General features: G+C 42.4%; 1 protein-coding gene across 1 annotated transcript; it reads left to right on the top strand.

The window, feature by feature from the left end:
• The first annotated feature begins 117722 nt into the window (after positions 1–117722).
• LOC126456067 (outer dynein arm-docking complex subunit 4-like) lies at positions 117723–520714 on the top strand. Its single transcript, XM_050091822.1, has 6 exons — positions 117723–117781; positions 323642–323782; positions 468568–468730; positions 475558–475740; positions 492152–492436; positions 520123–520714. Exons 1-6 carry the CDS (start codon positions 117773–117775, stop codon positions 520263–520265), a joined length of 924 nt encoding a protein of 307 aa, XP_049947779.1. The 5' UTR covers positions 117723–117772; the 3' UTR covers positions 520266–520714.
• The last annotated feature ends 56002 nt before the right edge of the window (positions 520715–576716 follow it).

Raw genomic sequence — 576716 nt, 5'->3', positions numbered from 1 at the left:
CCTAACTAACCTAAGGACATCATACACATCCATGCCCGAGGCAGGATTCGAACCTGCGACCGTAGCGGTCGCGCGGTTCCAGACTATAGCGCCTAGAACCGCTCGGCCACCACGGCCGTCAATCGGGGTGCACTCAGCCCTTGTGGGGCAAATTGAGGAACTACTTGATTGAGAAGTAGCGGCTCCGGTCTTGGAAACTGACATATGACCAGGAGTGCGGTGTGCTGGCCACATGCCCCTCCGTATCCGCATCCGGAGACGCCTGTGGGCTGAGGATGACACGGCGGCCAGTCGGTGTCGTTGGGCCTTCCAAGGCCTATTCGGACGGATAGAAGTAGTTCAACTGGTGAAGGACAGGAATGGTAATATAAAGTAATATCTCCTTGTACAACAATATATTTAGTTAACACACCAGACATTTTGCACCAAACATTCAACTTATCATCTGCATTAATTCTCCTACGATTCCTTGTGTACAATGAAAATGGCTTGTCTGTCGTAACCACACATGTTCCATAATCCCTATCGGGTACAACTCCAACTGCAAACGTGCGATAAGAAATGATGTCTCTTTCATTGTAGGCCTCCAATCCTTGAAGAGGTTTATCAGTACCTCTTAAAATGGCAATTATTAACCATGAATTACCACTAACTACTTCTGTTGTAGTACAAGAAAATTCAATCTTGCAACCAACAAAAGTAATAGGTCCTTGTAGTAGCTCCTGTCGACCAGTCTCATTTGGTGTAATTGAAAAAGTGTCCACTGTCTTGTACACTGGCAATCTGCTCCTCCTTCTATACATTCTCCTCCTGTACGGCATGGCGATGTGTAGCGTGCGGCTGCCTCGACGCGAATGAGCCTGCAGCTGCCTCAGTACCGGATGACGCCACTGATAAGAGCTCCGCGCGGCAGTTATCAGCGCCGTTGCGCAACCGGAATTGAGTTTTTCTGCAACACGGTCCTAGTAAAACTAGGGACCGTGTTGCGCGGCAGACTCGTTCTGCGGCTAAGTCCCACTCAAGGTCACCCGCCTTACACAGCGGCATACGGAGAACGCACACAGCCATCATATCAATAAGAGCCGTGAAGCAACAAAAAGTAACCCGCCCACCTCCCCAAGGGTAATAACCCCTGCAACCCGCAGAATGGAAACATATGTCAGCAGCTCACATGACCAATAACAACAACAATCAACGAAAACTCTAAAACAGAGCGCTACAAATGCTAGAAACGTAGGTTTGCCCTTCCTTACTCTAGATTATAAGATAAGTCGTAGGGTCAGTATTGCCTGACGTGTTCCAACATTTCTACGGAATCCAAACTGATCTTCCCCGAGGTCGGCTTCTACTAGTTTTTCCGTTCGTCTGTAAAGAATTCGCGTTAGTATTTTGCAACTGTGAGTTATTAAACTGATAGTTCGGTAATTTTCACATCTGTCAACACCTGCTTTCTTTGGGATTGGAATTATTATATTCTTCTTGAAGTCTGAGGGTATTTCGCCTGTTTCATACATCTTCCTCACCAGATGGTAGAGTTTTGTCAGGACTGGCTCTCCCAAGGCCGTCAGTAGTTCCAATGGAACGTTGTCTACTCCGGGGGCCGTGTTTCGACTCAGGTCTTTCAGTGCGCTGTCAAACTCTTCACGCAGTATCGTATCTCCCATTTCATCTTCATCTACATCCTCTTCCATTTCCATAATATTGTCCTCAAGTACATCGCCCTTGTATAGACCCTCTATATACTCCTTCCACCTTTCTGCTTTCCCTTCTTTGCTTAGAACTGGGTTTCCATCTGAGCTCTTGATGTTCATACAAGTGGTTCTCTTATCTCCAAAGGTCTCTTTAATTTTCCTGTAGGCAGTATCTATCTTACCCCTAGTGAGATAAGCCTCTACATCCTTACATTTGTCCTCTAGCGATCCCAGCTTAGCCATTTTGCACTTCCTGTCGATCTCATTTTTGAGACGTTTGTATTCCTTTTTGCCTGCTTCATTTACTGCATTTTTATATTTTCTCCTTTCATCGATTAAATTCAATATTTCTTCTGTTACCCAATGATTTCTACTAGCCCTCGTCTTTTTACCTACTTGATCCTGTGCTGCCTTCACAATTTCATCCCTCAAAGCTACCCATTCTTCTTCTACTGTATTTCTTTCCCCCATTCTTGTCAATTGTTTCTTATGCTCTCCCTGAAACTCTGTACAACCTCTGGTTCTTTCAGTTTATGTGCAAATAAAGTAACTCCTCACAAAACCTTGAATGTTAAAAGAAATAATTCAAATGACTGAAGAAAGAAGGAAATAAGAAAAAGACCAGGAAAAGAAAGAAATTTGCACTGCCGGAAAAAGTGCAACCTCAGGCATAATTCCATTTTACTGACAAGTGAAGTGACAGGTATTTCATCACTGTAGGAGTACGTGATAAGAAATTCACGCTAAGTGAAAGACACGTCACAGTAAAGGTGTCCAAACAGTCGTATCAGTACACAGTGTACCTCCCTCTGGCTGTAACGGAGCCGGCCGGGGTGGCCGTGCGGTTCTAGGCGCTTCAGTCTGGAACTGCGTGACCGCTACGGTCGCAGGTTCGAATCCTGCCTCGGGCATGGATGTGTTTGATGTCCTTAGGTTAGTTAGGTTTAAGTAGTTCTAAGTTCTAGGGGACTGATGACCACAGATGTTAAGTCCCATAGTGCTCAGAGCCATTTGAACCATCTGGCGGTAACGCAGGGGTGTATTCTTGCATGTAGACGATCGTAAAAGTGCCGAACGACATCCTGCGATATGTTGTCACCAGCACCTCGCACCTTTTATTGCAATTTGTCAGTGATTATTGTAGACTATGGAGAGCCAGTAAGTTCCCGCTTCAGCATGTCCGATATGTTTATTGGTGAGAGATCTGATGGTCCTTCTGACCAGGGCAGTTGTTATACACTATGAGGAGCACGTTGCGTCACGGCGGCCGTATGATTCAAATGGCTCTGAGCACTATGGGACTTAACATCTATGGTCATCAGTCCCCTAGAACTTAGAACTAGTTAAACTTAACTAACCTAAGGACATCACACAACACCCAGTCATCACGAGGCAGAGAAAATCCCTGACCCCGCCGGAAATCGAACCCGGGGTCTACATCTACATCTACATCTACATTGATACTCCGCAAGCCACCCAACGGTGTGTGGCGGAGGGCACTTTACGTGCCACTGTCATTACCTCCCTTTCCTGTTCCAGTCGCGTATGGTTCGCGGGAAGAACGACTGTCTGAAAGCCTCCGTGCGCGCTCTAATCTCTCTGATTTTACATTCGTGATCTCCTCGGGAGGTATAAGTAGGGGAAAGCAATATATTCGATACCTCATCCAGAAACGCACCCTCTCGAAACCTGGCGAGCAAGCTACACCGCGATGCAGAGCGCCTCTCTTGCAGAGTCTGCCACTTGAGTTTATTAAACATCTCCGTAACGCTATCACGGTTACCAAATAACCCGGTGACGAAACGCGCCGCTCTTCTTTGGATCTTCTCTATCTCCTCCGTCAACCCGACCTGGTACGGATCCCACACTGATGAGCAATACTCAAGTATAGGTCGAACGAGTGTTTTGTAAGCCACCTCCTTTGTTGATGGACTACATTTTCTAAGCACTCTCCCAATGAATCTCAACCTGGTACCCGCCTTACCAACAATTAATTTTATATGATCATTCCACTTCAAATCGTTCCGTACGCATACTCCCAGATATTTTACAGAAGTAACTGCTACCAGTGTTTGTTCCGCTATCATATAATCATACAATAAAGGATCCTTCTTTCTATGTATTCGCAATACATTACATTTGTCTATGTTAAGGCTCAGTTGCCACTCCCTGCACCAAGTGCATATCCGCTGCAGATCTTCCTGTATTTCGCTACAATTTTCTAATGCAGCAACTTCTCTGTATACTACAGCATCATCCGCGAAAAGCCGCATGGAACTTCCGACACTATCTACTAAGTCATTTATATATATTGTGAAAAGCAATGGTCCCATAACACTCCTCTGTGGCACGCCAGAGGTTACTTTAACGTCTGTAGACGTCTCTCCATTGATAACAACATGCTGTGTTCTGTTTGCTAAAAACTCTTCAATCCAGCCACACAGCTGGTCTGATATTCCGTAGGCTCTTACTTTGTTTATCAGGCGACAGTGCGGAACTGTATCGAACGCCTTCCGGAAGTCAAGAAAAATAGCATCTACCTGGGAGCCTGTATCTAATATTTTCTGGGTCTCATGAACAAATAAGGCGAGTTGGGTCTCACACGATCGCTGTTTCCGGAATCCATGTTGATTCCTACATAGTAGATTCTGGGTTTCCAGAAATGACATGATACGCGAGCAAAAAACATGTTCTAAAATTCTACAAGAGATCGACGTAAGAGATATAGGTCTATAGTTTTGCGCATCTGCTTGACGACCCTTCTTGAAGACTGGGACTATCTGTGCTCTTTTCCAATCATTTGGAACCCTCCGTTCCTCTAGAGATTTGCGGTACACGGCGTGGGAAGCGAGAACGCTACCGCACGACCACGAGCTGCGGACGGCGGCCGTATGTGGACGTGCATTGTCCTGCTGAGAAAGTACATCACATTCCTGGCAGTAGCACGGGGATAACAACCTCTGCAAGGTAGTGAGCACTGTTTACTTTATCCTGTAGAAACACCAAATGTGACCGCGAATTGTAAATGATGGCGCCCCACAACATGAAGCAGGGTTGGGACCTAAGTGTCATGAGCGGACGCACTCCAGAGAAGGCCGCTCACCGGGTCTACGCCATACATTGGTACGTGACTCACATACAGACTGAACCTACTGTCACCAATAAAGACAACAGAGAACCATCCCACTCAGCTCGGTCGGTTGGCCGTGCGGTCAAACGCACGGCTTTCCGGAGTGGGGAGGAGCACCTGGTCCCCGGCACGAATCCGTCCGGCGGACTTGTGTCGAAGTCCAGTGAGCCGACCATGGTTTTTAGGCGGTTTTCCATCTGCCTCGGCGAATGCGGGCTGGTTCCCCTTATTCCGCTTCAGCTGCACTATGTCGGCGATTGCTGCGCAAACAAGGTTTCGAGTGGCTAACAGAAGTGGTAAAGGCTGCCAGTCTTGCTTGCATTATGAAAGTAGAGCTGACAATTTGCAGCGTAGTCGACAGACCGATTGCGGACCTCTCCTACAGAGCCGAGTGGAGGGTCTGAATCAGAGGCTCAGACGGTTCTGCGACCGTGTAGGCCGCAGATTCCTCGACTTGCGCCAAAAGGTGGTTGGGTTACGGGTTCCGCTGAATAAGTCAGGTGTCCACTACACGCAGGAGGCGGCTACACAGTAGCAGGGGCTGTGTGGCGTGGACTGGCCAGATTTTTAGGTTAGCGGGTCTCGGGAAAACGCAAGAAGGGCTTCAGTCACAAAGGATGCAGACCGAACACAGGAGGAATGTAGATGCAGGAACCACAGGTGTAAGAGTTGTAAATTGTCGTAGCTGTGTTGGGAAAGTGCCAGAGCCCCAAGCGCTAACTGAAAGCACTGATGCTCAAATCGTTGTAGGCACTGAAAGCTGACTAAAACCTTTTCTAACGGTCTTCCGAAAGGATAGGCTAAACACGGTTGGCGGTGGCGTGTTTGCTGCTGTTAGGAGTAGTCTATCTTGTCGCAAAATTGAAGTAGATACTTCCTGTGAGTTAGTATGGGCAGAGGTCATTGTTGGCAAAAGGAATAAAATAATAATAGGATCCTTTTACCGACCTCCCAATTCAAACGATACAGTTTCTGAAAGGTTCAAAGAAAACTTGAGTTTGCTTTCAAACAGGTATAGTTGGTGGTACCTTTAATTCACTCTCGATATGTTGGCGAAAATACATGTTTAATTCCGGAGGTACGCATAAAACATCATCCGAAATTGTGCTAAACGCATTCTCTGAAAATTATTTCGAACAGTTATTTCATGAGCCCACGCGAATAGTAAACGGTTGTGAAAACACATTTGACCTCTTAGCAACAAATAATCCTGAGTTAGTAACGAACATCTAAACCGAGACAGGGATTAGTGAACACAGGGTTATCGTAGCGAGACTGAATATTGTAACCCGCAGATCCTCCAAAAATAAACATAAACATACCTACTCAAAAAAGCAGATAAAATTTCACGTGACGCCTTCCTGAGAGACAATCTCCACTCCTTCCAAATCAGTAGTAACACTGTAGACCAGATGTGGCTTAAATTCAAAGAAATAATGTTGGCAGCAATTGAGAGATTTGTACCAAATAAATTAACAAACGACGGAGCTGATCCTCCTTGCCACACAAAACGGGTCAGAACACTGTTGCAAAAACAACGAAACAAACACGCCAAATTTAAACAGACGCAAAATCCCCAAGATTGACGATCTTTTACAGAAGCTCGAAATTTAGCGCCGACTTCAATGCGAGATGCTTATAACAGTTTCGCAACGAAACCTTGTGTCGAAACCTGGCAGAAAATCCAAAGAGATTCTGGTCGTATGTGAAGTATGTTAGCGGCAAGAAATAATCAATGCCTTCTCTGCGCGATAGCAATGGAGATACTGTCAAAGACAGTGCTTCCAAAGCAGAGTTACTAAACACAGCCTTCCGAAATGCCTTCACAAAAGAAGACGAAGTGCATAAATATTCCAAAATTCAATCAAGAACAACTGCCAACATGAGTAACGTAGAAGTAAATATCTTCGAAGTAGTGAAGCAACTTAAATCAGTTTATAAAAGCAAGTGTTCTGGTCCAGACTGTATACCAATTAGGTTCCTTTCAGAGTATGCTGATCAATTAGCTCCATACGTAACAACTATATACAACCATTCGTTCCTCGAAAGATCCGTTCCCAAAGACTGGAGAGGTGAACAAGTCACACCAGTATTCAAGAAAGGTAGCAGGAGTAATCCACTTAATTACAGTCCCACATCATTTACGTCGATCTGAAGCAGTATTTTGGAACATATATTGCGTTCGAACATTATGAATTATCTCTAAGAAAAGAGTCTATTGATACACAGTCAACATGGGTTTAGAAAACATCGTTCTTATGAAACACAACTAGTTCTTTATTCGCATGAAGTGTTGAGTGCTATTGACAAGCGATTTCAGATCTATTCCGTATTTCTGGATTTTCGGAAGGCTTTTGACACTGTACCACACATGCAACTTGTAGTGAAATTGCGTGCTTATGGAATATCGTCTCAGTTATGTGACTGGAATTGTGATTTCCTGTCAGAGAGGTCACAGTTCGTAGTAATTGACGGAAAGTCATCGAGTGAACTAGAAGTGATTTCTAGCGTTCCCCAGGTAGTGGTACAGGCCATTTCATATTCCTTATCTACATAAACGATTTGGGAGACAATCTGAACAGCGGTCTTAGGTTGTCTGCAGATGACATTGTCGTTTATCGACTAGTAAAGTCATCAGAGGATCAAAACAAATTGCAAAACGTTTTAGAAAAGATATCTGAATGGTGTGAAAATTGGCAGTTGATCGTAAATAACGAAAAGTGTGGGGTCATCCACATGAGTGCTAAAAGGAATTCGTTAAACTTAGGTTACACGATAAATCAGTCAAATCTACATGCCTAAATTCAACTAAATACCTAGGAACTACAATTAAGAACAACTTAAACTGGAAGGAACATACAGAAAACGTTGTGGGGAAGGCTAACCAGAGACTGCTTTATACTGGCAGGACACTTAGAAAATGTAACAGGTCTACTAAGGAGACTGCCTACGCTACGCTTGTCCGTGCTCTTCTAGAATACTGCGGCGTGGTGTGGGATCCTTACTAGATAGGACTGACAGAGTACATCGAAAAAGTTCAAAGAAGAGCAGCACGTTTTGTATTATCGTGAAATATGGGAGAGAGTGCCACTGGAATGATACAAGGTGTGGTGTGGACATCATTAAAACAAAGGCGTTTTTGATTGCGGTGGAACCTTCTCACGAAATTCCAATCACCAACTTTCTCCTCCGAATGCGAAAATATTTTTTTGACACCGACCTACATAGGAAGAAACGATCACCACGATAAAATAAGGGAAATCAGAGCTCATACGGAAAGATATAGGTGTTCGTTCTTTCCGCGCTATACGAGATTGGAATAATAGAGAATTGTGAAGGCCAGACACTTAAAAGTGATTTGCAGAGTACCCATGAAGATGTAGATATATCTCTACATCAGATTCCAGAGTCCTCGCTCTCCTCCGCCGTCCTATATTGGTGGTTTTGAGTGCAAGCATGCCTTTTTTTGTCGAGCGATTGTCCAGAGCCTTGACGGTCCTAGCTGCTGGTAGCCTTGCAAGGGGGAAATATTCAGCACAGCACCTTCTCGCACCCACAGCATAGCATCACACTGCTCCGTCAGAAATGCCAGTGTCTGCTAGCCCGCTGTGTGTGTAAGCGCCGGCCGTTGTGGTCGAACGGTTCTAGGCGCTTCAGTCTGGAACCACGCGACTGCTACGGTCGCAGGTTCGAACTCTGCCTCGGGCATGGATGCGTGTGATGTCCTTAGATTAATTAGGTTTAAGTAGTCCTAAGTCTAGGGAACTGATGACCTCAGCTTTTTTTTTTTCTTTTTTTTTGTGAGTACGCGTTCATGGTGACTCTGGCTTGTTACAGCACACTGCACAAGTGCAATGGAGCGAAACGGCCTGAGCCTAACACAGCAGCAGATTACCCGCAGAGAACTCCAATACTTGGACACACCCAGACAGGTTTGTTTACCGGACGATCTTTTACCATCTCCACTCTGACTGCTGACGGTTGACGTTTTTTGGCCATAGGTCTCAACGACGTGCTTGTGTTTTCCTTGATATAACGTCCCCTAACCTAATTATAACAAGATTGTTTCTCTCTGTTCTTCAGTACAGTCAAAATAATTTTAGGTGAAATTGAAAGCAAAGTGCCAACAATACGAGTGCAAAAGAAATTTCACCGTTAAAAGCGATCGAGAGTGGATAGGTTTCAAAGAACTCATTGAGGGGAAGAGTTAAGGGGACGGCTGTTTGGTCTGAAATTCTAACTAGACACTATCAAAACATAACCAAGAGGCGGTTGAATTCATGTTTCGTATTAGTGAATCATTAACATTCAAAACGTATGGTAGATATTCATGTATCATTAAAGAAATTGGGAAGTTTCCCCCTTGTATGAAGGACCTCCCGTATTAAACGAAATTCCATATTCTCTCTGCCTTTTGTTGACAGTCCCTGTTATAGAAATAGTTAATGGACTGTACTATGTTGATGTAAAACCATGTGTAAACCAAACTAGACTCGAACAAAACCAACAAAACAATTAAAGCTGCCGCTAGCCAGTAATCAAACTTTTTGTATCTTTGTAAACCTTCTGCTGGCTAAGAGTGTAACTAGGTAATAATATTTTTCTTTGATAATGGTTTAATAAGCTCTGTGTTTTAACGACTCAAACCAACAACGCAATTAAAGCTGCTAGCTAGTAATCAAACTGTTTGTGTCTTTGTAAGCCTTTTACTGGCCAAGAGTATAACTAGATAATAATATTTTTCTTTCATGGTTTAATAAGCTATGTATTTTACTAACTCACGTATTAAAACATGAAGTTGATGAAAAGAAACCATCTATGAATATAATAGTCTTTCGGAGGTGGCAGACTCCTGGGTAAGCATACACATCGTACTCTTCAAAAGATGAATAAGATACGAACCTTCCACTGATCTGGGAGTGCACTGCATTGGCACCTAACACGCAGAGTACCGAGAATCGGAATAACTTATTTGAGCTGCGGTAGGAAAGATGCACGATATCCCTTCTATGGGGTACCGATATGTTTACAGCTAGTAATTTACGAACACTCCTCGAAAGCAATAGTTTCTGCTGAGCTACCGATCTTTGCATTACGGAGCTAATGCTTCTAGTACAACCAGGCGTTATAAACTTACCCATTTAAATTAAGCATTGTCTGCAATGACAGTAAAATGTTTTATACATTATGACATGAAGCGTATACTAAACCTCATAGTTCTGAGTGCTTTTCCCAGCAGCTCCAATGGTACAATATCACCATAAAGGAGACACTACAGATCTATAAATTTGTAACGCACTGCTCATTTCGAACAGGGAATCCACTTTCGTACACAACTCCACTTACCTAAATATTACGAATTCGAGAAATTATTTTTCATTCAGCAAAACAACGGCGTGGCTAACATTCCCTAAAACATGGCCACGTTAGCCAAAACGCCCAGGGTCCAAAATAATTTCATGAGCATCCTTTTTGATCGTTTGGTTGAAGGTTTCATATAATGCAAAGTTTAACATTCCGATCCAGTAATCGCTCTGTTTTAGCAACGTTTTATATCTATATATGAATATTAACCATTGTACAGTCACATTAATCCCTGAGCTAAAATTTGGAACTAGCATAATTGCACTTATTTGGCTATCTGTACTAAAGCCTTACTCTGATGCTTTCAGAAAAAGGCATCTACATACAGAGTGACTCACGAAGATATGCAAATATTTTAATATGTTATTGTACAAGTAAAAATAAAGAAAAAAGTTCGCATAAACATAGGTTCGCAAATGTTTAGTTACGGAGGTACGGCTAATAAATGATTTTGCCTGAAATTTGGCAACTTCGCTAATGACACGCCATCGCGAAACTGTACGAGGTTAAAGTAAAGCACAATTTCCATTTATGTTGTTGTTATTGGTCTGATGAATCTAACAAAACATCTCTCAGATGTGTGTCTGCTGTAGTTTTCCAGAACATCCATAGAAGCAAAGATTAATACACAAGTAAATTTCTTTACTTTCCATTAAAAATGTAGAAACGTTTAGGTCATTGTTGGCAAACGTCAGTGAATTGTTTCAGTCGTTTCCTAACCTTGAAACGAGTTAGTTTTCTGTATTGTTCAGTGAAAAAACGTAATGACAACAGTGTATTTAAATGAAACCACATCGTATCTGTTGTAGTTTGTAGATTATTTATGAAATAGAGGTGCCTTTCAACTGAGGAATACGTCGATATGGTGTTTATTTATGGCAAATGTGATGGTAATACTACGGCTGCAGTTAACGTTTTCGCGTACATTGTTCAACTCGGAGGAGTCCGAATACACGAACCATTATGGAATATTTCGAATGCTACGGGAGACAGGTTCTCTACCTAGCGTTCATAAGCAGCACGAGCGCTCGCTACGTTAAGATGATGATGAGGATATTATGGGTGCCGTTCAACGTAGCCCGGGTACCAGCACACGCCGTATCTTTCAACGATTAGGCATTTCACAATCTAAGGTACGGCGTACACTGAAGTACAATAATCTATATCGTTACCATAAACAAAAAGTGCATCATTTACATACGGGAGATCCTGCCCTTCGCTTGGAGTTGTGCAACTGGTTAAATACTAATCGGCAGTTACACAAATACATTTTATTTACTGATGAGGCAAAGTTCATTCGAGATGGTATAAACAATTTACATAACGACCACGTAGGGTCTGAAGCAAACCCACATGCAACAGTGCAATGCAATTTGCAGCAGCGATTTAGCATTTATGTGTGGTGTGGTGTAATCAACACACACTTTATTGGACCATTCATTTTCCCAGGATGTCTAACTGGCGAGACGAACTTACAATTGCTTCATGAAGAAATGGCCCGCTTGCTCGAAGATGTTCTACTTGCTACGCGATTCCAAATGTAATTTAAACATGAGGGCGCTCCTCCACATTTCACCAACGCCGTTACTACACATTTAAATGAACATTTTCCCCAGAAATAGATCGGTCGTGGTGCTACACGTCAGTGGCCTTCCAGATCGCCCAATTTAACACCAGTGGATTTTTGTGTATGGAGGTGGATGAAATACATAGTTTGTGAGGACAAAATCAATAATCGTCAGGCATTACTTGCTCGCATTATAAATGAAATAGACGAAATTAAGAACAACCCTGTGAAACTGAAATGGAAAAATGGAAATTTGTGGCAAGGTCTTATGGGACAAAACCGCTGAAGTCATTGGTCCCTAAGCCTACTCCATCTGACTTACGCTGTGGACAACACATATACCCATGTCCGAGGGAGGACTCGAACCTCCTACGGGGACAGCCGCACGGACCGTGTCAAGACGGCCTTAGACCAAGCGGCTCCCCCGTGCGGCTGTGAAACTGAAACAAGCAACAAAATCTGTTTATACTCGTGCAGCTAAACGCATTGAACTCTATGGAGACAGTTTTGAACGTTTATTGTGAATGTATTGTCAAATTGTATGTACACTGTACAACTTCCTTAACACTGAGCTTTGTTTCTTCCGGTTTAACATTAATTCACGTGTGCTATGGTATTAATAAAGGCAGATTATCTGACACATTCATACTGTTTCAGTTAAAGTTATTATCATCATTTTTACAAAATTAAATTTTCTACAACTTCTGTTAAAACTTCGTGCAATTGTCTGAAATTTAAAAAACAAATTGAACCAAGTAGTTAATAAATTAAAAATTTTACGAAATTATTTCTTTGCTTCTCTGGATGTTCTGGAAAATTTCTGCAGATACATGTCTGTTTTATTAGATTCACCAGATCAATAACAACAAAATAAATGGAAATTGTGCTATACTTTAATCTCATACAGTTTTGCGATGGCTTCATATTAGCGAAGTTGCTAAATTTCAGGCAAAATCTTTTATTAGCCGTAACTCCATAACTAAACATCTGCGGACTTATATTTGTATGATTTTTTCTTTATTTTTACTTCTAGAATAAAATATTAAAATATTTGCATATCTTCGTGAGTCACCCTGTATTTTCGGAAATATGTATTATGCTTGCATACTGTTGAATCGACACATATTTAACCTCATTTGGAAGGGTAAGAAACTGAAATAATCTCCTGAAGTATTTAAAAGAATATGACCACTAAATATGATGATGCTTCACAAAATTTTTGGCTAGTACGTTGTAATGCGTACATAATATGTGTATGTGCGTTATATATTATTGCTCAGTAGGCAACGAATACAGCTGATTTAAATCCAAGAACTTGGAAGTTGTGGCAGGATCTTAGCAGTCACTACGTAAAACAAAAATAAAAATACTATAATAATGCAGTATATTAGTTAGCAAAAATGTGTGGTAAATACTGTAATGAATTATTATTTGAAATTTAGCCAGGAGCCTTATAGTGAATGAATATGCACTACTATTGCTAGAGATTATTGTCTGAGATTTCGCTGGGACAGGCATAAATTTAAAGAGCGATAATTTACAGAATCTAATTTGAGTTCATCTGAATGTGCAGTTGCGACAATTAAAAAATGGAGTAATGGGCTTAACACCGGTAGGACTAGGTCGGGGAAGGAGATATGTATTGTGACAAGGTTTGGTAACATTCATATAGGGGTAGGCGACTACAGGATGGAATATTTGACTTTCCAAAAAGTTGATGGCATAAATATTCTAATCTGTACTTGCCAGGATTTCACAGGTTGCATGAAGACTGTAAAAAAATATTAAAGTAATAAATGTTATTCTGCAGACATACATATACGCACAGGGTCCTGTGACAGAGCTGCAAGAAGCTGCTCGTACCTTCAGCGATACTGCAGAAAGACTTGGCAGGCATATAGTCATTGTATATGATTGCTGGCAGCAATGGTCACGAAAATGTACGGTCACAAGAAGACCGTTCTCTGGAAGGCAAGTCGTACTACCGAGAGGGAAGACCCCTGTACTCGGCGGATGGATATGGAGAAACATACTGCATCTGCAGCAGTAATTTGAGCAGCAGTTTGCTCCACAATGACACTACGTACTGTTACAGTCGATTACTTCAAGGATAGCTCTGAACCAGACGCCTTGTAGCGTGCACTCCAATGACCCCAAATCACACCCATTTGCGACTTCAATGGTGTCAAGAAAGAGCTCGTTGGAGTATTGATCGACAAAGCGCAACTGGCATGGAACTCTATCCCACAAACTGATATCCGACTCCTGTACAACACGATGCATGCACGTTTGCATGCTTGCATTCCACGTTCTGGCGGCTCCACTGGTTACTAATGTAGCAGCATTTCACATTGACAGTGCCCTATCTCGTGCTTACTTTAATCTGTGATCTTGTACTGTTAATCACTTAAATACGTTACCCATACAGACGTAACTGCGAAATTGCATTACTCTACATTAACTGTTTTTTGGTATTGCGATTTCTTTTTCCGTCAATATATATATGCATCATTAAACCAATTAGAAATACTGTCCAAGTCATCTTGTGTTCTCTTACAGTCATTCACAGACCACACGCTCCCGCACAGTGCAGTGCTATCAACAAAGACTCGCAGAACGATGCTCACTGTATCAATTAGATCATTTATTTACGATCTGTATGCAGAGAACAGGAAAAGCTCTATCGCACTTCACTGGGGTGCTCCTCGTGATAGCTTTGTGTTCGACGAACACACGCTGTCCAGGACAACGTACTGGGTTTTGTTATATAACAAATTACAAGACACTCTTTTATCTGAGAACTTATTCCACACTCTCGCAACTTCGTTGACAGTTTGTAGTTTGGCACCGTGCCAAACGCTTTCCGAAAATCTAGTAATTTGGAATCAGCCTGTTGCCCTTCATCCATCGTTCGCAGGATATCGTGTGAGAAAAGGGGAAGTTGAGTTTCACAAGAGTAATGCTTTCTAAATGAGTGTTGATTTGTGGATAAAAACTTTTCTGCCGTTAGAAAATTTGTTGTATTCGAGCATAGGATATGTCAAAGGATTTTACAGCAAACCGATGTCAAGGATACTGGTCTGTAATTTTACAGTACCGTTTCTTTACATTTCTTATATACATCTGTACTTTTTTCCAGTTGCGTCGGACATTGCTCTGGGACACACTTCCTCTAAGCGTGAAATTCAAGATAAATGTAGGCTTAATACGGGACCAATGTGTGGTGTCACCGCCAGACACCACACTTGCTAGGTGGTAGCCTTTTAAATCGGCCGCGGTCCGCTAGTATTCGACGGACCCGCGTGTCGCCACTGTCAGTAATTGCAGACCGAGCGCCGCCACACGGCAGGTCTAGAGAGACGTACTGGCACTCGCCCCAGTTGTACAGCCGACGTTGCTAGGAAAGGCTCACTGAGAATTACGCTCTCATTTGCCGAGACGATAGTTAGCATAGCCTTCAGCTAAGTCAATTGCTACGACCTAGCAAGGCGCCATTTATCCTTTGCTATGTATCTAATGAAGCATGTACAGTAACAAGACCAATGTTCACCAATTGTGGATTAAAGTTAAGTATTCCAGCAGCTACGTACTTTTCTTTATAGCATTCATTACGTACCCTGTTTCAGACCTCACACCAGCCTGCGTGAGTTTAAGCGCGTGCCTTTCGGTTACCCGTCACTGTGGATTGGCTGTCTTGCCAGTCCACAACGCAATGTAAAGGAGTACTCGCTGGAAAACCGCGTTGTGATTCCATGTGAACTTGGCGGCTTACTTGTTTTCAACCCTTTCAGCTGATTTTCAACACTACGGATGCTTATTTCTATGTACTCCGGACGAAAATTTGTGGGGTGGTCGAATGATGGTATGTCTGAATGATCCATCTGCGTGAATGATTTTTTAAATGGGAGAGTTATAACTTCAGCTTTCTTTTTGGTATCACCTGTTATAAAACGAGACTGGTTTATGAGTGACTAAATAGAAACCCTCGACCTACTTATGATTTTACGTAACACGAGAATTTTTTAGGATTCTTAGCCAGGTTTATGGCTAATGTATGACGGAAGAAATTGTTGTATGCAATTTATACACGCGCGAACTTTAAGTAACTTTTGCCTTTCGACATTTCTACGTTTTCCTTGAAGCGACAGTGCAACAATTTCTTTTTTCTGAGCACTTCCCGAATTTTGATATGGAGCCAAGTTGGGTCTTTCCTGTCTTAATTGGCACATACCTCTCCTGATTACAATCAGTTTAAACTTTGCCCATAATTCTTCTACGTAAATCGTATATGAACTTAATGATGCTCATTCATTGTCTAAGTAGGATACAAACAACAGCTTATTTGCTCGTTTCAATACAGACACTCTCCTATCCTTCATGATGGGTTTATTAACTTTAGCAGTCATCGTGGCTACTTTGACATCGTGATCGCTAATCCCTGTCTCTATACTGACAGTATCGATAGTTTGTAGCTGAAAGGTCTAAAATATTTCCATTGGGTGTGGGTCGTCGAATTAGGTGTTGAAGACACTTTTCAGACAAAGTGATCAGAACTTCTTCGCGAGACTTGCAACGAGTCCATAGATACAGCAGTCTATAGCCGGTAGGTTAGTCACCAAAACTAATATTACTGGATGAAAAGAGTACTTCTGCGCGTTTGAGTGAAGATTTTATTTAACTGATTCCACAACTGTTAAATCGGAATACGTTGGATGGTAAAAACATACGATGATGAAATAGAGGGCAACTTTTGTAATTATACGCATCCAGATAACTTCGCAATTAGACTCAATCTCGACCTCGCCAAACGTAATATTTTTGTCGATTGGAATGAACACTCCACCTCCCTCGATGTTGACCCTATCTTTTCGATATATGTTCCACGCCTTGTTAATTATTTCGCAGCTTTCTACTTCGGGGTTCATCCATTCGTTCACTGGACGTGACAGCTTTCCAGGAGGGGGATAAATTTAAGGACCTCATTACTAATGCTTCGTCAATTTTTTTGTTAAGACTTTTATATTTTGAAGTCCTCTACCTTTTACACTATCGGATTTTTCTCACTGTGTATCGAGTGAAGAACGTTCATCAGAAGACCTCAGACTATCGCCTAGCCTTCAAGAGACCCATGTCCACTCCACATCTACACTGTCACCCGAGTAAACGATTCCTCTGTGTAATGCGCCCCTGACCCATCTAGGGAAATTCTACAACCGTCCATCCCATAACGTAGACCTAGAAACATGCCGCTAACACTGTCACGGAGCCTCTGGTTGAGACCCTCCATTCGGCTCCAGAGGAAAGGAGCTCGATCGGCTGTGGGTACGATACTGTAGCAGCGCAAGTAGATGCTGGAGTCCCACACGGAAATCTGGACGCACCCCAACACCCGTATTCTCAGCACTTATTCCAGCTGCTCCGTTATCACGACCTGGGCATTAAGCCCATAATCGAAGTTTCGGGACATTTCGATTGAGCTGGGTTGGCCACGTACGTGATTTAAAATGCCAGCCGGCCGGTGTGGCTGAGCGGTTCTAAGCACTACAGTCTGGAACCGCGCGACCACTACGGTCGCAGGTTCGAATCCTGCCACGGGCATGGATGTGTGTGATGTCCTTAAGTTAGTTAGGTTTAAGTAGTTCTAAGTTTTAGGGGACTGATGACCACAGAAATTAAGTCCCATAGTGCTCAGAGCCACTTGAACCATTTTTTAAAATGTCAACAAGACCTTCCTTGTGTACTCATCGTTATGATAAGACCTTCACCAAGAAGGACCCGACCGACACACTGCAAACTGAATGGGTATCTCGCAGACCCTCGCTTGCCAGTGATTGCGTTTGTACGATCGGCCGCGCACTCGGGGAATGTGGGTGGGGCCTTGACGTCGTGTCCATCAGTCGATACAAAAAGGCCCCAAACGGCCGTGTCGGCCAGTGCGACAAGAAGCTTCACCAGAGTATCACCTGCACAAGCACTATGTCGAGGCAACACTTCGACAGCGGGCTGCGCAACTAAACGAGCTTGAGAGAGACTGCAGAATGCTGGGTGGTCCTATTGTCGTGTTGCGCGCCACACCTGTCGTACAGCTACCACACTGCCCGTTGTTGGTGGCAATGGATACAGAAAGGCACGCACCCACGACATTTAGAATCTTTGAGTCCAGCAGGCACCATAGGGAGGCAGGACCGACGAATTGTCTGCCGCATGCGAACAGAGCGAATGGCAACGATAGGGGCCATTGACCGGGCTGTCCTGCATTGTATGCAACATCCCTTAAGTGCTAGTACGATCGGCAGTCGGATGTACGTCGCAGGGCCTGCCATTCACATACCAGCAGTGTCTCGCCCGACTAGCCTGGTGTCGGTAACGACGGACGTTAGGGAGGCATCTTTAGTGACGAGTCCTACTTCTGTGCCTTGGAGGCGACGACAATCAGGTCCGTCTCCGAAGACACAGTGGAGAGTGCCACGAATAGTAGTTTATGGTCTCCCATAACACGTCCTACCAGCCAGATGTGGCGACCGATATCCTTTGGTGGCCGTTCACCATTTGTGTCCCTAACGAGTTCCTTGACAGTTCCACAGTACACTGAAGAAGTCCTGCAACCGGTGGCTCTGTCATTCGTGAACGCCCACGACATCTCATGAAGTGTGTCATCACCTATCCACTTCCGCCCAACAATCTGTGGGAAGTATGCGCTTAGGTGCAAGCATCGTGAGATGGGATATGACATGACTACATCGGAGTCTTGTACAACTCTATACCGCGACGTCTGCACCTTATATTCACAACTATTGGGTCCTGCCACCATACTAACAATGTACATTCTGTGGCCATGTAGCACAATAAGTATTAATCCTCCGAAGTTGTAAGTGTAATCATTTCGTATGTGGTGTACTATCTAACTGCCTGTCAACTATGATCGTAAACCATCTTGTCCTTTGGCTGTAGCTCTTTCTGTGACTATTAGTTTATAAAAACAAGTGGGTTTCGAATCAGCATCTGATGTATGTTGCTTCCGCTGTGAGACCTCCAACGTCCGTTCGCCATTTCGTCAGGACCCCCTGTCGAGCTAACTTCCCCTCAGCCACAACGACTTGGGACAGTCAGCATCTGCCATCACCTCCGAGTTACTGGGCCAGAATTCGACCCTGAGCCGCTGCCATCAATCAGTGGAGCCTCATGCCGGTCCGTTCTGATAGCTGTTACGACGCTTCATGAGGCCGAAAGATGCATCATTAACAAGGTCGACATGATGCCGCATTGACACAGGCGCTGACACCGGCGCCTCCTTGCTTGCCGTACTTATCTGTGTCACCTTCCTCCACCACCGCCATTTCCCTGTGGACACTGTATGTACACCTGTCCAACACAGAAGTCAATAAATTGTTTGTCACGATTGACTACCTACATCTTCCTTAGTGACCCACTATCTCCACCAGAGCACCACTTGCCCAAACCCTTTTACGATACTATAAGTTGCAAGCTCTGTTTGCACCCGTCGAGCAAGCCAGCGATTCATGCTCCACCTGTAGGACAGGGGGCTAGGCTAGGAATGCAAGCCACGGGATCACTGGAGCCAACATGAGCCACAACTTGAACATGACTGCATGGCGATAGCTGCGAGCAGGGCCTCGTCCATATATTGAATGAGGCCTTACTGCTAGATACACCTATATCTACATCTACAATGTGAGGTACATGGCAGAAATGATGTCCCATTGTGCCAGCTATTAGGATTTCTTCCCGTTCCATTTCGTATGGAGCTCCGGAAGAATGACTGTTTGAATGCCTCTGTGTGTGCAATATTATTCTGATCTTATCCTCAGGTTCCCGATGTAAGCCATACATAGGGGGTTGTAGTATATTCCTAGAATCATTATTTAAACCATGTTCTCGAAACTTTGTTAGTACAATTTCTTGGGATAGAATGACATTTCGTTTAAGGCGACCAACCCGGAAATCTGTAGCATCGGCGTTTGGCGTTTGCTGTCTCTCTGTGAAAATCTCTGAAATTGCGTGCTATATTTGTTAAGAATGCGTAGGCTGGGCGCTCCCACACAATGTAGCGGAATCTGCTTTTAAGCCAAACACGGGGTTGTTCTTCCTTTCCCTCGGGCAAACGCTGTCTGCTCTATGGGCGGTCACCAGTCGACATACATAGGCTGAGTCGTCCTCTAAAGGGACCGGCCACCCGGCCTGCAGTTTGCGTCTCCCGAACTAAAAGCCCCTGAGACTGTCGTGTCTTGAATGTGTGTGTGTATGCCAGCCTCGGGTATTTCAATCTCGGAGCGAATTTGCGATTTACTAGTTTCCAGAATGAGATTTTCACTCTGCAGCGAAGTGTGCGCTGATATGAAACTTCCTGGCAGATTAAAACTGTGTGCCCGACCGAGACTCGAACTCGGGACCTTTGCCTTTCGCGGGCAAGTGCTGTGAGTACCGGGCGTGAGTCGTGCTTCGGTAGCTCAGCTGGAAGAGCACTTGCCCGCGAAAGGCAAAGATCCCGAGTTCGAGTCTCGGTCGGGCACACAGTTTTAATCTGCCAGGAAGTTTCATATCAGCGCACACTCCGCTGCAAAGTGAAAATCTCATTCTGGAAACATCCCCCAGGCTGTGGCTAAGCCATGTCTCCGCAATATCCTTTCTTTCAGGAGTGCTAGTTCTGCAAGGTTCGCAGGAGAGCTTCTGTAAAGTTTGGAAGGTAGGAGACGAGGTACTGCCAGAAGTAAAGCTGTGAGTACCGGGCGTGAGTCGTGCTTCGGTAGCTCAGTTGGCAGAGCACTTGCCCGCGAAAGGCAAAGGTCCCGAGTTCGAGTCTCGGTCGGGCACACAGTTTTAATCTGCCGGGAAGTTTCGATTTACTAGTTATTTGCATATCGTTTACATGAATTCATACAACATTGACTTTAGCTTATCGAGTTTGGGTTCGAATGAAGCGTCTTGATGTGCGGAATATGATTGTGAAGGCGGAATATGTAAGCAATGAAAGTCAGGGGACCACGACGTCTTACAATGTTTTCGGAATCCATCCCGGCTGGTATGGAGGAGATCATTCTATTCGAGATACTTCATTATGTTTGAGTTCAGAATACGCTCTAAGATTCAACAACAAACCGATGTCAAGGACATTGGATGGTAGTTCTGTGACCACTTCTACCATCCTTTTTGTAGACAGGTGGGACCTGCGCCTTTTCCAAGAAATGGGCGTGGTTTTTTGTTCGAGGGATCTATGATGCATTATAATTAGAAGAGGGGGTAACTCCGCCGCAAATTCAGTATAGAATCTGACAGGTGTTCCATAGGACTCTGGGGCTTTGTTCAATTTAAGCGATTTCAGCTGTTTCTCAACACGACTGACAGTAATACGTATTTTACTCATCTTTTCAGTGGTACGAGAATTAAATGGGAAATTCTCCTTGGTTTTCCATTAGAAAGGAACATTTGAAAATGCAGTTCAGCCTTTCAGTTTTTGCTTTGCTACTCTCAGTTTCAGTTCCTGTCTCATTCGCTGGGGTCTGGGCACTAACTTTGGTGCCACTAACTGGCTGTACATGACCAAAATTTCTTTTTTTTGTGAAAGATCATTCGACAATATTCTGCTACGGTAGTTTTGAAGGCTTGGCGCATTGATCTCTTGACAGCCAAACGCACTACATTCCATCTTTCCGTCTATAGCCGTATGGATTGTTTTACTCCTATTACACAGTAATCTCTGTCTCTTTAGAAGTTTCTTTACAGTGATAGTATACCATATAGGATCCCTTCCATTATGAACTGTTCTACTGAGTTCTTCTACATGCTCGTACCCGTTGCTGAAAGCTTCAAGGCCGGTCGGGGTGGCCGAGCGGTTCTAGGCGCTACAGTTTGGAACCGCGCGACCGCTACGGTCGCAGGTTCGAATCCTGCCTCGGACATGGATGTGTGTGATATCCTTAGGTTAGTTAGGTTTAAGCAGTAGTAAGTTCTAGGGGACTGATGACCTCAGATGTTAAGTCCCATAGTGTTCAGAGCCATTTGAACCAAAGTTTCAATTTCTCATTCAGATATGACACTACCGATTTTTTTACCTAGTTAACTAAACATATATATTCCTTTCTGCTTGTTTTAGTTGACCTTTGTACTTTGGTAATCATTGTTGCCACAAAAGCGTCAGGGTCACTGATACAAGTTTTCTATGTGAAATGATAATTAAATCAAGACCCTATGCTGTCGACAGGCGTTGATATACATCAACAGGGACAGTTGAAAATGTGTACCCCTACCGGTACTAGAACCCGGGATCTCCTGCTTACACGGCGGACGCTCCATCCATCTGAGCCACCAAGGGCACAGAGGATAGTGCGACTGCAGGGATTTATCGCTTGCAAGCTCCCCGTGAGACCCACATTCCCAACTTAATATCCACACACTACATTCGTAGTGCCCCTACCCATTACGCTAATTACTCGCGGCAGACAATCTTACCGAGTCCCTAAGAGTTCGGTCAATGCGTGTGCATCCAGCACAGAAGAAGAAGGTCAATGGCCGGTTAGCCTTAACTATATGAAGATGGTATCTGCTCTTTTCGACACGTCTGAAAGAACAGGTACCATCTTCATATAGTTTTCTATGTGGATGTCCTCAAAGAGGTCAGGTGTATTTGTTGCCATCATTTGTGAGGATACGAACTATCTGTTCTAGGTAATTTTGAGAGAAGGCATTTAGTAATGTTTTACAGGGTGTCTTATCATGTCCATCACTAATAAAACTGATTTTTCCACTTTATTGTTAGAGGATTAAACTCTCCACCGATAGTTACAGTATGATTGGGGAACTTACATACAACTGAACCGAGGTTTTCTCTCGAGTTTTTGGTTATTTCAGGAGATGAGTCTGGCGTGCGATAGAAGGATCCAATTACCATTTTATGCCCCCCTCTGATATCGCGTCTAGTGCAAGTGCGCTTTAGATTTCTCTCCAGTACTGAACGCTATTTTCCTCATGGGCCCCAAACCGAGACTAACATTGTAGTTCCCGATAAGGAACAACACCTTCCCCCACCCCTCCCCCATGTGCAGATCCCGACTCTGATGAAGGATTGGCCTCTTGCTCACTAGCAGGACAAATAGGTTAGACCAGATGGTCTGGCCCCACATTCGCCCTCCACCTCGAGTGACGGGAATGCGTTACAACTTGCCACTCATCCTGAGGTGAGTGCGTTCCCTCCGGCCTGGGATGAGCTGGAGGGTGACTTGGCAGCAGAGCCCGTGGCCGAAGCAGAGGACAGCTGCAGTGACGCGTGCGGCGCGCAAGTATCTCCGCTGCCGCTACACCTTTGGCCTCAGCCTGAAGACGGCTGATCATGCTGCTGTTCACGAACTGCAGCCAGCTCCTCTTGTGTTCACACACGACAAACACATTCCCCATCCACCTCAGTATCAAAATTCGAAAGAAAACAAAAACGAGCCCTGTTGTCTTTTAGAGACGTATTTACACTGCCGTTAGAAACATAAGTAACCACAAAGTATTGAGCCTCTCAATCACATTTCTTTACTGCATGCTGGCAGAGAGAGAAATGCGAGTATGGATTCTTGTGTTGCTACGTCCAAAACTACATGACTATCCCCACTGCAGGTGGCACTAAACTACACTACAAATCTACAAGCCACAAAGAACGTAAACAACAAATAAAATTAGGCCTTTTGTCTTTTAGACACAGGTTTACACTACCAAACTTCTTGAGATCACAACCGCAAGCTACTAGAAAACAATGAGGCTGTCACTGACACTACATCGCTGTACGCTGACAGTCAAGAAAATTCGTGCCTTGCGTTGCTTACAACTTCCAGGTTTTAGTTGCAGAATTATGGTCTGTTTAAACGCTGAAGAAGAAACTAAAAATGATGGGGGAAAATAGTTTAACTATGTACATTCCTTCAAAAATAAAGCCATCGCGAAGCAAAATGGTAGTGGTTCTGCTTTATTTACCGAAAATATTTTCGCACATGAAGAAGGTCTCGCCTTGTGTCGAGTTTACATTGGGCCAATATTTTTCAGTATTTTTGTAGCGAAGGTAAAGTCGCTTTTATTTCAATTTAACGATGTTTTGTGGGAGCTCAACAACATTTGGCTCTATTTCGATTAACATTCAATTATAGTCATCAAGGCGTAGGGAGAGTTTGATTGGCGAAGGTCAATCCAGATAGAACGAGAGTTATCTTATTTGTTAGCAGCGAGCGGCGCAGACAGCAGTCATCACAGCTTACGGTATAGTGTGCTGCCCACGCTGTCCCCACTGTCAGCGTGGGCAGCACACTATACCGTAAGCTGCGATGACTGCTGTCTGCGCCGCTCGCTGCTAACAAATAAGATAACTCTCTTTCTATCTGGATTGACCTTCGCCAATCAAACTCTCCCTACGCCATGATGACTATAATTGAATGTTAATCGAAATAGAGCCAAATGTTGTTGAGCTCCCACAAAACATTTACCGACCATATTTTCGCACATGAAGAAGGTCTCGCCTCACAGCTGCAACTTGTTGCTGCAGCCATGAGATATGGTGGGCAGCACGAAATGCCACAATAAGGTCGGAGGCCTCGTGTGTAAGAAGATACTGCTCTATAAAATTTTGATGCGCGTCGTTCTTTCTAACCACAAAACACTCGTCTAGCATGCGAGTTCTGCTCAAGCGCTTGAAACGCACAGCCTGAACTTTTCATTCCCTGTCAGCGTCGTCTGAGGGTGATCAACTCTCCATTATTTCCCGAGATCATCAGTATTACAGCAATAATTTTTTAACTCTCCTGGCTTTCTAATTGACCGCCAGTTTCTCCAGTATATTTCGTCAGTGATCACTGTTATAAACACTAATCTCGGAAACTGTTATCGATAGTTCGAATACCTTGATCGACAGATCTCGAAAAGTTTTCGTATAATAATTGATACTATTGTCGACGCACTAGTCTTTTTCTGTTCATGCCTCTTCAGAAAGACGACGGTGTGGCTCAAAAGAATGCGAGAAGCGGAGAACTACTTACAAAGCCTAAGCGTCTAGTGAACTCATGAGAGAAGGAATGTCTATTTTTGTCTCGGTCAGTACTGCCAATCCATGGATGCCCTCGACATGTATCGGTCAGCAGCTATTGTACAAATAATACACGGAAGAACCAAGAACTTTCAATATCGGATTATAGACACGTTTATGTTTAAACTTAGCCATTCTAAGAAAATGCGATGTTTTGCGAACCTGAAATTTATTGCGACTAAATCTCCCTTTACATAGTGGTAAGATATTGGTAGTATCTCTTAAAAGCATGACCGAATGTTGGTCGACTCTCTCTGCCCGCCTGTTTACTATCCATCATCTGTCACTTACTGTTCTTTCTGTAGAAAACGTCTTGACGAAGATGGTGCACTCTGTATACGATTTTCAGAGGGTTGCGATCTGCACTGCCGCTATCCTGCCACAGTTCCCCTGCGTGTATTACATTAACCCAATATCGTGACCGAATCATACATTGATCGTTACCGGAGACCAATGTCTACGTAATGCTGCTCTCATTGGGACGACAAATTGGACAAGCAAGAAGCCCGTCGTCTTCTGTTACGCCTGTAACGAAATCCATTAACCTACACGGGAAGGAAAAGTGGGGAGGAATGACGTTGAGCAGAGGATGAAAAGAAATTAAAAAACTGAAATGGGGCATTGTATTGTGGTTTGAAACTACATCTGGTTATTTATGGATTTTAAATTAAGCCTTTTCACAATTTTTTTCCTCCTGCGATACGTTTTGCAATTATTATACACAAAGCACTCGAAATACGTGTCCTTTTTCATCTAAAACATATCTCTCATTAAGCTGTAGCGGCTGTGCCCTTTGAAAATCAAAAAGAGGCGGAAAAAACTGAAGAAATTGCAGAAACGTAGTAAATTAAGGAAGGGGGACTTGGTTAAACTGAAAGAAGCAGAGGAGGATGTGTTCGTCTCTGTTGGGCGAGGACTGTTGTTAAGTGCAGATACTGTGAAACAAACTGTTGATACACTCTGTTTGAGTGACGCGACGACGCGAGTTACAATATTAAAAACTCTTAACTTCTAATTTAAGGTGACATTTTAATGCTTTGTGTTTTATTTCAGTCTTCTTCCGGGGATATATGTCTGGTCCTTACGTATTAATGCTGTTAGTTGTAGCAAATGTATCGGAATCTAGTGCCGCTACCTAAGTAGCGGGTTTGTCATATTTTATTTTATTTATTGATTTTTTAAACTATCACAGAAAATTAGTCCCGAAGGTGGTGTGGCATTTGATATCCGCATATATAAGACAAACGGTAGCTTGAGTTCGTGTTATAAAAAAAATGGTTCAAATGGCTCTGAGCACGATGGGACGTAACTTCTGAGGTCATCAGTACCCTAGAACTTAGAACTACTTAAACCTAACTAACCTAAGGACATCTGTAAGTAGGCTGTTTATGTTTTCTCTATGTAAGTAGGCTGTTTATGTTTTCTCTATGTAAGTAGGCTGTTTATGTTTTCTTATTGGCAACGTTACGTAGCGCTCAATATGAAAATCACTGGCTGTGCTGTGTGCAGTCTGTGGCTAGTTTGCATTGTTGTCTGCCATTGTAGTGTTGGGCAGCGGCAGCTGGATGTGAACAGCGCGTAGCGTTGGGCAGTTGGAGGTGAGCCGCCAGCAGTGGTGGATGTGGGGAGAGAGATGGCGGAGTTTTGAAATTTGTCATGAACTGCTATATTTATATATGATGATATCAAGGTAAATACATTGTTTGTTCTCTATTAATATCTTTCATTTGCTAACTATCCCTATCAGTAGTTAGTGCCTTCCATAGTTTGAATCTTTTATTTAGCTGGCAGTAGTGGCGCTTGCTGTATTGCAGTAGCTTGAGCAGCGAAGATTTTTGTGAGGTAAGTGATTTGTGAAAGGTATAGTTTAATGTTAGTCAGGGCCATTCCTTTGTAGGGAATTTTGAAAGTCAGATTGCGTTGCGCTAACAAAATATTGTGTGTCAGTTTAAGCACAGTCTTGTATAATTGTTCAAAAGGGGACGTTTCATATGGCGACCCTGCCAGGATACCTCACTGGAATCTTCTGATTTTTCTTGTAGTTTGTGTAATTGGTGTAGCTATTGTTTATTGGTAGCGCGTAATCATAGAGAGAATTTCCTTTGTAGTTGTAGTTTTTCATTGTTGTACAGTAAAACAGTTGTGGCATGCATGTAGATTTGCACCAAGTATTTCGCAGCTGCGCTGGCAATTAAGTAGACATTATTTCCATTGCTATGTTATTTTATTTTGCTCTTCAAATTGTGCTTTTCAGTGTTATCGTGTGAAATATTGTGACAATTATGGCGTGTGAAAAACGTAATACTAGGCTCCAAAGTAAACTGAGAAATGACAGTGAAGACGAAGGCAGTGTGTTAGCGCCGCAGAGTAATGAATTAACTAATGTTCAAAGTAGTAATTTGGTAATTGCGCATAGGGAAATGGAGCGGTCGGCAAACAATGGTGTAGACAGTGAAACAGGTAGTGAACAGGGAAGCGTTATCGATCGATTGGTCGGCAACAGCTCGCCTCAGGAATCGGGAATGACAGAACACAATATTGCAAATACTGCAGACTCAGGTTTTGGGTTCTCACCATTTTCTCAAATGAGTCAAGACACATTTTCCGCTTGTCAAAATGTGAATGTTGCCGGTGCAACTTCGCTGCCGAAAAGCACTGAGGAACATGTTTCAGACACCAGTGCATTGTTATTACAATTAATGCAACAAATGGGACAAAAGCTTGAAAAGTTAGACACAATGGAACAACACCAGAGACAAACACAGCAACAGTTAGACACAATGGAACAAAATCAGAGACAAACACAGCAACAGCTTCAAACGTTAGACTCATTGGAACAAACTCTTGAACAAACGCGTGAAGATTTAACTACAGAGTTACATAACATTGAATCGAAATGTCAAAAAGTCTGTAATGACGTAAAAACTCAAATTTGTGAGCATTTTCAACCTATTTTTTCGCGGCATGAAAATGCATTACAGAATCACGAAGCAGCCATAAAAGAACTGCAAATTATTGTTCATGAAAATCATGAGACCTTGCAAGCTAAATTTGACTCAGTTGCATCTACCGATTCGGTTACGCAACTTGCAAAAACTCAGGAAAACTTTAAGGACACAGTAGATACTCTGAAACTTGGTTCAGAAAAACACACTGAGGAAATAAGTACACTATCGGAGAAAGTAGCTGAACTTTTGGATCAGTTCACTAATTTATCTACGAAGGTAGATGATAATCTGAACGACACAAAACCAGTAGTCTTTAATGACACAGAAGAGTGCGAACAAATTAGGAAATTCAAACAAAATCAGAATCAAATTAATACACAACACCAAAGAGAAATCCGGGAAGTACAAGATCAGCTGACACAGGTAATACAAGAATTACGTATTTCAGAGGACACTCGCGCTCCAACACGGGAAGAGGGACTTAGAAATACGGAAAAGCCGCAAAATAATAACACAGGGCATTTCGGAAGTTATGAAAGAAATTGGCAATGTGCACCGAATTTTGAGATGGAACGGCCGACACGACCCAACAATGACCGATATGCGACTCGCCGACATGATGACTTTGACTATAAGCTGTTCATTACTACACGTAAATTCAAAACATTTAAGAATTCTGGCAACGAAATTCATCCACAAGCATGGCTCCATCAATTCTCTCATTGTTTTCCTCCCAACTGGTCATTGGAGCACAGATTAGAATTTATGTGTGGCTACTTAGAGAATGTACCAGCTGTAAGAATGCGATCGGTCATTCACGATTGCCACAGTGAAGGAGAATTTTACCATGCCTTCCTCTCAGCATATTGGTCTCAAGCCACACAAGATCGAGTAAAACATGGTATCATAATGATGAAACATTTCGAACAATCTGAATTCTCCAGTCTTGTGAAATATTTTGAAGACATGTTGCACAAGAATCAGTACCTGTCAAACCCATACAGCCCCTCAGAACTCATCCGCATTTGCTTAATCAAATTACCTGAACATTTACGGCATATTATTTTAGCAGGACGTTGCAAAGACGACATTGAAGCATTTCAGGGACTTTTACAAGAATTAGAAATTGACACAGACAGTCGCCGGATGCGAAAACAGGAAAACAATCACTTCAGGTCACATACGTCACAATTCCGTGACGACAGAAACAGTAACCGGACACGACTGGTCTATTCTTACAACGCAAATCGTGACCAAAATAGACACCACCCGTACGACAACCGTTGGCAGAGTAATAATAGTTACAGAGAAAGATCGCATTTCCGTAGTAATGACTATCACAGAGACAATCAGAGAAACAGACAATATGGGAACCAAAACAAGTATTATCAAGGGAGGCAGAATAACTTCAGACGCAACAGTTCGGCGCAGAGTTACGATTCAGGGAGAAATTCTCCACCACATGACCGACAAACAAGAAACTATGTAAACTACCGACAAAACGACAGACGTGAATTTCATCAGAACTGGCGGGATTCTAACAGAGCTGGGCCCTCTCGGCAAGGCGAATTTGTAGAAGTTAGGTCTCCTAATCCCAATAACAACGCGCGCCAACAAAGAGACAGACAATGACTCGCGCCGCAGGCACCCACGTGCGCCGGCTGGATCAGAGAAAAATAACATAGACGCTAATCTTGAGAAAAATTCCAGTATTCTTTGCCGACGTATACCGCATGACAATTGCATTCAAGTTCAAACTCTGAGTACTATGAAGAGTAAAGGTTTACACCAGGTTTCACATGTAAAACCATTTATTGAAAGATAATCTGCTTTTTAACTTAGTCTTTGTCATAAAATTTTTCGCTTCACATTACTAATATGCTTTGTCAGACTTAGAATCTGTTAACATACAACAATGTTTGAAGTTAAATATCCAATCAAGAACCAAGAGAACTTATTTAAACAGAAATGACGAATGCATTGTTATAGTGAACAGACGTCACAGTGTTATTGTGTGTGTACATTCTTGCTTGTTTGTTGCACGATTACGTAACGACTATAAGGCTCACATACTTAGAACATTTACCAGTACTGCTAATGAGATTTTAATGCAACATTTTGGTTTATTTGAAAATACATTCTGAATTTAAAGTGCTTTCTGAGAGATACCAGATGACACAGAGGTTAGTTTATGTGACAGCTACACGATTTTTATCACGACGCTACTAATGAGTGACAATTTACAATGTTGCTTTTGCGGTGTATCTGTTTTATATCTGCACAGTTTTCTGAATTCTTCTGGAAAGAAAAACGTGTTTTAGTAGTAACTTTTGTGGTATAGCAACAATGAGACAGCCTTTTTCGTGGCACAACAATACGTTACTGTACAGTAATTTCTTCATCACGCCAATAAGCATAATAACTACGATATCTATACGCAAAGCATTTCACTTTTGTTTATCATGAGGTAAGTACATTGGCTTTTGCAGAACTTAGCTTTCGGAGGAAAATAACTACGACACTTCCACAGAGATTATCTTACAACAAGATGCACATTTAGTGCTACAGGACACGCATTTCAGTGATCAATTTTATACTTAAAACATTTATTTTTAAAGATTTTTGAATTACAAAGAAAGTTTTCCATGATATGTTTCATTCCATTGGTGTAATCTGTAACACCTGAGGGTATAATTACATTAATCCTCAGGGGGGTACACGCTTACTTTGTGTACCATGTGTGTGGCAACCACAAGGAACCCTAGCTAATATGGTATTTGCCTATACAACTTTACACATCGGTACCATATTTCTCTAACACACAAATTACACAGCTATCTGATCATTTAACTGAGAGATAAACATGTTTTTTACTACGTCAGTGACACATGTTTACGTAATTACACCGTTGGATAACTTCACACTTATGAAACTGTATTTTGTCTGTGCATTGTAAACTGTTCATATTTTTTCGGAATCATTGTGATACTATGAGAGCTTTGAATGATATATTTGGTATGAGATCATGATTTTTAAAGTACGTTTGAGGCAGATGACACTTTTGACATGAGCAGAGAATTTCTTTAGGCTTAGAAATTATTGGAGGAAGCTACGACGTTTTTGAGATTTGACTGAAGTGTTATGATGTTATTATTACGACGACGATGTGTACTATGCTGTTGAGGTATGTTTATGATAAATAAGCTGATGCTATATGAGGAATCTGATTATGCTATGTAGTTATTATGATGAAATATTGAAGACGTGTTGATGAATATGAATATGTATATGTGTAATAAGGTAAGGAATAAGGAGTAGGGGTTAGGGACTCTGATTTATGAAAAGGTTGTTGGAAACCAAGAATCGTACTTTAAGAGTTATGAAATGTGTGTGTATATGCATGAATGTATTACAATGCAGACGAAAATTTTTTGACACTGTTATATCAATAGCATTTTGTTTCTACAGATTTGCAACGCTAATTCTTGACCTGTGAAATATTTCTATGTGAGACTGTCACTGTAGCGGAAACTGCTGTCGTAAATATTTCCGTACGAAAGTTAAGTGACCACCTGCACGTAATGCGTTGTGGCGCCCAGCTGGGCCAGCCGCCCGGAGAAAAAGCCATTAGGCGGAGAAAAAAAAAAAAAAAAAAAGAGGCCATTAACCTTGCTTCTGACATTCCTTTGTAGAAAACATCGCAAATACGACACGCTAATAATAACTTGGAAACATTCTTACATCTGCAAACCTAATAATGACAAGTGTCTTTCTACGAGAGTTGAGAGCTACTGACTTACGAAATGCCACATGACTATTGAATGATATTTTTATGCTTTGCTTTTCATAGTTGCTTATTTCATTTGATACCTGTTTTTCAGCTGTGTTACAGCATTAGTTTTATGAAATAAAATTAAATGCATTTGCTAATGTGAACACTTTCTGTCAACAGATCTATTAAATAATTATTTTATGATCCACATTCTTTAAAAAAGGAGCACTTGGAAAGGAAAGAACACTAAGAAGGAACTAGTAACAGTAACACATAATTTTCTTTTCAAGTACATGGTAATATTTCTTTTACAGTAAGTTGTTGTGGTGCACCACTTTAATTACATAGATATGAAGATGTGAATATACATTTCCCTTATCTGCATTGTTGTTTTTACTGTAATATCTTTTCTGCTTGAGCTATGTCATGTTTAGATATAAGTTATTTCTGCTGCTATTTGCCAGGCATAGTGCTACTAAATTTCACTTTGTATTACTCTGTTAAGCTAGTTTTACTATTGATTTATTTTTATTTTTGCTGCTCATTGCATTATATCAGTTGTAATTTATGCTGCTTGCTTTGCCTTTTGTATTTTTTATCATTGCTGTTTGTGTTACTTATTTTGTGCTGCTGCATTGCCTTGTCCCTTAGTTTAGCATCTGAGCTCAGTAGATTTAAGTTAGCTTAAGAGGGGTAGACTATATAAGAAACTAACTATGATGAATTGGAAGAAATGCATTTAGACGCTATAAGAAAATGGTTTGGCCAAAAAAAAAAAAAAGTATTTTAGGTAGGATTTTCTTGGAAATAAATGATGAGGTAAGATAATGTAAAATAAAAATGAGGTAAGAAATGTGTGAACATATAAACACAGAAAGCATGCTTAGTTAGAATTTTTTTTGGTGGAAACAAAGGATGAAATAAGAGGAAAGATATATGAAGTTTTGGGTTGGACTGCAGTACCAAATGTTACACTGAAAACGAACCCTGTCCTTTCCCATTGGTGTTATCCCACTATGTGTTTGTGTACCCTTGTGTATTTGTTTTCTTCCTGTCTCTGTGTAGTTTCATAGAATTTTTTCTTCTTTTAATATTAAGCTACATTCACTATGATGAGGAATACTGTTATCCTCAAATACAATTGGCATTAATAATATGTTATCTACCTTGTAAATATACTTAGACATTATTTATTCTGGTTTGTTGCTCACATGTGAAGGTGATGTTTCAAAAGTTCTTGTGATCTTTATGTATTTACTTATGTCATGATTCCTGTAACACTGATGTATATGTCTAGTTCTATTCTTTTGTAAAGCCTGTACTACAAATGTTATCTGTATTGTTATGTTTTTAATGATGTATTTTGTACCTTTGTTATTGTATTCTTATGTTATAAAATTGTACTTGACACCAGTTCATCAAATTAAGTAACTTGTGAGTTACATTTCACTGCACACGTTTCTGTTGGTCATAGTATATGGATAATATGTGAGAAGTTGGGACTGTTAGTGTTTGCACGTGTGTCACTAATTCAGCAATGGACTGGATAACAGCATTGCTTGTTCTAAGGACAATTTCAAAAACTTTGTGAGTGCACAAGTGGTGGTTTATGGACTTGCTATATTATCCGCAAGACTCTTCAATGGTGATTGTGCACCTGCACAGTCACAACAGATGGGGCTGCTGGGTATTTCTACAAGGATTGCAGTGGGTCTGCACCTCTGGTGGCCCACCAATACCATTATCTCTACAAGGACTACAGTGGGTCTGCATCTTTGATGGCCCACCAATACCATTATTTCTACAAGGACTGCAGTGGGTCTGCACCTCTGGTGGCCCACCAATACCGTAATCTCTACCAGGACTACAGTGGGTCTGCATCTTTGATGGCCCACCAATACCATTATTTCTACAAGGACTGCAGTGGGCCTGCACCTCTGGTGGCCTACCAATACCGTAATCTCTACCAGGACTACAGTGGGTCTGCTCTGTGATGACCTACCATACTCTTCAAAACGTCGAATGACTCTGCTGTGGGTTTGCTATGTAGTGGCCCATTATCTGTCAGCATGTCAAGAGTCAGCACTGTCTTTCCGTTGGAAGGACAACGCTACTTCTTCAAGACTACATGGAAATCCACTACTTCTGTGTGCAATTTCTTTTACTAATGAGACTTTGTGGAAAAAAAAATGTAATTACTATTATGATGAACAATCAGGACTGTCTTTATGGACTGTGAGAAAATTTTAGCTTTTGACCAACATTGTATCAATAAGTGTGTGCATTTGATTTCTTTGTTATTGTAATTATGAAAAATTTTTTTCAAATCTGTATTGGCCACTGCCCAATCCAATTTGTAAAAATTTTTGTGGGGAGCATGGGGCTATGTAAGTAGGCTGTTTATGTTTTCTCTATGTAAGTAGGCTGTTTATGTTTTCTCTATGTAAGTAGGCTGTTTATGTTTTCTTATTGGCAACGTTACGTAGCGCTCAATATGAAAATCACTGGCTGTGCTGTGTGCAGTCTGTGGCTAGTTTGCATTGTTGTCTGCCATTGTAGTGTTGGGCAGCGGCAGCTGGATGTGAACAGCGCGTAGCGTTGGGCAGTTGGAGGTGAGCCGCCAGCAGTGGTGGATGTGGGGAGAGAGATGGCGGAGTTTTGAAATTTGTCATGAACTGCTATATTTATATATGATGATATCAAGGTAAATACATTGTTTGTTCTCTATTAATATCTTTCATTTGCTAACTATCCCTATCAGTAGTTAGTGCCTTCCATAGTTTGAATCTTTTATTTAGCTGGCAGTAGTGGCGCTTGCTGTATTGCAGTAGCTTGAGCAGCGAAGATTTTTGTGAGGTAAGTGATTTGTGAAAGGTATAGTTTAATGTTAGTCAGGGCCATTCCTTTGTAGGGAATTTTGAAAGTCAGATTGCGTTGCGCTAACAAAATATTGTGTGTCAGTTTAAGCACAGTCTTGTATAATTGTTCAAAAGGGGACGTTTCACATCACATACATCCACGCCCGAGGCAGGATTCGAACCTGCGACCATAGCGCAGCGCTTAGAACCGCTCGGCCACTTAGGCCTGCCTCGTGTTATATTTGTCAAATTTTATGTACTGTTTCTCTGATTTGGGCATAATATTTCTGGGTAGTTTGAATTGTGGACAAACCACTAACTACGTATCCAGTTTTGCTTTCGAATGAAAATAGCACAAACAGCGCTTACAAACTTCTGTCGAATGTTGATGAGCAGTATAACTACTAAATGCTAGCCTCGAAAGGTTTAAAGTTTAAGGCTTCTGAATATGGATAATTAGAAATGTAGATCACACTATCCTTATATGTGTGCAGTACAGCTATTATTGACTTTTTGAAGCAATAATTACCATTCTTTGAATCAAAATTATTGTGCCGGTAAAAGAAACGTGTATTTACAGTACCTGTGACCTGTCAGTGCTCTGAAAATAAAAGTAAAGGTGAATTATTGATACAAAAACTTTACTCTCCGAAGTGCCTTCAGTGTGTTGTAGATAACGCAAAAATTTCGGAATAGTGTTCTTCAGAATGCAATAGGTGTATCCCACTGACACTAATAGTTAGATATTTCTGTGTTACTTCCAATTTAATGCGAGCTGGCTTGGTATCTCGCATACGTGTAGTAGACTTTTGTAAATAGCCAGAAAATTGTCCCAAAAATATTTGAAAATGGATCTTACTCCCTGGAAAATGATTTTCGAAGGAAAAGTATTCCTCGATGGATAATTCTCTTATTAACGTATTGGATGTTCCAAAACGATACCTACGAGATGGCCGTTTCCATATCCAAAGTTTGTATGTTCTCTTTTTCTTCGTCAACGTCTCTGTAAGTTCTTCGACTAAACGCTGCTCAACTCCCGTACGAATAACTTCAATTGTCACCATCTTCAAAGTCGTGTAAGTAGCATTTCGAACTTTGGCGTGTGGAAACACTGAACTGCATGTAAGGGTAGTGGTGAGGGATGCACGTATAAGAAATTCATGCCTATGGAAACTTGGTTTAACACATTCGGCTCAAAAGATCTCTATATGCAACAGAGATTATAGTCGACGAGTTCCGACATGAAACGATTTCATGAGTGCTCTGTTGCCCCCTTGTCTGAGCAGTTTCGAAGACAATTTCAATTATCTAGCACAGTAAATCCTAAGACGTTTTTCAAAATAGAAAGATCTCCATAAATTTGGCCACCTCGGCGTATGGGGCAATGAACGAGCTGATGAGCTAACTGAATATGTGAAACAACTCGTACCCGCCATAATCTCCGTTCCACACTACGACTATTACCGACGGTTTGCAGTTATGTCTAAAGAAGAATGGTCATCTTTATGTACTGATAACATTAAATTCGAATGAACTTGATATTGAGCTGTCTAACGTCACGTACCCCTTATTCCATGATTTCTTAAATCTTACCTTAAACGGTAAGAAACTGTCATCGTTAATATATCAAGAACAGGGTACATGACTATCAACAAAACGCAATACTTCTTGAAGTTAATGACCACTCCAAATTCAGATTACTGTAGTGTACAGTTCAGTATGACACCTTGCATTTTTATGGAAGTGTGTCAAAGAAAGGAAGGGGGGGAAACACTTCACGAAAACTCAAAATTGACGATTAATTCTCACTCCGAATAGCTCTAAGTTCTTAGAAGTGTCAAACCTCTAAATTTATTTATAAATTCATTGTACTCAGGAATCTTCAGCGATACCATAAAACTGAACTTATCAGGCTACTGATTCATTAATTTAGGGAAAATCTTAACTTTAAATGGCACAATGTTCAATGTCTTCATGTTCATGAAAAAAGTATACAAATCTACTAATTTCAAAAATTTCGCTACGTTCATGTCATATGTGTAAAGTAAACACAATTTATTTTTGCTTCACGTTTCTTGTTCTTGGTTTTATGTACCATTGTCTATAGCCATTCGGAATGAAATTAACAGCAGTAGTTCTTCGCAGAAGCTACAAGTATAAAATGATGTACTTTTATTAAAGATACTTTATTTTTCATAAATGTCTCAAGTACACTTTCAGAATATTGTATAAGGACATTTGTAAAAAATCTTTGTCAAAGATCTTTTACAACGCAGAACACCAAAACGTAAGAAGTGCAATGTTTTCTCACAGAGAATAAATATCTATGGAATGAGCATTCGGGCGCACAAGTCACGTCGTTTTGGATCACCTTCAGTTGTACCGTGAAGTGTTTTACAGACATCTTAACAATTTGCTGTCAGGAACTAAAGTTGGATAAAAGACGTGAAGAGTAATAATATTTTGCATTTTCGCCACAGTATCATAGCACAGATTCCACTGTATTCACGTTTTTCGGTGTTGGGATGAGAATTGACAGCCAACAACACTTTTTACGCTTTGTATTGTATTTATTCAGGTTGTCGAATCTCTGTTGTAATTAATTACGTTACATAACACTGTAGACGGCGCCAAAAGTGTTACGAAGAAACAACGAATTTGTAACTATGAAGTTGTTATACTAAATACGATAAGCGATTTGCATGACCTGCGTGTCCATTACTATATTCAATTTTTTTTTAGTTACCCTTCTGTTTTTTACAGACAGCCAAAATAGGTATAACAGCTTTTCACCAATCATCAGGAAGCTATAACCATACACAACGCCCAAAAAGAAAAAAAAGAGGAAAAGAAAAAAAGGACAAGATCAGTGCTCGAATTTTGAGATAATAAAAGAAGTGACAGCCTACGATATCTTTTTTACGTTGCGCTAATTTTACAGTGGCACTATATACGAAACTGTCTTATGCCGAAATACTCACACAAGGGTTTGAGAACCTGAATATAAATCGCAGGAAATTAATCAGACTGTCACGTATATATTTTATCTGCATATGGTCACAGCACCAATATATGTACACTGTCTGACAGTTTACTCAAACACACTCGCAAATTTATCTAGCACTTGTCTCATAAACACAGGCCATAAACTATCAGAAATTATCTCTACAATACACGACTTTATAATACCATGTCTCGAAATTTTCGAACATATAAAGTGCTTAATATCAATTCACAATACGCACACCAATGAAAAGTTACTGGTTCTGCATACACTTCTCTTTACATCCGCAGCAACGACTATACTGCACCATAGCTATTACTAGAACTCAGATGTGCAGAAATGTATATAAAACCAGGCAAACACGTCTAATATTCAAGTTACGCTATCAACGCTCGCTGTAAGCAAGCATCGTCATCCTAGAATCACGTGACTAGTCCGGTTCGATGTTGAGAACATCCACAGTAAGCTATGCCCACTCCATAGATATGTATACAGGGTGGTCCATTGGTAGTGACCGGGCCAAATATCTCACAAAATAAGCGCGAAACGAAAAATCTACAAAGAACGAAAGTCGTCTATCTTGAAGGGGGAAACCAGATGGCGCTATGGTTGGCCCGCTAGATGGCGCTGCCATAGGTCAAACGGATATCAACAGCGTTTTTTTAAATAGGAACCCACATTTTTTATTACATATTCGTGTAGTACGTAAAGAAGTATGAATGTTTTAGTTGGACCACTTTTTTCGCTTTGTGATAGATGACCTTGTAATAGTCATAAACATATGACTCACAATTTTAGACGAACAGTTGGTAACAGGTACGTTTTATAAATTAAAATACAGAACGTAGGTACGTTTGAACATTTTATTTAGGTTGTTCCAATGTGATACATGTACCTTAGTGAACTTATTATTTCCGAGAACGCATGCTGTTGCAGCGTGATTACCTGTAAATACAACATTAATGCAATAAATGCTCAAAATGATGTCCGTCAACCTCAATGCATTTGGCAATACGCGTAACGACATTCCTCTCAACAGCGAGTAGTTCGCCTTCTGTAATGTTAGCACATGCATTGACAATGCTCTGATGTATTTTTCAGGAGTTGTCGGTGGATCACGATAGCAATTGTTCTTCAACTTTCGCCACAGAAAGAAATCCGGGGACGTCAGATCCCGTGAACGTGCGGGCCATGGTATGGTGCTTCGACGACCAATGCACCTGTCATGAAATATGCTATTCAATACCGCTTCAACCACACACGAGCTATGTGCCGGATATCCATCATGCTGGAAGTACATCACCATTCTGTCATGCAGTGAAACATCTTGAGGTAACATCGGTAGAACATTACGTAGGAAATCAGCATACATTGCACCATTTAGATTGCCATCGATAAAATGGAGGCCAATTATCCATCCTCCCATAATGTCGCACCATGCATTAACCCGCCAACGCCACTGAAGTTCCACTTGCCGCAGCCATCGTGGGTTTTCCGTTGCCCAATAGTGCACACTATGACGGTTTACGTTACCACTGTTGGTGAATGACGCTTCGTCGCTAAATGGAAGGCGTGCAAAAAATCTGTCATCGGCCCGTAATTTCTCTTGTGCCTAGTGGCACAACTGTACACGACGTTCAAAGTCGTAGCCATTCAATTCCTCGTGCATATAAATATGGTACGGGTGCAATCGATGTTGATGTAGCATTCTCAACACCGACGTTTTTTTGAGATTCACGATTCTCGCGCAATTTGTCTGCTACTGATGTGCGGATTAGCCGCGACAGCAGTTAAAACACCGACTTGGGCATCGTCATTTGTTGCAGGTCGTGGCTGACGTTTCACATGTGGCTGAACACTTCCTGTTTCCTTAAATAACGTAACTATCCGACGAACGGTCCGGACACTTGGATGATGTCGTCCAGTTTACCGAGCAGCATACATAGCTCACGCCCGTTAGGCATTTTGATCACAATAAGCATACATCAACACGATATCGACCTTTTCCGCAATTGGTAAACGGTCGATTTTAACACAGGTAACGTATCAAGAGGCAAATACCGTCCGCATTGGCGGAATGTTACGTGGTACCACGTACGTATACGTTTGTGACTATTACAAGTCCATCTATCACAAAGCGAAAAAAGTGGTCCAACTAAAACATTCATATTTCTTTACGTACTACACGAATATGTAATAAAAAATGGGGGTTCTTATTTAGAATAAACGCAGCTGATATCAGTTTGATCTATGGCAGCGCCATCTAGCGGGCCAACCATAGCGCAATCTGGTTTCCCTCTTCAAGCAAGACGAGTTTCGTTCTTTGTAGTTTTTCCGTTTGATGCTTATTTCGTGAGATATTTGGCCCGGTCACTATCAATGGAACACCTTGTGGATGTTGTTGTTGTCCTGAGACTGGTTTGATGCAGCTCTCCATGCTACCCTATCCTGTGCAAGTTTCTTCATCTCCCAGTACCTACTGCAACCTTCATCCTTCTGAATCTGCTTAGTGTATTCATCTCTTGGTCTCCTTCTACGATTTTTACCCTCCACGCTGCCCTCCAATGCTAAATTTGTGATCCCTTGATGCCTCAGAACATGTCCTACCAAGCGGTCCCTTCTTCTCGTCAAGTTGTGCCACAAACTCCTCTTCTCCCCAATTCTATTCAATACCTCCTCATTAGTTATGTGATCTACCCATCTAATCTTCAGCATTCTTCTGTAGCACCAAATTTCGAAAGCTTCTATTCTCTTCTTGTCCAAACTATTTATCGTTCATGTTTCACTTCCATACATGGCTACACTCCATACAAATACTTTCAGAAACGACTTCCTGACACTTAAATCTGTACTCGGTGTTAACTAATTTCTCTTCTTCAGAAACGCTTTCCATGCCATTGTCAGTCTACATTTTATATCTTCTATACTTCGATCATTATCAATTATTTTGCTCCCCAAATAGCAAAACTCCTTTACTACTTTAAGTGTCTCATTTCCTAATCCAATCCCCTCAGCATCACCCAACTTAATTCAACTTCATTCCATTATCCTCGTTTTGCTTTTGTTGATGTTCATCTTATATCCTCCTTTCAAGACACTGTCCATTCCGTTCAACTGCTCTTCTAAGTCCTTTGCTGTCTCTGACAGAATTACAATGTCATCGGTGAACCTCAAAGTTTTTATTTCTTCTCTATGGATTTTAATACCTACTCCAAATTTTTCTTTTGTTTCCTTTACTGCTTGCTCAATATACAGATTGAATAACATTGGGGAGAGGCTACAACCCTGTCTCACTCCGTTCCCAACCACTGCTTCCCTTTCATGCCCCTCGATTCTTATAACTGCCATCTCCTTTCTGTACAAATTGTAAATAGCCTTTCGCTCCCTGTATTTTATCCCTGACACCTTTAGAATTTGAAAGAGAGTTTTCCAGTCAACATTGTCAAAAGCTTTCTCTACGTCTACAAATCCTAGAAACGTAGGTTTGCCTTTCCTTAATCTTTCTTCTAAGATAAGTCGTAGGCTCAGTATTGCCTCACGTGTTCCACTATTTCTACGGAATCGAAACTGATCTTCCCCGAGGCCGGCTTCTACTAGTTTTTCCATTCGTCTGCAAAGAAATCGCGTTAGTATTTTGCAGCTGTGACTTATTAAACTGATAGTTCGGTAATTTTCACATCTGTCAACACCTGCTTTCTTTGGGATTGGAATTATTATATTCTTCTTGAAGTCTGAGGGTACTTCACTTGTCTCATACATCTTGCTCACCAGATGGTAGAGTTTTGTCAGGACTTGCTCTTCCAAGGCCGTCAGTAGTTCTAATGGAATGTTGTCTACTCCCGGGGCCTTGTTTCGACTCAGGTCTTTCAGTGCTCTGTCAAACTCTTCACACAGTATCATATCTCCCATTTCATCTCCACCTACATCCACTTCCAATGTTCTCAAGAACATCGCCCCTGCATAGACCCTCTATATGCTCCTTACACCTTTGTGCTTTTCCTTCTTTACTGAGGACTGGGTTTCCATCTGAGCTCTTGATATTCATGCAAGTGGTTCTCTTTTCTCCAAAGGTCTCTTTAATTTTTCTGTAGGCAGTATTTATCTTACCCCTCGTGAGATAAGCCTCTACATCCTTACATTTGTCCTCTAGCCATCCCTGCTTAGCCATTTTGCACTTCCTGTCGATCTCATTTTTGAGACGTTTGTATTCCTTTTTGCCTGCTTCATTTACTGCATTTTTGTATTTTCTCCTTTCATCAATTAAATTCAGTATCTCTTCTGTTACCCAATGATTTCTACTAGACCTCGTCTTTTTACCTACTTGATTCTCTGCTGCCTTCACTATTTCATCCCTGAAAGCTACCCATTCCCGTCAATTGTTCCCTTATGCTCTCCCTGAAACTCTCTACAACCTCTGGTTCTTTCAGTTTATCCAGGTCCCATCTCCTTAAATTCCCACCTTTTTGCAGTTTCTTCAGTTTTAGTCTACTGTTCATAACCAATAGATTGTGGTCAGAGTCCACATCTGCCCCTGGAAATGTCTTGCAATTTAAAACCTTGCATGGGGGCTTAATTAAATATGATTGAAAATACTTTTTAAATTTTTCGTAGCTGTCTGTCGGATTACGCTGTGTCGTAAACGGTTGGCCCTGACTAGTATTGTTACGCTATCTGACTGCAAAGAACAACAACAAGAATGAAATGAAATTTTTCGTTGACAAAATTAATTAATTAAGTCCCCAGCAACTATAAAACCTACAAAACCAATAAGTACAAGAGTAACTGTTCTGTATGTGGGAGTGTGACTCAACGTACACATCTGACACGGTTCTTCTCCAACAAGACAAGAATTTTTAAATACCAATTATACTGACGTGATAAAAGAAAATTAGAAAAACTATAATTACGCAAGAAAACCAGAATTCACTCTAATACAAGAACACAAGCCAGATGCTTTGTTGACTGAACCTGTAATGACGCATTATTTCAGACACACAAATAATAAAAGAACATTGTGGTTTTTACCTTCATATATATTGACGAAATGCACTCTGATCATTACAATAACATCTGCTATCTCACCCATCAAATAACTGGATAAAACATGGAACAAACACTCCTTACTACAACATCTCGACAAGCCTTGCCCACTAGCACATCTCAACACGAACTGTCTTCTATGAGCTCTGCCCACGCACTGACTTCTACGAGTTCTTAACAGGCACTGACTACTACGAGTTCTTAACAGGCACTGTGGAGGCGGCTTAATAATACTCTTTGGCGCAATCTCTGGCGCAGTGGCTAAGTGTAGCCACCTTTCATATGCCCCTCCTCCACAGGCCAGAATTTGATGGTATTTTTGCCAGCATTGGTGGTGAAAATACCACCAAATTCGTCCAGAAAAATACAGACAAAAATAAAAGATAATATTAATACCTAAATATCACATAATTAGTTAAAATTTTGGGTTTGCACTGACCTTTCAATAAAATAATATATAAAATACAGTAGGCAATACAAATTCTTTTCATACATGTGGCTTTACATAATAGTTTACACAATACATAAAAAAATCAGTTTATACAAATGTTCACATAAAATACTTTTAATTATTAAAAAAAACAAATAGTTGATAATTCCAGCCCAGCAGTGGTCAACAGGTGCAAACACCAACAAGTGACATCGTTTCAGCAGAAGCAGTCCATTGGTTGCACCCAGCAATGTTGAGCAGGTGCAGACACCAACAAGTGACATCATTTCAGTAGAAGCAGTCCTTCAGTTGCACCCAGCAATGTTCAGCAGGTGCAGACACCGACAAGTGACATCATTTCAGCAGTAACAGTCCATCAGTTGCACCCAACAATGTTGAGCAGGTGCAGACACCAACAAGTGACATCATTTCAGCAGAAACAGTCCATCAGTTGCACCCAGCAAAGTTGAGCAGGTGCAGACACCAACAAGTGACATCATTTCAGTAGAAGCAGTCCATCAGTTGCACCCAGCAATGTTGAGTAGGTGCAGAGAGCAGTCCATGAGTTGCACCCAGCAATGTTGAGAGCAGGTGCAGAGAGCAGTCCATGATATTCACTATCACTGATCACACAGTTCATCAGCAGAAATTAATCATTCCTAAGTGTCACACATTACGTTGAAAAGTGCAGGTAACAGTCCATAATATTCACTTTCACTAATCTGACAGTTCAGGCATGAACAATAGTTTGAATACACATACAAATGCTTTTACACTAAACATATAAATTCTAATAAACACACAAATGATTTCAGATAATTGTCATATTAACTATTACAAATACTCAAATATCAGTAAACCTATAATATTTATGGGTGTCAGTGCAAGCCACTACAAACAAATAAAATAATATTTACGAGATAGGTGGGTAGGATTAGGAAAGGAAAACACACAAAACACACTCACTCATCTTTCATCCACATTAAGTACTACTGTGTAACTGAATAGTGTTAACTGTGTAAATGCAATTCTGTCAAAATCTGATGCTCATCATGTGTATCAAGTAGTAGTGGCAGCAACGTATAACAGTCAATAATAGTTAAGTCAACGTCATAGTCATCATGTCAAGACCAATGTTTGCCAAGCCAGATCAAATGTACTGTTGTTGAACAACTGTCAGTGAGCCAAGATATGCAAATACTTCCTCTCTTAAAAAAAAAGTATATACTGCTTAGTGATTTAATAAGTGTGTGTATAGACTATCTTCCTTCTACTTTAGTGTTCTAGTCTGCTATCTTCATCCTCCTTGTTCCATAAGACCAACAAAAAAAATATGCATCTCACTTACTTTACCTCTTATCCACCAAAACTCCAATAATCATCTACTTCACACAATCTCAATAATACCTCAATAATACCTCTTCAATACGTCGGTACATATAAACCTTACTGCCAATATATGCTCCTCACTTACTTTACCTCTTATCCACCAAAACTCCAATAATCATCAACTTCACACAATCTCAATAATACCTCAATAGTACCTCTTCAATGCGTCGATACATATAAACCTTAATACCAATCTCATTTTACTTCCATAACAACTCTTTCCTCTAGTCAGTCTCCTCGAACAAGCACAGATAAAATCCTAATGCAAACTTCAGTTCATCATCCCATACAATCTGAAGACACATTGCCAACACACAACCTCTGTGTAATCCATCTGACCCAAATCTTCTGCTCGTTATGAATTATAAACAAAGAAATGCATACATGACCTCTAACAGACTTAGTTCGAATAACTCTCAGTAATTAAGTACAATTACGGAGTGTGAATGATAATAATATTTCACAGTGTGTACACCACTTCAAGAATTATGGCAGAAGCAAACATGTGGAGTATTTCTTGTGTCAAATGTCACTTACTATTTCAATTGCTCACGAAAAATGCAGTGTAATAACTGTTAATGGTCTAAACCTAGTAATGGTATGTCATGTCGTTAGCTTCCTTCCTATTAGCATACATTTATACAGCTTCCATAAAACCTCCAGCTCATGTGACTTCAACGAAGTTCTTTGTACCAATGTCGTTCGTCGAATTATAGCAGTTCATTTTCTTATCTTAAAAATGTAAGGCACTGACCGTAAGCAAAACAAGAAATAGCGAGTAAATATACCAGTAGAGGACACAATGTCAACAAGTGGATGCAGCACAATTCCTACAACGAGGCTCTGCCAAGCAAACAATCTATAATTAATCCAATAGTGTGACCTAAACTCTATGTTCATACACAGTATATCAGCATTTCTATACACCAAATTAAAGAGTAGTTATGACAACAACAGATATGTATAAATATGCAATCCATACGCAAAGCAGTAAACATGTCATTAGCATCATATCAGCATAAGCAAATAAATGTTCATATGTCATCTTAATAAGTAAACATGAAGGCGCAAGCAGGTAAATCACAAAGTATAACTTACATACCTAACCACATCAGCACAATTAATCAGGTGACAATTATAATTTAAATAAATAAGCACAGCAGGCACATAATTAAAAAATATGACATCAGTGAAAAAGCAGTGTAGCCAAGCGATGCATAATATACACAAGTTACAAGCCAGTTCATTAATAATCATTGTCAAAATCAGTTAACGTACGCAAGCACGTCGCTTCACAAGTAATTTCATAGAACATGAAATTTAGCACAAAGTATGAATCACGTAATTGCGAGCAGCAAATTACGTCTAAAGTACGTACCTAAGTGGAAATATGTTACCTGAAAAATAAACTCAATTAATAGTTACCCTTTTTAGTTTATTAGTTTCTTCTTCGAAATTACATTCTTCCTGAAAATTTCTCGATAGCAAGTCCTCTTAACGTCGGAGACACACAGAATTTACCTGAAGTTCTTAAATATTTTATAGAACCGTATCCTGAAAAATACTGAATGTTAATAACATAATTCAACAAGTCACTATAGCTTTATACTGAATTTAATCGGAGAAATTAAACTGTGTATTTGTTTACGGCTGTCAGTGCATTCGCACTGAGCGCTCGATCAGCTGTAGGCGCATGACTTTTGAAGCAATTGTTCGCGGTCAACGACTGCCTTGTGCGGCGCGCAGACTTGACTGTTGCTTTGAGTATATGCCGCCGCCAAAACACAGCGCGGTATCCTTGTACTCTCCGCATGTTTACATCTAGCTGTCGGTTCCTCAAAAGTATGTCATTCCACAAAAATTTTTTAAAAGTATATCATTCCACAAAAATTTTGGAAACTACGAACCTCTCGTTTTGTGGTAGGAACAGCATAATTACGAATAGCGTCTAATTTTTTTTTGGATCAGGAAGAATACCTTCTGTAGAAATAAAGTGACCGAGAAATTTCACCTGAGAACGACCAAATTCAGATTTTTCTAAGTTCACTGTAATGCCAACTCTTGCAAAAATACGTAATAATGAATCCAAAATTTTGTTGTGCTCACTCCAAGAATGTTTAGCAATAAGAATATCGTCAACATATGAAGTAATGTTGTCACGAAGATAAACAGGTAAAATTTCATTTAAACTACGAATGAATGCTGCAGAAAATATAGTAAGTCCAAACGGTAAATTCCAAAGTCACTTTTGGGTAAATTAGTCATATCCGGTGATTGTTTACTTACTCACTAGATAGATTGATAGTCGAAGAGTTGGTTTGACAGATGCAAAGAATAGTAAAAGAGTAGGCAGCGGTACAGAAAACTAAAAGAGAAATAGCACCACTACAGCTCGGGGCCCTATGCTCGCTACGGCACATATTCACTTAGAGTAGTGAATCCCCTGAGGACCTTAATAGCCGCACATAATTTCCAGTTTGTGACTTAGTGGCAAATTTGGCGGAAGTGCGTACATAAATTGATCTAACCATGCACATGGATGTATGTCATTCTTAGAATTGCGGAAGATCTTAAATTTCCGGACAGTCAAAAAGTGTTTATAGTCAAAGTTTTCGCCTCGTGGCGACAAAGACCTACCGCGTCTGTCCCAGTCCGAATGTCGATTACTGTCAAGTTCGCGCGCCTGGCGCTCTCTTGTTGCTTCTCGTAAATGAAATAAATTACTTTCTTCATACCCCTCTGCTATCTATGATTCTAAGTTCCTTCTACTGTCCTTTCCTACTATTTCGCCTTCAATTTGTTTGACTTGCTTTCGTGATGCCTCAAATTCCCTTTTCACGCGTTCATTAAATTTTCCCTGATTTTCAACATGCTTATTTATGTTCTGGTATTCTTCGGTTTCTGCAAATGGCAATGGAGCTGTATCATCCGAATCTCTGTCCCCATGTAAACTAAGATTTGTCAGTTTATCTGAAATTTCCTCAACTCTTTCCGATAAGTCACCTATTTTTTCTTTCTGTTTATTTACGTCTTCCGTAAGTGTCGCGACTCGGGTTTCAGTACTGACACATTTGGTAGTTAACTGTTCATATTGTTGTGTTAGGTTATTTAATCTGTCATTTGGCACGGATTCCTCGATTCTCTCAAATATTTCTTCCTTATCCTTTGCACGTTGTAAATTTAACTCTGAAAATTTCTGTACTATCACGCGATCTCTTTCTTCCTGTTCTCTATCCTGTTCCCTTTGTCTGATTTCTACTGCAATTAATCTATTATTGTGAACATTCAAAATTGGTTGTACTTCTTCTCTGATTTCTTTCTTTAATTCATCTTTCATATTTTTGAAACATGTCCCTATTCGTGAATCTATCCGTGTTTCCAAAGTTCCCATCTCTGTTTTAAATTCAGATCCCATCCGTGTTTCCATTGTTCCTATATCAGTTTTTAATTCAGATCGTAAAGTTCCTATCTCTGTTTTAAATTCAGATCCTAACTGTGATCCCACTGAGTCTAACCGTGATGCCATTGTTCCCATCCATGTTTCCATTGTTCCCATCTGTGTTTTTAATTCAGATCCAAACCGTGTTTCCATTTTTAATATAGCACTCATCAACTGCCCCATAGTAACTGATTCGAAACTCCTTTCGCCCCTAACATTTCCCGCAAAACCAGTTTCCTTCGTCATAGCTGTAAAGCTATCTGTGTTCGATACTATTTCAGAATCTTCTATCGTTAATCTCGTATTCTGTGAATTTTCTGATTGAGAAAAATTTTGAAATGGTTCCGGACTATTTTCCCGACTTGTTACATTGTTTTCCACTTCATTATTCATCGCACTGTTTTCCTCTGTTGGCGAGTTCACCATGTTAACAATTTCGTCATTCTCACTATTCATCATTTTTGCCTTTTTCATTGATCGCGTAATCATTTACAAAACATAAAAAAAATTCGTCACTGTACGAATATTACACACAATGACTCCTTATCTCCAACAATACCATTCACATGAAATGTTTCCCTCAAACACGATTAACAAACAATTGACATAATTGCACTAGATTGTCAAACGCGTAAACAAGACAACAAATCAAATTCTGAGAAAAAATACCATTAGAAGAATAACAATTACCAAATCTACACATGCAAAATAGACTACAATTACTAACTACAAATTACTGCAACAATACTACCATCTACTATTTTTACAATCAGAAGATTCCAAGGGACGATCCGAAGCAGCGGTCGTCACGTGCATGGGGGCTTAATTAAATATGATTGAAAATACTTTTTAAAGTTTTCGTAGCTGTCTGTCCGATTACGCTGTGTCGTAAACGGTTGGCCCTGACTAGTATTGTTACGCTATCTGACTGCAAAGAACAACAACAAGAATGAAATGAAATTTTTCGTTGACACAATTAATTTATTAAGTCCCCAGCAACTATAAAACCTACAAAACCAATAAGCACAAGAGTAACTATTCTGTATGTGGGAGTGTGACTCAACGTACACATCTGACACGGTTCTTCTCCAACAAGACAAGAATTTTTAAATACCAATTATACTGACGTGATAAAAGAAAATTAGAAAAACTATAATTACGCAAGAAAACCAGAATTCACTCTAATACAAGAACACAAGCCAGATGATTTGTTGACTGAACCTGTAATGACGCATTATTTCAGACACACAAATAATAAAAGAACATTGTGGTTTTTACCTTCATATATATTGACGAAATGCACTCTGATCATTACAATAATATCTGCTATCTCTCCCATCAAATAACTGGATAAAACATGGAACAAACACTCCTTACTACAACATCTCGACAAGCCTTGCCCACTAGCACATCTCAACACGAACTGTCTTCTACGAGCTCTGCCCACGCACTGACTTCTACGAGTTCTTAACAGGCACTGACTACTACGAGTTCTTAACAGGCACTGTGGAGGCGGCTTAATAATACTCTTTGGCGCAATCTCTGGCGCAGTGGCTCAGTGTAGCCACCTTTCAACCTCCTTCCTTAATCTCTGTCTTACCGTTATATAATCTATCTGAAACCTTCTAGTATCTCCAGGGTTCTTCCATGTATACAACCTTCTTTCATGATTCTTGAACCAAGTGTTAGCTATGATTAAGTTATGCTCGGTGCAAAATTCTACCAGGCGGCTTCCTCTTTCATTTCTGTCCCCCAATCCATATTCACCTACTACGTTTCCTTCTCTTCCTTTTCCTACTGTTGAATTCCAATCACCCATGACTATTAAATTTTCGTCTCCCTTCACTACCTGAATAATTTCTTTTATCTCATCATACATTTCATCAACTTCTTCATCATCTGCAGAGCTAGTTGGCATATAAACTTGTACTACTGTAGTAGGCGTGGGCTTCGTGTCTATCTTGGCCACAATAATGCGTTCACTATGCTGTTTGTAGTAGCTTACCCTCACTCCTATTTTTTTATTCATTATTAAACCTACTCGTGCATGACCTCTATTTGATTTTGTATTTATAACTCTTTATTCACCTGACCAAAAGTCTTGTTCATCCTGCCACTGAACTTCACTAATTCCCACTACATCTAACTTTAACCTATCCATTTTTCTTTTTAAATTTTCTAACCTACCTGCCCTATTAAGGGATTTGACATTCCACGCTCCTATCGGTAGAACGCCCGTTTTCTTTCTCCTGCATAACCACGTCCTCTTGAGTACTCGCCGGCCGGAGATCCGAATGGGGGACTATTTTACCTCCGGAATATTTTACGCAAGAGGATGCCATCATCATTTAATCATACAGTAAAGCTGCATGCCCTCGGGAAAAATTACGGCTGTAGTTTCCCCTTGCTTTCAGCCGTTCGCAGTACCACAACAGCAAGGCCGTTTTGGTTAGCGTTACAAGGCCAGATCAGTCAATCATCCAGACTATTGCCCCTGCAACTACTGGAAAGGCTGCTGCCCCTCTTCAGGAACCACACGTTTGTCTGGCCTCTCAACAGATACCCCTCCGTTGTGGTTGCACCTACGGTACGGCCATCTGTATCGTTGAGGCACGCAAGCCTCCCCACCAACGGCAAGGTCCATGGTTCATGGGGGGGGGGGGGGGATTAAGGACTAATAATCGTAAAACGAGTTGTGCTGGCACACAGGAAATAGGCCTTTGTGCACAATGTATCTGTCGTCAGCGAAATATGTAATGTATTCTGTAAAGTAATCTACTGTTCCCAAGAAAATCCTTTCAATACAAGTTTATTTTAAATTTAGGTTTCGGAGATATTCGTGGAGATAAGGGAGATTAACTGGAACTGCTGCTAAAAATTGCAGTTCATTTTCCATAGCAGAACTTCTCGACACAGTAACGTTCACAATACTGTCTGAAATTCCTTGGCAAACCGCACGTGTGTGCGGTGTCGAGGCGAGCGACTGATTGCAGGAGATATCACGTGCGTCGCAACGTTGAGGTCCGTCGCTCGTATGTGGGGCTCTTAAAAAATTTGAAGGCTGCAACAGCTTTTATTACACAGATAACAGAAATATGAACATCTACTCTTTCATCCCAAAATTTTTTACAGAAATTCTTACACAAAATACAGTTTTTTTTAGAAAAGGAGTATTACAAATTTCTGACTTTTTACTGTTCTACATACAATAATATGGTGAACATTGCGACTACAAGACCAGTATACTTGTCATTTACAGCGGATTCGACATCTTCGAGAAGAAGATAAAAGTAGGCGACTGGAATTTTTATCGCTGACTAATTGTAAACCGGCGAGTACCATTAATTGTGTTTACTGTTGAAGCCAGTTCCCTCGTGACGGTATCAGTAATACTCATAACTGACATGGGTATTCCGCATGCCTTTGTGGAGACGCATTTCCATGAATGCTTCTCTGTAAATGTGTGGTGTAGCCTGATAGACAATCGGCTGACTGTGTTTGTTCTGTTAGCACATTGTCTCACAGGACCCCATTATCTAGAATTTGCTGAAAACAAGCTTTCGCCATTATCAGAACAGATTTCTTTGGCAAAAAGGGTGGGTACGTTCTTCAAACGCGACGAGTCTCCTGCACATTCTAGTGAACAGGTGACACGCCATCTAAACCTAAAATTCCCCGAATGATGGATTGGCAGAAATGGTCACGTTTCCTGACCACTGAGGTCCCTCTACCTAACGCCCTTACATTTTTACGTTTGGGGGCGCGTGGAAGGCGAAGCCCACAATGAAAAGGTAAACACAACAGACAAATCGTTCGGTCGGACCACGAATAATGCTGCCCCCATAAAAGAACGGCAAGACTAACTCACAAGAGGTCCACGTGGTGTTGTGAAGAGAGTTCATAAGTGGCCACAAGTCGGAGGCGGAATTTGTGAAAATTAACTTTGAACTTAGTCATTTGGATTTGCTTAACACCTTCTGTGAAGTTTGTATAGGTTACCTTCTAATTGCTGTACTTCCGCAACCAATAAATGCTGGACACATGTTATCCGGTATGTTTTAGTCGAATTAGTCTACACGGCCATCTCCTAAAATATTTACTATTCCTGCTGAAACCCTATTTATAAATCTTATCTGCGGGTGAAAACTGCTCGGAACATATATTCAAGGGACTGACTTACAGCAAACTCCCTGACAACCGAATCCATCTAGCGTCTACCTGATAAATGTACTGCAATGTCGTTGTGGTCTGCAGTCCGAAGACTGTTCTGATGCAGCTCTTCATGTTCCCCTGTCCAGTGCGTGCTTCTACATCTCTGAAGAACAGTTACTGCAACCTATATCGCTCTGAATCTGCTTACTGTCTTCAACAATTTTTACCGCCCCCCCCCCCCCCACACCAACACACACACACTCAAACACACACACACACACACACACACACACACACACACACACACATATTTACCAAACTGAGTATCCCTTCTTGCTTCAGGATACATCCTATCAACAGCTTCCTTCTTTTAATCAAGTTGTGCCATAAATTTCCTTTTTCCTCGTTCTATTCAGTCATTTCTCTGTGACTCCACACTTCAATAGCTTCTGTTGGTTTGCCTACACATCGTCGACGATATACTTCCATGTAAGACAAAACTTAATACACTCCTGGAAATGGAAAAAAGAACACATTGACACCGGTGTGTCAGACCCACCATACTTGCTCCGGACACTGCGAGAGGGCTGTACAAGCAATGATCACACGCACGGCACAGCGGACACACCAGGAACCGCGGTGTTGGCCGTCGAATGGCGCTAGCTGCGCAGCATTTGTGCACCGCCGCCGTCAGTGTCAGCCAGTTTGCCGTGGCATACGGAGCTCCATCGCAGTCTTTAACACTGGTAGCATGCCGCGACAGCGTGGACGTGAACCGTATGTGCAGTTGACGGACTTTGAGCGAGGGCGTATAGTGGGCATGCGGGAGGCCGGGTGGACGTACCGCCGAATTGCTCAACACGTGGGGCGTGAGGTCTCCACGGTACATCGATGTTGTCGCCAGTGGTCGGCGGAAGGTGCACGTGCCCGTCGACCTGGGACCGGACCGCAGCGACGCACGGATGCACGCCAAGACCGTAGGATCCTACGCAGTGCCGTAGGGGACCGCACCGCCACTTCCCAGCAAATTAGGGACACTGTTGCTCCTGGGGTATCGGCGAGGACCATTCGCAACCGTCTCCATGAAGCTGGGCTACGGTCCCGCACACCGTTAGGCCGTCTTCCGCTCACGCCCCAACATCGTGCAGCCCGCCTCCAGTGGTGTCGCGACAGGCGTGAATGGAGGGACGAATGGAGACGTGTCGTCTTCAGCGATGAGAGTCGCTTCTGCCTTGGTGCCAATGATGGTCGTATGCGTGTTTGGCGCCGTGCAGGTGAGCGCCACAATCAGGACTGCATACGACCGAGGCACACAGGGCCAACACCCGGCATCATGGTGTGGGGAGCGATCTCCTACACTGGCCGTACACCACTGGTGATCGTCGAGGGGACACTGAATAGTGCACGGTACATCCAAACCGTCATCGAACCCATCGTTCTACCATTCCTAGACCGGCAAGGGAACTTGCTGTTCCAACAGGACAATGCACGTCCGCATGTATCCCGTGCCACCCAACGTGCTCTAGAAGGTGTAAGTCAACTACCCTGGCCAGCAAGATCTCCGGATCTGTTCCCCATTGAGCATGTTTGGGACTGGATGAAGCGTCGTCTCATGCGGTCTGCACGTCCAGCACGAACGCTGGTCCAACTGAGGCGCCAGGTGGAAATGGCATGGCAAGCCGTTCCACAGGACTACATCCAGCATCTCTACGATCGTCTCCATGGGAGAATAGCAGCCTGCATTGCTGCGAAAGGTGGATATACACTGTACTAGTGCCGACATTGTGCATGATCTGTTGCCTGTGTCTATGTGCCTGTGGTTCTGTCAGTGTGATCATGTGATGTATCTGACCCCAGGAATGTGTCAATAAAGTTTCCCCTTCCTGGGACAATGAATTCACGGTGTTCTTATTTCAATTTCCAGGAGTGTACAATTACTTTCAAAAACGACTTCTATCGCTTAAATTTATATTCGATGTTGAGAAATTCTTCTGTTCCAAAATTTTTTTTCGAGCTATAGCTAATCTGCATTTTCTGTTCCCTTTATTTCTGCCATCATTAATTATTCTTCTACCCAAACAGCAAAACCCGTCTACGGCTTTTATAGTCTCTTTTTCTAATTTAATTCCTTCAGCAACATCTGATCCAGTTCCAGTGTATTCCATCACCCTTGTTTTACTTTTGATGTTCATCTTATAACCTCGTTTCAAGACACTATCCATTTCATTCAACTGATCTTCCAAGTCCTTTGATGTCTCTGAGAAAATTACAATATCACCGTCAAACCTCAAATATTTTATTTCTTCTCACTAAACTTTATTTATTTCTTATTCAGTGTACAGACTGAACAACATCGGGGGTAGACACAACCCTGTTTTGCCGGCCATTGTGACCGAGCGGTTCGAGGCGCTTCAGTCCGGAACCACGCGGCTGCTACGGTCGCAGGTTCGATCTAGCCTCGGGCATGAATGTGTGTGATGTCCTTCGGTTGGTTAGGTTTAAGTAGTTCTAAGTCTAGGGGACTGATAACGTCAGATGTCAAGTCCCATAGTGGTTGGAGCCATTTTTTGAACAACCCTGTTTTGCTTCCTTCTTGACCACTGCTTCCCTCTCATTGCCTTCGACTCTTATGCCTATTGTCTGCTTTCTGTACAAGTAGGAGATAAACATTCTCTTCCTGTCTTTTATTTCTGATGCCTTCAGAAATTCAAAGCATGTGTTTACTCGACACTCTCAAACGTTTTCCTCACCGCACAAATGCTATGAACGTAGCTTTGTGTTTCTTTAACCTGTTCTCTACGATAACTTTTAAGGTCAGCATTGCCTCGTGTGTTCTTACATTTCTCCAGAACCCAATCTGGTATTGCGCGAGATCGGCTTCTACCAGTGTTTCTATTCTTCTGTAAATAATCCGCTTCAGTATTTTGCAAGCGTGAATCATAAAACCGATAGTTCGGTAATATACGCACCTGTCAGCAACTAGCGTCTTTGAAACTGATACCGTCATACAGTTATATAAATTAACCGTATATTAGACTGTGTGTCGATATTTTTGACGTATAAGGAGCCTCTTACTTATAGCCCTATGATAACCGTCTTTGTGGTATTTCCCTATGGAAAGTAACATTTTCTGCTTTTACATATTTCAGTTTGCATCTGTAACATTACTATGACTAATGAATAAATATGTTGAAATAGGACAAGTAGTGTACTATTCAAGTTCCAGTCTTAGCATTTTGTATATATATGTAAAATCACTATAGAAAAAACTACCTAAGAATCCCAGTCCGGTGTTGCCGAGTTGTGCAGTACGCTATGCTCACCCCATAGATTTTTCTACTTAATAGTTCCGCCATCCAGTCAGTAGCATACGGTATAGGACCATCACCGCTCCAGCATCTATCCGGTACCGTGCACTCTTTTGTGCGGTCCGTTAGAAGTGAAAGGACAAGATGGTGACAATGCCGTGCTCTACTCACACTATATAGTACAGTAACTACCAACCACTGTGTTCGGTTTTGTTCTAGCCATTGGTTTCGCAAACGTATATCTGCTGTAACAAGGGCCGGAATGTTAAGTTACAGCAAACCCATTTCCCCATAGCCGAAACATTCTGTCAAGCTACGACTCCCTTACTTGCTGAGATAGCACACTAGGCAACCCTACACATGTTCCCATCTTATACACTTCATCTGAAGGCCCTCGAGCGGCAGAGCTCGACACAGCACTGACCTCACCGGCCTGTCAAGCGATGGAGCCCTACACCTGCGTCCACGCCACTTCTCGGCGGTCTTAATCACTTACAACTGATACAGTGCTCCACACAGCCCTCGAACATTGATTCATTCGGAATAATGTAACTGGTTTTCTGATTTTCACAAACACTGAAGTGATTTATGTTTACAAAAATCAGAAGTGTAGGTGAATATTTGAAAGTAAGAGCCGTTTGCTTATATTTAGATGTCGACAACTCAGCGCAGGATTATCTCGTCCTTTACATACCGCTCACCGAATAAATTCCCAAACCAGTCAGACTTATTTCATACATTATAATAGCGACACCGCCTATCAAGCTAATCAGCATATTCCCCAACTCTCCCATTCCCCTTCCGAAAGCAACTGAATCTGCTGGCCAAGTGGCGTAATACGTGGAAACTTCAAGTCAGTTCCATGAAAGTAGCCAAGCCATCGTTTCTGGTTGCACCATTCGTCGTCCACACTTCCACCTCTCCATCTATAACTCCCTTACTAACACAGTAACATATTTAGAACTAAATGTCGACAGAAAAGTGACACAGAATTTGCATCTCCTTAACCTACCATCCAGCACAATTCCTTAAACTGGTTAAAAATCACAAACTGGGTACATCTTGGGTCTACGTCCTTCCAACATTATCCTCATATATAAATCGTTCAACCGTCCAATCGTGACATGTGTCAGTACTGCCTCGACCTTCATCTCTTCTAATTTCTACAAGAAAATGGAGATGAGATTTTTAATGGGGCTACGTAAGTGTAGATGGAGATCCCTTGAAAATCTAGAAAGCCTTGCACTCCGTCTTGTTTTCCGCGTCCGTTGGCTTCCCCAATTCGTGTATTATACCGCTTCAACCATTTCCCACAAATTCTTCTCTGTTTGGAGAGCCTCGTACACAATACAATCAGATCTAATGCTTTATCGATCCTGTCCCTCCAGAATTTCAACGAATTCGCACTACACAACTATGATGGTTCAGATGGCTCTGAGCACTATGGGACTTAACATCTGAGGTCATCAGTCTCCTAGAACTTACAACTACTTAAACCTAATTAACATAAGGGCATCACACACACCCATGCCCGAGGCAGGATTCGAACGTGCTACCATAGCAGTTGCGCAGTTCCGGACTGAAGTGCCTAGAACCGCTCGGCCACCACGGCCGGCCCAACGATGAAATCCGTCCCGAGATATACACCTTTCATTCCAGTCCTAGTCAACGACATTCAACCTCACCTCGTCTTCCTGTTTCCTCCCTCCTGCATTCTCCCACTCAGTAACTGTTAGTTACTTCATACGGCTCCATAGGGCCCCATTGTACAAAGTAGTACTTATCGTTCTACCTCCACTATGAATATTACCATTTTCATGCACCATGAATACGGTAATTATACCATAGTAGCACCAGCATCATCTCTGGTTATATTTTACCTTTCTTGTAAATCATCATAAAATTTTTCTTAAATGTATGTGTTTAAAAAATATTTCTTGTATTTTACATAATTTAATTAGTTGTTAAAAGTGTAAAATCTGTAGCTAAAGAGCGTTTCTGTCCGTTGTGAAACGATACTAGAGCAAAAAAGCGAAGTTACTCAACTGCACCGTCACCTATCAATTGTTTATCAAGCTACAGAAGTAATTTTTTCGATTCTGTATTTGTAGGTGAAAGCAAAACGCAATGTCTTCTAAAATCATTACTCCTGTCAGTTACGAAGTGAAAGCTGTATTTCCATTCTTTTGCACAGAGCCGTCTACAGCTCCTCAAAGTAATTCATAGGCCTACTGTAATTAATGAAGAAGAAGTTTGATATCGGGGTTAGGCCTTTAGGCTGCACAAATATGCATTATGAATAGCGAAGCGGTACGGCCAGGGCTACGAGATCGTGCAGTAAGTGAGTAGTAATTGCGAAATGGTAGCCGATTAACAATTATAGCTCTTAACGAGTATATTAGGATAAATGGAATAATCCTTACTTTTCGTATATGTCTCCTAGTAGCTGTTTTATCACAATTTTTATTAGGTAAACTTGGCGCTGCTATCCTCGAAAGAATGAACAGAATTCTGTTCTTGGAGTAGTCTCTAGTCGACCCCGTATCTCAGTGAATGATCAGGGAGCACATTTTCTTTTATTCTTTAGCAGACAGCAGTGCGGAACTATGTCGAAGGTTTTCCGAAGCTACGTCGGTCGAGGCTGTTTGAGAGTGATGTATCAGTGGCAGTGAGACACTAATGGCTGAGAGGGAAGCACATATTGAAGTGGAGTAACGAACGGTGTGGCTCCGGTAGCAAATCTCGGTACAGGGTTTCGTGGGGCATTGCACAAGAAAGTCGCCCGGCAATGGGACGGCGCTCGTTATTTCCGGTCTGGGCAGGGCAGCGCAGGTCGAAGTTGGCGTCGTCTCCAGCCAGTACCGGTTCATTAAACACAGCTTTGCTCCCAGCGGTGGTATGGGGTGGCGGGGGAGGGGATGGGGAGGGGGAGGGGGAGGAGGCGCGGCGCGCGCGAGACGTCGTCGGGCGGAATGCGTGACGCTGCGGCCGCGGGCGAGTACGCACTCCGTTGCAGCTCGGCGGCGCGCCACGGTGTTTTTATTTTTGGCCGAATGGTTTGAGCGTAGCGAAAACAAGACTCCCTAGCAATTACACAATGAGTTTTTATAAGAATATTCGAAGTCAGACTGAAAGTGGGAAACGGACAAAGAAAGATTTAATTGCTTGAAAATAATCAGGATGATTAAAACACTTAATTACTGATTTGAGGGAAATTTTTTGTTAAAATTTTCATAGCTAAACAAAAAGTTGGCAAATGGAGTATCCAATCGATCAGCGTGAGGTCTTGTTTTGAACAAGAGCACAGTGGCGAGTTTAGGTTGACGTGCTAACCCCTCAACTCGCCAGATCTGAAGCCCATAGAACATATCTGGGATATAACTGAACGTGGCGTCAGAGGTCATCGCCCCCTCCCCGGAATTTACGGGAATTAGGTGGCTTGTGTTTGCAGATGTGGTGCCGTCTCCTTCCAGCGATCTATCAAGGCCTCATTGCTTTCTTGTCACAGTGCGTAGCCTGCAGTTATCCCTGCCGAGAGTAGACATAGTGCCTATTAGGTGGGTGGTCATAACTTTCTGGCTGCTCATTGTAGATAAACGCCACTGGGATTCTATTTATCAACCTGAATTACACCAGAATATTCACATGTTTTAAAAAAATTACAAATAGATGAATTTCATTGATCATATTTATTTAAAATTAAACTGTTGACTTCCTAAAATTTATAGCAAACTGTTACAGAGTAAATCGTAAAGTTGTGCAATATGTTACAATCCCTAGTGTGTCGGTAGAGTATTGTGTTGTTGTGGCGCTTTTGTCGTGAGTTAAGACGTCAAAATACACTTGGAGACAGCGACATCGCTTGTCATTGGTTGAGTGAAGCGTGACCATACAAGGTAGCGTTGATTTTGTTAAGCCGTGATTGGTCACATCGTTCGAGGCAAAGATCCGTTGTCGTAGTTGGCAGAGTTGGTTTTGCTATTAACTACTGCTTGCATAATTTATTCAATTGAAGCACCAGAGACGTTGACGAGATGCCGTACAGCACCAGATTTCCACCTGGTGGCGAAAACTGGAACTAATAGTTTTCAGCTTAAATCGGTTCCACGTCTACCATGTTTCGCTGCATACGATAATTAGAGGCCACACTGGAACTGGGCGAGTAGCTGCATTTAAATTATAATTACCTGGTATAACTTAACAGTTACAACGCCACGTCATAAACGGAGCAACAACGAGCGTCACCTTCTACAACGAGAGGGAGATGCAACTCAGGAAGAAGTCAAGTGAGATGTAGAGCTCTATGACGTGTGCTTGATGCTGTACACATCCGAATACAGCCCTCACGTACACGGCTAGGCTGTTACCCCTATACGCTGGAGTACGGCTGTTGTGTGGGTGTGCAAGAGTGGAGATCAGGATAGGTGTTTTAGGGGGGGGGGGGAGAGGGGGAGCGGGGGGAGGAGACAGCAGAGGAAGGGCAAAGCTATAGTATGGGGAGGAAATAAATAACTAAATGTGGAGGTAAGTGAGGAGGCATTATAGTTACTAGGATGGATAAACGTTGGGGTAGATTTCTGTGTTCGGGAGAGGATATCAGACAAAGTTTCGTTGGCAGGGGTTATGGAATGTGTGTACGTGTATGGTTGGTGGAATATGTAATGGCAATGTCTCCGTACTTCACACTTAAAGGTGAGGGCCATAAGTTTACAGTCAAGATAAATGACATCGCGTTTATGTGTCGCTAGTACATAATGTTCAAAAAGTGATGCAACCTTGTGGCAGAACGTTTCTTTTTTGTTGCAGTTCTCGAGTGGCTTAGGGTTTTACGAGATTGGACTACCAATGCAAGTAGTATCTATAAACCCTTTTTTAGTGGAACTATGCCCTGTTATAAAGACATTCATGACCCAGTAAACACTTTCGCAGGGTAGTCTGAAAGGAACAAGAAATTAACTCAGTAGCTCACATAAAAAATCGTGTAACTATTAACAGGGAGGCATAGCGTGTCTAACTCAACATCAAGCATTGTGAAAAATTGCTCGTAAGATCATATAAAAAGTATCAACGTGTACATTAAGGTGACAAAAGTCATGAGATAGCAATACGCACATGTACAGATGGCGGTAGTACAGCGTACACAAGGTATAAAAGGGCAGTACTTTGGCGGAGCTGTCATTGGCACTCAGATGGTTCGTGTGAAAAGGTTTCCCGAAGTGATTATGGCCACACGACGGGAATTAAGAGATTTTTATCGCGGAATGGTAGTTGGAGTTAGAAGCATGGGACATTCCATTTCGGATATCTTGAGGGAATTCAGTATTCCGAGATCCACAGTGTCAAGACTGTCCCGAAAGTAGCAAATTCAGGCACTGCATCTGACCGAGGACAACGCAGTGGCTGATGGACTTCACTTAACGACCAAGAGGAACTGTGTTTGGGAAGAGTTAAGAGAGCTAAAAGACAAGCAACAGTGCTTGAAATAACCACAGAAATCAATGTGGGACGTACGACGAACACATTCGTTAGGACAATGTAGCGAAATTTGGCGTGAATGGGCTTATGGCAGCAGACGACCGACGCGAGTGCTTTTACTACCAGCATGACATCGGCTGCAGCGCCTCTCCTGGGCCCGTGACGACCTCGGTTGGACTCTACACAGCTGAAAAACTGTGATCTGGCCAGATGAGTCCAGATTTCAGTTGGTCATAGCTGGTGGTAAGGTAGAAGTGTGGCGCGTACCACACGAAGTCATGGACCCAAGTTGTCAACAACGTATTGTGAAAACTGCTAGTGCCTCCATAACAGGTGGGTTGTGTTTACACACAATGGGCTGGATCCTCTGGTGGAATTCTTATGGTCGACAGTGCGCCACCTCACCGGGACAGAACTGTTCGCGAGAGGTTTGAACATTCTGGACAATGCGAGCGAATGGTTTCGCCACACAGATCAGGCGAAATGAATCTCATCGAACATTTATGGGACATAATCGAGAAGTCAGTTCGAGCACAAAATCCTGCACGGCAACATTTTCGCAATTATGGAGGGCCGTAGAGGCAGCATGGCTTAATATTTCTGCAGTGACTTGCAACGACTTGTCGAGTCCATGCCACTAAGCCGGGTAAAAGGAGGTTGCATACCATATTAGGAGATAGTCCATGGCTTTTATCATGTCATTGTAATATTGAGCAACGTATAGATGAACACTGTGCAATGGGGATACTAGACCCTGTTTGTAATCACTATGGGAATAACTAATGCCTGATAATACTTCGGCCGGCCGGAGTGGCCGTGCGGTTCTAGGCGCTGAAGTCTGGAACGGGGCGACCGCTACGGTCGCAGGTTCGAATCCTGCCTCGGGCATGGATGTGTGTGATGTCCTTAGATTAGTTAGGTTTAATTAGTTCTGAGTTCTAGGCAACTGATGACCTCAGAAGTTAAGTCGCATAGTGCTCAGAGCCATTTGAACCATTTGATAATACTTCCGCAAGTTATTTGAATCATGACGTGGTTCGAAAGAAGTGGTCCTAGAAGAACTATTACGGAATATAGAACACATCGATGCCATGCAATGTACAAGTTATTTCATGGAACCACGGTATAAAATCTACCACAGCAATTCTTCATTCAGCATCGACGACGAAACTTCAGACACTTCGGTGCAAGAAACAGGATATTTATAGTTATTAATATGGGAAAACTAATTAGGACGCGAGTTACTTTATCACCTGCACTATTTGCAACCGGTACTAGACAAGAACGAGTGCTTTGTTAATGTATGCGCATGATGGCGTCAGGCAAAAGCTGCATCAGACATAGGGGCCAACACGTAAATATTCAATAAATGACTTAGCAAAACAGAAATGAGTGCAGCTAATGAAATTAAATGATCTGTTTTGACTCCGAATTAAGTAAGCAAAGGACACGAGTCACTCGATTTCCAAGACGTGGAACGTAAGTAAAGAATTTCAGTGATTACACAGATCCAGATTTATGTGTAAAACTTCCAGCAAGATATAGAATGATCTAAGTTACAGGAGAGAATGACGAAACTGAATGCATAATGCTTCGAACTGAACGACCATAGCATGATCCCATAACCAGCTAAAGAAAATCACAAATGCTTTGAACTTTTGCAACACCTTGCACCTAAATAATCAAACCCAGAATGATATTTTCACTCTGCAGTGAAGTGAGCGCTGATGTGAAACTTCGTGGCAGATTAAAACTGTGCGCCGGACTGGCTCTCGAGAGATGTTGACTGTGAGGATGGGTCATGGTTTGCACTTGGGTAGATTAATTGGTAGAGCATTTGCCAACGAAAACCGTAGGTCCCGGGTTCGAGTCCACACTTACGCAAATCACGGCAAGTTTACCATGCGAAGGCTATGAAAAAATGACTCTGAGCGCTATGCGACTTAACTTCTGAGGTCATCAGTCCCTTAGAACTTAGAACTACTTAAACCTAACTAACCTAAGGACATCAGACACATCCATGCCCGAGGCAGGATTCGAACCTGCGACCGTAGCGGTTGCGCGGTTCCAGACTGAAGCGCCTAGAACCGCTCGGTCACTGCGGCCGGCTTCCCAGCTCACTCCTACAGAATAAACAGAATGATTTCTCTCTATCCCACGATCGGTCAGGTGCCGTACCTTTCGTGTCACATTTCGCAGCCTACTCGTACTTACTATCTTCACGTCTTCTGACTGACAAGTGTGTGGGCAGGGACGTGGTCCTTGGTATACAGGGTTTCGATAACTAGTCACGTGTGTTACTGATTCTCTTGATGTCAATACTATACATGATATTACCTCTTATGCTGAGCTGTAATAAACTCGTGTGCTGTGTCCTCGAAGGTTGTCTTAACGAGGACTATCATCAGAATTACACAATATAATTTCCTATATTTCCCAGACCAACAGAAAAAGCAGACAACCTTTTAGGTAGGGCAACCACAGCTATGAGTAGTGATGTTGGGTATTAATAACCGCTTCAACTGTATTTAGTTCTTTATTATAGGATCACTTCCTGTTTTAGTGCCACGAGACCGGTAGTGATCCAATAATAAAGGACTAAATACAGCTGAAGCGATTATTAATACCCAAAATAACGGAAAAACTTCAACTACATATTGATTTACATTGGTTTCCCTTTGTTGTGAAACAGCATTCGAGGAGTTTGTTTTTCCAAACAACAGATGTCTAATAAAACTGACACTGAAATGTTTCCTATTAACTGTTTACCAACAGAAATTTTCAACTCTGTGACTGATCTGATTGAGTATTTGCTAGTTTTAACTTGTGATACACAATGTGTGGAATAAGGAAATAGATATCTGGAATAAAAACATCGCCTGTGGTTTCTGTTAGAAACAGTGAGCTTGCTGCAGTATGTAGCTTTTATTATTGTTTATGGAGACATAAATTGCGATAACAGTTACCAAAAGTCACAATCATTACCTTCACCGATTTACCGAAACTGTCTTCCTCGTAATAATATTTCTTAGCACTTTGCTTGTATACTGTAAGTCTGTTTATAATCTGAATCTCCTTAAGAATATAGTGTGGCGCAGCTAATTGTGACAAGAAAGTCCGCAAGTAGGACCAAAATCGGCTTTATTTACTTTCTTGCAGTTACGATCCTTTCCGGAGTGATCGTGAAATGATAAGAACTGCGGGGGAACAAGTCATCAAGGTGTGGTAAGTGCTTACTTTATGCCCGTACTCTGGAAGTTATTGTTCGATACACAAGTATCTGCCAGCACACAGCAAAACAGCATCGTTACCGCATTTTACTGCCAAAGGAACAAGTCCACCGAAGGCCAGCGTTGCATGCATTTGTAGAAAAGAGACATAGATGGAATGATGTAGAGAAATTTAAAGCACGTACCTAAAAGAATTGTCTCCTAGTCCTATGTACATAGAGGCTTGGAATGATACACGAATGAAGAAAGGCTGGATGACACAGAGGGAGCATACAGTCGGACTGAGGAATGTCATCTTTAAAACGCCGAAACCTACTACTCCAATAATATTTTTTTCACGACTATCTTCAATCGTTGATCACCATCATAGCATGGAAGGGCAGTTCGTTGATCATATACAAATAAGAGAGATGAAAGATCTCACTGTATTGAGCATAGTGGATATACAAACAAGTTTATCTATACTGCATAATCGTGAGCATTCATGCCTTCTTCATACATCAGATCTCAGTGAACTGATGTATTTATAATCATGAAGCTTAGTGCAATGGGCAGTTATACTAATGAACCGAAACATTATAACCACCTTCTCGACAGCGTGTAAATACAGTTACCTGTTAATATTCAGACTTGTTGCCGTTTGCAACACGCTTAGCAACTAGACGAGACAGAAGTAACTCAGTCTGGGATAAGCCGCATTTACCGGCATATGGAACAACGTTGCCTGGATTGATAACTCACTTGGTAACGAGTACCAGTGGTATAAATTACTACGAAAATATTATTGAAATGGTACTTTACACTGCCCCGTCTCATGTTCATCCAGCAGTAGCTTCAGCATGTTTATTTCCGATGTTCCTTGCCAGACCCAGCAACATACAGCCCAGGTTTGGTTGATGTTGTTCTGGTCTTCAGTCTGAAGACTAGGTTGGTGCACCTCTCCACTACTGCCGATCGTACGCAAGCCCCTTCACCTCTCCGCAACTGCTGCAGCTTACATCCCTGTGAACCACCACAGTGCGTTGAAGGCTTTGGCTTTCGGTGCAACTTTTAACCTCCACACTTCCTTCCATTACCATTTAAATTAAATGAGATATTGTTATACAGTACATTTTATATGAAATTTAGGTATCTGGTCCACATTTAATTACAAGATTGTGGCAACTAAAATCGACCATACGGGAAGAATACTTTATGGACTTTTACGACTGCAAACTATTCAAAATTTCGTGCAATGGTTTACTATATTTAATGCTGCATAATAACTGGGTTGAACATCGAAACAAAATTAAGTCATTTATGGGGGGAAGGTATCAGTCAAGAAGATGTGTAAAAATCTAATTTTTGGGCCAAATAGTTTTTGTGGAATCGAAATGATAAGAGTGTCGAAGCAGTCGGAACACCATGTGTCTGCACAGGCGAGCAGTGCAGTGACAAAATAGCGCACAGCGCGGAATGCGGAGAGCACGTCTCTGTAACAGCGAAAGGGTTAATGCGGACCTGGTGGCTTTACTTCATGAACTGCGCCCCCCCCCCCCCCCTAAACGTAAGCTTGCGAACTATGCTATACTATGGTGCTGCTTCTCTTGGCGCATGCGTCGTGTGCAACTGGCAACGCAGCAATCTCCCGCGTCTTGGCGGGCATGCGCGAGCCGCCAAGATAAAAGAATTGAACTATAGCGCTGTATGTTTCCGTGGTGATGGCTGGAGTTCAACATTAAAACAGGCTGGAGTGTTTTGTATACAGTCCAGTCACGTTGATATGGCGTGTCTGCCATACTGCCGCTATCTAAATCTGCTAAGAGAGTGGCTGCTGCGGTGTCGGAACATGGGCAACTTGCAGTCCATGCCTGTAATGCGGGTAGCCTTAGTCTCAGGCGAAAACCTTGGATACGTAAGTTTGTGCGTCAGTTTACTGTACAGAAACCGGTGGTCAATTCCCGGAACTGCCAGGGGTTTATTCCTGGTGGAAGAACGGCAACGTGGTGCTTTCAGTCTCGTGATGTCAAAAGAGGAGATGACTGAGTGTGGAGTAGTGGCTCCAAGGACCGAAAAGTCGACAACGGCCAGGAGAGCGCTCTGCTGCCCTCCCCCCCCCTCCACCTTACCATATCCGAATGACGCCATTGGCAGAGGCGTGATACGGTGGCATGTCGATACTAAATGGCCCTTTAGGGTTAGTACACGGAGCTGGTTATCTGCTACTTTTAGAGTCTTATTTCCCAATCCAATTCCCTCTACAGTACCCTCTTTTAATTTGGTTTTACTATATTACCTATATTTTATATTTTCATTTGCATCTTGTAGCGTGTTTTCAAGACAACATCCATTCCATTCAAATGTTTCTCCGAGTCTTTTGCCGTTTCTAACAGAATTATAACGTCGTTGTCAAACCTAAAAACATGGGGTTCTTCTCCATGAACTTAAATATATTATCTAATTTCTCCTTGTTTTTCTTCACATTTACTCAATGCACACAGTGAGTAAAATCGTTGTTAGGCTACAACACTATCTCACTCTCTCCTCAACTACTGGTATGAATTTCCGAAGCAGGTTACCAATTCCCAATCAGCAACGCTTCAATTCTATACTGGCGATCAAATTTGACTCTTTATGACCCTCCAGGTTAGCCGCGAGCGCTAATGCGCTGCTTCCTGGACTCGGGTAGGCGCGGCCCCGGATGGAATCCGCCCGGTGGATTAACGACGAGGCCCGGTGTGGCGGCCAGCCTGGGTGTGGGTTTTAGGCAGTTTTCCACATCCCCCTAGATGAATACTGGGATGGTCCCCACATCCCGCCTCAGTTACAAGCCTCGGAGACATTTGAAAGCGTTCGCACTGTTTGATGGCGTACACTAGACGCAGACAGCTGGGGTACACTAATTCCGTTCCGGGGGGTACGGGGTGACGACAGGAAGGGCGTTCGGCCACCCTCTGACACTAACATCGTCAACTTCATAGTAACAAGGCCGACCCCGCGTCGAAGTGGGACAAAGGCCCAAAGCAAATGAAATGACGAAATTTGTCTCCTTCTCCGTTGTTGCTCCGTCATTAGTGTCAGTACAAACATCATGAGTCTGCTTTAGAAGCCAAAATACAACAGGGTTCGGTAAAGAATTTTAGTAGAAGGAAATAGGTTTCGCCAGGTCTGATGACCCAAGGTTCTTGTTAAAAGTCGATGATGCGCAGATACTCAATCACTCAGACTAATGGGTGTTAGAATCATGCATCATGCTAGAGATGCAGGCAGATGGGGACATTCATCTGGGATTCCATGGGTGTGATAGTAATCCAAGGCACCATGACAGCTGTGGAATAAGTGACCATTCATTCCTTTATCCTTGATGTGTCCCGAACAGTGAATGCATCATGCAACAGAATAACTGTCTGTATTATAATGACAGAATCGTGGCATAGCGATTTACGGAGAATGATAGTTATGTCTTAGCCACTAGATTCGTCTGACCTGAACCCGATGGAAACATCAGAGACGCTATCTGGAAACAGCTCCACGCTCACAAACCAACTGCCTGCAATATACGGGAATCCCGTCAGATTTACGTATACATCTGATGTCAAATACCTACAGAAACATTTTATCACGTCTGCATTGCGTTCTAAATATAGACCGAGGTGCCACTGAGCAGGTGGTCGTAATTTTTTGGCTGTTTAGGGGTTCTTGCTATATAAAAGTTTCTTCTACTTATTCCCATCTGCAGCCTGTTGCAGTGTGTGTCGTGAATGGCGGAACATCCCGTAGTTCCTATACGTGAATGTGTTATGAACTACACGCCACGGACGTCTCATCCAGCATGTACCCATAACAATAAGACTTGACTGCTGGACCACAGTTATTGGCAGGCTGGCTAGGGAACAGTCCAGGGCCCCTTATCAAAGGAGCCGGCACTGTAGAACTTGGAAATAAGAAATCTCTTTGTTTTAGTACTGTTTTCCGGGACCTCTTACTACCGTAAAACATGGAGGGGTAATTATTTTGTGTGGTCTTAGTCGGTTGAACTTTTCAGCTGATACGAATAATTAAGTAAGTATTCACATCCCAATCTCCGCGGTCCTTCGCGTGAAACCTGTGGAAATTTAGTTGACAAAATATAAGCCTACTAAGAGTATGGTTACGGAAATCTGGCAGTTTTTGAAGTGAGTTCGATTTCTCGATAAACCGATTTCTTTCGTACCATATTTCATTCAAACCGAGACGCAGAAAAACTTTTACACTCTCTCGCGAAATGTGGATTGTTCAGCTATTGAAGTTGGGGAAAGCCATTTGGAGATAAATTTATACGAAGTTAATTTCAGTAACATTTGTGGTGGTTATTATAGTCCATAGTTACAATGTTATCTTTAAAACTGAAATACAGTTTTTTTTCATGTGCATGTGTCCTTTTTTAAATACAGTTGTTCATAATTATGTTAATAAATGTTAAAGAATACCTTACCGATTGCAGTTGTTTGCATTTTCTATTATCATCAGTTCAATCATAAATTGTATAGTCACATGTTATGAAACGACCGTGTGGCATCGTTGGCTGGGAGGCCCCGACCAGGGAAGTTCGGCCGCCAAGTTGCAAGTCTTATTTCAGGTGACGCCACATTGGGTGATTTGCGTGTCAGTGATGATGACGAAATGATCATGAGGACAACGCAGCACCCAGTCCACGAGCGGAGAAAATCTCCAACCCCATCGGGAATCGAACCCGGGCCCACTGCATGGTAGGCAAACACGGTACCACTCAGCTACGCAGATATAGAATCAGCTTACCACTTGTGGAATAAACTAATAAACCTCAAATCTTATGTTATTGGCTTTTAATGCGAATAAGAATCATATAATAATAATAATAATAATAATAATTATTATTATTAAAATTGTTTCGCGTGGCTCAATGGCCTGTTGCAAGTATTTCAACTAGACGCCTCTTTGGCGTATGGAATTGTTAGCAAGGGTATCCCACGCCTCGTGATGACTGGGTGTTGTGTGATGTCCTTACGTTAGTTAGGTTTAAGTAGTTCTAAGTTCTAGGGGACTGATGACCTTAGATGTTAAGTCCCATAGAGCTCAGAGCCATTTTTGATATCCCACGGGGTGGGTTCAGCCGTCTGTCGGAAAGGATGTTCTTCTTCCACGCACATTGCCCCCTTTTCTTGCGGATATGTGAGAGTTGCATAGTATGTGTACTTGTAGGGTCAGGTGAGTGCAGTGGACGAATGGATAGTTTGGTATTATATTTGCGTTGTATCACGATAGCACAGATATTGTCTCGTATTTGTTCAGTGAGCTGAGTATAATGGATTCGTGTATAGTGTAATGTTTGTGTTGTACGATGGTGAAAAGAGAAGGGAGAGGATGAAACCCAGTGCCCGCACACAGCTTACTCTACGCCAGCAGCAACAAGGAGTCCGCCGAGTTTAACTTCCCCATCCGACGGACGGATCATCAAAGTTTCACATGCTCTCACTTCAGGATGCACTGCGCTTTGGTTTGAAATGCCGTCCAGGACATTGGCACAAAGACTGATGAGCAGGAAATTTACGTTACCACCTCTCATCTCCTTGCTGACCAAATATTAGGAGTGAAAATTTCATCCACCACCCAATTTACCTCCATGTCGAATGCCACCCCATAAGTGTGCCTCAGCGACTTGGACTAGAGAGGCAGGTACTGCGAGGAGAAGAGCAGGTGAAAGACAGACTGCAAAACTTTCGTCGTTCGACCGAGGTTCGACCGCATATCTTTTCGGTTTCCGGGCTTTCGCTTTACATCCAGGCCCGACTCAAATTCTTAAATTGCTCTAAAATGCTATTCTTGCACCTTAGTTATTGAAACGTTTCCCCTGTTGTGAGTTCCATCACTGCTTCAGCCTCGTGGTGTATAGCCCATGCTTGACGATGTAAATCTCCAGCATTGTTTCGCCGAGTAATGACTAGCGTCTACAGGACAAATTTCCGCGTTTTGGCCTTGACGGGCCAATCGTGGCCGGATGACCGCTGTGTCATCCTCTGCCAATGAGGTCATTGAATGCAGTGTGGAGGGGCATATGGACAGCGCACGGCTCTCCCGGACGTTGTCGGGCTTCCTGACCTTGGAACCGCTACTACATTGTAATGTAGCTCCTCAGCTAACCTCTGTGCACAGCCCGTTCCAGTTCTTACACCAAGGAAACATCCCTGGCAATACCGAGAATCGAACCCCCCACATGGCAGTTAGTCTCACTGCCCACTCACAATGAGATCACCTGACAATCGGATTTTTGTAATTCTTTATATTATTGATACCAGAAGTTCACAAATTAAATATCAGTTGCCAAAGCCGTTCCATGCAACACTCAAAAATTCTCGAGGGAATCGAGTGCAATGGTTTCCGAGGACCTATAATTCAGTTAATTTACGACGGTTTGCACGGTGGGTTGTGTTGCTGACTTGGCAGCGTCTGAGATTAGTAATCGAATAATCAGTAGATTACTGGTTCGAATGATGCGATTGACTTTTTCTCGTTTAATCTTTTTCTCCTTCAGTTCGCATAGAGTGCGCGGAGAATGAGGGTGGTAGGTTCGCAGTCAGACATGGGGAGATCGGTATTCTTGGGGGGGGGGGGGGGGAGAGGGATTGAGATCTGACTATTAGTGTGCTGTAGGGGAAATGCCGAGGGGAAGTGCTGTTCTGAAATGAAGTCTATGCTTTCATTTTTTGTAAATATTAAGTGGAGCCCCTCCACGTCCACATTTGCATGGTGAGGGTCCAAAAAGATCTACTTTTACGTCTAATTTTGTTAGTGTCTAAAAAGATTTCCTCTGAAACTGTATCTACAGCAGCGGTTTATTTTCGCCAACCTTATTAACCATTTATAAACGTCAGAGATGCCTCATGAGTGGTAAATTTTGACTAAAACTTACATTTCTCTTGTTGCCATGTTAAAATTTTGCTTCTTTCGCCAGAACAAAGCAGAGTTTACATAGCGTTACCTCACTAACATGTTGCGCAGAACTAACTTCGAGAGAATTCTGGAACTTTGGTTTATTAAGTTTATTACTGGAGGAAATGAGGATAAGTAAGCTCAATAGTTTATGAAGAAGAACGTCTTCGGTACAAAAACAAATGCGAGATGTCTACATTTACGTTGTTCAAAAACCAACAGGATTTCTCTTTTCACCAGGCCCTTTTACCAGATATTTCATTCTAGCTTTAACACTGGCGGCGCGACCACAAATGAGTGTGTTACGTAACATCAGTTTTCTTCAGATTGGTGACAAAGAGAAACTACTACCCAAGCATAAAGAAAAATTCAGTGTGTTAGCTAAATTTCTTAGACCGCAATACATCATGTAATATGCATCAAATGCAAAATCATAGCAACCCCTATTTTTCATTGCAATCTTTTTCGAATTTTGCGCAATGTCTTACTTAATTGCAGATATTACAATAACTATGAATATTAACGAAATGATGGACAAGTCATCACAAAGCTGAGACATAATGATGATGATGAAGTCTCATACTCCTTGACAGAGCGTAGGGGAACGATGTGGGACACCCACACCGCAGTACAAGGCAAGATCCCAGTGGAGGTTGTATGCCATTGCCTTCCTCCGACCGTAATGGGGATGAATAATCATGACGACACAACAACACCCAGTCATCTCGAGGCAAGTGAAAATCCCCTACCCCGCCGGGAAGCGAAGCGGGGACCCCGTCCTCGGGAAGCTAGAACGCTACCGCGAGACCACGAGCTGCGGACTGAGACATAAAGCTACAGGTAACGTAAAAAGGATTTTTTTGCTGAATAGTTTCCGTAAAACTGTTTGAGAAAGACTGCAGGGGGTGCGCCTCGATTCCATCACAGTGTGTCGACAACAGTCCGAAAGCGGAAAATGTGCCTCCCTTTCCGAACAAACGAATGAATAACCGAGCACTTCGGACGTAAACTGGTCACTGCGCGTAGTCCACCGTATCCTGTACAGACTATATCTACATCACTTAAACATAAAATTTATCAAATATATGCTATTTAACGCCCATCCAATGATTTCGTATGAAGAATCTACGCCTCCTTGTTCCTAATAACATATCACAAACAAAATTTCAGTTTTCATTGAAAATACAAATTAATTATTGATATTTTATAAAAGCTTTTTAATAAATTCGTAAAGTTTTTTTTTTAATTTAAAGAATATTTATTAACAGCCGTTTATAAAATACCACTGATTAAGAATTTATATTTGCAATGCTTGTGGTTTGTAACTAGAAAAGAGAAGACATAAATTTTTCATAAAAGTTATAACTATATATGAATTTTATCTTTTATTGTTGTAGGTATTGGAAGTGAATGAAAACAATAAAACGCTAAAAAAAATCGTAGCACGAGTCGAACTAGCGATCGTTTGATTATGTAGTTACCATTTTCCGACGCTACCGAGTGAACCACGTGGCCAAGGATGAAGAAACGCTATAACTTGAGTGAATTAAAATTTCTTGAAAATATTCAAAGTCGATTTTCTCGAGAATTGACTGCTTTGGTGGACTGATATTTGAGTTCTGAACTTCACGTACCTTAAATATAAAAAATACAAAAAACAGAAAAACAATTACATAAATACGATTGCCAGTTGGTCTTCTTGTCAGCTACAGAGGCAGACGCCTTCGGCACAAGAGAGTGGGATACCAAAGACACTTTGCACTCGCTGTGCTGTTTCCACGGCGGGCAGCAGCAGACGAGGGTACGCGCAAACAGCACGGCGGGACGCACACACCAACAGGTGTCGGCCAGGTGCGCTTGCGCCGTGCGAGTGGGCTTCCTAGCGTGGCCTGGCGTCCCGCCACGCTCCACACTACCCCAGTGTTGTCCGGGCAACGCGCGCCGTCGCGTCGCCACCCACAGGTACGTACGCACTGCACAGCGCTGGCGTGCGCTCATGACTGTATGTCCCTCCCCTTGTGGCGCTTGTGCTCTCCTCAGGGTGATCTTAAGGACTTTACCGTATTGTCTATACGCACCGTGTATGCTGTTTGCGAGATATATTACAAGCTTTCACTTATTTCACTATGGAATATTGTCGTAGTTAGTACAAATGTACACTGAGTATCCAAAAGCCATGGGATGCACGAATGTGGTAGCCGACTTCGGCCACTGAAGTCTATCGGTGCATTCTACTTCGTACAGTCCTGGCAGGAATGGAATCCAGGCAATTCATTTTTCAGTTAGCAACGATAAGATTCACAGTATACCATCGATAGCTTCGCGCAGCCTAAGTGACGTCCGGTTAGCCAGACACTTGTGGTTTCCCTGTGCGTTGGGCTAACACGTGCATCGTCGATCCACGAAATACAATGTTGACATCGCACATCGGAATTTTTGTGCAGATTCTCTCAGTCTCAGTTTGCAAGAATGGAATGAACTAAAGTTTGTGAGATGTGCATATATCTTACCGCATTCATTGTTTCATGAAGATTATATATACCAATAAGAGTATCATCACTAATATTTCGCCAGCCCCCCGAATAGCTGTGCGGTCTAACGCACTGCTTTTCGGGCGGGAAGGAGTGCCGGTACCCGGCACGAATCCGCCCGGCTGGTCAGTGTCGAGGTCCGGTGTGCCGGCCAGGCTGTGGATGGTTTTTAAGGCGGTTTTCATCTCCCTCGACGAATGCAGGGTGGTTCCCCTTATTCCGCCTCAGTTACACTGTGTCGGCAATTGCTGCGCAAACACTGTCTCCGCGTAAGCGTACACCATAATTACTCTACCACGCAAACATCTGGGCTTACACTCGTCTGGTGTGAGACGTTCCCGGGGGGACCAACTGGGGGCCGAACAGCATAGTATCCCTGGATTCGGTGTGGGGCTGCGGTGGAGTGAGTGGACTGCTGTAGCTTGTTGTGGGGTTGTGAACCACTGAGGGCTACGGCGGAGACGAAGCCTCTCCGCGGTTTCTAGGGCCCCAGTTCAATACAATACAATACAAAATACAATATCTCTCCACACTGTCAATGATGGAATCCTCAGGAAATGCAGGTCGTCAGCAAAGGAAGTAGTTTACAAAACTCCCATTCGACCGGGACTTGAATATTGTTCGTCAGTATGGCATCGGTATCAGATAGGACCGATAGTGGAATTAGAGAAGATCAAAAGAAGAGCAGCACTTTTCCTTACAGGCTCATTTAGTAAGCGCCAAAGCGTCACGGAGATGCTCGGCCAACTCCAGTGACAGACGTTGCAAGAGAGGCGTTCTGAATCACGCTAAGGTCTACTGTTAAAGTTCCAACTAATATACTGCTTCTTCCTATTTACATAACGTGAAAAGACCATGAAGATGAACCACGAAGATAAAATTAGAGAGATTTGACCCCAGAAGGATGCTTACCAGCAATCGTTCTTCCCACGAACCATTCACGATTGGAGCAGAAAATGGGAGAAATGACATTCCTACATAAAGTACCCTCCGCCACGCACCGTAAGGTGATTTGCGGAGTGTAGATGTAGATGTAGAACATTCATGTGTCATACGCTGCACAGTTTGAAATGGGACATTTCGTACGCGACTTTTGGCCACTTAGTTTATTTGGAATGTAAATCCATCTAATCCGGTTCAAATTCCACTCATAGCGTACCTTAGCAGCAAATATAATACTACTTTAGCGCATGACATGTTACACAGCATTGTACACCGGTGCCTTTCAAAAGAGATTATCCACGTATTTGGGCGCAATATCACAATCATCTAAGCAGGGAGTTAGGAATTCTTTCAAACGTACTCGGATCATCTCGAAAGCTGACAAAACTGTACCATTCACTACTCCAGTTCTTCAACCTTGTCAACAGAAGTGCTGTTCACTTCATTTCTGAGATGAGCCCTGGCAGAAAGATTCCGGGGGATTGAGATCCGGTGATCTTGAAGGCCAAGGTAGAAACGCTCCTCAGCCTATCCCTTTATGACCATGTTGGCACTTCTAAGTCATTTTAATGCCGCTGCGAAATTTTCCGGTACCCCTTGACTTATCTACCACAGTCCCCAACGAAAGGCCACGGGTATAATTACAGCCTAGATAGGTGGGAACTGTATCGACAAGTTTACATTTCAAGTATGTTTGATACTGAAGTCAGACACTTCGAATTATTTCGCAAGTGGCTCATATTAGAAATCATGTTTACTGGCAAGTTTTTGCATCTGTTGTCATCTGTAGGGTGATTATAATTAAATATTCGCAACCAGCGCGAGTGTAGACAGAAAACTATCTACTGCACGGATACCTAACATTTATGAATGTTATTCAGAGTGTATTGTACAGGATTAGCGTTATTAGTAGTGTTAGTGTCACGACTTCCCGTTAGGTGCCGTAACTGGTACAGCAACGTAGGGCTGAAACACAAGCATCATTGTGTATTACAGTTGCAGACAGTCAACGTGGGTGTGGACAAGTTGAGCAGTGCTTCACTCGTAGAGCTGTTTCATCAAAACAACAGAAATAGTACTACTCTGCTGCTCATCGCGAATATCGGCGCGTTAGAGGATTCCTTCAAATGGTTCAAATGGCTCTGAGCACTATGGGACTTAACATCTGAGGTCGTCAGTCCCCTAGAACTTAGAACTACTTAAACCTAACTAACCTAAGGACATCACACACATCCATGCCCTAGGCAGGATTCGAACCTGCGGCCGTAACAGTCGCGAGGTTCCGGACTGAAGCGCCTCGAACCACTCGGTCACAGCAGCCGGCAGTCAAAATGTCCCCGGGCCCCCTTGCAGTGATAGTTTGGAGATATCAACCAGCTGGCAGAAGTGACCCAAGAAGTCAAAGCAGTCAAGAACACGTGAACCGCATAGTTAACTCAAACCATGAACGGAAATCGGAGTTATGGTATATGTATCACTGGGCAAAATTACAGGATAATTCATCCCCTAATGTAGTGATTGTAGTTCCGTCGGCTGGGTTTATGTAGACCAGTCGAACAATAGAAAAATGTTTGCCATATACTACTTATACTTCATCAAAAGAATGAGAGGAACAATGAACAACATCCTTTGCTTTAGACTATTCTTGTACGAAACATTTCACATCATTTTTGTTACTCAGCATTGCGAAAATGGATACGAAAAACGGGAGTATGTCATGACACAACGTTAATCCGAAACGCAGCTGTGTATTCTGCTAAAAAAATGACAATGTGTTTATTTTGTTTGCCAAGTCACAAGAAAATTTGTTAGTAAACCACGAAAAAATTTCGATGAACTACTTACTTTTTTTTTTGGGTCATCAGTCTTCTGGCTGGTTTGACGCGGCCCGCCACAAATTCCTTCCCTGTGCCAACCTTTTAATCTCAGAGTAGAACTTGCAACATACGTCCTCTATTACTTGCTGGATGTATTCCAGTCTGTCGGCCGGGGTGGCCGAGCGGTTCTAGGCGCTACAGTCTGGAACCGCGTGACAGCTACGGTCGCAGGTTCGAATCCTGCCTCGGGCATGGATGTGTGTGATGTCCTTAGGTTAGTTAGGTTTAAGTAGTTCTAAGTTCTAGGGGACTGATGACCTCAGGAGTTAAGTCCCATAGTGCTCAGTGCCATTTGAACCATTTTGTATTCCAGTCTCTGTCTTCCTCTACAGTTTTTGCGTCTACAGCTCCCTCTAGTGCCATAGAAGTCATTCCCTTATCTCTCAACAGATGTCCTATCATCCTGTCCCTTCCCTTGTCAGTCTTTTCCACATATTCCTTCCCCTCTCCAATTCTGTGTAGAACCTCCTCATTGCTTACCTTACCAGTTCACCCAAATTTTCAACATTCGCCTGTAGCACGACATCTCAAATGCTTCGATTCTCTTCTGTTCTGGTTTTCCCACGGTCCATGTTTCACACATCATACAATCCTGTGCTCGAGGCGCACATTCTCAGGAATACTTCCTCAAATTAAGGCCTATGTTTGATACTAGTAGACTTCTCTTGGCCAGGAATGCCCTTTTTGCTAGTGGTAGTGTGCTTTTGATGTCCTCCTTTCTCCGTCCGTCATTTGTTATGTTTCTGCCTAGGTAGAAGAATTCCTTAACATCATCTAATTCGTGACCATCAATCCTGATGTTAAGTTGCTCGCTGTTCTCATTTCTTCTACTTCTCTTTACTTTCGTCTTTCTTTGGTTCATTCTCATTCCGTATTCTGTACTCATTAGATTTTTCATTCCATTCAGCATATCATGTAATTCTTCTTCACTTTTACTCAGGATAGCAATGTCATCAGCGAATCGTGTCATTGATATTCTTTGACCTTGAATTTTAATTCCACTCCTGAATCTTTCTTTTATTTCTGTCATTGCTTCTTCGATGTACAGATTGAACAGTAGGGGGAAAGACTACATCCCTGTCTTGCACCCTTTTTAATTCGAGCGCTTCGTTCTTGGTCGTCCTCTCTTATTATTCCCTCTTGGCATTTGTACATGTTGCATGTTACCCGTCTCTCCCTATAGCTTATCCCTATTTTTCTCAGAATTTTGAACATCTTGCACCATTTCACATTGTCGAACGCTTTTACCAGGTCGACAGATCCTATGAACATGTCTTGATTTTTCTTTAGTCTTGCTTCCATTATCGACTGCATCGTCAGAATTGCCTCTCTAGTGGCTTTAGCTTTTCTATAGCCAAACTGATCGTCATGTAGCTCATCCTCAATTTTCTCTTCATTTCTTCTGCATATTATTCTTGTCAGCAACTTGGAGCCATGAGCTGTTAAGCTGATTGTGCGGTAAGTCTCGCACCTGTCAGCTCTTGCAGTCTTCGGAATAGTCTGGATGATTTTTTTCTGGAAGTCAGATGGTAAGTCGCCGGACTTATACATTTACACAACAACGTGAATAGTCGATGTATTGCCACTCTGTTGGAATGTTATCTATCCCTTCTGCCTTATATCTCAAGTCTTCCAGAGCTCTCTTAAATTCTTATTCTAATACTGGATCCCTATTTCTTCCCTATCGATTCCTGTTACCTCTTCTATCATGTCAAACAAATATTCTCCCTCACAGAGGCCTTCAATGTGCTCTTTCCACCTATCCGCTCTCTCCTCTGCATTTAACAGTGGAATTACCGTTCCACTCTTAATGTTACCACCTTCGCTTTTAGTTTCACTGAAGGTTGTTCTAACTTTCCTGTATGCTGAGTCAGTCCTCCCGACAATCATTTCGTTTTCGTTTACTTCACATTTTTCATGCAGCCATTTCGTCTTAATTACCATGCACTTGCCGTTTATTTCATTTCTAAGCGACTTGTATTTCTGTATTCCTGAATTTCCCTGAACATTTTTATACTTCCTTCTTTCATCGATCAACTGAATCATTTCTTCTGTTACCCATGGTTTCTTCACAGTTGCCTTCTTTGTACCTATGTTTTCCTTCCCAACTTCTGTGATTGCCCTTTTTAGAGATGTCCATTCCTCTTCAACTGTACTGCATACTGAGCTTTTCTTTATTGCTGTATCTATAGCTTTAGAGAAGTTCAAGTATATCTCCTCATCCCTTAGTAGTTGTGTATCCGACTTCATCGCTTTTTGATTCTTCTTGACTATTCTCTTGACCTTCAGCCTATTCTTCATCACTACCGCATTGTGGTGTGAGTCTATGTCTGCTCCTGGGTGCACCTTACAATCCAGTATCTCATTTCAGAATCTCTGTCCGACCATGATGTAATCTGAGTGAAATCTTCCTTTATCAGCTGGTGTTTTCCAAATATATCTTCTCCTCTTGTGATTGTTGAACAGAGTATTCGCTGTTACTAGCTGAAATTTATTACAGAACTCAATTAGTCTTTCTCCTCTCTCATTCCATGTCCGAAGCCGGTATTCTCCTGTAACCTTTTCTTCTACTCCTTCCCCAACAACTGCATTCCAGTCCCCCATGATTATTAAATTCTCATCTCCCTTTATGTTCTTTATCACCCTTTCAATATCCTCATATACTTCCTGTTTCTCTTCATCTTCAGCTTGCGATGTCGGTATGTATACCTGAACTATCGTTGTCGGTGTTGGTTTGCTGTCGATTCTGATAAGAACAATCCTGTCACTGGTAATTTCACTGTAACACGCTTTTTGCCCTACCTTTTCATTCATAACGAATCCTACTCCTGTTATACCGTTTTCTGCTGCTGTTGATTTTACCCTATACTTCCCTGACCAGAAATGCTTGTCTTCCTTCCATTTCACTTCAGTGAGTCATACTATATTTAGATTGAGCCTATGCATTTCCCCTTTCAGATTTTCTAGCTTGCCTACCATATTCAGTCTTCTGACATTCCACGCGCCGACTCGTAGAACGGTATCCTTTCGTTTATTGTTCCATATTTTTCTCATGGTCACCTCCTCCTTGTCAGTCCCCTACCGGAGATCCGAATGGGGGACTGGTCCGGAACTTTTTGCCAATGGATAGAACATCGTGACGCTTTTTCATTTACAGGCCACATGTCCTGTGGATGCACGTTGTGTGTCTTTAATGCAATGGTTTCCATTGCCTTTTGCATCCTCACGCCGTTGACCGTTGCTGATTCTTCCACCTTTAGGGGCAGTTTTCCAACACAAGGACAAGAGAGTGCCCTGAGCCTCTGTCCACTCCTCCGCCCTCTTTGACAAGGCCGTTGGCAGAATAAGGGTGACTTCTTATGCTAGAAGACTTCGGCCGCCAATGCCGATTATTAATCAAAATTTAAGGGGTGGCAGGTTTCGAATCCGTGACCGAGGACGTTTTAATTATAAGTCAAAGACGCTATCCCTTTTTTGTGATCTCATTTTGCTCTTTATTTTTAGTTCTATTTGTTCGGGGCGGACGTCCCTTGACGCTTGTTCAAGTTCATCGTTGATCCATTCACCCAGTTTTTTTTTTTATTACAGAGGGCAGCTAAGCCTTTGACCCAACACGCTGAGCTACCGTGCTGGCAATACCGCGGGACCACGTGTGTCAAGAGAGCCAATTGAAAACATTTCTCGACAAAGAAACATGAAATAGTCACCATGTATGAAGAAGGGTGTAAGTTACTTTAATTCTAACATTAAGACCGTCGATTTAGAGATAATGTGTGTCTTGTGCACAGCACATAACACACGGGGTCCCAGACAGCTAAAATAATTCCTTCTATGTTCAGTTCCTAAAGAATTAACTAGAACTCTAAGATCTATGAAGAATTTTTTTGTATGATCGAGAAACAAGAAATACGCACGATCCAGTCACATTAATGTGACCACCGCCTACGTTCGACATCAACGTGTAATAACCACTCACAGACGGCAGAGAGCAGCACTAGAAGTGGAAGGTATACAAAGTTTTGGAAAGAGTGGGGGAGGGAAGGGGGCAGAAAACATTGCAGTCGTTATAGTAATGCGGAAACGGAGTGATATATGCGACGTCGAAAAGGGCTCGATCCTTGGCTCTCGGGCGAAAAGTGGAAAAATTTCACAAATTGATTACTTACCATCATGGTTAAAGCGTATCGTGCATGACAAGATAGTGCTGTCCAAAACTAGCCCCAGAGACAACTGTGGTGTACCACGGGTATATACAACGCGGTGAACGGCGGCTGCGGAGACGTGTATGGGCGAATAGAAGAGCAACTGTTGAGCAACTGACCTCCCAGATGAACCAAGGGGCTGCCAATAGCGCCTCCTGAACGACCGTTCAGAGAACGTTGTTGTGTATGGGCATTCACATGATTCATTCACCCGCGCTGACTGCCCTTCATCGCCGACGAAGGCTGCAATTTGCACGCCATTATGGCAACTACACTCATGATCATAAATTAAGGATAATGCTGATACATGATGAAACAGCGCTCTGGTGGGCGGTTTGCTGTTTAAATAACTTCAGGGTATGACCATGCACCTGCGGTCGTCCGGTCGTCGCACGGTGGCGCTGCCAGCAGTCCACATATGCAGAGGTGTGCTGGTGCATGTCAGATTACGGTGCATCGAGTGAGTGTGCAGACGTTTTCAGACGTGACAGTGGTGACTGTGTGTTCCAAATGGCTCAAAGAACACATATTGATGACGTTATGAGGGGTAGAATACTAGGGCGACTGGAGGCTGGTCAAACACAGCAGGTCGTAGCACGGGCCCTCCGTGTGATCTCAAGATTATGGCAACGATTCCAGCAGACAGGAAACGTGTCCAGGACCTACAGTACGAGACGTCCACAGCGTACAACACCACAAGAAGACCGATATCTCACCATCAGTGCCCGCAGATGCCACGGAGTACTGCAGGTAGCCTTGCTCGGGACCTTACCGCAGCCACTGGAACAGTTGTCTCCAGACAAACATTCTACAGACGACTGAACAGACATGGTTTATTCGCCCAGAGACCTGCAGGGTGCGTTCCACTGACCCCTGGTCACAGGGGAGCCCGTAAAGCCTGGTGTCAAGAACACAGTACATGGTCATTGGAACAGTGGTCCCAGGTTATGTTCACGGACGAGTTCAGGTATAGTCTGAACAGTGATTCTCGTCGAGTTTTCATCTGGCGTGAATCAGGAACCAGATACCAACCCCTTAGCGTCCTTGAAAGGGACCTGTATGGAGGTCGCGGTTTGATGGTGTGGGGTGGGATTATGATTGGTTCACTTACACCCCTGCATGTCTTTGAAAGAGTAACTGTAACAGGTTAGGTGTATCGGGACGTCATTTCTCACCACTATGTCCGCCTTTTCAGGGGTGCAGTGGGTCCCACCTTCCTCCTGATGGATGATAACGCTCGGCCCCACCGAGCTGCCATCTTGGGGGAGTATCTAGAAACAGAATATATCAGGCGAATGGAGTGGCCTGCCTGTTCTAGAGACCTAAACCCCATCGAGTACGTCTGGGATGCTCTCGGTCGACGTATCGCTGCACGTTTTCAAACCCCTACGACACTTCAGGAGCCCCGATAGGCACAGGTGCAAGAACGGGAGGCTATACCCCAGCAGTTGCTCGACCACCTGATCGAGTGTATGCCAACCTGTTGTGCGGCCTGTGTACATGTGCATGGTGATCATATCCCATATTGATGTTGGGGTACATCTGAGGAAACAGTGGCGCTTTGTAGCACATGTGCTTCGGGATGGTTTTCTCAACTTATCACCAATACCGTGGACTTACATATCTGTGTCGTGTGTGTTCCCTACGTTCCTATGCTATTAGCGCCAGTTTTGTGTAGTGCCACGTTCTGTGCACCACATTCTGCAATTATCCATAATTTATGGGTATGAGTGTAGACGTACACTGACTGGCGACAGACGTCCTTTTCAAATGAATCACTTTCTATGCTCCATCATTAAGATGATCGTAGGCAGTCTTTGGTAGGGTCCAGACTGGGGGAGGATGCGTTATTGTCTGTGGTGATTTCATTTTGGAAGGCACAGTGGATCCAAGCAAGTATGAATCTTCCATTGGGGCTATGTCCACCTCTACATGCAATTTATTATTCCTCAGCACTATGGCATCTACTAGCGGGACAATGCAACCTGTCACTCAGCTCGTGGAGTATGTGCGTGATTCGAGCACCAGGATGAGTTTACCGTATTCCCATGACAATCAAACTCCCCAGATTTAAACCTAAGAGAAAATCTTTGGTACCACCTCGATCGTGATGTACCCATCAGCCGGCTGGAGTGGCCGAGCGGTTCTAGGCGCTACAGTCTGGAACCAGGCGACCGCTACGGTCGCAGGTTCGAATCCTGCCTCGGGCCTGGATGTGTGTGATGTCCTTTGATTAGTTAGTTTTAAGTAGTTCTAAGTTCTAGGGGACTGATGACATCAGAAGTTAAGTCCCATAGTGCTCAGAGCCATTTGAGCCATTTGTACCCATCAGGTACACTCACCCGGAAAACCTAGCGCAGCGGGCCACATCGCTGGAGTCGGCATGGCTCCAGATGCCTTTCGGTACCTTTCAGAACCTCAGTGACTCTCTCCCTGCACGTCTCGCAGCGGTCAGCACCGCAGAGTGTGGCTTTTCAGGATCTTCACAGGTGATCACATTAATGTGAGTGACTGGACTAATATCACCCGTCTTAATGTACATAGTACAAGTAACGTACTCAACGTACTTACATAATCTGCCAAATAGTGTGAAATACAATGCAAAGAGTGCTTAGCATGGTACCAAATGTTGGAGTCTCTTTCCGTCCCAATTGAATATGGATCGCAATAGAATTACTGCTGAAATGCCTCTGTGTTTTTTGTGATTAATAAAATCTTGCCGCGTGATTTCAGGTGCCATGTCACGGCTTGCGCGCTCCCTCCTGCCGGAGGCTCGAGTCCTCCCTCCGGCATGCGTGTGTGTGTTGTTCTTAGCATAAGTTAGTTTAAATGTCCTCCCCCGGTAGCTGAGTGGTCAGGGTTACAAAATGTCAACCCTAAAGGCCTGGGTTCGATTCTCCGCTGGGTCGTAGATTTTCTCCCCTCAGGGACTGGGTGTTGTGTTGTCCTAATCATCATTTCATCCCCATCGACGTGCCAGTCGCCGAAGTGGCGTCAAATCGGAAGACTTGCACCCGGTGAAAGGTCTACCCGACGGGAGGTCCTAGTCACACGACATTTACATTTTTAGTTAGTTTAAGTAGTGTGTAAATCTAGGGACAGATGACCACAACAGTTTGGTCCCTTAGGAATTCACACCCAATTAAACATTTTAATGACATTTTGTGACCATTGGCCGTTCGGGACCAATAGATCTAAGGCTGAAAAATACCTATAGATTCTTCGCTTAATACTGATTCTTGATTGGAGCATGTGTAAACTTTTTTATATGTCACTTAATAAATGTCACGGAAATAAATTTTGAAGGGTACACACTTCTGGCCCCACTTCTTAGCTTAAATGTGTGCTGGATTACTTATTTTCAAAACTTTTCCATCACGCTTGAAAACTTCCGAGAGATCTGAGAAGCACCTGAAGTCGTTGCTGTAAGTTCTTCTGATGAAGAGCTGTGAAATTTAATACCACCTACCGCTGCGAGCCAATTTCCGGCGGCGCCAGTTTCTTCCACCGGGATTCGAACCGGCTATATCCGTGTCTAGATCACGGCAGCAGACTTTTCTGGTGATCTGGCCTTGGCTGCAGAGCTGTTCTGTCTGGCACGCACCAGCCGAGCAGTGAGGGAGACTTCTGTTCTGTTCGGCAAGGCATACGTCAACGGCTAACACGTCGAAAATTCAGGCCGAGTCTCTTATCGGTTTTCCTGCCATTACTCGTAAATCTGCGCCGCCATAACAGTGTCAGCAGCTCTTGGTGTCAGCACGAGTCTCGCCTTTTCTTAACATAGTCCGCGTCTGCGAAGAGCTATAGCAGAAAAAAAATACTCTGAAAAACGGAAGTGAACACGCGTAACTCTTTCTCGTTCACGTGGCAGCTTCGTGTGTTTGTAGGTATCCAGTTGACGCGGTGCAACAAGAAAAGTTGTCAGCTAAATATGTTTAGTTGTTTTTGTCTTTAAAGGTGTGCTCATTAGATTCTCTCATCCACAGCTTCTACGAATATGCTTATTCTTATACTGATTCCCTTTGTCCACGGTTGCAGGTTTTAATGTGGTAACCCACGAAAATCTATAGTGAAGTGATCGATGGAACAACTGATGCACATCTCAATACACAGGTTGTGAATGTACCATATATCCCGTAAAATACTGTTAACATTGACATTCTTAATTTCACCATCATATCAGTTTACGATTGTTATTACGGTTCAAACTACCTTCTGCTAAGTATCTAATCATCATTATTTTACGTTAAACTGATTTCCTAGAATATTTTACAGAATTGGATTATCATCAGTTCCTTTCGTAGCACTTCAGACGGCAGTTGTGTAAGGTCAGTTACCAAGAAACGATTCTATGAATGTGATAGCGTAATTAAAAGAGAAATCAGAACTTTTCCAAGCTGATTATTTCAAATAGATATTTTAAGAAATTTCGTATTAAAAACGTGTCTTCAACATGCTTTTGAGAACAGAACTACATACCTGATCTCTTACAGAGTTTAAGAAGTTAACTGTAAATATATTTGTCAATCACGTTAATAAAGCCATGTGAAAATTATTGTTAGATATTATAAATAACTGGACGTCTGAGCCGAAGCGAGTTAATACAAGCGAGTTAGTATGGAAGTTAGTTAGTTCAAGTCAGTTCATCCGAGTAGTGGAGCAGCATACATTACGAGTCTGTTTATCAGAATTGATTTATTTGTGAAAAAATATAATACAGAATGAGAACTGATCAAAAATCAGTGCATATAATTTTAATTGGATCGTCTATGTGACATCTGATATGTATGGAAAACCAACTTTATTTGAATTGCAGCGAAAAAGGTTTTAAGTATTACCACAACTATGAAGAAAGAGACCAAACCAAGTAACCAAGTGACGCTAACTACGCCAGTATTTGTAAAATACTTCTTTAACTATTCGAAGCAAAATACAGAATTTAAATGTAATCATTTTTTCACACCAATTTTGCGGCAGATCATTACAAGGTCCACGGCTTTATACGTCTGAGGTGATTAATAATGGTCGAAAAACAAAAATGTGTATATTTGGTTATTATCATTTAGCACAATACAAAAACTTGTTGCTCCACTTCAACATGGCGTCTTTCGTGCTGCCACTAGAATGGAGTCATCTGGAACTGTTGCTCTCGGCATTCCGCTAGTGACAGATTTAATTCACTGTAAACAATACAGAACTGTCCATAACTACTAATCTTCAGCTGAGACAGCTTCTTTTATTACTGTGTCTTGTGACATCATTCTTATGGCCAAGATGTAGATCAGAATTACGAAGTGCCTTACAAATCGGATGATCATCTGTGCAAATTCCAATGTCACGGAAGGCTAATTTTTACTATGATAAAGGAGACAGAAGGACTGAAGACATACAAAACCGAAAAACACTATATAAATGTCAAAATTAAAACTAAACAACAGGGTGTAAGTGCAGTTATTTTTACATGTGGTACCTTAATACGTACACACGTGAATGTGTTAGTGGTTTTTTCTCTGCGTTCAACAGTCTTCCCACAAACAAGTCACATAATTTACTACCTGATGTTTCCTGCAAAGTCGTAACTGCACCACTAAATGGACTGCGCCTGTCAGTAAGGACTAACCGTTTTACGTCAACGCATCCAAGCTTCAACACTTGACCTGCTGCACAGTCGAAAACAAGCATTAATGGCTTCCTCTTGCAACATATTCTTGGAGGTACTACCCAACTTAAATCATACATTTTCTAATACTTGTAATTTTTCATCTGAAAAATACATAAATACTGATGTAATACTGTTCAGTACACCATCGTCAGTTACCAATAGAAATATCTGCACTTATACTCGTTACACCCTACACACACATCTGGAATTTTACAGAGCAGAGTTTCACGCGAGATATCGATGTTTTAGTTAATAAATATTAATTAAAACGCTGTATTCTGGGTGAAAGGAATTACCGGTATCGAGTTATTTCGAAGATATACAGCGACCGTGATACGTCAGTTACTTCAGATTGCTTTTCCCAGGACATGTCTGAAATATTACCGAGTGGTGTTCACAAATAAGGCTTTGTGGGATTCGTTCACGAAACCTGTTGTGCCATTGAGACTAGGAGATTGTTTTGCTTCCAGAGTATGCTGAGAATGCTAGAGGTAATTTCTAAAACAGAAAAAAACACGAAAAATCGTATCATACGAACAAAGCTGATAAAGTGAATACAAGCAAGAGCCGGGAAAAGTCGGATAAATTCATTCAGCTATATGTAGCGACTTTTATTACGTAAAAGTTTAGATGACGACGAACAAAAGCCATTCCTTATGAAGCAATCTGTTAAGTATAGAATGAGTATTCAAAACTGATCTTTGGTTTATGAAAAAAGCGAATACTTGAATATTATTATATCACAATGTCGCTATTAGAAAGCCGTTAACACTTTTATGTAGCAAACTGTTAACAGTAGGGATTAAAAAATTCACTTGTCATGGAGAGGCCAACTTTTAAATTCTACGGTTATGATCTCTGATAATTTCAGTACGTGAACAAGACTGAGAGTCATGATAAAAACTACTTGAAGAACTGCGATGGTCGAGGCTGTGCTGCCCAGTAGAGAAGTACGGCTGCCTTCATAGCTCTGTTAGAATCGACCGGAAGACTTCCCACAGACCCAAAGATGCCAGCCACACTGCTCTGCGTCACATAAAAATTTCTTGACTCATTGATCCTACGCAGAATAACTTCAGCGGGAACACAAGCGCTAATCACAACAGAACAAGAGAGATTCCACCTACGTAAAGATCGTTTCCTTATTGGACAGTATGCTGAATAAAAACGGCCTGTTGCAAGTTTTCTCCCAATGCATGTAGTGTAAATACGACATCCTGAAAAATGGCCTGCCCCAGTTTTCAGTTCTCTCCCTTACTCTGTCCAACATATGAGTATCTCCACGATCCGCCAGAATTGATCTCGCAGATTAATTTAATTTATGGTAAGGACTATGGTACCAAACTACCTAATCTATCTTAGGCTAAGAACAACACACACACCCATGCCCGAGGGAGGACTCGAACCTCCGACGATACATCGCAAAACTATATACAACTAAGACATCGGTCTAGCGGCTCAAGGGAGCAGTCTCTCAGCAGAAAAGGCATGGTGACAGAGGGTCTGTGTCTATGGGATGATTATTTAAGGAGGTGGAAGCTAAAACAAAATACACCGAAGAAAGAAGTTCTGCATTAGATCTGAGCGACAAATATATAAGCTTCTGTATGTAGGTAATACCCAGAAATTGTATAACACGCTGCAACAGCCAGCCCAATTACATAGGCGGCCTTTGGATACGTCACGTACCTACCGGCACCATCTTCCAGAAGCAACTGCCAATGTTAAGACATGCCACAATTTAATACTTCTTGGACAGCCGACCTAAACACTCTGTGAACAATGGCACTGGCTTTAGTTCATTCCTCAGCTAAATATGGTTAAATGTGTGGCTCGATAGTCCCTGGATCCACCTAGTGGATCTTCAATTTCGACAAGCCATACGCATTTTACATATTCTGCCTACGTGTGTTCCGTGGTACCCTTGCTAAACAAGATCACTCCAACTCAGGTAAGAAGATCGGTTGTGGACAAGAATACCGAAGATCCAGTCCCTCCTCATAGACCTTTCATCCAACAAACCTCTACACTCGAACTGAAATCTAGTGAACCAGCCAGGAGGATAGCCATGAGCTTGTTAGTCAGCGCTGTCAATCCTATGGATACCTGGAAAACGGAGTGGTCATCTTCACTCCCACAAGGCTTCTTGCGAATCAAAAACCCAAGTATCAAACTCGAGGGCTTCTACCTTCCTCGCACCATCTGGCGCAGACTGAACCGAATGGGATATGGCACAGAGAAGACAGCTGCGAATTGCGCGAGTCTCGAAGCTATGACTGCAGTAAGGAATCGCAGCGGTGCAGCATACCGAAGAGGACTATCCATTGCGTTATTATGCCGAAACTCTGGAAGAAATATATCGCTTGACAATAAATAAATAAATAAAAATTAAACACTCAGAAGGGAATGAGAAAACGAATGGAATTTTATGGTTGGTAGTACACTGAAGCGCCAAAGAAACTGGTATAGACATTCGTATTCGAATAAAGAGATACGGCGCTGCGGTCGCCAACGCCCCAACGTCTATATGAGACAACTGGTGTCTGGTGCAGTTGGTAGATTGGTTACCGCTGCTACAATGGCAGGTTATCAAGATTTAAGTGAGTTTGAACGTGGCGTTATAGTCGGCGCACATGCTATGGAACGCAGAATCTCCGACGTGTACAGTGAATATCAGGAATCCGGTAAAACATCAAATCTCCGACATTGCTGCGGCCGGAAAAAGATCTTACAAGAACGGGACCAACGATGACCGAAGAGAATCGTTCAACGTGTCAGAAGTGCAATCCTGCCGCAAATTACTGCAGATTTCAATGCTGGGCCATCAACAAGTGTCAGCGTGCGAGCCATTCAACGAAACATCATCAACATGGGCTTTCGGAGCCGAAGGTCCACACGTGTACCGTTGATGACTGCACGACACACAGCTTTACGCCTCGCCTGGGCCCGTCAACACCGACATTGGACTATTAATGACTGGAAACATGTTGCCTGGTCGGACGAGTCTTGTTTCAAATTGTATCAAGCGGATGGACGTGTACGGGTATGGAGACAATCTCATGTGAACCCATGGACCCTGTATGACAGCAGGGGACTGTTCAAGCTGGTGGAGGGTCTCTAATGGTGTGGGGTGTGCGCAGTTGGAGTGAGATGAGACCCATGATACGTCTAGATGCGACACTAGCAGATGACACTTACGTAATCATCCTGTCTGATCACCTGCATCCATTCATGTATGTTGTGTTTTCCGACGGACTTGGGCAATTCCAGCAGGACAATGCGTCATCCCACACGTCGAGAACTGCTACAGAGTGTCTCCAGGAACACTCTTCTGAGTTGAAGCACTTCCGTTGGCTACCAAACTCCCCAGACATGAACATTATTGAGCATATCTGGGATGCCTTACAACGTGCTGTTCAGAAGAGATATCCACCCCCTCGTACTCTTACAGATTTATGGACAGCCCTGCAGGATTCATGGTGTCGGTTCCCACCAGCACTACTTCAGACCTTACTCGAGTCCATGCCGCGTCGTGTGGCACCACTTCTGCCTGTTGGCGGGGGCCCTACACGACTTTAGACGGGTGTGTCAGTTTAAAAAATGGCTCTGAGCACTATGCGACTTAACTTCTGAGGTCATCAGTCGCCTAGAACTTAGAACTAATTAAACCTAACTAACCTAAGGACATCACACACATCCATGCCCGAGGCAGGATTCGAACCTGCGACCGTAGCGGTCACGCGGTTCCAGACTGAAGCGCCTTTAACCGCACGGCCACACCGGCCGGCGTGTGTCAGTTTCTTTGGCTCTTCGGTGTATATGTGATGTTATTTCAGTGATTACAAAATCGATTCAAATTTACAAAGAAATGGCAGTGTGAGCCCACGAATTAGTATGACATTCCCTCTCTTGTGGCCTGGATGCATGCACTTCATCAAGTGGGAAGGATGTCATAAAGTTGTTATCTCCTGTCCTGAGAAAAGCTAGTCCACAATTGTTCTAACTGGTCCTTGATATACTGCCACTGGGATGGAGCTGATGGACGAGCTGGTCCCACATATGTTCTATTAGGAAAGATCTGGGCTTCTTGCTGACCACAGGGATAGCTCAACAGCACCAGACTTCACAGAGATACGTGATGTGTGTGGAGAGGTATTGTCCTGTTGGAAAAGACACCACGACGCTCTCACATGAGAAGTAACACATGGGGATGCAGGGTATCTGCCACATACAGTTGTGGACTCAGCACTCCCTCAATCACTGCCGTTCGTGACCTGAAGTAATGCCTGATGGCTCCCCACATTATGATGCCAGGAGTAACGTCGCTGTGCCTCTCCAAAACAATGGACGAATCGGACGCCTCCCTAGGTTGCCGCCATAATCGGCGACGATGGTCATCTGGGGTAGTGGAGAACAGAGATTCATCGCTAAACAAAGCATTTCAGCCTTCCACTCTCGACACCATTCAGATCGCAGCCGTTTGTGTTGCGGTGTTAACGGCATCCTATGTGTGGGACGGTGATCCTCTAGTTCATAATAAAATAAGGGGAACAAAGCTTGCGCGCTTCGCCACAGTTCGAGAGTGGAACAATAGAGAATTAGTGTGAAGGTGGTTCGAAGAGCCCTCTGCCAGGCACTTAAGTGTGATTCAGATGTAGATGTATAGTGCACAGTTTGCCTATTCTCTCTAGCGGAGGTCATACGTGGTCTACCAGAACCACGACGATATGTATGCCTGCCCTCACGTTCCCAAGAAGTCTAGCATCAGACCACTGCCACATCCGAATGCATACAAATCTGGATCAAGCGCAATTAGTCCATTTGGTCAAAAGGAGAGTACCCTTTCAAATTCTGTCAGGTGCTGATAACGCTGTCTGACACGAATGAGTGTCTTCTGTGTGTCCTCCGGTGATCACTCAACATTTGACTGTTCATGCGCCTTACATACCTTGACTGGACTAGTAACAACAAAGTTAAAAACGAAATCGTTAATGCACTATGTTGATCATTCTGCGTCTGGCAGAGAACTGCAAATGTGTTGGACTCCAGCACAGGTTGCATCACCACCTTTGGACGCAAGTGTGTCCTGTGCGACTCAATCAAGACGTTGACAACCATGTGTTCTGAGGTCTTCTAAGTTACCTTTGATGGAGTGATAGGGAGAGTATCTCCTAGGATACTTAGCACAGGTTATTTTGAAATGGGGAGGAGAAATTGCTCTCTTCAAGTGAATAGGGTTAGAAACACTTCACAATACAATTTAAGTACGATTTATTTCCCAATAGTTCAACCTTATTCGGAGAGGTGTCTTACACTGTCTTTATATATTTACAAGTCCACGAGTGAACCCTACCTCTCAGTTTGTTACTCCTTCGCAGCATTTCCCGGGTCCAGAGTTCTTCCTTTCGCTATCAGAGATGAGCACTCTGCTTGCAACTCTTTCCAACAATAAACAATCAAATGCCTTAGTTAAAACAGGGGACAAGTGCGAGATATCGCTTGTTCGTCCCTATATTGTGACACACAGCGAACACCATTACTCGTTGTAACTCACGCAGTCAGATCCCTTGTTTATACCAGGAGACAAGTGCTAGACAATGCTTGTTCCTTAGTTTATTCTGCCACAGAAAATACTAACTATTACTCGTTGCTACTACTGGAGATGAACTCTGCAGTTTGTTCTTTTCTAACAGGCAGGACATTCTAGACAATAACAGCTGCTGGATACTCATCTGGCACGTAGTGGTCCCACATCGAATGTGTAAAGACACCTAGTACTTTTCACTGCTTCGTCGTCAAAGTATCACCCTGTAGTGAATACTCACAGTGACTCGGCTGGTTTGCTGCTCCTAGCTGCTTCCTGGTAATCAGTCCTTCATGGTGCTGACGCCGATTGACTTGGCGCTGTGCGCTAATCGCTTATGTATGGACTTTTGAGGGACTTCTGTTTGAGTTTCTCTAGCAATGTTGCTTTCCCTTAATGCTGCCAAATGTCTTACCAACGACCGAAATCTATCCAGAACTATTTCGAACTCTCTGGCTGGAGGCCCACTTCTGCCGTTTACCCAGGCGCACAAGGGTGTTGTCCTCGCTATCCCTTGCCACACTGCCATGGCCTCAGTAGTCTTCCAATTTCATGCGGAGCACTGGACCCTTTCTGGATGTCCACCTAGCATCACATCTTGTGCCTCATCTGATTATTAAAGTTTCACTCCTTTCTTTGTGGTCATTCCACTTATTATATTTCAAAAACGTACAGCCTTGACACTTCCCTCCCCCTTAAATAATTCATCAGCTCTTATTCAGAGCGCAAGTAATTCCTTCAGTTTTATAAATACATTTTTTCTGTCATGTTCCTCATAATCTCTTTATATTTATCTCTATATTTCTTTTCTATCTTCTACTCTTTAAGTATTAACTACATTAGTCTTAATATATATTGACTGGCAACCATTTTCACTGCCAAAATAGTCTGTAACATACATATATCAAGGGAGTGGACAAAAATATGTAATCATCAAACACAACACGTTACCATGCTTAATACAGCTTAGGAAAACCATTTGCATTCAAAACAGCTTGCATTCATCTCAGAATGGATACATATAGGTCCTGCATACTTTTCAAGGGTGTGTTGTACCACTGTTCTAGCAAATACTGGCAAGTCCAGGTAACGATTACCGATATGGACAGCGATCACGCACTTTCTCTCCAAAGTAGACACCAAGGCTCAATAATATTGAGATCTGATGACTGTGGTGACTGGGGAAGGTGCAACAGTTCATCCCCGTGCTCACAACACTAACCCTGGACGACATCAGCTTTCAATATTGGCAGCAAGTATTCTGCATCGTAGTCTTGGAACGGCGTGCACCAGATGCAAACCCAGCCAGAAGTTGAGAACATTGTGAAAGACTCATTCGACCAAATTACTTTCTTACATTGCTCCATAGTCCAGATTTTATAGCTTCTGCATTACATTTTGCTGTTACGGGCCTTTCTATCGCAGATGAATGGTTTTGAAATTTCAACTCGGCTTGCAGTACCCTGCTTGTGGAGCTCCCTTTCATGTTTTGACACTCACAGGATTCGCGAGCGCGACATTTAGTTCTGAAATGACTTTTGCGGCTTTCTTCACAATTCACTTCAACGACCGTCCGTCACGATCATGCGACACACACTTTCGTCCACGTTGTGACTTAGTGGATGATGTTTCTCTGCTTTCCCTGTATGTGGTCCAAATCTCCGATATGGTGCCTGTTGAAACACCAAATACCTTGTCTACCTTGGTTACCGATGCACCCACTATACGAGCACCGACAATTTGCCCACATGCGAATGCACTCACAACTACACAAAACACTGTTAAGATAAAACTAAGGCCTGCAGGCTGGGCTGTCATCTGTATTTACGTTCGAGCAAGCATTTCTCGCCGTGTTTCCATATTTTTGCCCAACCCCTGTATGTATCTGTAGTTAAGATTAAGTCTACGTATGTAGCTACGAAAATAAGTTGGAATCTTCTCTCGTGGTCCATTTCCCTTTATTGTTTACCAATCAGCTTCTCGACATCTTCCATCCTTTTTCCAGCGTAGGTCGTCTAAATTAGCTATTACATATGAAGACATGCGTGGAAAAACAGGCTAAAACTCAAATGTAAAAACTTAGAGATAAGTGTTGCTATCCTTTGCTGGGTACGGGAGTTATCAAAATTGACATTGGTCTCACCCCTAAATATCACTTTGGGGCGAGACCAATGTCACTTTCGATGGATCCCGTACCCGGCAACATTTATCTCTAAGCTTTTAGATTTGAGGGTTGCCCATCTTTCCGCTCATGTCTTCATATGTTAATGGTAACTCTTATCGTACCTCTAGCCTGTTTGACTTGTTCTCCAATTCTTCACATCAATCGTTTTCCATTGCAGTGTTAGAGGTTACGTCTCTTCTACTGACATTGGCCTGGATTTATCTATTCGACTCGATGTACACATGCGATCCATTACTATGGCAGGTGGTGTGGAACAGTCACACATCTTGAACTTGTAGGTGAAAAGCCCTGGAAGCTTGTTCCTCACACAGAATAATTTTACTTTCTTCCTTTAGGCTTATGTGTAGCCGGTCGTTATCACTAAGACGTGGCCACAATCTTTTTCTAAAGTAATTAAGTTCGGGCGCAATTCTTTGGAATCCTCCTGTGTTGTACTCTAGATGGTCGTACATGAACAACATTACGAAGGCTGTGAAACAGAAAACTTTCTCCCCCGATCTGGAATCGCGTTTGGTTAATTGTCGAACGAAATCTATAGTTTATTCCAACCTGGATAAGTTACTATCTGCCTCGTTACTTAGCACGTTACATTCTATTCTACTGGAATTTAATTTGTTTAATGTTCCTCTGGACTGTTGGTTGGCCTTATTTCCTGCTCAGGTCACTTTATAGAATTTATCATGAGGTATTCTCAGGTTCACAAACGTCACAATTTTTCATGAGATATTTGTGATCTCTATCTTGCCCGGATGATGACAGGTGAGTCTTCTATACTTCGGATCTTCACTGCATCTGCATGTGGTATTCAACCATATGCTTAACAGGCTCTATACCCATGAGATCAGTTGCGTTTGGAACATGACTCCTTGGTTTCGTTAAAAAAATTTCTTTGCACGCTACTGCATCATCTTGGCTCTTTCTGTCGTTCATAATCTCGCTTTAACCGGTTTTCATGTATTTTCATCTGCTTAGTCTTAGGCATCTTAATTGTCACATTGTGTACGTGTACTATAATAATTTCGTATTATCCTCAGAAATGTGCATCTTGCTTCTTAGAATGACCCACCCTTACAGTCTCGTCATATAAAAGAACCTTATCTCCTGTTCCAAATATTCTTGGATTCCCTTCGTTTCTTCTATTCTTTCTTGTACTGTTCGGCGTGCTTCTTGCATTCTAATTTGCATTTGATGTACATAATCATGATGATGATATCCAATGCTTCTTTCCTCTTTCTGTTGTGGGCCTGGAATGTTTTCTTTCCTTCAAAGTATCAACTCCAACGGTGTGTACCCAGTGCTACTATGTGTCATGTTGTTACATGCAGAAGTATTATAAATTATGGTACTCATCGCTCCCGAATATACCATGTTCTTTTTCAAAAAGTGTCGCAGATATTCCACCATCGTCACGTGTGTTCTTTTGAGAGCCCCATTGTCTATGGGTGAACCACCATGGCCTTCATGTTCCATATTCTTAATACTTTACGTACCCTCTTGAACACTGCTTAAAAAATTCGAAATCTGGTAGGTCAATAATACTAACAGAATTCTGTACATGAACGCAATTTTGTTCTACAAATTTCTGCATCACTTTCTTGGTGTCCTGTATCTTGATTGCCAGTGCTTCTGTGACCATGCTCAGGTCATCTTGGAATGTCAAGATGCATCAGTTGCCAGTTGTTTATATGTCTAATTGTCCTGCAGTGTCCATATTACATTTCTCGAATGCTGTTGACACAGTATCAGTAATTTATAGAGGCGTCTTTGTCTTGCTCTGCATGAAATTACTCCTTTAGCATTTGTCGCACTTCCTAATGTATTCTTCTACGTCTGTTTTCAAGACTTTCGACTCGTTCATCATCATCTTCGTTTCCCTTCTATCCAACATCTGGTCGGGTTGGTGTATCAATGGTACTTCGCCACTTTACTCTGTCTTTCCACCATTCTTCTTCTACGATTTTGTTCCATAGCAGATTTCTCCTCCTTAAACTAATCTTTATTGTATCTGTTCATCTTGTTCTCGGTCTTCCTCTTGGCCTTTCGACTCGTTATAATTCTTTATTCAGTTTAAGGTTCTGTGCATCCTTTGATGTCTACCTAATGGATTATCGTCCCTTTCCTTAATGGATTTGGCATTTTATAGTGTGCTCATCTCCTTGGTTACTTCTCCCTGTACTTCCTTTTCCCTAACCACTCTTATGTGTCCCATAATTTCACTTATATCCTCTACACCATCAGACCACGTTCGATGTAACGCATCTGCATGTGCATTGAGCTTTCCTAGTTTAAACAAAGAATACACCTCTAGCTTCAGCTCCCATTTGAGTAACCTCAATGATGGATCTCAGACACTGAAAATCCGTGTCAGTGACTTTTGACCTGTTATTTTAGTAAAATGTCTGCTATAGACATATGGCCTGCACTGCTAAGTACTCTAATTCCGTTGCAGAATAGTTCCTTTCAGCCTCATTCAGTGACCTTGAAGCATAGGCGATTGGCAGATAGGCACCTAACTTCTCTTCTGGTAGAACTGGTCTCTACGTTTCTTCAGTGGCATCTGTAGTCACTATAAATGATTTATCGAAATCTGGGTAGCTCATTATGGGAATAAGCTGGCTGCTTCCATTCCTGTAGCAGTACACGCTAGTACACTGTCCGATTCTGAATTATTTTCACTAGCTCTAAACTGGAGAGATTTATTTTGAATTATCTGTGGGTTTAGTAGTTAAACACTAAAATTTTTTGCATGTTTGTGTACTTACCTGGATGCAGGATGAGTTGATGACTGCTTTCAGCTCCAGGTGGTGCTGGCTTCAGTCAGGCAGCTTGAGGCTAATGTCAATAGGCATCACTGTGAGGATCTGAAGGATGTCCAGCACATCCCACTTGTCCCCCAAATGGTTCACTACTCTGGTTGCCTCAGTTTACTGCCTGCACTGAGGCTGGCACCTCACCTGTGGTCAATTGTGAGATTGTACCAAGGTATTGCAGGCAGCAAAAGACTTTCTGCAGGGGGCTGGGATTGGGGAGGGGGAGCAATAGAAAGACCCCAGTTTGTCTGACAAACAGTTTTAAGGTGCTATCTGTAGCTGATAAGGGTCGTGAGCTAGATGGAGTTGCTTGCCTGTTTCAGAGAAAACGTCTCAGCTTATAACATCGAGCAGTCACAGAGAGTGAGATTACTGGTATTGGGAGCTCCAATGTTAGGCACATGATGGAGCTTCTGAGGGGTATGGCTGCCAAGGAGAGGAAGAAGTCCAGCGTGCATTCTGTATGCATGCTGGGAGGGGGGAGGGGAGTTATTCCAGATGTGGAACAGGTTCTTTTAGATGACATGAAGAGCACAGGGTGCAGCCAACAAGAAGTGGTGTCTCATGTCCGTACTAATGATGGGTGCCACTTTGGATTGGAAGAGATACTTTCTGGTTTCTGGCAGCTATCTAAATTGGTAAAGACTGCGTCCTGCTTACGAGATGACCCCAGAACAACTCATTGTCTGCCTCATCGTCGACAGGACTGGTTGCAAACCTCCTGACTCAGCTGATACAGTTGCTGAACAATTCAAAGAGGAGTGGAGTCTCATTTCAAATAGGTACCCCACTCATACAAATATACTTCGTAGCGACTTCAATCTTCTATCGATTTGCTGGAGAAAATACATGTTTAAAGTCGGTAGTAGGCATAAAACATCGTTCGAAATCTTACTAAATGTTTTCTTTGAAAATTGTTTTGAACAGTTAGTTCAGGAGTTTACTCAAAGTGTAGATGGTTGCGAAAACATTCTCGACTTCTTAGCAGCAAATTAATGCCAAGGAAAGAGAAGGCATTACGGAGGATACAGGGGTTAGTGACCGCTAGGTCGTTGTTGTGGGACTGAATATCGTAACATACATAAACAAACACACAACAGATACACATATTTTAAAATGCGTATAAATATTCGTTTGATAATTTGCTAAGAGGCAGCCTCCATGTCTTCCGAAATAACTACGTAAGCACAGACCAGATGTAGTTTAAACTCAAAGAAATGGTATCGACAGCAATGGAAAGCTTCGTATGGCACTTTGGTCTTCAGCAGTTTATATAATGGATTTGCAGTCTTACTTAGCTTTGGAATAAACGGGCGATAATAACCAGCAGGCCCTAAATACTCTTTGAACTCCTTTGTGGATTTCAGAAGAGAAAGTTATTCACCTTCTCTATACCATGATCGTCTGCCTCTACACCTTCATCTTTACTTTATGCCCTAAGGATACTATCTCCTCCCTTAAGAATTCATACTTAGCTGGTTGTTTAGCTTATGTGCCCTTAATCTATGCAAGAATCACGCAGCCTCTCATTATGTTCCTTTAATGAACTTTCATAGCGAATTACGCCATCCAAATACACTAAACACTTGGTTCTTTGCAATCCCGCCAAAGGAACATTCATTAGTCTCCGAAATGCTGTTGGTACAGTCTGTAGCCCCATTTGCATCATTTTTTACTCATAACGCTGATAATTTGCACAGAATGCTGCCTTTTCTCTGTCTGCTGATTGCACTGAACTCTGATAGTGTCCACTGCCCGAATTCAAAGTGGGAAATACTTGGCTTTCCCTAGCTGGTCCAGCGCCTCATGTAGGGAATGGCACAGGATTCTTCCACCGAAATTTCGTTCATTCTTATAGTCTGTTACAAATCTACATTTCACTAATCTACCGGCATCTAGTTTTTTTCGTTACAGGCAACATATGTGCGTTCTTTGGATTCTAAATTTCAATTGTTATATCTGAATAAATCACTTCTTTCGATCTTCGTCTGTAGTATCAACCTTAGGACTTCCGCTATTCTACACGGACGTACATTCACAACCTTCACATTGTGTTTTGGAAATAGTGAAAGTGCATGCCTTACCAATACGGCGTATGACAATTTGTCACCTTTTAGATGAAGTACGTGACAACATGCCCTACACAGTTTTTTCAATTCGTATCACTCTTCTTTATTCAGATGATCATTTTGGACTGCTACCGTAACTCATGCAATGCTATTTCTGCGTGTGTCCATACCGTTCATTGCTTCCCGTATGATTCGTATTGGCGTCACGTTCTGTCTGTTTGCCTGGTAGTTTCACTGCGCTCAGATCGCACTTGGCCACACTCGTATTCAGTACACTGAGATTACATTTCGCCTTCTCTGTTTGTACCGTAGATTCGGCTACGAACAAGCCTGATATTACTTCTTGTTTAGGAATAATCTTTTCTTTTTTTAACCGGGTTCCACACTGTTTCTAACCATGTATCTAAAATACTTCCTTCCCCAAGACCTATTCTCATGTCCCTGTTTGGTGCCATGCTATTTTGCCTTGAAGACAATTCATCTTTTTCATCGCACATCTTGTCTTTGACCTGCACATCTTTCCTTCGCCGTAATGGAATATACTCTGGTTCACTTTATCTGTATTTCACGTGGGACTTACCATCCTGTTCGTAGATCCTTTTTGCCATATACTGTTCCCAGTCATATACACTTCCTTCGCAGTATGACCCACAGTCTGTTCTAAAACATGCCCCTTTCGTGCCAATTAATATGTTTTCTATTACATGTGGTTGTCACGTGTGCTAAGAGGGCACAATTTTGATCTCAGGTATTGTCAGCATCGGAATTTTTCACTCAGTATCTTAATCGTCTTCTCACCTTACTTAATCTTAATCTTCGGCTTCCTCAGGATGTTGTTTCCTACCAGACCACAATAAGAAATGTTCTATATTCTTTCTATGATATAGACCTCGTGTTTGATTGGAACTTTTCCTGTTATTAGTAATCGCAATGTGTTTGAAATCCCTGAACTAGTAGAACAGAGTGGGTGAGGTTAATATTTGTGGAAAGGGGCCAAAATAAGTTGCTGTAACTTACACTCAACATATAAATTTTGTTAGTTAAAACACACAATAACATAAGCAAGAATAGAAAACTCTCAAGGTTTTAACGAAAGAGCTCCTTTGACTTGATTTAAATCTGCTGAAAGCCACATACGAAAATCCAGGATCCAAGGCTCAAGCAAGGAACTGAGGTACAGGAGTCCTTCTGGAAGTTTCACTTCTTTCAAAAAAAATTATTTCTTTTTCTTGAATAAAAATGAGTCACACATTAAGCAAGAACACTGTTACGGCTTAAGGCCAAAACGAAGATTTACAATGTTAATTCTAAATAGGCTGAAACCTGTCGCAAGGCCGCATATCAACCAAACAATTTAACGGCTTAAAGCCTTGGAAGAAGGCGTTTCAGTTTAACAGGTTGAGGGCCTTAGGTTAAAACATTTCATTCGACTCCGCGGAAGACCTCATACTAAAGAAAAACAATGCTAAGACTTGAGGCAAGACGAAGATTTTAAATTCTTAGTTTAAGAGAGATTAAAACTCGGCTGAAGGCCACATACTAAAGAATACCAATCTTATGACCTAAGAGCAAAACCAAAATTTTGAAATTTTTATTTAAGAGAGAATAAAACTCAGCTGAAAGCGACATACCATGTCCAAACAATTTTACAGATTAAAGCCTAGGAAGAAGAGCTTTCAATTTTAATAACCTAAAACTTATACAGAGTACTTAAGACTAAAACGAAATCACTATGTAAAACACAAGGAGTGGCTCTCAGAAGGTTCCAAGGGTCGGCCTGGAAAGTAACACTAACGCACGTTTAGGTGAGACAGGCAGCCAGACCGACAACCTCGTAATCGGAAGGCAACCCAACAGAAGGCCGCCCGACAAACCAACCAACAAAATCACTTCTTCTCCACCCGACGAGCAAAACAACAAGACATCAATAGCACGACGTTGTGGATACTGGTGCCCAATCCAGCCAAGTCAAAATAAACGCTCGAAACCACCAACACAGCTCAGCTGTCGAACTACACGCCGATGCTGGACAGCAACAACATGACGAGGAAAATACACTGCCAAAACCTACATCAACGCCCAGGGCAGGTAACCGGAACGTCAATGGCCACAAGGCAGAAGATACCACCAGTGCACTCCATTAATGAAGGAATGAGTTAAATTAAGTTAAACCCATCCAAGAAAACGGCTGCAATTCTAGCAAACTTCCATGCACTCACGTTGTTGCTCGCGGGAATCTCGCAGAAAGCAACAACCGGGATCAAACGAAGAGAAGTGATAGCAGTTGAGGCCTGATGGTAGGTTAAGTGAGCACTCAACTTTAGAGTCGAAGATCGGTGGGCGACGAACTTCGTAACCCTCGCAAGTAGCGCCTCACAACTGCAACCGCACGTGCACGCCACCAGCGGCTCCGGCCCGACTCCGCGCGACGGGGACCTCCTCGCTGCTGTGCGCCAACCGACCGACGGCCACCACGCGGAAACAGCCAAAGGGCCAAACAGACGCCGGCTGATGGGGCGACCGACCGAAGGACCAACCAACAGTCGTTCCCGCTCCAGTCTCCTTCAGTCGGGCAGTGCATGTGTGTCGCCAGCGGTCGGCAAGTACTGGCTGCCCGCACCTCACAGGTGCTCCGTCCCCGACGCTCCTTCGTCGCCGACCGCTGCTCCGTCCCCGACTGCACTGCTGGTCCGTCTCCAACTGACAGCCAGACGCACGACGACCCTATCGGTCGGTCCAGAGATGGTACAACAGTGCACTTATCGATAAGCGATGCTGCTGCCACTCACGGGCAAGTAAGGCAGAAGTTAGTGACGCCAGTAAATGGAATAAGAAAACGAGGCGGCAGTACCGTAAAAGAAGATGACAAGCAATAAATGGCAAGAAGATTAGCTGCGCACGGCTCAGTGTTTGCCGTACTTCTCGTCACATGATTCAGTTTACTGATGTCTTCCCTCCTAATTACTTATTTTATGATCCTCTCTCCTCTTATAAGGCTTACAAGTGACATGGCATCTATCAACAGCCGTAACTGCTGTCTTTATTTGTAGCAATCTACAGTCATAATTTCATTCCTTGCATGGCAGTCTTTCACTCTAACTTTTAGCCGTTTCGTCGTTGTAACACGAAACTGCTTCGTGTTCCACACTCTCAGTTTCCGTCTTTACTTGTGGTTCAAATGGCTCTGAGCACTATGGGACTTAACATCTATGGTCATCAGTCCCCTAGAACTTAGAACTACTTAAACCTAACTAACCTAAGGACATCACACAACACCCAGTCATCACGAGGCAGAGAAAATCCCTTACTCCGCCGGGAATCGAACCCGGGAACCCGGGCGTCTTTACTTGTGGTTACGGCCCCTAATTTCTCATTGCACTGGCGTGTAATGTGCTCCGATCGTTTGCTCCTGTAACACTTAGATGTTTTACAATCCTGTGCTAGATGCTCGCATGATTTGTACTTTCCACAAATAACCATCTTTCTCGTTCAGAATTCGTGCGCTCTTGGAAGCGCGTCACCTCCACCTCCTTCGTGTGTGTCGCTACACATCGTACCATTGTGTCACTCCTTGGCTTCACACAGTCTCTGTCCAAATGATCCCTATGCCCAAAATTATAACATCTTCCTTCGGTGTTAATCTGAATTTTAATTCCTGCCAAGGCTTTCTCTGAAACTGAATCTTATTTCATGGACAATAGCACGCGTTCCTTCCGCAACGCTATTCCACTGCGTCAACTAATCCTGGCTTCGTACAGTTGCCTAAATCCCATCGCTTGCTAGGCCCTGTATGAAGCAAGCTCGTTCTAGCAGGCATACAACTGCTAGTGTACCTTATAGTTGTGCCGTCCCTGTCATCCTAGTGACCATCTGTCTGAATTATTTTGATAATTCAGCTATAAGATTTGGTCACAATGCTTCTGCTTCCGCTTGATGTTGTCTAGCCTGAAATACGCCACAAACAAAAAAATGATTGGTGCGCTTATCTGAAAAATTTTCTCTGTCCCGAAAAGTTAGTTTCGCCCTAGCTTCTGCGAAATTTTGGACTTGATGTATTGAAAAAGCAATGGTTTAATCATCCATTCGGACTACTTCCAACTCACGTTCGAATTCTCAATGAACGCCGGTACGTTTGGACTTAGTCACACTAAACGACTTATTTACTCATAAAGAGAGTCCTTTGCACTGATACCCCTGACATCTGAAGTAATGGTTGAAGTCTTCTTACGTTAATACAATGCTATATACAGAGTCTTAAAACGACTGCTGTTGTAGCTTACCTGAACTCTTTGTATTGTCGTGCGGTAGCGTTCTCGCTTCCCACGCCCATGTTCCCGGGTTCGATTCCCGGCGGGGTCAGGGATTTTCTCGGCCTCGTGATGACTGGGTGTTGTATGATATCCTTAGGTCAGTTAGGTTTAAGTAGTTCTAAGATCTAGGGGACTGGTGACCATAGATGTCAAGTCCCATAGTGCTCAGAGCCATTTGAACCATTTTTTTCTTTGTATTGCTGGTGTTATAGTTCTGCGCATACAAGTATTTCTTCCTCTGCTTGGCTCTGTTACATCTTGTCTCGCCTGTACAAGTCCACAAACTACTTTTCATGTAGTTCACTATTCACAATTATATTGTAGTTCTTTATTAACCACTGACCACTCACAGCGGAGCGGGTTTAGTGATTAAATACACAATTAATGACAAGGATATTTTTACAGCAAAATTTTTGACATTTAATTAAACTCCTTTATCAGTTCTGTTAAAGACTAATATTGACACAGTCTATTTAACGAAAGTTCTGTTACGTGGTAAAACAGGTATTTTAGTAACTACTTGAAAATAACTACTGTGAAAATATCATAGGACGAGGATCGAGCGGAGTTTTGGAGTACACCAAAATGTTTAAACGCTCTGAGTGCGTTTCCGGTCTTTGCCAGTCTGAGTTGTATAAAAGTCAAATTTGCCTCTAGTGTGTGTGAGTAGAAGAAAGGAATACGGCAGAAAATGGGCTTGCTAGTAGGAACGATAAAGGAGAAAGATTCATATCGGTTAGTAATAGCGAATATATTCAAGAATCACAAGAGGAGGAGGTATATTTGGAAAGGCCGGGAGGTACCGAAAGATTCCAGTTAGTTTACATCAAGGTCAGATAGAAATTCCGAAATCAGATAATGGATTGTAATGCATGCCCGGGAACACATATAAACTCAGATCACAGTATAGTATCAATGAAGAGGAGGGTGAAGTTTGATGTTTTAGAAACTAGGCGGGAAGGATCAATGCCCAAAGAAGTGGGATGCGGAAGTTACTAAGGAATGAAGAGGCATTACTGAAGTTCTCTGAGGCTATGGATACTGTGATAATGAGTAGGCAGTACAGTTCAAGAGAAATACAGTCTACAAAAAGGGAAATCAAGGAAGTTGGAAATAAAAATTTAGGTACAAGGAAGGTTAAATATTTCAGGTGATAGACAAAAGTAGGAAGTAGAAAAAAGTGCAGAGAAATTCACGGGTACGAAATAAATAGGAAGTGCAGGGAAGCTGATGCAAAATGATAGTATGAAAAACGTGAAGAAATCGAAGAAGAAATGGTTGTCGGCAGGATTGACTCAGCATGCAGAAAAGTCTAAGCAATAATCGCTGAAATTAAATGCAAGGGCGCTAACACAAAGAGTACAGTAGGAATTCCATTGTTAAGTGCAGAGGAGAGAGTGGGTAAGTGGAAAGAGTACACTGAAGGCCTCTGTGGCAACTGAAATCGACACCAAAGAGATAGGGCGTCCAGTATTAGCCAGAATTTAAAAGAGCTTTATACAACTTAAGATCAAATAAGGGGGAAGAAATAAATAACATTCTGTCGGAACTTCTAAAATCATTGACAGAAGTGGCAACAAAACGACTATTCATTTTGGTATGTAGAATGTATGACACTGGCGATATACCATCAGACTTTCGGTAAAAAATCGTCCACACAGTTTCGAAGATTGCAAGAGCCGACAAGTGTTAGAAATATCGCACAGTCAGCTTAACAGCTCATGCGTTCAAGTTGCTGACAAGAATAATATACACAAGAACGGAAAAGAAAACTGAGTATCTGTTGTATGCCGATGAGTTTGGCTTTCAGAAATGTAAAGATACAAGAGAGCCAGTTCAGACGTTGCAGTTGATAATGAAAGCAAGACTGAGGAAAAATCAACACCGTCATATGATTTCTCGACCTAGAAAAAGCGTTCGACAACGTAAACTGGTGCACGATGTTCGAAATTTTGAGGAAAATAGGGATAAGTTATAGGAAAAGACGGAACATTTACATTGAAGAGCCAAAGAATCTTGTACACCAGCCTAATATCGTGTAGGGCCCCCCCGAGAGCGTACAAGGAGCGCCGCAACACGGCGTGGCATTGACTCAACTAATGTCTGAAGTAGTGCTGGAGGGAACTGACACCATGAATCCTGCAGGGCTGTCCATAAATCCGTAAGAGTACGAGAGTACGGAGATCTCTTCTAAACAGCACGTTGCAAGGCATCCCAGATGTGCCCAATAACGTTCATGCCTGAGGAGTTTGGAGACCAGCAGAAGTGTTTAAACTCAGAAGAGTGTTCCTGGAGCCACTCTGTGGCAATTCTGGACCTGTGGAGTGTCGAATTGTCCTGCTGGAACTGTCCGCGTCCATCGGAATGCACAATGGACATGAATGGGTGCAGGCGATCAGACAGGTTCACTAAGTGTCACCTGTCAGAGTCGTATCTACACGTATCAGGGGCCCCATATCACTCCAACTGCACACGCCCCACACCTTTACAGAGCCTCTAACAGCTTGAACAGTCCCTGCTGACAAGCAGGGTCCGTGGATTCATGAGGTAGTCTGCATACCCGTACACGTCCATCCACTGGATACAGTTTGAAAAGAGACTCGTCCGACCAGGCAACATGTTTCCTCTCAGCAACAGTCCAATGTCGCTGTTGATGGGCCCAGGTGAGGCGTAAAGCTTTGTGTCGCGCAGTCATCAAGGGTACACGAGTGGTTCTTCGGCTCCGAAGGCCCACATCGATGATGTTTCGTTGACTGATTCGATCGCTTACACTTTGGGTGATAGCCCAGCGTTGAAATCTGCAGCAATTTGCGTAAGTGTTGCACTTCTGTCACTTTGAACGATTCTCTTGGTCCCGTTCTTGAAGAATCTTTTTCCGGCCGCATCGATGTCTGCGATTTGATGTTTTACCGGATTCCTGTTATTCACGGTACACTCGTGAAATGGTCGTACGGGAGAATACCAACTTCATCGCTACCTCGGAGATGCTGTGTCTCATCGCTCGTGCACCGTCTATAGCACCACGTTCATACTTACTTCAATCTTGATAACCTGCAATTGCAGCAGCAGTAATAGATCTAACAACTGCGCCACTTTTCTTATATAGGCGTTGCGGAACGCACCGCCGTATTCTGCCTGTTTACATATCTCTGTATTTGTATACGCATCTCTATACCAGTTTCTTTGGCGCTTCAGTGTATCATGTGTACAAGAACAACGAGGGAACAATAAGAGTGGAAGACTAAGAACGAAGTGTTCGAATTAAAAAGGGTGTAAGACTGGGATGTAGTCTTTCGCCCCCACTCTTCAATCTATACATCGAATAAGCAATGCTGGAAGAATATAATTAAAATTCAAGGTGAAAGAATGTGAATGGTATGATTCTTTGTTGAAAGTTAAGGAGAATTACAGGATCAGTTGAATGGAATTAAGAGTCTAATGAGTAGAGAATATGGACTGAGAGTAAACTGAAGAAAGACGAAAGTAATGAGAAGTAGTAGAAATGAGAAAGGCGGGAAACGTAACATCAGAATTGGGGCTCATGAAGTAGACAAAGTTTCATAATTCTGCTAGCTAGGCAGGAAAATAACAAATGACCGACAGAGGAGGACACAAAAAGCAGACTAGCAGTGGCAGAGGACTGGTCCAAAGAAGTCTGCTGTTATCAAACGAAGGCCTTAATTTGAGAAAAAATTTATGAGGAAGTGCGTTTGGAGAACAGCTTTATATTGGAGTTAAACTTGGACTGTGGAAAACCCGGAAGGGAAGAGAATTGAAGATTGTGAGATGTGTGCTACAGAGGTAAGCAATGAGGAGGTTCTCCGCGGAATCGATGAGGAAAGGAATATATAGAAAACTCTGACAAGTAGAAGGGACAGGATGAGGGGACATCTGATAAGACGTAAGCCAATAACTTCCAATGCACTACAGGGAGCATTAGAGGATAAAAACTGTGGAGGCAGAGAGAGATCCAACAAATACACTCCTGGAAATGGAAAAAAGAACACATTGACACCGGTGTGTCAGACCCACCATACTTGCTCCGGACACTGCGAGAGGGCTGTACAAGCAATGATCACACGCACGGCACAGCGGACACACCAGGAACCGCGGTGTTGGCCGTAGAATGGCGCTAGCTGCACAGCATTTGTGCACCGCCGCCGTCAGTGTCAGCCAGTTTGCCGTGGCATACGGAGCTCCATCGCAGTCTTTAACACTGGTAGCATGCCGCGACAGCGTGGACGTGAACCGTATGTGCAGTTGACGGACTTTGAGCAAGGGCGTATAGTGGGCATGCGGGAGGCCGGGTGGACGTACCGCCGAATTGCTCAACACGTGGGGCGTGAGGTCTCCACAGTACATCAATGTTGTCGCCAGTGGTCGGCGGAAGGTGCACGTGCCCGTCGACCTGGGACCGGACCGCAGCGACGCACGGATGCACGCCAAGACCGTAGGATCCTACGCAGTGCTGTAGGGGACCGCACCGCCACTTCCCAGCAAATTAGGGACACTGTTGCTCCTGGGGTATCGGCGAGGACCATTCGCAACCGTCTCCATGAAGCTGGGCTACGGTCCCGCACACCGTTAGGCCGTCTTCCGCTCACGCCCCAACATCGTGCAGCCCGCCTCCAGTGGTGTCGCGACAGGCGTGAATGGAGGGACGAATGGAGACGTGTCGTCTTCAGCGATGAGAGTCGCTTCTGCCTTGGTGCCAATGATGGTCGTATGCGTGTTTGGCGCCGTGCAGGTGAGCGCCACAATCAGGACTGCATACGACCGAGGCACACAGGGCCAACACCCGGCATCATGGTGTGGGGAGCGATCTCCTACACTGGCCGTACGCCACTGGTGATCGTCGAGGGGACACTGAATAGTGCACGGTACATCCAAACCGTCATCGAACCCATCGTTCTACCATTCCTAGACCGGCAAGGGAACTTGCTGTTCCAACAGGACAATGCACGTCCGCATGTATCCCGTGCCACCCAACGTGCTCTAGAAGGTGTAAGTCAACTACCCTGGCCAGCAAGATCTCCGGATCTGTCCCCCATTGAGCATGTTTGGGACTGGATGAAGCGTCGTCTCACGCGGTCTGCACATCCAGCACGAACGCTGGTCCAACTGAGGCGCCAGGTGGAAATGGCATGGCAAGCCGTTCCACAGGACTACATCCAGCATCTCTACGATCGTCTCCATGGGAGAATAGCAGCCTGCATTGCTGCGAAAGGTGGATATACACTGTACTAGTGCCGACATTGTGCATGCTCTGTTGCCTGTGTCTATGTGCCTGTGGTTCTGTCAGTGTGATCATGTGATGTATCTGACCCCAGGAATGTGTCAATAAAGTTTCCCCTTCCTGGGACAATGAATTCACGGTGTTCTTATTTCAATTTCCAGGAGTGTAGATACGATTGCTACTCTGATATCAAAGGGTTGGCACACTTCAATCTATCTTCTATGTTAAGAAATTTCTCTTCTTCAGAAAAGCTTTTCTATACATTGACTACCTAATTTGTCCATCGTAAGTTATTTCACTGTCTGAGGAGCAAAGCACATCCCTTCTCTCTCTCTCTCTTTTTTTTTTGTTTTTTTTTTTTGTTTTGAGTCATCAGTCTTCTAGCGGCCCACCATGAATTCCTCTGCTGTGCCAGCCTCTTCATCTCAGGGTAGCACTTGCAACCTATGGCCTCAATTATTTGCTGGATGTATTCCAATCTCTGTGTTCCTCTACAATTTTTTCCCTCTACAGCTCCCTCTAGTACCATGGAATTCATTCCCTGTTCTCCACATATTCCTTTCCTCTCCGATTCTGCGCAGAACCTCCCCATTCCTCAACTTATCAGTCACCCTAATTTTCGAAATTCGTCTATAGCACATCTCAAATGCTTCTATTCTCTTCTGTTCCGGTTTTACCACATCTGTGTTTCACTACCATGCAATGCTGTGCTCCAAACGTACATTCGTAGACACTTCTTCCTCAGATTAAGGCCCATGTTTGACTAGTAGACTTCTCTTGGCCAGGAATGCCCATTTTGCCAGTGCTAGTCTGCTTTTGATGTTCTCCTGGCTCCATCCGTCATTGGTTATTTTGCTGCCTAGGTAGCAGAGTTCCTTAACTTCATCTATTTCTTGATCATCTATCCTGATGTTAAGTTTCTCGATGTTCTCATTTCTGCTACCTCTCATTACTTTCATCTTTCTTCGATTTACTCTCAGTCCATATTCTGTATTCATTAGACTGTTCACTGCATTCAGCAAATCATGTAATTCTTCTTCACTTTCACTTGGGATAGCAGTGTCATCAGCGAAGCGTATCATCGATATCCTCTCGCCTTGAATTTTAATTCCACTTCGGAACCTTTCTTTTACGTCCATCGTTGCTTCTTCGATGTACAGATTGAGCAGTATGGGCGGAAGAATACATCCCTGTCTTACACCTTTTTTAATATGAGCACTTCTTTCTTGGTTGTCCACTTTTATTATTCCTTCTTGGCTCTTGTACAGATTGTGTATTACCCGTCTCTCCCTGTAGCAACTCATGCTTTTCTCAGAATTTCGAATATCGTGCACCGTATTACATTGTCGAACGCTTTTTTCAGGTCGACAAATCCTATGAACATGTCTTAATTTTTCTTTAGTGATGCTTGCAATACCAATAGCAGTACCAGAATTACTTCTCTGGTGCCTTTAACTTTCCTAAAGCCTAGCTGATCGTCATCTAACACATCCTTAAATTTCTTTTCCGTTATTCTGCGTATTATTCTTGTTAGCAAACTTGGATGCATGCACTGTTAAGCTGATTATGCGATAATTTCCGTACTTGTCAGCTGTTGCAGTCTTCGGATTGCGTGGATGATATTTTTCCGAAAGTCAGATGGTATGTCACCGAACTCATACATTTTACACACCAACGTGAATAGTCGTTTTGTTGCCACTTCTCTCAATGATTTTAGAAATTCTGAGAGAATGTTACCCATCCCTTCTGCCTTATATGATGTTAAGTCCTCCAAAGCTCTCTTAGTTTCCGATTCTGATACTTCATCCCCAGTCTCTTCTAAATCGGCTCCTGTTTCTTCTTCTATCACATCAGACATAACTTCCCCCTCATAGATTCGTTCAATGTACTCTCTCCATCTACCCACTCTCTCCTCTGCATTTAACAGAGGAATTTCCGTTACGCTCTTAATGTTACCACTCTTGCTTTTAATTTATTTTGACTTTCCTGTATGCTGAATCAGTCTTTCCGACAATCATTGCTTTCTAGATTTCTTCACATTTGACATCTTGTGCCTTTTGTCGGTTTTTACGAGAGCTATTTTTATGCAAGCATGGTTAATTTATTTCTCCCAGTTTCTGACTATCTTCAAGCACCTGCCATTTAAGGTTTTTGCAGCATCTCCGTGGCACTCTCTCAAGGGTCGAACAAACTTGTGACCATTCGCACAGCCATTTTTTCTGTACGTTCAGTATCATCTGTTAGTCTTATCTGGTAAAAGTCCGTTATACTTGAAGATGCTCTAGGATGAGTCGCACCAGTGTTTCGTAAGACGTATCCTATACATTTTCCCCGTAACCTACTAATGTCACCTGCTTCACCTGTGACTGCGTATGCGTGATTGCTCCACTTCATATCACTATGAACTGTTACCACCTCTGTATAGGTACAGATCGACTGAATTCAACTGATATTGCACTCATAGGATACAACGTTTGCCTCATTTTGTGAACTGCACTAGTTTATATTTCTGAACATTTAAGGATAATTACCAACCTTTTCAATGCTTTGACATCTTACCAAGATGTGACTAAGTATTTGTGCATTTTTTTCAGACAGTTCTTGGTTATAGATAACTGTACTGTCTGCGAAATGTCTGACATTACTACACTCCTGGAAATGGAAAAAAGAACACATTGACACCGGTGTGTCAGACCCACCATACTTGCTCCGGACACTGCGAGAGGGTGGTACAAGCAATGATCACACGCACGGCACAGCGGACACACCAGGAACCGCGGTGTTGGCCGTCGAATGGCGCTAGCTGCGCAGCATTTGTGCACCGCCGCCGTCAGTGTCAGCCAGTTTGCCGTGGCATACGGAGCTCCATCGCAGTCTTTAACACTGGTAGCATGCCGCCACAGCGAGGACGTGAACCGTATGTGCAGTTGACGGACTTTGAGCGAGGGCGTATAGTGGGCATGCGGGAGGCCGGGTGGACGTACCGCCGAATTGCTCAACACGTGGGGCGTGAGGTCTCCACAGTACATCAATGTTGTCGCCAGTGGTCGGCAGAAGGTGCACGTGCCCGTCGACCTGGGACCGGACCGCAGCGACGCACGGATGCACGCCAAGACCGTAGGATCCTACGCAGTGCTGTAGGGGACCGCACCGCCACTTCCCAGCAAATTAGGGACACTGTTGCTCCTGGGGTATCGGCGAGGACCATTCGCAACCGTCTCCATGAAGCTGGGCTACGGTCCCGCACACCGTTAGGCCGTCTTCCGCTCACGCCCCAACATCGTGCAGCCCGCCTCCAGTGGTGTCGCGACAGGCGTGAATGGAGGGACGAATGGAGACGTGTCGTCTTCAGCGATGAGAGTCGCTTCTGCCTTGGTGCCAATGATGGTCGTATGCGTGTTTGGCGCCGTGCAGGTGAGCGCCACAATCAGGACTGCATACGACCGAGGCACACAGGGCCAACACCCGGCATCATGGTGTGGGGAGCGATGTCCTACACTGGCCGTACACCACTGGTGATCGTCGAGGGGACACTGAATAGTGCACGGTACATCCAAACCGTCATCGAACCCATCGTTCTACCATTCAAATGGTTCAAATGGCTCTGAGCACTATGGGACTCAACATCTTAGGTCATAAGTCCCCTAGAACTTAGAACTACTTAAACCTAACTAACCTAAGGACATCACACACACCCATGCCCGAGGCAGGATTCGAACCTGCGACCGTAGCAGTCCCGCGGTTCCGGACTGCAGCGCCAGAACCGCTAGACCACCGCGGCCGGCGTTCTACCATTCCTAGACCGGCAAGGGAACTTGCTGTTCCAACAGGACAATGCACGTCCGCATGTATCCCGTGCCACCCAACGTGCTCTAGAAGGTGTAAGTCAACTACCCTGGCCAGCAAGATCTCCGGATCTGTCCCCCATTGAGCATGTTTGGGACTGGATGAAGCGTCGTCTCACGCGGTCTGCGCGTCCAGCACGAACGCTGGTCCAACTGAGGAGCCAGGTGGAAATGGCATGGCAAGCCGTTCCACAGGACTACATCCAGCATCTCTACGATCGTCTCCATGGGAGAATAGCAGCCTGCATTGCTGCGAAAGGTGGATATACACTGTACTAGTGCCGACATTGTGCATGCTCTGTTGCCTGTGTCTATGTGCCTGTGGTTCTGTCAGTGTGATCATGTGATGTATCTGACCCCAGGAATGTGTCAATAAAGTTTCCCCTTCCTGGGACAATGAATTCACGGTGTTCTTATTTCAATTTCCAGGAGTGTATTAATGTTAAAAACCGGCCCCGCGCCGTTCCAAATGACGTCCAACTTCCAAGAAAATCGCAGCGTTTTGGAAGGAGGCAAGATTAGGGTTTAGCGTCCCGTCCACAGCGTGGTCAGCAGATACGGAGGAGAAGCTTGTATTATTTCAAAGATGAGGAAGCAAATCGGCCGTGCCCCTTCAAAGGGAGCATCCCGGTATTTGGCTGGAGCCATTTAGTGAAATCACGGAAAACCTAAATCTGGATGGCCGTACGCGGATTTGGAGTATCGCCCTCCCGGATGCGAGGCAGTGTGCTGACCACTGAGCCACCCCACTCGCTAAAGCCTTTTCCGTGCCGTTGCCTAACTGCCACCTAAATTATTGATATTAAGAGCACCTGAAGATTTTGTAGATGAGTAGCTTTTTGTTTTATGAAAAAGTGTTATATATTACAGTTTTCATCAATGTTAAAGATCATATACTTACGAACACAGCCGGCCGCGGTGATCTAGCGGTTCAGGCGCTCAGTCCGGAACCGCGCGACTACTACGGTCGCAGGTTCGAATCCTGCCTCGGGCATGGATGTGTGTGGTGTCCTTAGGTTAGTTAGGTTTAAGTAGTTCTAAGTTCTAGGGGACTGATGACCACAGATGTTAAGTCCCATAGTGCTCAGAGCCATTTGAACCTTACGAACACAACACGGCAAGTCCCATAATCCAATTTCCAAGAATCTTCTCACAATGGTAGAGGAGTCAAAATAAGCGCACACGGGTCTCGGCTTATCTATAGATAATCGACCGTTGGTGAAAAAACGACGGTCACATTTTTCGAGGTAATATATGACCCTTTTATAGAGCAAACAGAACAACCGAAGCAGTGGCGCAGTGGCTAGCGTCGCAACTTAACGCTTTTGCGTTCCACGTTCGAAACCCAATTACTACTTTTATTGTTATTTCCGTTTTTCATTTATTTACCCACGTCCGTCGGAGATTACTGAACGATTGTTTTCAATATATATTGAAAAGAAGTTGTTCTTGTTCGTCCATGGATTGCATGCCTGGTGACTGAGTTAAAAAAAAGGAAAAGAAGAACAATAAATGAGTGGAAAAATTGTTTGAAATTGTGTTTGGTAAAATTCCTGTCATGTAGCTTGATTCGTAAGCAATTGCGAGCGCTAGTTTTGGGAAAAGTGATCCATTACGAGTGAAAACAATTGAAATTTGTGGTAAGGTCTGTTGGGACCAAACTGCTGAGGTCATCGGTCCCTAAGCCTACACACTACTTAATCTAACTTAAACTAACTTACGCTATGGACAACCACATACCCATGCCCGAGAGAGGACTCGAACCTCCGACAGAGGGAGCCGCACGGACCGTGACAAGGCGTCTTAGAGTTATGAGTGGTTTTCCACGAAATTATTGCCAACGTGTGAAATTTTCAACAATGTTAACGATTTTCCTTTCTCAAGTGAGATTTATACGAAGAAATGGCTCTGTGGCAATCCTGTCTTCGCACGATACTCGTGGTGTTAGGAATTCTATGTTCCGAATATTTCTACGACCCGTATCATCCAATGGAACGCACTAAATCTTCCTGAAGAATAAACGTAAGAATAAAATATAATATTTAAGTACTGATATAATAATGAAATATAAGAATATGAGAATTTAAATTGAAAATACTGTAAACACGTCTACTATATAATTAGTTAAAGACACTTATTGTGAAACCAAGTTGTAATCTTAGAATTAATATACTGTCTTTGTATCCCTAACTTGATACGAAACATTGTCGTAGGTACCTTCCACGGACGTGGGTAAATATTTGAAAAAATAAAATAAATGAAAATAATGATCGGTTTCGACCACGGGGCGCAAAAATGAAAATGCCGCGCTGGACACTATGCTACGAGTTGGGCTAAGTTCATCGCGCGCTAAAAGGTATCTAAATTACGTCGAAAACTTGGACGGTCGTTTTCTCAGAAACGATCTAGTATCCACAGACAAGCCGAGACAAGTGCTCACTTATTTTGGCTCCTCTCCCACTGAGCGACGTTTCTCGGAAATCGAGTTATGGTACTTGCTGTGTTCTCCTCGTTGGAGGACACCGTGCGAGTTGAGTGGAATTAGGTGATTACGGACTTTACCCGCATCTCGTAAAGCATGCATGGGGTCCTATCGGAAGACGAGTTGACCTGAAGCTGCAAATAATTCGGACCTTTAAGGACTTCCAAATTTCGATGAGGACGAGTAAGTCGACTGATCTACAGAAACTCCTAACGGCCGCATTAGGAGTGTCCTGAACAGATGCAGTAGTACGCTATTGCCTGCGGGGTGCAAACTTCTTATTGGTCTGCCGACGTGCAAGGCTTCTGGCAATTGTTGCTGCCGCACGATACTTCTTAGAGCGTAAATCTCATTTCTGTTCTCTTTACTCCGTCCCAGGCGATGAATTTCTCCTAATATTGTAAATGAAGTCAGCATATTATGTAAATGATGATGTGTTACTTTGGGATCGTGATCACCGTTCTAAGAAACCCTAAACAACGGTATACATTATACGTGAATAAATACGAAACACTGCATACAAAAAAATCACACCTGAAGGATCATTTAGTAATCGCGAAAGCGTTACGGAGATGATAGATAAACTCCAGGAGAGACGCTCAGTAGCTCGGTACGGGCTTTTGTTGAAGTTTCGAGAACATACCTTCACGGAGGAGTCAAGCAGTATATTGCTCCCTCCTACGTTTATCTCGCGAAGGGACCATGAGGATAAAATCAGAGAGATTAGAGCCCACTCAGAGGCATACCGACAACCCTTCTTTCCACGAACAATACGAGACTGGAATAGAAGGGAGAACCGATAGAGGTACTCAAGGTACCCTCCACCACACACCGTCAGGTAGCTTGCGGAGTATGGATGTAGATGTAGATGTAAATGTAGAAATAGTAGAACTGGATGCTATATTTGACTGTGGGTGTATTACTTATGCGAATCGCTGGGACAGTGGTAAGTGAACGCGCTTCTATCTGGTACCAGAGCTATAAAATGTGTTTCAGTCAGCTCTGTCGTGACGCCGCCCCATGACAACCGGCAATTTAAACCACTTGCTTATTGATATTATAAAGTAAGAGGTCAAGTTTATAGGTACAAGGGGCGTTCTATAAGTAATGCAACATGTATTTTTTTCTGAAAACAGGCTGGTTTTATTTAGGATTCCGATACATACACCATATTATTCCCCACTCTTTTGGTTACAAAACCCTTTTACTCACGTAATCTCCGTACAGTGCAACAGCCTTACGCCACCTTCGTGGGGGTCCCGTATGTCCACATGGTACCACACTATTGGTCGACGTCGAAGCAAACGTCTGGCTCCATCAACAACCTCCCCATCAGCCTCGCATTGCTTCCCACCGAGCGCAACCTTCAATGGGCCAAACAGATGGACGTCGGAGGATGCGAGATCCGGACTGTAGGTTGGATGAGGGCGACCAGTCCAATGAAGTTTTGTGAGCTCCTCACGAGTGCGCAGACTTGTGTAAGGCTTTGCGATGTCGTGAAGAAGGAGAAGTTCGTTTGCATTTTTATGGCGACGGACACGCTTCAGTTTCCTGAGAGTTACAAAATGTGTTTCAGAGTTGATCGTTGCACCATGTTGGAGGACATCAGACACAGGATCCCTTCAGAGTCCCAGAAGACTGTCGCCGTGACGTTACCGTCTGAGGGTGTGGCTTTCCACTTTTCCTTCTGTGGTCAAGTCATGTGGGGCCACTCCATGGATTGCCATTTTTTTCCGTTCGACGTAATGAAGCCATTATTCATCGCCTGTGACGATGTTCGACAAAAAATTTCCACAATCATCCTTGTAACGCGCAAACAATTCGGCACCGATGGTGCTTCGTTGCTCTTTATGGTCGTCTGTTAGGGGACGAGGAACCTAGTGGGCATATACCTCTGAGTACCCCAACTGGTGGACGAGTGTGTCAGCACTTTCAACAGAGACGGCCAGTTGTGCAGCGAAGCGTTTGATTGTAATCCTCTGATCACCTCGAATGAGAGTGTCCGCACATTCCAACACTGCACGAGTCACAGCTGTGTACAGCCGGCACGCGAGAGATCGTACAGGTTTGCGCGACCTTGTTCTCATGATGACGAACATCTCACCCAACGACTTACCGTGCTTTTTCTCGCTGCCAGGTCTCCTTAGACATTCTACAAGCTTCTCTGAATATCTGCAATGCTCTGGTTTTCCACCAAAAGAAAGTCACGCCATCCACCCATCCAGCCAACCACCTCTCTACTTGGAAAGCACCTCCATTGCAGACGCTATTTTGAAGGCTGTGATTACCGTAGCTACCTATCGGAACTTCATGACTCTCTAGGGACTCAAGTGAGACTATTTCACAACGGCTAAAAACAAATTCGCATTTTTAAACGTAATTGACCGAGAAAAAAATGTGCTGCATTACTTATTGAACACCCCTCGTATAAATATCGTTTCGACATAGGGGTTGAACAACTGCTTGTATCCAGCACCGCAGTTGAGGAAAATGTTACGACAGACTGCTCTGCTGTGTTGAAGTGCCTGATTTGATTTGTGATCATTATGAACGAGTAAGTCCACTACTCCTTTTTCTGCTCCTCCTTGTTGAACAATTTAAGGCTGCAGAATGATATTTTCACTCTGCAGCGGTGTGTGCGCTGATACGAACCTTCCTGGTAGATTAAATCTAAGAGCCGGACCGAGACTCGGGACTTTTGTCTTTCGCGGGCAACTGCTCTACCATCTGAGCTACCCAAGCACGACTCACACGCCGCCCTCACAGCTTCAATTCCGCCAGTACCTAACCTCCCACTTTCCAAACTTCACAGAAGCTCTTCTGCGAACCTTGCAGGACTAGCACTCCTGGAAGAAAGGATACTGCGGAGACTTGGCTTGGCCACAGCCTGGGGGATGTTTCCAGAATGAGATTTTCACTCTGCAGCGGAGTGTGCGCTGATATGAAACTTACTGGCAGATTAAAACTGTGTGCCGGACCGGGTAGTTCAGATGGTAGAGCAATTGCCCGCGAAAGGCAAAGGTCCCGAGTTCGAGTCTCGGTCCGCCACACGTTTTAATCTGCCAGGAAGTTTCAATTTAAGGCTTTGTAGCGTGTGGTCACGGCTGCTGCAGAGTAACGCAGTAATCCAGTAAGCTACTGGCTGTTGAGATTTTTTTGACAGGTTTTACTACGAGATGTTTTATTTGCAGGTGCGGGGGTAAGGAATACGAGGGCACTGATCGCCAAAGCCTCGCAGCCGATCATGCACCACGTGAGTATGTTTCTTTCCTCTATGCCTCTCATAGTGGGGGCCACTCCAGAATGAGGGTGATTTTCGGTTGAAGTGGTATGTTTCACCTTCTCGCTTCGCTGTGTTGCACTCTATAAGACTCCTGTCGCTATGCTGCTATTCAGTCATTACCTTTCTTTTCATTCGTCAGATATCTTTCTTTCGTCGACACTGTTTAATAGCAACATAACACATGGAATATTCTGTTTGATAATGATGAAACAGAATTAACGTAAAAAGAACTGGGGCATTGAGGGTTCCGTACAAACTTAATTATGTATGCACTGGGGTGATAGAAGTCATGGGGTAACGATATGGACATGTACAGATGGCAGTAGTATCGCGCACACAGTATAAAAAGAATAGTGGATTGGCAGTGCTGTCCTTTGTATTCAGGCGATACACGTGACAACGTTACCGACGTGATTATGGCAGCACGGCGGAAATTAACAGACTTTGAATGCAGAGTGGTAGTTGGAGCTAGACGCATGGGGCTTTTCATTTCGGAAATCGTTAGGGAATTCATTATTCTGAGAGCCACAGTGTCACGAGTGCGTCGAGAATACCAATTTCAGGCATTGCCTATTCCATAGAAAATGCTGCAGCCAAAGGCCTTCACGTAACGACCGAGAACAGCGACGTTTGCATAGAGTTGTCATCGTTAACAGGCAAGCGACACTGCGTGAAATAACCGTAGAAATCAATGAAGGGCGTATGGCTAACGTATCCCTAAGGACATTGCTGCGAAATCTGACGTTAAGCAGCAGATGATCGACGCGAGTGCCTTTGCTAACAACTCATCGCCTGCAGCCTCTCTTCTGGGCTCGTGACCATATCGGTTGGATCCTGACCCTAGCCTGGGCAGATGTCCCGATCTCAGTTGGTCGTAGCTATTGGTAGGGCCAGAGTGTGGTGCTGACCCAACGAAGCCACGGTCCCAGCTTGTCAAGAAGGCACTGTGCAAGCTAGTGGTGGCTCCATAATGGTGTCCGCTGTGTTTACATGGAATGGGTTGAGACCGTCTGAAGCCATTCATGGACTTCATGTTCCCAGACATGTCACTGGGGCACAATAGCTCGCGACTGACTTGGATAACATTCTGGACAAATCTAACGAATGATTTGGCAACCCAATCGCCCGACACGAATCCCATCGAACACTTAAGCAACATAATCTAGAGGTCAGTTCATGCACAAAATCTGCACCGGCAACACCTTTGCAGTTACGGACGGCTATAAAGGCAGCACGCCTCAGTAACTCTGCAGCGGACTTATAACGACTTTTGGAGTCCATGCCACGTCGAGTTCCTGCACTACACGGTATCAGGACATGGTGCAGAAAAGATCTGAGGATGGTAATTACTGAATGAAACCGGTCATCGCCAAAAGTACTGATATTGTGACCAAAGGCTGGAATAAAAAAACATTTGATATACCATGACTTTCGTCACCGCGCTCTATACAAAGTTCATCCATTCCAGGGATCGAGAATCTCGACGATTTCTACTTGTTATCGATGGAATTCCAAGACCGTATCAAGATCTCTACAGCAGTTCTTAAGGCTAACCGAGATAAACAAAAAGAAGTGACAAGGGGACTTCAGATTATATATGCAAAGAGGGATGATTTAGTAAAATATTTTTATTTACTTACTAAAACACGATGACAACTTCAATTTTATGTCTGTATGCAGTAATATTTTTCTGTTAATCTTTTGACGAATGATGGATGCAATATTCTGATGGATAAAAGATATTTTTATGTGATACAATTGCAGTTTAACATTTTTCGAATTTTTAACTTTACTTGTACTGTCAAACCATGCTTCTTGCCAAATCTGATTGTAGGTCAACAGGAAGTGCTCTGCAGGTTTTGATGAGTGAGTTTGTGAGTATCAAAATCTGTGGCATAGATGGCCGTATCTTTGATTGCATTATCTTTATACTCGTGAAGGACCGTGGACATTAGTATATCACATAAATTTCAACTTGACACGTCTATTCATCCCTGAGAAAAACTATGCGTAACCACGGGACGGGCAGACAGACGGACAAGAAAGCGATGCTCTAAGGGTTCCGTTTTCACCGGTTGAGTTACGGAATCCTGAAAGTTGGTTATATACCATTTAAAGATGTATTACGATGAACTCATTACACGCATCAGGTCACTATGTGACACTACTGCTGAATACGACTGTGAAATGCAACAACCGTTTGTACACTATTCTATAAGTTGGTGAACCCTTATCTAGATAACGTGTTGCCGGTGAAATGACGTATGCTCTGATTCGTCAGTTAGGTGCTACATGTAAGCCAGAACTTTTCACTTCATCAGTTGTTATCTGTTAAATAAAACGTCAACTAGGAATTTGTTTTTGTATAAAGGCTGTCTAATCAATGTGCTTATTGGGAAGTACTAATGAAAATAACTTGGTAGTAACATACACTCCTGGAAATTGAAATAAGAACACCGTGAATTCATTGTCCCAGGAAGGGGAAACTTTATTGACACATTCCTGGGGTCAGATACATCACATGATCACACTGACAGAACCACAGGCACATAGACACAGGCAACAGAGCATGCACAATGTCGGCACTAGTACAGTGTATATCCACCTTTCGCAGCAATGCAGGCTGCTATTCTCCCATGGAGACGATCGTAGAGATGCTGGATGTAGTCCTGTGGAACGGCTTGCCATGCCATTTCCACCTGGCGCTTCAGTTGGACGAGCGTTCGTGCTGGACGTGCAGACCGCGTGAGACGACGCTTCATCCAGTCCCAAACATGCTCAATGGGGGACAGATCCGGAGATCTTGCTGGCCAGGGTAGTTGACTTACACCTTCTAGAGCACGTTGGGTGGCACGGGATACATGCGGACGTGCATTGTCCTGTTGGAACAGCAAGTTCCCTTGCCGGTCTAGGAATGGTAGAACGATGGGTTCGATGACGGTTTGGATGTACCGTGCACTATTCAGTGTCCCCTCGACGATCACCAGTGGTGTACGGCCAGTGTAGGAGATCGCTCCCCACACCATGATGCCGGGTGTTGGTCCTGTGTGCCTCGGTCGTATGCAGTCCTCATTGTGGCGCTCACCTGCACGGCGCCAAACACGCATACGACCATCATTGGCACCAAGGCAGAAGCGACTCTCATAGCTGAAGACGACACGTCTCCATTCGTCCCTCCATTCACGCCTGTCGCGACACCACTGGAGGCGGGCTGCACGATGTTGGGGCGTGAGCGGAAGACGGCCTAACGGTGTGCGGGACCGTAGCCCAGCTTCATGGAGACGGTTGCGAATGGTCCTCGCCGATACCCCAGGAGCAACAGTGTCCCTAATTTGCTGGGAAGTGGCGGTGCGGTCCCCTACGGCACTGCGTAGGATCCTACGATCTTGGCGTGCATCCGTGCGTCGCTGCGGTCCGGTCCCAGGTCGACGGGCACGTGCACCTTCCGCCGACCACTGGCGACAACATCGATGTACTGTGGAGACCTCACGCCACACGTGTTGAGCAATTCGGCGGTACGTCCACCCGGCCTCCCGCATGCCCACTATACGCCCTCGCTCCAAGTCCGTCAACTGCACATACGGTTCACGTCCACGCTGTCGCGGCATGCTACCAGTGTTAAAGACTGCGATGGAGCTCCGTATGCCACGGCAAACTGGCTGACACTGACGGCGGCGGTGCACAAATGCTGCGCAGCTAGCGCCATTCGACGGCCAACACCGCGGTTCCTGGTGTGTCCGCTGTGCCGTGCGTGTGATCATTGCTTGTACAGCCCTCTCGCAGTGTCCGGAGCAAGTATGGTGGGTCTGACACACCGGTGTCAATGTGTTCTTTTTTCCATTTCCAGGAGTGTATAAAACGTAAGAAAATTTGTGAACAGCCCGAAGCAGATCGTCATGCTGTGAATAACGGTGCCCCATTGGAGTAATAACCACTGGAAGCGAGTAGAGTTATAGTCTTGCAGCTGCCAGAAAAGTTGAGTATTGGCGGGCTAGGCAGTGAGATTTCAGACTTGGTTAGCAGTTTGTAGAGACGGTGATCAATGCAGACTAGGTACAAATTAGGAATTTTTTATCTACTGTTTTCTAGTGTAAAAAATCATATTATTTTGAATGTATATTTGTAGATCGCCTATCAATGACTCTGGTTTTATTATTTTAAGGAACGTTAACTTTGTGAATTAAATAACTGGCATTATCTTTGAAATCTCGCCTACCTCATACTATTGTATGAGGCCGAAATATACGAGTCACGTATAGTAGCATCCAATTCAGCTAATAGCCGAAGAACACTTTTCAGAGAAGCCACCCCCCAGAATCATCATCATCATCTCAGCCTTTTCCCACGCCATGTGGATCTGCGTTGCTTTGCTGGATCCTTCTCTTTCATAAATCCCTATCCAGTGCTTCTTCTCTGAGCCATCCTCTCTCCCGTAGGTCCCCTACTACCTTGTCTTTCCATCTCAGTTTCGGTCTTCCTCTTCTCCTTGATCATTCGATTTCTAGGTCTTCAACTCTTCGCCTCACCTAATACTCCCCTCTTCCGTGTACATGTACATACCATCTTAGGCTACTTTCTTGGATCTTCTTCCCTATGGGCCCCACTTTCACTGGTCCCCTGATGTATTCATTTCTTAGTTTATCCTTTCGTGTCACCCCACCTATCCACTTTAACATTCTAGTTTCTGCCACTTCTATCTTTTTCTCTTGGGCTTTTGTAATTGGCCAAGATTCTGCACTATACAGCATCGGAGGCCTCACCACAGACTTGTAAAGATTTCCTTTCATTCTGCAGCTAACACTCTTATCTCACAGTACTCCACTCAGTTTCCTCCAGTTCATGCACCCACTATTTATCCTGTGCTGTATTTCGGCCTCCAGTCCTCCATCACTTTGCGTTTAAGAGCCTAGGTATTTCAATTTCTTAACCAGCGTCAGTTGTTCTCCTTACATGTTAATATATCGATCTTTGGTATCCTTAGTACACATATACTCTGTTTTCACTCTGCTAATTCTCATTCCCATTTCCTCTAGAGCTTTTCTCCACTGTCCACTTGTCACGAAGTGCCTCCTTGGTGGGTTTACAGATTACAACATCACCGGAAAATATCATACTCTAAGGTGCCTCTTTTTTCATATCTTTGACTAGAACTTCAATGACAAGTTCAAAGAGATATGGGCTGAGAGCAGATCCCTGGAAATGCCTTTGTCGCGCCTGCACTGCTCCTGACTTGTGTCACTGCACCTTCAAACATGTCCCCTATCACCCTGATATATTTTTGTGTCAGGCATTTACTTCTCAGACACCTCCATGTCTCTTCAGGATAGACACAGAAAAGGCCTTACGGGGTGGCATAAGGGACGCCTTTCACTGGGGCGTTGATTCATACACATTTCTCAGTCCAAAACGTCGATTCGCAGTGTGATGAGAAACAGATCGACCTCATTGACAACCTTTGACACTACTGACGCCCACTGGACGATTTAATCTTTCTCTACGGACAGCGTGGGCCAAGAACCACACTGAATGTGATTTCACACCTGTGGAGTATATTATGACTGTTCAAACACATTCGACGACAAGCGAACGCGATCTGAAGCAGCAAAAGGTACTCATGCTTTTTCAACCCTCACATTTGGTGACCTCCTCTGGCGTAATGACGGAGGTGTGCGACAGTGACATAAGTCTTAATAAACGGTAAATGGTCCCTCTAACACCCGCCAGTTCGGCAACACATTCGATACCGCCCGCCTTTGTTGAGCACTTTGAAAATGTACCTGCATATAGACAACCCATGACGAGAGTCCTATGTGTCTGCAGGCAGGCTACGCTGCTGCTTTTGCACCTGCTAGTAGGCATGCGGGATCAGAGGAGTGTTGAAGGGGCTGCCTGTCTACAAGCGCCTAGGATTTCGTCACAGGTTCTCTCTGTACAAGCACATTTTTAATGTGCTCATCAAAGGTGGACGGTTGGCACCAACGGCATTGCCGAATTGATAGGTGAGAGGGGAGGGTTAGACGAGGTTGGAACATTTGCACGGAGTGACATTTGCACGGAGCTTGTGGCTCTTGCCGGACAAACCGGCTTTTTGCAGGCACAGGCACACTAGAAAGTCTAACATTCCAGCAAAACTGCTCGTACGAGCTGTCTCGCGTTTACACCACAGCAGTGAGCAACCGCGTATCGCTTCAGGATGGCCCATTAACGGGTTTCGTGGCAAATTTATTTTAAGAGTGTTGTATTAATGAGAATTGACAATGAAATTCAACATTCTTTTAATATTTTCATGATGCAGAGAACGGGGAAGGGGTGGCTATGTAAGGTACATTTCTTACGATTGTTGCAGCCTTATGATGACTGCCATTTTGCGACGAAATTTAAGTTGACAAATTTTTATTTCGTTACCATTTTATTTAAACCTTAAGCATAAAATCACAGAATGTCAATGAATATTACTACTTTTGCTTGTCACTGAAGGATCAATGTCTGGTACCACTTTTCGAGTAATGCTAATTCTAAGACAAGCTCTTAAGCTGAAGTCTACCAGTGAGCTTCTGTGGGTGGATTTCATTCTCTTCATTGCGTAAAATAGCAGCGTGTACATGTAATTCTAAATATCGACATAATCGTAGCTGCAGACTTGTAAAGTCGTGAAGATTTACACTGAGGAAATGGAAGTCTACGAGACTAATTTTGCTATGAAACTAATAACGCAAACATCCCACTATAGGTGTGTAAGTTCTGGCTGTAGCTGAGTTTCCATACTGTCAACATAGCCCAAGAATCACTGAAACTGTGCAACCCCTTAGAGCTGAAAAGCGGTACGGCAACATGATCTAACTGCAGATTCATTTATTGCGTGTTTGTCCTGAAAAAAAAAAAGATTTTCGTGGTGAAAATGTTGGGAAAATTGTTGAGATGTTAATTTCTCTGCTCCCATGTGACGAATACTTTCCTCTGTCATATCGCTTAAAAGTGGGCCTTTTCAAAAATTTTAAAAATATTTCTACGCCGGTTTGTAATATTGTTGTAAACTGAATTTTTTCGTTGTGTTCAAAACTTTGAAGAGTATTAGTAGAACACTAAGCGTGTCAAGACACCATCGCTTACAACAGACATATTGACTTGGCACCTTGCACTGATACGTTGGTAATGACGTGTCTGACCGCTTTGAAGCTTGGAACCCGACAATCATGCTACTTTTCCTCCCTTTAAAAATAGTTTCTCTCCTTTTCAAGGGTAAGACTCCATCCTAACACTTCAATCTCAAAAATAAATAAATAAATAAATAAATAAATTAACGGTTATTTCACATCTTTGGAGTGTTTACTCTTAGATACCAAAACGATTTGGCTGTATTCCGATTACAAGCACGTCTAAGAAATGTTTGAAATACGGACTGAGTAAGGAGCTGTGGCACACCGAAAGATGCCAAAATAAGTTTTTATCTCTATCACCATGAAACGGAACCATATTTACTCCGACCTTGGTATTAGCTCAAGCTGGGAAAAACAGGTTGCAAGAGTTCCAGGCAAACTGAAGCGAAACAATTGGCAGCCACTCGGTGTAAATCACTTACTTTGCCCGTTGACTGTGTAAATATAAATTTAGGGAATACGCTGAAGTTCACTCGTGGTATGAATTAAAAAACTCCTTCAGTCACAGTTTTTCGTGTTTTATTCAGTACACGATGCATTTCGGACCTTGTGGATCCATCTTCAGGTGTAATTCGTCTTAATACATGCTTTATTTGTTCTCTTGAATGAGATGAAAGTCGTATATCTGTTACGAAAAGGTTTGATGATAGGTTATGAATTTCGTAAGTCAGATGCGGAAAATACGTGCGAAACAGTGGAAAAGATGAATAGTGTAAACTTACCAAATAATCCAAGAAAAGCGTTTTTAACGTGTTAGTAGCAGCATCAGTCTTTTCCTCCATCGTTTTCAAGCATATCACTTCATTCAAGAGGCACATTCGCAAACACATGTTTGCAAACACTTCACAAATGTTTTTCTACATGGAGTGGTGAAAGATGAATTTTTAATAGTTCTAAAGATATAATTATTAAACTATTGACATATGCAGGAAACAATTGACATATGCAGGAGATAACTTTAGAGCAGATCTTTAAAATTACTGAAGTAGCTGTTGCTTGCGAAATCTTTTTATTCATTTAACATCGATTCTGGTTTTTTGATTTTGTGGAGGTATATCTCCAGTTGTTCTAACAGATTTAAAGTCTTGCCATTGGCTTCATTATGTAATACTACCAAATTATTTTCTTGTTTCGTTTCCAACATATGTTGTGCAATGACTGATTTTTCAAAGTGGTTGAGCCTGAAAGCATTTACATGTTCTTGAAAACGGGTTTTGAAGTTTCTGCCAGTTTTTCCTACATAGGTGGCAGGACAACTGGGACATTATACTTTGTACACTCCAGTGTTGTTGTATGTTTGCTTATTTGATTTTATGTTATGGATGAGTAAGTTTCCTTACTTATTATTAGTTGAAAATGAAACTGTTACCTTTTTTTTTTGAAAAGTTTAGCTATTTTTTGTGACATGGGGTCCAGGTATGGGATACTGGCGAATATTTTCTCTTCTTTCATAGTGTTGTCAGTCGTTGTCTTGCTTTTGTGTATTTGTCTGTCTAAATTGTCAATTGTTTTGCTTATGGCAATGCTCTTTATTGTGTCTATCTCATTCTTGAGGTTCTGTTCAGTAAGATCAACAATCTGCGAGGAAATAGGCACTAGGTTACAACTAGATACCCCTACTACGGCACCGCCTCGTGAAGACTGTTAGTCGATTTTTATTCAGAAAATTCAAGAATGGCGCGGGGACAGGGAACTTCGTGCAGGAAATGGGCTTTGGCCTCCCCCAGAATACGACGCAGGCGCCGGCGGACAAGCCGGGGTATCCCACTTCTTGAACACCCTGTCTACTGTCTACAGTGTCTTGGGCTCCGTGCAAATGTTAACACATTCCCTCCGTGCAAGTGTCACAAACCCGTTAGAAGAATCCTTTACCATTTTATTCACGCATGTACCAATGTTGTGCCAATCCGGGATCACGTCATAGGTTGGCGCAAAACCGGATGGCCGGAAAAGGTTAAGCACCCTTTGCTGATTCGGAACGCATACTAATTTCGCCGACTGCTTCTGAATGGCCCCTAGTGGTTCCACTCTGTACACCAGAGCAAAAATTTCAGTAGCTCTGTATTCCAAGAGTCCTTCGACAAGGACTGAATCGTCCAGGATGAGTCAGCAGCGTCGAAGACTGACAAGAACGTGGCCCTGTTGCTCATTATACTGCGAATTGTCGTTTTCAACTGCGAAGTAGGTGGGAATGAACTCCTCTAGAAAAGGAGTGAGTTCATTGACGGCCTTTACGCCATCCCACAAGACATTTTCGTGCCAATTCTGAGAGGTGGAGTCTCTGGAATCTTTTCCTCGGCAACCGCCAACAAAAACGCGTGAATCTCAGGGCTGGGCACCGCGGTTCCATTTCGGAGGCGTCCGTCAAAAGGAAGCTGAAAGTGGGTAAGAGACGGTATGGCGACTTTCCCGTCATGCTATACGTCTGCGGTGACGTTGGGCAGAATTATGGTGAAATTTGGTGCTAATGTGACGCAGGGCACCAGCTTTTCCCACCATTACAGAGGGAAGATTGTAGGCATCTTTGAGCCAGATTTCAAACTTATGTGTCGCAATGGGAGACAATTATGGGTTTTAGAAAAAGTTATTCTTTAATTGAGTTGCACGCTGTAAAAGCAAACGAGTTACCTTGCTACCCAAATACAAACTAACAGAACGAAACAAACACAGGGAGGCCCAACAAAAGGAGTTAGACTAATCTCTGTAAGAAGGTGTAAAGGGATAAAACCCAATACATGTAGAACATCATGATGATGAATCAGTTACTGTGCATTATTTGTTTTTATTCCTGTCCCGCTTCCAGTTTTCAGCCATTTCAAGGTAGCATAAATCTGAATTTTGTACAAAGTGTGCATCATTAGTCGTGTGTTGTGCGTGGAAAGCTCATTCGACAAGAGTATTGCTTGCAAAAGGCGTTCCGGTTTCGAGTCTCCTTTCGACATATAGCTTTAATCTTCCAGGAAGTTTCGAAACAACATACACTTTGCAACACATTGAGAGACCCATTCTTGAAAGATGTACATCAAAAGCTATGCGAGAGCATGGTTTTGATCCTGAAATGCGACATGGAGGTAAAGGAAAGATTTCTGAGTATTGCGCTGTACAATGTCTACATCTACATCTACACTCTGGAAGCCACGTTATGGTGTGTGGCAGAGGGTACATTGTATTCTACAACCACTTCCTTCATTTCTATTTCCAAATGTGGCGAGGGAGAAACTATTGTGTAGCCTGAAATCTTTCTCACTTTACCTCGTTGGTCTCTTCGCGAGGTACACACACGAGGAAGCAATATACAGTGCGTTAGCGGTATGAGTGAAGATGTTTCTATTGGTGACTGAGGACAGTGCACTGAACAACATTACATAAGTATTTACGTCATTTGCAGATTAATAATTATAGCTTTACGAGTAGTATGTTTTTAGGATGGTTACCACCTCGAAGAATGAGTGGTAGAAGCAAGCCTTTAATTTTTATGCTTATTTTTCCCTGCACAGGAGGTTAGGTACAGCAATGTTCTTGTATGGAAGCAAGAGGGTAGTCTGTACTGACAGGCGTAGTCCACTTCGGCGCTCAGTTACGGCCATGCAGTAAACATCAAGTGGTAACTTACGATGAGATGTGTTTGCAGGAAGACTGTTAAACGCAGAGAAAATACAACTAAGACACTTAACTGGTTACATGTCAAGGTACCAATGATCAAAATATCTCTAACTATACTCTTGATACCCTCTGTTGACTGACTCTTCTAGGAAAGAACGCTCTCGGAATTTTAGCAATACAGCACACGACGGTGTATATCCACTCTCCTGTGTCACTGCAGTAGGATGACTATATCGGTGACTTTGTCCTGCTTACTAAACGAATCTGTGGTGAAACGCCCTACTCTCCTTCCGACCTTTTCTCTTTACGAATTCTATCTAATATGGATCCCAGACTGATGAGCTAGATTCAAGTATATGTCAAAGGAATGTGGGCTACACTTCCTGAGGTGACTTCCAACGAACCAGTCTGCCACGTGTCTTCCTTACTCTTAGCTGTCGTTCCACTTTAAATTATTTACGTACACGCCGAGATATTTAATGGATGTGTCTGTTTCCAGTGATTGTTCGGCAATCGTGTAATCATGGGGAATATGGGCAGAGACACAGACATTTTAAGAGAAAATATCCCTCAGGCCGGCCATAGTAAGACGGAAGAAAAGCGTGCAGTGAAGCTGAATGTATGTGTTATTCGGGGAAATCATACGCGTATAAATCAAAATTAGTAAATGTCTTCGAGATACTTCAGTTTTCTTGTTTTCGTTCAGAACTTATTAATTTCATATGTGTGAGGAGATTCTCAAAGATTTGAAAGTGACAGCGTTTATAGCAGAATGAGATTTTTACTCTGCAGCGGAGTGTGCGCTGATATGAAACTTCCTGGCAGATTAAAACTCTGTGCCGGACCGAGACTTGAACTCGGGACCTTTGCCTTTCGCGGGCAAGTGCTCTACCATCTGAGCTATCCAAGCACGACTCACGCCCTGTCCTCACAGCTTTACTTCTGCCAGTACCTCGTCTCCTTCTTTCTAAAATTTACAGAAGCTCTCCTGCGAACCCTGCAGAACTAGCACTCCTGAAAGAAAGGAGACGTACTGGCAGAAGTAAAGCTGTGAGGAGGGGGAGTGAGTCGCGCTTGGGTAGCTCGGATGGCAGAGCACTTGCGCGCAAAAGGCAAAGGTCCCGAGTTCGAGTCTCGGCCCGGCACATAGTTTTAATCTGCCAGGAAGTTTCAGCGTTTATAGTAGTATTTAACCGAACTCTTGGTAAGAGACAGCCTGCTGGCAGACTGTACCAGACACGCGCTCTATACGAACCCACAGGTCTGCAAACGGTGCTCGTTTCCTTGGAGCGGTAGAGTCCCCTCTGGGCAACATCAGAGGTGCCCGGCTGCGTGTTTCGTATTGCTGTTTGCAGCCATATCGCATGATTTGTGCATATCAGGCGAGCGGAGCAACAAGTTGCAGCCAGCCCAGCTCAGCCCAGCACAGCGCGGTCGAGAGCCAGCGGGAGGTCAGGGCAGCTGCGGCGGCGCTTCTGTCAGGGCGCGCAGCGCGCTGCATATCCTGCACGGTTGTTATTTTATTATTTTCTGACGAAACATTATGAAACGTGGTAAATTAAACGATATAGGGAAACCAGAACGCATTAATAATAAATGACGGATTGCCAGGTGAGATATCACAACTGTACAAATTTTTAAAAATATTTGTCATAATTATCTCATATGCAGATAGCTGCAATTGATGAATAATTTCGATTACGTTTAATAATAATCGTCACAGCTAAAACTAAGGTAAAATATAATACTTAACTCTTTCTGTAGACAACAGAGATTCAAAATATTTAAAATTTTTAAAGTTGCACCTGAATAAGCAGATAACGCACTTCGAAAGAATTTAAAATTCTTGGAAGTGTACCTGATTAATCATGAGTTGAGAAAAGTCAAAATACTTTAAAAAGGATACTGCCATAAACCGTGAAAGTTTGTTTTTTCAAGAAAGAAGGTGGGCATTATTTGAAATTTATATTTTCTAGCAGATCACTTCAACGCCTTATATGTTTGGCTCTGCAGAACGAGTTGCAGTTGTAACCCGCCAGGTTAGCCGAGAGCGCCATCTTACCAGTCATTCGGCCAGCCGACTTGATCGCATATATGTATCACAAGATCTCACACAAGGTGTGGTGGACGCCGAACTATGGCCTCAAGCCTATTCCGATCATAGTGCCTATATCTGCACTATAGACCTACGCCCCCAACAGGTCTGGCGCAGCGATGGCTTTTGGAAGCGCAACATAACTCATCTCCAGAACCTGGATTGCCGTCGGCAAGTTGCAGCAACGTGAACTGACTGTGAACGCCGCCACCCACGATACACTTGACCCTGGAGTGGTGGCTCCTCTGTGCCAAACCAGCAATCCGTAGGGCACTTATGCAATATGGCAAGGACGTGACTGCGTGGCATCGACAGACCCTCGATTTTTACTACGTGGCACTCAGAGACCTCGACGCCTTACCCCCTTCCCCGGAGAGACAACATGAACAAAGCAGAATCAAGGCTCACATACTATCATTGACGAAGCGCCGACTAGAAGGTGCAGTAGTCCGCTCGCGACGGCACGACCGAACGGTTGCAGAGGAACCCATTATGCACCACGTTGTGGCGGATAAGCGCCGACAACGCCAACATTTAATCACACAATTCAGGACACACGAAGATCGCTTATGTACGGCCCAAGCAACCATAGTAAAGGCGGTGGAGGATCATTTTCGTCATCTTTACCAGGAAAGAACCGTTGATGACGAGGCCACTACTGAAGTGTTACAGCAGGTAACACGTACTATCGACGAGGCTACCGTGAATGCACTAACAGAGGAAATCTCACTCGAAGAAGTCGAAGACGCCGTGGACAAAGGTGCGGCCAATAAGTCTCCTAGACCTGATGGATTGCCCATCGAATTCTACCGGACTTTCCGTGACATCATGATGCCTCGCTGGGTTATAATGTTCCGCGGACTTATGTCTGCAGACTGTGTTGTGCCGCCATAGTTTGTAGAAGGACTTCTCATACCGGTACACAAGCCAGGTGGAGGGCTATCGATTAACGACTACCGGCCGCTTACAATGCTGAACGCCGATTACAAGATTTTCGCCAGGATTATGTCGAGCCTTATTAAGACGACTTTGCCGACGATTCTCGCTCCGGAACAGACGTCGCATGGGGGAGAAGCCAACATACACATGGCCACCGGTGACTGCAGGGACTTAATAGCGATCGCTTCTGCGTGCCGTCTGAGAGCGGCGATCGTCTCCATCGATTTCAACCGAGCCTTTGATAGAGTGCACCACAACTTCCTCTACGCGTGATGGACTGTATGGGATTCCCCCCGGGCCTCATCGACACCCTACGGCGTCTTTGGACCGCAGCCAGCACACACGTCCAGGTCAATGGAAGGACGGTAGGACCAGTACCCATTAAGAGGTCTCTACGACAGGGTTGTCCCCTTTCTACCTACCTTTATGCAATCGCACTCGAGCCACTCCTAGGGGGCCTTAACCACCGCCTATCTGGCATCAAGCTGCGGGACGTCACCTTTCGCTATAGGACATACGATGACGACCTGCTACTGCTGGTTCGTTCCAATGACGAAGTTCAAAGCGTACTAACCTGGATTGAGCGATAGGGACAGGCCGCAGGCAGTCTTCTGAACGTCAACAAGTCGGCGGCGTTGGATATTGGGCGTGGTCTCGGACCGAAAGCCTTCGCTCCCCTTCCACCAGTTTCTGATCTGCGATATTTGGGAATCACGTTCAAGAAAGACGTACGTAAAACAGCTGCAGCAAACTACCGACGGTTATTACAGATCATACGTGCAATGGTGCGACAGAACCTGCTCCGGGTCTTGAATCAGCTACAACGTGTTGAATACCTGAACCTCTACGTGGCATCAAAACTCAACCACGTGGCACAGGTCCTCCCACTACCGCTGCAGATAGGTCGCCGGCTTCAGGCGGCCTTCAGTTACTAAGTTTCCGCAGGTCATATATTTAAAGTACGATACGACACTCTTACCCTCCCAGTGCACAAGGGGGGGCTGGGATTGGTCAACGTCAGAGCGAGAGCAGCTGCCCTTTACATGAGCAACATGAGGAAACGTTGGAAACGTCAACATACCTCTCTCACGGGTCGTTTACTACAGGTTCTGATGCCAGTGTCTAACGTTCCGCCGGTGTCGGTTGCGCACGTCGCACCACAGCTCTCCCATGTGTCGACCCTCATTCTTGATTACAGCTATGTCAGCTCGAACCTCTCCGCCACACGTCCACCAAAGTCGAAAGATTTTTATACCAACCTTCTGCGGGCTGTTCCCAATAACGTGGTGGAAAACAAGTACCCTACGGTTCACTGGCCAAGAGTGTGGAAAACGATACACCACAACTTTCTGTCATCCACGGTGCGTTCGAAGTGGTATCAGATCGCCAACAAAAAATATGCCACACGACAGCGACTTCACACTATTGGACTGGCAGACTCATCTTATTGCCCAGATTGTCACCTCTTGGATACCGACGAACATCGTTTTACTTGCGCATCATCGTCCGGAGATATTGGCTTGTTACCTCCGGGTCACACCTGATATGATTGACCCTCAGACCCTACTCTGTCCAGATGAAACTTACTTTCCGGCCGCAAAATATCATGCGCTTACATGGTTCAAAGGACTTACCGTCGCCTATATCTTTAGCGACGGAGAGAAAGAGCAACTTGATTACTGGTGGTTCCTACAAAATGCTCACAATGCCCTCGAACGCACACCGAAATACCGTACGCTCTTCGCAAATTATTTACGCAGCGTTTTCGTTAAACCCCCACTCAGCTGGGGAGTGCCAAGCTGCGGTTAATGTTCTGTGCCGCATCACACTAACGGCTCAACGTTCTGCCTTGTCAGCCATGAGCGAAGGAAGAGACAGGCTGTTGCAAGGATGCTGATTTCCTTGAGGCACTAGCGAAGCAGAATGCCTCCGTTGCCGATGCCCTTCAAAGGCGCTGTTGGAGATACCAGATAACGATGGCGAAGCACCAAGTGGAACCAGTTACACTTATTGAAGAACATTTTAGTTGGAATTGCATCAGTGATTTACATTTTTATTTTTTTGATTACTCTTTTGTGCCACTTTTGTCGTTGTAGCACTTACTTGTAACACTTAGTTACTAGAAAACTCATTTGTACCCGTTTCCTAACCGTAATCATGTAAAAAAAATAAATCAATAAATACATAAAAAAAGAGCGCTAATGCGCTGCTTCCTGGACTCGGGTAGGCGTGCCAGCCCCGTATCGAATCCGCCCGCCGGATTAACGAAGAGGTCCGGTGTACCAGCCAGCCTGAATGTGGTTTTTAGGCGGTTTTCCACATCCCTCTAGGTGAATACCGGGCTGGTCCCCACGTCCCGCCTCAGTTACACGACTCACATATATTTGAAACACATCGGCACTTTTCCATGATTTGCACTATGCGCAGACAGGTGGGGTACCATGACCTACAACTCAGTCAGGCGTGGAACCTTGCTCTGAACCTGGGAAGGAAGAGGCGTCCCCGGACGTTGCCGTCCGCGCCCGACGAGCGAGACGACCCTTTCTTTTACATTTTCATTCGGAGTATACTGCGTACACAGACAACACTTGTGTACACGCAAATGTTTCTCGTTTGACGAACCCACAGGCACTCTTCTCGCACCTCGAGTGGCTAGTAAACCAACCGACCTTAAGCCCACAGAAAATGTCTGGGACTGTATGGAACGGTGTGTGTTAAATAGCAATCAAGATCCATGCAATTCAGTATCCCTTTGGGCTCTAATCATCAATGAGTGACTCCACACGCATATGGGATGACTGAAGAAAGTTGTTTTCTCTTCCTCACCACATTAAGGTTTTTATCGAGGCTAGAGATGCGGTCACAAGGTATTAGCGTGGTGTCTTTTGGGGGTATTTAAATTTTGGCCGACGCACATAATTATTTTGTTGTAAAGCCGAAGCATCGAGAAGAAGTAATCTCAGTAATCGCTCTGATGTACCAAAGAAAGTAGTTGACTAGATCGCGTAATTCTAAAGCATCTTTGGTGGCTACTATAGTGGGTTTCTGTAACCTCTCAGAACATTGTGATTCAGTAACAAAAAAAAAAAAAAAATGATTCAAATGGCTCTGAGCGCTATGGGACTTAACTTCTGAGGTCATGAGTCCCCTAGAACTTAGAACTACTTAAACCTAACTAACCTAAGGACAGCACACACACCCATGCCCGAGGCAGGATTCGAACCTGCGACCGTAGCGGTAGCGCGGTTCCAGACTGTAGCGTCTAGAACCGCTCGGCCACAACGGCCGGCGATTCAGTAACAAATGATCGCGCTGCTCTCAAGAACCTTGGGTCAGAATAACGAAAGCATGGCCTCTATTAGTGTGCAGACATCGCCGTCGTTGGATCGTGCAGTATTTGCTTAGAGTTCATTTATATGACACAACACTTAAATAGGAGTACGAGGCCGTGCTGAAAAGTAATGCCTCCGAATTTTTTATTCTGTTCTCAATATCGATTGAGGTGTTCCACGTCATGCGCATTACTCCGTCGAATCTCCCGCTTCGTTGGCGCAAGTTGCATCCCTCTGCCGCTGGAGGTCTCCAAATCATTGCGTGTAACATGGTAGTATGTAACGTAGCTATGTCAGTGAGTGAGAAACACCATGGCGTGATCCAGTTTCACGAATTCGAAGAGTTCGTCCACACATGAAGCACCTTCTACCTCAACATAACAATGCCAGAGCACACCCGATCGCTGCAACATCTAAAACTATCCGACGGCTTGGTTTTCACCGTCCTCGATCATTCTCGATACGGCCCTGACTTGCCCCCATCCGATTTTGATCCGTTTCCAAAACTTAAAGAACACTTTCGGAGGCTTTACTTTGACAGTAATGAAGTGGTACAAGCAGAAGTGAGATTGTCGCTCCGTCAACAACGTCAAACATTCTACACTAACCGTATCAACGAAATGGTCTCTCGTTGGGAGAAATATCTTCGTCGCCACGGCGACAATACTGAGCAATAAAAATGTAGACATGAAGATTAATGATGTAGAATGTTAAGAAAATTTGTTTTATTTAAAAATATTTAAGAGGTTTCACATTAAAAAGTTCAGAGGCGTTACTTTTCGTACGGGGCCTTGTCCATTGCTATGCGATTGATGTTTATCTTACTGCATTGTGCATTGTCGTCACAGTGTAATTCGGTGGTTTCTCCTGGTTTGGGGTCGAACCATTCAGTTTGTTTGATAGCAACATAAACAAAGATATTTATGAAATAATTTTACACAGTAACCTACGTGCGACACTGTGACGACAAACTGAAATTCTTCTTTTCTTTAACACTTTGCAGTGTCTAGATTTTTGCTGCACCATTTTGACAGCCATTTATGCAGCCATGCCGAGGCGGACTAATTGTTTAAGAAGACCAAACAGCTAAGGTCATCAGTCTCCTGTTCACTCCCCAGGAGTGAAGCAGTGAACCCAGTCTGTCTGCGTATACAGTAACCTCAAGATGACGACGCGTCTGTTTGCCGAAATATCGTGGGAGAATTACGACGTGAGCCGGCCGGATACCCAAGAATTTTCGAATTATGCTGAGAACGTTAGATCGCATAGCTACTAAATTCATCATATTACATTTATTAATCGTAGTCCAGTTTCTTGAAGACACAGTGGACTGTTACTTATAAAATTATACTACATGACTCTCAACGACAATCTATTAATATACTTTTTATTACACTGATGAAACCGATAAGCTGTATTTGTGGCGTACTATATTATATGGAGATTCAGACTGCTTTTTCTCGAGTCCAGTACTTTAACGTCAAACCCTTAAAAAGAACTCCTAGCATACGTCTCTCCATAGCCTGGTGAGTTGCCCCCATTTTTTGCGGGGTTTTCCTATCAACAAACCATATCTCATGACTAGAAGTGAAATCTAGTAATAAATACTGACTAAAAGTTTTCCTTCTCAGACGCAGCGGACATTTAGTTTTGAGAACTATGCGATGTTCCCCAAAAGAACTTCAGACTATTTTTTCTGTTGCGTTTATTTCTGTTCCTGTCCATGCAAGGATTGTCTTCAGTTACTCTAAGTACAAAACTGTGGATGGATCTATGACTTCATTGTTAATCTGCACTATTTTCTTTTCGATACCTTGGTTATACATTATTCTAGTCTTGTTGCAACTGATTTTGAGGCCTACTTTAAAACTTCTTCTGGTTTGTCTCATACATTGTCGGAGTTCATCTTGTGGAAATAGTGCAATGGCATCAGAAGCAGAAGACGGTGCATGGTGTAACATATAGGGTGTGTCAAAAAGAATGACCTAATTTTGGACCGTAATATTTACGAAACATAGGACGTGCCGGCAAAGAAATATCTGTTGTTCGAATGGGCGTGACCTAAAGTTTCAGAAAGTTGCCATTAGATGTCAGTCAATGCTTCTTCTCAGTTTTCAGTCAGTTAGAAGTAAGGTGGCATGCATTCTACATAAGGTGTTTTGTGTGCTACAGTTTGCAAAGAGCGAGTCAGTCATTTCGATCCAGTGTACTTTGCATAGGCGTTAGGGCATCGATCGCCTGCACTCAAAAGCATTCGACGTTGCTATCGTCAATCTGAAGAGCCGGGATGCTTGTGCAAAGTTAAGAGTCCAGGTCGGTATCTAGCTTCTGATGATATGATGGAAAGATTTCGGCAAACGTTTGACTGGAATCCACGAAGGTCAATTCGCCGCACAAACAGAAAACTGACAACACCTCATACGACTTTCTGGCGAGAGTTAAGGCGTCGCTTGGGCTATAGGCAATATGGACTACAATTTGTGCAAGCTCTACAGGTTGCCGTTAAAAGGAAACGGTTTGATTTCAGCAAGGCTCTGCTAGAGGACATGGAAGACGATACATTTTTATCACCATTAATTTTCAGTGATGAAGCAACATTTCCTGTTGGAGGTAAAGCAAACCGGCATGCGGTGTACATATGAAGACTTCAGATCCTTTATGATATTACTGAGCACAAAGGAGACTAATCTAAAGTGAATGTTTTTTGAGCCATTTCTCATGACGAAGAGAACAGTTGCTTCTTTTTTGAGAAGTACACAGTGATGAATTAGCTTTCTTCAAAGACCGTAGAATTAGCTTTTTCCACAACTTCATGAGGACTCCGAAGTTTTCACTATCCAGCAGGATGGAGCTCAACCATAATGGCACAACAACGTACGTCAGTTTCTCAAGGATACTCTGCCTCAGTGCTGGATAGAGCGCATGGGACCCCGAGACACTGCCGTACATTCTTGGCCTCCAAGATCACCAGACATGAACGCATGCGATTTTTTGTTGTGGAGATTTGTAAAGAAAAATGTTTATCTTCCCTTTACCTCATGACATAGAAAAAGTGAATAATAGAATAACAGCCGCCATAACTTCTGTAAAAACAGATTTATTATGTAAAGTTATTGACAAATTTAGCTTTCGTTTGGATGTTGTTCGTGCAACTGTTAGTGGACACACAGAGCGTTTGTAATACCATAGCTAAAACTTTAAGGTTTTGTACGTATTTTGCAATTCATTCCAAGTTTGTAGTATGTTTTTATCAATAAATATGGAGTTCTGAAATCAGGTCGTTCTTTGTGAAACACCTTGTATACTCCTTCTTCGTTCTCCCAGTTCAAAGATTTGTAATCTTCCTCTATGGTTGCTGAGAAAAGATCTGCCCCAATGTCGAAACTCTCATTGCCCTGAAGAGATGTAATGAATGTTGTGGAACTGATGTCTGTATTTCACTACTGACCAATGCTGTATCAGTGCCATGTTTCTTAAAGAAGGTTGGGACAGCTTTAGTTGAACTGAGTCAAAAGCTCCCTAATATCTGTGAATAGGCTACTATACAAGATGGTAATTCATAGTCGTTACTCCGTTGTTCTAGTTTTGCGGAGTTGCCTTCTTTTACAAACACGGCGAAAATGATTTTACATCTTCCGGTCCTGTAACTTTTCTTCAAGCTGTAATCATTTCTACTGAAACACAAAACTGGTTCCGTCAAGGCAATGATTGGCGCATCCTTCATAAATTACTGGCGTGTTGCGAATGATCTCCACAGTAATCTGGGAGACCTGGCTCATGGACCATCTCGCCCCGTTCAGCTGCGCCCTAAACTAAACACTAAACTCATGTATCTGACTGCCAGGCTACAATGTGACTGACCAGCCTCTGCACAGGCGCCACACAGTTGTGCTCAGACACTACAGAGGGCACACACCACACGGACTACGTTATGCTTCCATCTTACATCACCTAAATAGTGCCAAACGCGGATATAGGTGGAAGAACGACTCCCCTCGGACAATGTATGTGTCGAAATTTGATTCGATAGTACTACCACAGCGCTTCAAAACAGCAGTGGGATTTCCACAGTGGCCCTCTTGAAGAGCCCACATGGACATTCCACTACTTGCGTAAGTCATTATTCTCTGGATTCAGGACTACACCAGAGTTCAAAGTTAGTCAGTGCAAGAGAACACTGAATACAATGCCACGCACTATATTAATACCAAAGCATTTCAAAGCTTCTTTTAATAGATTACTATAAACTGTTGTTAAACATATAGTTGTTGTGTGCAAGCAAGCCGCTTCGTAACAGCAACAGTTTTCGGTGGTAGGAGGTTCCCTTCCTGCCACGTATTTACGAGGGGCGTTTGGAAAGTCCGTGCAAAGTCCGAGAGATGGCACCACCGGCGCGTATCGAGGTCATGTTTAGTTAGTAGCATCTTTGGAAAGAACGAACACACCAAGTTTCAGCTATATTGGTCTATTTATTTGTGTTTGGCATTCGTGTGAATCAAGGAAGTCGAGTGATTGTCAAACAATGGACGAAAAAGAATTTCGTGTGGTGATTAAACATTACTTTATGAAAGGTAAAACGCCTCAGGAGACTAAAGAGAAGCTTGGTAAACATTACGGTGATTCTGCACCTTCGATTAGAACAGTTTATAAGTGGTTTCAAAATTTTCGGAGTGGCCATAAGGGCACAAGTGATGCTAAGCGTTCTGGACTCCCTGTGAAGGTCACGACTCCAGAAATCATTGATAAAATCCATGATACGGTTTTGGATGACAGAAGAGTTAAGTTGCATGAGATTGCTAGTCCTGTGGGTATCTCGAATGAACAGGTATATAATATTTTGCATAAACATTTGGACATGAGAAAGCTATCCACAAGATGGGTCCCGCAATTGCTGACTCTTGACCAAAAGCGGAATCGTGTGAAGTGTTGCAAGGATGGTTTGCAGCTGTTCAGGAAGAATCTGCAGGACTTAAAGCGTCGTTTCGTCACTGTGGGTGAAACATGGATACATTACTATACTCCTAAGACCAAACAACAATCTAAACAATGGGTTACCAAGGGAGAATCTGCACCAAAAAAAGGCGAAGACCATTCCTTCGGCCGGAAAGATTATGGCGACTGTCTTTTGTGATTTGCAAGGGATAATCCTCATAGACTATCTGGAAAAGGGTAAAACAATTACAGGTGCATATTATTCATCGTTATTGGACCGTTTGAAAACAGAGCTGCAAGAAAAACGCCAGCGATTGGACCGCAAAAATGTTCTTTTCCATCATGCTCCAGCACACATCTCAGCAGTTGAGGTCACAAAATTAATGGAAATACGATTCCAACTCGTTTCACATCTCCCCTATTCTCCAGACTTTGCTCCCTTGGACTACTATTTGTTCCTCAATTTGAAGAAATGGTTGGCAGGACGAAGATTTTATTCAAACGAGGAGGTGATTGCAGCAACTAACAGCTTTTTTGCAGACTTGAACAATTCCTATTATTCGGAAGGGATCAACAAATTAGAATAGCGTTGGACGAAGTGTATGAGTCTAAAAGGAGACTTTGTCGAAAAATAAAAATGGTTTACCCCAAACACGTAAGTAGTTTTTATTTTTGCACGGATTTTCCAAACGCCCCTCGTATGTTTGAGCACTTGGAGAATACAACAATTACACATAGAGCAATGTTTTCTAACACCATGGAGAGTAATACATCCAAAAATTGTAGACAGTTCTGTCTATTTAATTTTGCTTGTACAAAAATTTACATTTCCTGGCCATTTTCTTTTACGATAGTGGCTCGAAGAACAATGGGTAATGTTCTCCGCAAGAGATTGTAGATGGACAGAAAAAAGTGGAAGAGGATCTTAACAGTACTCTTGAAGCTAAAATTGTACAAATTGTATGATGATAACGATGAATGTCCACTACTATGACAGGAGTGGCTGCTGTCTATAGTCAACAGCAAAATGGTACATAAAACTAACGAAAAAACTGATGTATGGCATTTCACGGTATATCAATTGTCGCACAACATTACGACGATTTCTAGGGGTGACTAGCTTGGTATCGTGACTAAAGAAGCAGGGTGCCATTAATTTTGTACTCGTTGGCGTTCAAAACTCCTTTCTCAGAACCACACAACTCAACCGATGACCGCCATTCTGCATTTTATTTTTCGTTACGATGGTGGAGGATAAACAGAATAGTGCCCGGTGACGAGGAATGGTTTTTCTATGCTTATGTAAAGACAAAACAACAATTAATGATGCAGAACATACGGCCTCAATCAACAAACTAGAAATAAGAACGCTAAAGTGTATGAGACGAAGAGGTTTCCTTTTTCTTTTTTGTGATAAAAGGAACTTGTTTATTCCATGGATTATGGAAGGACAATCAATTCTGAATCCTTCTGTGAGACATTAAGAAAACCGAGACGAGCCATTCAAAATAAGCGCTGTGTTTCTTGACCAGCGGTGTTATGTTATCGCTCACAAACATGCAAGAACAGCTTTGTCTGACAGAGAAGGAAGGGAGAGTAAGGTTTAGTGTGCCCGCCCGGTTGGCCGTGCGGTCTAACGCACGGCTTTCCGGCCGGGAAGGAGCGCCTGGTCCCCGGCACGAACCCGGCCGGCGGATCCCGGTGAACCGGTCAGTCTGTGGATGGTTTTAGGCGGTTTTCCATCTGCCTCGGCGAATGCGGGCTGATTCCTTTTATTCCACCTCAGTTACACTACATCGGCGATTGCTGCGCAAACAATTTCTCCACGTACGCGTACACCACCATTACTCTACCACGCAAACACTTGTCTGGTGTGAGACGTTCCCTGGGGGGGTCCACCGGGGGCCGAACCGCAGAATAACCCTGGGTTCGGTGTGGGGCGGCAGAGGGGTGAATTGGACTGCGGTAGTCGTCGTGGGGTTGTGGAGCACTGCGGCTGCGGCGGGGACGGAGCCTCTCCGTCGTTTCTAGGTCTCTAGTTAACAAACAATACAATACAATACAAGCTTTAATGGAGAACGGCGTACGACGTTGGCTGTGGCCTTTCAAAACTAACCATCCTGACGTCTGCCTTGAGTTATTTAGAGAAGTCTGTTTCTAAATGGCCAGGCGAGGATTTGCACCACCCTCTTTTCGAGTACAACTGGCCTATGGCAAACAAGAACTGTTACTTGTAGAATGGCCGTTTCTGAAGGCCCATTAGGTAGCTTGAAACTGATTCGAGTAATTTCCGCAGGTGCTTTCCACAGAAAAAAATGGCTCGGTACCCAGAGCTTTGTCTCCGACGAAGATCTTCAAGATGTTATCACGGAATGGCTGCTATTTCAGACGGTAGAGAGAATTTTGTCAACTCTTCTAGACATATGACAAATTCGTATGTATGAATGATGATTATATAGAGAAATAATACGAATGTGTAGTTTTAAGGCTTTTCTATTGAATTCACTTCAACTATCACAATAGTTTATACTATTTGGTATTAAAATTGCAACGCCATGAAGGCGGCCATGCATCAAACGTCAAATTGAAGCATGTATGCAAACGATAAGCATTTCATGCAATCACACGAAGCTGGTAAGAGTGAAGCTATCTACGTACCATGTACAAGGAAAGATCACGCACCGGTTTCCTCATTCAGAATTCGCATTTGAATATAGGTTGGTTGCGGGAAGGTCGTGTTACGAATAAACAGTTAGCAAAGCCGTGCAGCATCCTACAGCCGCATGACTGGCCTTGAATCAGGAAATAAATCATGTTCGGAGCAAGGCGAGTACCCACACAGATAGTTCCACGGACTGGCAACAGGGCGCCCATTGTTGCAGCTACCCTTGACGCAACAGCAGATCACAGGGGCAACATTGGTGCACCTAACGACAAAGGGACAACACAACGTCTCTTGAGGCGAGTCCTAGTAATTCATGCTGCATCAACGTATTGGTAAGTGCGGCACCTTGCTCATATCTATCTCTGACAGTGTACTGTAAAGCAATGTAATTGTGTTTTAGGCAGTCAGTGATGGATTAATGAACGACCATAAAGTTAGTGCTTTTCTCTCAGCATTAATTGTGTTACTGGTAAACAGCATACACAGTATCTCTTCCGTTCAAGAACTGCTGGCACTTGTCGAGTGGGCTGCACTGACTGGACCCACTTACGACACATCCACAGTATGTCTTCCAACGTAGTTGGGAATATGTCTGATGGAATCGGAGTTATCACGTTCGTGTCTGAAATAGTAAGTCCACTGCTCTACTTACGCTGAAATATCTCAAGTTCCACAACACCTAGGTGACCTATTTGTGTTGCAGAGGGATACAGTTTAAACCTCTGGGCCTCGTAAGATGTTAGCAGAGCTGAAGGTGGGCTGTGTATTGTACTCAGTGAGGGTAGAAATCTGTATTGTCGACTAAGTTCAAATGGCTCTGAGCACTATGCGACTTAACTTCTCAGGTCATCAGTCCCCTAGAGCTTAGAACTAATTAAACCTAACCAACCTAAGGACATCACACACATCCATGCCCGAGGCAGGATTCGAACCTGCGACCGTAGCGGTCGCTCGGTTCCAGACTGTAGCGCCTAGAACCGCACGGCCACTCCGCCCGGCATTGTCGACAAAGTCCTGACAGAACGTTACACTTGGGATTTGCTCATCAGTGTGTACAGCACCTGCTGTTAAACTTTTTTACGCCATAGTTCACTTAACAACTGCAAATAAATGGTTGGTTCAAATGGCTCTGAGCACTATGGGACTTAACTTCTGTGGTCATCAGTCCCATAGAACTTAGAACTACTTAAACCTAACTAACCTAAGGACATCACACACATCCATGCCCGAGGCAGGATTCGAACCTGCGACCGTAGCAGTCGCGCGGTTCCGGACTGAGCGCCTTAACCGCGAGACCACCGCGGCCGGCTTCCAGATAAATAAAATGAAAATAACACTATAAACACGAGTTACTTTGCCCAGTCATATAAGAGAACTGCTCACGAAATATTGGGGAGATATAGTCTGTCTACAAAATGAAGAGCGAGCAGCGCTCGTGGTGGGAGGAAGTTGTCTTTCCCGGAAGAACTCTGCAGCTGGCGTACAGGGTGACGATTTAGTTATCTCTGTATCGGTGTAGTGCAGCATGCAGGGCTTTTCGTTGATCCTCTCCATAAGCGTTTCTCGCGCCAGTATTATCAGTAACTCATATCTGCTCTCCATGAAGCGTTAACGCACTTTTTGGAACTGTGAAAAATGAACAGCCTCGCACCTCTTCCTTCCTCCCTCCCCCCCCCCCCCCTCCACCCGGCCATATTTTTCAACACTGTGTTGCCAGAAATTCATAAGACGCGCTGCAGAGGATCGGTAAAACTTCGTGAATCACACTGTGATATAATGGGGTGGAATGGAAAATCACCTGGTCAATCTTCGGTTTGCAGATCTATGAAGGTGAGGATTGCATGGCCACAATCGGGTGACCTACCTTCGTCACGCTTCTACCCTCCACCCCCGCCCTCTCCACACTGTTACATCCCCTTGTAATCTCCACCCTCTTTCCTTCTTCCATCTATTGTCCACATTAAACAATGCTCAGTTCAACAAGCAAAGTCTTTTATGAAGATCTAAGAGAAACGACGGGTACAATAAACTTTCAAGTTTGCTTAGCTTGTCACATTGAGGTGGCTACAGTTCTTCTTGTCTAGGGTCTGATTCTTGAAGCTGAAAAGCTGAAAATCTAACATCAGGTCTTCAAGGGTGGTTTGACTAAATAAATTGGAAGATTACTGTTGCGGAATTTTTTACGTAAATATATTTTCCACTGATTTTCTCACATTTTAGTATATCATACAGTATTTTGATTTTTTACATTAACAAAGACGAAATTACATTGTTCGCACCTGTTGTACAAAAATACGTCGGATCAAATCAGAAACAAGCTTACGACTCACAAATTCTGCAGAATAAGTTGTATTCGAAAGGGTTTACGATTTTTCTTAACAAATGGATTCTTACTAGTTTTCGTTACATTATTAATTTCGATTATTATTTCATAAATGAATCCAGAAATGAACATAGTAAACAGTACAGGATTGTGTAATTAATAATAGAAATTTTATGAGCGCAAAAAATTCGTAATTTCAAATGTTTCTAAACAAATAATTTTAACTGTACATTGAGAACTAGTGCTTATCGCTTATAACATCCAAACTAAAATATTTTATGAAGTGTATAAAATTTTATGAAAGTTTTCAGAAAAGCAACTTAGATATCATTGACCTGTCCAAAATTCGAAAAATAATACTGGCATCGAGAACCACAGATGAGCATTTATCCCCTAACACGGCTCTACTGCACTTAGAAGTGGTACACATGTTTAATATAAGTTGTTAACTCACACCATTTAACAAGAAACTTTAAATGTATACCGTTGAAACACCATTTTTAATACAGTCTGCTACTGTTCCATTCCCTGCAACGCGGAAACTATTGGTCTTAGAGAAAAAATGACTATGACATTCTTTGTAGGAAGTTTGGTTTAATTTCGTACTAGGATACATTTTTGCCAGAAGGCAAAGTTCTTGAGTTATTCAAGAAAAACATAAAAAATAATCTCTAAATGCCCCACCCCACGCTCTCACTACACAGGTGTTCGAATTTAGTATGTTGTTCATGACACTCCAGTGGCGAATACATATAGGGGGCGACCCCCCTGCCCCCTCCCCCCCTTGTGGGGCCGCCCGCATTGCCCCCCACGTCGGCCCCGCCAGTCAGCCCTCACACTTATTCTGTCTGGCATTTGTTCGAGAAAAGTCGCGAATATTCTACTGTTTTGGGAGAGATTCTTCAGTACAAGCAAACGTGCATAAACGCCCTTAATGATCGTGATTCTGTTATGCAAGCGTTGTCTCTTTGTTCAGGATCTGACTGTCCTACTTTGCATAGGCTGTACAAAATATTTGCTTGTTTACGTACATCTATTGCTACAGTAAAGAAAAGCTTTCCAACACTGCGGCGCATAAAGACATGACTGAGGTCGGCAGTGAAGGAGGATCGACTTAATGGCTTAGCCCTGTTGAACGCTCACTCTGACATTGATTGTCCTATTGACGATGTAATTAACCAATTTGCCAGGAAGAATAGGCGCATAGGATTCACCATTTAAGGAAGAGAACCACAGTTACAACTTTTTTATATCATAGATGCCATTGTCTTGTATATGTGTATAATCAGTTTAATTAAAACTTTCTTAAACTTATACTTGAAAAAAGAGACAGCATTGGTCGTATATTTTTTACTATTGCAAAATCGATTTTCTGTCACTGAGTCACCATCTTCAGTGCTATATTGTATAACTTAAATTGGGATGCACTGTTGTCACTAAGCTTACGGCAATCACATAGACTGATGTGATTGCCGTAAGCTTAGTGACAACAGTGCATCCCAATTTAAGTTATACAATATAGCACTGAAGATGGTCACTCAGTGACAGAAAATCGATTTTGCAATAGTAAAAAATATACGACCAATGCTGTCTCTTTTTTCAAGTATTCCTGTTATCTGGCCGTAGTGCACAAGACAACATGGAGTCGCCAATCAATAAAATTTCTTAAACTTTGCATGTGACTTAATTAATTTTTATTACGGTAAAGGTAGCTCAAGATATCTTTAGCGCCCCCTCCATGAGATTTGTCTGTATTCGCCACTATGTCGTTCCCCGCTACCACTGTACGCTTCTTTTTCCACATTCGACCATATTTGGTCTTCTTTGCCTGGGCTGCAAAAGACATTGAGCAGAAATGGCTCACACAGGTTCGAATTTAGTGCCGGCTATTTCCATTTGCAGCCGGCTGGGGTGACCGAGCGGTTCTAGACACTACAGTCTGGAACCGCGCGACCGCTACGGTCGCAGGTTCAAATCCTGCCTCGGGCATGGATGTGTGTGATGTCCTTAGGTTAGTTAGTTTAAATAGTTCTAAGTTCCAGGGGACCGATTACCTTAGAAGTTAAGTCCCATAGTGCTCAGAGCCATTTGAACCATTTCCATCTGCCAAGAAGTTTCGAATGCACGCACATTCCTCTGCACAGTGAAAATTCATTCTCTAGCAATATTTACTCTCAGAGGAGAAATGGACATTCTGGTAGCGGTAATGAAGTGGAGTGCGTTTTATCCCATCTGCCGTGCGCCACCCAGCTTTAGTCGCGGGATGGAAGGGCCGGAGGGAAAGGGGGGAGGGGAGAGGAGAGGGTGCGTGCTCGCTTCCGCACTGCGACGTGATTTGTTGCGCTCATTCCGACGCGATTGCATTACGGAGGGGCACGCCTACCCGTATCTGGCAACCTGCCTTTGATTTATAAGTGCCCGTCCGGAACGTCGTACGGCCGGCACAAGGGGAGGGGTAATATTTGCATGGCCGACTTGTATTTGCCTTAACTACATTATGCTCGGCCCAGGTCGGATATTTATAGGTCCGCTGTAATTTTCGGTTCGGGAGCACGTAATGAATTACTGTGCGGTGTGTATGTCAGGCGTGCCCTCCGCTCGGCCTGACAGAATATTGGAAACGATTTCTCATCCGCTCCCGAGATCCTACGTCGCGTGGCGGGATGTTCCCCCAGTCGTGAGGAATGCGGTAGCTTTATTACTGTGCGCTCTTATCGTTTTCAACCACCCGATTTGCTGTCCTAGTTCTTACTGCAAAATTAATGGACGGGGATACCTATGAGGTATACGAAACATGTCTAGTTTGATTGCGATGTGCCCCGAACAGGCACTAAGAGTAAATTCTGAAATAATTGCTTTGACGTTTATGAAATGTAGCCTAGACCACAACGTATGGAATGTCTGTTTCCGGACCGGCAAACTGGATCTTGCCAACTGATAGTGTCTGTGTGGAGGAGATAGGCGTGTAAGTACCATTTCCGCCCCTCTGCCGAGCGATTTAGTTAGAATAGACCATACGGGCTGCATGTGACACAACATAGAAAGTATTGGGAACGCAGATAAATCATTCGATTGACTCATTGAGCTAACAATGAGGACAGACTGCGAATGTTTAGCAGAGAGAAACAGTTATCATGGAAATGGCGGGAAATTTCCATAGGTATTATTTGAGGGTTCGGGAACTCACACAGTTAACAAGGGACGTATCCGAACGCGGAGGCTGGCCGAATGACAATCGGGCTGGGACCCTATGATCACGAAGAAGCAGCTGTGCAAGAAACTTTAAAATGCTAAGACTCCGCTTGCGTAATATTAGTCCCGAGATATGGTGCCCTATTTCAAACATTTCAATCGAGTCGACTTCAGTAATATATAAGTGCGCTACTGCCGAGAAGAAGGCTCCACACGGAATGTTACTTCTCTCCTCACCTGGAAGAGAGAGAATATCGGTAACTCGATTGTATACTGAGACAATGTAAAAGTCACAGATTTCTGGAGTAAAACTGAAAAAAATTGGAAATAAGACCTCAAAGAGGCAGTTTCCCGGCTTTCAATTCCTAGAGTAAAACGGAGACTGTTACTATCAAGCAAACATTACCACACCTGAAGAACCAAATCAAATGATACTGGTAACAATAAAGCTTATTACCACAGAAGAATCATGATAATGAGAATTTAAATTCAAGTACGTAGCATAAAATACAATTGTAAGACTTTTCGTATACGAGGATGTGCTGAGAAGTAATGCCTCTGAATTTTTTATTTCGAAACTGTTAATACTTTTTGAATCAAACAAATGTTATTAATATTCTACATTTTTATGCTTTATGTCTGGTTACTTATTTCCTCTACGTAATCACCCTGACGACGAACACATTTCTCCTGAGGAGGGACTGTTTATTGAATCCCTCTCTGTAGAATGTTTGTTGACGGAACCACAATTTCACGTCTGCTTGCACCGCTTATTACTATCAAAGCGAACTTCTCGAAGTTATTCTTTAACTTCTGGAAAGAGATCGAATGGGGCTAAGTCAGCACCGTATGGAGGATGATCGATTACAGTGAACCCAGGTGACGCAGCGCTCGTGTGTTTGTTCTGACATTGTCATGCTGGAGGAGAGGGTGCTCCATCTGTGGAGGAACGTTTTCTGCTGTTAGACACTAGATTACAGAACGCTATTCCTCGTACATCGACATAGTTACGTTACATATCATGTTTTACGCTACAATTCGGAGCCCTCAAAAATAGGTAAAATATTACACAGGATGCTTTTTCTGTCCAATATCTTGAATGTCTTACATCTACATCCATACCTTCCAAACCACTGCGAAACGCATGGATGAGGGTTATACACGTTCCTTTCAGATATGGCACGTTCGGTAGCTCAGATGGTAGAGCACTTGCCCGCGAAAGGCAAAGGTCCCGAGTTCGAGTCTCGGTCGGGCACATAGTTTTAATGTGCCAGGAAGTTTCATATCAGCGCACACTCCGCTGCAGAGTGAAAATCTCATTCTAGAAAAATGATTGCTTACATCCCTCTATGTGCGCTGTAATTAGTCTAGTCTTCTATTCACAGTACCTACAGTAGCGATATGTAGAAGGTTATAGTACGTTCCTAAACTTATCGCTTACTCCTGGTTTATGATACTTTGTAAGCAATCTTTCACGGGATAGTCTATCTTGAAGCACCTGTCCGTTCAAAATTTTCAGATTTTTGAGGACGCGCTCGCAACAGTCAAACAAATCTGTGACCATCCGTTCTGCCCTACTTTGTTTGTGATCGACATTCCTTATTAATCCTATTCCCACTACCTTACTAATGAAACGAAGTCTGCCACTAGTTACTACTTTCGACGAAGCCTATTACGTCATTACATGATTACATTTCACATTCCTGTAAATTGGTATACCCAAGTAATTCAACGAGTTAACTGATTCCAATCGTGACAGTATTGTAGCCACAAGATGTATCCTTATTTTGTTTTTACACTTATGAACATTTAATGCAAGCAGTCAAACCGCGTACCAGTCTAATTCTCAGTATTTGTGCAGTTTTGTCCAAATAGGACTTAGAAATAAGTACATCGTGTGAAAAAATTCTGACGTTATTATTCATCTTGTCTGCCACGTCATTATGTAATTCATGAACAACGAAGATCACATCACACTTCTCTGGAACACGCCTGAAGTTACATCTACATCTGTCAATAAGTCTGCGTCCAAAATAATATGCTGTGACGCTCCAGCCAATTCTCGGTTGATACCTTATGTCACTGTGCTACCGTTAATAAGCATTTCTGTGGTATTGAGTGATACGCTTTTCGCAAGTCACGAAATATTACGTATACCTTACTGCCTTGGCCAACGACTCTTAGGATGTCATGAGAGGTAACCCACAAGTCGTGTTTCGGACGACTAACGCTTTCAAAATTTACGCTGAGTAGTGTGCACGTAGCCGTTTATTTGGTATTTCCGATCTGTCGCCTCTGTAGATGAAAGTAATCATGGAAGATACGCCTCTTCGGGGAAGCGCTAAGCCAAACACACAGTCCAGTCACATTAATGTGCCGATAGCCCGCCCCCGGTAGCTGAATGGTCAGCGTGACGGATTGTCAATCGTCTGGGCCCGGGTTCAATTCCCGGCTTGGGCGTGAATTTTCTCCGTCCAGGGACTGGGTGTTGTGCTGTCCTCCCTATCATCCTCTCATCCTTATCGACTGCAGGTCGCCGAAGTGGCGTCAAATTGAAAGACCGGCACCCGGCGAACGCTCTGCCCGACGGGGGACCCTAGCCATACGATTAAATAAATAAATGTGATGACCTGTCAAAAGCCTAAATAACCACATTTTGATGCGCGGATGTGCAAGAAGAGACTCAGTGACGTTGTGAACGGCAGAGACAGGGTTGTGCAGCCATGCCGACTCCAGTGTCGTGTCAAGTTGCGGTAGCTTCCTAGGTTCAGCATCCATGGTGCGAACAACCTGACCTAGGCAGTCCCACAGATTCTCTACTAGATTTAAATCCGGGGAGTTTGGTGACCAGGGGAGTATGATAAACTCATCCTGCTGCTCTTCGAACTACACACCTGCACTGCGAACTGTATGACACTTTGCATTATCCTGTTGGCAGAAGCGATCGTACAGAAAAAAAAACCTAAATTTGGTGGACGTGGTACCCTAGGTATAAGCATACTTGTCTTGATCCACTGTGTCTTTTAGAAAGACGAGATGACCCAGAGAATGCCACGAAAATTTTTCTAGACCATAACGCTCCCTTCAACGGCCTGGATCCTTCCGATGATCGTTGCAAGCCCGTACACACTTCTGACCATCTCTCCGATGGAGCTTAATCATCTGAAAACGTCACCTATTGCCAGTCAGTGGACGTCCAGTTGCGGTATTGTCGTGAAAATTCGAGCCATCGTCACCGATGAACAGCAGTCAGCATGGGTTCATGCACCAGGCGCCTGTTGCGGACGCCCACACGCAACAACATACGCTGAATGGTCGTTGAGGAGACACTGCCTAGATGGCCCACAGAGCGTGGCTGTGTATAGACCAAATGGAATGTCCCCTACAGTCGCAGTGAAATTTTGCCAATACTTTGACCAAAGCCGCTCACACTTGGGTGATGCTGATCGGGAAGTCTTTGACGGACTGAAGTCAAATACGGATTGAAGGCTGAACTCGTTTCTGAGCCACTGAGCCGGCCGGTGTGGCCGAGCTGTTCTAGGCACTTCAGTCTGGAACCTTGCGACCGCTACGATCGCAGGTTCGAATCCTGCCTCGGGCATGGATGTGTGTGATGTCCTTAAGTTGGTTAGGCTTAAGTAGTTTTAAGTTCTAGGGGACTGATGACATCAGGTGTTAAGTCCCACAGTGCTCAGAGCCATTTGAACGATATTTTTGAGCCACTGACAGCTTTAATATTGGGTGGTAAGATCGCTTCTCCTCTAGTGTTGTAGGCATGATAGTCACTATTGTTCTCAAACTCTGATGCATTATTTATGACTAATTTCATAGATATATTATCATGGTGCATTTAAAATGCCTAACTCGTTGAAGAGATGTCTTCATGACGACCATAGGTGGACACTACATGTATTTCTTACTGCTCGCCTTTGTTCAATCAATAATTTCTTTCTAAGTAATAAGTTGCCCCAGAAAATCACTCAGTAAGACAATGTGGCCGCGCGGGGTAGCCCAACACCTTCTGATACACAGGCCTCACGGCGGAACTATGACGTCATCAGCGCTAGGCTAACATCTGCCGCTGCAAGACAGCCTGTGCGCTAGAGCCGATGAACGTGTATTTCTTTCGTGAAACCATAGCAAATTCACTGATCGTTAAATTTGCCCTTTACAGAGAAATTGTGCCGCCCTTGTATGATATCGCGCGCAATGTGGCACACTGATCACAACACAGTGTGATCTCCTTCTGTTGTGTTTAAAATCGTATGCAAAATCTGACTTACTTGTTAAGAAAAACGTCGCTACAGAAACCTAGATCCATTAGTCAGTAAATGACACTAACGGAGATACTTCGTAACAGTTAACAGACAGGATGACGAAATTATTGTAGTGATCACAAGTTTATTACTGGGGCAAAAATGTAATTCACTGCGGCATGAATGGCTCATCAATGATCGCATAGATATTGGAGATATTGTCACAGTGAGAAGTTTAATTACAAACGCTCATTTAACCAATGCAAAAGCGTGAAATAACTCATTTGTGGTGTACATTCAAGAACATAATGTATAAACCTACTCAAAGAACTGGTTATTTTAACCACTGCTTCCCAGTATATTTATTCCTTAATGAAATTTGTTGCAAACAATATGTCTCTACTTCCAACCAATAGCTCAATACATAGTACCAATACTAGGAATAAGAACAAACATACTGGAAGAATGTGGACTACATCTTTATATGAAGACAACAAACTCTGTATCATAAAAACCTGAGCACTAGTTGCCACATTTTTAGAATTGAATGCAGCACCCAAAATGTTACCTCCTGTGAAGTCTAAATAAGGTTTCAAGTGTATTTCATCTAACATTAGTGAAACAACATGATCTGATTCACAAAGAAACTGGAATTTCTGTTTTATATACATCAGAAACTTGCCACCTAGCTGCTCAGCTGCTGGGTTTGTTTGAAAATGTGAACAGATTTTATGCAGGGTATTAGGATGAGGTAGCACAAGATACTGTGTACTTCTTATAAACTTATAAGCATGTGGTGATATTGAAAATAGAATACTACAAAATATAATACAGTCTGTTGAGTATCTGTAATGGCTCTTGTGGACTCCCATTAGATTCAATTGCTCACATAAAAAATTTATTTTGTTACTTTCACTCTCATCAAAATGTTTTGCCATATCTTTCAAATAATCAGTAATGAATAGCAAGTGGTCTTTTCCAGTGCTACCATTGTTTTTCCTAGTAAAGTTCTCCAAGTTATCAATAGTGTTAATTAAGTCATTTAAATGGTTTATAGTTAAAGGGAACTTTCTTGTACCAATTTTTGAGATTACACTTTTACCCTCATATAAATACATGCTCAGGTCAGTAGTCAACACAACAGAACACAAAAGTGTAGGAATACCTTTGACGTCTATTAGAACAAAAGTTATGGAACTTTCTGACTTTATCAGATGCCAGTCATTAGGCAGCTTGATACCCTCTAAACACTTAACAAAACCATTAAAGTCCACAAAATGTCTTTCCTGTTCATACTGAGCATGAGTTGCTACACTCGCTGCAATAGCTATTTCTAAGTCTCTATTTTCTAGACGCTTTCGTCTCTCATCTCCACTTTCCCTCGAACAAGAAGCTGACGAAAGATACTTCGGACAGTTACGCAGAATGGATGGTATGGCTCCTGTTTTAAGGCGAGGTTTTGGAAGCGGCACAGAATATTTCTTCCCTGTGGAACTGTCGAAATATTCACTGTGTTTCAGAATGAGGTCTTCAGTGAAGTGGAGCTCGCAGACCTTGAAATAATGAGAAAATCTTTTATCAGCTACATGTAATAATCCCGAGGGGGTACTAATGCTAACACATGGGATTAGTGTCAGTTATCTTCAGATCAAATCGATTATTGTTCACTCGGTATTTCAGGTTAAAAGGTTAAAGCTATTCTTGCATAAGTAAATCACAGTTTTCCAGTGACTCAGTACAGTTGATCTTCTAGAGAAGGGCATCAAGTCAATCGAATTCAGCTGTTAATGAACATCTAAAGAGCGTGCTACTTAAATATGTGATTAGTTGCTCCCGCTCTCTAAATTAAAGAACATACACCCTGAGACAATCTAACTGAATTGTAAAGAACCTGAGCTTACCTTCGAATTCTGTGTAACCTGGAAATTTTCACGATGTATTGCAGATATCCATTTCTGCTGTAGTTCAGTGCTTTTAGGAAAAGAAAACACCGCTACTCGTGGCCCATTTTCGTAATTTCCTCTACAACGTGGAACACAACACTTGTACACCATTTCGAACGATTAAATCAAATCTCAGAGTTAAACGGAGATGTAATTTCGACGAATCAACCACTATACTTTGAAAGTAAACAGAACACAAGTTTTGTTTCCCGGGTAGGTTAGCCAACATAAACACAGAATTTCGAATTGCTTATAAAGGTAAATCCATACAAATTAAGCACAGCATATCACGGTGCAGATTTCTTATCGCATATTGCTTTGTAAACGGTGCTACTTTTTCTTGCAGTGCTTCATATACTCACTTTCAATTAAACGAAGAATGTATTCTACCGGTGCCTTTTGTTGCATGGTTGGTATGGCTATTAGATCCAGTTTTGGCCACCAGCAGCGCTAGTTGTAGCAAAATCTGTCTTTCCACCACTGGCCTAGTGAAAGTGACGTCACATGGCCTACTCGTCTTGGCTGGGAGGCCTGTATGTTAGAAGGTGTTGGGTAGCCGCGCCGTCTCAGGCGCACGCGCCTTCCACGATTCGCGAGGCTCCCCCCATCGGAGGATCGAGTCCTCCCTCGGGTGTGTGTGTTGTCCGTAGAGTAAGTTAGTTTGAGTTATATTAAGTAGTGTGTAAGCCTAGGGACCGAAGACCTCAGCAGTTTGGTCCCATAGGAACTTACCACAAAAATTTCCAAATAGCATTATTCAGCGAAAATTTGCAAAATATGTCAGGTTGTTGATTCGCTTCTTTCCCAGACTTGAAATTATACGAATAGAAAAAGTAATTGAGTTTAATTGCTTGAGCAGCTCAGTAACACGTTTCTTGCAGTTCAAGTTTTCATAAATATATACACCCAGTAATTCGGTGCTTTCTATCTATTAATTGTCTCCTTTTCATGTGCTAAATGAATTGCTGTTATGACTATTTGTTTTACAGAACTGGACATACCGTGTTTTCTCAGAATTACGGGAGAGTCCATTTTCAGGGAGCCACTCAATAATTCTTTAAAAATCATAATTAACAATCTCTTTTGTTACTTTTTCTCTAATGCGATTTATTATAACATTAGTATGGTCTGCGAAATGTATCAGTACTACTTGGTGAATGTTTGAATTATGTAGAATTATGCAACACAAATTCTTGCACTTTGTTTGTTAGGCATGATTGAAAATAGTTGTTAGAGTTATCAATTCCATAGCATTCACGTTTTTCAGGAGGGTAACATGATCTACGCAATGAAACGCCTTGGGAAGATCACACAAAAAAATCAACTGGAGAAATTTTATTAATTACGGCTTGCAGTATTTGATGAGTGAATGTTCGAGGTCAATTCAAAAAGTAACAGCAACCTATCAGTATGAAATGCAATTAATACGGCAGGCGTTTGAATCTCAGGGGAGGTGAAGATACATGCTTTCAGAAAGTTTCGACATATGCCGACAGATTGTATGACAAATTGAATAGGAAAGGCAGTTGAAACGAAATGGCATGGTCACGTCCCTAGCTGTGTGCGCCTTAGAAGTACAGCGAGCAGTAATACGATTTTTGTGGTCGGAGGGCATAAAACCTCGACAAATCCATAGAATGATGTTGGAAAGGTGTGAAGACGGGGGTGCACTAGTGAGAGAAGAGTGTACGAGTGGGTGATGCCTGACGTACCTGAGTCACAGACGAGCAACTCTCTGGTCGTCCCAGCTCAGCCGTTACTGGCTACAATGTGGGCCACGCTCACCCCATGATTCGTGAGAACCGCCGTTTTTCTGTAGAAGCTTAACCAAGGAACTTAGACTCAGTGCCGGGGCCGCTCATACCATTGTCAGTGAGGTTCTCAAGTTATGTTTTTTGTGTTCACGATGGGTACCTGGGATGGTCACAAGTGAACACAAGAAGAACCGTGTTCAGGCTGCCGCATCATTTCTGGCGCGATATAAATCTGAATGATACGACTATTTGAGAAATATCATCACAGGAGAAGAAACCTTGGCGCATCACTATGAGCCAGAAAGGAAAGACAGTCTTATGAATGGCGATACACATCTTCTCCAGCCAATAAGAAATTCAAGTCTCAGCCCTCTGCCAGATAGGTCCTTTTCACCCTCTTCTGGCATATGGAGCACTATCTCAAAGTGGTGAAACAGTAAACAGTGTCTGCTACAGCGATATGTTGGAAATGATGTAAAGTCAGCAATACGGAGCCGTCGCAGAGGACTTCTGTCTAGAGGCGTCCTTCTCCTTCACGACAAAGCGCGCCACCACACCGCCGCTGCAGCTCTTGTCGTCATTCGGAGACTGAGATTTCAGGTCGTACTGCGTCCGCCATACAGCCCTTATCTCGCTCCTTCGGATTACTAGGCGTTTGGGCCTCTGAAGGTCGCTCTCAGAGAGCGACGATTTGAAAATGATGATGAGGTTAGAGAAGTGGAGCACTGTTGGTTGCTGGCACAGCCGAAAACCTGTTACTGGAATGGAATAGAAAAATTGGTGCAACGGTATGAGAAGTGTATTGAAAAGGAGGGTAGTTATGTGGGAAAATAACACCTTGTTTGTATCTGTAAGTGAAATAAATCCTTCGGAAAGAATAGTTCGCTGTTACTTTTTGAATCACTTTCTTTTCTGATTGCCATGTCAAAATTTGCTTCTTTTTCCAAAACACAGCGAAATTTACAGTCTCACCTCACTAACATGTACAGACGCAATTGTGAGAGAATTCTGAAACAGTGGTTTAGTATGTCGAGCAATCCGGGATTTTTATTTCAGGCCCCTTACAGCGGTGGTTCATCCAAGACAGGCTACAACAACTTGAATTTTCACCTCAGTGTGCCGCCTCAACGTCTCTAAAGTCAGTCCATTTTTGCTATCATGCCTATTTGATAAGGGCTTTAGACATGGGAGCAACGTTGGAAAACTGGCTGCGCTGGTCTTATGCGATTTCTTCACAGATGCAGTGCACTTTCAAAGAATCGTCCCAACAATTTCTCAGCTGTCCAACAGATGGCTTCGCATATTCACGCTACGCCGTATCGCTTCTTAGAATTACGTCTAACTGTTTAAAGTATGTGAAAGACTTCAGAAGTTTATCACTGACCTGATGATTAGATGGTTTCAGATCGTTTTTCTATTTTCTGGGTATTATTCTCCACTTATCCACATTTAAAGCGAACATCAAGAGAAAAAGTGCCTGTGAAGTTCCCCACCTCATTACGATCATGTATCGACGATACTTTCCCGTAGAAGAACGTCTTCAGCGAACAATGAGAGTGATGTTCACTCCGCCTGATAAATCGTTAAGGAATACTGAGAGGATTTTAAGCCTCCGACAGCCTGTGCCGGCTCTTATAACTCTATGCAATCACTGAGTAACGTGGCGCAGTGGACTCGCGTTCGGGAGGACGACCGTTCAAATCCCTGTGAAGCTATCCACATACGGATTTTCCATGATTCCCCTAAACCGGTTAAGTCAAATGCCGCGATCGTTTCGTTGAAATTGGCTCGGCCGATTCGCTTCACCATCCTTCTGTTTTCTGAACTTGTGCTCCGTCTCTAGTCACTTCGTTGTCGACGGGACGTTAAACTGCAATCTTCTTTCTTTTTTCCACACAGCTCATGAATTTTTTCATTTCTCTGCGCTGATGCAACAGAAATTGGAGGTAGAAAATCGGGAGTATCAAAATATACAGTTATTTGCTGTTGTTGGATGTATAATTGTTTATAGCATAGCATGTAGGTATGAAATTAAGAAAAACTTTTGAGAAGCACCATAAACACTAATGTGCCAAAACGTGACGACCAGAGCTCACCGAGAGACAGGATCCTGTCTGGTGGGGTTGTGGGTAGTTGAACACAGTAAGGGAAGTACATATACTGTGCACAGAATGCTGTGGCCGCTGGATGCGCAGTCGGCTGGGGAAGTGTGGGGAGAGTGGCAGTGGTGGGGGTCGATCAGAGCTCTGTAGGGGAAATGCTGAGCGCCGGAGGGGAAGTGCCTTTCTAAACTAAGGCCTATGCTCAAATTGTTTGTAAATATCAAGTGCAGCCCCTCCACATCCACACTCACAGTACTGTCACCTCTGCCTTTTTTAGTGTCTAAGAAGAATTCCACCAAAATTGCAGTGATTTATTTTCGCTTGGCATGTTAGCCAACTGTGACTCTGAGAAAAGTGTCATGAGTGGCGAATTTTGAGTAAAATCTACACATTTTTCTGATTGCCATGTCAAAATTTGCTTCTTTTTCCAAAACACAGCGAAATTTACAGTCTCACCTCACTAACATGTACAGACGCAATTGTGAGAGAATTCTGAAACAGTGGTTTAGTATGTTTATTAAGTGAGGAAAAGTAAATTCAGCAGTTTAAGAACGTACAAAAAAACCTGTAATGTCTTCACATATGTTTTTCCAAAACCCATAGCATTTCTCATTTCACCAGCTATCGATGGCCCTTAAAACTTACATTCTATTACCAAAAAAGTCTATATTTATTGGAATAACATCGTAGATCATGAACGATATGGCAAAATACTTTGCTCTCTGCATGCTGTCATTTGTCAAAATCTCATTTCGATATCTAAAACCGTTTATGAAATATAAGGAATGTTGTGGATATTCCACTCTGCCTTTATCACTGGCTCGCTGTAATCGCAAATGAGTGTGCTACATCCTATCAGTTTTCTGGAGACTGGTGACAGACAGATACCACTACCCAAGTCTACAGAAAAATTCAATATGTTAGCTATATTTCGTATGCAACAATATATGACGCAAAATCATTGCGACCTCTTGTTTTTCATTGCACACTTTTCCGAATCTCACACAGTGTCTTATGTTCACATAAATATCACATTAACTATGACCATTAAAGAAATGATGGGCACATCACCATGAACGTGACATATAAAGCTATCGGTAAAGCAAAAATGAATTTTTTACCGAATAGTTTCTTTACGATCGTTTGAAAAAGATTATGGAGTGTTCGGTTCGATTCTGTCATCGCTGACCGGTTCATTTACTCTCATCATATTAGGGCCTGAAGTTAGTCTGTCACAACCGACCAGAAACAACACATACCACAGATATTACTAAAACCTTCACAACATAATAATAATGATAATAATAATAATAACTGACACTAATATTGATAACAATAATTAACAGAAACAGTTATAAAGAAAATAATAGTTGACACTAATAATGATAATATTAGCAAAGGTCATTAAGAATGTTTTAGTTTAGTACAAATGGTTCAAATGGCTCTGAGCACTATGGGACTTAACAGCTGTGGTCATCAGTCCCCTTCAACTTAGAACTACTTAAACCTAACTAACCTAAGGACATCACACACATCCATGCCCGAGGCAAGATTCGAACCTGCGACCGTAGCTTAGTTTAGTACATCCGAAAACGTGTTTAGTATTACAGAAGCGGAGGGAAAAAAGAAAGACGAGAATACTGAAATGACAATGACCATGCTTTTTAAGAAAGAAGAGAATTAAAAAAAAAAAAAACGTTTGCCAACATGGAGAGGAAAAAGTTGTGACAGAGGGGGAATGACGAGAGTGAGCTGTAGACTAGTTAATGGAAGAAGGTGGGCCATTCACTGTGCTTTGGAGTTTGGCAGGGATTTAATGTCCCTGATTTTTTGAGGAATATTTTTCCAAAGTTGCCTGCAGGTAAAGAAAATGATTTAGACAATACGGCTCTGTCGTGTGGTATGGGTAGACTTACCTCGACTCTCGTTAGACCTGTGCAACTAATCGAAGGCACTATGACAGCTGTGGATTACAAGCACATTACAGCGGACCACATGTAGCCTTTCAGTGCTTGCTGTCTTCCAGAATCGCCCTACAGTGATTCGAAGAGTATGGTAACGAGCACTCGTTGATGTCTTGGCCACCGAATTAACCGAATGGAACTCAACCGGCATGCTACCAGGTGTCAGATCCGCTCCCACAAGCCGCCAGCCCGTAATTTACGGGAATTACGTCACCTGTGCGAAGACATCTGGTGCCACCTCCAGTAACCTACCAAAGACGTGTTGATTTCATGCGAGGCAAAATCGCTGCTCTATTGCGTTCCTAAGATGGACCAATACGCTGTCAAGTAGGTGGTCATACTGTTTTGGCTCATCGATATGTATGTACGTATATTGTTGCATCCTGTCTGTATGAATAGGATAAATCACATAGGGCATATTAATCACGTATTTTTGTAGAGCTGTACAAAAACCTGAATCTTTCAACTCGCATACAGAAATACCTCATGAATATAAACCAACAAACTAGTGAAAGTGTTACGGCCTGCGGTATTTATGTAGTGTGGCCAACGGCGTCTATTGGTTTTCTCCCTCTATGCGCCACGCCAGATCTTTCAGACCTGTTGATCTGAACGGATTGAACTCATTGATCTTCAGAAAGTCGGTTTATTGTTTAACGTTTGCTGCGTCAGTGCAGGCCAATAGTTTCTTAAGACGTTGCTCTTTCACCTGCTTCTCGAACACCTTCGAGTTTACTTTTTACAAAGTGTAGAAGTTACTATTTCTTGTTACCCATATATTTTCCAGATACGTAACTTCCTGCATATCACGAAAGCTCTATTGTTGCAATTTGTGCTTAACAGCATGTTTTAGTTGCTAAGGGATGACACGTATGACACTCTAATTGTATTCATCATCGTTTCACAGCCTCCAGGCTTCTTAATGAGAACTCTTTTAAGGTTCGAGCTTGGAACCAGTACAGAAGAATAATCCGAATGCCACGTTCCAACAGACATTGCAGAATTTTAAATTTGTGTAGTTTTTAGGGAATGATTTTTTGATCATCCTGAATTTTGTTTTTTCTTCTTGTGTTCGGATCTTAGTTCCCACGGTACAAGTCATCTGACCACCAACATATTTATGTTTTGTGATTGTTACGTTTCATGGTTTTTGATTTCCGAAGCAACTTTCTGTGCTTCTTTAGTGACTATCATTAATTTTAGTTCTTTTATATTAACACATCAACTTATCTTTTTCTCGACCTATTTTCAGATTCTCTAACTTGAGTTTTAAGACTGCAGCAGTGTCAGGAAGTGCCAGAGTGTTGTTTGCAGTACTGCGTGCTGCTTAATTAGCTGTTTACGATATTTCAGACTCATTTTATATATTCATATCGTAAACGCAGATATGAAATGGTTGCCACTGTGGCGTTTCGTTCTCGTGTGTTCTTTGTTTTAACTGCAAAGGTTGAAGCAAGCAGAAAACTTCATGTCGCAAAGCAGTTACTAATCGGCAAAAATTAAACCAGCATGTTACAGTAGCATTTCTAAAACACGTTGGGCTAATCTACACATTATCATTGTATCGATCGGAAGTGAGGTACACACTAAAAATTCCTCTTTAAGTTCCACAGTGCTAAAAGCCTATCTGTACAAACGAAATAAGAAATGGCATATCAACAGCAGCTGCTCATTTTATTTGATAGTACACCTCTACATGGGAACTTCAGAAAGTAAGTTGCACACCAAACGGTACTGCAGTGGCTGTGTTGTTCAGAAGCAGGATGCAAAGTTGTGAACAACACAGGCACCGCAATATTGTTTTTATCTGCCGAAACCAGGAGATTGACTTTCAATTAAAGTGTCGCCCCTATACGGGAATGTTCATAATGGATATATGAGTGCAATTTCTAGACATATGGTTGACGACATGTGGAAGTTTGGGTCTGGGCATGAATCGCGCTCGGATAGCCTGACGGTAGAGCGACCGCTCGCGATTTGCAAGAAATCCTGATTCAAATCCTGGTATGGAATAAATTTTTTTTGTCGTCACTCCATTACACAGCTGATGGTTGTCAATATTCGCAACAGCGAATACATTTCATGTACGAGGGCCGTTCAGAAAGTAACCTCCGGTTGATTTAAAAAAATACACCAAGTTAAATAAAAATATTTTAATATATACATCTTACAACTACATCTTTGCACTATTTTTCTACATAGTCTCCATAGCGATTGAGGCACTTATCGTATCTCTTCACAAGCTTTGAAATTCCTTCTGCATAAAAATCACCCGCTTGTGCCTGGAGCCAGCCTGTGACCACATCTTTGAGCTCTTCGTCGTCATCAAACCGCTGTGACCCGAGCCATTTCTTTAAATGCATGAAGAGGTGATAATCACTTGGCGCCAGGTCTGGGCTGTAAGGTGGATGGTTGATAACGTCCCACTTGAAAGACTCAAGAAGGGCCTTTGTTCTGCGAGCAGAGTGAGGACGGGCGTTATCGTGCAAAAAAACGATACCGGAAGTCAGCATACCACGGCGTTTGTTCTGTATAGCCCGTCGTAACTTTTTTATTGTTTCACAGTACACGTCTTGATTAATGGTCGTACCACGTTCCATGAATTCAACCAACAACACCCCTTTGGCATCCCAAAACACCGTTGCCATCAGTTTTCTGGCAGAAAAATCTTGCGAAGCTTTTCTTGGTTTGGTAGGCGAATTTGAATGTGCCCACATCTTAGATTGTTCTTTTGTCTCAGGGTTCACGTACTTAATCCAGGTTTCGTCACCGGTCACGATTCTGTTTAACAATGGTTCTCCTTCGTCCTCATAACGTGGCAGAAAGTCTAATGCAGAGGCCATTCTTTGAGTTTTGTGGTGGTCGATAAGAATTTTGGGCACCCATCGTGCACAGAACTTACGGTAACCCAATCTTGCTGTCACTATCTCGTACAAGAGAGTCTTAGAAATCTGTGGAAAACCAGTAGACAACTCCGACATTGAGAAACGTCGATTTTCACGAACTTTTGCATCAACTGTCTGAACGAGTTCGTCAGTCACCAATGATGGTCTACCACTCCTCTCTTCATCATGAACGTTTTCTCGTCCACTTTTAAATAAACGTACCCATTCACGGACAACTCCTTCACTCATAACTCTTGGTCCGTACACGGCACAAAGCTCACGATGAATAGCTGCTGCAGAATATCCTTTGGCTGTAAAAAACCTTATGACAGCACACACTTCACATTTGGCGGGGTTTTCTATTGCAGCACACATTTCAAACTGCCACAAAAACTAAACTAGCGCAGGTACGACGTTCACTCGACCACGCCTTGATGCCGACTGACCTGTTGAGTGCGTGAACGCACAGATGGCGTCGCTACTCCCCCCACAACCCGCACTGTGACCAATCGGAGGTTACTTTCTGAACCGCCCTCGTAAATTACATGTGTCCTTCCACGCTAGGACAATTGCACAGCAAATGACGCATTGTCAGAACAGAGTGCATGATCCAGGTTTCCCGCAGACACAGTTCTGCTACGGTGCGCATAACACGTGCACCAGAGTGTGGGAGAGCAATGGCACTGCAGCTGGAAACGTGCTTCACGTTGTACACAAATCTTGAAATTCTGGTGATTTATGGACCAAATGAAATGCCGCACCCAGCCGTATTGAAATGGTGTCAACAGTTTGACCAAGGATGCACAGTCCTGGATGATGCTGAACAAGAAGTCCAGGTCTCATACCATACGATTTCCATCTTTTCGGCAATCTGAAAGAATACTTGCAGTGAAAGAAATTTGGCAACAATGCAGATGTCTATATGGCGGTTCTCTGATCAGTCCATGGGCACAGAGTGGATTTCTGACGTCGATGGATCGAACTATTGGTTGAATATTCTGACTATTATTACAGAGACATGGTGCAGAGACTACACTGGTCTTGTGGTTTGATTTGAAAGGGTACAGGCGACTATAAGTTTATATCCTGACACGAGTCGCGTTAGATTGTAAGCCCTCCACTTGTCTACCTGACCCAAGCATCAGCTGAATTGGTTGTGCCCTCTGACTGCGGGTTTTGTTGCTAGCCTGCATTAGAGGTTATCACTGTTATCAGAATCTAAATTAAACTCGAATTCTAAAATAATTTAATGAAATAGTGGCTGCATCATTATTGTAACCAATTATTGAAGGGTGATTAATATACCAGCAGGGGATTAATCTTTTATGAAAATTAAGGCATTTCATTCTAGAGCGCTGCATGGTCACCGATGGTATCTGTTCTTTCAGACCTGTCAGAAAGAACAGTTACCATCTTCATAGAGTTAAGGCTAACTGGCCATTGACCTTCTTCTTCTGTGCGGATGCATACGTATTGTCCGAACGGGATTCGGCAAGAAGGTCTGACGCGAGTAATGAGTGTAATGGGCAGGGGCGAGACTGTGATTCAGTTTGCCCTAACAAGCCAGAGCACCAAGACTGTGTCCCTTTCTCGGTGTGTAGCGTTATCTCACGCGACGGTTCTGGTGGAAGCGTCTGAAGTATTGCGGTGTATAACATCTGTAATTCGTTATCGCGGGCGTGAACTATGCGAAGTTGCGGGCTGGTGATCTGTTAGACGGATCGCAATTACTTTTTGATGGATCCCTGAAATCTCAGAAGATTCGAGTGCCTCATTCATATGGCAGTGCAAATCACAAGGAGATCAAACGTCAAGGCAGAAGACCTGATACAGATAAGATTGTCCTCAGCACAGCGAGTTGTCCTAGAGAACTGAGGTCTAAGCTGTCAGTACAGCTAAGGCTTCATTGCAGGCTCGCCATTCAAGACCAATGCCAGTGCAAAGCCACGCTCAGGATGAGAGTCACAAGAGCAACCCACTCATAACAAGAGTCAAGGTCAGAATCTCCTCTCCAGACTGGAGTCTGACTCCCTTTCCATCAAACCTCAGTAAACTCTCCAAAAGCATTCACACAATTCCCCCACAAGGGTTCTGTGCCAATCACATGAGCTCCACGTCTCTCCCCAACTCGTCTGCTCTAACGTTTGACCTATCGTAACCAAAGTTAATAATATTCTTTTCCCTACTGGAGAAGCAGTCAATCTCTGACACATGAATTCCTACACAGCGAGGAGAAGACATTTATACTCCTGAACTGTTTTTCCCACGGCCACTTTAGGCAGTATGTTTTGAGTTTTCATTTAGGCATCACGCGAACAACACACGTATCATAGAGATTGTTACCTGGACTGGATTAACGTTACAGCATCACTGACAGGGGCCTTTGCTAAACTAAAAGAAGAGCTCTTGTGTCCCAACATAGACCATTTCAGAGCCTCCATAAACGTTGCATTCCATCCCAAAATCCTTTTAAAGCCCTGAGGCTTCCCAAAAAAACTCAGCAGACAGAGGGACGACGACACCTGACATCTCTCTCGGTAGTGTTCGGTCCAATGTCAATATGAAACTCGCGAATTTTTATGGCCGCCATTCCTTTATACAACAGGCGTTTACGACACGGTCAAAATGCGTTGTCAGGCTACCTACTTCTCTCTTGCACCCTTGTCCTCACGGTGGCCAGAGGTGCCTAACACGTAGATCCAGGTAGGCCTCTTTGTCTGCACTCTGGTGCTATAAATCCTTAGGATCAGTGTTCTTTCCCCAGTGAGTGCTTTGAGATGCTCCTCTCCCCAATAGCTGCATGTGACTTCAAAGCTCCAAATGTCGACTGCAGTTTTTACTGTTAAATATCTCCTAAATGCCTGCTCGTTCTCAACTCCAGAAAAAACTATTGGAAGAAGAGTCGCTATAAAGAGCCCACAAGCATTTACAATGTACATGCTCCCATTAATGCCTTCTCGAGTTGGTAACTCCGCGTCGTCTCACAAAAATGATGTTTAGGATGTAATAACAACATTAAAGAGTGGCCTTGAATGTCAAAATAAGTGAGAACGTGACTTGTCCTCTTTCACTATGTCGAAAAATAGTGTCATGTATTTGTGGCACTTTGAAGTTTAGTGTAACATTCATTAGAATAATAATCACGTTTAAATTACTTTTTGGAAGTCCCTTCGTAATATGAAACTAATATAGAAAATTCGAAGCACCGATGCTTAGGGAGAAATCTCCGATTATGTATCTATCTCTTCCGACACTAAATTACATCACCAACAGTTCACAGCATCGCGCAGTTACTGTCCCAGGCTCTACCCAGGAACAGAGAGACAAAAAATGTTAATACAACAAACCTTAGCACATTGCATAAAAATAGCTACCGTCAGACGCTTTACAATGGTTTTCTGAGTGCAAATGTAGCCGGGATGCTCATTCACGGCATCAATAGCTACCCCGCTGTGGTCTTCTTCTACCCCTCTCCACAGTGTAACGAGGTGGAATAATGGCGTAATCCAGGTCGCCTGTCGATCGCATGAATCGCTGGCTGTACTTGTTCTTTTTTTGTGCGTTCATTGAGCGAGTGGAAATGGGGCAGTGAAAGAATAAAAAGGCGCGCCAACTCTCCGTTCGATTCTTGACTCGGGACGACTACGATTCAGGTGGTTTAGGCTGTGTTTTGTGTACGCGCAAGTCGGTCTACAACGACGTCGCGTTTCACTTTACGCCAGTGTTCACGTACTTCTCGTCGTGTGAAGGGATTTACATGTGTTTATCTGAAAGAAATGCTCCTGTGGTAAGAATATGTGGTTTGGGTGTGGCAGACTCATCCAGACTTACAAATCATATAGCCGCATGTCATCTCATCCAGGAGAACACACAGAACAATTTCTACTTCTTTTCCATCTGATCTGTCTAAGCTAACAGATGCAAAAGAGTTACACTTTTTTCTTTCTATGTGTAGAACCCCATTGCTACTCTTGCGCTGATACTATAGTTATTTCTTTTATTATCTACCCCGCAAGCCACTATATGGTGCATGACGAAGGGTACCTTGTGTTAATTACTATTCATTTCCTTTCCAGTTCCTCTCGCAAACGACTGTCTGCATGCTTCCCTATGAGCCCCTATTTCTATTGTGTTGTCTTCGCTGTCATTACTCAAGATGTTTGTTGGTAGCAGTAGGATCGTTTTGCAGTCTGTCGCAAATGTCGGTTCCCTAAGCTTTCTCAATAGTGTTTCATGAAAATAACATCCTTCAGGAATTTCCATTTTAGATCACGTAATATTTCCGTAATACTCGCGTGTTGGTCGAAACTACTGGTAACAAATCTAGCAACACGCCTTTGCGTTGCTTCCATGTCTTCCTTTAATCTGACCTTGTGAGAATCTCAAACACTCGACCAGTATTCAAGAATGGCTCACACATACTTACTGCGTGCGATCTCTTTCAAAGATGAGCTACACTTTCGTAGAATCCACCCAATAAACCGAAGTCCAACATTTGCTTCGCTACAGCCGACCTTACGTGCTCGTTCCATTTCATGTCACTTTTCAGCGGTTTGGTTATGGTTCTGGGATTTTGCACGTTTAGAGCAAGCTGCCATAGACCACATCATACAGGAATTACGTCTATGTAGTTTTGCATCCCACTATAGTCACTTAAAGACGGCACTGTCCCGTAAATCACAGCATCGTCAGCAGACAATCGCAGACCATTGCACTTGATATCTGTCAGGTCGTGTATGTTTACATGGCTTTACAATGGTTCAATGGCTCTGAGCACTATGGGACTTAACTTCTGAGGTCATCAGTCCCCTAGAACGTAGAACTACTTAAACCTAGCTAACCTAAGGACATCACGCACATCCAAGCCCGAGGCAGGATTCGAACCTGCGACCGTAGCGGTCGCGCGGCTCCAGACTACAGGGAGTTACAGTATGACATTTTAAAAATTTGGTAGAGTGTAGAGGATGAATTTCAATAAGTAGCCTATAGCTGGAAATGGTTAAATGAAGTTTCTACAGCGCTATACATTTTGTAGGCATTCAGTACACTAAATAGACAAGTGCAATTACCCTCGGTGGGGTCAGTGGTGGTGGGCTGGAGAGCCCAGTGGAAACACTACAGACAGCAAACAATGCTTAATCGATACATGCTCAGATCCTGGCCGGCGCTGATGTGTTGGCAGTGGATTCCGCCCTGGTGAGAAGACGATGTGTAGTCACCCTGCATTGCTGACAGCAAGCCCGTGGATCGCCGGTGGTCCCTGTAGACCATCCCTGTAGACCACTGCCATGACGTATGCAGCGCGCTACTTCTCCGTCTGCGATGGCGCTTGCAGTGGCCCCTCGACCCCACACGCATTCACCCTTGCAGAAGGTAGATGTGGGATTCGACCCTCTACCATCTGGCAGGAGTCGTATGGAGGCTGGCAGTAGGTGCGGACGGCAGGTTCAAAGTACTGTGGCACTAAGTCCCGTGAGGATCTTAGTGGCGGTGACGACAGGCTCGGCCTGGTTTCGAGTCCAAGGCACCTGCTGGCGATGCCCAGTGCTCTCGCTGACCGATGGGGAGCTGGCATCGGGGTGGTGCTGCTGACTCTGGACATGTCGCAACACTGCGGCTACCAGCCAGGATTATTCTCGGCCATAATGGCTATGTGTGTGAACTGTGATTGTGTGGGATAATTATTTATTTCTAATTTATGCTTCCAGTAACTTTTTTACTTTATGTTTAATCCAACATAATACAACGCGTTTCGAACATGTTCTGTCCATCTTCAGACGTTTATATATAAATACATACAGAGGAATGTTACTTAAAAATAGTCTTAAACTAGATTAATCTAGAACTCTTTCTCCATTGTTTGTTATTGTAGCGGCTGGTGTGGCATTTGGGGAGAGGGGGAGGAGGGTCACTGTCGGCGTCTTCCGAGTTTTCTACATCTACATCTACATCTATACTCCGCGAGCCACCTTACGGTGTGTGGCGGAGGGTACTTATTGTACCACTATCTGATCCCCCCTTCCCTGTTCCATTCACGAATTGTGCGTGGGAAGAACGACTGCTTGTAAGTCTCCGTATTTGCTCTAATTTCTCGGATCTTTTCGTTGTGATCATTACGCGAGATATATGTGGGCGGTAGTAATATGTTGCCCATCTCTTCCCGGAATGTGCTCTCTCGTAATTTCGATAATAAACCTCTCCGTATTGCGTAACGCCTTTATTGAAGTGTCCGCCACTGGAGCTTGTTCAGCATCTCCGTAACGCTCTCGCGCTGACTAAATGTCCCCATGACGAATCGCGCTGCTTTTCGCTGGATCATGTCTATCTCTTCTGTTAATCCAACCTGGTAAGGGTCCCATACTGATGAGCAATACTCAAGAATCGGACGAACAAGCGTTTTGTAAGCTACTTCTTTCGTCGATGAGTCACATTTTCTTAGAATTCTTCCTATGAATCTCAACCTGGCGCCTGCTTTTCCCACTATTTGTTTTATGTGATCATTCCACTTCAGATCGCTCCGGATAGTAACTCCTAAGTATTTTACGGTCGTTACCGCTTCCAATGATTTACCACCTATGGCATAATCGTACTGGAATGGATTTCTGCCCCTATGTATGCGCATTGTATTACATTTATCTACGTTTAGGGAAAGCTGCCAGCTGTCGCACCATGCATTAATCCTCTGCAGGTCCTCCTGGAGTACGTACGAGTCTTCTGATGTTGCTACTTTCTTGTAGACAACCGTGTCATCTGCAAATAGCCTCACGGAGCTACCGATGTTGTCAACTAAGTCTTTTATGTATATTGTAAACAATAAAGGTCCTATCACGCTTCCCTGCGGTACTCCCGAAATTACCTCTACATCTGCAGATTTTGAACCGTTAAGAATGACATGTTGTGTTCTTTCTTCTAGGAAATCCTGAATCCAATCACAAACCTGGTCCGATATTCCGTAAGCTCGTATTTTTTTCACTAAACGTAAGTGCGGAACCGTATCAAATGCCTTCCTGAAGTCCAGGAATACGGCATCAATCTGCTCGCCAGTGTCTACGGCACTGTGAATTTCTTGGGCAAATAGGGCGAGCTGAGTTTCACATGATCTCTGTTTGCGGAATCCATGTTGGTTATGATGAAGGAGATTTGTATTATCTAAGAACGTCATAATACGAGAACACAAAACATGTTCCATTATTCTACAACAGATTGACGTAAGCGAAATAGGCCTATAATTATTCGCATCTGATTTATGACCCTTCTTGAAAATGGGAACGACCTGCGCTTTCTTCCAGTCGCTAGGTGCTTTACGTTCTTCCAGCGATCTACGATAAATTGCTGATAGAAAGGGGGCAAGTTCTTTAGCATAATCACTGTAGAATCTTAAGGGTATCTCGTCTGGTCCGGATGCTTTTCCGCTACTAAGTGATAGCAGTTGTTTTTCAATTCCGATATCGTTTATTTCAATATTTTCCATTTTGGCGTCCGTGCGACGGCTGAAGTCAGGGACCGTGTTACGATTTTCCGCAGTGAAACAGTTTCGGAACACTGAATTCAGTATTTCTGCCTTTCTTCGGTCGTCCTCTGTTTCGGTGCCATCGTGGTCAACGAGTGACTGAATAAGGGATTTAGATCCGCTTACCGATTTTGTTGGCGAGCGGGGTGCACTCAGTCCGAGAACAATTGATTGAGAAGAAGCGGCACCGGTCACGAAAACTCTCAACGGCCGGGAGAGCAGTGTGCTGTCCACATGCCCCTGCGTATCCGCATCCGGTGATGCCTAAGGTTTGAGGACGACACGGCAGCCGGCCGGTACCATTGGGCGTTCAAGACCTGTTTGGAGGGTGCTTTTTTTTTTTGACAATGAATACGGTCCGTATATCACGAGAATTTCACTATGAATCAATGTGAAATTCAAACGTTTTGCCTGTAAGAATCATGCTGTTCCTTGTACACCAAGTGTGGAGTACGTTTCCAGTTGCCACGCCATTTCAATTGCACACTGTGATGCACCTGTTAGCCGCAATGCAGCAGAATTGTGTCTGCAGCAAACCTAGAACGTATACTCTCTTCTGAGAATGCACCACTTTTGTTACGCAATGGTCTTAGCGTTGGACGACATTTTCAGCTTTGCTTCTGAAGTTCGTACGTAGTTGTCCAAAAACGACTCAATTTCGTAATCTCTTGACAGATTTTAAATTATCAGCAAATCTATCTAAACAGTTACAGATGTAAAATGTGGGAAAGTTTGCAAATATCGAATTATCTCTCTATAACCAGTTTGGTAGGTAGGTGCAATAAGGACATAGTTATTACCCACAGTAAATGGATGACAGATCACTAGATCCTTGACGTCAGGACGGCAAGGATGAGGCGGTTAGCGAAGCTGCATCGTGATGTAATACACACATCAAAAAACTTTTGCATCACTCCGGTTCCCAGAACTCAAATAACCAGCAAAAGAAAGTTTAAAATAAACATAAATAAATCATAAATTATCAATACTATTTGTAGAAAAAATCTACATAAAGGAATTCTAAATTCAACACATTAATATGTCAAAATAGTAAATTAATTAATATTAATCAATAACATAAAAATATTTTAACCATAAACCCCAGAATAATAATTCCCAAGCTGAGAATATATATATATATATATATATATATATATATATATATAAAGTATAAAAAGCTAAAAAAATTAAAGCCAAAAATCTAAAAGAAGACTAAGACATAATTATATTTATTAATCTAAGCTCACCTACCAAATTTAATGAAGGAGGAGCAGCTACACTACTGGCCATTAAAATTGCTACACCAAGAAGAATTGCAGATGATAAACGGATATTCATTGGACAAATATATTATACTAGAACTGGCATATGATTATAATTTCACGCAAGTTGGGTGCATAGATCCTGAGAAATCAGTACCCAGAACAACCACCTCTGACCGTAATAACGGCCTTGATATGCCTGGGCATTGAGTCAAACAGAGCTTGGATGGCGTGTATCCATGCAGCTTCAACACGATAGCACATTTCATCAAGAGTAGTGATTGGCGTATTGTGGCGAGCCAGGTGCTCGGCCACCATTGACCAGACGTTTCCAATTGGTGAGAGATCTGGAGAATGTGCTGGGCAGGGCAGCAGTCTAACATTTTCTGTATCCAGAAAGGCCCGTATAGGACCTGCAACATGCAATCATGCATTATCCTGCTGAAACGTAGGATTTCGCAGGGATCTAATGAAGGGTCGAGCCACGGATCGCAACACATCTGAAATGTAACGTCCACTGTTCAGAGTGCCGTCAATACAAACAAGAGGTGCCTGAGACGTGTAACCAATGGCACCCCATACCATCACTCCGGGTGATACGCCAGTATGACGATGACGAATACACGCTTCCAATGTGAGTTCACCGCGATGTCGCCACACACGGATGTGACGATTATGATGCTGTAAACAGAACCTGGATTCATGCCAAAAAATGACGTTTTGCTATTCGTGCACCCAGGTTCGTCGTTGAGTACACCATCGCAGACGCTCCTGTCTGTGATGCAGCGTCAAGGGTAACCGCAGCCATGGTTTCCGAGCTGATAGTCCATGCTGCTGCAAACGTCGTCGAACTGTTCGTGCAGATGGTTGTTGTCTTGCAAACGTCCCCATCTGTTGACTCAGGGATCGAGACGTGGCTGCGCCGCCCGGTGTGGCCGTGCGGTTCTAGGCGCTACAGTCTGGAGCCGGGCGACCGCTACGGTCGCAGATTCGAATCCTGCCTCGGTCATGGATGTGTGTGATGTCCTTAGGTTAGTTAGGTTTAATTAGTTCTGAGTTCTAGGCGACTGATGACCTCAGAAGTTAAGTCGCATAGTGCTCAGAGCCATTTTTTGAGACATGGCTGCACGATACGTTACAGCCATGCGGATAAGATGGCTGTTATCTCGACTGCTAGTGATACGAGGCTGTTGGGTTCCAGCACGGCGTTCCCTATTACCCTCCTGAACCCACCGATTCCATATTCTGCTAAAAGTCACTGGATCTCGACCAACGTGAGCAACAATGTCGCGATACGATAAACCGCAATCGCGATTGGCTACAACCCGACCTTTATCAAAGTCGGAAACGTGATGGTACTCATTTCTCCTCCTTACACGAGGCATCACAACAACGTTTCACTAGGCAATGCCCGTCAACTGCTGTTTGTGTATGAAAAATCGGTTAGACACTTTTCTCATGTCAGCACGTTGTAGGTGGCGCCACAGACACAGTCACCCTGACTGCTCAGAGATGCCACTAAACCAACCCAAAGATGTAACCAACTATGCACGAGGAGTTCCTATTAGATCAGTTCCAGTCATTCCACCAGGAAGGAGGTACACGGCTCGTGTTGTCTGTAGTTCAGCCATGCCTAGACGGTCAATACTGCGGTTCGTTCGCGTCCGCATTGTTACTTTGTACCAGGAAGGCCTTTCAAGAAGGGAAGTGTCCAGGCGCCTCGGAGTGAACCAAGGCGATGCTATTCGAATATAGTGGAGATACAGAGAGACAGGAACTGTCGATGACATGCCTCGCTCAGGCCGCCCAATGGCTACTACTGCAGTGGATGAACGCTACCTATGGATTATGGCTCGGAGGAAACCTGCCAGCAATGCCACCATTTTGAATAATGCTTTTAGTGCAGCGACAGGACGTCGTGTTACGACCCAAACTTTGCGCAATAGGCTGCATGATGCGCAACTTCGCTACCGACGTCCATGGCAAGGTCCATATTTGCAATCACTATACCATGCAGCTCGGTACAGATGGGCCCAACATCAAGCCGAATGGAACGCTCAGGATTGGGCTCACATTATCTTCACCGATGAGTGTCGCATATGCCTTCAACCAGACAATTGTCGGAGACGTGTTTGGAGGCAACCCGGTCAGGCTGAACGCCTTAGACACACTGTCCAGCGAGTGCAGCAAAGTGGAGTTTCCCTGCTGTTTTGGGGTGGCATTTTGTGGGGTCGAAGTTCGCCGCTGGTGGTCATGGAAGGCCCGTAACGGCTGTACAATACGGGATGCCATCCTCCGGTGGATGGTGCAACCATATCGGCAGCATATTGGCGAGGCATTCGTCTTAATTGACGACAATTCACGCCCCCATCGTGCACATCATATGAATGACTTCCTTCAGGATAACGACATCGCATCGACTAGAGAGGCCAGCATGTTCTCCAGACATGAACCCTATCAAACATGCTTGGGGTAGATTGGAAAGGGCTATTTATGGACGACGTGTCCCACCAACACTATGATGGATCTACGCCGAATCGCCGTTGAGGCATGGGACAATCTGGACCTTTGTTATCAAACCTGGATACTGCCTTCATTCATACATGACAATAACAAAGTCGCCTTCTTTCAAGCTACGTTTTAATGAATCTAGGCCCAGTGACGGTGGTGTTTCCTTGATAGGCTCGATTGTACCAACTTCTTCATCGAAATCTTCAGATTCATTTTCAGTTAAAGAAAGGTGTGAGTTAACATCAGAAGCAATGTCATCACGAAGACTGTAAGAACTAGCGTTATTTGATTCGCTTGCTGGTTCTTGCTTTCTACGCCGGGAGCCTTTTTTCGGCTTACGTGTAGAACTTGATGCGCTTTCAAAGTCCATTTGATTTTCGCTCTACTCATCAAACAACTTTGAACAAACACTTTTTCCAGATGGAACATCTAACTTCTTACGTTTCTGAGTTGGCCTAGTACTTTTTGTCACATCCTTCCTTTTTCAGCAAGGTGTTGTATGAAGCTTCCTCCAATTAGACTTTTCATAGGGCTGATGAAGTTACCATGTTAAGGCAAGCGTTCTATCAAAAGGTGTGATAACTGTATTTTTTTTTTAATCCAGTTGTCATATTTTCCTTCTTCTCTACGTACAAACAATCAACCAGATGTTTCAGAAGTTTAGGAAATTGATCGTTGGGCAGGCCTGTCATCGACTTTTTTTCCCACGAACTCAACATCTTACCTTGCGCCATTCCCTTTTCATAGGGCCATAGTAGGTGGCGTCCAATGGTTGGGTGATATGTGTCGAGTTCGGTGGCAGACACACAAACTTAACATCGTTATCCTCACAAGTCTTTACAATTTCTAAGTTGGTACAGGAGCTTAAGTTGTCCCCAGTCACAACCTTGACACCAGACAGCTTTTTCAACCGAGGAAGTAAGGTGTTCATAAACCAATATTCGTATGTTCCCGAATCAAACCACCACTTTTTGTTCTGCTGTACCTGGATCCTGCAGGACCGACTTCGGTCCATGTAGGCCATAAATGATCAGACTTATACACCACGTAGGGTGGTTACATTTCTCCACAGCCATTTCCACAAAACATTAAAGAAATATACGAATTTGTTGACACCACTGCTTAGGTCAATGGAGACGTCACATTCTGAGGTTCTAAATAACGAGAAAAAGATTAGATAAACGGCAGGAGGTTCATGAAACGATGAAAAAAGTATATTAACCAGTTTCGTTTGCTTCGTTATAAGCATTCATCTCTTGTTTTCCGTTGCGTAGCTTCAGTCAGCAGCATACGTATATTGCGTTATGGACGTGACACTTCATAAATTTTCTCACGGGGGAATAACCACGGTTTATAGGCGATTGGCAAGTATGCGGTACACAGAGGTGCCATGTCCGAGAGGAGCGGTGGTTCTAATGCGGCTGGGCGTCAAGACTGAGCTCGAATGACAGATAAGTTATCTCATTACATTGCAGCTATACTCCGTGCCAGAGTGGCTGGCGAGTGTTGGCATGCCAGTCTCTCGGTACCCATGGACAGACGTTTTCAAGGGATGTGAAATCTCGAGAACGTTCTGGCCAGTGCGTCAGTCGAACTCTCTATGTATCGAAGCAGGTCAGTACGGCACGCTTCTGGTAATGTGGGTTCTCCTCGGAGTCTCCACGCACACCAACGTCCATTGTGATGCCGTATGCAGAATCGGAACTCAGCTGTAAAGACGAAGTGGTGGCACTTCTGTGCTGTCGTTGCGCTCACGTCTATGGGTGAGCCTCTGCTATAGCGTCGAGGGAAGACGCAAAAATACCGCCGTGCTGACAGTCCGAGGCGCTCCATAGGTTATCGCACTTTTCGCATTTGTCTTGCCACAAAAAAGCCCTTTTAATGAATCAAGATATGTGACGTGACCGAGCCGTGCGTGGCTCGTGTTCGTGCCACATCTCATTTGACATCCTGTTTTTACTGTACTACCACCTCATTATGTTAATTTTAATTACTGGTGTCACTGAGTTGCCGCCTTGCCTGCCCGTGAGCGGCAGCAGCGGCGGTTATCAATATAAACCCTGGCGTATTATTTTTGCTGACTGCTATTACTTCCTGTTTGTCATGTGTTCGGAGTTAGTTCGGATCTGCCAGTGAGGTGGGTGGCGCTAGCAGTGCAGTTCGGACCTGGCAGTGTTTGACTTAGGACGCGGCAGAAGTTCAGTCAGGGCGTGGCTGCAGTGAGGTCCGGACAGCCATGACTCGCCCGACGGTTGCCGATACATATCACTTGAGTGCTGACCACCTTGGTTGGTCGTCGATTGGTTGTCTTTTGGGACGACGTGTATGTTGGCCGGCGATCGCTTATGGGTTGCCTGCGTGTGCCGACTCGTGATTCGTACTTGTTATTGCACAGTCGCTGCCATCAGTATTGTCTAGCCCTTCGTGCAAGTGTTCGTGAAACTGTAACTTGTGATGTCGACTGCTCAGTTATTTTAGTGTTGTCTCCGTGCTGATTTGTGGCAGTCGGTCGGTTGGCGTGGAGCAGTGAGGAAATCTCCACGGGGCGTGGTTTGGCCAAGCCCGCTGGCGGTCTCTATGCAGTGTCGGAGTGTGTGGGGCTGTTCCCATTGCTACGAGGTCTGTGGTTCACCGACCCTGGTCACGAAAGTTGAGATTGGATTTAATTTATTAGCAAAAAATGGCTCTGAGCACTATGCGACTTAACTGCTGAGGTCATCAGTCGCCTAGAACTTAGAACTAATTAAACCTAACTAACCTAAGGACATCCCACACATCCATGCCCGAGGCAGGATTCGAACCTGCGACCGTAGCGGTCGCTCGGTTCCAGACTGTAGCGCCTAGAACCGCACGGCCACTTCGGCCGGCTAATTTATTAGCAGGTCAAGACTGTTCACATTGTGCCGTCTGGTTCTCGTTGTTGGCTGTTGGGACGTTCCCGCGAGCAACAACGTGTGTGTTCGAGTTGGCGAAGGTTTAGCCACCGTCCGGTGGATCTAACTGTATTTGGTTATTTGCAATTGAAGTGCCCCAGTGGAATTTTCTGTCTTGTGGCCGTTAACGTTCCGGTTACTTGCCCTGGCCGTTGACGTAAATTCAGGGTGTCCTTTCCTCACCGTGTTGTCGCTATCCAGTACGGTGTGTAGTTTGACAGCTTAATGTATGCTTGCTTGTGGGCGTCCATGCCCTTTAGGTTTTGCATTGAACTCCCGGTTGTGTGCTGGGCAAGTGTTGTGTAAGTTACCATGTCGGTGGGGGCGTTGACTGTCTGTTGGTTGGGTTGTCGTCGGATTGAGAATGGTTGGGCCGACTGCCTATCTCACCTAAGTGATCGTCAGTATTTCAAGTGCTGGCCGACCCCCCGAAACTTCTGAGCGCCGTTAGCTGCACTGCCTTTTCTTATTTTCTGTCGTGTGTATTTGTATGGCTCATAACCGATGTTTTGAATTAAAGTTGAATTGTTTTTAGTCGTGTTTGAGGTCATGCGGCCTTCAGTCGTTTTCAAAATAAGGATACTTGTCTTTCGAGCATCAGACTGTTTGGGGCATTCAGCCTAATTGAAGGTAAGGCCTTCTGCCTTGTGTTTTTTTATTTAATTTTACGTTGTGTCTTAAATGATGGGCCTTCAGCCGTCTTTAAATTAAGGTTGTTGCTTTACAAGTGTTAGATTTTGGGCCTTGAGCCAAATTGTAGACCTTACTTAACGTGACGCCTCCTGCCCTCTAAATATTCTCTTTGGCGTTTGAATTTTGGGGTAATGACTTTTAGCCTTTTTTTTAAAAAAAAAATTAAGGTAGTTGTGCCCTTAAGGCATAAGATAGTATGGCGTATACAGCCGATAACGAAGTTCAAGAATTTGTACTGTAATCTTTCGTCAAATAAATAAAGTTATATGTGTTCGAGTGTAACTGACAGCCGCTCATTGTGGCCCCTTTCCACAATTCCAACTACCTGTCCTGTCCTGCGGGTTTTGCAGGGCGTTTCAGTGACCTTCGGTCCAGTAGTACAGAGCGAACAAACTGTTCTCCAGAGCGTTTAGTGGCGTTTTGCCATTGAGATGCTGTATTGCGTTGAATATGGCCGTGCTAATCACATTGATCCCTTATTCACATAAGTTAAGGAAGCCTGACCAACGCGAACAGCAGTAAACTATAGCTTCGATAGACCACGATCCTGCCATTATGTACTAGTCAACGTTCGCCTTCTCCCACGAGGAGTAACACTATTGTTTCACAAACAACTGAAGTTCAGTTACAATTTCTGAATGAGCAACCTACAGCGTAATCTTTCCTTACCATTTTGCCCGCTGCTTCGCACTTGCAAGCATTTACCTCTGTATGTTTACACCGCAATTCACAATTTAAGTGCCTGACTGAGGGTTCATCAAACCACCTTCAAGCCATTTCCCTTGGGTTCCACTTTCGAAAGGCACGTAGGAAAAAATAGCACTGTAAATCTTTCTGTGTAAGCTTTAATTCTTATTTTATCATGATGATCATTCTTCCCTATCTAGGTGGGCACCAACATAATATTTTCGCATTCGGAGGAGAACGTTGGTCATCGAAATTTCACGAGAATATAGTGCCGCAACGAAGAACGCCTTTCTTTTAATGATTGCCACTTGAATTCGCATTTCACATCCGTGGCGCTCTCTCCCCTATTCAGTGATAATAGAAAACGAGCTGCCCTTCTTTGAACTTTTTCGATGTCCTCCGTCAGTCCTATCTGATGCAGATCTCACTAAGCACAGCAGTACTCCAAGCAGTCTCTTTAGTACGTTTGCTGCACTTTCCAAATATTCCACGAATAAATAGCACTCTTTGATTTGCTTTCCCCACAGCATTATCTAAATGATCGTTCCAATTTAAGCTATTCGTAATTGTAATCCCTAAGTATTTATCTGAAATTACAGTCTTTAGATTTGTGTGACTTATCGTGTAACAGATACTTAGCGGATTTCTATTAGTAGTCATGTGGATGACTTACCGCTTTTCATTATTTTGAGTCAATTGCACACTTTTCACACCATACAGACGTTGTATGTAAATCATTTTGCAGTTGGTTTTGATCATCTGATGACTTTGCAAGACCACAAATGAGAGCATCATATGCAAACAACCTAAGAGAGCTGTTCAGATGGTCTACTATGTCGCTTATGTAAACAGGAACAGCGGAAGGACTATAACATTTCCTTGAGGAACGCCCAGATATTGTTTCTGTTTTACTCGATGACATTACCTCAACTTCTACGAACGGCGACGTTTCTGACAAAACTCACGAATCCAGTCGCACAACTGAGACGATACTCTACAGGCAGATAATTTCATTAGAAGTCGCTTGAGAGGAGCGATATCAAAAGCCTTCGTGAAATCTAAAAATATGGAATTATTTTGATATGCGCTGTCGATAACACTCATTAGTTCAAAGATTAAAGAGCTATCTGTGTTTCACAAGAACGATATTTTATTTGTCAATAAATCGTTTTGGTTCTAATGGCTCTGAGCACTATGGGACTTAACTTCTGAGGTCATGAGTCCCCTAGAACTTAGAACTACTTAAACCTATCTAACCTAAGAACATCACACACATTTCGAACCTGCGACTGTAGCGGTAGCGCGGTTCCAGACTGTAGCGCCTAGAACCGCTCGGCCACTCCGGCTGGCCAATAAATCGTTTTCTTTGTGGTAATTAGTAGTGTTCGAGCACAGGATATGTGCCTGAAAATCAACGCATCCAGTCTTGTGGCATGATTTACGACTCCGAAACACGCTGACAAAATCACTGTGTCGCTTTGATGCTCATTCTCGCTGCCTGGTTGTCCGCTGAACAACGCATATAAGAGACGTATGTGGTTCATACTTTTAAAGTACCAAGTCAACTAAGTGCAGGAAATAAAGACCAATAGGTCGTTTTAAAACATGTAGACAAGTCAGCACTTCCAGTCCCCCCTCCCCATCCCGCTCCTTTTCCTAGGAGTAGTTGGAGTATCCCCCCCCCTTTCCCTCCCCCACACACCAAAAAACTGGTTCAAACGGCTCTGAGCACTCTGAGGTCATCGTTCACCTGGACTCAGAACTACTTAAACCTAACTAACCTAAGGACATCACACACGTCCATGCCCGAGGCAGGATTCGAACCTGCGACCGTAGTAGCAGGACGGTTCCAGACCGAAGCGCCTGGAACCGCTCGACCACAGCGGCCGCCCCCCCCCCCCCCCCGCCACACACACAGTATTTGTATGCTAATTATGTCATGCATACACTAAATCTGGTTGAAATTGCTACAGGTATTCCTTAGTAATGATTTTACGTCGCCCCTTTTCACCCTCCCCCACCCCATCTCAACGAATGGGATGCCAGGTATATTTTCACGCTAAAATTTTCCAGATAGCAAGTGATATGAGTGCAATGTTTGGTAGAAACTGCTTTAGGCGTTGGTCTGTCACTACCTTTGGATTAACATTCCCCCCCCCCCCCCCCCTTCAGCACTACCCCCATCCCCTCACCCCGTTCTCCAAAGGGGAAACATACACGAGGTTGTTACCAATGATCTTAGTGAATCAGAAAACTATTGATTCGATACTAATATTGGTAGTTATGCAACATTTTTACATGTCATGGCTTTCCACACTCCCTCCTAACGGTGGTAGCGGTATGTTACCCACCACAGTATTTCTGTATAAGTAATGAGTGATGTATATTAAAAACGTGGTAGAAATTCCTTCAGACCTTCCTGAGTTACGCTCATATGTCCCCCCCCCCCCCTCCCTTTTTTTTAACCCAAGGAGGATACGTGTAGCATTCGTACTTACTTACATACTTACATTTTTATTAAGTAGATCGCTTTACCTCACCCTACTTTGTGCGATGCCAAATCACTTGCGTATCCAAGCTTTTAGTAAACTTATTCCAATTTAACGTTTGTTGCAAACTTCCTTCTGGATGTTGGAATTTTAATGGTCAGTTCTTTACTTGTCCTCATTTCGTACGAGTGTTTCGGTGTAGCGTAGAAAAGCGAAAATTTCCGAAGCCACCCTTACCTGTTCCGGCCAACTTGAGTATTCCCTGCAGGCAGTGTGATGTGAGATGCCGCGCTTAACTCTCTGCTAGGAGACTGGCATGTCGCGAATCAGGGGCCGCCATCGCGGGTCAATAAGGACACAGGTCGTAATAAAGGACACAAATAGAAGCATTTCCCCGCGCTCAAATTTATCTCGAGTCATTTGAACTGATGTCGCCATCGCGATATCGATGAATTAAAATTCCTCGATTTAATAATGCTCGGCTGTACGTCACAGCGTGACAGGGCAGCTGTCTCTCACAAGCGACAGTACCTGAAACCCGCTCTAGTATCCGTTTTGTACAGAGAGGTGGGAGGAAGGGGAAGTCCGCTTTAATGGTTACTCTGAAGGGGGGGGAGGGAGGTTGGAGGAGGCTCTGCTCAGGAGGCACCGGACAGGGCTGGTGATGGATGGGGTTCCTGCTACAAATAACTGCCCGCTCTGTTCTACCTGAGGGATGGCGTGCCCTGGTGTTCCGTTCCCTCATGTAAGAGTAAACGAAGCGCCCTTTCACATTCTGCTTTGATTATTGAGAAATTAGGTCAGTGTGATAGGTACGTCCAAGAAGTAATCCTACTGGCGCAGACTGAAAGTGTTTCATAGGAGTTGACGAAAACCAATCACAACGACGTATGTCAGTACACATTCAACAAGCTATTTCGAAGCATTTAATTAGAGCTCTCACATCGTCATGGTTAGCAGACGTACAACTGATTGATTTGTGCAATACGCACTGAAGAGCCGAAGAAACTGGTGCACCTGCCTAATATCGTGTAAGGTTCCCGCGAGCACGCAGAAGTGCCGCAACACGACGTGGCAGGAACTCGACTAATGTCTGAAATATTGCTGGAGGGAATTGACACCATAAATCCTGCAGTGTTGTCCATAAATCCATAAGACTACGAGGGTGTGGAGATCTTTAATGAACTCCATGTTGCAAGGCATCCCACATATGCCCAATAATGTTCATATCTGAGTGAAACTTCCTGGAAGATTAAAACTGTGTGCCCGACCGAGACTCGAACTCGGGACCTTTGCCTTTCGCGGGCAAGTGCTCTACCATCTGAGCTACCGAAGCACGATTCACGCCCGGTCTCCACAGCTTTACTTCTGCTAGTAAGGCAATGGTCCCGAGTTCGAGTCTCGGTCGGGCACACAGTTTTAATCTGCCAGGAAGTTTCATATCAGCGCACACTCCGCTGCAGAGTGAAAATCTCATTCTGGATTCATATCTGAGTGTTCGGTGGCCAGCGGAAGTGTTCCTGGAGCCACTCGGTAGCAATTCTGGACACGTGAGATGTGTCATTGTCCTGCTGGAATTGTCCAAGCCAGTCGAATGCTCAACGGACATGAATGGTTGCAGGTGATCACACAGGATGTTTAAGTATGTATCACCTGTCAGACTCGTATCTAGTCTTATCAGGGGTCGCATATCACTCCAACTGTGCACTCCCCACACCATTACAGGGCCCCCACCAGCTTGAACATCCCTTGCTGACATGCAGGGTCAATGGATTCATGAGGCTGTCTCCGTACCCGTACACGTACATCCGCATCTCGTTTGAAACGAGACTCGTTCGACCCGGCAACATGTTTCCGGTCATCAACAGTCCAATGTCGGTGTTGAAGGCCCGTATCGATGATGTTTCGTTAAATGGTTCACACGCGGACACTTGTTGATGGTCCAGAATTGAAATTTGCAGCAATTTGCCGAAGGGTTGCACTTCTGTCACACTGAACGATTCTTTTCAGTCGTCGTTGGTCCCGATCTTGTACGATCTATTTCCCGCCGCAGCGATGTCGGAGATTTATTGTTTTACCGGATTCCTGATATTCACGGTACACTCGTGAAGGCGTTGCCGACCGCAGAGCCGTATTCTGCCTGTTTACATATCTTTGTATTGAATACGCATGCCTATACCAGTTTCTTTGGCGCTTCGGTGTATTTGATGACCCTGAACACAAACGAATTCAAGACACACTTCACTTGTTCCATGTAACGGAGGTGAAAATTGGAGAGGGAGAGAGAGGTTTGACTAGAGTAAGCTGGTTCAACTGGATGTACTGAAATTACAATGAAATCCAGACCATTAGTTGTCTACAGGCGTTAATAAATACCAATGGGGACAGTCGAAAATGTGTGCTTCGATTGGGACTCGAGCCCGGGATCTGCTGCCTATATGGCAGACGCACTATCCAACTGAGCCATCGAGGACTCAGGGGATAGTGCGACTGCAGGGACTTACCTCTTACTGGAAACAGTAGATTGACTGCCGCCGGTAATGAGTATAGTGGGGAGAGGTACTACAAATGTAGTGTGTGGACAGTAAGCTGGAAATGTGGGTCTCTCGGGGACCATGTCCTTGATAAGTCCCTGCAGTCACACTATCCTCTGTGTCCTCGATGGCTCAGTCGGATAGAGCGTCTGTCCTGTGAGCAGGAAATCCAAGGTTCGAGTCCCGGTGGGGGCACAAATTTTCAACTGTTGTCGCTGATATTTATCAACGCCTGTAAGCAGCTGGTGGTCTGGATTTCATTGTAATTTCATCCATCAAGAGCTGCAAGATCACCTCTGGCATCTGTTCTCTCGGATATGCCCGAAAGAGCAGATACCAAGAGCAGTTTAATAGACACAACAGCTATACATAACTGAGGATGTAGTCATCAATATTCTCCTTGACTATTTACAACAGTCTGCCAATGTTAGGGTAACTTTTCGATTCCGCGGCTGTAGAAAACACGTGGTTTTGAGGCGAAGGATTTGTTGAGCGACGTTCGGAGAGCATTTTCATCCGGAAAGCAAGTTCCTTGAAGGTTGTTCGATAGAGAACAGGAAAGATGAAAACCTGAGGGCACAAAATCAGGTGAATACGTTCTGAAAGACTTCCCAACTCGATTCCTGTATAGTGCTTCTTGTCAGCGTAGCAAAATGCGGGTTGAATTCATCTTGGAGTAGTATCACTTTACGCAGTTCTTGTTCTTGGACTGCGCCTCCAAGAAATCTCAATTGTCGACCGTAAACGTCAGCAGTGATGATAATACCTCGGGGAAGCAATTCGTAGTGCACCTCACCGTCGCTATTCCACCAGACACATGACATTATCTTTTGTGGATGCACGCACGTCTTTGTACGGGGAACTGATTCTATGTTTGAGCTCATCCCTTCCTTTCTTTCCCTTATGTTGTGATAAAGACACCATTTCTCGTCAACAGTAACGATACACGGCAGGAATGCTTGGTGTAGTCCACGAGCCAATTGATGACGAGCAAGCAGAGACGCACGTATGGCCACTCGCTGAGTTTTGTGATTTTGGCTCAAAGCATGCCGTACCTAACTTCGGACTTTTTAACCTTCCCGAATGCGTGCAAATGTCGCACAATGATGGAACGAACACTATTCATTACATTTGCTAGTTCTCTAGTTCACTGACGTGGATCATTGTGGATTAATGCGATTAAATGATCGTCATCAAGCTCCGAAGATCTTCCTGGACGTGGAGAGTCACCAATGTCAAAACGATCCTCCTTAAAACATGGTTCAAGTGGCTCTGAGCACTATAGAATTTAACATCTGAGGTCATCGGTCCCATAGAACTTAGAACTACGTAAACCTAACCAACCTAAGGACATCACACACATCCACGCCCGGAGCAGGATTCGAACCTGCGACCGTAGTGATCGCGCGGTTCCAGACAAACGCCGAGAACCGCTCGGTCACAGCGACCGGCTGATCCTCCTTAAAACGAGAAAACTATGTTCTTACCGTGCTCTGCCCAATGGTATTATCCCCATACACGGCACAAATGTTTTTGGCTGTCACCCACAGCTCCACTCAATACCTCCAAATGACAAAATGTCAATATGTATACTCAAACAGCAACAGCGAACTACAAATACAAAATGACAGTCGATAAACAAACCAATAGCAACCACAATACCAACATGCAAAACAAAAACGTTACGAACTTACGCACCAACCTAATAGAGCGCAGCCGGCCTCTGTAGACGAGCGATTCTAGGCGCTTCAGTCCGGAACCACGCTGCTGCTACGGTCGCAGGTTCGAATCCTGCCTCGGACACGGATGTGTGTGATGTCCTTAGGTTAGTTAGGTTTAATTAGTTCTAAGTCTAGGGACTGATGACCTCCGATGTTAAGTCCCATAGTGCTTAGAAACATTTGAACCATTTGAACAGAGCGCAATAGTTATGGAAGGATTAAGAGGCTTGTACAAGGTAGTTTATAGTGTTGAGAGCTGCGTCGAACCAGTAGGACTAAAAGCAGAAGAAAACGGTCTCACACAGTCTACGTGATACCTAACTTCTCACTTCCTAAACATACTTTTGTATCTCTAATGTCACTTTCTTTAAGTTCTGGAAAGACTCATGGAACCTATCGCATGCTCGGGATACTATCAGACTCAAGATCAATTACTTTCATGTTTTGTGCTTGTCGCCACAGTGTCATAACATGCTGCGTACAGCAAGAGTTAGGGAGTGATGGATAGGAAAATCATTTATTAGGCAATAACCCTGGCGTTAGAGTGCAGACATTCTGAGACACCATGAAGAAACAAAATCGGGATGATTGAATGAAAAACTGAACCCAAATGAATACACTAATGAATTGAATGTAATAACTACTACAGTACCTTGTTCTTCAACAAAAGTGTGGTTGATCTTATTGTTTCACTGGTTTGCTGCTCACATTCGTTTATCAAGGAGTAACTATAACATTGATTGCCATTTGACAGGTGTCTCACGTTATTCGGCGAATTGTGCTACTAATTACCCCTCGGACTTCTTTATATGTGTTTAAATTTTGTGCTATTCGTCAGACAAAAAAGTGGAAAAAGAACGAACAATTGTAATACACTCTTGATTTAGATTTTAATAAATGGCAAATAAAACGAAGGGTGTTCGCAACATTTTTGCAGTGTATAGGAAAATTGAACTGTGATTTAGAAACTGTGATAAAAAGTTAATCTAAAACAATTACAGATATCAGTAACTTTTATTGTCTTCCACCGTGTATTTAAAGGACCCATATCCTCATATACATGTATATCAGTAGATTAAATTCAGATTTCTTCATCTAGATATAGCCATTTGTTTATATTCATCTTCATTTCGACACAAATGGTTGCTCTGTGTCATTTTTGTCCTAATATGGCACTGAAGTCATGCTTCGCTAACAACGAGCTTGTTGCCTGCAGTTTCGCCTTCATGTCTATTTCACCTACACTTTACGTATTTCACACTTGTGTCTTACAAGTATTGCATCTGTATTTTTGAAAATTTAGACCTGCAGTTTCATCGGAATCCTGAGGAAACTTGTAATTTTTCCTGGGGGAGAAGTATGCAGAAAGTCATGTACAATGATTCGTCCCTAATTCTTTGTAGGCGACTTTAATATCGTACCCGAGATTCAGCAGCCTGCAATGTTCTAGTTCGTATCCTCACTCCTTCTAACCAACGTCCAAGTTGATCTACAGGTTCGCCAGCCCTCATTGTGGCGACATACAATATTGAATAGAATTGGGGAGAAGCGGAGTTTGTGGCACAACTTGACAAGAAGAAGGGACCTGTTGGTAGGACATGTTCTGAGGCATCAAGGGATCACAAATTTAGCATTCGAGGACAGCGTGGAGGGTAAAAATCGTAGAGGGAGACCAAGAGATGAATACACTAAGCAGATTCAGAAGGAGGTAGGTTGCAGTAGGTACTGGGAGATGAAGAAACTTGCACAGGATAGGATAGCATGGAGAGCTGCATCAAACCAGTCTCAGGACTGAAGACCACAACAGCAACAAAAACAGTATTTCCGTGCCTGATGATGACGGTGTCGTTGATAAAGTGTTTAGTAGTTGAGTATTTATAGTTTCCTTTGAAAGTAATGAACAGACTCCGTTTCATTTGAGGCACAACGAAAAAGTAACTGTTCTTTAGAGAAATAGGACTGTCGCTGGCAGCTGTCTGATTTTCCGTTATTTTACATAAAGCGTCTCTAGGGAGGACGTTAAATGTATCTGTGGTATTCACGCATGTTGTATGACCTTTGGTCCAAGAAACACCGACAAAATTATTGTCTCGCTGCAGTGCATCGAAAACACAAATAAGAGACAGATTGCAATTAACTACAGGAAATGAATACCATAGTTCGTCTACTGAGATTTTTAGTTGTCAACACTTCTCATCCACACCTCCAACGCATAGCGGTAGTAGGGTGATGCTACTCCCAGTATTTTCATACAACCAATGAGCTATGTATGTACCAAATTTGATGGAAGTTGCTTCAGGCGTTGCAGAGTTATACTTTTCTATGTTATACCTTATCTCCACCGCCAGCCATAGGGATGCAGGGGATATCTTACTCTCGCGGTTTCTTTCCGGATAGCAAGTTATGTGTGTGCCAAGTTAGGTAAAAATTGCTTCAGTCGTTACAACCAGTGAGGCATGTGTATACCAAATTTGCTGGATGTTGCTCCAGGCGTTTCTGAGTCACACTTTTCTATGTTTGACCTGTTTACCTTCACCCTCAGCCACAAGGATGTAAGGGATATCCTACTCTCGTTGTGACTTTTTCCAGATAGTAAGTGCTACGCGTGCCAGTTAGGCTAAAATTGTTTCGTGCGTTTCAGAGATATAGCCTCCCCCCCCCCCCCCCCCCCGAACCTCTCCACCCGTTCCCCTATGGATGAAAGATCATCGGGAGTTCGTGCAGGTGTAGAAATAGAACACCTTGTAAGTCAGAGAGAATTACCAGCTTACACTGGGAATCAAAGTCACAGGCAATACTTTTTGTGGCGGCGTTCGTAGCGACAAGCAATTCGCTGTAGAAACGGCTTACGAAGTCACCGCCACACTTTTAATAGCGGATGACCGGTCCGATGGAACAGTGAACAGAAAGATGAAAACCCAAACACTCTGATTAAATAAAAGTCGGTACTTATCTTTATTAACGAAGATACAGAAACACAGTAGTGAACTCCGTGTCTACAGAGATCTGTCTAGTTCGAGTCGGAGCGGCTAGGTCAACGTCGGCTGACGACAAACAACAACTCTGCTGCGATGAACACACAACTGACTAGCAAGTACACAATTCGGTGGCGAGTATACAACTGAGCGGCGAATACAGAACTGTCCTAGCGCTCGCGACTCCAGCGCTTAAGAACCCAGAAGCCAGCGGTGGCGCGCGCAGACTTGCGGCGATTTCCTGTCTCGCTGGCGCTGCTTATGCGGACGGCGTCCGGACTTTGATGCTGCCAACCTTTTTGGCAGCGGGCTCGGATGGCATTACTGGCTAGGATATAACATTCCTCCCCCCCAAATCGCCGCACCGTCGTTGAATAATGACGTGGCGAGCGTCGACGGCGGGAGAGGGGTCTGGCCGCAGGCATAGCAGAGACCGGGGCGGAGACTGTTGTCGGTGCAGTCCCCGGTCCGTACCCCAGCATTGGCTGCGCGGGGCCTCGGGAAACACCGACCGAAAACCGAGGTCAGGGTGCACGCCTGTGACCACGGGCGCAGCTTCTGGTACTGGACGCGACGAGGCGTCGGGACCCACGAAGAGAGGCAGCGTCTCCTGACGCTGCGTCGACGGCTGCTGAGTGGGCGCCGGACAAGGCGCTGCGGGGTCAGACTCCTTGGGGGTGCCCAAGGAAAGCGGCTGCAGGACAGGCGGCACAGCCACCGCTTGGGAAGGCGGCCCGGCTGAGGGGTCGACGTCCATCAGCTCCAAAGGCGGTGACGACTGAAGAGGGACCGCAGGCGCCGGAGCGACCACCTGGGGCGCTCCCGGATGAGGCTGCGCGGGAGGCATCAACGGGACGGGCTGTCGGAGTGGTAGCGGCGACGGCTGCTGCTGCTGCCCTGGGGGCGGCAGCGAAGTCGGAAGGCGTGGCTGGAACCCGCCGCGGACCAAATCTGTGGACAAAGAACGAGCGGCAGAATCCGGGCGGCCAGCGCGGCGCAACTGGTTCTGATGCCTCCTGTGCACCCCAGTAGTACCTTGAACAGTATAAAAACCGCGACCCTGGACACTTTATCACGGTACCACGTTCCCAACGACGGCGACCGTGATAAACTCTGAAAAAAACGGCGTCGTTGCGCTGAAAACGCGTGCGATGCTCAGAAGCGGCGGGTCGATCCGGGGGGCGCAACAACCGTAGTAGGGTGCGATGACGACGGCCGTGGAGAAGCTCCGCAGGCGAAGGGCCGTCGCGTGGCGTGGTCCGGTACCACGACAGGAACGTGATGAGGGCCTGCTGACGAGAGTGCGTAGCACGAAGGCGGTCCATATGATCCTTGAATGTGCGGACAAAACGTTCCGCTGCACCATTCGATTGAGGGTGGAACGGCGGAGGAAGAACATGGCGAATGCCTTTGGCAGAACAAAAACTTTCAAATTCAGCAGAGGTAAATTGTGGACCATTGTCAGACACTAAAACTTCTGGAAGACCCTCAAGACAAAAAATTGAAGTCAACGCCTGTATAGTTTGTGCAGACGTTGTAGACTGCATGGGCACAACAAACGGAAATTTACTAAATGCATCTATCACGATGAGCCAACGAGAATTCCAATATGGACCAGCGAAATCAATATGTACTCGCTGCCAGGGACCGGCAGGGCGTGCCCACTCAAAATAGCGTTGAGGCGGAGCAGCTTGGTGTTCGGCACACGTCGAACAATCTGTAGACATCTGCGTAATCTGCTTATCAATGCCGATCCATGTACAATGACGGCGGGCAAGCTGCTTGGTGCGGACCACTCCCCAATGACCTTGATGCAACAAGTCGAGGACCTTGGATTGGAGCACTTGGGGAACCACTACACGAAGCTGGTCATTCTCGGTGCGTAACAGCAAAACTCCGTGCGAAACAGACAACAGATGACGTTGCGGATAATAGCGACGAACCACAGGATCCGATATGTCCTTTGCCTTGGACGGCCAACCACGTGGAACAAAACGTAATAGTAAACTCAGATGAGGATCCGTAGCTGTCTCACGTGCCACCTGACGATAATCAATCGGAAAATCCCGGAGGGATTGATGCTCATCGGCGTCAATCCGATGGCAAGAGTCGTCAGAGGAATCGAAGACATTATCCGCAGCAATCGGCAATCTAGAAAGCGCGTCAGCGTTTGCATGCTGAGCTGTAGGGCGATACAGTATCTCATACTGGTATTGTGATAACAAAAGAGCCCAACGTTGTAGTCTCTGAGCTGTCCGCTGAGGAACTGGTTTAGACAGATGAAACAGTGACGTCAGGGGCTTGTGATCTGTTACTTTAATAGAATGGTCTATCATAGAGGTAGTGATGGAATTTTGTGACACCGAACACAATAGCCAACGCTTCCTTGTCCAATTGGCTATAATTACACTGAGCTTTGTTTAGCAATTTAGATGCGAACGCAATAGGACGTTCGGTGTTACCGACTCGGTGAGACAACGCAGCACCGAGGCCGAAAGAAGAGGCATCACAAGCTAACACCAGAGGCTTGTTAGGGTCGTAATGGACCAGACAACGATCATTCAATAAAGCCTCTTTAAGCTGCTGAAAGGCGGATTGGCAATCAGCTGACCACACAAACGGAACATTCTTACGGCGGAGACGATGCAACGGTGCAGCAATCTGTGATGCATTAGGTATAAACCTAATATAATATGTCAATTTGCCAAGAACTGCTTGCAATTCCTGCAGATTGCGAGGGGCGGGCAAATCACGAATAGCTGCTAAATGTGACTGGAAGGGATGAATGCCTTGAGCATTAATAACATGTCCCAGATACTCCATCTCCGTAAAGAAAAATGAACATTTATCGATGTTGCAACGTAGGCCTGCCTGAGACAACACTGTAAACAAACACTCCAAATTACGGAAATGTTCAGCAGGCGTCCGACCGGACACAACAATATCGTCTAAATAGTTGCAACACGATGGCACATTAGCCAGAAGTTGTGACAAAAAACGCTGAAAAACAGCTGGAGCTGACGCACAACCAAAAGGCAAACGCAGAAAACGGAACAACCCCAACGACGTGTTTATGACAAAATACTGTTGTGATTGCTCGTCGAGGGGCAATTGCAAATATGCTTCACGGAGATCAATTTTGGAAAAGAAACGAGCTTCCCCTAACTTATCCATCAGCTCGTCTGGTCTAGGCAAAGGAAAAGAATCAATGACAGTCTGAGGATTAACTGTCGACTTAAAATCAGCACACAAACGTAACTTGCCAGACGGTTTCTTTATAATAACTAAGGGAGAAGCCCACTGGCTCGCTGAAACGGGTTGAATAACACCGTTGTTTTGCCAACGACGAAGTTCATCTGCTACAGGTGCCCGGAGGGCGTGAGGCACTGGACGAGCACGAAAAAATCGAGGCTGAGCATTATCTTTTAACGTAATATGAGCGGCAAAGTTCGCAGCACAACCTAGTTCGTCTTTAAATATGTCACTGTATAGTTTACACAAATCGGTTATGGTGTCTTGAGGAACAACAACAGAATTAATTTGCAACACATTGTCTAATCCGAAAATGTTTACACTGTCTGTAGCGCGGAGCACCGTGAATGAAATTGTTTTTGTATTGCCACGGAATGTGGCTGGCACGCTACATACACCTAACACAGGAATTTGTTCTCCACTATAAGTAGCCAAAGAATGTTTTGCCGCTGAAAGTTTAGGGCGGCCGATAGCCGCATACGTAGCACTATTTATGAGAGTCACAGACGCACCAGTGTCTAATTGAAAATTGAAGGTCTTATCCTGGATGCGTAGCTTCACAAATAGTTTATTACACTGTCTCTGGATCGGTGCAGTGGAGGCGGAAGACACAAAATCAGCGCGTTTAGCGCGTGTTCGCTGCTTACGACAACTCGTGGGTTGGGCGGGTGGAACAACAACTCCCGCTTCACTTGCAGTCTGTACATTACTTTTTACAGCGTTTGAATTACGCCTGGGTCGCATAGCAGAGGGCTGGGTGGATGGCTTATTGCGAACAAGTTTATTACCCACACGAACCGTGGAAGAGTCTTTAAGCGCGACCTTCTGGGCGGGCTGGCTTTGGAGAACATGAATATCCATGGGCTGGGCAGCACTGGAATTGTTCTTGCGTTTACGCAAACAAACAGTCTGGATGTGTCCTTTCCTTTGACAAAAGTGACAAACCACGTTTCTTAACGGGCAACGTTCACGAGGATGAGCAAGAACACACTTAGGGCAAGACTTAACTCTATCATTTTGCACACGCGGCTGACGAATGTGTTTAACATGACGCGGCCGGCTAGTGTTTACAGTCTGACTCCGCCGGTGGGGCCGCGGGCGTGACATAACTTGCTTAGCACAGGCAATTTGAGAAATACATGGCTGATCTAACTCACACTCAGCATAGTCAAAAGTATCTTGGGCTTCAATGATGTTCATCACAGTCTCTAATGACGGGTCAGGCAACTTTAAGATAGCAGCACGAATACGAGAACCGGCAATGTTTTGAGTAATAGCGTCTCGTAACATGACATCACTGTAGGAAGCTCCACACACACAATTAAATCGGCACTGACGGGTAAGGCCCCGTAAATCTGTTAACCACTGTTTATTAGATTGATGTGGCAGTTTCTTTAATCTGAAGAACTTGAATCTGGCTGCTGCCACATGAACTCGCGACTCGAAATACTCAGCAAGCTTGTTAACAACAACGTCATAGTCTAAAGCTTCTGGCTTGGATTCCGGGAACAACTTACAAAGTAGTCGATAGACTTCCACGCCTGCAGTGGAAATTAAATAAAGCTGCCGCTCAGTACCCGTGATTTTGTAGACTGTCATGTGCGCCTGCAACTGCGCGAAATATTCTCGCCATTCTTCTCTTGATGCATCAAAAGCACGGAAAGGTGGTGCTGCCTGTGCTTGTTCCTTTTGTGTTGGAGGATTAGCCGCTTGTTTGGCGATTGCTTCCACCAGACTTTGTATTTGCTGACTCTGTAACAAGATCAACTGTTGTAATTCGGCAGACATAGTGAACACAAATTAAACCAGCCCCGAAAATTTTATCGCTATAATTAGTATAACCAGAAACAAGTTGAACCAGCGCTGCACACGAGTTCGGAAGCCCTCGTCGCCAGTTTTGTGGCGGCGTTCGTAGCGACAAGCAATTCGCTGTAGAAACGGCTTACGAAGTCACCGCCACACTTTTAATAGCGGGCCGACCGGTCCGCTGAAACAGTGAACAGAAAGATGAAAACCCAAACACTCTGATTAAATAAAAGTCGGTACTTATCTTTATTAACGAAGATCCAGAAACACAGTAGTGAACTCCGTGTCTACAGAGATCTGTCTAGTTCGAGTCGGAGCGGCTAGGTCAACGTCGGCTGACGACAAACAACAACTCTGCTGCGATGAACACACGACTGACTAGCAAGTACACAATTCGGTGGCGAGTATACAACTGAGCGGCGAATACAGAACTGTCCTAGCGCTCGCGACTCCAGCGCTTAAGAAACCAGAAGCCAGCGGTGGCGCGCGCAGATTTGCGGCGATTTCCTGTCTCGCTGGCGCTGCTTATGCGGACGGCGTCCGGACTTTGATGCTGCCAACCTTTTGGCAGCGGGCTCGGGTGGCATTACTGGCTAGGATATAACAATACTCATACATTATTACAGCTTTAGGACTATTTATAAATAAATTTCATCATATTTATTTGTTAATGAATCAGTTTGACGATTTGGGCGTTGACTTCAAATTTTCATAATTTTGATCACTAAAGAACAGATCACGTAAAACTTTTTGTATGTTATCTAGTATGCTTGAGAAGTTTCTAATGAAGTCCATTACCAGCGTCTCAGCATTGTCATTACATTCTTTCCACGTTTTCTGTTCCAGATGAAGAGATCCAATTGTTCAGAGATTTTCATTTTGTGACCTTTGCTTGGTTTGTCAACTACTAGCTGACAAACTCTGCATTGCTGTGATATTCAATCTGCCAATTTTCTGTTAGTAAGCCGCGCGGGGTAGCCGTTAGTTTAATTTAGATTAAGTAGTGTATAAGCCTACTGACCGATGGCCATAGCAGTTTGGTCCCACAGGAACTTACCACAGATTTCCAAAATATTCTGTTAATAAAGAGAACAAAAAGTGAATTGCGTTTGTTGTGTAATATGGAAAAAAATTATTTCCACGTATGGGTGAGAATACTTTTGAGATTATAACCAGTTGTACAAAGAAATATGCATATGTACATACGTATAAGTATAGCTGCTTCGTTTGTATACAACGGGCTTTGTAAAGACCTCTATGACAATGCCTCCTCATGGCTCTATAGAGGGCTATTGTTTTCGCCTACAGCCGTTTGTGCTTGGCAGTTGAAAGCTCTCAAAATCTTGCCAGGTGCCAGACATTTTCTGAAGTTAGCTCGACTGTAGAAATGTCTTAGCAGTGGAGAATACACGTATTAAAGCTTCATGCATGATAACAGCATTTTTTCACGAATCTCAGTGTTTATGAGATCATATACAGGGTGACTCACCTAACGTTACCGCTGGATATATTTCGTAAACCACATCAAATACTGACGAACCGACTCCACAGACCGAACGTGAGGAGAGGGCTAGAGTAATTGTTTAATACAAACCATACAAAAATGCACGGAAGTATGTTTTTTAACACAAACCTACGTTTTTTTAAATGGAACCACGTTAGTTCTGTTAACACATCTGAACATATAAACAAATACGTAATCAGTGCCGCTTGTTGCATTGTAAAAGCCCGCATCTCGTGGACGTGCGGTAGCGTTCTCGCTTCCCACGCACGGATTCCCGGGTTCGATTCCCGGCGGGGTCAGGGATTTTCTCTGCCTCGTGATGGCTGGGTGTTGTGTGATGTCCTTAGGTTAGTTAGGTTTAAGTAGTTCTAAGTTCTAGGGGACTGATGACCTAAGATGTTAAGTCCCATAGTGCTCAGAGACATTTTTTTTGCATTGTAAAATGTTAATTACATCCGGAGATGTTGTAACCTAAAGTTGGCGCTTGAAACCTCCGACGTTCAGTTGCGTGTTGTAACAAACACGGGCCACGGTCGGCGAGCAGCATCTGCAGGGACATGTTTACGATGACGACCGTGTTTACGAGTGTGGCTGTTGTGTGTACACTGTTGTGGTTTGGTCTAGCTGTCGAAGTGTCCGCATGTAGTGCTTGCTGCTATTGTTATTCTGCATTCGTCTCCGCACGCTGATCAACTGTAGTACACCGTGTTACCAGACGTCTGTGATAGTGTGGTGTTGTAGGAACTGTGACCATGGTGTATTCCAACTCTGAAAAGGCGGAGATGATACTCATCTAAGGCGAGTGTCGACGAAATGCAGCTGAAGCCTGCAGCGTGTATGCAGAACGGTATCTGGACAGAGAGCATCCAACGTGCCGCACATTGCAAAACATCTACCGCCAACTGTATGCAACAGGTATGGTCGTAGCACGCAAACGGGTCCGTAACAGGCCCGTCACAGGAGAAGCGGGTGCAGTTGGTGTGTTAGCTGCTGTTGCCATGAACCCACAGATGAGTACACCCCTTTCACCCGTTTCATATGTCGCTACATCAGCAATTACATGGGGATGACTCTAATCATCGAGTGCAATTCTGTCACTGGGCATTAACAGAGAATGCGTTGCAGTTCTACCTGTTTACCGATGAAGCGGGTTTCACAAACCACGGGGCAGTGAATCTACGGAACACGCATTACTGGTCCGTGGACAATCCTCGCTGGCTCAGACAGGTAGAGCGACAGCGACCGTGGACTGTAAATGTTTGGTGCGGAATCATTGGCGACCACCTCATTGGTCCTCACTTCACTGCAGGGGCCCAAATAGCTGCAACATACATCGCGTTTCTACAGAATGATCTGCCAACGTTGCTCGAAAATGTCCCACTGGAAACGCGTCGAGGTATGTGGTATCAGCATGAAGGTGCACCTGCACATTCCGCAATTAACACTAGGCTGACCCTTGACAGCATGTTTGACGGACGCATAAATTGGCCAGCCCGTTCTCCTGATCTTACAACTCTGGACTTCTTTCTGTGGGGTACGTTAAAGGAGAATGTGTTCCGAGATGTGCCTACAACGCCAGAGGATATGAAACAACGTATTGTGGCAGCCTGCGGCGAAATTACACCAGATGTACTGCGGCGTGTACGACATTCAATACGCCAGAGATTGCAATTGTGTGTAGCAAATGATGGCCACCACATTGAACATTTATTGGCCTGACATGTCGGGACACACTCTATTCCACTCCGTAATTGAAAACGGAAACCACGTGTGTACGTGTACCTCACCACTCATGGTAATGTACATGTGCGTCAGTGAAAAAGAACGATAAAAAGGTGTTGGCATGTGGACGTAATGTGCTGTTCCAGTCTCTTCTGTACCTAAGGTCCATCACCGTTCCCTTTGGATCCCTACGTAATTCGGTGCTCTCCGATACACACGATCGAACAGCGGAGGAGTGGTACTCAAGCGTCAACTTTAGGTTACAATATATCCTGATGTAATTAACATTTTACAATGCAACAAACGGCACTGATTACGTATTTGTTTATATGTTCAGATGTGCTAATAAAACTAACGGGGTTCCATTTAAAAAACGTAGGTTTGTGTTAAAAAACATACTTCCGTGCATTTTTGTATGGTTTGTATTAAAAAATTACATTAGCCCTTCTCCTCACGTTCGGTCTGTGGAATCGATTCGTCAGTATTTGATGTGGTTTACGAAATATATCCAGCGGTAATGTTAGGTGACTCACCCTGTATATTGAACTATGTGTCGTGCAATGATGTAATGGCGTAGGTACATTCAGCGCATGTGGATACTGTCTGCAAAATTTATTGCGAATAGAATTAAAATAGAAGTAATAAATTTAAACGTCATGCATGATGTGGAAATTTTTGATGCAGCTCATGTCTCCTGAACTGTGATATGTAGGTGGTTCTCACTCCAACAGCAATTTCTCCAACAAGTAATATCTTTGGCCTACCCAGAGCAACTCTCTTTCAAATGTTAACAAAAGTTTTTGCATACACAGGGTGAGTCACCTAACGTTACCGCTGGATATATTTCGTAAACCACATCAAATACTGACGAACCGATTCCACAGAGCGAACGTGAGGAGTGGGGCTAGTGTAATTGGTTAATACAAACCATAAAAAAATGCACGGAAGTATGTTTTTTAACACAAACCCACGTTTTTTTAAATGGAACCACGTTAGTTTTGTTAGCACATCTGAACATATAAACAAATACGTAATCAGTGCCGATTGTTGCATTGTAAAATGTTAATTACATCCGGAGATATTGTAACCTAAAGTTGACGCTTGAAACCTCCGACGTTCAGTTGCGTGTTGTAACAAACACGGGCCACGGTCGGCGAGCAGCATCTGCAGGGACATGTTTACGATGACGACCGTGTTTACGAGTGTGGCTGTAGTGCACTGTTGTGGTTTGGTCTAGCTGTCGAAGTGTCCGCATGTAGCGCTTGCTGCTGTTGTTATTCTGCATTCGTCTCCGCACGCAGACCAACTGTAGTACACCGTGATACCAGACGTCTGTGATAGTGTAGTGTTGTAGGAACTGTGACCACGGTGTATTCGAACTCTGAAAAGGAGGAGATGATACTCACCTATGGCGAGTGTCGACGAAATGCAGCTGAAGCCTGCAGGGTGTGTGCAGAACGGTACCCGGACAGAGAGCATCCAACGTGCCACACATTGCAAAACATCTACCGCCAACTGTATGCAACAGGTATGGTCGTAGCACGCAAACGGGTCCGTAACAGGCCCGTCACAGGAGAAGCGGGTGCAGTTGGTGTATTAGCTGCTGTTGCCATGAACCCACACATGAGTACACGGGACATTGCGAGAGCCGGTGGACTGAGTCAAAGTAGTGTCATGCGCATACTGCATCGTCACCGTTTTCACCAGTTCCATGTGTCGCTACATCAGCAATTACATGGGGATGACTTTAACCATCGAGTGCAATTCTGTCAATGGGCATTAACGGAGAATGCGTTGCAGTTCTACCTGTTTACCGATGAAGCGGGTTTCACAAACCACGGGGCAGTGAATCTACGGAACATGCATTACTGGCCCGTGGACGATCCTCGCTGGCTCAGACAGGTAGACCGACAGCGACCGTGGACTGTAAATGTATGGTGCGGAATCATTGGCGTCCACCTCATTGGTCCTCACTTCATTGCAGGGGCCCAAACAGCTGCAACATACATCGCGTTTAGCACACTGAACTCGCATTCGGAAGGACGACGGTTCAATCCCGCGCCGGCCATCCTGATTTAGGTTTTCCGTGATTTCCCTATATCACTTCAGGCAAATGCCGGGATGGTTCCTTTGAAAGGGCACGGCCGATTTCCTTCCGCATCCTTCCCTAACCCGAGCTTGTGCTCCGTCTCTAATGACCTCGTTGTCGATGGGACGTTAAACACTAATCTCCTCCTCCTACATCGCGTTTCTACAGAATGATCTGCCAACGTTGCTCGAAAATGTCCCACTAGAAACGCGTCGACGTATGTGGTATCAGCATGATGGTGCACCTGCACATTCCGCAATTAACACTAGGCTGACCCTTGACAGGATGTTCGACGGGCGTTTCATAGGACGTGGAGGACGCATAAATTGGCCAGCCCGTTCTCCTGATCTTACACCTCTGGACTTCTTTCTGTGGGGTACGTTAAAGGAGAATGTGTACCATGATGTGCCTACAACGCCAGAGGATATGAAACAACGTATTGTGGCAGCCTGCGGCGACATTATACCAGATGTACTGCGGCGTGTACGACATTCATTACGCCAGAGATTGCAATTGTGTGCAGCAAATGATGACCACCACATTGAACATCTATTGGCCTGACATGTCGGGACACACTCTATTCCACTCCTAATTGAAAACGGAAACCACATGTGTACGTGTACCCCACCACTCATGATAATGTACATGTGCGTCAGTGAAAAAGACCAATAAAAAGGTGTTAGCATGTGGACGTAATGTGCTGTTCCAGTCTCTTCTGTACCTAAGGTCCATCACCGTTCCCTTTGGATCCCTACGTAATTCGGTGCTCTCCGATACACACGATCGAACAGCGGAGGAGTGGTACGCAAGTGTCAACTTTAGGTTACAATATCTCCGGATGTAATTAATATTTTACAATGCAACAAACGGCACTGATTACGTATTTGTTTATATGTTCAGATGTGCTAACAAAACTAACGGGGTTCCATTTAAAAAACGTAGGTTTGTGTTAAAAAACATACTTCCGTGCATTTTTGTATGGTTTGTATTAACCAATTACACTAGCCCCTCTCCTCACGTTCGGTCTGTGGAATCGATTCGTCAGTATTTGATGTGGTTTACGAAATATATCCAGTGGTAATGCTAGGTGACTCACCCTGTATACGATGGTTGGAACTTTAATAGTGGCAACTATTAATTTTCAGGTCGTACAAAGTAAATACGTGTTTGAAAGTTTTACTGACCCTCAAGGTAGTCACCAGCATTGTGCATAACCCGTTCACAGCGATGTGGAAGTCGTAGGATACTCTTAGCAGTGCAGTTGTATTGACAGTTCGAGCGGCGCCGTTTATTGCCCGACGAATTTGTAGCAGTTCTGAAGCGAATTCCATGAGGTGTTTCCTCCTTACGAGGGGTTAAGTCAAGGGAGTGCAGTAGGTGGTATAGCACTTAGCAGCTCAATCAGTCAAACAAATCAGTAACAGCTTGCACTGTACGTGCTTGACCATTGTCCTGCAAAATGATGGTCAGGTCCTGCAGAAAGTGTCATCACTTCTGTCTCTATGCTGTTCGTTTCTGGTACACAATCAACGACCGGCTTAGAGTTCAACTCGATTTCTAAACCGAAGGAATCACTTCACGGCATTCGCTTCAGAACTGCTACAATTTCGTCTAGCAATAGACCGCGCCGGTCGACCTGTCAACACGACTGGCACTGCTAAGAGTATCCTACGACTTCCACATCGCTGGCAACGGGTTATGCACAATCCTGGTGACTACTTTGAGGGTCAGTAGAACATTAAAACACGTATCTATTTTGTACGAGCTATAAATAAATAGTTACCACTATTAAAGTTCCAACCCTCGTATACAGGGTGGTCCATTGATAGTAACCGGATCCAATATCTCACGAAATAAGCATCAAACGAAAAAAGCTACAAAGAGCGAAACTCATCTAGCTTGAAGGGGGAAACCATATGGCGCTATGGTTGGCCCGCTAGATGGCACTGCCATAGGTCAAACGGATATCAACTGCGTTTTTTTTTTAAATAGGAACCCCCATTTTTTAATTACATGTTCGTGTAGTAAGAAAAGAAATATGAATGTTTTATTTGGACCACGTTTTTCGCTTTGTGATAGAGTGCGCTGTAATAGTCACAAACGTATAAGTACATGGTATCACGTAACATTCCGCCAGTGCGGACGGTATTTGCTTCGTGATACATTACCCGTGTTAAAATGGACCGTTTACCAATTGCGGAAAAGGTCGATATCGTGTTGATATATGGCTATTGTGATCAAAAATCCCAACGGGCGTGTGCTATGTATGCTGCTCGGTATCCTCGACGACATCATCCAAGCGTCCAGAACGATCGCGGGATAGTTACGCTATTTAAGGAAACAGGAAGTGTTCAGCCACATGTGAAACGTCAACCTCGACATGCAACAAATGATGATGCCCAAGTAGGTGTTTTAGCTGCTGTCGCGGCTAATGCGCACATCAGTAGCAGACAAATTGCGCGAGAATCGGGAATCTCGTCGATGTTGAGAGTGCTACATCAACATCGGTTGCACCCGTATCATACCTCTATGCACCACGAATTGCATGGCGACGACTTTGAACGTCGTGTACAATTCTGCCACTGGGCACAAGAGAAATTACGGGACGATGACAGATTTTGACAGATTTTTTGCACGCGTTCTATCGAGCAACGAAGCGTCATTCATCAACAGTGGTAACGTAAAGCGGCATAATATGCACTATTGGGCAACGGGAAATCCACGATGGGTGCGATAATTGGAACATCAGCGACCTGGGCGGGTTAATGTATGCTGCGGCATTATGGGAGGAAGGATAATTGGCCCCTGTATTATCGATGGCAATCTAAATGGTGCAATGTATGCCGATTTCCTACTTAATGTTCTACCGATGTTACTACAAGATGTTTCACTGCATCACAGAATGTGCGATGTAGGCCTACTTCCAACATGATATATGTCTGGCACATAGCTCGCGTGCGGTTGAAGCGGTATTGAATAGCATGTTTCATGTCAGGTGGATTGGTCGTCGAAGCACCATACCATGGCCAGCACGTTCAACGGATCTGACGTCCCCGGATTTCTTTCTGTGGGGAAATTTGAAGGATATTTGCTATCGTGATCCACGGACAACGCCTGGCAACATGCGTCAGCGCATTGTCAATGCATGTGCGAACATTACGGAAGGCGAACTACTCGCTGTTGAGAGGAATGTCGTTACACGTATTGCCAAATGCGTTGAGCATTTATTGCATTAATGTGGTATTTACAGGTAATCACGCTTTAACAGCAAGCGTTCTCAGAAATGATAAGTTCACAAAGGTACATGTATCACACTGGAACAACCGAAATAAAATGTTCAGACGTATCTACATTCTCTATTTTAATTTAAAGAACCTAACTATTACCAACTGTTCGTCTAAAATTGTGAGCCATATGTTTGTGACAATTGCAGCGACATCAGCCACAAAGCGAAAAAAGTGGTCCAACTAAAACATTCATATTTCTTTACGTACTACACGAATATGTAGAAAAAGATGAGGGTTCCTATTAAAAAAAAAAAAAAAAAGAAAAACTCAGTCGATATCCGTTTGACCTATGGCAGCTCCATTTACCGAGCCAACCATAGCACCATCTGCTTTCCCCCCTTGAAGCTAGACAAGTTTCGTTCTTTGTAGTTTTTCCTTTGAAACTTATTTTGTGAGATATTTGGCCCGGTCACGATCAATGGACCACCCTGTATATATATATGCTGCGAATTCTACTATTTGTATATTATTTAAAATTTTAAGCAAACATATCACAAAAATAATGAAAAATAAATTTACAACCTCGCTCAGGCAAAATAAAAATGTTTCTAAAAATAGCTCCCCACGTCACTAACAGATGATAAGGGAGTACGGGGCACGTTTACGCACGGGGCACAATTATGTAGAGAACTTTTCTCGGGATCCTTCTTGCTATAGCGCTGTCGACGATGGAAGATTAGTACTGTCTTCTACTGGGGGCTCTCACAAATTTCACTTCACCAGAAAAGTGAAAGTCTCAGCTCGAAGAACATATTTCTGTTTTTGTGCAAGGTGAGTAAATTTTGCTACTCAAATATCGAAGCTTCTAAGGAACGTAAACTTTTAGAATTTAGAATAGATAAATATATTTTCGTTTACAGAAAATTATTCTACTTTTCAAGGAAAGCCTGGAAGTTACTACCATACTTTCGAAACTAATTCAAACATGGTGGTGGGACAGGTTTACGCAGTTCTATTTGGCCACCTTTACGTACTGATTTGCATTGCCATCCTAACTAATAGCCCACTCAAAAAAGAAAAAATCTTCAAGACAACAGCAGTTGGAATAGCAATCTAAAAAAACGAATGCACAAAAGAATAATACGTAGAAAGTGTTACAAGAACCTATTTGAAGCTAATGAATCCCAAGTAGAAAGAATTTATTCCGTGAGAGCAAGTACTGATAATGCCTGGACATTGCTAAGAAGTAAGAATAAGAAAAATGTGGATGGGGCTGCTTCTGATGTCATCATTACTGTTATGCCCAAAGGCAGGTTTATATATGGCAACTGTCATTGCTGTCCTGTCTTCCGCCATCCTCTTCAGATCCACCAATTTCCACTACCTTTTGTGTCGTCTGTCATCTTGTATCTCCTCCTTCCTCTCCGTCTCTTGTCAGAAATTAATCCTTCCCAAGTTTCTATTAACAAGAAACTCCCGTTTATACGACTGCACCGTCCAGTTCTTCTTCGTTTCTCTTGTAGCCTCCAGCAGTGTGATATAGCGGATGAAAATTGCATGTGCACTCACTGCTTGAAAAGATACTACCAATCAAAAAGAAATCAAGAATGAGTCAAGTGCTTTAGATGTAAAACATGGGCCAAGACTATTCTGCCACAGGAAACACATTTTTGTTTGGGTGTATAAATTGCAACTCGGACAATTATGATGAGTAGGCCTCTAATTAATATTCAAAGTTCTATGTAGGCCGTATCATGCTAAGATGGAATTTCTCCAAAAGGTTTGTTTACTGCTAGTAAAATTATTCTGTTTTACCAGTGAACTGGTGTAAGTAAACCTGTAACTTTGTTTGTTGCCAAAAAAACATATTTTGAAAATTTTAGTAGTGTATTTTGTTTACGCATTGTTTATACAGACGTGCATAAACCTGCCCCATACCCAGGGCATGTTTACTGACTCGGCTTGGGCTTTTATAAAATTATTTTGCACTTATAAAAGTTATGTTGATTTATAAGTGTTTATACCAATTTATCTTTTAATAACTATTTTATATGACAAAAAATTTTGAACATTGTAAATCAACAAAAAAATTAAAAAATGCCGACAAGAAATCCGCGCAGATGTGCCCCGATGTGCCTACTGCTTGTAATGTTTAAAGTACATTGGCATACATATTGAAATACTTCGAAATGATTTGCATAAGAAACACAGAAACAAAAGAAGGGAAAATATGTTGTCTAATTGCTCCGAATTTACTGTGTCCAAAGATTTAGCTGTCATATTTTACAATTCGTATGTGACATTACGTCCATGTTAAGAGTCTTACTGGTGTGAACAATACAAATAACATACTTTTGCGATCACAAGTACTTACACCTTGTTTATATGGCTCGCGTTATCCTTTGAGTTTGATGTGTTTGTTGTACGTTAGTCACCTCAAGTAACAACTTACAGCAGTAGTCAAATGCGTTTTCGTTTCAGCCCATCCTATGTTTAGGTCTGTCTATGAGGAAATCAACTGCAAATGAACTTTAGAGCTTCCTGATAATTTCAAATAGGCAGCCGCATTGAGTTACAGCGGATTCGTGTTGAGTAATGCAGGCTATTGTAATGTCAGAACAGCTTTCTGGGACGTTCTGGATAAATGTCTGTGAAACTCTTTTTGCATTCTCCATTACATAATTCCAAACAAAGAAAGAACCGTAAAATGAGACATTCGCCGAAGCTGAATAATTTACTTGCATCATGACGTTGTTAAGTCACGAAGTTTGTCGACGGAACAGAATTTACTTTTAATACCTTGTGGTCGCAAGCGGCACAAAACCTCAAATAATTTAAAAGTTCTGTTAGGATTTACCTGCCCCAGAGGAAACTTTTGCTTAATGTCGGGAGTTCTGTTTCCTTTATGCGGAACGTGACCACAGCACGACATATTTACCGTGGACGAGAGAAAATGTTTCCGTTATCGGTTTCCTCAACACGCAAGGCTCCTACCGAAGCTGGAACGTCATAGCGGGAAAGTCTGCGCTTGTGTTAGAGGCACGCTAGTAGAAACCTGCGAATACGAAACTCGACGTCTGTGAGTTGTGAAATGCGAATATTATAGGTCTGGAAGTGGTATAATCATATCATTTACCTTCCCGACAGCAAAAGTCTTCCTTCGTAGAAAGCTGTCTTCATTATATCCTTTTTCTCTACAATAGATACAACGCTCATAGAATACTGCAGTCGACGTCTTATACTAACTTTACTTTTTCTTGTGTGTTCAGTCTACCTACTGGTTTCATAAGGCCCGCTATGAAGTCTTATCCGGTGTAAACCTCTTCATGTCAAATTAGCTCTTACACCCAACGTCTTCAAAAAATGGTTCAAATGGCTCTGAGCACTATGCGACTTAACTTCTGAGGTCATCAGTCGCCTAGAACTTAGAACTAATTAAACCTAACTAACCTAAGGACATCACACACATCCATGCCCGAGGCAGGATTCGAACCTGCGACCGTAGCGGTCACGCGGTTCCAGACTGAAGCGCCTTTAACCGCACGGCCCAACGTCTTCAATTATTAGTTGGGTTTACATCTTCCCCTACAATTTTTAACCTCTACAGCTTCCTCAAGTACCATGGAAGTTATCTCTTGATGTCTTAAAACATCACCTTTCTTTTTGCTCCTTCTTATAGTCAAGGTTTTTCACACATTTCTTTCCTCTTCGATTCAGCATCCTTCTTTAACAGCATATTCCAAACGCTCTGACTCTGTTTTCCGATTTTTCCACTGTCCATAGACGTCTCCGCTTCTGTGTTGCAGTCGTTCAGTCCTCGAAATTTATTTATCAAATGCGATCGATGTTAGATAATAGTAGGGTACTTTTGACCACGAACATCCTCTTTGTAAGTATAAATCTACTTTTCATGCCCTCTAGGTTCGTGCGTCTTATGTTATTTTCCTTGCAAGACAGCTTACTTTCTTCATTTTCACTACCTCACGGTCCCCAAGTTTGGTGTTAAGTTTATTGCTAATCTCATTTCTTTTATTTTGCATTACGTTTGTCTTTCCACGATCCATACTGCGAGTCCATTAGACTGTTCAGGTCCATTAAAAAGGTCCTGCAGTTCTTCCTCACTTTCACTAAGGATAGCAAAGCCATCACAGAATCCTGTCTATACCTACATCTCTACTCCGCAAGCCACCGTATGGTGTTTGACAGAGGGTACTTTGTTGCCGTTGTCACTTACCCACTTTCCTGTTCCAGTATACGAAGATTTTTTATCTGTTACCGACATTGACATTATCAAGGTGACGGTCCCAGTGATTCTAAGACTTCCGAGAATATTTCAATTTAATGTTTGGAGTCGGATAACAAACGACAAAATAATTTTTTTCGTGTGATATAATCACAAAATAACAATTTCGCACTTTTCGCATTACTTCTACTGTGAAACTTTGTTTCTTGCCAAATGTCATGACTCTAGGCAACTGGACTCACCCTATAGGTTTTGCTGTGACAGTCTTTGAGTAGCGAAATATGTGACCTAAATGGTGGTATCTTTGTACTGAAGTGACTTAGAAGCTTAAAACTTTTACGCCGCTAAGAGACCGTAGTCCTTCACATGAGATATGAATGTGAACTTGGTGCATCTACTTGTTCCGTAGAAAAATGGTTCTTACCAGTCGGACGGACAGACGGAGAGACAGACAGACGGATAGATGGACGACAAAGCGATCGCACAAGGGTTTCGATTTTACAGATTCAGGCACTGAACCATAATGCGTTTTTTTTTTTTTTTTTTGAGTCATCTGCCTGATTTGATGCTGCCCGCCACGAATTCCTCTTCTGTGCCAACCTCTTCATCTCAGACTAGCACTTACAACTTACGTCCTCAATTAATTGCTGGGTGTGTTCCAGTCTCTGTCTTCCTCTACAGTTCTTGCCCTCTGCAGCTCCCACTAATACCATCAAAGTCATTCCATGTTGTCATAACAAAGTACTGTCATCCTGTCACTTCTCCTTGTCAGCGTTTTCCACATATTCCTTTCATCTCCGATTCTGCGAGGAACCTCCTCATTCCTTATCTTACCAATCTACCTAATTATCAACATTCGTCTGTAGCACCACATCCCATATGTTCGATTCTCTGCTGTTCCGGTTTCCCTACAGGCCATGTTTCACTAACATACGGTGCTGTACTCCAAACGTAAATTTCTTTCTAAAATTAAGGCCTATGTTTGATACTAGCAGACTTCTCTTGACCAGGAATGACCTTTCTGCCAGTGCTAGTGTGCTTCTGATATCCTCCTTGCTTCTTCGGTCATTGGTTATTTTGCTGCCTAGGAGATAGTATTCCTTACCTTCATCTACTTTGTGAGCATCAATCCTGATGTTAAGTGTCTCACTCTTCTCATTTCTGCTACTTCTCATTACTTTCGTCTTTCTTCGATTTACTCTCGATTCATATTCTGTACTCATTAGGCTGAGAGAAGATTATCGTTAATGAAGTAAAAGATCCATGCAGTGGACACCAAGTGAAAAGCTACTCTTTATGTTTCAGATCTAGACTGCAATAATAAAATGGGAACCAACTGTTAATTATAACTCAGGAAGAAGTTGTAGTCTAATTGACATTCAATTTATTGATCTTCAACATGACAAGACAACAAAATTATTAAAGGAACATCACACAAAGGTTTTCATTTAACAAACGCCTTACTAACATGGAATCTTTGGTGGACAAAGTGATCTGCTGCGTCAAAACGGCGTCTACATACGACTCACGTTACAAGCAGTGTGCTGTTATTGAATGCTTGTGTGCTGATGCTGCAGTTGATAATACAGTTGGGCGATGGGCAAAGAAAGTTACAGCCTCAGGAAATGCAGAAACAGAGCTCCATGATCAGCAACGCTTGGGATGTCCCGTTACAACCCCTGCTAGACATGCTGAATCGTGCCGACCGGTGCATCACAACTCGACAATTGGATCTACAGCTGTAGGTCAGCATTGCAAGTGCATCTGCAATGATGGAGACTCTCGGCTATTGAAAGAGGTGCTCACGATGGGTTCCACGAATGCTCACAGCGGACCTCAAGATTCGAAGAAAGGCCATTGTTGTCTATTCGGACAACACTTTGCGGACAGTATCTACATACGTGCTCAGAAACAGTCTGAGAAGCTTGTAAAAGTGTTACAAGGTAGGCTGTGCTCAGAAATAATTGTTAGGAAAAAATTAGATAGATTGCGCCGTTTCAGAGTTAATTACCATTGGAGTTGGCCAAACAGGCCGTTGCGAGCCGAAATTAAATAAGCCCGCCAGAGACGGTTTCGCGAAACCGAAATAGAGAGCGATACAAAAATAGGACATGGGAAGATAGGCGGGATCGAACCCGAGCCAAAGGCGCAGTCACCTACGCTATGAAAACAACTGACACGTGTTGTAACTGGCAGGCCGCCGTTCCGGCGCGTCTGGAAGGAAGACTGCTGGCGCCGATTGACTGCATTGTCCTCATGAATCTGAGAATGCTTGGGGACCGTGCCCTGCTGGATGGCCGGTGGTCTAGGCATGTTGTTTTTGTAGCCAGTCAAATGGCAAGTTCAGTGCCCCGACGTAATAGCAGAGGCATGATTGGTCAACTTTAACTGAGGCCAGTTGAAGTCATAAAGTTCTGCTCGAAATTGAAGGGAACAGTCGCTATTGGCACGAATGATGTTCCGAGTTTTCGAGGGTAGTGGGGAGTTGAGTAACGTTGGCTTCGCTTTCGCGTTGTGCAGGCACAGGACTTTCGGGATCTGATCTTCGTCAGAGACGGACGGTCTTGCGACTTGTTGTTGTTGTTGTGGTCTTCAGTCCTGAGACTGGTTTGACGCAGCTCTCCATGCTACTCTATCCTGTGCAAGCTTCTTCATCTCCCAGTACCTACTGCAACCTACATCCTTCTGAATCTGCTTAGTGTATTCATCTCTTGGTCTCCCCCTATGACTTTTACCCTCCACGCTGCCCTCCAATACTAAATTGGTGATCCCTTGATGCCTCAGAACATGTCCTACCAACCGATCCCTTCTTCTGGTCAAGTTGTGCCACAAACTTCTCTTCTGCCCAATCCTATTCAATACTTCATCATTAGTTATGTGATCTACCCATCTAATCTTCAGCATTCTTCTGTAGCACCACATTTCAAAAGCTTCTATTCTCTTCTTGTCCAATCTATTTACCGTCCATGTTTCACTTCCATACATGGCTACACTCCATACAAATACTTTCAGAAATGACTTCCTGACACTTAAATCTATACTCGATGTTAACAAATTTCTCTTCTTCAGAAACGCTTTCCTTGCCATTGCCAGTCTACATTTTATATCCTCTCTACTTCGTCCATCATCAGTTATTTTGCTCCCCAAATAGCAAAACTCCTTTACTTCTTTAAGTGTCTCATTTCCTAATCTAATACCCTCAGCATCACCCGACTTAACTCGACTACATTCCATTATCCTCGTTTTGCTTTTGTTGATGTTCATCTTATATCCTCCCTTCAAGACACCATCCATTCCGTTCAACTGCTCTTCCAAATCCTTTGCTGTCTCTGACAGAATTACAATGTCATCTGCGAACCTCAAAATTTTTATTTCTTCTCCATGGATTTTAATACCTACTCCAAATTTTTCTTTTGTTTCCTTTACTGCTTGCTCAATATAGAGATTGAATAACATCGGGGAGAGGCTACAACCCTGTCTTACTCCCTTCCCAACCACTGCTTCCCTTTCATGTCCCTCAACTCTTATAACTGCCATCTGGTTTCTGTACAAGTTGTAAATAGCCTTTCGCTCCCTGTATTTTACCCCTGCCACCTTTAGAATTTGAAAGAGAGTATTCCAGTCAACATTGTCAAAAGCTTTCTCTAAGTCTACAAATGCTAGAATCGTAGGTTTGCCTTTCCTTAATCTTTCTTCTAAGATAAGTCGTAAGGTCAGTATTGCCTCACGTGTTCCAGTATTTCTACGGAATCCAAACTGATCTTCCCCGAGGTCGGCTTCTACTAGTTTTTCCATTCGTCTGTAAAGAATTCGTGTTAGTACTTTGCAGCTGTGGCTTATTAAACTGATGGTTCGGTAATTTTCACATCTGTCAACACCTGCTTTCTTTGGGATTGGAATTATTATATTCTTCTTGAAGTCTGAGGGTATTTCGCCTGTTTCGTACATCTTGCTCACCAGATGGTAGAGTTTTGTCAGGACTGGCTCTCCCAAGGCCGTCAGTAGTTCCAATGGAATGTTGTCTACTCCGGGGGCCTTGTTTCGACTCAGGTCCTTCAGTGCTCTGTCAAACTCTTCACGCAGTATCGTATCTCCCATTTCATCTTCATCTACATCCTCTTCCATTTCCATAATATTGTCCTCAAGTGCATCACCCTTGTATAGACCCTCTATATACTCCTTCCACCTTTCTGCTTTCCCTTCTTTGCTTAGAACTGGGTTTCCATCTGAGCTCTAGATGTTCATACATGTGGTTCTCTTATCTCCAAAGGTCTCTTTAATTTTTCTGTAGGCAGTATCTATCTTACCCCTAGTGAGATAAGCCTCTACATCCTTACATTTGTCCTCTAGCCATCCCTGCTTAGCCATTTTGCACTTCCTGTCGATCTCATTTTTGAGACGTTTGTATTCCCTTGCGACTTAGTAGCACTTTTTCAGCAGAACTAAGAATTCTCAGACAGAGTTGCTGCACAGCAGAAGACGGCGCCTACATCATCACAACGCTGCCTACCGACGACGTGCTGTAGGTTTCAGGACTGGTAAAGTATTTTGCGGCTCTGGCATTGTAGGACCTATCATTTTAATACTGAAGTCCTCAGCAGCACGTGTGCTCCCTTTTCTACAAGTCCACCTTGCTTGTTCAAATGTGTGTGAAATCTTATGTGACTTAACTGCTAAGGTCGTCGGTCCCTAAGCTTACACACTACTTAACCTAAATTATCCTAAGGACAAACACACACATCAATGCCCGAGAGAGGATTCTAACCTTCGCCGGGACCAGCCGCACAGTCCCTGACTGCAGCGCCCTAGACCGCTTGGCTAATCCCGCACGGCCACCTTGCTTGTTTCCCAATGTGATCCCATTTGAGCTCTAAATACTAATCACAATACTGAATTATAGTCGGAGGGAGTAATATTTGATTCGTTAGGACCTCCAGTCATTATTATCAGTCTATTACATCACAGAGAATAGGATCCCCTTGTTCTCGAGCCAACTCTTATTCTCATAATAGTTCAGTATAATCCACCCTTTAGTCTCCTGTTTGTATTGACAATCAAGTACCTTTGTGTTCTGATTTATAATAAATAACATTGTAATTTTTAATCCACGTTATCATTTCATAGATAGATGCAAAATCCCATTTCCTATCGTTTATTACAGTAAAATTCCGGTTTTCTTTACTTGGTAGATAGTGATTTTTATTAAATTATTGTGCGTGAACACTCCTTATTTTACCAAACAGCAGGGTCCACCATCAATTCCTTTAGTTATCTTTGCGCACATAATCAATTAGGTGGTAGGTATGGAGGGAGTCGTGTGCATGTAGTGTTCTTATGCAAAATTTGTCAGACTTAAAGAGGTACAAACTCTTCTCCATCCCAGCACATCGCAACTTATTGAACATTGTGTCGTCTTAAGTCGTACATAGGTGTTCCTGTTGTGGTTTTGAACCTGCACTTCCGAAGGTGACAAATGTAAATATGTCCTGATCATCATAGCTACCGATAAAGGAACATGAGGGAGTAGAGGGAGCTAAGTGAGGTGATCAATGGATCGCTTCTTGCTGCTGTTGTAAGATGGTGACGAGATCGCGTCTGCTCCCGGTTCAAATGCTATAAACTCAAAAAAGAGTTCCAGTATAAAATTGTGGCTCCAGTGTTGCTCCACTCTGCAGCAAGAAGCGTTGTAACTTCTAAACGGACATCTTCTGGATAGAATTGAGGTATGGTATGACGTAAAGATACAAACTGTTCGTGGTGCCAATGCACTTACACCGTAGATATGTTTATGAAATGAAGTGCACGTTAATTTAAAAGCTTCACATAAGTTTATTGTGCCCTGACAGTAAATTAAGCTGCTCAGAATTGTTTGCTGCTAAGGAAAGCCCATAAAACGTTCACAGTTTCCGCTAAACAAAAATTGGCAAACCTGCTACAACTCATCTGCACCATACATTTCTCGTATGCCTCTCACCCTGCGAACCGTGTATTTCAGAGAACTACGTGGTTTAGGGGTAACGTGGTTCACTGATCATCAAAGCGTCCTTGTTTTCGGTTTCGAACCCACTCTCCGCTAAAAATTTTTTATAAAAATCATCATCGATGGCAGACGAACATACCTGGTATAAGGAGTCACACTTGTTCTTCCAACGGCCTTGGCAAAGAGCACGGATGAGCGGACAGAGTTTCCGAGCAACCTCTGACTTTTGGGGTGAAAAACTGGTCCTAAAAAGTGTTGTAATCAGCATTCATCAATGACATTAGGATGCAGAAGACAATGCAAACCAGTGCATTCAAAACACTTCTTCTGTATCTACGGATATGGAAGTGTCATGATGATCTTTCATTAGGCTTAAGATTCCGGTTCAGCCACCGTTAGGATTGAAAGAAGATAAGGATTTTTGGTCAGACGAATATAGGATAATGTCAACAGTAACAGAAATTGTATAACAGTTGTAGCATTCGTTATGAATAGGAAAGTAAGGCAGAGAGTTAATGCGAAAATTTCAGTGATAGAGTTGTACTCATGAGAATCGATAGCAAACGAACCCAATAAAAATAGTTCAGGTATTCATGCCGACGTCACAAGCACAAGGTGTAGAGATAGAGAAGATGTCTGAGCACATTGAACAGGTAATTGAATATGGTAATTCAGTAGTAAAAGGAGATGATAATCTAACAATCATGGGGGACTGGAACACGATAGTAGGGAAAGAAGTAGGTTAGAAGGAAGAGTTACTGGAGAACATGAGTTGGTAGTAGGAATGAGAGAGAAGATGAACTAACGCAGTTCGTCAATAAATTTCAGCTAGTAATAGCGAACACACTGTTCAAAAAGCACAAGAGGAGGTATACTTGGTAAAGGCGTGGAGATACGTTAAGATTCCAGATGGATTACATCGTGGTCAGACAAAGATCCGAAATTTGATATTCGATTGCAAGGCGTACCCAAGAGCAGACAGAGACTCGGGTTACAATTTAGTGATGATGAAGAGTACGTTAAAGTTTAAGAGGCTGGTCCGAAAAAATAGATCTACAAAGAATAGGATACTGAAATACTGAGGAATAATGAGATGTGTTTTGAAGCTCTCTGAGGTTATAGATAAAGCGATATCGAACACTCCACGGTAGGCAGTTCAGTTGAAGATGAATGGACGTCCCTAAAAAAGGCTGTCGCAAAACTTGTAGAGACAAACGTACGTACGTGGAAGGTGTATGCGAAAGAACCTTGGGTAACATAAGAAACACTTCAATTGATCGACGAAATAAAGACGCACAAAAATGTACATGGAAATTTAGGAATAGGGAACTATAACTCATTTAAGAATGCAAGAAACAGGAAATTCACGGAAGAGAAGGTAAAATGCCTGCAGGAAAAACGTGAAGAAATTGAAACAGAAATAGTCATCGGAAGTACTGATTAAGCATACAGGAAAGTCAAAAACAATCTTCGGTGAAATAAAACAAAGTTCGTCAAAATTGGGGCTGCTATTCCACTGCTAAGCGCAAAGGAGAGAGCGGACGAGAGCAAAGAGTCCACGTAAGGCCTCCACTAAGAGGAGGACTTGTCTGATAACGTAACTGAGGAAGACATGGGAGTCGATATCAAAGGCACAAGGTGTCCAGTATTAAAAGCAGAGTATAAAAACGTTGGGAAGACTGACGATCAGAGTAGGCAGAAAGGATGAATAACGTTCATTCGAGGTTTCTAAAACCATTGGGGTGTGTGACAACCAAAGGACAATTCAACTTTGTGGAATCTGTGAGTGTGAAGAAATATCGCCAAGCTTTCAGGAAAATATCATCCACACAACCGCGAAGACAGCAACGGCTGGTAAGTGCGTTAACTATCGCAAGATCAGCTTAACGGCTCTTACATCCAAGTTGCTAAAAAATGATGTAGATAAGAGTGGAAAACGATATCGAGTATCTGTTATATGGCGGTCAGTTTGCTTTAGGAAAGGTATGGACACCACAGAGGCACTTCCGGCGTTGGGATTGATGACTGAAGCAAGACATAAGAAAGGTTAAGACACGTTCATTAGATTTGTTGACCTGGAAAAACGTTCAACACATGTAAAATGATGAAAGACGTTGGAAATTCTCAGAAAAATAGGTGAAAGCTGTAGGGAAAGACGGGTAATATACGTTATGTACTAGAACCTAGAGGCAACGATAAGAATCGAACACCACACCGAGTGAAGTGCTCGGATTAAGAATGGTGTAAGACTGGGACATTGTCTTTAGCCCCTACTGTTCAGTCTATACATCGAAGAAGTAATGACACAAATAAAAGAAGGAGTCAAGAGTAAAATCAAAATTCTTAGTGAAAGGATGTCAATTAGCTGAAGACACTGCTACAGTCGGTGAAAGCGAAACTGAATTATATGATCTCTTGAAGGGAGTGCACAGCCTAATGAGTAAAGAATATAAAGTGAAAGGAAACCGAAGAAAGACGAAAGTAGTGAGCAGTAACAGAAATTAGATCAGGTTAGACGAAGTTAATGAATTCTGCAGCTTTGGACACAAAATAATCCATGACGCACGAAGCAAGGAGGATACAAAAAGAATACCGCAAGCGAATAAGGCATTCCTGGCCAAGAGAAGTCTGGAATGTACGTTTTGAGCGCAGCATTGTATGGTAGTAAATCATGGACAGTCGGAATACCGGAACAGGAAAGAATCGAAGCGTTTGAGAAGTGGTCTCATAGAAATATAGAAATATATTGAACATTATGTGGACAGATAAGATGAGCAATGAGAAGATTCCCTGCAGATTCGGTGAACAAATGAACATTTTATGAAAAATACTGATAAGATGACGTGACAGGATGACAGGACATGTCGTTAAGACATAAGAGAATACCTTCCACGGTACTAGAGGGAGCTGTAGAGGATAAAAACTGTAAAGGAAGAGTAGTACACATCCAACAAATAACTGAGGAAGCAGGGCGCAAGTGCTACTTTGCGATGAGAAGGTTAGCACCGGAGAGCAGTTAGTGGCGGGCCGCGTCAAACTGGTCAGAGGACTGACGAAAAAAGTACAGCGCTGGGCTAATAAACAGAAACGACGGAACGAGTACGATTTTGTTTCAATGATTAGGGTATATTCTAAAGTTGGACACATACAATCAAGAACAAAAGAACCTTGAATTACTGTTTGAATATCATTATAGCTTTTTCCTTACTACATTCGATTGTTAGTTGTCAATCGCATAAATAGCGCAACGTCTTAGAGCTACGATAAAGACTACCTATAAATAAAAAAACTGAAGGGGTAAAAAAAGAAAGAAGCTGTAGGAAGTAAAATCTCCAGGAAAAGGCAGAGGTTGAAACACATTCAAGAAATAAGTGAGAACGTTGGTATAATTGCTATTCTGAGATGCAGAGGATGGCATAAGAGAGAACTTAGTATTAGAATTATCGAACCAGTCAGAAGAATAATGAACCCTATCCATCTGTCTGTTACAGAGATTCGCTTCTGAGTCCACTTACCTGTTCTACTGTTCAATCACAGTGCGTCTGCCATTTGTCTTTAAACGATTCTTGAACCTTTCTCCCCCTCTTATCTTGATAACGACATGACAAAATCAATTTCAGTTCTTTTTCCGTCAACAGATCCGCTTTTCTTTTTTATTGATCCGCACTGACAGTTTCTGAATACACTACTGGCCATTAAAATTGTTATACCAAGAAGAAATGCAGATGATAAACGGGTATTCATTGGACAAATATAGTATACTAGAACTGACATGTGATTACATTTTCACGCAATTTGGGTGCATAGATCCTGAGAAATCAGTACCCAGAACAACCACCTCTGGCCGTAATAACGGCCTTGATACGCCTGGCCATTGAGTCAAACAGAGCTTGGATGGCGTGTACAGGTACAGCTGTCCATGCAGCTTCAACACGATACCACAGTTCATCAAGAGTAGTGACTGGCATATTGTAACGAGCCAGTTGCTCGGCCACCATTGACTAGACGTTTTCAATTGGTGAGAGATCTGGAGAATGTGCTGGCCAGGACAGCAGTCGAACGTTTTCTGTATCCAGAAAGGTCCGTACACGACCTGCAACATGCGGTCGTGCATTATCCTGCTGAAATGTAGGGTTTCGCAGGAATCGAATGAAGGGAAGAGCTAGGGTCGTAACACATCTGAAATGTAACGTCCACTGTTCAAAGTGCCGTCAATGCGAACAAGAGATGACCGAGACGTGTAACATATGGCACCCTATACCATCACGCTGGGTGATACGCCAGTATGGCGATGACGAATACACGCGTCCAATGTGCGTTCACCGCGATGTCGCCAAACACGGATGCGACCAGCATGATGCTGTAAACAGAACCTGGATTCATCTGAAAAAATGTCGTTTTGCCATTCGTGCACCTAGGTTCGTCGTTGAGTACACCACCGCAGGCGCTCCTGTCTGTGATGCAGCGTCGAGGGTAACAGCAGCCATGGTCTCCGAGCTGATGGTCCATGCTGCTGCAAACGTCGTCGAACTGTTCGTGCAGATGGTTTTTGTCTTGCAAACGTCCCCATTTGTTGACTCAGGGATCGAGACGTGGCTACACGATCCGTTACAACCATGCGGATAAGATGCCTGTCATCTCGACTGATAGTGATACGAGGCCGTAGCGATCCAGCACGGCGTTCCGTATTACCTTCCTGAACCCACCGATTCCATATTCTGCTAACAGTCATTGGAACTCGACCAACGCGAACAGCAATGTCGCGATACGATAAACCGCAATCGCGATAGGCTAAATCCGACCTTTATCAAAGTCGGAAACGTGATGGTACGCATTTCTCCTCCTTACAGGAGGCATCACAACAACGTTTCACCAGGCAACGCCGGTCAACTGCTGTTTGTGTATGAGAAATCGGTTGGAAACTTTCCTCACGTCAGCACGTTGTAGGTGTCGCCACGGGCGCCAACCTTGTGTGAATGCTCTGAAAAGCTAATCATTTGCATATCACAGCATCTTCTTCCTGTCGGTTAAATTTCGCGTCTGTATCACGTCATCTTCGTGGTGTAGCAACTTTAATGGCCATTAGTTTAGTTCATATACTGCAAGTTCAGTTACAAGCTTGCCAATATCGTCCGCCAAGACGTCAGTACCGAGCCTCTGATAACAGTCTTCGTTGCGTCTGCCATTTCTCCAAAACTGCACACTTTTATTTATTCTCATTACAGTGTTGTCTCTTTCTCCTTTTCACACATCACAGTCTGGATATCATTTCGAAATACACTGAGGTGACAATGTCATGGGACAGCGATATGTACATATACAGATGGTGGTAGTACCGAGTACACAAGGTATTAAAAGGCAGTGCATTGGCCAGGCAATTCGTATGAAAAACCTTCCGACATGATTATCGTCCCATGAAGGGAATCAATAGAGTTTGAACGCGGAATGATTGTGGAGATAGAAGCGTTGGTCATTCCATTTCGGAAATTGTTAAGGAATTCAATATTCGTAGATCCACAGTGTCAAGACAGTGCCTAGAACACATTTCAGAAATTACCCATCACTAAGGATCACGCAGTGACTGACGCCATTCACTTAACGACTGAGAGTAGCGGCGTTTGCGTAGAGTTTTCAGTGATAAAAGACAAGTAATACTGCGTGAAACAAACGCGGAAATCAACGTGGGAGGTACGATGAACGTGTTCCTGAGGACACTGCGGCGAAATTTGGCGTTAATGGGCGATGGCAGCAGACGATCGACGCGAGTGCCGTTGCTAACAGCACGACATCGCCTGCAGCGCGTCTCCTGGCCTCGTGACCATATCGGTTGGGCCCTAAATGACTGGAAAACCGTGGCCTGGTCAGATGAGTCCCGGTTTCAGTTGATAAGAGCTGATTGTAGTGTTCGAGTATTGCGCAAACACCACGAAACCATGGACGCAAGTTGTCAACAAGGCACCCTGCAAGTTGGTGGTGGCTCCATAGTGGTGTGGGCTGTGTTTACATGGAATGGACTGGATCCTCTGGTCAGTCTCAATCGATCATTGACTGGAAATGATTATGTCCAGTTACGTGGAGACCATTTTCAGCTATTCATGGATTTCATGTTCCGAAACAGTGATAGAACTTTTATGGATGAGAATGCGCCGTGTCACCCGGCCACAGTTGCTCGTGATTGGTCTCAAGAGCATTGTGAACAAGTCAAGCGCATGATTTGGATACCCAGATCGCCCGACATGAATCTTATCGGACATTTATGGGACATAGTAGGGAGGTCCGTTCGTGCGTAAAATCCTACACTGGGAATACTTTCGCAGTTATGGACGCCTATAGAGACAGCGTGACTAAGTATTTCTGCGAGGGACTTCCAATGACTTGTTGAGCTATACCATGTAGGGTTGCTGCACTATACCCTGTAAAAGAAGTCCAATACGGTATTAGGAGGGATTTCATGACGTGTTTCACCTCGTTTTACTTCTACTCCTACTTTCACTGTTACGTGAACCATACTTTCACAACCATCCATACAGGAAACTCCATACACCATTAACTCTTTCACGTATCTTCTTCTTCATGTAATATAGATACAAATTTTTTCCTAATGGTTACACAAATCACAACATTCTACATTCATATTACACAAAAGGTCCACAACATGAGACGGTACAACCAGGAAATTATAAAAAAAAAAATTATAAACGTATGGGGCAGTGGATGCGTGCTGCCTGTTGTGGGGGGAGCAGGTGGGGGCGACCCGGAGAATTTTTTGACTCTCAGGAGGGCGCTGACGCTTAGCCACACATGGCTGAGTAGGCGCATCTGGTTCGCCGTGTCGTCAATAGATGGCAGCATCACCTATTTTGAATTACAGTACGGAATCTATACTCTGCACGTAAAAATCCGGATTTTCACATAAATAGGGCATGAAACATTGAAAGTAGCTTCAGCATTACTGAGTAGACATAACTGAAGACGTATGAACGTTCTTAGTTTTAACTGTTAACATTTACTAGTAACATAACGCAAAGTAGCGTTTAATTGGACAAAATCATTTGTGAACAAACTATTTATGTTAAAGAAAAACTAAGGGCAGCTCTAGAAAGATGAGGAAATTACCTCTGGATTCATGTAAGATACATTTTATACAGAGCTAAGCATATAGGTTCAGAAGGCTGAAGCTTGTGCACTTGACTAACATGAAGGCGACGGCATAAATAGTAGCAGCCGTCTTTGCGTGGGGCACTACGCTCGGTTCGTGCGGCTGTCGGGTCGACAGCTGGAATAAACAATACGTATTTGCGGCAGTAGGTCGCATTGCGAGTGAGTCTAAACATTTCCAAGTATTGAGTCATAGACTTCCGATATCCCAGTGCGTCATATGAACACACTGAAGTATTTTCAGCTTGGGGACTCAGAATATTTCGCATAAAGTGAACTGGCTGAGATGTGGAATTGTGACATTTGCATGCATTACTGATGAATACTCTAAAACATTTTCAACGTACATACTGGAATAAACTAAGCCTTAAAACTTTATTGTGGTTGGGAATCATTTACACTCAGAATTTTATTAGTTCGCAATTGTGGCCCATTAACTTTTTTTAACGAAAGGAACTTCATTTTCCTATGATTTTTTTGGAAGTGTACATAAACATTAGATGCTGCTCCATTTCGTAGAACTCCTCTCTCAGCAGACCGTTATTTCAGTGATGATCAATTATTAACTGTGTTAAGTTTTAATTTAGTTAAACTGTTTTTCAAAATTTAAGACTCCGTGGGTAGTAAACATTGTTTTCAGTGTAAAATGACTCTAAGCACTATGTGACTTAATATCTGAGGTCATGAGTGCCCAAGACATAGAACTACTTAAACGTAAGTAACCTAAGGACGTCACACACATCCATGCACGAGATAGGATTCGAACCTGCGACCGTAGAAGCAGCGCAGTTCCAGACTGAAGCGCCTAGAACCGCTCGGTCACAACGGCCGGCTTTCAGTGTAAATTCCTGCCAGCGTTTATCTGATAATCTGACTGAACTTTTTTCTTAGGGGTTAATGTGGTAAACGTATTGGTTGGCCCCTAGACTGTAGCATCCAACCACACGTTTCAGAGGCCCTATAAACAGCGACTTCCTGATTTACAATTTATCGTTCATACTTGCACGTGGAGGCTCCCGAGCTATCGACTGAACAGTTACTTTGAAGAGCCAACATGTTTTAGTTTTTCCATTCAGCATTTATTGACCGAATTGCCGCTAGTGTTTGGTCTCGTCCGACTACGTTTGTTTCATTCACTATTTTCCATGAAGTCGCATACAGAATACTCTTGAAAATACAATTTTATATGTTGAAATATACACACTTTACATTTATGTCTTAATAAAAATCAATAACTAACTTAAAATACGATAGCTACATACAATAGACAACTGATTAAAACGTATAACACTAAAATGGACGCATATTAATCACAGAGGAAGAAAATCATCGGTCACAGGCCCTCTACTAAAATTTCTCACTATGCGTAAATAAATACAAAGTTCAGCATAGAAGCCTAATACATAACACGTAAATCAGATCAGGAAATAGACTGAGCCATGTGGACGACTTCTCTGCTTTCTCCTTGTGACTAGTTGGTAATCTGTATTTTACCGATCAGAAACCTATCGTCAGTCAGGGATCTAGATTAAGATTCTGGAGTAGGGGAGGGGAGGGGATGGGAGGAAAGAGGGATGGGTTACTGTCTCCCCACCTCGACTTCTCCCCCTTCACCCCTCCAAAAAAAGGAAGTGCAGTCTGCCGTCACTCCAACTTTCTATATTCTGCACACACACATGCTAGGATATTTATGACAATGACAAAATATATGAACTGTTTTAATATAATAAAATGTTTGTTTCCAGCAATGTTTGTTGATAAGGGGATGCATCGGTGTCTCACAAAACGCCCATAAAGGGGTAAATGGAAGGACTGGACCTTGGATGGCGGGGAGGGGGAGGGAGATTTTATTCACCCATTACTGAACAAAAATTTTGTTCGCGTAAACAAATACTTCAAATAACTGTTATAATGGATAGTTTTGTCATATGAGTCATTACCAGATATCCAAACAGGCACAGGTTTTCCCTGGAGACAATAATTCTGATACAGAAACAATCAGTAAAAGCAACAAACTAGGATTAAATAGCAGTTCTCGCTAATGCGGCTTTCATGGGATTACTGTACCACGAGTAACAGTAGAATGATAAGGAACAATAATTACAGAGCAAACGGTAGAAGCCAATTCACATTAATGCAGATTTTATGGGATTGCTGTAATGCTACGAAAATAAAATGCTTTCGGTATTTATCCCGAGGACTAGACTGAAGACGAACTGAACAGTGTCAAATTGATCTACAGACAGTAAATGACACACTTGACAAATGCATTCGTAACTGAATAAATAGAATAAGTAGGTTTAAACACGCAGGTAGTTCATCTGAAACACAACTCAGCTAACGGCTGAAAATTATAGGCAAAAATTACATGTACAGAGATCCTTCTCAAGTTTGCAAACCTTGCACCACAACGGTCAGTTGTTCCACTCGACCACAAATTGTCGGCACGACCAATAGTGCGAGGTAGGCTATACAAATCTCAGACCGACTTTGTCTCACATATATTCCCTCAAATAGTATTAACTTCAAAACAGGAAACTGTTACTGGGTGTACCTGGACCATAAATGGAACTTTACAACTAAATAAGAAACCACACAAGGAACCGAAGGCGTAGGTCAAACCCACAACCTAGGCTCAGAGATACAACAAATCCTAAGAAATTACGATCAAATAAATCGTGCGTCTCATTACAATAACGAACACACTACAACTTAAACTCCTTAAATAAATAACCCTATCCTAAGAAACCCAACGCAGTGCACCTAGAACAATATTAGATAAAACAGCATCAGATTAGCACCGAAACACATTAGACAAATTGTTACTACCCGCAAGCAGTAACCAAATCACACTTAAACTGCAGGTATTTTAAAAATCAATTCAATTCACACTTACGTAAGATTACCTCAAGGAAAGTCATAAAATGATAAATTAGCCTGACAACAATTACATGACCTCGATGGACCAAAACATTCAAGACTCCGCAGAAAGATCTGGTGGAATGATCATACATCGGTGAATCGGTCTGTTCAAAGATACACGGTGGTTTCTGGAACACTAATATTAAGAAATAATACAGAGTAAGCCCACAGGCTTAAATGCTAAACCAGAATATCGATGCAATCAAATGCCAGCACGAATTACTACAGTCATAATGGCGCAACAAGTTTCGCAACGGCGAACCACAAGAGAAATTATGCACAGAGTTTCGTGATTGAGAATCAACCAGTAATCTGTCTCAGATTCATCACACTTGCAACACGGACGGCAGAAAAGTCTCCAAAGAATGACGTAAATACTATGATATCAGCTTATGACGTCAGCTGACGTCCGTGTCCAACAGCATCGGAAAGATAGGTCACTATTCATGCCCCGCAACAACATATACTCGCCTAACGACCACCAAACGTCTTCGCAACGCAGTCCATCCCAAAACACGCCCAATACAGCCGGCGCCGACCCGAATAGACGTTTTCATAGCGACAGTATTCGCCGCCAAGCTTGTCCCTCGTGTGCACTACCAACCATACGCTGTTACTAACTGCCCCTTCCTCCTTACGTTCTCTCGGTCGGTCACCTCTCCCCGTGTTCGCCACCTCTCGACCGCATTACGAGCGCCGAAAAGAGGAGAATCGAAAGTACGAAAGCAGGTACGGCTCAGTTCTATTTCAGAGAAATGCATAATTTGAAAAACTTTCGTTCGAAAACTTAACAAGTATATTTGTTATTAGATTGATTTAAGAACTGTAATAGCTAGAAAATCTCACAATTTATGATGTGATGTTCGTCTGTCTGTTACTTTTTTTCCTTGGTAGTCGGCCCTTCCCTTCCTAACTTGACTTAAAGTCCTGTGAACTCACAAACAATATCTGATTTGTTGTTTCAGCAGCAGGTACAGACAACCTGCGAATGGGCACTTTTACCTGGCTCGATTATTTTTTGTAATCTTGTACCATATCCTTTCTTAGGCATGCTTGAGTGCTTTTTCTTTGACTACTGCATATGGCAGAGTTGGGTTCTGGGGTAAGGGGATTTTCTTCATTAGGCAGTGGGCGGTGGCGACTATGCTCATTTCAAGTGCGAGTAATTCCCATGATGATCTGTCTGTCTGCACCCAACATCCGTTGCCGAGAAGGTTCTTAATGTCCTGCCAGGAGGCAGTACCTTACAGAAGAACTGTAAGCAGAAGCAGGAAGTGGCCAATGAGAATGCCTACATTCTGTTCCTGATTCTGACTGACTGAAATGCCTATACATTAAATGATTTCGTGGAGCAGTTTGGAGTTCGCGAAAATGAGGAGTCAGCTGCCATCCCTCGCGGGGATAAGGTGGCAAGTCCTGGGTCCTGAACGACTTTATTTATTAAAATTTTTTGTATTTATGGGGATCAACAGCCTCCAGATGCTCAATAAACGTAAACAAGGTTCGTAGTTGGCTGTAATGCGATGTTTATTTGATAGTGCGATTAGCTAATTCCGACTAAGCATCACTGTCAAGCACATTTGTAACATCTGTATTTCATGTCATTTTCAAATAACTCTTAATTACAAGTAAAATATAGCCCTATCCCTCATTTTAAGAAAGGATCCACACTACCGTGACACTTTTAAGATCGTATTCTGAACTTTTTGTATTACAATAGTAATTATTTTGGAATGCTGGAGTTAGTGATAGACCACAGGGCAGAGTGTGGAGCCATTAGCTAGCTGGATACGGTGTTAGATGAAAGTGATGGACTTGGTTATGATTAATTCATGTAAATAATTTACATTTTTCCATGCATATGTGAGAGTCATAATTTCATGTCTGTCTCCTTCTGTCAAATGTAAACAGTTTTTCTGTGTTGTTGTCATTTTGGACGATATTAGCCAGTTGGAGGTAGTGTAAAGAACTGTAAGCAGTGAAAATTTCCAGTCTAGTGGTCAGATTTCGGTGTTTTTATTGAAAGGAGTTAGATAGCGATAGGTCTTTTAACTATACGTTTTGGAGTTGTGAGTAGTTGAACGCAGTCTCGAGGGTCAAATAGAGGCAGACAAGCCTTAATTACAATTTTTGATATTCTAACAGAGCAAACAATTAATCCAGGTCTGTCCTTCACACAGGATAAGCTGTAGTTTATGGTCTGAATGGTCAGGTCGCAGAACTGTAATCGCTGTGTTAAGCTAAAATCGCTTATTCCTATTGCAGGACGTCTTTTTGTGTTGGTAATGGCTCTGTGTCCCTCAACGATCTATAAACGTCGAATAAATAAATAATTTGTTACAAATAAAGTAATCCTCACTGCTTGCAGCGACAAAACGATGTGATACAGTAAGTGAGTAGTTCAGTTGGTTGATTTGGGCGTAGGAGATCAAACAGCGAGGTCATCAGTTCCATCAGATAAGTGAAAGATGAGGAAGGATATCGGCCGTGACCTTTCAAAGGAACCATCCCGGAATTCCCTGAAGCAATTTGGGGAAATCACGAAAACCTAAATCAGGACGGCCGGACACGGGTCTGAACGATCGTCCTCCGGAATGTGAGTCCAGTGTTCTAACCACTGCACTACTTCGATAAGACTAATACAGTATATTCTCTTTTCCATTAAAACTGCACTATCTCCAAACGCCAGCATGAATTACGTTGTCTCCCGGGTTTTTACGTACTCACAGGTTTTTAACTACAACTCTGATGTAACACTTACAGCCACATGGTACCCGTGTGTGACATGTATGAAGCTGTTCCCATTTGTTTGCATAGAGTCTGCGTTCCACTGCATACTTTTGTTAGCTTCCACATATGTGAGCCATGCTGCGGCTCACTGTTTGTAGGTTTCAGTCCTCATGTTGGAGGCCAGACTGTATCCCTTAGTTGGCATCGTTGCGCACGTTTGTCTTCTTCTTGTCTTGACTGGCGCCACTCGTTTCGCAAGTGTTGCCTGTCCGCTAGTGACAGCAGCGGCGGTTATCGATATGTAATAACTGTTGCCCTACCTTTGGGGCGACGTCGTTGTTTTTCCGTGCCATGTGAGTGTAGCAGTTCGGTTGGGGACTCAGGAGGACCAGGTCCGCGCAGGACCACTGGCGGCGCGCGTGGACTGCCGGATGAAAGGGCTGTGGTCTCGAGGATGCACTACCTCGTTGTAAACCAGATCCTGCATGCTTTAAAAAAAATGGTTCAAATGGCTCTGAGCACTATGGGACTTACCATCTATGCTCATCAGTCCCCGAGGACTTCTTCTTCTTCTTCTTGTGGTCTTCAGTCCTGAGACTGGTTTGATGCAGCTCTCCATGCTACTCTATCCTGTGCAAGCTTTTTCATCTCCCAGTACCTACTGCAACCTGCATCCTTCTGAATCTGCTTAGTGTATTGATCTCTTGGTCTCCCTCTACGATTTTTACCCTCCACGCTGCCCTCCAATACTAAATTGGTGATCCCTTGATGCCTCAGAACATGTCCTACCAACCGATCCCTTCTTCTGGTCAAGTTGTGCCACAAACTTCTCTTCTCCCCAATCCTATTCAATACTTCCTCATTAGTTATGTGATCTACCCATCTAATCTTCAGCATTCTTCTGTAGCACCACATTTCAAAAGCTTCTATTCTCTTCTTGTCCAAACTATTTATCGTCCATGTTTCACTTCCATACATGGCTACACTCCATACGAATACTTTCAGAAATGACTTCCTGACACTTAAATCAATACTGGATGTTAACAAATTTCTCTTCTTCAGGAACGCTTTCCTTGCCATTGCCAGCCTACATTTTATATCCTCTCTACTTCGACCATCATCAGTTATTTTGCTCCCCAAATAGCAAAACTCCTTTACTACTTTAAGTGCCTCATTTCCTAATCTAATTCCCTCAGCATCACCCGACTTAATTAGACTACATTCCATTATCCTTGTTTTGCTTTTGTTGATGTTCATCTTATATCCTCCTTTCAAGACACTGTCCATTCCATTCAACTGCTCTTCCAAGTCCTTTGCTGTCTCTGACAGAATTACAATGTCATCGGCGAACCTCAAAGTTTTTATTTCTTCTCCATGAATTTTAATACCTACGCCGTATTTTTCTTTTGTTTCCTTTACTGCTTGCTCAATATACAGATTGAACAACATCGGGGAGAGGCTACAACCCTGTCTTACTCCCTTCCCAACCACTGCTTCCCTTTCATGTCCCTCGACTCTTATAACTGCCATCTGGTTTCTGTACAAATTGTAAATAGCCTTTCGCTCCCTGTATTTTACCCCTGCCACCTTTAGAATTTGAAAGAGAGTATTCCAATCAACATTGTCAAAAGCTTTCTCTAAGTCTACAAATGCTAGAAACGTAGGTTTGCCCTTCCTTAATCTTTCTTCTAAGATAAGTCGTAAGGTCAGTATTGCCTCACGTGTTCCAGTGTTTCTACGGAATCCAAACTGATCTTCCCCGAGGTTGGCTTCTACTAGTTTTTCCATTCGTCTGTAAAGAATTCGTGTTAGTATTTTGCAGCTGTGACTTATTAAGCTGATAGTTCGGTAATTTTCACATCTGTCAACACCTGCTTTCTTTGGGATTGGAATTATTATATTCTTCTTGAAGTCTGAGGGTATTTCTCCTGTTTCATACATCTTGCTCACCAGATGGTAGAGTTTTGTCAGGACTGGCTCTCCCACGGCCGTCAGTAGTTCCAATGGAATATTGTCTACTCCGGGGGCCTTGTTTCGACTCAGGTCTTTCAGTGCTCCGTCAAACTCTTCACGCAGTATCATATCTCCCATTTCATCTTCATCTACATCCTCTTCCATTTCCATAATATCGTCCTCAAGTACATCGCCCTTGTATAGACCCTCTATATACTCCTTCCACCTTTCTGCTTTCCCTTCTTTGCTTAGAACTGGGTTTCCATCTGAGCTCTTGATATTCATACAAGTCGTTCTCTTATCTCCAAAGGTCTCTTTAATTTTCATGTAGGCGGTATCTATCTTACCCCTAATGAGATAGGCCTCTACGTCCTTACATTTGTCCTCTAGCCATCCCTGCTTAGCCATTTTGCACTTCCTGTCGATCTCATTTTTGAGACGTTTGTATTCCTTTTTGCCTGTTTCACTTACTGCATTTTTATATTTTCTCCTTTCGTCAATTAAATTCAATATTTCTTCTGTTACCCAAGGATTTCTACTAGCCCTCGTCTTTTTACCTACTTGATCCTCTGCTGCCTTCACTACTTCATCCCTCAAAGCTACCCATTCTTCTTCTACTGTATTTATTTCCCCCATTCCTGTCAATTGCTCTCTTATGCTCTCCCTGAATCTCTGTACAACCTCTGGTTCTTTTAGTTTATCCAGGTCCCATCTCCTTAAATTCCCCCCTTTTTGCAGTTTCTTCAGTTTTAATCTACAGGTCATAACCAATAGATTGTGGTCAGAGTCCACATCTGCCCCTGGAAAGGTCTTACAATTTAAAACCTGGTTCCTAAATCTCTGTCTTACCATTATATAATCTATCTGATACCTTTTAGTATCTGCAGGGTTCTTCCATGTATACAACCTTCTTTCATGATTCTTAAACCAAGTGTTAGTTATGATTATGTTGTGCTCTGTGCAAAATTCGACCAGGCGGCTTCCTCTTTCATTTCTGTCCCCCAATCCATATTCACCTACTATGTTTCCTTCTCTCCCTTTTCTTACACTCGAATTCCAGTCACCCATGACTATTAAATTTTCGTCTCCCTTCACAATCTGAATAATTTCTTTTATTTCATCATACATTTCTTCAATTTCTTCGTCATCTGCAGAGCTAGTTGGCATATAAACTTGTACTACTGTAGTAGGCGTGGGCTTCGTATCTATCTTGGCCACAATAATGCGTTCACTATGCTGTTTGTAGTAGCTTACCCGCATTCCTATTTTCCTATTCATTATTAAACCTACTCCTGCATTACCCCTATTTGATTTTGTGTTTATAACCCTGTAGTCACCTGACCAGAAGTCTTGTTCCTCCTGCCACCGAACTTCACTAATTCCCACTATATCTAACTTCAACCTATCCATTTCCCTTTTTAAATTTTCTAACCTACCTGCCCGATTAAGGGATCTGACATTCCACGCTCCGATCCGTAGAACGCCAGTTTTCTTTCTCCTGATAACGACATCCTCTTGAGTAGTCCCCGCCCGGAGATCCGAATGGGGGACTATTTTACCTCCGGAATATTTTACCCAAGAGGACGCCATCATCATGTAATCATACAGTAAAGCTGCATGCCCTCGGGAAAAATTACGGCTGTAGTTTCCCCTTGCTTTCAGCCGTTCGCAGTACCAGCACAGCAAGGCCGTTTTGGTTATTGTTACAAGGCCAGATCAGTCAATCATCCAGACTGTTGCCCTTGCAACTACTGAAAAGGCTGCTGCCCCTCTTCAGGAACCACACGTTTGTCTGGCCTCTCAACAGATACCCCTCCGTTGTGGTTGCACCTACGGTACGGCTATCTGTATCGCTGAGGCACGCAAGCCTCCCCACCAACGGCAAGGTCCATGGTTCATGGGGGGGCCCGAGGACTTAGAACTACTTAAACTTAACTAACCTAAGGACATCACACAACACCCAGTCATCACGAAGCAGAGAAAATCCCTGACCCCGCCGGGAATCGAACCCGGGAACCCGGGCGCCGGAAGCGAGAACGCTACCGCACGACCACGACCTGCGGACACAGGCTTTAAGATGAGTGCATTTCAATTCAGGTAGAGAAACCTCCACGATTGTGACATTTCGCGATTCTTCAGTGACTTGGGTTCGTGTTGCTGTTCGTCGTGTCGCCGAGGAAAGAACAGCGAGTGGAGTGCTTGGGGAAAGCGGATCTGAATAGTTTACCTCGACTTCTTATTAATATTTACTGCGTTCAGTTTGTTACAATTGGTTAAGTTCAACCAGCGGTAATTTTCGTGCCTGGTGGCCGCAAACGCCCCAGTTACCTGCGTTCGGGTTAATGTGTGTAACGGTACTGTACGTTTCCTCGCTTTGCCGCTGCCGTCCTGTAAGGCGTGTAGTTTTGACAGCTTTCTTGATTGTAGACCGTTTGTGATTATTCTACTCTTGTGGTAGTGATTCCTTTCTCGTTCCGGGCGCTGTAAGCACAGTATTCTGGGCGCGTAGTGCAGTCCGCAGGTTCCGGCTTTGCCGTCTTGTTCCATTCTTGAGGTAGTTTCAGCAATATTGTCATAGTCATACGTTAGACTGCCACTACTCTGAGTTACCATCTTGTGAAGTCTGTCTCATTGCTCGCGAAAGTGTTTGTTGCTAGACGTTCTCAGAGGTCGATTCCTGGAGCACCGTCTGTCATTGGTCCTTCTGTTTTACTATTGTATTATTTATTACCATACCTTGTAATGCCTACATTAAAGGTTATAGTTAATAGTTCCAGTCGCCTTCTCGAATAAATCTAGCAGTGTAAGAGTTGTGTTACAAGCTTACCATCATTTTATTTCACCATTTTGGTGGTCAGTTGCTTGTTTCTTTTAATTAACCTTTGCTTGTATTTGTTGTTTACAGCAGATATCTAAAATTTTTTATATAATTGCCGTTCCTGGCGTGTAAAGCCTTCAGTCGTGATCACAGTGGCCTTTTTTTTAACATTTGTTTTTATTTGTATTTTATGGTGATTTGCTAAATTGTAACGCACTGAAAACACTATTATTTACACAGTTGTTTATTCCTTCATTAATAACATGTGGTACTTTTTTATTTATTGTCGAGTCTGGAATTACTGTTTTAAGAATAAATGTGTATAACTGTAAAAGGCAACCAATAATAACTGATTACGATCCCGTCCACAATCGTAACCGAATCCTGCCTTCCCCTGACTATCAGATTTCAATATCTGCTAACGGATGACCTTAACAGGCGCTAATAAGAAGTGGCGATCTTCATTGCTAGGAGTGTCTGTGAAATTATCATCACAACCTTAAAAAAAGTTCTTTAAACATCCATACCCGTTAAAACATTTCCTTTAATTTTTATAATACTAATCTCTTTTTCGTAATATTATGCTTGTTTGAGAACTACGCTTGTGGCTCTTTCCTTCTGCGTTCCTATAGCGTGTCATATGTCCGGTGCATACGTAATATAGCGCAAAAAGAACGGCTGCTGCCCAGCGTTGGGTTTGTCCCAAGAACGGGATGCATAATTTACTCTCTATCTCCGGCTGATTTATTCCATTAATTTAAGGAGCTCTGGGATATCCGGTTATTATGTTAGAATGCTATCTGTTACATTAGCTGTACTTCAGCATCTATCTCTGTACTGCTGTATGTAATCATCAACCAATACATAAAATTAAATAGTTCAAGCGTTCTGACCCTTCGGCCATTGCAGTACTGGAAAATCCATTCCACATGCAGCAGAAGTACAGGGCTGGACAAGAACATGGAAAAACCGCTACAAATGCATTCTTCTATATAAAAGCAGATACTAGCGAACCTGCTGGTTGCGCGATTGTATTAGACCACGCACGGCACCTGTGCAATGCCCTCAGTATGTTTCACGTGTTAGTAGTTGCCATAACCGTGTCGTGTATAGCTGTAAGTGCATTGTGTTGGAGCAAAGTATACGAACGTGGGAGAATTATTGGTGCTTGTAACTCGTATGGTGGGAGCTTCGGTAACCAAGGCAGCCAAAATGGTTGGTGTTTCAAGAGACACCGTATCGAAGACATATATCGCATACAGGCAAAGCGGATAAACGTCATTCGCTAGGTCACAACGCGGAAAAAGGTGTATGTTGACTGATGGTGACAGACGACAATAGAAGAGGACTGTATTTCGCACTCGCGGTGCCCGTCAGCACCAAAACAACACGAAGATAGCTCCTTAATCTGGGAACTGGCGAACTGGAATTCCAAAACCACGTATCAGTGATGAAAATGCCCCTAAGAGGAAAATCTGGTGCCGGAATCTGGAGGGTGGAATCGTGGAAGAAAGTCATTAAGTCAAATGAGTCTTTCACAACATTTCCAACTTCTGGAAAGGTTTATGTCTGGTGTACGTCGTTCCAAGCCTACGACACAGACTGCTTGTTTCCAAGAGTAAAATGTGACATGATTTGGGCCGCCATATCGAGTGTTCCATGGGACCCTTTGTTAATCTGCGAGGTCGTAATACTGCACCTGATTATGTGGCCAGTTTGGCTGGTCAGGTTCCCATGGTACCCCAGTGGTGGTGGTGTATTCCAACACGATGGGCCCCTATTCATACAGCTCGCATCGTCGAGGACTGGCTTTGTTAGCACGATGGTGAACTGTCGCATCTTCCCTGACCACCAGTCACCAGATCTCAACATTATTGAGCCTTTGTGGCATACTTGTGAGAGAAGGCTGCACGATTGCCATCCACCTCCATAATCGTTACCTGAATTTGCCATTATTTGTCAGGAAGCCTGGTGTAAGTTACCACTGAAAACCATACAGGACCTATATTTATCCATTGCGAGACGACTAGTAACTGCCTTGAATGCCAACCATTTTCCTTCACAGCATTAGGCAAGGTATGTGTTGTGTTTTTGGTGTTCACATAATTTTGTCCACCTCCTGAAGCTTCGTCGCAGCAGTCCTAATGAGGAGTGTGTGTGACATGTTTCTCGTGCAGAATGAGCTGGGGCGTTGTCTTGGAGCAGTAACACCCTTTGGACAGCTTCCAGCGGGGTATCGCAGGAGGTGTTGGTAGTAGACACCTAAACGATTTTCTCGTCACGAGTGCAGTCTTTTAGCACAACATGGCAGTCCCAGAAAACACTCACTATCACAGTTCTCCATGATGCAAGGTTCTTTGCTTTTCTAGGCGCTGGTGAATGTGCATGTTTTCGCTGCTTGCATCACTCCTTTGTCTGGGGGTCGCAGTAACACACTCATAGTCGCAAGTGGTAATTAGGCAGCTGAAGAAATCATCTGCTCCCGCACACAGCTGCAACATTTCGCCTCATTTCGGCGGGATTTTTTAATGTGTGTGATCAGTCGTGGAGCCGAGCGGACGACGATCTTTGGCGTTCAAAACGTCACTGAAGGCTGACACATGACTGATTTTAGCTTTGTCTAGCATCGTCTCGACTAGAATACACCGCTCTTCGAACACCAAGGCCACCACTTATCTTGTCCTTCTCGGTTCTTCACAAAGTGAAAGTCTGCCACTCTGTTTTTCGTCATTCAGACTCGTTTAGCACCATGTTGTCTAACATCTGTATCATATGATGGTGCATTGTTGTGAACAATTCCACCAACTCAACACGGGTTGTTGACACCGCTATTCCGGAAATGCGGCAGCCAGTGGTTGTCAAAGCCAATGTTGTCATAACAGGAAGCTATGTATCTCACATCCGTACGCTTTCTTGCCTCGAAGTCAACTCAGAGAGCAACTCCTTGAATCCTCATATACTGCAGATGTTACGGTTGGAGCGGTGCACTAAGAGCATTGCACAACAATGCCAGTGTCGAAGTGGCGTTCTGCATTTGCTCCGCTTTACACGCAGCGAATCGACTTAGCACATGACAGCCGAGCGAGAGAAAACTGAATGCAACTCTTATTGTTAATGATGAGAAAATGGTGTAACTAAACATTAAATTATATGTTATGTATATAACCCATTTTTGATAGTATGATTTGACATAATATTATTTGGTATTATGTTTGTTCTCGCAGCCGATTTCTTGAATTTAAATTACACATCAAACTTGTCCGTTTGATGAACCTGTAAATCTGTATATAAGTAGACAGCAATATATATGATTAGGATATATTCACAGCTCTCTTTCAGTACAGATCTCCACTGTTGCCACTCTCCAAGAAAAAGCTAAAATGTTCTCATTGTAGCCTACAAGACTGAACCAAATATCGCTAGACTGAAGGTGAGAATTCGCTAAAATAATTTGATGGGATTGACGAACTGAAATCCCAAAAATATTTGTATATGCTTTCATTATTGCAGAACTTACAACAGTTAGGAATGCCTTTTAAAGCAAAACGAAGACGGAAACAAAAAAAAAAAAAAAAAAAAAAAAAAAAAAAAAAAAAAAAAATTATTCATCGCCATCGTCGGAATTGTCAGATAGATTAAAGGGTGTTGAGTTGCCCAAAAGTTGAATTTGATGACTGTGAATCACTATCATCTTTACTCCTAAATGATAATATTACGAAAAGGCTAGTTGCTAGTCACTATACAGCGGAGATGTTCAGTCGCAGATAGACACAATAAATAGACGGTCTGCTACTCGGTATATCCACTATACGGAGAGTTGCAACAGTCTTTTTCATAATATTATCCCATCCTGGATTTTCCATTATTTAATTTTACGCCTAAATGAATATGATTTGTTGCTTCTATTAAATCTTGGAACTCATGGTCAAAATATTTTTATTCTTTTTTTAAGGTACTTCCGGTCGTCAAAATAGAATTCAATGAAGTAAGAACAAGGAAACTGCGAAGTTTTGATTTGATCATATTCGTGGCACTAAAACTCTTTCTATCTCTGCATTTGAATGCGGCAATGGCAATACAGTAAATGCAAGAGTGAACAGCTGTTTGAACGGATTTCGATTTTCAGCATCTTTACATGGTCGAACTCCAACCCAAATATCGGCTGTATTCTTCATGTTGTGCCATCGAATAATATTGATATTATTCCATTGTTGTGAGATTTTTTTCAAGACAGTGATATCATTTTGTCCCAATTCTTTTGCTAAGTCAGTGACATCACGAGTACTTGTATTAGTTGGTAAAACTTCTCTTGCAAACGGGTCTTGGTTAAAATTTCAATAATGGGTGAAAGTCTATTTTGCAGTTCTTTTATAAGCTTCACTGTAAAGTTAATGCATCATTTTGTTACTAGTTTGATGCTGTCCTCCTGAAGCGGCTGCTGTCAAACTACTGTGTATGTTCGCTCCTTTGATGTTGGTGGAGCTATAGTAAAAAAATGGCTCTGAGAACTATGCGACTTAACTTCTGAGGTCATCAGTCGCCTAGAACTTAGAACTAATTAAACCTAACTAACCTAAGGACATCACACACATCCATGCCCGAGGCAGGATTCGAACCTGCGACCGTAGCGGTCGCTCGGCTCCAGACTGTAGCGCCTAGAACCACACGGCCCCTTCGGCCGGCGGAGCTATAGTAGGTGGTCAACTTTTGCTGGAGCAGTTATTTGTGGAGTTGTCGAATCATGAAAGTTCATGATAATGTTACTTGACAGCTGTACTGACAGTTAAGTCAGTGATGTTACATGGCTATTGTAATAAACTATGTAGTCGAACACAGCAGCGTCTTGACCTCATAGCATAATATATAATGTTCTTGACTGTTCGTTTGACAGCTTCTCTGACATGTGTGAAGAGCACACGTGCTCTTCATGTTCGGAAATCTACGGAACCCGCTACGTATTGTCTACTCATGCACTAGTGGTGCTTGATGTCATTCATGCGACTGGCCTGAAGGTGACGTTATTGGAACGTCGGAACTGGGTACCTAATAACACAATATCAAAACGACTGATGTTGGTACAGCGTTATTAGACCTTGTAAACTTGGTCCCATGCAAACTGGATCCTTTTGTCGCGGTTTATTTCAATCACGTGTATGTTTTTCCTTGCCACTCTTTCGGCTCACCTTTCTTTTCTGATAACCCTCCGGACAGTTCATTCGCATAATTGCTTGCAACAGTCTCTTTTAGCAACTGGATGATAGTTTTACGTTCACTTAATCGAGGATAGGCTGAATCCTCCTTAGGATGAATCGCCTTTCTCTTTCATTTAGCTTCCTTGGTTGCCACTTTTGAGGCATGGTTGTTATGGAGATTTCCTCCTCAGATCGTTTTTTAATATCCTGGACTGTACTTCTGCGATAGTTAAGCGAGCTAACAATATCTAAGCGACTCCGGCCCTTTCGCACGGTGAGAAATGAGCAGACAACCAGCTAGTTGTAAAAGGAAGATCAAATCATGCTTTTACGTGGCCAAATATTAAAGGCACATACTTTTACGACACTTTCAAATTATTTTCATATGAACCAGGTCGTTCTTTTGTGCACTTTTGTGACGTAGTCGATCACTTGACGTTGATAGTGACTGAGAGCAGTATCTGACCGAATATCTATGACAGTGACAGTATGTGTTCTTCGGAAATCGCCCTCCCGATAGACCTGTCGTCCGTGATCTCAGGGAACTGAAGAAGTGAAGTGCCTCCGCAGCCGGAAACCAGCTGGGCTGATGTCCTCTTGTTATGACGAGCTGGTGGCTAGCGGAAGTTCGTAATTAACTCCGCCTCAATCTCAGCTTCTCGCTCGTCTCCTTCCTCGGTTATCATTACAACATAGACATTCAGCTGCCGCACTCCGCAAGACCTGCAAACGGCCAATATTCGTATGTGGAGAATACGCAAAGAGAATACCAATAAATTGTTCTCGACAGAAAAAAGATCGATTTGGAGTTTCCTGACACTAATTTAGTTGTGGCGATGTGAACAGCAGAGCAAGCAGTGTGGCAGAATATCTCTGGATCTAGCTATTGTTTTTTAGCTTACTAATTTTATGTAGTTTCCTTGAAGTTTTTAATGTGCGTTCGTTCCTCGGAGTCATCGAGATTTCGGAGGGAATATAGATAAAGAAATAAAGTGACGGTACTTTTTAATCGATTGTGGAGTGTAGTTCCCACTAGTGGTGACCCCGATTATGGCAGAAGAAAAATCAATTTAGAGCGAAATGACTTAACCTATCGGGACGGGCTCTGTACCCGCGCAACACATATCGAGAGCGGGGGATGAACGTCAGGCTGTTCCTCCAAAAAGATTAAAGTCCGAGCAAGCCACAAAAATTTCTCCAATGGGCTGTATCACATCTTCCGTGCCTCGTAGTAAATTCGCAGCAGTCAGATCTTCGGCTCCGACTCTATTTCGAAGCCTACGGAATCGCGGACGATTCGTCATCACCGTGGAGCATTGAACTCACAAATGCTGTTGTTACAGTAATTGCTACTGTTGCCACTGGTGCACAATACCCCCCCCCCCCCCCCCCAGGAGTGCTGCAAAGAGAAACAATGGAGGTAAGATTCCTTCGGTCATTTATAAATGCCTACGATCGCTGATTTTTCCAACTGTGGTTTCTGACGCTGCACTTACGCAAGTTTAGAGGGGCCAGTTATCCGTCGCTGTCAAGAGTGTAGTGATTTCCAGCGCCTCCTCTTCGCTCTACTCGCAGCTAGTAATCGCAGACCAATTTGATCACGCGTTGGCGCTCTCAGTTTCAAAAGGAGTTTCACAGATTTGAGAACAGATTTAGACGCAGACGTTGAGGATGAAGATCAAGAAGTCCCGCTAGAGCAACAGATGAATGCGCTACGACGCAATTTCGACACTCTCCAGCGCCAAATCCGTATAGTTTCAAACACTTCCATTGGCACGCAACCTAAAAGACGACTCAGAACACAAGGTGACGGAAGCCAACAGCAATTCCCGAGGACAGCACGCTATCGTATGGACTCAGGAGAAGTTAGCTGCGTTTCACAAGCTTAAATCGTCCTTGTGAGAAGTGGGATTTTTAGCTCATCCCATCCATCGGCACCGCTCGCACTGGTCGTCAACACAAGTCCGACTGCTATAGGAGTGGTGCTACAGCAGAAGATCATGGCAGCCGCTCGAGTTTTCATCTCAGAAGTTGTCTGAGGCACAGTGCCTACGATCGGAAACGTCTGGCGGTCTACGAAGCAATAAACCAGTTCAGAATGCAAGTCGAGGCACGTCACCTTACTGCTTTCACAACTCATAAACGTCATTGCTTTTGCAGATCATAAACCTGTTTCCTTGGCGTTTAACAAACACAGAACTCCTCTCCTCGACAGTTTCGCCATTTCGAGTTCGTGGCTCAATTCACAACCGATATTCGTCACCTGAGAGGAGCGGACAACATGGTCGCGGACTGTTTGTCCAGAATTTACGTACTCTCAGCGAATGTGGATCTGACACCGCTGGCTGTTGCACAGGAATCAGATGAAGAACTGCCTTAAGGGCAAGACCACTTTAATTTAAAGTCGGCTGAAAGCCAATAACTTAAAACTCAAACGAAAATCAGAAATTTAAAAGGCAGAAGGCCTTATCTTAAATCAGTTCTTTCAATTAGGCTGAAAGCCCAAACAACTTTAATCAAAAAAAATGGGCTGAAGGCCCATCTCTTAAGACTCAAACCAAAATTAAATTTTTTAAAGGCAAAGGCCTTATCTTAAAACAGCTCTTTAATTAGGTTGAAGGCCCAAAAAAACTTACGCCTTAAGTGTAAAACAACCTTAATTTCAAAATCGGCTACAAGCTATACAACTACAAACAACAAGAACAAATACGAAAAGGCAGTACACTCAACGGCGCTCAGAAGTTTCCGATTGTCGGCCTGGAATTCAAACACAAACGCTCGCTTAGGTAAGACAGGCAGTCGGCCCAACCATTCTCGATCTGACGACGACCCAACCGACAAACAGTCAACGGACCCACCAACGTGATAACTTCCGCTCCACCTGACCAGCACACAACATGGAGTTCAATGAAATAACATAGAAAGTATTGGCGCCCACAACGAATTGTACATGAGGTGTCATACTACACGGCGTGCTGGACAGCGACAACACGATGAGGAAAATACACTACCTGAATTTACATCAGTGGCCAGGGCTGGTAACCGGAACGTTAACGGCCACAAGGCAGAAGATTCTGCTGGTGAACTTCAATTCAAAATAACCAAGTACAGTTGAACTCCAATGGAGGGTAGCTAAAATTTGCCAACTTGAAAACACACGTTGTTGCTTGCAGGAATGTCCCAACAGCTGACAACGAAATCCAAACGACACAATGTCAACAGTCGTGACTTGCTGGTAGATTAAGTCAAAACTCAACTTTCGTGTCCAGGATCGGTGAGCCACGGACCTCATAGCAATGGGAACAGCATCACACACATCGACCGCCCGTAGATGCCGCCAGCGGCCCCGGCCAAACTATGTACCGCGGAGATTTCCTCGCTGCTCCACGCCAACCGACCAACTGGTCGCACGCAGCACAGCCAGGATCTATAAGCGCCAGGCCAAAGATAGTACAAGGTGCGAATATCGATACACACCACTGCTGCCACTTGCGGAGAGAGAGGATAACAGCATAATCGCGATAAACACGGGAGACTATACACAAAATAGTAACCAAGGTTTAATCCAGTGCATAACATGAGCCAGCCACAGCTCACCACCAGTGAAAGGATTCGGATATATTCTCACGGTTGTCGACAAGTACACCCGATGGGTCGAGGCTGCCCTATCATGGACATTGTGGCAGAAACAGTTGCAAGAGCATTCTTGACTAGTTGGATATCAAGGTTTGGGTGCCTCATGGCTGTGACGAAATTCCAGGGCCATCAGTTTGAGTGAGCGTTGTTCAACGAACTGTCACATTATGCTGGTCTGTTCATCATCATTCGACCAGCTACTATCCAGCAAGCAACGACGTGATGTAGCGCTAGCGCAGGACACTTGACTCAGCATTAATGAGCCAAAAGTCTTTCTGGTCAACCGTTTGACAGCTGGTGTTAATGGGACTGCACACTGCATTCATATCTGACCTCGGTGAGTAAAGTGCAGAAATGGTGTATCGTGAAACCTTAAGATTGCCTTCGGATTTTTCCGCATAAAACAGGGATCCCATACAGAGGACCCTTTCGCCTTGGCGCTACAGATGAAGAACTGCATCTTGAGCTTTCGGCCTTCGACGCCGTCTCATCATCCGCAACCGTCAATCTTTGTGCATCACGGCACCCACATCATGCTCGTCTCGGATGGCATTAGAGCACCCTTGCAACCGCTCTACACACGAGCACATCCGGTTTTAAAAAGAGATGCCCATAAGATGTCGCTCTCAATAAATGGCAAACCAAACGAAGTGTCTATTGAAGGGATTAAACCAGCGTACGTATGGCGTAGAGAGACGGTTCCACTGACAACCATTCAGTCAGACAATGACTGCAGTCAGACCATCTCCGACTGCATCAGCCTCTACGCCAGTTGCTTAAACTGCTACTTCACAAATAGTGTTGATGGAGTCAACTGCCATAGACATACACAAGTGGCCTCAAACGTCCAACGAAGACCAGCGAGCAACCGCACCAGAACCGTTCCGTATGCGGGCAGAAAGCATAAGTCGACATCAGAACCCCTGCATACCAGGAACTCCACTCTACGGGGGGTAACTGTGTGGCTTTCATGTAGTAGAATATCTCTGGGCCCAGATGGACGAAAAAAGAACCTTTGTTGTTGTTTTTTAACTTTATTATTCTTTAATTTTATGTAATTTCCTTGGAGATTTTAATGTGCGTTACTGAGATTTCGGAAGGGATAAATATAAATTAGATAAAATTACATCTTTTAATCGACTGTGGAGTGTAGTATCCACATAGTCATCCAGAAACAAACCCAAGACTCAGAAATGGAATATTTCAGAAGAGACCAAATCTGCAGGATATAGAGACAGGCAGAACAGCAACTATGACGAAATTGAACAGCGAGCGTATAGGGTGACCCAAACTTTTAGGAGCAGAACTACTCAGTTGTTTCAGTATTCTGAACTGAGTAGTTTGAAACGAATAATTATTCAGTTTTTTGTTACCTTTAACAAATTTTTATTTAATTTTTGTTCGACACAAATAACTTACATGTCAGAGAAACAGGGCTGTGGGTGGCTAATAAGTACCAGAGTCGATGTTCTCCCACAAATGACTGAGCTGCGCCCAGATGTTTACACCACGCCATGTTCTGTTCATTCGTAAGTTACGTTTCCACTGTGTTAGCTCATAAGGGATCCGCATCCACTCCTCATTAGCAATTTCGTCGAAATTTATAGTATTTGCAGAGCTTGTGCAGTAACGAAACTGACGAAGTGGGAGTTCCAGATGGCCAAGCGTTTAGAAATAATAGCATTTTCAGATGAGGCAAGAGGTAATTATGTGAGCCCAGCTTCCACTGGAGATAAGCCGAAATACTGCAGAATATACTACGTTAATTAATATTTTCATAAAACGAATGAAAATATAACGCAAAAGAAAAATCGCGAATGTAAACAAATTTCCGAGAATGGATTGCACTTAATAGTGAGCAAGAGGACTCTGCAAACAATTTCCGAGAAGAGAGTGTAATTAAAGTGTAAGGGATTTCATATTCCATTAGTTTCATTTTGAATCTCGAGCAACCCTGAGCAGCTAACGCACCGTTAGGATACCTGTTTTTCTAGTCACGTAAAGAATTTGATCAAAAAGATTCTAAATAAAGATAAAGAAGATACTTTACCTGTTGCTCACCTACGTTATATGAGCGGCGTCAGTGACAGTGTAGGCAAGGTTCTGCGCCTTGCAGCAATCAGACTTATATTTCAGAGTGGCCGCAAGATCCAACATTTGTTGAGGCCTACTAAGGATCCCGTGAATGCTCTGCACACTGCATGTGTCTACGAACTTGGTTGTGAAAACGGCGAAATCTATATTGGTGGAACAAGGAGACACATTAGCTCTCGCGTTTCGGAGCGTGAACTTTACGTACGACTGGGACAGAAAAGTAAGTCAGCTGGCCGGCGCCGTCACTTGACCCTGGTTTGGCAGTGTAGGCAGAGGTCGCGAGAGTACTGCCGTGAAGCCTAACGCCCCGCTGTAGGAAAGCACCATCCCCTGGATACAAGCTGCCGATCTGCAGTTGCTTTCCACTGACAAGTGAGAGTTTGCCGACGAGTCGCTTACTAGAGTGGCACAGGCAACAGACAGCTGACACGCTACCTCCCACCCATCACATAGTGGAGTTGCCTTCCAGTCAGCCACCAGGGTAGCACAAGCAATAGCGTACCATACAGCCACCGCTCTGTAACAACCTCTTAAAATTGTCCAGTGCCATTTCAAATATAAGACGTCGATAGCCACCAGCTAACCGAAAGTGAAAGTGCAGTAAACCGCCCTGAAGAGGACGGTAGCAAGTGTGTCAAAATGTCAGCAATTTAGCTGTTTTAATAGTTACAATCACATGACCCAACACCGAAAATTGTTTTATTCAAAAAGATTCTAAATAGCTTTTATCTGATCGACAGAGAAAATTAAATTACATCCCGAGAACACTGCGTCAAAATGCATTCCATTGTACATGACCAGTTATCCTCGCCAATATTTGGCGAAATGATAAGTTACTCGTGCCTAGCTGCCAACCTATGTAATGAGAGAGAACCTTTTTCTGAATGTAAACCAAGTCTGCTTTTCCATGTAAACTTTAAAATGTGGCGTTTATAATGTGTGCAGGATGGCGACAAAATTTTTACTTCCCCCATTTTTATGATGAATATCACCCCAACACGTGTAAATTATCAACTGCAAATTAACAAAAGTATCTTATTTTACATACGAAATTCCCGTGTACATCTGACAGTCCCTTCTTGAGAAATTATTTGCAATCCCAAATTTTCCTTTGTCTTTTCTATTGATGTCATTTATGAAAATACTAATCGATACGAAATATTGGGCATTATTTCGGAGCATTTGCAGTGTGAGTAACGTCATAATTATCATCTCCCTTTCAAGGACTACGCCGTTGCCTGTTTCGAACTCACAAAAAAATCATTCCCATCTTTTTCGAGGTCCTCCAATATCTCTTTTCCCATTCGGCTTGTAGTTCAGGATCTTCTGAGGAATTCTGTGATCAGGTATTCTCGTGAGGTGCTGTCTCCAATCTTCACGATATTTTTGAATTTTTTCATTCATACTGGAAATATTTAATTCTGTTCTAATATCTTCGTTTCTCATCATATCTCTTCTTGTGCAGCCCTTCGTCTTTCTTAGGCACCTCATCTCTGCTCTTTCTGCTTTATTTTTGTACTTTATGGCCCAATGTTCTGCTAATGGTACCTCGGACACTTGGAATCTGTGTTTTTTATTTTCAGTATCAGTGTCAAAATCAAACTTAGAGCACAGCCTAAATAAGAGATTTGGGATACTACTTCTAAAGCTGAATTATCAAAATTATGTTTGATATGACTGCATATTTTCCGCGGAATGGCGTTATTTTTGTTTTGTTGTTAGAAATTTTTAAGTTGTACTTCTTGCAAATTTCGTTCAGCTGATGTACTGATCTTTGGAGGTCACCTTCATTCTTTTTAATGATAACGATGTCATCAGCAAAAAAAGTACGTTCAGGTATTCATCAGTAGTTATCTTAATTCCTTTGCATTCTTTACATTTCCATTTGCGAAGAATGAAATCATTGTAAATACTAAAAACGGTAGGTGATAGTCCACAGTTAGGTCGTGGTTAATAATTACATTATTTCGTCTAGTCGATTTTTACCTATGTTTATTACAATGCGTGTAGATTTGAAAGACCTTTCACTACCTCTAATACGTGAGAAGGATATCCACAATCAGACATAATCTTCCATAGGCTATCAAGGCTCACACGGTAAAAAGCCTTCTCAAGGTCGATAAAAGCCATACAGGTATTCAAATCCTCCATGTTTTTCTATGATGTTTTTAATTACAAACACATTGTCTGTGCATGAACAACCTTATCTAAATCCATTTCGTTCTTCAGAAATAATAGCTTCTGTGATATTCTTCCCCCAATTATATATTATCTTTGAATATGGTTTGCAGCTAATGTTTAGAAAACTGATGCCACGATACACGTTACAGTCATTACGTTTCCCTTTTTTGAAAAGAGAGATTGCTTCTGCTTATATCAATGGTCTGAGCAACGAAAAAAGTTAAAATAAAAAACCGCAACCCTCGGATTACTCTTCTACATGCTTTTGACTGCACCAGCCGCTGTCTGGAAAGTTGAGCTGATATAAGTGGTTCATGCCTCTCACAAGCCCCTCCAAGAATGCTGGTTTTGTCTTTTTTTATTTTTAAAAACGCTGGGGCATCTGGAGCTCCCACTTCTGTTACTTCCTTTTCTGGCCGAACCCTGCATATACCACTGAGTCGGACGAAATCGGTGAAGACGAGTAGGCGGGGTTCACGTATCAGAGGGCGACTCCCTAAATTCCCTGTCAGCTGCAGATGTTATGGTTGGAGCGGGGCGCAGACAAGGCGTTGCACCGGAATGTCAGTGACGAAGTAGGGTTCTGCATTTGTTCCGTATCACGGGCAATTGATCAGCTTAGTGCACGGTAGCCGTAAGAGATACGGTTAAAAGTAGAGTTCTGCTTTCTGGCCGTAGACGGGACAGTAGGCTCCGGCCGACCGCCGTGTCATCCTCCGCCAATGGCGTCATCAGATGTAGTATGGAGGAGCATTTGTTCAGCACACCTCTCTTCCAGTCGTTGTCGGCTTTCTTGACCTCGAGACCGCTACTCATTTGGCAAGCAGCTCCTCGGTTGGCCTCACGAGGCTGAGTGCACCCCCTTCCAGTCCTCCCACCAAGGAAAAACCTCTGGCTGTATCGGGAATGGAACCCACTCTTCCGACGGACAGTGATTCGTGCTGACCACTCCGCCGTGGAGGCGGGCAGCCGTAAAAGAGAACACTCAATCGAAGTTGACGGTTGTGAGAAAGGGGCCTAATTCAACATTAAATGAAATGTTATGTCTATAAAATAATAGTTTTCGAGAAACAAAACCCCACAAAATGTACATAGGTACATGGTATTGCCATTTAGGCAACTCTGTTTCACAGAATATCCACTGACGAGCATTCACAGCATAGGATCTGCTCAGAAGGAAACACATCATGGAACAAGGATAGTGGGTGTGAAGCAAATGGGCAAAAACACGCAGAAGCACACCTCATGCTAGAAACTGATGTGGTAGAACTAAAGACAATACATAGAAATCTTTCAGATTCTAATCTTCTGAGAAAATGTTTACATGGCATTAACTTATCGGGAGTAAAAAATGACTCAAAAGAGACGCCTTTTTAAAATATACAGAACAACAAAGCGGTAAATGTTCCTGGTTTACTGCTTCAACAAATAAATAATTAAAAGAATAAAATTTGTTTTGACTTTTTATTTTAAATAGTGTGTAGAACAGTGAACATAAAATAAAAATTACATGTAATGCAGTATTCACTCCACCATGTACTCCACAATTTTTAATTTTTTTTACATAGAAGACACAGTATACTAATTGTTTGGTTAAAGTTTCACTCCTATATCTATTAAAGTTCTTGAGTTATTAAATTTCAATACGCTAGTAAATCTATAGGCCATGACGTCCAGGTCACCTTAAGAACTGCAAAAAGCATAAAGGACAAGCTGAAGCAGCAGTATACAGTTAGTTGTACTATTAAAGAACCATAAATTATTTGCACACGGTATACAATAAATGTTTTATATTAAACTAGCTTAATGACGGCTGCTTCGCTTGCGTCGTCTCTATGGTACGCACAGACGTTTTTTTCTTTAGTCAGATTTTTATATGGTTCACAAATTACATATCCTGAACTTTTCACACTAATTAAGGCCATAGAAACATGGTATTTCCCGAATGTACTTCTTACCAAAAAGTTGTTCTGTTAGCTGGAGTCGGAGGTATTTGTTAATCCTGTCATTTGAGTTCTTGTGGTGATATTTCCATAAAAATCTTCATCTTCTAACACATATTTCTTTAGACATCAAACGCCAATTTTAATAGATCAAATTTAAATATCTTTTAATATGGCGAAATGTTTCCATAAATATGCTCATCTCCTATTTCGCGCCCTTATGATTGAATTCTCCCCCCCCCCCCCCCGCCCCACCAGAAAAAGAAATACTAATTTACAGGGATTCATTTTAAAAATGGTTTCTTAGTGAAATAATGTCATAAAAACTTTAATTTCCGATTTTTAACCGCTTAGGGGTTGAATTTTCAAAACACATTTTTTTAAATTTCTAACTGAAAAGTCAAATACAAATTTTCTTAGATTTAGCGTTAAAAATTCCCTCATAATGAAATATTTTTATTAAAATTTTTGCAGCTATTTCATCCCTTAAGGGCTGAATTTTCAAAACCCTCTCTAAATTTTAAGTTTCTATCTTTAGCGGTTTTGGCTGGGAAATGATGAGTCAGTGAACTAGACAGGCCTTATTATTTCACCCCCTCAGAGGCTGAATTTCCAAAAAGACTGAACCACGTAATATTTTATTTCAAACTGAGAAGCCAAAGTTTAAAGAGATAGAAGAATTAAAGGATCACAATGAAATGAAGAAATTCTAGCATGCCGTGGGAAAGATGAGAAAAATTTTCAACCGAAACAAAATGCATGCAAAAACAGAAACGGTGAGATAGTAAGAGATGAACAAGAAATATTGCAGAGGTGGGCAGAATACTTTCAAGATATGCTCAGCAAACACTTAGATCAGGCCCCAAGACGCATGCAGGAACAGGAAGAGAACACAGAGCCAATAGAAATTGAATAGGATGAAGCACAAAACCCAACAATACTGGAAGTGGAAACAGTGATAAATAAACTAAAAGAAACATGCACCTGGTGAAGATTGGTTCGAGTCGGAACCAATAAAATCAGGGGGGCAACCTCTAAGATGTGAAATATTTAAACTAATAAAGAACATACGGGTAAATGAAAGCATGCCAGTGTAGTTGAACACTGAAATAATATGTCCTATATATAAGAAAGCAGAAAATCTCAATTGTGAAAACTACAGAGGCATAAACCTACTGAATACATTATACAAGATTTTCTCTGGAGTGCTGAACGAAAGAATAAAGACCTGCGCCGAAAAGATACTTGGATAATACTAATGATAATTCCGACCAAACAGAGGTACATCTGACCAGTTGTTTGTAGTTAGACAAATAATGGAAAAATTTTATGAATATGACATAGATCTCCACTTCCTGTTCCTTGACTTTAAACAAACTTTCGATAGTATTAATAGACCAGCATTGTATAAAGGGCTGAAAGAATTGGGCATCTGTGATAAACTGAGAAGGTTAATCGAGCTAACAATGAAGGATACAAAAGCAAATGTAAAAGTGAATAACAGAATGACCAGGCAGTTTGACTTTGAGGATGGAGTGAGACAGGGTGATGGCCTCTCTGCATTCCTGTTTAACTTAGCACTTCATAGTATTACACAAAAAGTAGATATAAGAGGAACTATAATGATGAAATCCAGCCAGATATGCGCATATGCGTGACAAGGGATGTAACATAGCGTAAAGAAATATATGGACAAATGGAAGCAGAAGGAACAAGAAATGGACTCATTGTAAATGAAAGCAAGACAAAATATATGGGTATGTCCAATTCTGAAGCTAGAAGAACACCACGAGACCTGAAGATCACAGATAAATTCTTGAAAGCTGTTTGATGCTTCCATTCTTTAGGTGTCCTCCTAACCAATGATAATAGTATGAGAAAATGTATTAGAGAAAGGATACAAGGAGGAAACAAGTCCTATGATGCAAAACTAAACTCAGTGTCAGTTAGACCGTCAGTAACAGAGCCACTCGTGTTCCTGCTGCTATTAAGGCAAGTACACCATTCGTTTATTACATAGTTTTACGAGCTTCAAACTGGAACGACTTATTTTCAGTTACCTGTGTAGTTAATAGTATATTTTCGTAATTTATTGCGTGTTTGAGTGCTTACTAGGCACAACCTTTTATTTTAATAACAGTGTAGCGTAGAGTACTGCCGTTGCTCTCGACCTTTTTATCGACTCTCATGTCGTACAGGCTTTTGTTTCTTTTGCTTAGAACAGCTCAGTGATGGTAAGACCATATTTTTACGAGCTTCAAACAGAAATGGATAGGCAATCACAGGATTGCTGTGCATAGATACGAGCTGAGTTGGTGACCCTTCGCTCGCAGCTCCATGCAGTGTTGGCTTCCATCACACAGCTTGAGGCTACTGCCAAGGGGCATAACTGTGGGGGGGTCAGACACAGGGATCGAGGGACGTCGAGCATGACCCACGTGCCCCCCCCCCCCCCCCCCATCGGTCTACTGCTGTGGCTGCCCCAGGTACTGCCTGCACTGAAGTTGACCCCTCATCCGTGGTCGAGTGGGGGATCATTTCGAAGTCTGGCAGGCAGTGAAACACTTTCCGAGGAGCCGATCATAGTGTCTCTGTAGTTCGTTTGACGAGCAGGTTTCAGGCGTTATCTGTGGCTGACGAAGTCTCTGAGCCAGATGCAGTCATCCATACTGCTCCAGAGGAAGCTTCTCAGTCCTCAACGTCTGGGCATTCACAGAGGATGGGTTCGTTGGTAGTTGGGAGCTCCAACGTTAGGTGTGTAATGGAGCCCTTTAATAACATGGCTGCCAAGGAGGGGAAGGAATCTATTATGTACTTCGTGTGCATACTGCGGGGAGTCATTCTGGATGTGAAAAGGGTGCCACAAAGAGTACAGGGTCCAGCCAACTGCAGGTGGTGGCCCATGTCGGTACCAGTGACGTGTGTCACTTTGGATCGGAGGAGATTCCCTCTGGTTTCGGGCGGCTAGCGGAACTGGTAAAGCCTGCCACTCTTGCTTGCGAGATTGAGGCGGGGCTCACCATCTGCAGCATCAACAGCAGAATAGACTGTGGTCCTTTGGTGCAGAGCCGAGTGGAGGGTCTGAATCAGAGGTTCAGGCGGTTCTGGGACTGTGTAGGCTGCAGACTCCTTGACTTGCGCCATCGGGTTGTGGGTTTCCGTATTCTGCTTAATAGGTCCGGAGTCCATTACACACAGGAAGCGGCTACACGGGTAGCGCGGGCTGTGTGGGAGAGACATGGAGGTTTTTTGGGTTAGAGGGTCTTAGGAAACCACAGAAAGGGGGTCTGTCTAGAAGGGGGCAGGTAAAACAGAGTAAGGTAGTTGTAGAAACTCTCGGTATTGTAGTTGTAAACTGTCATAGTTGTGTTGGAGAAGAACCAGTGCTCCAAGCCCTAGTAGAAAGCACTGAAGCTCAAATAGTTATAGGTACGGAAAGCAGGCTACAGCCGGAAAGTTCAGCCGAAATTTTTTCAAACCACCTAACAGTGTTCAGAAAGGATAGATTAAATACAGTTGGTGCTGAATTATTTATTGCTGTCAGAAGTAGTTTACCTTGTAGTGAAATTGAATTAGATAGTTCCTGCTAAATAGTCTGGGTAGAGGCTATACTTGGCAATCGGACTAGACTATAATTGGATCGTTTTACCTACCCACCGACTCAGAAGATATAGTTGCAGCCTACAATTATAGTCGGTGGCGACTTCAATTTACCCTCGATATGCTGGAAAAATTACATGTTTAAAGCCGGCGACAGGCATAAAACGTCATCCGAAATTATACTGAATGCTTCCTCAGAAAATTATTTTGAACAATTATTTCATGAGCCACTCGAAGCGTAAATGCGTAATGGCTGTGAAAGCATACTTTACCTCTTAGCAACAAATAATCCTGGACAAATCGGGAGTATCGTGACGAATACAGGGATTAGCGACCACAAGACAGTTGCTGCTAGGCTGAATACCGTAAAACCGACAACCATTAAAAAGAAACGCAAAGCACATCTATTTAAAAAAGCTGACAAAAATGTTCTTATCGCCTTTTTAAGAGACTTTCTCCACTCCTTCCGATCTGATCACGTAAGCGCAGAAAAGATGTGGAATGATTTCAAAGAGATAGTATCGTCAACAATGGAGAGACATATAACACATAAATTAATAAGTGATGGTACTGATCCCCCATGATACACAAAACGGGTCAGATCGCTGTTGCTAAAGCAGTGAAAAAAGCATGCCAAATTTAAAAGAACGTAAAATCCCTAAGATTGGAAAAGCTTTGAAGAAGTTCGAAATATAGCGCGTACTTCAATGCGAGATGCTTTTAATAATTTCCACAACGAAACTCTGTCTCGATATCCGGCAGAAAATCCGAAGAGATTGTGGTCATATATAAATCACACCAGTGGCAAGACGCATTCAATACCTTCACTGCGCGGTAACAACGGTCAAGTCACTGATGACAGTGCCAGTGAAGCAGTGTCATTAAACACGGTTTTCCGAAACTCCTTCACCAAAGACGACAAGATAAATATTCCCGTCCAATCAAGAACAACTGCGAAGCTGAGAAACATAGAAGTAGATATCCTCGGTGTAACAAAGTAGCTTAGATCACTTAATAAAGGCAAGGCCTCCGGCCCAGATTCTATATTAGTCAGAAATTATATACAACCGCACGCTCACAGAAAGTTCCTTACCTGAAGACTGGAAAATTGCTCAAGTCACACCAATATCCAAAAAGGGAAATAGGAGAAATCCTCTGAATTGCAGGCCAATATCACTAACGTCGATTTGCAGTAGGGCTTTGGAACATTTACTGTGTTCGAAGAAAACGATTTATTGACACATAGTCAGCACGGATTCAGGAAACATCGTTCTTGCGAAACACAATGAGCTTCTTATACTCATGAAGTAACGAGTGCTATCGACAGGGGATGTCAAATTGATTCCATGTTTTTAGATTTCCAGAAGGATTTAGACACCGTTCCTCACAAGTGTCTTCTAATCAAACTGTGTGCATATGGAATATCGCCTCAGTTGTGCGATTGGATTTGTGATTTCCTGTCAGAAAGGTGACAGTGTGAAGTAATAGACGGAAAGTCATCGAGTAAAAGAGAAGTAATATCCGGCGTTCCCCAAGGAAGTGTTACAGGCCATTAACAACATAGGAGAAAATCTGAGTAGCCCTCTTAGATGATCTGCAGATGATGCTGTCATTTACCTTTTCGTAAAGTCATCAGATGACCAAAACGAATTGCAAAATGATATACACTATATCTGTGTAGGGCGAAAAGTGGCAGTTGAACCTGAATAAAGAAAAGTACGAAGCCATTCACGTGAGTACTACAAGAAATCCGCTAAATTTCGATTACGTGCTAAGTCACACAAATCTGAAGGCTGTAAATCAACTAAATAATTAGGGATTATAATCACAAATAACCTAAACTGAAACGATCACATAGATAATTTTGTGGGCAGAGCAAATCAAAGACTGCGATTCACTGGCAGAACACTTAGAAGGTGCAACAGATCCACTAAAGAGATTGCTTACACTACACTTGTCCACTCTATTCTGGAGTACTTCTGTGGGGTGTTGGATCCGCATCAGGTGGGACGGACGGATGACATCGAAAAAGTTCGAAGAAGGGCAGCTCGTTTTGTTTTATCGCGAGATAGGGAAGTTAGTGCACAGACATGATACGTGAACTGGAGTGGCAATCATTAAAACAAAGGCGTTTTTCCTTGCGCCGGGATCTTCTCATGAAATTTCAATCACCAGTTTTCCTCTGCAATTGCGAAAACATTCTATTGGCACCCACCTACATAAGGAGAAGTGATCATCACGATAAAATAAGAGAAATCAGGGCTCAGACAGGAAATTTTAAGTGCTAGTTTTTCCCTCGCGCCGTTGGAGAGTGGAACGGTAGAGAGACAGCTTGAAGGTGTTTCATTGAACAGTCTGTCAGGCATTTAATTGTGAATGGCAGAGTAATCACGTAGATGTAGAGATGTAGATGTAGAAACAAAAAAAGATACTCAAGAACTCTCTAATTACAAGAACAACTGAACTGAGAGTACACTATTCCCTTGTGCGACCTGTTGCCACATCTGGATCAGAAACGTGGACAATGACAGAAGCAGACAGTAACAGCCTAAGGGCATTTGAAAGGAAAATCTTACGAAAAATCTATGGTCCTGTGAGAGAGACAGAAGGTTGGAGAGTGAGATACAGCCATGAAATACAGGAGCTTATACAAGAGAAAGATATAGTGAAATTTATCAAATCTCAAAGAATACGTTGGTTAGGACATATGGAGAGGATGACGGAAGACATGACACCCAAACGAATAATTAATGCCAGACTGTATTCCAGCAGAAGGAAGGGGGGACCAAGAGCTATATGGGTGAACAACATGCTGGCCGCTCTTGCCAAGATGGGAATTCGTGGATGGAAGAAGAAAGCTGAGGACAGAGAGAAATGGAGGAAGTTTGCTGAGGAGGCCTAGGCCCACCAAGGGCTGCAGTGCCGAAGAAGAAGAGAAGCCAAATTAAAATGTTCAAAGATTTAGCTTTAAAAATGCTTTCATAAGGAAATATTTTCTTAAAACGTGTCATCCCCTATTTCACCCCCTTACTGTTTGAATGTCCAAGAACACTGAAACACCTAGTTTTTTTTGTTTGTAACAGAGAAGTCACATACCAGTTGTCATGGATATAGCTTTAAAATGCTTTAGTAATTTTTTAAATAATGACATATTTTCAAAAAATACTTTCATCCACTATTTCAACCGCCTAGGTGCTAAATTTCTAAAAATTCTTAAACATCTATTTCTTTATTTCTGGTAAGGAAACTAAATACCAATTTTCGTAGATCTAGCTCTAAAACTGCCTTAATAGCGACGTTTTTTCATAAAAAAATTTATCCCCTTTTTCAACCCCATAGGGATGGAATTTCGAAAAAATCCCTTTTTAAACGGCGCCTGAGTTATAAGGTCAACAGCTTATCCAAATTTCAAGTTTCTAAGCTTATTAGCTTCGGCTGGACAACGAGTCATACAATCACCCAGGACATTTCCCTTTATATGTAGAGATCATAGTGAAAGAGGAAAAAACTAAAATTAACTCTGGTTGGAAGGCGCATGCAGAAAGTTTCAAACTCTCCTTTGTAAAGTAGGGCTATTGACTAAAAAACCAAATAGTGGCACGTCAGACATAGCCACTTTTACTGCATATCGCAAGTGGCATTTTACACTGACTTTGCAGTCAGCCTTTCATATATTTCAAGTACGTTGCTCAGACAAAACTGTCATTAAATTTTTAATTATACCTTTGAGGCCTGCATGTGTGTAGATACATGATCTGAACTAGTTGCAGGAGCGGGATGGTAAAGAATATTGGCATCGTGGTTAATGAAGAAATAGTTCTGAGCTTTCTCGATAGGTGCCTCTGGGTAGTCTTGCTAGTAGTCACTAACCATTAAATGATCTTGTTTTCTTCGAACTGATGCTGTACTGAAAAACCAGAGTGTATGACGGAATTGGATGCGGTTTACGAAGATATTTCTTCAAGGGGAGGGGGGAGGAGATGGGGCGGCAGCTATCCACCTCTTCCCGTGCCTGAGTACACCCTTGGACGCTTTTAATGAGGAATAGGTATTTAGGTACGGATCCCGTCGTTATAAGAAATAGTATGTTTCGATAAGACATTCGCAGTCCCTGGTTATGTCATTGCAATCCTAACTCTGTTAGAACCAGCCGAGGTGATGTTTCTCGTAATATTGCTGATTCTGAGACACATCGAGTGATGTTAGAGTGCCATAACGACATGATTGAGTCTTCCTACATTTCTACATTTACTTTATATCATTAAAATGTAAGGGATTGCGTCGTACTGTTCATACATCTACATCTACGTAGCTTTCCTGCAAACCACACTTCATCGAAACCGCTCCACTATAATTCACTGTCATTCCACTCTCGAACGTCTCCCTCAAAAAACAAACACCTATATATTTCCTCGCCAGCTTTTGTTTTATTATGATGATCATTTTTCGCTACATAGATCGGCGTCAACAAAATATTTTCGCATTCGGAGGAGAAAGTTGGTGACTGAAATTTTGTGAGAAGATCCCACCGCAACGAAAAACGACTTTACTTTAACCCTAGCATTACCAACGTATTTTTTGTTACATGTAATACCAGCGGGGGGGCCTCAAAGGCCCATAAAGAATACCACAATTTATTTTATCATAAATCAAGTTTATTTACTTCTGATACCTCTAATAACAATTCAAAATGCTTAGACATTGTTTTTATATACTGGATAATAAAAGATGTTATTATAATAGGAATAAAATGAACAAATCACGAGATTCAGTTTATATATTTTTTGGAATAATGTTTCAAAATAGTGTTTTCTTATAAAAACGACTTTTTTAATTCGATACACTACATGAAGCAAACAAAATTTACTGTCTCATTCTGCAACGCATTTTTCACACAACACTGTCTTCCTGCAGTGTTTCCCACAGACGTGTTTGTGGCACTGAGAGCAGGTAACAGTTGACTTTCCCAGCTTGTTGTACTTGATCTTTTTAGATGCAGCTTCTTGGCAGCATAGGTGGCACCGTCCACGTGTTCCTGGTTCTGCTGTTGAGGATGATGGTTCTACAGAGCAGCTGAGCTTCTGTTGTGTGATGCTTTCCATTGCCATTATTACTGGCTTCTGAAGTCCATACAAATTTTGTGCCCGTTTATCTACTTGAGATCTTATTAGTTCGAGACCTAAGTTAGTGATAAAAACTCTTCTGCGGTTTAGCAAATTCTTTTTCCAATTCGGAAAGTTGAGGAGGAAGAGTGAATATGCATTTATTGCTGCTATGTCAATGAGTGTGTAGAAGAGGGACAAAGGTCATCTTCTTGTTCCTCTCTTTGTGCTGTAGTGTCTTGCCATTTGGTCTATGGTGTCCACGCCTCCCTTTGTAGAATTATAAAAAAGATTTATGTTAGTCTTTTTTGAGTCTTCATTCAACACCCCTTCTGAGTGATAAGTTGAAAGCATTAACAGCAGTCGTTTTGGCTTCTCGCGGACTAGCGTGGATGCAAGAGTAACTGGTGGCCTCTGTGTCTGAGGGTCAGTATAAGCAAAGATAGAAGAGTGTAAACTGCGGCCAGTTGTAGTCTTCAGCTCTTCAGGTATGTGTCGTCTGTTAGACTGTAGGGTGCCAACAAGTGTGAGGTGAAAATCATTCCATAGAGTCTCAGCAAGCTCCACTGAAGTATAGTACCGATCTGTGGTAAATTACGGCCTGATTTTTCAATAGGTTTTATTAGTCTCTTTACAATTTCCATCGGTCCATTTGAATGCTGTGTATTTCCTGACTTGCCTGTATAGATGTCCATGCTGATCACATATCTAGTCTCAGAATCAGACAGCATTCGAATTAGAATGCCGTATTTTCCAGGTTTTTCTTTTAGAAACACCTTGAATGGACAGCGACCACGGAACAAAGACAACATCTCATCCACTGTTGTATGTAGACCAGGAATGAAATACAATGGAAGTGAAGAATTGAAGCTTTCAAAAATTTCCCTCATTGGAGCAAACTTGTCAGTCTGGCGACGAATTTCTCTTGTGTTCTTATCATCAAACCTCAATATTTTAGTCAATTCGAAAAATCGGGTCCGACTCATTGATCCATAGTACACTTGTCGGCCCTGAAGCAAAGACCATAAATCTTGGACAGGTATCTTATTGTCATGATTTGAACCCATGATTAGCAAGAGTCCTATATAACAAAATAACTCATCTTCATCTGTGTGCTGAATACCTAGTCGAGAAGCCTCTTCATTTGAGTGTAGTTTTATTAGATTCATAATTTGAGGTGTAAAAAAGAGCTCTATAGCCTCTTTCGGAGACGCAATTCTTCCTTGTTGTCCTAGCCCCATTCTTTCTCGCACTATATTTTGTACAGAACGCCGATATTGTCGAGATGGCTTCGTAATATACTCTCGTCCACTTTTTGCAATGAATTTATCACATTCCGTGTCATTATCATCTGGTGGATTGGCTTCAACGTCATCTTCATTCTCAGACGATGAATCAGTTCTAATTTCTTCCACATCATCATCCACTTCACTTTTCTCTAAATCTGATTCGTTCAAAACTTCTTCTAGCACTCTTTCAATGGAACTATCACGTAAACGATGTCTACTCATGTTGCTGGTTCAACAGCAGCAGAAACACTGAAAATAACAATGGTCCGCTTCATAATAATATGTCTGAAGGCAACAATGCCAAAATTCATTTCATGGTAAGAATTTGAAACGAGAGACTCAACCTCGTAAATCTTTCCTTGCTATTACCAACGGGTGGGCTTCTAAGGCCCACAGAGAATTAAATCAAGTAAATGAATTTTAATTACATTTTTATTCCGAAATTCTGTAATGACTCAAGAGTACATTCAATAACGAACAATTACCTTTGCTTTCAAGTTCATATATCAAAGGGTGTGGATACAACATAGAAAAACTGAGTCAGTGGGCCTACGAGGCCCCCCCGTTGGTAATGCTAGGGTTAATGGTGTACATCCCAAATCCTGTACAATACTCGTGACACTCTCCCCCCTATTTCTCGATACTACGAAACGCGCTGTCCTTCTTTGAACTTTCTCGATAAAAATAAATGTAAATGTCGTGTGAGTAGGACATCCCGTCGGGTAGACGGTTCACCGGGTGCAAGTCTTTCGATTTGACGTCACTTCGGCGACGCGCGCGTCGATGGGGATGAAATGATGATGATTAGGACAGCACAACACCCAGTCCCTGAACGGAGAAAATCTCCGACCCAGCTGGGAATCAAATCCGGGCCCTTAGGACTGACATTCTGTCGCACTGACCACTCAGCTACCGAGGCCGGACAACTTTCTCGATATATTCCGTTAATCCTGTCTGGCAAGGATCCCACACCGCACAGAAGTACTATAAAAAAGGACGGACAAACGTAGTACAGGTCGTCTCAAAGTACATCTGTTTCATCTTCTAATTGTTCTGTCAATAAACGCAGTATTAGCTTCTCCTTCCCCACATTTTCTGTGTTTTCTTTCTAGTTTAAATTGTTCTTAATTTTAATTCCTAAGTTGAATTTATGTACTTTATATTTGACTGATATGTCGCGTACCCGAAGTTTAAAGGATTCGTTTCAGCACTTACGCGGATGACCTCATACTTCTCATCATTTTCATTATTGAGAGCGCTACCCATTACTTGTCGAAGTTCACGATGTCTGGGCAGTGTATTAGAAGAATCGTGTAGTGTCGTTCGAAGAACGAGGTACCACGTCAAAGTTGGTATCTCACGACGGAACCACAAGCGAGCACAGTCACTGCCAAACTCATCGACGAATGATAAACGTCGGCGTAGACTCGCCCTCAAGAATTTCCATCCGCCGCCACTGCTGAAGACTGACTGGCAACAGAGCGGAGTGCCGCTCAGCCTGTCCTGCAATCATCGCTGAAGAGGGCAGCATAGTCTCAGTACAGAGCCTGCAGATTATACTCAATCGCAGATTGAGAGAAGAGACTTTTATTGTGTATTGTATTAACTGCTACGTTAGTGTTCAGTGGCAGTAACAAATATACACAGACAGTGCTGTGGACATGGATTGTTTCAGAGTTGAGTATTTCATCGTGTTCAAGTTATAAGGAAGTGACGCAATAATTTGTGTATGTTGAAGTATCCACTACGCCTCCTGCAGTGCCGACGACTTTTTTTTTTCGTCCAGCAGTACAAATGTTGGGTCGTTTTGGTCTGCTGCAGATCAGGACACGTAGGTCACATTCGCTTCGCACTCCCTCTTGGGATTCGAACGGATTATCTTAAAGTATTTGTCACCTGCATGATAGTTTTGACACTTCCATTTTTGCAGTAGTGACTGTGATGGATCTTCGTCCATTTTCATTTCCATGTCCTCATATGATCATCGGGTAAACATGCTAGTGCTGAGCTGATCTCGACATTGATCATGGTGGTAACTGCGACACCGTTTGTGGGATCAGTGTAGTGAGTGTGTCCCTTCCTGTAGCAAGTCTGGCGCAGTGGCGAGTAACGCACTGGAGCCACCATCGGGGCACTTCCCAACAAAATCGGTTGCGGTTACGAGAGAATCTACGCTGTTATCCCGGTATCTGGGGTAGTCAGTAACTGAAAGTGCTGACATCACGGAATTGCGCCGATCTGTTTACATGCTTGTTTGCTTTTTTGCCCCGTAAGGAAGATACCTTAAATCTAATGTAAATTACAGACGTTATGGCTGCAGTGGTGCACTAACTAGTCGCATCGCCCCAACATGTCAAGGGCAAAACCGGGTTCTGCATCCGTTCCACACTACATGCTGTGATCAGCTTAGTGTACGGTGGCCGTATGAAAGAAAACTGAACTACGAGGAAGTGACGTAGTTCAACATTAAATAAGTGATAAGTCAGTAATCAGTTTTCGTTAAATAAAATCTGACGTATGATGTGGACGTCCTTGGTGTTAACGTTAGTTTTCGCAGTCGATTCACTAAACGTGAGTTACATATTATAGCCTTCAACGGGACTACGCGTTTAAAGTAGATTGCAAGGATAAGTATTTTATTTGTGCATTACATGATTTTGTGCATTACATGATTTTCCCCCCATGAACCATGGACCTTGCCGTTGGTGGGGAGGCTTGCGTGCCTCAGCGATACAGATAGCCGTACCGTAGGTGCAACCACAACGGAGGGGTATCTGTTGAGAGGCCAGACAAACGTGTGGTTCCTGAAGAGGGGCAGCAGCCTTTTCAGTAGTTGCAAGGGCAACAGTCTGGATGATTGACTGATCTGGCCTTGTAACAATAACCAAAACGGCCTTGCTGTGCTGGTACTGCGAACGGCTGAAAGCAAGGGGAAACTACAGCCGTAATTTTTCCCGAGGGCATGCGGCTTTACTGTATGATTACATGATGATGGCGTCCTCTTGGGTAAAATATTCCGGAGGTAAAATAGTCCCCCATTCGGATCTCCGGGCGGGGACTACTCAAGAGGATGTCGTTATCAGGAGAAAGAAAACTGGCGTTCTACGGATCGGAGCGTGGAATGTCAGATCCCTTAATCGGGCAGGTAGGTTAGAAAATTTAAAAAGGGAAATGGATAGGTTAAAGTTAGATATAGTGGGAATTAGCGAAGTTCGGTGGCAGGAGGAACAAGACTTCTGGTCAGGTGACTACAGGGCTATAAACACAAAATCAAATAGGGGTAATGCAGGAGTAGGTTTAATAATGAATAGGAAAATAGGAATGCGGGTAAGCTACTACAAACAGCATAGTGAACGCATTATTGTGGCCAAGATAGATACGAAGCCCACGCCTACTACAGTAGTACAAGTTTATATGCCAACTAGCTCTGCAGATGACGAAGAAATTGAAGAAATGTATGATGAAATAAAAGAAATTATTCAGATTGTGAAGGGAGACGAAAATTTAATAGTCATGGGTGACTGGAATTCGAGTGTAGGAAAAGGGAGAGAAGGAAACATAGTAGGTGAATATGGATTGGGGGACAGAAATGAAAGAGGAAGCCGCCTGGTCGAATTTTGCACAGAGCACAACATAATCATAACTAACAATTGGTTTAAGAATCATGAAAGAAGGTTGTATACATGGAAGAACCCTGCAGATACTAAAAGGTATCAGATAGATTATATAATGGTAAGACAGAGATTTAGGAACCAGGTTTTAAATTGTAAGACATTTCCAGGGGCAGATGTGGACTCTGACCACAATCTATTGGTTATGACCTGTAGATTAAAACTGAAGAAACTGCAAAAAGGTGGGAATTTAAGGAGATGGGACCTGGATAAACTAAAAGAACCAGAGGTTGTACAGAGATTCAGAGAGAGCATAAGGGAGCAATTGACAGGAATGGGGGAAAGAAATACAGTAGAAGAAGAATGGGTAGCTTTGAGGGATGAAGTAGTGAAGGCAGCAGAGGATCAAGTAGGTAAAAAGACGAGGGCTAGTAGAAATCCTTGGGTAACAGAAGAAATATTGAATTTAATTGATGAAAGGAGAAAATATAAAAATGCAGTAAGTGAAACAGGCAAAAAGGAATACAAACGTCTCAAAAATGAGATCGACAGGAAGTGCAAAATAGCTAAGCAGGGATGGCTAGAGGACAAATGTAAGGATGTAGAGGCCTATCTCACTAGGGGTAAGATAGATACCGCCTACAGGAAAATTAAAGAGACCTTTGGAGATAAGAGAACCACTTGTATGAATATCAAGAGCTCAGATGGCAACCCAGTTCTAAGCAAAGAAGGGAAAGCAGAAAGGTGGAAGGAGTATATAGAGGGTCTATACAAGGGCGATGTACTTGAGGACAATATTATGGAAATGGAAGAGGATGTAGATGAAGATGAAATGGGAGATATGATACTGCATGAAGAGTTTGACAGAGCACTGAAAGACCTGAGTCGAAACAAGGCCCCTGGAGTAGACAATATTCCATTGGAACTACTGACGGCCGTGGGAGAGCCAGTCCTGACAAAACTCTACCATCTGGTGAGCAAGATGTATGAAACAGGCGAAATACCCTCAGACTTCAAGAAGAATATAATAATTCCAATCCCAAAGAAAGCAGGTGTTGACAGATGTGAAAATTACCGAACTATCAGCTTAATAAGTCACAGCTGCAAAATACTAACACGAATTCTTTAGAGACGAATGGAAAAACTAGTAGAAGCCAACCTCGGGGAAGATCAGTTTGGATTCCGTAGAAACACTGGAACACGTGAGGCAATACTGACCTTACGACTTATCTTAGAAGAAAGATTAAGGAAAGGCAAACCTACGTTTCTAGCATTTGTAGACTTAGAGAAAGCTTTTGACAATGTTGACTGGAATACTCTCTTTCAAATTCTAAAGGTGGCAGGGGTAAAATACAGGGAGCGAAAGGCTATTTACAATTTGTACAGAAACCAGATGGCAGTTATAAGAGTCGAGGGACATGAAAGGGAAGCGGTGGTTGGGAAGGGAGTAAGACAGGGTTGTAGCCTCTCCCCGATGTTGTTCAATCTGTATATTGAGCAAGCAGTAAAGGAAACAAAAGAAAAATTCGGAGTAGGTATTAAAATTCATGGAGAAGAAATAAAAACTTTGAGGTTCGCCGATGACATTGTAATTCTGTCAGAGACAGCAAAGGACTTGGAAGAGCAGTTGAATGGAATGGACAGTGTCTTGAAAGGAGGATATAAGATGAACATCAACAAAAGCAAAACAAGGATAATGGAATGTAGTCTAATTAAGTCGGGTGATGCTGAGGGAATTAGATTAGGAAATGAGGCACTTAAAGTAGTAAAGGAGTTTTGCTATTTGGGGAGCAAAATAACTGATGATGGTCGAAGTAGAGAGGATATAAAATGTAGGCTGGCAATGGCAAGGAAAGCGTTTCTGAAGAAGAGAAATTTGTTAACATCCAGTATAGATTTAAGTGTCAGGAAGTCATTTCTGAAAGTATTCGTATGGAGTGTAGCCATGTATGGAAGTGAAACATGGACGATAAATAGTTTGGACAAGAAGAGAATAGAAGCTTTCGAAATGTGGTGCTACAGAAGAATGCTGAAGATTAGATGGGTAGCTCACATAACTAATGAGGAAGTATTGAATAGGATTGGGGAGAAGAGAAGCTTGTGGCACAACTTGACCAGAAGAAGGGATCGGTTGGTAGGACATGTTCTGAGGCATCAAGGGTTCACCAATTTAGTATTGGAGGGCAGCGTGGAGGGTAAAAATCGTAGAGGGAGACCAAGAGATGAATACACTAAGCAGATTCAGAAGGATGTAGGTTGCAGTAGGTACTGGGAGATGAAGAAGCTTGCACAGGATAGAGTAGCATGGAGAGCTGCATCAAACCAGTCTCAGGACTGAAGACCACAACAACAACAACTACATGATTTTAGGAGTATTTAACTTTTATTGCTAAAACATTTATCACGATGTGGAATAAAACGAATACTCGATAGACTACATGTGGGGATTCCCTGTAGAATGAACAGTATTTAGTGTGGAATGAACAGTATTTAGTAGCATCTAGTCATAATTCATTTCACGAGCGAACGCGGATGCGTAGGCGCAGGGAGTGCAGCAACCGGTTTCAAATAATGGGTGCTCGCTGTCGCTTCGAATAACCATTGAGCGCTTGTTGGCTCACGCAAGATGCGTTATGTTAAATGCGCAGAAAAAGTAACTCGACTATCGTCGTTCGTGGTGTGCACTATACAACTGTGATTCTCAAATGGTGCAAATGGCTCTGAGCACTATGGGACTCAACTGCTGTGGTCATAAGTCCCTGAGAACTTAGAACTAATTAAACCTAACTAACCTAAGGACATCACACACATCCATGCCCGAGGCAGGATTCGAACCTGCGACCGTAGCGGTCGTGCGGTTCCAGACTGTAGCGCCTTTAACCGCTCGGCCACTCCGGCCGGCTGTGATTCTCAGTGTAATGTATTATTTCTCCTGCCAGGGTAGCCGAGAGCGCTAACGCGCTGCTTCCTGGACTCGAATAGGCTCGCCGGCCTAGGATCGAACCCGCCAAGCGGATTAACGACGAGGGCCGACGTGCCGGCCAGCCTGAATGTGGTCTTTAGGTGGCTTTCCACATCCCGCTAGGCGAATACCGGGCTGGTCCCCATGTTCCGCCTCAGTTACACGGCTCGCAGACATCTGAACACTTTCGCACTGCCGGCCGCGGTGGCCGTGCGGTTCTAGGCGCTGCAGTCCGGAACCGCGGGAGTGCTACGGCCGCAGGTTCGAATCCTTCCTCGGGCATGGATGTGTCTGATGTCCTTAGGTTAGTTAGGTTTAAGTAGTTCTAAGGGGACTGATGACCTAAGATGTTAAGTCCCATAGTGCTCAGAGCCATTTGAACCAATTTGAACTTTCGCACTATTCCATGGATTACACTCGACGCAGACAGTTGGGGTACGCTAATTCCGTCCCGGGGGGGTCCGGGGTGACGGCAGGAATGGCATCCGGCCACCCCTTAAACATTAACATGCCAAGTCCGATTAACGATGGCTGACCTTGCGTAACTGCGGGACAAGGCTCAAGATTTAGTGTAATGTATTATTTCATGACTTTCTATGTGCATAACTATGCCGGAACCACAATGTACGCAAAAGTTTCCAGATTCTTGGCTTCAAGACCCACATTTAAAAGATTGGCTTCACATTATTAAAATACTACGGGTCAGGTACCGAACTGCAAATTTTGTGGGACAGTTTTAAGGAATCAGTATAGAGATTTTAAGTCTTACGGGATCTTAAAGCAGTATCTTCAAAATGAAAAGGTAAGCTCGCTATTTTTAAATTAATTAGTCATTCATTTATCGGTTTTACATCTTCGGCTACTTTTTAACTAAGTAAATTGTTGCAGGTTGTAAGTATGAAGCCTAAAATTTCTTTTAAGTCAGAGCCCATTGAGAATAAAAAAAGGAAGTAGCAAGACTTGCGCATTATTCATAGCCATGCATACTACTATACGTGTAGTCGACCATTTGGAAGAGGTAATTAATCACAGTCATGAAAAAGATATCGAAAACGTTCAGCTGCTCCGCACTAAGTGCACCCCAGTTATAACAAACGCGTTAGCACCACATTTCACTGACGTTCTAAAACAAGATTACAAAGTTAGGTTATTAATTCATAAATCTACTGATATTTCTGCACATAAATACTTGGGATTGGTAATAGTTTATTATAGCAAATTACACCAAAAAATAGTGTCTACATACCTTGACCTTGCTGAACTGAAGGATTGGAATACTGAAGCTATTGTCTCAACTGTGAAGACATTTCAACGATTCGATTTTCGACTTGAAAATGGGTATTGGTACAGATAATGCCTCTGTCATGGTTGGAGTAAATAACGGAGTATTTACGAAATTGAAAGAAGAGGTACCACACCTGATTTTAGTACGTTACTTGTGCCATTCCTTGCAGCTGGCTGTTTCAGCTGCTGCAAAAGAATATTTACCGAGAAATTTGGAGTTCTTAAGTAAAGAGATCGGTTTAGTCGCTCCTCATAGAGACAGTCTCTTTATAAGGACCTATAAAAAACCATCAAAGATGGACAGAAACCGTCAAAAATAGTTAAAGCATGCCAGACCAGGTGGTTATCAATAGAATCCGCTGTATCAAGAATATACACGCAGTGGTCAGAGCTAAAAACATTTTTCCGTGGCTAAAGTGCGCGAAAGGTGTCACATGACAGAGTTATTGCACGTTGTGTATGCGAACGAGATTAATTACGCATATATTTCATTTTTATATCCAATATCAATTGAAATAAACACAGTCAATAAAATATTCGAGTCGAAAGATACAGATCACACCAAACTCTTTGATGAGATGACCGGCCTAATACATATGCTTCTCAGCTAAGTCACGTTACCTGCAAATAAAGTTCGTATTTTTCCTCAAAATATTCGTGATTTCTTCGATCGAAGATGTTATCTGGGATTTCGCTTTGAAAAGCAATTGCTCGATATGAGAGAAAAAGGATTATACGGGAGGACGAAGAATGTTGCGTAATCGGTGCATAGCATTTATAGTAAGTCTAATTGAAGAAATAAAAACAGGTCACCAGAAAATTTAACGTCGATGAAAATAATTTCCAGAATAAGTGTTGAACAAGAACTTAATCACATCAAAGATAATATAATTTATACATTGCCTCAGTTCAATAGAAGTTTAGAATTTATAGCTAGAGTGGAATATCAGTGGCGAAAAATTCATTTGTTGATCTGGAACGAGATCAAAGATAGAAAAAAATTTTGGACTGAAATATTGCATTTCAAAGATGCTCAAGGGGAATCCAGGTTTGAGGAATTATCGACTTTTGCAATTACTCTCCTAATATAGCCTCATTCCAATGCAGATGTTGAGAGACTATTTAGCAGTATGAATGTAATAAAAAACAAAGCAGAGGTATAGAATGAAGTTAAATCTTTTAACTGATATATTAAGAATACGCTGTGGTTAGCGGTTGGAAGGAAAATGCTGGAACGAATACGAGATTCCAATAAATGTTGTAACACAAATCGGTACCAAAGAATTTTATCAATCGAAACCGACGATGATGATGATGCAGACAAAAATGATTCATCTGAAGAAGGCGAATTCATTTAAATAATTAGCTGTTGTTACAGAACTTTTTGTATGTTCCTGACCTTGACTTGCTGATTTATTTATTGTATGTTCATTTAATGATTGTGAATAGTTTATTACTTATTAATAAAAATACTAATTACTAATATACTTATTGTTTTCTTTCCTAACAATTGAAAAAATTTAGTGGAAATTTTAACGATTATGACGATAGTGGCATTTTTGTTAGTGGTTTTCTGATGGTTTATGCGCTTGAAACTAGAGGGGAACTCACATTTACTGTTGGCAGCATTGTGCAGGCTCTCGTCCAAAGCCATATTCTTATTATATAGTATGTGTTACGTTATCACAATCTTCTAGCAATAGCGTTGTGTTTGAACACGACTCAGTCTTGAGTGTTTCATCTCAAAGTTGCTGTTAGCCGCGCGGGGTAGCCCAGCGGTCTGGGGCGTCTTGTCAGCGTCCGCGCGGCTTACTCCGTCGGAGGTTCGAGTCCTCCCTCGGGTATGGGCGTGTGTGTCGTCCTTCGCGTAAGTTACTTTAAGTTAGATTAAGTAGTGTGTACACCTACGGACCGACGACCATAAGACCTTACCACAAATTTCCAAAAAAATTGCTGTTATATTTTCAAACCTTTTAATTTCGGTAAGGTTTTTATTTCTTATTCTATGTGAACAGGGTTTGAATTACTCCTTTTCAACCTACTTGGTAATTCATCCACGATTCTCATAAGCAAATGAAATATTATGTTTGGAGGAGGAGGAGGAGATTAGTGTTTAACGTCCCGTCGACAACGAGGTCATTAGAGACGGAGCGCAAGCTCGGGTGAGGGAAGGATGGGGAAGGAAATCGGCCGTTCCCTTTCAAAGGAACCATCCCGGCGTTTGCCTGAAGCGATTTAGGGAAATCAAGGAAAACCTAAATCAGGATGGCCGGAGACGGGATTGAACCGTCGTCCTCCCGAATGCGAGTCCAGTGTGCTAACCACTGCGCCACCTCGCTCGGTATTATGTTTGGTTCTGTTAAATAGTATTTTTTGGAGGACGACATTTTTGTCTTTGTCTGTTGCCTTTACTTAAAAATCCGGGTAAACATTTATATATCCATACATACCGGTAATGTATGGGCACTCGTAAATTTGTTCAAACACAATAGGGGTATATGCAGTAGCAGTATTTAATTAATGCTATTTAGTCCATTGATTCACGAAATTGTCAAATATTACTAACCAGAGGCATACCTCATTGTTGGTGGTAGCTAGTTGTTTCTTGCGTACCCATTGCCTGGCCCCGCGCAAGTCAAATGTTGCGTGACTTTTCGAACAAGCGCGATACTGTAACGAACGCAGCGGCTTTACGGGAAAGCTGCTACCTGTTAGAACGCGGATATCGTTTGCCCAGTCCTAGTTAGTAGAGGTTAACCGAATTGCCATATATTCGTCTAAACAGAAATCCTTATCTCCCTTCCATTTCACTTCACTTACTCCGCTCACTATATCTAAACTAAGCCTTTGTGTTTCTCTTTTAAGATTTTCTAGGTTCCGCACTACATTCAAAGTTTTGACATTGTACACTCCGAGTGCTACAATACTACCATTTCATTGGCTACTATCCCTTTTACTGATGGTCAGCACCTCCTTAGTAGTTCCCTCCCAGTCCTTCACTGATGGAGAGATCATCATGACACTTCTCAGTTACATGCCATATGTCCTGTGGATGCACATTGTGTGACTTTGATGTAGTGGTTTAAACCGCCTTCTGCTTCCTCAAGTCGTTTATCATTGCTGATTCTACCGCTTTTTTTTTTTTTTTTTAAAAATGGCTTTAAGCACTATGGGACTTAACATCTGAGGTCATCAGTCCCCTAGAACTTAGAACTACTTAAACCTAACTAACCTAATGACATCACACACATCCATGCCCGAGGAAGGATTCGAGCCTGCGATGGTAGCAGCAGCGCGGTTCCGGACTGAAGCGCCTAGAACCGCTCGGCCACAGCGGCCGGCTACCGCTTTTCTGTGGCGGTTTCCCACTCCAAGAGCAAGAGAGTGCGCTGAACCTCTGTCTGCGCATCTGCCCTCTTCGACAAGGCCGTTGGCAGAATGAGGGTGATTTAAAATTAAGCGTGAGCGGTCATACCGTACTTATGTATCCAGTGCAATACGTTAGGGATATTGACACCATTTAGGAGCACAACAACGATATCGTCGACATAGGCTGTAGGTGGGAACGTAGTTCCACGGAACGTCATGCTCATAATCTTCTGAAGAAGGTTGCACAACAGAGGTTCAGCGTCAGTGTATGCAGGATTGTCGACAACAGGCACCCCTGCCACTCAACACGTGTGAAGGGAATAGACCACATGAGGCCGTCATTGGTCAGGACTTTAGAGGCAGCTCTTTGAAGGAAGCGTATGACCACGGTAATGAAGGGCTGTGGATGCCCCAGGTTCAGGAAAGTGTGCTTCAAGTAAATGTGGTCGACCTGGTGGAAGGGCCTGGCTAAACGGCGGGGATGCCAGGCTGCCTAGTAATTTGTCCGTTTTCGCGACGTCTATCGTATCATGATATCAGCAAGAAGCAGCTTGTATACGTAACGACGCTTGATCGTATGAGATGACGCTGGGCGATGATCGTGAATCCGTGCTCCACCTTTCGCTTTTGGAATAGGGATGGTCATCCCTCAAACGAAGGTAGCGGGAATAGACATCTCTTGAGGACAGTAGGTCTTGACAGATGGGTCGCAGTGCAGTGCGAGAAAATTCTGGAACGTTTGATATACCCCAAAGGTAGTCCACCGAAGCCCGGTAATCTATGGGTCCTTTCTTTACTGATGGCGTCAAGCACTTCCTTCTCAGTAACGTCCGTCATCAAGTCGTCAGCAATGGCGGGTTTTAACATACCATAGATCGGCTGTGTACCTCCAAGACCATCAGCTGGTCGGGGTACAGAACTGAGTAGAAAGTGGTGTAGTGTTCGTAGAAGGCTGCACTGATTGGCGGTGTTTAAAAACGAGCCGCCTGTCGTCACTCAGTGCCCGTTGGCGACGTCGGCGTTCTCTGGTAACACGATACATGGACAGCCTGTCTATCGTAATCATATCAAGCGTCCATTCGTGAATGACTGCACCCTCTGGTGGTCGGTGACTGTGTGTCACGATTTGTCAGTTGGTTCTGTTTACCGCTGTCTGTTTCCCTGGTGAGGGCGCCATCGAAGTGTAAAGACGGTGTAACAGAAGTCAAATGACTGCTGGTTTCATGCAGCAGTATCGCGCCTGCACACAATCAAGGTACGCCAGATGATAGGTTTGGCACAAGCAATCCACCACTCTAGTATTGAGGAATATGCTCCTAAGCAGCGGACGCATCAGAGTGCCAGGTACAGTCAGGGGAAGACACATAAGCAGTGTTAAGCTACCAGGGGCCTTGGCTACGCCATACCTGCTGGTGGCGGATGGTGACAGTACTTACGTAGGAGGTATGGTATGTAAAGGCAGTTGGCTACAGATCTGCATCTCGCAGTGCTGGCCTAGGGAGAGGAGAGACATATACCCCGTCAGGCTCGGATAATGGGTGCACCTGGACCGCTGTCCGTTTTGAAGGTCCCAAGTATCCACCAGTCTAAGGTCCTGAACACGAGACCCTGCTTGGCACATGGAGAACGTCATGGGAGGTAGTCCTTTGGCGCTAGCAAACTGTTAAGCTCACCGCCAAGAACGATCTCGGCGGCGTGTGGAACCAGACGGAGAGAAGAAATTGATAAGTTGCACATCTAGCACTTCAAGCACTATGCTTCTGGCACTGGGGAGGTAGAACACGCCATCAGCCTATAGCCTCTCCTTGCTGAGTTGCGAAATATCGGAACGCCAATGCTGGAGGGTGAAGCGTGGGGCGTAAGCGCGTTATAACCGTCCATGTCATGGAATGCTGCCGCACTGACCTCTTGGAGGAAGTCTATAAACTTCTAATGGTTCAAATGGCTCTGAGCACTATGGGACTTAACAGCTGAGGTCATCAGTCCCCTAGAACTTATAACTACTTAAACCTAACTAACCTAAGAACATCACACACATCCATGCCCGAGGCAGGATTCTAACCTGCGACCGTAGCGGTCGTTCGGTTCCAGACTGTAGCGCCTAGAACCGCTCGGCCGGTTAAACTTCTAATGCTTGATTGGATTTAGAAGTTTGATTTGAACAGGTATGCTCATTAGTGTTGGAAATAAAATCTAAAATGGTTCAAATGGCTCTGAGCACTATGGGACTTAACATCTGTGGTCATCAGTCCCCTAGAACTTAGAACTACTTAAACCTAACTAACCTAATGACACAACACACATCCATGCCCGAGGCAGGATTCGAACCTGCGACCGTAGCAGTCGCACGGTTCCGGACTGCGCGCCTAGAACCGCTAGACCACCGCGGCCGGCCGGAAATAAAATCTGTCTGAGATGTTCAGTAAACTGACTCTCGAACTGAAATCTGTCTCATGCTTACCAACATCTCTGATATGTTCAATAATCCTTTTATTTACCTCTCATTATTATATACTAAAGTACTGGCATTCACACAAAACATCACTAATGTCGATTGGAAGAAGTTGAGGGTTCTGAGCCTCACCACCGGCCCAGTCATGATCAATTACTTCAACATAAATCACACCATCCAGCTCTTCTAATTTACATGTATCAGCATAAACCACAGTCATTAAATCATTAATACTGACACCACTCATCTGGGTGTCGCACACTTCCACCAGTACTGACTCAGCATAAGCCTCCCCCTTCCCATCACAATTAGCTACAAAAGTCTCCTGCTCAGTGTACATTAAATTACCAATACTAAAGTAATCACTGGAAACATCTGCATCTTCCACAGAATATTCAGAGTTAAACAATTTAACTACACTTTCTCCAACTTGATAAGGAGCTATAGTACATTTTTACATTTTTACCGCGATACATTTGTTTAGTTATAAATCCCAAAACTTACTTTCAAAATTAGTTGCTTTAACAGAATAGTCATATAGACTCTCATCATCACATTCCTCTTGATCTGAATTTGCTATTGCCTGGTCATGAAAACTATTTACTTCTTCCACCTGACAGGCACCACGTGAAGGTATTAATAGCTTTTCTAGTTCTGGTTACTACGGTTTCTGTTCTGACTATTACGTTACCATCCTATTATTATTATTATTATTACATTATTGTAAGTATTATGATTCCTTCTGTTACCATCGCGTCTGTTTTGGTGCCTGTGTTGAGCTGTTCCCCCATTGTAATTGGTGGTTCTATTGTACTGTGACTTATTAACCCTAGCCTCTTTCTCAAATGCTTTGTCAAGTTTATCAACACGTTTAAAAAAAGAAACACTCTGTAATGAATCATCGGTACCGGAAACAAGGCTCCAAGGAGCTCTCGTTAGTAGACGTCTTTTCAAGGTGTCAGTAAGAACAAGATCATCAAAAGATTTGTCCAGGTCAGCAAGCTTACGTAACTGTCTCTCATAAAATCCTCGCATTGAGAGATTACCTGGTCTACACCTACTACCCTGCAAAAATGCTGTTTTTATGCCCACTTGGACCAGAATTTAATCAAGAAAATCTGTTTGAATTTATTATATGTAATGTTCGGCTTTACGTTTTGATCAACTCATGACAACCCTTCACCATCAAACAAACGTTTGGCTGGTTTAATTTTCGCAGAATCAGGCAAGTTCGGAGTAAAACTATCTTTAAATTGTGTATTTTAAAATCCCCACGGAAGTATTTAAGAGATAAATTGTTAGAAAAGGTAGAAAATTTCCGCAGATTTGCGGATATGACGTATTTCTTTTAACATCACTTGACTGGATGTTAACCTGTTGAAACTTTTCAGACAAAATTTCAATTTTATTATTAACACTGGTAGTATGGTTATGAATTTGATAATTATTTAGTTTTAGTTTCTGTTAGATGAATTTGCTTTCCTGCTCTATATATTCTGCATAATTCTGAATTCAGAATTACTTCTACCTAACTCAGCGTGAATAACATCTTCAGTGCTCTCCACACGCAACCGTACGTGGTCAGCCTTATCCTTTACTGTTTGTATTTCAAGGGCAGTCGCCTCACGTGATTGGCTAAGTTTTGAAAGAGAGTTTCCTATTTGTCCCAGCGTAGCCCGAATTTTCCTTTTCATTGTCTTAATAGTGTCATTTAGATTAGCAGTACTCACTTTTAGGTCACTGTTTTGACTTGTAAGTTCATTCTTTAAATCATTATTCTGACGTGCAAGTTTGAAATAAAAGAAGTGAGAGAATCTTTCTAATAAACATGAGACCTGTTGATTTAGAGGAAACCTTAAGAAATGTCATTCGTCGGATGATTGTTGCAGGTTCGGTGTCGACGATTGAGGACGTTAAGTACATGAAATCTCTCCAATTGTATCAAGATTTTCCGTGCTTGCCATATTTGAGGATAGTATTGGGCACAAAACACGAAAAAAAACCTACTTAACCAGATTATCATACACCCAAATTCACAATTATCCTGCCTATTAACAGTCACACGACAAAAGAAACTTGTAAAAATGATAGACTGAGGAAAAGTAATTACAAATTAAAATTTGCAATCGTCTCAAATGTAGTCACACGATGAGTTGCCGTACCACACTTTCTGTCTCGTCGCAACTGTCGTCCGATAATCGATTGGCACACGTCACAAATAGACTCTGAAATGTAGTGCAAAAATTAGTACACAGACTTACATGTATCCTAGCTCAGCGACACAATATTAAAATGCCATCCTTAATTATGGAAGGAGGGAAGCACTTAAATTACCACTAACGCTGAGTGAGAAAAATATACAGTATCTCAAGTTCTGACTATAGTTGGTCAGTGGTAATGCTGAATTCTCAATCATACCATCGGAGCAACATAATAGTTTGCGCCTCCACCATTCAGAAGTACGAAGACGAGTGAAACTAGAACATTTCAATCACAGTTAATGAAAGTTCACATAATAATTTAGCTGCTCCATGTTATGAGACACTCAACTTTGATACCCTCGGGGGTTGTTGCTTCAGGAAGTCCTCGATGCTTGCGTCGCTGTAGCACTAATTTTGAAATAAAACACAGAGTATAACACTTTTCTTATCATATATTGTGTCTGATTACCAAGTACATAGGTGGAATATATATTGCCCATCAGTCAGCCTCCGAAAAACTGTCACACAAACAGCTTTCGAAAGACAATAACGCAGGCTGACTTTGTGAGTCATGCGCCACTACGTTTTATACAAAACAAAACAATCGAATACGTTACTGAATATAAGATTTACAAAATAACAATTAAAAGACATGAGATGATTTTTAGTTACTTGCATCAAAAAATGAGCCAGATATTGCCCTACATGTTCTGATATTCGATTTGAAAAAGTTTGCTTAATTTCATAATAATTTCAATGAATTTACACTACAACAATTTAAGTTACATTTTACTTGATTATATACAAATTACTTTGAATTAAATACTACCAAGAGTATTTCGGTTTCCTCTCAAGTGGAGCTATCACTTTAAATGATCATAATGAATAAACATCGAAGTTTTTCAGAAATAGGAGAGAGGTTAATTTTCAAGAATATGTGGTGCAACATGACTTCACAGGTCATATCACGAAATTTCGAAGTTGGATTATTAAGAAACAGGTTATTCCCCTTAGTTGCTAATATAAATCGGGTAGCATATTAATGTGAAATTTCATCTGAGGTAATAAACTCATTTGTACAAATCTTTTGAAGGACAGTTCACTACTGAAACTGGTTATAGACGTAACAGTATAAAATCCAGAAAATTAAAAAATCGAGCTAAATTGACCTCTTCAGAGGATGTTTACATGAGGAAGAAATTTCAAATAGGGATGGGAAGGTAGTTCCATCTCGACGGTCGGAGGTTTGTTTGATCCGTGGGAGAGTGTCACAGAGATACTGAAGTAGTTGAACTGGAAGACTCTTGAAGATAAGTAAACTATCTTGAGAAAGTATGTTACCAAAGTTTCCAGAATTGGCTTTAAACGATGACTCCAGGAACATACTGCAACCCCTACGTATCGCGAGGATAAGGATTAGAATAAGTACTGCACGCGCAGAGGCATCCAAACAATCATTCTTCCCGCGCTTCATACGTGGAGGGAAGGGGAAGAATCACTAGTAGTTGGTACAATGAGATGTATACCGTGCACCTCACAGTGGTTGCAGAGTATATATGTAGATGTATATGAGGACATCTTGTTTGCGTCCCGTCTGCAGTTCTCGCGAGCGCGTGCAGTCTGTTTACACTTTCACCACCGCATGGTGCTACGTCCGTTAATAGAGACGCGCCATGGCTCACGCGTATCGAAAATCTGCGATCAGTTTTCAGTCGGACTATGCACTACCCAGGAGCTATGAAATTAAGTGTTTCTTCCTCGACGAAATTCACCTCGTCCCCAAGAACATAGTAGGCATCTACTTTTCTATCACCAGTTGTGTCGTATACGTCAAAATAACAAGCGACGCCGTCTGTCCAGATATGCCAGCGGCCTCAAGTTCAAACAGGATGACGGTCACATAGGGGCGGTCACCGTCTATTTCAAGGGGCTCGGATTAGACTCTCTGCGTGTTTTCCAGCTTCCGTTTGAAGTGCTACTTGATGTTGTCATTTCTGTCTCACAACCGTAAGATTAAGCGCTCGACCACGTAGTAGAAAAATGGAATATGTTCACAACACATCTGGAATTGGGCAAGTTAAGATGGAGCTAACTAAATACGTGCCTCCATATATCAATATTGATGGATGTTGAGCAATAAGAATGTATGATGCCCACCCACGCACGTGTTCCGGATGTGGCCAGGAAGACCACGTCAGCTCAGGGTGTCTCCAACGACACCTTACGCAACTCCGACTGAGCGATCAGTCACAGAATCTTGCGCAGCGGCAGTGAGAGCGATATCTTCGCCTGACGAGGGACGGACTCTCTCTCCCGAGACGTCACATTCCGACACCATACCAAGGACAGATTTGAACAATGATGTGCCCGAGGCGGGGCAACAGCCGGATGCCGTTCGATAGCAGCCATTGCCAGCCGCAGCTTTTGATGCCATGGACTTCGATACTAAGATTGTGCAGACCTCTGCTTTCCTTGTGGAAGGAGGTTGAACGCAACCCACCATCCGCGTTCAGATTCTGAGTCACAAATCCCTAAGCAACACGCACCGCGGAAGCATAATAAGTGATGTCGGACACTCTCCAATGACTGTCAGTTGTGAACATTAACCGTGAAAGATAGACCTCTTGTGGCTGCCGAAAGCAATGCACTTGCCGACGCTACACAACAATGCGCGGCCGCGGCCCTAGAGGCCATGGCACCTGACATACTTCTCCCAGCCGTGTCTTCGCTCCACGAACTGACGACCCCCTGCTAGAGTCATCTCAGTTGCCATAATACACCATCACAGTCGATACCTCTCCACAACCATTGCCGACGCATACGTCATAGGCGGACGATACCGAAGAGGCCGAGATGTCGACGGCCAACGATGAAAGGCATGGGTCACTTCCCATGCTATACAGGGACAACGGCTGCAATAACACGAAAGGCTCACAGGTAGCCTTCGCACCTTTCACAGAGAACCTTTCACAGAAGAGATGGAATTCTGATCTATAGAATTGCGTCTACATCTACATTTATACTCCGCAAGCCACCCAACGGTGTGTGGCGGAGGGCACTTTACGTGCCACGGTCATTACTTCCCTTTTCTGTTCCAGTCGCGTATGGTCCGCGGGAAGAACGACTGTCTGAAAGCCTCCGTACGCGCTCGAATCTCTCTAATTTTACGTTCGTGATCTCCTCGGGAGGTACAAGGAAGGGGAAGCAATATATTCGATACCTCATCCAGAAACGCACCCTCGCGAAACCTGGCGAGCAAGCTACACCGCGATGCAGAGCGCCTCTCTTGCAGAGTCTGCCACTTGAGTTTGCTAAACATCTTTCAATGTCAACAACATATGCACCAGCGCTAAATTACAGGACGTGTTAAACGCAGTCGACGTCGATATAGCCTTCCTCCAAGAGGTGAGTGCGGCAGCATTCCCTGACACACACGGTTACAACGCGTTTATGCCCCACGCTTCAGCCACCGGCAGTGGCTTTGCGATACTTCTCAAGGAGAGGCTACAGGCTGATGACATGTTCTACCTCCCCAATGCCAGAGGTAGGGAGCTTACAGCGCTAGAGGAGCGACTTATCAATTTCTACGCTTCGTGTGGTTCCATTCACCGCCAAGATCGTTATTGGTGGTGAGCTTCACAGCGTGGTAGCGCCAAAGCACTACCTCCGATGACAATCTCTCTGTGCCAAACTAGGGGCTCCTGTTCTGGAGTTTAGACTGTGTTTAGCAGAGAACGCCGAAGACGCCAACGGGCATTGATTGATGCAGACGACACGGCGGCGCGTTTTTAAACAGCGCGAATCAATACAGCCTTCTACAAAGAGTACATCACTTGTACTCATCTCTGGACAACGACCGACTGATGATGTTGCAGGTACACAGCAGATCTATGGTACGCTAATCCCCGCCATTGCTGACGACTTGATGGCGGACGTTACTGAGGAGGAAGTGCTTGACGCCATCAGTAAATACGAAACCCATAGATCACCAGGCTTTGGGGTTCTATTGAACGTTCCAGAATTTACTCGCACTGCATTGACGATCCACCTGTCAAGATCTTGTACTCAAGAGATGTCAATTCTCGCTACCTCCGTTTAAGGGTTGACCATCCCTATCCTAAAACCGAAAGGTGGAGCACGAAAAAAAAATGGTTCAAATGGCTCTGAGCACTATGGGACTTAACATCTATGGTCATCAGTCCCCTAGAACTTAGAACTACTTAAACCTAACTAACCTAAGGACATCACACAACACCCAGTCATCACGAGGCAGAGAAAATCCCTGACCCCGCCGGGAATCGAACCCGGGAACCCGGGCGCGGGAAGCGAGAACGCTACCGCACGACCACGAGCTGCGGACGGTGGAGCACGGATTCATGATTATCGCCCAGCGTCATCTCATACGATGAGGCTTCGTTAGGAGGACCAAATAATATCCAAGCTGCTCTGTGCGGTTATCTTGATATGATAGCCCTGGCGCCGGCCGGAGTGGCCGAGCGGTTAAAGGCGCTACAGTCTGGAACCGCACGACCACTACGGTCGCAGGTTCGAATCCTGCCTCGGGCATGGATGTGTGTGATGTCCTTAGGTTACTTAGGTTTAAGTAGTTCTAAGTTCTAGGGGACTTATGACCACAGCAGTTGAGTCCCATAGTGCTCACAGCCATTTGAACCATTTTTTTGATAGCCCTGGCGATGACGGACAAATTACTAGGCAGCCTGGCATCCCCGCAGTTTAGCCAGGCCCTTCCACCAGGTCGACCACGCTTACTTGACACACACTTTCCTGAACATGGGGCATCCACAGCCCTTCATTATCGTGGTCATATGCTTCCTTCGAAAGGTGACCTCCAATGTCCTGATTAGTGACCGCCTCATGTGCCCTATGGCCATCACACGTTTGGTGTGGCAGAAATACCCGTTATCGACAATCCTGTATGCACTGACACTTGAACCTCTGTTGGGCAGGCTTCGTCAGAAGATTATGGGCATGATGTTCCGTGGACTGCTTTTCGACCTACAGCCTACGACGAAGATCTGGTTGCTGTACTTCGAAACTGCGTCAATGTCTCTAACGTACTGGACTCAGTACATATGTGCAGTATGGCCGCTCACGCTTTGTTTTTAAATTTATATTAAAAAAAATTCAACAAATTACAATTCCTCGTTGATGGAAGTCGTCTGTGACATCAGACACCATGATTTTATTTTCTCTGCTAGCCCTTTTATCAGAATTACATGTGCAAGAATTGAACTGACGATACGAAGTTATTAAAAAAAAAAGGTTTGTACAGTTTAATCCAGGTTTTCACCGGAGCAAACAAGCAATATCAAAAGAGAATTCTGTCTGGTGTACCCCGTAGGCCTGTTGCAGGTCTTTCAACTGGACGCCACTGCAGCTACTTACGTGTCTCTAACCTTCTCCATTTACCTAATCGGAAAATGGATACCTGCAATTTAACGTGGAATCCGAATCACATGTCTTTCGTGTTCACTCCAGCATCTGTGAGAAGTGAATGCTCGGTTAAAAATCATAGTGAAAATGTTGTGGTCTGGACGAGATTTGATCAAACGCTCTCTGCATCATGGAGCGCACATTTTGCCACTGGATTACTTTTGTTTTAGATAAAGCAAGAAAACAAACAAAAAATATAACCATTAGACGTTACACGCCTAATGGAAACGCTGGCTATGTCTCCTCTAGAGATGATGTTCGACGTCGACAATTAGTGTTTTGCTTCTAAATTTACCCTCAATGGTAATGAGAAGCCAGGGAAAAATGGCAGCCGACATACAAGGAAAATTTTGGACCAGTGCCAAGGAGAGATGGAGATGCAATTCCGTGTAAAGACCACGATCAACACGCATGTCAGGCTTCCATACAAAATGAGACACTTAAATTCTTCCTTCCCTGCGTCATTTTGCATATTCTGTCAAGAACAGTGCGTTAGCCATGCAAAATAATCCTCACGGATTAGTTAAGTTTCCCACTGTGGCTCTAACAAAACAGAGTTGTATCCTGTACGCCGAATATTAGCTCCAAAAACTAATAACACAGCGTTCGTAGACAATGTTCACTACTTCGTGTTCTCTTCCGTTCCCACTAGTATAAACGATTCTAGTCATACACAAGCGAATGGTAGTGAATTTTCTGCAAATGCACATCCGCACGTGTTCGCTTCCATTCGCTCCGTTGTAGACCAGGCTTTACGTGCTTAAAATAGGTGTCTGTGAACTCAGGGTAATTCCGCTACGCGGCGCTGCGTGAGTGATTCGCCTAGTCGCGCGTTAGGCGGGCAGAACTGTACAAAGCGCTGTTGTAAGCAGTTCTTCTGCGCATATAAACTGTGAAAATACTTGCAATTCCTCTTAGCAGCTAATATTTTGACAGTGCATTTCTTTCGTTGTCGTCTTCCTGTGTAAAAAAATTCAGGGTAGTTTCGACATGTCTTATGGCCCATTCCCTTCTCAGTCGTTTTCAAACACAACCCCACTGGTAGCAAATTGTGAGGTTGTTTTTTTTTTTTTTTTTTTTCTTTTTTGGATCACAGTGTCGTACGCATCAGACCGGTCAACAAAGGCCACACCAGTTAGCATACGTGATTCAAAACCGTCTTCGATGTACTGGGTGAGACTGAGGATCTGTGATGTTCAGCTTTTCCCGGTCTAAAGCCAGCCCGTTGAGGTACGAGCGCAGAGTCAGTTGCTTCTGTCAAGCGGTTCAGAATCATTCTCTCCAAGATTTTATACAAATGGCAAAGAAAAGATATGGGATCGTAGTTCTTAGGGTCATTGTTCTCATGACAAGCGCTTTCCGTTAGACTTTGGGGATCCTGCCAGAGCATAAGCAGTTATTAAAAAGATCTAGAATCCATTTTAGTGTTGCAGGACCAAAACGTTTTATTTGCTCATTCCTAAGACCATCCAGCCCTGCAGCCTTTCCTGTTTTACACTTACTAATCGAACTCTGCAGCTCTTCCGAGCAGAAAGGTCTAGACATGTCGGTAACAGAAGTACGCATGTTATTAGACTTTGGCTTGATGTTTCGGTTATCCAATTTCCCATTTAATAATAGTTGATGGGCGATATTGTTGGCTGTTGTGTTTGCATGGAGGGTCGCGCTAACAGGGTCATTATTAACGAATACCTGAGAAGTTTCCAGACATTCTCGCTGTTCTTGCTGAAGTCAGTTTCCTCCATAAGCTTGATGCACTGATCCAACTTGGTGGCTGGTAGTGATTCAAGTAATTGCAATCCACGAGATATTGTTTCTTCGCCAAAAGAGTCTTGCTCAAATGCTGTGTAGTAGCGATCAAGATCTGATGCTGTCTCAGGGGATAGTCCTCGCACGTATTTAGTTCTACATCCACGAAGAATGGACATTCTACAACATTTGTCCACAGCTCTTACGAAACGATCGTATTGCTCAGGGTATGAGCTCATATGTATTACCTCTTGATTAAGAAGAGTTGTAAACTTCTTCCAGTTTGTATACCGGCTGTGAAATGGAACAGACTGTGGACGTATTGCTAGCAAGATCTGACACATGATTGGTCTATGTTGAGATTTGTGGATCGGCGAGCATACTGTCTTTCTGCACAGCTGTGTGATGATGTCGCTGGCAAATATGAAGTCGGGTTATATCCACGCTTCCATCGCGCATAGTTGAAAGATGGTGGTAGCTTACTATCGTGTATAAGTGTCATAGACTCAGAATCCGCCCAGATTAGTACTGCATCTCCATTGTCGTCAACTTCACTATGGCCCCAACTGGCACTATGGCTTTTAAAGTCGCCTATTACACACTTAGATGGCTGACTATGGAAATAAGTTGTTTCTTGAAAACTGAAGGCTTCTGTGGGAAGTTTATAAAATGATGTTACCGTGACATCACGCAGCTCAACTGTTATGGTTCCAATATTGTTCTTTGCAGCAATTCCAGTATAGTTAAAACCTATGCTGGATTTTGTAAAATGGCGCTGCCATACTGACTATGCCAAGTACTTTTGGGGTGCCTGTCTTGAAAGCCCCGATGTGTCTCCTGGATGCAGAGTTGTCACAACTACTGTGCCGTCACAGCTCCTTAAAAGAGTTCCTCCTTCTGGTTGCTTAAGCCCTCTATACTGACAGAGACTGTAGTCAATTGATATGGGCAATTTTTAAACACGCTGTGTTGCCATTTCGATATCTGATGCCTTTGGAGTTACACCGTCACCAGGGGACGCCCGAATATGCTCTACATCAGATATATTCACACCCTGTGGGGAGGCTCTTTCCGTGTCCCCCTGCTACATGGTAGGACTACGGCCATGGACGACAATGTTTCAGTCGCTACGGCTATCGCCGGACGCTTTGGTCGAGCGGTTCTGGGCGCTTCAGTCCGGAACCGAGCTGCTGCTACGGTCGCCTCGGGCATGGATGAGTATGGTGTCCTTAGTTTAGTTAGGTTTATGTAGTATAAATCTGAGGAACTAATGATCCCAGCTGTTGAGTCCCAAAGTGCTTAGAGACATTTGACCCATTGTGAACCACGGAAGCTGTCTACAGGATTATCAAAGCACAAATCTACTAACCAACACTTGAACAGACGTTCTGTTCCCTTATCAATGACATAAGTTACACGATGCCTCAATCCAGTCAGATGACTGTAATATGTAAGTCACTTTTAGTGAATCGACTGCGAGAACTAACATGACACCAAGGACGTCTACATGTTACGTCAGGTTATATTTAAGGAAAACGATTTACTGACTTAACATCTCATTTAATGTTTAATTAGGCAGTTTCTCAGCGTTAACAATAAGTTAAATTTTCTTTCGTACGGTCACTGTGCACTAAGCTGGTCACAGTGTGTTGTGTGGAACGGATGCAGAAGCCCGTTTTGCTGCTGACGCGATTAGTTAGTGCACCACCGCAACAATAACATCTGCAGTTTACTGTGGATTTAAGGAGTCTTCCTCTAACCACGGGAAAAGTAAGCATGCGAATATGTAAACAGATCGGCGCAGTTTCGTGATATCGGAACTGCGGTATTGACTACCCAATTTCTCTCATAACTGCCACAGTTTCTGGCGGTATGTAACCCGATGGTAGCTCTAATACGTTACTCACCACTGTGACAGACTTGCTACACCAAGGGAGACACTACACTGGTCCCACAAACGGTATCATCGTCATATGAGGACTTGGAAATGAAAATAGACGAAGATCCATCACAGTCACTGCGAGAACTGAAGCGTCATAACTACGACGCAGGCGACAAATACACTAAGAAATTGCGTCCGAATCCCAAGAATCCAAAGCGAATGTGACCTACGTGTCCTGATATGTAGCAGACTAAACCGATACGCGATTTGTACTGCTGGACGAAAAATACTCATCACTCTGTTGATTTCTTAGATTTACTTCTGGAGGCGGCAGAGTGGATACTGCAACATACACTGCGTCATTTCCTTTTCGCTTGAACAAGCTGAAATACTCAATTTCGAAGCAATCCATGTGCATGTTACTGCCACTGAACACTAACGTATCACTTAATACAGTCCAGAATAAAAGACTACTCTGCAATTGAGTGTAAACTGCAGGTTCTGTAGTGAGACGTTGCTGCCCCCTTCGGCTATGATTGCAGGGTAGGCTCAGCAACACTCCGCTCTAATCAGTGTTGCCAGTTCCTAAAAACATTCTCTCTAGGATCAATTCGAAATCCCCCTAAATTTTCCTTCGAATCCCTTAAAATTCCGAATAGACATCTGTGTTTGATAGAAACATTGAGCAATTAATCAAAAATATTCGAGTAGGAAGATTTAATGATTTTATTCAAAAAATGTTCAAATGTGTGTGAAATCTTATGGGATTTAACTGCTAAGGTCATCAGTTCCTACGCTTACACACTACTTAACCTAAATTATCCTAAGGACACACACACACACATCCATGCCCGACAGAGGACTCGAACCTCCGCTGGGACCAGCCACACAGTCCATGACTGCAGCGCGTTACACCGTTCTGCTAATAATGATTTTATTAACATATGTGTATTTTATACACTGCAACTTATAATCTAAATACCCTATTATGATAAACAGACACTGCTGAATTTTTTTGACTAATTGTTAATTGTTGTGATGATGTTAATTGATATAAAAATAGACAATATTATGTAAGGATGTTTTATTCATTATTTGAAAAACTTATTAATGCTATCTGTTAATTGACTTCGAGGTTAGTAAATCCGAAAGTTAAGACAATAATGATAATGGAAAAAAATTACGCACAGTACGAATTCTAATTTAACATGAAACAAAAGCATTCCGGGAATGATAAAAATGTGCTACGATTTCGACTTACAAAACATCAAATATTTCATCAAAGGGTTGAGTATCATGTTGCGTTTTACTATCGCCAGCACGTTTATGATCATACGTATTGACTTTGAATAAATCGAAAATATCAGTGAATGGAACGAATTTCACACATGAACTGCAGTCTCTTTGCAATGTAAATCTTACCATCATGATAGTCTGAAGTACTTCAAGAGACATTTTATTGCGTAATTTATTTTTAATTACACTGTACGCCGAAAAAGCGCGTTCGAGACTTGTGTTTGATATTGATAGCGTGAGTAGTGCCATTGACAATTTGGCTATATATGTAAAACGCTTTTATGCAGCGGAATCAAAATCTTGAATAAAATTTAACGGAGTTGGTTACATTCGACCACGACTTATTTTGCAGCTGATACCATTCAGATTCTGTTTCATTCTTGCCGACATATAAGTGTCTTCTGTAAATTTTAGTGAAAATGCCAGACACACTCAGTTTTATTTGAGACAATGCAACTTGTGGTAAAGATTGGCCATTGTTTTCAGAAGATACAAATTATCTGGCAATGTATTTTGAATTTCTCACCCCAAAGTAAAGAGAACTTTCTTGCACCGTTCTTTGATATCTGGTAAATCTTTGTCGTCGATATTTTGTGCAATGGAATGAAACTCATAGCCAAAATAAATTGGGGATGTTTGCATTAGATGGGACTCGAAATCAAAATCCATTAGTTCACTGTCACTCACTTACTGTAGAGTCGATGGTACAACAAGTTTTTGCAGTAAACGTTTGAACATCAAAAACATATCTTCGAGCAACTTAGTAGGTTCCATGTGGTTACTTTTGGAAAGTAAATTCAGTTGCGATATACTTTTCAGTACAAGTTTTAAGAAGACCAGGAAATGTTTGAATGGTAATCTTGTCATAATATCGTAAAGCTGTTCAGCCATAAAGCATTTTCCTTCCGATATAGGAACTGAAAATAGCAATTGCAGTCCTTGCTACTGATTTAATATTGTGTTAATTGACTCGGGACGTGCAAGCCAACGTGTTCCACTAGGGCCTTGAATCTTTTTTATTTTTCCAGTACCATTCATAGTTTCGTACAGTATCTTATACTTTTCTGGTCGTTTAGGGCTCTAGGAAAACCAATTACGCGTTTCCCGTACTAAGAATTCCAGCTTACGCAGAAATGTCTCTGATGCCTTTTCAGTGCACAGATGGAGTGAATGACAAACGCACCTCATGACAACTATACCACTTATTTCATTCTTAAACAGAGCGGTGACTGAAATGTGTTTCCCAACCAAGACACTCGCACCACCGAAGCCAATCCCGACCATATTTTCAACTCTCAAACCATCTTCTTCTAATCGAGCTTCAATGGCACCGTGCATACTTTTTGCATCAGCATCGATTACTATATTTTAAAAAGTTGTGATCAGTGCCTTTTTCTTTGCACAGAAAAATCGCAGCGTAACACACAAAACTTTTTGCGTCGAAAAATCAATGCTCTCATCGATTATGATCGAATACAGACCATCAACAGTTGCTTCTACCGAATCCTGAAGCGTGCAAGGACCGAGCACATTTTTTATTAACAACGAACATTTAGTATGATGGAGTTTTGGATCCAAAATTGCAGGCGATGAAGGGTCTAGCTGTGGTAGTAACTTGATCATGTGGTCCACAGTCCGAAATGAACTGTGCTCTGAGATGAATGTAGAATACACTGCTACACAGGCCATCAGGTACCTGCCCACATTAGAGTGAAGGAGTGTGCACAGGATAGGAGAATTCGTAGTACTAGCGTACTGGAAATCCGTTCTTTCGACAGTTCTGTGTTCTACCGCAAGTGACACGAAGATATGCAACATCCACCAACCCGTTGCCTTGGAGACTAGAGTAAAGCATTTCCATCACAGCCCTGTCTACATACCTTGTAACCTCCCCACAAAAAATATTAATTAAATGAATTTTAAATATTGTAACCTCTGAACAAAATTGGCTCCCATTTATAATCTCTGTGCAGAAATGCATTCACATTTAATGTTCCCACAAAATTCTTTTCTCATTTAATGTTAAGTTCGAAACTGAAAAATTCCTAAACACCAAAATAATAAAAAAAATCAGTAACCTGGTAAATTTTATGACGACAGCAACGCTGCGCCTCGGCCCTGCATTCTGAATAAAAAAAAGCAAAAATTCTTACCTCAATAAAAACTGCGAATAAATCTGCTCTTACATAAAAAATTTTCGGCACAGCTCCGTGCAATGCTGGCCTATGCTTTGTGATTCATGAAAGGAAAGATAATCCATTGAATAAAAACGTTAAATTGAAATGAATGCTTTTTTTAAAAAAAAATACTTTATATTATAAAAATTATCATTGGGGCTTTTTTTTAAAGAAATTTGATGACAATTCACATACATTATTAGATATGTGCAAGGCTGCTTCTTTACCTTCTACAATAATACTCATCCTCCAGTCTCGACCAGAGCAGACTCCCGACACGCACTGACACGCGCACACAACTGCCGACTACTGCCGACTCACGCAGACTACACAAGACAACTGCCAAATAAAGCCGACTAGCGGCAAGCAACAACTAACTACATACTGCTCTCTGGTCAGAGACTCTCCCATGCCTCGCCCATCGCCGGAAACGCTTACAACTTACATAACCCTCCACTGTGGGGGAAAAAATTTGGCAGCGATTGTGAGTCAATTGGACTTGCCATGAGCAACAAATTTTTCTTAATTAACTAAGTTTACAACCACAGAATATATACATATATATATAAGTGCAGAACATGAAATAAAAATACAGTGCACTTGCACTGAGCACAGAACATATCAAGCAATGACAAAATATATACACAATGAGTACAAAACATATTAACAAATGGCAAAAGTGCACACACACTGTAGTACAGAACATATCAGGAATTCACAAAATGTATATGGAATGAGTGCAAATCATATTAACAAATGACATAAAGTGCACACGCACTGTAGTTGAGAATAGATCAGCAAATCACAAAATGTATACACAATGAATACAAATCATATTAAGAAATGACAAAAAGTGCACACGCACTGTAGTACATACGTAATGAATACAAATCATATTAACAAAATGACAAAAGTGCACACGCACTGTAGTACGGAACATATCAGGATCACAGAAAGTGTACACAATGAGTACAAATCATATTAACAAATGACAAAAAGTGCACACGCACTGTAGTTTTTTTTATTTTTATTTTTACAAGAACTAGGATAGGAAAGGGAAGGATTGCATCATGGTTGTAGCACATTAGGTTGCACGCACCTGCACTGAAAGTCCATTTCTTTCTACAGAAGCACAACACCAAGTGAGACAATCTGAAGTTCTTTTCCCTGAAGTATTAATCAGTGTAGCCAAGACACTGAAATGTCATATTAATATTCCATGTTATCATTTTGGTAGTACATTAGGTACACCAAACAGTGGGACCATAATAACATCTCCATCGCTCAAGGTGGTGGACAGAATGTCGTGTCAACACCACGTTCTTGTAAGATACACCAACGTAGAATTAGTGCAAAAACCAAATATAGTGCTCCATGAGCATGAGGATAGACAGGACAAACGGATATTGTAGTAATTTCTGGTAATTAGGTCACAATGTGAAGGACATGAAGTCTTATGCCAGTCATCATTGATAATTACACTAGTCTAACAACTAATTTGAGTAATTTGTGGCACTCATCACCCAGTTATTGAACATTTCTGTACCATGTATGAAGTATTACAGAATAATGTTCATAAGTCATTTTTTTTACAGAGAACATTGGCACTCATTGACCAGTTACAAAACATCAGAAGTCATCATTCAAAACAGGAGTTAAAGAGTGTAGCATCAAGCTACTGGTATTCATATATATAGCATGAAAGTGATATAATACAAATTTAAAATATAAGAAACAGTGGCCTTAATTGGTCAGCAAGTACTGAATATTACAAAACATTTTTCATCATTCAAGTGACATATGACATATTTAAAAATAATTATTGGCACTCATTGGCCAGTTACAAATCATCAGAAGTCATCAGTCAAAACAGGAGCTAATGAGTGTAGCATCAAGCTACTGGTATTCATATATATGGCATGTAAGTGACATAATATAAATTTAAAATATAAGAAACAGTGGCATTCATTGGTCAGCAAGTACTGAATATTACAAAACATTTTTCATCATTCAAGTGACATATAACATATTTAAAATGTAACACTGTAGCTATTACTCAAAGTCTGTGGTTGAAAAAAAAATATTCAGTATTACTCATAACTCTCTTAAATTGGTATTATTATTTGGGATTGGTAATACTTTTTTTGTGCTAGCAATTCATTGCTTTGGGATCGATAATTAATTGCTGGGGCATAACAATATTTGCATTTGACTTATTGCTGCAAATGAAGGTGTGTAACATCATTCGTCATGAGTCAGCTGCAGCAAGGTTATGAAACAAATAGTGTATATATGATCACATTCATGAGCGACACAGGTTTAATGACCAACTGCTTATAGCACATTAATTTCATGAATAATTTCTCCTGCAAAAAAATACAAAATGGATTATTAAGCTGAAAGAAGAAACGCATATTATGCTGAAAAGTAGTGAACTTCGAATTAACAGGTAATGAAACGTGTATTAAATATATATGTTCTCTAGCTGTCCTTTCCAAAACCCTCAGTCATCATACCATGCGACATAAGACATACTGTCAAAATGAACTGCAACAAATACTTAAATAACTACATATCATTTCTTAACTATCAGTAAATATATAAACTTCATCATTATTTCCATCTGCAAAGAAAAACTTCATTATCATTACTATCATCATCTGCAAAGAAAAACTTCATTATCCATATCACCATAATTCCATTATTATCATCACCTGTAAAGAAAAACTTCATTATCCATCACTATTCATCATCATTCATTATCATCTGCAAAAAAGTCACTTCATTATTCATTATACAACTATTCATAGTATAGAGTTCCTTATTTCTAGCATATTTCATCACTAAAACTAAGATGTGTAGTTCTGTCTGACAGTCTGCATCAATCGCCTCGTATTCTGAAAGAAAATTAGTTAAGACTGCTATCATACGATGTGTATAGTATATTCTTGTTAATGCTTGTTAATTCTGATCCATTTACTCTTCGTGACGAGGTATTGCATCTTCTTTCGTTCATTCCGAAGGTGAAATTCCCATAATTTATTTCTTTTACACGTTATTTCTTTCTGAAAATGATGAACAATGATTAATGTCTTGCATTTAAATCATATACACATTAAATAAAAGCTGGTTTCTAGCGATATAATTGAGCATACAGCATAGCATGACAGAAAACGTAATATGTCAAAAAGATAGACAGTGTTCAGATGCAAAAATGTACACAGAGTATCACAATGTAGCAGCAAAAAAATGTAAAATAGTCACGATGTTGAGATATCATAAGGCAAAATGTCAAAGTCAACTGGTGTTTGTTATATCTTAAATATTTCATAATGCATACAAACAAAACAGTAAAACAATCATACATACATGAAAAATGGAAAATGTGCACAGGCTGATGTGTAACGGCAAGAAGAGCGACCTGCTAACCTTACCTTGCCGGGCACTTGCCAAGAAAAAATACGATAATCATCAGTAAGTGTTCATGTAAATACAATTGCATAAGTGGTCATAAAATGTGTAAGTTTATCCGGAAAAATGTACACGGTCTGATGTATAACGACAAGAAAACCGACGTGCTAACCTTACCTTGCCGGGCACTTGCCAAGAAAAAATACGATAATCATCAGTAAGTGTTCATGTGAATATAATTGCATAAGTGGTCATAAAAAAAATCAGGAAATGTCATTACAGTGTGATAAATCATAAAGTATGTTCATTCAATAAAGGGTTTGATGTTGGAGATATGGTGATTCCCTTTGATTTTTCTGGTTATCAAAATTTCGACGTATACTACATTGGGGTGAGGAATGCTGCGAATTCGATATGGACCTGCATATAGAAGCTCAAATTTACTACATCTACTTTTTCCTCTATTAGGTAAATAATGTATGCGTACTAATATCTTCTGTCCAATGTGAAAGTCATGGCGTGTACAAACCTATTTTTGCTGTCTTCTCCGGCGCTCTGCGGCACGGTTGATGTTGTTCAGCGCAATGTCAATTATTTCATGGTGTCGTAGTCGACGAGATGTAGGAAAGGTTACTAATTCTTTAATTTTGTTAGGTGGTTCAACATTTTTCAGTATAACAGTCGGAGACAGCATAGTAGATTCATTTGGAATGGAATTAATTACATCCTGGAATGAGAGTATGTGCGTGTCCCAATGAATATGTTTTTTATAGCAGTATATTCTGCACAGTTTACCAATTTCTTTCATTAATCGTTCACAAGGGTTCGAAGAAGCATGATACCTGGATATATAGATCGGAGAAATGCTTCTAGCTCGTAACATACGTGTCCATATAGCAGATCGAAACTGTGATCCATTATCGGGAATAACTTTCAGTACATGCCCTACATGAAATAGAAAATGTTTTGCAAATGCCTTCGAAACAGTTTTAGCAGTAGCTTTGCGTAACGGAGTGAATGTAACAAATTTCGAAGTGAGTTCAACAGCGACAAAGATGTAGCAAAAACCTCTATTAGTTCTGGGAATCGGACCAAAAATGTCTACAGCGGCATTGTGTCTCAATTTAACAGGTACAATGGGATGTAATGGAGGAATATGTGAAGTCGTATCTGACTTAGCTTTCTGGCAGATTTTACATGACGCTAAAACTCGTCGAATACGTTTCTCCATGTTGGTAAAATAACAGTTCTGTCTCAATATAAGAAAACATTTTCTGGCTCCGTAATGTGCGTAACTTAAATGAGTATACCAGATTAATTTGTTAACAAGTTCGTCAGGAATGCATAATATCCAATTGTTGCTGTCAGGGTGAGAGCGGCGAAACAGAATGTTATTGCGTACAGTGTAATGGTTTCTAATGGTAACATTATTCCTATCTTGCCAAAGGTGTTTAATTTCTTTCCACACGTTGTCTTTACTCTGCTCTTGTGCTATGTCTTGTAATGACGACGAAATGAAATTTTCAAATGCAACTTGTTGAATGTACATGACGCTGAAATTTGCTTTGCAGAAGTTGGTTGCGGTGTCTTGCTGATTGTTACTGAGACAACGGGATAGTGCGTCTGCTACAATATTTTGTGTACCGGGAATGTGAACAATTGTAAAATTAAATTCCTGCAAATAAAGTTTCCATCTACTTAATCTGTCGTGTGTAAATTTAGCGGAAAGTGAAAACTGTATCGCTCTATGATCTGTGTAAACGGTGGTATGTCTTCTATAAAGAAAATGCCGAAATCTCGTAAATGCCCATACAACACATAATGTTTCAAGTTCTGTGACAGAGTAATTGCGTTCAGCAGGTGACAGAATGCGACTCGCAAAGGCTATGTTTTTAATTACTGTAGTGCTATTTTCTTCAATTTCCTGAAAAATATGTACGCCTAAAGCGGTGTTAGAACTGTCGGTGGCAATGGAAAAATTTCTAGTAAGATCTGGGTGCGATAAAAGTGGTGCATTCAACAAAGCATGTTTCAGGTTCATAAATTCAGAATGTGCTTGCTTATCCCAGGACCAAAGAGTGTTTTTACCTGTCAATTGACATAATCTAGGGGTGTCTAAAGCAGAGTAATGAATAAATTTACGAAAAAAGTTAATTATCCCAAAAAACTGCGTAGTTGTTTCTTCGTCGTAGGAACAGTAATGTCACGTAAAGCTTGAAGTTTTTCCGGGTCAGGCGCAATGCCCTCTTCTGAAATTACATGTCCAAGAAATTTTATAGAAGTCCTTGTGCACGAAAAGTTCGTAACAATTGTTCAAGAATCAGATTGTGTTCAGACCAGTTAGCTTCTGCAATAAGAATGTCGTCTACATACGTTGTGATTCTGTCTTTAAGTTCTGTCGGAAGTATTGTATTCAAACCGCGAATAAATGCTGCTGAAGAAATAGTTAAACCGAACGGTAATTTACAAAATTGATAACAGTCACCAAAACAGAGAAAAGCCGTGTAGTTTCTGCAGTCCGGATGGAGTTGAATTTGCCAAAATCCCGATTTCAAATCTAATGTGGAATAAATAGCAGTACCATGAAATTTCTGTAGTAGTTCTTCCAGTGTCTGTGGGCGATCTGTTTCATTAATAATAATGTCGTTGATATGACGCGAATCAAGTACGAGGCGAAGTGAACCATCCTTTTTCTTAACAATATGGTGCGGGTTTATGTACGGACTAACTGCCGGTTCAATAATTCCTTGGTCAAGCATAGCTTGCAATTCTTTCTTAACTTGTTCTCTGTGAATATACGGAATGGGATAATGTTTGGCTTTAAATGTGTCGTGCTGTTTAACTTGAAATTCATACATAAAACCGGACATAGTACCAGGAACGTTGTCAAAAACTGGAGCTTGCTGTAAAAGAATTTTGTGTAGTTGCGTGCGTTCGTCGTCTGTATTTGCACTGCTCTGTTTAACCTTATCAGAAATCATCTGTATAACGTCATAGTCGGCTTCGTCTGGAGTATTATAGTTGTGTACGTACGTATCTGTGAACAATGTGGAATGACAGTCTATGTTACGTGATGCGGAAATGATCTCTGTACGATTAATTGTTTGTTCTTCTGCAGATAAAGAGTGCTGAAATTCTAAAGCCAGTTGAACATTTTCTACCTTTAACATTAAACAGGAGTTTTGAAAGTCAATAATTGCGTCGTGTTGTACCAGAAAATTCGTACCTAAAATAACGTCTGTCGTCAATAAGGGAACAATCCAAAAATTTGAGTGAAATGTATGACCTGCAGTACAAAATGATAAATTTGTCTGTAATTTAACATCTACTCCTTTGCTACATACTGCTCCTTTTACTTTCGTTTTGCCTAATGGTAACGTAGGATAGGTAATCTCTTTATTACATTCGTTGAAAGTTTCCTCATTTATAACTGACATAGGAGATCCAGAATCGATTACTGCTGAAAATTTGGATGATACAAACTTTACTTCGATGAGAGGGTGTGAAATGGTTTTTTGAATAACTGATCTTCCTGCAAAAGAGTGTCTCTGATGTTGTCAAAAGTAATAACGTTTTCGTGAACAAGATTCTGCGTGTCAAAAGTATCGCTTACGTTGCTGGAAGATGCAACCTGTACTGTATCTAGTCAAATTCTATCTGACGTGCTATTATTTTCGGGAGGGTGCTGTGGCATTTCAACTATTTGTACTGTTCTGTTATTTTTTCCTGACGTATTACGTTCGGGATGATATCTACTGTCTGGTTCATTCATGATAATATGTTGTTGCGGATGATTTTGCTGCTGATAAGACCGACTGTTATTAAACGTACGCTGAAAATTGTGCTCATTACTTTTACGTCTGTCATGATAGTCATTTCTATACGGTGCATCGCGATAGGAATTGAAATAGTGTGTTTTCTGTACGTACTGATTCCCTTGTTGCTGTGCATTACTATTTGTTGGTGCCGACGCTATAAGCGTAGGCGGCGAAACATTAAAGCTTGGTTGACCTTGCAGACTGCATTGTTGGTTAGGTATGCTAACCGGCTGGCTTTCATGCTGTTGCGGTGAAAAACGTCTATTGTTACCAAAATGTGGTTCCTGTTGCTGATAATTTTGACGATACTGACGATTAAAATTTTGTCTGTTATTAAAGTTCTGGTGGTTGTAGTTCGTGAAGCGTCTATTACCTTTGCTATTGAAATTGCGTGGCTGATCGTAATTTCTGTGTGTTTGTTGACCTTGGTTATTATATGAAAAATTTTTGTTTATGAAGGAATAATCCGATTGCTGCACTTTCAAAAGCTGTAACAGATCTCTGAATGCCGAAATATTTTCTTTCTGCTGACCTGTTAAAAGTGACACTCTTAATGATCGTGGTAATTTAGAAATTCATAATTGAATAAGTGCAGATTCACTGTAAGGTTCACTTAAGTACTGGTTTTGTTGGACCATGTGTTCAAAAAATTGCGTAACACTGGGAAAATTTGAGTTCTCATAATTCGGTAAACTAATTAGTTGATCCTTAATTCCGCGCTGTGTCGTCTTCGACCAATACGCTGACAGAGAAGCATTCTGAAATTCTTCTACCGAGTTGCATTGTCTCGCGATCGGTCTCATACGAGTTGCCGGTTCGCCTTCCAAAAAACTGCAAATAAATTCAAGTTTGTGCGTTACAGGCCAAGTCGGTGGAAAAGCAAAGCTAAATTGTTGTATCCAATCCAAGGGGTGAATCTGTGTTCTGTCATTTTTAAATACTGTAAATTTTCTCACGGATAGAAAATGCTTGTAATCAAAATTATCGTCTCTGTATGTCTGAACAGGTTCAGGATTGTATGAGAATCTATATGTCTGTGACTGTTCGGAATCTAAGTCACATACTCTCTGTAAATTACCTAAATTATACTGGCTGTGTGAGTGTGACAAATGTTCCGAATGTGCCGTATGCTATGACGTGTTATCGACTGAAACATTTTTCGTCTCTGTCACTTCTTGCTGTAAAGTTGACAATTTTCTACGTAACGTATTATTGGATGAATCTATCTCACTGATCGTCTGCTGTAAATTTTGGAATTCAGGTGTTTGATTAAACGAAATCGGTGAAGTATCGTCTGATTTGCTGTCATTATTACTTTCGATAACATCAATACGACTGGCCAATTCATCATATTTTTCAGTCAGTATTTTTACCTGATAATCGTTTTTAGTGTCACAAGCATTAATTTGTTTCTGTATTTTACGTTTGGTTTCGTTCAATTTTTTAACGTCTGCTTTGATGACATAGGAATCCTGTATTAGTTCTAATTGTTCAAGTCTGTCGGTCACTGTCTGAAAGTCTACTGTGTGTATCTGTTTTTGTTTTAAGATCGGAAATTTCATCACGCAATTCGGTGTTCAACTGTTTGATAGTATTAATTTCGTCTGATACTGTAGCAATATTGTTGCCTACGTATGTTTTTGCTTTCGTAAACAATTTACGTTTATCTTCCTGTCTCTGTGCCGTGATTGTTTCCATGACTTGTCGCTTTACTTTATTCTGTTCCTGTTTTGTAGGTGGTGATTAAAACGTTCGTCAATTTGACTGTTCTGTTTGTCAAATTTCGCGTCTACTTTTGCATCCTGTGTGCGCGAAAGTTCTGCTGACATTAATTTAAACTCGTCGCGTAACTGTGTTGCGTTTTCAGAGCATTGTTTAGCGACTGCACTAATTTCGTCTCTAAGTGATTCTGTTGCAGCTGTTTGCGTATTCCTTAATTCTTGAGCAACAGATCTAATTTCTTCACTACTTTTCCTAGCACAAGCCTTAATTTCCTCACGTAATTGTTCTTTAGTATCATGACATTGCGCGGCAACGGCTGTAATCTGTCCACTAAGCTCTTTGAAATTGTTGTCTAGTTTTTGATTAATTTCATTAATTTGTTGTTTGAGATTTTCACTAAGTTGTTTGTGATTGCTGTCTTGCTTATCATTCGACTGTTTAAGACTTTCACTAAGTTGTTTAAAACTGTTGTCTTGTTCTTTCTTTGACTGTTTGGAATTGTTGTCTTGTTTTTCATTATGTTCATTAATTTGTAGCAACAATGCCATAATTTGATCCAAGCTAAAATTAGCAACTCTATTCTCTGTGCTGTGTGATGGTGTATCTGCAATTGTCACGTTTTGTGTATCCATTTGGATATTCTGTGATTCTTGAAAATGTTTGCTAATCGGATGTGCACTGTTAGCCACTACCTCGGAATCAAATAAATCTGACGTATTCTGATTACACTGTTCATTTTCGTTAGAAAAATTTGTCTGTTCATTACGTAAATTTTGCAAACCGGGTGTGTCAAGCTGGGCAGCGTTCATTGTAACAGAACGTCCCGCGTCATCAGTTGTCGTTAAATTAACAGAGGACACAATTGAATTTGTTTGCTCATCACTAGGATCAAAATCAATATTAGTGATCAGTACGCACTGATTGTCTGTAAATGGAGGACTATCATTAAGACACTGAGTGTCGCAAGTATTATCGGTCAAATTATTAGAGTCAGCTATTTCACTCATTACACATCGCGATGTACTGTTAACAGTTTTTCGCGGCATTTTCACAAATCAAAATTAAGCACAAATAAAACAAGGACAATGAAAAATGCAACAAACACAATTACAACAAAGAGCAACAAATTGCCGATGATCTGTGAAAGAAAGAGTGACAAATTAGTAAATGCGTTGCGCCAGATGCAAACTACATTTAAGTAAATAAGAGCAGATTATGACTACTTATCAAAAGATCCACAAAGAAATACGATCCTGGCCGGATGTCGCCAAGTGTAACCGCCCCACAAAAAATATTAATTAAATGAATTTTAAATATTGTAACCTCTGAACAAAATTGGCTCCCATTTATAATCTCTGTGCAGAAATGCATTCACATTTAATGTTCCCACAAAATTCTTTTCTCATTTAATGTTAAGTTCGAAACAGAAAAATTCCTAAATACCAAAATAATAAAAAAATTCAGTAACCTGGTAAATTTTATGACGACAGCAACGCTGCGCCTCGGCCCTGCATTCTGAATAAAAAAAACCAAAAATTCTTATCTCAATAATACTGCGAATATATTTGCTCTTACATAAAAAATTTTCGGCACAGCTCTGTGCAGTGCTGGCCTATGCTTTGTGATTCATGAAAGGAAAGATAATCCATTGAATAAAAACGTTAAATTGAAATGAATGCTTTAAAAAAAAATACTTTATATTATAAAAATTATTATCGGGGCATTTTTTTAAAGAAATCTGATGACAATTCACATACATTATTAGATATGTGCAAGGCTGCTTCTTTACCTTCTACAATAATACTCATCCTCCAGAGTCTCGACCAGAGCAGACTCCCGACACGCGCTGACACGCGCACACAACTGCCGACTACTACCGACTCACGCAGACTACACAAGACTACTGCCGACTAATGCCGACTAGCGGCAAGCAACAACTAACTACATACTGCTCTCTGGTCAGAGACTCTCCCATGCCTCGCCCATCGCCGGCAACGCATACGTCTTACAACCTCTTAGATGTTGCGACCGCGGCGCCGCTACAAGAGGTACGCATTTCGTGCCCACTGCTAAGCACGCTGTGCACACTCCTTTGCTCTAGACCCCATGATCTCAACCGCTGTCGTTCGGGTGCACTTTCTGTTTTTCAGAGTCCTCCAAAACTCCCGCAGTAAAAATGAAGCCCCTACAAGAAACCCTTTCCATCTACCTTCCCCCTAAATTTGGGGGGAAACCCCAAAGTTGGCAACACTGGCTCTAGTGTCGGTCAGTCTTCATTTGTGGCGGTGGATGGAAACACATGAAGGTTTGTCGAAGCCGACGTCTCCTATTTGTCGCTGAGTCTAGCAGCGATTGTGCTTACTTGTGGTTCTGTCGTGAGGTACCAACGTTGTCGTGGTGCCTCGTTCTTTGGACGACACTACACCATTCTTCTACTACACTCCCCGGGCATTGTAATTCTTGGCAGGAAAAGGGTAGCGCTCTCAATAATGAAAATAATGCAAATGTGAGGTCATTCCTACGAGTGCTAAAAGGAATCCGTTAAACTTCGGGTACACTGCAAATCAGTCAAATCTAAAGTACATAAATTCAACTAAATACCTAGGAATTACAATTACGAACAATTTAAATGGGCAAGAAAACATCGAAATTGTTGTGGGGAGGGAGAATCATGTAGACCAACTATAGTCAGAACTGATTCAGCGTCAGTGGTAATTAAAATGCTTCCCAGCTCTTACAATTAAGGGTGGCATCTTACCATTCATGCTGCCCTTCTCTGTATACTCTCAGTCCCACGCACATGAGTAGAATTCTAGGATTTGTCGCACGAGTGATTTGAAAGCAATCTCGTTTGTATATTGACTGCACTTCCCCAATATTCTACCAATAAACAGAGGTCTACCAGCTGCTTACCCACAACTGAGCCTACGTGATCATTCCATTTCATACCCCTACAAAGTGTTACACTCAGATATTTGTATGAGTTGGCTGATCCTAACAGTGACTCATCGGTATTATAGTCATAGGATTCTATTTTTTTTTTTTTTTTTTCGTTTTGTGAAGTGCACTATCTTACATTTACAAACATTGACAGCAAGTTCCCAAACTTTGCATCATTTTGAAATCTTATCAAGATATGACTGAATATTTATGCAGCTTCTTTCAGATAGTACTTCATTACAGATAACTGCATGATCTGCAAATAGTCTGAGGGTACAATTAATAATGCCTGCAATGTAATTAATATACAACACGAACAGCAAGGATTCCAACACACTTCCTAGCGGCACATGTGAAGTCACTTCTGCATTTGACGATGACTCTCCATCCAAGACAACATGCTGCGTCCTCTGCACCAAAATGTCCTCAGTCCAGTCACAGATTTCACTTGATACTCCATATAATACTAATTTTGACAATAATCGTAGGTCTGGTACTGAGTCAAATGCTTTTCGGAAATCAAGAAATACTGTATGTGCCAGACAGTCTTGATCGAAGGCTTTCAGTATATCATGTGAGGGAGGTGCGAATTGGGTTTCACATGATCGATGTTCTCCGACTCCATGTTAGTTGACATTGAATAGATCATTATGTTCAAAATACCTCATAATTTTTATGCTCAGAATATGTTCTAAGATTCAACAACAAATGACGTCAAGTATATTGGACGGTAGTTTTGTGGATCACTTCTACTACCCTTCTTGTAGACAGGTGTGACTTGTGCTATTTTCCAAGAACGGGGAACGGTGTTTTGTTCGAGGGATCTACGATAGATTATAGTTAGAAGAGGAGCTAACTCAGTAGCAAATTGGGTACAGAATCTGACAGGAGTTCCGTCGGTCCCTGAAGCTTTATTCAATTTTAACGATTTCAACTGTTTCTCAACACCACTGACACAAATATTTATTTCATTCGTCTTTTCAGTGGTACGAGGATGCAATTGAAGCAATTCTCCTGAGATTTCCTTTGTAAAGGAACATTTGAAAATGGAGTGAAGCATTACAGCTTTCGCTTGGCTACCCTCAATTTCAGTTCCTGTCTGATTCACTAGGGACTGGACACTTAAGTTTCGTGCCACTATCAACATTTACATACGACACAATTTCTTTGCTTTTGTGAAATATCATTTGACAATATTCTGCTACAGTAGTCATTGACAGTATCATGCATTGCTCTTTTGAAAACCAAACTCGTTTCATTCGGTGTCTCTCTGTCTATAGCTCTACGTTTTATTTTGCATCTCTTATACTGTAATCTCCGTGTCTTCAGAAGTTTCTTTACGATAACTGTATACCATAGAGGTTCCCTCCCAGAATGAATGCGTTCTACTAGGTACATATCTATCAAGTGCATGGTCAACTATTCTTTTAAACTTGTGTCATAGTTCCTCCACATGATCTCACCTACACTGCAATTCTCAAATTCCTCATTGAGATGTGACACTACAGATTTATTGTGTAGTTTACTGAACATATATAACTTTCTACTTGTTTTAGTTGTCTTTTGTACTTTGGTAGCCATTGTTGCCTCAGCCACGTCCTGGTCACTGATACTAATTTCGATGCGAGCATCCTGAAAGACATCAGGTCTATTTGTTGCCATTAGATCCAATATATTTTCATCATGAGTGGGGTTTCTAACCATCTGTTCTAGGTAGTTATCAGGTAAGGCATTTAGTAATGTTTCACAGGATACACCCCACCACTAACAAAACTGCAATTTTCCCCGTTGATTGCTGGATGATTGAAGTTTCCATCGATGATTACAGTATGACTGGGGATTTATGTACAAGTGAACTAAGGTTTTCTCTGAAGTTTTCGATGACATCTAGAGATGAGCCTGGTGGGCGATACAAGTATCCACTTGTCATTTTATGCCCACCTCTTATACTGAATCTTGTCCAAACAGTCTAACTGCAGTTTTAATTTCCATTTCGGTGTATTTGAGTTTCTTGACTACTACGACAAATACACCACCTACATTTCCGATATGTGTATCCTTTCGATATACACTTTTATTTTCCTCGGAAATCTCACTGCTATCAGTTTCAAGTTTCAACCAGCTTTCTGTGTCTAGTATAATGTGAGATTCACTGGTTTTCATGTGCGCTTCTAACTCTGGCACTTTGTTGCAAATGCTTCGATATTTAACCTTCAGGTTTTTAATACTCTCACCTGTGAGAGGTATTTATTTTGATCTTACACTGATACTTTGACGCTTCCTACCGCTATCGTTATCTAGTTTGGCTGGAGAATCGCCTAATCTCAAAAAAACCTTGTGTGCACTCCACACCCAGCTACCTGACCGGCATGCTCTGATGTGTAGTGCACACCTGACCTGTTTAAGGGGACCCTACAGTTCTCAAGCCTATGCCGCAGGCCCAAGAACATGCAGTCTAGTTTGTCACAGAATTTTCAAAGTCTCTGGTTCAGTCCTTCCACCCAGAACCAAAAAGCTACGAACAGTCTGGGGACAATGCTGCAAATTGTTAGCGTTGTTGAAATTCCTTGCAAGAGGCTGATCTTCTCAGCCTTCTCTGCCAATCTCTGGAATGACCGAAGTATGACATCGGAGCCCAGGCAACAGGCATCATTCGTTCCAACGTGCGCCACAATCTGCAGTTGGTTGCACTCTGTTCCCTCAATGGCTCCCCGAATAGTCTCTAGTTAAATGAGGCCTCCAGGCATACATAGTGAGTACACCTAGTGTCCTTTCCTGCCTCTTGCTGCTATTTCCCTAAGAGGTACCTTCACTCGTCGTACGTTTGAAATGCCGACGATTGTTAGACACCTACCTTTTACGTTCGCCTGCTCTTGACATGAAATAAAACAGGTTTCACCAAAACAGGTGAAGTGATTCCCACTGGCTCAATTTCAGTTTCAGCGAAAGACAGCACCTTAGACTTGTTGGTTAGGGGGATCGGTATCACACCCTGCGTCCTGCCCGGTCCCCACGCATCCTGTAGAGGACGCTTAGATATATCGTTGACATGCCGCTCGCACTCAAGTGGACGAGTAATGACAGATCCTGTACTTTCTGCAGAGGAGACAAAATCCTCAGGAGAGGATAGTACTTTAGGTTCCTCTGATCCCGGTATCACAGATACACGACGCAAGAGCTCTTCCAAAACATCGATACGCAGCAGCTGCCAATTGTTTGACAGTAGTCAGGGCGAATACCAGCTGCTTACGAACGCCATCCAACTCATCTCGTGTTCGAAAACAGCATTCACAGTGGGGCTGCATTTCACCTGCTGCAATGTATTACAGGACAGTGAGCAAATCTGCTGCAGCAACTAAATCACAAACACCAGTTTATACAAAGTGATCATAGATTATGAAAAGGACAGTGGTAGCTTCCGAAAATTCTCAAAAACGCATGTTTATTTGCATTGATATACAATGAAATTGAGGGGTGGTATATTCTTTGGCAGAACTGTGAAACACAAACGCTGATTTCCTACGAAATAAGTTCCTTATCAAAAACACTAGTCCCAGTAACTTACGAAAATATAGTTTTGTAAGCGTCAAAAAATCGTTCTCAGAAACAACCCATTTCTCACGTAATTGTACAACGAAATTGGAAAACGACTGTTTTGAACAAGGATAGGCATACTGTTGCCAAAATTTTTAAAAGAGCACAATTAAGTTTAATCCTACAATTGACGATAACAGTACAAGTTTATCGCTTCACTCGCGAATGTTCGAAATTTCGCTGTGTATCACAATAGGAATGGGCAGTGAAAGAATCAAGGGAAGATTATGCAGGGGCGACGCGAACAGTAAAATATGCTAATTCAGAACTTCAAATCGGCACCCAAATCTTGTACACAAAGTGTCGCACGAAGCAGAATTGCGAATTGGCTTTCATATACGAATAAATGCGAGTTTGTACGGATTTTGCACTTAGCTGTTTCTGTGCGTTCTTCTACACTGGCGTGCTGAAGAAGAACACTGCAGCATGAATCTGACTAGGTAAAACTGCTAAAATGTACAGCAACAACAAAGCACATCTCCTGCTATTGCAGTTAACAACGCCGCTATTGTGCGAAAGACAGACTGTGTCCCCTAGACCACGAACAAATTGGTCATATTGAGACGGGTGTAAGACAGAAACGCAGTTTTTCGCCCCTACAGCTCAACCCATACTTCGAAGAAGCAACGAGGGAAATAAAAGATATGTTCAAGAGTGATATTAATATTCCGGCTTAAAACAGATCAATGATGAGATTCGCTGATGACATTGTTACCGTCAGTAAAAGTGAACTAGAATTATAGGAGTTGCTGAATGGAGCGAACAGTCTAATAAGTACAGAATATAGACTGAGAGTAAACAAAAGAAATAATGAGAAATAGCAGAAATGAGAATAACTAGGAGCTTGGCATCAAAATTTGTGATCGCGAACTAGATGAAGTACTTGTGGCTGCCGTGCAAGCAAAATAACCATGTCGGATGAAAAAATGGGGACATAAAAAGCAGACTAGCACAAGCAAAGAGGGCACTCCTGGCCACAAGAAATCTTCTAGTATCAAACATAAGCCGTAATTTGAGGAAGAAATTTGTGAGAATGTAAGTTTGGAGCATAGCACTGTATGGTAATGAATCATGGACGGTGGGGAAACTGGAACAGTAGACAATCTAAGCATGTCAGACGTAGTGCTACAGAAGAATGTCGAAAATTATATGGACTGATAAGGTAAGGAATTAAGAGGTTCTTCGCAAAATCGGCGAAGAAAGGGACATATGACAAGGAGAAGGGAATGGTTGATAGGACATGTATTAAGACAACAGTGAATAACTTCCATGGGACTAGAGGACGCTGCTGAGGGCAAAAACTGCAGAGGAAGACGGACAGCCAACAAATGATTGAGAGGGTAGGGTGCAAGTGATGTTTTATAACTCTGGATAGAAGATACAGAGCTAATAACAAACAAAAAAGGATGAACGAGTACGAATTTCTGTCAATGATTAGGGTATATTCTACAGATGGACACAGACAAACAGTAACAAAAGACCCAGGAATAACTTTTTCATATTCTTATGGAATGTATTTTTTTATTTAATTCGTCGTTAGTGGTCAGTCAAATAAATAACAGAGACTATCTATATATAAAAGAAGACTTACGGAGTATAGGAAAGGGAGAAATACTACAGTATAGCAGTGCGCAAGCCAAGTTCCAAGTATGTTTAATTGTTATATTCTCTTCAAATCCATAATGCGTTTTAAAGAAGAAGTATAGTGACGAATCGACAACATTTTCGAAGGAACCATCCACATATACCCCTCCCATAATTTGTGTCTGGACGGAGAATTGTTCGCACTGATGAAGAACGCACAGAAACAGCTAAGTGCAAAATCCGTACAAACTCGCATTTATTCGTATATGAAAGCCAATTCGCAATTCTGCTTCGTGCGACACTTTGTGTACAAGATTTGGGTGCCGATTTGAAGTGGTGCAAGAACAGGTGAGGTTGTGGCTACGTCAACAGAGTCAAATATTCTACAGTTACGGTATCAACGAACTGTTCTCTCGTTAGGAGAAATGTTTTCGCGCCTGGATGACTATATTGAGAAACAAATATCGAAAGATGAGAATAAAGGTGTAGAATGTTAATATCTTTTGTTTTATTGAAAAAATCTTAAGAATTTTTACTTAAAAATACTGACGCATTACTTTTCAGCAAGCCTTTGAAAAATTAGACTGCTACCATTAAGCTCCTGTCTAAAATACTCACGCACAGAGCACACACATCCTCCGTCTCCCTCTCCCCTCCTCTCTCTTCTCTCTCTCTCTCTCTCTCTCTCTCTCTCTCTCTCTCTCTCTCTCTTCTCTCTCTCTCTCTCATGTAACAGATCATATACTCTTTTTTTCCACCCTTTATGTCGATATTTAGTGTTTATTAGGAGGAATGGTCTGTATTGAGGTATATGACAAGGATGCTCTTTTGAAGCTAAAAACTTCATATGAATATATGTCCTACTTCGAATGCTTTCTGAGGTTAAAATACATTTAATGTAGTAGCTATCATGCTCAAAAGTATCCGAACGATCTGAATTGTGTTCTACCTGATTTGCATTCAGCCTGCATAATGTAACTTTCTTTCAGGTACTCTAATCACTTTTCGGTATAGTCGTTCAACTATTCAAAATGGTTACTACAAGTGGCTACTAGAGTCCATTGCTCCGTATGATAATATCTGCAGGTGTAAACAAATATCAGCTAACACCTCATCAGAGGCGAGACGATACTTAACGCTTACAAACACAAAAGTTGTTATACCAGGTCACATTTCAAAAGTGTAACCACTCACATTAATATCTGACACAGCTAAGGCCCGCAACCTGTACCACATGTACCAAAACTATCAAAACTATTTTTTTTTTTTTGCGTGTAAAACGTTCTTCAAGTATATTTGAACTCGCAGAGTTCTATGATAACTGGAATTATTTTTGCTCTCTCAAAGCTTTTCCAACCACCTCTTAACCGTCGTTCGAGTTTTTCTTAAACTGGTTAACGAATTAACCAGTCAGAAAAGGCATGATTAACAGCGTCAGTCACTCTGTGGAAACATCACCGTCAACTGCGTACTTTAGCAATTTCATTACATTCGTGATGGCACGTGGGTCTATGTGCATTTGTTAAGTCAGTTGTTGGCCTTATTATCTAACACAAAGTGACATTCATGAACAGCTAGTTGTAGATGTCTTTGAACTATAAGTGACATGGAGGACTGTTTTGTTGGATATAAAATCAAACAAGCAAAGCTTTCGTGCTTGATTCAGACAGAGGACTTTTCGACATAACTGACAAGGCATAAACAGACGTGATATACCTAATTTTAGCCATTATCAGTTAGGAAGTTTGAACTTAAATTTTAAGACGAAAATTTTTGTGCTGAACCAGGTCTCATATACAGCAACTATTGCTCCACGAAAAACGTTAAATATGGCTTCCGTCACAGGTAACAAACTTGAAATGACGAGACGCAAAGTTTTGGGTTGGACAGGGTCTCGAACCCAGCACCTAATCGGATCGTTAACCAAGCTCAATCAAATGTTAGACATTGAATTATTTCAGCAGTGGATAGTTGTTTGAATCTGAAGTGACGAGAGGAATGAATAATTTTAGTCTTCCCGGAATTCGAACCTGGCACCTACCGCCGCTTAGTTAAAAACAGGATTCTTTTACTAGTAGCTAGGTGTGCGCATGTTTAAACTAGAAATGACGTGATGAAAACTTCAGCACTTCCTGGGAATTCAAATGGCTCTGAGCACTATGGGACTTAACTTCTGTGGTCATCAGTCCCCTAGAACTTAGAACTACTTAAACCTAACTAACCTAAGGACATCACACACATCCATGCCCGAGGCAGGATTCGAACCTGCGACCGTAGCAGTCGCGCGGTTCCGGACTGCGCGCCTAGAACCGCTAGACCACCGCGGCCGGCTCCTGGGAATTACTCATAAGATATGTTAACTACTTCTTCACCAGTAGCCCGCACATATCGTTGATGACTACACACGAAGATATGTTAACTACTTCTTCATCAGTAGCTCGAAGTGACATGTTTGAATTTAAATGAAATGATGTGACGAAGATTTCAGTGATGACTGGAGTCGAACCCCGGGCACACTGACAAAGACTGTATAGGAAGAGACGTTAAATGTCGAATTCCTCTTCAGCAGTAGCATAAACTTTGAACTTGGAATGATGTCATAAATATTTCTGTGTCTGACTGGGAGTCAACATATCGTTATTGTCCATAACGAATGAAGAGACGTTAAAAATAAAAATTATTTTCCACCAGGTGTCTGTTGTGGCATGGCTTGAAAACCCAAGATGAAAATTTTTGTGCCTGACCAGGATTTGATCGGTGGACGCGTCTTAGAGAGAAACCTCAAACATTTTAGAGTCTCGAGCAAACAACGAATTGATGAGCACAAAGGGATCAAGTACCATCGATTTCGAATCCCAGACGGGAATCAATAATTCCGACATCCGAAGGATCAGATAAAACACAGAATAAGGTGCCTGTGATCTTACATGGCTTTTGGTTCATTAAATAAATTATAATTACTGGTGTATGAAGGTTTACTGATGAGAAAAGTCTTTATGTGCTGCCAGTGCCTGGTTCGGTAATGTGGCTGTAATTATCTTGAAGCAACCATCTACAGCTGTCAAACCGGGCACTAAAATTATAGCCATACTGCTAAACGAGGCACTACAGGCAACACTTATGTCATTGTTCGAAACACTCCCGTGGCGATGGTTTTGTGAACCGAAACCGGTAGCGGAATAAAGTTGTGCTGATGCGGCTGGCGAATTGCAATGCATTATTTTAAGTACTTGACAGCTGACTGTTGCTTCAAGAAAATTATAATCGCATTGCTAAACCAGGCACTAGAAGTAGCACTCTTATATCAATGCTCGAAGCCCTCCATTGGTGATCTCTTTGACTCCCTTCCTGTACTTAAGCACTAGAAAAGGTGTTTATTGAAGTTTTTGACAGGTGGTCACATTAATCTGACTAGACCGTGTATATTAATGCTGGGGAACATGTTTTATTGGAAATCTACGTTAAGTATTAAACGATGTGTTTGGATACTTTGACGGTGTGTTTGAACAATTTTAGGAATGAACACTTCTCCGGTGATCAGCCGAGTGGTGGCGTCGTTCTGTCGCAACGTTTCGATGAGTTTCGTACCCATCATCCTCAAGCTTGAGGACAAGACGACGCCACCACTCGGCTGATCACCCGAAAAGAGTTCATCACTGGAATACGGCGTGAAAGCCTACAGTCGCAATTTTAGGAATGTTATATTCATATTCAAAACTAGTTATAACACATTTATATGCAGGTAAGTACCGTCAAACACTAACTGAGAAATGTGTTTGGCAATTGATTCTAAATAGTTCCAGTGTCTATCTGATAACAGCCAACTTGTCAGTCTCTCCGCGAACACCTACATCATGGATATTATTAAACCTCAGGCATCTCAAGAGATACTTTAATCTGCCCTCATTCATGCATAAGCAACGACACTCATGTCGGTTGGCCTTTGATTTATCCAACAACTTCGATAAATTCTGTCTAGAATATCTCAGAGATCCACGCAGACATAACAATCCAATGAAAGCTCTGATCTCGATTACATCTCTATCTTTAGCAGCTCTTTCCCTAGAATAATTACCACGAACTTCATTGATGTAAATATTAACAGGTACAGGTTGCAATAATGTGTGTTATATTTTCTTCCAAGAATAGCGTCAGGATATCTAGCTCTGTCTTTGTTATGAGTTTCATTTCTGTATCCAGGTCAACGTGTAATAATATTCCAGGATCTTGTTCCAACATTGGCAGAATATTTATTTTCCCCCATTAAGTTATTCTACCTTTTCCTAAAAAATAGTACATACTTATGAATTGCTTCTTCATGTGATCCAAATTCATCATTTTCTGGCATTTCTTTTTATGTTCCTGAATCATGAGCCAGCAGTATCATTGTCTGGATCTTCATCATTCAGCTCTTGAAACCATTCCAACCATACATCAGCATCTCTGCGAAACTCTCTCACTTTTTTTAAACTTCGATATTTCTTTCACAAACTAAAAATAAAGAGATTATTTACTTATCTTAGGTAAGTATTCCAAGTAAGAAGTAAATTAACTTTAATTACTTTCGATGCCGCTAAAATTATGCATATGACAGTTGGATTGAATGTAGGAAATCACTAAAGTAACGTACACTTACTTTTATTCAGTTTCTAGCAGCAGAGCTCGTGCCGGTGACAATTGGCCTCCAAGCTATAATAATCTTTCAAAAACAATGTAACTTGCGTAGCTGAAACCAAATAACGGCTGAAGGTAAAGGATTGAGAGTTAACGAAAGGGTACTGAAAATGGCTCGAGAATAATCTCGTTGGGCGCCACCTATGAACCACAAATGTGGAACAATCAAACAAATGCAGTACTGTGTTGACGATCAGGAAGAAATAAATATTCCTGGAACATAATTAATATTTAAGGATTCACAATAAATGTGCTAGTTAACTGTTACCAGTGCTGCATGAAACGGCAGTCGTTGACTATTTAAAACTAACAAACAGTACAAAACTCATTTTTAGTGTTGGATCTTTCCGATTTACGTTTGCTCTCAGCGGTAGTACGGTTATTTGCTTGGGATTACCTTAGATAAAATTTCTCCCCTTGTCCTCATAAAGCACACTTATTACCTCAATGAGGTCGCTGATCCGTTTAAGCCACGCGGGGTAGCCGTTCGGTCTAGCGCGCCGGCACGGTAGCTCAGCGTGTTCGGTCAGAGAGGCGGCGGCCCTCAGTAATAATAAAAAAAAATGAGTAAAGGAACCAACGATCAACTTGAACGTATGTCATGTGCCGTCAACCCAGACCAAAAACGCAACGAACAACACGGAAGAATAAAAAAAAAAAGGAGCCTTGCCATGGTTCGCACGGCTCCCCCCGTCGGAGGTTCGAGTCCTCCCTGGGGCATGGGTGTGTGTGTCGTCCTTAGCTTAGCGTAGGTTAGTTTAAGTTAGATTAAGTAGTGTGTAAGTCTAGGGTCCGATGACCTTAGCAGTTTGGTCCCATAGGAACTTACCACAAATTAAAAATTGATCCGTTCAGGAAATAAACACAACACAAGAAGCAGATTTTTCCAAAAAGAGAGATCCTCTTTCTTATTATAAACCTTAATTCCTTTATGTTCATTTTAAGGACTACGCAGCGTCTTCCAGTATAAATGCGGAATGTGGGTTTTAAATAGCAAAATGGAACTTTCGTACGTTTTCGGCACTTGGCTAAGTTATCCAAAAACGGAAATACTCTAATTATATTCCTTGTTGTTGAAACTAGATATACAAGTGAGAGTTTTTCACTTTCAGAGAGCTTTTGTGATTAATATGTGTCGGGTGAACAGCTTCGAGAACCAGCGTGCCAGCAGTGTCCGAGACTGGGACATGACCTCAGATAGTTGAGCTCTCTGAGTTGAGACCTGTCGTGTAGACGGCAACTCCCTATACAGGCATTGTCGGGAGGGCTGTGAGTACTCAGAGAATGCTGAGCGGCCAAATTGCCTCAGATTGTTAATATATTTTTCCATACTCATGCACGTATTAAATAAAACTACCCTTGAAACTGCGTGTTTTGAGCCATAATATGTATCCTTGGCACGTTTCTGACCCAAGAGATCGCCTGTTTAACTTCCAAAACGAACAGCACGAGCAATTGACCTATTTCGAAAGTTCTACTTAAACAATGCATATGAAAACATCATGTTGTTGTTATTGTGGTTTCAGTCCTGAGACTGGTTTGATGCAGGTCTCCATGCTACCGTGTCCTGTGCAAGTTTCTTCATCTCCCAGTACTTACTGCAGCCTACATCCTTATGAATCTGCTTAGTGTATTCATCTCTTGGTCTCCTTCTACGATTTTTACCCTCCGCGCTGCCCTCCAATGCTAAATTTGTGATCCCTTGATGCCTCAGAACATGTCCTACCAACCGGTCCCTTCTTCTAGTCAAGTTGTGCCACATACTCCTCTTCTCCCCAATTCTATTCAATACCTCATCGTTAGTTATGTGATCTACCCATCTAATCTTCAACATTCTTCTGTAGCACCACATTTCGGAAGCTTCTATTCTCTTCTTGTCCAAACTATTTATCGTCCATGTTTCACTTCCATACATGGCTACACTCCATAAAATTGCTTTCAGAAATGACTTCCTGACACTTAAATCTATACTCGATGTTAACAAATTTCTCCTCTTCAGAAACGCTTTCCTTGTCATTGCCAGTCTACATTTCATATCCTCTCTACTCCGACCATCATCAGTTATTTTGCTCCCCAAATAGCAAAACTCCTTTACTACTTTAAGTGTCTATTTCCTAATCTAATTCCCTCAGCATCACCCGACTTGATTCGACTACATTCCATTATCCTCGTTTTGCTTTTGTTGATGTTCATCTTATATCCTCCTTTCAAGACACTGTACATTCCGTTCAACTGCTCTTCTAAGTCCTTTGCTGTCTCTGACAGAATTACAATGTCATCGGCGAACCTCAAAGTTTTTATTTCTTCTCCATGGATTTTAATACCTACTCCGAATACTTCTTTTGTTTCCTTTACTGCTTGCTCAATAGACAGATTGAATAACATCGGGGAGAGGCTACAACCCTGTCTCACTCCCTTCCCAACCACTGCTTCCCTTTCATGTCCCTCGACTCTTATAACTGCCATCTGGTTTCTGTGCAAATTGTAAATAGCCTTTCACTCCCTGTATTTTACCCCTGCCACCTTCAGAATTTGAAAGAGAGTATTCCAGTCAACATTGTCAAAAGCTTTCTCCAAGTCTGCAAATGCTAGAAACGTAGGTTTGCCTTTTCTTAATCTAGCTTCTAAGATAAGCCGTAGGGTCAGTATTGCCTCACGTGTCCCCATATTTCTACGGAATCCAAACTGATCTTCCCCGAGGTCAGCGTCTACCAGTTTTTTCATTCGTCTGTAAATAATTCGCTTTAGTATTTTGCAGCCGTGACTTATTAAACTGATAGTTCGGTAATTTTCACGTCTCTCAACGCTTGCTTTCTTTGGGATTGGAATTACTTTATTCTTCTTGAAGTCTGAGGGTATTTCGCCTGTCTCATACATTTTGCTCACCATATGGTAGAGTTTTGTCAGGACTGGCTCTCCCAAGGCTGTCAGTAGTTCTAATGGAATGTTGTCTACTCCCGGGGCCTTGTTTCGACTTAGGTCTTTCAGTGCTCTATCAAACTCTTCACGCAGTGTCATATCTCCTATTTCATCTTCATCTACATCCTATTCCCTTTCTATAACATTGCCCTCAAGTACATCGCCCTTGTATAGTCCCTCTATATACTCCTTCCACCATTCTGCTTTCCATTCTTTGCTTAGAAATGGGTTTCCATCTGAGCCCTTGATTTTAAATTGTAAGACATTTCCAGGGGCAGATGTGGACTCTGACCACAATTTATTGGTTATGAACTGTAGATTAAAACTGAAGAAACTACAAAAAGGTGGGAATTTAAGGAGATGGGACCTGGATAAACTGACTAAACCAGAGGCTGTACAGAGTTTCAGGGAGAGCATAAGGGAACAGTTGACAAGAATGGGGGAAAGAAATACAGTAGAAGAAGAATGGGTAGCTTTGAGGGATGAAGTAGTGAAGGCAGCAGAGGATCAAGTAGGTAAAAAGACGAGGACTAGTAGAAATCCTTGGGTGACAGAAGAAATATTGAATTTAATTGATGAAAGGAGAAAATATAAAAATGCAGTAAATAAAGCAGGCAAAAAGGAATACAAACGTCTCAAAAATGAGATCGACGGGAAGTGCAAAATGGCTAAGCAGGCATGGCTAGAGGACAAATGTAAGGATATAGAGGCTTATCTCACTAGGCGTAGGATAGATACTGCCTACGGGAAAATTAAAGAGATCTTTGGAGAAAAGAGAACCACTTGTATGAATATCAAGAGCTCAGATGGAAACCCAGTTCTAAGCAAAGAAGGGAAGAAAACATCATAGACATACTGTATAAAGTTAACAAACGGGAATAAAACAAAGTCACTGATGAGATTCGATCCGAAGTCGATATGCATGTTGATATGCTATCCACTGTGCCACTAGAAGCTTATCAGTAATAATGAAGAAACCTACAAGGAAGTGGACTTAGGACGAAATTCTGCATTTAATTAGCTTGTACGATGGAAGGCCAGCGTTTAGGAATGTACGGTTAATGGACTACAAAGCTGATATAAGAAGAAAAGTTTGTTGGGTGATATTTACCACTGCTGATATTTACCAGAATATCCACAGTGCAAGGAATCAGGCAAAGTAGTTATATAACAAAGATGAAGTAACATAGAGGACCAAATGAAATTGTGTTTGAAAGTAATCTATAATTTTATATGGCATGGTATTTGTTGATTGCATTATTACATTGAGTGTTGAAGAACAGACCTTCAGGAATTTACGAGTGGTTCCTTAAAGTCAAGAAAAGTAAAAGCGATCAAACAAATGTGTCTCTGTAAATGCTTCATTTATTAGATATCCTCGTCATTTGGCTTTTGAACGTTTGTAGGTATCAAGATGAAACTGTTCAATTATGTAATTGCTACTTTACCAAATATTAAAGACAATAAACGTAGCTGATGCTAGAAATATTAGTGCCGCAAGCAGTCTGTTTTTAACACTGATGGGTTTATGCATGGTAGTATCTAGATTGTCAAATTTGGATACAATTATGAAGAGTATTTCTTCCATCTACATCGGTGTAATTCTAGCAAAATTTCGATATTGTTGTGGTTTTCCATCACTAGCTCTACAAGGAGATTCTTGCATGCTCCAAAATCATTCCGCTGCCTAATCATTTCTCTTATCCAACATGAATACTATTGTTTACGTTATTTCTTTGCCAATAAAACTATTAAATGTGCAGCTGCACTCCGCCAATGTTCCATCGCAATATTTTCCTCCAGGCATAGAAACGTGATAGAAAAATGTCGCGGAGAGTGATTTCTCAGCTCTCATAGATATTCTCACTAGCATCTGCTTTCGGAAAACCGTCAGACACGTACAGAAAGTACTTGTAAGGATCTAACAGACACAAACAATTCTTAAGAGTATCAAACTGTCTCAGAACAACTTTCTCGTGTATCCCAGCCGTAAGGCCCATGCCGGCTGCCCTGCCATCTCTTGGCGTTCTGTGACACTGTCTCCTGTGTGGATCGAACGGCAACTACTTGTGCGACATCTAGCAGGTCTTGTGAGACCTATCTGGTGCAGAAGGGTATTTTCTGACGTTCGTCGCGCACTTGTCTGATGCGTTTGGCAGATACATGTACAATGCGGATTACGGAATGGTGAGGGATATAATACAGACTTAGTTCATAGAACAGAACATCAGAAATTAAACACTGATATTTGCAGGATTCCTTCGTCTTGAAAGAACGTAACTGTTGCACGATCACACCTGAAATATCAACGCCTGATGGAGACACTACATAATCTACTGCAATATGTATCCAGCGTCACTTATTCTCTACTGAACAAGAAACATATGAAGTTTATAAACATAATAGAGCTACTATCATAATTCTACTAATTTCATCACAAAGCGAATGCGCTTCTCATCTTGTTTCAGATAACAGAATTTCGCGGTTTGGGACGCCGTAAATAAAAGAAAAACATTCTACATACCGCTCTTTTATTATGGTTTTTCTAATGTGAGATTATCACCTTGTGTGTAGCAAAAAAATATTACACTTGAAGACTACTTAGACCCTAAATGCAAAAACATTCTAGTACTAATTATTACATACATGGTTTATTAAATGATCTAGGGCATGATCTGTATGCAGTCTTCTGAGTTTGTAAATTTTTTGACACGTCAGTAGTACCAAGTTACACAAGAACAGCAGTAAGAGACAGTATTAAGTGATATGTTTCTAGAAAGGAATGTGTAATTAGTTGTTGCTTGTCAAGGAAGAGAGAAATATTGATCTATTTATTAAGTTTTCATCCGATTAACAGAATATACTGATTTTTCTTGTTTCAAATATCTTGATTCTCAATATTCCATGTGTTCGCTCATGGTAAAATCTATATGTCAAAGATCAAAAGAAGTGGGAAAAGGAAACGAAAAAACGAATTGCGCCATCGTCTTCAGCTACTATTTATCGACCTGGTGTCATGAGCATAATACAGGTGGACTCCATGCAAGTTATATCGTAATTCTGTGGGTTAAAAAAGCACGATTTTCGTGTAAAGAGTCTGTGCGTGTTGCTCTAGTTTCCGGTTTCCAATGTTATTGTCGCAAATGAGAAGTGCAACCAAGAATAGAAGAATAAAATGAAATCTCATATCACTGAGATCGATATTATTCGTTCAGGAAAATTCTTTGTTTCTCCTAGAGTCAGTACTAAAATACGATACATAAACGTTCGCTGTGATCGTGTGGGACTCCTACCTCGCATCGGGTAGGACAATTATAGCCAGTCTCACCCCTCTGTTATGATTATTTGCAGAGAAGATGGATACCACTGACTTGTGATAATCGGTTCTCCAGTAGATTCCATCTCTGTCTTCTTCTGTTTGTCACTAACTTTGTGTGGTACGAATCGCGACTACATCTTCCGATCACCAAAACCTTTGTGAATCACAGCGATGGGACAGTCATTATTAATTCCTCCAGTTTCAACCTCAGAAACGGACAATGATTTCTGTCCAAGCATCTCTCATACTAAGTCGATGTAGGGTGACTGTATCTTCGGTGAAAGTCAATATGAACGTTGCAAGTGATCAACACTTCCCTTTCCTGTTCAAAAGTGTTTGCTGAGATGTAACCAGAGGCTGCACATCCCCACTCTGCCTATTTAATCGGGGGGAAATTAAGTGTTGACAGTTTTATATTGAAAGCAATAACACTATTTAATATTATATGCACATGGATGTGCCTTTTTTTAAATCGCTGAAGTTCAGTAGCAACACTCCCAGCAACTGTATCTCGTCCAGTTGCGAGACTGGAGTGTCAGCCTCTAGTCAGACTTGTCTTTTGTTCGTTCTCCTCGTTTGCTCATGATTCTCGTCTTGTCGCCTGTCATTGTGACGATTATTTCCGTTATTGCGATCGACATGACTTTCTATGTCGTCAGATCGGCGTGGTTGGTTCCAGGAATTACGCGAGTTATTGCGTTTGCATTAGTTCCCATTTTACGAGGCGAATTTCTGTATCGCCAATGTGAATTTCTGTAATCATTACTTGGCTGTTCTCGAACCCTTCTCAACAAGTGTACAGGCTCTCTCCTACGTCTCTATCGTGCCATAGTTCACTCTATAATTGCAGAAACGCGCTAACATCGTTCGTGCCACGTCCAGCAAGAACTATCCCACACTGGAGCGTATTCGGCAGCTTGTATTTTTTCCCTTAAGGTCCCTACCAGTTCCTTCTGATTAAGTGGCATTTCGGGAAATTGGTTTCTTCGCACTATCTCTCTGTAGTATCGTGTCGGGTTGCTAAACGGCGAGTTCGTATAGTGCTCCATTATGAGGATGCCATGCTTCACTCTCTCTTGTACGGGGTGTTCAAAAAGTCTCTCCGCAGTGCCGTATGATTGTTAGCCGCGCGTGCCGTATGCCGCAGTTAATATACAGAAATGAAACTCAGTGAAATACAACTTATTAATTTATTGAATATTATTTTTACTTACAAATTTTCACATTAAATGTTGAAATTGTCCCCCCTGTTGTTGAATACACAATACAGTTCGTCTAATCACGTTTCGAAACACAAGCTGCAACATTTCTTCTGTAACAGAAGCAGTGAAAGTGGATATTGGAGTTTTCAATTCATCAATCGATTTTGGACGGTTTTTATAGACAGCTGCTTTCGCTGCACCCCAGAAGAAAAAGTCAGGTGGTGTTAGGTCACGCGATCGTGGAGGGCAAAGTCCCTGTGAAATTATGCGATCACCGAAAACATCAGCAAGCAATGACATTGAAGCGCGAGCTTTATGCGCGGTTGCACCATCTTGTTGAAAATAACCGTTCCGTATTTCACTTAAAACAAGTTCTCCTATGAATGGGTACAGAATGTCACTGCAGTATCGTTGTGCATTGTTTCGTTGAAAAACCCAGGCAGGCGAACAATCATACGGAACGCGCGGCTAACAATCATACGGCACTGTGGAGAGACTTTTTGAACACCCTGTATTTCCTGTCCCAAAACTCTTGCAAAAATGCACATTTGAATTCGTCGAACGTGCTGCACTGCGCTGTTGCTAAACGCATGTGAGCATACAAAATGAATTTTATAGTTCTGTGCTTACCATCTCGGTAAATCAAAGTGGAATTGGTTAATACAAAGGCGGGGGTGTAACTTATATGATTTAACAGGAAACAACGCGTGGTTCTGCACTGATACAAAGCTCTTCCTGATTTCGTACCCTTCTGCATCGATACTTTGTGTATTCGATGCTGCTGCTGATTGTAAATACTCTGGTGGCGGATCATTTATGCTTGCTTACATCGCCAAGCTGCGTATGACGGTAATGTGCGTTGCTGGCCGCACCTTTGTTGCGCTCACTGTCCTTGAGTAACTCGATGGTGCCCCACGGTTGCGTCTGTCAATGTCTACCTAAGTCCCTATAAATTACACTACTGGCCATTAAAATTGCTACACCACGAACATGACGTGCTACAGACGCGAAATTTAACCGACAGGAAGAAGATGCTGTGGGCGCCGGTGGCGACACCTACAACGTACTGACATGAGGAAAGTTTGCAACCGATTTCTCATACACAAGCAGCAGTTGAACGGCGTTACCTGGTGAAACGTTGTTGTGATGCCTCGTGTAAGGAGGAGAAATGCTTACCATCACGTTTCCGACTTTGGTAAAGGTCGGATTGTAGCCTATCGCGATTGCGGTTTAACGTAACGCGACATTGCTGCTCGCGCTTGTCGAGACCCAATGACTGTTAGCAGAATATTGGATCGCTGGGTTCAGGAGGGTAATACGCAACGCCGTGCTGGATCCCAACGGCCTCGTATCACTAGCAGTCGCGATGACAGGCATCTTATCCGCATGGCTGTAACGGATCGTGCAGCCACGACTCGATCCCTGAGTCAACAGATGGGGATGTTTGCAAGACAACAGCCATCTGCACGAACAGTTCGACGACGTTTGCAGCAGCATGGACTATCAGCTCGGAGATCGTGGCTGCGGTTACCCTTGACGCTGCATCACAGACAGGGGCGCCTGCGATGGTGTGCTCAACGACGAACCTGGGTGCACGAATGGCAAAACGTCATTTTTTGGATGAGTCCAGGTTCTGTTTACAGCATCATGATGCTCGCATCCGTGTTCGGCGACATCGCGGTGAACGCACATTGGAAGCGTGTATTCGTCATCGCCATACTGGCGTATCACCCGGCGTGATGGCATGGGGTGCCATTGGTTACACCTCTCGGTCACCTCTTGTTCGCATTGATGGCACTTTGAACAGTGGACGTTACATTTTAGATTGTTACGACCCCTGGCTATACCCTTCATTTGATGCCTGCGAAACCCTACATTTCAGCAGGATAATGCACGACGGCATGTTGCAGGTCCTGTACGGGCCTTTCTGGATAGGGAAAATGTTCGATTGCTGCCCTGGCCAGCACATTCTCCAGATCTCTCACCAACAGAAAACGTCTGGTCAGTGGTGGCTCAGGTGAAGTGTGGTATGGTGTTGAAGCTTCATGGGCAGCTTGACGTGTACACGCCATCCAAGCTCTGTTTGACTCAATGCCCAGCGTATCAAGGCCATTATTACGGCCAGAGGTGGTTGTTCTGGGTACTGATATCCCAGGATCTATGCACCCAAACTGTGTGATAATGTAGTAAATATATTTGTCCAATGAATACCTGTTTATCATCTGCATTTCTTTTTGGTGTAGCAATTTTAATGGCCAGTAGTATAAAAAGACAATCTCGTCTTGATCTTTCAGGTTTACAGGTACTGTCGTGTCCGAATACGATCTCCATCTGCAGTTTATTTTTCTGAAACTTTTCAGTCGTCTGTGGCATTTCATATGGCTTCAGCAGTGCTCTTTACTACCTCTGAAATGACACGCTCTTTTACGATTTCGTTCGTCTTCTCTTGGAGGTTTCTTACTTGTGTTGTTGTTGTGGTCTTCAGTCCTAAGACTGGTTTGATGCAGCTCTCCATGCTACTCTATCCTGTGCAAGCTTTTTCATCTCCCAGTACCTACTGCAACCTACATCCTTCTGAATCTGCTTAGTGTATTCATCTCTTGGTCTCCCTCTACGATTTTTACCCTCCACGCTGCACTCCAATACTAAATTGGTGATCGCTTGATGCCTCAGAACATGTCCTACCAACCGATCCCTTCTTCTGGTCAAATTGTGCCACAAACTTCTCTTCTCCCCAATCCTATTCAATACTTCCCCATTAGTTATGTGATCTACCCATCTAATCTTCAGCATTCTTCTGTAGCACCACATTTCAAAAGCTTCTATTCTCTTCTTGTCCAAACTATTTATCGTCCATGTTTCACTTCCATACATGGCTACACTCCATACAAATACTTTCAGAAACGACTTCCTGACACTTAAATCAATACTGGATGTTAACAAATTTCTCTTCTTCAGAAACGCTTTCCTTGCCATTGCCAGCCTACATTTTATATCCTCTCTACTTCGAGCATCATCAGTTATTTTGCTCCCCAAATAGCAAAACTCCTTTACTACTTTAAGTGCCTCATTTCCTAATCTAATTCCCTCAGCATCACCCGACTTAATTAGACTACATTCCATTATCCTTGTTTTGCTTTTGTTGATGTTCATCTTATATCCTCCTTTCAAGACAGTGTCCATTCCATTCAACTGCTCTTCCAAGTCCTTTGCTGTCTCTGACAGAATTACAATGTCATCGGCGAACCTCAAAGTTTTTATTTCTTCTCCATGAATTTTAATACCTACTCCGAATTTTTCTTTTGTTTCCTTTACTGCTTGCTCAATATACAGATTGAACAACATCGGGGAGAGGCTACAACCCTGTCTTACTCCCTTCCCAACCACTGCTTCCCTTTCATGTCCCTCGACTCTTATAACTGCCATCTGGTTTCTGTACAAATTGTAAATAGCCTTTCGCTCCCTGTATTTTACCCCTGCCACCTTTAGAATTTGAAAGAGAGTATTCCAGTCAACATTGTCAAAAGCTTTCTGTAAGTCTACAAATGCTAGAAATGTAGGTTTGCCTTTCCTTAACCTTTCTTCTAAGATAAGTCGTAAGGTCAGTATTGCCTCACGTGTTCCAGTGTTTCTACGGAATCCAAACTGATCTTCCCCGAGGTTGGCTTCTACTAGTTTTTCCATTCGTCTGTAAAGAATTCGTGTTAGTATTTTGCAGCTGTGACTTATTAAACTGATAGTTCGGTAATTTTCACATCTGTCAACATCTGCTTTCTTTGGGATTGGAATTATTATATTCTTCTTGAAGTCTGAGGGTATTTCGCCTGTTTCATACATCTTGCTCACCAGATGGTAGAGTTTTGTCAGGACTGGCTCTCCCACGGCCGTCAATAGTTCCAATGGAATATTGTCTACTCCGGGGGCCTTGTTTCGACTCAGGTCTTTCAGTGCTCTGTCAAACTCTTCACGCAGTATCATATCTCCCATTTCATCTTCATCTACATCCTCTTCCATTTCCATAATATTGTCCTCAAGTACATCGCCCTTGTATAGACCCTCTATATACTCCTTCCACCTTTCTGCTTTCCCTTCTTTGCTTAGAACTGGGTTTCCATCTGAGCTCTTGATATTCATACAAGTGGTTCTCTTATCTCCAAAGGTCTCTTTAATTTTCCTGTAGGCGGTATCTATCTTACCTCTAGTGAGATAGGCCTCTACATCCTTACATTTGTCCTCTAGCCATCCCTGCTTAGCCATTTTGCACTTCCTGTCGATCTCATTTTTGAGACGTTTGTATTCCTTTTTGCCTGTTTCACTTACTGCATTTTTATATTTTCTCCTTTCATCAATTAAATTCAATATTTCTTCTGTTACCCAAGGATTTCTACTAGCCCTCGTCTTTTTACCTACTTGATCCTCTGCTGCCTTCACTACTTCATCCCTCAAAGCTACCCATTCTTCTTCTACTGTATTTATTTCCCCCATTCCTGTCAATTGCTCCCTTATTCTCTCCCTGAATCTCTGTACAACCTCTGGTTCTTTTAGTTTATCCAGGTCCCATCTCCTTAAATTCCCCCCTTTTTGCAGTTTCTTCAGTTTTAATCTACAGGTCATAACCAATAGATTGTGGTCAGAGTCCACATCTGCCCCTGGAAATGTCTTACAATTTAAAACCTGGTTCCTAAATCTCTGTCTTACCATTATATAATCTATCTGATACCTTTTAGTATCTCCAGGGTTCTTCCATGTATACAACCTTCTTTCATGATTCTTAAACCAAGTGTTAGTTATGATTATGTTGTGCTCTGTGCAAAATTCTACCAGGCGGCTTCCTCTTTCATTTCTGTCGCCCAATCCATATTCACCTACTATGTTTCCTTCTCTCCCTTTTCCTACACTCGAATTCCAGTCACCCATGACTATTAAATTTTCGTCTCCCTTCACAATCTGAATAATTTCTTTTATTTCATCATACATTTCTTCAATTTCTTCGTCATCTGCAGAGCTAGTTGGCATATAAACTTGTACTACTGTAGTAGGTGTGGGCTTCGTATCTATCTTGGCCACAATAATGCGTTCACTATGCTGTTTGTAGTAGCTTACCCGCATTCCTATTTTCCTATTCATTATTAAACCTACTCCTGCATTACCCATATTTGATTTTGTGTTTATAACCCTGTAGTCACCTGACCAGAAGTCTTGTTCCTCCTGCCACCGAACTTCACTAATTCCCACTATATCTAACTTCAACCTATCCATTTCCCTTTTTAAATTTTCTAACCTACCTGTCCGATTAAGGGATCTGACATTCCACGCTCCGATCCGTAGAACGCCAGTTTTCTTTCTCCTGATAACGACATCCTCTTGAATAGTCCCCGCCCGGAGATCCGAATGGGGGACTATTTTACCTCCGGAATATTTTACCCAAGAGGACGCCATCATCATGTAATCATACAGTAAAGCTGCATGCCCTCGGGAAAAATTACGGCTGTGGTTTCCCCTTGCTTTCAGCCGTTCGCAGTACCAGCACAGCAAGGCCGTTTTGGTTATTGTTACAAGGCCAGATCAGTCAATCATCCAGACTGTTGCCTTTGCAACTACTGAAAAGGCTGCTGCCCCTCTTCAGGAACCACACGTTTGTCTGGCCTCTCAACAGATACCCCTCCGTTGTGGTTGCACCTACGGTACGGCTATCTGTATCGCTGAGGCACGCAAGCCTCCCCACCAACGGCAAGGTCCATGGTTCATGGGGGGGGGGGGGGGGGGTTTCTTACTTAGGAATCCATTTTCTCGCCCAGTGTCGTGATGCGACCTTAGTACCTTTGGAAGGTGGCTATAATTTCACACCTTACGAGCACTCATCTACGTACTTTGCCGTGATTTACGACCGGAATTGCGGCCACTACCGTCGCAGGTTCGAATCCTGGTTTGGGCATGGATGCGTGTGACGTCCTTAGGTTGGTTAGGTTTAAGTAGTTCTAAGTTCTAGGGGACTGATAACCTCCAATGTTAAGTCCCATAGTGCTCAGAGCCATTTGAACCATTTGAACAACCGGAATTAGGTATCATTTGATAGGTTGTACATCGTACATACGAATAGTTAAAGAAGACTAACATTGTCACGTACACCTAGTAAATAGTTGTTAACGCTTATTGCATGAAAGTTGACAGAATGACTTTATTATCAAAACAGCGTAATGAATGGTTCAAATGGCTCTGAGCACTATGGGACTTAACATCTGTGGTCATCAGTCCCCTAGAACTTAGAACTACTTAAACCAAACTAACCTAAGGACATCACACACATCCATGCCCGAGGCAGGATTCGAACCTGCGACCGGAGTGGTCGTTCGGCTCCAGACTGTAGCGCCTAGAACCGCCTTGCCACTCCGGTCGGCGGAGATTTTATAGTTAGAACGGTTAGGCACTGTACTGTTGCGAACTTACACGATTCTGGACTTCGCCTCTAGGCAGGAATTCGTCGTTGAGTACGTAGCGTTCAGTGATTGAGAGCACTTCTTCTGCCTATACACACGTTGAGACGTTATCTGCTGTCCTTCTGGCTGGTAGTTCGCGTGTCACGTGTGTAGAACTCAGAGAGAGGAGAAGACAGTATTAGATTATACTAGTCAGAGGACCGCGTTCTACCATCCTAGTGATTGAAAGTGTTGTTTTTTTTATATTTTGTGGCTGGAGTTCTTCTGTCGTCACAGACGTGTACGAGAACTACCACTCCGACGCACCTGACGCAGTACATACGGTGATATTGCTAATTACTTCGGCTTATTAGGGCTATAAAGCCAAACAGCTGTGATCACGTAACTTTCATTTCTACTGATGTTGCACACCACTGTAGATCATCTTTGAAAAATAGTGTCTTTTAGTGTTTGGTACGTAGATAATGTCAGTCACCTTGCGTTAGTTATATTAGATCGCGTAGCCATAAAAAGGGGCAGAGTTGGGCAATTGATCAATCATATTAGGTAGGAAATTAATTTGTATCCCTTTATGTCCATTGGACATTGATATGTAAGCATTTGTAGTGTATAAAGGGGTTTTAATCTACAATAAATGTATAAGCAAAACCAACATTTATCATTTTGTAGTTACTAGTTCCCTTAATCATTCATTTATATTTATGTTGTATTTATACGTTAAAGTGCAAGAAGGAGGAGATAATATCACCATTAAGAGATCCTAAGATCTGCTTTAGGGGGTAGTCAGACAGGGCCAAATCTTCATTTTTACGTTCAGTACTTTCCGTTGTCCACATTCATTTTACACCCAGCTGAAGTAGCATCTTGGACCTTCTCCTGTGCTTAGTAATCTGCTTCTCTAACTTCGTGACTCTTGTACCTTAAGACGTAAGACTCTTTTGTGAAACAGCCCATCTGTCTTTTCTACTAGACGCTGCAGGTTGTTCTCAGTTTTTTTTTTGAAGAAATCTTCCATTGCTTTGTGCCGATCTTCGGCCAAGTTTTCCTTGTTCTCAAGGCGTTCTCTTATCTTTATATCACTATTGTCAAGACGTTCTTTTATTTTTTTGAAACTACGTCTACGATTTCTTGTTGCTGCGTTCTCACGTTGAACGTCATTCTTATCAGAAATTCCTTAAAATCAAACGGTGAGGTAGACGACGAACTCGGTAAAGGCCTGGGAACGTTTTGAATTGCTGGTGAATGCCCTGCGGCTTCAAAAGTTTGTGTCACCTTGACAAAGTCATGTTCTCACTCTCCTGCGTTATCTAACATGATTGGTCTACACTGTACTGAGCATCAAGCAAAATATTAAGCTGTGTCACGAGCAGTTTCACGATCGTGATGAACCAATTTGTCACTATCATTGCCTACACTTCGCTCCATCGTATCTAATTCACGTGCTCGTACACGAGCTTCTATCGACATCTCTAAAAACACAGTAGTAAACACGAAACCTGACAAAGTTATTCCTAAATTACAACGCAATAACGCATGAAAGAAACTGAAACATTTGAAACCCCATTCCCCGAAAATTAGCAACGTTGGAATGAACAATGATAGACTATACAAACGAACTCGTCTTCATTTTTTTCTAGGTGGGAGAGTAACACAGATTAGTATGTGTGCAGCGACTTAATCTAAGTTATTTATTCCTCTTTCGTAGATTATTGCTTAGGGCTTGGCTTCTGTATTAGAAACAAATAAGTTTAGGTTATGCAGTTCTGAAAATATTTAATGTTATAATATGCAAAACTGAAATTAAATTTCGACAATGAATGATCAAAAGATCGCCGAAATTCGGAATATCATGGCAACGGTCACCATAGTGAGTGAGGTGGCGTTTTTATGCTAGAGCTGTGCATACCCCTGAGATGCAACATTAAAGTAAGGTAATTAAACAAGTCACACAAGAAGTCACGCAAAGGATAACGTCTTATGCACGTTTTAGTTAAGGGAGGCATCTAACTATTAAATGAAAACGCACGCTTATAAAATATGCAACTTATTTTCCTTAAAGAGCATTCAAATGGGAAGTCTTCCACAAGATAACATGAATGCAAAGTTGAAGACAAAGTTATGTCTAATTCTGATCTTGGTACCAATTCTCATATCGCTTAATGAATGGTCAAGCGAAGAGCATATTAGAAAATGCTAATGAGAAGTGAACTTGGAAGATCAAACACCGTTCACAAATGCAAAGTGCATCCTGAAAATCAAACAACTAAGTGCGGTTATCAATTGCCAAAATTCTGACGCCGCAAAGTTAACAAATATCGCGCCCCTTGAATCATTCCATAGCAAAGCAAGCACTTCTGGCCGAATCTCACCAAATGAATTTCCAGTACTCGACTGCCTGCACGCCGTCTGTGAGGGACAGTTAGTTGCGTACTGGAACCATCTTCATGTGCAGCAAGCTAAGTGCCGGAATACCATTGTTCAGGGAGCGGATAACAGATTGCCTCATACCAGGAAATCTAATTTCTCTCTAAAGTTGTGGGAAAGCTCTAAGTCATACACCAATGATGGTAATGATTCTGAGAGCCCTCCAGTCTCCATGAAATTTCAAGATTTTGACACAGTACCAGCAAGAGTGAGCCTCTTTTTTTGTGGGCGTGGACACGGGCAGAGGATAACCATCTTTCTAGCTATGTTCCAGAGCAGCCGTTCAGATACTGTGTACTGCAGTTTCCACAGAAAACTCCCAGCCGCCGCTCTCTTTAAGTAATGGAAACATTTATCCAAGTTGGAACCACTGGGCTAAAAGCATTTCTCTGTCAAGGGATTTTATGATATTCTAACCTGGAATATGCTCAGTAATTCTACGACAAACAATGTTAAGGATACTGTTCTGTAACTTTCAATGACCGTTTCCTCTTTTTATATACGGGAACTGGCTGCTTTACTGATGCCTCAGCACTCCAAATACCAGAATTATTTTGTTTCACTGAGTACCACTGAGGCCAAAAGAAGCCAAGTAATTCACGCGAGATGTGTTGGTAGTATTTTAATCAACTAACATAAAAAGATAGATTAAAGCTGTTCACCGTAGTCATCATTCTATATAATAAATGACAAGTTCAAGAAACATAAGAAATTCAGATTTTGTCAGTGCAGAAAACAGTGAATAAATTTTAATGTGTTGTGAGTGCAACACTAAACACGAGATGAAAAGATACAATTGACTCATAGGGAAAAAGAGGTGCGCCGTCAAGTAGTTGCACAAAATAGTGACAAATTGATATTCATGCCGGTATTGACGGAAAAAGCAAAATTGTAAGGTCTGTTGGCCCTTGGATGAATGTGTGAAGCTGCAACGCAGTTTCATAATGCAGGTGGTGAGGATAGTAAACAGGGGTCCTTACGAATTTCATTCCGTGTACCTAGGTGGATAGTAACTATGCCTGGCAAACAGGCACACAGACGCGTGAATAATGTACGGTGATGTCAGTATTTAAGAGATTACATGTAGTTGGGCTCAAAGAAGTCGATTAATCGGCGAATCGCTCGACTTTGGAAGGGAGTGACGGCACTATTCGACGATGTTGGTAACAATGGGTGAACCATGGCCGAACACAGTGTCAAGGAGGAAGCGGCACACCTAGAGAGATGACTGAACGCGAGGACCGACCAATAATCAGAAAGGTACTGAGATCCCCGGAATCATCAGTTTCATCGATTCGACGTGCAACTGGTGCTTCAGTGACGACGAGGACCATTAACAGGCGGCTCACAGAAAGGCGGCTGAGCTCAGGGCGCCTCTTGCGCCGACTACCATTGTCCTCTCTACACCCAAAAAGCCCGTTTGTAGAGGCAGTGGACACACTTGACCTGGAATCTCATTGGCTGGAGTAGAATTGTCTTCATTAATGGGTCGCGCTTCGAACTGAGGCCTGATGACCAGCAAAGACGTGTCTGAAGATGCCCCAGACAACAGTGCCATACCAAACTGACATCTGCCCACCATACTGCCCAACAGACACGAATGATGGTCTGGTGTACCATGTCGTTTCATAGCGGGACCCCTTTGGTTGTCACCCACGACAGCTTCACAGTACAGCGGTACAATATTCTACACCCAAGTTTGTTCGATTCCTGGCCAAGTTGGGGATTTTCTCTGCCTGGGGACTATGTGTTGTCCTCATCATTTCATCATCACCATTTGTGAGAGTGACTAGCTTGGATTGTGAAAAGAAAATGGACTGTGTAAAAATTGGGACCTGGTACGGATGCTGCTGACCGCGCAGTTGAGCGCCCCACAAATCAAACATCATCATTACACCCAGGTTTGGCGCCCTTCATGGGAAGCCATCCTTGTCCGCCCGCATATGCCGAGAGTTTCTATCGCTCATCTTCGTGCTAACGAATGCCTACATAGGCCAGCAAGGTTGCCGGATCTCTCACCAGCTAAGAACGTTTGTAGCATTTTGGTCAGGGTCGTCCAGCCAGCTCGGTATTTTGACGATCTAATGCGCCAGTTGGACAGAATTTGGCAAGATATCCCTCAAGAAGACATCCAACAACTCTATCAATCAATGACAAACCCAATAACTGCTTGGATAAGGGCCAGAGGTGGACCAACGCATTATTGACTTTCTCAGTTTATGAAGCTTGGGTGTGGCATAAATCATCCAATTGTTCTGAAACAGTAGCAATGTTTTTACTTGTACATGCACATCACATCTACCGATGTTCGTACCATTTAGATAAATCCTTCGTGGTGTGTGGTACCTTCTTTTTGTTTTTGTCTTAGAGGATATTTCCGTAGTACTTCTGGGATCATATTAACCCGAGTCGTAGTAAGAGTGTAACGGAAGCCTGTGCGGCGTGTTGCAGTCTCGGCGGGCGTCTTCTCGGCGCAAGCAGCAGTCGGCCAGGGGCCGGGCGCCCGCGCTCCAGGCCAAGACGCACCTGGACGAGGCGGCCGGACACCTCAAGTCGGGCAACTACCACAGGGCGCTCACCGCCTACTCCAAGGTCAGTCCCTCGCGTCTACAGCTTACGGCGGACTGACACATATATGAATGGCAACTCGTACTGAAAAGCCGCGTATTCGATTGCGCGTAGAGACGCATGTCGAAAACCGGAAGAAAATATATGATTTGGATTAAGCGATCGCGGAGCACAATCCCTAATCGATCAATAACCCTGGGGATTGAAGTAGACAGTGTCGTTTCCAGCTGAGCCGTACTGGGATTCCGCATTAGCCTAAATCTCAACATTCATCACGGGGATTTGACCTACAGAAACCTTATTTAGATCCTAAAGTTTGATTCCGATCATTAATTTTACGACACGGGTGGACAATGTTTTCTTTGATGAAGTTCGAAACATGATAACCGTATAGCCACAAATTTAGGAATGCGTCCTCTCCGCGCTACTCTATTGTTACCTCTGCGTTGGGTAGTTACCAGAATAAAGGATATCATAGAATGTGGGAGTGTGATGCCCGTAAATATGAGTAAGATTACCCACTAATACGGACCCATCGGCAAACAGTAGCGCACAGAAACATACGAAGAAAATAACGAACTGTTTACCGAATAACAAATACTGTCTCTGATCATGATGCAGAGGATTACATAAATCGATAACTCGGGCTAGAAGTAAGATACAAATATGAAACTGGTGTCTAATTGTTTACAAAATATCAAAGTTTTTTTCAGCCATCAGTAAACTTCCACATGAGCACCCTTGGTAGCACGTAGCACATGATAGCATTTCGACCTCAAAGTCATATCGACGTGTACTGTCATTGGGCAAAAAGGCCCGAACGATTTGCACTTTGTATGCACGAATCATAAACGTTTGTGTAAAATGTTATGGAGAGAGCTTTTTGGCATCTGTAATTCACGTGGGGCCCTACGCACCGATTTCTTCGGACTTCGCAGAAAAGGTTCTTGGTCGACCAGACCTCGGAAGGTCAGCAACCGATCCTGTGGTCTTGAACTTCTCATAGCAGGCTTTAATGCTCTTGACATCAGGTGGATTCCTTCCAAATGGTGTCTGGAAGTGTCTCTACACTCTGGTTGGTGATCGTGTCTCATGGTACCACAGGACACACTGTGCCTTCTCCTGATTGGTTAACACGGCTGCTTGGGCACTGCACCTCATCCACTACTTACGTACCGCGAACCTAAAACAGAAAAAAACTTTGATATTTGTAAACAATTAGACACAAGTTTCATATTTGTATTCTACTTGTAGCCTGAGTTATCAATTTATGTAATCAGGGAAAGTCCTTTCGGACACCCTGTAGTGTTATAGGTACTGCGGGAATCAGTTAGAGTAGTTGATGATGCCAGGACGAATATTTTTAACTATACTCAGCGATAGACGGCCTAGGATGAAATTTATGATGAAGCAAATGCTGACATAAAATTTCATCTATTCCGTGATAAATTCCCATCATTATTTGAAAACAGCTTTGCACACAAGTTAATCAGAAAGCACATTAAACAGCTGTGTAAAATCCCTTGGAGCAGTACAGGGATTAAAGCATCGTGTGATAGGAAAAGGGGGTTGCATCTGTTTACAAGAATAAATAAAGATCCTATAGTAGTTCGACACTACAAAAACTACTAAAAATTACGAAGAAAAGTTATTAAAAATCAAGGACCATGTACATTACGTCAAAAATCAGTAAATCTGGCAACAAACATAAGGCTATGTAGAATGTAGTAAAACGAAAGACAGGCCAATAAGCCATAGAGCAGCGTAACATCGCTATTGAATGAAATGGAAGAGCTATAAATTATCAATCATTTGTAGCAAATATGTTTAATAATCATTTCTTAAATATAGCAGGAAACATAGCGAAAAACAGTCCAAGAGAAAAATCAAACGAGTATGTTGAACAAACAACTCACATAAAAATAAATCACATGGGTGTCACACTTGCTGCTCCTTTTTAGTATTAAGCAAATTATATATTCTCTCCAAAATAAAAGATGATCTTGATTTAGTAGGGTCTTCAACAGAATACTTCAGACTTGTTCCCATAAGATAAGCCCAGTCTTATCTGAAATATGTAATGCCTCAAAAACTCAAGTTATTTTTCCAGAGAGACTAATTTACGCTGTTGTTAAACCCCTCTTTAAGAAACGCGATAGGAGAGGTGTCAATAACTAATGATCCATTTCACTACTGACATCATCTTCCAATCACAGTTCGTATTTCAGAAGACTTTCTCAACTGACAATGTTATTTACACTTTCAGTTACCAAATTTCAGAAGCACTATGTAAAAAAATAACACCAGTTATTATTTTCTGTGATCTATCTAGAGCATTTGACTGCGTGAACCACAAAATTGTCCTGGATAAATTGAGGTTTTATAAAATTGATGGTATAGGAAAACTATGGATAATGCCACATCAAACTAAAAGAATGCAGAAAAATATACTTAATATTTGAAATAATGTAAGTGCGGGAGATTCGTCTGCCTGGGAAGAACTCTCTTATGGGGCTCCAGAAGTCTTCGTCTCTGATCCACTCATCTTTCTCATACATGTAAACGGCCTTCCCTCTAACATACAACGAGCAGAATTAGTCCATTTGCGGATGACACGAGTATTGCAATCAGTCGAGACATACATGTAGATAACTCGGTAAACATATAAAAATGTTCAGAAAAGTGTTTTTGAGTTGTTTTCCGCTCCGCGAAATGTCTCTCTTATCAGTCTCAACATTTCTCGTACGTTCTCCGTAAATTAGTATCATTTCAAGTTTTTCCTCTGTGGTTGCGACATTCATCGTCCACTTGCACTTCTGTTCTCCAGCTGATAGGTAGGTGTGCAGGCAATAAACACTGCGTAAGTATTGTAATGTTTAGTTAGGATCGCTAGCTGTTCTACGTCTGCACGATACCTGAGCTCCTATCACAGTGTACTGCCCGTTGTGATGCTACACGGCCACGATGGCGCGTCGAGTAGTCCTCTGTTTTGTATGTCGCAGGAATACTACGTTGCGAATGGGATTTACAATCAAGTTATCAAATACCGGCCTTACTTACCCTCGTAGTTTGGAGGTGGAGTTCCCCGTGCCTTCCGATATTCAAGGGCCATTGAGTAGCATACCGTAAATAAAGATTCTGTGCCCGTTTCTATTCCTCCGATTACAGCGCCATCTGTGACGAAACGAAGAAAATACTTGAGAAAAACTAGATTTTGTCGTAAAATCACAATCTGCAGTAAAAACCGGGGATTCCCATTAAAGATTTCAAAATTGGCCCCCGCCACCCATTCAAGGGGCGGGTTGGGATTAGACTTATAACTTTTTTTGATGCAATGTGTAGTTTTCCAGATAATTCTATGTGTTCAGTGAAAATAAACATCATTAGTTCTGTTTCTCTGGAGGGGCTGCACCAACGAATAGTGTAACACATGGTGCGGAAATAATAACTAATATGAAAACTCAAAATATTTACTTGTCCATGTTGATAAGAATCGAACTGGAGAAAACACATTTCCGAACTGCTAAAACAACTTTGACTACAGCTTAACCGTATACTTATTGCCTCATGAAGTTTATGGTAAATAAGCCACTGCAGTTGAAAAAGAACAATGATGCACATAATTACAACACCAGAAGAAATAATGATATTTATTACTCCACTTTAAAGTTCTCCTTAGCACAAAAAGAAGATGCACAGTGCCGCCATCAAAATTTGGTATGACTTTCCCAACGATATAAAATGTCTGCGAGACAGCAAAACTAAGTTTGAAAACACACTGAAAAGATTCTTCATAGACAACTCCTTCAGTTACGTAGACGAATTTTTTATTTTGTAATGTGTAAAAGGTGCTGGGTAGGAATTATTAACTGACAACAGTACTCAGAAATATAGATCAGCGTGTAGTCAAATTTACATAATTACGAATGTGTATATGAATGTAAAATGACTCGTTCCACATGATTACGATTAACGGTACAGTGATTCATGGAAAATGAAACTAACTAATTAACCTTCAAACGGCCCCGCTCAAATGCTACTTAATTGCCTTACATTCAAGTCGCCATCTCTGCAAGCGTTAAACATGAACATGGCGGTCCACTATTTTCGCACAACTTCAGACTGCGTGGTGGACACTCAAAAGCCGCTCGTGCAAACTGGCTTGTGTAACATATAATTTCCTGGCAGCGCTTATTGGCTACTTTGGACGCCAGAGTCGATATCCTGTGTCTAGGATACGGAATTAATTCTCCAGCCTGGAGATGATGGACCAGTTTTTTTCCCCAACCACTCTAAATGTGTTGTGTTCTGGCCCAACTTGGCAAGCTTAAAGACTTGCGACTGTACGCAACAGATATTTTCCAACACTTCCCGAAAAGAAATTTGTAAAGTTCTGACGGAAAGCAGCACTGTCCTGAAAAATGATATTGGAGAGATCAGGAAAGGCTAACTGAAATGGCCTTACTAGGCACGTAAAGACGACTGGCAGAAAGGTCGGGATGTACACTAATTTCTTGGCGAAGTTTTGGATTCGCGAAATCGGAAATCAACAAGCAGCCCTCGAGAGGGTAAGAAGCTAGCAGTGGACCGTGGCGAGGAAGGGGGCAGGGGGGGGGGGTTACATATACAAATCTGGTATCCTCAGTGATCAACCATGTGAAGGCATAAACTGTAATACAACTGCTGTATAGTTAGTTGACACCGAGAGACATTGCACGAGTCTTGTGCATAGTTAATTGCTATCATTACATAGTTAATTAATTGCACCACTTTTGAATCTTTATTTTTCGTATAAGAACTTTCTGTTAATCTATATCAGCCTTTAAACATCATTTTCTTTACTATTACAGTTTTAATCTTTGTATCATCTAATCAGACTATGAAAGGAAATGTTACGAAAGATTTCTGGAAAATCATGTTTTGGATACAGATCTATTTTCACTTTATTGAACAACCAGTTTAGGTCAGGTACCTATACAGCACGAGAAAAAGGCAAAAAATTTGCCATAGTCAGTAATTACGAAAACAATCATACTAATCAACGTTCTTGGCCTGTTTGTGTATTGTATCCTCAAACGAAGTTGACACTCGACGCGGTGGCTGCTGGGAGAGATCCTAAAGGCATCTGCCATATACAGTCGCTCCCATCAGACACCGCGTCGATTGTCAACTTTGTTTGGGCCTTCAATACTTACACAGTGACACCATTATTCAGATGCATAGATCGTAACTATTAAAAAGCAGCATGCCGTAAACCGACATTTTAAATCCAACTATAATACTGAGTTACATATTGTACACAGTTAGTAATGTGGCAAAGCACATGGGAAGAATGTAGTAGCATGTGATCTTCAGTCACAAAAATATCGACAAAGATGGCAGAATCATAACCAACACTAATACACGTGAATGAATAGCCTTAGAAGTGTAGTAACGCCTCTATCATTGAATCAATCATAGTAGTGTCTTCAGTTTTTCAGTCCTGTTAATTTGATGATTGAGTCAATGACAGGAAGGTTACCACATTTCAAGTTGGTACCTGTGACGTAATTTCTAAGAGTATTAATTTGTTCTATGTAGTATCTTTCGTTATGCCACTTCAGTCTTGTCATGTGCTTCGCCACATTACCTACTGTGTGCTGTATGTATCCTACTATTATGCTTGGGTCTAATATGTTGGTTTGTGGCATGACACTTGCAAATTAACAGTTATGATTTATCATGCGCCAGATTAACGATGTGACCTTGTAAGTATACAATAGATCAAGACTGGTGATTAGTATATGATGATTGTTTACGCAGTTAGTAACTGTGGCTATTTTTTTATCTTCCTCATAACGTATAGGAACATAAAGATGGTCCGTTTCTCACCTAAACTGGTTGTTTAATAAACTGAGGACAGAGATGTGTGCAAACCATTGATCTTCCTAAAATTTGTATAAGCTGTAAATCATCGTTTCCTCAAAATAGTGTTAGTGAAAGAGTCTACGACAAGCAGTATTTATTCTTGAGCACTGTCTCCCGCAGCCTTGTGTCGTGTTCCGTTCCATCTTCCACGCTAGAAAAAATTATTTCCGAAGTATGCCATTTGTGGCCTCTTATCTTCAAGTTGGCGGCCAGCCTTGGTTGAATGCACCACTACTTGCATTGTGAGGTTTTTTGGGAGAAACTATTAAATGAAAGAAGAAATCCGAAATTATTAGTTTTGATATGTAAATTATTGTTTCTCACTTTGTTTTTCTGCAGCAACTGTTTATACATAAAACTAGTACAGATTGCACAACTTTGATTAATCATGTCAGAAACATCAGAAATATAATTGTTTCACCATTTTACATGTAATACTCCTGTCTTTTCTGCACACGTGATATTATATCGCAAATGTTAATTTTATCAATATTTTTGCGCACACTCTTATTTCATCCATTGTAGATCTCATCACTGTTACCTTCCATCACACAATGAGTTTGCGTCGGTTCCCTATGGTGCATAAAACTGCATCGCTCGCTATAATCACGTGAACAGCCCACAGTGGTTGACAGCAACAAAATCACAAGTTCCTTTCACGTGGTCTTCGGAGAAGCGTAATACTTTTCTGGACAATTGTTTTCCTTACGCTACCTTTGAAATCAAACAGATATATAAAAGGGCTACTAATTTCAGGGGCAATTTTAAATATTTACTTATGTATAAAGATATTTAATAATTACGCATTTATAAAAATGCTAGGTTCATGTGAGGTTTTCGAGAATAAGGTCACGTTGCAAAAGGGCATTAGAAATAACTTGGAACAAATTAAAACCATATCCTGTTGAATGCGTCTCCTACACCGTTAATTATTTTAAACATGTAGTATATAAAAAACAATATACAGATTGAACCAATATTTGCAAACTCTAATGCAACAGTGAAATTCCTTGCGTACTAATAGTAAAAAAATAACTATAACAAAATTTCGTTGCGTATACACTCTGGGTAGAAAGCTGATGTAAAAGTAAGTAACACTGTAATCCCATATGCGACAAGTATCTTGTTTCAGTTCTGTGTAGCTGTCCTGCCCAATTAATGCAGTGTTGGATACTCGAGTTCGAGAGGTTGATTCCAGGTCTAGGTGTAATTTTTTTTATTTTCTAATTTTAGGCTGCATGGTATGGTATCTCACTTCTTAATCATTCTACAGCAATTACAGCAGGTGTTATACAAAACACGTGCATTTATTTAATACCAACACAGAAATGGGAATACAGTCATTATACATATTTCACTTTTAATGATGTGTTTTTCTTTAAACATTTACTTTGTTCTGTTACTACACCACTTAGTGCGTTCCGGTCCATTGTCAGCATTGTTGCCTTTCCCTTCCTATAAAGTAAATGAAAAGAATAAAACATCGAGACTCATTTTGCAGGATAAATTGTAGTGACGTGGAACGAGTCGTTGTACGTTCACATCGGAAATTAATTTGTGAGTGTGGTTGCATGTCGAACATTTCTAAGGTTTATTTTTAAATATATAGATGTGAGTTAGTAATTCCTACCCACTGACATTGCTATAAGAGAACTTCTTCTGCGGAATAGAAGCAGCTGTCAAGGAGCAAATTTTTCCGTTTTTTCAAATTTTATTTTGCTGTCTGTCAGACATTTTATAAAAAGAGTAATGAGTAAAATTTTTTGTTGCGTCATTATACACCACTTTTTTTGTTAAAGACAACCTTAATGTGAAGTAATGAATGTGCTTTTTCCTTCTGCTATTGTAATTGTGTACTTCGTTATTCTTTTTGAACTTAAGTGGCTAATTTACAACAAACTTCTTGAGAAACAAATATAGTGTGAAGTAGTAGTCAGAATTTCAACTCCTTAAACAGATTTCTATAACAGATTATTGTGGATGAGCAAAACCTATTATGGAATGAAAATATACAAAATATGTCAGCTTACTGATTTGTTTCTCTTCAGGATTTGCAGTGGTTTTAAATGTAAATGTCGCTAAGCTGTTTTAGAAGTTCTAAAATGTGTTTTTTTTTTCATTTTAGAGTATCATCAGCATGAAGTTCCCACCCTATTTATTACTCTCTCAACAGATGTTACCCTTATTGTTCGTGATACTTGGTGACTTTCCTACGACTATTCAGATCACACAGCCACATTGTCCAAGTGAATTTTGTAGCACTATTTCGTCAACTGCAGTCTAACTCAATTTTCAGTACACCTCTCTGTCTACTAGCTTTCATGCTTGCCTCTTTCATGTCCTTTACATTGTTTTTGGGCATTAGGACACCAATAGGTCTAGTTACCCATTTCACAGGTATACCAAACTCTGTTACGTTGATTATACTCCACGGATGCGCGCGGAAGAACTAGTAGCATGCAGTAATGCTAGTATTGTAGCTGTGGACGCGGTTCTGCCGAGAAAAGTTTAGAGACGCGTGATCCAGTGAGTCGCTGAATGTTTTGATGTGCTGAGAGATCTGTTTGAGCCTATGGTCTCAAGACTATGCATATTTTATGAAGCACATGGTGTTACTAATAGTGTATTTAAAATAGTACAACTGACTAATGTTACTGAATGTAAGATGTGTGTTTAATATGTCCACATTGATAAGTTCTGCAGTTATTTCTGTCCCCCGATGGGTAATTTATTTTTAACTGATTGTTGGTCTTCATGAACATCTGTGTCATGTCTGACAAATACACTGACAAATGCACTCGCCAGGTGGGGAGGAGGGAACGAAATGAAATTTCACAGGTTGAGAGTGTATGTGGTGTTTTTTCAGCTATTACAAAATCATTTCGTATTTACTGGGCAGTATGAGTTCACTTGTTAGTACGACAATGCACACCCTCTCGCCTGGATTCATGCACTAATTCAGTTTGGAAGCGTGTCGTAAAGCTGTTGTGTTCTTTCCTGTGGCAAGCTGCCCCACAACTGTTGTAAATGGTCCTAGATATCCTGTGTACTGGCACAGGGACGGAGGTGACGTCAGAGAATTTTTTCTCTTAAGGAATTTATGCACTTTGTAAGTACTGGAGGACTTGGATTGAGCGTGGGGGATGTACGGTACGTGATTTTGGGTACATCTCAACACAGACATCGCTGTATTAGAACAGTCCAAAGATGAGTTACTTTTTATTTCCAAATGCACAAGAAAATAAATAAAAAATTAATTGTTAATGATGTTTTAAGAAATTACTAACACTTATTCTCATAACTTCAAATGCTTTTTCCTCCTGTCGATAACTTCGTCAATATTTGTGCCTGTTAGTGACTGGGCACATCTATATTCTCTGCAAAGACGGTCTTCACCGAATGAAATTTTCGGATAGTTTCGCCGCAGTACGTTGTTGGTTCGGAATAAATGAGTGCTAGTGCCCGAGCACATGTTGCTGTGTCCACGTTTAACTGGGTCTGACCCTTGTCTATTCTATTGTTCTGTAATGTTAGTTCTTGTGTACTTATTTTCCCTTAATTTTTCGCAAACAAGGGCCTACTATGGTCAACGGAGAAGGCTGTGAAATCTGGGACCTAGCCTTACTTCACTGTATGGGTGGTTTCGGAAAGTCGATTTCACCCCTTCAGTCTTCCCCCGTGAGAACTTATCGTCTCTTACATCTAACGCAGCCAAATGGCACTTGCTTCAGTATAAAATGGATACGAATTACAATACCGATGTGTAACGCCATCCGATTAAATAGCACAGTTCCACTTTTATTTCTTAATTTATATTCCCTTGTATGCAGATCGACGTAGCCAACATGAGCAGCAATCCTCGTGATAAGGGCCGACACTACGCAATTACCAGAGCAAAGCGCAAAGCAAAAGATGAAAAGGAAAAAAAGAAAAAAAAAGACCAAACTGTTATATCAAAGGCACATAATCTGTCTGAATTTTTAATGTTCAAAATATATCGCTGAATCTAAAGAAACTAAACCAGAAAATATGGAAGATGATGACAGTAGACCCACTATAAAATATTTATTGGGTTCTGCAATTATTTTCCCGATGTAGCCACATAGTCTACACGTGATAATATAGTTTGACGGGCAGCAAGTCTTCCCATATCAGCTAAATCGTCTTCCAGCCAAGGAGTCGTTAAAAGCACGGTAAGCTCACTCGCCCTTGAAATGTATTGCTCAAAACAGAGACGTGGAAATTACGTGGTAGTGATGTTATTATTTATTCTATGAACAAAGCGAAAGTAAATTGTATTCCACCGATATTGGCGAATAGTCTAGCAACTTTCATCGAATTTATTGAATTACGAATGGAAAGCACTTCACATAGGAAAGCGATAATTTCATTATTAGTTAGCAAAAACAAGGATGTGATTATCGATTCTCAACTTTTGAATTAAACTGTCGAACAAAATTGTCGACGTACACCCTTAGAACAAATTATTGCAGTTATAACATTTTTAGCAGGACTATGTCTTGCGCTTCAGAGTGATGGAATTGTTGGTAACCTCACAATGGAAATTGTTTAGATTTATTAGAATTAACTGCAAAATTTTACCTTTTTCTTGTCCAGAATATATTTACTCATGTAAATAAAGGAAAGGGACATACGTCATATTTGTCAGAAGCAACGTATTAGGAGTTTATACATCTAACTGCAACAAGTATACGGGATCACTTTATTTGCCAGATTAAGAGATGTAGATGTTATTCTATTTTAGTAGACTTGAAACGTCCCCTTAGAAAAATTAATGAATGACTGTTCTGATAAACCTCTTACATTATTTGCTTTTCAGACAGCTGAGCAAAACTGAACGTATTCAGACATTACTCTCTTTACTTATTCTGATCAACACTAAACTGACACACAATATTTTTAGCGCAACGCAATCTGACTTTCAAAAATCCCTACAAAAGAATGGCCCTGACTAACAATAACCTATACCTTTCATGAATGACTTACCTCACAAAAATCTTCGTTACTCAAACTACTGCAATACAGCGAGAACTAATACTGCCAGCTAAATAAAAGATTCTAACTACTGAAGGCACTAACTACTGATAGGCATAGTTAGCAAATGAAAGATTTTGATAGAGAACAAACAATGTATTTACCTTAATAGTGTTCAAAAGTCATAATATATATACCAGTTCATGACATCCAGTCTTACAAATTTACTCTTTCTGTCAGACACATGTCCAGATCATTCGCTCTCAAAACTCCGCCATCTCACTCCCCACATCCACCACTGCTGGCGGCTCACCTCCAACTGCTCAACGCTACGCACTGTTAACATCAAGCTGCCCAACACTACAATATCAAACAACAGTGCAAACCAGCCACAGACTGCACACAGTACAGCCAGTGATTTTCATACAGAGCGCTACGTGGCGTTACCAATAAAAAACCTAAACAGCCTACTTACATAGCCCCCATGCTCCCCACTAAACATTTTACAAATTGTTTTGGGCAGTGGCCAATACAGATTTGAAAATTTTTTTCATAATTACAATCACAAAGATATTAAATGCACACACTTATTGATATACTGTTGGTCAAAAGCAAAGATTTTCTCACATTCCATAAAGACAGTCCTGACCTTTCATCACAGTAAAATTGCAGTGTTTTTCTCTAAGTCTGAGCAGTAACAGAAAATGCACACGGAAGTAGTGGATTTCGATGCAGTCTCGAAGAAGTAGTGTTGTCCTTCCAACGGAAAGACAGTGCTGACTCTTGACATGCAGACAGGTAATGGACCACAACAGAGCAATCCCACAGCAGAGTCAGTCGAAGTTTTGAAGAATATTGGTAGATAGGTCATCACAGAGCAGACCCACTGTAGTCCTGGTAGAGGTATGGCACTGGTGGGCCACCAGAGGTGCAGACCTACTGCAGTCCTTGTAGAAATAATGGTATTGGTGGGTCATCAAAGGTGCAGACCCACTGCAGTCCTTGTAGAGATGGCTAGCAGCCACCTGTTGCGACTGTGCAGGGATTCAAACACCATTGAAGAGTCTTGCGGACAATATAGCAAGTCCATAACCACCACTTGTGCACTCACAAAGTTTTTGGAATTGTCCTTAGAACCAGCAATGCTGATAACCAGTCCCTTGCTGAATTATTAACACACGTGCAAGCACTAACAGTCCCAACTTCTCACATACTGTGCATATATTATGACCAACAGAAATGTGTGCACTGAAATGAATGCTTACAAGTTACCTAATTTGATGAACTGGTGTCAATTACAATTTTAAATTTACGACATGAGAATACAATTACAAAGGTACAAAATACGTCATTAAAGAACATAACAGTACAGATAACGTTTGTAGTAACACAGGCTTTACAAAAGAATAGAAATAAACATATACATCAGTGTTACAGCAATGATGACATAAGTAAATATATAAAATAATGAGAATAGTTTTCGAAACATTAATTTCACATATGAGGATTGAAACAGAACAGAATTAATAATGTCTATAAACATTTTTACAAAGAAAATAACATATTATTAATGCAAATTGTATTTGATGATAACAGTATTCCTCATCATAGTGAATATAGCTGAGTATTAGAAAAATTCTACAACATAAGTCTTATCAGATAAACACATATAGACGGGAAGAACACAAATACACAAGGTACACAGACACATAGTGGAATGACACAAAAGGACAGGACAGGGTTTGTTTTCAGTATGATATTTGGAACTGCAGTCCAACCCAAAACTTCATTTCATAGATGTTTCCTCTTATTTCACTTTTAGTATATCTTGTCAATGCATTTCTTCCAATTCATCACAACTCATTCTCTTATATAGCCTACTCCCTCTTAAGCTAACTTAAATCTACTGAGCTCAGATGCTAAACTAAGGGATGAAGCAATGCAGCAGCACAAAACAATTAACACAAACAGCAATGACAAAAAAATGCAAATTGGCAAAGCAAGCAGCAGTATATCTAAATTAGCAAAGCAAATGCAACATTACAACTAATATGAGGTACAGCAACAAGAAAAATAAATCAGTAGTAAAACTGACTTAACAGAGTAATAGATGGTGAAATTCAGTAGCACTATGCCTGGCAAACAGCAGCAGCAAATGCAGTAACTTATATCTAAACATGACAAAGCTCAAGCAGAAGAAATATTACACTAAAGATGGCCATTTCTAATACCTATGTCACATCTTAACACTATAGTGATGCATCACGATAACTTACTCTAGCACACAACTTACCAAGTCATTGACAAAAATTATGTATGCTATTCCTGTGAAGTGGAAATGTATTTTTGTGCTCCCTCGTTTTTTGGAAGTAGATCGTAAAATTATTATTTACTGGATCTGTAGGCATAAAATATCTATATTAGTACATCTATTAAATTTTATTTTAACCAATGCTGCAGTGCAACTAGAAACTAGATATTAAACGAAATGAGCAAATATATACAAAGCAATGTGTGAAACGTCATTCACTAGGCAAATGGCGTCTCCAAAGGTAGTAAAAAAATCTCTCAACTAGAAAGGCAATAGATGTAAAAATATTTCTCATCATTTCATTAGGCATTTTAGTAAATATCATAAATTAGGAGCTCCACAGTATAATCATATGTTTTCAAGTTTGAGCGTGTCGTATTTGCGATGCTTTCTACAAAGAAATGTCAATAGTGGAGATAATGGCCTCTTTTTTTCTCCACCTAATGGCTTTCTTTTTTCAGGCGATTGGCACAGCTGGGCGTCCACAACGCATTAAGTCAAGGTTACCTAACTTTCTTACTGAAATATTTACGACAGCAGTGACATTCTCATATAAAAAAATTTCACAGGTTGAGAATTTGCGTTACAAATGTGTAGAAACAAAATCCTATAAATATAACAGTGTCCAAAAAGTTTCGCCGGCATTGTGGTACATTTACGCATGTACAGACATTTCATAACGCTTAAGGTACAATTCTTGGTTTCCAACCTCCTTTTTCACAAATCAGAGTCGCCAACCACTACTCATTATTCCTTACCTTATTATACATATACATATTCGTCGACATGTCAATCTTGCATCGAGACTTCAATCTTTCATCATAATAAATATGTAGCATAATCAGATTCCTCATATAGCATCAGCTTATTGATCATAAACATACCTCAACAGCATAATACACATTGTCATCGTAATAATAACATCATAACACCTCAGTCAAATCTCAAGAACGTCGTAACTTTCTGCAATAATTTCAAAACCTAAAAAAAAAAAAAAAAATTCTCTGCTCATTTCAGTAGTATCATCTACCTCAAATGTACTTTAAAAATCATGATCCCATACCAAATACGTCATTCAATGCTCTCATAGTATCACAATGGTTCCAAAAAATATGAACAGTTCACACAGTGCAGACAAAATATAATTTCATAAGTGTGAAATTATCCAACTGTGTAATTGCGTAAACATGTGTCACTGACATAGTAAAAAGAATGTTTGTTTCTCTGTTAAATAATCAGACAGCTGTGTAATTCTGTGTTAGAGGAATATCGTACCGATGTGTAAAGTTGTATAAGCAAAAACAATATTAGCTAGGGCTCATTGTGCTTGTCAAACACATGGTACACAAAGTAAGCGTGTACCCCTGAGGATTAATGTAACTATACCCTCAGGTGTTACAGATTACAGCAATAGAATGAAATGTATCACGGAAAACTTTTTTTGTAATTCAAAAATCTTTAAATATAAATGCTTTAACTACAAAATTAATGACTCAAATAGGTGTACTGCCGCCCTAAATTGTGCGTCTTGTTGTAACATAATCACTGTCATTACTTAAGGGTAAAAAATGTGCCAAGTGTCGTAATTATTGTCGTCCGTCAGCAAAGTTATGTAGAAGTCAATGTACTTACCTCGTAATAAACAAAAGTGAAATGCTATGCCTATAGATATCGTAGTTATTACGCTTATTGCCGTGATGAAGTGAGTACTGTACTGTAACGTACTGTTGTGCTACGGAAAAGACTATCTCATTTTAGCTATACCACAAAGTTGCCACTAAAACATGTTTTACTTTCCAGAATAATACAGAAAAACTGTGCAGATATAAAACAGATACACCGCAAAAGCAACAATGTAAATTGTGTGACATATTAGTAGCGCCATGATATAATCGTGTAACTATCTAAGAAACCAAATGCCAAGTCATATTTAATCTCACAGAATGTACTTCAAATAAAGAATATCTTTTCAAGTAAACCAAAATGTTGCATTAAAATCTCATTAGCAATATATGTTCTAAGTATGTAAGGCTTATAGTCGTTGCATAATCAAGCAACTAATAAGCAAGAATGTACACACACAATAACACTTTGTCGTCTGTTCACTGTAACAATGCATTCGTAATTACTGTCTAAATATGTTCCCTAGGTTCTAGACTGGATAGTTGATTTTAAAACATAGTTGCATGTTAACAGTTTCTAAGTGTGTCAAAGAGTACTAGTAACGTGAAGTGAAAAATTTTGTAGCAAAGAGTAAGTTAAAAAAACAGATTATCTCTCAATAAACGGCTTTACATGTGAAACGTGGTGCAATCCTTTACTCTTCCTAGTATGCAGAGTTTCAACTTGAATGCAATTATCGTGTGGTATACGTCGGTAAAGAATACTGGAATTTTTCTGAAGGTTAGCGTCTATGTTATTTTTCTCTGAGGCAGCCGGCGCACGTGGCTGCCTGCAGTGCGAGTCATTGTCTGTCTCTTTGTTGGCACACGTCGTTATTGGGATTTGGAGATCTAACTTCTGCAAATTTACCTTGTCGAGAGGGCCCTGCCCTGTTTGAATCCCGCCAGTTCTGATGAAATTCAGATCTGTCGTTTTGTCTGTAGTTTACGTAGTTTCTTTTTTGGCGGTCATGTGGTGGAGAATTTCTCCCGGAATCGTAACTGCACGGTGGACCGTTGCATCTGAAGTTATTCTGTCTCCCTTGATAATAATAATTTTGGTTCCCATATTGTCTGTTTCTCTGATTGTCTCTGTGATAGTCATTACCGCAGAGAGGTGATCTTTCCCTGGAATTCTTACTACTGTGCCAACGGTTCTCATAGTGGCGGTGTCTGTTTTGGTTACTATATACATTGTAAGAATAGCCTTGTCGTGTCCATTTATTATTTCTGTCATCGCGGAATTGTGACGGATGTGACCTGTAATTGTTGTGTTCCTGTTTTCGCGTTCCGCGATTGTCAGTGTCAATTTCCAATGCTTGTAACAGTCCCTGAAAAGCTTCAATGTCGTCTTTGCAACGTCCTGCCAAAATAATATGTCGTAAATGTTCAGGCAATTTGATTAAGCAAATGCGGATGAATTCTGAGGGGCTGTATGGGTTCGAAAGATACTGATTCTTATGTAACATGTCTTCGAAATATTTGACAAGACTGGAAAATTCAGATTGTTCGAAATGTTTCATCATTATGATGCTATGTTTTACTCGGTCTTGAGTAGCTTGAGACCAATATGCTGAGAGGAAGGCATGATAAAATTCTCCTTCACTGTGACAATCGTGAATGACCGATAGCATTCTTACAGCTGGTTCATTCGCTAAGTAGCCACACACAAATTCTAACCTGTGCTCCAATGACCAGTTGGGAGGAAAACAATGAGAGAATTGATGGAGCAATGCTTGTGGATGAATGTCGTTGCCAGAATTCTTAAATGTTTTGAATTTACGTGTAGTAATGAACAGCTTATAGTCAAAATCATCATGTCGGCGAGTCGCATATCGGTCATTGTTACTTCGTTTCGGCGGCTCCATCTCAAAATTCGGTGTACCTTGCCAATTTCTTTCATAACTTCCAAAGTGCCCTGTGTTATTATTTTGTGGCTGTTACGTATTTCTGTGGCCCTCTTCCCGTATTGGAGCGCGAGTGTCCTCTGAAATATGTAATTCTTGTATTACCCGTGTCAACTGATCTTGTACTTCCCGGATTTCTCTTTTGTACTGTGTATTGATTTGATTTTGATTTTGTTTGAACTTTCTAATTTGTTCACACTCTTCTGTGTCAGTGAAGGCTATGGGTCTTGTGTCATTCAGATCATCATCTACCTTTGTAGATAAGTTAGTGAACTGATCCGAAAGTTCGCTGCTTTTTCCGGTAGTGAACTGAATTCCTCAGTGTGTTTTTCTTAACCAAGTTTCAGAGTGTCCATTTGTGTTGAAATCGTATCTACTGTGTCATTTAAGTTTTCCTGAGTTTTTGCAAGTTGCGTAACTGAATCAGTAGATGCAACTGAGTCAATTTTAGCTTGCAAGGTGTCGTGATTTTCATGAACAATAGTTTGCAGTTCTTTTATGGCTGCTTCGTGATTCTGTAATGCATTTTTATGACGCAAAAAAATAGGTTGAAAATGCTCGCAAATTTGTGTTTTTACGTCATTACAGACTTTTTCACATTCGATTTTAAGTAACTCAGCAGTTAAACCTTCACGTGTTTGTTCAAGCGTTTGTTCCATTGAGTCTAACTTTTGAAGCTGTTGCTGTGTTTGTCTCTGGTGTTGTTCCATTGAGTCTAACTTTTGAAGCTGTTGCTGTGTTTGTCTCTGGTGTTGTTCCATTGTGTCTAACTTTTGCTGTGTTTGTCTCTGATTTTGTTTCATTTGTTGCATTAATTGCAATAATAATGTATTAGTGTCTGGAATCTGTTTCTCTATGCTTTTTGACAGTGCATTTTCGCCGGCAACATTCACATTTTGACAAGCAGAAAATGTGTCTTGACTCATTTGAGAAAACGGTGAGGATCCAAAACTTGAATCTGCAGTATTTGCAAGATTGTGTCCTGTCATTCCCGATTCCTGAGGTGAGCTGTTGTCGAGCGATCGATCGATAATGCTTCCCTGTTCACTAATTGTTTCCCTGTCCACACCATTATTTGCCACCCGCTCCATTTCCCGATACACAATTACCATATTACTATGTTGAACATTAGCTAATTCATTACATGGTGGCGCTAACACTCTGCTTTCGTCTTGACTGTCATTTCTCAGTTTACTTTGGAGCCTAGTATTACGTTTTTCACACGCCATAATTGTCACTATATTTCACACAATAACACAGAAAAGCACAATTTGAAGAGCAAAAATAAGAAAACACATTAACATAGCACTGAAAATAATATCTAGTTAATTGCAAGTGCAGCTGCAAAATATTTGGTGCAAATCTACATGCGTGCCACAACGATTTTACTGTACAACAATGAAAGACTGCAACTACAAAGGAGATTCTCTCTACAATTACACACTAGCAATAAACAAAAGCTACATTAATTACACAAACTACAAGAAAAAATCCGAAGATTCCAGGTTCGAATCCTGGCAGGGTCGCCATATGAAACGTCCCCTTAGAAAAATTAATGAATGACTGTTCTGATAAACCTCTTACATTATTTGCTTTTGAAACAGCTGAGCAAAACTGAATGTACTCAGACATTACTCTCTTTACTCATTCTGATCAACACTAATCTGACACACAATATTTTTAGCGCAACGCAATCTGACTTTCAAAAATCCCTACAAAAGAATGGCCCTGACTAACAATAACCTATACCTTCCATGAATGACTTACCTCACAAAAATCTTCATTACTCAAACTACTGCAATACATCGAGCGCCAATACTGCCAGCTAAATAAAAGATTCTAACTACTGAAGGCACTAACTACTGATAGGCATAGTTAGCAAATGAAAGATTTTGATAGAGAACAAACAATATATTTACCTTAATAGTGCTCAAAAGTCATAATATATATACCAGTTCATGACATCCAGTCTTACAAATTTACTCTTTCTGTCGGACACACGTCCAGATAATCCGCTCTCAAAACTCTGCCATCTCACTCCCCACATCCACCACTGCTGGCAGCTCACCTCCAACTGCGCAATGCTACGTGCTGTTGACATCAAGCTGCCCAACACTACAATATCAAACAACAATGCAAACCAGCCACAGACTGCACATAGAACAGCCAGTGATTTTCATACAGAACGCTATGTGGCGTTACCAACAAAAAAAACCTAAATAGCCTACTTACAGACTCTGCTCCAGATGTATCGCATGCAGCCCAGCTGACTCTGACAGTGCGTTGTGTCCTGCCTTCTGCACTATATGAAATGTTTGTGAGGTTCTTGAACATGGAAAGCCATATTCGTAAATTGCTAGAGTTTTAAGATAAGAATGACACCGGTGTCAAAGATTGTCATGGGCAAAGCTATGTTACTGCCAGCAACATGATCGGGAAGTACAGTGGCTTAGAAGCAAAAATTAAGAAGACAAATAAATAGGCAGTATACATTCTGTGGTTTACATACCCATTAAATGTGGTTGCTAAGTGAGCTGATGAATATTTTATAGAGACATCCGTTTTGTTCGATTCCGCTGAAAGCATCTATGTATTTTTTCGCTTCTGACTATTGATGGGTCTTCCTTCGAAAGCATTAAAAAATTGTTTCACAAATCCGATTTTGGAAAGGTTGTCGAGCACATGCAGTGAAGCCACTTGTATGTGGTTTTATGACTTTCAAGAAAGTTCTGGATGACTAGTTACGAAGACAGTGAAGTTGGAAACGGAAATAATGACTTTCGCTGGGAACTACGAGTAAATCCCAGAACGCTTGCAAACGACTAGCGCTTCGCCGTAGTTGTCTGTTCAAGACTTTTACACAGGATATACTCTTTATAAATCATTACATTCAACACTAAAATGAATTAACACTTCCAAGCAACAGTTTTTTTATATTTGGAAGGAAGATTTGTGACCATGATGAAGTGTGGAAGTACTTCACTATCAACAGTAGCGTAACTTACACATAATGCATTCACCTTTCTGTCTCAAGAAATAAGATATGAAATTAATGGTAGCAAGCATCACCGCACAAGAAATGTTGGAACCATATCAGCCATCAAAACACACGTCACCGCATCAACTTCGTTCTTGAATGCGTTATAAGATGCTTTAGTGCCTGTATCCCACTCAAAATGTCAGTGTGCCTCTTTGGGGACAGTAAACACATCGTCATGACGACCAGGCAGGAGCTGATTCTAGTTTGAAATGCTGCACGTAATAACTCAAATATTCAAGGAGCGCCTGAGGAAGAAAGTAATATTGTACTGTTTAAACTGGTATGGAAAGTGCCTCACGTATCGGTATCAGACGAAGAGCATCTGAAACTTTTACTCGTGTTGAGTGCATGTGTTCAGCTCCCGTTAACTTCCAGTTAATGTGAATTTTACGAGTATGTAGTCCTTCCAGTGGCAGCCAGATAAACAGAAGACCTCATCTGTTCAACTAGAAACGTCTCGATTTACTATTCTAGCACTGCAAATAGACAGAAGAGGGAATCCGAAATAGGATTCGAGTGTATTTGACAATTTTAAACCAACCAATCCTAGAGAGTACTTAAATTGTGAATATTTGCCATAGGACAACTTATAGCTTGACTAGGACAATAATAATTTCACTCTGTTATACGATATGCACTCAAGATTTTGCTCTTATTACTACGAGGATGATGAATTTGGTTGCTTGCCCACTCCTAAGAGATTTAAAGAATTAGCACCCGCTGGGGAGATAGATTGCTGAAAGCAAAATAAGGTAGTGAAATCTGGAACTATAGACTTACATACTGAATTTTAATCTTCCATACAGCGCTGGAGGGACAGTGATACTACTACAACCGCCACACAGACTGCTCACATCTCGCTGGAATTGTGCAACATGTAGTATAAATTTGGAGGTGTTTCACCAAATTCAACATGTTTCACGATGAGCTCACAGTATGCAAACATCGATGTGGGTGTACAGGGGTTTTAAAATGACTGTGGGCAATGTGTGTTTAGTTTAAAGATGTTGTATTCACTGCATTCTCCAACACAAGTATTAACGAATTATTCCACAGTCGTTGCTTCAACCAAATTATTTATTTCAATACACTGTGTTAAATTTCGTTAAACAGTTGCGTGGGTGGCTGGTTATCGTCGTGGAATATGCTGAGATGATGTGGGAACGTTGCGTGAAAATATGGTGACATTCTCTGACCCTGTGATTTAGAGACAGCACAGTTTACGTCAAAGGCCGTGAGAACGTGTTTTGGCTGCGGGATATCTTCAAGAGTGCATCAATAAGGATTCTTGAGAAGTACAACTGTCCTCCAATTCAGAGACACAAACAAATGTATGGTGGCAACAGCAGTATTTATATGTGTGATTTAGAAAATGTACAATTACTTTTAAGTCAGATTATCAATAAACGGTATTTAATTTATTTATGCACATCTCTTTTCATCAGTGAACATTCACTGTGTCATTCATCATGAATGGGAAATATAATTTTAGACATCACATCTACACAATTGATGGCGTCTTGCAGCTAGGGAATTATGCAGGCCCATCTGTTTACTGAAAAACTCCAGTCCTTTAATGTATGAACTGACATACACTTCTTATTCGTAATATGAACTTTCTTCTCCCTCCTCTCAGTATCTGAGTGCTCTGGGTTATCAGTTACTGATATTGTCTTTTAAGGGCGTGCATTAATTCATTCAGCACTTACATGGTAAGTATTCAAGTCACACACAACGGCAGGCAACCTCACCCCCCCTCCCCTCTTACCCCTTACTGTGAGTTTCGTACTGAGTTGATTTTCCTATTTGCAGGAAAGGGTGTCTGGTAAAACTCTCAGTTATGTACTCCTTCTTGATGTGTACTCACATGTCTTTGATCCTATTGATGGGGAGTCTAGTTACATTAATCTTCCAAAGGATCTTGCCGGTAAATGGGGATATATTAATGTATGTAATACCAAAAAGGAGGATAATATTGATTTGCATGGTTGCTTCTGGCTTGTAACAGAAAATACTCAAATCATGCACCTCTTATGGACATACAAAGAACAACTAATGTCTGCTGGTATTATAAGTTCGAAGGGCCTTCAATTCCTATTAAAATCCAGGAACCTAGTTATTCAGTTCAACTTTATGGTCTGAAGAAACACAAGGAAGGCAAATCAGGAGTCAACGACGACTACCCTGTGCAGAAAGAAGTAAATCATAAAGTGGTTAGACCCATCTATTTCTTCAAAGTAACCAGTCAGCATGCGAAACAAATTGATTTTCTGCTCATCTCCAGGGATGAGAAGCATCACTACATCTAACTGAAAAACATATCCCACTTACTTTCCACCCAATCGTGGAAACATCATGGTACAAGGTATTTTTGCTGCTGATGCCTCAACTCAGTGTATCTAGAAAGACATTTGTCTGATTGCTTGAGCCAGGAGCCAGTACTTGCGGAATTGTCGATTGAGGATATAAGTTATTAAGTTTATATAAGTTGACTGAGTGCTTAATAATTCCTATGGCATCTTGTGAGGTGATCCCACAGCCTTTCACACCACTTTCACAGAATGACACGTGGTGTATCAAGTTGTATGCTTCTATGACTTCCAGTCTCAGTCATTTCGAATCGTACATCAGAGATAATACTGCGAAATAGTTTCTCTCTGAGCTCGAATAAGTTGAAGTGAGTGTTGACGATATTCACCACAACAACATTCCTATGACCAAACAACAGGACTATCATATTTGTCTGCTGGCACTGGATAGAGATGCGGAAGCTCCATATAGAGACCACCGTTATCTAACAGCAAGTTCCACAGTGCAAGTCATAATGCGTACACCTAGAAATACAAACTGCTATTACACATACCATTCTGTATCCATAATTTGAGCAGATATGGTGCTCGTCTTCTTCCTGCGCACTTGGGTGATTTCAAGTTGAAGAATAATAAGGTCAGTGTAATACATGACAATGTAGAAAAATATATTTCATTCTCGAAGCAAATTATATCAATAATAACTGGCTTCATTACGAATCACGTATGCATCTCTTGAGGAACATGATGAAATACTGCACTGTGTAGATATGCCTATGCTTGATGATGCAAAGTTTCAGCTTGTGACAAAGAAGGGGTCTTGCTTTATGAATTCCGGGATTCAGCGGAGAGGCTCTGTGAAACCACACTGCCCAGTATAACTGCATTGACCTGCAAACTCAGCAGCACTGTCATAATAGAGGTGGAGTATAGGCACATGGTGAATGTTTGTCAGGATTCGCTAAATATCACATGGATACAGATGTGCACCTGCTTGCAGACATTTTTCAGAAATTCTGAAGTGTGTACGTGGATACATACTTCCTTTTATTAGATCGCACCAGCGTTTTTGGTGGACTCAATGTTAAAAAGTCAAGTATCAACACGTAATTGTTAACCAGTGTTGGTATGTTGTTTATTAGAATGTGGGGTTTGTGGGGGATATTGTCAGTGTGAGCACAGGTATGTTAAAATGAATAACCCACGAATGATTACCTGAAGATTTGAATTACATTCTTTACCTGTATGTAAACAATCTCTATGCACCTGCCATACAACAGTCTCATTTGGAGGACACCAATGGCTATCTGAAGCTCAACTCGTCAGATTTGGAAGAGAGATCCAAATTGCTGGTTGGGGACTTGTCCTGGAGGCAGATCTGGAATATCCCATCAATTTGCATGTTGTGCACAGCGACTTGCTGCTGTGACTGGAGTGTCTAGTTCCACAAAATAGTTCCATCCTCAAGCTCATGACAACGTTGGGGAAGAAACAAAGATACATTCTACATTACACAAACTACCAGCAATGTCTCAGGTTGGGAATGAGACTTACTAGAATCATGCACACCATCTGCTTCAAGCAACATTCCAGGTTGAAGAAACACATTGATTGTAATATGGAAAAGAGGGTTCGCACATGTGTGATTATGAAAAGAATTTTTATGAAGTAATGAATAACTCTGTTTTCAGAAAAACCATGGAGAATGTTAGAAACCAGGGTTAAATTAATTTAATTTACCAATGGAATGGGCAATATGACGTAAGTGATTACATCTCCAGGCCAAATTTAAAGTGGACCACAATATTCAATGAAGGACTAGTTGATGTGGAGACAGCTAACATTTCAGTGGATTTCATGAAGCCTGTCTGTATTGATGTGTGGATTCAGGAACTCTCCAAACTCTGCATGTATTGATTACATTAATGAGTTTGCAAAACCAAATTTCGCTGACGACAAATTACTTTATGTGGATACAGACAGTTTCACTAAGTGATTAAAAGGCTGCAATCCATAATAAGTAATTAAGTAGCATCCTGAGGAATTCGACATGTCTGGATATGCGGCTGATGATCCTTATGACATAACACTTCAGTAGAAAATATTATGACCTCATGAAAGATGAGGCAAATGGCTGTCAAACTCGGGAGCTTATGGGGCTCAGATCCAAAATATGTGCATACAATGTACATGCAGATGTCAAGGTGGGCTAACTGTGTGCTTCACGTGGCCGCGTAGGCAGTCATGACTGCAGACTACTAAGAATGCATGTGCTGTGGTGTAGATGGTTCTCAACATCTAATGCACCAAGTAGTCTTTTCGTCATGGTGTCATAAGGTAGTTACTGTACTGCAGCTGAAACTGAGCCTACTGCACCATGGTGACAGGTGCTTCATCTATACAGATAGAATTCTGACCATCCTGTTCTCACACTATACGATCGAGAGTGATTGAGGTCGCACACTATGTGAGCACGTTTGTGTATGTGTGTGTGTGTGTGTGTGTGTGTGTGTGTGTGTGTGTGTGTGTATGGGTCGGGGGGGGAGTGGGGGGGGGAGGGGAGTAGGTAGGTGAAGCATTTGCCATAGTTGCGTGTATGTGCGTATGTATGACTGCACACTATGTCTGTAAGTAATTTGTATATGTTATAATGTGGTCCTCCTGCTTGGCTGAGTGGTAATGTGCTTGCCTCCCATGCAGCGGGCCTGGGTTCGACTCCCAGCCAGGTTGGAGATTTTCTCTGCTCCTGGACTGAGTGTTGTGTTGCCCTCATCATCATTTCATCCTCATCACCAGAATGTAAGTCGCCCAGTGTGGCGTCGACTGAAATAAGACTTGCAATCAGCAGCCAAACTTCCCTGGATGGGGGCTCTTGCACACTACACACACACACGCACACACACACACACACACACACACACACACACACACACACATTGTAGGTGTATTCGATGTTCAATCATGTAGGAGTAGGAAGGCAGCATTAATATACGTTTCTAAGTGTGATGCTGAACCTTTTACAGATTGTAATGAGCCTGCTATGTCATTTAATGTTCGTCTACGTAGGTGGGTGAAACGTACGAAGAAGTTCGATTATACGGATCCGTTTTTGGTTAGTCATTGGTCGCGTGCTAAATTTATTGAGACGTATTGGGAATCGTTTCAGAAAAATCAGAAGGAACGTCGTGAGTTATTGCATTGTGATTTGTTGTATTCCGGTTGGGCGAAAGAGGTCGTAGCCTGGTACACTGCGTCCTTTCAGCATATATACATACTCTATATGCACACAGCTGGATGAGAAAAACACACACACACACACACACACACACACACACACACAGTGGTGTGTGTGTGTGTGTGTGTGTGTGTGTGTGTGTGTGTGTGTGTGTGTGTGTGTGCGTGTGAGTGTGTGTGTTTCTCATCCACCTGTGTGCTGCTAGTCCCCCATATATAGAAAACTATTTACAGTGTGAATTAACTGAAACTTGCACTACAAATATTTCAGATATGGGAAGTGCTATTAATCCATGGTTATCACAGAATGGATTGGTAGTCAGTAGCTCATATTGTTAGCCAATAAACAGTTTGTAATAACTGTTTGAAAGTGTGCATTTTTCGCAAATATACACTTCTTTAAATGGAACGATACCTGTTACCATCAACAGACTAAAAATAGGATAAATTAGAATGTCAGTGGTGTTCACTGCAGGAGTCTAGTGCGAGTCATGTATGAAATATCGTGTTTTGAAAAGTTCCCACGCCAATACATGTGCAATATATGTGGCAGCACACACTAAAGACAACACAAGTGCATGCACTAGTTATTTGGATTCTACTCAGTAACAGGACAACTGTCCATTGCAGGTTGTGTTCAGAATAACCATGACAGTAGCAGTAAATGCTTAAAGTCTGGTATGGAACAACTGCTGCACATGTGGTAGCATTTAAGTGGAAATATCCCAGCAAGTTGTTGTAATACATCTTTGCATATCTTCATGTGTAGGTGGTATCTCCTTGTAGACAGCGCCTTTTAACTTTCCTGTACAGATCCTCTACATGATATCCAATGATTTGGAAACAGTTTGTGAAGACATGCTGTAGTACTTCGTGCACTATGAGCTGAATGGCCATCATGTTAGTACCACAGGTTCATCCTAGTCTGCCCAGGATTGTCTTCTAGCATTTGTAGAAGATGGTCTGTCAGGAGGCTGTGAGACTTGCGTGCATTGAGTGTTCTGTCTATGAAACACAGGCCTATAAGCTGATCGTTCACTATCGAACACCACACGTTTACACTCCATGGTTGCTGACCTTCACCTGAAAAAGCCAACAGGGATTTTCAACAGAACAATAGTACATGTTTCGGTGGTTTGCCTGGCTATGACTGGTAAGTTCATCACTAAACAAGATGTATGATATATGCCCATATACCAAAGTTAGCATGATTCTCATAACCATTCCTGTGCAGCTCTTGATGGAGAGACGTGTGACAGGGATGGAACCTATGTCAATGGAGAATGTGTAGGAGACTTGCTTGACTTGTGCTACTTTCTTGTGTTGCATATCAACTATGACAGCAGCAAGAACATTAATTTCACCCTCTTCTGTTGTTACTGGTTTCCTTTTGTTACACTACTACTTTTACGTAACTGGTTCAAGAGGCTGATAAATAACTGCCAAGATGGCTGATGTCTATTGGTATATTTTGCCACATTCACCAGACAAGAATGAACACATTTATCCCACACTTTCTTTACCCCACAAATATGTCAGCTTTTTCAGCATTGGTAAATCCCCTCCTCCACTCACAATCTATTGCTTTGACTGTCGCATACTTACTGACTAACAAGTCACACTGCACTCGAGGAACACACAGGCACACTATAAGCAAACATAACAACATTGTACCTAGCAACTGCACAGGTTGATGGTTCAAATGGCTCTGAGCACTATGGGACTTACCATCTATGGTCATCAGTCCCCTAGAACTTAGAACTACTTAAACCTAACTAACCTAAGGACATCACACAACACCCAGTCATCACAAGACAGAAAAAATCCCTGACCCCGCCGGGAATCGGCGTGGGAAGCGAGAACGCTACCGCACGACCACGAACTGCAGACTGCACAGGTTGAGTGGAACAAACAAGTGTCAGTGAGGAAACTTATCAAAGTACGATATCTCGTAAATAACTCGCACTAGGATCCTGCAACTAACACCAGTGACATTATAATTTAACCTAATTTTAGTTTGTTGATGTCGACAGGCATTTTTCTACTGAAAAATTTGTACGTTTGCACCAAAAGTACATTTTCTAAGTGTTATTACACTCTATCTATTGGCTAACAATACCAGGCCCTGACTACCTATCCATTCTGTGAAAACTGCACATCAATTGTACTTTTCAATTCCACAATATCTGCAGTGCAAGTTTTAGGTGATTCACCCTGTATGCAGGAAAACCCGTACCTGTAGTCTTCTATATTCAATTAGTATTAGTGTGAACAAGAAAAGAAATGTATCGCTATAATATTTTTAAGTGTAAATATTGTATACATTAATTTTTAAACATGTAAAAATGTTGTATATGAGTAAATAGGATACACAGTTTCAAAAGAGTACGTAGATTATTATTTTTAAAGTGCAAAAGAAATGGAAAGTAATTTTCAGCGCTGCCTGAAACCACCTTTTTATTCGTTAAACAAAAATAATATTTATACTTGCATATTTAAAGCACAAAAGAAATGAAAAAAAAACTATTTTTAATAAAACCATTAGTTATTTTTTATATTTTATTATATCGTTGTTATTCCCTTCTAATGAGGAATTAATATGAATAGGATATTGTAAGAGGCAGATTATTATTATTATTATTATCATAATTATTCACATTTTACAGTTACATTGGCATTGCACACATATTTTCTACAAGAATAGCCGGATTTACATGTCTGTATAAAGTGTTCTATTAAACTCCACAGTAATGAAAGAAATCTGTTGGCTGCACCATTTGAGGTGAGTTCTCTAACAGACAGATGAATGGCTATGGCTGACGCCATTATGGTATGGAGTAATGACTTGAAGTGAGGCGGCACAGGAACACTGACTCTTCATGTGTTTACGTGTATCTGCAACATAGGATGGGGGTTGCATAGAATAGTAAAACAGTTTTTTTGCGTTTTCTTTACTTGCATATATACATGTTACACTCATAGTGTTGAGCAATGTTATACGAACAGTTACTTTCTATACATCTTCAGTTCAGGTTGTACAGCATTCAGTCCAATAGGTGCCACAATGTCCATAGGAATACAGTTTGTGAATTCTGCTTCAACGGACATTATACTTATAGGCTCCACATTTACACCGTTTGGTACTGGAAGAGCACATTCATTTATGCAGTACTCTAATTGCTTCTTGTTTATCGTTCTCACTCAAACAGTTCACAAAACCACAGCATAGAGCTCTTACATTCAGACGCCAGCACGTTAGACCATTTGTAGCAATAATTAAGACACAGTATAGATAATTCAAATTCACAACACTTAAATGTTTTATGTAAACCCATATGTTGCCTAAAATTAGTTCAACCATAGCTTCACCGTACATATCCACTACTGACACATTCGTCCCAAACATCTGAAGGTCAATTGGTCTAAGTGAGAGATCGTAATCTGTTTTTATTTTCTTCTCTATTAGTATCTGCTTTTGTCACCAAACTCTATCATACATATTCACACAAAACGAACATTCACAGTTGTTAAGTACTAATGTAAAGTTCCTTTCTGAGCAGAGGTATAATGCATGTTCGAACTGCACTCAAATAGACGTGATATTTAATGTTTGCTTTATTCTGTAGTTCACTCTCGCTCTTAAGCTGTACGTTAATGTGTGGAAAGAAGTTGTAGGAAGGCGAATGAAGAACTACGCCAGTGTTGTCTATGGAATTATTTATATGCAAAAATTGAAGGATCAAAAAGTGTTTCCATCTCCCCAGTGGTGGTGAGGCTGAATTTCAATTCTAGGCCTACTCGCTTCACTAACTAGTAATAAAGGCTCCAGATAGATGGCACGGGCATGATAGGAAGACGCCAGTTTAGCGGCCGGGTATGCAGCAAACGGTCAATTGTATTTCTCTTCACTGCAACGAGAATTAAGACAACCACATCGGAACACTCATTGCTCCAAATGCAGTCCACTAGCCGACCTCATCTATTTCTGCTTCAGGAACATCAAGAAAAGGAACAGTCATTTATTTTGAGATCTGAAATTGGCTTAATTACTATAAGAGTAATCTTGGTAGGACAGTTTATATGCAGTCCCTCATGCTACACTGATAGTCTCACTCGTACCATGGATACTGCACATCGAACATTTTGTACATCTGTAACTACTCAAAAGTCACTGTCGGGTTCTAGACCTACGTTCACACATTTAATTCACTGGCAGCCAAACTGTACATGCTGATGAATAACAGTATTCTGCTGGCACTTAGTTGAGAATCAAATTCCGGTTGCTGCTGCTACTGTGGTTGTGCTATGGGATAATCGAATGACAGCACGTTCTACAGGTAGGGAAGACACGCTGCGGACAATGGCCGCTGCTGCGGTGGTTCAGGCAATAGTTCCTTGTTGGACACCTGCTTGTTCTCATCCAGAAGGGGAGCATGGTCTGTAACAATAATAACAAAACCCTGAGTACAAGAGAATACACGTACACAAATACCACTACTATTACTACTACTACTACTACTACCACCAATAATAATAATAATTATTATTATTACTAGATTGATGGACCCATTACTTAATTAATTTCGTTCACCATAATCAATGTCTTAGGAAAGCCTGCAGCTGTGTCAGTCATGATTTAAATAATGAAAAACTACACCAGGTACTTATTTTTTCATATTTAGCACAATGCGTTTTGAGAAATTATTCTGATTTTCTAGTGCATTTGTTTACATGACTACTTTTGATGATGTTTGTCATGCGTGATTTTCTACCTCTCCTGTATTGAAGATGTCTTTTTTAAGTTATACTACAAAATCGGACAAAATGAATCTTGAAGTGTTTTTATACGCTACGTTAGGAATGTTTTTTTTGTTTTTGTTTTTGCCTAGTTACAGGTATTGTGCATCCTCCACTACACAGAATGTAACACACATGCAAATCATGCAAGGTGGAAGGTCCTCTTGCCTCTTCATATGGTTATCGAGGGCCATCAAACCAGCCTACCTTGCATTTATAAAATCTGAATTTGCACACACGCAAATTAATGTCATTTCGCTACCGTATTACACTATCATGCAAAGCAGGTAATCACACAGTACGTACCGGCATGTACATGATCGGGAGTAGGATGCACGCATATCCTAAATCTGTTAATTTCACATAGGAGACGAGGGGTTCTTTTGAGCTGTGAGGAGGCCAACCACTCAAAATAGCACGAAGTGGGGGTCGCATCCGACACTGGGAATTGCGGCCGGAGTCCCGACCCGCCCATAGTTGGAGGCTTTCTCTTTTCATATCGGGTCTCAGTTGCCAGAGCGACGGATGATCGCCATTTTCTGGCGAAAACCTCATGTTTTGGACAGGAAAATTCCATGTTGATGTAACCGCCAATCGCCAGTAAGCTTCCCTCGCAAAGCCCGTCGGAGGCGAAGACAGGCTGCTTGACTGTTACGTCAGCACACGTTTGCTGTCACCGTCGAGATTTGGCGGGAAGGAATCGTATTATCTCCTAGGTTGACGGAGTTCAATAGTGGGAGTTTTGATGAATATGTTGTAAGGCTATAATCGGCGAAAGTTTTGTTTATCGGCGACGACTGACAGAATTCTGGCACGAGCGGAGTGGTCGCTCATTGAGCGCAGGCTGGTAGAGAAGAGAGAGTTGGCTCCTGGCGGCCACAGAGTCTGTTGCATACTTTGCGGCCCTTGCTGCTGAATAATTTCATTCACAGTTTCACTTCTCCGGCTACCCGCACAAACACTTAGTTTTCTTTTGGGTCTCGTGATTCGATCGGCTTGCAAGTCATTGTCCACGTAGCGCTCGGCAATGAGTAGCAGCTCTCATCAGCACGCCACGTTGCTCCATACTGTCCGTAATACAGACAGCTCCGGTCTGTAGGGTTTCAGCTGTTTTTTTGTTTTGTTTTGTTTTCGAACTGAGAATTCTCAGCGGTTGAATCCGTGGAACCATTTTGCCTCCGTAGGTGATATCGTCGTACTGCATCCGATCACCCACTTATTTATCGATATTATACGGTTCACCTTCTCTCTTTGGTCCCGCTTCTCGTATTAGAGAAGCACACTAGATTTCATGTAGTGTTTCTTATGCAAGGTGATTGGCAACACTTCTCTCAAGTGAGGACAATTTTCGTGTTTTGTTTATGTTAGTATACATGATTGTTTTTTGTATAAATTCGTGATCAGTTCCATTAAAAAAAATGTACTTGTAAATTTTTAGAATTCTCTTCCAGCATCATTTTTGGAGAGGAACTTTTATCAATTAATTTAAAGAATAAATTTTATGAGAGGCTAGGCACCCCACGTGGGATTTGTATCAGGTCATTATAAGATTTCGTTACACCTTGTTCAAACCCGTTTGGGTGTGATTTGCGTAACATTTTGATTCTGCTCCCTAACTTGCATGTCAGTTAAGGGTCCCACGACAGCAAACACACGGGTAGATTCCACATTATCGAACATTACCTTAGGTTCCGTACCCAACGAATCCCACTGATACAGTTTAGTTTCTTTTCCTCTCCTTCATCAATGACCTGAATTTTTCTTAGATCCGTGGTAAACTTATGTTGGTGGAACCCATGTGCTAATACTTACGTTTTCTTTATCTTTTGTTTACAGAGTTACCTTCTATATTGAGTCAATCTTTTGTGGTTTCTGCACCACATTTACGAAGATTGTGGTAAATGGCAGGGAAAAGTTTGATTATTGTCTCGAGGAAAGAATGGTAAATTATTAGCTCCGTTCTTACTTCAGTTGGTGTGTTGTTGTAATGTGCGTGCGTGCGTGTGTCGTGGCTCACGTGCACCCCATGCGCGATCGATGCAGGTTAAGCAGAGCCTGCTGTTCCTGATTCAGGAATCTTAGTGGATGTGTTGTCGTCTCAGTTTGGTTCGTCTTCTAGGTTGTCACTGAGGCGCTTTCTTCGTCGCTTGCTGCCAGGTGATCATTCCAGGAGCAGATGTGGCCATCTGGTGGCTGGGCGCCAGTGAAGTTAGGTGCCGAGCCCACTGACCAGCGGGTTTCGCGATGTCCTCGCCAACGCGTAGAATATCGTCGAGAGCGCCCGGAAGCGGCGTTGCAGCATCGGGAAGCTGCCTTGTGTCGAAGTTCAATGCCGCAAAGAGCCAGGCTGTGGTGTTTACACGCTGGCGAATTCCCGATGCGCTGCCCCAAGTCCGGATCATGAGAGGTCCCATTCCGTGGTGTCGCCCTGGAAACTATCTCGGCGTCACCTTGGAACGGAGCCTGATTTGGGAACCACACATCCGGGAGTTGAGAGACCGAGCGCTCAGAAGGATGCGCTTCCTGTATGCTCTACTCAACACCACGACTACGCTCCCCCCCCCCCCCGCCCCCCCACCACTCCCCCCCCTGCAGCATGGCCCCTCTACTTAGCACTTATCAGGCCGGTGCTTGAGTACGCGGCCGGGTATGGGGAAACGTGGCAGACATCCATCTGTAAACACTGTAACGAGTGCAGAATAAAGCCCTCCGGCTGGCGTTCCATCTGCCAAGAGAGTCAGACCATTCTTTGTCTGGCTGATAAACGCCTGCTAGAAGGAACGACTTTTATGCACGATGCTGCTCCGCCCAATATTGCTGCATCTCTTGCGGACATAGTCTGGTGAGGACAGCGTGCTGAGGCGCCACGTCCGTCCTGCTTGGCCTCCCAGGCCCCAGAGCTCAATCCGTGTGGTTACTGGTTGTGGGGTTACCTTAAGCCGCAAGTCTGCCACGATCGTCTGACGTCATTAGGCATGCTGAAAGACAATACCCAGTGGCAGTTACTCAAGATACCAACTGATATGCAGTACAGTGCTGTTCACAACGTTGTCCCTGGACTATGGATACTGTCGATGAATGACGGCCGACAAGTTGAGCATTTTTTACAACGAACATCGTCTGTGTGAAATATCAAATGTTATGCTGATCATTGCTTTTGTATCATATGAAGCGCCATCTGTCGGTGATTTTGTGCACTTTGTTTTCGTTTCGAGAAAACACTATGTCATTCAAGTACCTGTTTCAATGTTTACCTCTTTACCTACATTATGCCGTGAAGAATTGAGTTTTCAAATGTTAACGGAGCAGTGGGTCATCTTGTAAATACATACCATCCTAATGTACTCGTGTAGACATGAATATTTTAGCACACGGCAAATACATTTCGTTCTCCATGGCATGTGTCTTTACCGAGGAAGTCTGCTTACACGTATCTCTTATCTCGTTTGAGAAATTTCATTTCAAACGCCTGGATACCCCTAATTTCATTTTGCCTAAATTTCCCTGCAAGGGCCCCCATGCTCGCGGGCAGTGGGGGCCGCCGCCGCCCCTCCCCCTGAAACTGCCTGCTAAACCCGCAGGACAGGACAGGTAGTTGGAATTGTGGAAAGGGGCCAAAATGAGCGGATCGCAGTTACACTCGAACTCATGTAACTTTATTTATTTGACCAAACACTACAGTACAAATTCTTGAACTTAGTTATCGGCTGAATACGCCACACTATCTTATGCCTTAAGGGCACAACCACTTTAATTTAAAAAAAACTCAAAAACTCAAAACGCCAAATAGAATTTTTAGAAGGCAGAAGGCCTCACGTTAAGTAAGTTCTATAATTTGGCTGAAGACCCAAAAATCTAACACTTGAAAAGCAACAACTTTAATTTAAAGACTGCTGAAGGCCCATGATTTAAGACTCAAGGTGAAATAAAATAAAAACACACAAGGCAGAAGGCCTTATCTTCAATTAGGCTGAAAGCCCCAAACAGTCTGATGCTCGAAAGATAAAGATCCTTAATTTAAAAACGGCTGAAGGCCCCCATGACTTAAAACTCAAGGTAAAATAAATTTAAACAACAAAGCCTTATCTTAAATTAGGCTGAAGGCCCCAAACGATCAAACACTTGAAAAGTAAGGAACTTAAGTTTTAAAGTGGCTGAAGACCCATGACTTAAAACACCACTAAAAACAATTCAACTTTAATTCAAAACCATCGGCTATGAGCCAAACAAATACACACAACAGAAAATAAGAAAACGCAGTGCAGCTAACGGCGCTCAGAAGTTTTGGGGGTCGGCCAGCACTTGAAATACTAACGATCACTTAGGTGAGACAGGCAGTCGGCCCAACCATTTTCGATCCGACGAAAACCCTGTAAGAGGTCCGAGCAGATGTAATTTCGATGTATTTCTCACGCGCTGCCTGCGATATGTAAGGTATAAGAGAATCTCAGACCAGAGAGCAGTGTTGTATGCAGTAGGAACTGTATAGCTGTAGCAGTAAGTAGTTGCTAGCGAGCCGTCTCGCCTGGTGTATCGTGTTGGCTGGGCCGGTCGTGGTGCAGCGATGCCGGACCCTGAGCATTATTGTATAAGGTAAAAAAGCAGCCTCGCGCATATGTAGTAATTTTATCTCAAGTCCCATGTAAATGTTCTAAACATCTCCTAATAATAATCTTTCTCATAAAAAGAAACTTTTAACAACCATTCATTTCAATTTAAAGAATTTACTAATTTCTCCAATCCATGATCATCCCGATTATTGCAAAAGAGAAATCAATTATTTCCTTTCATAAATGTCAAATCTATCGGCCAGCATTGCACAGGGCTGTGCCACAAAAATTTTTTGTAAGAGCAGATATATATGCGTTATCTGGCGACTTCATTGAGGTAAGAATTTTTCTTTTTTATTCAGAATGATCTTTCAGGGCCGTGACGCAGCACTGCTGACGTCCAAAATTTACCAGGTTAAATTCACAGTCAATTATTGAAAAATTAAAAGTGAGCGACAATTTAATTGAGAGATTAGTTACATTGTATTATTACCAGGTTACTGAATTTTTTTTGTGTTGGGACGTTACACAGAATGTGAACGACATAAGTATAATTTTTACTGTTGAGAAGTTTAGGAATTTTTCTGTTTTGAGGTTACACTAAATGTGAATTTATATTTTGTGGGGAGGTTACAAACCAACCAACAGACAGTCAACGGACCCACCGACAAGGTAACTTGCGCTCCATTCGACCAGCACACAACCGGGAGTTCATCGCAAAACGTAAAAGGTATAGACACCCACAACCAAGCATACATTAAGCTGCCGAACTACACACCGTGCTGGACAGCGACAACATGGTGAGGAAAGGACACTGCCTAAATTTACGTCAACAGTCAGGGCAGGTAACCGGAACGTTAACAGCCACAAGGCAGAAAATTCCGCTGGTGCACTTCAATTACAAATAACCAAATACAGTTAGACTCCACCGGACGATGGCTAAATCTTGGCCAACTCGAACATAGGCGTTGTTGCTAGTGGGAATGTCCCAACAGCCAACAATGAGAACCAAAAGCCAAACTCAGCTTTCGTATCCGGGGTCTGTGAGCCACAGACGTCGTAGCAATGGGAACAGCCCCACACACCCCGACACTGCCTAAAGACTGCCAGCGAGCCCAGCCAAACTACGCCCCGCGGAGATATCCTTGCTGTTCCACGCCAACCGACCGAATCCTCGAACACCAGCATGGAGACAGCACTAAAATAACTGAGCAGTCGACATCACAAGCTACACACAATTTCACAAACTCTAGGACGAAGAACGCAACCAATGCTAAAAACAGTGACTGAGCAATGACACGGCCGAACCACGAGTTGAGACACACACGACCAACCCATAAGCGCCCGGCGAGCAAATACACGTCGTCCGGTAAGACAACTAACCTACGATGAACCAAGGCCGTCCCCAGTTCGATTCATGTGTGCCGGCGACAGTCGGGAAAGTTATAGCTATCCAAGCCTTCACTACTGCTCCAACACGACCGACTTCCACCGCGTCGCAACTCTACGACAACCGGGAAGTAATAGCAGTCAGCAAAGATAATACGCCAGGGCTTATATCGATAAACGCCGCTGCTGCCGCTAATTGGGAGGCAAAGCAGCAACTCAGTGACAACATAAACTGAAACTAACGTAACGAGGTGGCAGTATGGTAAAAAAAAGAACAGGATGTAAAATAAGAGATGGCGGGAACACGAGCCACGCACGGCTCACCCCCCTCTATCAGGAAAAGCAAAAGATACACTGAGGTGCCAAAAGTCATGGGATACCTCCTGCTATTCTGTCGGACCTCCTTTTGCCCGGCATAGTTCAGTAGCTCGACGTGGCATGGACTCAACAAATCGTTGCATATTCAGCTGTCCATAGCTGCGAAAGTGTTGTCGGTGCAGAATGTTTGTACATGAACCGACTTCTCGATTATGTCCCACAAATGTTCGATGGGATTCACGTCGGGCGATATGAGAGGGTAAATCAACCTCTCAAATAATCGAGATTTTTTTTTCAGACAAAACGCAAACAATTGTGGCCTGATGAACTGACAGTGTTTGGGAACATGAAGTCGATCAGTGACTGCAAATGATTACCAAGTAGCCGAACATGACCATTTCCTGTCAATGATCGGTTCAGTTGGACCAGAGGACCCGTCGTACAGCCACAATCACGTCGGAAACCTGTCCACATGAATCACCCAAGTACAAATAACGGCTCCGCCAATGCACTGCCCTTTTATACCCTGTGTACGCGATACTACCGCCATCTGTACATGTGTATATCGCTATCCCATGACTTCTGTCATCTCAGCTTATAGTGTAGTCAGGTGTTTTTCGTTCAAGAAAATGATATAAAAGTTGATATTGGGCAATATTTTAACACAATTGGAAATGGATTTTTTTTCGGCTATTTACATTCGTCTTCCAAAATATTACAAATGCTCCACACCGAATGTCCACCCCTCCCCTTACAAAGTATCGTATGGTTGCTCTTGTTTTGCTACATTACTAAGATCAGACCGAGGCCCCAATTTTATAAAATTAAATTATCGTGTTTTGTATACCATGACGTTCCGGAAATCTAGAATTGTTCTGCACATTCCTTAAAAGTTAACTAATTTATTTTCAGTACCGTTAATGTGTAAATTCGCCTCTATAGTATTCAAAGTGTTCTAATCAGCGTTACTTAAACACTTAAATATTTGATTTATCTTACAATATCTTTGCGATGGCTCACTGTGGCTCTTTCTTTCACGATACGACAAACAGATGTTGTTTCACAGTTTATGACACAATAAATTTATGTGATTGTGCTAGCGGCGAATTATGAGCTGCGGTCGCCCTTGTTGTGATGTATTATCGAAAGCTGCGTTTATTTACGTTCCCCCTTGAAGGCAGGCGGATGTTATTTCGGGTGGATATCAATACCCGGTCCCACGGAATTTCGTAGTTTGTGGGTCACCTTATTCCAGTTTCTTGTCTCATAATAACTTGCATTCCCTACAGTGCGGAGGAAGAGATTTATGAGGCCACCTTGAGCATAAGTTCGACTTCGTACCATCAGTGCGTGTAGTCCGACAGGTAAAGCGGAAAAGACATTCTGTGTTACAGTATAGTGCGGAGAAAATGTTATGTTCAATAAAATACGTCCTTGAAATGTTTAGTGGATGCAATAGCTTTAGTTACATAACAACTTTATGAATGTTCTCTTTGAATTAAGCATCATTGTGTGAAGTTTGAGATGTCGCAATATCTAGTGCGCATTCGGAAGAAGAGAAAGACTGAATGAAGCGATCAATCATCTTTTTCTTAAACAAAGAACAAGCTGTAGCTAGACCATAGCCTATTCGACACCAGAATGTGAAACATAGTGCTGGAGATAGTAGTGAATATTATTATGTGGCCTCTAATGTAACAGATTAATGAAAAATACATGTGAATATGATTACAGGCGGAACCCAAAGGCAATTGCAGAAGTATTGAGAAAACCTCCTCCGCCCGTAGAAGGATGGCTAGATGGGGATACGATCCCCACTCTTCTGAATAAAATTACAGAGTTGTAACTTGTGCATCAACTCCTTCTACTTCTTGTTTGTAGTGAGCATTAACAGTCCACCCTATGTGATATTTACACATTTCTGTTCCTAAGCAAATAATTGAGTTTCAATGTCACCGAGTAATAAATGAGTCCTCATATTTACATGTGTTTCTAGACTGAATTTTCTGATTAAATTTACGTCTGTCAGATTCATAAAACAATTTCTACGCAGAACTGGTATTTATAAAAATGGTTGACCACCGTTGCACACGTGCCATCAAGCACTGTAACTTTGAATCCATTCATAAACTTCAGAGCTTAAGAAGGGTGCCAAAAAATCACATCGGCAAACTATAGAACATAGACACAATCAGCCACGTCATTAGAGCAAGCTGTAGCTAGACCATAGCCTATTCAACACCAGAAAGTGAAACATAGTGCTGGAAATAGTAGTGAATATTATTATGTGGCCTCTAATGTTGACGTAGGGCAAATGAAAGTAAAAGAGTGTAATGGCTCCATATTACGAGTATAGGACATTTAGTTCGTTCAGTCAGCCCCTAAATAACCAATATTATCAGCGACATCACCACAGTTGGGCAAGTTAAGGTCAAGATGGAACATGCAGTAGCAGTGCTTGCTACAAAATAGTCCAGTTGAGGCCATTCTTCTGCCAGTTATACAATTTGTGAAAACCCAGTTATTTAACACATATTCAGTATTAAAATAAAACAGTCAATGAGCCATAGCTTTATCTGAATGAATAATCATGTACAAAAAATTAAAAATTAATTTTATTTACTTTTTCCAAAAATCACTATTTTATGACCTTGCACAGCTCTGTATAAACTATTTCTTTGAACGAAAGGAATTAATTATTGCATAAAATTTTATTGAGACAAATGGTGGTATAATATAAAGAAACATACAAATAAATCTGAACATAAAACAACTCCAAAATATTAAAATATGAAATTGGCAAACAATATTCTGCATTATGCATTGCATCTAACGGTCTTCTTTCAATCCATAATTTCATATGCTACAGTATAATCAGGTATTATTTCAATACAAATTTATTGCATTTGTGTGTTCTTAAGACATTCCCTTTCAGTCATATTTATGGTATAAATAGGATAACTGCTCATAATATTATATAAAATGACAAACAGAACTACAATAATCCTTGATCAACATGTTTAATTCATGTTATACATCATTAAACCTTAGGAAGTTATTTTATGCATACAAATCTGCATTTCAGGGAAGTATTTCATTTTAAACATTCTTTCCACAGATATTCTATAGTTTTAAAGGATCATAACTATGTGGAACTAGTCTTTTAACTATTGCCATATCTTGTCTAAAATATAGCTGGTAGGTAAGTATAACGATTCTCGATTTTTAACTTTTAAAATTTTGTTACTACTCAATTTTCACATTTTTCATTTTTGAATCTGGGAACTGATACTGGCTGCGACATTTTTTTTCTATTTTGGGGAAATACTAAATAGTCATTATCATTCCTACTATACATAATGTTTTGAAGAAAGCCTAAATAAGTTGAATAGTATGTTAAAGTTAGGCCGGCCGCGGTGGCCGAGCGGTTCTAGTCGCTTCAGTCCGGAACCGCGCGACTGCTACGGTCGCAGGTTCGAATCCTGCCTCGGGAATGGATGTGTGTGATGTACTTAGGTTAGTCAGGTTTAAGTAGTTGTAAGTTCTCGGAGACTGATGACCTCAGGTGTTAAGTCCTACAGAGCTCAGAGCCATTTGAACCATTTATTAAAGATACAGTAAAGTCAAATTTCTAAATAACATCTTCAGAATCTTTATTGAAACTACCAAGCATTTCTAGCAAATAAAGAATATACTTTTCTTTTACTTAACTCACCATCCTATATAAAATGTTTTTCTGTAAACTCCTTAACAAAAAAATGTAAAATTAATTGGAACATAGGAGGTTTACCATAAGGTGCTCAATTGTACAAAAAAATTGTTATAATGTTATTAAGTCAAAAAGGTTCACTATTTTGTATTAATTACATCTGTTTTACATAAAACTCATATATCCAGTAGCCTGTCAAAGCGTTGAAAACAATATTAAAATTCATATGCAGCTGACTTTGTAATCTTTACTTTGTAATCGTTTATTGCCAATATTAATCAGGCAGTTCTGGTGTGATTAAAAGGAAATAAATTTTTAGCAACTGTGGAAATGATTTCTTGGATGTCAGAACTACAGCTAATGTAATGGGATGGCAGGATGGCTGGATATGGGCGACAGTTTTCTGCAAACTATGGATGCATATGCAGCAGGAGGAGACAGTTCATAGATACAATAACTTCTGTATTACTGTTTGTTTACAGTTACAGGACTGCAATGGGCGATAGCAGGCGAGATGAATACTTTGTCACAGCATCCTCTGTATGTAGGCCTATGGCTGCTGACTGGGTGCCCCTACCACTGCTGCTACGTTGCAAGAGGCACTTAGTCTCTGGTCAAAGTGTGAATGACCTGGCAGCGGCAGCTGCATATACATCCAGCTTTGTCGCGTTCCAGTGTCCCAGAGAGCAGGGATCCTCCGTTGATACATCAGCAGAGGCGGGATAACTGGGCCCCTACGTCATATGCCCAAGACGGCAGTCAAGCACTGAGCTGTCAGAGAGTCCAGATGGTCAGGTGGTTGGCAGGGACTGATAGCGTGGAAGTGGTAGACACAGCTGCGTCATCAGCATGGCACTGTCTATTACAAACTGGGTTTCATAAAACTTCCGCAGCTCTCCGAGATGATGAGCTGGTTTCCTCAGGTTCATATGCTGCTGCTGACTGCTGACTTTGTGGTAGCAGTTGTGATTGTATTTCAACAGTCTGAAAGAAAGTCAATGACTGGATGCCGTAATCGGCAGTCGGTCGCGCTCTAGAGTATTCCTGCAGACTGGTCTGGAGTCGGCACGTGGAGTCCGACTACAGAGGGGCAGTTGCTTCCCCTTACCTCGCAGTTCATTGACCAGTAACGGCTGTCTGTGGATGTGACCTGATTACAGCTCTGGGCTCTGTCTTATGATTCAAATTCTGGTTTAGTTTTCATTCCCATTCAACTCCTCCTACCGAAGGAAAGAAATCTGCCCTCTGATTTATGTTGAAAATTTTGCGGTACAGTAGCACTAATTTGTTTACAATTGTTTCCCATTCATACTTTCAACTTCACTTATGGTGACACTTGGTCCTTCATACTATTAACACTTCCTTTTCACCCACACTAGGACTTGGCTCCACAAAGAGGTTTTGTTCGCTGTTAACTCTGTCTTTTGTCACATCTACATCTACATCTACATCTACATCTATACTCCGCGAGCCACCTTACGGTGTGTGGCGGAGGGTACTTATTGTACCACTATCTGATCCCCCCTTCCCTGTTCCATTCACGAATTGTGCGTGGGAAGAACGACTGCTTGTAAGTCTCCGTATTTGCTCTAATTTCTCGGATCTTTTCGTTGTGATCATTACGCGAGATATATGTGGGCGGTAGTAATATGTTGCCCATCTCTTCCCGGAATGTGCTCTCTCGTAATTTCGATAATAAACCTCTCCGTATTGCGTAACACTGTTTCTCATTGGTGCCGTTATGACTAATTTGAACCTATAGGTTCAAGGTTGGAAGGGATGAAATTTGGGCTACATTCCGATTGAAGCGATAGTAAGCAATACCTATTACTGAAAAAAATTATGTCGGTAGCTAAGAGAGAAGTTCCTGTAGTTACGAGTTGACGATTACGTTCAGTATAATTCTTTGTTATATGGTGTAGAAGGCATTCCATTTATGGTGACCATTTTGCACAGCTAACATGTTATTTAAGTAGGTTGGTTTTCAGTGGGTAGAATGTCCGGAAGTAGTTTCGGTAGGTACATAAATGTGTGGGTTGTATTCAGGGTAGTAATTTCAGTTACAATGGCGGGTAATCGGAAGGCTGATCCGGAAATGTCGCATCCAGTATCACTGACCAATAACCCTTGATCCTGTAGCTCTGTGCGATGTGTACCAGCAAATTGTCCTTGCTCGCAACAACAAAACAGTAAATCTAAAGTGTGTATTACGGAGTGTAACAAATGTAGAGCCGGCCGATGTGGCCGAGCGGTTCTAGGCGCTTCAGTCTGGAACCGCGCGACCGCTACGGTCGCAGGTCCGAATCCTGCCTCGGGCATGGGTGTATGTGATGTCCTTAGGTTAGTTACATTTAAGCAGTTCTAAGTTCTAGGGGACTGATGACCTCAGATCTTAAGTCCCATAGTGCTCAGAGCCATTTGAACCATTTGAACAAATGTAGACCTGTTCCGTGGAAGAATTCTGTTCTGTCCGTACTTATCTCTTTAGGATGTTCTGTCGGGAATTTCTGGGAATGGAACTATCTAATATACACAAAATGACTTAGCAAAAATCTTTATTCTTAAAGGGAGCGCGCACACACACAACCACCCACCCACCCACACACACACACACACACACACACACACACACACACACACACACACATCCCACACATACTCATGACAGCCTTTTTGCTGCTGAAGCCTGCACAGAACAAAGTATTGCTTCCATATCAATTTCAAGTAAAGTTTCACGCAAAATTCCTTAAACCTAGTACTTACACAGATGGTTTTTTTATGTTCACTCAAGAGTCTCTTTCATAAAACATCGCTAACCATAAAATATATACACATATAGGTTTCATATTGGTAAGAAAAAACACAAAACTCACGTTAGACATTTTGTCATCTCCTCTATGATCTCAAACTGTATGGGTGAGTTGGAATCACAGCAGGAGTGCCCTTTTCTTCTTGCCTAAACTTCCCTTCTTTTCATTTTCACCAGTCACTCCCGTCCCACTTTCTTAAGGTACTACTGGATATGGGGACAGCGCCTCTGGGGTTGCTTTAAGAGGCTGTACACGACTTACTTGAACTACCTTGGTGCGAACTGGAAGCTATACCTCGACGTTGGCAAATGATGACGCCGCTTGAGTTGGTCCCTGGTAATGCATCACATTTCTTTCGGTACATAGAGGTTCATTAACATAGTCCATTGCCCAGCCTGACACTTTGGACACTCTGGTTTCTTATTAATAGTTCCCTTTTGACGTTCCAAGACTTTGGTGTCTTCTTCGTCTGGCACCGATTAGTCTTCAACGTTTTAGACAAATTCTTCTCTAGTGATGTATTCACCCACGTTGGGTGGAAGTAGGGGGGAGGGGGGGGGGAGGGTGGTCTTACAAAGCTCAAAAGGAGACGACATCTCCTGGCCAAAAAGACACTTGTAATGGGTAAACCAATGCTCTAGTGAAATTTTGAGTTGTATTCTCTCACAAGTGGAAGTAGAATATCCTAATCACTATGACCAGAGTTAACGTTTGAATTGAACCTGTTTGCAATCATTTGAAGGACTGTCTCCATTGGACCATTTGCACTGGCCCTAAGTTTCTACGTGTAATAAGTGCTGTAACTGCTTTACGAAATCGGACTCAAAATTCGTTCACAGCTGTGTTATCACTGTTTCTGGGGCTTCGTATTTTAGTATCCAATGGTTGTCCATTGCATGCACCACTCTTGATGTATACTAGTTAGGTATGACTGTCATCGAAACGAAACGTGAAAGTTGTCGGTTATTGTTAGTACATAACGGTTTCGTGTATGCCAGTGGTTTGAAACGGTTTGTCTGCCTCTCTTAACCTTTGCAACATAATCGTTTGGTGGCTGAGATCAACTTTTTATGTGCTAGGACACATTCCTGGAAGTAACACTCGAGGTCTTGTCTGCGTCTCAGCCAGCAGTAATTTTGCGCTACCCCGTGCACCACCATTCTGCGACAAGCATGTCCAGCAATATTTGCACCATGGATCTGCCTCAACACCTCGTTTCATAACGTTGCTGGTGCTACTAAGCGTAACCCCCATTTCATATATATGTACAGCACTCCATCTGCTGTGCTGAACTGGGGCTGCCTGGCGAGTCCTTGGCAATCTAGGTCACTGCTTTGTGCTTCCTTCCGTTCCTCCGTTTTAACACGGGCACAATCAATGGCGCGTATTTTGTGACTTAGACCATCTACGTTTGTATGGAATCTATCTGTACGATGTATTACTTAAAAATCTAACTCACTAAGGCGTAACGGCCATTTAGTTAACCTACTAGCTAGATCTTTAAGTACTAATAATCGTTTGAGAGCTGTGTTATCGGTTATTACTTTGAAGCACCTGAAGTTGCGTATGTTTATTAAAACTACCGCTAACTATTTTATAGATCTTACAATAATTCCTGCTGATGACCTAGCTAGTGTGTTTCCTGACCCACTATTGTGACACAACATTCATAGTACTACTAAACGTGATTTTATACATGAAGATATAGCTGTCTGATGTAAACAAATTCCGTGTGACATACTAATAAAGAGGGGCACCGCTCTGGTCACTTCCGACTGTTTTAATAAATTAATGTAAACTTTTGGGTATTAAGTGTGTGACTCGCCTCATACCAGAAGCATTCAGACGAAAACTATGCCGTATACGATGCGACTAAATGAGGGCAAATTTCCAGGCACGCCTATGCGTGAACCACTTGATTACAAATGCCTGATGCTTGTGTCTGGCAAAAAAAGTAACAGCTACCCGAAAACAGTCTCTCGAAGAATTCCGTACCAGTTGTGACACATTCTCCTGGGACTAATACCTGGCAATAACATCTCACCGGCCTTTTTACATTTTCCTTTCCGCGTTTATGCCCCTTACCGTCAGACTATTACAGAAAATGTTGAGTTGTCCCTACTCTTTTATCTAAAGTCACTGTAACAGTGAAGAGTCTGGTTATAGCTAGTGTAAACCAATCAGATTTCCTGCCAATCGTCGACATTTTTAGTGGTTTGAAGGCTTGTCTGTATCCACTCTCCTAATATAGTCCTAACAGTAGTAAATAAAATTGAAATTTGCAATCGAGTAAATTCTCTTTGAGCTAATGCCAAGTCAGCAAGGGGTTTCAAGACAAATGCTCAATCTCTAATATTCTATAGCGATAGTGAGTGTCACTGCATTTCCAGAAGTGCCCATAACTCGTGGAGCCTGTAGTACAATAACCAACACGAAAATAATTCTCAAATTTATCACACTGAAATCCACTCCTTAAGGAATGTTTATTTTTAATCACTGGCAGTATAAATAAACCTATATAACTTACTGGTTTCGGTGTCTCAGACCATCATCACAGGAAGTGTATCAACAGAAAAGTGAAAAAATGCAATACACACGTTATGTCCAGCATATAACATAAACAAAAAGGTTAAAGACAAATATAAAAGTATTTACAAAAGGAAAAATGGTTCAAATGGCTCTGAGCACTATGGGACTTAACTTCTGAGGTCATCAGTCCCCTAGAACTTAGGACTACTTAAACCTAACTAAACTAAGGACATCACACACATTCATGCCCGAGGCAGAATTCGAACTTGCGACCGTAGAGGTCGCGCGGTTCCAGACTGTAGCGCGTAGAACCGCTCGGCCACTCCGGCCGGCACAAAAGGAAAACATCAGGTAGATAAGCAATTCACATTTCTCCTGATGGTTCGAAAGTCCAAAACGTTACAATAAGCATACATGATCATCTGCCATATAACATGACCTTCAACAGCATCAGATTGGTCTTACAGAAATAAACGGCTGAATGTGAATGAGGAGTCATGAAGAACGATCGTCACTGATAAGGTAAAAAACATGGAGGTAAAATAAAGGGGAATAGTCATCACGCCAAAAACTTGATGCCGACGTCCGCCATCTTAGTTGCCCCTAAACATTACAAGCAAATATTTTTATTCTGGGCAGAACAGTAATCGCACAATGAACTGTGTTCACGCACAGATTTAGGCAAAATTTCCGAACAGAAATGCCCCAACACTGAACACACTTCATCAGCCCTGTGTTGCAAAATGTAAAATACAGATTTCCCAAAAGAAAGCAAATAAACATCGAACGTATAAAATGAAAGCCACCTGCGGGAATATGCTTAATTGGTTGTAATAGTAGGAAGCGGATGAATCTTCTAGTAATCTATTCAGATTGGTCTCTTAATCACTGTTTTTCTGGACTTAAATTTTTCGGGGCTTTTAATCTTTTAAAAATTGTCTGCTTTCCTCTCATGTGGTTCATTTTAAGTTGTTACATGTTATTTCTGTTTATTCAAAGGTTGTATCAGAGTTGTGTCTTTCTCGTTCTTTATCTGTAAATCAAGATTAGAACAGTCGGCTCTAAATTTACCACACACTAATTTACCAGACACTGAACATGATTCACTTCTGTGGTACGCAAAACTTAAGTTATAGTTAGTCACAAACATCATTCTATATTGTTCATTTGACACAAGATATAGAGGCTTTTTCTCTGTATAACACGTGTAACTTTCAGATATTAAGTTTTTCTGGTAAGTGTAACCATTTGCTATCATGAATGCTGTAAGATGATTTGCGGCGGCTCAGTGACTGTATAAGTTGATGCACTTTAGACACGATTTCCCCTTTGAGTTTATTTGGTCTAGTATTGTGTTTTTCCTTGGGTTCCGTATGTGCTTTCCCTGTAATAGCTAATTCATTTTTAAGAGCAATAAGACATCTGTTGGAGACGCAGTGCAATGCCAAGAATACCGGTTGACGTGTTTAAGTAATCAGTATTTCTCCAAGTCTACTAAGAGGAGCCTTATACACTGATAAGCCAAAAAATCATGACCACTGCCTACCGCCACGTTGGATGCCACCTGGTGGCTCTGCGGGCACATGACGTGGTAACAAAAGTATGTAAGCGGAGCAGACACGGACGGGGGATCGCCCTAGCGAAGATATGAGCTGCAAATGGGGAAATCCATTGAGATAAGCTACTTTGACAAAGGGCAGAATATTATTACGCAGAGCCTGTGAATGAGTATCTGGAAAACGGCGAAGCTAGTCGAATGTTCACGTGCTACTGTCGTGAGCATGTACGGAAAGAGGTAGAAGGACAATGAAACTATCACTAGGAGCTAAATGGTTGGACGTCTACGACTCTTCACAAAACGTGGGGTTCGGGGGCTTGTCTGCTCTATGAAGTAAGACAGATGACGACCCGTGGCATCTCTGGCGAAAGAGCACAGTCTCATGCACGCACAAGTGTTTTGGGGCACACCGTTCATCGTACATTGTTGAACATGGAGCTCCCCACCTGCTCACCCCTAGGTGTTCACATGTTGACTCAACGACATCGTCAATTACGATTGCAGGATTCGACCTTTGATCAATGGCAACGTGTCGGCTGTTCGGGTGAATCACATTTTTGTTACACTAGGTCCATGGTCTTCTTTACAAACGCCGTCATCGAGATGAACGGTGGCTCGAAACGTGCAGCGCGTCTCGGACGCAGGCTGCTGGGAGCAGAGTAAGCTAAGGGTGACATTCTCCTCCGCTAGCACGGGACCTTTGGTCTTCCACGACGACGATATCGTCTTTCAGCAATAAAATTGTTCTTCTCTTGGAGCCATAACCGTGCCACAGTGGTTTTAGGAGCATTATAGTGAACTCACGTTGATGTCTCGGAAACCAAATTCGTCTGAAGTAAATCCTATGAACCCCTTGGGGTCATCACCACGTTCGCAAATCACCAGCCCGGTACTTACGCGAATTATATGATCTGTGCATAGACATCTAATGCCACATAGCTCCACAAATCCACCAACCAGCTGTCGGATCTCTGATACACAGAATCAGTGATGTATTTCGTTCCAGAGACAGACAAACAAGGTATTAAGCTCGTGGTTTTTGTTCATCAGTGAAGACATTGAAAAAATCTCGACATGCCTCTTCGCCTCGACTTTTCTTCGGTCTTTTGCGCATCACAGGATTTACAGTGACAATTACAGTTAGGTGAGTTTCATGCATCACAGGAAGTCATTTCATTGAACAACTTCATTAATCTATTTGTTTCTATAAATGAAACAATCTGAAAACGCCTTAATCATAAGCACTTACGATATTCACTTGTTACGTGATTCCTAACCTTCAATATACACTCCTGGAAATGGAAAAAAGAACACATTGACACCGGTGTGTCAGACCCACCATACTTGCTCCGGACACTGCGAGAGGTCTGTACAAGCAATGATCACACGCACGGCACAGCGGACACACCAGGAACCGCGGTGTTGGCCGTCGAATGGCGCTAGCTGCGCAGCATTTGTGCACCGCCGCCGTCAGTGTCAGCCAGTTTGCCGTGGCATACGGAGCTCCATCGCAGTCTTTAACACTGGTAGCATGCCGCGACAGCGTGGACGTGAACCGTATGTGCAGTTGACGGACTTTGAGCGAGGGCGTATAGTGGGCATGCGGGAGGCCGGGTGGACGTACCGCCGAATTGCTCAACACGTGGGGCGTGAGGTCTCCACAGTACATCGATGTTGTCGCCAGTGGTCGGTGGAAGGTGCACGTGCTCGTCGACCTGGGACCGGACCGCAGCGACGCACGGATGCACGCCAAGATCGTAGGATCCTACGCAGTGCCGTAGGGGACCGCACCGCCACTTCCCAGCAAATTAGGGACACTGTTGCTCCTGGGGTATCGGCGAGGACCATTCGCAACCGTCTCCATGAAGCTGGGCTACGGTCCCGCACACCGTTAGGCCGTCTTCCGCTCACGCCCCAACATCGTGCAGCCCGCCTCCAGTGGTGTCGCGACAGGCGTGAATGGAGGGACGAATGGAGACATGTCGTCTTCCGCGATGAGAGTCGCTTCTGCCTTGGTGCCAATGATGGTCGTATGCGTGTTTGGCGCCGTGCAGGTGAGCGCCACAATCAGGACTGCATACGACCGAGGCACACAGGGCCAACACCCGGCATCATGGTGTGGGGAGCGATCTCCTACACTGGCCGTACACCACTGGTGATCGTCGAGGGGACACTGAATAGTGCACGGTACACCCAAACCGTCATCGAACCCATCGTTCTACCATTCCTAGACCGGCAAGGGAACTTGCTGTTCCAAAAGGACAATGCACGTCCGCATGTATCCCGTGCCACCCAACGTGCTCTAGAAGGTGTAAGTCAACTACCCTGGCCAGCAAGATCTCCGGATCTGTCCCCCATTGAGCATGTTTGGGACTGGATGAAGCGTCGTCTCACGCGGTCTGCACGTCCAGCACGAACGCTGGTCCAACTGAGGCGCCAGGTGGAAATGGCATGGCAAGCCGTTCCACAGGACTACATCCAGCATCTCTACGATCGTCTCCATGGGAGAATAGCAGCCTGCATTGCTGCGAAAGGTGGATACACACTGTACTAGTGCCGACATTGTGCATGCTCTGTTGCCTGTGTCTATGTGCCTGTGGTTCTGTCAGTGTGATCATGTGATGTATCTGACCCCAGGAATGTGTCAATAAAGTTTCCCCTTCCTGGGACAATGAATTCACGGTGTTCTTATTTCAATTTCCAGGAGTGTATTTCGTTGTAACCGTATTTTGCACAAGAATGAATACTCATTCTTCTACCTTTATGATGCCTTTATTTCTCTTAAGTAATAACTTTGTGCAAAATCTCAGCAACAGTAAAACATTGATGTTTCTGCTCAACTTACAGAGAGAAACTCCTTTTTCAGCTTACTTTGCATGCGCAATGTGGCGCAATTTTGTACCGGTCCGTTCTTTTTTAGGAAACAGTGTAACAGTTTGAGTTTCGTTTATAGCGTAAGAGGGACTTGTAAATACTCTTGGAAAGTCAGTAACATGAAGCTACAGCATTATAAGATGAAACAAAAGGAGATGAAATAACTCAAAGTAGAAAATGGATCTTGATCGTTTTTCCTGAGTACCGAGAGAACCTTCAAACGTTTCTCTCAGATTTTCGAGCACCTTCATCGTTTTTACAAAAAGCAAACCTTGGCACATTATAGTCCTTCAGTTGTCTATGAGATGGCTTTGTGAACGAAATTTTGAAAGACCTTGATTGCTCTTCTCCTGTACTGTTCATATGTATATAACATTTCTTACTATGCACACTCTTGTTCATGACTGTATTTAAGAAGAACATTGTACCAAATTTGATCGCCTGTATGATGGGTGAATGGCTAAAGAAAAGCAGCAGTTGCATGACATTCTAGTATTATTATTGGCTTATCACAAAGCTTGATATAGGCTTATGACCTTTGATAACCTCAAAATCAATTTCCAGAGCAAAACCAGCAGGTTATTCCTAGAAAACTGACACAGAGAGGTTCTGGCAAGCAATACTCTAGAAATGAAACAAATAGGCTACTACTAAAATGATTTAGTGCGAAGACCATGTGTGAAACTGCATGCTTTTAGTTATATCTTTATTAAAATATATGTGAAACACCTGTTTAAGAAGCTTGGTCTTTTGCACGGAGTAATATAGGAGTTATTATTGTAAATGTCATCACAACAGCCTACTGGTGACATTTACTGAACTGCAAACTGCTGGAACATGCTTTCAAAAACGAATTTATCGGTTTTTGCTAGTACTGGCCACTTGTTGAATAATACTTCATACGTAAGACTTCAAAATGGGAAAATGTATAACCTGCAATGACAGTCTAATAAAACAAGAACTCAGTTCTGCATGGAGGTATATCTCCAGGCAGGTCTGTTCCTTTTGTTCTATCACTTTGTTGACATCCAGAAGTCACGCCAGCATGCCTTACTTACTTCTTTCCTCGTTGCATGCATTTATGGGCTAACAGAGAAAACACAGGTAAATTTTTTGCAAATATAAGCGTTAAAACATGTTATGCATATGATTTTAAAGTTGAAAATATAACGAGTAAGAATCTGTACGAGTAAATAAACATGCATTGTTTTTGGAGTTTTATCTTCATCAGTTAAAGGACAATTGAAATGGCTGATGATGACTGTTTTTCCACGCGGTATAATTCTCTTCCTGGTTGTCTGAAATGTGTAAACAAAAAAGAAAGTTACATTTACGAGCGCAAATGCATCGTATTACTGGAACGAATACGCATTTGAGAACAGAAAAACGTCTGAAAATGCCTTACTGACATTATGTTATTAGCGTACGCAGTGTCATATTTACTATTTAAAAGAAATGTCACGTGCACACGACAGAAATTAAAAACAAAAAGCAATCGTATACAATCTCCATGTAAACAATAATCCATTAATGTTTTGGGGCATGTAACATGGCAGGGCCGGCCTTAAAACAATAAACAATGTAAGTACATAATGCTATAAACTTTTTTTTTTATCTCTATGATAACAACGCAGATCATATGTTCTGTAAGAACTCCAAGGAATATAATGGAAAGTACGTCCTACCATGGTTAATGTAGGTTACATACAAAGAAATATTCTACCAGCAGTCAGAGGAGAAGAAGCAATAAGGTACACATGAGAAGAAGATGGTATTACAGTGTGTTTGTGTTGTCGATCGTGTGAAGAACTATTATAAACATGAAAACAAGCTTTCATTTTCACTCAAGGAGTGATACACAGAAGTATAGAAATATGACACGTGAAACCAAATCGTGTATAAATCCTAAATTGACAACACTGAACCTTCGCAAGCTAACATAAATATCTGAAAGTTTCAACTACAAAGTTGTGTCAGAAATAAATTAAATTGGGTCCAACAAGATTCTTTAATGTTTCATTGTGTATCCTATCATGTATGAATGTTCTTGTGGGGGATGTGACGGAAAATGTAAACATTTATTTAAAAAATTATTACAGCCATATTTATTGATTTATAAATCTAAAATTTTGCAGGTGTAAAGTAAAAGAGCTGCGTTGTAACGGAAAAATATAATAAAATATGCAGGTTTAACATTTTGCCAGAAATTTGAATTTTTAATTTTTTTTCGAATTTTTTTACAAAAACCTATACATTCAAATTGTAATCATGCAATTAGTCTGAATATTTTATTGTAGTATCCTGAGAAGGTTATACAACCACTGAACTACAGTTATTAATTTATGGTACAAATTGCATCATTAACACAGTTTTTAATTTTGCACATCCAAAATGAACTTTTTTTTTCTACAAACCATCATCTAAAAATCAGAATGTAATTCTAAGATCTCATATTTTTTAGTTCCAGGAAGACAGCAAAACATTGCGAACAGTTCCTGAAAATTTCGTAGCATTAGCGCATATACGTTTTGAGAAAAGGATGCTAATAATGTAAAAAATGTAAAACAGAGAAAATGACGTTCAAAGATTTTCTTCTCGTACTTCTACATGTAATAAGATTATCTCAGTTTTAAAATCCTCCATTCCGACACTCCTCATCCTCGAGGTTTCTCTTCTCTCCTCTTCGAATCTGCCTGGCCTGTATCTGCAGGTATGACACTGATCTGTTAGCTTTCTTGACCCTTCTCTCGTCGATGGTTTAAATGCTCTGATGGCAGCCAATTTTGCTCATGTTTTTATGGTGCCCGTCGGAACTATCAACAGATGAAGTTTCGCTAGACATTCCCTACACCTAAACAGGACTGGGAAGGAAGATTGGTACAGGTGATTGATGAAAGCATAAGGGGCTGATCTCAGGCCACACATGGTCAAATACCTGCGTAGGAAAAGTAAGTCTTTTTTAGGATAAATCCAGACAACAGGTTCCCCTGCCTAAAGAGAACCTCCAACAGTTAAAAAAAAATCTGTAACAATCACTCACAAGACGATTTTAACACTCTAAGTATCACACATTTCAGATGTCAAACCGTTGGAAAGAGTAACATGGGGCTTTTCACAGACTTAACAATCCCTCATCAAAACATTCAATCTATAAAAAAATAAAATACAATACAAGTTAAGCTCCAATATTTGAACAGCACAGTAGTCTATGTTACAAAGCACTGGTGTAGAGGCACAGAAATCCGAAACGTAGTATTATCATTGTATGAAAGAGCAAACTCTTACTGCAGAACTGCTTCAAGCGGTGGAGGATCATACATTTATATCAGAAAAGGAACACAGTTCAAATCAAGACATGACCTCAGTACAGTAAGTGAAAACAAACTCTTTGAAATATCAGCTATTGAATTAACAGGGCTTGGTATCAGCAAGAAATTAATCATTTTCTGTGTGTATAGATCCCCCAGTGGTAGTGTGCACACTTTTTTTCAATAAATTGACAGTTCTAGACAAAGTTTCAAGTACAAAGATACAGGGTGTTTCAAAAATGACCGATATATTTGAAACGGCAATAAAAACTAAACGAGCAGCGATAGAAATACACCGTTTGTTGCAATATGCTTGGGACAACAGTACATTTTCAGGCGGACAAATTTTCGAAATTACAGTAGTTACAATTTTCAACAACAGATGGCGCTGCAAGTGATGTGAAAGATATAGAAGACAACGCAGTCTGTGGGTGTGCCATTCTGTACGTCGTCTTTCTGCTGTAAGCGTGTGCTGTTCATAACGTGCAAGTGTGCTGTAGACAACATGGTTTATTCCTTAGGACAGAGGATTTTTCTGGTGTTGGAATTCCACCGCCTAGAACACAGTGTTGTTGCAACAAGACGAAGTTTTCAACGGAGGTTTAATGTAACCAAAGGACCGAAAAGCGATACAATAAAGGATCTGTTTGAAAAATTTCAACGGACTGGGAACGTGATGGATGAATGTGCTGGAAAGGTAGGGCGATCGCGTACGGCAACCACAGAGGGCAACGCGCAGCTAGTGCAGCAGGTGATCTAACAGCGACCTCGGGTTTCCGTTCGCCATGTTGCAGCTGCGGTCCAAATGACGCCAACGTCCACGTATCGTCTCATGCGCCAGAGTTTACACCTCTATCCATACAAAATTCAAACGTGGCAACCCTCAGCGCCGCTACCATTGCTGCACGAGAGACATTCGCTAACGATATAGTGCACAGGATTGATGACGGCGATATGCATGTGGGCAGCATTTAGTTTACTGACGAAGCTTATTTTTACCTGGACGGCTTCGTCAATAAACAGAACTGGCGCATATGGGGAACCGAAAAGCCCCATGTTGCAGTCCCATCGTCCCTGCATCCTCAAAAAGTACTGGTCTGGGCCGCCATTTCTTCCAAAGGGATCATTGGCCCATTTTCAGATCTGAAACGATTACTCCATCACGCTATTTGGACATTCTTCGTGAATTTGTGGCGGTACAAACTGCCTTAGACGACACTGCGAACACCTCGTGGTTTATGCAAGATGGTGCCCGGCCACATCGCACGGCCGACGTCTTTAATTTCCTGAATGAATATTTCGATGATCGTGTGATTGCTTTAGGCTATCCGAAACATACAGGAGGCGGCGTGGATTGGCCTCCCTATTCGCCAGACATGAACCCCTGTGACTTCTTTCTGTGGGGACACTTGAAAGACCAGGTGTACCGCCAGAATCCAGAAACAATTGAACAGCTGAAGCAGTACATCTCATCTGCATGTGAAGCCATTCCGCCAGACACGTTGTCAAAGGTTTCGGGTAATTTCATTCAGAGACTACGCCATATTATTGCTACGCATGGTGGATATGTGGAAAATATCGTACTATAGAGTTTCCCAGACCGCAGCGCCATCTGTTGTTGAAAATTGTAACTACTGTAATTTCGAAAGTTTGTCTGCCTGAAAATGTACTGTTGTCCCAAGCATATTGCAACAAACGGTGTATTTCTATCGCTGCTCGTTTAGTTTTTATTGCCGTTTCAAATATACCGGTCATTTTTGAAACACCCTGTACTTACTTACGTGTGGGGACATTAACATCAAAACTGTCCGCCCCAGTAGCTGAGTGGTCAGCGTGACGGATTGCCGTCCTCTGGGCCCGGGTTCGATTCCCGGCTGGGTCGGAGATTTTCTCCGCTCAGGGACTGGGTGTTGTGTTGTGTTCATCATCATTTCATCCCCATCCGGCGTGCAGGTCGCCCAATGTGGCGCCGAATGTAATAAGACCTGCGATATGGCGGCCGGACCTGCCCCGCGAGGGGCCTCCCGGCCAATGACGCCAAACGCTCATCATCATCATCATCATCAACATCAAAACTAATATCATAAATGAATCCAGTAGCACCCTCATATATATGGCATGTCCCTAATGGTCAATAGCGCAAGAATGGTTACAACAATGGTTGCATCAGTAATTGACCATGTGGCCACAAATATGTACAGCGAAAAATGTGATGTAGCTGTAAAAGATGTCGGATTATCTGTCCCTCTCTGTCAAATAAGAACAGTAAAATCCGGCATCGAATCATTTCTTAAACTACAAGCCTACAAACGACAGCTATCAGAAATCAAAACAAAAGAGTTTTCAGACGAACAAGCAAAAAAAAAGCTGGGATGAAGCGTATGAGGAAACGAATGTTGTTGTTGTTGTTGTTGTTGTGGTCTCAGTCGTGAGACTGGTTTGATGCAGCTCTCCATGCTACTCTATCCTGTGCAAGCTTCCTCATCTCCCAGTGCCTACTGCAGCCTACATTCTTCTGAATCTGCTTAGTGTATTCATTTCTTGGTCTCCCTCTACGATTTTTACCCACCACGCTGCCCTCCAGTACTAAAGTGGTGATACCTCGATGTCTCAGAACATGTCCTACCAACCGATCCCTACTTCTAGTCAAGTTGTGCCACAAGCTCCTCTTCTCCCCAATTCTATTCAGTACCTCCTCATTAGTTATGTGATCCACCCATCTAATCTTCAGCATTCTTCTGTTGCACCACATTTCGAAAGTTTCTATTCTCTTCTTGTCTAAACTATTTATCTTCCACGTTTCATTTCCGTACATGGCTACAATCCATACAAATACTCTCAAAAACGGCTTCCTGACACTTAAATCTATACTTGATGTTAACAAATTTTTCTTCTTCAGAAACGCTTTCCTTGCCATTGCCAGTCTATATTTTATATCCTCTCTACTTCGATCATCATCAGTTATTTTGCTCCCCAAATAGCAAAACTCCTTTACTACTTTAAGTGTCTCATTTCCTAATCTAATTCCCTCAGCATCACCCGTCTTAATTCGACTACATTCCATTATCCTCGTTTTGTTTTTGTTGATGTTCATCTTATGTCCTCCATTCATGACACTGTCCATTCCATTCAACTGCTCTTCCAAGTCCTTTGCTGTCTCTGACAGAATTACAATGTCATCGGCAAACCTCAAAGTTTTTATTTCTTCTCCGTGGATTTTAATACCTACTCCGAACTTTCCTTTTGTTTCCTTTACTGCTTGCTCAATATACAGATTGAATAACATCGTGGATAGGCTACAACCCTGTCTCACGTCCTTCCCAACCACTGCTTCCCTTTCATAGCCCTCGACTCTTATAACTGCCATCTGGTTTCTGTACAAATTGTAAATAGCCTTTCGCTCTCTGTATTTTATTCCTACCACCTTCAAAATTTGAAAGAGAGTATTCCAATCAATATTGTCAAAAGCTTTCCCTAAGTCTAAGAATGCTACAAACGTAGGTTTGCCTTTCCTTAATCTTTCTTCTAAGATAAGTCGTAGGGTCAGTATTGCCTCACGTGTTCCAACATTTCTACGGAATCCAAGCTGATCCTCCCCTAGGTCGGCTTCTATCAGTTTTTTCATTCGTCTGTAAAGAACTCGCTGTAGTATTTTGCAGCTGTGAGTTATTAAACTGATAGTTCGGTAATTTTCACATCTGTCAACATCTGCTTTCTTTGGGATTGGAATTATTATATTTTTCTTGAAGTCTGAGGGTATTCCGCCTGTCTCATACGTCTTGCTCACCAGATGGTAGAGTTTTGTCAAGACTGGCTCTCCCAAGGCTGTCAGTAGTTCTAATGGAATGTTGTCTACTCGGGGGCCTTGTTTTGACTCAGGTCTTTCAGTGCTCTGTCAAACTCTTCACGCAGTATCATATTTCCCATTTCATCTTCATCTACATCCTCTTCCATTTTCATAATATTGTCTTCAAGTACATCGTCTTTGTATAGACCCTCCATATACTCCTTCCACCTTACTGCTTTCCCTTCTTTGCTTAGAGCTGGATTTCCATCAAAGCTCTTGATATTCATGCAAGTGGTTCTCCTTTCTCCAAAGGTCTCTTTAATTTTGCTGTACGCAGTATCTATCTTAACTCTAGTGAGATAAGCCCCTACATCCTTACATTTGTCCTCATTTTTGAGACGTTTGTATTCCTTTTCATCTGCTTCATTCACTGCATTTTTATATTTTCTCGTTTTATCAATTAAATTCAATATATCTTCTGATACCCAAGGAGGTCTACTAGTCCTCGTCTTTTTACCTATTTGATCCTCTGCTGCCTTCACTATTTCATCCCTCAAAGCTACCCATTCTTCTTCTACTGTATTTCTTTCCCCCATTCCTGTCAATTTTTCCCTTATGCTCTCCCTGAAACCCTGTACAACCTCTGGTTCTTTCAGTTTATCCAGGTCCCATCTCCTTAAATGCCCACCTTTTTGTAGTTTCTTCAGTTTTAATCTGCAGTTCATAACCAATAAATTGTGGTCAGAATCCACATCTGCCCCTGGAAATGTCTTACAATTTAACACCTGGTTCCTAAATCTCTGTCTTACCATTATATAACCTATCTGATATCTTCTAGTATCTCCAGTGTTCTTCCATGTATACAACCTTCTTTCATGATTCTTGAACCAAGTGTTAGTTATGATTAAGTTATGCTCTGCGCAAAAGTCTACTAGGCGGCTTCCTCTTTCATTTCTTAGCCCCAATCCATATTCACCTACTATGTTTCCTTCTCTCCCTTCGCCTACTCTCGAATTCCAGTCCCCCATGACTATTAAATTTTCGTCTCATTTCACTACCTGAATAATTTCTTTTATCTCATCAAACATTACATCAATTTCTTCGTCATCTGCAGAGCTAGTTGGCATATAAACTTGTATTACTGTAGTAGGCGTGGGCTTGGTGTCTTATCTTGGCCAAAATAATGCGTTCACTATGCTGTTTGTAGTGGCTTACCCATACTCCTAGTTTTTTTATTCATTATTAAACCTACTCCGGCATTACCCCTATTTGATTTTGTATATATAACCCAGTATTCACCCGACCAAAAGTCTTGTTCCTCCTACCACCAAACTTCACTAATTCCCACTATATCTAACTTTAACCTATCCATTTCCCTTTTTAAATTTTCTAACCTACTTGCCCGATTAAGGGATCTGGCATTCCATGCTCCCATCTGTAGAACGCCAGTTTTCTTTCTCCTGATAACGACGTACTCTTGAGTAGTCCCCGCCCAGAGATCCGAATGGGGGACTATTTTACCTCCAGAATATTTTACCCAAGAGGACGCCATCAGCATTTAATCATACAGTAAAGCTGCATGCCCTCGGGAAAAATTACAGCTGTAGTTTCCCCTTGCTTTCAGCCATTCGCAGTACCAGAACAGCAAGGCCGTTTTGGTTAGTGTTACAAGGCCAGATCAGTCAATCATCCAGACTGTTGCACCTGCAACTACTGAAAAGGATGCTGCCCCTCTTCAGGAACCACGCGTTTGTCTGGCCTCTCAACAGATACCCCTCTGTTGTGGTTGCACCTACGGTACAGCTATCTGTATCATTGAGGCACCCAAGTCTCCCGAGCAATTGCAAGGTCCATGGTTCATGGGGGGAAGGAAACGAATGTCAATATGAAGTTCTCTAAATTCTCCACATTCCCAAAGTGTGTATGTTTGTACCAAACTCTCAATAAAAGAGATGGATAACAGCAGGTATTAAGAAGTCCTTCCAAGCATTTAAATACCTCAGTTCCATGAAAAATAGTAGCAATGAGGGATGGGGATACGGTAATAAATGATACACAACACTTAACGAACTATGTAAACAAGCATTTTTCGAGTACTGCAGAGCTGTTACAGCAAAAATTCCCCAAAACAAATATAACGCCTTTAATTAATGTTGAACTAAATACAGTGATGGTACTTCCAACCATAGAGAATGAAATCAATAAAACTGTTCAAAAACTAAAAAATAAAAATTCAGTAAGCTTAGATGAAGTACTACTGTGTATACTTAAACAATGCATAGGGATTATACAAGGTGTCTTAACAAATATAACAAATGAATCTTTCACATCAGGTACGTTTCCAGAGCATTAACAGACAAGAGTTTTACCTTTGCTTGAGAAAGGTAATGCAGAAGACATAGAAAGTTGCCAGTTCCTTTTGCTGCTGTCACCATTCTCAAAAATTATAGAAGCAATTATGAAAGACAGATTAATGAGTTACCTGAATAGATACAATCTTTTAAGTGAATCACAGTTCGGTGTCTGAAGTGGCAAAAATAAAGAGTCAATCATAGTAGAATCCACAAAAGCTGTACTTGATGCTCTTGACAAAGATGAGTGTGTCACAGGCATATTTTTGGATCTATCTAAGGCCTTTGATAGAATCGATCACAAGATTCTGTTAAATAAATTAGAAGCATTAGGAATAACAGGGGTAGCTAATGACTGGTTTCGATCATACCTAGCAGATAGCATACAAAGAGTAGAGATAACACTTACTTCAAATGGATCCAAACATTTAGTGAAACACTTATGAGAACCAAAATACATTAATATAGGGGTTCTGCAAGGTAGCATATTAGGACCAATACTATTCCTGATATATATCAATGACTTTCCCAGTAGTGTTACTCATGGTGAAAAAATTCTCTTTGCTGATAACAGCAATATTATAGTCACTGATAAAACAAGAGAACTCCTTGATGAGAAAGCAAATGCAACTCTTAAGGGAGTTTATGATTGGTCAATACGCAATTAAGTGACATTGAATGTAAAGAAAACTACTGCCATGAATTTCATTTTGAAGAGATAAAATGACAATGTTAAATTAAATGTAGATGACACCTCTATAGAATGCGTAACAGCTGCAAAATGTCTAAGACTGAATAGTGATTCACAGTTGAAGTGGTGCGAACACACAAAGGTACTTGCAGACAGAATGTCATCAGCATGTTATGCCCTTAGAATCCAATCATCAGTGTGTCACATGCAGTGTCATAGTTACATGCTATTCAAATGTACACTCAATTATTAGCTATGGCATTCTTTTTTGGGGAACAAATGCACAAAATACGAACACAATTTTCAAACTCCAGGAAAGAGCCATAAAATAATAACCAGTAAGGTAGTCGAGATGCTGACTCAGTTTTTCAGGATAGTAATTGGAAAGTTGCGGTACAGAAAATGGCCCAGAGGTCAGCAGTGTGTGTGTGTTTGTGTGTGTAGTGAGTGAAGTGTTTGAAACAACGTGTGTATAGTCTGTGCAGTGACTGATAGTGAGATATGAGCGAACAGTATGGCGTTACATTATTTAGTAAGTTGTTTGCAAAAAAGTATTGTATACCAGGAGTGAATCAAATGACTGTCTCGAACTAGAAGTCTGTAAATGTAAGTGTCCACGAATTATCTTATTTTTGGTCTAAACTTGTAAATACTTTGATATGTCCTATATCCCTGTAAAAAGATATCTACAGATGAACAAAGCTACTACTACTACTGCTACTACTACTACTACTACTTTTGTTCTAAACAACACCAGGATTTATACCAACTCTCTTCACCACTTCAATTCTGCAATTATCTCCGTTTTTGTAACATGAAACTGCATCATAGACACCTATTTTGAGTACTTCAAGTCCACAGACTGCCCTTTTTGAGCATCTAATCCAAATTAAATTATTGAGGCTTTCATTTTCATTTTGTGTCTTTCCACGAAGATACTTCCTCAATAAACTAGGGTTTGCAAGAAACTTGAATGTGGGCTTAATTGCATTCATAACAGGTTCCGCTAATGAGTGTTTATGTGAATACATCTCACTTCTGCTGTTGAAACTTACACCAATCGTCTTTCGGACACAGATTGTACACTGGTGTTTGGTCAGTGGAAAAAAAATTACCCACACAGCACGCCTCATTGTCTCTAAATTATGCGTATTTTTTCCTCATAGCTCTCACGTAAAAGAACTGAAGAGAATCAATTTCTCTCAGAGGAAGCCTGTCTTTTCCTCCTAGAGATTTTCCACCAATACTTCACCTTCCTTCTCTTTTAGCAATCGATGAAGCCTACCACAACACCTCTTTTGGATGTGGCCAAAAGATTCCAACTTTTCTATTGTTGTATTGTACGGATTTTTATCTGTTACTGCTGTGAACGAAGAGGAGCCCCCATCACCAAGGTCTTTAGCATATCTAACATCATACTGCCCCTCAGATCTGTAGAACATCCTCACAACTGCAGCAGCCTGCATGCCCCTACTTGAGCACCTATAATTTTTAGAGCATGCTACTGCATGCTTTTCTTGCCACAGTTTCTCACTTTCATTGTTGGACATCTTCCTTGTTGCACACTGTTAGCAGTCTTTAGACATAATTTCTACATCCTAAATCTGTACCTGAATCAATACCAATAACAGATGCAACTCCATACAGGGATGTGAGACCACTTTCCATCCAGGTCCCATCTACAGACACACACAGGTGACTAAAATTAGTAGGAGATTCACTGTCATGAATATCTACCGCAGGATCTATTACTTTTCGGTTTATTTCCAACAATTCCTCCACTAGTTTCTTCATAAAAACTTTGGCAGCATCACATACAGCATCAGGCATTTCCTTATTGATATTGTCAAACCTTGCACAAGGCAGAGGCATGTTAAGTAAACCACACAATAAATTACCTCCTTCCGTATGCTGTGCAAGGCAGCTCAGAGCATATGCTAACCTACAATTGCTTTCATAGGTACCAGTGTCAGTTTTTTGGCGGAGGAAAATGAAAATTCATAGCCACACGAATTGCAAATTAATTTAAAATCACAGTCTATTTCCACTCTTCTTTCTTCAGCAGCAATCATGCATTGCGTATTTTTGCAGCTAACACACGAACATGAAAACCTTATAGCTTGGCAGAGAAGCTCTAAATCAATAAGTCTGAATCCAGTGGAATCCATATCAACGTAATTTACGCACCTGTACAATTCTCCTGTCCCAAGTATTGATGCTGAAGCTGAGACCTTATGTTCTTTATTTCAAGCTACCTCCTCTTTTTTGTTGGTAAACTGATTTCTATGAAACCTCCATTTCCAAAATACAGTTTTTTTTGTGAATTCAGCCTTCCACCTATTGGTGTTAGTATTGTCAAAATGTAAATAAACCATATGAAAGAAAGTTTTCAGGCAAAGATATAGGTGTCAACCAGAGATACAGATGACACCCGAAAATATCGAAATAAAATGGTCTTCTCACTGACAAAAATTCCACAGCAGCAAGGAGTTTCGGAAAAGGTGGATGTGGCCACCAGTGCAGACTTAATCAATTTAACAGTTTAAATGCATTTATAAAGTTGCTATCACGATGAAATTCACACACAACATATATTAAACAAGAACAATGCAGTTTGTGGTGATTGTATGAGACTTACACTGATATTTCAACATAATTCTATACTGCTGAAGTTGTATGGTACCATTCTGGTGATTATCCATATACCAAATTCTCAGTTACTGAAATTTGCAGCTTTACTGTAGTGCTCCAAGCCCATGGATGTAATACATGACGCATTTACATTTGCAATACATATAACAGGCCATGTACGTTACTTTTCTTGTGACATATGTAGTACACAAGATATACGTCATCTGGTAACTGAGGCCTTGGTTACTTGATGTGTGCTGTTAACAGTGATCACTGCACAAGGTCTGTATCCGATGATTACTGAATAGCACTTGTGATTTAGGTTGTTCAACCATAGTATTTGTTAATACATGCTGGGTGTGAATAGCATGGTTCCTTACGAATCAACTGATATATGTTTATGTGTATTCATACATGATAGCATACATAATGTAAGAATACAGAATCTTGGCGTTTAAAACTGGTTGGAGCATATTTATTTAGTTTGTGACATAACTTTGAAATTGAATCTTTTTGAAAACGATGTATTTTTCCGTTGTATATGTTAGTTTTCAAGGTTTTGTGTTGCAGCTTTAGAATTTATGCAACATTTGGTTTCCCTTCGTATGCTTATTTGCTTGTGTGTATTACCCTTTGAGTGATGTTGAACACTTATTTTGATATACGTATATCATTAGTCTTCACTTGGTTGACAATGTAATCATATTGTAATACAATGATCTTCTAAGTTTTATTTTATTGCTTCCTGTGACTGCTGTCAGTGCATTCCTTTGTATTTAACCTATGTTGATTATGATATTACATACTTTAAATTGTTTTCTTTTGAGTTCTTACTGGAAATGTAAATTTTGTTGTTCTCAAGTCAGTGGAATCACTCTTGATGACAATTCCTCCACATTCGGTGGTGTATTATTGTAAGACCTATTTGATGCCGTTTAGGGCGATGTCATATGATTGACTGTAACGTTGTGGACTTCCAAACCATTTAGGATAAAGGTGAGTTGCTTCCCGATCTGATGTTTTACATTTGTAAATACTTTTATTTTTCCCTTTAACATTTGAGTTTACGTTATTTTCTGGATGTAACGTTTACATTGCGGTTTTCCACTTTATTTTGATAATCATCCCGTGATGATGGTCTGAGTGGCCGTAACCTGTGAAGAATAAAGGTTTATTTGTACAATTTGCTATTATAAAGTAGCTCTTTGAGTATCTGAGTCAGTAGGAAGTCACTTCACTAAAATATAGACTTATTTCCTTCGTCTATTTTGACAGTAAAATTTTGCTTCACATAGTTGGCTAAAGGTCTTTATGCAATTAAAGGCAACAACTAGAGATTTCAAATTCAAGTTCGTTGAAAAAATTATGTTAATCACAATTTTTCAAAGACAGTTTCGTTATGTAATTTAAATATGGGTTTGAGTAATGAAATTTACTTACGTGACATAAAATGAAAATTTGTCATTATAGATTAGTTTATTTTCGAAAGAAAATCAAATTATTGATGTAAGATTACATTCACAAGATGTATATGGGCAGTTTATTTGTTCTAAATAGTTTACCAATGATAATAATGCGCCAGACGGAAACGTGTATTGCCACAGAAACAGCAGTTACTTTAGGTACAGGCACTAAGAAAGCAATTGAAATCATAATAATTCGCTCATGAAATTATACCCAACTGTTTTCTACACACCAACGTGACACAAAACTTATAGCTGCAAAAACATAGTATTTTTTTCATAAACTAATAACTAAAACTTTGTTTTCATTGAACTATACAACTGCAACATGTATTATTTAATACCTACAGTTGCGCTATATTTCTATATTCGTAAACAGATAACAACAGAAATCTGTAACCATGATATAAACAATGTCTTCAAAACTATTAGTATATGGAACCTGAGACGCAATTCAATAACACGATTCATTCTAGCGCAATAACATTCTCATTAGCGTGTAATTCATTGCCGGAAACATTTGGCGAGTCCTATCTGACCTCCGAATCATTTAGTTTTCCTCGGCATGACTCGGCAATCCTCGTTCTATCGTTATTTCCACTGGTTTTCATTTGTTGAGTTGGTCATGATATCCAGTAGTGGGCCATAATGGGCCACTAATTTGTCCCATATACTCCGGTTTGTTGAAACCTAGAAATAATGTAAATAGGTCAAAATGATTAGAACAGTGAATATGTCACTACTTCTATGGAACGGCGTTGCTAGGCAGCTGACGCGTGTGACTCTACTCCGTCTGTTACTGGTTAGATTGGTGTCATGCACACCATTAAGTGGGCTTTAATTTTTTAACATTCCAATAACCACCAAAGACTTTGAGTGTATAATCACGTGGAATTTGAAACGATCATCTGCTCACCTATCCTACAGTGATAGTTCCATGCGTGCCTATAAACAATTGAGTGTTGCTGAGATCATTGGAGACAAACACCAGTAGTGTTGGCTAGGAAGCTATTGTTTATATTTTCGTAATTTCACAGACACGAGACGAGGAGCCACTATCCCACAATTGGCAGAGAACCGGGAATTGAATACACTATACGTTCGCGTGTGCAAAATTGATCAATGGTTGACGTCCCTTCGCAGATTCGTTGGTTACTAGTTTTCTCACAGGCACAAACTTGTTTATTCGACGTTGTAGTTAGATGGATTGTGCTGCATGGAATGCTACTGATAACAAAACGAAAAAAGTTATCAACCAGTATGATGTCCACTCTTCCCCACGTAGTGTGCAAGTGCGATATCTTATGTCTACCCCTCGCATGCAGAATATAAGTAATGTCTTAACAGCGGTCAATAAAAGATGTAGTTCTGAAGCTAATTTCGCTGTTTCCCATTACCACGCAATAGAGTTCTTCCTCAAGTTCTCCTCATTCTCTTGGACAACATGTGCCATTAAATCAACCTGTCAAAGCGTTTTTTAGAAAATATTGTAGTGTCAGATCTTACATATTTAGTATCAAAATATGTTACTGACGTTCCTCTATGTTTCACAGCAACATTCTGTTCACCTTAAATGGAGTATTTTGTTCAGTAAAGTCAGAAATGATAAAAATATTCATATCCAGGATTTTGGGTCACAAGGTGATATATTTTTACACTACCTGCTTTGTAGAATACGTCCACTTCCGTGATGGATCTCTTCCAAGCTTGTAAGGGACTATTCACCTTTCATCTTCTGTATTTAGCCTTAACAGCATGGCATTCCTCAGGGTTTACATTTGTTATAAAGAGCATATGTTCCTAAGAGGCATCCAGTGGATTCACCCACTGGCTAATAACTTGTCTCTCTTTCTAGAGCTCCCTCCTTTAACTTCCAGATTCTCAGCGAACAACTTCAATAGCAAAAATAGTCCACTATCCGGAAGTACAGTGGATGCTATTCACGTTCTGTAGAAAAGTTATCAGGGTACTGGAAGGATAAATATCTCATGAAATAATAATAATCAGCTTTACTCGTCGAGACTGCTCCTCTATCGTTTTGTTCTGTTATAGGCATATCCAGAGTTTCCTTCTCTAAATTTCAAGAACTATTTTGATTTGAGTTTTTTATCGTTGCAAATAAAATTTAATTTGCCTTTAACATTCTTTTCACTAAATGTGTTTTATTATTCTTGTAGTGAACTATATGTGTTCGTACATATCGCTTCACTGATGCCTGATACCTGATCTCCAATTATGTTCATCTACAAGTCTCAAGATGAAGCAGCTTGCACAGGATAGAGTAGCATGGAGAGCTGCATCAAACCAGTCTCAGGACTGAAGACCACAACAACAACAACAACAACAACAAGTATCTACTGGCCACTAGTAACTGCTGAACACTGCTCGTGCCTTGACAATATTGGCGGCAAAACAAAAATGTAATAAAAAAGAGGCATTTATTACAATATTAAATACTTGAATTTTGCATTTAGTTGCCATTTATCAATATACATTTTACTCAACCACATTTTCTGTTATTTACAGTTTCGACATTACGATTTTATAAAGCTTGTGTTTAATCCTTACCTATTTATTTTGCTCCTTTCCGATAGCAAGGTCACCTATGTCAGTATAATTAAGGATTTTAAACAATCAATACTATAAATATCTGACTTCACAGTTTGGTTTGGGTGAGGTGGGATCTGGAGTGGGAGTTGTACGAGAGTGGGTTTATTTTGAAATAGCATTTATTTTCAACATTATATTATTACATGGATACTCATAACCACTTCCACGGGAATCTCTTTTACGATTATATTGCGAAGTAAACAATATTCTTCCCAGTAACAATTCTTACCCAAAAGTTGCACAGCGAAATCAACCTATATTATAAAAGTAAGTGTACAATATGTGTGCCACTAAAACTCATAAACGAGCTCTGCTACGACCAAGCTAGTTATATGTTGAAGTATCCACCTGTTCCCCATCCATGAAGAAGGTTTCCTTTTCTGCCCGAATGGAGTGCTTTTGAAGATATAGGGGCTGGGAAGTTTCGCCCTCTAGAAATTTCTAGAAAACTCCAGAACATTATACAGTACTCGAGAACATTGCAGAACATTCGAGTGTTTTCGAGAGCACTCCAGAACATTCGAAAGTATTAGAACGTTCCACAACATTCCAGAATGTTCGACAATGATCCAGGATGTTCTGGAATGTTCGGGAATAGTCGGAAACATTCGGGAAGATTTCAGAATGTTCAGGAACATCTCGGAACAGCTCAGATCATTGTGGGACATTCCAGAACACTGTAGAATGTTGTGGAACGCTCTGGAACGTTGTAGACCGACTGAAGCCTTTTTGGCTGATAGGGCCAGCCGTTGATAGGGGTATATAAAGCAAGACCCGTCATGGATTCCATCATTAGTTTTTTTCAGTGACGAAGGGAGGAACCAAGAAAGGAGTCATTGAGTAAATAAAAACAAACAGTGAAGTGTGAGTAGTCAATGTGATACACTGACTAAATATAAATCGAAAATAAAGTGACTTAGTGTATTTATTAATGAAAAGTTGAGTTGATTTATATTTAGACAATATCCAAACGTAAAAGTGAAGGAGATCTTGCCAGTTCCGAAGCAAAACGGCGAAATCAAAAAGAGCAGCGAAAAAACCAAACACACGAAGAGCATGAAGCACGTTTAAGTTCCCAACGAACGAGAATCAGAACTGTGAGAAGAAGAGTAAGCGAAGAACAACGAAATGAACGGATTGAAGAATCAAGAATTGCGATACAATTCTATATTAAACGACAGCGAGTTCAAGCCAGCCATGAAAATGTCATCCTACGAGAAGCGCGGACAAGTAAACTGTACAACTTAACAAATGAAGCATACCACTACGATACGACGGAAGAATACAACAAACACAAACAAGTCGTAATCGGAAAAATGGATAAAATGTGCCAATTTTGCAACGCGAAAAAAATTCAGTATAGAAGCACCAGGATTCTGATCCATGAATGGAAAAATTCGTTTACCATCGGTAGAAACAAATCCGCAGCAATTTTTACATTACATGACCGCGCAGACTCCAGAATGAAAACACTTTCTTCAAATACAATATAAGAGCGTACAACACCTGCTTCCAAATGACTTCTTTCCGTGTCACTTTTATCAACACTATTTTTTCCCAAGGACATATACAGGGTGTATCATAAATAATGGTGTAAACGCACACAATTGAAAGTACACGATACTAGAAGCAAAAGAAGTCTTAGTAAACATAGGGTCGAAAATAAATACCTTAAGAGCTACGAGCAATTTTTCATCTTCGATACTGTGAAACAAATCTCGTCTACTGCAAGTTCTTTGCTTTCCATATTTTGGGATATGGTAGTATGGACCAAACTAAGAAAAAAGTCCAGCAAACATGTGCTCTAAAACGTATACCTTAAAATTTACTAGCACTTGATCATTCGAAGAGTTGTATTTCAAAGTAGCAAAGATGAAGAGGTGCCCTTAGTTCTTAAGGAATGCATTTTAGAACACATGTTTACTGGATTTTTTTTCTTGTTTTGGGCCATACCACCAGTTCCCAAAATATAGAAAGCAAGGAACTTGCAGTAGAAGAGATTTGTTTCATAGTATCGAAGATGAACAATTGCTCGTAGCTCTTAAGGTATGCATTTTCGACCCTATTTTTACTGAGACTTTTTTTGCTTCTAGTAGCGTGTTCTTTCAACTGTATGCGTTTACTTCATTAATTATGATACACCCTGTACATCACAACATGGGATCATTACTACCATTACCGAATGAAAACCATAAATTTATGCAAGTATATTTCATCGGAAATGAAGAAAGAGAAACTGATTGACAATGTACAAATATCAGTGGATTGGGATGAGACGTAGTCCGAGCTGTACCGACGATCTTACACGATTACAGTCAACTGACTCACATATCCAAAACAACACTAGACCGAATGATTTCTGATGGCTATAAAGTTATAATTCGAACCGACAAAAGACCGCATGGAGAACATGAACGTCGGTTTAATGCACCTCACGTCGACGAAGTGCATTGTAACTGTCGACTATGAAAGCAAAAGCCATAACATAATTGCACGACGAAGTAGAGGACTACAACGCGTTACAGAGACATACAGTTCATATGATTCCCTCCAATATCCATTAATTTCTGCACGGAGAAGACGGTTATCATTTGAACGTGAAACGAATCGAACCTGAAACAGGCGCAGAAACAAACAAAGGTCACTTCCAAGGAGTTCTATGCGTATCGCTCGATGATCAAAGGCAGTGAAACATACAATCATATTCTCAACCTCGCCGTTTATTCCAACAATTCCCGGCAGATGTGCATGCAAAAGTAAAAGTGGAACAGATGCTTTACAGAATACTGAATCAGAATAGACTACTCATGGAAGAATACATCCACCTTCGAGACACAGTCATAAATCACGTAAACATTGACGACATCAGAACATTTCACCCTCATCATACCTAAGAAGTCTGAGGCTTTTGCAAGAATAAACTCAAAATGCCATGACCTACATAAGAGTATATGGACCACCTGACCTCCTCATAACATTGACATGCAACTGTCGTGGCCAGAAATCGAAGAACAACCAAGATACGGACGTTCCAAATGCATCGACACGACATAATCGGCCGAGTTTTCCGACTAAAACAAAAGATATTTTTTGAAAAATACCACATCTATGGAACCGTTAGATGCTAATGTACGCAATCGGATGGCAAAAACGAGGACTGCCTCACTCACACAATCTCATATGTCTACACGAGAGAATGCATCACACGGATATCGACAAAGTCGTCCAAACTGAATTTCTCAATCCAGAAGAAGAACCGAAACTGTACGACATAGTAGCGCAAACATGATTCACGGACCATGCGGGCCATTAAACCTCAATTTGCCATATATGAGTGATGGAAAATCTACAAAAAAAAGTACCCAACCATACTTCGACGACACACAAAGTGGAGTTGATGGCTATTCCAAATACAGAAAACGATCACCCTTGACAGCAAAAACACGAATAGGAGACGGCAGCGAATTGCAAATAGACAATCCATGGGTAGTACCATATAACACATTACTTTACAAAATTTCCCAACCATACATAAACGTAGAGAGCTGCAGTTCAGTGAAAGCCATCGAACATGTCTGTAAATATGTGAACAAAGGCAGTGACATGGCAGTATTTCAAATGATCAGAGACAGCGAACAACAAAACAGAAACGACGAGATCTTCTAGTACCAAATGGGAATCAACATTAAAGAAGAAGCGTGGCGGATTTTCGGTTTTTCCATACACAAATGCGAACCAGCTGTGCAACATCTTGCAGTACATTGGGAGAACGGTCAGCGAGTTTACTTCACAAAAGACACCGAAACAAGAACTGCAAGCGAACCACCTCAGAACACAACATTGGCAGCTTTTTACCAACTGTGCCAAACGGATGCGTTCGCCAAAACATTGCTATATGTTGACGTCCATACCTATTAGACGTGGAACACAACAAGGAAAACCTTTCAACGACGATAAAAAGGAATTCTAGTCCAAGATCTATCTGGAATCATGAAAGCTGGCGCATTACGCCGAGTATATACCGTAAATCCGAACAACGCCCAATGTTTCTGTCTCCGAATGTTGTTACACGAAATACGGGGACCAACAAATTTCACAGATCTCAAGACTGTTGACGGTTACCTGTGCCAAACATACAGAGAAGTATGCCAATGCTTAGGACTATTGGAAAACGACAACCGCTGGGAATTAAGGCTGCAAGAAGGTTAAGTCACAACGTCAGCTGAAGAAAAAACAAAAAAAAAAATGACTTATTCGCCATAATTCTAACATTATGTAACCCATAAAATCCAAAACAGCTATGGTACTCCTTCAAAGAGAGTATGAGTCATGACATACTGCACCAAATCCGACATGTTCGCCTGGACTGAGCATAGAATTCAACGACGACATCTTCAGAAACACTAATTCACCTAGAAGGTAAATGTTCAGCGATAAACAACCAGACCGTAGTACAACATGGGATACAAGCACCACAAAATGATGCTATTAGTGTGCTAAACTTCGAAACTACAAAGGAAAAAAGCTACAACATCAACGAACTACTTCAATACATTCCTCACAACAAGCCACTCCTCAATGATAATCTAAAGGAAATTTACAACGTTATCGGGACCGAATCGGCAACAACACTGGGGCAATTATTTAATTGGACGCATCAGGCGGCACTGGGAAAACTTTTCTAATAAATCTTTTGCTGACGGAAATAAATGCTAAACAAGGCATGGCACCAGCGTTGCCACATATGGTATTGCAGTCAATCTTATGGATGCAGGACGAACTGCCCATTCCGCTCTATAAGTATCGCCGAATATAGCCGAAGAGCAATTCCCGCTATGTAAAATCTCAAGAGCATGTGTACGGGCTGAACTTCTAAGGGACGAGTACACAATGGCAAGTGAAAAATCAGTAGAAGCCATGGACAGAACATTACAAGGCTTGAAAGGAAGCTCTGAAGTGATGAGAGGAGCTCTATGCACACTCTTAGAGGATTTTCGATAAATACTTCCCCTTATCTCCAAGTCAACACCAGCACACGAGATCAATGCATGCTTAAAAAAAAACACACATCTCTGACCATACATACAAATACTGCGACTAACAAAATGTTTGAGAACTGAACTATCGAAAGACGAAGCTGCAGCACATTTTGCTCAACAACTTTTACAAATAGGCGAAGGCACATATCGATCGACACGATGGTAAACGTTGAAGGAAGCGTGAAGTTCCCTACAGAATCTCTAAACTCTTAACAAGTACCAGGAATGCTGTTACACTGCCTTCGACTTAAAGTTGTATGTCCGATAATACTACCCAGAAATCACATCTCACCGAAACTATGTAATGGAACAAGGATGATCGTCAGATAGCTATCGAATAGCATCATTGAAGCCGAACTTATGACTGAAAGGTACGTAGGACATGCACTATTTATCCCCAGAATACCACAGATCTCTACTGAACTGTCATTCCAATTTGAAAGACTGCGATTTCCAATTAAATTAGCTTACAGTTTTACAATTAACAAAGCGCAAGAAAAAACTTTAAAATATTTCGGCCTCACCCTTCGATTCCTGTTTCTGTCACTGTCAACTATACATAGCTTGCTCTCGAGTAGGAAGTTCAAAAAATTTGTACATATATAACCCGGATAATAAAATGAAAAATATTGTTTGTAAATAAGTATTATAAATATTTAGAATATGTTTTTAATAAACAGTTTTGACCACTTATACTTTAGCAAGTATTTTAAATAGTTAGAATAACTTTCGAATAATTTTTTACCCCTTGTACTTTAAAGTTTATCCTTTTATTCCAACTACCACAGAATCTCATATCAATTCCCTGAGCGAAAGCCAGGTACTCCAGCTAGTAATCATAAAAAAACGTGTTCAAGACAGATACAATTATTCCTAAACAATACTCTTACTCGCCCCAGCTGACTTTACAAGGAACAGTACCACAGTGTCAGCCTGAAATTACACTGTATAGCTAAGATCAGTAACTGCTACAGCAAGAGATGGAATCTATCAGAATCAATTCATCGACTACCCAACCAGTGCTAATGGACAATGCAAGTACACGGAGCTACGTATTGTACAGACAAAGGAATGCAGTACAACACAGAAAAAACTTATGGTTGTAAACAATAGTGTAATCACAATTTCTGAGCGAGTATAATACCAAGAGGCCGGCCGGTGTGGCCGTGCGGTTAAGGGCGCTTCAGTCTGGAACCGCGTGACCGCTACGGTCGCAGGTTCGAATCCTGCCTCGGGCATGGATGTGTGTGATGTCCTTAGGTTAGTTAGGTTTAATTAGCTCTAAGTTCTAGGCGACTGATGACCTCAGAAGTTAAGTCGCATAGTGCTCAGAGCCATTTGAACCATATAATACCAAGATTGTAACAAAATATCACTCTTTTATGCACCGCGGCCCAGTACGATACAAAATTTTACTTCATACAATTTATAACGGCTTCGCAGTGTTCTGAAACACCACAGGAGGCATCAGCAGCATACACCACATTGCACATTCACCCTGCTTCCTTTTAAAATGTGGGCGTTCCATAAGTAATGCAACACATTTTTTCGCGGCCAGTTTCGGTTGAAAAAATGAGGAATTGTTTTTGGAACATCGTGGAATATTTCCGCTTCAGCCCCTGTAGCTACATGAAGTTGCAATAAGTGCCGGCGCTATGCGTAGCCCAGAAAACGGATCCTGTAATGGAAGTGCGTTCCAAGTAGGGAGCTTCTAGTGGCGGAAAACCAGAGCATTGGAGAATATCTATGGAGACGTGGCAGTGACAAAAGGCACGTTGTGTCGTTGGTCGAGGCGACTGTCATCGTCGCAACAAGGGAAAGCAAACCTGTTGGATCTCCGGCGAGCCGGCCGGCCGCACACCGCCGTGACTCTTGTGATGTTGTGAAGTGCGGACACTGTCACGCGAGCTGGCCGACGGATCGTAATCAGACTCCTCGCTGCTCGACTGGACGCATCCGTTGACAGTGCTGACACTCTCGTCCACCAGTAGGGTACTCAAAGGTGGGTACCAGATGAGCACCTCACCGCCTAGCAAAAGATCATAAAGGGCAACGAAGAATCATCTGTGCGGAATTGATTGCTGGTTACGAGGCTGATCGTAATAATTTTTTTGTCGAATATCGTCAAAAGCGCTCAACGTGGGTTCATCATTTGGAACCGGAAACAAAACGGCAGTTCATGGAGCGGCGCCACACAGCGTGTCTTCCGAAGAAACCGTTCGAAGCCAAACCCCCAGCCGGTAAAGTCATGGTGACGGTTTTCTGAGGTTCTAAAGGGGTCATTCTGTTTGATGTTCTCCCTCATTATCCACCGATTAACGCTGAACTGTATTGTGCTATCCTCAGAAAATTGAAGAAACAGCTTCATTGTGTTTGTCATCCCAAAAATGATAACGAACTTGTCCTTCTCCGTGACAAAGTAAGGCGTCAAGAGTCTGTGCACTCGAAGGGAGCTCACAAAACTTCATCGCACTCTTCTCTCTCGCCCGCCCTACAGCTCGGATCCCGCGCCTTCCGACATCCATCTGTTTGGCCCATTGAAGGATGCACTCCGCGTGAAGCAGTACGTGGATGAATGGGTTACTGCTGCAGCAAGACGTTGGCTCCAACGTCGATCAGTTGAATGGTACCATGCGGGTGTACAGGCCTTCCCAGTAACGTGAGCCAAAAGAGTGGGGAGTAATAGCGTGTATTCGAATCATGAATAGAATCAAGCTGCTTTCGGCACACGTATTGATTACCTATTGAATGCCACTCGTAATAAATAGAAAAGTGTGCAGTACTTATGTTATTTAACGTTACGTATTTTACGTATTCTAGATAGCAAACCTATTTCGTTTTTATTTGCGTAGGTAAGTCCGTCTCTACGCCTGTTTTTGTGTTCCCTATTTGTGCTGCGATTGGGGCGCCGCAGATTTCGTGAGCGTTAACCATTATGGGGCTGTAGCCACGGTCGAGTGATTAGCGTGCCTGCTTCTCGTACCGAAGTTGGCGCGAACACGCCCAGCCAGTGGCGCGGATCATGTCTTGGACATAAAAATGTGCGGCATGCCGCATCGGAGGCGAGGCACGTAAAAGAACAAGCGAAAAACTTGATTCTCACATTTCCGCTTCCAGCAACTTCCGCACTCGCTGCTAGCTTGCAGTAATGGCGCAGGGGTGTCTCGAAATAGGCAGCCGACGTTAAACTAGATCAGAGAGATTGCGTGCACTTGTCGGCTAAACCTGTAAGACACATGCATGCAATCACCTACTCTTTGTGATGGTCACCTGTGCTTATGCAGGCCAAACAATGTACTCTCTCTTTGGTACCGTGTGTCTTTTGAGCAAAGTTAAATCAAGCAGCCGTTCCTGCCTCATTATGGAACTGTTTTGAATTCTCTACAGTCCCTTTTCAGTGACTGCTGTGTCGACACTATCGAACTGCTGAACAAATAATGGTTCTCAATGTAGCTAATCTGATGGCTGAATGGGGTGCTCCAAGGTTGTCTCGAAGTGTTTTCATTGTAGTTGGCCTTCCCAGACAGAAGACATCTTAAGAAGTCTCTCATAGGTAAAAGCCGATATGTGATCGGAATATGCATGGATTTTATCGAAACTTGCTAGCAAATTAAAATTGTATCATGACCCGGGACTCTTTCGAGGAACTGCTGGAAGTAAAGTCGAAGTGAATACGTGAGGGCGGGCAGTAAGTCGTGACTGTGTAGCTTCGTACATAGAGCTTTAGCATGCGAGTTGGAAAAGTCCCAGGTTCGATTCTCCATACTGCGCGTTATTTTAATGTGCCAGGAAATTTCAAATCTACAGACACCCTGCAGATTGTTGATTCATTCTGGATTATTATTGGTTGACTACCCGTCCAGAGAGCTGTTATGGCTGGACATTGGTGAGGTACCACTGTATCGTCTCCCAGACCGATTCATCAACCAGGAAGATAATCAGGATGGTAGGGTTTAGAAGGCGCACTACACATACAAAGCAACGAAAATCACAGTGTCAAATCCAACACAAGTCAAAAGAGGGAAAAAGCGGTGGAAAGAATTAAGAGAAGACAGCAGATACCTGCGGCTGACTGAGCGTTGGAACAAAAGGGTGTGAACCAGCCAGTCTGAAAATACTCCAAAATCTCTAACCTAAAAGCTTAGGCCAGGGTCCAGATATTTCACAAAATTTTAAAAGCTTCATCACACTCGTCTCCTCACCAAATAAAACATTGGGCAGATCCCCACTTAAACTTACTTCTGCTCGTTTGTCTCGAAATAAAATGCACTCAGTTAAAATGACAACAGTGTAACTTATATACACACTGACATTTCAGTGTTTGTGGGATACGCCACTTTGGAATGGCGGGAAAATGATGTTTGAAGCATATCAGGATATACCTGACAGTTATGTAACATTGAAGGAAGGGCGAATGAACTGTGCGATGGCAGAGCACACAAATACCAGGCTAGACCCACTTCCTTCTCCAAGTAAATGTGCAGACGTTCACGAGGCCATTTCTCAGAGACATGGAAGTTTATTGTAGCGTTGAGTTTGATTTGCGCCTCTCTGAAGCATGAAAACCTATGAGCAAATCCATCATCCTAGCACTTGTTTACACAACTGAAACCTTCGATCCACGTGGTCCTTTGTTATAGAGTTTATACACTTTTCACTTTGCAGCCTCTAGAACATGCCGTACACTAAATTGGCTTACCATACTTTATAGTTCACTTTCATTCAAAGCTCTTCCAATGATAATGTATAATGTGGTATCACAGCACTGCCAGCTTAATTTGACACTATTCGTTATTTCTCATATCTTCTATTAAGCACGTCTTGAACACAATCGGTGCCTTCAGGCCTGTTCTGTATAAGGGTAATTGCTGAGTGAGTTCATCGTAAGCTCCGAACCCACTCTATTGTTACTGTTGTTGTGGTCTTCGTTCTGTGGAAGGCTCATCATCTCTGCGCTACTGCTGACAATGAAGATAAATAGACCTGTATTAGGGGGAAGTTCGCCAAAAAAATTCTTTACTGCCACTAAATGTTTTGTATTTTACCACGTTGATCGATGTAAGGAAGCCTGTAATTTTGTTTACTGACAATAAAATATCTTTTGAAAATTTTAGTAGTATGTTTTGTTTACTCATTATTGAATTCTGTGATACGCATAAATCTGCCGCAGTAGGTGCGTCAACTTACTCATTTCCGGACCTCGTTTACGAACACGACTTGTGCTTATATACGAGCAAAGGAGATTGGTTTTATTGAGGAGTTCAATACACCATATTATTCGCCACTCTTTTGGCTACAAAACCCTATTTTTCAACACAATCTCCGTTCAATGCGACGGCCTGACGCCACCTTACTGGGAGGGCAGGTATGCCCACATGGAACCACTCTACTCGTCCACGTCGGAGGCAACGTCTTGCTACATCAGTAATCTTGCCGCTATTCACATACTGCTCCCCGCTGAGTAAATCCTTCTTTGGGGATGGAAGTCGGAGATGCGAGATGCTGGCTGTAGGAAGGACGACGAAGAACAGTTCAATGAAGTTTGTTGACATCTCTTGGGTGCACAGACTTGTGCGAAGCTTGTCATGGAGAAGGAGAACTTAATTTAATTTTTGTGGTAACGAACAAGCTGAAGTCGGTTCTTCAGTTTCACAGCTGTGTGCGGCGCGAAGACACCCGGGAGATCGAACAGGTTTGCACAACCTTGTTGCGGTAATGACAGGCACGTCACCCAATGACTTACCGTACTTTTGTTCACTTCTGGGTATCCGTAAACATCCTGTAAGTGCTTACGAGTATCAGAGATGCTCTAGTTTTCCGCCAAAAGAAACACGATGACAGCTCTCTGCTTGGAACGCACCCCCTCTGTTGATCCCCTTTTAAATGCTACGTATCGCGCCACCACCTATCGGAAATTAATGAATCTATAGGAGCTGAAATGGATATATTCTGCCACGTCCCACAAGAAATTCCGCATATTTTTCAATCAAAATTGGCTGAAGAAAAATGTGTTGGGTTACTGAACGCCCCTCATAAAATTATTTTGCACTCTTAAGTGCAATGGAGAGTTACACTGAAGAGCCAAAGAAACTGGTACACCTGTCTAATATCGTGTAGGACCCTACCGACCACGCACAAGTGCCGCAACTCGACGCGGCATAGACTCGACTATTGTCTGAAGTAGTGCTGGAGGGAACTGACACCTTGAATCCTGCAGGGCTGTCCATAAATCCGCAAGGGTACGCGGGGGTGGAGGTCGCTTCTGAACAGCACGTCGCAAGGCATCCCAGATATACTGAATAATGTTCTTGACCGGGGAGCATGGTGGCCAGCGGAAGTGTTTAAACTCAGAAGTGTGTTCCTAGAGCCACTCTGTAGCAATTCTGGACACGTGGGGTGTCATGTTACTCTGCTGGAATTGCCCATGTCCGTCGGAATGCGCAATGGACAAGAATGGATGCAGGTGATTAGACAAGATGCTTACGTACGTGTCACCTTTCAGAGTCGTATCACTCCAACTGCACACGTCCCACACCATTACAGAGCATCCACGAGATTGAACAATCCTCTGATGACATGCAGAGTCCATGGATTCATGAGGTTTCCTTCGTACCCGTACACGTTCATCCGCTCCATACATTGTGAAACTAACCTGGTCCGACGAGGCAACATGTTTCCAGTCATCAACAGTCCAAAGTCGGTGTTGACGGGCCCAGGCGAGGCGTAAAGCTTTGTGTCATGCAATCATGAAAGGTACACGCTTGGGATTTCGGTTCCCATGTTTCGTTGAATGGTTCGCACGGTGACACCTGTTGGTGGCCCAGCATTTAAATCTGCAGCAATTTGCCGAAGGGTTGCACTTCTGTCACGTTGAAGGATTCTCTTCAATCGTCGTTGGTCCCGTTTCTCCAGGAGCTTTTTCTGGCCTCAGCGATGTCGGAGATTTGATGTTTCACCGGATTTCTGATATTCACGGTACACTAGTGAAATGGTCGTACGGGAAAATCTTCATTGCTGCCTCGGAGATGCTATATCCCACCGCTGGTGCGCCGACTATAACACCACGTTCAAAGTCACTTTAGCTGCAGTAACTCATCTAACAACTGCGTCAGACACTTGTTTTATACAAGCGTTGCCGACCGCAGCGTCATATTGTGCCTGTTTACGCATGCTTATACCAGATTTTTGGTGCTTCAGTGTGTAAGACTAAACAAATTTAAACATGTGATTCTTCAGTTTCTCCCGGCGTATTTGTTGCTCGAACAGTCCACGGGTATACTGCCGGTTCATAGTGTCCAACGGGCACAATATTTCGGCGATCAGACATGTCGCCATCGTCAGGTGCGCTGACGAACTGAGCTCCTGAGGGCGGGCGGCCGATTTAAATCCCCTCCCCCCGCGGATGGCCGCCCGCCCTCAGGAGCTCAGTTCGTCAGCGCACCTGACGATGGTGACATGTCTGATCGCCGAAATATTGTGCCCTTTGGACACGGCAGCACACCCGTGGCCTGTTCGAGCAAATTTAAACATGTTAAATCCGAACAAAAAATAAAGAAAACAAATTTCAAAAAAATCGCGAAAAGAAATCCATGTAAACGTGCCCCAGTCTCCCCCTGCTCCTCAGAGGAGTGTGCTATAAAAATGACGACAAGGAGACATGATAAATGGCAGTACGGCTCATTTGCGCACCGCGCGGAAGGCCTCTGCCGCGAGTCCTTTGGCCGTCGCAGCCTCCTCTTCGTCCTCGTCCCCTCCTTCCCTCGCCTCTCCCCCGCCCCGTAGTCCTGTCCCGTGGCCGGGGACAGGCGGCGAATTGATTCGCTGTTGACGGGTCTCCGTGGCAACCGGCTGCTCCGGCGCGCATCCAGTCGCCCGCAGGTGTCCGCGGCGACAGGTCCGGCTCGCCGCTCGCTGCACGCCACGCCACGCCGCGCCGCCTCCACACACACCGAGGTCGTACTCCCACGCTGCGTCCGCATTCTTTCCAAACATACGTCGTATTGCTCTGGCGCCTCTCATGCCCTGTGAGTAAGAGAACTGTAAGACAAACGCACCACTTTCCACTTACCAGGAATATGCAAATCAAAACGAGAAGCACATTTATTGCAAATGCCTTTTTTTGTCGAAATTTTACTGTGTCATTAGCTCTTTCATATAATTCGTGTGCGCTATTAACGGCAAGCACGTAAATAAACCGATGAAAATTACAAGTGAACACCGTCAAGCTTCAAGAGGGAATATAGACTACATGAAACATTTTTAGTGTCTCTGAGAAAACTGCTCCAATAATTTCCATTTATTGTCAAGTATCCTTAAAATTAGATTTTCGAAACGGTGGAAGTGTTAGCAAAATACTATAATAAAAGGTTCTTAGTTTAAACGAGGGTAGACATGTACGTTAACAAAAATTGAGATTGTCCGAAATGTCTTATAAATTTGGAAAGTACTGTTGGCACACTAGAGCTAGGGAGATGAAAATATTAGAGATAGAGTTCACGAGAGAATGTTCGGAAGAATGGCAGCTAAAGACGACACTTTTTCTCTCCCGTAGACGACGTCAATTAGTTTCAATATAGTCACCAGTTGGATGCATTTACGCTCGTAAGACGCATATATTGTATAAGGCTTTGAAATAAAACTTTTAACTAGATACCAGCTTACTTTACGGAGTTGTTCACGTAATTGCCGTGTGATCTGGCTACTCAAACACATTTTCAAATCGCCGACAGAAGAGGTACTGTATGAAAAGGTGTCAACTAAGGTGATCAAAATGAGGTACTATTTCATATACAACTCGCATGAAGTGGTCTAAGGAAGTATTGATTTATACAAGTCTGACGTTCTCGCTTTGCACTCTTGTCGTAGGTGCCTAAGCACTCATTGAAACATTTGTACATATATCGAGTTAGCCTGGAGAGACATTCTGACTACTTTGCCTATGTAGAGCTACTGACTTTTCGAGCATTCTGAGAGACACTTACTGGCTACCACGAGTGACTGTATTGCGCTCTGAACTGTTATGTGCTTCTGAGACCGAATAGATTGCCGGAGACACAGAAAATATCGTTGGCGAAATTCGAGAACCGGCAAAGCACAGAATTAGTCAAGCAGGAGCTCTCCGGCGTGACTTCAGTGCTTACTGAACCTCGAGGGGCGGGGGAGAGCGTCGCTATGGGGGAGCCCGCCACCGCCGTGAGCCAGCTGCTGGGAGCGACCCGCGAGGCGCAGCTGCTGCAGAGCTTCTTGGGGGTCAGCCTGGCAGCCGACACCAACGAGGCTGCCGTCGGCATCGACAAGAAGAGGGCCGTCAGCTTCAAGAGGGCGGCCGCCGCCGCGGTGGCGGTGTCGGCGCCGCCCCCGCCGCCGCCAGACGCAGCAGCGCCTTCCATACCCACCGCTGTGGTGGACCAGTCCACAGAAGACCAGGTGGAGGAGGAGGAGGAGGCGGAGGAGGAGGTGGAACGGCCGAGGGCCCGCCGGCCCGCCCGTCGTAGACCGGGGACCGTCCTCCGTCGGCCGCCCCCGCCGCCCCCTCATCAGCAGGAGCAGGCGTCATCCCGCAAGGTGCTGAGCCCGTTCGCGCAGATCCTGCGCGAGATCAAGCTGCGCACGCTGCACCAGCAACAGTCGCGGCCCCGACAGCGGCGGACGCGCGCCGCGCCCTACGAGGAGTTGTACACCGACAAGGACCGCGCCGCCGCCGTCAGCATCGGCTCCGACGACATCAAGGCCTCGCTCAAGGAGAAGAAGAGCAAGGAGCGCGCCGGCGACGCCGGGGGAGCCGCCGCCGGGGGCGTGTCGGCCGACCCGGGCACCCTGCTGGCGCTGGCCAGCCGCGAGATGAGAGCGGGCAGCCCGCGCGTCGCGCTGCGCTTCGTCCACAAGGTGCCCACCTCACCTCACCTCACCTCACCTCACCTCGCTCCTCACATCACCTCACCGGGCCCTATTTCTGTCTTAGAATTTTTAGCATATTGCAGCCCCGTCAGAAACTGCGGTAGACTAATATTTTGAAGAATCAGCCTCAGTTGCGAAAATTTTCTGCTCTTTACCAGGTTTCGGCTACAATAATCTAGCCTTCTTCAGAAGCATAAAATTACTATAACATCCCAGAGTAAGGCACAGTCAATTCCATATGGTACCACGGTACTATAGGTTTTAATTTTAATGTTGACTGTGCCTTATTCTGGCATGTTATAGTAATTTTATGCTTCTGAAGAAGGCTAGATTAATGTAGCCGAAACCTGGTAAAGCCCAGAAAATTTTGCGCAACTGAGGCTGATTCTTCAAAATATTATTTCTGTCTTGCCACGTACCATGCACTCCACTCGAGGGTTGTCCGGAAAGCAACGCATCGCATTTTTTCTACAATTCTTTATTTAACATAATGAGAATTACACACACGAAGAAATGGTATTTCATCTGCACACGCTATTTTTCCACATAATCTCCATCCCGTTCTATGACCTTCTCCAAGCTCGAAACAAGGGCGTGTGTGCCTTGTCGGTACCTAGTCTTGTCCTGGTGGCGGAGCCAGAGCTTCCCTGTGAGAATCACCTCCACATCCTCCTCGAAATGTCTTTCGCGAATGGCATCCTTTAATGGCTCAAACAAATGGAAGTCCGAAGGGGCTAGGTTAGAGCTGCAATGCGGATGGGGTAAACACTGTTCAACTCAATTTCGCGATGTGTTCAGCAGACCTCATACGTGTATGGGGCCGGGAGTTATCTTGTTGCAGAAACACATCCCTTGAATGAGATTTTCACTCTGCAGCGGAGTGTGTGCTGATATGAAACTTCCTGGCAGATTAAAACTGTGTGCCGGACCGAGACTCTAACTCGGGACCTTTGCCTTTTGCGGGCAAGTGCTCTACCGTTTGAGGTACCCAAGCACGTCCCACGCTCCGTCCTCGCAACTCTACTTCTGCCAGTACCTCGTCTCCTACCTTTCAAACCTTACAGAAGTTCTTTAGCGAACCTGCAGAACTAACACTCCTGAAAGAAAGGATATTGCGGAGACATCGCTTAGTCACAGCCTGTGGGATAGTTTCCAGAATGAGAGTTTCTCTCTGCAGCAGAGTGTGCGCTGATATGAAACTTCCTGGCAGATTAAATCTGTGTGCCGGACAGAGACTCGAACTCGGGACCTTTGCCTTTGCCGGGAAAATGCTCTACTATCTGAGAAGAGCTTCTGTAAAGTTTTGAAGGTAGGAGACGAGGTACTAGAAGAAGTAGAGCTGTGAGGACGGGGCTTGGGTCGTGCTTGGGTAGCTCAGATAATAGAGCACTTGCCCGCGAAAGGCAATGATCCCGAGTTCGAGTCTCGGTCCGTCACACAGTTTTAATCTGCCATGAAGTTTCAAAACATTTCTTGGTTTGCTGTGGCGTTGAAGTCGCCGGAAGCACGTCTTGAGTTTTGTTAACGTGTTGACATATGCTTCGGAATTAATGGTACCGCCTCTTGGCATCAGATTAACGAGAATCACACTTCCACAGTCCCAGTACACGGTGATCATGACCTTACCGGTGGAATCAGTTTCTTTAAGTCTTTATTCCGTGGGGAGTGGAAATGCCGCCATTCCGTGGACTGTCGTTTTGTTTCGGGCTCAAAATGGTCACAATCCGGGACAAGAAGGCCTCCCCCTCAGCTTCAAAACTCTGCAACAAATCAAGACAAATGTTTTTTCTGTGCGATTTGTGATCCACCGTTGGACACCACGGGACCCATCTAGCACACACTATTGAATATTCAAGAGTGCGGGTAATTGCATGAACACTTCCTTTGCTCATTGACAGATGCAACGCCAATTGTCGAGTCCTAATGCATCTGTCCTCTCGAATGACATCAGATCGTTGCAACAGGACAGGTGTCACAGCCGTGGATGGTCACCCAGGCCGCTAAATCGTGGAACTCCGCCGAACCGCCTTCTGATGACCTCACGCTCAGTGCCCAGTGACTAACTATACTTCTGTCGACAGCAGATGCTCCACTGACTTTGCATGTGCATTTGTGAATACTCCCGACATTTCTTTCTCTACAGTGAGAAACAAAATGACGGCACGTTGCTTATAGTGTACATCATCTACAGACGCCATTTTGAAACTGTCCGGCTGCTTCCCTATCTGTCCGAAGTGGCGAAAACCTGGCGCACTCACTCAGGAGACTTCAAATAATACGTGTGTAACGTTCCGCATTCGTAACATTGTCTTAGGCTGGAAAAAAAATGGTGCATTACTTTCTGGGCAACCCTCGTATTTTCTTCATATCGTGAATGATAAGTCCGCTATAGTTGTAAACAATCCTGTTGCAATTCATGTGTCCCATCTTCAGGTGCATATTAAAATGGAGTTCACAAAGGATACACAACTAAGATTAAAATAGGTTAAAATATGTTAAAGCAGTGGATCTATATTACATGGCATGCGACGGGATATCCTCTTCAATCCTAGGTCTGCCAGACGCCTGACACAGGGGAGGACAATGGTCCGGGCTGAGCGGCGCGCCACACGTGGATCCGCGTGAAGACAGATTTGGGTTGTGCTTGGTACGTGTCTGATGGGTGTCAATGCAGCACTATATCCGAAAGGCTATCTGTCTATCTTCATGCAGATCCGTAAGTAGCGCGCCCCTAAGCACGGACCGTTGTTCTCATCTGGTTGGTTCAAATGGCTCTGAGCACTATGGGACTCAACTGCTGTGGTCATAAGTCCCCTAGAACTTAGAACTACTTAAACCTAACTAACCTAAGAACATCACACACATCCATGCCCGAGGCAGGATTCGAACCTGCGACCGTAGCGGTCGTGCGGTTCCAGACTGTAGCGCCTTTAACCGCTCGGCCACTCCGGCCGGCTGTTCTCATCTGCTACGGGCTTTCTGGCTGACCTGTGTTTAAATAGGACATCCTCATGCTTGCCATGTACTAGAGATCCATTGTTTAAGCATTTTTTAACCTATATCAGTCTCAGTTAAAATATGTTAAAATAGTTTATCCCTGGTATATGGCATGGAACAAGACATTCTCTTCAATCCTAGGTCCGTCAGGAAGCCTCTCACAGAGGAGGACAACAGTCCAAACTTAGGGGCACGGCACACATGGAGCATAGGCCGTTGTGATCGAGCGGTTCTAGGAGCTTCAGTCTCGAACCGCGCAACCGCTACGGTCACAGGTTCGAATCCTGCCTCGGGCATGGATGTATGTGGTGTCCTTAGGTTAGTTAGGTATAAGTAGTTCTAAGTTCTAGGGGACTGATGACCTCAGATGTTAAGTCCCATAGTGCTCAGAGCCATTTGAACCATTTGAACCACACATGGAGCCACATGAAGACAGCTTTGGTTTGTGCTTCATGTGGATCTGATCGGTGTTTATGCGGCACTCGGTACGAAAGGCCGCCTATGTGTCTGCATGGAAGTCCGAGTGTAGCTCGCCCCTAAGCCCTGACTGTTGTCGTCCTATGCGAGAGACTTTCTGACAGAGCTGGGATTGAAGAGGATATCCTATTGGTTCAAAAATGGCTCTGAGCACTATGGGGCTTAACTGCTGAGGTCCTCAGTCCCCTAGAACTTAGAACTACTTCAACCTAACTAACCTAAGGATATCACACACATCCATGCCCGAGGCAGGATTCGAACCTGCAACCGTAGTGGCCACACGGTTCCAGACTGAAGCGCCTAAAACCGCTCGGCCATTCGGGTCGGCGATATCCTATTGCATGCCATTTGGCAGGGGTGCATTGTTTTAACATATTTTAACCTACTTCATCCTTAGATGTGCATCCTTTGTGGACTCACATTTTAAAATGCTCCTGAGCATGGGACACATTTTCTGAAACTGGGTCTTGCTTTCCTTTTTAGAAATAAATAACTTTTACAAATGTAGCTGATTGTATCGTTGGTGGCGGATAACAGTTGTGATGTCCCGTGAAGAGACAATCTGCTCATCCATCTTGACGCATAGCGCACTAGCTAGTGAGCCAAAGAAGGTGAGCCACATCTGGACCGAATCTGCAGTGTGGATTGAAGCTCTTTGATTCGGTGCACTCACTTGTGTAAGTGTGGCAATTAAGCTTTTCACGACGGAGTCCTCGGATAAAAAGTTCTTTATTAACTTGCAGCGCCAAATTTGGGTAAAATCCCAAACTTCCGTGGCTGCCTCCATCATCGTCGTCAGAAGCCAAGTCTGATGTCGTGAAAGTGGCGATGGTCCCATATTTATGCCTAAAGGACTGCATCTGACTATTTGTTTTCTGTTTTGTTTCTTTATCATTATTTCAGTTCACCTAAAAGGGTGGGCTGGCAGAATATAAAACCTTTCTCCAGACAAAGGTTGTACAACTTTCACAGATGTTTCAGAATACATAAAAACAGATGATAATGAATATTTTTTTAAATACACACTGGTGAATATTATTGACACGATGAAAAAGAAATACGAACATCAGCCACAGTGGGGCGTGGAAATTATTTCATTGGTGACAAATGAAAACTTATGTTGGGTCAGGACTCGGACCTGGAATTTCCGCCTTGCATGAGCAGTCGCCTCAACTGCTTTGCCCATCTGAGTGCACTTCACATTCAACCTTAATTTCCAACTTGTCACACATTTCTTCCATAGGTCCCCCATGTCCATTTACCTCATAGCTTACACCAACTTGCTTGATTCTCTCAAGAGGTCGGACCTAGGGTGCATCCACACTGAAGATAACGTGAATGCTGTCAAGGTTTAGATATTACTATTACATGTGTGGTGTCTGTTCTTTCAGACAACATAGTGTAATAGTAATATGTAAGCTTTGACGGCATTTCATGATATTATGTCTGACATGTCTGACCTCTTGGAGGAATCATGCAAGATGCTGCGAACAATGAGGAAAATGGACAAGACATACTTAGGAAGTATTGTGTGACAGGTTAGAAATTGTGTTGGATGTGAACCGTACTCACATAGCTGAAATGTTAAGGCAACTGCTCGTGTTTAGTGGGAAATCCAGGTTCGAGTCGCGATGCAGCACGAATTTTCATTAGCAGCCATTAAGCTATTCTAACGCCCTAATGCAGATCACGTCGGTATTTCTCTTTCCTCATGTAAATATACAGCCACAGAATCATGACAGTGAGGAGCCTGTACTGGACGTGTCCAAAAGAACAGACACATCACATATAACAGAAGTAGTAGTGACTATTTTTACATAAAATAGACGACAATAAATGAAGATATTAAAAACTTCGTAGGTGATATTAAAGATAAAATATTATTACTGATGAGTAAGTGAACAATGCTATAGTGTAATGGTGATGCATGTAAATTTTTATCATCGTGAAAGGAGGTGGAATGATGTGTATCACTATGGGCCATAACGAATGGAAGGTAACGACTAAGTGAGCGAGGAGGAGAGAGGCCATTGGAGAAAGACGGGTGGTGTGAGGTGGAGCGTTGTGCCTGTGGTTGGAAAGAGGGGTATTTATCGGGACGGATTTCGTCATTGGGTAGTGGGAGTTGCTAGAAAATCTGGGGGAAGAGTATGAATAAGGCACTACAGTGCATGTGACGTGGAATATGGATGTAGTGCGGCAGCAGGGCACCTAGATTGGTGGTAAGTGGGGGAGATATTGGCTGCAGGAACTAGGATTTTGCGATTAATGTACTAGATTCAGAGATGCTCTGTGAAGCGAAGAAGGTGTGCAAAGTGGATGAGTTGGTTCAGGTTGCATGTTGGAGAAAGTAGGCGGATGAGGAAGGCCAGGCAGAATACATGTCCTTCCAGGGTGTCAAGGGAGAAGTAGAATTTAGGGAAGACAGAGATCCAGGCAACATTGGCGTAGGTGAGTACGAGGGTTGTATAACTGAGGCCTGCTAGTAGTGGCTCACAGATAAAGAAGTAGAGAAACAAGCTTAACTGGGAGAAAATAGGAGCACTGGCATTAGGGATGGTCCGGGTTTGGGTTGGTACACAGTAAGAGATGCGGGGAAGGACAGGAAGGTGACCACTCCCAGTGAGAACCAAGACTTCTGCTGAGGTGTGCCTTAAGAGGTTAGGGGAGGCATTGGGGATAGTATCTGAGTTAGTCCGGGTGTGGACAGAGGTGTGGATTTTGTGAACGTTAGGGTTCTTGATAAACTGACGCTGTTTTTCTGCGCGTGTGCGGCAATACAGGTTAAGATAGGTAGTGATTATCTATGTGGTAAAGATTTGGACCACACGGGTTAGAAAACTGTAAGAGATAGAACGAATGCGGCAGAGAAAGATGGCGAAGATGAAGTGTTCAGTTGGATAATTTAGGAGTGGATGAGAGATGTAATTCAGTCTGGAACCGCGCGACCGCTACGGTCGCAGGTTCGAATCCTGCCTCGGGCATGGATGTGTGTGATGTCCTTAGGTTAGTTAGGTTAAGTAGTTCTAAGTTCTATGGGACTGATGACCTCAAATATTAAGTCCCATAGTGCTCAGAGCCATTTGAACCATTTGAGAGATGTAAAGGGTATTACTGAGATGGTCAGAAGGCTGCTCGGTCATTGGCAATGGGATTGGGATTATCGGCGCAACCCAGTCGGATGGTGTGTGTACGAAGATGTTTATAGGAGCAGAGAGACTGGTTTTTGGTATAGGATATTGTATGTTTGTAGTATGTATGCTGCTCCATTTTCAATCAGACAGGGAGGCGTTTCGAACCGATCAAAAATGAAATGGGCTTGATCTTCGAATTAGCCGTGGTATGCATCTCATTGGGTGGATTACGTCATAATGACATCACCGAAATGGGGAGTGTTAATGTGATACCATCTATGTCCATATATTGCATCACCGTCACTAGCATCGGCCTGTAAATTACGAGAAGCCTTCCTCTGTGCTCTTTCTTTATCCAAAGCACTCTTCCATACATTGCCAGGAGTATAGTGTCGCGTCAGAATGCAAGAAACTACAGTGGAAAAATCAAAGTTTCGGCGACAGTTACAGTATCCATCTTCTGGGTGTACTGTTGTGCTTTAGCTATGTGTAGTAGCTTGTATTTGTCATAGCTGATCGCTGTGCATGACGTTGCATCACAGTTTTGAAAGGTCGTCATTAATATTGGTCACTTGGGGCGGAAGAAGCGGGAACATTGTTATAATAGGCTGCTGCGATAGATGGAGAAGAGATCTGCTGTTGTCTATGGCTTCTGGCCTTGTTTGCTGTGGTTGATGGTCATCGGCTGGTGAGGCTTGGTCTCGTATTTTCCTCCGGCTGGACGCAGGCCGAGGCAGTTACTCGCCGGTAGCGCTCGCGTTACGTGCCGTTGGTGCGGCCTGTTGGACTCTGAGGGTTGGCAGCCACGATGGCGAAAGCTTGTATCCATCCTCTCTGTTCATTTTGTTAGGGTATTTTGTTATTGCTATAGCTTCTGTGACCTTGCGTTTCGTCAGGATCGGCTCCTTAGCAATTACGCGGGTTTCGTTAAACTGGACTACCTTTCACCCATCTTGTCGGTGTTTGGACACTACAAACTTGCTGTGCTGCCCCAGACGAACTCGTGTTCTCGTATGAGCATTGGTATCGGTCTGACGGTGTCACCGATGTACACCCCTCCACACTGACAGTCCATCCTTGTATACGCCTACAGCGTGTAAAGCATCTGTCTTTGTCCTTGCGGCTACTGTGGTAGACAGGGTGGACACCAACAAGGGGAAAAAGTTTACCAGTCCTGTCATTGACGTTTTTCACGTAAGGCAAGCACGTTGCAGGCAGCAATTTTTCGATTTATTGCCTAACTCGCTTCCTTTTGTTTGTGACCATGGCTGTTTGGATCGATTTATGGTTGCAGCCATTGGCCATAAACGTTGTACGCAGCCTCTTGAGCTCTTGTGTTATGTTTTGAGCAACACTTTGGCACTGCGCACAGATGGCCAAAGAACGTATAACTGAGTCGTTCTGCGCTGGGTGGTGGTGGGTTTGGGCGTGCAAATACCCATATTTCATGTTTAATTGGGCGATACCTCTTCATCTTTAGAGCTTTAATAGTACTGTTTTAATTATCCACATGGTCTTATGCGGAGCGGCTTGTGCAATAGCTAATCGGGTTCAGATCTGATGGTATGACAGAGGTGTGCTTAAAGCTCAACTATAGTCCCACAGTTTTATTGCACTAGTTTAAGTGATGAGATTACCTTCTTTTCTACCAAAATCTCTTCATTTCCTTTCTCAATTTCTCCTATGTTCTTCTATACAGCCTCTGTTGGTGTCATTTCCAGATTTATCTGCAGACTGATGGTTCTGTACTGGTGGTGTGACTGCAGATCTGTTCTGCGCAGTGTGACCTATTGTAGCAGTTTCCTGAAGATCTTGTCCAATTTCATTAAGCCAATGGCCCTGAACTTTCATTTAGATGACAAGACCGAGAATTTTATTTTATTTTATTGTAATTTTGGAATTTACACAATCTCCCTTTAATTCTCAGTTTAAATGATTTAGGATGATTTCTCCTGGGGAACTGATATATTTAGCCAAATTCAGCTACAACAGGTTGTCCATCAATGTGCCCAGTAGTTTCCTCCGTGTAAAGAGTATTAACATACGAGATTTGGAGTGCCATTTTGGTAGCAGTATTGTTATTGTTATTCTTATTTTTAATCTACTCCCTGAAGATGTAGGCGAGCTACTTGCGTGCTTCTTAATGCTCTGCGCAGTATTCAAGATAACTGAGTGTCATTTAGGCGAAAAATGTCCTCATACATTGACTGTAAATTCTTCTCGGTGATTAGGCCTCATCGTATTCAATTTTTTTACAAAAGTTGAATTTTCGCACTCTCTTCTGGGATCTTCTTCTGGTGCCCCAAGGCGGCTGAACACTGTGTACAGAAGGGTGTTTTTCCATGCTTTTCCCAAAGAAGTGGAGTCACTGGGTAAGAGCTCCGCAGCTGCTCATTGATGTTCAAAAATGTTCAAATGTGTGTGAAATCTTATGGGACTTAACTGCTAAGGCATCAGTCCCTAAGCTTACACACTACTTTACCTAAAGTATCCTAAGGACAAACACACACACCCATGCCCGAGGGAGGACTCGAACCTCCTCCGGGACCAGCCGCACAGTCCATGACTGCAGCGTTTTAGACCGCTCGGCTAATCCCGCGCGGCTCTCATTGATGAGCAGTCATCATTGGGAAGTACTGACAGCTGGTAATCAATGACGATCGACCACCTGTGGTGGATGAAACATTTTACCCAATAAGTCCATCATATTTTATAAGTGAAAGCGACACTGATATTTGGCAATGTGATCCCGAGAAAGATCCTAGGAGAGAAGTCGCAACGTTGAGATTTGGAGAACACGTTTATTAGTTGAGATACATCAAGTGGCAGAAAATTTTAAAGTGCAATGTCCACCCAACCGCGTGTTTGCCTTTACATATGGGGCAGTCAAATGGAAATGTGACAGAAAGAAAAAGTAAGTTATCTCTTCATTATTAGTTAAGTAATCGCCACAACTGTTAATATATTTATGCCAATGCGAGCCAAGATTGTCAATGCCCTCATAGAAAAATGTTTGTGGTTTTCTATGGAATCATGATTGTATCCAGGCGTGCACGTCTTTTCCAGAAACAAATCGAAGGCTACGAATGTCTTGCTTCGCTTGAAAAATACGGAAATCGCATGTGGAGAGACCAAGACTGTATGAAGGATGTGTAGGGGCTTCCCAGCGAAACCTCCGCAGCGGATCCACATGTTGGCAAGGTTGTTTTGGCTACTTCGGGAATTTGCATTCAAGAAAAACAGCCATTGCATTTGTGCTGAGGTCCTCAGGTGCACAGCGTCCATTCCAGTGGATCCATACTCAAAGACTGGAAAGTTGCACAGGTCACACCAATATTCAAGAAATATCCTGCTGCATATCGTCGTTAACGATATGGGCCGGTAATTTAGTGGAGTAATCCACTAAATTACCGGCCCATATCGTTAACGACGATATGCAGCAGGATTTTGGAACATATATTCTGTTCGAACATTATGAATTACCTCGAAGAAAACTGTCTATTAACACACAGTCAACATGGGTTTAGAAAACGTCGTTCTTGTGAAAAACAACTAGCGCTTTATTCACATGAAATGTTGCGTGCTATTGGCAAGGGGTATCATATCGAGTCCGTATTTGGATTTCGGGAAGACTTTTTACACTGTACCACACAGGCGGCTTGTAGTGAAATTGCTTGCTTATGGAATATCGTCTCAGTAATGTGACTGGATTTGTGATTTCCTGTCAGAGAGTTCACATTTCGTAGAAATTAACTGAAAGTTACGGACTAAAACAGAAGCGATTTCTTGCGTTCCCCAAGTTCGTGTTATAGGCCCTTTACTGTTCCTTATCTATATAAACGATTTGGGAGACAACCTGAGCAGCAGTCTTTGGTTGTTTGCAGATGACGCTGTCATTTATCGACTAATAACGTCATCTGAAGATCAAAACAACTGCAAAACGATTTAGAAAAGATATCTGAACGGTGCGAAAAGTGGCAGTTGACCCTAAATAATGAAAAGTCTGAGGTCATCCACATGAGTGCTAAAAGGAACTCGTTAAACTTCGGTTACACGATAAATCAGTTTAATCTAAAAGCCGTAAATTCAACTAAATTCCTAGGTATTACAATTCCAACAATTTAAATTGGAAGGAACACACGGAAAATGTTGTGGGGAAGGCTAACCAAAGACTGCGTTTTATTGGCAGTACACTTGGAAAATGCAGCAGATCTGCTAAGGAGACTTTCTACACTACGCTTGTCCGTCCTCTTTTAGAATATTGCTGCGCGATGTGGAGTCCTTACCAGATAGGAGTAACGAAGTAAATCGAATAAGTTCAGAGAAGGGCAGCACGTTTTGTACTATCGCGAAATATGGAAGAGAGTGTCACAGAAATGATACAGGATTTGGGCCGGACATCATTAAAAGAAAGGCGTTTTTCGTTGCGAACGAAGCTTCTTACGAAATTTCAATCACCAGCTTTCTCCTTCTAATGCAAAAATATTTTGTTGACACCGACCTACAAAGGGAGAAACGACCACCACGATAAAATGAGGGAAATCAGAGCTCGTACGGAGAGATATAGGTGTTCTTTCTTTCCGCGAGCTATACGAGATTGGAATAATAGAGAATTGCGAAGGTGGTACGATGAACCCTCTGCCAGATACTTAACTGTGATTTGCAGAGTATCCATGTACATGTAGATGTAGATGATGGTCTAGTATAAAATCTGTTATTCTATGTCAGTATTCAATGTGTTTTACTTTGTGAAGTCGTTCCAATCACTTTCTTAAGTGTGCTAATGAATAGTGTATCACAGGGTTAAAATGCTCATCAGTAAAATCAGTTTACAGAAAGAGACGATAAATAAGGCCGATATCCTTGCTACTGTTTTTTAACAGGGTTTGTTTGAGAAGGCGAAGAATAAGAGAGTACAGACAGATCTCTGAATCTACAATTTGTTTTCATATCTGTGGTCCGGCTTCAGGAGAAGGTCATCAACATGAAATAAAAGAAAATGAGGCACGTACAGGGCATAAAGGGGTGTTAGGAACAGCAGATATCTGTTCTGATTTAACAAAGCATGTTACTGTGTGGACCATATTTACTTGTGATTAAATTGGAAAATTTTAGGATTAGGGAAAAATAAACGGTTATTAGTTTCGTATCTAGAAAACAGCAGACAGAAAGCTGTCCCTCAATGTCAACATTCAGCGAATAGGTTTGGTTCTGACTGTAGTGTTGTAAAGTGGGAGGTGGAGCCAGTCACAGTGTTTTGGATCAGGTGCTTTTCTTAACACGTATCGGTGATATGACCCTAAACAAGGCGGGTGATTCATTATTTTCTTTCTGCAATGACTCTGAAAGACGCGGAATGCAATTTACATAACTTAGCAAATAGGGCTGTGAATAACGCTAGAACTTGTTTCTCAGAAAATATATCAAAGCTTGGCTGGAAAAGACACAGTGCATACAATTTCTCAAATGGAACTGTCAGAGAAGCGAAACTGTTTCATCATGTGGTGAAATAATCGGCTATGTCAAACTATTTAAATTTTTAGGACTGAAAAGCTATCTTAAAATTATCATATTCCAGATATTGTACAGAATAATCTCCACAAACCCTGACGCTGAAACGTGGAAGCTTACGTTATGTACATTTATTTAACTATACTGTAAGGTATATAATTATTATACGTGGGTATATACTTATAAAGAGGTGAACGGCGTCGCGACGGGAAGGGCATCCGCCGGCTGGAGTGGCCGAGCGGTTCTAGGCGCTACAGTCTGGAACCGCGCTGCTGCTACGGTCACAGGTTCGTTTCCTGCCTCGGGCATGGATGTGTGAGATGTCCTTGGGTTAGTTAGGTTTAAGTAGTTTTAAGTCTAGGGGACTGACGACCTCAGATGTTAAGTCCCATAGTGCTTAGAGCCTTTTGAACCATTTTTGAAAGGCATCCGGCCACACCCTGAAATCAATCACGCTAAATCAGCTTATTATCAGGCCGACCGCGTGTAGGTAGAAATATAACAGCTGATTTTTCCCAGTAAGAGACCAGTAACTGCGTTCTTGTTGTGCTCTCGTCCATTTATTTTTGAGTCAGAACTTTTGTACGTCTCTCACGGAATCTCGCCCTCGGCCAAATATATAAACCGAAATTTCTAGGTCAGAATGAAGAGTTTCTTGCCATATAAGTTCATATCAGGTTCATGTAAGTTCTAGAACAATTTATAGTACTATGCTCCATTTGTTAACATTAAATAAATCATTAATTAATCCGTAATAATGACGAATGAGCTCTATGGCTATGTATTATTACATTATTTGAGGAAATACAGTAACCATGTGAGTGCCTGCATTATTTTTTCAAATAATTAAATAATTCATTTGTTGAACTAGCTACCCAGCGATCTACAACTCTCGCCGGCAGTAGTGGCCGAGCGGTTCTAGGCGCTTCAGTCCGGAACCGCGCGACTGCTACGGTCGCAGGTTCAAATCCTGCCTCGGGCATGGATGTGTGTGATGTCCTTAGGTTAGTTAGGTTTAAGTAGTTCTAAGTTCTAGGGGACTGATGACCTCAGATGTTAAGTCCCATAGTGCTCAGAGCCATTTGAACCATCTGATCTACAACTCTGCACGCTAGAAAATCTCAAATACCCAACAAACAGTGGAGTACACTGAATCGATCGGGAAAATACTATAAATTCCTAAAGCTCAGCATTCATTTCCAGACTGACGTTGTTCGTTTTGTGGTTTATATCACGCACTGACTGGAACATCCAAAAATACACTTATTCGTTATCAGTTGATCGCTCTTTTGTATTTCAAGTCGACAAGTTTCGCGCAATGTAGCCCACCTTCAAATAATATCTCGTAGTTACACAATAACCTGTCCTGATGACATAGTAACTTTCTGTAATGGAACTGCCAGTTCACTGTGAGGTACTGATAGTTCAAAGAGGGAAAGTTTTTCTGTAACTACGAGATAGGGTCCGAAGACGGGTGGCGTTAGCCGCCGGCCGCTGTCACCGAGCGTTTTCGGCGCTGCAGTCCGGAACCGCGCTGCTGCTACGGTCGCAGGTTCGAATCCTGCCTCGGGCATGGATGTGTGTGGTGTCCTTAGGCTCAAGTAGTTCTATATCTGGGGGACTGATGACCTCAGATATTAAGTCCCATAGTGCTTAGAGCCATTTTTTTGCCATTAGTCAAAATCGGTCATTTTTAAATAAGAAACGTCTTTGAAGAGACAAAAAAGTCAACTTTGAGTAAATAAAAATCGCGAATATCCCCCTGTTACAAATACGTCCAGTTTTTGAAGTAGTTAAGCTTGTGCACTCAACAAGTACTGCGATGTCAACTACACATGTTTAACGTTTTAGTTCGCCCTCTCATACGGCTCTTTCTTTAAATTTTGTATATTAATCCGACGACTACCTCAAGCATCGTGTGAATATCGCCGAAACTAGAAATGCCACGTCAGAATTCTGTGGACATGTTAAACTTCCAGGATATCTTTCTAAGGTATTTCACTTTTTTCCGTACTGTCTTTCCATACAGCACATACATCAACTCCTTTGTTATCCAGTATTCTCTCGAACAACAGACATCATTTTTCGTTTCTATGTAGCTCCGGTCGTGAAGGCTCAAGGGATGTCTATCAGCCGCCCTGTCATCCTCTGCCTTACGGCATCATCCTGATGTGATATGGAGGGCCATGTGGTCAGCACACCGCTCTCCCGGCAGTTTTGCCGACTTTCCAGACCGTAGAACCGCTGCTGCTCTGTCAACTAGCTCCTCAGTTGGCACCACGAGGGTGTGTGGGTCCCGTTCCAGTGCCACCATCAAGGAAAATTTTTTGAAAGTACCGTGAGCTGAAATCGCCTCTTCCGCATGTTAGCCATCTACAGTGACCGCTCAGCTACGGAGGCAGACTGGTCAGAACACGCCGGATGCATGGAAACGGAACAGTAATGGTCAAGTACACTTGCGTGAAATACACCTTGTGCTGTTTTGTCTTCCGTGTCCCCTACGGAAAACGCCGCAGAGTGAGCGACGTCGAGTAGTTGTGGCACAGGATCTGCGTTGAGGAAGAGCGGGGTTCAAACTCGCGACCGAATATCCAGGATCAAGTCTTTCGCGCCTTTCACTAATTCCCAGCACGTGGATGCCAGGGTGGTAAAGCAAGCGATATCCTTCCGCGGCGTTGACCAATTCAGCTAGTTCTACTTGTAGTCGATTGTATGTTAAGCAGCGTTTTCGTAGCTTTCTTTCTCTGGGAACGATGTGCTGACGCGATTGAAAGATAATCTTCAGTTTAAAAACACACGTAGCATACAACTCCATTGTTGAGTACTTGAGGGGAACTGCATCGGAGGGTGTTTGGGAGTTGAATAACAGGGCACCGGTTTGAACTCTGCTGTCTACGGCTTCCTGTATCTCGTGAGGTCCGTCAGACATGTACATCAGCAGCTAACGAACGGCATCACTCATAGTGTACGTCAGCGTGTCGGTCGGTTTTACCCGTCTTGCAGTTTTATTAACAGCGTACATAGAGAATCAAATGATTACCTGGTCACCCGATCAAGATAGCAGTTTGCGTATCGAATGACTTACAGAGTGAACAAAAAATATGATTTTGAGTGTTGTAATTATCGACCGAATTTAAAAATCTTGAATCATTGAGAGGTTAATCTTACGTTAAAGATTTAACACAATAAGACAAGTATTAAAATTAGAAACTGTGTATGTGTCTCGATGTAGGTAATTCGTGGAGCGCGTATCACTCGCAAGGAATCGCTTGAGTGCGAGGTCGCCAGTTCAGTCTTTAGTAAGGTTCATTTGGCCCGCCCGCACGGCTTTGCGGAGTGGGAAGAAGCGCCTGGTCCCCGGCACGAATCCGCCCGGCGGACTTGTGTCGAGGTTCGGTGAGCCGGCCAGTCTGTGGATGGTTTTTAGGCGGTTTCCCATCTGCCTCGGCGAATGCGGGCTGATTCCCCTTATTCCTCCTCGGCTACACTATGTCGGCGATTGCTATGCAAACAAGTTCTGCACGTATGCGTACACCACCATTGCTCTACCACGCAAACTTTGGGGTTACACTGGTCTGGTGTGAGACGTTCCCTGCGGAGGGGGGGGGGTTCCCCGGGGAACGAACCGCACAGTAACCCAGGGTTCGGTGTGGGGCGGTGGAGGAGTGAAGTGGACTGCGTTAGCCGTTAGGGTGGTGGACCAAGCGGCTGCGCTGGGGACGGGGCCTCTGCGTCGTTTCTAGGTCCCCGGTTAACATACAATACAATACAAGGTTCATTTGAAAGTGTTGTGTTAACAGTGACAACAGGAAAAAGTATTAGCTGCTAATGAGCCACCACATGCATCAGGAGGGCGACAGAAAAAGAGTGTGATGTACGTATTACACTTCACAAAAAGGAAACCGTCGACACTAAAGAAATAGTCAGAATGAACCATTAACTTGCACCTCGAACACTGTATGAAAAATGTTGCGGCACAGTGATTACAAGCGTTCGCACAGTCAAGATCGATGACTAATTAAAATAGTGCAGCACGTTCATCTAGGTATCCTCTCTTAAAGGATGCTTCTAGAATCATATTGGTGTAATGCGGTGAAGTGAATTGCTTAAATGTGGTGGCATCAACCAAATTCAGTGGAGCTTATCGTGAAACTGGCTATCTTTTAAAGCGTATCTGCAGATAGTGTGATAATATATTTTATAGGCATGAAGAATACAAGCATCCAGAGGCTGAATTTGTCCACTGGTTCCAGGCATTATGAACTGCGATGTCACACAGTTTTCAGAAGTATGATTTTTATACGCAGACCAGGAATCAAGAAAAAGCAAGCTACCTAGACCAGCTGTTAGCCAGTGCTCATATCTCAGTTATAGTTCTCAATGGCCATTTTTCCACTCTCGCTTACTGTGTCGTAAATATTCCATAGTCCCCTTGCAAGATCACGCACACGAGGAAGAATAGTATGGGACATAGCACCTCAATCTTCTCGCAGCACAATAACAACTTGCCAGCCAATTTATCATCCAGATTAAAAGTCGGCTTAATTGTATACGGAAGCTTTAAGACATTGATGTTAGTTGATCTTGATACATCTCTGTTGCTACCTCCAGCTTCCAGGGTTCCTTTCATATATGCATTTCCTCTTCAAATTCCGTTTGGTCAGAGTTGAAAAAAATTCCCTACTAAACGATGGGGTAAGTTTGCTTATCTCATTTACGAATTTTCGGTCTGATTCCGCTGTTTGCTATGTATCGTCAAATTGACGATTCGTTTGAAACTTCGTTATCGTACGTTTTCCTGTTCTGTAGCGCAGTTGGAAGTTATGCAACCATCCACTACTTTCCTTGAAATTATTTAATCTATGGCTCGGGCAGTTTGATATGCATAACGCAGTAGGTTACTGTCATGCCCATCCTGTCGATTGTATCGAGCATCCTTCAAACGCACAAATACCAGTTTTTGTAACAAGTGCGATTTGTCTTCCTTTGAACATCCGTAGTTGTTCTAATGCACTACACTGTCATGTTGCCGCGGACTTATTCGAAATTTGTTCATAATTGGTTTTTACGATGCTGTGGATGATCTTCTATGTACGTAATTACGTTTAGTATCCGCTTCCTGATCGACAAGGATGATGAACTACATGGCTCTACACCTGTTTCAGTATCATTTTCACTTGTTACGCACGTATCGCCATAATTGTACTGTCCGTGTACATTGTCCACTGACTCACCTAGCGGAAACATTAATATTTCATGTGCCACTTCTTGCTCACTTTCGATTAAGCAGTTCAACTAAGCTCCACAGCCTCACGCTGTGTTCACCATTGGATACTACAGGCCCGGCCCCTGTTGCCATTAGCAGCCAATAGTGTGGTTGCATTGTACACAATATGCGGGGCCTAGAATGCCTTAAACATCACTGGTCTATTGCGACCTCGCACTCAAGGGGTTCCTTGTCTGAATAAAATCATCCAATAATAGCGAATGAGAGCACTTAGCGACGGCCAATAAAATTTACCCATAATTTCAAACGTTTTCGAAACTTTCTTCTCGATGACATCTCGCACAAATTAATGAAAGGGAAAAAGCTAATAAGATCGCTTACTACATTTTCAGTGTTAGCCAGTTATACTTCAGCGTTAAGGATGACGTGTCAGTTTATTATTTCGTTGATACTAACTCCATTCGCAACACATTTTGAAAACGGTATCTATTTATGACACTGAATCTACCCGAAAAATTAAGTCATTGTGAGACACACAGTTTATGAGATACAAAGCCATAAACAATGAGATACGCGAAAAACTAGCTTTTATTTAATCGGAGCGCAAATTGTCCTGACCTTTGTACTCCAGTGTTTGATAATGAGAGCACTTAACAACTTCCAACAAACTTTATACATAATTTCAAATTTTTTCTTAACTTCTGTCTCGCTTACAGACCCATAAAATAATTACGATTTTGCGTCTTCGACCATAAAAGTTCTACTTGCTTAACGTCAAATATTAAACCTATTAACTCATTCGTAAGGTAATCAGACATTTGAAACTGTTATGTACACGGAAGTTCGATTATTAAAAGAACCGGGGTGGGGGAGAGCTTCTGGTTTCTGGTATAGTACAAACAACAGTTCGCAGGTTCCCGTAGTCCGATACAAGTCCCACAACATTTTTGGCTTTTTCAGTCGTTTGGGAGGCAGGCTATCCTGCTTCAGATCGATACACCTACTCCTCTTCATCGTATCTGAAAGTGTTTACCATATTCGCGGAAACGTTCTATATGTTTATAATTCTAGGATCTTGTTCTACGATCTTCCCGGCAATCACAATAATATGGTCAGGTTCAAATGCAAATGACATCCTACGCTCGACTGCCATCCTGACAGACAGTACAGTTTCTGACGACGTGGACTCACTTTTAAGGTCGACGTGTTCCACTTGAAGGAAAACATGTAGGATTTTACGACCCGTCCACTTTGTGTAAGCTTTTCTCTGAGGAAAAATCGTATTTACAAATTCTCCATACTGTTCTCAGACACAGGTTTCAGCAACTGGAGATTTATGACTCGTTCAGTATGCAAACGACGACAAAAACACTTGTTTGGTAAACGTTTGTTTTCAGGTGTTTTGCTGTGAGCTTTATCTACTTTGCGGCTGTTTACAACCCGCTATAGCGGCAGCTCACGCGAACCCCGAGAACGTAGCGGCGAGAAGACCGGCGTAGCAGCGACCAGCACGAGCCATCCGCGACTGGATCCGACAGAGTAGGATGACCGGCGGGAACTGGCGTTCTGCAGCTCGCAGGTAATTGGCCAGCGAATGGGAAAGACTCACGCTAAGCTGGCGAGCAAAGGGTCGCGGAAGCAGGCGGCTCTGCCGCGTGGGGTATTTCCGTGTCAGTGACCTCTCTACGGAAAACGTGTTCTTTTGTGCTTCGGGAAACGGAAGCCAGTAGGCGGACGAAAGGAACTTTCCGTCGGTGAAACATACTAATCGTTCCTCACTATCTACCCTTAGGATGATTCAGAGTAGCTAGCACATGAATATTGTGTAAACTACCATCGTGACGGAAGAGAGACTATGGTTCATTGTTCTGTCGTCGGGGACGTTCTTATTTATTTACGATGCTATAAACAGACAGACCAATGAGGGAAAAAATACCGGTAGTTGAGGGGTCCAATAAACACAGACAGACATCTACAAAAAGATAACACATTAATAGGTTTATCAGAATGACAAATACTCCTATGGTAACACAAAAAAGGCGATTGCTTTTCGATTTATCTCGCAACTTCAAAGATATTTAAATCAAAATATTTTGATACATCGGCGCTTTTTTACTTGTTAGTATTACTACCCATATCATGTATTGTTGTATGATATCTGGCGACCTAGAAACGACGGAGAGGCTCCGTTCCCGCCGCAGCCGCAGTGGTCCACAACCCCACGACGACTACCGCAGTCCACTTCACCCCTCCGCCGCCCCACACCGAACCCAGGGTTACTGTGCGGTTCGGCCACCGGTGGACCCCACCAGGAAACGTCTCACACCAGACGAGTGTAACCCCTATGTTTGCATGGTAGAGTAATGGTAGTGTACGCGTACGTGGAGAACTTGTTTGGGCAGCAATCACCGGCATAGTGTAGTTGAGGCGGAATAAGGGGAACCAGCCTGCACTCGCCGAGGCAGATGGAAAACCGCCTATAAACCATCCACAGACTGGCCGGCCCACCGGACCTCGACCCGAGTCTGCCGGGTGGATTCGTGCCGGGGACCAGGCGCTCCTTCCCGCTCCGGAATGCCGTGCGTTAGACCCCTCGGCTAACCGGGCGGGCATGTTATGTATTACAACGCATTGTGTTAAGGAATGCAATAAGGTACATGATGCCAAATCGTATAACATGACACATGCCATCATGCCATACAGGGTGACAACTGACACGTCGTACAATATGACACAATGTGTCATTAAAGTTTAGTATGCATTCATCCCGACTCAGGGCCACTTTATATTATAAATGCACCTCCATTCTCGGATAATTCCTATCGTAGATGCATTCGACTTTCCAGGAGCAAATAAATTTGTATCTATTTGTTCTTACATCCCTCATCATACATGTTTCAAGGCGTGGATCTAAGAGAGCTTACTGCGCTGGGGAAGTAGGGTTAACTCGCGAAAAAGCGCCAACATCTCAAGATGTTTTGATTTAAGTGCCTTTGAAGCTACCAGATAAGCCGAAAAGCTAATTCCTTTCCTTACATCCCTAACTCTACACAGGACATATTCACATTTCTTGTGCTACGCTAGCAGTATTTTTCATTCTGTTTCCCAGCTTTTACCCTACCATAATTTTGACATAAGACCGCCATAGCTTTGAAACCGATGTAGATTTATGTCGACTCGGGCGACAGCTGATCCGGTATAGGTTTTTTAAATCGTCTTTCGAACCATGGTGCTTACGTCGTGTCCACGGATTAAGGTTTCACAAACCAACAGAACGGCCATTATTTACACGTATTTGTCTACCTTCTTACAAAATTTTAACTAATTAACACAAATTTGAAACATAGAAATTGTGCGCGTAATAAACTCACAAAAAACTTTTTTTTTGTAAGTAAAATCCGAATAAAACTGGACTTTACGTGCTGCATTTAGCTCGACTTTAAATCATGGTATCTTGATAAGAGATAAAGATTATTGGATTAAAAAATTCATTTTGTCTTTATACAATTTATCTTTCTTCGTGCAGAGTTTGAACCGATACGTACAAGTTTCAAGTATAGAAGTGGTGAATTCCAGAAACCTCCCAGAACCAAGATTCCTTCTGACGGTTAAAACCTTTATTACGCCAAGATCCGCTACACCAATAGACCAAATTTGAACCATCAGTCTCGCTCCAGCCCGGAGTTATTTATGGGTAAATGTTTTTGCACGTAGAATCCTTACCAATATTTTCCCACGTAAAATCCGAACGGTAGAGATACAAATGGTGCCATTAACCGAGCATTAGTTTCAGCCAAATTAAAATCTTTTGCGAAAGGAATAGATTCGCACAATTTGCCTGGGGGCCAGCTGAGGTTCGTCGCTCAAACCTTACTTAATATGTGGCCGTGCGGTTCTAGGCGCTTCAGTCTGGAACCGCATGACCGCTACGGTCGCAGGTTCGAATCCTGCCTCGGGCATGGATGTGTGTGATGTCTTTAGGTTAGTTAGGTTTAAGTAGTTCTAAGTTCTAGGGGACTGATAACCTCAGATGTTAAGTCTCATACTGCTCAGAGCCATTTGAACCATTTGAAGCTTACTTAATATACAGAAGCATAGCTGCTGTGAAACACTTTCCATGGCTATACAAATGGGCGCTGGTCCAGGCAAAAGCAAAAAGTATTCACCCCATGTTGCTTCCACGCCGTAACGATTTACAGTATGTACATTTAATAACTAAGCGAAACATAGCTTTTAATAGTGCAGGTTATTGCGTGGTGCTGAGTTATTTACAAACACACCAACGAATGTTCCTGACAGTTTTAAACAGTCTTGAATTCTGACACAAGCCGCTGGTCTCCGAATATTAGTAATGGTTATTAGCGTCATACTAAATCGATGTATTTGCCTCACCGCAATCTTCCTTATTAACGCCGGTCGTGGTGGCCGTGCGGTTCTAGGCGCTTCAGTCCGGAACCGCGGGACTGCTACGGTCGCAGGTTCGAATCCTGCCTCGGGCATGGATGTGTGTGATGTCCTTAGGTTAGTTAGGTTTAAGTAGTTCTAAGTTCTAGGGGACTGATGACCTAAGATGTTAAGTCCCATAGTGCTCAGAGCCTTATTAACGTTGATAAGTCTGTAAGTACAGAGAACCTCCATGGCGAAGCTCTGAATGAGGCTGCTTACAAAGGCGCGCTGTCCACATAGAGTTACAAGCCGCCAGGGCATATTATTTCAGCGTATTCTGGTGGTGGGTATGTGTGGTGTCCATCATCAGAGACCACGAGCAATGGAACAGCGAGACAGCCCGGCAGCACGCTGGCAGGATGTTTAAATGTGCCTTCTCCCGCGTAGCTGTGAGCAGCGCCTGGCGTGTCAGGCGCATTCAACGAGGATGATGTCGATACTGCAGTGACTTCTTATCGTCTACCTAATACCGATTTAGAAAAACCACATGTATATATGGCTTACAGCCAACGGTTCAGTTTCAACAAAAAATTACGCTATCTATACGGTACTTGCGGTTGGTCTTGCACAGAATAGCATGGCTACAAAGCAGAAAAGCGTTCCCGTTGTTGGCGCAGCGCGAGTCCACACCATTGTCCCGATAGAGCGGCCGTCTCTGTTGAGTGTCCCCTGTCAACCTGCGCTCTTCGACCGTCTGCGTTGCTACCTCTTTACTTCATAGCCTGGCTTTGCAGTCTTCCTGTATTAGAAGTGCAAGGAAACTTCTTCATAATCAGGCATGCGCGAATATATGCAGTGCCATTAAATTTATGTTTGGAAAGGCAAACTATAAAGTAAAAATCTCATTAAAAACTGCGAGAGAATTGCAGGATCCAATAACTATTCCAATAGATAGCATAGTTACAAATACTCCTCAAACATTAACTAGTTTCCAAACATGGAAAAGATGAAGGAAATTATATTTGCATTTAATAGTAGCTTAGCATCCACTGCTACGCTCTCATAAACTGTATGGTCTGCTCAGATTTTTTTTGCCTTCCTTTAATTGAATTTTTATGTTGTTCACAAATTGCAACATCTTTTAAACTTTTCACGCCATAGAAGCATGGTCTTTACCAAATGTATTTTTGACTAAAGAGCGATTTTAGTAACTGGAGCCCAAGTTTTTTGTTAATCATGCCGGTTGCACTCTTGCGGTGATGTTTCTATAGAAACTTTCATCGTGTAACACATGTGTCTTAATGTCTAACCGAGAAGCGAAATACCCATTATCGTAAATTTAGCTTTAAAATACTTTTTAATATAACAAAATATTTTGTCAAAAATTTTCATCCACTGTTTGAGCGCCTTAGTAATTGAAGTTCAAAAAAAAAAAAAAAATGAAACACGTGCATTAGTCGCATTAATTCTGGATACTTTGTTGAAAAATTGATTCATTCTGAATCCCGAGATGTAAGCAAAATTTGGTACACTAAATTAATAAATTGCCCTTTTATGTTTTATCTGTGGTATGTCCAGCTGAATATTCATCATTTTTAGAGAATGTGACGCAAACGGCATTGCAGGAGGGGTAACATTGGTTCCCGTTACGCGTTGTCGGGCTTGGTTAATACTTGGATCACCGTCTGGGTCTTCAAAATGGCTCAAATGGCTCTGAGCACTATGGGACTTAACATCTGTCATCAGTCCCCTAGAACTTGGAACTACTTAAACCTAACTAACGTAAGGACATCACACACATCCATGCCCGAGGCAGGAGTCGAACCTGCGACCGTAGCGGTCGCGCGGTTCCAGACTGACGCGTTTAGAACCCCTCGGCCACACCGGCCGGCCGTCTGGGTCTGCAGAGTGCTGTAGGCAAGTGGGGTGCACTCAGCCCTTGCGAGGCCAGTTGAGGAGCTACTTGTTGAGAAGTAGCGGCACCAGTCACGAAAACTGACAACGGCCAGGAGAGTGGTGTGCTGACAACATGCCACTCCATATCCGCAACCAGTAACGCATAAGGGGTGAGGATGTCACGGCGGCCGGTCGGTACCGATGGACCTTCAAGGCCTGTTCGGGCGGTGTCTTTTTGCTTTTTTTTGTAGAATGCGATCTTATATTTTTTATTAAAAATGAAGAAATCGACTTAAGTGACAGCGCTTAAGAAATTTTGCTCTTTTACCTGCGTTTGCAGCTGTTTGTAATTTGTTCTGTTCTGACAAATAAATGTATAAAGGGTGTCATTATTGCTTTATCCAGTGACAAAGCCTCGTTCTGATCAATGTTGTATCTCCAGTAGTAATAATACATTTAAATGCTAGGTTTCTTTAGTGTGAGCTAAGTTGAGACGGATGACGGTTGAAAACTTTGTCTCCTGTGCCGAAACGTTCTGATTGGTCAGCAAGAAAACTGAATAAGGCAGTAAAACTCCATGTGGCGATTATACATATGCAGAAATAGACAAAAAGTTGGGCTGAGATGCTACAGAGTCTGCTGAGAGGAAGATACTGTGTCGATCAAAACTGCTCCAAGAACCGACAGAAAATCGTTGATGGCTGATCAAGGCTTCAGGGGTTGAAGTTTCTGATAGAAACTTTGCGAAATTGGTTTGTGATGGAGGACTCCGAGGAAGTCTTATCGAAACAAAATACACAGACAGAAACGTGCGCAAAGGGCATTAGCAGCGGAACAGAGTTCATTTGCGATTGACGCGACTAAGATCAGCATCTTTTGGAGTGATGGAGTTAAGTTCGTTCGTCATTGACTTGGCGAAGACTTTATTGCCTCAGCGACCATCGCGACTATGAAGCATCCTACCAGTGTCATGGTGTGGGGCTGCATGACAAGTCATGACACTGGCAACATTACCGTAAAAAATTACCAAGACAAACTTAAGTGTGGAAATTGCTGCCCTCTTTCCGTCTTTCCTTTGAAGCTAACAGCCAGCAGTGCATCTTTCGGCAAGACAGAGTGTCATGTCATACCGCGAAAAACAGCAATAAATGGTTTGCAACCATCAAATTAGTGTCCTGCCTTGGCCTGGCAGCAGTCCCGACCTCAACCCAACTGAGAACTTGGGAACAATGCTTAAAAATCATGGTTACACGACAGAATCAAAGTAACAAGAGGGAATTCGTGGAGGCTACCGTCAGTTCGTGGTTCAGAGTGATCAGACCAGAAGATCTTCGACATTTGGTGGACTTGATGCTGTGCGGGGTCGAGGGAGTGGTTCAATCAAAATAATATCCCACAAAATACGACGGAATATTGCAGTAACTTCAGTAACTTCTAATTTGTAATTATCTGACATCGTTAGGTTGTGATTACGTTGTTTGGTTTTTTAAATTTTAATTAAATTTTTACACATGCACTTTGATTTTAAAATAGTGGACATTAAGACATGTTTTCTGAAACTTTGTAGTGAATTATACTGAATATTTGACTAAAGTAAATTCCTGAGTGCAATTTTGAATGAATCTCTAAAAAGTGTCCAGAATTAATGCCACTACTGCATGTTTTATTTCTAACAGAGAAGCCAAATACAAATTTCATAGATGTGGCTTTGAAAATGCTTTCATAATGACATAATTTCATAAGACTTTTCAACCCTTTTTTCACGCCCTTCAATGGTCCAATTTCCAAAATTACTGAAATATACTTTTTTTATTTCCAAGCGAGAAGTCCAACACCAAGCTTCATAGACGGTGCTTTAAAAATACTTCAGTACTTCTTTAATAAGGATTTATTTTGAAAAAAAACTTTCAGCCTGTAATTTACCCACTTAGTGGTTGAATTTCCAAAAATGCTGCAAACGTATTTTTTATTTTTAACAAAAAACAAATATTAGTTTACGTAGATTTAGCTTCCAAATTGCCTTCATAGAAACATTTTTTAAAAAAAGTCTTTCATCCCCTATTTCACTCCCTTAGGAGTGGTATTTCGAACAATCCCTTCTCAAACGATGCCCACAGTATAAGATCCACACCGTCTCCAAACTTCAGTTTTATATCCTTAGCGGTTTGGGCTGGGCGATGATGAGTCATTGAATCAATCTGGCCCTATTTCACCCCGTTAAGGGTTGAATTTCCAAAAACAGTGAAACAAGTGTGTTTTAATTTGTAAATGAATAGTCAAATACCATTTTTTAATAAATGTAAGTTTAAAAACACTTAGGCAGTTCTTTAACAACTATATATTAAAAAAAACCTGTCATCCAATATTCCACCCCCATAAGGCATATATTTCCATACATACTGAAACACGTATTTCTTTATTTATGACCGAAAAACCAAATATCAGTTTACGAACGTCTACCTCCAAAACTGCCTTAATGGCGACTTACTTTCAAAAAACCTCTGATCCTTAATTTCACTCCCTTAGGGATGAAATTTCGAAAAACATCTTCTTAAACGAAACATATCGCATATGATCAACAACTTCCTCAGATTTAAAGCATCTATCCTCAGAAGTTTGGTCTGGCCGATGATGAGTCAGTCAGTCGGAACAAAACCTTTTATACACACATCAAAAAAGTTTTGCATCCCCCTGGTTCCCAGAACTCCTGAAGACAGACGTTGACTGTGAATATTGTATCACAGACACAGTCCCTTTGACTGTTCAGAGATGTCACTAAACTCGCCCAAAGACGTAGACAACCATGCATGAGCAGCGCCTATTAGTCGGAGGGGGTCCGACAGCCGATCAGTTCCAGTCATTCCACCAGCAAGGAGGTACACGGTTCGTGTTGCCTGTGGTTCAACTATGCCTAGACGATCAATACCGCGGTTCGACCGCGTCCGCGTTGTTACTTTGTGCCAGGAAGGACTATGAACAAGGGAAGTGCCCAGGTTTCTCGGAGTGATCCAAAGCTATGTTGTTCTGACATGGAGGAGATACAGAGAGACAGGAACTGTCGATGACATGCCTCGCTCAGTCCGCCCAAGGGCTACTACTGCAGCAGATGACCGCTACCTACGGATTATGTCTCGGAGGAACTCTGACAGCAACGCCACCATGTTGAATAATGCTTTTCGTGCAGCCACAGGACGTCGTGTTACGACTCAAACTGTGAGCAATAGGCTGCATGATGCACTACCTCACTCCCGACGTCCATGGCGAGGTCCATCTTTGCAACCACGACAACGTGCACCGCGGTACAGATGGGCCCAACAACATTCCGAATGGACTGCTCAGGATTGGCATTACGTTCTCTTCACCAATGAGTGTCGCATATGCCTTCAACTAGACAGTCGCCGGAGACGTGTTTGGAGGCAACCCGGACAGGCTGAACGCCTTTGACACACTTTTCAACATGTGCAGCAAGGTGGAGGTTCGCTGCTGTTTTGGGGTGGCATTATGTGGGGCCGACGTAAGCTATAGGTGGTCATGGAAGGCGCCGTAACGTCTATACGATACGTAAATTCCGTCATTCTACCGATAGCGCAACCATATCGGCAGCATATTGCCATGGCAATCGTCTTCGTGGACGACAGTTCGCGCTCCCTGGTGTACACCTTGTGAATAATTTCCTTCAGGATAACGACATCGACATCAACTAGAGTAGCCAGGATATTCTCCATACGTGAACCCTAACGACATGCTTGGGATATACGCGTATTGGAAAGGACTGTTTACGGACGACGTGATCCTCCAACCACTGAGGGATCTGCGCCGAATCGCTGTTTAAGAGTGGGACAATTTGGACCAACAGTGCCTTGATGAACTTGTGGACAGTATGCCACGACGAATACAGGCATGCATCAATGCAAGAGGACGTGCTACTGGGTATTAGAGGTAACGGTGTATACAGCAATCTGGACCACCACCTCTGAAGGTCTCGCTGTATGGTGGTACAACATGCAATGTGTGGTTTTCATGTGCAATAAAGAGGGCGGAAATGATGTTTATGTTGATCTCTATTCCAATTTTCTGTACTGGTTCCGAAACTCTCGGAACCGAGGTGATGCAAAACTTTTTATGATGTGTGTATATAAATATTGTTCAATATGTTGTCAGCGGAGTGTAAACTATATTTGTCTTCATCACATGTTTCTACAAATATGACCGTTTTCCATTGCTCCAGCAATTGTTTGCATATGCAAAATACACAGAAGAAGTATTGTTCGTAACAGTACTGACTACTCACAAAATGAACTACATAAAAAGATGCTAACGTGACAGAGAAGATACCATTAGTATTTCGTTATAGTGATTAAGCCGTCACATGTAGTGCAAACAGGAAGTGTGTCATTAAAACATCCGCGTGTTCTATGATTCTACTATTTACGACAAACTCACATTTGCTAGACGGCATAACAATGTGCACAGTTAGATGGTTAAATTTATAGTATACGTAGATAAACAATTAAACAAAGTACACTAGAACACGAATGTTAGAAGTTAAACAGACGGCAGTAAAGGAATTCCATAAATGACAATCATAACATGTGGGGAGGTTATATGAGAGAAGGTAGAACACATATTCTAAACGAGAAAGCTGCCATTTGACAAGTGATAAGCTCTCGCTGCAGAATAACGTCGCATTATTAAAAATTTTATTCAGTTATCCTGGACAACACGACTCTCAGTCTGTCACCCATTGAGCAGGTGTGTGACTTGATGGAACGGCTTCGTATGTGGTTTGTACTACTGGCAACATCTATTGGTCAACTGCAACAATTGGTGGCAGAAGCGCGACAGTTCTGCGCTCACAGGACTGTTCTTCAACTAGAGGAGTATGGAAAAAATTCGGCTACTGATTATTATGCTAGCGCATAAGCGACACTAGCGCAGTAACCGCGGTGGCAGCTGTAGGCAACAGATGTGCGTTGGACCAATCACTTGTGACGAGGCGGTGTTAAGTAACGTATGTGCTGCTCTTGCGTGTCAACGTTGTGTGACGAATCGCAATGGAGCAACATCTATAACTCAAATGTTCAATACATTCTCCAGAATCTTTTCAAGAGAAAAAGGTGTGTGAAAAGTTTGTTTCGTAGACCTCGTCTCCTGAACAAACAAAAGTCACGTGGATGCACGCAGAGACTTGATTGAAATGTAAAACAAAGACCATTCTTTTCTGAAAAAAAAAAGAAAGGCAGTATGGTAACGAGGCTTGATGTTACCAATAGGAAAGTGTCACAAGACGAAGAAGTGCAGGATGAGTCTCTGATGGTTCGCCAAGACCGAAGAAACTGCGAATGTGACATGCGAGTTGAACAACACCCCAAACGAGGACTTTTCTGACAGTTTTTTTTTTTAATCTTATGGGACTTAACTGCAAAGGACATCAGTCCCTAAGCGTACACACTACTTAACCAAAATTGTCCTAAGGACAAACACACACACCCATGCTCGAGGGAGGACTCGAACCTCCGCCGGGACCAGCCGCACAGTCCATGACTGCAGCGCCTAAGACCAGCTCGGCTAATCCCGCGCGGCCTGACAGTTTTGCTGGGTTGTATGAACATTACGTGCGTTGTACCCAAGTTGTGGGGACACTTTGTAGAACACGTGAAACATTAAGACCACCGTCTTAAATTCTCTCTAGTTCTTATTAATCCAGTCCCGAACGTTTTGGACCGACTATGTACGTTCACTAACAGAATAGATGAAGCGCAGGGATTATAACCGTAATGATTGGTTTCCGATTCTACGATATTAAGATTTCTCTAATATTACTGCTTTAGTTAGTATTATTATCCCTTAAACAAGACAGTTTCGAAGAAGGCTAATATTCGTTGCAGCAATACCATTACGAATTACCTGTTTATTCTGAAGTGGTACTGACGTCACCCGGTTAGCGAAACAGACCCTATCCAGCACTATAGTCACCTAGCATAGACTACTTAATGCTGTACAGCATTTAGTGCCCGTGAAGAATCCTGACCAGTCGCACCACGTCAGATTTTTTCATGTTGTCTGTACACTCTCTATGGGGTTATGGACGGAAGACATAGGAGGCCAACTGAGGAAATCCCTCAGAAGGGGCGTTTGAGTAGCCACCGCTGAGCTTACCTAGCGGATTTAATGTCTTCACTCAACATACATTCCTGTGATACGGAGAAACTGACGTACAATGATTCACGTAGTGTACACAGACGGCGTCCATCTCCACTCTCAAACAGAAGTGAAGCGAGATGATTCAGCACAAAGATAGTGACGTATTGTGTAGTCCCTGAAGTTTACTGTGCGTTATTGATGAACGCATATATGGAATACTTTGAGACAATGGAGCTAGAATTCGGCAAGTTCAGGCCAAATTGTTTCTAACAGTTCATGGACAATACGTTTGTCATATGCTAGCAAAGAATGGAAAAACTTCAAGATTTCTTGCATCATCTTGATTGTATTCAGCCTAATAAAATATCACTTTGAAACTTGAAACGGAGGAATGGGCTCCTTCAGTATATATCATCACGAGGCGGCAATTGCTCTGTTGTCGGCATTGGCTGTTGCGTGGCTTCTGCACGATATCTCGGAGAGTGCAGCATCCGCAGGCAGCAGGCTGAAGGCTATGGCCACACAGGGCTGGACCAATGGCGTTAACTGATGTCCATAACATTCAGGACCGAGGTCCTGATTAACCATCCTTAACGGACACTGAAGTGGCCTGCATCTCACAACAACAAAAGTGTACCACAATAGAAGTTGTTGTCTTTCCTGACGCTCTGCAACAATCATCCCTTGAGTCTAATTTTGATTGGCTATTTCTAGAACGGAGTCGCAGCAATCGAATTATTTGTTAGCAACTTTCTTTGCTCTTGTGTAACGTCCTCTTTTTCAAGCTAGGGTGACCAAAAACGTACCTTTCAGAATAACGCGTAGTAGACGTGGTGTCATTATCTAAAGAGATAAATTATTCGCTTGTCTGCGTACCTCCACTTGTATACGCATTTCAAAAAGTAAGCAGAGAACTCCAGACAGCAGTATGTTTCCCGAGACCATATCAAATGTAATGAGGGATTTAAATATAATGTAGAATTGTCGTAGTCTGGAATGGAGTTACCAACTAGTGCTCTAATACAGGGTAATGTACCGTGAACATAGAACTGAAAAGCAATAGGGACACGTACTCTTATGGATGAATCCCAGCAGAGATTGGAAAGTAATGCGGCAAAGTCTCTAGATACTTTCCAGTTACAGATCCACATGGAAAGATAACTAGAAAGATAACTGCGTGTGATCAATAAGTGAGCCACACATACTCGGACGTCTCTGATAGGATGTCTTGCACAGAAGGTTCATTAAAGACAATCTCAACCCCCCCCCCCCTCCCCAAAAAAGAACTTGACCATCCTCTCACTTTTCTAGCTTGACTGGGACTCATCCTTGAAGAGAATGATACTCTATTGATTTTCAATCCTGTGTACATACCATCCTGAGAAAGCACATTCTTTTGCAATGAGCCGTGGATGGGGAGTGATGTGCAATGAAGAGGGTTTGTTTGTCTTGTACACAGCTCTAATTACATTAAGAGTGATATGCCAATGGCGATAGATTATTTAGGATAAGGTCTTGAACCAACTTCTTCTGGTCTGTAATAGAATATATTGGCAGAAAGGTAACATAGCTACGACAAAGTCACGAAGAGGGTATGCGACCATACGGAGGAATGTGTGTAGTTTGGATAATGCGGGATATGTAGCTGACGGAGAAGTCATTGGTTGAATTGAAAATGACTTTATTAATCCAATATTACGCGTTTCGGCGTTTTCCATTATCATATATCCTACTGCAGATATCCTGTTACAAGCTGATGTTACAACAGCATGTCCACTGCACAACATTATGTCCACTGCTTACTTTAAGTTCCAGGATATCTGATGATGGAAGACGCCGAAAGGAGTAATATTGGATTAATAATATCACTTTTCATTCAGTCATTGATTTTTCTCTGAACTACCTATCCATCATTTTTCAGACTACGCATGTAGATCGCAATGTGGCGTGAGGAGATAACAGCGATCTTGATCGAACAGCTCACGGATGTACTGCCGATCATTAGTGTGTAACGGGCATAATATTTCGGCGATCAGACACGTCGCCATCGTTAGATGTGCTGACGAACTGGAACCATTTTGTCAACGAAAGTTCGTCAGAGCTAATTCGTCAGCGCACATGAGGATGGCGACATGTCTGATGGTCGAAATATAATGACCGTGGACTCAGTGAACCTGCAGTACATACGTGGACCGTTAGATCAAGAAATACCCCGGGAGTAACTGAAGAAGCACAACAGCGACATTGTTCTATACTATCATGAATAAAAGACATTCTAAGTCATGTATTTTTGACTGCGATATCTGGTTTATATCATCTAATTAAAAAAAAAACATGATTTGAACTGTGCTTTGTCCGTAAAATTAGAAAATATTGCGACAAAATGAGATTGTTCAGTATTTGAAGTAGTGGACTCACACTCAGAAGAAACCCTATTCAGGACTCCCCCTACCTTTCAACTGTCCCGTTCATTTTTATCAACGCCTGTAAGCAGCGAAAGGTCTAGATTTCGTTATAACTTCATTCTTCGTGAGCTGCAATATCACTAATGATATCTGTGCAGATACCAGCTTCACATTCATATTTCGGTTCTGTAGTTTGCTTAAGTAGATGAAGGTGAATACCGGAACTGTACCTTTAAAAACAAGACGTCCGAATTTGTACAGCTTCTTGCCGTACCTGAGCTTGTACTCTGTATCCAATAACTTCGTCGATGGGACGTTAAATCCTAGTCTTTCGTCGTAATCTCCTTTAGCAATTGCTGTTAGAATTTTCTATCACCATCTGACTAACACCATAATGAACATTTAACCATTTTCCTGAATTTGATATTCTTGCATTCTGTGAGCTACCTTCCATCATGTATCAGCTTGTTTATTGTGGTTGGACGCAGCTCAGCCTAGCCACTGTCATCTATTATCACAGGACCAAATTCCTTGCTGCTTTCAAATATACAGTAAGATTGTATCTCCAGATGGGTGTGCACAATGAACTGCTCCATGTATTCCCGATGTTCTCGTGTTTATGTAATAATTCTCTAACTTACAAAAACCGGCACGTTACAGGCAGTGCCATTAGCATTCCACGAATGAAGTAGGCCATTGATGATTGGACAGAGTGTCATTGCATTGGACGTGAGTTAATCTCAAAGAGATTATACCCTAAATCAAATTATATTACTTCACTTATTCCTAGCTTGTGTACCTCAGATATTCACAATGAAATTGAATATACGAAAGGGTATATGATGTTACGTCAGTGATCACAAAATCGAGTGACTTGTACAAAGAACTTGGCAGTACGAGCACATCAGTATTACGTTGCACCCCCTCTGGCCTGGATGGATGCATTGATTCGGTTGAGAAGGGTGTCGTAAAGGCATTGCATTGTATCAGGTAAGGTTTGTCCTTAAAATCTTCGATAGCGATACTGAGACGGAGTTGGCTCCAGCTTGGTCACAACCATTTTCTGTTGGGGACAGAGCTAAGGATCTTGCTAGCCACAGGACTGGCTTAACACCACTCATACAGTTCACAGACACAAGAGCATTGTCCTGTTGCAAAACGACACCATAACACTGTCAAATGAGAGGTAACACATGAGGACACAGAATGTCCGTGATGTACCATAGTGTTTTCAGTGCACCCTAAAACACTACCAGCCGTGACCTGATGTCATACTCGATGTCACGCCGCACCATGACGCCGTGAGTAACACCGCTGTGTCACTCCAAAGCGATGGAAATGGAAATGAGCGTTTGGCGTCATTGGCCGGGAGGCCCCTTACGGAGGGGACTGATGACCTTAGATGTTAAGTCCCATAATGCTTAGAACCATTTGAACCACTTGAGCTCCTTACGGGGCAAGTCCGGCCGCCTTGGTGCAGGTCTTATTACATTCGACGCCTCACTGGGCGACCTGCGCGCCAGATGGGGATGAAATGATGATGAAGACAGCACAACACCCAGTCCCTAAGCGGAGAAAATCCCCGACCCAGCCGGGAATCGAACCTGGGCCCCTTAGAACGACAGTCTGTCACGCTGACCATTCAGCAATCGGGGCAGACACTTCAATGCAATGGAAGAGTGGGAGCTGTCTCCATGTCGCCACCATATTCGCCGACGATGGTCATCCGTGGTGGTGAAGAACCACGATTCATCGCTGAACTCAAAGTCGTGCCGTTCATCAGCAGTCAATGCTTCAGGATCACAAAACCACTCCAAACGGGAGCTTACCCATGGTATGGTAATTCCGTAGTCCGACTGCTGGTAGTACCCGAGTAATGGTGCGGGATGACACAGAATGTTGCTCGGACTCCGTTACTTGTTTTTGGATGGCAGGCGAAAATGTGAAGGGGTTACATTTAGTTTGGTGCACAACATGGCGATACTTCCTTGCGGTGGTCATACGTGGTCGACCGGAACCGTTACGATGAGTATGCCTGCTCTGACGTTCCCATGCAGTCCAACATCGGACCACTGTCACATCCGATTGTTCCACAAATCTGGATATTGCGTGATCTAACCAGCAGGCCGAATAGAAACGCACAGTGCGGCCCCTTTCAAACTCTGCCAGAGATTGATAACGCTGTACCTGACGAGTATGCGGCAACTCCGTATCCTTCACAATAATCGCTCAATATGTGACTCTGTTCACGATCGTTGCATACCCTACCAGGCCTGGTAACTACATTAAACACGGACAACACTAATGCACTCCGGTAACTGTTCTACCTGTCACAGAGAATTGCAACTCTAATCGTTTACAATCCTGTAGATGGCGTGTACATGTGAAAAGTTACAGAGACATCCGACCATGTCTTCCGATGCTTCACACTTTTTGCCAGGCAGTGTATGTTTTGCGGCGCTTAGTCCATAGAACGCGAGAACCCTACGAATCATGGGTTTCACAGTGTAATAAATTACATTATTGTTCTTTTAGTTGTTAATATTGTGGGGATGCAAACCCAATCATCATGTAGACGTTAAAAGGGAATTCCCCTAGCTCACTGCAGACGGCTTGTTGCGTACTTTATCATCGTTTGTCTTGATGCAAAGGTCTGTCACACTGCCATCTGTGTCTGCAAGGTGTCTTTGATTACAGAATTAGGAGAGATGATTTCGGTTCACAGCTATGCCAATATGAACTCTAGGGAAACTGACAGATGCTATGCGTCAGGCTCACACGTAGGATAAATTAAACATACATCATGTTTTCAAGACTGTTCAAACTCCTGAGGAAAATATAACGACGAGTGGTAACACAGTATAATCACTGAGCGAAACATCGAACTATACTGACTCCCGATTTGGAGACAGCAATGCTTGCTCGTGGTTATGAAGAGTCATCATTTAGCACTCCATGAATATCTCTCACAGCACTGGATAGAAAATAATGTGAGAACAGCAGTTACATTGCTAACATTCATATAAAGTGCAAACTAGAAGACCTGATGACTTCGGATCTCACGTCGCGTTGAGCCAAAGACTGCCGCAGTGTTGCTTTGCCGATCCTTATTTACCTGAGTACGAATTTCTCTCAGATGAAGCCTATTCAACAAGAGACTGAATTCTCTATAGCTTCACAAGCTACGCACTGGTCGATAAGGAACCGCACTCCACAGTTGAGAAGATACAGTAACAAGGACATTGAACGAAACCGTGGAAGGGCGTAGTCAATTTTCAATTAACAGTCTCTTTGTGTTCTATAGCATCTCCTGGAATGTATACTGTATAGTGTAAACTGTATTTCTGAGATCCATACTCGCTACTAACCGGGGGACATTCGCCTTGTCTCCATGATCTTCGTGCATGTATGTGGTTTCAGCGTAACGGAATCCTAGCTCACTTGGAACATCTTGCGTCCAACTTTTAATGAAACGTAGGCAGGACGGCCTGGTTTGTTGCCCAACACGTTCATCTCCTTTGACCTCTTTGGATTTCTTCCTGTGGAGTCACATAAAATGTCTTGTGTTCGTGGCATTTGTCTCGATTGATGAATGTCTCATGCCATGAATTCTCGCCGCATGTGACATTTCCGATCATCATCAGAGTTGTTCTAACTTTGTGCAATAATGTCATCCCTCCATAGCTACTTTGGAGAAGAGTTGTGAATGTTGAACCTTGAGCAATTTGTGTAGACGAATAAAATCCTTACAAATGGTGCCTACTTGGGTTTCTTATTATCATTGTCAGCAGTCCAATGAAATTCAACTCAATCATTCTCTGACCAGTATTCTCCCATCCCAGACTGATACTAAAGTACTTCTTCCTCATCACTGAAAGTAGAAGGGAGTGTGTAGTCTTTATTGAATAACAGCATTTTTTCAATTAATTCCTCTATTATTATGCATCTCTACAAAGCTTCTGCGGTGGAGTTCAGATAAAGTAAAAACATTCATTTGGTAGGGTGATAATAAATGGAAAGCGATGTTTCTAGTGGTGTGGCAGAAAGCCTATAGCAGTTTGGGCCTTTGCCGTGTGCCATTACAGCCTGCTAACTGTATTTGCTAACAATGCCGCAGCTATTATAGGACAAAAAGTATTACAGCTATTTCCATGATGGATTACGACGACTTGGGAGGAAGGACGTTCACGTATCGTATTCATAGCTGCTTTTTTTTAATTACTCCATCGGCAGTCAGGTGGTGGCACTTAAATACGTAAACAATTACGAGAGATACTTGCAACTCGGCTTTTCCATTTTCTGGCTGTGAATGCCTACGATACCGTCCACTGTATCAGTTCTGGTAGCACTACAGGGGCACATGGCGGCAGGCAGTACATCGGCACCACTGTATCCTGACCGTTGCCAGAAGTTTTTGTCTTTCTAATGATCTAATTTTCGTCTAGATGATGATGATGATGATGATGATGATGATGATGTTTGGTTTGTGGGGCGCTCAACTGCGCTTTCATCAGTGCCCCTACACATTCCCAGTTTTTACACAGTCAAGTCTAGCCACTGTCGCGAGTGATGAAGGTGATGATGATGAAATGATGAGGACAACACAAACACGCAGTCCCCGGGCAGAGAAAATTCCCAACCCGGCCGTGAAACGAACCCGGGACCACGTGATCCAGAGGCAGCAATGCTAGCCACTAGACCACAAGTTGCGGACGTCTAGAAGATGTGTTACTTCCTGGTAAGTAAGTGGACTTTTCTTAATTAGGTAAGCTAATTGCGCTCCTCTTTGTATTTTCTTCATCGCGCCGATTTGTTATCTTGCTTGTATTTGACGCATGGGCTGCTCTTTGGTAAATCTCTCCGTTCACTAACATTTTGCTATCCGCTGATGATAGCTACGTTCATACACTCTTGTTGTTTTTAGACTGTCTACGGCTTCTTCCGGGTTAAGAGCGAAGGGAGGTTTTAGATTAATGTCTCGTCAACTTTGAGACCATTAGAGATCGAACACCAGCACCAATGTAAAGAGCTAGGGTACAAATTGGAAACTGAATATTTGTGAAATGCATGAAGATCCTTACAAGGCTTGATAAGTGTTCTTTATTTTAGGAGTCCTCCTCCATAGCTGAGTGACATAGTGCGGCGTCAGACACCTGCGCGACTCGGGTCCGATTCCCAGTACGATCTGCGATTATTTTTCCTTGGCAGAAGGAATGGAGCGGGATACACTCAGCCTCGTCACGCCAAATTGAGAAGCTACTTGACCGAGTAGTAGTGGCACCACGTCTCCTAACCCGGCCAGTTTGGAGAGCTGTGTACTGACACAACGTCCCTCCGTAACGCTTCTCGATGACGTCATTAACTGACGATGACACGGCGGTCGGTCGGGATCTGTTGGCCCTCGGTCAGAACGGCAGTGCGTTCCGTCTTTTTATTATAGGAGTCATTAATGTAAATCTAAATTGTACATTGACGAATAGTTTAATCATTTATACAATATTTGTAATACTGTTTAACGATATTGTTATATTTTAAAAATAAATGTAGCATATGAATAAAATAGTAACGTACGTTAAATTCTTCAACAAATATTTCTCGTCTTTTCTTCCAAGAATTATAAGTACAGATTTTGCAACTGTATCAGTGAATCCGTTGAAATCGCCCATTAAGGTCCTTAACTTGTGATGCTTGTAATTCATTCATGTTGATTACGTAGAAAATGCTTCATGGTTTGGAATTTTACGAAATGTTTGTATCTTTAACACTTTAGTTCATGCACTTCATACTTTTTTTCAGAGAACTCTTCAGTGTTTCTGTTTCTTTTGAAATGCGAAAAGATGCAAAATCTCTACCGAAAGTGGTGTAGTTTCTTAAGAGAGAATAATATTTTTTAAAAATATTCTCTGATACGTTTGATTGTTTTCATTTGAATAATAAATGACTCATTAACTCATTCAAAATCTGTCAAAGAGAGGACAAAATATCGTGAAAGACCACAATTTTGAGATGTGATAGTGGTGTATACATAACAAATCTGATAAATCCACAGTAAGATGAATGATGTTGTTGGGATTTTGGTGTCTTCATCTGTAATATTTTTCTCGATGTTTCGTGGATAGCGACAGTACGGTCTCTTTTCTAGGCGGAAAGCAGAATAACAAAGATGCGTTATTCATCAAGAATCTCACCTTTGTTTTCTCTTGATCTATCAAAACATTTCACCAAAAAAGTTCTTGTTAAGTTCTTGTTAGCACACAATCGCTGGCTCATTCATTTTCTGGAAGTGACCTTATACCTTAGTCAAAATGAAAAATGAGTACCTCTAAATACCTGACAGCAACATCGAAAAAGCAGTGGGTACTGTTAAAGATTAGAAATTACGGAGGGGTCTCAGTAGCGCATAGAGCAATGTTTTTTTCCGTACTGTTGTACAAAACACGTAATTGCAATATATTTCCGGTTATCAGTTCTCATCTTCTGTTTGTAGCTTTCCGTGTTATGCAATAGAAATTCACTTCGAGTTCAGGCACCAAAGACAACAGATCTTTTGTTTCCTAACTGTGCAGGTCTGCATTCTAGAATAATAGTATCAAATTCTGCAATAGTGACATCACAGTATTAAATGCAAGTAAACAAATATTTATACGTAATAAGATACGATAATTATTCCCAGTAGTACGCCTTCCTATCGTTGCTACTATTAAACACTGTGATCCGACTTTCTGCAGTATTTGGTTTCGTTAAGAAACTATGTAAGAAGAGAAATCACTTAGCAGCAACTTTGTTCGGGCTACATCCACAGGACGAGCTTTTCAATTAACATTAATAATAGCTAAATGATGAAGCAGCTTGCTGTTCCGGCAAAAGTAGCTTCATTTTCATGACTTGAGCTGTAAACGTCAAAATGTCGCACAGTAGTGCTCTGGGAATCGAATGGTTCAGGGCTTCCGGATCCAATCACGGAGAATGTGGGTGAAGCGGTAGCGAAATGAAAACAGTCCTCGTGACGGATATAAATTATTCCGAGACTCGGCAACATCGGCCCAGTATTTATAACCCTCCACTTTCCCGAATACGTCGATACGACACACATTTCGCGCTAAAGAGGGAGTTTCCATTTATAAGTTCGGAATTTTGCCATATCTGTCCAGGGAAGGCATTCATCTTGGCCCTTTTATGCTGCCTGCAACACGTGATGCGAAGGCAACTAGTCTCACAAAAAGTCCATCATTAGTACCATGATTTATTCTCAGTCAAACGAATAAGGACGTCACACATGAGTAGATTATAGCTGACTTCTGGGTAAAACTGGGAGAGTAGGTAGGGTGACATCACTTCTGACGTGAATTCGTCAGTTATACTACAATGAAATATCATCGTTCCTAGAAACGTGTACAATAGTAATACCTCATAGATAGTAATACCTCATAGATCGCGGAAGTCTGATAGTCTTACAAAAACATAGGTTAGTATTCGCAGATTTTTATCTATCTTCTGTAAAAATGGTCGGTTAATGTAGTAAAGAGGAAATCTGAATGTGCCGAAAAGATGGTATTTCATATACATTGTCAGATAATTGTCAGCTAACGGACTTTCAACGGTCAGTGCGAATATCGACGTAGCTTATGCTATTATACTCCTATTTTCACGAGATTTCCAATACTGGTTAAGAAGTACAGCGTTTCATACCAGGAGGTAATTTTTTGTGCAACATAATTGTAGTTAAAACAGTTAAAAATTGGAGTGTGGAACATATCAAAACATATCAAAATACTCGATCCTTTCTTCATAAAACTCGTCGAATACATACTTTGTTGACATATCCTGTACTGGTGATGAAATGTCTGACTGTCACACTTGGAGTGTGAAACATATCAAAACATATCAAAATACTCGATCCTTTCTTCATAAAACTTGTCGAATACATACTTTGTTGACATATCCTGTACTGGTGATGAAATGTCTGACTTGTCTACGTTTAGTGATAGTGTGCATGTAAATGCTAATTAGCCGCTCTTAAAGCTTCTTTGTGAAGCAAACTATCACGAGAAACTAGAAGTCATATTTCCTTTGGACTTTCAACCGCAACCGTTGACTAAAGGAAAGCGAATGGTTTGTGAAATGTAGCTAATCATAAGACAGCGGTGTACTATCATTATCTACTGTAGTATGACTCATAAATGACACACTGAGGAACACACACTTCCATGTAACCTCGGTGTTTTTCCATTGCATTAATATAGCTTCAAGTGCAACCATCAGTCACTACTACCGACATATTCGTCCCGTGAGATTCAGGAACTCATTTATTGTTCCATCTCAGTTGCACATTTTTAATTAGATTGTATATTTCGATCAATTGTGATCATATTTAGACCTAAGTAGTTGCGTCATCAAACCGTCCTATCTACTTAGTTCTGGAGATGATCCTTAGTGATCGAAACACGCTGTCTAATTAAAAATGTGCAACTGAGACTGAGCAATAAAGGAGAATTAGGTTAAGTAACTTTTAAACTTTCCAAGGGCGTGTTGCTGAATTTGCGAACGCAAAACAGCAATAGTGCTGTATAAAATATGTAGAAGATAGTTCTAATTTCTCATTAAGGAATATGCTACCAGCATAGTAATTTACATCTACATCTATACTCTTCAAATCGTTGTAAAGTGGATTGTAAAGGGTACTGCACATTAGGGACGACGGTTAGCTTTGAAATACCCGGTTTTCCGTTATATCGCGTTTTTATTTCAACACCAATTTAACGTGAGTGTTAAAACCGCTCAGAATAACCGGTTTCTGAAATAACCGATTTTTGGTTTTTTATGTGTTTTCTTTTTCATATAATCAACGTAGAAATCGGACGAACATTGAAAAATGTTGACTCCCTCAGTTTAAAGAGCCCATAATCAAAACATTAAATTAAATAGTCAAATAAAAGAAAACGTAGTCGTCCACCGTTTGCTGCTTTTCTCAAAAAGTGATAGTTGTTGAATACTATGAAAAATCACCAGTGTTCTCCTGCTGAGGCTAAATTTATAGGAAACTCTACTCAAAACTCATGTTATAAGCGCGGATCTTACCATTATTTTGGCATTACGAGTAGTCCTAAAGCGTGAAAACTGAGGGTGAAGCACTCTATTTTTTGTGTTAATTTGTCAATTTTCAAGGGCTACAAGCAAATAAAGGCATATTATGTAGACATGGGTAGCTAATCAGCTACTTTCTATTTTTGTGATAAACTACGAATGAAGTGTGTCGTAAGTTGTTGTGGCTCCTACTGTTCTTAATCATTTAAAGCAAATGGACCGTTTTACTTCCATAACACTGCAATTTGTAAGATACTTTCAGACTAGGGATGGTGCCATTCTGTAATACAACTGATGTCCGACGATCACAGCGAGAAACAACCATTAGATCAGATGGGGCAAATCTCGCACACAGCATGTCCACGTGTAGCATCCAATGGGTTATGCCAGGTGGCAACAGGTACATTATTGTGTCAGCAATGCTACACCAGTTCTTATGTCATGCTCGTTTCTGTCGGCATCATTATTAAAATAAAACTGACTGCTTTTCCTAATTTCTACAATATCGCAATATTTGAAAGCGATGGAAATTTTACAAATAAAAATTACTTGTTTTTTTTTTTAAAAAAAGGGTTTCTTAAGAACGAAAACTTTTAGCACTGATGCTTTGGTTAATTATTATTTTTTTCTCTATTATTAATAAAAAATGAAAAAGCATCTGTTATAACCGAGGCCAAACAAATACCGAAAAATACCAAAAATATAGATATCGGTTTTAACCAGTCGGTTTTTCCTATCTGTACTTCCCATTCTACAACGTATTAGGGTTTCTTCCTCGTTCCATTCGCTTATGGAGCACGGGAAAAGTGATCGCTTGTATGACTGTACTTCCACTGTAATTATTCCAATCTTGCCGTTGTAGTAGCGATATGTAGGGTGGTTGTGTACGTATGTGGATACCTCACTTAATGCTGGTACTGAAAGTGTAGCTGTGCAGCAAAATGAACGGTCGCATGCGAGACGGCGTGCTTGTAATCTCTTAATTATTCCAAATGCTACAGCAGTTAGAGGTACGCGCCCTCGTCCGGTGGCGCAGCCTGATGTTGACCTACTGCGTCCATCCTTTATTAAAAATGAAACTCCTCCAGCTGTACTTAAGATTTTATATTGCGTCAACATCATCTTCAGGCCTGTACACTTTGATGAAATCAGTTGTGTGTGGCTCAGTACTAGAAGTCCGCGGTGAGACCAACACGTGCTCCAAATGGATGGCGAGCAGTAACTAGTTAACTGCGTCGTTGTTCTATGTGAGAGGTAAGGCGTCGATCTCGTGCCCCACGGTGGCGAGAAATGGTATGACGTGGACAGCGGTAGCTACTGCCCCAATAGTGCCAACGCTTTGTATGACCGGCAGTGTTACGTCAGATGCGGCAGCTGCATGTTATTGTTACGCTTATTGCGGGACGGCTGTGACCCGCCAAGATGAGGCTAGTGACATGCACCGGCAGGCACCCATCGTCTCGGTGACTAGCAGGGCACCGGTTCAACCCTCATCCTATCTGGCGATAACTGACGTAGGACGTCGGTGGCCTAGCCGCGGTCGCAGATTCGAACTCCGCAACTGTGGGCGGGCATACTTCGCCGGACGGCCAGCTTTTATGCGAGAGACGTTCAGTAAGTAATGCAACACATTTTTTTCTGGAAGTAGATTGGTTTTAGTCAGGATTACAATAAACCATTTTATTCCCTCTCCTTTGACTACAAAATCTTATTTTTGAACATACTCTCAGTTCAATTGGACGGTCTTACGCCAACTTATTGGGAGGGCCTGTATGCCCCCATGGCACCACTCTACTGGTTGACGTCGGAGCCAAAGTCTTCGTGCATCAATAACCTGGCCGTCATCCACTAACTGCTTCCTCCGGAGTGCAACCTTCATAGAACCCAAATATGGTTCAAATGGCTCTGAGCACTATGGGACTTAACATCTATGGTCATCAGTCCCCTAGAACTTAGAACTACCTAAACCTAACTAACCTAAGGACAGCACACAACACCCAGCCATTACGAGGCAGAGAAAATCCCTGACCCCGCCGGGAATCGAACCCGGGAACCCGGGCGTGGGAAGCGAGAACGCTACCGCAAACCCACGAGATGCGGGCAGAACCCAAATAGATCGTAGTGGAAAGGTGGGAGATCCGGGATGTGGGGTCGATGAAGATGACCGGTGGGATGATGTTTTGTGAGCTCCTCTCGGGCGTGCAGACTTGTGTGAGGCCTTGCGTTGTCATGGAGATGGTGAAGCATGTTTGCATTTTTTGGCGACGAAAACGCTGAGAGTAGCACATTACGCTTCTGAGTTAATTGTTGCACCACGAGACAGGACATCAAGCAGAATAAAACCTTTAGCGTCCGAGAAGACCGTCGTCATGACTTTACCGGTTGAGGGAGGAGAGGTGGTGTGCCATGGACTGCCACATAGTTTCAGGTTCCAAGTGATGAGCCTATGTTTCATCGCTTGTGGCGATGTTCAACAGAAACTGTCAAGATCAGCCTCGTAATGCAACTCCACACAGACAATCCTTCGATGATCTTCTGTTAGGCGGCGGGGATCCCAGCGTGCACACATCCTTGAGTACCCCAGCTGGTGGACGAGTGTGTCAGCACTACCAACAGCGAGGTGTTTGATTGTGAGCCTTCGATCACCTCCAACCACAGTGCCCGCACTTTGCTATGTTACTGGAATCACGACTGTGTGGGGCCGGCCGGCAAACCGAAGATTGGACATTTTTGCTTTACCTTGTTGCGATCATGATAGACGCCTCGCCCAACGTCCCACTGAACTTTTGTTCGCTGCCTGTTCTCCGTAGACATTCTGCAACAGCCTATGAATATCTTCGATGCTCTGGTTTTCCGGCAAAAGAAGCTCAAAGATGGCTCTCTGCTTGGAACGCACCTCTATTACAGACGCCATTTTGAAGGGTAAGTATAGTGTAGCCACCTAACGGAACTTCATGAAACTGTAGGGCTCGAAGCAGAAATATTCCACAATGTCTCACAACAAATTTCGAATGTTTTCAATCGAAAAAATGTGGTGCGTTACTGATTAAACGACCTTGTAAAAGACAAAGCAGGTTTTGTTGCAGTTGAGGTCACGTGCACAGCCTGCCAAGGGCCGTCTAAGTGTCTTGGACAGCCTCTTACTGTTCCAGCGCACGGATCGTGATTACGGAGCTACTGGCATGCTGCAAGTGCTGAGCTTGCGATGATGGTGAGCGTTCAGATTTCGGCATCGTCTCAAAAATGTGGTGCACTACTTATTGAATGCCCCTCGTAGAAGACATGGCAGGTTTTGTTGCTGTTGAGGTCACGTACACGGCCTGCCAAGAGCCGTCGAAGTGTCTTGAAAAGCCTCTTATTGTCAAAGCACACGGATCGTGTTTACTTAATTACTGGCATGCTGCAAGTGCTGAGCTTGCGCTGATGGCGAGCGTTCAGACTTCGGCATCGGCTCCCTTCTTGCGTCCGCGCCCCTGCAGGCCTCCCTTCCTGGAGTAATTCCGCCCACCGAATTCTCGAATGACTAAAGTCTAGTTGCAACAAAATAGGTATTCCTTCACCTGGTATTTTAGAAAACACTAGACTAGTGTACAAGTTCTACATTAGCTGTTCTTTGTCTGTACTCTTCGTTCTCCTATTTATACAGTTCTTTGCAAAACGTAAGGACGAAAGTACCTATCGCATAATGTTACAGCTGGCCGGAGTGGCCGTGCGGTTCTAGGCGCTACAGTCTGGAGCCGATCGACCGCTACGGTCGCAGGTTCGAATCCTGCCTAGGACCTGGACGTGTGTGATGTCCTTAGGTTAGTTAGGTTTAATTAGTTCTAAGTTCTAAGAGCCATTTGAACCATAATGTTACACTGCCAAGTGGAATAGCTCGAGGAAACTTGGACTATTGAAAAGAAAGATCTGCCACGGTACAGTACAGAAGGTAACAGAAAAATATGCAATGAGACGAATAGAAACGACACTTTTATTCATAGGCAATAATTACACTAAATCACCGCAATTCGTGATGGTCCCTTGGACCTTAGAAAAGGCGAGATATGCTTCTTAATAAGATATGTGATCGCTGTGGACGGCAGTGGATGCAACGTGCTCCCATTCTAGCCAGAAGGTTGATAAAGAGTTCTTGTAGTAGGGCGTTCTTTTCCTCCACCATCTTGGTTGAACATTGCTGGACTGTTGGTGGTGCACGTGGACGCGGTGCAATACCTCTCTCTCAACGCACCCCACTTGTGTTCGACGGGATTTATGTCGGAACAATGGGCAGGCCAGTCCATTCGTCGAAGAAATCCTCCACCTGCGCTCTTCGAAGCGCTTCCGTATTTTCACCCAAAAAAAAAAAAAATAGTTAGGGCCGAAAGAACCCCTGAAAAGACACACCTGAGGAAGAAGTATAATTTCACAATAACGTTGATCGGTGATTGTTCCGTGCTCAAAGATTTTGAGGTCTGCTTGTCTATGCCTCCCCACACCATATGGCCTGGACAACCTGAGATGCAAAGTGTAGGAACCAATACTGGGTACACCATGTAAATCATGACATGAGGCATATTATTTTACCATAATATAAAATAAACTAACAAAATTTTAGTGGTGAATTCAATGCAAATCCAAAATACCGAGGTAAGAAACATGAAAATGAACATCTGTAAACCAGAAGGTTCGAAACAAAGAGTATGATGCCGCATGAGACTAACAAGATCATCAATACGTAAACATACAAAACTACACTACTGGCCATTAAAATTGCTACTCCAAGATGAAATGCAGATGTTAAACGGGTATTCATTGGACAACTATATTATACTGGAACTGACATGTGATTACATTTTCACGCAGTTTGGGTGCATAAATCCTGAGAAATAATGAAACTGGAAGAAAACTATGGTGACTGTAATAAATTTAAAACTTAACGACAGTTCATTCATAGTGTACAATGAAAACAAAAACTAGCTGATCCCTTGCCTATTTTTATACAATATGTTTATGTGCTTGTAGCCCTTCATAGGGCAAATTAACACGGAAAAAGAGTTCTTTAACGACTGTTTCCAACCTTTAACACTGACTATTTGTAATGCTTAAGTAGTGGTGTGACACCCGATTACAAGATGACTATTGTGCAGATTTACAAAGAAATTTTGGTCTATAGGGCAATGCTGGTGATTTTTTAGTGTTTTCAACCACTTATCACTTTTGGAGAAAAGCAGGGAACGATGGACGTATTGTTTTCTTTTATTTGCCTGTTTAATTTAATATTTTGATTCTATTGTATGTTGAAACTGCTTGAGTCAAAATTTTTCGATCTTTGTTCGTTTTCTACATTCATTAGAGGAAATAATAGCAACAAAGAACCAAAAATCGTTTGTTTCAGAAACCGGTTATTTTGTGCCGTTTTAACACTCATGTTAAACTATCGTGGAAAAAACCGATATAACCAAAAACCGGGTGTTTCAGCGCCATCCATACTGTGAATTGGAGACGGAAGAGAACTGTAAACATGATGTTTTGATGTTTTTGTGTGACATCTGAGAAAGAATTGTAAAATAATACATGAAATAATGAATAACCCATGATTTATAATGTCAGAAAATGTAATATTCAGCCTGAATTATTGAAGAACACTGGACCTGGAGACTGCACAACACTTTGTTTCAGACTAGACGCCGACGCCATATAAAAGTTAAGTAAACTGTTCTCGTATTATCTAGGACTGCATTGCAGGAAAACTGTTAGTTTAGAAATAATGTTTATGCCATTATGTCAGTGGGCACTTTGTCTACTAATTTTGGGATCTGGACAACAAACAAAGAGAGGTGGCTCAAGTGTTTGTTAACCATGGTTTTGCAGGCAAATACAAGAGACAAGCGTCATAACATGCTGATACCGACTTGCATGGTGCCAGGCATCCAAAAAAATGGCTCAAACGGCTCTGAGTACTATGGGACTTAGCAGCTGAGGTCATCAGTCCCCTAGAACTTAGAACAACTTAAACCTAACTAACCTAAAGACATCACACACATACATGCGCTAGGCAGGATTCTAACCTGCGACCGTAGCGGTCGCGCGGTTCCAGACTGAAGCGCCAGGCATCCAGGATCTCGCTGACTAGGAGGGCATCGGTTGAACTCTCGCCCGATCAAACAGCGGCCTGCTGCAGGAATGACGTTAGCGGCCTCACGGCGGCAGGCAACAAACGACAGTCGTCGATCCGAAGCCCGTCTGTGTCGACATGCCCTGCCTGGCTGGACGGGCAGCTTTTATACAAGACGAGGCAGCACTTGTTGTGTTTGGGGTCATGTACCCGGACCGTCAGGCGCCGTCGAAATATTTCGAAACGATGATTATTGCCCTAGGGCGGAGCTGCTGGCTTGGCATAAGTGGAGGAGGAGGTGAAGGAGATTAGTGTTTAATGTCCCATCGCCAAGGAGGTCATTACAGACGGAGTACAAGCTCAGCTTACTTGGCGTAAGAGTTAAGACTGCGGTGCTGCTAGGGAGCTCTTGGAAATCGCAACGGCGTCCTGTCTTCCGCCCGCACCGCTGAAATACTTTGTAAGTAAGCTTTAGCGGTGTGTTTGGTGTCTCACTTGGAGCGTTTGCCAATTTAGGTTTTCAATAATTCTGTGACGCACTCCCATAGATCAAAGAAACTTGTCAACATCCGTGCTGAACCTTCTTTGTACGCTTTCAGTACCCTTTGTTAGTTAAATTTGGTAAGGGTCCAACAAACCTGAGCAAAATTTCAGGGTGCGACACTTGAGTTCTTTACAAGCGATCTCATTTGCTTATTGTATTTTCTCAGTATTCTGCCAAGATATTGAAGTCTGCATTTCCGACAACTCAACCTATTCGGTTATTCCATAACATCCACAAAAATTATTACACTGGGTTATTTTTATGAGTTGAGTGATTCCAAATGCGAATTAGTCGCACTATATTTTAATTTTGTGAAGGACGCAGTTTTAAATTTAGAATAAGCAAGTTGCCAACCTTTGCATCGTTTTGAAATCTTGTCCAGACCCGAGCGAAAATTTATGCAGCTTGTTTCAAACAGTACTTCAGTACAGATAATTGCATCACTTGCAAGAAGTCTGCACTTGCTATTAATATTGTCTGAAGATTATTAATGTACAGCATGAACAGGTAGTGCCAAAATAAACTTCTCTGGGGCAAACCTGTGGTTACTTCTACAGCTGTCGATGGCTCCTCCATCCAATAAAACGTAGTGTTTCCTTCTTGCAAAGAAATCCATAATCTAGACGTAACTTCCATTTTATGTCTTATGTGTCAGAAGACAGGGAACAATCTGCATTCCATCTGTGATCCATCGTTTTCATGATGCCATACCATGACATCACCAGCGGTTTTAAAATTCGCTTTTATTGTAAATAATTTACGAGCTAGATATTGGCTGTGCCATGCACCAGCGCTGTAAGGTGACGCATTTGTTACAGAACTGACCCCTAAACACTTATAAATTTGTAGGAAGTTTAGCGAAATAATTAATTTATACTAGTAAAAAAAGTACTGTATAAAACCGTCGTGTTTATGTTTGTCTTTGGGCACGTTGATCTCCGATAGCACAAGATTGATTTCTATGGGGTCTTCACTTGTAGCTTCAGCGTAGCTTGGGGCAACTATAGGCTTTATTTCATCAATATCTGGTCACAGAAAAGGACATTCTACTAAGTCTTACTAAACTTTTCCTGTCTGAATGTCTGTGTCTTTGAACACGTTACTCTCCAAAACTACTTGAGGAATTTTCAGGGTGCTTTTGCAGGTAACTTGAGTATAACTTTGGGCACCGTAAACGTTTTTCCATCAAAATCGGATAACGGAAGAAAAGATTTCCATACGTATTATAAAAATGAATGTAATATATGTATATATGTTCCGCATCTCCTCTGAAACCACTGCGCCGATTTCAACCAAACTTGGTACACATGTGACTGGAAATAACTGCTATGGGGTAAGAACCACCTACCCGTCAGAGGGGTAGGGGTGATAAAAAAAGTATAAGCCATCATGTACGAATATCCAGAAGCTGTTCTTCCAAAATTTGAGAACGAGAGCACTTAGTGACTTTCTAGAAACTTTACACGTAATTTCGAACTTTCACGAAACTTTTTCTAGCTTACAGCGCTCACATAATGATGACAGGAAAGAAATTTATCGCTTACGATATTTTCGTTGTTTATGCAGTAAAACTTTGACGTAAAGCATGACGTCATGACGTATAAATTTATTGCTCCTTTGTGTCTGACTTCACAACACATTTAGCAGCGAGTATCCACATATGTCGCTTAAAGTATCTACAAAATTATAATATTATACGATACAGAGAGAGGAGGGGGGGGGGGGGAGGAGGAGACGGATAGGGAAAGGTAAGAAAGGTGGACAAGGAGTGAGAGAAAGGAGTGAGAGAGATGGACATGGAAAGGGAAGAGGAAATGGACCGAGAGAGGGGTGGAAGAGATGGACAAAGAGAGGAGGAGTAGCACATGGACAGAGAGAGGGGCGGGAGAAGATGGAGAGAGAGTACGGTATGATTGAAGCGGACAGAGAGAGGGGGTGGAAGGTGATGGACAGAGAGGAGGTTAGAGAGGTCACAGGAGGTGGACAAAGAACAGGAAGGAAGAGATGGACTACCAGAACTGAAAGAAAAATTTACACGGCAACATCGGGCACTCAGCTAGTAACTAAATAAACTGCGTTGATGAATCCAGTGGTATTAATAATGTTGCCGGAAGAGAATAATAATCGTTTCAGTCCAATAAATGCTCATACAAGTAATTAATGAAATTTCAAGAGACCTTAGATAGTTGCGAATTGAAACGGAAAGAAAGATAAATACAATGATGCAGTGCTTCAGAGCAATGCAAAGGCAACCCATGATTTCAAAGTTCGTTTAAAATGACATTAATCACGAAATTCTACAGCAATCACTCGAAGTTCGAGAGCATAGTTTCCGGGTCGATCAACTGCGACATAAAACAAAATTTCATTTTCCTAAATAATCGTTGGGAAGCAAGTCCACTATAGGTAAGTCATCAACTTAACTGCAGCAAACTGGTTAAAGTTCTCAACTGCCTCAAGACAGTTAATTAAAATGGAAGTTCGTATTGACACTCAATCCCAGTCGCCGAAACCACCGCAAATATTCTAAGTCCAATGTAGCTGTTTCGCCGCTTAAACTATATCGACTGCCAGTAAGTACACACTCTGGCAAAACCTCAGACTACTATAGGCTACGGACAAACACCAAATCCCGTCTTCGCACTGACACTCGCCCGTAAATACTTTTTCTGACATCAAACGCTACTGATTACACGTTAAATAAGGAACAATGTCCACTATTCAAAACGAAAATCCATATAAAAGTAATGTCGGAAAATCCGACAGTAATTACGATAATTTTCTGACCTCTCGTTATAAAACCAATACAATATTAAGCAAATTGTTAGAAAAATTCCAAAGCATCTTTCCATTTGATTTTACAGTATGAAAACGTTCTATTAAAATTACAAAATACACATGGACAGCGTCAATAAAGTGCGTTATTCTCCACCTTAGATACATTTTCTTTCATGCAAACCTTTACTTCCTATTATTTGCAAATCCATTGATAATTCATATAACTTTTATTAGTGCCCCTATACTCAAAAAACTTATTTTAAGTACATCTAACTGGATTGTCAGGTAATTCATACTGTCGTCATGCTATGTGTTGCTTTCGCTTGTTGAAGAATTTTGGCTGTGGCAGATTCACGATTCAAATGCTTCAAATGGCTCTGAGCACTGTGTGACTTAACATCTGAGGTCATCAGTCCCCTAGAACTTAGAACTACTTAAACCTAACTAACCTAAGGACATCACACACATCCATGCCCGAGGCAGGATTCGAACCTGCGACCGTAGCAGTCGCGCGGTTCCGGACTGAAGCGCCTACAACCGCTCGGCCACACAGGCCGGGGCAGATTCATGAATACATATATATGATGGAAGTGAAATGTGGCCTATTGTAGTGTTTGATGACAGCGTCAGCCTTCATTCGACAATTCGTATTATGTGATCACCGCAAAGGATTAACTGTTATTAATTTTTAGTGTGAAGCATAATATTTAATATTCATAATTAAAAACTGTCGTAACTTTCTTAATAATTAGTGTAGAATCATGCTCACAGCTGCATTGACCTCGTCTCTTAGCCATGATTTTTATGGTCTATTTGGTATCATTCTGTCATATTTATCAAGCGGTTCCTACCCCCATGAACCATGGACCTTGCCGTTGGTGGGGAGGCTTGCGTGCCTCAGCGATACAGATGGCCGTACAGTAGGTGCAACCACAACGGAGGGGTATCTGTTGAGAGGCCAGACAAACGTGTGGCTCCTATTCAGTAGTTGCAGGAGCAACAATCTGGATGATTGACTGATCTGGCCTTGCAACACTAACCAAAACGGCCTTGCTGTGCTGGTACTGCGAACTACTGAAAGCAAGGGGAAACTACAGCCGTAATTTTTCCCGAGGGAATGCAGCTTTACTGTATGGTTAAATGATGATGGCGTCCTCTTGGAAAAAATATTCCGGAGGTAAAATAGTCCCCCATTCGGATCTCCGGGCGGGGACTACTCAAGAGGACGTCGTTATCAGGAGAAAGAAAACTGGCGTTCTAAGGATCGGAGCGTGGAATGTCAGATCCCTTAATCGGGCAGGTAGGTGAGAAAATTTAAAAAGGGAAATGGATAGGTTGAAGTTAGATATAGTGGGAATTAGTGAAATTCGGTGGGAGGAGGAACAAGAGTTTTGGTCAGGTGAATACAGGGTTATAAATACAACATCAAATAGGGGTAATGCAGGAGTAGGTTTAATAATGAATAAAAAAATAGAAATGCCGGTAAGCTACTACCAACAGCATAGTGAACGCATTATTGTGGCCAAGATGGACACGAAGCCCATGCCTACGACAGTAGTACAAGTTTATATGCCAACTAGCTCTGCAGATGATGAAGAAATTGATGAAATGTATGATGAGATAAAAGAAATTATTCAGGTAGTGAAGGGAGATGAAAATTTAATAGTCATGGGTGACTGGAATTCGAGAGTAGGAAAAGGGAGCGAAGGAAACATAATGGGTGAATATGGATTGGGGAAAGAGGAGGCCGTCTGGTAGAATTTTGCACAGAGCATAACTTAATCATAGCTAACACTTGGTTCAAGAATCATAAAAGAAGGTTATATACATGGAAGAATCCTGGAGATACTAGAAGGTATCAGATAGATTATATAATGGTAAGACAGAGATTTAGGAACCAGGTTTTAAATTGTAAGACATTTCCAGGGGCAGATGTGGACTCTGACCACAATCTATTGGTTATGAACTGTAGATTAAAACTGAAGAAACTGCAAAAAGTTGGGAATTTAAGGAGATTAGACCTGGATAAACTGACTAAACCAGAGGTTGTATAGAGTTTCATGGAGAGCATAAGGGAATAATTGACAGGACTGGGGGAAAGAAATACAGTAGAAGAAGAATGGGTAGCTCTGGGGGATGAAGTAGTGAATTCAACAGAGGATCAAGTAGGTAAAAAGACGAGGGCTAGTAGAACTCCTTGGGTAACAGAAGAAATATTGAGTTTAATTGATGAAAGGAGAAAATATAAAAACGCAGTAAATGAAGCAGGCAAAAGGGAATACAAACGTCTCAAAAATGAGATCGACAGGAAGTGCAAAATGGCTAAGCAGGGATGGCTAGAGGACAAATGTAAGGATGTAGAGGCTTATCTCACTAGGGTAAGACTGCCTACAGGAAAATTAAAGAGACCTTTGGAGAAAAGAGAGCCACTTGTATGAATACCAAGAGCTCAGATGGAAATCTAGTTCTAAGCAAAGAAGGGAAAGCAGAAAGGTGGAAGGAGTATATAGAGGGTCTATACAAGGGCGATGTACTTGAGGAACATATTATGGAAATGGAAGAGGATGTAGATGAAGATGAAATGGGAGATACGATACTGCGTGAAGAATTTGACAGAGCACTGAAGGACCTGAGTCGAAACAAGGCCACAGGAGTGGACAACATTCCGTTGTAACTACTGACGGCCTTGGGTAGCCGGTGCTGACAAATTCTACCATCTGGTGAGCAAGATGTACGAGACAGGCGAAATACCCTCAGACTTCAAGAAGAATATTATAATTCCAATCCCAAAGGAAGCAGGTGTTGACAGATGCGAAAATTACCTAACTATCAGTTTAATAAGCCACAGCTGCAAAATACTAACGCTAATTCTTTACAGAAGGATGGAAAAACTGGTAGAAGATGACCTCGGGGAAGATCAGTTTGGATTCCACAGAAATGTTGGAACACGTGAGGCAACACTGACCCTACGACGTATCTTAGAAAATAGATTAAGGAAAGGCAGACCTACATTTCTAGCATTTGTGGACTTAGAGAAAGCTTTTGACAAGGTTGGCTGGAATACTATCTATCAAATTCTAATGGTGGCAGGGGTAAAATACAGGGAGCGAAAGGCTATGTACAATTTGTACAGAATCCAGATGGCAGTTATAAGAGTCGAGGGGCACGTAAGGGAAGCAGCGGTTGGGAAGGGAGTGAGACAGGGTTGTAGCCTGTCCCCGATGTTATTCAATCTGTATATTGAGGAAGCAGTAAAGGAAACAAAAGAAAAATTCGGAGTAGGTATTAAAGTCCATGGAGAAGAAATAAAAACGTTTAGGTTCGCCGATGACATTGTAATTCTGTCAGAGACAGCAAAGGACTTGGAAGAGCAGTTGAATGGAATGGACAGTGTCTTGAAAGGAGGATATAAGATGAACATCAACAAAAGCAAAACGAGGATAGTGGAATGTAGTCTAATTAAGTCGGGTGATGCTGAGGGAATTAGATTAGGAAATGAGACACTTAAAGTAGTAAAGGAGTTTTGCTATTTGGGGAGCAAAATAGCTCATGATGGTCGAAGTAGAGAGGATATAAAATGTAGACTGGCAATGACAAGGAAAGCGTTTCTGAAGAAGAGAAATTTGTTAGCATCGAGTATAGAATTAAGTGTCAGGAAGTCGTTTCTGGAAGTATTTGTATGGGGTGTAGCCATGTATGGAAGTGAAACATGGACGGTAAATAGTTTGGACAAGAAGAGAATAGAAGCTTTCGAAATGTGGTGCTACAGAAGAATGCTGAAGCTTAGATGGGTAGATCACATAACTAATGAGGAGGTATTGAATGGAATTGGGGAGAAGAGGAGTTTGTGGCACAACTTGACAAGAAGAAGGGACCGGTTGGTAGGACATGTTCTGAGACATCAAGGGATCACAAATTTAGCATTGGAGGGCAGCGTGGAGGGTAAAAATCGTAGAGGGAGACCAAAAGATGAATATACTAAGCAGATTCAGAAGGATGTGTGTTGCAGTAAGTACTGGGAGATGAAGAAACTTGCACAGGATAGAGTAGCATGGAGAGCTGCATCAAACCAGCCTCAGGACTGAAGACAACAACAACAATAACAACATCAAGCGGTTTCTCTGAAAGTGAAATGTCCAGCTTGTAATTCAGTCACAGCAGTTGCTACTGTGTATTCTCCAACTTGCACACCCACTCCTGCGTGGACCTGCTGAGGAAAGGGCCACCGGTCAATCCCCTTACTTGGGGCCAGCCTTATTCGACTGTCGCACTGACCTTTAACGTCTCTCGCAGCTCACACTCCGTTACCCGACCAGTGGTAACGTCACAATGTGAGAAATGTACTCCGAGGGTAATTTTTTTTCAATGTCGCGCTTTTAATTTCTGAACACACAGCGACTACGTAAAGAAGCCTAGAACATAAAGTCTCTCACGAAATGTGAGATGTGTGTTGTCGTTCGATTTATTCATGGTAAGGGATTCCGCCTAACTTCAAGCAGGCCACATAACCCAACTGTCATGTGTGCCATCCAAGTGTGACAATGGTGAAGGGACTTTGAAGCGGGACGTACGGACATTCATGATACAGGTAGACAGGGAATGAAACTAGAGTCAACGCTGCCCTTAATCCACCACCTCGAGAATACAATAAATCATGCACAATTCCATACTTAGGAAAAGTCTCACTGAATGAAGGCAGAAAGCTTAAATGTAAACACATTTTATGTGCACAATACTGTTGGACACTTTTTGCCCAATGGGAAAGACAACACTCCAGCTTTGTAAGAGAGTAGCGTAACTGTGGCAAATTCTATATAAATCATTCGGGCAGGGCAATATATTCTCATTTCAAGGAGCACCACAAAGTTGGGAACTTAGACAAGGAGGCTCCACTTCTGCAGACCACCTACTTAAAAAAGGCCATAGTTACAAGGTGAAGCATGGAGTGTTACATAACATCCAAAAAGGCAGTCTTGAAATTATGGAAATTAATAAACACGTGTTCATCAACCAAGCCCAGTACTGAATGATCAGACAGCGTTCTCTTACTCACCACTTCAAACTAAAATCCACTCATAATCCCATGCAGGCCATGTTGTGAATTACCCCTCTTACTCACATGGTCCATTTCCTCTATTTCCGTTACTATAATTTCTCTTGTTGTGTTAAATAATTTTTGCTTTGTATAACCACAGCTGCATCACTCACCTGCTTTATATCACTGTTTTATCCTATCTGTTTTCAGTTTATAATCTGTTACAAACAAGATTATTTTGTTCAGCCGTATCTTTGCTATATGCCACCAGAACTTATTGTTCAGTTATGTTCTTCTATGTACGACTGTTGTAATCTTTCTATAGTTCATTAGTTAATTTGTCACATTTTTTATCTTAGTTAAATAAGCTTAGACGCATTTACTCGCTTGTTTTATTCTTATTCTGACACTGACATTTTCATCTCTGGCAATAGAGGTTCTCTACACATTTATTTACTAGTTTAAAATCTTCGATGCACCAAAATTTCACTGTACCACGTACTTACCTCTGTACCTGATGATGACGTAAAGCCGAAAACCTGTTCGTGTAACAAATAATAAATATCATAGAATATTACACGGTCTTTTGTGTGTTTCATTAATAATGTACAAAATGTTTTACCAAAAACCGACGGAACAGTCAATCAGTGCTATTTTTTATATAATTTTGGTCCACATTTGTAAAGCAGCTGAGCAGCGATTCTACATGGCACGAGTCCTACAGTCCTTGTTTGGTTTCTGTTGATATTTGCAGCAGATTTCTAGGCTCAGCTCACACAGTTTTCATAAATTAGCGTCCAGTGGTTTGCGAATGGAAGCTCGCTCCCCATAGGGTCCAAGATGTGTTCCATCGGGTCCATATCAGGTGAATTAGGTATCCAAAAACATCTGCATGAGTTCGCTGCCATGCTCGTCAAACTACTGAAGAACGACTCTGGCCTTGTAACATGGGTGGTTATCCTGTTGGAAGATACCTTCAGCCCCTCCCCCCCCCCCCCCACAACACTGGGTGTTGTGTTATCATCATTTCATCCCCATCCACCCATCCAGCGGGCAGATCGCCCAATGCGGCGCCGAATGTAATAAGACCTGCACCAAGGCAGCCGGACCTGCCCCGTAAGGGGCCTCCCGGCCAATGACTCCAAACGCTTATTTCCATTTCATCATCATGGGATCACGTGGAGGTCGTCTGCTGCGGAGACCCCTGCTTACTGATGTTCGCTGAATTGTGTGCTCTGAAACACTTGAGTCTGCACCATTGTTGTACCTTGACGACAGATCTGCCACAGATGGCCATCTATCCCGCTTTACAGGGCGGTCACGTCTCCAGCCTTACATTTTGTGCTGAGCTGCGGAGGTTCGACACTTCGTCTATTAGTGGTTTCAATGTCCTCCAACCACATTCTGTAGACGCTTATGAAAGTAGCACGCGAATAGCGGTCCAGCTTCGCCGAGTCCGGCGTGATCGTACCCAGTCTCCGGGCGGTAGCAATCTGCCATTTCTTAAAGTCACTTATGTCAGTATGTTTTTCCATTGAGGACAAATATCAACGCTAGATTGATTGCTCATTCGTCTCTGCTCTGCTAATACACTTTCCTTACCGCTTCACGTCCCCGCAACACCGCCAGGCGACAGTAAATCCCGCAATGGGTTGTTATCTTTAGGTTTCGGCTCATCAATGTATATCTGTGCTCAGCAATGTGCTACATTATATATAGTGTAAGGTATCCAGCGTACCAGAATTATTTTGTCCCCTACTTCTCCACACGCGGATATTGTGCGAGAACACTAATCCAGTTTAACGTTGATGTCATTAGGCGGGATGTGTAATGGAATATGTATTACATTGTTTGAGTAACACTGGAGTTCGGACACTCAGGATTTTGGGAGATTGGCTCTTCCCAATAAAAAATTTCTCGTGGCCTGTGCTACTGCAGTTTGTCGCGCATGTTTTTTAGGCACTCGCACTGATGAAACGAACTGGTGGTCAATCACACTGCTGTTATTTGAGTCTTACCTCAACCCCACTTGTTCTTTGTAAGAGTCCTAGGCTGACGAACACCACGCAGAAACTGATCGACTCATTTTATGGGACTCACTTCAAGGGTATATTACATTAGCTTAGGATTTTGTAAATGAATCTTCGCCTACCGTAGGTCTTCCAAAAATTGCATCTGTATAATAAATTCACCTTACCCCTTCACTTACCACTTTATCGTAATTTTGGAAAAAAATCTGTTATTACTGATTTTAGAGTAACTGGGATTCGTGATTGTAATAAACCAGATATTAAAATTTATTTCAATAAACATAGTATGCTGGTGGCTTGAAATATCACTTTCTCACACCTGTCAGTATAGATCCTTCTACGTACGTGTTATTATAGAAAGTGAAGTGGAAGAGTCTGTCAGAAATCTGCACTCATCCAAAAAAAGCACATGCTGGCTGGCATCTCACAACCCGTCGTATCTGTGCCACCTGCTGACAAAATACCGCGTTAAGAGGAAATGTGCGGCCAATTGTGATGACCGGACGGATGACCGACAGCAACAGAGTCAGTTAAAATGCATTAGCACTCTTACTGTTCGTACAGTGGCTGCTGAAATCAGCGCCGTTTTCAGTTATAGGATCAAATCTCTTGTATCATATGCTACTGTATTCTTGGTGGACTTATATAATATAGGTGATATTAACTTAAGCATTGAGATTTAGAACCAATAATCTAAAATAAATATTTAGTTTTATATTGACATAAATGATTTACATTTTGTGGTAGCAGCTTAAGCTCGTAGCTGTTATACAATGTGACGATTTCCTGTCTCAGTGCAAGCGTTACGCAATAATAGCTTTGACACAGCTCAACTATAGGTTCGTAAGTACTCGTACTTGATCCTGTCTGTATACGAAGAATAGTAATTGTCCTAACATATTACCTTCTCTAACGCCGGATTCTTATTTAACTTTTAGTGATACGTCTTCATCAATAAAAATGTAGAGTTCTGCTTTCCAGGAAATATTCATTCCTGTTGCATTCGTTCCTGAAAGTTCTATGAGCACTGTCCAACGAATTCATATTCTCAACACGTGTTCAAGGTATTCACTCCTATAGTGCTTCTACTACCTTACTGCCACATCCTCATTGCTGTACTGGCTGTCAATTTGTTTGTCATTTTGACTCTTCCACCTTTAGGATTCGATCACAGAATCACTAATTCCTGCCAACCCACCTATAGCTCCGCAATAGCCCGAAATCCCGGAGGGACCTCCACCCTCACAGTTCTCAAGCTGTTCTGTTTTTGTTAACACCATAAATCTTTTGGAATGATGATTCGCGTTACAAGATAGGTAACGAAGGGAGATGGAGTCTTGGTCGAACAATGAGCACACGGCTTGATTCTAATTAACCGATAGTGGGGTTTTTGCAGATCACGGCAAGTGAGACTAAAAGTGATGATGCAACACAATTCATTTCTCCTTTCCATCTTAAGATATGGAAAAAATATCTTCCCAGCACAGAGGTGATCTTATACAGGTGTGCGTTTCGCGATGAAGTAAATAAAATTTCATTGATATATCGCTTCAAAGCAGTCGTCTTGTACAGAGTGGGGCAGATAAAAGTGACCCGGAGAACAGAGTTTCAGGGTACAAGGAAACACTGCAGAGAAAAGGAAATACAATACTAGCCTGACTATATCAGATGATGAAAGTGACCCTCATTCATCTCTTGGCACTTCTGAGCCATGGTCAGCAAGTTACTGAAGGCGGATCGAAGCCAGAATGCTGGAATTGCTACAATATCATCTAAAATGTTCTGCTGCAGTTCTTGAAGACTGTGAGGGTTGCTGCGAAACCCCTCAGACTTGAGGGCTCGCCGACCTGACCGACCTCTGCCAACAACTCTATCAGGCGTGAAAAGTGTGTAAATGTGCTCCAAGGTTCGGCTGGCTCCATCCTGTTTGAACTAACTGTAGGTCTTTTCCTTCTCCGTTAATGCTGCCACAAATGGTCTCAAAATCTCCTGGCTACTTTTATTTGCACCACACTGTATATGCTCAAATGGATTTTCTGCAATACCATACCACACCATATTTTTGCATTTCTATAATTGTTTATTATCAACACATATTTATCGAAAGATGATGAAGATTATAAGGATTATTCAGGTTCATTTGTAGCTGTAGAAATGAGACGATGTTTTCAATCACGCCGGTATTTCTCTTAATGATTCAACTGTAGGTGGATGCCAATGATTCAGCATAAAGACAGCTATAGTTGTTTCATCTGTCAGAAAAGTCGCTAATTCTTGTTACTGATTACTTTGCAAAGAAAAAAGAATAACTGAAGAAAACTATGTCAATCTTCGGGAGAAACTGGACGAAAAGACACATTACAGAAGACCCAGATTCCAGGAAAAAAAAAACTTATTTAAGCAGGACAACGGAGCTCTCAATGAGGCGACTCTGCCTTCAGGGAAAAGGAGGGGACTTCTTCTCGTTCAGCAGATTTGGCACCCTCTTGCTCCCAACCTCCCAACCATTCAACATCTAATGAATTTAGTGTCTAAAAAACATTCCGAGTCAAGTGAAATTCATGGCAGTGGTATGTAAGTACCTTACAGTCCTTCGAGAATAACACCGTAGGTATCGGCCTCCGTAGCTGAGGTCACTAACCCACGCTTTTGTGGCGGCCCTAGGCTCTAGGGTAAGCTTGCTCAAATCATTGTGATGGATGAAGTTTTCGCCTACCAGTATTTGGTGGGAAAGAAAAGGAGAGGTGGTGGTGTTAAGTTTCTGATAATCATTCTTGCCCAGTGTCCTGGTTAAATTCCAAATCTTTCCTCAGTGCCCCGTGAAGAGATGTGACGTGACGTTGATAATGATCTGTGCATCGGAAGGGGACGTTGAGCTCGAGGTCTTCTTGGTGCCTTTCGAGAGGAGTGGGCTATGTGCCGAAACCAGGTTACAGCCTCTCACTCCTTTCATCATCATCATCGTGATCACCATCATCATACAACACCAAGATAACAATACACTATACACACACTCTTTACATTCCCTTATACTTCTCCAACTCGTATACATCAGGAAGACGACTCAAATCACCGTACGACCATCCAGATTTAGGTTTTCCGTGAATTTTCTAAATCGATTAAGGCAAGGCAAACGTCGGGATGATTGCTTTGGAAGGGCACGGCCGATTTCCTTCCTCATCCTTTCCTACTCTGAGCTTCTACTCCGTGTCTAATGACGTCATTGTCCACGGTACTTTATACACTGGTCTTCATTTCTTCCTTCTTAAGCTCCACACATATGACACAACTCTAACATATCTGGAAGAAAATGAGCCCAAGTGCACGGAGATAGAACACTCTTTCCGCCTAGGTCTCTGAATGCACTGCGTGGTTCTCAGGCCAAGAATGTCATACGAAATTTACATTTTCTGGAGGAATAAAATGTAAAATCTGGAAAGACGTTGGACAAGGTGAACTGACTTAATAGGGTGCGCAACTTCTTTCCCTGCCAAAAATTAAATATTTTTAGCCCTGTAACAGAACTGATGCTCTTTCGGTAATGCCCTCGCTGACTGACTGTAACAGAAAAGGGTGATGTCGACGATATAATATGGCCATGGACAATGGAGGGGAACTTGCACTCTTCAAGTTCTGGTAACCTGCAGTTCACAAGGCTTCGTGCAAACGTGACGTCATTTTGACGTCACACGCTAAATCGAAGACCAAAGGCCCCGTCTGTGGACTTTCGTGACCGTTAGGCTAAAAACACGCAAGGCGTTAAAAACAATAACACTCATCTGAAGTAGAGAGAACTGGAAGCTACATATTTTCTTTGCTGCAGGGTATGTTAACCTCGAAGTCACGTCGTTTATAAATGTGTAATGTTCTACATTCATGTGCAATGGGCTGCGGATAAGGTAAAGATTAATGTGTTGGCAAGAATTAACTCCGAATCTGACTGAAAAAGTTGTATGTCAATACCGTATGTATTCAACAGTGTTCCTTAAGGTGTATATAAAAAATGAACTTATTTTTAGAAACTCTGAAACCAGTTTCGGGTGTGGTCTGTAATTACTAAGAAGGGGTAGCCTTTCTAGCAAACAAATTAAACAAGTAGCTTATTTATCTAATTTCCAATGAAAAAATGCTTTTTCAAAACACCAACACATTGAGGATCTCTCGAAACCGCGTAGGTACTGGTAAATTTGGCTGTAATAAAATGACGAAAATCGTAATTTTGATGTAAGAGATGTATTTCAATTGATTTTTTGGGAAAGAAGCGTCCTAAAATAACTAGCCTGTAAATTGTCTTTTGTGATTTGTAGGTGGCTGAGACGAAATTACTTTTTAATTCCATTACAAGTGTATCACTCTTTTCTATGCTTATGAGTGGAAGTTTGCTTTATCAGATAATCAACGTGTTTTGAACATTTATTCGAATTTAAGTGTTTCACGCTAAATTATTGTCAATGACAACTCTCACCCGAGAGAGAGAGAGAGAGAGAGAGAGAGAGAGATGAGCTAGCTAATTTTAAACCTGGTAAGTAAACGTACATTACCACTACAGAACGATGAATAAGCGAAATTACAGCCTTTGTGCAGCAACTTGGAGCTGATGAAGGCATTAACTGCCGATTCATCATCATGTGATGTTTAACTGTAAAAAATAAACAAAGAATGACTTGTTTTTATAAAGCTACAATGTGACATGGCTTTGAAATGGTCTACTTTCAAAACACGCAAGTTACGATACGAAATTATTGAATCAAGTATGCTGTCACCAGTGGAGAGCAACGGCCTTGCGCAGAGGATACACCGGTTCCCGTGAGATCACCAAAGTTAAACGCTGTCGGGCGTGGTCGGCACTTGGATGGGTGACAATCCGGGCCGCCATGCGCTGTTGCCATTTTTTGGGGTGCACTCAGCCTCGCGATGCCAATTCAGGAGCTACTCGACCGAATAGTAGCGGCTTCGGTCAAGAATACCATCTTACGACTGACCCCACGCCCCTCCTATCAGCATCCTCCACCGAGGATGACACGGCGGTCAGATGGTCCCGGTAGGCGGAGTGCTTTTTGTCACCAGCGGAGGTATTATACGTTCTTATTCCAAAGTGACATCCTAGCACCCCGCATCAGTCGCTAACTACAGTCGATAGCAGTTTCTGCAGTCTTCAGTAATTGCGTGAGACGCCAAAATCTTGTGAACTGTAGTTTTCCCTTAAAGTTCATGTGGGAGATATCTTGCATTGAGACGTCAGTGGTATCGCATACTTCAGTACCTCATTTTAGTGCAACATATTGTCATTCTCTAACCACGCGTTCCCTGTTACATTTGTAGCCGCCAGTGATACTGAAAAGGCCGACGAACGAGAAGGCAGCGCCTGTCAGCTGTCCCTGGGTTGCAGGCGCTGGAGCTTCGGCCGGAGGACAAGGGCGCCCTGGTGGCGCGCAGCAAGTGCTACCTGCTGCTGGGGCAGCCGCAGCTGGCGCTGCAGGACGCCGAGGCGGCGCTACGAGTCCAGCCCGTCGACCCGGAGAACACGCCGCGGCCGCCCACCTACGCTGAGGGTTCGTATGCTCGGGTCGTCTCTAAGCAGTCTCACCACTAGCTACTGGCGGAAACGGTTGCAACTGCGACTGGCACAAGGCAGGTGAAGTCGAATGCAAAGAACAATAGGTACGAGGACGTGAAGGTCAGTGCACAGTCATCCATATGCTAAAGCACTTGGCGCAACTGAAGCTTCATTTCTGCGTTTTTTTTTTAAAACACTCAGCGGTAGCTGACTGTGTGGTGTACAAGTACGTGCGTACCACTTCAATGTTTTTGCGAATCGGTTTAAATTTTGGAAGAAGGCAGATGAACACATGTAATCAGTGTTGTTTTGTGAAATCCTTATCCGTTGCCACGATATAACTAATATGGTCCGAAAGTCAATAAAGGAACCTCAACCAGATCAGTCTTCGCCCTTCTCAACAAAAATGTACAACGGTTGCCAAGCTACGGCGATCTAATGTGAGAATTGTGGAGGCGTAGAAGTTTGGAACCAGAATGAAAAATGCTCCCTTCACAGTTGTTGACAGCGTGTCGCCTGACGGCCAGAAACAAGCCTTTTATATTCCGCGTGGCCAGCTATACCAGCGGCCGACAATCAGCCCACGCGGACGCAGGAGACGGGGATGTGCGATGTATATGTAAATAGAAAATAAACAATACTTGTCCTTCAGATGGAGCCACACATTGTTTAATGTCTTAGTAATTCTATTTTACGCTAAATAATTGTCAGGTGTTATAAATACCGAATTTTTATAACTGTTATATACTTTACATATGTGTATAGCGTTGAAAAGATAACTGTACTTCAGTTTCTTTGAAAAAATCAAAATGGTCGAAACGAAAAAATTTTACTCCTTTGTCAATTTAAGAAAAATAGGCTCAAAACATTTTTACGAATACACTTTGTAATAAGCATTAGCCTCACCTATGGGTTTGAAAAAATAATGATTTTTACATCTCCAGGCCTAATAAACAATTTACTGTATAATATCACGTGGTGAATAACACACACGTAACATCAAATGGTTCAAATGGCTCTGAGCACTTAACTGCTGAGGCCATCAGTCCCCTAGAACTTAGAACTACTTAAACCTAACTAACCTAAGGACATCACACACATCCATGCCCGAGGCAGGATTCGAACCTGCGCTTGTAGCGCCTAGAACCGCTCGGCCACTCCGTCCGGTCACGTAACATCTTAAAAAGTTTTGCGGGGGGATGAAATTTCTCGCGGCGGACTTTTTCCTGTGTGTGTTTGGGGGGGGGGGGACGCTAGAAGAATTTCTTGATTTTCTGGATGGGGTGGGGTTTGATTTTTTCCCCAAGGTGACCAATTTTCCCCCAAACCCACCGCCTGTTACACGTATGGCGACTGGTGTCAGAACAAATACACACAAATGTATGTACTTCTAGAAACTGGGATACATCTACAATAGGAAGTGACGCAGAACGGGTGCATCTGTGATAGAAAGTATCCTACAGTGGCTATGGCTGCATCCGAAACTTTAGTGATACTTTGTGTCGTATTGCACGACATGAAAAATGCCATTTTGGATGACATGATAGCAAAAAAAATGGTTCAAATGGCTCTGAGCACTATGGGACTTAACTACTGTGGTCATCAGTCCCCTAGAACTTAGAACTACTTAAACCTAACTAACCTAAGGACATCACACACATCCATGACCGAGACAGGTTTCGAACCTGCGACCGTAGAAGTCGCGCGGTTCTGGACTGCGCGCCGAGAAGCGCTAGACCACCGCGGCCGGCTGACATGATAGCATTATGTCACTCTATACGACATGACATCGTGTGTCACGTTACTTTATTTGATAAGGTGCATTGCATTACATTACCTGAGTACCAATACTAACAAGTAAAAAAGCGAGGATAAGTCAAGACGTTTCGAATTAAATGTCTTTCAAGATGCCAGATAAGTCGGAAAGCTAGTGCTCTTCTTTTATATCCTTTACTCTGCTCAGGACATATTCCTCATTTTGTGGTACGATGGAAGCATTTTTCATTCTGGTGAAACTTATAAACGCATCATTTCTTACACTCCTGGAAATTGAAATAAGAACACCGTGAATTCATTGTCCCAGGAAGGGGAAACTTTATTGACACATTCCTGGGGTCAGATACATCACATGATCACACTGACAGAACCACAGGCACATAGACACAGGCAACAGAGCATGCACAATGTCGGCACTAGTACAGTGTTTATCCACCTTTCGCAGCAATGCAGGCTGCTATTCTCCCATGGAGACGATCGTAGAGATGCTGGATGTAGTCCTGTGGAACGGCTTGCCATGCCATTTCCACCTGGCGCCTCAGTTGGACCAGCGTTCGTGCTGGACGTGCAGACCGCGTGAGACGACGCTTCATCCAGTCCCAAACATGCTCAATGGGGGACAGACCCGGAGATCTTGCTGGCCAGGGTAGTTGACCTACACCTTCTAGAGCACGTTGGGTGGCACGGGATACATGCGGACGTGCATTGTCCTGTTGGAACAGCAAGTTCCCTTGCCGGTCTAGGAATGGTAGAACGATGGGTTCGATGACGGTTTGGATGTACCGTGCACTATTCAGTGTCCCCTCGACGATCACCAGTGGTGTACGGCCAATGTAGGAGATCGCTCCCCACACCATGATGCCGGGTGTTGGCCCCGTGTGCCTCGGTCGTATGCAGTCCTGATTGTGGCGCTCACCTGCACGGCGCCAAACACGCATACGACCATCATTGGCACCAAGGCAGAAGCGACTCTCATCGCTGAAGACGACACGTCTCCATTCGTCCCTCCATTCACGCCTGTCGCGACACCACTGGAGGCGGGCTGCAAGATGTTGGGGCGCGAGCGGAAGACGGCCTAACGGTGTGCGGTACCGTAGCCCAGCTTCATGGAGACGGTTGCGAATGGTCCTCGCCGATACCCCAGGAGCAACAGTGTCCCTAATTTGCTGGGAAGTGGCGGTGCGGTCCCCTACGGCACTGCGTAGGATCCTACGGTCTTGGCGTGCATCCGTGCGTCGCTGCGGTCCGGTCCCAGGTCGACGGGCACGTGCACCTTCCGCCGACCACTGGCGACAACATCGATGTACTGTGGAGACCTCACGCCCCACGTGTTGAGCAATTCGGCGGTACGTCCACCCGGCCTCCCGCATGCCCACTATACGCCCTCGCTCAAAGTCCGTCAACTGCACATACGGTTCACGTCCACGCTGTCGCGGCATGCTACCAGTGTTAAAGACTGCGATGGAGCTCCGTATGCCACGGCAAACTGGCTGACACTGACGGCGGCGGTGCACAAATGCTGCGCAGCTAGCGCCATTCGACGGCCAACACCGCGGTTCCTGGTGTGTCCGCTGTGCCGTGCGTGTGATCATTGCTTGTACAGCCCTCTCGCAGTGTCCGGAGCAAGTATGGTGGGTCTGACACACCGGTGTCAATGTGTTCTTTTTTCCATTTCCAGGAGTGTACTTTCATTAGCTTTCTTCATCTACTATATTGCAGTGCGTGTGTTCTTCCCTGATGTATTAACAGTTGTCGTATCATCCTGTCTCCTTGTCAGCGTTTTCCACATACTTCTTTCCTCTCCGATTCCTTACTTTATCAGTCCACCTAATTATCAACATTCGGCTGTAGTAACACATCTCAAATGCTTCGATTCTCTTCTGTTCCGATTTTCCCACAGTCCATGTTTCACTACCATACAATGCTGTGCTCCAAGCGTACATTCTCAGAAATTTCTTCCTAAATTAAGTCTTATGTTTCATACTAGGAGACTTCTCTTGGTCAGGAATGCTCATCTTGCCAGTGCTAGACATATTTTGATGTCCTCCTTGCTCATTCCGTCATTAATTATTTTGCTGCCTAGGTAGCGGAATTCCATAACTTCATCTATCTCGTGATATACCAGTTATGATGTTTAGTTTCCCACTGTTCTGATTTCTGCTACTTCTCATTACTTTCGTCTTTCTTCGATTTATTCTCAATCCATGTTCTGTACTCATTAGACTGTTCATTCCATTCAGCATACCATGTAATTCGTCTTCACTTTCACTCAGGATAACACTGTCTTCAGCGTCAGAGTGTTGTCGTAGCGAGATGGAATATTACAATCCCCAAATCCTCCCAAATAAACGAAAACCGTACCTATTCAAAAAATCAGATACAAATTCACTTCACACGTTCCTAAGAGACAACCTCCACTCCTTCCAAATTAACAATGTAAGTGTAGACCAAATGTGGCTTGAATTCAAAGTCGTAGTATCGGCAGCAATTGAGAGATTTATACCAAATAAATTAACACACGACGGAGCTGATCCTTCTTGGTACACAAAACGGGTCAGAATACTGTCACAGAAACAACGAAAAAAAATACACGCCAAATTTAAACGGATGCAAAATCTCCCAGATTGGCGATCTCTTACAGAAGCTCAAAATCTAGCGTCGACTTCAATGCGAGATACTTATAACAGTTTCCACAACGGAACTTTGTGTCGAAGCCTGGCAGAAAATCCAAAGAGATACTGGTCATATGTGAATTATGCTAGCGGAAATACACAATCAATGCCTTCTCTTCGCAGTAGCAGTGGAAATAAAATAGGCGACAGTGCTGCCAAAGCAGAGTTACTAAACGCAGCTTTCCGAAGCTACTTCACTGAAGTCGAAGTGGAAATGGAAATGAGCGTATGGCATCAATGGCTGGGAGTTCCCAGTCGGGAAGTTCGGCCGCCAAGTGCAAGTCTTATTGAGTGCGACGCCACATTGGGTGACTTGCACGCCGACAATTGGGATGAAATGATGATGATGACAGCTCAACACACAGTCCCTGAGCGGAGATAATCTTCCGCCCCAGCCGGAAATCGAACCTTGGCCCCCTTGCGCGGCATTCCAACGCGCTGACCGTTCAGCTATTGGGGCGGACTGAAGACGAAGCAAATATTCCAGAATTCGAATCAAGAACAGCTGCCAACATGAGTAATGTAGAAGTAGATATCCTCGGAGTAGCGAAGGAACTTAAATCACTTAACAAAAGCAAGTCTTCCGGTCCAGACTGTATACCAGTCAGGTATACAGTCTAACAACTAACTCTTTACTCACACGAGGTGTTGAGTGCTATTCACAAGGGATTTCAAACTGATTTCGTGTTTCTAGTTTTCCAGAAGGTTTTTGGCACTTGTAGTGAAATAGCGTGCTGATAGGAATATCGTCTCAGCTAAGTGACTGGATTCGTGATTTCCTGTCGGAGAGGTCACAATTCGTAGTAACTGACGGAAAGTCATCGGGCAGAACAGAAGTGATTTCTGGCGTTCCCCGAAGTAGCGCTATAGGCCCCTGCTGCTCCTGAACGATAGAGGAGACAATCTGAGCAGTCGTCTTAGGTTGTCTGCAGATGATGCTGTCTTTTATCGACTAGTAAAGTCATCATAAGATCGCAACAGATTGCAAAACAGTTTTAGAAAATATATCTGTATGGTGCAAAAATCGACAATTGACTCTAAATAACGAAAAGTTTGAGGTCATACACGTGAGTGCTAAAAGGAAATCATTCAAATCTAGAGGCCGTAAGTTCAACTAAATACCTAGAAATTACGATTACGAACAACGTAATCTGATAGGAACACACAGAAAATGTTGCGGAGAAGGCTAAACAAAGACTGCCTTTTATTGGTAGGTCAGTTAGAAAATGTAACAAATCTACTAAAGAGACTGCCTACATTACGTTTGTCCGTCCTCTTTTAGAATACTGATGCGATGTGTGAGATCCTTACCAGATAGGACTGAACGGGTACATTGAAAAAGTTCAAAGAATGGCAGCACGTTTTGTATTATCGCGAAATATGATACAGGACTTTGGCTGAACATCATTAAAAGAAAGGCGTTTTTCGTTGCGACGGAATCTTCTCACGAAACTGTGATGACCAATTTTCTCCTCCGAATGCAAAAATATTTTGTTGACACTGACCTACACAGGAAGAACCTGTCAACATAATAAAATAAGGGAAATGAGAGCTCCCACGGAGAGATACAGGTGTTCGTTTTTTCTGAGCGCTGTACGAGATTGGAATAATAGAGAACTATTGTGAAGAAGTTTCGATGAACCCTCTTCCAGGCACCTAATCTGCAGAGTAGCCATGTAGATGAAGATGAATCGTATCATTGATATCCTTTCACCTTTAATTTTAATTCCACTCCCGTACCTTTCTTTCATTTCCATCATTGCTTCTTCGATGTAGTTACATACTAATAAATTAATTGCTTTATGATATGTGTCGATATGTAACATTTTCTTCATATATCCATTGAGTTTGATGCACACACATCTGAATGGACTATTTACAACCCTCAATTTTGAAAATAACCTATTAAAATAATTTTATTTTGTCCAGATGTACTTTACCTATCTTTCGCCTCAAGGTTTCCGCTTATTGTATTTTAAACTTATTACAAAATGAACTGTATCGCTGGAGGCATTTGATAGAGCCTCTGAGAATAGTGTTTGGCCTTCCTCCAACAAAAGTTCACATGCCGTAAGCAGTTTTCTTGAGTGGTTTTATTATTAATCATTTCCTCGTAACCCTGTAATTTTTCTGAGTATGTGCTCCAATTTTCATTGCAACGTATATGGCATACACTGCGTAAATTTCATCGTTCTCTTTCTGTTGGGTTGAGGATAGACTACTTCTCGATGTACGCTGCAGAATGATTTTGACGCTACTTTCCTATTGTGACAATAACCGAGTCCCGCCTGTGAAGGTTGACCAAAGCATGTGATGTATCTCTCAAAGTACATATCCCATCCCATCTTTGCCAAGTGGTGTGGTGTGCCCGCAGTGAAGAAGAGCGAGATCGTGCGGTGCTCGGCCATCTTCCAGAAGGCGGAGGCGCTGTACCAGCTGGGCGACTTCGAGCACAGCCTGATGTACCACCACCGCGGGCTGCGTCTGCGGCCAGAGCTCGACGGCTTCCGTCTGGGCGTCCAGAAGGCGCAGCAGGCCATCCAGAACACCATCGGCGGTGAGTCTGGATCCCCCGCACAGCACGTTTGACGTGTATCAGAACTACTTACACTGAGGCATGGTGTTTATCTTAATTCTTATTTTAATGTGACTGCATGGTGACCAGTTGCGTATGTGTTTACCTGACAGTAAACAACAATGAGTTTAACTAGAAGCAGTACTATATAATTCATTGGTACCGTACAGGCTACATCGTACAACATAGTCATAGGTCTTTCTTGGCTCAGATGGACGTTCCCATAAAACGTTCTGTCCATAGCTCTCGAAACTAGCTATGCTGTTGATCACGAATTTTACACCGTAAAGTAAGTGGTCAATGATTATTCTGGCTGAGTTGTCACGCCATTCTAAACTGAATTTCATTGAAAAATAATAAAATCATTTTTCCGCTAAATTAACTACTCTTTGTATTGTAGGTTATTTACTACAATTTTTCCGAGAGATTATACTGACAGTGATGCTTTAGTTGAGAATATCAACTGCTTAAAGAATCATGAGTAGGGTTATTGTTTGTCTACTGCAGTTAATTTCAGAATTCGTATCATCTGCAAGGGCTGGGTTCAAATATATCGACTCGAGAGTGGGGTTCGCAAGAATGTTTGTCTTGCAGCAAGACGGTGAAGCAACAGGGAATGGAATGCCGAATATCCGACAAAATTCAGGAATATTCTAGGATGTTGTGGAATATTTCAGAATTTTCCAGGACCTTTGAGAAATTTCTCGTATGATCTAAAATGTTCTCAGAAAACAAAGCTAATCAAAATAAAGAACAAGAGAAGCGCTTTGTTTCACCTACGTAGAAGTAAAAGAAATACAACTTTTGTTACGAGTCTGCAAAATATCACTTTGCGGAACTGTATGTTTATAACAATTTTCATTTGCAGTCCCTTGCTTTCAGTGAAACAAACTCATTTTCTGGACAAGATAAGTAACGTGCACTTCTGCCGTGAATGCATACTACATAAGCGCACTTGTACAATACCCGAAGCACCTGCAGGCATTGGGAAAGTGTAAATATAAATGTCTTTGCTGATGGGGTTTATTATTATAGAATGGGCACAAGCAATTTGTTAGCCGAAAAGGTCTACTTATTCGGTGAAATTTTTTTTATTATCTTAAACTTGTTGAATTGTGTTCACGATTTGCTGCAGTCACCGAATCTGTCTCAAATATCCTCAAAGCTATCCCATGTTTGGGTAACCCTGTCTTACCCATACAAAAATCTTTAAGATATCCAAATTTAAGCTATGTCTGTGTTCTTATGGCCGGCCGAAGTGGCCGTGCGGTTAAAGGCGCTGCAGTCTGGAACCGCAAGACCGCTACGGTCGCAGGTTCGAATCCTGCCTCGGGCATGGATGTTTGTGATGTCCTTAGGTTAGTTAGGTTTAACTAGTTCTAAGTTCTAGGGGACTAATGACCTCAGCAGTTGAGTCCCATAGTGCTCAGAGCCATTTGATTTTTGTGTTCTTATGAGAAGCTGTGTCAATATTATTCATCAGCTCTTCCACATGAAACTTGAAAATACCTATATAGTCACCTGGCATAACGATTAATCTATATGAATATTAAAGCTGTAAGGTCGTCGTGTCTGTCTGTCTTTGAACACATTAATCTCCAGAACCAATAGTCGGATTCGCATGAGGTTTTCACTGGTAACTTCAACGTGGCTTGGGGCAACGTGTAGGCTTTATTTCAGCATAATCAGATGAAGGAAAAAAGATACTCGTAATATTATAAAAAATATGTTCGTATGTCCGCTTGTGGTTCCTCCGAAACCGCTACACTCACATTAACATATCGCTTACCGTCTGGAAAGAATCACTGTGGAAGTAAGAACCACCTACCTATCAAAGGGGTGAGGATGGGGTCGAAAAAGAAGTGTAGGCCACGACGCGCGAATAACGATACTTTATTCATTCACTATTTGAGAACGATAGCACTTAGTGACTTGGAACAAAATTTACACATGATTTCAACCCTTTACGAAAATTTTCTCGCTTATGACGAAAACAGAAACGTTTATCAGTAACTACATTTTCTCTGTTCATGCAGTAAAACTATCTGATCAGGCATGAAGTCATGATGTTTAAATTTATTACTTCTTTGCTACTAACTTTATTCGCAACACATTTAGTAGACAGTTTCAACATATGGCGCTGAATGTACCGACAAAATTATGTGTTTGTACGACTCAAAGAGAAGGGAAGGAGAATGTGGACAGAGAAAGACAAGAGGATTGACAGGGAGTGGAGAGGGGGGGAGGAGATGAACATAGAGAGGAAAGAGGGTATAGACAGAGAGAGGGTGAGGAAGAGATGGACAAAGAGAGAGAAGAAGGAGCAGCAGTTGGACAGAGAGAGGGGGAGGGAGGAGATGGGCCCAGAGTTGGGGTTGGAGGAGATGGACTGATAGATTTAAAATAAATACATATTTGGGGAACACTGAGTACTCAGCTAGTTCATAACATTACTAATAATTATATATATCTTCCACTATCTTGTTTTTTTCCTTCACTGTCGATTTTCACTCGTTTCTTCAGTCAGCAGATAGCGTCAAAAGTCTAAGCAATCGGTCAAGCAGCATATTTGCTTCAGTATGAGATACTACATTACTGTATCGAAGTACTAGTGCGGACTCGTTTGTTCAATATGACATGCCAACATAAACCATGATGGCGATATACACACATCAAAAATAGTTTTGCATCATCCCGGTTCCCAGAATTCCTGAAGATAGAAGTTTACTGTGGATATTGTATCACAGACACAGTCCCTCTGACTGTTCAGAGATGTCACTAAACCCGCCCAAAGATGTAAACAACCATGCATCAGCAGCGCCTATTAGACGGAGGGGATCCGACAGCCGATCAGTTCCAGTCATACCACCAGGAAGGAGGTACACGGTTCTTGTTGTCTGTGGTTCAACTATGCCTAGACGATCAATACCGCGGTTCGACCGCGTCCGCGTTGTTACTTTGTGCCAGGAAGGACTATGAACAAGGGAAGTGCCCAGGCTTCTCGGAGTGATCCAAAGCTATGTTGTTCTGAGATGGCGGAGATACAGAGAGACAGGACATGCCTCGCTCAGGCTGCCCATGGGCTACTACTGCAGTAGATTACCGTTACCTACGGATTATGGCTCGGAGGAACCCTGACAGCAACGTCGCCATGTTGAATAATGCTTTTCGTGCACAATAGGCTGCATGATGCACAACTTCACTCCCGGCGTCCATGGCGAGGTCCATCTTTGCAACCATGACACCATACAGCTCTGTATAGATGGGCCCGACAACATGGCAAATGGACCGTTCAGGATTGGCATCACGTGAACAGTACATCAAACCAGTCAAATTTGTCTCGGGAGGCACTCTTCACCCCGGGAAAAAGGAACAAGGAACAGACAGGCATGCAGTCCCTGAATCAAAACACATCGAAACACTCAGGCTACAGACCAATACAAAACTCAAAACTACTGGACCCAGACTTATAAAAGTAGACCAATTAGATGAGGACAAATCTGAGGGAGAGACATGTGACATTTGCAACGATGTCAACGTGCGTCTAGCAACAGCCTCCACTCCAAACACAAACAAAGACAACATAACACGTACAGTCAGTCCCATACAAATCACCACCATCGCCGACACCACGCCAGCAAGCACCACCAACATCAGTGAAAAACGTGTGAAGGCAAACAGCATTGAAGAGGCGTGTGACAAAACGAAAAGTAACCGTGTGACATCCCAAAGAGGTCTTAAAATGTCCCCCAATCAGCGGCGAACACCAAGCCACAATCCGTCCAGTACCACCTCAGAGACCGCAACAGAAACCAGCACCAACAGCAAGCCAGCTGCACCTAATTATGATAATTTAGAACTTAACTTACTTTTAAGTAGGCTAGAGAAAAAAGAGATACTGCAGACAGCGCAGCGGATGCTACTTAGATTGTGCCATCCAAAGGGAGATTCTCTCTGTTTTCCAGTAACTGAGCAAACAGACAGAATAATCCTAAAGACAGAAAATATTCCTACATCAGCAGAGCCGCTGCTCGATCTCATGCTCCAGGTCTGCCTGCGCAGGTCAGAATCTTTCGACTTGGACAAAATATATATAGATCATGTAAGAGCACACGGACGAACATATTTTGATTACTCACAGACTGGCAGTAAATGTTTTGTACACGTAAAACACCCAGAACACATAGACAAAAAATGAATATCTTACAACATAATAGAAAAAACAGTACGATAGTCAGCGCAGAAATCCCTAAAGTAGCACTAGACCTGCAGGCAGACATCATGTGCTTATAAGAACCCTATAACAGAAACGGGCAACTGATATGTCTACAAAAACATGCTACCACAATAACAGGCAGCAATGACTGTAAGGCTGCAATAGTAATACTAAATAGAACTTATAACATAGTTAAGGTAACACAGTTATGCAATCAACACTTGGTTACCATAGAGATAACTAACGGGAACGTCACATGGGTCATTGCATCCACGTACGCCCAATAAGCCATCAAATACAGCCGTATGCAGACTACATCAGAGACCTAGTAATGTATGCCAGAGGCAAAAAATTAGTGATAAGTGCTGACATTAATTCCAGATCGACCCTCTGGAACTCAGACAGAACAGATGACAGAGGAAGCATAATCACCGATCTAATACAAGAAACACAGTTACATGTAATGAATACGGAAGGACCCATACCAACATATGCAGGGTTCGATGGTACGAGCAGTAATATCGACTTCACGCTAGCAAATAATGCAGCAATGGCATACGTAACAAACTGGACTGTACACGACAACATAACCAGTAGTGATCATAATGTCATAACATACACACTAACTCACACTCAGAACACAATGACCAAATCACACACCAGACACTCGCTGTTACACAAAGCAGACTGGAACAAATTAACGATCTACAAAACATCAATGGAAGTATCGAATATAGAGCACACAAGTTAACACAGGTGATACAACATGCACAAAACACATCAATACCGACAGCAAAGAACACAAATTGCTCACCAGTACCATGGACCAACGAACTTACGAGACTCAAACAAGACGCAAGACGCAAACGAAAATTATATCAAAGGGCGATAGCAGATAGGGACCGACGAATAAGACTTGAAGCATATAGGCATGCACAAGACTTATACAGACAGACCCTATACAACACGCGTAGACAACAATGGGAGCTATTTGTAACAACACAAACAGAGCAAAATATATGGGGGGAACCATACAAAATACTGACAGAGAAGATAAAAACCCCACTAGTTTCGGGAACGCTAAGGCAGGATGACGGCACGATGACGAGGGGATGGAGGAATACAGCGGAGTTTCTGCTGTATAAACTGCTCCCTGACGACGTTATCGATACAGACACACAATATCATGCAACAATAAGAGAAAACCTACACACACCATACAGCACTGCAACTGTCACCTGTCCTTTTGCGCAGGAAGAGGTTGCGCTAGCAATCTCAGAGCTCAAAAACAAAAAATCACCTGGACCAGATGGTATCCACCCGGAAACACTGAAAAAACTAGCACCGCAGATCACCCCGTTCCTAACAACGTTACTGAACGATGCCTTACGGCTGGGCAGGGTACCTACAGTATGGAAAACCTCCAAAGCAGTCATTATTAAGAAATCAGCGGACAGGAATCCTTCAGATCCAAAGACCTACAGGCCAATATGCCTAATAAACACCCTAGCAAAGATTCAGGAGAAGCTACTGTGTAAGCGCCTGCAAACACACAGAGCTCTCAGGCGTATGAGCCAACACCAGTTCGGCTTCAGATCTGGCAGATCAATAGATGATGCCATAAACCAGGCCCTGCACATAGTTAACACCACAAAACAGAAATACGCCATGGCAGTAATGATTGACATTGCCGGAGCATTTGATAATCTTTGGTGGCCAGCACTGTTTCAGAGGCTAAGACATCTGGAGGTACCGCAATCACCGTACGACAGTTTTCTGGACTACTGTAAAGGCCGAGTAGTCGAATGGCAGATGGACAGCCGGAAAGTAATTAAAAGAATTACCAAAGGCTGTCCTCAAGGGTCGATCTGCGGCCCCATCTTCTGTGACATATCAATCGAACCCCTCCTACAACTTCTGGATGGGGATGACAGGTCGGACGGAATTGTCGCCTACGCAGATGACCTATTAGTTGTAGTCACTGCAAACAACAGAGCCCAGTTAGAAGAGAAAGCCAGTGGATTACTACAAACAATTACTCAGTGGTGTCACAACAACAAACTCAGGATAGCCGAAAACAAAACAACATACACTTTACTGAAAGGATCACTCCAAAGGAATCCTTCGGTTAAAATTGGGGACACAAACATCAAACGAGCACGCATTACGCGCTATCTTGGGGTACACGTAGATGAAAAATTGAATTTCCACGAACACATAAGGCTAACAACAGACAAAGCAGAAAAAATACTCCACAAACTGGTGAGGCTAAATTCAAAACAGTACAGACTGCCTCTACCAGTCATACGTACATACCACTGTGCGCTCTTCGAATCAGTACTTTGCAGCTAGCACGTGGGCACATAGACTGAACGTGGTCACCAACAAAGCATCCGTCAGACGAGGGCAGAGAAGTGTCCTACTTAGGCTATCTGGAGCCTTCGGTACCACCTCAGCGGATGCACTGTGTGTGGTGCTCGGAATATGCCCCATAGATATCCCGATCAAATACAGAGCTGCAAGGTACTGGTTAAAGGTGGGGAGACTAGATAAGGTACACACAATAACCGGTGTGCCCATAGAGACGATACGTCACCTTAAAAGTTGGCGTTTGGATACATGGCAAGGTGAGTGGGATGTAAGTGATAAGGGACGTAGACTGCACGACTTTCTCCCTGACATAAGGGAGCGGTTGAGAATGAGACATATCGATCCCAGCCGCGGTATGGTACATTTCTTAACCGAGCACGGACCTTATCCCACGCACTTAAACCGCGTGAGTCTGAGGCAGACACCTACATGCACATGCGGGGAAGAAGGTTCCCCAGAACACACTGTCTTTTTCTGCGGGCAATACGCGAACAATAGACATACACTACACTTAGATTACACAGATACAGACATAGATATATACACAGCAATAAGAGACGAAGAACAATGGGCACAATTAAACGCAATGACAAACAGTATTTCAAAAACAACACATGAAGAGTATATGCGGACACGACATCACAGACATGCCTATGTGCAGCGTAACAGAAACCTCCAGAGGATGGACAGCGATACCCACAGTGACAGCGAAAACAGTGACAATGAGGAGGAACAGGAGGAGGAAGCTGAGATGTGAATGTAAATAAGCAAATTGCTGGCAATCTAGCCAAGAAAACACCAAATGCTGTACATGGATGCGCATCTAATGTAGTTAATACATAGGATTAGTAACAAATAGGATAAGAAACATTATTTCTCTACTAATAACCATTTGTGTGTGTCTGGGTGTGACTGGCGGTCAACGGCTCGATGAAACCATTCCGAGGTATTCACCGTCAGTCACACTCGGAGATGGTACTAACAAATCTCTCATCCATCCTATCTTCTTTTTATATTCTTCTTAAAAACAACAAAATTTTATTTATATTTCAACCTCAAATTATTGTTATTTTGAATCATTCTTTGTAAATGTTGTAGATAAAACAAAAGGAAAGAAAACTGAAAAAAGATGAAAAACGAAACTTGTAAGATGTACGACCTGTTTTAAACATCAGGTAACAGGTCTATAATTTGGCAATAAATAAATAAATAAATAAAATCACGTTCTCTTCACCGATGAGTGTCGCATATGCCTTCGACCAGACTATCGTCGGAACCGTGTTAGGAGGCAACCCCGTTAGACTGAACGCCTTAGACACACTGTCTAGCGAGTGCAGCAAGGTGGAGGTTCCCTGCTATTTTGGGGTGGCATTATGTGGGGCCGACGTACGCCGCTGGTGCTCATGGAAGGCGCCGTAACGGCTGTACAATACGTGAATGCCATCCTCCGATCGATAGTGCTTCCATATCAGCAGTATATTGGCATGGCTTTCGTCTTCATGGACGGCAGTTCGCGCCCTCATCGTGCACATCTTGTGAATGCCTTCCATCAGGATAACGACATCGCTTGACTAGAGCGACCAGCATGTTCTCCAGACATGACCCTATCGGACATGACTGGGATAGGTTGACTTGACCCACCGACCACTCTGAGGGATCCGCGCCGAATCACCGTTGAGGAGTGTGACAATCTGGACCAACAGTTCCTTGATGAACTTGTGGATACTATGCCACGACGAATACAGGCATGCATCAACGCAAGAGAACGTGCTACTGAGTATTACAGGTACAGTTGTGTACAGCAATCTGGACCACCACCTCTGAAGGTCTCGCTGTATGGTGGTACAACATGCAATGTGTGGTTTTCATGAGCAATAAAAAATGTGGAAATGATTTTTATGTTGATCCATATTCCAATTTTTTGTACAGGTTCCTGAACTCTCGGAACCGAGGTGATGCTAAACTTTTTTTGATATTCGTATAGCAATTCAGTTGTAGTCCTTTCCTTACGTTACAACTTCCTTGTCTACTCCATTATCATCTAAGGATACACCTCATCAATTGTGTCAGACAGTTCTGTCAGACAGCCCTTGCTTAATTAAGCCTCGTAACTCATATCACAGGGCTTCTTCGTCCCTGCCCTCTGATTTCAATCATATGGTTCTTCATCAAAGCTGCATCTGTTTTTTGGTGCGCCCCAGCTGTGTCTTTACTCTCAATATAATTTTCTAGTTAACTTCACTATTACTCACAGGACAGTTTTTTTAACAATTGACATAACACCACCCATTTGGTAAAATTGGCCTTAAATTTTCTGAGTGGCATCAAGTCTTGGGTTCTTATATTGTCTTGTACACAGTTAAGTTAATTACAACAATTACGTCCAGACATACTTTTGTGAAAGGTAACTCATTCTTTTGGATTATGCTCTCACGATTACAATATTTTTCTCAAAGAGAATACATTGGTTTCACTGCATTCACATTACAAAGTTTTTCTGAAGGAGAGTTCATTGGCTTTACAGCATTACAAGAGGTTACACTGGAATTTAACATTACCCATTTTAAGGATGCTCCTAATGCATTATGCCTCCACATGCTTTGCTTAGCTGTGTGTGGGACAGAAATACGATTGAACGCTACCAGTTATTACTCTCAGAGTTCATTGGCTGTATAGTACTCACTTTGGAATATCGAACTTAATGTCCACATCTAGACGATACATCTTTGTACGGTCTTTACGACCTCTTTCATGAAATAGTATTTCCTCTCTGTTTATGTTAAGTGATCGTGATGATAGCTTATATTCTGGACACTGGGTAACTGCACTAATTCGAACACAGATTTTCCCACAGCAATGAATATTATAAAGATAATTCTGTATATTTCTAAAGCAGTTCTTGCAAAATTTATATTGTCTGCAACAGCTTGTTAATATAACCAATATAGTAAGTGTTGCATTTAGAGACGTCATTATAGAAAAATGTGTTATGGATCAGCAGTGTCTCAGCTCCTCCTGTCCTTCAACAAACATTATTTCTAGATTAAACCTTTTCCCCCGCAACATTCATCTTTAAGTTGGGTAACCGCATGGTCTACAGGTAATTCTAAATCCAACAAGGAAACATTCGTCTTCATTTATTATGTGATAGTGAAATTACAGATTTATTTGCTGTGTTATACCTTTTATTGGTAGTACTGTTACGCATAATTCTCTCTCTCTCTTTGAACATTCTCGTTTCCTACCCTTTTACATTTAATGTGGAAACTTACTTCTCCAGTTCCTTTCAAAGACACATTCTTTGGAACCTGCTTTCTGCATAGTACTACCAGATTCTTGTGTTTAGGATCTACATATAACAGCTCATTACTATTTGTGTCAAAATACTCTGATTTAAAGTAACTAATTTTTACACTATCATTTGGAATTTCACATACTGACTGAAGCTGCACAGTCTTTCTGATCAAAACTTGAGACTCGTGCGAACGTTTCTTTTCATGGCCGTTTGTTCTTATTTTATTCTTACAATTTAATTGTTCTGCCAACAGTTTTGCATAGTCTCTCTTTGATTCATCTTGTAATGGAATGGAATGCTGCGCGGTGTGGGATCCTTACCAGATAGGACTGACAGAGTACATCGAAAAAGTTCAAAGAAGAGCAGCACGTTTTGTATTATCGCAAAATATGGGAGAGAGTGTCACAGAAATGATACAGGATTTGGGCTGGACATCATTAAAAGAAAAGCGTTTTTCGTCGTGACGGAATCTTCTCACGAAATTCCATCACCAACTTCCTCCTCCGAAAGCGAAAATATTTTGTTGGCAGCGACCTACATAGGGAGGAACGATCAGCACGATGAAATAAGGGAATCAGAGTTCGTACAGAAAGATACAAGTGTTCGTTCTTTCCGCACGCTATACGAGAATGGAATAATAGAGAATTATGAAGATGGTTCGATGAACCCTCTGCCAGGCACTTAAATGTGATTTGCTGAGTATTCATGTAGATGAAGATGTAGATCTGCTAGCAATAATTCTTTCCTTTTGATTGAGGAGTCCCTTTTAGCGAAGGAAACTTTCATCTAGTAAGATAATATCATTACACAACCTAATAGACTTTCAATTATGAATACATCTACATCAGCTAACTTTAACAGGAGATATCTTGATGACTCAGATGGAGGGACAGGAAACTTTGCGTCTTTTAAATAATTTCCCATTAAACTGGAAATCTCTGCAGTTTCAGTAGGGTTTATAATGTATGCCTACATTATGCCTTCTGCGCGCTAATAAAAGCATTTCTCATCTGTTCACATTAGGTTTCTATTTCCCCAAATACATCTGACAGTTAAAACACTTCTTTACAAATTGGTACAACCAACGCGAGTCTCTTCCATTCAGTGTGTTTCCTTAACATATGACTCAATAAATTTCGCTAATCTTCCCAGTCCTGACTTTAAAGAGTTCTGAACATGTAACACATCAGACTGAGTTGCAAATAGAAACCAAACTTTACCCAGGTTTCAGCCAAAATAATTTGGCCTTCTTCAAAAGCGAGTGACGCTAAACTAGTTCATGCCAAAGTTTGGCCATGTCAATTACAAAACTGTAGCACCGTAGTACCCAGTCATAATCTACATTACTTGGGCTGAAAAGAAACAGCAGGTCCCACTGTGCACCGGTGCATCTCTCGCGGCCTATCGACTTCGTCCGCACAGTGGGACCTGCTGTTTCTCTTCAGCCCAAGTAATGTAGATTATGACTGGGTACTACGGTGCTACAATTTATACTTGACATGGCCAAACTTCGGCATGCAGTAGTTTAGAGCACTTACAATTGTCCCACTTGTATCTGTTTAGTCACCGTCAAAAATTTTTTTTGTATTTATACAGTGATTTCCAGCATACGAACATGTACATGAATGTATAAACACCTGAAGATGGGCGCAAGCCCGAAACCGGTCGTGTGCCAGATAAAAAACCTTTTACTGTGACTAGTAGCGGAAATTTTTCTATACACTGTAAAGGAACAGTCACGGAGTTCAACAGCATCCACTATGGATAAAATTCATTTATTCAGCAAATGTTTCCTGTAGATACGACACTTTAGATGGTCCAGGACAATACCCACCACCTGCACAGGGAGAATAAAGAAGAATCGATCCGTGGACAAATGGGAATCGAGGAGAATGAGGAAGCTGATAGAGCAGTGGAAGCAGCCTGCCAGTAAAATACCACAGTTCAACTTAACGTTCCCCCAAAGCCTGTCATGCCACGGGTAACAAAGAGCGTGGTTGCTACGTGGAAGATACAGTGGCTGGAAGTGGCTAACAATAACCTGTGGCCAGTCTAACCAACTATTCGATCATAGCACACTTTCGATCTCCGAGAAAGGACGAAGTAGTCCACACTCAATGCGTATCAGACACTTCCCAGTGATTCATGTTTATCTCTTGTGGCTTGAATGTCCACCGGAATTCGGTGTTTGCTGCGTCCTATTCATGGTGGATCATATTTTATTGTTGTGTGTTTTGTATGCTGATACGACGGAGCCTTTTCTCTACCGGACATAGCCTCAGTTTCAGGCGATGACGAAACAGTAGCGAGTAAATATGTAACTCCAGGCTTTCTCAGCGTATCCCAATGATAAAACCCTTTCAGATGATCAACTGAGTGGTGGTATCGTTCTGTCGCAATGTTTCAAAGAGTTTCGGACCCATCATCTTCAGGCAAAGTTGGATTCGTCTGCGTATGATGGGTCGAAACTCATTGAAACGTTGCGTTAAGAGGAGGTTAGCACTCAGTTGATGACCCAAGAGGATTTTATCAATAGCAACTAACTATTGACATTTTATGTGGCCTCAGGACTCCTACCCAATGTAATTGGACGAAGGTTTTCTTTTTTGGGGTCACTGGCTCTTCTTATTCATTTTGTGATCAACTATCCATATGAGTGCCCTTCACTATGATATATAAGAAAAGTACGAATAGATATACTGGAGATTGTATGTGACATGTTTTCTCACTGTGGATGTAGCTACATGGCCTTTGCTTTTCGTTTTTACAATCATAACTACACATACAGAAGTGCTACGATCTTGAGGAAGGGCGTTAAACACCACGCTTTTAGCGCCCAACAATTATGAATTCAACCATCCATATGTAAAGCAACTGAGATATTTTACATCTATAGTTGGTCTTACATATCCACATCCTTTTTGCAGAACAATTCCCCTGTTTCTCATCGAGAGTAATGTTCTCTCTCGCAGTGCGAGTTCTACCACCGCCACTAGCCCTGTCTCGTCACCACAGGTTCTCGCAGTTGTCTGCACTCTGTCAATACTTACACCTTGTATGAAACACTCTCTATCTAGGGAGTAACGAAGCTCTATTGCTTGCTTTAAGCTTTCCTTCCTGGACACACTACCAAATCCTTCCCTGAAGTCTTTTTGCATTTCATTTGTCATGTTTGCCCATGTCTGAATCAGTTTCCATTGCCTTTGCTTGGTTTGGAAAATCTTACTTACATAATAGTCCATAGTTCACTTGATAGAATAATTGTCTTTGAGGAGCCATTCGTTTTCTTCCCAAGTACCTGAGCTTTCCTATACTTGGAATCTAGACTTCACTTTCCCTGTAATTTTCGTTTTTACGAATTTAAACAGAATTATCTGTTCCTATGGCTTCACTAGGTAGAATTCAAAATCATTATCTATCATACAAGGCCTGAGGTCACTATTGTTACCACCAAAAGACTGTCCTAATATACACAAAGCATCAATAGAACTTATTTTCCCACTTTCTGCAGAGCTTACTTCACTAGCAGGAGCCATATTATTGTACACTGTATTTATATCACTTCTGTCACACTGGGATGATCTGTGGTGAGCTGCGTAACTGTCCACTGTGATGCATCTGCTGTTGTATCTGTTGGACTTGTGAAAAATCAGCTGCTGCAGCTCTTGGACTGCTCGGAGCCGCAGGCCTCAAACTCTGGGACAACTAGCTGCCTCTGAGGATGCCCCCTGCCTGCTGCTGACTGCTGTCAGCTTGCAGCTGTTCTCAGCCAAGAGACGTCTCTGCTGCCTGCTTGGAATGGTTCCTACCTGCACTGATGTCTGCTGCTATTACTGACTTATGCTGTCCTATCCTCTATCAACTCAGAAACTTGAAACGCCACAACTTCCTGCATGTGTTATAGTCACGGTAAGGAAACCTATTAGTTCTTAATCATATGGCCTTACGGCCTACATGATACCAACACCATGATTGGCACGTGTCATCTTTCATTATTTTGTAATTTTCGACTAGATACCGATGTTCACTTCTGTTCTGGTGAGTATTTTTATTGTCTCACTATACGTGCTAGTAGCGCTCCATAAGTTCTTCGTAATGACCTGCAAATCAATGTCCTAACTGCATGAAAATGCAGTCTTTCACGACGGCGCTGTTGTACAAGGCAGTGTGAAACTGTTGGCAGAATATTTTTCTCCTGAAACACTTAAGTTGTTCCGACATTTTATGACGACCATTGTTCTTGTAAGGCTGTAAATTTTATGAAATAATGGACAAAATGGTTATGGGTTCTCTGCTGTCTCTAGCAATGGCCAATTTTTTTATGAACCATTCTGAAGAACGCCGGCCTGTGTGGCCGAGCGGTTCTAGGCTCTACAGTCTGGAACCGCGCGACCGCTACGGTCGCAGGTTCGAACCCTCTCGGGCATGGATGTGTGTGGTGTCCTTAGGTTAGTTGGGTTTAAGTAGTTCTAAGTTCTAGGGGACTGATGACCTCAGCAGTTAAGTTCCATAGTGCTCAGAGCCATTTGAACCATTTGAGGAACATGCATTAAATTTGGCTGCCCTTCATCCATCTTCATTTTATCTTTATTTTGATGACACGTTTATGGTCCGGTCACATGGCGTAGAAGCTCCTCATCACTTCCATGAACATGTGACGAGCATGCGCCCAGACATGCAGTTCAGTCAGACAAAGAGGGAAGGCTGCTATTTTTAGATGTTTTGGTACAACGGAAGTTGGATGGACGTCTCTACCATTCAGTGTAGCGCAAGCTGATGCACACCGATTGATATCTTAGCTCTCAGTGTTTTCACCGACCACTCCGGAAGAGAGCAGTTTTAAATACTCTGGTACACAGAGTAAAAACTGTTTCTGACGACTTCCACTTGGATCCTGAAATTAAACATCTGAAGTATGTGTTTCAAAAGAATGGCTATGGGTCACGTGATATGAAGTCAATGTGCTGCAAGCATAGGAAATGTGAAAATGTTGAACATTCACGCGATGAGCTGCTGACTGCCACTGACTACATTCCTTCCCTTCTGTGGCGCTGTATCCAGCAAAGTAGGAAGTCTCCTGTGAGGACGAGTTATCAGATCTATTTTCCGACCTCCTATGAAGGTAAAGTAGAAACTACGACCTGTTAAAGACAGTCCTGGTCTCAGGTTCCCTTGGATCTACAAACATCTGTTGTTAATGAGGAAGCAGTTACATCGGTCAGTCCGTTTGCGCCTTTTCCAACCACTGTGCAGAACATCAACGGCACATTAAAAATCGAGAATGGGAGAAATCAGCTTTTGTTGAACACAGTCTCACAAACATAAAATACTGTTTGACGAAATAAAAGGTTTGTCCCAAGCTGCTACAGTCTGGGATTCTATAACTGAAGAGGCTGTAGACATATGAAAGTGCTGGAAAATCTTCAAATATGACAGGGGATATAATCTTAGTGGTGCATGGAAGCGAGTTGTCGATGCAGAGAGGACCCAGAGATATTCGCCCCAATGTTTATGCTACCGCCGGAGAGGTGGCGACTCTAGTGCAGACGTTGACACCATCTGCGACAGCATTACTTAATTACTGACCAATTAGAAGCCATCTATGGGCTACACAAGGCCACCATAGCAGCAGTTTTGACAGTCGGTTGCTCCTGCCGAAGAGGTAATCGTCGAAAGCTCGAGGTTTTATCCTGAAGTGATGCGGCATGAAGTCCGAGAGTGTTTTATACAACTGCCTGCATGCGTTTCCATGCTACACCAATTTATAATTTTATAGAAAATCAATTCGTAACAATTACCTGGACGCAGCAACACAGGCCAAACAAATACTGCTAAACAACAACATACAGACATGATCTAGCTACTGTGGGGTCAGCTATCGGTTGTATGTATCTATGTATTAAACCGGTGACCTACAAACGACGGAGGGCTTCGTCCCGTCTTAGCCCTCAGTGGTTCACAACCCCACAGCAGGCCACAGCAGTCCACCCACCCCACCGCCGCCCCACACCGAATCCGGGTTATTGGTTAGGCCCCCAGTGGACCTCCCGGGAACGTGTCATACCACACGAGTGTAACCCAAAATGTGTGAGTGGTGGAGTAATTATGGTGTACGCGTACGTGGAACTCGGTTTTGTGCGGCAGTCGCCGACACAGTGTAACTAAGGCAGAATAAGGGGAACCATCCCGTATTAGCCAAGGTAGATCGAAAACAGCCTTGAAAACCATCCACAGGCTGGCCGGCACATCGGACCTCGACACTAATCTGCCGGGCGGATTCCTGCCGGGCACCGGCACGATTTCCCGCTCGCGAACCAGCACGTTAGACCGCGCTGCTAGCTGGGTGGGCCAGCTATTGTTACTCATTGTTGATCTCACAGTTATTAGCGATTTAAGTCTGATGGTATTTTGTCTCACGAGAAAGTTTGGCCGACGAATGAATAGGCGTTCTTACATGAAAAAACCGGAGTTGTAAACTTTGTCTGACGTGTTTGTACCTTTTATGCTGGCAGGGAAGACGCTGCTGCTCACGCCGGAACCGGCAGAGTCCCCTGCGGCGCTGGCGCAGACGCCGCCAGACGACAGCAAGCAGGAGACGGCGGCCACGTCGGTGCCCAGCTCGGGGTCGGCGGCGGGGCGTCGCAGCGCGAGCGCCAGCGCCGCGGCGCAGCACGGCCACGCCCCCAGCAGCCGGCCGGCGTCGGGCAGCGCGTGCACGGGGGACCCTGCGGCGCGCCGCCTGCTGGGCGCGCTCTGCGTCGACAAGCAGTACCTCGAGCAGCTGCTCCAAAACCCCGGTCAGTCTCATCCCTCCCCCCGCCCCCTCCCCCGAATCGTACACCTTGCGTATCACTGTCAAACAGTGCCAAAAGTGACATATTAATATTCTACACGGCCCATTCGGAGAACGAGTGTGGGGTAAACATTGCTTGTATGACACTGAACGAGTGCTTGCGAGTCTTACATTATGTTCGCATTCCTCATGAAAGAAGTAAACTGTTGAGATTATTCGCAGGAAATTAGTTTTAAAATATTCTGTTAGGTCTGCGTGAAATAAAATTGTCTACAATTACTTTAGGATTGCCATTAGAGGGCTGCAGAGCACAAAGAGCGGATGGTACTCTAGCAGAAGAACCACAGGAGGTTTTGAGGAGATGGCAAGAGTACATTGTATAAGGAGGATGAAAAAGAAAGTGAAATTAAGGTTGAAGAGGAGCAATATGTGACCGAAGATGGAAAGGGATTCACCATCTTGGAAGCAGAAGTAGAGAAGGCGGTGAAGGAGATGAAGACTAGTAAGGCATGCGGAATTGATGATTTGGCAGCAGAACTGTTGAAGAGTCTGGGAAACAAGGCAAGAAAAGGAATAGTGTGCCACTGTAATGAGATATATGAGAAAGGGGAATGGCCTGAAGACTTCCTTGGAACAGTTGTGATACGAATAGAGAAAAAGAGAAACACTAAAAAATGTGAAGAGCATAGAACCATCAATCTAATTTCTCATGCAGCTAAAGTGTTGCGGATAGTGTTGAGTAGAAGATTATATGACAAGCTGGATAGAGGGATTGAAGAGGAGCAGTTCGGATTTAGAAGAAGAAAAGGAGCAATCGATGCTATTGGCCCGTTAAGAACTATTGGGGAAAGATATATGGAAAAAGTAGAGGAATTAGAGAAATCTTTGCTGTTTTTATAGATTTAGAAAAGGCTTTTGACAGTGTTTAGCGGAACGAGCTGATGGATATTTCGAAGAGGAAAGGAGTGGACTGCAAATAGAGACGACTGATACAGAATCTATATCTGCACCAGAAAGTAAGGATAAGGATTGGAAATGAAATGTCAGAAGGAAGCAGCATTGGACGAGGCGTTAGACAACCTTGTTACCTTTCCCCACTGAAGTTTAAAGCATAACTTGAAGAGATTATTACGAAACGCTTAGATGGTAAAAGAGGAATATGTATTCGTGGAAAGAGAATAGAATGTATAATATTTGCTGTTGACATGGTATTAGTGGCAGAAAATGAGCAGACAGTGAATAACATGCTGCAAGATCTGAATGAAGCTTGGGTGGAATGTGGGATGTAAATAAACACAGCAAACACAAAGAGTATGGTCATCATTACAAGACGCAGACTGTCAAATATTAAAATTAGACAAGCTACCATTAGCCAATTAAATGGATTTAAATATTTTGGAAACACAAGAACTGAAGACTTGAGATGTCACCAGGAGGTGAAAACTTGAACTGTCATAGCGAAGGAGGCATTCAACAGAAAGAGGACACTGTTATGTGGTAAATTATACAAAGGTCTAAGAAAAGGGTTGGCAAATGTTTGTCTCTAGTGTGGCACTATATGGGGCAGAAACATGGACGCCGAGACGAGAAGATGAACAAGGGTTATAAGCACTTGGGATGTGGGTGTGGAGGAGATGGAGACGTAAGCTGGGCGGGGGGGGGGGGGGGGGGGGGGGGGGGAGGTTTCTCGGCTTCGGATGTCGCATCGTAAACCAATTCTTGGGACGTTTCCATTCGTTATTTTTGGCGATCGAACCTCATTTTACTAGCTGCCACTCGTCCCTAGTTTGTGACATCAATTTGTTCATTTTGTCCTTCCACGATACTGTATGCAATGCATGGAGTCACCTTGTAAATTCGGATTCCATTATTTACCTTTGGTGTTTTTTAGTCGGGTCCCTTAATTCCCGCCATCGTTCCCGAACTCAGCTGTTCTGGTCCTACATTGTTGGAGTAGCGGTATTAACTGGAACTGATGGTTGCCCAATTTAGTTGCAATGATAGTCCCTAATTATACTACCTCTAATAACTTGTCCGTGAGCAGAGTTCTGACTGGTTTGATGGGGCCCGCTACGAATTATTCTCCTATGACAACCTCTTCATCTCATAGTACCACCTGCACCCTAGGTCGTCGCCGGCCGCGGTGGTCTCGCGGTTCTAGGCGCTGAGTCCGGAACCGCGCGACTGCTACGGTCGCAGGTTCGAATCCTGCCTCGGGCATGGATGTGTGTGATGTCCTTAGGTTAGTTAGGTTTAAGTAGTTCTAAGTTCTAGGGGACTGATGACCACAGATGTTAAGTCCTATAGTTCTCAGAGCCATTTGAACCATTTTTGAACCTAGGTCGTCGAATATTTGCTGGCTGTACTTCAGTCTCTGTCTTCCTCAGTCACTATTTTTAATTTAAAACAGGAATAATAAACAGGAAAAAAATAAGAGCACATTTAGAACATTTAAAATACTATGTAAAACACTGATCTTAAAAAGAAGCACTTTACTGTCACTAAAACAGTAAGGACCCGCCATGGGAACGGTCATTTGTTGTTAAAAGGGACAACGTTGGGCGTTCAGGAGGATAGGAGGATGTGGATATAAGAATGGACTGATGTGGATTACAGAGTATGAATGGATATTGGGGGACACGAAGGGAAGAATAGTTCGGGGTGTCGGTAAGGTTATAATTTAAAGGGGAGAAAGGCGGTGAAGAGGTAGGATAAGAAGGGGGAGGGGAAAAGGGCTAGAGAAAAATGGGGAGGAAAGGAAAAGAGAGACCTGATGGGAAGGCCTGAGTGGAGTGGATTTATAGTTTGTAGGATGGACAGATGTCAGAATGGAGTTCATGATCTGGTTGTTGTTGTTGTTGTTGTTGTTGTGGTCTTCAGTCCAGAGACTGGTTTGATGCAGCTCTCCATGAAACTCTATCCTGTGCAAGCTTCTTCATCTCCCAGTACCTACTGCAGCCCACATCCTTCTGAATCTGCTTAGTGTATTCATCTCTTGGTCTCCCTCTACGATTTTTACCCTCCACGCTGCCCTCCAGTACTAAATTGGTGATTCCTCGATCTCTCAGAACATGTCTTACCAACCGATCCCTTCTTCTCGTCAAGTTGTGCCACAAGCTCCCCTTCTCCCCAATTCTGTTCAATACTTCCTCATTAGTTATGTGATCTACCCATCTAATCTTCAGCATTCTTCTGTAGCACCACATTTCGAAAACTTCTATTATCTTCTTGTCTAAACTATTTAACGTCCACGTTTCACTTCCATACATAGCTACACTCCATACAAATACTTTCAGAAACGACTTCCTGACATTTAAATCTATACTCGATGTTAACAAATTTCTCTTCTTCAGAAACGCTTTCCTTGCCATTGCCAGTCTACATTTTATATCCTCTCTACTTCGACCATCATCAGTTATTTTGCTCCCCAAATATCAAAACTCCTTTACTACTTTAAGTGTCTCATTTCCTAATCTAATTCCCTCAGCATCACCAGACTTCATTCGACTACATTCCATTATCCTCGTTTTGCTTTTGTTGATGTTCTTCTTATACCCTCCTTTCATGACACTGTCCATTCCGTTCAACTGCTCTTCCAAGTCCTTTGCTGTCTCTGACAGAATTACGATGTCATCGGCGAACCTCAAAGTTTTTATTTCTTCTCCATGGATTTTAATTCCTACTCCAAATTTTCCTTTTGTTTCCTTTACTGCTTGCTCAATATACAGACTGAATAGCATCGCGGATACGCTACAACCCTGTCTCACTCCCTTCCCAACCACTGTTTCCCTTTGATGCCCCTCGACTCTTAAAACTGCCATCTAGTTTCTGTACAAATTGTAAATAGCCTTACGCTCCCTGTATTTTACCCCTGCCACCTTCAGAATTTGAAAGAGAGTATTCCAATCAACATTGTCAAAACTTTCTGTAAGTCTACAAATGTTAGAAATGTGGGTTTGCCTTTTCTTAATCTTTCTTCTAAGATAACTCGTAGGGTCAGTATTGCATCCAACATTTCTACGGAATCCAAACTTATCGCCGGCCGGAGTGGCCGAGCGGTTCTAGGCGCTACAGTCAGGAAACGCGCGACCGCTACGGTCGCAGGTTCGAATCCTGCCTCGGGCATGGATGCGTGTGATGTCCTTAGGTTAGTTAGGTTTAAGTAGTTCTAAGGTCTAGGGGACTGATGACCTCAGAAGTTAAGTCCCATAGTGCTCCGATCTTCCCCGAGGTCGGCTTCTATCAGTTTTTCCATTCGTCTTTAAAGAATTCGCGGTAGTACTTAGCAGCTGTGGCTTATTAAACTGATAGTTTGGTAATTTTCACATCCGTCAACACCTGCTTTCTTCGGGATTGGAATTATTATATTTTTCTTGAAGTCTGCGGGAATTTCGCCTGTCTCATACATCGTGCTCACCAGATGGTAGAGTTTTGTCAGGACTGGCTCTCCCAAGGCTGTCAGTAGTTCTAATGGAATGTTGTCTACTCCCGGGGCCTTGTTTCGACTCAGGTCTTTCAGTGCTCTTTCAAACTCTTCACGCAGTATCATGTCTTCCATTTCATCTTCATCTACATCCTCTTCCATTTCCATCATGATCTGGTAGAGGGAGATTATCGAAACTGCGTAGGGAGAGGATGTGACAGGCAGATATAGGATTGATACGATGTGTCGGTAGAGGCGCGGCAGTGTAATGGGATTGCAAGTTAGAGGAGAAAGTATAGAATTATTGGAGTCGAGTTTCAGGTGGTGTAGGCAGTTCAGATATGTTCAGTGCGAGGGGAGAAAGGCGGAAATTTGATGAGATGGTAAATGACCCTTGTGGAGGAAGTTAAACGGATGTGCAAAGTGAGACGGAGTGCATGACATTTCAGGATCTGAAGGAACTTACACAACTTATGTGAGGCGGATCTCCATGCAACATTTCCCTAGTAGAAGGCGGGTCGGATCGACATTTTGTAGGTGTGGAAGACAGAAGTTCGGCCAGTTAGTATGTTTAGTCTATTTTGAGATTTCTGTTGGTTCGTTAGTTGGTGAGGCTTCTATGCTAGCTGCCAGTCGATGGTTATTGCAAGGTATCTTAATGAAATTGTTAATCAAACTGTAAGGTAGAAAGCATGGAGATGAATATGCAGGTGGTTCATCCTATTGTTACCTGATTTTAGGTGGTGTTGAGCTTGAGGAGTTGGTTACACCAGGAAGTAAACTGACTGCAGTGGAGCCGTAGGGATCGTAAAGATCTCTGTAGGGTGGATGACGGCGAAAAAGTGTCATCAGCATGCTGAAGGATGTTGTATGGGCATATTAGCAGTGTAGAGGAGATAAGGGATAGGAAAGGGGACCGAGTCTTTGGGCACAGCTGCAGTGTAATGGAAGGTATTGGAATTTGTATTGTTAATAGAGGCAGGGGATGGGTTATTTGTTAGGAATGATGCAATAAGGTGGATATAGCTATCTGGAAATGCATACGTCTGGAGTTGGGGACCCAAATGTCATACACTGTCATAGACTTTCTCTAGATCGAACGAGAAAAAAATAGCGGATGTACAACTGACGAGCTTGTGGGTTGCAAATGAGTGAGCTACAGGAGCTGGTCATCAGAGAAGAAGTGGCGATAGAAATCATACTGGTTAACAGGAAGAAGGTTATGATGGTTCAGATGTTGATGGGCACATTGGTAGCCTATGAATTCTAAGACTTTGTTAAAAACTGAGGTGAGCCAGGTGGGGTGGTGGGAGGAGGTATCATTAGGAGGTTTGTGCGAGTTGAGGAAAAGTAGGATTTTGGAGGTTTTTCTCACTACAGGATAGTGACCTGTCGAGAGGATAGTGGGAAAAAAGGTTCTAAGTGTGACTGGAAAGGAAAGGAGCATTCTTTGAGGTGTCTGTAGGTAATGCAGTCGTAACCGGGGGAAGTGTTCGAATTTTTCTGAGGTAGTTACATTATGCTGTGTGCTGTGATTGGTATACTTAATTCTGTTTGTAGTATGTCGTCCAAACTTTGAGATAGGGATGGGAAAACGGTAGTTGTGCGTTTATAGATTGTAAGAAACAGAGAATATTGTAAATTAAGGCAGTCAGGAATCTACAAGAGGTCACAGAGATAGGACCCGACGTGGTCACGTCTGCTCCGGTTGCCGGGTTGTTGTGGAGGAGCGGATGGTGAGGGATGAAGTAACTGCCAGTGAATCGATGGAATACTTTCCATACTTGGGAGGGCGACAGTCCCGACGTTTTTTAGTTTTTAATAAATTCGTAGTGTCTTGGATGATGTAGTGCGTAGGAGATGGTGAGGAGAACTGGTAGGTGGCCACTTGCCGCTGGATCGAGGGCTTTTACAATGAGGTATCAAAGGTGTTCGGAAGAAGCTGGGACGATATGTGGAGCAGTGCTGCTTTCAGGATGAGGACAACATCATCTTGGAGGGAGTCTGAACTGATGCCACTGTTGGCGGCCTACTGGGGACTACGATGGATGTTAAGGTCCGAGGCAATAACACAGATTGGGAATTTATGGTTAATTTGAGTGAGGAAGTCACAGGGGCTGAGATTATTAGGCCAGATTTTGATGTCTGCAAAGGTAACAGTTGTGGTTTTGAAGAAGGGGGTGAGGGTGAGTTGTTCGGTGGGAGCATTGCGTAAGAGTTGCGGCCGAACAAGAATGTTCTTGTGGTGGTCTGTTGCCTCTGGCCAGGGGAGGAGAATATCTATATGGTGAAGGATATAGGAAGGCGTTAGGATGGCGTAATAGCGTTGGAGGGTTGTTACATTAAGGATGAAGGTACTGACGTGTTGTTGGTGGGTAGAAAGCGGATGTGGTACAGGATACCCCATTGCTGTCACACCAAAAGGCGAGGCTAGAGAGTGGGTTCTCTGGGTGAGATACAGAGAGGATTTAACTGAGGACGTCGAAATGGGTAAATACAAAGTGGGCTTAGTTTCTAGAGTACGTGAATTGGGTAATGAAGTAAATATGCGGCAGGCGGCAAGGAAAGTTTGTTGGACGTTATTGTATATTTTGAAGGACGATGCTGAGAAATCTAAGGATATTGTTGGCAGTGGGAGATGGCTGAGGGAATTATTGGGATGAATAGGATTATCAGTAGGTCGGGCAGGCACCGTTAATTCTAGTTTGATGGGTGGGGTTTGGCTCTGCATTTTGCGGAGTAGAAATCGTGGCTATGATTGCAGGCGTTGCTGGTGGAAGGAGAATCGAGGTTTGAGCATTTTTTAAGGAAGTAGGCAACTTTACAGTGAGGACAAGTGATTTGATTTTTGCAGTCGGGTCTGAAATGATCGTTATAAAGGAGATACTCGGGCAATGATAGTATGTGGTTGAGGGATTTGGAGTGTTCTACATCTACATCTACATCTATACTCAGCAAGCCACCCAACAGTGTGTGGCGGGGGGCACTTTACGTGCCACTGTCATTACCTCCCTTTCCTGTTCCAGTCGTGTATGGTTCGCGGGAAGAACGACTGCCGGAAAGCTTCCGTGAGCGCTCGAATCTCTCTAACTTTACATTCGTGATCTCCTCGGGAGGTATAAGTAGGGGGTAGCAATATGTTCGATATCTCACCCAGTAACGCACCCTCTCGAAACCTGGACAGCAAGCCACACCGCGATGCAGAGCGCCTCTCTTGCAGAGTCTGCCACTTGAGTTTGCTAAACATCTCCGTAACGCTATAACGCTTACCAAATAACCCTGTGACGAAACGCGCTGCTCTTATTTGGATCTTCTCTATCTCCTCTGTCAACCCGACCTGGTACGGATCCCACACTGATGAGCAATACTCAAGTATAGGTCGAACTAGTGTTTTGTAAGCCACCTCCTTTATTGATGGACTACATTTTCTTAGGACTCTTCCAATGAATTTCAACCTGGCACCCGCCTTACCAACAATTAATTTTATATGATCATTCCACTTCAAATCGTTCCGTACGCATACTCCCAGATATTATACAGAAGTAACTGCTACCAGTGTTTGTTCCGCTATCATATAATCATACAATAAAAGTTCTTTCTTTCTACGTATTCGCAGTACATTACATTTGTCTATGTTAAGGGTCAGTTGTCACTCCTTGCACCAAGTGCCTATCCGCTGCATATCTTCCTGCATTTCGCTGCAATTTTCTAATGCTGCAACTTCTCTGTATACTACAGCATCATCCGCGAAAAGTCGCATGGAACTTCCGACACTATCTAGTAGGTCATTTATCTATATTGTGAAAAGCAATGGTCCCACACCACTCCCCCGTGGCACGCCAGAGGTTGCTTTAACGTCTGTAGACATCTCTCCATTGAGAACAACATGCTGTGTTCTGTTTGCTAAAAACTCTTCAACCCACCCACACAGCTGGTCTGATAATCCGTAGGCTCTTACTTTGTTTATCAGGCGACAGTGCGGAACTGTATCGAACGCCTTCCGGAAGTCAGAGAAAATGGCATCTACCTGGGAGCCTGTACCTAATATTTTCTGGGTCTCACGAACAAATAAAGCGAGTTGGGTCTCACACGATCGCTGTTTCCGGAATCCATTTTGATTCCTACAGAGTAGATTCTGGGTTTCCAGAAATGACATGACACGCGAACAAAAAACATGTTCTAAAATTGTACAACAGATAGATGTCAGAGATATAGGTCTATAGTTTTGTGCATCTGCTCGACGACCCTTCTTGAAAACTGGAACTACCTTGCTCTTTTCCGATCATTTGGAACGTTCCGTTCCTCTAGAGACTTGAATTGGTATTCCGTCAGGTCCAGTGGACTTTCCTCTGTTGAGTGAATTCAGTTGCTTTTCTAATCTTTGGACACTTATTTCGATGTCAGCCATTTTTACGTTCGTGCGAGGATTTAGAGAAGGAACTGCAGTGCGGTCTTCCTCTGTGAAACAGCTTTGGAAAAAGGTGTTTAGTATTTCAGACTGACGCGTGGCGTCCTCTATTTCAATGCCATTATCATCCCAGAGTGTCTGGATATGCTCTTTCGATCCACTTACCGATTTAACGTAAGACCAGAACTTCCTAGGATTTTCTGTCAAGTCGGTACATAGAATTTTACTTTCGAATTCACTGAACGCTTCACGCATAGCCCTCCTTACGCAAACTTTGACATCGTTTAGCTTCTGTTTGTCTGAGAGGTTTTGGCTGCGTTTAAATTTGCAGTGAAGCTCTCTTTGTTTTCGCAGTAGTTTCCTAACTTTGTTGTTGCACCACGGTGGGTTTTTCCCGTCCCTCACAGTTTTATTCGGTATGTACCTGTTGAAAACGCACTTTACGATTGCCTTGAACTTTTTCAATAAACACTCAACATTGTCAGTGTCGGAACAGAAATTTTCGTTTTGATCTGTTAGGTAGTCTGAAATCTGCCTCCTGTTATTCTTGCTAAACAGATAAACCTTCCTCCCTTCTTTTATATTTCTATTTACTTCCATATTCAGGGCTGCTGCAACGGCCTTATGATCACTGATTCCCTGTTCTGCGCTTACAGAGTCGAAAAGTTCGGGTCTGTTTGTTATCAGTAGGTCTAAGATGTTATCTCCAGGAACGGTTCTCTTTTTAATTGCTCGAGGTAATTTTCGGATAGTGCACTCAGTATAATGTCACTCGATGCTCTGTCCCTACCACCTGTCCTAAACATCTGAGTGTCCCAGTGTATATCTGGTAAATTGAAATCTCCTTCTATGACTATAACATGCTGAGGAAATTTGTGTGAAATGTATTCCAGATTTTCTCTCAGTTGTTCTTCCACTAATGCTGCTGAGTCGGGAGGTCGGTAAAAGTAGCCAATTATTAACCGAGCTAGGTTGTTGAGTGTAACCTCCACCCATAATAATTCACAGGAACTATCCACTTCTATTTCACTACAGGATAAACTACTACTAACAGTGACAAACACACCACCACCAGTTGCATGCAATCTATCCTTTCTAAACACCGTCTGTGCCTTTGTAAAAATTTCGGCAGAATTTATCTCTGGCTTCAGCCAGCTTTCTGTACCTATAACGACTTCAGCTTTGGTGCTTTCTATCAGCGCTTGAAGTTCCTGTACTTTACCAACGCAGTTTCGACAGTTTACAATTACAATACCGATTGTCCCCGCATGTCCAGACTTTGCCCCACACTCTTTGAGGCTGTTGCCCTTTCTGTACTTGCCCGAGGCCATCAACCCTAAAAAACCGCCCAGTCCACGCCACACAACCCCTGGTACCCGTGTAGCCGTCTGCTGTGTGTAGTGGACTCCTGACCTATCCAGCAGAACCCAAAACCCCACCACCCTATGGCGCAAGTCGAGGAATCTGCAGCCCACACGGTCGCAGAACCGTCTCAGCCTCTGATTCAGACCCTCCACTCGGCTCTGTACCAAAGATCCGCAGTCAGTCCTGTCGACGATGCTGCAGATGGTGAGTTCTGCTTTCATCTGGCAGTCTTTAGTAAATCAGATAGTCGCCGGAAGGCAGAGACGATTTTCTGATCCATAGCGACACACATAATTGGTGCCGACATGAGCGACCACCTGCAGATGGGTGCACCCTGTACCCTTCATGGCATCTGGAAGGACCCTTTCCACATCTGGAATGACTCTCCCCGGTATGTACACGGAGTGCACATTGGTTTTCTTCCCCTCCCTTGCAGCCACATCCCTAAGGGGCCCCATTATGCACCTGACGTTGGAGCTCCCAACTACCAGTAAGCCCACCCTCTGTGACTGCCCGGATCTTGCAGACTGAGGGGCAACCTCTGGAACAGGACAAGAAGCCATGTCCAGCAGAACATCAGTATCAGCCGGAGACAGAGCCTGAAACTGGTTCGTCAGACAAGCTGGAAAGGCCTTGCGTTAAGCCCTCCAGAATGTCTTTCGCCCCCTGCCACACCTCAAGACGACCTCCCATTCTACCACGGGTGAGTGGTCTACTTCAATGTGTGGAGTATCCCGGACAGCCACAGCCGTAGTCCGATCGGGGGATGCATGGGACGAACTGGCCGTCCCTGACAAACCTCCGTCCGGACCCCCACAGTGATGCCCATTGGCAACATCCTCAGGCTGTGTGACCGAAGCCAACACTGCCTGAAGCTGGGAGCGAAGGGATGCCAATTCAGCCCGCATCCGAACACAGTAGTGTTGGACATTGTGCTGGCAGTTGTAAAGCAGGGCACCCTCTATAAGCAGGTAATCGAGGATGGGAGCAAACTCAATTAAGATGCTCTTAAGGAAGGTGGGCCTGGGTTGCAGATGTGGAGGGTCTTGCAGATTTCTATGGCAGGAAGGGAACTGAGTTCGGAGACCAGCTCCTCTGCAGTAATTTCAGGGCCAACCTTCGTCATCTCGTCGGAGAGGGTCAGGGATAGTGAGGAGATTGGGGTTGTTTAAATTGGGAGGCAGTGTTGAAGGTAGCGAGGAAGATCTGATGGCTGAACATGATTTTGAGGAGAAGACTGTGTGGAAGTTAGTGTCATGGATTGAATAAAGACTGAATCTTTGCGGAGCGAAGGTGGTAAAGAGTTTGAGGGAAGGCTGAGGTATGGGAAGGAAATAATTGCAGATCAGGACGAGAGTGTGGTAACGGGTGTGGGCGAGGGAAAGGTTGGTAAGTTAAAACAGAAGGAGCAGGTGTGGGGTGGTATGAATGACAGAGGTAGTAGGAATGTATGTAGTGGGGTGATGAGACATGGCACAGTTAGTCGATGGTATAACTATCCCAGAGAGAATTACATGTATATACACCTGTACTGGAAGTGCCAACGGCCTTGCCACATTGGTAACGCTGGTTCCCGTCAGGTCACCGAAGTTAAGTGTAGTCTGGTTGGGCTAGCACTTGGACGGGTGGCCATTTGGTCTGCCAAGAGCTGTTGGCAAGTGAGGTGCACTCAGTCTTTGTGAGGCAAACTGAGGAGCTACTTGATTGAGAAGTAGTCTCGTTAACTGCCACAGTCCGAGAGAGCGGTGTGCTGACCACATGCCCCTCCACATCCGCATCAAGTGACACCTGTGGGCTGAGGATGATACGGCGGCCGGTCGATACCGTTGGGTCTTCCAAGGCCTGTTCGGACGGAGTTTAGTTTAGTTTATTTCTGGAAGTAGCGACAATGTAAATGACGTGAGTCAGCTACAAGGGCTATTTTATTTATTTTTTCAAGTTCAGATCGGTTGTAAAATTAAAACCACGATGAAGTTCCGAGGAGGTTTAGCGCAGATGTGTTGCGAAGTGTCGATCGCATCCAGTTCTGAGTGAACAGAGAGCACTTAAGATTGCTTGAACAATAAAGTCTCACGCGAATTGTGAGGTGCGTGCTGTCATTCGATTTCTGCATGCTGAGGAGTTCCATCTGATTTCATGCAGCCCATACAACGTAACTGTCATACGTTGCAGCAAAGGGTGACAGTGGAGCAGTAAATCTGAAGCACGACATCAGAGAAGGAAGCGAACGTCAATCGATGATCAGGCGTTCTAGATAATCGTCCACGCAGGGCAGTTCAGAACAAGCGAAGACGAATATTGTCACTAGGCATTGTCGTTCTTTATGCAAATACTCCGCCACAGACAGAAGTTGCAACAAAGTCTCTCCTGCATTGTTTTCGACGATAAGTGTTTGATCACCCGCCGTACAGCACGGACTTGGATCCCTGTGATTTTCATCTCTTTGTTCACATGAAACGTGGACTATGAGGACAGCATTTTGCCACAGACAACGAGCTCCAGACGAGCGTAGAGAATTGATGAAAAGAAGAGCCGGCTGAATTCTATGACAAGGTTCTGGAAAATTAGTACCACTCTGGGACAAATGTCTAAGTTGGTGCGGCGACTATGTTGAAAAGTAGTCGGATGTTGCAAATAAACGAAGCGAGATGGCGCAGTTGTAGCACACTGGACTCGCATTCGGGAGGACGACGGTTCAATCCCGCGTCCTGCCATCCTGATTTAGGTTTTCCGTGATTTCCCTAAATCGCTTCAGGTAAATGGTGGGATGGTTCCTTTCAATGGGCACGGCCGTCTTCCTTCCCCATCCTTCCCTAATCCGATGAGACCGATGACCTCGCTGTTTGGTCTCTTCCCCCAAACAATCCAATCCAATGTTGCAAATAAAACATTTTTGACTTTCGCTGTGCTTTTCATTTCGCAGTCGATCGGAATTTGATAAGAAAATATCTCTTACGTAAGTCGACTAGTATATAAAACTGGTATATAACACATGAAAAGACTTATAGCACTTTGAAAAGCTGTCCAACATAACGAAAATGTAGGTTAAAACACCTTGTGTGTAGCTAGCATCAAATTCAGCATATGACGCATGCAGTGCTGTGCAAACGAATGAAGACGTTTGGCCGCTAGATGTCGCTACCTGCATTCACGTTACAACTTCTTGTTGCAAAATCTTTCACAAGGATCATAGGATTTTGCATTAGTGAGTATAATTTGGAATAATTATGGAACAAAAATGAAACTGCAGCTACATTGTTAGGTCTAAGGTTAAATAAATTTTATGATTTTTAAATGACTGAGCACGCAGAGATGGTTTACGGTATGTACAGTAGAATAACAGTACGACGTGTGGTGAAACTAAGATCTGTTGGTCGGAGGACGGGCTCACTAAGGTCATTGCCGTTGTTGACAGACTCAGCCAGATTTTGTTACAATGGCGAATCGCCCACCTCATGACCATCAGCCCTCTCGGGACCTAGTAGTCTATATTTCTAATGTTAATGGCCTTAAAGGTATAAGGACTGAACTGAACACCTTCTTCTAGGACCACCATGTGTACGTTTTACTTGTCTCAGAAGCCCACCGGAAACCCACTCACGAATTTCGTCTCCGCAACATCATTTGCTATCGCACTGACAGACTCCATCACCGAGGTGGGGCACGGCAGTGTTTCTGCGTAAGATACTCGTCCATAATCATGAGGTTCTCCAACCACTCGAACATATAGAGGCTACGGCAGTCACTGTTTCTACCCACCTTGGAGCTATAACTTTTGCTGCGGGGTATTTGAACCCTAACCCATCACTTCTTGAAATAGACCTCTGTGCCTTGATATCATTTGACAAACTCATTGTTGGGGCAGATCTCAACGCCAAGCATCCGGCTTGGCACTCTCGCATTGCTAATCCCAAGGGCAGGCTCCTCCTTGATCTGGAAGATGATATGGCGCTTTATACCACCGGCCGTAACACAGACCAGCTTATTGCTCGCTTGCAGAGGCCAGTGAACGCGACAGTGACCTGGTGTCGTTCAAACAAGATTGCCCTCAATGCTGCCAAAACTACGGCAGTCAATTTCACTAAACGGCGGCCCATCCTCCGCCACAGCATCACTATTGGTGGCGTCCAGGTCATATGGTCGCCTGATACCAAATATCTAGGTGTCCAGAGGGATAACAAACTGCTCTTCCATCGACGTGTAGAGTACGTCACCCAAAAGGGAGACAAGCTGATAAAAGCGTTGTACCCATTGTTCAACAGCAAGCAACTGAACCTCGATGCCAAGCTCCGGGTGTACCAGATGGTCTTCCATCCTTCCCTCACCTTTGGCTCCACTGCGTGTGCCACGATTAGTGCCTCCCATACGCAGACCCTCCAGTGCCTGTAGGATAAGGTGCTTCGGTGGAGCCTGCTTGCCCTCCCCTCACGAGGGTAGTTAGCCTCCACGAGGAAATGGACATGGCCACTCTAAAGACGTCCATGCGAGAGAAAGCAAGGCGTCTCTATGCCAAAGTGGAAGACCTACGCGACACGGGAGCATGCTTAAAACACATTGGCACGACTCCCCGGCACTGGCACCGACATCCTGTTCCTCTCCACACCCTTGAAGACTCAGATTCCGTCCATGGCTAACAACAGTCCTGTTACGGCCACTAATGAAGCGTTAGTGTTAACTTGACCATTAGATGGGTGTCGACCATCGTAAACCGCCTATTTGGTACCTAATTTCGTTAGTAGTTATGTTACCTCCTGCCTGCAACTTGAACTTCCACCGTCGGAGGGTGGTATGGCACTTCAAGTTCCATCGCCACACCTTCAACGTGCACTCGAGTGATGCCTTTGGAATGACATCATTGTAGAATGGAACAGTTATACCATCCACCGAGACAGTAAGATCGTGATCCATCGCTGAAGCTGCATTTCAACCTCACACAAAAGAAGTTGGACGTAGCAAGCCAAATATCAAAAGAAACCGTGTGCATAGCCAGCGTGTGAAGACCTCGGCGTCGCCGATACCAGGTACTAACAAACTGTATATCAGGTAGGACTTGGGGGAGCGCGGCTAGGAACAAATATTAAAACGAATTAAGCCAGGAAAACAATAAGATATGCTTGGATTAGTACGGGGTATTGTGTAACGAAAAATATTAATTTGGAGTGAATTCCTTCTGTTCAGTCAGAATTTTGATGGGGCGGTATTTATTGTGGGCGCAAATTTGCACTTCTTTTAAGATGTTCGATAACGCCTTTTGGAGCAATATGTATGTTGTCTGTGTTCGTTGCGGTATGCTTATGTTCTGTAAGATGTACACTCCTGGAAATGGAAAAAAGAACACATTGACACCGGTGTGTCAGACCCACCATACTTGCTCCGGACACTGCGAGAGGGCTGTACAAGCAATGATCACACGCACGGCACAGCGGACACACCAGGAACCGCGGTGTTGGCCGTCGAATGGCGCTAGCTGCGCAGCATTTGTGCACCGCGGCCGTCAGTGTCAGCCAGTTTGCCGTGGCATACGGAGCTCCATCGCAGTCTTTTACACTGGTAGCATGCCGCGACAGCGTGGACGTGAACCGTATGTGCAGTTGACGGACTTTGAGCGAGGGCGTATAGTGGGCATGCGGGAGGCCGGGTGGACGTACCGCCGAATTGCTCAACACGTGGGGCGTGAGGTCTCCACAGTACATCGACGTTGTCGCCAGTGGTCGGCGGAAGGTGCACGTGCCCGTCGACCTGGGACCGGACCGCAGCGACGCACGGATGCACGCCAAGACCGTAGGATCCTACGTAGTGCCGTAGGGGACCGCACCGCCACTTCCCAGCAAATTAGGGACACTGTTGCTCCTGGGGTATCGGCGAGGACCATTCGCAACCGTCTCCATGAAGCTGGGCTACGGTCCCGCACACCGTTAGGTCGTCTTCCGCTCACGCCCCAACATCATGCAGCCCGCCTCCAGTGGTGTCGCGACAGGCTTGAATGGAGGGACGAATGGAGACGTGTCGTCTTCAGCGATGAGAGTCGCTTCTGCCTTGGTGCCAATGATGGTCGTATGCGTGTTTGGCGCCGTGCAGGTGAGCGCCACAATCAGGACTGCATACGACCGAGGCACACAGGGCCAACACCCGGCATCATGGTGTGGGGAGCGATCTCCTACACTGGCCGTACACCACTGGTGATCGTCGAGGGGACACTGAATAGTGCACGGTACATCCAAACCGTCATCGAACCCATCGTTCTACCATTCCTAGACCGGCAAGGGAACTTGCTGTTCCAACAGGACAATGCACGTCCGCATGTATCCCGTGCCACCCAACGTGCTCTAGAAGGTGTAAGTCAACTACCCTGGCCAGCAAGATCTCCGGATCTGTCCCCCATTGAGCATGTTTGGGACTGGATGAAGCGTCGTCTCACGCGGTCTGCACGTCCAGCACGAACGCTGGTCCAACTGAGGCGCCAGGTGGAAATGGCATGGCAAGCCGTTCCACAGAACTACATCCAGGATCTCTACGATCGTCTCCATGGGAGAATAGCAGCCTGCATTGCTGCGAAAGGTGGATATACACTGTACTAGTGCCGACATTGTGCATGCTCTGTTGCCTGTGTCTATGTGCCTGTGGTTCTGTCAGTGTGATCATGTGATGTATCTGACCCCAGGAATGTGTCAATAAAGTTTCCCCTTCCTGGGACAATGAATTCACGGTGTTCTTATTTCAGTTTCCAGGAGTGTAGTTCAAATGCAGTTTCCTTTTGCGGAATCCAAAGTTCTCTGAATATATTGTTAATATGGCTGTGTCCAACATAAAATTTTCCACTGTTACTACAATTTATCTTGTAGACTTCTGATTATGAAAATTTATTTTGTTTACTACCAGTCTTGTGCCTAAGCCGATGTTATAGATTTTTATTGATCCGGAAGTCTCATTCGTCCGATGTGTTCTTAAACTTTTATTTATTGTGAGATTTTCCGTAATATGTCATCGGGACTAATTTCCTACTTACTGTCGCGAATGTTCCCGATTGTTTGTACCGCTCTTTTTAATCTTAATATACACAGTCGCATACTGTGGTTGTCTGTATATGGTTTGTATAGCTATTGGTTATACTCGCACTGGGTGCTTAGCCCTCTGTATATTTCCTAGTTGTCTCAGGGCAAGGAAACAAGTTGGTAGACCACTGAAGTGAAAAATAACTCTTTTTTTAATGTAAGACAGACATATCTGAAGACGATCCTATGGACTGAAACCGTTCATGGCACAAAAAGAAATGAGGAAATGTTTGGGATGAAAGAGTATTTTACATCTATAAATACAGAGTTAAATGTAACGCATAAAGTTCTGGTCACGTGACAAGCCTCTCGACAGTATTCACTTCGCATATCTGGTTAAAAGTAAAAAAAGTAAAAATTGCCATTGAGCTACATATTCCTCATTCTTTGTTTTATTTATGGTGCTATTACACCTATCAAGATGAGGACATACAGGCTTTCTCTCGCATCTATTTACCCATTCGTAGTTAGTCAACATTACAGTTTGCATTGTACTGGAGCAATATAATAATATGACAATATGTATAGTAATGAATACATGCAATTTAATTAATGTCAGTCTTATTATCATCGTATTAAGCAAATTCCTCAATATTTCCCAGTCGAATTTGAGTAAACATCTAAAATAAATGTAGGGCAGTAGTACAGAAGGAATGAAATGGCACAAGAAGCTTGTTGGTCAGAAGAACAGCCAGAAACTCTTTCTCTGTCGGCAACAGAAATGTCCATAGCTGAAGCCCGGGCTGGCGGAACTGTAATTATGTGCGACTGACTTAGCAGAGGCCTGCTTTCTTAAGGATAACCAAAATGTGATGAGTACCGGATGTTCCTTTCTGGAGTAGTAGTGATAAACATTACGACAAACAGAGGATGACACGCGTAAAGCTGAAATACTAAACACCTTTTTCCAAAGCTGTTTCACAGAGGAAGACCGCACTGCAGTTCCTTCTCTAAATCCTCGCACAAACGAAAAAATGGCTGACATCGAAATAAGTGTCCAAGGAATAGAAAAGCAACTGGAATCACTCAATAGAGGAAAGTCCACTGGACCTGACGGGATACCAATTCGATTCTACACAGAGTACGGGAAAGAATTTGCCCCCCTTCTAACAGCCGTGTACCGCAAGTCTCTAGAGGAACGGACGGTTCCAAATGATTGGAAAAGAGCACAGATAGTCCCAGTCTTCAAGAACGGTCGTCGAGCAGATGCGAAAAACTATAGACCTATATCTCTGACGTCGATCTGTTGTAGAATTTTAGAACATGTTTTTTGCTCGAGTACCATGTCGTTTTTGGAAACCCAGAATCTACTGTGTAGGAATCAACATGGATTCCGGAAACAGCGATCGTGTGAGACCCAACTCGCTTTATTTGTTCATGAGACCTAGAAAATATTAGATACAGGCTCCCAGGTAGATGCCATTTTTCTTGACTTCCGGAAGGCGTTCGATACAGTTCCGCACTGTCGCCTGATAAACAAAGTAAGAGCCTACAGAATATCAGACCAGCTGTGTGGCTGGATTGAAGAGTTTTTAGCAAACAGAACACAGCATGTTGTTATCAATGGAGAGACGTCTACAGACGTTGAAGTAACCTCTGGTGTGGCACAGGGGAGTGTTATGGGACCATTGCTTTTCACAATGTATATAAATGACCTAGTAGATAGTGTCGGAAGTTCCATGCGGCTTTTCGCGGATGATGCTGTAGTATACAGAGAAGTTGCAGCATTAGAAAATTGTAGCGAAATGCAGGAAGATCTGCAGCGGATAGGCACTTGGTGCAGGGAGTGGCAACTGACCCTTAACATAGACAAATGTAATGTATTGCGAATACATAGAAAGAAGGATCCTTTATTGTATGATTATATGATAGCGGAACAAACACTGGTAGCAGTTACTTCTGTAAAATATCTGGGAGTATGCATGCGGAACGATTTGAAGTGGAATGATCATATAAAATTAATTGTTGGTAAGGCGGGTACCAGGTTGAGATTCATTGGGAGAGTGCTTAGAAAATGTAGTCCATCAACAAAGGAGGTGGCTTACAAAACACTCGTTCGACCTATACTTGAGTATTGCTCATCAGTGTGGGATCCGTACCAGATCGGTTTGAAGGAGGAGATAGAGAAGATCCAAAGAAGAGCGGCGCGTTTCGTCACAGGGTTATTTGGTAAGCGTGATAGCGTTACGGAGATGTTTAATAAACTCAAGTGGCAGACTCTGCAAGAGAGGCGCTCTGCATCGCGGTGTAGCTTGCTCGCCAGGTTTCGAGAGGGTGCGTTTCTGGATGAGTATCGAATATATTGCTTCCCCCTACTTACACGTCCCGAGGAGATCACGAATGTAAAATTAGAGAGATTAGAGCGCGCACGGAGGCTTTCAGACAGTCGTTCTTCCCGCGAACCATACGCGACTGGAACAGGAAAGGGAGGTAATGACAGTGGCACGTAAAGTGCCCTCCGCCACACACCGTTGGGTGGCTTGCGGAGTATAAATGTAGATGTAGATGTAGATGTAGACGTATCACTTCCTCAGCATACGAGGTGCGGCTAGAAAAAAACCGGACTGATGCTGGAAAAAACATTTATTTACAATTATTTACAATTTCATGTTATCTCCTTCAATGTACTCTCCTCCTCGGTCTCTACACCGCTCCATACGAATTTTCCACTGTTCATAGCAATGCTGCAGATCATTTTCGGTAAGTCCATACATTACTTCCGTCGCTTTTTCTTTTACTGCTTCAACAGTCTCAAATCTAGTTCCTTTCAAAGCTGACTTGACTTTAGGGAAAAGAAAAAAGTCACAGGGGGCCAAATCAGGTGAGTAGGATGGATGATCTAAGATGGGAATGTTGTGTTTTGCCAAAAACGTCTTCACTGACAACGCACTGTGAGCTGGGGCATTGTCTTGGTGAAGGATCCATGACTTTTTTCTCCACAAATCGTTCCGTTTTCTCCGTACTCGCTCACGTAGGGTAGCCAGGACGCTAATGTAGTGATGCTGATTCACTGTTTGTCCCTCTGGTATCCGATCAATGTGCACAATCCCTTTGATGTCAAAAAAAAACAAAAAAACAATCATCATTGCCTTGAATTTCGATTTTGACATTCGTGCTTTTTTTTGTCGTGGAGAACCAGGAGTTTTCCAATGCATCGATTGGCGTTTAGTTTCGGGATCGTAAGTAAAAAACCACGATTCATCGCAAGTAATAACATTTTGTAAGAAGGTGGGATCACTTTCAATGTTTTCCAGGATGTCAGAACAAATCATTCTTCGGCGTTCCTTCTGTTCAATTGTGAGACACTTTGGAACCATTTTTGAACACACTTTGTTCATGTTGAAACTTTCATGAAGAATCTGCCTAACACTATCCTTGTCAACTCCTGTTAACTCAGACACTGCTCTGATTGTTAAACGGCGATCTTGTCGAACACGTTTACCGATTTTTTCAATGTTTGCATCAGTTTTTGCTGACAATGGTCTGCCAGTGCGAGTGTCATCACTTGTGTCTTCGCGGCCATCTTTAAATCGTTTAAACCACTCAAACACTTGTGTTCGCGATAAACAATCATCGCCGTACACTTGTTGTAACATTACAAACGTTTCACTTGCAGATTTTCCTAGTTTGAAACAAAATTTGATGTTAACACGCTGTTCTTTCTGTACACTCAACATTTTCCGACGCACAGACAAAACGTCAACTACTTAAAACAGACGCCACGGGCAGACTGAGTGCAGGAGGCAGATGAAACTCGAGCAGTAGGCGGAGCGAGAGTCACGTGACGGGCCACGCGACTTTCAGCCTTATTGCATTCGTTTTATTGTTTCACCAGTACTAGTCCGGTTTTTTTCTAGCCACACCTCGTATGTCGGTAGTTGACTTATTCACACAACCTTTTATCCTCAGAGTCTGCAGATTTGATTCCTTTCAGTTTCCTCATCTTTATCTAACACTACCTTACTGATCTTCATAGGTTCTTCTGTTTACATTCAAACCATCAACAGTTATCCTCGATTTCCTTGTTAACGAGAGAAGCAGGCAGAAATTTAGTTTTTTCTTACTTTGAGCAATGATGTTAAACATAAACAGTTTCTCTCGACTGATTTCATACATATATCTCCTAGCCCTGAAAGTGACATGGAAATTTTCCACTGATAAAATATGATGAACTTGCTTCTGACATGGTTCAGAATCAACAGCACACAAAACACTATGTCAGCATACTTGCATAGGCACATATAACCAGTATAGAAAGAGATCATATAAAGAAGAAAAACATCAGCTTTTACAACTGTAATAAATGAAAACAAAAAATTGATATCGTTCACCGACCACACAAGACCGCAAGTTCTCTGAAACTGATTCACAGAGGAAGCGGGAAGGTTTGTGTCGTAGGGGTAATGTTTTCGCAACTGCAGATGGTAGCCTCGAATACAGGTCTTGGGAGACAGCTGAATGGGTGCCATGCCTCCCGCATCTGTCTCACCCACACTACCTCCTTGTCAGTTCTGAAGAAATTTTGAACTCATTACAGTGGACTATGAAAAATAAGCACCATCATCTAATGGTACCACACAAATGAAGATTATAAATGTAATGTTTTCTGTGTACATTCATAACCACGTGTTAGTGTAGCTACAAATAAATTGTCTTGGGCTATACATTCATTGTCCTCGATAGCCTTCTGCAGCTACACTGTCATCCTGCAGTCACCAGTGGAGGAAGTCATTGAGATACTGGACGTTGTATTGTATGGAGGAACGAAGCAAAATTAAGGTATAAAGGCCCATTGACGATGAAGGTATTTGGAACGGCGCATTTTCCTTAATCGATATAGGAAAGCCTAAATTTTAATGACCAGTCGGGAACCCGAACCTCTGAGCTTCCTTAAGCGAACTCTGTGTCTTCCTGCAGTGTCACTGAGATCTTGTGTAACTGATGAGGAAACGATTCAGGTAACGTGGATTTAACCATACGCCGTCTCATAGCGTCCTGCACCTATTCAGCGAGGGACAGATTTGATTAAGAAAGTTGACGAAAGTTTGGGGAGAGATCGCTGCGTAATGCGAGCAGTGTTCGTAGGGGTGTTCTTCTTCAGAACAAACAGAACGAAGCAGGACGGGCTGTATGGTGTTGTGGAGGTATCCCTCAACAGACTGAGGCCTAATATATACTGCGGTCACCGTGTAATTTGCAAAGTCTGCTTGTCCGACGTTGCGGCCCAGGCCACATCTCGTCCTGTTCTATGCTAGAAACACAAGCATATCGACAGTTCACGGAAGGACCATCGAGCCATCTACGTGCTAAGTGTAAGAATAAATTCTCTGCTTATCGTAACTGGCATCTTAAAACCAGCACTTTTATACTGGTTCTAGGTGCCTCTTCAAGGATGCTGATATTTGTGTGTCTAAGAAGCCATGTCTGCAGATCTTCCTCAGGTATCGCTGGTGATAATGTTCCAACTTTTTAAGGTGGCGTCTGTAGCATGTTCATAATTGAGGACCATAAAAAATGGTGGGAAACTGAATTTTATATGGGGACCTTTGTTGCAAAATTGACATCATGAATGTAGAATTCTCGAGATCTTAGTCGGTCAAAGGAGCTCCAGCACGGTTAATTCTTTAATGAATTTCCGAATCTATATTTGCATTTGAGAGGACTTTGCTGAGATAACCAAACTCACTCCGCCGATGGTGATACTGATATTCCTCCCGAGGTTCTGGTTGAAATCAGTCTTTTTGTATACTGTGGAGATGGCATTCAGAATTAAGCCTAGCTGTTCTTTGGACTGAGTTACAACCGCATTGTGCAGAAGAATTTAGAGCCCATCGTTTTAGACGGTTCATATTAACAGTTTCATACCCATCCTGTAAGTTAACTGTATTCTTTGAGGAAGAACATCTTCTCTATGAACTTCATTACAAAGACGACAGAGGAGGAAAATAACTGAGGCAATCACACATCTCTGCTCAATACCGGTATTGGTATTGGACGGCTCACAAACGGAATCGTTATCAATGACAGCTGCTATTGCATCTCTTCAGAGTAATTTTAATATGGCAATAAATTTCTGTGGAAGTAAAATCTTCCATAAACGTTCACGATTTCGAGAAAAATGCCTAAGTAAAGTAAAAAAAGACAGTGTAAAAATTCCATTTGCTTCCTTCTATTTTCCCTGAAGGTGACGAGTTGTGATTCCTTTAGAAGGCTCGAAGCCACGTCGTCTTTCTGGCAGTAGTTTCTTCACTATGGGCATAGCACGATTTGCGAGAATTCGAGTAATTAATTTTTCCAAGGTAGACAGTGACGATATTTTGTGGCGGTCATTGCAGTCTGTGCGATCTGCTTTCCTGTGGATGGGAACCATCAAACTATTTCTGAAATCAGGAGGGATTTCTTCAGTGTTCCAAATTTTGACAATCAGTTGATGAACTTATATGTGTCTTTTGACCTCCTGACCAACTTCTTGTGATGTACCTTTAGGCTCAGTTGCCCTGTGTTGCTTGACTGGCAGCTCTCTTAACTCCAAATCTAGTGGGAAGTGAAGCTGATCTTTAATGGGTGGTTGCTCCATTACAGAAGATTTTCAGAATGTCCCTTCCACTTATTCATGATGGAACACTGATATTTATAAGTATACTCTTATCACTGGACCGAAAGGGATATATAGCAGAGCTGGTGGTACCATACATTACTTTTTGGCTTTGAAGAACTATCGTATACCTTTGCCTGCAAGATATGATCATTATTCGACTTTTATTAGCCAACACGCTTTCTTCAGCGCACAGGTAGTTCTTTGTACATTTGCTTTTGCAAGACGCAAGACTTCTCTCTGGTGAGAGAGTTCACGTTATTTCACCAAACTTTCAAGGCTCTCCTCTTCTCTGAAACCTTTACTTCAATCTCTTCATTTTTGATGTCCTAGTTTCTTTCCAGGTGCTGAAATAGTGGTCTTCGAGCTGTCCCTGTGTTGTGTTACATCGTGATGACGTTCCTTCGACAATGTCTGATGAAGCTATTTTCAGTATTATGAGGTGTGTGTAAAAAACACTGATTTATTCTTAAACTCAAATACTCAGCCCTCACATGATTGTTGTACGAATGGGAATATTGAGAAACCCCTCATGTTTATTTTGTGATAAAAATGAGTAACCTACGAATTTGTACCTAAAGTCTATACACCGATCGTCATATAGAGAAATCCGTTATGTTCCGGCATTTTCTGTGTTATCGGCCACTGTATAACCTAAACTAAAGAGAAACCCCACATGTAAAAGATATATGGTCTTTCTCAGAGTTTTAGGTTTCAGCGCTGTCGTAAACAGAAAGAATAATCGATATTGCCACTTACTTTTTACTTTAATCAATTTCTATTGTCATTGGTTATGAAATGTTAAACAATGGTGACGCTACAGACAAACATCGTAAATTACTTGCAGTTAATGAGAAAAAAGACAGATTCTGCCATTGCAGGTCTCTCGTTTGATTTTATGCAGAATATTTCGTTGCCTCAGATACCAACATTACACACTTTATACTTGCGGCAGCTATCAGTAAATGTCTTTATTGTGCATGACTTAGAAGTGGAAGTACCAGGTTTTACCTCTGTCATGAAGGAATAGTACGGAAAGCCTTAATGAAATCTGTTAATTTACTTTTGATTAAATAAACGAAAATTTTTGGCAACATTATAAGTAACTTTTCTTGTCCTCTGACTCCTGTGGAGGCCAAAATAAAAAGCGTCCAATGATGAGATGTTTTAAAATTCTTGTAGCACTGGGAGGATTTCAGTTAATCAGCCATGAGGTCACTCTTACCTTCCGTCTGACAGAGATTTCAGTATGGCAAAAAAAAAAAAAAAAAAAAAAAAAATATTAGAAATATGGATACGACATTTTTGCTGAAAGAATGCCCACAGTTAATAATAGGGTCCAGCACAAAGAAGATTTTTGAAGCGAAAATACCAGAACAGGTGATAAATTTTAAGGAATGGTGGCCTAAGTTCCACCGAAAGACTGCTATTTCCGTTGAAACTCGAGGAAGGACTAGGCAAAAACAAATCCATAAGCAGTTCCAATGTGTAACATTCATGCAGTTCGGCTGTTCATATGAAAGACCTGGTGTTTTTAAATTTAGTCCATTCATTGATGGAGCAGAAGAGTACACATTCCAACTGGTCGATCCATCTGTAAATCCACCAAGCCTTGTAAGTCAGGCTTATCAACATCATTTTCTTATAAGTGAGATGAGAATGAATGACCTAAGACGATTTCAACCATTCCTACAAGAGGAAGAAATCATCCAGAGATTCTACTCTGACAGATGCAATTGGCCAAGATGTGTCAAACAATGAACCATATATGGAGTATAATGCCAAAGAGAATGAAAAATGGACGTAATTTGTTTTATTTCCTCCATAAAAACAATAAAGCATGACGTAAGTAATGATTTATTCTATTACAAGATGTTGAGGAAGCCTGCATGTTAAATAAAAAAATTTTAACTAAACTTCAAAATTATCTACAGCGCATTGGCATTTTCCCCTCTACATTTCTTTTAACTAAAAAAACAAAATAGAATTTCAACGTAATTTAAGACCTGGAATGTTCTTTGTGTATTCTGAAGCGTTTAATATTTTGGAAATATGGAGCTTCTCGACATTCTCGTAGTAGTGTTAGCGTGTGCGTGTGTCCTGGTCAGAGACAAAAACTAAATCGGTGAACACGACTATCCTCTTCCCGGTGTAGATATTGCTCCGTGGTTATGACTTGCTTTGTCGCTGCACAGCTGATGCCTAATCAGACCTGTCGTCGGCAAGCCTGACGATTCCTACGATCGGGGCTTATTGCTGGTTTGAACTGAAACTGAGCACTATTTGTTGCGGATGACTGCCAACGTGTAACAGAGTTCCTGTTGTGCTGGCGTCCCGTACGGTAGGCCGCACGAATTGCTATCGGTCTCGCTCCGCCTACCGTTTAGGCTGCCCCGTGTAACCAGAGCTTCCAGACGGAAGGCTAGCTTGCAGTGGAGTATAACACTGTACTGACGTCTGTTTCGCCGTTGGAGACTTACTTGTACCGTTGATAACGAGTGGTTCGTCCATTTTAGATAAAGTTTCTTGTCTGAAAGCGAGAAAGTGCCGTGACCAGCAGCAACTAATCCACCTCTTTACAAACCCGTTGACTTGGTGGCAGAGGCCTCTGTCTGAGGAGTCATTTGATAGCTGGAGTCTCGTCAGTCTAGAGGAGGGTTTACCTAGTGTGGGTGGATTTTCACGTGGGTAGTTTAGGTATCAACCCTTACACCACAACAAAGAAGTACCAATTTAACGAAAACTTCAAGGATTGAAGCCCATGGAACTGAACCTGAAGGAGTTCCTAGAAAAATTGTTGTGTCTATAAGATCTGGCTCTAAATGACATCTCATCATACATGAACAAGAATATAGGGCACAAAAAATTAAAAAACGCTTGCCATCTTGTACTTTTATGAAAAAAATAATAGTAAAATTTAAAGCAACCAATGTTTTCTTTTCTAAAAAAAACGTGGTTCCATGCACATTACACTTTGATTAAATTTAGTAATGGTGATTCTGTGCAAACAGTATTTTTTTTAAAAAAGTGCCGGTCGAAGTTTAATTGTTGTGCTACGCAGGTTCAGTGGCATATAGATGTGTAGCGTGTGGCTGCACTCAGCTTGTAAGGATACTCGAGCGTACGCCATTACAGCCTCCACACTCTGATTTTCGGAGGTGATCGCTACGGTGCTACCACCTGGTGAGGTGTCGGTTTTGCTTTGCCACGCTCTTGAACCAGTGATGACATATAGTTTGCTTATAGCGCGTCTCGTTTCGTTCCCCTTCTTTTACGACCAACTGCTACAATTAACTGTGAACGATGGACTACCAATGGCAGCCTGACGACTACCACCCAATAACTATTCATATTCATAGTTTCTCAGACTGTCTCGTTTTAAGTAGGGAAGTTGTTCACGGTTCTGTCTGCCCTCTGTGAGTAATGAAATCTACGTATTGGTTCAGAATTATAAATGCTTTAACTCTGTCCCAGACTTCCCTAATTCTTTCCGCAGTCAATAGATGTTAGGTAACAATCATTGCTCGGTTATTTCACCCTTTTAAAAATCTAAGAATGCATACTTTTTCCTAGTTTAATTCCTATTCGTTGCTGTAGTCCGTCATTTACCTAGGTACTTTAGATACAAAAAATTTGCGTGCTACATGTTGCTGACCTGTTTATATACAAAGGTGCGAAATGTTGTTTTGAATATACTTTGAGATCAAAATATTTTAAAAAAATTATTGATCTAATGGTCCCACATTAAAGGATCAAAGGTGCTACGTTTTAGTTTTCACCTCGAACAGATGTTAAAATTAAATTTACTTCGTTTTAAATCTAGATTAACTGTCTACTTGTATTTCAGATATTAAATGCCTGCGTCAGGAAGCTGCGAGTCACATCTTGACGGAGGCGGAGGAAGGCATCGAATTCCTCAAGACCAGAGAAGAGTTCTGGCGTCAGCAGAGGCCCATACAAGTGAACAACAAAAAGAAGAAGAAGCACTAGAAGTAGACGTACCTGGTCACGACACGCACTCTATTCTGTAAACTTAGTGTACAGCTTTCACCTTAGCTGGACCGAACCTACAGACTCAGAAGATTCGTAACGTGTTTGCAAGACTTCTCCATAATGATGACTGATTTTTCATTTTCGATATAAGATTCCAGAAATTTCTTGACGGTATTCAGAAGAACAGATGTTCTCTTGATCTTTATGTCTGATTCCAACAAGGAATATGTATGTGACTGTTACGTAACTATCTACATTCTTATGGCGGTAGTAGATTTTCTTAGCATCGAGTCTGTTTCCACACATTGGTGTTAAGGGAATTCAGTAATTGATGACTGCTGATTGTTGCGTGTTCGTTTGATGAATAAGTACGCACTTGATGTAGGACCTTCCATGAGCGCCAGTCGAAAGACGAAGTGTCATGATACTAAATTGTTTCTTATCAATCTTCCAAACGTACAAATAGTTAAGTACTATTGATTATTTATACTGTTGAAATGATCAAATTACTGTGTTTAGAAGAATTAAAAGAATAAAGTGTTTCGGATAATTTATTGTGAAAAACTGTAGTTTCACTGTAATTCCAATGCCTTTTACTGGATTAAACACGTGCTCACTTACGCACGAACGAACGAATACACACACACACACACACACACACACACACACACACACACACACACACACACACACACACACAAACAAACAATCAATTACAAAATATTCATTCGATGGATTGTTGATATTATTTCTCAGTCTTGGGTCCTTACCCAGTAGGATTAATAGCAAATACATAGAAGGAAGTTGTGCGTCACGCAGAGGATTACTGATGAAATTTAGTCTGTTTATGTTCCAAAAACAGTCGCCGTGCAACATATTACTTATTCTAAAAACTTTTATTACGTGCCTTTAAGGCTTAAGGGCACCAGTAGTTCATGGAGAATGATTGAGTCTAAGGAATAATTGACAGTGGCCTCTATTTTGAGGGTGTCAACTTCTAATTATTTTAGTTACTGCGTAATTTTGGATTCGTAATGACAGACTACAAGCTAGTTTTTTTCTGTGTAATATGGTGGGCACTAAAATAGTTGTATCAGCTTACTCCCCGTTTAGTATTGTTAACTGAGTTGTTAATAACCTAGAAGAATTGGTTTCAGGTAAAACGTATGTGGCACTGTGTGGTGTATTCTTTTAGTGATTTCTATAGACCAGTAGGGCGGTGAAGCGTTAGTGTGAGTATGTCGGTAATGAATAGGAGAACCGAATAGAGAAAGCACCTCTCATAATTGCGTATGTTATGACTGCACAATCGATTAGCGCTTTCGAGAGAGGCCAAATACTATGCTTCCACGTTACCTCTGCCGTAGAGAGGCCCCCATATGGACTGTTTAGTGTGCGCGGCAAGCCGTGTCTGCTCGCCACACTTTCGCCAGGCTATCGGCATAACGTTTATGGTCGGACTTCCTGCATATTATCTTTAATATTACACACGTCAACCAGACCACTTATATCATTACTTTAATATATCTTAGTAAGGACTTAGTAGGGACTGTTGTCAGTGCTTATATTATTCATTAAGATGCTGTAGCTGTAGCTAATTTCTTATTATATTTTAGCTGCAGGCAACCTGAAGATGATCTAAGAACGAAACCGATGGTAGCACAGTAAATGGATAATACTGCAGCTGAGGTTGTTTTCATTAATCATTAAATATCGTGTTTGCCTTGTGGTTTAAGTGGCACCTTCATTTATTCCCCTTCATCCACAGCACAGGATGCGCAAACAAATTTCAGTCCCTGCCTGTCTCACTGCTGCAACTGCCGGCGGTTCCTGCAGTAGTCACCCGATGACCTCTGTAAAAGCTCCAGCAAAAAGGCCGGAGGTGCATCATTGGTGGACAGCTTCAGCAGTAAACATCTGCACGTGCTACGTACTACCATCCGACTGGTTTTCCTGCACTTCAGGTAGCTGCTACGTACATTCTGCAATGAGCTACGCACCCAGTAACCGACAAGACCCATGTCCCACGCCTAGAGCACTCTCCACCTACTGGAAACCTGTTCAGCGCTATCAGAAAGTATTGCCGGTTTTTAGACTTCTTACTGACACTTGGGTAAAATCTGGCAACACCTTAACGAAACCCAACAAGAACACTCTGGGGAAAGTTCAACAGGGTCTTATCCTACAAGCTCTCACGCGCTGTTAAGATCAGTTTTGCCTAAGCTTTCTGCCTTACGTCTAGAATGTTAATCACTAAGTTTGACTGAGACATGGAGGGCGAAGAATAACGAGCATAGCTTATAATCGGGATCGAGTGAGCAGTTTATATGGCTTGAAATGAGTCCCTAATTTCCAGGCTGCTCTACTTGGACGTCACAGGACACAAACCTGACATGGAGATAGTCCTCTGCGAGTTAGGGACAAAGATGTCATTATGATCAGGAATTCTATGATGAGCACAGGCCTGGACAGTTTTTTTTGTTATCTTTCGTGATTAACGACAAGGGCTGATGAGCCAGCAATGCTGTATGCGGTTTTTAGGAGAGTAGGTGAATACCGGTCTCAAATACACGATACGCAAACACTTTCTCACAACTGAAAATCGGATTAATTTTATACGCAGGATTCGTCCTTAGATGTTCAGTCTCTTCAGACCCTTAATCAGCATCAGCACCAGTCTGTGCGCCGTATTATTATACACGCTCATTTGACAAGTGAGGAGGAAGACCTGTAAGTTAACAGCGCTGATACATTTCAGTTAGGTGCACAGGTGCACAGTTTATATGAGATTACAAAGTAGTGATAAACTTGGAAGTTCAAAATAAACAGGCATAAAAATAGTACTGCTAAGATACAGTCCAGTCAGCGTCATCTATGACTATCAAACCTCTGCTGCTGGTTCGCATTTGGAATGGAGTGATTCCAAAATTAACTGAGTCGTTCAGCTAGATATATTTACCTTCTGCTCACCGCAAACAGAGCCCGAGATGAAGGTAGCACCATCTTCTTTCTGATGTACTCGCATTTTGAAAGTAGCCGATTAGCAGTAGATATTATTAAAATTATATCATTATTTTACCCGCAGTACGAATGAGTATCAAGGAATCTCATTTCGGCTTCACACACACACACACACACACACACACACACACATGAGGAAAAAAATCTATGATCTGTATTGCAGACGATAACGCCTGGAGACCGGTACATCCCAAAAACGCGTAAGAGACCTCTAAAACAATGATAAGTAAATGACATTGTCAGAAATGAGTGAAAGATTTCTTTGAAGACATTTTCACCTCCCCGCATTGAGTAAATCATTTGTTATGAACACAATATTAACGGCCCTTCAAATAATAGACCATCTTCTTCTTAATAAAGGAAATCAGGATATCGTACAGACGTATTCATATTGCAATGCAAACTTGCTACTCTGGCAAAAACTGTAGTACTTATACTACGAATGATATTTCCCCCTCCATTTCCGACCTGAGTGCAGTCTGCACATCACTTACGGCACCAGCTAAGAAATCGAACGTCTGTTTAGCTGCAAACCGTATCACGTGGGTCACTGCGAATCCATCTAACATGTCTCAGCCCTATAATAATGTTGTAATGCCGATGAAATTACAAAAAATGGTTCAAATGGCTCTGAGCACTATGGGACTTGACATCTGTGGTCACCAGTCCCCTAGAACTTAGAACTACTTTAACCTAAGGACATCACACACATTCATGCCCGAGGCAGGATTCGAACCTGCGACCGTAGCAGTCGCGCGGTTCCGGACTGAGCTCCTAGAACCGCTAGACCACAGCGGCCGGCGATGAAATTACGATGACGACCAAGAGAAGTATGGTGAAACTCAATGTACACAGTGTATTCAATGACTTTTGGAAAAGGAAACCACAGTTAACTATTTAGCGTTAAGTATGTAGAACAAAAATTAAAGGCGAATCTAATTACTGGTGACAATTCCTACTGAATGTTAGCAGACGTGAAAAACTGTAACTGACTTCACTGAAACTTCCGTACAAGTGTTGTCACAGGCATGAAACACTTATTAACCATTATTTCACTTTAAAGAGGACTTATAAGAAACATTATTCTTATTGACAATACAGTTCCTTAGATCGCTCTCGCCGGCCGAGACGAATCCGCGTCTTCGAGGGCATTGGCCTCCTCCAACCACCGTCATCACTCTTGTACTGTGTTAGGATATAAAGAGACTGATTGACAATACTGTTTCCATGACGAAGTGTCGGACAGCCACCTGACATCTACTCTCTCAGCATTGGAACCACGTCCAGACGATGCAGCCCAGCTCTGACCCCCCACCCTAGATGTCACCCACATCTGGTTTCTATAGTACTCTAAACGTAAGAGTATTATGGCAACAGAGCTAAAACAAAGCTGACGTAATATTGGTACAAACGCACATGAGCAGCAGCATTAGACAAGGACATATTTCTGAAACTAAATGAAAGACTGTTTATTAATATGGTACGTTCATTAAGGGAACTTTGTAAACTCTTTGCTGTTTAAAATTGAAACTGAAACGCTAACTTGAAAAGATTAGCTTTAAATAATAGGTGCTGTGATACATTCACTGCCATTTATGTTGAACACAAACATTTCTTTATTCAGTTGAACCACAGACTGACTGTTTCCATATTTTCTTTACAAACATGACACTTTAGCATTGTAAAACATTACTAGGAGATGGCAAAGGAACCTATTCCAGGTACGGTGATTTGGGACACTCATCTAACATAGGTTATACACACAAATAAAAATAATTTTCAGTACTTCGAGTCATGTTATGGAAACACTTATACATGCTTCTCTTAAAGAACATATGTTCGTTGTTGACTGTAGAAATTATTTATTTCACTATTGCAGTTTCGGCATTTGGCCATTTTCAAGTGGTACATCAAAAGATATTGGTTCAGCGCTTGTGAGACATTAAAATCTTCAGACATGTATACATGAAGATGAAATTTACACATGTTGGAGGATTTTGAACTCTGGCATGAGCGGAAGCAAAATCTTCTGCAATACCACTTTTAAATTGCCTAAGGCCGAAATTGCGATAGCGAATTAAATAATTTCTGCAGTCAACCACGAATACGATATCCTTTAAAAAATTCTACATGACTGTGAACACCGATCATGAGAAGCTAATCAGATGATACACGCATTTAAATCGCTATTGAGTACATCGCCTGTGGCGGCGCAAAGCTGTGTCTGATGAAAGTCTCTGCTCTCGAATTCTGTGCAGCCTCTCTATGTACACTGAGGTGACAAAGGTCATGGGATACCTCGTAATATCGTATCGGACCTCCTTTCTCCCGGTGCAGAGCGGAAACTCGACGTGGCATAAACTCAAGTCGCTGGAAGTCACCTGCAGAAATAATGAGCCATGCTGCCTCTATAGCCGTCCATAATTACGGAAGTGTGCCCATGCAGGGTTTTGTGCACCAACAAATCTGTCGATTATGCCCCATAAATGTTCAATGGAATTCATGTCGGCCGATCTTGGTGGCCAAATCATTCGTTCCAATTGTCCAGAATGTTCATCAAAGTAAACACGATCAGTTGTTGGTCAGTGACACGGCGCATTGTCATCCATAAAAATTCCATTGCCATTTGGGAACATGAAGTGCTGCATGGCTACAAATGGTCTCAAAGTAGTCGAGAATAACCGAAGATCCAATCCATTCCATGTAAACACAGCCCACACCGTTATGGAGCCATGGCCTTGTTGACAATTTGAGTGCATGGTTTCGTAGTGGCTGCGTCACACTCGTATCAGCTCTTAATCAACTGAAATCTGGAGTCATCCTACCAGGCCACGGTTTTCCAGTTGTCTAGGGTCCAACCGATGCAATAACGAGCCCAAGAGGCACAATGGGTTATACCGTTATGTCAGCAAACGCAGCTGCGTCTTTCGCCTGTTGCCATACACAATCAACGCTAGATTTCGACGCCCTGTCCTAACTGATACGTTCGTCTTGCGCCCCACACTGATTTCTGAGTTATTTTACAGTGTTGCTTGTCTGTTAGCCCTGATCACTCTACGTAAACGTCACTGCTCTCGGTTGTTACGTGAAGGCGGACAGCAAATGCGTTGTCCTTGGTGAGAGGTAATGTCTGATATTTGGTGTTCTCGGCATACTCTTGACAATGTTTGTCTCAGAGTATTCAATTCCCTAACGATTTCCGAAATGGTATGTCACATGAGTCTAGCTCCAATTACTATTCCGCGTTCGAAGTCCGTTAACTCCGTCGTGTGGCCATAATCACGTCAGAAGCCTATTTACATAAATCGCCTGAGTAGAAATGACAGCCGCACCAATGTACTGCACTTTTATACCTTGCGTATGCGATAATACCGCCATCAGTATATGTGTGTATGTCTGTCCTATGACTTTTGTCACTTCAGTGCAGTATAAGCTGACGCCTTTTGACTTTTCCTGTACTCGTCGACACCTCTTCTTCCCCCTCTCTCCCACACCTTCATCTGCTTTTACTACGTAACTTAATTTTTTTTCACTATCGACCATTCCTATTAGTCAATTACCGAATAAGTTTATAAAATATTATTTTGTCTTTCCAACATAATTACTGTAGATACTTATGTTAAATAAACGAGATACAATAAGTTCACCAGAAAATTCCAATTCATTACATTATTAATACATGTATTTAATTATAGAAGTTATCTGCAACAAGGCTAGACTTGGTATATAAGGTACATAGTAAAGGCAAAAAATCTTCAAATTTCAAGAAGAATGAATTAATTTCTGTACCAAAGAAGGCATGTGTGTGAATATTAACGAATCATCAGCTTCATATATCATTGTTCAAAACGATGTTGTGGGGGTCTTCAGTTCAAAGACTGAATTAATATAAATCTCAATGGTGGTAAACTTTGTGCGAGTCTTTTTATCTCCGAATAACTACTGCAATCTACGTCCATTTGAACCTGCTTACTGCATTCAGGATTTTGTCTCTTTCTACCTTCCTACAATCCTCCCCTCCCTTCACACACATACACACACACACACACACACACACACACACACACACACACACGCACAAATTTACTTCCATTACCAAACTAATAATTTCAAGATAGCACCAGATCTTCCTATCAACCGATAGCTTCTTTTAGTCAAGTCGTGTCATGTTTTTTCCCAGTTCGAGTCACTAGTAGCTGCAAAATCGTGATACGGATTATCACGGTATCTTTGGTATCTTTTCCTGCCACAGAAGTATAGATGTGCTCTTCCCGTATTTAGAAACCTGTATTCTTTTTTAAAAGCAGAGTCATAGTTCATTATTTCAGTAAGAAACTTCACACAGAAACTTCAGGGAGGGGATATCGGATTAAAAGAACGAAAAAACTGGTAGAAACCGACTTCGGGTATGTTCGGGTTCCATTTCGGAGAAGTGTGGGCACACAGGAGACAATACTAACCCTACGAGTTATCTTGCTGAGGGAATTAGGTTAGGAAATGACACTGTAACAGTAGCAGATTAATTTTACTATTTGAGCATAAAAATAATTGACGATGGTCCAAGTAGAAAGGATATAAAACGCAAACTAGTTACAGTATGAAGTGTATTTTTAGGAAAGAGGAATTTGTTAACATCTAATATAAATGGAAGTGTTTGGGAATCTTCTCTGAAGATATTTCTAGGGATTGTAATCTTGTACAGAAATGAAACGTGGACGACAAAGATTGTGAAGAAGAGAAGACCAGGAGCTTTTGAAATGTGGTGCTGCAGAATGGCGCTGAAGATTAGATCAGTAGATAGCGTAACTAATAAACAGATACTGAATGGAAATGGGGAGAAAAATTTATGGGACAGGCAAAAGAGTCACCAGGAAATAGTCAGTTTGGTAATGGAAGAAAATTTACCGGCATAAATTGTAGAGGGACATCAAAGCTCGAGTAGAGTAAACGGGTTAGGAGGTAGTTGGTTGCTGTATTTATTGTGAAGGGAAGGGGCTTGCACACAATAGAGTGGAGAGCTGCTTCTAACCAGTTTTCGGATTGAAAACAACAGAACAAAAACACATAAGAACTGCACAAATATTATCTTATTTGTGTAGTGCGTAATTTACGACATAGCTTGTTCTAAAGTTTCTTACTGTACTTATGTACTAATGAACTATGACTCTGCTTTTAAAAAAGAATACAGGTTTCTAAATACGGGAAGAGCACATCTATACTTCTGTGGCAGGAAAAGATACCATTCCAAATATGGCCTTCCAGTGGTTATAACGTAAATATTTAGGTAGGAAAGGGGTAGTCGTTAAGTCCTGTATTGCCGGTGTATTTTATCAGAAACGTAGACTCCAAATCAATGTGGAATTTAGAGCATTTAATATCTGATAGTGTTTTTCAAAGCCGAAAGAATTTTAAATACTGTGACACACTGCGGATTGAACCACTGGACATTCAAGTCTGACATTTAATCATTTACACACTTTATTAAAGAAGTCCTCTTATAGCCTTATTATTTCTCTCGCCTTAGACTACCTTTTCGGTCCAGCTTCTCCTCTATTACGTCTGTTTTATCAAGCAGAGTGAAAGGGAAAACTCTTCTTTATGAAACCTGAGATATGAAGATCTGAAAGTTTCAGTCTTCTCCGCTAGTTCTCAGTCTTCAGTATTCTACATTAAGCACCAAAGGAGAGCCCTTCTCTCTACTTTCCATGTTTTGAAAATTGTTGTCTGTTATAGTAGCTGTTGGTGCTCTTAAAAAAGGAAAGAAATTGAAGCTTAAGGCCCAGTCGACCGAAAAATATATAGCTTGAAAGGTGCAACATATTAGTGAAAGAGAACATTTTCCCCATTAGGATGAATAGCAATTACATACGACTCAATACTTTTTCTGTGCTCAAGGACAGTAAGGCCACATTATGTCATTATGAACCCATGTCCATTTCTTATTTTGCGAATGTCTTTGTTTTTTAGTGTTTCCTTTGCGTGAAATTCCCTTCGAGTTGTCAGGGCTAGGAGATACTAGACTGTCCGAACTAAACAGCCAGCCTGCATGTGCAGGGGGGTGTGCGTGTATGGCTCCCATTGGGGAAATGGTCGGTAGACTGTCGAGCTCTGCTATTCTTGGACCACATAATGAGATCGGAAGCGTTTTCTGTACAGCGGTCTGCAGAGATGCACAGCGATACGATCGCCGAGTGTGCTGGCCGTAAATAGCGCAGTGATCCACGCACGCGGCGCCCCGACTCTAGACCCGTAGTGTGTGGTCGGTTAGGAACAGCGAATGTGCAGCGTCCTAAGCCTACGTTTGTAAGTCCACGAGGTCCACGTTTTAATTCGGTGCAGTCGCTTTCGTATAATTGGGCGGGAAACAGAAGTGAAGGGATATGCGAACTTATGCCAAATCTGTCTTGTAACTTAGGAGGAACGGAAGAGTACTTTCCGAAGGCGAGCGATTGATTCTTGTCTTCTAATCGTGGCGGGCGGATATCACACGAGTTGCTTACCTATGCGGAATGTGTAGAAGTGTTGGTACAAAAATTATCAGCGATTTTATTTCACTAGAAGTGCAGTTCGCAAGTAAATTTATTGATTAGGAAACTATCGTTACTCTCTTAACTTATGGTAGCAAGCTATATCGTTTTTTCCTGCCCCAGGTGCATATCGACCGACGCAGATGCTGTCAGGAAGCTCTTTTGCCCTCCGCTTTCTGTTTTTAAAATCCTGGCTAATATCCTGCTCGTGGGCATTCCTTCAAAGTGATTCTTCCCATTTTCTTCATATTTACAAATGTTTAGGTATTAATTACTTCTGTGCGGAGGATATCTAACATTCTGTAATGTTTTACATGATTCAAAAAGCAAATTTAAGGTACATCCAGTTGATGTTTTGCGATTAGTGCCCTTAACCATATCTCGCAACGAGGGATTCACGTACCAACATAAATAATGCTGTAGAACTACATTGCTTCATTTTTCAGTATTCATATATTTTTCCAATCCGCTTAAAGGAAAGAGGGTACTTGTCTATGCATGACGACGCTGAGAACAGTTATTTATTTGTGCTGATGCTTCAGTTGTATTGTCTGTTTATTTTCTTAAGTAGATAGACTAATACTGGAGATAGCTAAATTTTAATTTTCCTTTGTAATTAGTACACTGTTTACGTACACAAAAGAATGACCAATACTTAGGAGGGACCACGTTGTCGTACACCATTGTCAGCTGTGAACTAATTTAAATGTTATGATGTATTTCCATTTTATTCTCAGTTCCCTGTACTAACGTACTTTCATGTAAGCCTGTGTATTTCCATATTCCATTCGATTGTAAGATTTGAGGCTATTTTTGTTTTCTAGTGTAGTAAAACGTTTTATTGTCATTTTGGCTGTATACGTTTCAAAATAATGTTCACTCCATTTTCCCAACATTTCTTGAAGGAAAAACATGTTGCCTAAACACGATCTCTGCAGTTGATATACATTTTTATTTTTTCACACTTTATTCGTTAATTAGTGTCAACTTCGGATAAAATGTTTTCAGATACGTTATATAGGTAGCCTACTAACAAATTTGAGCAACAATGAATAAGTCCAGTGTGTGCATTTGTGGGGTGAGATTTTTTTCTTTTTTTTTTTGTTTCTATTTTATAGCCCCATAGTAACCATAAAGGCGATCCTGACTTGATTGAATATTTACATTTTGAGAGTACTGTAGGAGCAATCTGTTTTACTTTCTAAAATAATGTGCTGATTTTTATCCACAAGACAATATGGCGTGAAGTTCTACGTAAAATGAACACGTTTCACAACAAAAAGATTTTTAAGACTTAAAGATGAGAACAAAGGCTGTCGAAACCGGTTATCTTAAATAAAGAAGTAGTTCATGCGATGTAGGCTCTTGAATTTTTTTTGTCCTGACTTCATAATGTACCATGTTTATGGGCTGTTGAACGAGAGAAAAGAGTTTATGATACACTCTTTCTCGTACTTTATTAACGAAATATAAAAGAATGTAGGTTACCGTAGAATTTCTCTGTCTTTTCTGTTATTCGCCAAAAGCAAATGGGTTAAGATCTAGACTTATTATTCGGTAACGCTGCTATACTACATTAAACGAATGGCGTCGACTCCTTCAACAACGACGCGGTTGAATATCTTCCAAGCGCTCACCTGCTGAGGTCGGGCTTCATCTAACGTGATCTCAATTTCAAACAGAAATTTAGCTCAAACCTTTCCTCGTTCTCTCACATGTGGATAATTAACAGTAGTCTTCTGTCTTAACTGTAAAGGAAATTTGTAAGTTGGTGACCCCCCTCATTATTAGCTCATTTATTTTATTTCGTTGCGATCTAACAGCGTAGAATATTAACCGTCGTAATGCAACTGCCGTGATGTCAGATTTCGAACTCGGTCGATAATTGACAGAGTCCTTTGTCACTCGCGTAATGATGTAGTGTCTTGTAGAGTACACGGAAGATCATTTTAATAAAAACATATCTTGATCTTCTAAGAAAATCTGTATTTATTGACAAAACGATCTGCTGCATCGTAGGTCATAGTTTCTCTAAGCCAAGACAGTGCCCACGTAAGTAACTCAGTAAACAACACTCTGCTGCTTTTCAAAACTCCACAAAATTTGCGTTTGTGCTTGTTGGGTCAGTTGCTAATTGCGTTGCTCGCTAAGGCCAAAGAACAGAGTTCATGGCTCAGTTCGACACTAAGTCTTTGTACAAGGAAGTTTTATTACAGCTTGTGGTCTAAAGCTGAGTGAACAATTCACGATCATTTACTGTTTATTTGGGTGTTTGTGTATTCAAGAATTTTCATTTCGCATATACTACTGCATTCAGCACTAAGAATGCATATCTCTTTTTCTTCAACGTGTGCAAGGAGGTACCCGACAGGATTCATGTATATCCCTGGAAAATAAGAAATTTACTAGATCGTATACAATCAATATTTGTTTTTACGACAATGTTTTCAGAGATATGCCCATGTATACCCTTGAAATAGGTCTGCTGATTCGGGTAGATGCCATCTGGATTACAGTGTGATGAGGCAGAGATTCCGTAATCAGATATTGAATTCTAAGGCTTGCAGAGCAGCAGATATAGACTCAGATCACAGTTCATTAAATTTAGGAGAATCATTACGTAGAGAATCATAGTGTAAAGAAGTCGGTTACTGAAGTGCTGAGGAATGATTAGGTTCGTTTTAAGTTTCTAAGGCTGTAGACACTGCGATAATGAATAACGCAAGCTGAAAAGGAATGGTTGTCTCTGAAAAGAACAATCACAGAAGTAAAAGCGTCAAATTTATATTAAAGAATCACTCTTTCGAAACCCAGTAATCACGTCCCATTCTGACGCATGAGTTAGAAATTTGGCTCAAAGATGCCTACAACGTTCATCTGTAATGGTGCAAAAGCGTGGGATGGTGTGACTCTCCAAGCAGCAAGGTGTCGACACATACAGAACAGAGGCCACAGGTCAGAAGTTAACGGGAGCTGTAAGATGGGTTAATGATGTCACTTTGGCACAAGATTTCACCGCAGCTCTGCCCAACGCCATCGTGGAGGTGTCACGTGACTGGAAGGTCATAACACACATTCTTATTCACGCTCCACCCCTTCTTTTGACGTCTCTGTTACAAAGGTGAGACCAGCGACGAACAGCGAAATCACGCAGTTTTCTTATGGGCTACCGAGGAACATGTTTCAGACAAACCAACACTCAAATTCGACACGAAAATGCCTCAGGGGGTGATACTTAGGGCGTCAATGAAACCGCTCCTAATCCATGGCCGTTGATTCCCACACATTATGCAGTCGTGCTGTACTCCAAAGGGTTCGGACCACGTTCAATGGGGTTGTAGCTCCACGATGTCCTTAGAGTAGAGATGAAAGCCCAGGCACTGGCAGCAGTGCCGAACGTTGTCAAGAACGTCGCTCTGTTGATCATCACATTGCGAACTGTCGATTTAGACTTTGAAATGTGTGGCAGCCAAGTTCCAAATGGAAGGGGCGTTTTTATTGACCACATTTATGCTACACCCTGAGGCGTTTTCGTGTCAGTTCATTGCGGCGGTGTGCCTGAGGTGTTTTTCTCGGCCACCGCGTGATACAACGCTGACTGTCGCTCTTGTGACCTCCATCGCAAAGGCGTCAAAAGAAGGGGTGAAATGCGAGTAAGAGAGGTTGTGACGACATCTCCATACAGAGCAAGGTTGCAGCCACCTTTGAGCCAAATTTCAAACTTATGCGTCGCAAGGGAAGACAGTTATGGGGTTTCGAAAAAGTGAGGCTTTAATTTTGTTCCGCAGCGTATGTGGAAGGAAGATAACTGTAAAAAAACTTTGGATAACATAAGAAATATTACAACTGAACAATGAAAGAAGGAATTCAAAAATATTCAGGAAGAAAAAAGAAATGCAGCTATGGAAGTCACTTGGGAATTGCATCAATAGAAATTGGACGGAAACTAAAACGATATCTGCACAGGGAAGATGTGAAGAAATTGAAAAGAAAATGGTCATTGGAAGGGCATGCTAAGTATATAGAAAAGTCAAAACAACCATTGTCAACATTAAGAGTGCAAAAGGCGTTCACCGATAAATAGGGAGGACAGAGCGGACCAGTGCAAAAGTCTCTACGAGTAAGAAGAACTCTTTGCTGACGTGATATAAAAAGAAATGTGTGTCAATTTGAAATATGTTGGAGACCGAGTGTAAATTTTAGATTCTGACAGAACTTTGGAAGACTTACGCACAAGGTATAGATATTACTTCATAAATTCAAAATCTTGATAGATATGGTAACGAAACGATACGATTCATCATCTACAGAATCTGTGAGACTGAAGACATGCTAAGGGATTTTCATCTGCAAAATGTCGTAGACAGCAACGGCAATCACTGTAAATACGAGAACAGTAGCACAATAAGTTCAACAGCTCATGTTCAAAATGGCTCTGAGCACTATGGGACTTAACTGCTGTGGTCATCAGTCTCCTAGAACTTAGAACTACTTAAACCTAACTAACCTAAGGACGTCACAAACCCCCATGCCCGAGGCAGGAGTCGAACCTGTGACCACAGCGGTAACGCGGTTCCAGACTGTAGCGCCTAGAACCGCTCGGTAACTCAACAGCTCATGCATCCACGTTGCTGACAAGACTAATAAACAGAAAAATGGGAAAGTAATAATGGGGATCTGTTGGACGACGATCAGTTTGGCTTTAGGAAAGATAAAGCCAGTTCTGGTGCAGTGCTTGATAATGGAAGTAAAATATAAGAAAAACCCAGTGACATCCATAGGAATCTTCGAGTTGGAAAAAGAGTTCGACAACATAAGATGGTTTAAGATGTTTGGAATCCTCAGAGAACTAGGTACGAGGGCGTGCTGGAAAGTAACGTTCCGAATTTGTATTCTCTTCTCAGTATCGGTTGAGATATCACAGGTCACGAGTATTACTCGTCTGACTTTCCCACATTGCTGACGCAAGTTGCAACTCTCCGCCGCTTGAGGGCTCTGAATTGTAGCGTGTAACATAACAGTGCTTATTACAGAAATTTCGTCGCTAATCAATACTAGAGGATCCATGCCGACTTCTCCCCCGAGCGAGTTACACGCCTATGTTCGACGTATCGAATACTTCCTGAGAGACATGTAGCTTTTTTCCGATGCACCACTGCCAGTTAACTGTAACCCTCGCACGATCACATTGACGATTTAACACAGAAATTGCGTCGCTATTCATTAGTAAAGGATATATGCCGACTTCTCCCCGAGCGAGGAACGCGCCTATGTTCGACGTAAGGAACTCCTAGTGGAAGTCATGTAGCATTCTTCCGATGCACCACTGCCAGTTTACTGCAACCCTCGCACCCTCACATTGACGATTTAACGCAGAAATTGCGTCGCTATTCAATACTTAAGGACCAATGACGTCTTTTCCCCGAGAGAGTTACACGCCTACGTTCGACGTATGGAACACTTCCTGGGAGTAATGTAGCTTTTTTCCGATGCACCACTGCCAGTTTACTGTACCCTCACACTCTCACATTGACAATTTAACGTGACCATGGCGTGCGTGAGAAACAGCGTGCTGTAATCGAGTTTCGAATTCAAAGAATTCGTCCACACATAGAGTACGCTCTCCTTCAGCATGACAATATCAGACCACACACGAGCACTGTGAAATCTGCAGCTGTCCGACGCCTTAGTTTCACTGACATCGATCATCCTCTGTATATTCTCGACTTGGTCCCCTCCGAGAACACCTTTGAGGACTTCACTTTGAAAGTGATGATGCGGTGCAAGCAGAGATGGTAATGTGGTCCGTCAACAAAGTCAAACATTGTACCGTGCTGGTATCAACAAACTGGTCTCTCGTTGTGAGAAATGTGTTCGTTGCCAGGATGTCTATACTGAGAAATATATCCGTAGACAGGAAGAAAAAGATGTGGAATGTTAAGAAAATGTGTTTCATTTCGAAAAGTTTTAGAGTTTTTACATAATAAGTTCGGAGACATTACTTTTCCACGCGCCTTCGTAGAAGCACGAGGGAAAGAGGGGTAATATACAATATGTGCAACATCCAAGAGGAAGCAGTAAGTATGGAGTACAAAGAGAGAAGTTCTTGGATCTCAGACTGGGATTCAGTCTTTAGCTCCTACTGTTCAACCTGTACATCGAAGAAGTAATGATGCTAATAAAACAAATATTCGCCAGAGGTATTAGCCAAATTAACACACGACTTTCAAAGTAAGGATGATATACGAAGTCGACAGCCACGAGGAAAGAGGAAATTCCGTCCTAAAAGTAAGCTGGCCGGAGTGGCGGAGTGGTTCTAGGTGCTACAGTGTGGAACAGCGTGACCGCTACAGTCGTGGGTTCGAATGCTGTCTCGGGCATGGATGTGTGTGATGTCCTTAGGTTAGTTAGATTTAAGTAGTTCTGTGTTCTATGGGACTGATTACCTAAGATGTTAAGTCCCAGAGTGCTCAGAGCCATTTGAACCATTTTGAACAGCCTTTAGATTTGTATGTTTTATCCTTTAACAGACAATTAGTGGATTCTTTTTAGTACTTATGTGGACGACTTCAAATTTTTCATCATTTAAAGCCAACTGCCACTATTTGTACCATACAGATATCTTATCTAAATCATTTTGTAATTTGTTTTGATAATCTGACTTTATAAGACAGTAAATGACGGCATCATCTACAAACAAAACAAGATGACTACTCAGATTGTCTTCTAAATCGTTTACGTAGATCAGGAACATCGGAGTGCCTATAACACTTCCTTGGGAAACGTCGGATATCCCATCTGTTTTACTCGATGGCCGGCCGCAGTGGCCGAGCGATTCTAGGGGCTTCAGTCTGGAACCGCATGATCGCTACGGTCGTAGGTTCATATCCTGCCTCAAGCATTGATGTGTGTGATGTCCTTAGGCCAGTTAGGTTTAAGTAATTATATGTTCTAGTGGACTGATTACCTAAGATGTTAAGTCCCACAGTGCTCAGAGCCATTTGAACCATTTTACTCGATGACTCACCGTCGATTACTACGTATTGTGGTCTTTCCGACAGGAAATCACGAATCCATTCCCGCAACTGAGACGATACGCCATAGTTGTGCAAAAATGTATTAGAAGTCGCATCATTGACATCGGTTTGCAGTAGGGTTTTGGAGCATATACTGTATTCAAACATTATGAATGACCTCGAAGGGAACGATCTATTGATACGTAATCAGCATGGTTTCACAAAACATCGTTCTTTTGCAACGCAGCTAGCTCATTATTCGCACGAAGTAATGGCCGCTATCGACAGGGGATCTCAAGTTGATTCCGTATTTCTAGATTTTCGGAAAGCTTTTGACACCGTTCCTCACAAGCGACTTCTAATCAAGCTGCGGCCCTATGGGGTATCGTCTCAGTTGTGCGACTGGATTCGTGATTTCCTGTCAGAAAGGTCGCAGTTCGTAGTAATAGACGGCAAATCATCGAGTAAAACTGAAGTGATATCAGGTGTTCCCCAGGGAAGCGTCCTGGGACTTCTGCTGTTCCTGATCTATATAAATGCCCTGGTTGACAATCTGAGCAGTTCTGTTAGGTTGTTCGCAGATGATGCTGTAATTTACCGTCTAGTAAGGTCATCCGAAGACCAGTATCAGTTGCAAAGCGATTTAGAAAATATTGCTGTATGGTGTGGCAGGTGGCAGTTGACGCTAAATAACGAAAAGTGTGAGGTAATTCACATGAGTTCCAAAAGAAATCCGTTGGAATTCGATTACTCGATAAATAGTACAATTCTCTAGGCTGTCAATTCAACTAAGTACCTGGGTGTTATAATTACGTACAACTTCAGTTGGAAAGACCACGTAGATAATATTGTGAGGAAGGCGAGCCAAAGGTTGCGTTTCATTGGCAGGACACTTAGAAGATGCAACAAGTCCACTAAAGAGACAGCTTACACTACACTCGTTCGTCCTCTGTTAGAATATTGCTGCGCGGTGTGGGATCCTTACCAGGTGGGATTGACGGAGGACATCGAAAGGGTGCAAAAAAGGGCAGCTCGTTTTGTATTATCACGTAATAGGGGAGAGAGTGTGGCAGATATGATACGCGAGTTGGGATGGAAGTCATTAAGGCAAAGACGTTTTTCGTCGCGGCGAGATCTATTTACGAAATTTCAGTCACCAACTTTCTCTTCCGAATGCTAAAATATTTTGTTGAGCCCAACCTACATAGGAAGGAATGAACATCAAAATAAAATAAGAGAAATCAGAGCTCGAACAGAAAGGTTTAGGTGTTCGTTTTTCCCGCGCGCTGTTCGGGAGTGGAATGGTAGAGAGATAGTATGATTGTGGTTCGATGAACCCTCTGCCAAGCACTTAAATGTGAATTGCAGAGTAATCATGTACATGTAGATGTAGATGTAGATGAGGAACGGTGTCAAAAGTCTTCTGGAAATCAAAAAGTATGGGATCAGTTTGATATCCCCTGTCGATATCAACCGTTAATTCGTGAGAGTAAAGAGCTGGTTGTGTTTCACAAGAACATATTTTCTGAATTGGTATCGTCTATTTGTCAATAAATGGTTTTTTTCGAGGTAATTGATTCAAGCTGCTTCGCTACACCGAAGACATTTACTTCCAAGTTACTTATGCAGGAAGTTGTTATACATTTGAAATCTGAAATATTTACTTCGTCTTCTTTTGTGAAGGAGTTTCGGAAATCTGTGTTTAGTAACTCTGCCTCAGTGGCACTGTAATCCGTGACATTACCATTGTTATTGTGCAGAGAAGTAGTGATTGTATCTTTCCAGCAGTGTACTCTACATATAGCCAGAATCTCTTTGAGTACTCTGACTAATTTCGAGACAGGATTTCGTTGTGTAAGCTATTAAAACCATCTCACATTAAAGTTTTCTCTAAATGTCGAACATCTGTCAAACTTCGACAATCTTGGGGATCTTGCGTTCTTTGTAATTTGGGACGCTTTTTTCGTTGTCTCTGCAACAGTGTTCTGACCTTCCACTATGTAAGCTCTACACATGTTAGATAAAGTTATAATCTTCTTTAAGTTATAAACTTCTTTAAGTTATAAACTTCTTTAAGTTATAAACTTCTTTAAGTTATAAACTTCTTTGAATTCTGGTGTTTCCCACTGAGTTTCAGTTAGAATTTCCACTAACAGCTGTGGTGTCAGGTGCCCTAAACTGACAATTAGGAACATTTTGCATGAAATAAATGTTTATCGCACAGCATAATGTGTTAATAGACTGTTGAAGCCTGAAGATGTTCAGGTGATTTGGAAACGTATGACGTGCAATGTTTCTAATAAGGAACTGAAACAGAAAACGTTTCTAGCTTCGTAAATTTCAAAAAGACGTCATTCATTCGAGATCAGTCCATATCTTGGTAGGTTCTATGGCGTTGACAGTAATTAACACTCATCCCAAGGCATACATCATTCGTTCAACAAGTAAACGACTCCTCAAGGGGAAGTTACGTTTTTCTAAAGTTACTTTCGATTCCAGTGGAGTAAGAACTGTTTTCCGTATAAGAGACAACACTAAGGTACCGTAGTATTTTGTATTTTTGCCAGGTAAAAGTTCTCTCGGTGAGGAATATATAAATTTTATTTGTTTTTCCAACTAGTAGTTGTGACGTGCTCGTCGTGAATACGGGTTACTACTCACGGTCGTTATTGTTGAGTACAAGGATTCAGCGCTCTCTTCGCTGATAGAGGATTCGCTGTGGAAATGTGCAAGCTGTTTAGCTAGTTCCAGGCTGGCGATTCGTCCACTGAAAGATAGAGAATTGATGTCCGTCCACAAAATAGTCCAGAATGTCAACTAAAAACATTATTTATCAAACTATCAAAGTGGATAAAGAATTACGTAAGGAGAACAATGGTTTGCAGGGGAAAAAAATTCCATCAGGACAACGCGTCTGCGGTCTCGGTACTTCTTGTAATAGTTGATTCATTAGATACTAATGGCACCTAAGATATGTACTTTTTCTTTAATGAGATTTGCTTGACACATGCCGTAATACAAATTTTCTCACATAAATACACGTTTCTCACATAATTCGATCGCGTATGATACAAAAGGAGTGTTCCCAAAACTGTTACTTTCCGGAGATGTCTCAGTGTTTGTTTGTGCTGATATCTTCAGAATTAGGAAGACTGTAGTTCTATGTTCACACAAAAGCGTTTTACCGAAAATCATTTACACAATTAACCGTACTGGACAATATGTTACGCATCCATTGGAGACGCCAAGCTTATGTAACTGTGCCTCTTTCGTGCGTACAGGCCTCGGGAAGAATATTTCTCCAGGTATGTCATTCCTGCTGAAGTTACTGATAGATGATCAGTCACCGTGTAGGTACGAAATTACGGATATGTCTATCACTACCCTTCATCCATTGTTCTAAATAATCCCAGAAATGTTCTAACATTGGGCGATTTTTGTGCTGGCAAGCCGAGGTCCTATGAGGAGTCTGAGTGATCATGAAACCTTGAACGTATGCTTGTTACCGTGTGAACACGACTTAATATCTTGTAAGATGGGAGTGTACACAACTCCCTGGTCAAGAAGATGTAGAACTACGACACTATCTAATCGAGAATACTGAAATAAATCTTATGGTTCGTCATTACATTAACCTGACTAAGTGGGCTCCAGTGATAAAAAACCACCCCCAAAATACACTCCTGGAAATGGAAAAAAGAACACATTGACACCGGTGTGTCAGACCCACCATACTTGCTCTGGACACTGCGAGAGGGCTGTACAAGCAATGATCACACGCACGGCACAGCGGACACACCAGGAACCGCGGTGTTGGCCGTCGAATGGCGCTAGCTGCGCAGCATTTGTGCACCGCCGCCGTCAGTGTCAGCCAGTTTGCCGTGGCATACGGAGCTCCATCGCAGTCTTTAACAATGGTAGCATGCCGCGACAGCGTGGACGTGAACCGTATGTGCAGTTGACGGACTTTGAGCGAGGGCGTATAGTGAGCATGCGGGAGGCCAGGTGGACGTACCGCCGAATTGCTCAACACGTGGGGCGTGAGGTCTCCACAGTACATCGATGTTGTCGCCAGTGGTCGGCGGAAGGTGCACGTGCCCGTCGACCTGGGACCGGACCGCAGCGACGCACGGATGCACGCCAAGACCGTAGGATCCTACGCAGTGCCGTAGGGGACCGCACCGCCACTTCCCAGCAAATTAGGGACACTGTTGCTCCTGGGGTATCGGCGAGGACCCTTCGCAACCGTCTCCATGAAGCTGGGCTACGGTCCCGCACACCGTTAGGCCGTCTTCCGCTCACGCCCCAACATCGTACAGCCCGCCTCCAGTGGTGTCGCGACAGGCGTGAATGGAGGGACGAATGGACACGTGTCGTCTTCAGCGATGAGAGTCGCTTCTGCCTTGGTGCCAATGATGGTCGTATGCGTGTTTGGCGCCGTGCAGGTGAGCGCCACAATCAGGACTGCATACGACCGAGGCACACAGGGCCAACACCCGGCATCATGGTGTGGGGAGCGATCTCCTACACTGGCCGTACACCACTGGTGATCGTCGAGGGGACACTGAATAGTGCACGGTACATCCAAACCGTCATCGAACCCATCGTTCTACCATTCCTAGACCGGCAAGGGAACTTGCTGTTCCAACAGGACAATGCACGTCCGCATGTATCCCGTGCCACCCAACGTGCTCTAGAAGGTGTAAGTCAACTACCCTGGCCAGCAAGATCTCCGGATCTGTCCCCCATTGAGCATGTTTGGGACTGGATGAAGCGTCGTCTCACGCGGTCTGCACGTCCAGCACGAACGCTGGTCCAACTGAGGCGCCAGGTGGAAATGGCATGGCAAGCCGTTCCACAGGACTACATCCAGCATCTCTACGATCGTCTCGATGGGAGAATAGCAGCCTGCATTGCTGCGAAAGGTGGATATACACTGTACTAGTGCCGACATTGTGCATGCTCTGTTGCCTGTGTCTATGTGCCTGTGGTTCTGTCAGTGTGATCATGTGATGTATCTGACCCCAGGAATGTGTCAATAAAGTTTCCCCTTCTTGGGACAATGAAGTCACGGTGTTCTTATTTCAATTTCCAGGAGTGTATTATACGGGCCTTCGGGCCTGAAACACACTCTCCACACACCTTGGGTTAAACCGCACATTGCGAAGTTCGTGTAATGAAAATAACTAAAATCACGACTGGTTGGGTCATATTAACACGACTCTAGTCAGCAACTGTTCCATTTCTCTGTTGTCTGGTCCATTGACGACGTGCTGGTTAATGCTCCGTGGCAACCAAGACACTTTTGCTACATACCAGATTCATGATATATTGCATGTAGTTCCCTTCGCGATTTTAACTCAGAAACCGGTTGAAATGGGTATGCATTACTGAATGCACAGATTTCACTAGGATTTAAAAGCGAATGTCACCGACGTGACGTGTCACCTGGTCTCTGATACCTGTAAGCTAGAATATTTTTATAGTCATTCTTCCTATGCCCTTACATGGATACGAGTGGTAAGACGTTCCTTGTACACACGTCGGATAGTCCACGTTGATATACAAACAAAACAGATAACTTCATTCATTGTGTAGCCAGGGACATTTACAAACTCGGTAGCTTCTTTCTGTCACAACTTCACGTCGACTCACTGTTGAATGGGTATTATGTGAAATTCATATAATAGCACCTCATTTCAGATACATGAAAACCTCATTCAGCGTATTGCAGGAGGCTATCTTCCGTGATTAAATTTGATTTCTGATGCGATTCGTTGCTTAAATTCGATGTACCGCTTGTCTGAGTATAGCGGCGCCAGCTGTGCTCTCGTCTTCGGCCGGATGACTTTGGCGGTTAGGGAGGCCGCAGCTGCCGTGACCCGTCACTGGGTCGATAAGTAGGTCGCAGGACTCCTGATGGCTATTTGCAAGCAGGCGCAGCCGCTTCTACTGTACACTCCTTTGTCGAAGCCTCCGTATCCCGACTCATAATTGAGAATCGTAAGTTTCAGTTACGGCTAGCATATGTGTGCAACATGGCCGTTTTTGCCACTTTTCTTCCATAAAACGTTAATCAAAGCGTTCGCCAGGACTGTTTTTCTAGTTTCTTTAGTTTAGCATTGTTAGACATTACTTAATTTTCCGTGTTTGGTTCACATTCCTTTTTTGTTTTGTGTGATTTATAAACAACATCGCAATGCCATAGTGAAGGTTTATATGAACACTAGCTTTTTACCCGTGGCTAGGTCCCTGTTCGCATATGTCATACCTATCCTATGCATCTCCTCCTCCCTTTCTCTGTCCATCTCCTCATCCACCCCTCTCTGTCGTCATCCTCCTCCCTCCTCCCTGTGTTCATCTCCCCCCCTCTCTTTGTCCACCTCCTCCGTTTCTCTCTGTCCATCTGCTCCTCCCTCTCTTTCTATCTCCTCTCCCCTCTCTCCACCTCCTCCTCCCTCTTCTTTCCTCTCTCTGTCCACCTGCTTCTAGTCCCTCTTCCTTCCCCTTCTCTCTGCCCATCTCCTCCTAGTCCATGTCTCCTTCCCTCTCTCTCTGTCCATATTCTCCTCTCCCATCTGCATATCAATCTCCTCCTCCCTTCTCCCTGTCCATCTCTTCCTATCTCCCCCTATGTCCACCCCATCAACCCCTTTCCTTGAATGTCCATCTTCGCTTCCTCCCTTCCACTCTGTCTCCGTATCCACCCACTCTCTGTCCATCTCCTGCTCCTGTCAGTGTGCATCTCCAATGTCACTCACACCCCAATGACAGCTAGGCAGTTCTTACCCCGACAGCACTTCTTCCAAACAGTAAGTATTGTGTCCACCAAGCTTGCTTGAATCGATTCAGTGGCATTCACACATAGAAGCACCCAATAAAATATGATTTTGGATTCAAGTTCTGCGCATGATACGAAAATTCCAAAGCACCTCCACTTTTCTAGAAATTACTCACTTGAAAAGCTTCACACAAGTGCAAGTATATTCAATAAAATCGAGAAGTTGCACGATATGATATCTGAGAAACGGAATTAAAATGAACATGAAAAAATATACATCACAGATGTGTTCAATTGGAACCTTTTCTACAGCTGCATAAAAGGGTTCGTGTAGGATGTGTGTTGAATTGGTTATCTGTTGACCAAGAAAATACGAAGTATATTTCTCATAAATATGTACACCCTTTAAAAAGAATTTAACAAATTTTGTGTGGCTGTTTACTCTGGCGGTGTTTCACTTCACACCAACAATGACCCCGCAAATAAAGCAGCTGTGGAAACGGATGATCCTGAATCAGAGTAAGCGATGTCTGCTAAATGTTCCAGTAACAGTCACTGATGCTTCCTGGAGTGCAAAATGTATGCGACACAGATATCCGTGTATTGAAAAAACCGATAATTCGTTAGCATCATGCTAGTCCTCTAGAACGACTAATTGCCAAAATACACCGGAAGAGGTCCGGTCGGCAGAAATGAGACCATATTTCAAAAGGACATTGCCTTGTCCACATAGATGGTATGACAGCTGGAGAACCGAGAGATTTATTACAACGGGTTAGCAAATTTAGTAACCTGTGTCTCCCACTCAATTCTCTTCCCATATTGTTTTTTTGTCCAACGACGTCAATAAAGCAGCAACAGTGAGCTACACTGCACGATTTTCACAGTCGCGCTTCAGGTAGGAATGTTTTCGAGGAAAAGCCACCTTGTAATGATACTGTTTTAATATAAAACTTATAATCAAAAACAATAGATTTAATTTTGAAGTTTGTCTAAAAAATGTTCAAATCTGTGTGAAATCTTGTGGGACTTAACTGCTAAGGTCATCAGTCCCTAAGCTTACACACTACTTAACCTAAATTACCCTAAGGACAAATACACACACCCATGGCCGATGGAGGACTCGAACCTCTGCCGGACCAGCCGCACAGTCCATTACTGCAGCGCCGACCGCTCGGCTAAACCTGCCCGGCGACGTTTGTCTAAAATTCATTGAAACAGCACAGCATTTAATTTTGTTGACACCAGTGTAATGTGGGAGATGACGGAGATTAGAAGGTAAACTATTAAGATATCCAGAAGATATCAAGAATCACTGTTGTTAAGAGAAGAAAGTTGTTTCCTGAGATACAAGGGATTTAGGCAATGGAGTAATACTGTCTCAGTGACACATACGTCAATGAACTAGTAGGAACCTGGAAGGGAGATAAATTTTCCCGAAGTGTAGAAATTGAGAAACCGATTTTATTCAACATATGTTCTCAGTTCTTGTGCGCCTTAGCCCGAAGATGGCTTTGCTGCAAACCTCCTTGCTAGTACCCCCGCTAAAGTCTACTCATCTTTGTATAACTACTGCAGCCGGCATCGATTTGAGTTCTTTTGTTACAGTCGAGCCTTTACGTACCTCGACAGTTATTTCCCCTCCTTCATATCTCCTTTCGACATCACATTAACTACACCTTAATGCCTCAGAATGCTTCCTATCAACCAATAGCGTCCTTTAATGAAGTTGTGTCTTGTTGTTGTTGTTGTCTTCAGTCCTGAGACTGGTTTGATGCAGCTCTCCATGCTACTCTATCCTGTGCAAGCATCTTCATCTCCCAGTACTTACTGCAACCTACATCCTTCTGAATCTGCTTAGTGTATTCATCTCTTGGGCTCCCTCTACGATTTTTACCCTCCACGCTGCCCTCCATTGCTAAATTTGTGATCCCTTGATGTCTCAGAACATGTCCTACCAACCGGTCCCTTCTTCTTGTCAAGTTGTGCCACAAACTCCTCTTCTCCCCAATTCTATTCAATACTTCATCATTAGTTATGTGATCTACCCATCTAATCTTCAGCATTCTTCTGTAGCACCACATTTCGAAAGCTTCTATTCTATTCTTGTCCAAAGTCTCGTCCAAGTCTCACTTCCATACAGGGCTACACTCCATACAAATACATTCAGAAACGACTTCCTGACACTTAAATCTATACTCGATGTTAACAAATTTCTCTTCTTCAGAAACGTTTTCCTTGCCATTGCCAGTCTACACTTTATATCCTCTCTGCTTCGACCATCATCAGTTATTTTGTTCCCCAAATAGCAAAACTCCTTTACTACCTTAAGTGTCTCATTTCCTAATGTAATACCCTCAGCATCACCCGACTTAATTCGACTACATTCCATTATCCTCGTTTTGCTTTTGTTGATGTTCATCTTATATCCTCCCTTGAAGACACCATCCATTCCGTTCAACTGCTCTTCCAAGTCCTTTGCTGTCTCTGACAGAATTACAATGTCATCGGCGAACCTCAAAGTTTTTATTTCTTCTCCATGGATTTTAATACCTACTCCGAATTTTTTTTTGTTTCCTTTACTGCTTGCTCAATATACAGATTGAATAACATCTGGGACAGGCTACAACCTTGTCTCACTCCTTTCCCAACCACTGCTTCCCTTTCATGCCCCTCGACTCTTATAACTGCCATCTGGTTTCTGTACAAATTGTAAATAGCTTTTCGCTCCCTATATTTTACCCCTGCCACCTTTAGAATTTGAAAGAGAGTATTCCAGTCAACATTGTCAAAAGCTTTCTCTAAGTCTACAAATGCTAGAAATGTAGGTTTGCCTTTCCTTAATCTATTTTCTAAGATAAGTCGTAAGGTCAGTATTGCCTCACGTGTTCCATCATTTCTGCGGAATCCAAACTGATCTTCGCCGAGGTCGGCTTCTACCAGTTTTTCCATTCGTCTGTAAAGAATTAGCGTTAGTATTTAGCAGCTGTGACTTATTAAACTGATAGTTCGGTAATTTTCACATCTGTCAACAAGTGCTTTCTTTGGGATTGGAATTATTATATTTTTCTTGAAGTCTGAGGGTATTTCGCCTGTGTGATACATCTTGCTCACCAGATGGTAGAGTTTTGTCAGGACTGGCTCTCCCAAGGCGGTCAATAGTTCCAGTGGAATGTTTTCCACTCCCGGGGCCTTGTTTCGACTCAGGTCTTTCAGTGCTCTGTCAAACTCTTCACGCAGTATCGTATCTCCCATTTCATCTTCATCTACATCCTCTTCCATTTCAATAATATTGTCCTCGAGTACATCGCCCTTATATAGACCATCTATATACTCCTTCCACCTTTCTGCTTTCCCTTCTTTCCTTAAAACTGGGTTTCTATCTGAGCTCTTGATATTCATACAAGTGGCTCTCTTTTCTCCAAAGGTCTCTTTAATTTTCCTGTAGGCCGTATCTATCTTACCCCTAGTGAGATAAGCCTTTACATGCTTACATTTGTCCTCTAGCCATCCCTGCTTAGCCATTTTGCGCTTCCTGTCGATCTCATTTTTGAGACGTTTGTATTCCTTTTTTCTTGCTTCATTTACTGCGTTTTTATGTTTTCTCCTTTCATCAATTAATTTCAATATTTCTTCTGTTACCCAAGGATATCTACTAGCCCTCGTCTTTTTACCTAGTTGATCCTCGGCTGCCTTCACTACTTCATCCCTCAGAGCTACCCATTCTTCTTCTACTGTATTTCTTTCTCCCATTCCTGTCGATTGTTCCCTTATGCTCTCCCTGAAACTCTGTACAACCTCTGGTTCTTTCAGTTTATCCAGGTCCCATCTCCTTAAATTCCCACCATTTTGCAGTTTCTTCAGTTTTAATCTACAGTTCATAACCAATAGATGGTGGTCAGAGTCCACATCTGCCCCTGGAAATGTCTTACAATTTAAAACCTGGTTCCTAAATCTCTGTCTTACCATTATATAATCTATCTGATACCTTCTAGTATCTCCAGGATTCTTCCATGTATACAACCTTATTTTATGATTCTTGAACCAAGTGTTAGCTATGATTAAATTATGCTGTGTGCAAAATTCTTCCAGACGGCTTCCTCTTTCATTTCTCTCCCCACATTCACCCACTATGTTTCCTTCTCTCCCTTTTCCTACTGTCGAATTCCAATCACCCATGACTATTAAATTTTCGTCTCCTTTCACTACCTGAGTAATTTCTTTTGTCTCATCATACATTTCATCAATTTCTTCATCATCAGCACAGCTAGTTGGCATATAGATTTGTTCTACTGTAGTAGGCATGGGCTTCGTGTCTATCTTGGCCACAATAATGCGTTCACTATGCTGTTTGTAGTAGCTTACCCATACTCCTATTTTTTTATTCATTATTAAACCTACTCCTGCATTACCCCTATTTGATTTTGTGTTTATAACCCTGTATTCACCTGACCAAAAGTCTTGTTCCCTCTGCCACCGAACTTCACTAATTCCCACTACATCTAACTTCAACCTATCCATTTCCATTTTTAAAATTTCTAACCTACCTGCCCGATTAAGGGAACTGACATTCCACGCTCCTATCCGTAGGACGCCAGTTTTCTTTCTCCTGATAACGACGTCCTCTTGAGTAGTCCCCGCCCGGAGATCCGAATGGGGGACTGTTTTACCTCCGGAATATTTCACCCAAGAGGACTCCATCATCATTTAACTATACAGTAAAGCTGCATGCCCTCGGGAAAAATTACGGCTGTAGTTTCGCCTTGCTTTCAGCCGTTCGCAGTACCAGCACAGCAAGGCCGTTTTGGTTACTGTTGCAAGGCCAGATCAGTCAGTCATCCAAACTGTTGGCCCTGCAACTACTGAAAAGGCTGCTGCTCCTCTTCAGGAACCACACGTTTGTCTGGCCTCTCAACAGATACCCCTCTGTTGTGGTTGCACCTACTGTACGGCCATCTGTATCGTTGAGGCAAGCAAGCCTCCCCACCAACGGCAAGGTCCATGGCTCATGGGGGTAGGAGTTGTGTCTTACATATCGTTTTTCTACGACTAGACAGAGTTCCTCTTCATCGATTATCCTACATAGCCAACTCATCTGTAGCTCCACATTCTGGATGCTTCTATACTGTTATTTTCTGTACAGAATATTGTCCACGAGTCAGCTACATCTAAATCATACTCCGCAAGCCACCTAATGGTGTGTGGCGGAAGGTACTTTCGGTACCACTGTCTGATCCCTCCAACCCTGTTACACTCACGAATAGTGCGTGGGAAGAATGACTGTCGGTAAACCTCTGTATTGGCTCCAATTTCTCGAATTTTCTCCTCGTGAGGGGGAAGTAATATGTTGTCCCACTCCTTCTGAAAAGTGCTTTCCCGAAATTTCAGTACTAAATATCTCCCTGATGCACAACGCCTCTCTTGTAACGTCTGACAGATGAGTCTGTTTAGCATCTCCGTAACGCTCTCTCGCCAGCTAAACGATCCCGTGACGAAACTCACCGCTCTTCGTTGGATCTTCTCCATCTCCCCTATCTGTCCTACCTGACAGTGAGACCAGATAAATGAACAATACTCAAGAATCGGGCGAACAAGCGCCTTATAAGCCACTTCTTTCGTGGATGAGTTACATTTCCTTAAGATTCTTCCGCTGAATCTGAATCTGGTGTCTGCTTTTCCCACTATGTGTTTTATGTGGTCATTCCACTTAAGGTCGCTCTGGATAGTTACACCTAGATATTTTACGGCAGAGACTGTCTCTAGCTGTTTGTCATCAATAGTGTAGCTGTACAGTAGTGGATTTCTTTTCCTATGTATGCACAATATGTTACATTTATTTACGTTCAGGGTCAACTGCCAGAGCCTGCGCCATTCGTCAGTTGTCTGCAGATCGTTCCGCAAATTCTTACTTCCACTTCCGTATAAGGCTACACTCCAAATACTTCCAGAAAATGCTTCCTAATACTTAAATATATACACGATGTTAATATATTTCTTTTTTGAAAGGAGCTTCCCTTGCTATTGCCATAATGCATTTTATATCCTCTTTACTTATGACACTGTCAGTTATTTTGCTAACCGAATAACAAAACTCGTCTACTTCCCATAGTTTATTTATTTATTTATTGTTCCGTGGGACCAAATTAAGGAGAAGTCTCCATGGTCATGGAACGAGTCAATAGATGAAATTATAGCACGATATTAGAAACAGATAAAATGAAATATAAAAAAACATATTCAGGTGACAAGTCGTAAGTTTAAATGAAGAAAATCAACAATGTAACACTGGAATTTGCTTAATTTTTTAGCTCTTCCAGGAGCTCCTCGACAGAATAGAAGGAGTGAGCCATGAGGAAACTCTTCAGTTTAGACTTAAAAGAGTTTGGGCTACTGCTAAAATTTTTGAGCTCTTGTGGTAGCGTATTGAAAATGGATGCAGCAGAATACTGAACTCCTTTCTGCACAAGAGTCAAGAAAGTGCATTCTACATGCAGATTTGATTTCTGCCTAGTATTAACTGAGTGAAAGCTGCTAACGCTTGGGAATAGGCTAATATTGCTAACAACAAACGACATTAAAGAAAATATATACTGTGAGGGCAATGTCAGAATTCCCAGATTTTTGAATAGGGGTCGACAAGAGGTTCTCGAACTTACACCACATATAGCTCGAACAGCCCGTTTTTGAGCCAAAAATACCCTTTTTGAATCAGAAGAATTACCCCAAAAAATAATACCATACGACATAAGCGTATGAAATATGCGAAGTAGACTACTTTTCGTGTTGAAGTGTTACTTATTTCAGATACTGTTCTAATGGTAAATAAAGCAGCATTTAGCTTCTGAACAAGATCTTGGGCATGGGCTTTCCACAACAGCTTACTATCTATCCGAACGCCTAGGAACTTGAACTGTTCCGTCTCGCTTATAATATGCCTATTCTCTCTGATCAAAAAATCGGTTCTTGTTGAATTGTGAGTTAGAAACTGTAAAAACTCAGTCTTACTGTGATTTAGCATCAAATTATTTTCCACAAGCCACGAACTTATTTCATGAACTACATTATTTGTTACTGTTTCAATATTGCACACAAGATCCTTCACTATCAAGCTGGTGTCATCAGCAAACAGAAATATTTTTGAATCACCTGTAATACTAGAAGGCATATCATTTATATAAATAAGAAACAGCAGTGGCCCCAGCACTCTGATTCCATAAGCTTCACACGTATACTGTTAATTTATTGTTCAAGAAAAAGAGTACAGACAGCAAAAGATAGTTTACAGTATGAGCTTCATCAGCTTAGCATCAGTCATCGTTGAACAGCTTCAGTCACTAAATCTGTGGAAGCTCCTACGATCTAGTCGTTGTTTGTGCAGCTCTCATCTTACAGCAGAGTAACTTTTGTTGGGTAACTCTTCCTCATAAATAGTTAAATAGTCTGTTAAAGTGTTAAATGTCCAACGAAAACTATCAGACATGTACACACACGACCTTATGAGACTTAAAAGGACATAAAGGGAACGTATAGGTAAACTCAATCCAGGATGGAATGTTGTCTTCTGTTAAAAGCTTTCAAATCTTCTTCTCTGTCGGGCCTTCAGTTTTCGTACTGTTATAATATGACATTTTATTTATAATTTTACAAAATAAGCTGTAAATAGTTTATTTATTGTTGTTTCACATAGATTGACGACAAGCTTATTCCGACATTTGTGCCATTTCCAAGTGTCCCTGTTGACATTAATTAACGAGGCATTTTATATTACGTCTATGTAACAGTATTAGGAGATTTGTATCTTATATTATACTTATATCTAGATGCAGTGACGTCTATAAAACATCTTGGGACGTAATTTCTTTTATTTTCTGCTTTGTTAATGTGGGCCATGTATTTACGTTGTATCGAAATTTCGTGTTATTTGTTGACTGTTGTCAAATAACAGATCATTTCATTGATCCATTATGTTTATAACTACATCTTACTCAGTCAGAGATTTTTTGCCAGAGATACTTTTCGTTGTGTAGACGTGCGAGCTTAATGTTGTCTGTTTTTTGTTGTTGTTTTAGTTTTTTTTGTTGTTGTTTTAGTTTTTTTTGTTTATCGTGTTGTGTTTGTAACATAATAGAAATTATGTCAGTAGTTTTCCAGATAACTTTTATGTTAGCAACAAATATGAGCAGCAAGCACAAAAACATAAAATTCACAGTTGAGCATGAGACCAACAACACCACCAGCTTCTTACACTTAAAAATCTCCAGAAACAACCACAAACATCAAGCAGAGATTAATAGAAAACCAAGAGCCACTGACATACGCATCAACAGCTCATCTTGCCAACCAAACCAGCACAAAATGAGAATTTCAAGTCTACGTTTAATTTCTTCTTGAAAAATCACTTCATCAATGTGTAAAAGTGAAAGAAACTAATATACTGAAACCATATCCTTAAACGATGGATGTAGTCCTCTCTTGATAAACTAACTGGCACAGAAAATCGAACAATCATCAGAAAACAAAACTTCACACGAAATAACCAAGCAGTTAACATAAGATACAGTAGAAAGATGCAGAAAATATGTTGCACTCCCGTTTTTAGGGAGCATGTCCTACAATATAAGCAGTCTGTTCAAAAACACAAATATTAAGATAAGCTTCCCCACAAACAGTAAACTACAGGAACAGCGATTTACAACTCAAAGAGTAATAACACCTCATATAAAAGATGAGCATGATTATTAGTTGCCAAACTTATCACTTCTACATTGTAGAATCAGCTGGGAGTGAATATAGATGACATACATTTGAACAACATATAGAAATCCGTATCTGCACTGCACACAACCGTCAACAGTCATGGAATAAAAATCTTCCAATACCACAACCGGATATTGCAACATGCTAAGAAAGATAACATTATGATTGTACTTGAGGTGATTGAAGTATATATACATAAGAGCAAATCAACGCACAATTTCTTGACTGAAGAGACTGAGTTAGCCAATGCAGCTTTTCTTAAACATTTTATTCATCAGCTTTCCACTGTGAAACATAAATAAATACTGCTCCCTTTCACAATAACAGCTTGCAGACAGTAACCCATCCTCAAACAGAACATAAAATATAACAGCTTGCTCAGTCGTATATTATTGCAATAATGCAGTTTAAACCTCCAACTAGTCATGACATCTTAATATAATGTCCATTGTCGTACTATTCATTTATGTACAACTTTCTCCCTCCATTTACTTTGTTTCCTGTGTATACCAAAATATTTCCATAATGTTATTTCAGTAGCGGTGTCTAACAAACTTTCATCTTTATTTATTTGTCTTAGTTGTAATCAGTCCTCGCTGAGTATTAACTGCATGTAACGAACCGTTTCTTCTTTGTAAATTTTCTATTGTTGCCTCAATGGCACATATTGAAACTTCTCACTGACAGAAATTCTTTAGAGCCGTTATAGTTGTGATATCGCCATCTTCGTATCATCCCTCCATGTGGCAAAACATTTACGGCATGTATGTGTGTGATTTATGTAGTCTTCACTATTGCATGAACAGAAGCAGTCAGTACTGCAACGTAACGAGACGGAATTTTCGACGTAAGTAACCCCAAAATAAAACATTTCACTTCAGTGGCCTGTTTACATTGTATTCAATCGTTATTAAGTAAAGTTACAGTTAAATAAGCCGTTTCTCACATCGTGTTTTGGTTGTAAGGCTCCACCATCCCATGGAATTTTCACTAAAAGGGGAAATAAAATATGAAATCAAATGTAAACAACAACAAATCTGTATTTTGATGTGAACAGCCGTCTGAAGAACTTGCCGGTTTGAAACCGGTAACGTCGCTATTTATGTGAATAAACAGCATTTTTAAAGGTGGCTGGTTGCTCTTTTCTTCCCTGTGGGAATCACCATGGGTTTTGTCCATAGCAAAGGTCTCAAAACGTGAGCATTTTACAAAGTAGCAGGAAGTACGTACTTTTATCTTTCCCTTGATGAATACAGGCCTGTGATGGTTTAACTGAATGTTTTAAATGTAGACTCAACCGCCTTTCAAAAAAAAAAAAAAAAAAAAAAAAAAGAAAGATTGATTTCTTGATTATGCAGACTAAGTACTCAATCGTGCTACACATACACTATGTGATCAGAAGTATCCGGACACCCCCAAAACATAAGTTTTTCATATTAGGTGAATTGTGCTGCCACCTACTGCCACGTACTCCATATCAACGACCTCAGCAGTCATTAGACATCGTGACAGAGCAGTATGGGGCGCTTCGCGGAGCTCACTGACTTCGAACGTGGTCAGGTCATTGGGTGTCACTTGCGTCATACTTCTCTACACTAGGTTTACACATTCCTAAACAATCCTAGGTCTACTGTTTTCGATGTGCCAGTGACGTGGAAACGTGAAGGGACGCATACAGCACAAAAGCGTACAGGCCGACCTCGTCTGTTGACTGACAGAGACCGCAGACAGTTGAAGAGGGTCGTAATGTGTAATAGGTGGACATCTATCCAGACCGTCACACAGGAATTCCAAACTGCATCAAAATCCACTGCAAGTACTATGACAGTTAGGCGAGACGTGAGAAAACTTGGATTTCATGGTCGAGCTGCTTCTCATAAGTCACACATCACGTCGGTAGATGCCAAACGACGCCTCGCTTGGTATAAAGAGCGTAAATACTGGACGATTGAACAGTGCAAAAACGTTGTGTGGAGCGACGAATCACGGCACACAAAGTGGCGATCCGATGGCAGGGTGTGGGTATGGCGAATGTCCGGTGGACGTCATCCACCAGCTTGTCTAGTGCCAACAGTGTAATTCGGAGGCGTTGGTGTTGTGATATGGTCGTGTTTTTCATGGAGGGGGCTTTACCCCTTGTTGTTTCGTGTAGCACTATCACATCACTGGCCTACATTGATGTTTTAAGCACCTTCTTGCTTCCCACTGTTGATGAGCAATTCGGGGATGGCAACTGCATCTTTCAACACGACCGAACACCTGTTCATAATTCACGGCCTACGGCGGAGTGGTTACACGACAGTAACATCCCTGTAGTGGACTGGCCTGCACAGAGTCCTGACCTGAATCCTACGGGACACCTTTGGCATGTTCTGGAACGCCGACGTCGTGCCAGGCCTCATCGATCGACATCGATACCTCTCCTTAGTGCATAACTCCGTGAAGAAAGGGGCTACCATGTCCCAAGAAACCTTCCAGCACCTGACTGAACGTATGCCTACAAGAGCGGAAAACTGTCATCAAGGCTAAGGGTGGGCCAACACCATATTGAGTTCCAACATTACCGATATAGGGCGCTACAAACTTTTATGTTATTTTCGGTCAGGTGTCTGGATACTTTTGATCACATAGCGTAAATGTCTTGAAGTCACTGTGATTCATGATGGTCCGCTGGACATTAAATAAAGGCGATACATGACTCTTAATGTGTTGAGTGGCCGCTACGGACGGCAGATCAAGCTGTGTGGTGCGCTCCGATGCTGGACGTAAGATTGGCAACGAGGTCTTGTGGTGCGCAGTTGCATTCTTCCTCCAGCGCCGTTAAAGTTATTGGTACACGTGGACGTACTGAAATGGGTGTCCCTAACGCATCCTACATGTTATCGATGGAATTTATGGCGTGGGAACGGGCAGGCCAGTCGATTCGCCAAATATCCTCTCTTTCCAAGAGCTCCTCCACCTGCACTGTTTTATACGTCGCACATTGTCATCCATAAAGAAGTCAGGGCCGAATGTACTACTGAAAAGATGCACTTGGCGAGAGAGTACAGTGTCACAATAAAGTCGACCGATGAGTGTACCGTGTTCAAACTTTTGGAGGTCAGCATGCCCATGCTACATCATACCTCCACATACCGTAACACTTCGACCACCAAAACGATCATGTTCGAGAGCGTTCTTCGGTGTACCACGTGCTCCTCTCGCCTTATGAGGGTATGGCAAGAAAGGAAGAATGAAATGATTGTTGGTGTTAATAACGCTCATCCTCCTTTACCTCCTGTGCATTACTGCAGATGAGGTGTCACTGAGCACATTTGTTCTGTGCATGCAGTACACGTGAGGCTCCTAGGTGTTTCCACTGCACTGTGTGGAATACGAAGGTTCTGTTATAGTTCACTAACCTGCTGTCTTGAAGTTGATGTCCCCAGCGCAGAAAACAGCACGCAGGTCGTAGGTTCTGTATCTTGAGACTGAAAGTGACTTTTAGCGAGTCTCTCTTCTGATATAATGTATCACTTCTTTGGGATGCCACTCGCGTATTTTAATATAGCCACACGAGAAGACTTCATGATCTTAATACAACATCTTCTGATAAAGCGAGGATGACACGGCGGTCGGATGGTCCCGATGGGCCACTTGTGGCCTGAAGACGGAGTGCTTTTTTATCTGATACAGCAAAGTACAGGATCAAACACAATGTTTACCAAAATGTATCTTTACATTATTTGTGGCGCATATCTGTGTCTCATGACTACCGGAGTGAATATTTTAATACTGAATATTGGCAAACACATCCTACCACAGACGACATGACTGTACATCTCGACTGCCTAATCCAGAGTGACGAACAGGAACTTAAATAAAAAATTAGAAACACATCCTACGACAGACAGCATGTCTGTTCTTCTCGACTGCCTAATCCAGAGTGACGAACAGCCCGAAACACTTCGCGCGCCATACCAGAAAAGGCGTGACCCGAACGCTTCCGAAGTGCTTCGTCTGCAATTTCGTCAGTCTTTTGTTTTTGATTTAAATTGTTTTTAATAATTCTAAAATGACTGATTGAGAGTCAGCTGTTGAGAGATATTTATATTTACAAGTGAAGTCATTCCAATTAGTAGTTTAACTAGTAATAATAACTATACTTTAACGTTATCGCTCCGAACACAGCAACCAATCACAGAACAGTAGCATTATCCAGGCGGTCTTTCTCACGGGAAAGGTACCGAATGTAACATCTGTCACAGGTACCTCACACCACATTTCGTCATGTATATACTTCTTGCATCTCCACTGCTGTGGGAACAGCTTCATGGAGCCTAATATGATGGCTGACTAAGCCAGAAATATTACAAGGGTAGGTCTACCTAGCATTGGCAGTGACAAGTGATGAGAAAGATTCTTTCGTTCTTAAATTTTGCTTACCAATGTGTATCAAAGATTCGTGTTACCTCTCCTATTGCTGTCTCTAGTGGTTCGATGGTTAAGTTGGACATAACCATTGATAGTGGACATGCCTGTATCACAGATTTGGCGATATCAATGTCTTTTCAAAAGTTGTTCTGTCGCTCCGTCCTGCTCTGGCACGAGTTGGTCACCACCGTCACAGATCGTCCAGTACGCCGCCTCAGCAGCATACGAGGCCACAACCCACGGCCACCTCTGCTGAACCGGGTACGGCTATGCAGCGCGTATCGGTAGAAGGGACGCGCGAGTGTTTGTGTGTGTGTGTGTGTGTGTGTGTGTGTGTGTGTGTGAGTGTGCTCCAGAGTGACGTAACGATTAACAATTTTACTGAAAAATACTTTGCTACCACCATCTTCAATTTCGACAGACTCCCGGCTCCCTCGCCAGCCCATCGATATGGCAATGACTGGGTGCGAGAACGGTTACACCATCGTGAAACAATGTTCCCCCACCTCTTGACGGCGGACCATGGAAGCCCCTCGTTACAGTATCATACACTGCCGCGTCCGGGGTTCCGCTCTCGAATAATGTTGACGCGTAAGTCGCGCTCCGATATCCGATGGCTGGATCAAGGACTTGTGACTTTTCCCCTGACGGAAGGTGTTTTCGAGCAGATATCGGAAGACAACTTTTGAAAGGTGCTGGCAGCTAGCAAGACCTTCCACTGAAGTTCTGTTAGCGTGAACAAGTATTGACCACTGAAATGTTAGGCTGTTATTTCATCTGACAGACTAGAAAGATCTGAATTGTAGTGAAAAGGGTAGAATCTCGAGAGAGTCGGACGACGGCCCTTGCATTTGTACGAGACAATTAGTGGATCGTAAGGGGTGGAGGTCACAGTTTAAGAGTGTTGAGTATATGAACCATACGGTGAGTGGTCCCCAGTGATCAGTAATGTTCTTTGACCAGAGTGAAAAACTCAAACGGTTGACGAGTGCTTTTTCCCTACGGGAGAGCATAATGTGCCAGTCTTCTCGGTGGCTGTCGACGGGCTCGGTAGAAACAGGTCGCATAGCAGAGATCGGAGTCATTATCTAGCTAGGAGCGCTGTCTAATGAAAGTGACGGACTTGGTGAGATATAGTTGAAATCAATGAATCACGTTTGTGAAGTGAGGCGTTTTACTGAATATCAGCTATTCATTATTTGGTTTAGTTGGAGTGGGAGCAGCAGCGTTGTCAGACAAAATTACTGATATCAAAACGCATGTTGGCGCAACACATAGACCTGGTATGCAGTTATTTTGAATTTCAACTGTGAAACTGTTGTTTTTGGTGGATATAATCGCTGAAAATTACCAGAAGCGACTTGGAGTTTGTGTATTAACTGTCAGAGGTGTACATTTTTCAACTCTCGGAATCTTGCTGAAAGTAATTGGATTGCTGCAGGAAATTTAAAAGTGACATGGGAGTAGTGACGATTTTAAATCTGTCTCGCTGGTGAAATCGACGCCCCCCTATGTGGACTGATTTCGATAAGGCAGATGTGCAGAAAATTAATCCGACTCGGTTAATATATGTTAACAGGTAAATCTGCGGGACAATAAGTCGCGTAATTTGTATCGCGCACCGTCACGTACAGCTTAGAGTGAGTCGATTATGTTCGCAGCTACGTGTGGGACTTCCGGTGACGTCACGGAAACTCCAAGGAAGAGAAATTATTATTATTAATGACTGGACGATAACTTTTCCGCGCAACACGTCGACAGGTAATGAGGAGGATTTTCGGATATGCGAACAAAAGGATGTGGACATCTTCAGGCGATTGCTCTTCGCGGTTAACGGAGGATACTACTTGCTGGGGGGTTATTGCGCTCCTTCGGTTGTTATTCATAGGTATTCTCTGAATTCCTAACTTCTCTCGCACATTGTCCCACAACTTGCCAGCGGGCGATGTATTTATGGCTGGTTTACAAGAAACTGATGCTATACAAATTGATTGATACAAATTAACTAGTGCACAAAAAGGTCACCATCAACCTTCATGACCTAGAAAAGAACGAAAGAAAATTCGGATGGCTTTCATGTCTAAGTCGAACAGTGAAGCTGAAGTGGTTTGATATCGTGATGATTGTTTCGTGAGACACAGTAAAGTATCGTTTAGTGATTAGCAAGTTTCATTTTTATTGAAACTGCCCGGAAGGTTGAAACTGTGTGCTGGACCGAGACTCGAAATCTTAACCTTTGCCTTTCGATGTGAAGCACGACTCACGATCCGTAAGTAAAGCTGTGAGGACGTTTCAAGAGCGGGGCTTGAGTAGCTCGACCTGTTGAGCACGTGCCCGTGAAATGCAAAGGTCTCGATTTGGAGTATTGGCCCGGCACACTGTTTTATTCTGCTAGGAAGTTTCATATCAGAGCACACTTCACTGTAGAGCGAAAATTTAATTTTGGATTCATTTTTATTACTTTAAGGGTAGGCTATATAATATCAGTGAAAGATCCCCGCTATTATTTGCTTACGACAATCACATTTATACAAGCTCGATCTGTTTATTAAAAACATACTGACAGAGCTATCGTACAAATAAGTTCAATGGTAACGAATATACAGGGCGGTCAGAAACAGCTTTTACGAGTGTTGCAGGGTAGGCTGTGCTGAGCAATAACTGTTAGGAAAAAAATTGATACCTTGCCCCTTTTCCGATTTAATTAGCATTGAAGTTAGCCAGTCAGGTCGCTGCACATGCAAATCCAAGCAGCCTGCCAGAGGATGGCCGGACGCGGTGACCGAGCATTTCTAGGCGCTTCAGTCCGGAACCGCACGACTCCTACTGTCGCAGGTTCGAATCCTGCCTCAGGCATGGATGTGTGTGATGTCCTTAGCTTAGTTAGGTTTAAGTAGTTCTACGTTCTAGGGGACTGACGACCTCAGATGTTAGGTCCCATAGTACTCCGAGCCATTCGAACCATTTTTTTGCCAGAGAATGTGTTGCCATACGCATTCTTTATTCGTCTAGCTTAAAAGAAAAAAAAGACATGGAAAAACTTTGGGCGTCAGCGAGTTCTAACCTTGCTAGCGTCCAATGTTCAACATTTTTATCGCTGTGTTTTCGGTTTGAGGAAACCAAATAAAGAACATCTTTGGCAACACTGACTCTCGCACGCTGCTTCAATTTGCGGCCCCACGACGACCTGTTACTAATTAAATCGAAAAGGACGCAACGTAAAGAATTTTTTTCCTTAAAAATTATTTTTCAGCACAATCTACCCTGAACACTTACAAGCTTCTCAGACTGTGTTTGGCCACCCTGTACGCATATACACATACAAATAATCCTAGTTACGCGTTCGTGTCACCACACTTTCAGGGAACATAAAACTCAGTTGTGGGGCTCCTTGGGCACGTCCGTCGACTCTCAAGATGGGGGTAAGATGGAGCGCGAGCCCAGCGGTATTTTAACGAACTGGCGTACACCTCGCAGCTAAACGGCACGATTTTCAAGTGAGGGAAATAGCGTTCGTCAGATTCCCCACCCCGTGCAAACCTCTTTCCCCTTACTACAGCACAATAATATATTTCTTTGTTACTAGAGATGTACGTCTCCCTTCATTATTGGCCTTTTTCGGCCATCTTAATAATTTTTATTTATTAAATCCGATCGCTTACAGTGCTTATACTCATAGTTTAAGAACTCACGATTTTGCGTCATTATCTATTCCCAAGGTTATGCAAGTCGTTTGGAAAATTTCCTTGCGGTTGCGCGATCGCATATTGGAAGAACTGCCTGCGCATCAAGCCACTGTCGTTTCACGGGAAAAGAACTGAGGAATGCGGGCCCCTGGTGCTTCCCGGAAACTGTTCCCGCCAGACTGGCACTATCACTGATTGCGTAGTATGCATCACGCTGATCCTGCGATATCTCTACCTTACAGTACACAGAGAAGGAGGAGGCACAGTGGGGACTGCATGTGGGAGCTGCCATACATAAAGCCAGGAGACCGTCACACAATACGGCTGGCGGCGCCCGCCACAGCGCGGAGCCACAAATCCAATATCGCGACCGTAACTCGCCGCCGCAACTTGGGCGCGCTCTCGTCTCGGCACGAAACGGCGCAGCCTGGGGCCATTCAATATGCCGCTCTCTCCCATTTCCTGGGCCCCTGCGCCGTAGAGTGGAGGCACCACGCTCTCTGGTCGGGGAGCTCTCAGCGACATAACCATTTGATACTCACCCACCTCTGATTGCACGATGGACGTAGACAATGCACAGTGGAAATGGAATAGCCACTAGACCTTAGAGCTTGTCTTATTGACAAGATGTGTAGGGCACGACTGGGACTCCAACATATGTAAACAGAAGGACACGAGTCTCAACCGTTTTCTAAAATATCGAATTTGAATATTTTAGGCGTGCTTACGCATTTTATACGGTCGTTAGTACTGTACCGCCCTGTACCATTCACCAACCTCCTTATTGCGTATCCCATTTCAGATTGCTTTATAAAATTACCCCCCAAATATTTAAACGATATGTCAAATCCCTGAAGTTCGTCACTGAGCTTGTATTCCGGTACCTCGGGTTCTTCCTCTTTTTGTGGGCATTATGTCTCATTTATACTTAATTAAAGACAGCTGACATCAAGTACACTATGCAGAAACACTGACCAATTCGTTACGTATTTCCTTACAGCTGTCCATTGACGGTACGTCCCTTTGTTCTTAAACTTCGTCAGTAACGAAACTAAAAATGCTGGTGACCATATGTGATAAACCGTTTTTTGAGAATGATAGCTGTTTTACGATTCTTCCTTGCGGCACAAACAGAGTTATTTTGATTTACTGTTCTTCATATGATGGTATCTTGATTATTATTCAAGTGATAGAGTCTTCAATCACTTTCGGAAATCTGTGAATTTGGAATCTGTCTGTCTGTTCGTAGTATTGACTATTGACGACGAAGTAGGTGGATGTAAGTACGTGCCGGAAAAGTTGTGTCAACTCGGGACCAAATTTCTCGCTGATAAGATGGATCGAATCTTCTAGCGGAACCCGTGTGAAGAGTGACACGTCATCAAAGCTGACCATGGTGTCTGTTTCTCGTAGGTTCAGCTCCTTAAGACGACGAATAAAGTCCGCTGAGTTCCGAATACGATGCGCCCACTTTCCCACATACGGTCTAAGCAGACCTGCCAGATGTTGTGCGAGGGGTACGTGGGCTTCCCTATGTTGCTGACAATGGGGCGCATCCCTTCCTTATGTGTCCTGGGGAGGATTCGAGGCAAGAACGGTAGAGGAAGCTGCACACAAGGCGCCACTATGACCAGTTCGAGCAATACTCTATCCGAAGGGTGGCGCAGAATTTGGCTCAGGAGCCGTGCCCTGGCTCACATGCCATAGCATTCAATCTGGCTGCACACGTCTTCCAATGCCACGGCCAGCTCTCTCAGCCGGACACTTTTAAAGGAAAAGGATTTGTCAAAACGAAAATTGCATTGTAAGTTAATCAGTTACATCCACACATGCACAGGGGTACTTTCAACTGAAACGCAAACCGTCTCGAAAACAGATGTCAGGTTGTCAGTGTCTTCAAATCCTTCAGAAACCTATCCTCGTAATTCTTTCAAGGACACAATGAATTCTGTAACCTGGCCTTTTCTGTAATGCAAGTTAGCTTACGGAACTGGACTGTATTTTTCACAATTTTCCCCTTCTGCAATGCGATTTTTTAAATGCATTCCCATCAGATCAGAAATATGTAGTTTCCCACCTTGCAGTGTTTTGCTGTGGGCAGTGTGCATCATTTTTAAAGGCTTGTGACTATTAACTGTAAACAGCAACTGGACCTGTGGATGTCCTTCCTACCAAGAAAAAATAGCATAGGGTAAACAGCGCTGACAACTATTCTGCCGAACTGAAGGAAGTTGTGCCGACTGCAAAATGCCGTACCGCTATCAGAATCTAGAAGCATGTGGCTTATGAGTTGTTACTGCAAAATATTTCTCTGAAAACTGAATAATTTCAATGTAGATTTCTTAAAAGATACGGCCAAGGAAAATGAACTGGAATTATTATCTGGGTATTTCAATCTAATTTAAATTGTAATTTTTCAACTGTTTGTAGCAAGATAGTGGGACCACGACTGATAACATCTTTATAGGCACAGTTCAGGCTGAGACAATTAAGATGTACTCAATTGCTAATGGACTACCTGATCATAGTGTACAATAGAAATAAACAGTGTGACACCATACAACCCTGAGATAGGTTCATACTAAACAGTGAGGCTTATTACTGAGAACAGGATCCAGTGTTTTAAGAGTAAGTTAAAAGAGATAGTGTGGGATGAGGTATTTGCAGAAAGAGATGCTTATGTCAAATTCAATTTATTCCATACTTAATTTGTGTCAGTATTTGAAAGCTGCTTCCCTAAAATATTACCCAGTAGGTCCATAAACAAAAAAAAAAAAGACAAGCTAGCCATGGATGATTTAGGGTATTAAAATCTTATGTAAGAGAAGACAGAAATTTATGTAAAGGCCAGGATAAGTCAAGATCCTACATTAGTTTCATGCTACAAAAAATACTGTAGTATTTTAAGGACAGTCATTGAAGTGTCCGGAAATAAGTATGTCCTGACAGAAATAAATAGTCAGATAATAACATTAAAACAATATAAGACATTGTCAGGTGGGAGATAGGAAAGCTAGTCAGTGTACAAGATTCCATAACAAAATAAATGACAATGTTGGAACTGATATTTCACAAGCTGCAAGTACTTTTAGTAACCAATTTCTACAAACATCAACAAATATATGATTAAATGGTTCAATTGAAGGACCAAGAGAATATATTAAAATGTCATTCCAAAAAACTTTTTCTGGAAAGCTAAAGCTCGTGTTGGGTTGATAGACTTTCAAACCTAATTGTGAAGAGTAGATGAAATTTAATAAGTAATGTCCTTACTGATATCAGTGCATCACTGACACGAAAATTTCCAAACAGATCAAAATATGCTATTGTTAAACCGCTTCATAAGAAAGGAGAAGACACACTTCAACATTTATCGCCCAATTTATCTACTGTGATCCTTGTTCAGACTATTCAGAAAAGTATATACTTATTAGCAGTTGAACACTTAACTGGAAACAATTTACCTAGCATGTCACAGTTTGAATTCCAGAAGGGCTGCTCGACTGGGAATGCTACTTATACATTCACTCATAAAACAATACAATCGTTAAATGATGATATATCGCCAGCTGGTTTTTTTGCGATCTTTCCAAGGCGTTACAATGTGTATATCTAAGAATTATTAAGTGTTTCTCGGAAAATGGACTCTCCCTAAGTTTTGTAAAAGAAACACACACACTATATTCAGTTATGTACAACAAATAGAGTAACATCTACAATCGATGTATCACATACGCATGAGTCAGTAAATAGCACAGAATTCTCCAGATTTTTGGGTATACACATTGGTGAAAACTTGAACTGTAAGAAGCATATTACTAAGCTTCTCAAACAGTTAAGTTCATTTACTTTTCCTCTTCGTATAATTACTAATCTTGGAAACAAACGAACCAACCTCCTGTCATATTGTGAATATTTTCATTCAATAATGTCTTGCAGAATAATTTTTCAGGGTAACTGATAACTGCACAAAAGCGATCAGTAATAATATGTGAGGTGTTCACCCACGGGCGTCATGTAGGTACTACTTCAAGGAGATACGAATTTTATCTGCACCTTGAAATACATATATTCGCTAATGCAATTTGTCATAAATAATCCTCACACTTTGAGAAGGACATATATGTCCATATCAACAAAACTAGAGAGAAAAATGACCTTTATTACTCTTTGTTAAATCTGTCAGAAAGGCACAAATGAATTACAGGCATTGGCTGCAAGTGCACATTGATGTAAATCAATGAGAAAAATTGAAAATTTGTGACGGACTGGGATTCGAATCCGCTTACTAGGCAGTTGCTCTGAACACTAAGCCATCGGAGCACAGCAGTCATTGCAACTGCAGGTACTACTCTAGCACGCCTCCTGTCAGACAAAAATTTTCAACTTATCCACACACTCGGAATGTAGAGAATGCAGAGACCCAGGTTGCAATCCCGGTGCGGTACAAATTTTCAGCTTCCCGCGTTGATTTATGTCAGTGCTCACTCGCAGCTAATGTCAGTAATTCGTTTGTGTCTTAATTCATAGCGGCTGCTGGATCAAAAAAGGTGTCTTTTCTTTCCGACATTGTCCGAAAGAACAGACACCACACATATAGGAACAGAAAGGAGATCAATATTGCAACAACAAAAACTTTTCATCATTTGCCTAATTACATCAAATGTCTGACAGGTAGCGAGACAAGTTTTAAATCTAATTTAAAATAATTTCTCCTGGAACACTCCTATTCTTTTGTCAAATTTCTGGTTGTAAACTGGTAGCCAGTATAAAAAGGAGTAGTTACTTCAGTAGGACTAAAAATTATAACAGATCCATTAATGTTAATACTAATCATGTATACGTATCATATCATCCTACAATGAGGCGTTAGAGTGGAGGTACAAGTTCAGATCGTGGAAGGAAGAAGAAGACATAGGACGTGTCCATTCCAAAGTATCCACCCCTATATTTTCCCTAAGCTATTTAGAGGAACCAAGGAGAAGATGAATGTAGCTGGCCGGCCGGCGACACTAACGCGGTGCCCGCCAGAATGTATGTCAAATGTAACTTAGGTAAACATTGTAACGATTTAGAACTTTTTCATCAATGCTTTAATCCAACGTTCCTAATCTCAATTTTTTTTACAAAACAGTATTACATTTTTGTTTTACAGAAGAAAAGACAGAGTCTCGCCATTGGCTCAGTAACAATGTATCTTAAGTCATCTTACCATCTAAATTACTGTAGTGCTGATTTTCTCCACAAGAAATGTATGGCTTTATCGCACGCACTGCGTAATTATTATATTGTAAATCATTAACCAGTAATAAAAGAAAAATATCAGCCAACGTAACCAGCTGAACCTTGGCGATCTTTGAATCTCTGGCTCTAACAACTTTCTTAATCTGATTCAAATTGTACCTGCGTTGTTTTCCGTAACATATAAACAGTGGCATGCGTTGCCGTCACATAACAGCGAATATCCTAGCTATCGTGCTCTAGTTAGTTTTGCTCTATGTGACATTATCTTCGATTTTATCGCTATAACATAAACTTTTCCTACACTCTCTACATGTACATCCAATATGCACATCCGCATTTTATACGCAATTCAGTGGTCACATTTACCACATAACGAAGTCACATGAATTAAAAATAAGTGGTTTTAGCTCAGTTTACCTCAGACAGCTGATAATTCACATCAATAAATTCAGTGCTAATCTTATGCTTCACTATCTCAGATATGAAAGGGAATATGACTACAATCAGAGGTTTTTTCACTAGATATCTTTACACTGCGATACTGTAATAAATAATATCATTGACTTGTATATGGAGTATTTTTAATTTTCAGTTATGAAGGTAAATGGTCCCTTCGTTAAGATTTTCTTTCAGTTACAAACGTAACAGCTCCACCCTCATCTACGGTGGTCCTAACTGTTACGTAAAGTGCTTGTTTGTTATTTGACTGCGGAAGTCTGTTAGAGGGAGGGAAAAGAACAACGGAACGTTAAGGAAATTGAAAAAGTTTAATGAAAAACGGTGACAGCTAGTTTGGACATTTGCATGTCACGAAGTCCCTTTTTAGTCTATGATAACGCGGAAACATAGTTCTACCTCTTTTTATGACAGCAAAGAGTTTTAAAGAAAAAACCCTTTCTTCGTATCTACTCTCTTCGGTGACAATTTTAATATGAGCGGGGTACACGTTGCAAATACGACACCTCAACATTTTTCCACAAGTAAATACTGAATAATATTGAATGTTAAAATATAGACGCTATCAGCACTTCATTACAACTATTCTACAAGAATATTATAAAAGCGATAATGATAAAAATATGAGTACAAGTATTAAAAATTCGTGCTCACTCTTCTTGTAACCACGCTCTTGAGAAAGATGTCTCACGTCATTTAATCAGCTGATAAAATAAATTTAAATGTATCGGTTTATTCAGTTCATGAATGTTTCAGTGTCTCAGGAACAGCTATTCACGTGTACAGTACGTATTCCTCCATGAAAACAGGCTCGGATACAAACACACATCTAACGCAACTGAGCATTTCGTGTACATAATCAAGAAATCAAAGATACTCTTACCAATGATCAAAGATAATGGACATTTCTATGGAGACGCACGGAAGTTCGAATCTCGTCACGCAATGAATGTCAAGATTATGACCATAATTAAAAATAGATAACCAAGTACTTTGGCATTACAACAGATCATATTTTAAAAGAAAAGTCATTTGTGTCTTCTGTAATCTGTCCCTTTGACGTATTTAATTTTTCTCACCGGAAATGATGACGAATATGTAATATTATTATCTTTATCGCTTTTAATAAACTTGTAGAATAATTCTGATGAAGACGGTTTGCTCTTTCGAATACCATCAATGTTAGTGCTTTTGCATTGTGAAAGATGGTTGATCCTACATTTTACCACTGAATTTAATAAACACAACTTAGTATCAATCATGAATAACATTGTAATAATAGGGAAATTAGCTTCTTCATCAATTTCAGCGATATTACTTATCCGCCATTTATTATCAATATCTAAAACGTTTGCGAAATATTGGTTAGAGTGTTAATTCTTTTTTAACCTCTCTGGGAGGTGACTGTGGTTACCTGTCCATAAAGCCAGCTCATCTCCATTTTTAACGTCTAAGTAATCTTTTCGCTAAAGAACATCAGATCTACTTTCAGTTTAGTTGTATTCTCTCCTTCGTCATTTTTTTTAAAAGAATTATCATATAAATGTCCCGTAAAATGAAGCACACACACACACACACACTCACACACACACACACACACACAAACACACACAAAAACACACACACAAGTAACCTTTTCGCTAAAGAACATCAGATCTACTTTCAGTTTAGTTGTATTCTCTCCTTCGTCATTATTTTAAAGAATTACCATATAAATATCCCGTAAAATGAAGCACACACACACACACACACACACAGAGCAGTACAATATTTCAACATGTTATAATACCAGACTGCTCTTGCAATTAACACAGTTAGACTGGAATGAAAGTGTAGATATCCCCCACTCCTATATTAGCGCTCAAAGAAGAGAATAAGTAGGAAATTGTAAAGGACTTATTAGAAAACTGGAAACGAAATATTCTGTGTTTAAAATAGGCTATTACTTTGTTTGTACTAGGTGGATAGGTACAACTATAAGTCTGGGAAAATTATATTCTCTAAACTCTACTCCTACGTGCAAGACAAAATAGGAAGAGATCAGATAAAATAGGAAGGGATCTTAATTCAAGACGCGAAAAGAAACGGGGCTACCAAACATTAAGTACCAAGCTTACATTGGGACTATGGATAAATAAGCACAATAAAATGCTAACCGAATTCGAGCCGTATTCTGAACGTTGTAAGGGAGAAACGACGAACAGAAGGTAAATAAACGGATATGTGGCTGGGAGGTAAAGAAGAGAGGTGGAATCGGCTTTTAAAACTCCATTGATATCAAGATCATTACAAACGGAGCACTAACACAGACACGGATGTGAAGTGGATAGCCTGTGTCCTCTCCAAAGCGATTTAGGGAAATACCCTAGAAACAAAATGAGGATGACTGACCGGGTTTCAGAACCCCAAAGACGGGGATAGCATTTGAACTATTCCGCCATCTCGTCCAGGGCATTACTGTGAGTACTTTTCCCTGTCTAAGGAGTGATCTTTTTTCATATAATTACGTAATGTGTGTTACTGTAAGTACCTAGACTCTTCTAGCCATCTAACTGTATATTTTTGCTAAATTAGGATTTCGATTGATTTTCAGTAGTGGTATTATAAAGCAATTGACACTTGAGACTGAATAAATTCCACGCATTTATTTTTGTTCTAGGTAAGCAGACTATAGTAAAAAGTCATCTCAAGCAGACCACATAATTGTAGCAATATGGCTTCTTAAAGATTCGTTAGTGTGGCAGTGCTTTCTGGTTATTTCTGTGACTCAGCGGGTCTTGAGATAGTTGGTAAGATTCCAATTCCCGTCTCCATAAATCTGGTTTCTGAACTGCGGTGACGGAGTAAAGATCATCGCGGTTGAGGCCATAATCGTTCACAAGGATGTGAGTGTGCCGGGGGGGTGGGGGGTGGGGTGGGGGGATAAGAGTGGAAGAGTGACCACATGCACCGAATCGTTTGGAACGAGCCGTTGTATCTGCTAATGAGACACGGTTTGGTGGTTGGTTGGTTTGGGAAGGGGGGGGGGATAAAACAGGGGGGTCGTTGGTCCCATCTAATTAGGGAAGGATGGGATAATAAAGGCCGCCGTTCCCTTTCAAAGGAACCATCACCGCATTTGGCTGAAGCAATTTTGGAAAATCACGGAAAACCTAAATCAAGATGGTCGCACTCGGGTTTGAACCATCGTACTCCTGAATGCGAGTCCAGTGTGCTAACCACTGTACCACCTCTCGCGGTGCTGAGACAACCTGGCACAAAACTTCTGTAACTGGTCCCTGATATCCTCGGTACTAACAGTGAGACGAAGGCAATGTCAGAGTGGGTCCTACACATGTGTCTTCGGGTACAAATCTGAGCATCTGGATGGCCACGTGAGTACCTCAACGGGAGGCGGGCAGTCTTTAGAAGCATGTGCGGTGTGCGAACTAGGATTGTACCGTTGATGAATGGTGCCACAATACAGTCGCATGTTAAGTAACACATGGGGCCGCAGGAAGAGTTTTTAGCAAACAGAACACAGCATGTTGTTATCAATGGAGAGACGTCTACAGACGTTAAAGTAACCTCTGGCGTGCCACAGGGGAGTGTTATGGGACCATTGCTTTTCACAATATATATAAATGACTTAGTAGATAGTGTCGGAAGTTCCATGCGGCTTTTCGCGGATGATGCTGTAGTATACAGAGAAGTTGCTGCATTAGAAAATTGTAGCGAAATACAGGAAGATCTGCAGCGGATAGGCACTTGGTGCAGGGAGTGGCAACTGACCCTTAACATAGACAAATGTAATGTATTGCGAATACATAGAAAGAAGGATCCTTTATTGTATGATTATATGATAGCGGAACAAACACTGGTAGCAGTTACTTCTGTAAAATATCTGGGAGTATGCGTACGGAACGATTTGAAGTGGAATCATCATATAAAATTAATTGTTGGTAAGGCGGGTACCAGGTTGAGATTCATTGGGAGAGTGCTTAGAAAATGTAGTCCATCAACAAAGGAGGTGGCTTACAAAACACTCGTTCGACCTATACTTGAGTATTGCTCATCAGTGTGGGATCCGTACCAGGTCGGGTTGACGGAGGAGATAGAGAAGATCCAAAGAAGAGCGGCGCGTTTCGTCACCGGGTTATTTGGTAACCGTGATAGCGTTACGGAGATGTTTAATAAACTCAAGTGGCAGACTCTGCAAGAGAGGCGCTCTGCATCGCGGTGTAGCTTGCTCGCCAGGTTTCGAGAGGGTGCGTTTCTGGATGAGGTATCGAATATATTGCTTCCCCCTACTTATACCTCCCGAGGAAATCACGAATGTAAAATTAGAGAGATTAGAGCGCGCACGGAGGCTTTCAGACAGTCGTTCTTCCCGCGAACCATACGCGACTGGAACAGGAAAGGGAAGTAATGACAGTGGCACGTAAAGCGCCCTCCGCCACACACCGTTGGGTGGCTTGCGGAGTATCAATGTAGATGTAGATGTAGATGTAGGATGTCCATGACCAACCGTTGTGCCGTGAGATTTCCTTCAATTAATACCAGCTGTGACCAAAACTCATACCCAATGGTTCCTCACACCTTGACGCTAGGAATAACTCTCCAAAACATTGAAAGAATAAGACCTGAACCAGAGGTCACCATACTTGCCAACGATGGTCATCCGGGGTAGTTCAGATTTTTTAAAATTTGGAATATATTTACATTTGTTCACCCACCCTCACCCTGGGAAGAGCAATGTCGCTGCTTTGAATAGCTGAGCGTAATACGGCGCTATTCGTCAGCAATCCATGACTTCTGTTCTTTTGACAGTTAATATACGATGTGGACTCCTGGAATCAGTGAGTGGTGATTGGGATGTGGGAGGTATTGAGGAGGATATTGGATGGAAAAGAATGAAGGATGTCTTTTCTTTATGTGAAGGAACTGACAGTTACGATGCAGGTATTGGGATAGGAATGGAATGCCAGATAGGCAAAGAAACGGTGAATTGGAGCCGTCATTTGGGGTGGGATAAGTAGAGTGGGTTACGGTTGGAAGGGTGAGGAGACCCCTAGGATGAGTTGACTGTGTAGAAGGGGAACGCGACTGAAACACCATTAGGACAGCATATGTAATTGGTGGAGATAAAGGGAAGGAGGGACATGTTGAGGGACAGAGAGCTCGGTCTTTAGGAGACGTTTAAATTCGCGAAATAAAAAAGTACAACCTATCTAGCGAAGTTTGTCCAAATGTCAACCAGTCTGTTTCGAACCGTGACGTCTTCAGATACAGGATTTAAGTCTTGATCCACAGCTTCTCCATGGAATAGGTATAACTCTTTCACGCCATGTGAAACATCTGAAATACGCAATGGATACGCATCACGTATCTGCGCGAAAAAGTAACAGGTAATACGAATGGGCACCTTCCGATGAGGCAGCAGTGTACTACTTGTGCTTCAAAGTAAAGCAGCTCAGAAGATTCATCTACACAGATTAAGTGAGTTGGAAATACAGGACAATTCATATTGAATATAGCGATTACAAGCCGCTGTAGCTTTCTAATGTGTAGCGGTACTCGATAAGAATTACAGTGTAGGTGAAAGAAAATTCTAATGTTCTTTTAAGCACGTTTAGGTGTCCTAAATCAGTCGTATTGGTCACGCAGGCAACATTTAAGCGTACATTTTAAAACACACGTGGAGTCAACGATGCGAGGTTTGAGTTCTGGAAATGTTTTTGACAAAAGAAACACAGACACAAGCTCTTTGACGTAACTCCAAAAAACAGAAAGGTATTGGTGTCAGTTCTGGAGATGTAGGTGGCCAATCACGTAGTCGTTATGTCCAGTACGACCAGTCCAACGAATTGGAAAACGTTTGTTCAAATTACCGAAGCCACTTGTGAACGTTGTCGACATTTTGAGATGTTTGAGAGTATCGCTGAAAAAACTTTCTGTGTCCTTAAATGATAATACAGCTATTACTAAATTCTAATGTGCAGAATGTTTTCTGTAATGAATCATCCAGTTTCACTTCTGACATGGAACTTCGGTGATTCAGTGCATTTGCTCAACGATCGAAATTGTTCACTTTCTTTTAGATTCTCTGCCATTATCGATAATGTATCGTTTACTAATCGATTTCTTCATTTTGCATCGCTGTGTACTAAGAGTAACTTTGTTGAGTCGATGTTCTTCTCTTCGCGGACGGAATGTGGAGAAATTAGGGACAATGACACCCTTGGCGAACTTAACTTCAAACACTATAAAATCACATGTTTTCCAAGTGTACACATTGTTTGGTCAGGCTGTATGTATGATTGCGCAACAGTGCTTGCAGAATTTGAGTAATGTTATGATATATGCTCACAAATTTCAGTTGTCATTTAAATGCCATCATATTCATCCCTTAGTCCCAAAAATAAACGGCAATATAGTTGCTTAACAAAAGGCACACTCAGTCGCAATATTGAAATAATTCACATACATTCATTTGCATTCAAGTTAGACATAATTTATAAAAGTTTCTGCGGTATATGGTGTACGATTATTGAATCAGGAAAATGTACTTATCGAAGCTGCTGGTCTCTTTAGCCAAACTCGTCAACGCTTGCACGTGCAGATGCGCTTGAGACAAAGATACTGGGCAGGAATCCTGATAGGGGAAAATGTACTCGTCCTCAGAATTTTATCCGTAAGATGTGACTTATATTTGATAATTTACTTATCTGTTTGCTATTTTCTATTAGATTGTTATATAGATACAAGAAGAAATCAAACACGGCACGCAAGTTGGCATTAACATGGCCCATACTATTTTACAGTAATTTCAAATGTGTGAGTATAACTATGTTTTTAAAGGGGAAAACCTACCCAAAGTATCTATTTAAAACAAAAAGAAATTAAAAAAGAAGAAAGAAATATTCATCCGGAACCCAGAAGTCACATCCTATTGGTCCACTACAGTACGAAGCATTGGCGGATCACAAATTTAGTAATTTATATTTCTGGACCACACTACTATAGAACACTACACTGTACTACACTACGCTACTGTACTGTACCTGGTATCAGAACCAAGCTAGATTTGTCCGCAGCTCGTGGTCGTGCGGTAGCGTTCTCGCTTCCCACACCCGGATTCGATTCCCGGCGGGGTCAGGGATTTTCTCTGCCTCGTGATGACTGGGTGTTGTGTGATGTCCTTAGGTTAGTTAGGTTTAAGTAGTTCTAAGTTCTAGGGGACTGATGACCATAGATATTAAGTCCCATAGTGCTCAGAGACATTTGAACCTTTTGAACCAAGCTAGATTTATCATTTGTCTGGATAGTTAGTCGCCGACGCACCTCCCTCAGATTCAGTAGTAGAAGTGCCCAATGGACAGCCTGTCAAGAACTGAACACAGATCAAGCAGGAAAACAGGAAGAAGGTGTACTGAACTGTGGAAAAAAGGCAAAATGGAAACAGTGAACGGTGCAAGAACAAGAAATGCAATATAAAGCAATAGCGGAGCTATGTTAAGGAACCTCACTCTCGTTTTTTTTTTTTTTTTGTTCGCTTTCAAATTTCTGTCTGAGTCGTCACGTAACGTCCGTTTGCAACAGTGAGGTGTGGGGTATGGACCTATAATGACAGTTGATTCTGCACAACTACTCTATTAGTAGCCGAAGCCGGCCGCTGTGACCGAGCGGTTCTAGGCGCTTCAATCCGGAACCACGGCTGGTACGGTCGCAGGTTCGAATCCTGCCTCGGGCATGGATGCGTGTGACATATGTGACGTCTTTAGGTTAGGTAGGTTTAAGTAGTTCTAAGTCTAGGGGACTGATGACCTCAGTGTTAAGTTCCATAGTGCTTAGAGCCATTTGAGCCATTCAACAGCCGAAAGGAAGTGGCTTTCGAATGGGAACCACAAACGATTGATGATAAGGTGACAAGTCAGTCGAATCTTCCACCAGAAAACACGCCTGGTGCGCCATACACAGCATTAGTGACAGCACGTGTGCGTGATATGAGAGGGGCTGCGGGAGGTAGCCGCGCGGTCTAGGGCGCCTTGCCACGAGTCGCACGGCTCCCCCCACGTCGTAGGTTCCAGTCGTCCCTCGGGGATGGGTGTGTGTTGTTCTTAGCGTAGATTAAGAAGTGTGTAAGCCTAGGGACCGATGACCTCAGCGGTTTGGTCCTATAAGAACTTACGACAAATTTCCATATGACAGGAATCTCTGATCGACGCACCTAACATGTACGCCTGGTGAATGAGTGAGATTTGCCTCCTTGTCCGATTTAGATGTTCATATGAATTTTTTTTTCTTTGGGACCAAATTGCTGAGGTCATCGCTCCCTAAGCTTACGTAAAAGAACTTACGCTAAGGACACGATGCACCCATGCTCGAGGGAGGACTCGAATCTCCGACGGGAGCAGCCGCGCGACAGGTGGCAAGGTGCCTCAGACCGCGCGGCTACCCAGCGTGGCTTCGTATGAATGTGATCATCCCAAGAAAATGATGAAAACATAATTGTTTGTTAGATTAGCTGCAACAGTTTCATAATCGCATAGTTTCTCTGTGTTCTGTCAAAACATGTGTTTTAAAGATTTTTGAAGTTGCGTTCGGTGTTGACTCTTGAATTCCTTTGTTGTAACATAGTCCACACCCGTTTATTTGTTGTTTCCATTTCTGTGAGACGTCTATGTAGTATCTCGCCTACTGTCACTATTCATGACATTTACTTGCGACGGTAACGTATTGTTACCCCATGACCCATTTTCTATTACGAATGTATAGCATGACAACTGCCAAGGCTACAGGAAGAGAACAAACATTTCAATGACCGGGCGGACAGTTCATAATGCCGTGAAAAAACATTGCACAAGGGAGTTGTGAACACGGCTCATACATTTAGTGATCCAAGGCGATGACCAATTACCCACGACGCCGTTACAGACCGCCGTTTATTGCACTTCTTGTTCTTGGACGTTCGCTGTTTCTATTTTGCTTTTTTTTGCAGTTCAGTACAGCTTCTTCCTGTTTTCATGCTTGATCTGCGTTCAGGTTTTGACAGACTATCCACTGGGCCATCTTAGCACATAATCAGAGGTGGGTGCGATGGAGAGTTTCCCTCGTCAGGATACACAGGGTCTATGTTGCTGTGCCACGCAAGGTTTAGAGGTTGGGAAATGTCTGCCGCGGTCTCAGGAAATGTTTTCTGGCCAACCCCAAGGCTCATCTCCTGACTGCTTCTTCGAGGTCATTGTACGTGGACGTTCCGCCGGTATGTGTCTCGTTGTCACGATGTGTGGCCTCTTCTTGGTTGTATCTGCGCCATGTAGTAGGCTTGCAGTCCGTAAGCTGTCAGTGAATTCACCTTACGCCACAGACCCTCATTCCTTATTATGTTACAGAATGTTTTATTACTGAAGATGTTCCTATCCTGGTCTGTAACATTTTGCGAATGACACATTTCCAGACGATGTGCTCTGCGGTGCCGAGTGCTCCACATTCAAAAGTTTCTGTGGTGTGTTGCCGTATTTTCAGTAAATAGCTATGATATGGACCATTTCCCGACCGGTCGCGTATTGCTCCCTTGGCAGGAAGGAAGTATGACATTCTTGATCTTTCTTTTATGTTAGGAAGGAGCTGGCAGGTTCTCTTGTTCCACATTTCTTGCCGTTCCCTATCAATATAGACCTTTATTTCTTTATTCGATATGGCTCTTACGCCGAGTATTCATTTACCTAATCGTATTCTCCCTTTTTGAGTCAGTATTGTATGCCTCCCTTTCTTACTGCTAGGTCTAGAGCAGCGGTCGTCAAACTGCAGCCAGCGGCTCCCAGACGTATTTTATAATAATATGTGTCTAGCAACTAACAGAAGAATCCAGAAACGTAAACTAGCGTTTAGAGCAATTTATGAATGTATTTTTCTTGCTCAGTAACAAACAAAAATACTTACAGACACTGTAATTTTGCAAGATGTGCGTAATTTTAAGTGATGTTGGTGAATTCGGCAGTGAGCTAACAAGGGAAACTCTCCATCCGCCCCCCCCCGCCTCTCATTCTCAGATTTAGTGGTAAGATGGTCCATTGGATAGTCCGTCAAAAACTGAACACAGATCAAGCATGAAAACAGGAAGAAGCGGTCTTGAACAGTGAAAAAGGAAGTAAAATAGAAACTGCACAGTCCAAGATCAAGATGTGCAACATCGACCGAATTACAACGACCACGGCGTCGTGGTTGTGTTTCCGGTGTTGGACTGTAAGCTGGAAGGCCGGTGTTCAAATCTCCCTGGTGGCGCCACCCCCCCCCCCCCCCCTTTCCTTTTTTTTCCATAAAGTTATGAACTTCCTGACCGGTCGTTGACGTTCCTGTTCTCCTTATGTAGTCTTGGCAACTGTAATATTATACATTCGTTATAGAATATGAGTCATGTGGTAAGAATATATTACCGTCGCAAGTGAATGTGATGAATAGTGAGAGCAGGTGAGATTCTGTATAGACCTATCACTGAAATGAAAAAGACAAATAAACAGGCGTGAACTATGTGCAACGAAGGAATTTAAAAGCCAAATTACAAA

The sequence above is a fragment of the Schistocerca serialis genome, chromosome 2 (genome assembly GCF_023864345.2).
Source record: "Schistocerca serialis cubense isolate TAMUIC-IGC-003099 chromosome 2, iqSchSeri2.2, whole genome shotgun sequence".
NCBI lineage: Eukaryota > Metazoa > Arthropoda > Insecta > Orthoptera > Acrididae > Schistocerca > Schistocerca serialis.
The sequence above is the reverse complement of the archived record's forward strand: the minus strand, read 5'-3'. Positions and strand labels throughout refer to the sequence as shown.

What these genes read in the sequence shown, in the direction of transcription:
- LOC126456067 (XM_050091822.1), top strand. An exon ending in CGCTCACCGCCTACTCCAAG is followed by an intron (nt 323,783 to 468,567) that starts GTCAGTCCCTCG and finishes CCTGGGTTGCAG; the next exon opens with GCGCTGGAGCTTCGGCCGGA. An exon ending in CATCCAGAACACCATCGGCG is followed by an intron (nt 475,741 to 492,151) that starts GTGAGTCTGGAT and finishes TTATGCTGGCAG; the next exon opens with GGAAGACGCTGCTGCTCACG.